Here is a 507,763-nt window from a genome sequence, read left to right on the forward strand (position 1 = left end):
CAGCTCACAGCAACGCCGGATCGTTAACCCACTGAGCAAGGCCAGGGATCGAACCCGCAACCTCATGGTTCCTAGTCAGGTTCGTTAACCACTGCGCCACGACGGGAACTCCCTCCTGGTTGGTTTTTGTGGCCATGCCCACGGCTTGTGGAAGTTTCTGGCCCAGGGATCAAACCCACACCACAGCAACAACCCGGGTCAGAGCAGTGACAACGCCAGATTCTCAACCCACTAAGACACCCGGGAACTCCAAGTTCGTATTTTTAATTGGCTCAAATGACAAAGGTCCCCAGGGAGGCCCTGGGCGGGGGAGGTGACCTGGAGAGAACCTGGGAGAACAGGTCCCCTGCCAGCACCCACTTCTCCCACCTGCCACCTGTACCCCGACACGTCCAAGTGGAAAAAGGTCCCAGACCCTTTAAATAATCCTAAAAAACCACTGATGAGAGCAGACAGATGGAGGGGCTCTGGCACCTTCACACTGGTGATGAGGCTCCCTGACCCCCGTCCTGCCCAGGGTCCTGGCCCTCCCCAACCGTGTCTGAGGCTTCCATTCCAGACCCTGCCCCTGGCCACGTAGGGGACAGTGGAACTCCTCCTCCAGGACTATGGCAGGGACGCCGTGTAAACGTCAGCAGGATAGTCCACACTCGCGTCAGCAGCGGAGTCCAGACGCCTGAGCCCTCGACCTGCTGCCAGCCAGGGCTCCCAGGCACAGCGCAGGGCGGGAGAGGGTGGCAGCAGCTCGGAGCCAAGGTGCTGCCATGGGAGCTTCTTCCTCCCCAGTGTTTGCAGCCAGGTCCTCTGTGGGCAGCGGGAAGCCCAGCTGGCCCTCTCTGGCTCTGGAAGCTGTGGCAACAGGACCCTGGCCCGCAGGGTGGCGAGGGGGCACACTTACGCCCGGGCGCCCAGCTCTCCGACGCGCTGCCGCAGGTGAAAGGCAAATTCAAACATGGTGGCGGCGAGGCTCTGGTGGATGAGGTACCGGGGCAGGCGGCCCTGGGGGAGGCGAGAAGTTCCAGGAAGGCTTGCCCTGGGCAGGGGCTCCCCCTCAACAACTGGCACCAGCAGGGGGTGCTCTGGGCCAGGTGCAGCTCTGGATTGCAGCCCAGGCCGCCCTCTCCCCCGACCCCTGGCTGGGAGAACAGGCCGGGCCCGGGTCTTGGCACGAACCACACAAACAGACCCCAGGGGTGCTGGGCTGCCAGCCAGCTGCCCTTCCTCGGGGCCTCGGGAGTTAGAGGGAGAAAGAGGAGGCACAGGCCCTCCAGCAACTCAAGATGAGAGGACCATCTGGACCCTGCCCCAGATTTTAGAGTAAGAAAGGAGGCAGAGAGCAGGGGAGGCCCTGAGCAGGGCCGGGAGCAGCCAAGGTCACAGAGCAGAGTCGCCTCCACTCCACCGAGCCCCACCTTGAGATCTGTATTAAGGATCCAGACGAAGGTGCAGACGCGGGGGTTACTGGCTGCCTTGAGCACGATGAAGCCCCCAGGACCGTTCTCTCCCCTGAGGACAGAGGCACTGATGGAGGACCCTGGAGCCAGGCAAAACCCCTGACCCCCAGGCTACCCCATTCTGGGCCCATCGTGGACTGAGGTGGGACAGGGAAGCTGCTGGTCTAGCAACCCCTACCCTGCCTGAGCAGGGCGCAGGACAAGTGTCCCAGAGGCCACAGGCCCTGGCCTTCCACTCCACCGCCACATGATGCTCGAATCCTCCTACAACAGCCTGTCCATGTTTGCAGAGCCCCAGGGGCACGGAGCTGACCACCGTCCTAGCCCTCATCTAGTCTATCCAGGGAGTCCAGATCTGCTCCAGCCGAGGGAATGGCCTGGGTGGGTACATCTCACCCCAGCCCAGTTCTGGGAGTGGTGCAGTGCCTCTAAGCTCCAGGAGGGGGCGCCTTCTTGAGAGGCATCAGCGCCTGAGCTGTATGGTTCATATCCCATGTCTGGTTTTTTTTTGTTTTTTGGGGTTTTTTTGGTTTGTTTGTTTTTTAGGGCCACACAGGTGGCCATATGGAAGTTCCTAAGCTAGGGGTCCAAGAGGAGCTGTAGCTGCTGGCCTACACCCCAGCCACAGCAACTCTGGATCCTTAACCCACCATGCAGATCCTTAACCCACTGAGCGAGGCCAGGGATCGAACCCACGTCCTCATGGATACTAGTCAGGTTCATTACCACTGAGCCACGACGGGAACTCCCCCATCTCTGTTATATTTGCCCACAGCTCCCCTGATTCTGTAGATGAGGAAGTTGGCACCCAGAGGGGAAACGAGCTTGTCCTTCCCCCAGCAAGTCTGCGGTGGTGGCGGAGCAAGAGCTGACACTCAAAGACAGTGCTCTCTGTGGAACCCCAGGATGGAAGGGGAAGACGGGGTAGCTGGGAGGAGGCCACCTGCAGCACTAGGATGAGACAGCAGGGGACGTGGAGGACGCTTTGCGGCAGGGGCAGAAATGCCTCTTCCTTTGGAGGGACCTCTGAGGGATCTGGGAGAAAAGGCAAGGCCCAGGGAGAAAGGGACAAGGGGACCTGAGTCTCCTCAGGCAGGAGATGCTTCAGAACACAGCCTCAGAGTTCCTGTCGTGGCTGGGTGGGTTAGGAACCCAACTAGTATCCATGAGGATGGAGGTTCGATCCCTGGCCTCGCTCAGTGGGTTAAGGATCCGGTGCTGCCGTGAGCTGTGGTGTAGGTCGAAGACACAGCTCGGATCTGGCCTGGCTGTGGCCGTGGCGTAGGCCGGGCAGCTACAACTGCGATTGGATCCCTCGCCTGGGAACGTCAATGTGCCACAGGTGCGGCCATAAAAAGCAAAAAAAAAAAAGAACAACACACAGCCTCCTGCTCAGGTCTCAGGCCAGCACGACCTCGAGGCTCCCCCTCCCCCGCGGCTGGTGCCTACTCCTCCCCACCTGGGTCTGCCCAGTGGCTGCCCTCCAGTCTGGCGGGGGTGGCGGTGGTTCCTGCCACTCCTTCCCCAGGCTCCAGCAGAGAAGCAGGACTAGGAAGCAGGAGGGGCGAAGCCCAGCGGGACGGGGACACAAAGGGGGCTCTACAGGCCGCCCTGTCCTGTAACCCACGGCCGTCAGGGGAGGGTCGGCGGGGACCGCCCCAGGCAAGGGGAGGCTCACCTGACGTATCTGTGCGTCGGGGGCTTGGCGCAGTGCGTGGTGGCGATGCCCGAGGACAGGTATCGGTCTCGGCGCCGCTCGATGCGGCGGACGTTCACGAAGTCCCTGGGGGGACAGGGGATTAGATCAGGCGCTGCCGAGAAGGTTCCAAGGGCAGGTGGCCTGCCTGAGGCGGGGGTCTTGGTGGGCGCTCACCTGGGGGAGACCACACCGCCCGCGGCCCCCGAAGACACATCGTAGGAGACGAGGGTGTTGTCTTCTACTCGCTGCAGGATCTGCGGTGCGGAGGGAGGTGCGGCCGCCCCGGGGAAAAGCTCAGGATAGCCCGGGGCCCGCCTGCTCTCTGCTCAGGCCCCTCAACTAAGAGCGAGTGCCATGCGGGGGCGCTGGGCCAGGCCCTCTGAGCACTCCCTCCTTCCACCCACACCCCCCTCTCCAGGAGGCGTGCGTACTGGCCACCTCCCTCTTACAGATGGGGAGACCGAGGCCCAGAGCAGTCCAATGACGGGACCTCGTCCCCTGGGGCTCACTGGTCCTGCTGGGGTACAACAACCGTGCCCTCCATATGCCGTGTCGCCCTGCCTCTGCCTGGAGGGGTGGCCAGGCCTGGCCCCCTGGCTGGGCGGCTCACCTGGCAGGCAGTCACCGTCTTGTTCCACAGCACCATCCTCTCGGGCTGCAGGATCACCTCCTGGTACACCAGCTCCGCAGGGCACGGCAGGAAGGTCTGGGCAGGGCGGGCAAAGGGCTGGGAGATGCCCGCCCCAGGGTCCCCCACCCCCGGCCCCCTCCACGAGTCCCAGGGAGGGCACGAGATTCCAGAACACTGCCTCCCACCCTCACCTTCAGGATGAAGGTCTTGCCATGAAAAGGAACCTCGATGGTGTACACAGTGTCCCCATATTCCTGTGGCAGGGACAGAAGGGTGGCAGGGAGGTGAGCAAGGGGACCAAGGGGGCGGCGGGAGTGGGGGCAGGAATGGCTGATCGGCAGGGTGGGTTCTGCACAGCTCAGGGGAGAAAGCTCCAGGAGTTTGGGGCTATGTGAGCAGCCGTTTAAACCCAGGGGTTCTGACAAAATGTCCTGCCGTGAGAGAAAGGCTTTTGATATCAAGTTAAAAGGCAGGAGCACAGCTGCGGCTGCGAGCATGAGGGACCGTGTCTCCAGGCCCACAAGGGCTGCCAGAGGAACTGGCCAGAGGAAAGGACAACGATGCTTCCCCTCTGTTTTCCAAGCTCTCTGCCATCCTTTTAGATAATAGTGTTTTGATCATGAAACAAAACACCGGACACAGGGCAGAAGCTTGGCTTCCCCTTCAAAGCCGGAGCCGAGGGAGCAGAGCAGCAGGGAGGGGGCGGGGGGCGGGGGGAGGGTCAGCGGGAGACATCCAATCCAGCCAGACCGAGGGGCCCACCCCAGGGCCCAGCCCCCTCTCCTGGGGCAGGAATACGGTTCCAGCTCTGTGTGATCTTTGGGTCTATTTCGCAGGCCCCAGGAAAAAAGAGTGAACGCACCCCACGTGAAAACTCTCAGCACGTGTAGGCAGCTCAGGTGGGAGAGCGGTTGCTTACATTAGTCTTCTCAAACTTCCAGTTCTCCTCCTGGGCCAAGATCTGGTCCACCACTGCCATGGCCTCCTTCCCCTGGCGGATGTACTCCCGGTCCTGGTCGGGGAGGGGAGGCAGGAAGGGCTCAGCCTGGGATCGGCCCCCGAGCTCGTCAGGGCCCGGTCCTTCTCTGGACACTACCTGTCTCTTTCGGGAGCCCGACCCAGCCAGAGGTCCAGACATGGGACCCAGCGCAGGGATTCCTGGGCCTGGGGGCTGTGGCTGTGGCTGCTACCCCGGGGGGGTCCCAGGCAGGAAGCAGACCCATGGGCCTGCCACCCAGGGGGTGCTGACTGGCATTCAGACTGCCTGAGGCCCACCCTCTGCTGGGAAGCCCCTGCCCACCCTGGCTGCGCCCAGCCCTGGCCCCTCTAGGGGGTGCCCACCCGGGGTGGGGGCAGGCAGCCAAATACCTGGGCAGAGAAGCTTTTCTTCCCAACAACTTCTTCGTCTGATTCACTGTCAGACCCTGTGGGAAAACAAGCACGGATGACAATGGGAAGAGGTGGGGAGAGTGCGGGGAGCTGGTGGGGTTTGGGTACAAGTGCGATGATGTGGGGGGGATAAAAGCGTGTGGGAGAGGGCTGCTCACTCTCCCCAGGGAGCTGAGAGAAGGCACAGAAAGAACACACTCAGCCACCCCACTCCTCTTCAAGCCCCGCCCGCCCTGGAGGCAGCTCCCTCGCCCACCAGCCGTCACCTGCGAAGGATTCTGGGGGTGAATAGAACTGGCCCTCGGACAGAGCACCGGAGAAGAGCAGGGGCCCTCGGGCGACAGCAGCCTGGGCAGCAAGGTACCCTGAGGGAGTAGATGTGGGCAGCCGTTGCCCGGACCAAGGAGAGTCAGGCCTTAAGACCCCCAGCCCGGGCTCACCCCAAGGCTCTCGGAGGCAGAGTCAGCAAGCTGGCTCAGAACCAGCTCTCATGCCTGAAACTCTCCTCTCTTGTTTTTTCGGGTTTTTGTTTTTGTTTTTGGTCTTTTATTTTAGGGCCAAACCCACAGCCCATGGAGGTTCCCAGGCTAGGGTGTAGCTATAGCTGCCAGCCTATACCACAGCCACAGCAATGTGGGATCCGAGCCAGGTCTGCACCACAGCTCATGGCAACGCCAGAACCTTAACCCACTGAGCGAGGCCAGGGATTGAACCCCCAACCTCATGATTCCTAGTCAGATTCGTTACCACTGAGCCACACCGGGAACTCCAAGCTCTCCTCTCTTGGGTGGGGATGACCCTCGCCGCACCCCCTCCCCCCGCCCAGCACTCACATCGCTCCTCCTCGGCCTCCTGGGGTAGGACTTTGAAGTCAAGGAACCAGGTCTCCAACCAGGCGAGGACAAAGGAGACGATGGGGAGCAGGTAGCCGAAAGCCCCTTTGCTGAGCAGCTGTGGAGGGAGGGGCTAAGCTCCATGGCAGGGGGATCCCCTAAGCCCAGAGCCCCACCCTGGGGCTACCACCCCTGGCACACACCCCACTTCAGGTTCCAGCTGCATGGGGACCCTCTGTGGCACATGCCTCTGGGATGGATGGATGAATGAATCCTGCAGCAGGCTAAACTAAGGTTAGACTGGAGGAGGAACTTTCTGTTCCCGGGGCTGCAGCAGGGTAAGTGGGGAAAGCCAGGGAAGGTGACCCCTTCAGGTATCAAAGGAGAGCTTCCCCCTCACCCCAACCCTGACAACAGTGCAGACACCCCACATCAGAGAAGCACGCCCTTCTTGGGAGAAGCCCATCCCTCAGGTCAGATGCCCACCAGACCAGTCAGACCCTGCAGCCACTAACCTCAGAGAGGATGACCTTGACAATGAGGAATGCACTGGACACCAGTGTGGTGACCTGCCCGAGGAGGGAGAGGGGACACAGAGGCTGAGGAGTGAGTCCTCCTCCGTCCCATCGCTTTCACCAGCCCTGCCAGGGCCCGAGAGCTGCCAGGAAAGTGGCATCTTACCGCAATCACCCACCAGTGCCGGAGCCGCAGCACAGCATAGCCCAGGAGCAGTCCGGAGAAGCGGAAGAAGGCCAGGACCTGGGGGGCGGCGGGGTGGGGGGGCATCAGAGGCCAGCCAATGGCCCTACCCCTGCTGATGGCAGGCCTCCCCCTCCAGTCCTGCTCCCCTAGGTCCCCACCACCCGGGAGGGAGAGAGGACCGAGTCGGTGTTCCTTTGGGGGTGACTCGCATGTGTCCTTGGATAGGGGTCTTGTCTTCCCCTCCCACCTGGGGGGGGGGTGTCTCTGAAGGAGGGGCCTCGTCTAGGAAACCATCTGAACACTGAGGAGCTCCCTGAAGACGGAAGCCAAGTCTCCCTGATCAGCTTAGGACGTGTGTGGCAGGACGAAGAGGGTCGGGCCCTTGCGCCCCCTCTGCCCCCGGGATCCCCAAGATCACTCACAAAGATGTCAAAGAAGGAAGTTTTAAAGCTGTAGTAGATGATCTCCTGCTCCAAGTTCTTCCGGATGCCTGTGTTGGTCTGGAAGAGGGAGACGGGGTAAGTGTGCAGGCAGAACCACGTCCCCAGGGCTGCCCTTCATCCTCCTGAGGCGGGGAGGATGCAGGGGAAGGTGGAGCCTGGAGGCGAGGCTCTAAACGCTAAGCTACCACCCAAGGAGGCACCAGGGGAGCTGAGCCGGAGGCCTGAGACTCCAGCACTAATACGGCTGTTGATTTTTTTGTTTTTTTCTTTTTTAGGGCCACACCCACGGCATATGGCGGTTCCCAGGCTAGGGGTTGAAATGGAGCTGCAGCTGCGGCCTACACCACAGCCACAGCAACGCGGTGGGACCCGAGCTGCATCTGTGACCTACAGCACAGCTCATGGCACGAGGGATCCTTAACCCACTGAGTGAGGCCCGCAACCTCATGGTTTCTAGTCGGATTCGTTAACCACTGAGCCATGATGGGAACTCCACTAGTCGGTTCTTAATCACTGAGCCACAATGGCAACTCCTTTTTTTCTTTTTAAATACTGTGTCTCTAAGGACCCAGGGAGCCCAGACAGGCAGGGCTGAGCCTCTGACACTCATGGGCACGCTGCTCAGGAAGAGGCAGAGGGGCAGACCTGGAGGGCCTTGGGGCTGCGTGGTGGGGAGGGGAACGATGGGCCCAATGCGGGTAGGTAGGGCTGGCAGACAGGGTGCCGGGGGCCTGCCTCTCGCATAATTTCATCTCCCTCCCACTACTGTGGTGCTCCATCTTCCCAGCCAGGCATCCATCTGGGGTGATGGGGGCCAAGGGTGGGCAGTGGTGTCAGACGGAGCCCCAGGTGGCAAATCAATTGATTAGGTTTGTGCTTAATGGGCAAAATCCATCACGCTGCTAGAGAGGACAGCGTGCAGAGAGCAGCCTGGGCCTTGTTGTCCCCCATCCGCGCCCTAGCACACCCACACATTTCCAATAGGACCCCTGAGACCCTGGCTGGGGAGTGAGGGGTCTGGATGGACCCAGAGTAGACTGCAGCCTGACGCCTCGGGAGGAAGCAGGTGGCAGGCCTACACCGCTGCGAGTGGGGTGCCAGCCCCCAGAGAAGGAGCACAGAGGGACTCCGGGGAATGGAGCCCAGGAGCCCTGAAGGGGACAACCCTTCATCACCACCTAGACTGGGGCTTCGAATCTCTGGTGGGATATCCTGAATTGGGGCGGGGAGGCCTGTTAAAGATACAGACATTCAGACACTGGGTCTGAATCTCCAGGTGAGCTGAGCATCTGGAATGTCAAAAGCTCCTGGGTGATTCTGATGCTCGGGACAGGAGCCAGCAATGCAGACAGCCCCTTGAGCCCCTGGCACATCTCCACCACATGCCTCTATTTTGAGACCACTCCAAGCCCTGTGGAGTCCGTGACCCCCCTACCCCCAGCCTGACACCACACCTCACCCCAGCATGGCCCTCCTCTTACTCCTCAGACTGCTCCCTCTTGTGCTCCATCTTTTTTCTTTGTCTTTTTAGGGCTCCACCCGCAGCATATGGAGGTTCCCAGGCTAGGGGTTGAAATGGAGCTGTGGCTGCCAGCCTATACCACAGCCACAGCAATGTGGGATCCGAGCCATGTCTGCAACCTACACCACAGCTCACAGCAATGCTGGATCCTTAACCCACTGAGCGGGGCCAAGGATGGAACCCGAATCCTCATGGATACTAGTCACGTTTGTTACTGCTGAGCCACAACGGGAACTCCTGCCTACCTTTTTTTTTTATAGGGAACTTTCTCTCTGCTTGGGTACCCGCCTGCACTGACTGCATCAGGACTCAGAATAGCTGAGTTCCAGTCCCTGCTTTGCAGGCTCTGGCTTATAACCAGGCCAGGATCCCCGCATCCACTGGGTAACACACTGTCCGTTCAAGAACTATAAATACAGGAGTTCCCGTCGTGGCACAGTGGTTAACGAATCCGACTAGGAACCATGAGGTTGCGGGTTCGGTCCCTGCCCTTGCTCAGTGGGTTAAGGGTCCGGCGTTGCCGTGAGCTGTGGTGTAGGTCACAGACGCGGCTCGGATCCCGCGTTGCTGTGGCTCTGGCGTAGGCTGGTGGCTACAGCTCCGATTCGACCCCTAGCCTGGGAACCTCCATATGCCGAGGGAGCGGCCCAAGAAATAGCAACAACAACAACAACAACAACAATAACAACAACAACAAAAAAAAAACTATAAATACATATGCTCCAAAGTACAAAAACAAAATGACAAAACCAAGGAGTTCCCGCTGTGGTGCACTGGGTTAAGAATCTCACTGCAGTGACTCAGGTCACTGCAGAGGCACAGGTTCGATCCCCAGTCTGACACAGTGGGTTAAAGGATCTGGCGTTGCTGCAGCTGCAGTGTAGGTTGCAGCTGTGGCTCAGATTCAACCCCTGGCCCAGAGAACATCCATATGCTTTGGGTGCAGCCCTAATACAGAATAATAACAAAATGACAAAATCCGAAACGAATACAATTTTAATTGTCTACCAAGTGAAACATTATGTTAACTCTACTGTTAAATCCAGCATTCTGAAACTTTTCACCACATTCGAAAACAAGCTGGAGGTTAGATTTCCTCACTTTGCGAGAATTCCCAAGCCTGCATGATGATTGCTGAGCTATTCCAGCCAATACAGCCAGAGAGTTTTGAAAGTAAAATGATCCAAATGTTTTCACCTCTTTGCTGGCAAGAAAAAATATATACTGAATGAAGGATGTGGGTGAATTTTAGTGCCTTGCTTGGATGCTGGATGGGACCTCAAAAGGAAGAATGCCTAAGACCTTGGAAGCTCTTCAGCTGGCCCTGAACCTCAGCTCTCTCATCACAGTAAGATGGTCCCTAAGGTCCCTCGTGGCTGTGGCTTCTTGCTGCAGCTGCCCGCGCCTCTCTGTGCACAAAGGACAGTGACCTTCAGAGCCCTGCCTTGCCCTCCAGATTAAGATGCTCAGAATCAAACTTATCCTCTTCACCCCTAAACCAGCCCCTTCCCGAAACGCCTCGTTTCTAGCAACAAAGTTATCATTTTCCTGACACCTGGGCTTGAGATCTGGAGGAAGGGCACCTGCCACCCCGAACTCGGTCCCACTTTCTCACAAGGCCAATGAGGGGAGACTCAGAGAGGCTGCATCCCTTGCTGTAGAGAGGAGAAGCTGGGACGGGACCAAGCCTGGGATGCCCTGTTCCACGGCTCCTGCCTCTGCATCGGGGCCTGCTCTGCCCTGTTGGCACCCAGAGATCAGACCCCATCGCAGGGGGACAGGGTGGCAGACTGCTAGGTGGCATCTCACCAAACCCAAGAGGCCAAACTGGGGGACACTGGAGGGGTATTCAAAATGTGGAAGGAAAGGGGGGCACCATTGGGAACTGGGAGTTTTTACTGGTTGCTCCTTACCCCCTGCTTTAAGTTCAGTGCCTTGGACCCAGCGCAAAAGAATGTTTGCTGGGAGTTCCTGCTGTGCCTCAGTGGTAATGAACCCGACTAGTATCCATGAGGACACAGGTTCGATCCCTGGCCCCGCTCAGTGGGTTAAGGATCTGGCGTTGCCGAGAGCTGTGGTGTAGGTCGCAGATGCGGCTCGGATCCCGTTGCGGCTGTGGCTGTGGTGTAGGCTGACAGCTGTAGCTCTGATTCGACCCCTAGCCTGGGAACCTCCATATGCTGCGGGTGCGGTCCTAAAAAGCAAAATAATAATAGTAATAATAATAATAATAATAAATTAATAAATTTCACCAGCTCCACCAGAGCCCTTTGGGCTCTCCTTTCTCAAGAGTGTCCACTAGGGGGCAGTATGGTGCAAAGGTCTAGAGTGTGAACTCTGGAGCCAGAGGATCTGGATTCAAACCCTGCCTCCTTCACATACTTGCTGAGAGATTTCTGATAAATGATTCAAACTCTCTGAGCCCCATTTTCTTTCTCTGTTACATGAGAACAGCTGTTCTTATCTTCTCATTCTTCGTTTTAGTTGGAAATCACCCCCTCTTCCCCAGGCAACCCCTCCCCCATTCGGCAGATGGAGTAACTGAGGCCCAGACACTCCCCCCCCACCCCACCCCCAGCCCCACTCACGTTCAGCTCGATGATCCAGAGCAGGGAGATGAAGAGCAGGTCGAAGGTGACAAAGAGACAGAAGGTGCGGCGGACGTCGGAGATGGCCCGGCGCTTCTCGGGAGGCGGCGGGAGCAAGTGGGAGGGGAGGCTCTGGCTGTGGGACAGCGAGGCCACAGCTGGCAGGCTGCGCTCCAGGTCGCAGGCCAGCTCCCCGGACAGCTTGCTCATCCTGGTGGGTCCCCACCTCCAGGCAGGGAGGGCTGGGCCTCAGAGGCACGGCTGTGGGAAGGCGGGCGGCTGGTTCAGATCACAGAGATCAGAGTCCTGGAGGCACCAGTAACCCCCTGCATCCCTTCACATGTAGCCCCCAGGGACCTCTTTTGCTCCCAACTACATCTGACCCCGCACCCCACCTAACCCAGGGCCCTCTCTGCCCAATTTCCCTCCAGTGCCCTGACTTCTAGGCTGGAGGGGTCTGGGTCACCACCCCCTAAGCAGAGTCCTGCGGCCCCACGGTCCCCCTAGGAGGGGCCTCTGGGATCCTCCACGAGGCTGGGGGCAGAGCCTGCCCCTGCCAAGCCCTGCCCTGTGGTTCAGCCTCAGGCCCTGTCACCAGCCTCGGGCCCGCCCCCACCCCAGGAGAAGACTGCCCCAAGCTCTGTTCTTTGTTTTCCCAGCACAAAGCCACATTTCCCTCCGGCAGCCAGCCCTACCCTCCCACCCCCTAATCCATGGCAACTGGGAAGGACTTCCTGGAGCGGGGTCTCAGAGTGAGCCAGCTGGGCCTGGGATGGTGGGACAGAGGGGTGACATCTTGGTCCTTCTCTCTGGCCTCACCCCCACCACCCCCACCTGAGCACCAACCAGCACCACCCCTCTCTCAGGTCCCTCCAACTTGCTCCTCCTGGTGGCATCTCCAGGCCGCCCCTCTCACCCTGCTGCAGCCACTTCTCCACACGGCAGCCAGAGAAAGCGTTTTTAGAACACACATCAGATCCTGCTTGCAACCCTCCCGGGGCTCCCCACTGGTCCTAGGATAACGGCACCCTCCTCGCGACTCTGCCTGGCTCCTCTCTCAAGGCAAGGCCCCTGCCTCGGGGCCTGAGCCCCAGCTCTCCCCTGCGTGGAAAAGGCTTTCCAGTCCTCTCCACCGGCAGCTCCAAAGCCTCCTACCCTCCTGTTCCCGGGTCCCGGTTAATTTACGGGGCTCTACCCTCCTCAGGGAATTCTCACCATCCAGAATGATCTTACTCATTATTCTGCAAACTCTGCAGTGCAGGCCTTTCCCTGACTTGGTCACTGCTGTCTCCTGGGACCCAGCGCAAGGCTGGCACCTGATAGGTGTGGAATAATTGATGGCTGAATAAATGCATGACCCAGAGGGTGTCTTGTGGCCCTCAGCTCCGTGCTACGCAGGTAGAGAGGACCAGGGCAAACCCTAAAGAGAGGAAGAACCAGCCATCCTCCCGAGCTCCAACTGCACCCACAGAACAGGAGGGTGACTCCTATTCTTCAGACACAATAGCCACGGCTGAGAGGTGACCGGCCTTACCAAACATCCCTTAACCCTGTTCAATCATGAGGCTAAAATCCTCACGAACCCTAGAGACAAGAGGCCCCCAGACCACTCCCTCCCTGCCATGCAGCCTCCAGGCCTAAGGTCTCTGCTCCACCAATTTGCTGGCGGGAGCCCTGAGAGGCAGGGGAAGGACAGCGTGGTAGGGCCTGTCCTCCTGGGATGCAATCAAGAGTCTTCCTGGAGTTCCCGTTGTGGCACAGTGGTTAATGAATCCAACTAGGAACCATGAGGATGCGGGTTCAGTCCCTGCCCTTGCTCAGTGGGTTAACGATCCGGCGTTGCCGTAAGCTGTGGTATAGGTTGCAGAGGCGGCTCGGATCCTGCGTTGCTGTGGCTGTGGCGTAGGCTGGCGGCTACAGCTCCGATTCGACCCCTAGCCTGGGAACCTCCATATGCCGCGGGAGCGGCCCAAAGAAATAGCAAAAAGACAAAAAAAAAAAAAAAAAAAAAAAAAAAAAGAGTCTTCCTGAGGGAGCTCCCTTGGTAGTCCACTGGGTTAAGACTCCAAGTGCAGTGGCTCAGGTGGCTGAGGAGGTGTGGGTTCGATCCCCCTGGCCTGGGCACGGCACATTGGGTTAAAGGATCTAGCATTACCACAGCTTTGGTGTAGGTCACAACTGTGGCTTGGATTCAGTCCCTGGCCCAGGAACTTCCATGTGCCATGAGTGTGGTCATTAAAAAAAAAAAAAAAAAAAAGGTCTACCAGAGACTTCTCACACACCAGCACTGGGGCTCAGGTTTGGGGGCCAGTAGAGGGGGAACCTAAATCTTTTTATTTTTTTGGTCTTTTTAGGGTTGCACCCGAGGCATATGGAAGTTTTCAGGCTGGGCATTGAAATGGAGCTGCAGCTCCTGGCCTATACCAGAGCCCACAGCAACTCGGGATCTGAGCCACGTCTGCAACCTACACCACAGTTCATGGTAATGCCGGATTCTTAACCCACTGATGAAGCTTGGGATCGAACTCGAGTCCTCATGGTTCCTCGTCGGGTCTGTTACCGCTGAGTCATATCAGGAACTCCAGGAACCTCAATCTTTGTCCTTGATCCTTGATAGGCAAGATCTACCCGTCTCCCCTGCCCAGTCACCCTCTCCTCCGTACCCTTGCTGTCTGCTACCTTCCTTGGGCCCCACCATCTACTAAGTTCAAAACAAGCCCCCAGTCGGTGGCCAGAAGGAGGTTCTGAACCAGCTGGCTCGCCCACCCCTCTGCCTCTGCGCAAACCCAACAGACAGGCGCTCACTGTTCTCAGCGGTACCAGCCCAAGGCCACCTCCACTCCCACCCACTCGGGGTCCCCATGACAAGCTCATCTAGAGGATAGTGAAGGAAAGCTGGGCCCAGTCAGAAGAGGCCGCTGGCAACGGGACGCCCCAACATCCATCAGCGAGGTCTGGTGCCAGACTGCACGCTCAGTGCATCCCTCACGGTGACAGGGCTGCCGCTCCAGGGCAGGTGACATTTCCTTGTCTCTAATAGCCTTTTTGTCTCCTGCCAGACCTGTCTCCATCTCTCCTCCTCTCTCTGTCTCTCTCACAAATGTCCTCTCTACCTTTCTCGGGAAGCGTCTCTGCGTCCCTCTCCCGCGGCCGTCTTTGTTCGCCCCACTCTGGGCCTTCCTCTCCATCCCTCTCCCATCAGATCAGCCTCTCTCCCTTTCTCCAGGTTCCCCCCACGTGTCTCTCTCTCCTCTTTGCTGCCCTTCCCCTGACTCTCCACCCCCTCGGCCATCTCACCGCCGGGCGCTGCGGCTTCCCCACTCCCAGTCGGCTCCCGGGTCTGCCTTTCCCCCTGAGTTCTCCCTCCCTCTCTAGGGACAGGCCTTGGGTGGCAGCAGCTTGGGTGTGAGACACACTCGGAGTGGCAATGGCAGTGACACACACCCAGGCGTCCCTGGGGAAGCGTGAGACACAGATGGGGGCTGAGAGCAGAGGTGTTGGGGGGACCTGAGAGAGCTGCCGATGCAGGGGTGCGTGCCAGCCAGGAACGGGGGCTCTGCAGCTGGGGTGGGGCAGCCCAGAGTCACAGAGGGGTCCTATGTCACCCTCCCCGGTGAGAGGAACTCGGGGTCCCAATAAGCAAGAGCATGTCGAGGAGACTGAGCACAGGTCAGGAGTTAAGTAAGACCCGAGCCCCTGCTTGCGGGACAGCCACTGAGCCCGAGCAACTTCGAGCAAGTCCGTTTTAACAAACTCATTTCTCTACCTGGGAAAAAGGTCTGTGGGGGTTTGTTTGTTTGTTTTTCTTTTTGGGCCACCCCAAGGCATATGGAGCTCCTGGACCAGGGAGATACAAGCTGTCGCTGTGACCTAAGCCACAGAGGTGGCAATGCTGGATCCGTTAACCCACTGTGACAGGCCAGGGATTGAACCCATGTCCCAGGGCTACCAAGACATCACTGATCCCAGGGCGCCCCAGCAGGAACTCCAGTCTGTGGTTTGCTAAAAAACCCCTTTCTCAGGAAAGAAAAAAAACAAAATTGGAGCAAACAAATCCCTTACTTGGAACCTCAATATATAAAACAGATAAAAACAGAACTGGCATGGGTCCTGCCACAGGAAGTGGCCCCAGAGAACCCTGCTGGTCAGCCTTTCCTCCAGCTCCATCCAGGGTCACCCCTGAGGCACCTTATTGGAGGTGGCTTGAAAATAACCCCCTCCAGGTGACTTCAAAAGGCTTCTTCTTCTTCTTCTTCTTTTTTTTTTTTTTTTTTTTTTTTGTCTTTTCTAGGGCCGCACCTGCAGCATATGGAGGTTCCCAGGCTAGGGGTCTAATCAGAGCTATAGCCACCAGCCTACACCACAGCCACAGCCACGGTGGATCCAAGCTGCATCTGCGACCTATACCACAGCTCACGGCAACATTGGATCCTTAACCCCACTGAGCAAGGCCAGGGATTGAACCCGCAACCTCATGGTTCCTAGTCGGATTCATTAGCCACTGAGCCATGATGGGAACTCCCTCAAAAGGCTTCTGAGCAACGTCAGACCACCTGCCAGTCTAAGAGGTGGAAACCTCCTGAGCCTGGAACTGCCCTCAACAGTCCCAAAGCACTTGTCCTCTAGGTCCCTCTCCCTGGAGGATGGGAGGTGGCGGCTGCTGAGCAGAGCAGCTGTGCCCGCCTCCACCCGCCACACCGCCCTCCTGACAGGGGAGGCGGGGGGAAGGAGTGTCAGGAGGCTGGAGGCGGCACCCCCCCACCCCCGCCCCGCAAAGCCCACCGCCTGCTGTCACCGGCCTCCCCCCAGCGCCTTCAGAGGTGTCAAGAGTGGAACAGCACGTGGGGCGTGAAGGAGTCCGCCTGGGCTGGCTGTAGACTTGACACTTGATGTGTTTGTGGAAACTGAGCTGCCAAGGCGCGGGGTGAGCTAGGGGGAGGGTGGGAAGCGGAGGTTTTTTCCTCCTGGGTCAGAAGGGCCAGAGGGGTGGGAAGGAGCAGGCAAGTCAGGACACAGGGGAAGCTCAGGGGGGAAGGGGGGGGTGCGCACAGCCCTTCCAGCCCCTGCCAGGCCTTCTCTCACTTGCCCCAGGAAACGCTAGCCCGCTAGCCCAAGTGCCACAGGGGCTTTGGGGTGGGTCCCGACTCGGCGCTGACAGCAGCAGGCAGCTGATACCGTGGAAAGAGAACTGCACTCTGAGACCAGGATTCAAGTCTCGCTCTGCCCTTACCAGCCGTGTGCCCTGGAGCAAAAAAAACAGCCATTCTGAGACTGGTCTTTTCAGTTGCAATCAAAAAGGGGAACAATAATATACTTAATGCCACAGAGCAGTCCACCTAAAAATAGCTAAAATGGAGTTCCTCCTGCGGCGCAATGGGCTCGGCAGCGTCTCTGGAGCTGGGATGCAGGTTCAACCCTGGCACAATGGGTTGAGGACCCAACATTGCCATGTCTGGGGCACAGGAACCTCATATGCCATGAGGCGGCCAAAAAAAGAAAGGGTAAAATGGGAGTTCCCGCTGCAGCACAGTGGGTTAAGAATTTGATGCGGCGGCTTAGGTCACTACGGAGATGTGAGTTCAATCCTCAGCCTGGTGCAGTGGGTTAAAGGATCCGGTGTAAGTCACAACTGTGGCTGAGATTTGATTCGGGGCCCAGAAACTCCCATATGCCAAGGGTGCGGCCGTAAAATTTAAATAAAATTAGGAGTTCCTGTCGTGGCTCAGTGGAAAATGAATCTGCCTAGCATCCATGAGGACGCAGGTTTGATCCCTGGCCTCGCTCAGTGGGTTAAGGATTCAGCGTTGCCATGAGCTGTGGTGTAGGTCGCAGACGCTCGTGGCTCGGATCTGATGTTGCTGTGGCTGTGGTGTAGGCTGGCAGCAACAGCTCCGATTCGACCCCTGGCCTGGGAGCCTCCATATGCCATGGGTGCGGCCCTAAAAAAATAAACTTAAAAAAAATTGTTTGGGGGGGGGGCTAAAAGAGTAAATGTTGGAGTTCCCGTTGTGGCACAGTGGTTAACGAATCCAACTAGGAACCATGAGGTTGCGGGTTCGGTCCCTGCCCTTGCTCAATGGGTTAACGATCCGGCGTTTCTGTGAGCTGTGGTGTAGGTCGCAGACACGGCTCGGATCCTGCGTTGCTGTGGCTCTGGCGTAGGCCGGTGGCTACAGCTCCAATTCAACCCCTAGCCTGGGAACCTCCATATGCCGCGGGAGCGGCCCAAGAAATAGCAAAAAGACAAAAAAAAAAAGAGTAAATGTTATGTTATGTATATTTTACCACAATAAAAAAGGCAGTAATAATTGCTACCCCAAGGGCTGGCATTTATGGAGGTGCCAGGAGAAGCATGGCGGGTGCTCGAGCTGTGGGAGTGGAGATGGAACAAGCAGCTGGCAAGGCCACGCGGGTGAGAGGGAAACTAAGTGTGGCTCATGCGGTGGCAGCGGGGGTGGGGGGTCACACACTACAATAATGTGCAATAAAATCACCCCGAAAGGTCTGAGTTCAAATCTGAGGCCCACAATTCACCTGCTGGGTGACCCAGCACAGGCTGCCCAGCCTTCAGCCCAGGTTCCCCCATGGATGCTCACCGAGGGCCCGGCTGCTCCAGCTCCAGGCCAGTGAGCATCCCCCGCAGGGGGTGGGGCGGGAAGTGGGAGCTGTCCCTCCCTGCCTAGGCTCTGGGGTGAAGGAGGAGGCCAGCACTGGTCTCGGATATTACCCCTCCCACTGGTGCCCCCCCAGGCACGCCCCTGGGCCTGATTGCCTGAGTTCTTAGGTGGCAGGGGCACAGAAAGGGTGCTTCCCAGGGCTCAGTCCCACCCCAGGCCGGATGGTCCAGCCATCTCTCTGAAGCTCCTGCAGGTGTTTCCTGGCCAAGGCAAGTCCCCAGTGTGGACACTGTCCCTCCCTCTCGGCAAGCCTCCGAGGCTGCAGCTGCAAACGGGGGAAGCCTGTCTTGACCCTCGGTCGTCTCGTGCATCAGAGGAGACAGCGATGCGTGGGGAGCACGAACAGCGGCCGGCACCACAGAGTAAGCGCTCAGTAGATGCTAACCAGCACCACCTCTGCGGTCCTCTCACCCTTTCCTCCGCCAGCTTCCGATGGACGGACAGCTGGGCCAAGCTGCACAAGTTCCAGTTAGATCCTTCCCCAAGCAGTGCTCTGTGACCCCAAGCAGAAGGAACACGTCTCACCTAAATCTAGAAATGATTCTCACTTCTGAGCCATGCGGCGTCTCCAAACCCTCTCCCCAGGCCCAGGGGACGGTGGCCCTGGGCTCTAAACACGCCCCCATGCCCGTGTTCCTTAGGAAACGCGAGCAGTAGCCCCACACTGGCCATGGGGGCTCCCCTGAGGGGCCTCTAACTCAGTACAGATCAGGAGGAATCAGCGAAGCCAAAAGGACTGGACGCCAAGCCAGGAGAAGGTTCGAACCCTGGACTCCTCCCCCGTACTGGTCACTGACCCTGTCTGGGCTGCAGTTTTCTCCTCTGTACAACGGCAGTAACAACAGCACCTACTTCTCAGAGGTATTATAAGGATTAAGTGACTTATTAAAAATAATGATCTGGAGTTCCCGTTGTGGCTCAGCACAGGCAATAAACTATCTGGGAAACAAACCCAACTAGTATCCATGAGGACACAGGTTCACTCTCTGGCCTCGCTCAGTGGGTTAAGGATCCAGGGTTGCCATGAGCTGCAACAAGATGGGCCTGGACAGCAAGACGAGACGGCCGCTGGCCAGGCTGGATGAAGCGGGCTCAGGGAGGGAGGACAGACCACTCAGGCCTGCGACAACAAGATGGGCCAGGAGAACAAATCTGGGCCGGCAACCACCCATCTGACCCCCGGCACACATCTCTCCTTTACTCATCACACCCCCTGCCAAGGGCTGGAGGATGGGGGGATCAGGGAGACTGAAGCTCAGAGAGGCCTGCCCACAGCTCCCCCAGCCTGGATGGAGCAGAGCTGATCCCAGGGGCTCATGGGCTTCCCTCAGGGCTAGGCTAGGACCTGGTACACCCACATGTGGCTGCCTCCAGAGCTTGTGCTGGCTGGAAGCAAGGTGTTGAAAGACCCCAAAGAGGAGTTCCTGCTGTGTCTCAGCGGGTTAAGAACCCGACTAGTGTCCACCAGGATGTGGGTTCGATCCTGGCCTCGCTCAGTGGGTTAAGGATCCAGCGTAGCTGTGAGCTTCCATGTAGGTCACAGACACAGCTTGGATCTGGCGTTGCTGTAACTGTGGCATAGGCCTGCAGCTGCAGCTCTGATTTGACCTCTAGCCTGGAAACTTCCATAGGTCATGGGTGTGGCTCTAAAAAGAAAACAAACAAAAACAAAAGACCCCAGAGAGCTCACAGCCACCCAGCCAGGGCCTGTAGAGATCCTAGCGTCCTCCCCTCCACACCCAATCTATCCACAAACCCTTCCTCATCCAGTGGGTCTCTGCCACTGCTCACCGCCACCATCGCCCCGTCTAGGGGAGCCCTCATCTCTCACCTGCTACAGCCTCCTGACCCCCCTTTGTCCTCATCCCAGGTCTATTCTGCACATGGCAACCAGAGGATCCTGGTGAAGGTCAAACCACACCTCTCCAATGCCCCAAACCTCCGACGGCTTCCAGCTGACCCAGAGTAAAGGCCCAAGTCCCCACCCCCACCCCACCCCAGCCTCCAAGCCCCCTCCTCTGCTGGAACCCTCTGCTCAGTCACACCGTCAAGCACTGTTTCCTGAACACATCAAGCGCGCTCGTGCCCCAGGACCCTTGCTCCTGCTGTCCCATCTGGAGTTCCTTCCCTAGGCCTCTGCAATGGTCCCTCCCTCCATTCTGGTCCCTCTGGTCCCCCTGGAGAGGCCTCCCCTGAACCCCCTATTCGGCCCTCCTTCCATGCCCTATCCTGAGTGCCTCTTCTTCACAGCACTGCTCACCCCAGACATATTATATGCTGACTGGTCTGTCTGCTCCTTGCCCTCTCCCACTGGAACGGGGACTGCAGTGCTCTGCTCACTACCCAGGCCGGTAGGAGGCTCAGAGGAAATACTCAGGAAACTGGACTGTTTACACCCTTCCCTGCGGCATCACATGCACACCCAGCCCTGAAGGAGAGGCCTCTCCTGGAGCTGGACTCCGCCCTCTGTGGCTGCACCGCCAGGAGCCAAGAGGAACTGGTTTCCTGGGCACCCTCAGGCAGAGGGCTGCTCCCCTCCTCTTCCCTGAGCCCCAGTTCACAGGGAGAAGATGAGGGGAGGCAGTTACATTCCTCAGATGGCGAGTCCCCAGCCCTCCTCTCTTGCTCTGGGGCTGGTACGCCTCCCCCAGTACCCTCCGGATCACGGGTGCTCCCAGGATACACGGTGGTCTGCTGGTCTCCCCTCTGTGCCTCCAGTCCCTCTGTTTCCTCATTCTGGAATGACCCCTCCTGCCAGGGGACTCCTATACTTCAGAGATCAGTTCAAGAGTCGCCTCCTGGGCAAACTCGCCCTCAGCCTCAGCCTGCCCCAAGCCCCGGTCTCAGGCTCAGCACGTCCCTGTGGGGGCACAGCTAGACAGGAGCCTCAGAGTCGTGCCTCCTCAGCCCCTGAGCCCCAGGGCACAGTATTCATGCATCTGGTAGGGTCACTGGCCTGTGGATCCGTAACACCCACCCTGGAACCAGGGAAAGGGCGAAGGGTGTGGGGGTTGGTCAGCAGACCGGAGTCAAAGGCCAAGTCCATTCCTTATCAGGCGTGTGCCCTTGACCAAATCAGTTTCCACATCTGTAAAAATGGGGATGGTAGAGTGCCCACTTCTCAGAGCTACTGGAAGGATTACAAATAGCACTTGAGGAGTTCCCGCTGTGGCGCAGTGGAAACAAATCTGACTAGGAACCATGAGGTTGTAGGTTCGATCTCTGGCCTCGCTCAGAGGGTTGAGGATCTGGCATGGCTGAGGCTGTGGTATAAGCTGGAAGCTGTAGCTCCGATTGGACCCCTAGCCTGGGAACCTCCATATGCCATGGGTGCAGTCCTAACAAGACGAAAAGACAAAAAAAAGAAATAAAGAGAGAAAGAGAGAAAGAGAGAAAGAAAGGAAAGAAAGAAAGAAAGAAAGAAAGAAAGAAAGAAAGAAAGAAAGAAAGAAAGAAAGAAAGAAAGAAAGAGAAAGAAAGGAAAGAAATATCACTCGAAACGTGCCTGTGTTTAATGAACAGTAGCTATTCCGGCCATGCTATTAGGGGCCATGGGTACAGTGTTCGAGGCGGGGGGCATGTGCAGCCTGGCGCTCTACCCAAACTCAAACTGAGGGTCCCTGTCAGCACGGCTGGGCAGCAGGATGGGCCCTGGCCTTAGGGTGCTGACCCTCTTGTAATTCAGGGCTCGGTGGCCCAGGCCATCAGCCTCGGCGCAGCTGGCTTAGTGCCCCCTACTCTGGGAAGTTCACTGGAGAACTAGGAATTTAAGGACAGGACAGGGCAGCCGTGACAAAATCTCAAAGCCCAAGCCAGGCTCTGTTTCTCTTTTCCTTCTGGGGAAGTGGAGAGGGCATAGTCAGGCCAAAACAGAAACTGTATTTATCACTGTCCTGTCCCCTCCCCTCCCCAGCTTGGGAGGTTCTGACGCTGGTACAGCTCACGGCCAAGTCCTAACAAACAGGAACCGACACAGCCCTCTGGCTCACTCCATGTGCGAGCCCTGTTCAATGTCAGAGATGCCCCCAGCTCTGTGGTCCTCTGACCCCTGGCCTACTCAAGGGCTGGAGAGTCAAGCCCCACCCCGCCCCTCGGTGCTGTCTAATAAAACTGAGGACTGGTGAGGTCAGGTTCTCAAGGTCAGTCTGGAAAGGGCCAGTCATCTTCCAGGGAGACCTGGGTCCTATCAGCCTCCTCAAGGGAAAGACCCCGCAGGGCTGGGGGCAGTTCGGTACAGACTCCTCCCAGCACCGGCCCTGACCAGCCAGAAGCCAGGCACAGCCTCTTCCCAGGGAGGACAAGTTCAGAGGGACACACAACTGGCCAGGTGGGATGCTTTCTTTGTCCCTTGTCCCACTGATGTGGTAGCTGCCCCTTTGGAAGCTGAGAGCCTGAGGGAGTTTCTGGGAGATAGTTGAGGACCTGGAGTCAGGAGCCGATTCTTTAAGTTCCTGCTGAGTGAACTGGGCCTCACGTCCCAAGTCTCAGCTTCCTTGTCTGTAAAATGGGGCCAACCATCTCTACCAATCACTGGAACAAGTGTGAGCTGTCAAACGTACAGGATTTTTGGTTTCATCTGCACCCCCTCCCCCAAACAAGTCTCGGCGTGGGAGAGCTCTGTTTAACACAGCCTGTGAACCGGGAGCCTACGGCGTGCCAGACGCGGGGCCGGTCTCCGGGGACATTCAGGGGCTCCAGGTCTGGTGAGGGAGGCTGCCGGATAAATAATGCACTGTGCCATGCGTGATCAGCACTTCCAGGGAGGAACAAACAAAGGACGTGGGCTCCCAGTGCAGGGAGCATCTGACCCAGGCTAGAGTGGGTGAGGTCAGGAAAGCTACAGGGAGGAGAAGCCTTTTAACTCAGGCATCTATCAGCTGGAGGCATGGGGACTCCAGGCTTGAACAAAGGCCCAGACTCTGGTTGACCGCCCAGGCCCAGGCCCCAGGCATGTATGCTGAGCCCGCCCCAGGACACTGGGTCCCAGGCCTCCAGACCTCCCCAGGGCATGGTCCCTGCAGGCTCCTAGCCTAAGGGGACACTTCCTCATGGCCAGGCAAGGAAAGGCCTCCCCAACCCTGGCAGAAGAGACACTTCCACTGGCAGCCCGCCCCCTCCCCCGCAAGGCTCTCCACGTAGAGCTCTGTGCTCAGAGGACCCAGCTCTCCATTCTCAGAGGCCGCCCTGTTCTCTACCTCCCTCTGCCAAGTTCGTTCTCCGCTTTAAGGCCCCTCACTGACGGTCGGCAACTCTGGGAAGTCATCTCTTAGGAACCCTGCTTCTCCCTTAGGTCCCCAGAGCTCCATGTACACATCCCTAGACTTAACGCTTGCCATGTAACGTCTATTTCCAGATTCATTTCAGGAGCAGACTAAACATCTGGCCTGGTCTTTTACTTTGGGGGGGTGCGCGCGTGTGTGTTTTTAGGGCCACACCCACAGCATATGAAGATCCCAGGCTAGGGGTCCAATAGGAGCTTACGCCACGGCCACAGCAATGCCAGATCCGAGCCATGTCTGCAACACCGGAGCCTTTAACTCACTGAGCAAGGCCAGGGATCGAATTCGGATCCTCACGGATACTAGTTGGGTTCGTTAGCACTAAGCCACAATGGGAACTCCTCTTTTACTCTTTTGGATTCAAAATCCAGATCTTGCCCCCAACACCCTCACCCCAGCGTTTTTGTTTTGTTTTGTTTCCTTTTTCAGCCACACCCACTGCAATATGGAAGTGCCCCGACCAGGGATCAAATCCAAGCTGCAGCTATGACCTACACCATAGCTGCAGTAATGCTGGATCCTGATCTCACTGTGCTGGCTGGGGATCAAACTGGTACCTCCACAGAGACAAGGCAGATCATGAACCCACTGTGCCACAGCGGGAACCTCCCACCCCAGCATTTTATTTACTGACAAAGAGTCAGGCTTTGGGGCTCTGGGACAGAATGAGAAGTAAGCCACATCAACTGTCCTGAAGCAGTTTGTAAAATTAAAAGTCAGAACCAGGGTTCTGTATTATCCTCATGTAAACAGTAAGAGCTAACACTTATTTATTGAACCGTCACATGCTCCCTGTTTTAAGTCCTAAACATACATTATTTCATTTGATCCTCACAATCACTCTATCAGGTGGCACATTACTATCTCCATTTGACAAATGAGGAAACCGAGGCAGGGACTTCATCGGGGTCACAAAACAGAGTCAAAACCCAGGAAATCTGGAGTTCCTGTCGTGGCGCAGTGGTTAACGAATCCGACTAGGAACCATGAGGTTTCGGGTTCGGTCCCTGCCCTTGCTCAGTGGGTTAACGATCTGGTGTTGCCATGAGCTGTGGTGTAGGTTGCAGACGCGGCTCGGATCCCTCATTGCTGTGGCTCTGGCGTAGGCCGGCAGCTACAGCTCCGATTGGACCCCTAGCCTGGGAACCTCCATATGCCGTGGGAGCAGCCCAAGAAATGGCAAAAAGACAAAAAGACAAAAAAAAAAAAAACAAACCAGGAAATCTGATTCTCAATCATCGTGCTACCATGGACAGGGCACTGCAGGGACTCAGAGGGGGCAATATTGCGCCTTGAGCGGTGGGCTGGGCAGAAGGTGATCCAAAGGTGATGCTGCCTGAGCAGAGCACTCCAGGACAAGCAGAAGGCAGCCCAGCCAATAAGAGGAGAAGGGGCTCTCCAGGCAGCGGGGCTGGTGCGTGCAAAGGCACAGAGACACAAAGCAGCAAGGTGTGGGTAAGCATGTCCTGCAGTGCCCTGTCGGACCTTAGGATACACACAGGAAGACTGGCGGGGAAGGCGTCAGATCAGAGAGAGCTCTGTAAATTGTGCTAAAGATGCAGCCTTTCCCATAGGCAATGGGAAAGCATCCAAGGGTTTTCGACAAGGAAGTGATACTATGAATTGTGTTTTTCAAGGATGAGAAGAATTGCAGTTTGGAGACTGAGCTGCAGGCAGCCATGACTGGAAGTTGCTGGAAAGCCACTGTGGTCATCCTGGTGAGAAACACATCAACGAGAGTGGTCACAGAAGAGAGGGAGGCACAGGACTAGATGTGAAGCATGTTCAGGAAGTCAGCTGGACTAAGTCACCTCTTAGATATGGGAGTTGAGGGAGAAATATATGATAATTATTAGGTTTCTGGCTGAGATGGGGTGGCAGAGAAAGAAGGAATCTGCAGGGGAAAAGAGCAGTTCAAGTTTAGACAGAGTGAATTCCAGCTGAAGTGGAGCTGTCCAACTAGTAGCCTAAGGCCAACTGAGGCTCCAGGGAGAGGCTTCGGTGAAAAGGTAGATCTGGACACGACTGGGGTATGTAGGTGGTGTAAAGCTGAAACCATGAGAGTGGATGAGACCATCCAGATCCAGAGTTAAGAGGCTGGCTGAGCAAGAGAGATGAATGTGAAACCGTGCTTCTACAGTCAGAAGAGCAGGAGGAAAATAAGGGGATGCCGACGCGGTGGAAGCCAAAAAAGAGGGTGATGGGTACGTGTTCACTACTGCAATTGAGAATTTATGTCACTGGTGTTATGCTCCTCTAAGAACTCAAGAAAGATACGTTAAAGGGCCCTTATAATGTCAACTGGGAAGTCATTCACTGTCGTTTCCAAAGGAAGTTGAGGGAGACCGGATGACGGTGAGACATTGACCTCCAGGAACTTGGAAATATTTTCCTCCTCATTCTCAGATCCTGACCCCTCCCCAGATCCTGACCTTTAATACCCTGATACCTTCCCCTTGCTTCTTCCCTCACAGCAACGTGAGAGGCTTTGGAGGGCGATCCGGGACGCCTTTCCAAGGCTCTCTCGAGTAGGCGGGGCCGTAGAGGGTCAACGCAGACGACCCTCCAACCCCGCGCTGAGTGGAGCGAGGCCGAGCATAGGAAGGGGGCGGAACCTGGAGCGCGGAGGGTGTGGGAAGGGTCGGACCGAACCACGAACGGACACCGGCTAGGGAGCCAGGATCCATCGGCGAGACGTAGCCCTCGTACCACCACCCGGTCCCAGTGACCTCTCGCGGACCCACCTGCACCATGTCAGCCACGGCTCCGGCTCTTCCCAGCCCCAGCCGCAATCTGGCTCCGAAGCTTCGGCGGCGCCTCCGAGCGGAAGGGGATCTCCTCTCGGCGCCACTTCCGCCACTGAGTCCGCCCCCGGGAGCGAACCGGGAGGTACTAGGCCCGAGGCACCGCCCCCTCTCCCAACCCCGCCCCCAAGCCCTCAGGCCCCGCCCACAAGGGCGGGAAATGGGGGCTGCTGCTAAAGTTAGGCTTGAAAAGAGGAATTAGAAGCCCAGGGGTTTCGTGCTTATTGGGCCACAGAGGCCTAGCACTCTGGAGAAAAAAGGGGAGCTTCCTGAGGGGAGGCCTGCGGGCCTGGAGGACGAGGAATCCAGTTACTCTTGAAGCACCCCTCTTCTCTCCACCCCGCCCCCGCCCCCGCCCCACCTCTTTCCACCTCCCTAGCAGGATCTAGAATGTCTGTGGTCCTTCCTAAGAGGGCTTGGAACTTGGCTGCAGTCAAGGCTGCAAACTAGAGGACTGGACATTACGGTCAAGGACCTGACCCTTGGATGACTACCACATAGTGAACCTCCTCCTCCCTCTCCTTTTCCCTGAAAGAGAAGTCTCAGCACAGGTATTTACAAAGATTTATTACAGCAGGGGAGCGGTTCAGGCCTGGAGTCAGGGAAGAAGGGAAGAGGACAGAGCAGCTGGAGGACAAGGAGAGCCTAGATCCCCCACTGTTTGCCCCTCCTCCCAAGGACTTACACTAGGCGGCATTCCTGGCATCAAAGCACAAACAAAAGGCAACAAAGCAGCCTCTGCCAGTCCATCTTCCAGGCACCCAGGCTGGGGAGCAGGTGATAAGGGGAAGATTTCCAAAATGTGGAGGCTGTGGAAAGGATGCCTGAATCCTGGGCCCTGGTAGACGCCAGTGAGAAGGAATTCCCAGGGGATGGAGAAGGATCTGTGGGCACTTACAAGTTCTCAGTACCCTCTTTCCCCAGATCTTAGGGTCCTGCCCTGTGGGTTTCCTATGCCCAGGGGAGAGGGTCTGGGGAGTAGAATTGTGAAGGATGAACCTTTGTCCCCCATTTACTGAGTTTTCCAATGCAGACTCTCACACCCCAGCTCCCACCCAGTGAATGGGGGAATGACTGGCAGGGGTAGGCATCAGGCAGCAAGTGCCCAGGGACTCTGAGCATCAGCCAAAGGTGGGCAGATAAGCAAACACAGACCAGCCTTAGTCTTCTAGAAGCCGCAGCCCTAGCAATTGAGAAAGGTACAAAATAGGGTAGGGATGGGGTGGGTTTCTGAGGAACAGCAATGCCCTCTCCACTTCCATCTGGGAGATGCAGGGCTTGGTACCTATGTGCCAGGCTCAGGGTGGGCAGGGCGCTGTGGCTCTTCCCCTGGCTCTGCAAGGCAAGCAAAGGAACTTAGGGCTTGGCCACGCCTACCAAGATCACAACACCAACCCTCCCCAAGCCTCACCACTTAATGCGGGGTCTTCCACTTGGTTCTCAGAGCTTCCAACTCTCTGGGGCTCATCCAGAGGGGGTGGGCGCTCCCAGGGACCCTCCAGACCTTGGCCACAAGTTGTCTTTTGTCCAGCTGGGGATGGGGAAAAGGGATAAAAATACAGGCTCTGGGGAGTTTCCATTGTGGTGCCGTGGAAACAAATCTGACTAGCATCCATGAGGATGTGGCTTTGATCCCTGGCCTCGCTCGGTGGATTAAGGATCTGGCGTTGCCATGAGCTGTGGTGTAGGTCATAGACACGGCTCGGATCTGACGTTGCTGTGGCTGTGGTGTAGGACGGCAACTGTAGCTCAGATTTGATCCCTAACCCGGGAAATTCCTGACGTTGCTGTGGCTGTGGCATAGGACGGCAACTGTAGCTCAGATTTGATCCCTAACCCGGGAAATTCCATATGCCACGGGTGCGGCCCTAAAAAAGCAAACAAACACACAAAAATACAGGCTCTGAGTATCTATATGACTGTTCTGGAACATCAGCTGAGTCAGCTGGCTGAGGTTATGCTTTCCGAGGGTGATCATGGCATACTGGAGACAGCACAGGCCTAAGACTGCTCTTCCAATGTCTAACCGTATGACTTAGTTAAGTTTGTTGTTATCTCTCTGAAGGGGATGGTAAGAAAGAAATTGCATAGACTGCCTTAAATAAAACAATAGTTAATACTCTGCAGCTCAGTGCTGGCCCCCAGGAGATGCTCCAGGAGTGGTGGCAATTGATAATTGCTCCTTGGTTGTCTTGTCATCTTTTTTTTTTTTTCCATTTTTTTGGCTGCCCTGGGGCATATGGAGTACCTCAGGGAACCAGGGCCCAGGGATAAGATCCTGGAGGCAGTTGTGACCTGCACCACAGCTGCGGCAATGCCGGATCCTTAACCTACTGTGCCAGGGATGGAACCTGCGTGACAGCGCTCCAGAGATGCTGCCGATCTCATTGTGCCACTGCAGGAACTCCAGTTGTCTTGTCATCTGACCCAGTGCCCTGCTGTTTTTCCTGAGGGAAGAGTCTCCTCTCACCTCCTCTTCAGCTGTTCTGGGGTGGGGGTGGGGGTGGGGGGTCCTGAGAGAGACTCAACTCTTCCAACTGGAGTTTTTCTCCCATGGCTGATGCACCCACTGCCAATGCAAAGAGGAGGCCCATTCCATTTTGTTTGGGTGCAATGGATGGCCTTCAATTAGGGATTGGCTTTTTCTTTTCTTTTCTTTTCTTTTTTAGGGCTTTAGGGCTGCATCCGAGGCATATGGAAATTCCCAGGCTAGGGGTCAAATTGGAGCTACAGCTGCCAGCCTACACCACAGCCACAAGAAGGAAAGATCTGAGCCACCTCTGCCACCTACCTGCGCCGCAGCTCATAGCAACACCGGATCCTTAACCCACTGAGTGAGGCCAAGGATCAAACCTGCATCCTCATGGATCCTAGTTGGGTTTGTTAACCACTGAGCCACCATGGGAACTCCTGGCTATTTTTCATCCCCATAAATAGTGGGGCCCAAACATTTAATGTGCACAGGGAGGGATAGATGTCTGCCAGACAGGGAAGAAAAACAGCCATAGGAGGGGCTGAGATCCTTCTGCCTAGGAATTCTCTAGGCCCTGGGACCCCCCCATGGAGATTTTTGGACTTGGGATCTCTATCTCCTGCGTAGGTCTCAGGCTCCTTCCTCCTCCCTGGCCCCTTTTTGCGGGCAGCTGGGGTTGGAGGTCCAGAGGATGCGCTGGTTCTTGAATCCTAAATTCTCCATCTAGACACTAGAGGGCACCCTCTCACCTCCAGCCTGGGAAATAAAAAGGAGGCAAGAGCCACAGGTTCCTGGAGAGGACTTATCAACCAGCCCTGAGCCTCTCCGCAGAGACCACATGCTAGGTTCAGAAATGCAGGTGTCGGGGGCACGGGACACTCCGAGTCCTCTATCCCTTATCTCCTCGCTCCTTGCTACCACCACAGATGGAAAGACCTTTCTTGGGTCTAGCCACAAACCTCACGTGGCCTTGCCTTCATTCTAAGGAAGAGAGGAATTATTAGGGGAAAATAATTGGGAGAAGGACTGAGTCAAAAATGGGACCAGCCCTGGAGTTCCCACTGTGGCTCAGTGGGCTCCGAACCCGACTAGTCTCCGTGAGGCTGCGAGCTCGGTCCTTGGCCTCGCTCAGGGGTTAAGGATCTGGTGTTGCCAAAAGCTGCGTCATGGGTCGCAGATGTGGCTAGGATCCCATGTTGCTGTGGCTGTGGCGTGTGGCTGTGGCATAGGCCTGTGGCTACAGCTCGGATTCGTCTCCTAGCCTAGAAACCTCCATATGCCGCAGGTGCAGCCCTAAAAATGCCAAAAAAAAAAAAAAAAGAAAAGAAAAGAAAAAGAAAAGGAATGCAAATAGCCCAGGTGTCAGGTTAAGGCTGAGAGCAAGGCATCCCGTGGGGTGAGAGGATGGGGGGGCTTGTGGTGTGACCACAGTTCACATGTGTGAGAAACTCTGAACTGGGGGGGGGGCTGATGTCCCATGTCCCAGGACACTCAAGGAGGACCCCATCTAACCCGTGGTGGTAGAACCCAGGCTTTACAACCCATTCAGCTTACCGGCCCCCCTGCTGCCCTTCAGCACTTCAGCCTGGCTGTCCTCCTCCTCCTCCTCTTCTTCGTCATCCTCCTCTTCCTCCTCCTCTTCCTCTCTTGGGTAGCCCAGCTCCCGCAGCTCCCCCAGCTCATCCTCCTCCTCCGAGGCCTGGTTCTCACCCAGGTTGCTGATGGACTGCAGGTGAGACTCAGCAATGCGCTGCACGGCTGGCACAGGGGGACCCGGGAAGGCAAGGGTCAGCCAGACCCAAGAAGCGAAAGGCATGTGGCCCAGCTCCCAGCCTCCTTCCTAAGGACAGAGCTGACCCCCTCAGGGGTCTAGGTGGAAAGCTAAAGGCTGCAGGTCAGCCTGCTGGGGGCCAGACCAGGGCAGAAGCAGCAGGGGGTACATCCTGTTTGGCTCTTAAGTCCAAAGATGCTGGTTCCCCAGAAGCTGGCACCAGGCAGCTCCCCACACCATGGGTGCCAACCTGGACAAGACCAGGCGGGCACAGCAGCAGCTTAACATTCCCTGGCTGGAGAGCCTGTCTATTGGCTACCACCCCAGGGGAAGGCACAGCGCCCGTAGGCCAGGCCCTGGGGGCTTTGTCCGTTTCCATTGATTGCTAAGGGTGTGGCTAGCCTGCTCACGGCTCACTGCCCACCCTGATCCTGCCTGCCACTCCATGGCCGGCTTGGTTCCCGCTCACTGGCACTGTCCCCATCATTGAGGCTACTCCACACTCCTCTGCCCCAGGCTCTAAGAGGTAGGAACAATTCTGAGACTAAGGATGCAACAGTCTGCAGCCAGCAAAGTCCGCGCCTGGGGATGTGGCGTGCTCAGATGCGGCCCCCACAATCTTGACCCACATCCCCAAGCTTCAGCTCCCTCTGCAGTGACCTAGAAATCTGCTAACACCACCCACCCCCCCAACACCACCAAGGCCTGCTGGGATAGGACCTAGGAAGGGAAGAGTGTGGGCAGCTGGGGAGAAGTTTCCAGAAGATGGAAAGGACCAGGGGGCTAGGAGAAAGGGGCCAGGGCTGGGCGACTCTGGCAGAAGGGCAGGGTTTGAGGGGACCCTGGGAGGAGTGGCTGGGGCAGAGGCAGCAGGGGAACCAGGATCTGGTGGGATTTTAGAGCATCTGAGTCGCTAAACTCAAGGCCCACAGACCAGATGCTGACGGGCTAGGGGCTGGGGTTGCTGCAGCTACTTCTTGGTCCGCGGGCAGCCCCGCCCCTCACAGAGTCCAGAGCGGGTAGATCCAGGCTGGAAACCTCCCGTGTAGGGAGCAGGGCACCGCACTCCTGCCAACTCGGGGACAGGCACAGAGGGTGCATTGTGTGTGCCGCTTGCCCCGCCTTGCCCCGAGCTCCGCCCGGTGCCTCCTGCTAGCTCTGGGCAAGCTACCCAGGCAATAAAAGCACAATAAATTGCCCTGCCCTGGCCTTGGGGACGCAGCAAAGCTTCACCTTGAGCCAAGCGTGAGAGGTCGGCCGGGCTTGGAGCGCCCCCCTCAAGCCAAGACTCACCATCTACCCTCCCGCGGGGGCGTGGGTTTCTCCCCTACAAATTCCCAACCCTGCCAGTTGCTTTCCCTCACCCAGTAAGGGACCAAAGCCTATAAAACAGGGCCCTCCACGTTCAGAAGGGTCCTCTGAAGGTTGGGGGTGGGGAGGGAGGAGAGGAGGTGGCAGCCGGAGCAGCCGGGGGTAGAGAGCTGGGTTCTTCAGTTCCTGAGCCACAGCGACAATAGGTGTGTGCAGCCCTGTGTCGCCGCCCGCAGCCACCTGCATGCCTCGCCTTGTGCCTCTCAGGGCTCTCTGGGGTCTCCCCTCACCCTCCCACCTGTCTCCTTCTTTCTGTCTCCATCTCTGGGACCCTGACCTCCCCCCCACCTCTCCCCACTCAGACCCTCCTAAGTTGCAGCCCAAAGGGACAGGGGGGGTGTGGGTGCATCTCTGGCCACGGTAGGGTCCCTGGGAAGCACTCTGGCCCTCCCTCCCCTCTTCACCCCAGCCATCTGCCCCTCGCCCACAAGCAAGAGTCCAAGGGTGGGTCTCCCCCGTCCGCCTGAGGAGAGAGACTGCTTTTGTTCCCTCTCCTGAGAAGAAGCCACCTCCTCCCTGATCCTGCTTCAGGGGTGGGCTTTCCCTGCATCCCTACAGGCAGCAAGTCCTCCCAAATGCCGAAGCCACTGCCTGCTTGCTGTCCCATCCTCTTTCCGCCCTGGGGGAAGAGAACCGGTGCCGGTCCTTTTCTCCTCTCCTCCCAGCCTCGGCTGGCTGGCCCGACAGGTGTACCTGTTGACCTTGGCCGGTTTCTGGGAACTCATTAAACCCACCCCAGGGAGCTCTCAGCACAACCGTCTGGTCTCCCTCCCTCCTTCCCTCCCTCCCTCCGTGGGAGGAGGGGGCTGGCCAGGCAGGAAGAGCCGAGGTGGGGGTGGGAAGGCCTCCTAAGGCTTCGAGAGGAAGAGACACTCCCCACACCCCCGCCTGTCCCGCTTCTCTTCCAGGTGTATCTCCACCAGCTCCCCCACTGGAAGCCAAGTCTCCAGTGATTCACACCTGCTCTCTTTTGCACACCTTCCTTCCTCTTCCTGGGATGCCCCTTAGCACCTTGCTGGCCCTCTGAATTCCTCCTCATCCTTCAAATCCCAGCTCACACATCCTCTTCTCTGTAACTACCCCTGACCCTTTAGAGGAGAAAGGCCTCAGGAGGGCAGAGGCCAAACTGCCCTCTTATTTTGCCCAGTGCCCACCAGGAAGACCGGGCATACCCTAGGTATTCAATGAGCGTGTGCTATAGGAGTGACTTGGCTTTTAGGAGAGAAAAGAAAAGCATGAACAGAAGCACTGCTGTGTGGACCTGTGCAAATGGCAATGGAAATGGGAGAGGACAGCAAGGGATGCAGCCCAAAGAGGATGCCCTTTGGGGAAGTGGTCCAGGGAGATGGTCCAGCGCATTTGCAAAGGAGGCACAGGGCTGAGTCTCTTTAGGTTGGCACGTACTTGTTACGCGCGGGCAGCTACCTCTTTTTGTTCAACCCCATAACCTGACTTTAACCCACACCCCCCTTTTCAGCCTCTGGGCTCCTTCTGTTTACAAGGCCAAATTAAGAAAGCATTGGTTTGTAAGACGGGATTAAGGTGGGTACACAGACAATACCTCCCCATGGACAAAAGCTCAGGATTTCACACACACACCCACGGTCAGCTCAGTTCCAGGGGCCAAGGGGACAGGCAGACTGATGGGTGGAAGGGGAGTACCTTTCAGCGAAGGGGGAGTGTAGGCACAGGGGTTGGGTCTCTTCGACTTGAGGTGGTGCCCCTCTCCTGCAGCTCTCTGCTGGGGAAGTGCCAGGTTAAATGGGCTCACAGAGGCGCTCCCTTCACCACCCCCCATTCCATGCCTCCAGGGCAACCCAGGCAGACCAGTCTAATCTCTGTGCCCGCTGCCCCTCAGCTGAGGCTACACGCAGTGGCTTTGGGCGGAACTCCATAGTCATGGCTCAGGGCAGAACCCCGGGTTCTGGAGGCCCAGGCTGAGCATGAGCAGAGGACAGACAAGGACAGAGGAGGCTCAGGATTGGCTGGTGGCATCCTGGCCCCAGGCACTCTCTCACCCAGGTGCCAGTTGATATGCTAATGTCCTCGTGGGGGGTGCCTTGCCATCAGCTGGGAAGTCACCCCCTCCACCCCATCCCAAAGGGCCCTGGCATCCCTCCTCCCAGCTGCCCCTGGAGACTCACCTGGTGAGGGGAGGCCTCCTCCTCTGTGGGAGACCGCCAATGAGCAGGCCAGGAGGCACGGAGAAGAGGGAGAAAGAGAGGGAAGAGAGAAAGAATCCAAATTACTTTCCCCAATGGTTCAACCTCCATGCCCTTTCCTTCCTGGTGTTGGGAGGCGCCTGGTCAATAAACGAAACTGGTGGAGCTGGGCTCCCAGACCTTACCCATCCCCCTATCTTCTGCTCAGTCTCTTACACATAGGACTTTGGCAGGGGCCCCAAGAAGCCATCAGAGTTAGGGTTGGGCCGGGACTAGGGGACAGAGAAGGGGCCCACCTGGAGAGGAGTGCTCTGAGAGCCGGAACAGCATGGCAGGGGTTGGTCTTCTGCGCCGGATCTAAGGAGATGGAGAAAGAGAAGGGAAGGAGAGGCGGACAGACACCTGCAGCCCACTCCCTAGCCCTCCCCGGCCCCCCCCCCCCGGGGAAGCAGGGGACAGTGCTTTGGAGTCCCCAGGCAACCTTTGCATCAAAGGCTGTCAGAGCTGAAAGGAACCCCATGGCTCACCCAACCCCCTCCTTTGACCGAGGTGAAAATCCTAGGCTCAGAAACTGTTCAGCAAAGAGCTCAAGGCCACACAGCACACCAAGGCAGAGAAGGAACAAGAACAACCCATCACTGGCTTCCAGCCGATGCCCATCCCACTCCGTGACTACTCCAGGGTCCTTCCCCTCCCAAGGTCCTTCTTCTCCTGTTTTTGAAGACATCAGACCTCAGGAGCCATGACACCCATGTGGCCCTGCCCACCTAAGGTCAAGGCAAGGGCTCCAGAGAAACTGGATCCAGGCACAAAGGGAGGCTGAGCCCAGCACTGCAGGCACCTCCAACCTCCCACAGAGGCTCAGGTGTGGACCTGAGCCCCATGTCCACAGGGGCCCCAAGGGTGGTCTTTGGGGACCTGGGTCTGGGCCCCTCTGGCAGTATTTCTCAGGGTGCAGAACTCTGCCCTGTCCTCATAAAAAACAAAAAGTTTGGTACATGAACCAAGCTGAAGAGTGGGGGGGGGGACTGAGCTCTCACAGTCACTCCCCCCCTTCCCCCCAGCTTGGCAATCAGACCAACTGTCAGTTAATTAGGTCCCCTCTGAGCTCCAGGGAAATGCACAAAGAGAACCAGGTGAATTAAGCTGAAACCGCCACCCCTCCACCCCCAGCCAAGCTCCCAGCACTGCCCTCCAGTCGGAAAGTTGCTTTCGGGAGGGACCCAGCCGGGCTCTCCATGGCCCCCTCTACCCTCCCCCAAATGACTTGGCCCCACTCTCACTGCTCTGTTGGGTGGCAGCGGCATCTCAGCAACAGGTGAACGGCTAGATTTGGGTTGGGGGGGGTGGAACCCTCTTCTCTCCCTCCATCACCCCCCACCCCCGCCCTGGAGGCCTCCCATGCCCAGCAAGGCTGTCGGGAGTGGCGAGGAGTTCTGGCCTCCGGGAAGTCTGGTCACCATCCCCCCTCCCCATGTCGTGGCTCTTCTCCTGCCTGCCAGGAGGTCCTAGAGATGACGGCAAGGCTCTGGAGACCCCAGCCCCCAGCCCCGAGCCCAGGCATGCAGGGTGGGACTAGAGAGCCGGCCAGAGAGGGGCGAGGGCAGCCGCGGAGCGGCTCCGTGTAGTGGGTCATTGGACCACGTTTCTCACATCTGACGGCACCAGTGGTCCTCCTAGTGGGAGTCTCGGGAAGGAGGACACTGTGCGGGGTCCGGAGGACAGTCCTCCCTCCCGGGATGAGGACAGGGGCCCCGGGCAAAAGTTTCTGGCGAACTTCACGCAGCACCGCCCGGCGCCCCCGCCACGTCGGACGCGGGCCTGGGACTCCTTCGCCCGGGTCCCCCAGGCCGGTTCTGAGCCCGGGGAGCAGAGAGAGGAGCCCGGGTGTTGGAAGGGAGGGGGGCGCTGCCGGGAGTGGGGAGCTGCCCCCTTACCATCTCCACCTGGCGGGGGTCGAGCTGGCTGGGGGGCGCGGGCACGGAGAACTGGATCTTCTTGCGGTCCTTGGGGTCCATGGCCGGCGGGTGGTCGGCGGGCGGGGCGCGCGCCGCGGGGTCCGGGGCTGCGATCCCGGCTCGGCTCCCCCGCGCTGCTCCGGGCGGCTCGGCGACAGCGGGCTGAGAGCGGCGGGGAGGAGGAGGAGGGCGGTTCACGCACAGATAAAAATACCGCGCCGGCTCGGGGCGGGCGCGGGCGGGGGCGGGGGCGGGGGCGGCCGCCCGCTCGCCTGCCCCGCGGGGCTCCGGGCGTCCCGGCTCGGGGCTCCGGGGCTCGCCGGTGCCTCGGTCCCCTGGCGCCGGCACCCCGGGCTCCCCGGCTCGCGGGTCTGGTCTCTGCCTCTGCTCTCCTCCCCTCGATCTCTCTCAGGGTCTCTCTCCGCCCTGCCTCGGTCCCCCTCGCTCCCTCTCCGCGTGTCTCTGACTCTGCCTCTCTCCGCCTCTCCGAGTCTCCCCCTCCGGCCCCAGCCTTGGGGTCCCCAGCCCGTCCCCTCGGCCTGGGACTGGCGCCCGGGTGCTTGGTGGGAGGGCTCAGGAGAAAGTGGCCAATGAGCACGGAGAAGCGTGTTCTCCGCGGGTGAGGGTGGGGATTGTGAGCCAGGACCCGGGGGAGCGGGCTGGGGGCCCCCTGCGGTCTCCCCAGAACTTGAAGCTGCATTATTGATGGAGTCCAGCCGGGAGGATCAGGGGGGGAGGCCGAGGGGAGCGGGGCAGCGGGGACACGGGACTCTGGCTTTAACCCCTTCCTGGCCTGGGTACTTGGAGTTTCACGGCGAGGCCTGCGAGGCCGTGAAGAGAATACCACCAGCGTGTCACGCTGTGAATGGGGGTGTCCTAGAAATCGAGTGAGCGTGAAAGAGCGGGTTGTGCGTGGGAGGACACGTGTCAGTCACCATGGCAGAGAGTTTGTGAGAGTGAGTGCCAGGGGCCCTGTGGTGCCTATACCTAGCGAGTTGGGGGGGGGGGTCGGTGTGGTGTGTGTGTGTCTAAGTGAGTAAGTGTGTCAGAGTGTCAAGGATGCGGGTGTGAGTGGCAGGCTGTGGGAAGACTGTGCGTGTGCGGGGGAGGGGGTGGAGTGGGGGTGGATGTCAGAGTCTGTCAAGGTGATGGGCAGGCTGTGCCAGCTTGCAGGGGGGTGGGGGGTACTGTACCCACAGCTCCAGCCTGTACAGTAGAGGGGGATGCGGTTGTGCTCCGGGGAGCTGTCCTGTCAGGGGTGGCGACTGTGTCCCTGCCTTGAGGTACACCCTGGAGTCACGTGTCTCCTGCCTTTTCTCTCCACATCTAAAGTGGGGGAGACAGAGCCAGCTCAGGAGGGCAGAGTTGGGGGTGGTGGGGGGCAGCCTGTAAGTACACGTGCCATCACACGTGTGAGTGCGATGCAGGAACAGAGCTGAGGGGAGAGGTGTTCATGTGTGTGTGTGTGTGTGTGTGTGTGCACGTGCTCATTTCTGAGGTGTGAGCCTCTGTCTGCAGAGGTGTTTGTGTGCATGTCTCTGAAGGGGGGAAAGGGGAGGAGATGGCCCTGGGTGTCTGAGGGGTGAGGGGCTGAAGGGTGAGTGCTGAGAGGGGGGTGTGTAGACGTGTACGTGTGTGTGTGTGTGTGTGTGTGTGTCTTCCTGGGGCTCTGTTTGTGTTGGCCCTCTTCCCTCCGGGTCACGCTCCGGCCTGGAACAGTCTGGAGTCCCCCTCCCCCACCCAGCAACTTTTCCACGCCCAGCCCCAGCGTGCTGGGTCCTTGGCAGAGGGAAAAGGAAGCAAGAGGCCAGAGGAGTCTTGTGAAAATGGGGTCAGGGGCACAAGGCAGGGCTCCAGGGTCAGCACCAAGTCTGGGAGGGAGGAGAGGGGGGCAGGAGGGCAGTGCTTTGCCCATGCGCCCTGGAAGCCCTGGTCACCCAGGGACACTCCCCCACCCCCCGGGGGCCTGGCTCCAGTCCTGCTGTGTGTGTTGACTTTTATGCTTGTCTGGAACGAGCCAGATGCCAGGTTGCTGGCCCAGGGGTGTGGGCATCTCTGGCAGCCCCTGGCTCGGCCCAGATGCCTCCTTCAGATGGCTTGTTGTGGGGTGTAACGGGTACCATGCCCAGTTTGGCAGTGCCTTGGGAGGGTTAAATGAGAAGGTCCTGAGACTGAGAAGGGGCACAGGGGAGTTCCCCTTGTGGCTCAGCGGTAACGAACCAGAGTGGTATCCATGAGGACGCGGGTTCAATCCCTGGCCCTGCTCAGTGGGTTAAGGATCCGACGTTGCTGTGAGCTGTGATGTAGGCCACAGACACGGCTCAGACCCCACATTGCTGGCTGTGGCGTAGGCCAGTGGCTACAGCTCTATTTCAAACCCCTAGCCTGGGAACCTCCATATACCTCGGGGACAGCCCTAAAAAGACAAAAGGGCGGGGTACAGGAAAGGCATGGCCTAGGCAGGAACCCAGCGGCCACTGGGCCAGTGTGAGGCTGAGGGGCCAGTGCCTGCTGTTACTGGGGATGGGGGGAGCTGGTTGGGATGAAGGGGACAGAGGACAGCTGGATGGGTAATGAGAGGACAAGGAGGCATGGCTCCCAGTGGAAACTCAGAGCCCATCCAAGCTGAGCAGACCTTAGGGACCACAGCAGCTGAGGCACCTTTGACCAGGAAGGGCTTGTTTATAGAGGTTCTGCCAAAAGGACTGGAGCTCTGGGCAGTCCTGAATCAGAAAAAGTTCGCTGGACTCAGGCTGGGGCAGCTGGGAAGGCAGCTAGACCTGGAAGATGGGGTCTTTGGGGATAGAAGGAGGGTCTTTGGGGATAGAATGGAGGGTCTTTGCCCTCTTCTCCCAGCCTTTGCCCAGGCACCCACAGCTCTGGCTGCTGAACCCTGGGCCAAGAGGGACAGGGGAACCTGGCTGACAGAGGTACAGACACAGGGACAGGACGGAGGAGGAAGGGAAGGAAAGATGGCAGAGACAGAAGATGAGAGAGAGAAAGGAGGGGGAGGTGGGAAAAACTGAAAAGAAAGGGAGAGAAAACACGTATGAGAGATGGAGAGACAAAAGGAGAAAGAGAAAGCCTCACGACAGAGAGAGGCAGGAGACAGAGATGGAGAGAGAGTAAAAATAGCTCAACATTAAGATAATTGCAGCTCACAGCTCTGCCCTCCGTTAGGAATTAAATGAGGTTTTATTACTTTGATTTTTCTCTCCTGGATCCTACGCGACTTCTCAAGAACTTGGGGAAAAGTTTTTCAGGTGGGCGGCCAGGTGGCGGGGGCTGCGTGGGTGACAAAGAGGAAGGGAACAGGGCTTCTGGGAGCTGGAGGAGGTGTGGGCAGGGGCGAGGAATGGGGCAGGGCTGGGGAGGATGGGGGAGCCCAGCAAGGGCTGGGCGAGTCCGCCGGGGTCAAGCTCATCCCAGAGGGGCTGAGAAGCAAGGGTCTGGGGTGACCTCCATTCTCTTTGACTTAGAATTAATCATATGCAAATGAGATGTAAAAATAATATGCCACTCCTCGTTATTATTCTTGAGTTAGAAGCACAGGCGGATGGGTCCAAAGAACAAATTCAAGACCTTGTTTGACTTAACTCCATTTGAACTATAGGTACTTCCACTTGGACTGACAAAAAAAAAAAAGTTTCTCATAAGGTGTCTATTAATGTGCAGTAGGTCTGAGCACACTATTTCAAGCACACAATTTCTCCTCACATTATTGTCTGGTGCCTGCCACAGTGCCTGGCATACAGGGAGGCACTACATTCTCCTTCTCTGGAAGCCTTTGCTCGCTTTCCGGACGGTGGAGAGAGTGGACAATCCCGAATATTCCCTCCCTTCTCCTAAGCAAGATACAGTCTCACGGACGGAACAGAAACTCCGGAGTTGGACAGATCCGGGTGGGAATCCTAGATCTATAACTTACCGTGTGGCCTTAGACAACTTTCTTAGCCTCTCTGGGCCTCGCTTGCCTCCTATTTCAAAGCCCACCTCACGTGGTACTGTGACTGATAAAGTGCACAGCCCAGGGCAGCGCTCCTGGTCAGTGTTCATAAAGGTTCCAGCTTCTCTAGAGAGCTAGGGATGCAGTCCCTGAAATGCCCAGCAGGTGGCGGAGTAGGCCAGAGTTTGGGCCTCGGCGCGGCTGGCACTCTGGGTCTGTAGCTGGCCATCACACCCCTGACCTTGGCACCACGGCCGGGTTGGCAATGTGGCAGCTGGAAGGAGGGCCCCGGAAGCCCCAGGAAGCAACCTTGGAGAAGCCAGGGAGCACCAACTGGACACACTGGGGCATTTTCCCTGCCACTGCTCGGGCTGGGGGTGGGGGGACGGTGGGAGGAGTGGGGTTGGGGATTCCAAGGCCCACTTCTGGAAAAACCCGTGGACACTGCGAGGAGAGGGCAAGGGAACCCTCAGCAGGGAAAATGGTGACACCAGAACAGGTGGGCAGTTAGCTGAGACATTCACACATTCATCATTCATTCATCCATCATCCAACCCTTTGCCCATTCAGTAAATTCACATCGGAGGCTTTTTAAAAAAATCAACTTTATTGAGTTAGAGTTTATATACAACACAATGTACCAATTTTAAATATACCTTTTTATGAGTTTTTGAAAATGTTATGCAACGCGACCACTATCAATACAGATAAAGAACGTTGTCATCACCCCCAAATGTTCTATTTCGCCCCTTCCAAGTCAATCTCCCCTCCCCCCTCACTAGGTGTATCATAACTCCCAGCACCCTATTTTCAGACAGGTCCTGCCTACCATCTGTCTTTGCATCATCACTTGCCTGCCCAGAATACAGTAGGTACCACATTCGATAGAGGGGATGGGTGAAGGAATGAATGAAGAGATAAACAGGTACGTTATAGAAATTGACAATGCGTGACATATATAGAGATTTACTCTGCGCTGGGCACTGGGCTAGGTCTTTAATATGTGTTATCTCATTTAATTCTCATTAGTATCGTTCCATTTTACAGATGGGGCAAATGAAGCTGTTGCCCAGAGCCTGTGTTCAAAGGCAGACCGTCTGACTCAGAACTCTCACAGTTACTCTGCCTTTAACACATTCAGGGTGGGCGAGTAGAAGATCGCTTGCATGCACTGGACTGGGCTTCTCTTCTGCTCAGCAGTGGGCCGTGTTTCTCGCTTGCCCAGCCCAGTTTGGATCGATCTGGGTGGGAAGCAGAAATCAGTGTGTTGGGGCTGCCCTCTGGTGGCAGACGAGACTATAGCAGTATCAGGGCCCTCTGGCGCCCCCAGGTGGATATCGTTGAGAGGAGTGAGCAAGCCGGCAGCCCACAGCGGGGGCAGCCTCAGCCCCGGGCACCTGGAGACCCCCTGCTCTGGCCACTGCCTGGTGCCCCCCGAGGTGCCAGCTGAGGCTGCCCCCGAAGAACGCCAGCTGCCGGAGCCTGCCGCCTCCCACCCCCTCCACCAGCCTCACACACACTCCAATCCCGGTCCAGTCGGCTGCTTCCATTCCCTGAAGAAGAGGCCCTAAAGTTAAAACAGCTGTTAATTTATAAACCAATTTTTCCGTGACTGCTTAATAAATCGCCAGCAGCTGCTCTGCCCCCCCTCCTGCCCAGGCACCCGGCCCCGAGGGCTGCATGGAGAAGCTCAGAGCCGCCAGCCTGCCCCTCCTGCCTCCTTCCCCTAACTCCCCAACTTGCCCCCATTCTCTCAGGAACTGGGCGTATCTGTGTGGGAAAACCCTGATGAAACCCAGCTTCTCTGAGCCTCAGTGGAGTGAAGAAGGGAGGGTGATTTCTCTCTCTTAGTGGGTTGCAGCCCAAATGCCATCCCTCCCAACGCCCCACAACCCTCAACCCAGGACTCCCAGCCCCAAAGGTGGGTGTCAAAGGCTTTCTTAGTTTCTGGGGAGATGAGGTGTTCAGATTCCCTAGAGAAGTTCCCCTGAGCAACTGGGAGGTAAGGGGACCCTGGGCTCATCCCTGAGAGCGCTGGAATCTCAATTCCCGTAGCAGGGTGGTCGCCCTGACAGATGCTAACAGACTGGCTGACCCTGCTGTTCTCTCAAGAGGGGGCTGGGAGGGGGCAAGGAATGCTGGGATAGCATCCGGCTCTGGGGAGATGCCCACACACACGCATCCCCAGGATAATGAGAGGAGGGATCTGGTCCTCCAGAACATTCACTTCCACAAGCATATAAAAGGCACCATGGAAATCCACCCTGGGGGAGTTCCTGTCGTGGCTCAGCAGAAGCAAACCCGACTGATATCTATGAGGACATGGGTTCGATCCCTGGCTTCGATCAGTGGGTAAAGGATCCAGCATTGCCACGAGCTCTGGTGTAGGTCGAAGATGTGGCTCGGATCCCACATGGCTGTGGTGTAGGCTGGCAGCTGTAGCTCTGATTCGACCTCTAGCCTGGGAAGCTCCATATGCAGCAGGTGCAGCCTAAAAAACAACAACAAAAAAGAAAATCCACCTGGGGTGGGGTTTTGTAAATGGCAGACCTGAGACATGTTCTTTGTATCTGCAAGTGCCAAAGACACTGGGGAGCAGGGGGGGATGCTTGCTGCTTTTGTGTTCCCTGACTCTGCTGGGCAAGTGGGTCAAGCCAGCCATGCCCCTGTAGACCCAAGGAGCTCAGTAGGAAAGGAGGAACAGCATGGTAAGGCATACCAGGTCAGGAGTTCAAATCCTGGTCTCCCACCTACGAGCTGTGTGACCTTGAGCAAGTAACTTAACTTTTCTTTTCTTCCTCTGTGTCTCCATTTATAAAATAGGGGTCATAGCTATCAGAACTGTTGTGAAAATTAAGCTGAGACACATGAAGTGCCTGGCACACAGTAGGTGCTTACAGTAAAGTGGCAGGATTATCTTCTCATCCATCCCCCTGCTAGAAAGAGCAGAGACCGGATCTCCTGGTGCCCTACAAGTAGCAAATCCTGGCACAGGTAGCAAATCTTGGGGTGGAGGGTGCTCAGGAGATTTCCAGGGAATGGGGCAGGTAGGTGTTGTGGGGACAAAATTCAGAAAAACACCGACCAGGATTTCTGAGTTATATGGTTCTGCCTAGGCTTCCTTATTCTGGATCCTTCTGTTCCCTCCCATTCCTCTCCCCTCCACCTCCTCCTGACTCAGGGAGCCATGGCCTTTCCCCAGCCTGCTTCCACCCCACTCCAGCTCCTGGAGCCCCCACCTCTCAAGAAGCAAGTTCTCCCCAGAGTCTGTCTAACTGAATTCCCATTTCTTCTCTTGTTCCAGCCAGTAGTAGCTGCCAAAACCCTTGCCTGCCACAACTCCTGTGCTGTCACCCAGGTCCGGTGTGAGCCCAGCTTTGCTACATCCTTCCTGGGCGCCCAGGGCGACTTAATCACCCTCTCTGAGCCTTGGGTTCCTCAGCTCTAGAATGGCGAGAATCCCAGAATCTACTTCCTGGCTTGTCATGAGGGTTGCATGAGACACTGCCCATGAAGTTCTTATCCTTAGCACAGGGCCTGGCTCTCAGCAGGTGCTGAGAATACGGTGGTGGGGAGCTAGGTGGCAGAGCATGGTGGAAAGAACCCAGATGCCAGAACTGGACTGTCTTGGTCCAGATCCCACTCTACTCCTCGAAGCTGAGGGACCTTGGTCGCCTCACCTTCTCACGCCCGCCGTGCTTCTCCACCCATAAAAGGGCCTGTGATAGAATGATATCCCTGGGTGGTTCTGAGACATCTGGAGCTCGCAGATCAGGTCTTCAGCTAAATAAACATTCCCCCGAATTAAAAGTATTGTGAGGTGCTGTGATTGTTATTGGCCCTCTAGAGCACTCACCCCCTTCAGGCCTGCCCCCCCCCAGGGGCTTGTTGATGACACAACCAGACAGGAGACTCTGGTATTGGGGATCCTGGCTTGGGACCGGTCTGCTCCCCTTCCTTAGTGTTCCCACCTCTGACACCCTGCTGGACCCCAGCTAGGGCTCAGTCCGGAGGCACACACCTCCACCTCCCTGAGTCAATGGTCTTGCAAAGCCACCAGCCCCCTCCCTGTGCCCAGGTCCTGACTACCTCTTAGCAGAAAATCAGGGTCCCAGGGGCCCACTCAAGCCTATGACTGTTCTGCCAGGGTGCCAGCTGGTGCCCACGGGGGCGGGGCAGCAGTCTGATCATGTGGAAAGGGAAAGCTGGAGGTACCCCCAGCCTTGGTGGCCCCTGCCAGAGGCAAGACAAGATTGGGGTACCAGGACCTCCTAGCGGCTTCCTTCCCCTGGTGACAGGCTGGGGTAAGCGCTAAGCTGGGCCTGTCCGGTGCCTCAGTTTACTCAGCCATCCTGGAGATAGTCTTCGTATCTGTCTCTCTGGGGCCCGGGAGGCCTTGGCATTGGCCTCTCACAGCTCCTTGCCCTCTTTCCCTTCTTAAAGAAGCCGAGCTCAGCCTCCTCCTCCTCTTCCTCTGGCCCGGATTCTCTCCTTAGAAGCCACCCAGGAGGACACTTAGCCCAGGAGGGGAGTGGCAAAGTCACCCCCTTGCTGGAGACCATCTCTGCAGGCCGTGGGGCTGCACCTCCAAGGCCGCCCAGCGCCGGGGTCGCCCTGCGCTCTGCGCTCCTGCCCCTTCCGGCTGCCACTGGCCCTTTAAGAGCCTCTCCGCGCGCTGCCGTCCCGGATCAGCCAGAGAGACCATTAAAATTTTATGCAGAATGAAAATGGGCCAGGTCTCCAGCTTCCTCGCTCCCATCCAATGATTTATTACTCGCAAATACCACAGAACTAATTAGTATAGTAATTAATTAATACGCATTTGCATATTTGCATGTGCAATTAGTGCAGTGGAGTGATTACTGGGAGAATGAGGGGCCCCGGATTGTCAGATGTGAGGGGGAAGTGGCCTGGAAAAGAGTTAGTGGGAATGAACTTTGTAGGGAGCGCGAAGGCGGGGAGGGAGGGGGAGGCGAGCCGGGCGAAGCAGGGGGCGCCAGGGCGCAGGGCCACCTCGCTGGGTGCGGAACGGCCGCGCGGGGCAGCGCGGGGCCGGGGCCCGCCCGTGGCCTCCGGACGCCGGTCGGGGGTCGCGACCCGGGCGCCCCCGCCCCGCCCGCGGCCCCGCCCCGCCCCCGTCGCGTGGCACAGCTCCAAGCGCGCGCCTGATTGTTATGCATTGTGTTTCTTGTTGCGAGCGGAGCCGGGCGGAATGGGGCTGGCACAAGCTGTTTCCTCGCCACGCGGCGGTGGCACCTTAAAGGGGCAGCGTCCTCTTCCCGCCGCAGCCGCCGCCGCCGCTGCCCGCCCCCGCCGACCCCACCTCCCAGCCGCGGGTTGGACCCCCTTTCGGGAGGCGACCGGCGGCGCGAGCCGGGCTCGGGGCCAGAGGGCGCCCGCCGAGACAGCCCAGGAGGTGGCGCAGTCCCAGGGGGCGCGGGGCACGTGCCGAGGGAGCCTGGCAGGCAGGAGGGCAGGCTTCGAGCCCAGATCGGGCGGCTGGGGCTCTCCAGGCCCTCTGCCAGGCACGGGGCAGGGGTGGTGCGGAGAGAGCCGGGAGAAAGCGAGGGGGAGAGGGAGGAGGAGATGGAGAGACTGGCAAGGGCTCACAGGGTGCCAGGCGCTTACTCATAGAACATCGCTTCACTTCGAATTCTCACAAAGATTCCGTGAGGTAGAGGCATTCCCATTTTACAGATGGAAAAACACAATGGGGTGGCAGGTGGCTAGTGATCGGGTGGTAAAGCTGGGGTTCCAACTGGTCTGTCCCTCCCAAGTGCTCAACGTGGAGCCGGTGGCCAGAGGAACAGGAGACATTTCCGGGTGAGGGGGGTCGGCAGGCAGTGAAGGAAGCACTTCACTGGGTCTGCAAGGAGCCAAGGGAAGAGGGATACAAGGTGGAGAAACCCCATGTTTCGTGTGACTGTCCCTCTCCCTGTAGAAAGGGGGTCCCCACCTACCCATGAGTAGAACTGCAGTCGGGTGCCCTCCTTCCCCTCTTTATTGTAGGGTCTCCTGGTCCCCACTGTGTAGAGATCATCTGGGTTTCAGAGCAAGGAACACCCTTTGTAAAAGTGAGTCCGTCAGAGCTGGGTTCAAATCCAGACTCTGTCATGTAATAGCTGTGTGACCTTGGCACAGTACCCTTACCTCTCTGTGCTTCAGCATCAGCATCCTGGTGTTTAAGTGGCGATCCTGAGGTCATGGTGAGGATGAAAGAAGACTGTGTGTGTGAAGCCAGGGCCTGACACAGATAACACTACGGCTGTCATTGTCATTGTCATTATTATGGATTACATTTTCCATCATTACAGAGAGTCCCAAGCCCCCAGGGTCAGGAAGACCCCAAAATGGTAATCTGGGTCCTAGTTTCTAGTCCCAGCTCTGTCACCACTTATTGTGTGACAAGGGGCAGTTCGCTTCCCCTCTGTGTGCCGTGGTTTCCTTAGCTGCGAGGTGGGGCACTGGGCCAGGAGGCTCCTACCCCTAGACCCCCTGCCCCAGCCCACCCCCGACCCCCCCAGGGTACTGAACTAGGGAAGTAATGGCTCAGTCCCATTACACTGTCTTGGGCTCCAGTCTCCCAAGGGGCTAAGCCAAGAGGTCTCTGGTTAAACTGTGACCTCCTGCCTTTGCTGTGCCCTCTGTGGACATCCCCCCGCATGGCCCTTTGAGGCGGTCCTCCTTTGAGCACAGACTCTACCAGAGCTGTGGGTCTTTTGTGCCCACTGCCAGCCTTAAGTGCCCCCATGCACCGATGCTGGGCTTGAGAGAGGCAGCAGAGCACTGTCCAGCATCAGGCCTCCAGAAGGCCCCAGGCTGGACCTCTGGCTCTGACTTCCAGTGGAGGAAATCAGGAAGTGCCCAAGACATAGGCAAGTTTGAGGCAGAGCTCATGTGGAGGAAAGGGAGCCTGCGGTGTTCCCATTGTGGCTCAGCGGGTTAGGAAACTGACTAGCATCCCAGAGGATGCAGGTTCGATCCCTGGCCTCACTCAGTGGGTTAAGGATCCAGCATTGGAGAGTTCCCTTCGTGGCTCAGCAGTTAATGAACCCAACTAAGATCCATGAGGCTGCGGGTTTGATCCCTGGCCTTGCTCCATGGGCCAGGGACCCGGTGGTGCTGTGAGCTGTGGTGTAGGTTGCAGATGTGGCTCAGATCCCCCCATTGCTGTGGCTGTGGTGTAGGATGGAAGCTGCTGCTCCAATTCGACCCCTGGCCTGGGAACCTCCATCTGCCGTGGGTGTGGCCCTAAAAAACAAAAAAGAAAAGAAAAGAAAAGAAAGGGAGCCTGGGATTTCCCATCGTGGTTCAGTGGTTAACAATGAGACACGACTAGGAACCATAAGGTTGCGGGTTCGGTCCTTGGCCTTGCTCAGTGGGTTAAGGATCCAGTGTTGCTGTGAGCGTGAGCTGTGGTGTAGGTCACAGACACAGCTCAGATCCCACATTACTGTGGCTGTGGTGTAGGCCCCTAGCCTAGGAACCTCCATATGCTGCAGGTGTGGCCCTAAAAAGACAAAAGACCAAAAAAAAAAAAAAAAAAAGAAAGAGAGCCTGGGACGCAGACTGGTACTGGGCTCTTCCCATGACCCTGCACCGGCCATAAGGTGGCCACCATTCACCATCAGTCAGGATTTAACCACCCCAAGTGTGCGTCTCCCATCAGTGCTGTGACAGATGAGCTGGGGGCAGGCGGCACCATTCCCATTTTACAGATGAGGAAGCAGAGGGTTATGTGATTTGACCAGGGTTGAGCCCCTGCTAAGAGTCTGGCACTCTTGTGACCGCCTCAAGCTCCCTCTTCATCTGACTGCCTTCCTGGGAGGACACACGGAGGGCCAGGGCCAAGACATCCCAGCTGCTCACGTGGAAAATTGACAGGAAAGGCAAAGCAAAGATGTGGTGATGAACAGAGCTTTAGGAACAAAGACTTTTTTAAAAAATAGGAGTTCCCGTCATGGCTCAGCGGTCATGAACCCAACTAGCATCCATGAGGATGCAGGTTTGATCCCTGGCCCTGCTTAGTGGGTTAAGGATCTGGTGCTGCCGTGAGCTGCAGTGTAGGTTGCTGATGCAGCTCAGATCCCACGCTGCTGTGTCCATGGTGCAGGCCAGCAGCTGCAGCTCAGATTTGACCCCTAGTCTGGGAACTTCCATATGCTGCAGGTATTGGCTTGAAAAGCAAAAATAAATAAACAAATAAATAAAAAATAATGGGTTAATCAGGGGCCTGAGGCCAAAGCAGCCATACCTGGACAGGACTGTGGCAGAGGCAGCCCTTCCACACCTGTTTGTTCCTTTGAAGCTTAGCAGACAGGCATCTTATTGTAATTAGCACACCCATTTTACAGAGGGGAAGGCTGACGTTCCATGTCAACGCTAGGATTGGTGGGAGGCTGAGGGGAAAGGAGGGAGGATTTTGAGAAGGAGCTTCCCATGGGCCAGTGTCCTGCCCTGGCTACAGGCTTCAGTTTCTGGGCAGTGGCAGGACAGGCCTTTGTTGCCACAACCACTTATGGAGAATATTATGGGTGCCAGACCCGGGGTTCAGTTCCTGCCTTCCAGGTGTTGGGGGGACCCACGAGGCAAAGGTCGTGGCCTGTGCCACCTCAGCAGAGGTGGGTAGGGGGCTTAGGGGAGACTGAGGAGGGGCACCCAATCCAGGGAGACTTCCTGGAGGAGGTGATGCTTAGGCTTGAAAAGTGAGGAAGAGTTCTGGTTGTGGCTCAGCAAAAATAAACTAGTATCCATGAGGCCCCGCTCAGTGGGTTAAGGATCCGGCATGGCCGTGGCTGTGGTGTGGGCTGGCAGTTGTAGCTCCGATTCTACCCCTAGCCTGGGAACTTCCATATGCTACACCTGCGGCCCTAAAAAGCAAATAAATTAATAAATAGTGAGGAAAGCGGAGCGGGTGCTCCAGGCAGAGGGAATGACCCGAGTAAAGATTCGTAGGCATGTGGCTTGTGAAAGCTGAAGCCGTTTAGAGCGGCCGAGGGGCAGAGTTCACGGCAGGGACAAGTGTCGAGACGGTTGGCAGTAGCCAGATCAGGGTGTCCCCTAAGGAGCATGGCCTGAATGCTAGCAGGGGATGGGGAGCCACAGACTGCCTTTGAGATGGGTCAGGCACGGTGAACAGCCTCAGTCCTAGGCGGGAAGCCAGAGGAGCAAGGGCCCGAGGGAAGCCAGAACTTCCCAAGGGAGGAGAGCCTGGGCCAGGTCCACAGGACAAAAAGCGCTGAGATTTTCAAGGGTGGCTTCTTCAGGGAGCAGCATCAGCAAAGAAGAAGTAGCAGTGGGAGTGGGACTCAGCTGTGTCCATGGACCTCCCCTCCCCTCCCCTCCCCTCGGAGAGATGCCCTCACCCCACGCAGGGAAGGGGTGGGGTCGGGAGAGGAAGGAGGGGGCTCTGAGCCTGCTGAGAGGCGTGAGGCCCGGAGAAGGGGGTCTAGAGCTGGACAGGAACCACCCTGCAGGGAGAGGCAGTGTGGGGTCTCCTGTGGCCTCAGGAGCAGAGCTTGGGGCCCAGGGAAGGGGATGGAGCAGGCCGAGGCTCAGCCTCCCTGCCCAAAGCCCTCGCTCTGAAAGCTACTTTGAGGGAAATCTGTGACCTGCCCCCCACCCCAAGTGCTTGTCCCCAGACTGGACTTTGTACGAAAGGCAAGAGGAGGGCCGAGGGCGTAGGACCTGATCCCAGACCTGGACCTTTCTACTTTAGGAGATTCTTTGGAGAAAGACTCCAGGACCCCAAACCCTGTAGGTCAGCCAGGCGTTAATGCAAGGAGCGTTTATTGAGCAGGACTTGTGGGAAGCCCGAGACTGCTGAGATGGAGTAGCCACCACGGTCCAGTCAGGGCGACATGGGTGAATGGATCCTCCTAACACAGGTGGTAAGTACTGAAGCTGCCTGGGAAGGCTCCCAGGAGGAGGTGTCCAACCCAGAACCACTTGGTAAGAGAATAAGTTTGAAGGATAAAAGGGACCAAGGCCCATCAAGGAGGGAGCTCTTTTCAGAAAAATAGGGCTTCGATTTCCTGTCGTGGCTCGGTGGAAAGGAATCTGACTAGAATCCGTGAGGACACATGTTCAATCCCTGACCTAGCTCAGTGGGTTAAGGAGCCCACCGTTGCTGTGAGCTGTGGTGTAGGTTGCAGATGCGGCTTGGAGCTAGTGTGGCTGTGGCTGTGGTGTAGGCCAGTGGCTACAGCTCTTATGCAACCGCGAGCCTGAGAATCTCCATATGCTGTGGGCACAGCCCTAAAAAGCAAAAAAAAAGAAAAAGAAAAAGAAAAACAGGGTTCAGAAGCCAGAAGTCAAAGGTTACGGGGCAAAGGTCACTCTACTTTTAGCTCAGGGAACAATCCTGGGGGGTTGGCTTTGCAGGGTCTCTTCTGTTGCTCTTTGTCCCAGATTGGGGGGTGGGGGTGGGGGGTGCGGGTGCTGCAGAGGTCTGATCTAGGACTCTCAGATCATGCCCAGCCCGAGGGCATGTGCCCACCTATATACATCTGGGTGGGGCCTAGGCCCAGAGCAGGAGCCCAGGGCTCAGGCAGTGAAGTCCAAGCGAATCCTGGTAGTGAGCTGGAGGTCAGGACAGGAGGTCAGCACGGAGGAGGGGGGCTACACCTCACCCGTCCTCCCCCTCCCCCCTCCCCAGTGGCACCACAAGGCACGCAGCCGCATATCACCCGTGCCAGCCCTCACCTCCCGGCAACGTCGCCGCATTCTCAGCCACGCCATCTGGCGTGCCCGCCGCTCCCCAGAACACTGCGGCGGGCGGGGGGAGGGGGCAGCGGGGCAGGTGCCCACCCCAGAGCGGGGCAGAGGCGGCAGGTCCCCCTCCCCCAACGTCCTTTTGGACCTGAGGTGGGCAGGGGGCCGGGGAGGGGGGTGGGCAGGTGCCCCGGTGCCTCAGGAGGAAGCCTCGAGCGTCTGAACTGGGGGAGAGTCGGCCGTCTGGGCGTCGCCAGCCTGCCCCCTCCCCTTCCTCCTTCCCCGCAGCCCAGCCAGTGCCAGGAGCACAGGCCCGCAGAGGGTCCCCACACTCCTGCGCTGCCCCTCAGCTCAGAGGTGCGGGCGAGACGAGCAGAAGCCCCCGGCCTCACTCTGCTCCTGTCCTCATCCTTCACCTGCCTGCCCCCCTCAGCCCCGGGAGAGACAGTCGGAGGGCGGTGGCCAGGGGATGGACGCCTGGGTTCGACTCCACCTGCTCCCCACGGTGGTTTGGTGGGAAATCAAGTCTCCTTCTCCAGCACACCTGCCCCCCCCCAATCTGATTTGGAGCAAGGTGGTGCTGCTGGGGGTGCTGGTGGCAGCGGGGTCCGGCTAGGTGTCCTCTGGGTGTCAGAATGGGGTGGAGGTTTACAGATTTGTGTGTGTTTTGTTTTTGGGGGGGTTCTGGTGGAGCAGGGGGTGTAAAGAGACCAGTTTCCTAGAACATTCTCCGGTCCTCTAAGCAGGACTGCGTGGACCGCCCAGGAATGACCTGGCCCCGCCCTCGTCTCCCCGCTGCACCCCCGCCCCCCTCTCAGGACCTCGCCTGCACAAAATGGCCGCCACCCCTGCGAGGCGGCCATTTTAGGTGCCCAGACTGTGGCCTCCCCTGGGACCGGGCTAGGTCTCCATGGGAACCTCAGACCCTCAGCTCCCAGCCCTCTGGATGGGGTGGGCTGCAGAAATGGGCGTCTTCCAGGCCTGGCTGAGGTGCCCACCCTTCCCCTTTCCCTCTCAGAGACCCGGAGGGGACCAGGCCCCTCACCAATTCCCTTCCCCCAATGCCAGGGGGAGGAACAGATGGCATCTCTGGGTGTCCTTCTCCTTCCGTCTCCTTCCTTCCATTTCTGGCTCTTTCTGTCCCTCCATCACGGCGTCTCGGCATCTCTGGGTGCACGGAGAGGAGCACGCAGGTCCGTGGATGTTCACGCTTGTTCGTGTGTATGTGGCCACGTGTGCGCGATCCCTCTTTCAAGCCCATGTCTAAGGCGGGCCCATCCCACACCTCCCTCTGTTCCAATTTTCCCCTGTTTTTTATTGTATCTTCTAAAAAAAAAGTTGAAATGTGTCGAGTGAGAAAAACTTGTTCCATTTTTCTGAAGGAAGAAAAGACAGGGGCAGCAAACAGACTGAGGGGGATAAGGTCCCCCATACCCCCAGGTATGTCCCCCCTACTCCCAGGCCTCCTTCTCCCGGGGGCTGAGGTCATTCCTGATAGGAGATGGGGGACAGATGGAGGAATCTCTGCAGGGCTCCCCCATCCTTGGGAGGTCTGCCTCCTGCCTGGAGCAGAAAGCAGAGCTGGTAGGGGCCTGTGAGGCTTAACCCAACCCTGGGTATTTAAAGGAAAGGGCAGGGGGTATCTTTGGACCCCAAGGGAGCATTCCTTCACTTCCTCACCCATTCACTCTCCCATTAGGTCAACAGAAACTCAGCTCCATGCAGACAAAGCCTTCTAAATGGGTGTGTGTGTTGGGGGGGCAGTATGTGCAAGAAATTGATATTGTCAAGCATGTTACAGTTTTATAAAGTGCTTTAATAAAAGCGAGAGATGGGAGTTCCTGTCGCGGCTCAGTGGTTAACGAATCCGACTAGGAACCATGAGGTTGCGGGTTCAGTCCCTGCCCTTGCTCAGTGGGTTAAGGATCCAGTGTTGCCATGAGCTGTGGTGTAGGTCACAGACGCGGCTTGGATCCCGCGTTGCTGTGGCTCTGGCGTAGGCCAGTGGCTACGGCTCTGATTAGACCCCCTAGCCTGGGAACCACCATATGCCCCGGGAGCAGCCCTCAAAAGGCAAAAAGACAAAAAATAAAAATAAAAAACAAAAGAATAAAAGCAAGAGATGGCACTTATTAAAGGTGCACTTTACTGCAGGCCTGTGCCAAGTTCATTACACGCCCATCCCATTTAGTACCAATGACAGCTTTGTGAGGTGGAGCATAATTGTCCCCATTTTACAGATGGAGAGATCAAGACTGAGAGCTGTCATGTAACTTCCTTAAGGCGTTCAGCCGCTCGAAAGCTGGTAAATAGGGCTGGCCCGGAATTGGAGCCCAAAGCATGTGCATGTACTCAAAGCACCATATGACTGGGGGCTCAAGAAGGACCATGTGTCAGGATTGAAGACCCTCACCCTCAATTAAGGGACAGTAAAGCCTTAGAGGCTGTGCTCAAACGTGAAAAGGGCCCCAGCCAGCACGCCTGAGTCTTCGGCCCACCTGGGGCCTGTCCTCTGGCTCTTCTCGCTGCCATGCTGAGCGCCCCAGACCATCTGCTATAAATGGAAGTCTGCCTTCCTAGGACCAGGATGTAGGAGTGGAGGTAAACTTACCACGGACTTCTCATCCATGGGGACCCCTGAGGCAGATGCTTGGATTGTAGAAGGAGCACAGAGCCGGGAGTCAAGCCCCTGGGTTCTAGACCCAGCTCTGCTCTCCACTGGGTGTTTCTGGGTGAATCAGTCCCTCTCTATGGGCCTCCATAGAAGAGAGTTTGAGGTGCCTTTTGGTACCTGGTCAAGTGCCTCTGATGGCCTCACACAGGGCCAGCACCCCCTCCTCCAAGGCCTCCTTAGCCATCCCGTGTGCCTCTGCTTAGCTTGTAATTCATTCTACCAGGCACCAAATCAGCATCTAGCAGCCCAGGACCCCTTCTGGAGGTCCTAGAGGGAGAAATGGGTGCCTGTCCAGACTGACGATGAAACCCCTGTCTTTGCACCACGCAGTGCTTGGCGCGTGGTTGACCTCAAAGTGTGTGGTTAAGGGATAACTGAAGCCTCTGGAAGCTGGAGCGGGGAAGGGACAGGAAATGTGGGTCTGAAACACAAATGCCTGAATAAGGGTGTGGACAAGGGCCTCCCTACACCTGGTTGTGATTACCTGCTTACACGCCTGAATCAGAGTAGGGATGTGTATCTGTTTTCTGCACCACAGAGTTAGGAACGTGTGTGTGCGCGCGCGTGTGCGTGCGCCCCTGTGGGTCTAAAGCTACCTCCCTCAACCTGTGCCATGTGCATCTGTGTCTGGCCCAGTGAGAGGGTTGAAAGGTGAACTGTAAGATAAAACAGCAGTTTCCTACCTTCCTTATCCAGACACCTGTCTGACCTACCTCCCTTTGGCTATTCTCAAGACTGCTGGATTTGGCTTCAGTACTTTCTGTATTTTTTGCAGGGGGAGGGGAATGTTTGAGAATCCTCTAGGAACTTTAGGCAATGCCCAGCCCTGCCCCCTCCTCCCTCAAATAAGCGAGTCCAAGGCCAAGAGAGAAAACAACAGGGGCGGGGGCACTGGTGGCTTACCTAGCAGGGGGAGGGGATGCTGGGCAGGGAAGGTGGGGGGAGAGGAGGGAGAGGTTTCTGGAGTAGGGATCGAGGCTTCGCCCTCTCCCCCACCCCCAGACAGTGGGTGTATAGGCTCATCCTGGGGGTTCCTTTCCATCCCCATCCCAACATTCATACGCCCCCCCCAACAGCCAAGGAGATCGCTCCTGTCGGCTGACTCCACAGACACACACACATGTCCCCACAGACACGCACACGCCCATGCAGAGGCACAGACATCCAGGCAAGTCTTTCCTTTTCTCTGTCTTTCCCTTGGTTTGAATTTCGTTCAGCCACATATGTTGTGTGTGCGTGAGGGTGGGTGGGGGAGGGGCAGACAGGGATGAGGGATGGCACGGTGCCAACATCTACCTATGGGGCTGAGGCCAGGGACACCCCCAACGCCCACCCTGGGAGGGGGCCTCAGCTGTCCCTTTGTGACCGAGGGAACCCTCCTGGGGGGGAGGCAAACCTAGAGGTCCTTTCTCCAGACCCCAGGGTCTGGTCCCTGACCCACCTTTGGGGACCTGCAAAGGAGGAGATGGGCAGAGCTGGACCCCAGAGGGAGCACAGAATTGGGGACACCGCAAACCCCCAGTTTCCAGCCTCGCTACCCCATTGTTCCCATGTGGGGAACTCTATATCCAAGGGGGGCAACTCCTCCTACCTCCCTCTCAATCCCTGCTTTCCCTGCGTTGGGCGGGGAGGGCGGCAGAGATATTTATTTATTTCCTTTATTTATTTAATTTTTTTTTTTTTTTTTTTTTTTGGAGTAGAGAGTGACAGATGGCGGCGGGTCCCGGGGGAGCCGGCTCTCCCCCAATGCAGACGCATGCCAATCACCGTCTCTCATGTGATAGCTGCTGCCCGTGACGTGCCAAGCCCATATGGCCTGGCATAGAGGCTGGTACCCCGCCTGGTAGAGATGCCACACTCGCTCCGCGGTTCGCATGGCGCTCTGAAGACGCCGGCGCCTGCCGCCTTGAGGAGCCGCTGCCCCCGCTCCCTGAAGATGGGGGAACAATGAAATAAGCGAGAAGATTCCTCTTCTCCCCCCTCTCTCTCTTGCCCCCCTCCCCCCCCTCCCCTCCCCTCTCCCCTTGACTCCTCTCCGAGGTAAGTTGTCCGAAAGGGAGCTTGATCTGACCCCCCGGTTGGGGGGTGGGGGGGCGGCTTCTTCTGCCGACAGTAGGTTTCCCAAAGCCGCCCTTCCGGGGACATTGCCCCCTCATGGGGTGGGCACCGGAGGCGCCCCGGGTTCCCTCTCCCCTAGGGGCAGCAGCTCTGGGGGCTGCGGAGGGAGGTGTCTCTGCCTGCGATGGGCTTGGGGAGGAGGAGGAAGCAGGGTTATGAGGGGGCGTGAAGGGGCTGAGATGGGAAACCCCCCCCCATGGCTGTCCCGGAGGAACCTTCGACCTTTCCCCACCACCGAAAAAAAGAGAGAGAGAGAAGCAAACAAACAAATTTGGGTTTTTTTCCATCGATCCTGAAATACAACGAGATTTGAAGAGCCGTGTAGGAGGGAGGCAGTTTAAAGGGGGGAAGGGGGTCCCTGACCGCAGGGGAGACGGACGGGGCTCGCTTCTCTCAGTCTCCACCCCACGCCGGGATTTCTCAGTCCTCGCCGCCCCGAGCCGGCTCCGGGAGCTGGGGACGCCCGGCTGGAGGAGACGATCCTCCCGCCTCTGGAATTGGGGCTGCGGGGGTGGGGGCCGAGCCGAGGGCGGCGCGCGGCCAAGTTGCAAATTGGATTAGGGAGCGTGGGGGTGAGAGCCACGGGAGGGTGGGGGAGCCGGGCGGAGGGGCCCGGGCAGCCGGAGCTGCCGAGCGGGGCAGCTGTCCCCACCGGCGGCTGCCCAGCCTTCCTCCACCGCCGGAAGAGAAGGGGCTTTCTGGGCGATCGCGCCGCCTTCCCCCCCACCCCACCCCCAGCGAAGAGATCTGTCCCCCAAAGCCCCTGCTCCTTCCCTGTCCAGACCCGGAGAGGACTCGGCGCGGGGAGCGGCCCCTCGTTCAGGCGAGGGGTGGAGCCGGGGCCCAGCGCCGGGGAAAGGGCCTGGGCCGAGATCCCGGGCGGGTGGCTGGGGCTGGGGTGGGCTGGGCTGGGCTGGCTTGGGGTGGGGCCGGCGGAGGAGGTGGGCATCCAGGGCCCCCAGGCAGGAACCCGCACCTGACTCGGGGCTGGAGGCGGGTTGGTGGGGGAGGGCATGACCCCAGCGCGCCCCTCACTCTGTGCTCTCTGTCTCCCCTTCCCGCCCGCCGGGCGCCCTCAGGCACCATGCTGACCCGCCTGTTCAGCGAGCCTGGTCTCCTCTCGGACGTGCCCAAGTTCGCCAGCTGGGGCGACGGCGACGACGACGAGCCGAGGAGCGACAAGGGTGACGCGCCGCCGCCACCTCCGCCTCCGCCGGGGCCCGGGGCTCCGGGGCCCGCCCGGGCGGCCAAGCCCGTCCCTCTCCGTGCAGACGAGGTGCCGGAGGCCGCGCTGGCCGAGGTCAAGGAGGAAGGCGAGCTGGGGGGCGAGGAGGAGGAGGAAGAGGAGGAAGAGGAAGGGCTGGACGAGGCAGAGGGCGAGCGACCCAAGAAGCGCGGCCCCAAGAAGCGGAAGATGACCAAGGCGCGCCTGGAGCGCTCCAAGCTGCGGCGGCAGAAGGCGAATGCGCGCGAGCGCAACCGCATGCACGACCTGAACGCGGCGCTGGACAACCTGCGGAAGGTGGTGCCCTGCTACTCCAAGACTCAGAAGCTGTCCAAGATCGAGACGCTGCGCCTCGCCAAGAACTACATCTGGGCGCTCTCGGAGATCCTGCGCTCGGGCAAGCGGCCCGACCTGGTGTCCTACGTGCAGACGCTGTGCAAGGGCCTGTCACAGCCCACCACCAACCTGGTGGCTGGCTGCCTGCAGCTCAACTCGCGCAACTTCCTCACGGAGCAGGGCGCCGACGGCACGGGCCGCTTCCACGGCTCGGGCGGCCCGTTCGCCATGCACCCCTACCCGTACCCGTGCTCGCGCCTGGCGGGCGCACAGTGCCAGGCGGCGGGCGGCCTGGGCGGCGGTGCGGCGCACGCCCTGCGGACCCACGGCTACTGCGCCGCCTACGAGACGCTGTACGCGGCGGCGGGCGGCGGCGGCGCGAGCCCGGACTACAACAGCTCCGAGTATGAGGGCCCGCTCAGCCCCCCGCTCTGTCTCAATGGCAACTTCTCGCTCAAGCAGGACTCGTCGCCCGACCACGAGAAGAGCTACCATTACTCTATGCACTACTCGGCGCTGCCCGGCTCGCGGCCCACGGGCCACGGGCTGGTCTTTGGCTCGTCTGCTGTGCGCGGGGGCGTCCACTCGGAGAATCTCTTGTCTTACGATATGCACCTTCACCACGACCGGGGCCCCATGTACGAGGAGCTCAATGCATTTTTCCATAACTGAGACCTCGCGCCCGCCCCTTTCTTTTTCTTTTGCCTTTGCCCGCACCCCTGCCCCCAGCCCTGTCCCCAGCGCAGGGGCACCCCCAACTACCCCGGCGTGGGGCGCGGGAGCGGGCCGCGTGTCCTGCCGTTCTCCTGGGCAGCACGGTCCTCTTACCTGTGGGTGGCCCGTCCCAGGGGCCTCGCTTCCCCCAGGGGACTTGCCTTCTCTCTCCCCAAGGGGTTCCCTCCTCCTCTTTCCCAGGGAGTACTTCTACAGGGACCCCTCTTCGGGCACTCCCTGGAGATCAAACGCCCCCCCCCAATTCCTAATCCTTGCTCTTAGGTTTCCTCCTCCCCTTTCCCCCTGCAGGCCCAAAGGCGTTGGTAAGGGGGCAGCTGAGCGGTGGGATACTGTTTTCCTGTTATTATTATTATTATTATTATTATTATTATTATTATTATTATTGAAACAGACACCAAGCTGCCAAGGCAGAAAGGAGCCGGGCGCCCCTTCTTTCTTGAAGAGGGCAGAAGTCAAGGCGCCGGAGCCAGGACCTGGAAGCCCTAGTCCCCAGCCCCTAGTCTCAGCGTTTTGTGATTTTAATTTTGGCGGGAGGGAATGTGGATGGAGAGGAAAGAGAGAGGCCAAGACAATTTGTAACTAGACTCCATTTTTCCCTTTTCCCTTTTTTAAACAAACAAACAAACATACAAAAAAAAAAAAAAAAAAAGGCTAAGAGGCGACGGAGGCCGAACGCAGAGTCCGGATCGGAGAGAAAACGCAGTAAGAACTTTTAGAAGCAATAAAAGGCAAAAAATTACTACTACCAATAATAAAAAGACACAAATATCTATGCAAGGAGGTTCTGACTGAGCCTAGCGGCCCGGCCCGGCCCCGGGGTGCCCCCTCCCGGCCCGCGGGCCGCGCCGCCCAAGCGCGGATCTGTGCACTTTGGTGAAGTGGGGGCCGGCGCTGCCCCCTCCCCTCCCCAGGTTCTTACAATCAGTGACTCGGAGATTTGGGGCCCCAGTGCCACTGCCCTCCCCCGCCCCGTCCCTGTTGTGCGTCATGCTGTTTTTTAAAAACCTGTTTCCAAATTTGTATGGAATGGCAAATTGTTGGGGGGGTCGGTTTGGGGAGGGAGGGTTTGCATGAAAGACACACACGCACACCACACCGCACGCACACGCAGGCCCGGCGCCGGCATCCGGGGACAGAGGGAGAAGAGCTCACCGGCCCCCATTTCCCGCAGGCACCTCTATCCCTTCCCAGGAGGAGGGTGGAGACCGAGACCTGGAAGCAGCCCCGCCTCTCTGCCCGATGGTGCCTCGGTGGGCGCCGGGCACCCGGCGATTTCCGGTGGCTGGAGAGGGGGTTCTTGTCCAGGCGTCTTCTTGGCTCTTGGCTCTGGCTAGCAGGTGGGCAGGGAGAGGGCTGAGGGCTCCTTCGAGGTTTCCAAAAAAAGGGGCAAAAGGAGAACCTCTTCCCACCGGAGGCAGGAGATCAGGCATCCAAACACTCGATGCAAAAATGCAAACCCACAGGCGACACACCCACACACTCACCCACACACTCACACGCAATTTTACCTTCCTCTTGTAGCGAAGATGAAACTCCCGTCGGACACCCGAAGTGCATTGCGTGTTTCTGTTCAGTTTAATGACGATTAATAAATATTTATGTAAATGAGATGCAAAGCCGGACCCGCTTTCTCACGGTGGCCTCATTTCATTCCGGGCATTGAGCTGGGGCTCCGGGTGATGGAGAAACAGTCAGGTGACTGTGCGGTGGTCAGAGAGAGGGACCCTGGACATTCCTGGGTGGGATCCCCACACTATAAACCCCCTCACACCTACCCACCGGGCACCGACCAGCTCCACTCACTGCCCCTCCCAGACCTTACTTACACAGACTCACACACGCCCCCAGCATAGAGCTTTGCACGAGTCTCATTATACTCCTTCGGTTCCCAAACATGCACACACACCTCCTTTGAAAACAAAATTATCTTTTCATCACTGAAAAATGACCGAGTTGGGAGCGGTCAGTCATTTTACAACCCTCTGCCCACTGTTGCAAAAAACGAGTGTGTAGAGATGAAGAGACAGACAACCCTTTGAGCCAGACAGGGATGTTTTTAAATTTAAAAAAACGATCAGGTTATGAGGATGAAATAATCATGGAAGAAGTCTTTTCAGTCTTCAATTTGCGTTTCAGGGGACTCAAGGGAATCAGCCATTTTTAACCTTAGGAATGTTGAAATTTGCAGGGGTGTTGATGAGGTTGGAGGAACCCCCCCGCCCCCCGAGTCCTATGAGGAGGCCTGAGTCTAGGAGGCCACCAGGTAGATGGAATGGAGCTTGACCTACTCCACAAGCTGCCCCAGCAAGGCAGCAGGAAACCCTCTGGTCCACACAGGAACAACCCCTTTCCTGCCAGTGCAGTTCCCTGTAGAACTAGGTGGGAGGAGGAAGGGCACTGCGGAGGAGCCTGTCCTACTGCCCAAGCTGCTTCCCCCTCAGAGTTCTCTTTCTCTGAGCCTCAGGGGCAGAGGCAGCTCTGAACAGACTTCCCTGAAACATTCCCTCTGGAATATCTGGAGAGGGTTTAAGTCTCCAACCACCGCCCCCGTTCCAAAGCTTGAACACACTTAGGAGAACCAGGATCAGACTGTTTCTGACGCTGCTGACTGAAATTATTTTTTTCAAAAACACTTCTGCTCATTTTAGGTCTGAAACGGGCATTGTAGTGTTGAGTCTGGGGCTTGAGGTCAGGCATGCTGAGGCTTTTAAAGGGAGGATCCAAGACCCCAAGCTGAGAACGCCCTGAAAAAAGGGGGAAAGGGAAAGAGAGTTGAAGAGGGACTTCCTGGGTGTGAAAGGGTGGATCTGATTATAGTCTCTGACCTTGAGCTCCGAGGCTCCCCTAAATGACCAACCCACGTCTTTGCCCTCCTTCCTCCAACCCAGGATAGCGGAAGGCGGAGCAGAGACCGGGAGGGGAGCTGTCCGCTCCCTGGTGCTGACTCTTGTCCAGCCTCACGCTTTCCCGCCCCAGAGGGAGGCCCGAGCTTGCCTGGCCCCGGGGAGCTCCGGGCGGCTTGAGGCCCTTCCCGGCTGGCCTGCCGGGATTCTGGGCAGAATTTTTCCCCAGTTTGAGGAGAATTTCACTGGAGTCCTTTCAAAATGTCACCACCTTCTCTGTAATTCTCATAGGATCAATTCTCTAGTGTGAGATTAAGAACCGGGCCTTTTGCTCTGAGGATTCACCCCTGTCGGTGATCAAAGGGGGTCTCTCAGATCTCCAAATCACCCCTGCTCTTGGAAGAAAGAAGCTGACCCACCTTCACTATCCCTCACTTCCTGCATAGACTATGGAGTAAGATGCACACCTCGGATCCAAATCTGAAGGAGTCTGGTCTGAGCCTGGCATGGGGCAGTCCTGGCAGGGGCAACTAGAGAGAAAAGGAACTCCGTACACATCCCGAGGCCCGAGTCTTATCCTGCCCAAAGAGCAAGGTTAATTGGGATTCTCCCACACTCAGCTGGTTTCCTAGAACCCGCTCTGAAGTCCCTGAATGGGCCGCATCCAAGTGGCTTGGGGCGGGAAGCAAAAGACCCCTCTGTGTGGTTCCCCTGGCCAGACCCCAGACTTCTGCGCTTTGCTCTTGGGGCTACCCCAAGCGGCTCATGCCTGTTTTGAAAGCCAGATTCCAGCGCCTTTCCAAGGATGTTGACAACTCTTCGGCCGCTGCATCTGTGGTCACCTCGACAGGTGGAGTGGCCGGGCCCCTTTTGGGGGCGGGGATCTCTAGCGCCTCTGCTTCTGATGAACCTGGCGTCCACAAAAGCCTCCCTTTTCCCAATTCCTGACCCTTCCCCCACACTCTCGGCACTCTGACAGCGCTGTATCCTCCCATCGCCCTCCTCCCCAACACTCAACTTCCCTGGCGAGATGGCGAAATGAGCAGGAGAAGAAGATGCGCGCGGACACACGGCCCCAAACTCCCCCTCGCAGGTCTTTTTCTCTCGCTTTCTCTCCCGCTTGCGCGCACACACACACGGAGAAGCTCCAGGAAGAGAAAGGGGGGGTGGTGGCAAAAAGGGGCCAGAGCGGTGGGAGGGAGAGGGTGAGGGGAGAAGTCGCGGAGAGGACGCCCTCCTTGCCCTGGCCTGAGCGGCGGGATCTCCAAACAGAACCCGCCGGCTCAGCTCAACCCCTGGGCTGCCAACCCCAAGGCTGGAGCCGAGATCAGTCAAGGCGGCGTCTTCCCGCCTTGATTTTCCCATCCCCACTCAAAGGCCAGCGCTTGGAAGTGACCGGGAAATAGAGGTGTCTCTGAGTCCAAGCCATTTGTAGATCCAGGGAAAGAGAGGGAAGGCCCTTTGGCTTCTCTTCTCTCCATTTAACCCTATTCCAACCAGGATCTGGACGGTTAGCCCCTGAGCCCCAGCGAACCCCCCAGGGAACCCTCAGCTCTGATTTCATCACCCAGAGGGACAGTGCAATAAACCAGTGAGTACAGTCCAGGGAACTGAGCCCCACCGGAGTCAGCCACGGAGAAGCCCTTTCACTCCCTAGACTCTGTGGGTTTGTGGTTACGGCTCTCTTTTGCCCTTTTATGGGAAAATCCACCAGCCAGAGGAGGCAGGGATTTCCCGCAGGGGGTCAGATATTTTGTCCTCTCTTGGGCGACCTTTGCTTCCTCCTCTTCTTCAGAATCTTAACCCCAAATTGCCTGCTAACCAGAATCTGTTCCTTTGAGAGAACACTGACACGGAGAGATAGTTCTAGATTCCACAGTTTCATTCTCAAGGAAGGAGAGAAGAAGAGACAGTGCAGACCAGGTCTGACCAGCCAGGGGCCCCCATGTGACACCGGGGTCAGCCCAGGATTCCACCTGACCTGCCCCTATGTGCTCAAAGGAGAAAGGTTTTTGTTTTTGTTTTTGAGAGATGTGGGAGGGGGCAGATGGGCCTTGGCTGTCACAACAGGCTATCCAGCTCACAGTCCAAGACACTGTCACTTTTCTTTCTTTAGGGCTGGGTGCCCAGGCACTGGGCACAGGCCCAGAGGAGAGGTCTTCACCTGGGCTGTGAGAAATTCTGAAACTCTACTCCTTTTCCAAATCCTGAAGCAGCTTCTGCTTTTCCATTCTGCATCTTTTAAAATTCAGGACAAAGTTTTCCTGGTTGAGAAGTGGTAAGAAAGGGCACAGACACCTTGGGAAGGCTGTTTTACTTTCTGAAATTTTCTCTGCTCTTAAAGCACCAGGAGCATCCCAGCTGCCTGGGAGTGCCAGCATGAGAAGGCCCAGATTTGGCACAGGGGCAATGGGTTTCTGGGGACAGATACCGCTGGGATGGGGGCCTCAGCCCCCTGGTGCAGGGAGGAGAAGCAGGGGTGCTCAGAAGGGTGAGGACCAGGGAATCCCTAGAAGCTGCTGTGCCAAGGGAGCAGGTGGGGGGGGTACTGTGTTGGGTGGAGATGATGCCCAGATGTTCTCCGGGGTGTGGCTCTGGTGTCGCCTACTCACCTGCCTCCAGCACAGGAGCCCAGAGGGGTCACCCAGGGCTGTGACTGAGGCTCCAGGGTTCCATAGAGTGTGGGCTGGTGTTCTGTTATTCATACCTTTCTCTGGGCTTCTCTCCACCTCTGTTTGCATCTCATTCCTCTTTTTGGAATTAATTGAATTAGGAACAGGTCTTTCCCGGAGCACTTCCACTTCCCGCCCGGAGGCTGCGCTAGCCAGGAGGCCAAGGCTGCGGTGAGGTCGGGTCCCACCAGGGCTGAGGAAGCCCCCACCCCGCTTTGGGGACCTGCATGCCAGTTCCTACCCTTAGCCAAGTCTTCACCAAGGGCACAGCTGGGCGGGGTCTGGGCAGTCCGCCCGGCTTGGGACATCTGTTCTCGCCAGAGTCGCATTAAAGGCAAGGCGGTGTGGGGGGGTGCTCAGAACCAACCCCCCCCCCATTCTGAGCTGATGCCTGCTTTCATGACTGACTGCAGGCTGAGACCGCAGGGGACACTGGACTCGCAGTTTTTCTTTCCTCTTGGGGAAAAGCGAGAGAATCAGTGCGGGGCACGTGGGGCTTTCTCTCTTGCCTTCATCTCTGCAGCCCCCTTCCACTCTCTCCTCAGAGGCCACAGCCGGCCTGACTCCTGGAGGGCAACAGGGTACTCCTGCCCCGCGGGAGCTGCCCAGGAGTCCCTGGAGGCACAGGAGCGCAGGGTACTGCAGAGGCTGTGGGCCGGCTGAATGCAGAACTGATCCCGCTTGCAGCGAACTAGCGTCTAGCATCGGCTGGGCTCTGAGGCAGAGGCCGGGGCGCTGTGCACGGGGTGGGTTAAAAACAACTCAATTAAAACATTGAAAACATTTGGGTTTATATTGGGGGGAGGGCGGCGCTTAAAAAAAATCTGAGAAGAACCACACAGCCTCTAAGCAAAACCAAAACAAAATCCTTAACTACTGATCATTTTGCAAAAAAAGACAGAAAAATTCCTCAGACACTTCTCCCTTGATGCCTCCACGAAAAAAGCTCCCAGCTGGCCAAGCCCGGTGCCTGGACACCCCTTCACCACCCCAGTGCCCTGGCGCCAAGCCCAGGTCGCCCCCTGCCCACCCTTCGCTCGCGTGTTGGTGCCAGTCTGTGCCACTCAGCCGGTGCCCGGTGCCCGGTGCCAGGCGCGGGGGGAAAGCGGGGAGGAGCCGAGGCTCCAGCTTAAATTCCATGGCATCTGTTCATTATTATACAGTGAGGATTTTTATATGGACAGCTAAATTAAAGACAGATTTTTGCCAGAATTGCAGATCCCATAAAAATGATGACACAGGATGGGGGCTTTTTCTTTAAAAAAGAAAAAAAAAAAGAAAGATTAAAAAACACATCCCAACAATCCACAACCCAAACCCTTGTGCCCTCTTCTTCGACATTATCGAGTTTCTTTGCTCCCTTTGCCTGCCTCCTCTCCTTCCACCAGCACGGACTGCCCAGGGAGAACCAAACCCCATCGGCTCTTCATGCCCACCCTGCTCACAGATGCCCAGTAACCAACCGGCTGACTCCCATAGCCACGTGGGGTGGGCAGAGGTGGGATAGCCAGGGCACGTGTGGAGGGTCAGGATGGGAACTGGAGCTGGGAGAGAGTTGCCAGAAAGGGGTAGGAGTCAGGGGGCTTGACCTTTCCACATTGTTCATTCGAAAGGCTGCGTTTTTGGCAGGTTGCCAAGGCTGGGGACAGCCGGAGAGTATCAGGCAGGTGGAACCCTCCATTCTGGGGGCAGCAGACAATGCCCAGGTCTCCCTCTCTAAGGGAGAGGATGATCCGAATATGGGGCTCTAGGCACAATTTGCCCAGGAGCTGGAGTTCTGGAATTTGAAATTCCAGAGATTCTAGAAGGCACCTGGGTGCTAAATATTCTAGGGCTTGCAGGGATCCAGGAATTCTGGGTCCTGTGTCAGGAAGCAGATCTTCCAGACTCCGGTGGCTCTGGTGGCAGAGGCTCTAGTTGCAAACGATTTGAAGTTTGGGGATGACGTTCTGGGGCCCTGGGGCAGACTGGAAAAGTCTGGGCAGACAACCAGGGGAAGACGGAAGGAATGAGGGCCCCTCGCAGGGGTCCAGTCACATCCCCCCAAATGAGTGGGAGCCTGTCTTATTTTTTCTTTCATTCAATTTTTTTTTCAGGGAAGAAAAAAAAAAAAAAAACACATATCTGTGGCGTTCTGTGTCCTTCAGACAATTGCACTGTCTGTGTCTGTGTCTGTCTGTGTGGCTGTCTGCTCATCTCCCTCAGATTTGGAGCTGACAGAATTCATATCAGAGGGCTGAGCGCAGGGACATCTGTGTGCGGAATGACTGTGCCTACTCGAACCTGCCAATCGCTCCTGGCACGAGCTGGGTAACAAATGCCTGTTACCTCGGAATGCTGGCGGGTGGGGGTGGGGTGGGGTGGGGGAGGGCGCCTGGCACCACCAGGCTGCCAAGCCCTGCCAAAGCCCCCTCCTGCCCTCAGCGGGTCCCGCCTCCTTCCCCGAGTTGGGGGTCCACGAAATTGGATTGTTCATTAATTAGCAGCGATTAGAAAATTGGGGTGTCTCAGCCTCGGCCGACCGGTCTCCTTGGCCTCCTAAGCTCGCGCCCCGCTCCCCTCTGGTCCTCCCTCCGCGCTCTCCAGATTAACTCCGGGGTTTCTACCCAGGGCAGGCAGGCGGCCAGTTTGGGGGGGGGTGGCTCACGGAATGCAAGGAAAAGGGGGTCTCTGGAGGGAAGAATTCCGCCGAAGTTGCCAGGAGGAGTTTCGGTCGCGAAGTGTGAGGTTCTGGGTGCAGGGTGTGCATAGACGCGGCTGGGCGGTGGGGTGGGGCAGAGAGACGGGAGCTCGCGGACCGAGACAGAGGCGAGAGCGAGGGGGCTGAGGAGATGCTGCAGAAGGGAAGGCGCGAGAGAAGGCAGGCGGCCCGGCAGCGGCGACTCGGTCCCCTCCGCGCCGGGAGCCTCCGAGGCTCAGCCCCAAGCCGCCGCCGCCACCCGGCCGGCCTCCGCCGCCCCTTGGCCGGGGCCTTGGGGCCGCGCTTCCGGATCCATCAGCTCGTTCTGCTGTCGGAGGTGGGGGAGGGGAGGGCGCCACGCCACAGCCGGTGCCAGCTGGGGGGGGGTTATTGCGAGGAGGGGCGGAGAGCACATCTAAAATTCCGAGACATCTGTTCACCCAGGGAGGAGACACCGGGGCGCAAGAAGCCTGGGCGCCCCCACCCCGCCGGCTCGGGCCCGCGGTTCCCGACACCGCCCCCCCCCCGCCCCCCGTCCCCGCCCCAGGCCAAGCCCCTACCCGCAACCACCCACACCAGCCTGCTGGGGAGGTGGAGGCAGAGGACGCTCCAGCTTGGGTTGGGGGGCTGCTGTCCTACTGGTGGGTCCCTCAGAAGAGGAGAATCGGGGCCCAGGGGGAGGGGTGTGGGGAGTGGAGATCCTGCAAAAGGAGGAGGTGGAGGGATGACGGTCGGAGTAGATCTCCCCAGAGCCCCCCCCACCCCCCGGCCCCCGCTGATGCACACTCGGATACAAACGTTCCCAGTCCTATAAACACCCATAACTGGCCCCCTTCACACTCAATCACTTATTTATTCCAGCAGTTTCACAGATACTTGGTCTGTGCTGGGCCTGAGCTAGAAAGTGGGGACATACTTCTTACCCACCAGAAACTGTGAGCACATTCAGCTCCCCGAGTGCACAGGCCGGCACCCTGCCCTGCCACACACACAGATTCTGTCCTTCGTGGGAGGGGGACCTGGAGGGAAGAGGTTCCAGGGGCAGCTTCATCCTCATTATAAGCAGCTTCCCCAGGGGAACCCAGGACTGGATCTAGGAGACCTAGTGGGGGGCTCTGGACCCACCTCCAGCTGCTTGTCACCTTCTTACCTACTCTGTAGTGGTGGGAGCCTCTGCCCCCAGGTTTTTCCCGAACAAGTGCCAACCCCATTTCCCATCAAGCCTTGATGACCACCTCTCTCTTTTCCTGCCTTGGCCTGGCACCTGCCCCTCCACCAGGGCCGCCCTTGCTGGGCCGACAGAGGCCAGGCCTCTCAGCTGGGAAGTGTCCATGTGGTTGCTACTTAAAAACTGATTTATGAGGCCGCGGCGGCTGCGGAGGCTTGGCCTGCGGTCCTGGTAGTAATCAAGGGCATATGCCCATCTTGCCTGGCACTGCCCAGCTTGTGAGCCCAGCCCTGGCCTCTGCTCTCCTGCTGGGAAGGGAGAGGCAAAAAGGTACTAACTCTTCTTTCTCTTCAGGCCGTCTCCTCCTCCACTCTCTTCCTTTTCCTCCTCCTCCTCTTTTCCTCCTTCCTCTCTCCCTCCTCCCTTCATCCCTCCTCCTTCCCTCCCTCCCTTCCTCTTCCTTCTCTCCCAAGTGGCACGGACCAGCCTGTGTGCCGGGCTGGCGCTCACAGCTGCAGCCCATCTGCTATGATTGAATGGTGACAGTGATGAGACAGGAGCTGGGGGGGGGGAATGGGAGGACATGGGGGCTGCCCTGCCACCCCTCACCCCTCCTTGTGCTGACACCCCCACGGGTTCCCTTGACCTCCAGAATGAGGCCATTCATTTGGCCTGTGAAGGGTGGGGAAACCCCACCCCTCTAAGTAGTGAGGGAATTCCTTTCCTCCCAAAGAGATTCCTGAGAAGAAAGAAGGGGACGAGGAAGAAGCAGAGGGGAAGTTAGAAAAAAAGGCAAAGGGATTGCTGTTGGGAGAGCAGTCTGGAAGAAATGATCCACGTGTCCACGCCCTTACAGGCTTGAATGGGGCTGGGGGACCAGCGCTGAACAGGGGGGCATGCCGAGGCTCCAAGCTGGGCAGAGAGATGCTGATGTAGGTCCAGGGTCCAGGTTTTTTTGGGAATCCAGGAAGATGTCCTTAATGGCCCCTGGTGAATACCCGGTTCCCTAGACCATGAGGTTCCCCCTCTGTACCCCAGAAAACCTCCTGGCTCCTCCTCTTCAGGAGTGAACTTGAAAAGCTGGGAAACCACAGTCCTGCACAGTGCCTAAAGGTTGGACCTGAGTGTGGCAAGAAGGTCTAGTTAAACAGGAAAGTTTCCTCGCTGATCCTAGTACAAGACCAAGATAAAAGGACAGTGACAGCAGGGAAACTAACATATACTTGGGGCTTATTGTGTATCAGTAACTGACTTAAGCACTGTACATGAGCCGATAATCATCTCAACCACCCTACGAGGGACTCTCATTACACCTGTACTACAGATAAGGACGTGGGGACACATGTGCCCAGCTTATATCCTAGGCTTGGCTGCTTCTCTCTCTCTCTCTCTCTTTTTTTTTTTTCTTTTTACGGCTGCACCCATGGCATATGGAGGTTCCCAGGCTAGGAGTCAAATCAGAGCTACAGCTGCCGGCCTACACCACAGCTCACAGCAACACCGGATCTTTAACCCACTGAATGAGGCCAGGGATCGAACCCGCAACCTCATGGTTCCTAGTCGGATTGTTTCTGCTGCGCCATGACGGGAACTCCTGGCTTCTTCTCTCTTGATAGGAAAGAAAAGAAGAATAATTAGGAGGTCCAAAAAATAGGCAATCCACTATCCTTTATTTTCCACTTACACTTCTCCTTCTGTTTCTCTTCTTTCTCTGCCTGCTCCTCACCCTCAGTCAAGTAGGTGAATGCCCACACATGTGGCTTTCTCTTTCTGCTGCTGTCCACATGCAAGTAGGTGGTATTATCCCCCCCCCCAAAGAGGCATTCTACCTGTGTGGAAACCACACAAGCAGATTTTATTGCCTCTGCCCCCCTCCCCGCCCCCGCCACCCTCACATCCATAGTCCTGGTCCATGGGGTCTTCTGCCTGAAGTTCTGGGTGAGGATGCTATTGTGAAGAGCTGTAGGACCAGGCTGGACTTTCAGTCTTATCGGGCCCCGAAGGGAAGCAATTTGCTCCACCTGGCATACTTCCCTTGCTCTTTCCCTAGACACTGGAGCCCGTCTGGGTCACTCGGTCTCACTATTCCTGCCACCTGCATCTCCACCCTCCTCCTTCCTGTTTCTCCCATCTCTTTCCTCTTCCCTTTCTTCTTTCATCCTTCTGTCCATCTTCATGATTTTTTCTTCTCTCCTTTCCTCTTTTTCTTTTTTTTTCTCTCTCGTCGTCCTCTTCATCCCCTCTTGCCTAGTTACATGATAAGCCTTTTGGTCCTTGAACTCTCCCCTCCCAATCAGGAAAGTGGGCATTACTCGCATTCCGTAAATTTCATAACTAAGGCTGCTGGTGGGAGATCCATTCCTACTAGGCAATCCAGCCTGAGGGAAGTTTTTATCTCAAGAGAGGGAGATAGGAACCCATAATCCAATCTTGTGGATAAGCATTAAGCAGTCACTAAATCCCTGCAATCCCCAGAACAAATCCAGATCAACATTGTTGTCCACTTGCCCAACACAAATTGGGATAAGAAATCAGGTGGGGAGCTATTTGCAGGGTCATTTATAGGGACTCCCTAATGTCCTTCTCTTTCCCCTACTATTTTAAGGGCAAGAAGGCATCCAGAAAAGTACAACTGGAAGTCAACAGAAGCAATGCGTCTAGAGTCCCTCACCTGCCATTGTGGTCTTACCAAACTCTTATCATTCTTGTCCTTGAAGGACAAATATATATAAATCCTTGAGGCTGATACTGCACGTGGTGAGGGATGGGGGGCTGGGGTCACATTCTTTCATCATCTTCCTCTCCTAGTCCCAGTGTTTGGTTCTCTTGGTATCTTCTAATCTCTGCCTCTGTCTCTGTCTTTATCTTTCTCTCTCCTTTATCTATGGATTTCTCCCTCTCTTCTTTTCTCTCTCATCCATTCCTTCTTTCTTGTCCATCACCTATCCCAATTCTCCTTCCATCTCTTCCTGCCTCATCCTTCTGTGAAGTCTGTCTGGTTTCAGCACCACGGACAGAGACACTGGGTGGGTTTGCCTGACCTGCACCGCGGGCGGAGCCTAGCCGGTCTACTTCTGCCAGATCTGCACAAGTGGTGATTGCCCACGACTTTCTTTGGGCATGTGTGAATGTGTGTGTATGAGTGTGTATATGAGTGTACCGAAGCCTGTGTGAACGCCTGTGTCTATGCCTCTCTGGGGCACACGTCTGTGGGCGTCTCTGGGTGCATCTGTGTTTGTATCTGTCTGTGCTGTGTCCCCGCCTGCTCCTTGTGTCCCTGGCTGAGAAAGGGGACGGGATGGGGACGCTCCGTTCTAGAGGTGGGGGAGGCAGCGGGTGGCTCAGTATCTCAGCCGGGCCTGGGGGCGTCATCCTTGCCCAGACGTGCGCCAGGCACCATGTGGCATGTGTGCCAGCCGGCACAGGCTGAGGGCATTCTGCCCAGCATGGGGGGAAGTGGGGGGGGCGATGCAGGGAGCTGAAGCCAGGCAAGAAGAGGTGGGGAAATGAGCGCAGAACTCAAGTCTGGGGCCAGGCCCTCTCTATCCTGCACGAACTCCACTCACAGGCGCAGGCATGAAGAAATGTACATGTTATGTGCCTTTGCGAGGGGCTCCGACCACCAGATAACCACCTCACACACACATATCCTGAGGGAAATGCGTGGGAGTTAGGCCTATTCTGGCTTGTGCATGTGTGCAAATCACCTGGGCCTTCGTGTACCAGGCACAAAGGCACACTCACACACACACACACACACCTGAGGCAGTCTCAGGGGGTGGGGGAGGCAAGAACCACCCCTTTTGTGTCACAGAACAGGACTCCCTCATCATGTGGGTGGGCGCCTCCCTCCAGTGATACCAGGCAACCACTTTAAGGGTCGGGTCAACTCTTCCCTCCCTAACAAATGGGCTCATTTCCTTCGCACCGTGCAGACCCTGGGGTTGTCATCAGGGGGGCCTGCCCTCTGCACCCAGATAAGCCTGGGAGGAGAAGCTGTTTCTGAGCTTCATCTGGGCAGTGGCGGGGGAGGCATCCAAATGGCTCCTCCCTTCCATCACTCATGCAGTTCTCCCCCCCCACCTCCACCCCCAGGAAGCCCTCATCCCCTTCACAGAGTCTGGGGTACTGGAGACAGTCTTAGATTTCTCATCCCAACTTCAATACTAACTGGTTGTGTGATCCTGGGCAGGTTATTTCTCAGTGGGATTTAAATATGGCCATTCAGAGTTCCCTGGTGGCTCCTCGGGTTAAGGAACTGGCATTGTCACTGCTATGGCTCTGGTCACTGCTATGGATCTGGTTATTGCTGTGTTGTGGGTTCAATCCCTGGCTGGGGAACTTCCATAAGCCACGGGTATGGCTTAAATGAATAAACAAATATGACAATTCATGTAAAGGGCTTAGCTTCAGAGAGGTGTCATTAAGTGGTCACTGTTAGCTTTATTATAGTAAAACTGTGAAAAGAATGGTGAGCCAGATTGGATGAAATCAGGTAGTTAAAGCTTCCAGCACAGCCACTGACCCACAGTGGGTGCTCAATGCATTCAAATAGAGTTTAAATTTTTTTTTTCAAATAGAGTATAAATTTGGTGGTAGAATTTCAGGAATTTAGGCAGTTAAAGGGTGTTGAGAACTATCATATTCTCTCTCCAAACTCAAGAGGCATGCACTCCCAAGCGCAGCAAGATGGAGGTTAGATGTGACAAAAGCGGACAGGCAAGCTAGGAAGCAACAGAGAGGGGTGGTGAGAGGGACCTCTCTCGTGGTGGGGCATCCAGATCTCTGTCCTTCAGAGAATTTCAAAATCCTCTAGAGGGTCTCTCTTCCGCGTGCGACCTCTTTGTCCACATGTCTTCCCTCTTGTTTCTTGTCTTGGCTTCCCCATCAATAAATGGCAGCACCAGGTTAGTTGCTGAAGCCAGAAAACTGGGAGTCATCCTCAGGTTGGCCCTACTTCTTTTTTTTTTTCTTTGTAGGGCTGCACCGCCGCATATGGAGGTTCCCAGGCTAGGGGTTGAATCAGAGCTGCAGTGGTCAGCCTACACCACAGCCACAGCAACGCAGGATCCAAGCCATGTGTGTGACCTACACCACAGCTCATGGCAATGCTGGATCCTTAACCCACTGAGCGAGGCCAGGGATTGAACCCGCCACCTCATGGGTACTAGGTGGATTCATTTCCACTGCGCCACAGTGGGAACTCCAAGTTCTCCCTATTTCTCACTCTCCATATAGACTCTCACCAAGAACTACTGATGTACCCCAAGTCCAGACTCTTCTCTCCTTCCTCAATGCTTGCCCCCTAAGCCGGGTCATATCAGCTCTCCTCTGAGTCTCTGCTCTAGCCTCCCACCTTGCCCCCCTGCAATCCATTCTCCCACAGCAGCTAGGGTCATCTTTTAAAAATAGAAGCTGGGCCTTTCCCTGCTCCTCCTCCTCTCTTCTTTTCATTTTCAGCCACCCCAGGGCATAAGGAGTTCCCAGATCATATCCAAGCCGTTGTTGTGACCTACCCCGTTGGTAACACCAGATCCCTTAACCCACTGTTCCAGGTCAGGGATCGAACCTGTGTCCTGGCCCTGGAGAGATGCTGCCGATCCTGTTGTGCCACAGCAGGAATTCCAGAGACGTTCTCCTCTTGTCTTAAAACTCACAGAGGCTTTCTTAGCACATAGAATAAAATCCAAACTCCTGACCAGGTGGGTCTGGTCCCTGCTTCCTCTCCAGTGTCATCTTCTGATGCTCCCTCCATGCTCCACCCTCACTGGCTCTTTTCCACTCTGCAAACACAGGAAAGATCACCTTTCCACCCTAGGGATTGGGCTGCTTTCTTTTTCCTTTTCTTTTTTGTCCTTTTGCCATTTCTTGGGCTGCTCCTGTGGCATATGGAGGTTCCCAGGCTAGGGGTTGAATCAGAGCTGTAGCTGCCGGCCTATGCCAGAGCCACAGCAACGCCAGATCCAAGGCATGTCTGCGACCTACACCACAGCTCACGGCAACACCGGATCCTTAACCCACTGAGAAAGGCCAGGAATCAAACCCCTCAACCTCATGGTTCCTAGTCGGATTCATTAACCACTGAGCCACGATGGGAATTCCTGGGCTGCTTTCTTAACCCAAACAATCTCTTTCCCTTCCTCTCACTCTTTTGATAGCTGGCTCCTTTTTACCCTTCAAAGCTCAGTTTGTCCCCCCCACTCTTAGGAGAAACATTTTCTGATGCCTTTATCCAAAGCAATCCCCTGATTATTCTCTAACTCAGTGCCCTGTTATTTGCTCGGCAGCACTTAACCGTTGACTTGGATTTTGTCTGCCTTTCCTGCTCATCTGTAAGCTCTCTGAGGGCAGGGACTGTAGTATCGTACTGTCCCCACGGTAAACTCTGGGCCCAGCATGGATTAGGTACTTGGCCAATGTGTGTGAACGGCTGAGTCGATGAGTGCTTTGACATCTTAGAAGAAAGAGGGAAGGGTAAGCAGGTCCTGGAGCTTGGGCTCCAACCTGCCCCATTAGGGGTCCGTCTCATCTCTCTTTCTTCCTCTCAGGGGGCCTGTCTGCTGGCAGCCTCCTAATTATATTTTACTTGACTATAAATCTTTTCGTTAAATGTAATTGAAAAATACACCTTTCGAATCATCGCATTAACCTAGCATCCACTCTGAGGCGGTAATTAAAGGCTTCCCAGAATCTCCCACTGGCTGGGGGAGAACTGGCTCAGTGATCATCCTCTGCCGGTCACGGATGTGTTGGCATCTGTTGAGGAAACTGATGCTGCAGGATGCCCTCCTGCCCCCAGACAAGGTGGGGACACAGGACACGCACCGCCCACAGTTCAGGTTCAGGGGTTGCGTAGGTCTCGCCTCCCTTCTCTCCACTGCAGGACTCAGACAGCTGGGAGCGATGCTCAGACCCCAGCCCAGCACTCCCTCTGGGGCCTGAGGTCTGTAATATTCCCGCTCCTCATTCTCTCCTGGACTCCTGGCTCAGAGCTCTTTCAAGGGGAAGGTCAGGAAGAAAGGGGAGAGAGAAGGAACAAATACTTTCCCAGCACCTTAAATGAATCAGATCTGCCCCAATCCGTCTTCGCCACTCCCTGAAGGCAGGCTGAGGAAACTGATGCTGTAAGACGCTCTGCAATATGGTGGGGTCACCACCCTAATGAAAAAGCCAGGCTACGAATCTAACTCATAAAACTGCCTCCTGGTACAAAACTTCTCTGGTATCTACGAGGATGCGGGTTTGATGATCCCTGGCCTCGCTCAGTGGGTTAAGGATCTGGTGTTGCCGTGAGCTGCGGTGTAGCTCGCAGACTTGGCTTGGATCCTGAGTTGCTGTGGCTGTGGTGTAGGCTGGCAGCTGCAGCTCTGACTCGACCCCTAGCCTGGGAACGTCTATAAGCCGTACAGACAGCCCTAAAAAGCAGAACCAACCAACCAACCAAACAAAAAAAACTGAAAGCCTCCTTTCAGTGTTCTGGTTCTGCCCTTGGTGACTGGTGCCATCAGGCCCCTCTCCCTTTCTAGGACTCTAGGTTCCTCAACTGTTCTGGTTTCCTAAGCCCCAAACTCTGGAGTCATCCCTGACAAGGCTCGTTTACGTCCTGCACCTGATTCAAAAGCAAAGCTGTCTGTTTTGCCTTCACAATCAATCCAGAACCTGAGCACATCTCACCCCTCCACTGCAGGATGAGTCCACCCGGGTCCAAGCCGCCGTCTCCTCTCTCCTGCGAGACCACAGCCTCTGTTCTCGGTCTCCTTCAGTCTATTTTTGGCACAGCAGCCAGAGTGATTGATTGATTGATATTTCTAATTGAAATACAGTTGCATACAATATTATGTTAGTTTCAAAGAGTAACTTTTTAGAAAAAATATCAGCTTTATGAAGATATAATTCCCGGAATGGAATTCCCATTGTGGCTCAGCGGGTTAAGAATCCAACAAGTATCCATGAAGATGCCGGTTCCAACCCTGGCCTCGCTCAGTGGGTTAAGGATCTGACGTTGCCGTGAGCTGTGGTGTAGGTCGCAAACATGGCTCAGATCCTGCATTGCTGTGGCTGTGGCATAGGGTGGCAGCTGCAGCTCCGATTGGACTCCCTAGGCTGGGAACTTCCATATACTGCAGGTATAGCCCTCAAAGGAAAAAAAAAAAAAAGATAATTCCTTTATTTAAGGTATACAAGTCAATAATTTTTAGTATACTGATAGAGCTGTGTGACCATCACCACAGTAAATTTTTAACATTTCACCACCCCCCAAAGAAACTCATGCTCATTAGCAGTCACTCTTCATTCCCCCGCCACCAGGCAGTCCCTAGGCAACCAAAATAAAACATCACCTTCACTAAGAAGCTTTTCCCGTTACTCCATCCAAAACTGCCCTCCCCTCCCTCCCTTCCTTCTTCGCTTTATTTTTTCTTTAGTACATATCATCACCTAAAATACTGTGTATGTTACACAATTAATGGAACTGTTCATTGTCTAGTTTCGCCACCCCGCATCATACACAAGCTCCCTGTGGGTGAAGGCTTTATTTGCACTAGCACTCCTAACACCTAGGACAGGATCAGGTACACAGTAGGTGCTCAGTAAACAAATGTTGCATGAATAAATGAATGAATGGACTCAGTAATAAAGGTATGGAGAACAAGGGTCTCAAAAGTGGCATCCAGGAGTTCCCGTCGTGGCTTAGCGGTTAACGAATCTGACTAGCATCCATAAGGATGCAGGTTCGATCCCTGGCCTTGCTCAGTGTGTTAAGGATCTGGTGTTGCCGTGAGCTGTGGTGTAGGTCGAAGATGAGGCTCTGAGCCTGCGTTGCTGTGGCTCTGGTGTAGGCCAGCGGCTACAGCTCCCATTCGACCCCTAGCCTGGGAACTTCCATATGCCTCCGGTGCGGTCCTCAAAAGAAAAAAAGGAAAAAGGAATATGGGTTCCTTTATATGCCCTTGGCTATGATGCCCATGAATTTTACTAAATTTTTCCAAAACTCAGAGATCCTCCTCCCCTTAAGGCAGAAGCCCTAGGTCTGATTTTCAGGCTGTGGCCCCGGGCAGGTTTCCCTCCTTCCTCCCCCCTCCTTCTTAGTTCTCCTCCCCCACCTCGGACACTGCTCTCTCTCCTGCCCCTCTGCTGAGGAGGAAGGGGCTGGGCCAGGTGGCCTGGTCATTTTCTCCTTTCGGTGGGTTACCCCGGGAACCTGGCCGCCCCCACCCCATCTCTGGTACGCAGTGACATGAGGGACCATGTCAACATGAGGGACCACTCCCAGCCCCTGACCCCCACCCTTTGAGGAAGGTGATGAGGCAAGTCCTCAGGGCTGGGGGGGCGGCTAGTGGTGAGCGCTCTTCTTTGATACCGGCAACTGCAGTTGTTTGTGAGTTCGTTTGGAGAGACGGGAGTTAGATAGCAGGAAGGACTTCCCAAAAGTTAGGAAATGGAGTGACCATGCGAAGCCTCTTCCCACTTACAGGCGAAGAGAATTAAATGCACTCATCCTCATCCTGCTCATGTCAGGAACAGGCTCTCCCTCCCCCCAGAGCTCCTCCCTCATCAGCTTCTCTTTCCCTCCACTCCTCCTTATCCCCTTTCCCCCATCTCTCAGCGCAAGGCCACTTGCTGGGGCCAAAGTGGCAGGGGGGCGGGGGGAGGGGAGGGGAGCGGGGGACAGCTCCGTATGCATCCCAGGGAATACTGTGCCAAGTCAAGGGGAAAGAGCTGACTTCGGATGTGTGGCCCAGGCACCTTCTGGCAGTGAAATGGGAGGAAAGGCTGGGGCTGCAGGCCAGTCCCAGCTCTTCCAGATCATGGCTGTGTGGTCCAGCGAGGGTGGTCAACCTCTCTGAGCCTCAGCTTTCTCATCTGTACAATGGGACTACTGGGATTCATTTGCCTTTCAGCATTGTATGCACTGGAGATGGCTCATTGGGAAGTGCCTGGTGCAGAGCAGACACTTAGTAGTATTATTATGATTGTTATTGCTTAGGCTCCAGGAGGCTTTCCCTTTCATCCCCATGGATGAGGGAAGGCCTTTGCCACCAGTATTCTCCATCTAGACCAGTGGCACGGTTTCCTTACTGGCTTCCCTGCCTCTAGTCTCGCTTTGTTCCAATCCAACCTCTAAACCACGCCGAAATTCTTTTTCTTTCTTGTCTTTTTGTCTTTTTGTCTTTTTTTAGGGTCGCTCCTGCGGCATATGGAGGTTCTCAGGCTAGGGGTCTAATCGGAGCTGTAGCCGCCGGCCTACACCACAGCCACAGCAACGCCAGCCAAATCTGAGCCAAGTCTGCGACCTACACCACAGCTCACGGTAACACTGGATCCTTAGCCCACTGAGCAAGGCCAGGGATCGAACCCGCAACCTCATGGTTCCTAGTCAGATCCATTTCCACTGCCCCACACTGGGAACTTCTTTTTCTTTCTTTCCTTTTTTTTTTTTTTTTTTTTTTTTTTTGTCTTTTTAGGGAGCCACCTGCAGCATATGGAGGTTCCCAGGCTAAGGGGCAAATCAGAGTTGGCCTGCCACAGCCACAGCAACACCAGATCTGAGCTGCGTCTGCCACCTACACCACAGCTCACAGCAATGCCGGATCCTTAACCCGCTGAGAGAGGCCAGGGATTGAACCTGTGTCCTCATGGATGCTAATCAGATTCATTTCCGCTGAGCCACGACGGGAACTCCCAGAATTCTTTTTCTATCTTTTTTACTCTTTTCTTTTTTAGGGCTGCACCCGCAGCATATGGAAGTTCCCATGCTAGGGGTCGAATCGAGCTGCAGCAGCCAGCCTGCCCCACAGCTACAGAAATTCTGTGACCTACACTGCAGCTCACGGCAATGCGGGATCATTAACCCACTGAGCAAGGCCAAGGATCGAACCTGCATTCTCATAGATACTAGCAGGGTTCCTTTCTGCCACAACAGGAACTTCCCCTCCTGGCAAACTTCTATTCATCAGTTAAGATCTAATGTAAGCCTACTCTCCTCTATGAAGACTTCCCAGACCCCTGAGCAGGGTCAATCCCATTCAGGTCCTCCACCATCCCAGCTCTGACCTCTGCTCAGCATCAGGGTGACAGCCACACGCTTTAGGACCAGGCTGCCTGGGTTGGAATTCTAGCTTTGCCACTTCCTAGCTGGTGATCGCAGGCAAGTTATTTCACCTGTCCGTGCCTCAGTCTCCTGATCTGGAAAGTGGGATAAGGATAATAGTATCGATCCGATAAAAGAGTGGGAGGAGTCAACGAGTCCCCATGTGTAAAGAATTTGCTCCCACCCCTGGCACGGACTAAGCTGCCATAATTATTCTTCTAGCCTCTCTTGCCTTTCAGGGCAGGGCTTGGTCTACTCGTGTGTGTCCCTCACCAGGCTGTGAGCTCAGAGGGTAAAGGCTGGAGCTGAATCAGAGGCTGGTGGGGGGTAGACCCTTGGCACCGCTGCCTGATGGACAGTCATGAAGACTCTCTTTAACCAAGAGTTTTCTCATTTGCCCCTTAGGGTAATCCTATGAGTTGAGTACTAAAGATCTTTCCACTTTACAGAGGAGGAAAAAAACGCCTGGGGGCCCATAGCTCGTAGCAGTGCCGACCCCTCCTCCACCCATTCCAGCCTCAATTTCCTCCTCTGAGAAATGGGATGATAGCTATTCTTCCCATCTCTGAGGTTTACGGTGTGGATTAACGTATGCAAAGCTAAGAGAGGTCAAGGAAGAATTGAGGTGTGAGTCCCTCTTACGAACTGGGGAACACTTCGTCTAGGATAAAAGCAAAACCTTTTCTAGTGGGGGAAACTGAGGAGTAGCTGAGACTCAAAAAGCCCCAAGGCCCCCATTTTCCCCTCTCCCTAGGGTTTGTCTGGAGCCTGGGGCCAATGCAACAACCTCCCCCCGCCCCCCCCCCCCATTCCCGGGCCCACTGCCAGCCCCTCCGCCCCTTCTCCCCCACCCATTGCCACCGGAAGACAATGGTGGGCAGGCCAGCCTTTGTGAGAGGGGTCAGGCCAGTTAATCTGGGGCCGGGCTGGGGAGGGGCGCGTAGGGGGACCAGAGGAAGGGAGAGGAGACTGCATGTGGGGACAGACAACGGAGGGTTTGTGCCTGTCGGTCGGTCAGGAGGACGTTGGAGGCCAGGGGCCTAAAGAGGAAAAGCTTGAAACAGGCTTTGGGGAGCGTTTCCTCCGAATGTAGATCTGAGCTCCTATTAAACTTGCCAAAAATTTGTGTTAGCTAATGGATTCTTAATTCTGTCTAAAATGAGAGAGGGAAAATTATGCCATTCATCTTGTATTGGTTTGAAATTACATCTGACACCTAATCGATCATACTGTGGAACATTAACTCTTTGGAAGAGACCCAACTTTTCCTCTCTCCCTCGCTTTCCAGGACTCTCGACTCGCCCCCACCCCGATTCCTTCTTTTGTATTTCATTAACTAAGCAAAGCTCTGGCTGTCTCTGGGGGTGAGGGGTAGGAGTTAGGGAAAGGGTTCCTTTGAATCAAAGGAGAAAACCAGGCCCCCCCGTCTTTTGCCCAAAACGAGAGCCCCAGCTTCCAACCTTCAAGTGACCTCCTCTCTCATCCTGCTTTTTCCTATGCATTCGGAGACCTGGGAAAGCAGAGTGGAAGGCTCGGGGGTGTGGGGTGACCTCAGAGCCACCTTGGGGGCACCAGGGAGAGGCAGGGAGCCAGGCAAAGCTGAGCTAGCACCTGGGGCTGGGGCAGGGGCCGTGGCAGGGGGCTCACCTGCGACTTGCCTTGGCAGATGGGTGAGGAGGAGGAGGGCAGATGACAATAGATTTGCCTCTGGGGATCCTGATGAGCTCTGACTGAAAACCCCAACCCCAGACCTGCTTTTCCAGGAGGAGGACTTTCTGGCAGCAGGGAGAACCCACTGGAGGCTGACAGACCTGGGCTAGGATCCTGGCTTTGCTGCTGATGAGCTGTGTGACCTTGGGCAAGTTACATAACGCCCCTGAGTCTCAGTTTCCTTCTCTGTCAGAGCAGGATAACAACACTGGCACAGGGCCAGGGTGGGGACTGGACGAGACGATCCACATAAATTGGGACTGAGCCCATCGCCTGGCACACAGTAGGTGCCTGATAAAGGTGACAGTGAGAATCCAGATCAACCTCCCCCCTTCCCTTTTCTTTCTTTTTTTTCTTTTTTTCTTTTTTTTTTTCCTTCGGCTTTTTTTTTTTTTTTAAGGGCTGCACTTGCGGTACATGGAAGTTCCCAGGCTAGGGGTCAAATCGGAGCTGCAGCTGCTGGCCTACGTCACAGCTGACGGCACTGTCAGATCCTTAACCCACTGAGCGAGGCCAGGGATCGAACCTGAATCCTCATGGATACTAGACCCCTGGGTCTCTGGACGGCCCCCAACCCTCTTCCTTCCTGGAGTTCCTCTGTCTCCTCTGAAAAGTGCGGGCGTCGTCTCCTGCATGGAGGCCTGTCTTGGCCATCCTGCAATCAGACCCTCCCAGCCCAGAAGGTAAGAGCCTCTCAAGGAGGCGAGGCCAGGAGGAGGGGCACTTCGGCAGGGAGAGAGCCACTCGCTTCTACTCCAGCAGCTCTGACCTCTGCCTGCGGATTCCAAAGGGCTCCTGTCCCTTCAGATGCAGGGCCCGGGATGGTTTAAGCGGCCCCCCAAGGTCACACCAGGATTCCTTAGCTACCCTCAGGTATCTGCTCCAAACGAGGAAAGAATGGCCTCGAACGCCCTCTCTGTATTCTGGGCCCTGTGGAGGGGCTCCAGTGTGGGGATGAGGAACGATGGGGCCATCTCATGCAGGGCCCTCATTTTACAGAGGAGGAAGCCAGGACTCCGCAAGGGGGAATAACTGATCAGGGCCATGGGTGAGGCAGGACAGCCGAGGACGTGGGCCCCCGGCTGTCAGTCCAGTGCTCTTCTCCACCCGCGTCAGGAGTCTGAAGGGACATTTTCTGGGCCACTTGTCTAGTTCCAGCAGAACCTATACGGTTTCTGGGGACTAGGCTGGAGTTTTGGGAAGGAGTGAGGAGAGCGGCTGAGAGAGGCTTTCCCTGAAGAGACAAGAGCAGAGGGGGCTGGGGGGCGGGGGTGGGTTCTTAACTCCCTCACCCCACAACACACATACAAACACACAGAGGCAGGAATTTTATTCCCAAATATCCCTTCTCTGGGGAGCTCGCTGTTTCCCAGGAGACGCCTAGTGGAGATGCCCCTTCTTGCCAGCCTCCCTGGCAGCCACTAGGCGGCTGTGGCTCCCTCTTCTGCCTAGAGACGCCACAGCGAGGGTCCCACGTGGTTTGTATTAATAGGAAGTGGAGCCCAGGCCTAAAAATGCTGAGGATCGAGCAGGCTAGGCAGGGGCAGGTGGGCAGCCAGGTCAGTAGGTAGACCCAGATTGACCAAGGACCCCCCGGCAGCCTGGTATGCCTATACTCTTGTGCTGACCTGCTTCTGGGCACCAGAGGGGGGAGAAATCCTCTCTGACATCTTTTTTCCCAAGCTGGGAATATTCATATTGTGTTTTTACCTTGAATATGCAAGTAATGCCTGATTGTTATAAAAACAGACGATGTCAACAAAACAGAATGAACAAAAGCTCTAGGCTCAAAGTTTAGGATCTGTCTTTTTCCCATAGGAAAGTAATTAGCCTCTGGCTGAAGAGTCCAGGGCAAGAATCTGCTGTATTCAGGAAGGAGGGGAGAAGCAGCATGACATTGTGGAATGTTCTATAACCTGGGAGATCCTCCTGAACCAAGAGCTTTGCATTGGAGAGGCTGACATGCGACCCCCAGAAGAACAGTGGCTTCAAAGTGGAGTTCTTCCCACCCACCCCGTGTTCTTCCCACACTCCCACCTGGTGTGGTCCCCCAAGAAATATGGATTGGAAGAACAAATGAATGAACTCACTGATGAGGAAACACACCTAGAGATGAGCCACTGAGTGCCAGAGTGGCTCTGATCCTGTTCACGAACGTGACCTCCACAGGTCTGGAGAAATGGGCCTCAACTTCTTCACCAGCTTCCTCCTTCCCAGGGCTGAGGAAAGCTAAAGGTTGGAGTTACTCCAAAAGGCCAAGCCTATATAAGAAATTTCCCGGGAGTTCCCTGGTGGCCCAGGGTTAATAATCTGGCTTTGTCACTGCTAAGGCTCGGGTTCAATCCCTTAGACAGGAGAGGGCCCAGGCACTAGAGGGAGACTGTCAGGGCTGGTGGGAAGAGAGGCCCCACCCAGAGAGGCACAGGAGTGGTGGAGAGCCTGATATAAGTTTAGAAATTAAGTCCATGCCAGATTAAGCTCTCTGAAACTCTTTTTTTTTTTTTTTTTTTTTTTAGGGCCACACCCACGCATATGGAGGTTCCCAGGCTTGGGCTTGAATCGGAGCTGTAACCACTGGCCTACAGCCACAGCCACAGCAACGCCAGATCTGAGCCGCATCTGCAACCTACAGCAGAGCTCACAGCAATGCCGGATCCTTAACCCACTGAGTGAGGCCAGGGATCAAACCTGTGTCCTCATGGATACTAGTCAGATTTGTTAACTGCTGAGCCACGACGGGAATTCCTGAAAACTCTTGAACCAAGATTTGATAAGCTTCTGAGTTGGTGAGTGCATCCATGTACTGGGAAGGTGGTGCACCCCAGTTCCACCGGGACCCTTTAGGACCTTGCCCTGTGTGCTTCTTCATCTGCTGTTCTTTTGTGTCCTTTATAATAAACTGGTAAATGTTAAAAAAAAAAAAATGGCGTTCTCACTGCAGCAAGGTGGGTTAGGAATCCAACTGCAGAGGTGTCGGTCACTGCAGAGATACAGATTTGATTCCTAGCCTAGGAACTTCTATTGCCATGGTGTAGCCATAAATGAAAGAAAAAAAAAAGTAAATCCATGTCATATCAATGAGATGTTCTGCCCACTTACCCTGACAAGGAAGCAGCTCTAGCCAGAAGGCTCCAGGTCTTCCAGGTGGAAAGGGATTTAAGCATATGGAGACTTACCTCCTTCAAGGAGAAAGGCAGGATCCACCCAATACAGCAACGGGGATGAAAGCCAGCCCCTCATCTCCTTTCCTCTTTCTTGCCAGAGAATTTAGGTAGGGTCCTGCCATCAACATATTATCCCGTTCAGCCATTGACACTGTCAGAGAAATCTTAACCCCATCTGACAGATGAATAAACCAAGGCTAAGAAAAGTAAAGTGACTTGCTCAAGTTACAAACCAAGGAGCCTATTTAAGAAGACACTCTAATCTCAGGCCTTCAGATGCTCTTTCCACTGAGCCCTTACTTCAGTACTTGGTTTCCTGGGAGCCATGATTTCAGGGCCAGACAACCCTTGTTGGACAGGGGACAGGTTCTCTAGTCCACAGAAGTCCCTGGCCCTCCCTTGAGCTCAGATCTTGCTGTGTCTTGTGTTATTTGGGCAGATGCTGTCCCTGCTTCTCCTAAGAACAGTACTTAAGGCACCCAGGGAAACGGGTGATAAGACATGTGCCACCCTTTCTTGGCCCACGTGATCAGTGCTCCTCCAAGGTGTCACTTTTCCCATTGCGCCAAGGCTTGTTCTTCTACCGAAGTTTTCAGCCCATCACTGTGCACCCTCCCCACCCCAAACCATCCGTACCCTCCTGAGGAAGGGGCAAAGCCTTTGCTGAGATCGGCGGTGTTCGAGGCCCAGGGAGGGCATCTTGGACCAGAGTATGGTTTACGTCAAAGCTCCACTCTTCCTTCGGGTCCTCCCCGCCCACTAGGGGGCAAAGGCTGGCCTGCTCTCCCTCTACGCCCTGCCTGGGTACGGAGGGGCCGGCCATTGGCCCGAAGAGCCACTGGGGGTAAAGGCCCGGGAAGGGGCCCGCAGATGCCGCCTCTGCCCCCCTTCCTTGGCCGGGGCCCCCACAGTGTCGGGGAGCAGGAGGAATCAATCAGGATAATGAAGCCGCAGCCTGCCACGCACCGCGGGGGCACTGAAGAGCCGGGGCCGGTGCCAAGTCCGCCAGACGGTTCGGAGGAGCCGAGCCCGGCACGGCCGGGCGGCGGCGGCCGCGGCGACGGCGGCGACGGAAGCCCGGAGTCGGCGCGCGGAGGCAGAAGGCAGCTCCGCGCAGGCCCCTGGCAACCGCGCCTTGGCAACCGGGACGCCCGAGAGAAATCTTAAAGCTGCAGCGCCTCCTTCCTCGCCGCCGCCGCCGCCGCCTCCTGGACCCCAGGGGAAAGGGTCGTGCCCTTGGCTGTAGGAATTACGCTCTGTGCTTTTGGGGATTTGGGGATCCGACTCATACCCTCACTCGTTTATTTATCAAATGCAGATTGAGTCTACGCGCCCAAGCACGGGCTAGACACTGGGGAGGGGAATGGGCAGTGATTAAAAACTGAACGAAGTCCTGCCAAGAGGAGTTCACAGTCTAGCGCGCAAGGCAGACCAGACTGGCTGAGGTGAGCAAAGCCCTGTGTTACCCAGGATGAAGGGCTTCGGCTGGAGGGCTGAGGGACTGTTACAAAATATTCTCACAGCACCTGCCTTGCTCCAGGCTATGGGTTAGATGCTTCTTTCCTGATATTATTCCCCCACCCCCAACAGCCCTGTGAGATGGTATGATTATCTTTATCGATCTCATTTTCAAGATGACGAATTAGAGGCCCATAGAGGTGAGGGGACTTAGCCAAAGTCTCATTTTATATTTTGGACAATCTAGGACTAATTCACAGGACTGCTTTCCATGGCCAACTTTCATTACAGCATGATGCCTGGAAGGTTAGACTTGAGTGAGGACTTCCCAACACAAATAGTGTGAGAAGTGCAGAGAAAGGATACCTGAAGTATGAGATGGCCACTTTTCCTTTCTGCTGCCCACTGCTATGACCCTGTCTGCCCTGTCCTCATGCGCAGGCCAATACATGGGCAGAGAACTAAGAGGTGACCTCCACAGGTCCCTCTGGTTCTGTGATTTGATATCTCCTGCCTAAAGTCCAGGCACTGTGCCACCCCTCTGGGCAGCAGTAGTTGGCATGGGGCTGAAGCTGGGGGAGATTCCAGACTTCTGAAACGAGGGGTCAGGGGTGATGGGGGAGGATTAAAGAGGTGGTAAGGGGACTTTGACAAAAGAAAACCTGAGTCAACATCATTAGGAAGGCTGGGCCTCATGTTCCTGTCTTGTCCACCTACCTTTTCCTTTCTGCACATCCATTCAGGTAAGAAATTTGGGCCAGGGCCTGGGATGGGCTATGAGGCTGTTGGTGAGGCAAAAATCATGCTGGCTTTGGAGCCAAGATCATAGTTTTGTGGGGTTTTTTTGCTTTTTTAGGGCCACACCCACAGCATATGGAAGTTCCCAAGCTAGGGATCGAATCAGAGCTGCAGCATCTGGCCAACACAGCCACAGCAACATGGGATCTGGGCCAAATCTGTGAACTACACTGCAGCTCACAGAAACACTGGATCCTTAACCCACGGAGAGGCCAGGAATCAAACCCCCATCTTCATGGATACTAGTCGGGTTTGTAACTCGCTGAGCCACAACAGAAACTCCCTCGTCTGGTTTTGGATTTTGTTTTTGTTTTGTCTTTTTAGGGCGGCACCCCTAGCATATGGAGGTTCCCAGGCTAGGGGTCTAATTGAAGCTGCAGCTGCCAGCCTACACCACAGCCATAGCAACATGGGACCTGAGCTGCATCTGCGACCTACACCACAGCTCATGGCAATGCCAGATCCTTAACTCACTGAGCGGGGCCAGGAATCGAACCTGTGTCCTTATGGATACTTCTCTGGTTCATTACCACTAAGCCACATCTGATTTGAAATCTTGCTCTGTCTCTCATCAGCTATGTGAGTTTGGGCAGCTGACTCAGTCTTTCTGGGCCTTATTCAGTTTCCTCATCTGTAGACTAGAGGCATTGATATCTACTTTTCAGGGTTATTGTGAGACTTAAATGCAGTGAGAAAAATGTATATATGGTGTCTGGCACATGGCAAATGCTTAACAAATGGTATTTAAAGATGTTCTGGGACTTCCCGTTGTGGTGTAGCAAAAACAAATCCAACCAGTATCCATGAAGATGTAGGCTCGATCCCTGGCCTACCTCAGTGGGTTAAGAATCCAGTGTTGTTGTGAGCTGTGGTGTAGGTCGCAGACTTGGCTCAGATCCCGAGTTGCTGCAGTTGTGGTGTAGGCCAACAGCTATAGCTCTGATTTGACCCCTAGCCTGGGAACTTCCAGAAAAAAAAAAAATGCCTTTGCTTATTTTAGTAATCTAAAGATATGTCCACATCCTAATCTGTAGAACCTGTGAATGTTACCTTATCTGGGAAAGGGGTCTTTTGCAGATATGATTAATTTAAGAATCTTGAGGAGTTCCCTTGTGGCATAGCAGGCTAAGGATCCAGCATTGTCACTGCAATGGATCGGGTTGCTGCTGTAGCGTAGATTCAATCCTGCATGTGGAAGTGCCGGGAACTTCCACATGCCGTGGGTGCAGCAAAAAAAAAAAAATCTTTTTTTTTTTTTTTGTCATTTAAGGGTCACACCCATGCGGCATATGGAGGTTCCCCGGCTAGGGGTCTAATCGGAACTGTAGCTGCCAGCCACAGGCACAGCCACAGCAACGCCAGATCTGAGCTGCATCTGCAACCTACACCACAGGTCATGGCAACGCTGGATCCTTAGCCCATTGATGGAGGCCAGGGATTGAACCTGCAACCTCATGGTTCCTAGTCAGATTCGTTTCCACTGTGCCACAACGGGAACTCCTCCAAAAAAAAAAATCTTGAGATACATTATCCTGCATCATCTGGGTGGGCTCCAAATGCCACAAGTGTCATTGTAAGGAGAGGCAGGGGAGATTATACACACAGAGAAGAGTAGAACGTGATGTGGAGACAGAGGCAGAAATTGGAGCGATGCAGCCACGAGCAAGGGAATGCCAGCAGCCACTAGAACTGAACAGTTCTCCCTTAGAGCCTCCAGAAAGAGCACAGTTCTGCCAACACCTTGATTTTGGCCCAGGGAAGCTGATGTTGAACTACTGGCCTCCAGAAATGTGGAGAATAAATTTTTGTTGTTGTTGTTGTCTTTTTTGCTATTTCTTGGGCCGCTCCCGCGGCATATGGAGGTTCCCAGGCTAGGAGTTGAATCGGAGCTGTAGCCACTGGCCTACGCCACAGCCACAGCAACGCAGGATCCGAGCCGCGTCTGCAACCTACACCACAGCTCATGGCAACGCCGGATTGTTAACCCACTGAGCAAGGGCAGGGACCAAACCCGCAACCTCATGGTTCCTAGTCAGACTCGTTAACCACTGCACCACGACAGGAGCTCCAAGGAGAATAAATTTTTTATACGTCATCAAGGTTGTGGGAATTTGTTACAGCAGCCTGGGGGAACTAATACTCTTACATTGGAGATTTCATCTTGAACAAAATCCATCTTGAGATCCTGTCCTCTAGGAGTCCACCCTCTAGTGGGAAATGAGAGAAGTAAACAGTGCATAGGGATGCCCAGAGGTAGGTAAGGCTATTGGAGTTGAAGTTAGCCAGGTGAGGAGCTAAAGCAGGAAGGTCATGCCAAACGCAGGAAACAACGAGGGTAAAGGCACAGAGTAAGAGATACATGTGGAGTTCCCGTTGTGGCTCAGTGGTTAGGAACCATGAAGTTGCGGGTTTAATCCCTGGGCTTGCTCAGTGGGTTATGGATCCCACGTTGCCGTGAGCTGGGTGTAGGTCGCAGACGCGGCTCGGATCCCACATTGCTGTGGCTGTGGTGTAGGCTGGTAGCTACCTCGGATTAGACCCTAGCCTGGGAACCTCCACATGCTGTGGGAGCGGCCCTAGAAAAGGCAAAAAGACAAAAAAAAAAAAAAAAAAAAAAAAGAGAGAGAGAGAGATGGTCTTCAGGAAACTGCCCACATTTGGAATGGCAGGTGCAAGGGGGTGTGGGGGGTGGAAAGAACTGCTGAGTGGGAGGCAGGGCAGAAAAGCCAAGTAGCTTTCACCCCTGAATGGAATCAACTCCTCCACCCTGTGCTGGCACTGGGCTCTAGATAAAGGAACGCCAGACTGTTGGTCATGGATAAAAGCCTTTGAGACCATCCAGTCCAGTCCTGCCCCTTCACACATGGGGAAACTGAGGTCCATCTCAGAATTCATCAGGGAATAAGCTAGAACCAGATGGCCACACTTTGGCCCCTCTTGAGCCTGGGTGTCCCATGTCTGAGGGTCTCAGAGACACTGTCTGGTGGCCCCTCTATAGCCCACTTCCAAAAAGCACAGGCCTCGTGGTCTCTAAACAAAGAGGGGTTATTTGCATATTATTTGCATGTTGCTAATTAGATGAGAGAGGCAGATTAACTCAGCCCCTTCCTTCTCGTCTGTCTGTCCTATCGCACGCCCATTGAGTTCTTCTTCCTCAACTATCTCGTGACTTCAGCAACTTCTCTCTTAACTCTAGACCAGGACTTAGCCCTCAAGTCTCCTTACCCAGCTCCAGCCCAGCCTCTAATGTATTAAGGGGTTGGTCCTGCCTAAAAAAACTACCTGGTGGGTCTTGAGTATATTTAGTCTGGGTGGAGGATCTTGGAGCATGTTGCAGTGAAAAAGTGGTGATGGGCTTTCCAGCTTGAGGTTTTCTCCGAGAATGGGGAGTGATGAGTTCTGTCTCCCAGTAGCCCAGGGGCCATCTGAATGGGGCTATGAAGTGGGGGAGGAGGGTGCTCCTTGGGGATGAGGTGGGCAGGTGCCAGCTGCATGCCCCAGGCCTGCCCCAAGCCTCTTGGCTGGCAGCCACACCAGCCCACAGAGGAGCTGGCTCCTTCTTTGAGGGAGGGGGAATCCTGGGGAAGGTCAGGGAATAGCCCTTGGCCTGGCAGCTTAACATGGATGTGGTTGAGGTTACCATGAGAGTTACTGTGGATCCTCCAACGGGGACAGCACAGCCAGATCCTGGGGCTGTCATCAACCCAGTCCAGAAAATTAGGAGGTACTATGCTAAACTAAGCACAGTGTCTCCCCGAGGGTAGGCCCTCAATAAAGATTTTCTTTCTTTCTTTTTTTTTTTTTTTTGTCTTTTGGTTGTTGTTGTTGCTATTTCTTGGGCCGCTCCCGTGGCATATGGAGGTTCCCAGGCTAGGGGTTGAATCGGAGCTGCAGCCACCAGCCTACGCCAGAGCCACAGCAACGCAGGATCCGAGCCGAGTCTGCAACCTACACCACAGCTCACGGCAACGCCAGATCGTTAACCCACTGAGCAAGGGCAGGGACCGAACCCGCAACCTCATGGTTCCTAGTCGGATTCGTTAACCACTGCGCCACGACGGGAACTCCAGATTTTCTGATAATGAGGGGCCACCTGTCTCCTGGAGACAGGTAAGTAGGAGAGGAAATCACAGAGAGACACCGATTCTGCCTCTCCTCTCCCATTAGCCCCCTTACTTCTGAAATCAAGGCTATGCCCAGCACCTCTCTCAGGTGAGCTGATCACCTCCACACTATAACCAAGGCTCCAACTCTGTAGCCTTATTCGGGCAGAGTCGCTGTGGGGCTCTGTCACCACCATGGCTGACTCAAGGTAGCTGCCAGGAGCTGGAGAATGTTGGTGTGTTAGGATTTATGGGGAAACCTGGGGTTTGGTCAGGCTAGCAACGTGCAGAAACCGGCTAGCCCTGGTTAGGGCAGTGGCCTGGCTATGGGAAAAAAGACTGCCCTGCACATGTGAAAATCCTTTCTCCATGTAGAGTGGTGTACAAGGTGCATGTATGTAAGCTGCAGGGGGACTCAGAAAGCATTCTGACCTGCATGCACAGCTGTGTGTACACATCCCTGGGTTGCATGTGAGGGTCCTAATGGAATTCTACCTTTCCTCTTCTCTGCTCTGGTCCTTCTCTTTATTTCCTGGTAAAATGGGAAGTGGGGTTGGAATGTCATTTTCAAAATCCCCAGCCCTGCTCCCTCGTGTAGCGATTCCCTGTCTCCATGTGCCCATGACAGCAAGCAGTGGATCACTTCTCGGTCCTGGGTGGAAGGATCCCAGCTACTTACTGACCCAACTGACTCTATCTTGCACCAATTCCTTCTTCCCCTAGGGTGTCCCATACCACTCTCTCGTCTAATGTCCAAGTCAAGGGGAGAGGTGGGAGGAAGTGGGGTGATGCTACATGAGTGGGAGTGGGAAGGGTGGATCGGATACTGTCGATTTTGCCTAGGTCCCTCTGGATCACTGCTGCTCATTTAAAATTCCGATTTAAAGCCGAGCAGCTCTTTAAATTTCCACATTAGCATGCCGCCCTGATGCCAGGCCAAGATGTTGGGATGGATTTGGCAGGAACGCCTCCAACAGCAGCAAGCAGCAGCATTTGCCAGCAATAAAACAACGCATGAATAAAAGAAGGCTGGCTTGGCAGCAGCAGCAGCCCAGGTAGCTGGGTGAGTCAAGGAGGGGGCCCTCGTATTCAGAGGCTCAGAGGCATGAAGGCCTGGCAGGGGCATGTGTGAGTGGAGGCCTCTGTGGCTGTCCTGGCTCTCACCCTCAATCTGTGCCTGCAGTGGAATCTGGGGTGAGGACCCAGGCAGGATGGGGGTTCCTACCCTGTGCCTGTCTCACCCGCCTCTCTGCAGGGTTATCTTCTTGGAGGAGACAGATGTTGCTTTTGATGAGGACACAAGGACTTGGCCCATAGCCTGAGTTGTCCTACTTCATTAGGGGTCCAGAGTACAGGTGGGGTCAGAGGGAGCAACAATGCCTAGAGTGGCTTCCAGATCCATGACTGAGGGGCACTGTCAGGAAAAAGGGACTGGGTGAGAGGCCATCATGAGGACTGGGTATTGGTTCTAAGCTGGGTGGGAGAGACGCTCTGGGCCGGGTGGCTGGCTAGAAGGAGGAGGGGCCAGGAAGAGCAAAGGGCTGCTGGGCCTGGCCTAACTCTAACTTCTTGGAGACTCGGGAATATCATTTGAGGTCAGGTGGCAAGGGCAGCAAAGGGGTCAGATAAAGCCCTGGATTGAAGGCCGACTACACCTAGAGGTCATTTTGTCCACCCCTGCTTCCCAGGGTCCTCAAAGGACTTGAGGCTGCTGGATCCTGTGTTCCTCTGCTCCAATCACCTGGCTGAGGCTTATCAGCAACCCCCTAGACATTTCAAGGAACAGGCAGACTGGTTTGCTCTTACCATATTCTACCATCTATCCCTCCCACTTGGTCAAACCACCCGCTTCCCTGGAGCCCAGGGAAAGAAGACAGAAGCAAACAGAGGGGTGGTAGCAGGTGGTCTCTGCAGTCTCAGCTAAGGCAGAAAAGAGGGGTTTTTTGCAGAGTATCCTTCCCCAGTGAACTTCTCCCTTCCAGCACCTGAGTGATTTCAGGCCTCAGTGTGGGGAGACATTGGAACATTGAATTCTCTCAATCCCTGGAGAAGCTGGAGAGCAGACAGGCAGGGCCAGACTTAGGCAAGAGAGGGGCTCCATATCCGGGCATTTGGGCTGTCCTGTCTTGTCAGCTTTTTCCAGAGAGAATGAGGCGGCCTGGCTTCCCAAGCACTCTGTTTTCTCATCCACACATTGCAGGCAAGTCAGCTCTGGGGTTGTAGAGTGACTAAGAAGCTGAGTTTAGGCTGGAGAAATGACCCTTTGTCATTTATTCATTCATTCAACAAATATTTACCAAACAGCTGCTTCATGGCAGGTACTGTGCTGGGCACCAGGAGCACATTGGTCACTGTCCTTGTGGCACTTTCTATCCGGTGGGGGAAATAGGATCATTATTAAAATGACTGCACAAATAAGAATGAAATAACTGTGCTAAATGCTACGAAAGAATATACAGTACCATGAAAGTATATAATCGGGGGACTTGGCTGAGTCTAAGGAGTTGAGGATGAGTTTGCAAGGGAGACGGAGAAAGAGCAGCCACAGTGGTAGGAGAATTGGCAGTGACATCGCAGAATCCAAGGAGGAGGTGGTCAGCTGTGCCGAGAGATGCTGCGAGCTTGCGAGACACCTATTTGCCCTGACTCTTCACCTGCTAGTTGTGAGTACAGGTATGGAGAGGCTCTGGCATCATGCCTGGCTCACAGTTGGTGCTCTGTAATGTTAGCTCCCTTTCCCCCCTCCCTAAGCTGAGCCTCCCTCCAGGGACCCCAGATTTCTGGAACAAAGGAATTGCCTAGGCTCGGCCTCCTCTGTCAACTCAGGCTCCAAACCCCAGCCATCCAGTCCTCAGTGAGGGACTCTGGGCCTTTCCCTGCTTCTCCACATTAGTCCCGTCGCATAGAGCTCCACCATCCCCCAACCTGCTCTTCCTTTGCACTGGTCTTCCATGAAGAGCTGCTGGGGTCTAGGTCTCAGAGAAAGATGCTGTCTGGTTCTGCTTCTGGGGCTGAGTCTGAGAAGAGAGCTGGAATCCTCAGCAGCTCCCAAAGCTGCCCGGGGTGAATCTGAGTGTCTTAGGTAGGGAGAGGGAGTAGTTGGGAGATGAGGAGGGGGGCTGCCCACCCAAGGCGGCGTAGAGCCCAGAGCCTTTTCCATTGCAGACACCCCATCTGTCTCCCACAGAAGGCTTGGGTTGGAGGAGGTGCTGAGAAGGGGGGTATAGAGGGTGAAACTGTACAGTCTGTAAGCCAGAACAATGGCAGTGAAGGTGCTGCCGGGGGAGAAGGGAGTGGAGGGTCAGCCTGGGGTATCAGTGGGAAGAAGAACTAGAGGTCAGAGGTTGGGAATGAAGATCCAGGAGGCGGGTACGAACACTGGGCCACTATTCTCCCCAGACAGCTTTGTGTTTGATTTTGATTTAAAGCTCCCTACCAACCAGAGGGCAAGGAATCACATCCTTCTGACCCAAAAACTAATGGCCTTTCTAAGCCCAAGGCCAGGTTCGATTCATGATGACTCCCTCTTCCCAGCAGTCAGACCTTTGCCAGACCTTAAAATGATATTTTAGTCAAATCTGATAGCTTCCAAGGCGTTTCCTTTCATATATTACTTTAACGGATGCAGCTAAAGTCCAGGGAGGTGAATGTTATTACTACTCTTGATCTACAGATGAAGCAACAGGGGTTTACAAGATTAAGTGAATAACTTGGATCACAGGAAAGTAAGGAGAGGGCCCCAAACCCGGGTCTCCTGACCAGACCGGAAATGGTCAGGTCAGAGGTGTAGGGCAAGGTGTCGGGAGGGAAGATACCAGTCCGGGAAGCAGCTCTGTTGGTGTCCATTCTGGGTCCTGAGTAGACCCTTTGGGAATCCCCGTGGACATCTTCTCCCCACATTCCAAGCTCTAAACACTATTTTTTCCCTCTACCTATACTTACGAGAATATGATCCCATAGCTTCCCTACCTACTGCAGGTTTTTTCTTTCTCCCACTCTTGTTTGGAAGTTCTTCCTCAGGTGTAACTTTATAAGGCTGCAGCTTATTCCCTCTAAAACAGATGCCAAGGGAACCCAAGACAGGGCTTCAGCTATTAAATATAAATAGACAAGGGAGGGAAACTGAATATAGAGACAGATATTATATCTCTCAGTCCCTGCGAGTTATTAGGAAGAAGGAGCTGGTGGTTGCTAAGCAACAGGTCTCCACAGAGGACAAGGCACCTAGAGGAAAAAGCCTCCTTTGACTGAATATTGGGGTGAGAGGGTAGGGAAGGTGGGGGTCAAAGGGCTACAGACTGGCAGGTGGGCCTTGGTGGTGGTGGGAAAAATGGCTCTGGCTCATTTATCCAAGACCAGCCCTATCCCCCAGGCCTCAGCAAACTCCGCCTTTGTAGCCTTCAGGATTGGTGGAAGAAGGAAGGCCTCAGGCACTCCTCCCTTCCTGCCAGGAGGAGGGAACCTGGTTTCTATAGCAACCCAGAAACAATCCTGGCCTTGTTTTACTTATGGCTTCTCTGTAACCCTCTCATGGAGCACAACTTTCGTACACTCCTGTCTCTGACCCTCAATTTCTGATTTGAGGGGGAGGGTCCATGGAGGGATCATGGAAAGGTTGGGAGTGGGGATGCCACAAAGCTAGTCACACTTGGCCCTAAAGTGACCTATTAAAACCCTAAAGGGGGAGTGACTTTTAGGGGAAAGGGCTTCCAGATGCACCTCCTAAGGGGCTGAAGAAAGCAGGGGAAAATCCTGGCATCAGATGCAAATTCTGGGCCCAGGCTTCCTTTCTGAAGGGCAAATATAAACTGAGGGGTTGGAGGTCAAGAAGAATGAGGAGGCAGGGTCTTTTTTTGGCCCTTGGCCACCTAGTCCCTCATCCTCCTAGATCTGAGGTCCACTGTCGTCAAGCCCCGAGAATGGAGATATAGAACATTAACGTACGTCAAGTATAAGTGAGTGGCACCGAGGGGCATAATCTGTTTTTCTAATATGACCACAAGCAGAGTGTTAGAAGAATTAGGCCGACAGCTGCTGGTTTCCCCCCTCCCTTCCTACCCCCCCTTCCCGCTCTCCCTCTCCCTTCCTCCTCGGCGTTTGCACACACCAATGGCAGCGGAGCCCTGCTCGCGATTTCTCTTAATCTTCCTCCGCCATCCTGCGTTCTTTCCGCAGGCGGTGCTGCGAAGCCGGCAGAGCCCCGCGTCACACCTTACTGCTCTCTGAGATTGCTCCACAGAGAGCTCAAGGAGATGGCAATTCGGCGCTGATGCCGGCTGGCAGCAGTTGGGAGAGGGGAAGGAGAGAGGGAGGAAGGGGGGGGAAGTTGGCACAGATACCAAGTTTTTCCCTAGAGAGACATGGTTGGGGGGGGGGGGTAGAGAAGAAGGGAGAAAATGACACAGAGAAAAGGAAACAAGGAAAAAAGAGGCAAAGAGAGAGGGCACGAGAGAATTAAAGTTCTCTCAGACATTCACATGTGGGCATCCTCAGCCCGTCTCACTCACAGCCCTCTAAAGATCACACCACCCTGTCCGGGGTTCCCACTCTCACCCCCGATCCCGGTCACAAATGCACACACGCGTATACACACGCACACACTCCCAACCAACCTGGAAGTCAAAGCGGCAGAGGCATGTTGTGTGTATCGGTGTAAGAGTGTGTGTGTGTGTGTGTGTGTGTGTATGTGTGTACGCCTGTATGTTGTCTCTGTTTTGGATCGCAGTAGAATGCAGTATGTAAATGAGATGGTTATTACCGCAATGTTCATCAAGCTGAGCCGAGAAGACATTAATAGCCTGATGAATATGCATGTGAATTTGTTAATTAAGTTAATTATTCTGCTGAAAATGCATTCGTCTTCCAAGGACATTTTCCCAATGATTTTTACATGCTCTAGCCATTAGTCATGCTATATTTTATCAGGGAAATGAGTTTGCTTAAGTTGTAAAAAAAAAAAAAGAGAGAGAGACTGAGAGCAGGAAGAGAAATAGAGAAAGGAAGGAAGAGGGAAAAAATGAAAGAAGAGAGGGGAAAATGTGTTGAAGTTGAGGATGGGAAGGCATCTGAGGCCAGCCTGAAGTTTGAGGCCCAGCTGGGCTTTTGAAGCCTGCCCTCGATTTTTATGGGTATCTCACTTCACAATTTTTGCCCCTTTTTTTGATGACAAACTTTTTTTTTTCCAGTGCCAAATTTCCAACACATTAATTAATTGTTGTAGCCAATTAACTGTAGTTGTGCAAATGAGTTTAGCACTAATTACCATGCAGTGCCTGTAATCACATAAAAAACTTGCTGAGAGAGGGAGAGAGAGAGAGAGAGAAAGAGAAAGAAGAGAAAGGAGGAATGGGAAGGGAGCGGTGGCAGGAGAGGAGGGTACCTGCAGCAGAGGGGCAGCCAAGGAAAGGGAAGAGACAGGGATCCTGAGGCTTCCTGGTTAGGCTTCAAGGGAAGGTCTCCACATCCAGGACCTCTGACTCAAGAAATCTCAGTAGGATATGAGCCAGAAAAGCGAGGTCTCCTTTTGTCTAAGAACTTCCAACCAAAAGACCGAGGTTTAGAATGGATAGCTGGTTGTTTCAATAATGCAATGTAGTCCCTATAAATCCTGAAGCTCTCAGTGTTTATCCACCATGGCTGGAATTACTGGGTAAGGATGGAGGGCACCACTGGAAGAAGATGTGCCATTTCTGATAGGCCAGGGGAGATGGAGAAGAGTGGTACGTGCTCTCAGCCTGGTTCTGGAGCTGGAAGTAGGAAGGAAAAGTTGTTTTAAGTCCATAACCACTGGAATAGGCCAAGGGAGCAGTGGTAATATCAACTGTAAAAAATCCAGCTCCAGCAGGAGGTGGGAGGAGGCAGCCTTTGGCCAGACATAGCTCCCAGGAGAAAAGCCAAACCTCTCCTGCAAGCTGGCATCTCTGCATTCATCACTCTGGGGCTGACTCTAGGTTTCCACCTGTCAGCTTCTACCAGTGCCCAGAGGCTGAGGGATAGACCAAATGATCTATCTCCTTCTTAGTTGTCCATGATTGGTAGAGAAAGAGAAGTGGTAAAAAAAAGTCAGGAGTAAGCATGGGGAGTTCCCGTCATGGCACAGCAGTAACAAATCCGACTAGGAACCATGAGGTTTCGTGTTTGATCCCTGGCTTCACTCAGTGGGTTAAGGGCCCGGTGTTGACAAGCTGTGGTGTAGGTTGTAGATGAGGCTCAGATCTAACGTTGCTGTGAAATGTGATTGTGGTGTAGACTGGCAGCTGTAGCTCTGGTTTGACCCCTAGCCGAGGAACCTCCATATGCCACAGGTGCGGCCCTAAAAAGCAAAAAAAAAAAAAAAAAAAGAGTAAGCATGAACTGGCATTTTTGCTTCCACTCTACTTTCCCCTATATCATGTTCCGGGCACTAAGCCTGCCCAAAGTGTGTCTGTGTGTGTGTGTGGGGGTGTTATAAAAATGACCTATAGTTCTTCACTACTACCAAATTTTGTTTCTAGTGCAGGTATACCTCCCTGCATCCCTCCAGAATAGAGAGCTTACTTGTCATGGGACTCAATTTCCTCAGGCCTCAACAGAAACACATTCAACTTCATATTTCCAAGGAGAACCTTGACCCTTTATTTATCCTCTAATAGATACCCAAAGGCTGAGTTCTCCCTTTCCCATTCCAGGTCCCAGGTCTGTGGCTCATGGACTCTATCCACTTCAGCCTTGATCTTCCCTGACAGAGGGGATACAATTTCAAGAGCACAAGCCATATTGCCCCCTGCTTCATGGCACTGAGCTTCTAACCTATAAACCAAAGTCAGCTGTGAGAACTTGAATTAACCCAGGCTGCTCCAGTGCTTTTCCTGCCTCTTACTTCTCTACCGGTTTTGCCCACATCTAGCAACCTTATCAAGGTCTCAGAAAGCCTGGGGTAGTAAAAAGAGCCTGAATATTGTCTTGAGTTACAAGATTTTCTTTTGCCTTTTAACAGTATGTGATAATGAAAATCAATTTTCCCTCTATAGGAAATGGAAATAATAATAGGGACTATGCTTGAAGGGTTAAAAATCACTGTAAATATAAAACAACACTCAGCACACTAAGTAAAATAAGCTACTTCACTAATTGCTACTGAGTACCAAGTGAGGGTACAAAGTGTTCTTCAATAGGTGAATAGTTAAAGTGTGGCACATCCACATCATGAAATAAATAAAAGGAACAAACTACAGATACATAACAAAAACTTGGGTGGATCCCCAGAGAATTAAACTGAATGGAAAAAACCCAATCCTAATTTACATAGTGTATAACTCCATTTTTTTTTTTTTTTTTTGGTTTTTTTTTAAGGACCACACCTGGGGCATATGGAGGTTCCCAGGCGAGGGGCTGAATTGGAGCTGCAGCTGCCAGCCTACACCACAGCCACAGCAATGCCAGATCCCAGCCATATCTGCAACCTACACCAGAGCTCATGGAAACGCCAGATCCTTAACCCACTAAGGGGGGCCAGGGATTGAAACCCGTGTCTTCAGGGATACCAGTCAGGTTCGTTACTGCTGAGCCACAATGGGAACTCCCTCCATTTTTAAATTTTTTAAATGATTTTTATTGTTTCCATTTTTTAAATGACAAAATTTTACAAGTGGAGAATAGATTAGTGACTGCCAAGGATTAAGAAGCAGGTAAGGCAGCATCATTATTAAAGGGTAAAATGAAGAATCCTTGTGGTGTTGGAGCTGTTGAGTATCTTTTTTTTTTTTTTTTTTTTTTTTTTAAGGGCTGCACCCACGGCATATGGAAGTTTCCAAGCTAGGGGTTGAATTGGAGCTGCAGCTGCTGGCCTACACCACAGTTCATGGCAATGCCGGATCCTTAACCCACTGAGCCAGGCTAGTGATCGAGCCTTGCACCCTCTTGGATGCTAGTGAGATTTGTTTCCACTGAGCCACAACGGGAACTCCCTGTTCAGTATCTTGACTGCATGGCAGATGTAAGAATTTACATAGGTAATAAAATTGCATTGAACTTAACAGACACACAAACACAGATAAAACTGGGTAAATATGACTAAGACTGGTGGATTGAACTAATGTCAGTATTCTGGTTGTAATGTCATACTATAGGTTTTTTTTTTTGGTCTTTTTTAGGGCCACAACCAGCAGCATATGGAGGTTCCCAAGCTAGGGGCCCAATCAGAGCTGTAGCCGCTGGCCTACGCCAGAGCCACAGCAATGAAGGATCTGAGCCTTGTCTGCGACCTACACCACACTCACGGCAACAATGGATCCCTAACCCACTGAGCAAGGGCAGGGATCAAACCCAAGTCCTCATGGATGCTAGTCAGATTCGTTAACCACTGAGCCATGATGGGAACTCTTGTTATACTATGGTTTTACAAAATGTCACTACTGGGTGAGAGTGGACAAAATGTACAAGGGCTCTCTGTATTATTTCTTACAATTGCATGTGAATCTACAATTACCTCAGTTTTTTAAAAAAGGCTATGATAGATTATTAACGTCTCTGCTGGGTATAGGAGAGAGAAGGGGCTGCTCTTGTGTTTCCACTGCAGAATTCCAAAGAGGAAGATTAAAAATATTATTCTCCTTATGGTATACCAATAAAATGATCATAACTATGGGGAGGGGGGAATATTTGTATCTGTTGATCCAATAATTCCACTTCCTGGAATTTACTATAAAAATGCATGAAGTTTTATGTGTTAGGATGTTCATTTATTATAGTATTATTTATAAGAGTAAACACATCTAACAATTAAAAACAGTGGATGAAGAGTTCCCATCATGGCTCAGCAGTGACGAATCTGACTAGCTTTCATGAGGACGTAGGTTCTATCCCTGGCCTCGCTCAGCAGATTAAGGATCTGGCGTTGCCGAGAGCTGTGATGTAGGTTGCAGACAGGCTTGGATCCCATGTTGCTGTGGCTGTGGTGTAGGCCGGTAGCTGTAGATAGGACTTGACCCCTAGCCTGAGAACTTCTGTATGCCGTGGGTGCGGCCCTAAAAATAAATAAATAAATATATAAATAGTGGATGGGCTTTATAAGTTATGGCATATCTACGTGATGAAATAACCCTATAGACTTTAAACACACACACACACACATATATATATATATATATATATATATTTTTTTTTTTTTGGTCTTTTTGCCTTTTCTAGGGCCACTCCTGAGGCATATGGAGATTCCCAGGCTAGGGGGTCTAATCAGAGCTGTAGCCACCAGCCTACACCAGAGCCACAGCAATGCGGGATCTGAGCCTCGTTTGTGACCTACACCACAGCTCACGGAAACGCCGGATCCTCAACCCACTGAGCAAGGCCAGGGATTGAACCTGCAACCTCCTGGTTCCTAGTCAGATTCGTTAACCACTGCGCCATGACGGGAACTCCATAAAACATATATATATTTCTAAATATACTGAGCACAATGCCTGGCATTCAGTAAATGGTAGTCCACTTTACTGAAATGTTCTGGGTATTAAAAGAGCTAATGTAGGTAAATGCACTTGACAAACTGTAAAGTGCTTGGCAGGTGCTGTGCTGCTATCTAAGTAACTGTCTCTCCCAGCTCCACTCTAGATGAACTATACTTCCAGGTAGAACACTGCCTAAGGAGCTCCTAGCTTCAAGCATGGGCATGGGAGGGTGAGTCAAAGAACTGGGGATACTTCTTTTCCAGGAGACTGCCACCCCCCCCCCGCTCCAAATTATCAATAAAACGCTGGACATCCTCCTTAGCATAGGCACATACGCACATTTGGCCTATAATTCCAGGGGACCTAGAGTCTTTGAAACAGTATTAGCCCTGATGACTCCATAAAAGTACCAGACTACTGTATGAACCACTGAGTACCTGCTCAGTATCAGGCACTGTCCTCAGTACTTTACACACATTATTTCACTAACTTCTCTTCGCCACCTTAAAAGGTTGCTTATCTGCATTTCACAGACAAGGAAACTAGGGCTAAAAGGGGTTAAATGACTTACCAGATAACACAGCTGGTAGATGGCAGCAGTGGCACTGGAACTCAAGGCTGTCTGCCTCTGAGTCTTACAATCTAACTATCATACTTTCTTTCTTTCCTTTCCTTCCTCCCTCCCTTCCTTCCTTGACAGTGCCCTCAGCATGCAGAGGTTCCTGAGCCAGAGATCAAACCTGCGACTGTGACAATGCTGGATCCTTAACCACTAGGCCCCCAGTGAACTCCCACACGTACAGACAAACTGAGGAGCGGGGCACTGTGTAAGCACTGAGGCCACATCTGCAGAAGCCCCAGAAAAGTTCCCATGTTTTTTTTTCTTTTTTAAAAATGGCTGCACCCATGGCATTTGCAAGTTCCCAGGCCAGGGACTAAATCCAAGGCACAGCAGCTGCTGCAATGCCAGATCCTTTAATCCACCGTGCTGGGCCAGGGATTGAACCTGCACTTCCACAGCAACCTGAGCCACTAGAGTTGGATTCTTTTTTTTTTTTTTTTTTTTTTTTTGGTCTTTTTAGGGCCGCACCCGTGGCATATGCAAGTTCCCAGGCTAGGGGTCCAATCGGAGCTGTAGGAGCCAGCCTATGCCAGAGACACAGCAACGCTGGATCTGAGCCGCGTCTGCGACCTACATCACAGCTCACGGCAACGCCAGAACCTTAACCCACTGAGCGAGGCCAGGGATTGAACCCGCAACCTCATGGCTCCTAGTCAGGTTCATTTCCAATGTGACACAAGGGGAACTCCCTACAGTTGTATTCTTAACCCACTGCACCACAGCAGGAACTGTGTACCCGTGTTTTTCCAGTGCCTCTTGGGTATATACAGACTTAAACCCATCCCAGGCAGAAGAAAAATCTCTAAAGACCAGTAGGTCTATTTGGAAGTCTTATATCCCAAGAGTAAATTTTCCCATGTCTAACCGCTATCCTTTCTACTAAAATCCAATCCCATTTCCTCACCTTTCCAGTGGGGATGGTGAATATATGACATGTTGCTCCTTCATAAAAGGTCCTGTGTTAGGTGGAAACAGAGGAGCCTCTCTTTCTCCAGAAATGTTTTTCTTTTTTTTTTTTTTGTTTTTTTTGTTTTTCTAGGGCCACACCCATGGCATATGGAAGTTCCCAGGCTAGGGGTCCAAATGGAGCTGTAGCTGCCGGCCTGTGCCAGAGCCACAGCAACGTGGGATCCGAGCCTTGTCTGAGACCTACACCACAGCTCACGGCAACACTGGATCCTTAACCCACTGAGCAAGGGCAGGGATGGAACCCAAGTCCTCATGGATGCTGGTCAGATTCGTTAACCGCTGAGCCACGACAGGATCTCCTCCCCAGGACAGTTGAGGCTTCAGTTTCCTTGAATCTTCCCCAAGGTATCAAACCAGGAGAAAATGGACCAGAAAGAAAAGCAGAGGGAGCAGCCTAACCAGATCAAGGAGGCCAGCGTGGAGGATGGCCTAGGGCTCTCTCAGGACCTAGTGCTGGGCTCAGGGTAAAGTCAAGGTGGGCAGCTCTTCCCTCTAGGCTCAGCAGCCAGCCTCATGTTTGACATCTACCCAGCTGTGGATGTCTGGCCAGTGCCCCTCACGCCTGAGCCTCTTGTCTGTCTCAATATATGTCTATAGAAGGGGGGGTCTGGGGGTTCTGCCGGTCCATGTTTATTCCTCCCGTCTCAGTACTGCCTCGCTGTACTTCCTCAGGACCAGGAAGCCCAACTAGGGGGCTTAGAATACACAGGGAAGAGAATCATCTCGTCAGGAGGATCCTGGGATCCCAAGACTCAGTCCAAAGCTCTTTTCTCTCATCATGAGAGCCAGGAGGGAGATTGGGGCCTGTGTCTAGACACGGACTGGGGAGAGGTAGCTTCCCTCCCTCCCTCCTTCCTTCCCTCCTCCACACACTCCCCTGCTGGGGGCCAAGCATGCCTACTGCTCACTTTGGCTTCCCTTGACCCACCTACCTCATGGACAGTAGAGGGTTAAAGGCATGGTATGGGCAAGCTATAAATTTCCCATCAGTGTGGGGAGAGTAGGATTGTTGGCAGGGAGGGGGTTGGGCTGGGGGGGGGGAGGGGGAGCTGGGAAAAAGCCAGGAGGTTGTCTCTAGGTAACAATAAACACTGCAAGCAAGGAGCAGCTGTTACACTTACTCTCTCTGCATCACAATGCTGAAATAACACTAATAAACCAGTGTGCCCAATGCACGGGCATATATGCATTTAGGGCCAAGCCCCACTCCACCCATGAAGCTGCCCTTTGCTTGAGGTCAGGGCCCTTGGTGCCAGTGGACATACCAGCCTTGGTCTGGCTATACTTGTGTAGAAGATGAAGACTGATGAGTCAGTCTCACAGTCAGAGGGGCACTCTCAGAGGCAGGGGGTTGTAGAGGCTGGGGATTCTGGGTTCAGATCCTGATGGCATTCGCTGGTAGAAAGAGTTCAAACAGGGTAACTCTTGGCTAGAAGTCCGGAGGAGAGAAGGGTGAGAGAACATGCAGAGAACAGACAACTACTTACCATGTCTTCTCAGACTGGAGGGCACACGGCAGCCAGGAGTGGAGTCAGCCGAAGAGAGATGGAAGAGGGGGGGTTGGTTGCTGAGGAAGTTTGAGAAAGAGCAGGAACATGGGGTATTGAGGAGTGATCTTTGGATCTCCTGGGGCTGACCTCCCCACCCATGCCTACACTCCGCCTGGTGTACCCAGGCTCCCGCTACACCACCACTTTTACACCAGAGCCAGGTGATATTGTCGGTTCTGTTCAGGATTGAGCTTTATTTCGTTTTCTTTTCTGGCCGACCCCCAGCATGTTGAGTTCCCAGATCAGATCTGAGCTGCAGTGCGACCGTCATTGCAGCTGCAGCAACGCAGGATCCTTTAACCCACTGTGCCGGGCAGGGGATCAAACCTGCGTGCTGGCAGAGACGCCAATCCTATTGCAGCACAGCGGGAGCTCCAGGACTGAGCTTTATTATGGGTGTTCTAACAGGGGCCCCTGGGTTTGTGATGCTGCCAGGGAGAGCTGGGGGAGTGGAGTTGGCCCCATCTCCCTATAGGAAGAGTAGCTAGTCTGTCCCTTTCTCCAATCAAAACTGTTCCTGGATCCCCAGGAGCATCCTGACAGACAGCCCCTCGTTCCAGCTGGACAGCAGAGCCACCGGCAGTGAAAGGAATAGAAATAGGCAAATAAAGGAGTCTTCTTGTGGCACAGTGGGTTAAGGATCTGGCTTTTTCCTGCTGTGGCTTGGGTTGCTGCTGTGGCTCAGGTTCGATCCCTGGCCTGGGAACTTCCACACGCCTCAGGTGTGGTCAAAAACAAAAAAGGAGAAAAGAAATAGGCAAATGAAAACTTAAGCTCTGTCAGAAAACCCGCCTCCTCTTAGCCTATTCTTCTCTGAGGTTAGAAAGAGAATATCCATTATGCATCTGGATATACTGATATCCAAGAACCCTATTTCCTTTGGCTGAAACAGGGAGGCTCCCGGGACTGTGGCCAGAGGCATCACTGGTTCTCCCGGTCCACCTTCTGGCCCTGTTCTGCTCGTGCTGTGTGACCTCAAACACAGTACCCTATGCCCCTGATTGAGAACGTCATCTGGAGAAGAGACGCACGTTGCCCACCTGCCCTTCGGGAGGAGGGAGTCAGCGCCTTGAAGATCGTGGTCTCTGTTTCCGGAAAAGAGAATACTGAGACCAAGTGATAAGCCTTCCAGGCTCTGGTCTTGTAATAGTGCTTTCCGTTCCTTTTCTTTTTAAATTTTAAGTCATGTGGTGTCACCTAGGTACCCAGAGGTCTGAACAGGCGAATGAGGGCAGGGAGGAAATAGCTATGTCTGCCTGGAAGGTCCCTCTCTGGGAAGGTGCCCAGAAGTGCAGAGCGGCACTTCCCCTGTGTGCAGCCCACGGACACAGTAGGGCAAGAATGACTGGCCTCTCCTACCCTTTCCTCACAAGGAAGCCTCTCCCTGGGAATGCTCAGCCTCGCCTACTAGTTCTCTTCCATTTCCCTCTCTTTTCTCTTAGCTGCGGCCTCCTCTTGCCCCACAATAGAGAGCTCAGAGTAGGGGGGATCTGGGGCAAAAGAGAGCTCCAACAGGCCTGGGCCCCCTTCCCCTCTGCTGTTTTCATGAGCCACCCCCATTGCTATGAGTCACCAGAACCCTGGATTCCGCTGAGCTGCCAGCAGCCTTCTTCCCCCCATCAGCCGCTCTAGCCAGGCAGATACTCACCCAAAGGGCCCCGAGCCCACCATCTTCCTACTCGCAGGGCCACAGCCCCCTCCTTCATCCCTAGGAATCTGTACCACAGACACACTGAGATGAGTGAGGAAAGAAGCGTGAGAGACCCCAGCATGTGCTCTGTGCTGGAGCAGGGGGCCAGCTGCCTGTACGGCAGAGCAGGAGCACCAGCCAGGAGAGCTGGCACAACTTGGGTGCACAGCCTTGTTGGCGTGTGAGAGCGGGCGCGGGAGGGGACAGGGTCTGAAGGCTGTTTCAGAAGCACGCTTCTCCTCCTGGCCCCTTCTCTGGTCACTGTTTCTTCTCCTTGGCTTCTCTCCCTGGTGCTGATGGACATCATGGCACTGCCACCTCTGAACTGCCTTCCTTCACCTTCTCCATGGCTTGGGGAGCTAGAGAGGGGATCTGCACGAGAGCCTTCGAGGTGTCAAGGTGGGAGGTTCAGACATCCAGCTCTCTCCCCAACCAATGGGACACACTGGGGGAGGAGGAGGAAAGGAGTCCCATCAGAGCAAAAGCTAAACCCTGGGCCAGTCCTGAGCTCCTCAACAATTCCCTCCTCTCTAGAGTGCAGGGGGTTCTGGGTACTACTGCCTTCCACTTACCTCAGGTCTATCCCTCTTTCCCTGCAAAGGCTCAGAGTTTCTTCTGGACTCCAGAGCAGGCTCCAGGCTCTGACTCCAGCACTGTAGTCATACCCTTGGCTAAACCTTGAGAGTATGAAGTGGGGCTGGTAGGGGTCGAGGGGAAGGAGGGCTTGTTCCTTACAGAAACATGGAGAGTCTAGATTGAATGCTTTAAGGGCCTTTTAGCCCCTCCAGTATACCTCCAGTCTTGGAGTAGGGACGGGCAAGGGGTGAGAAAGAGGGCTTACAGGAAGCCTGACACCTCCTCTCTTTCTTCACCGCATGCTCCTCCACGGCTCTCTATTTCAGAGGAGAAAGAGTAGCTCTGTAAGCAGGAGCCATCTAATAAGGCCCTTGAATAACACTCAGTGAGAATGGCCTGTCTTACATTAGGTAGGCAGCCCCACAGGTGGGACCACAGGTCCCCGTTTATCTTCTCCCCTTTTACAGGCTCCTCTTCGATCTCCCCCTATAAAAGAATCTTCCTTTTCAGCCCCCTGGCACAGTTTTCCTCCCCCACTCTCACCCCTGCAGGCCCTTGGAAGCAGGGCGTAGCTAGATGGATTCCATCCAAGCTGTCTTGGGACAATGCAAGGGGGTCCTTCTCATCATGTTGGGAATAGAGAAGGCAGAGGATCAAATACCAAGGAGATGACCCTGAGGGTCTAAGGACAGGCAGGGTGGGTCTGGGGCATATTTTGCTCTTCCCTAGGGGCTCTGAGGATATTAAATGGTGTACTAAGACAGAGAAAAAGACCATTTTGGGAGTAGGGGATAAGTATTTGAGGCTTGGAGAGTGTCACAAAGTTTCTACCCACACTGCTTTCCAAGCTCTGTGCCCATCCTTGCCCTGACCTCAAATGAGTCTCATGAAACACAGAACAAAGAATGCTGAATTTTTTTTTTTTTTTTTGTCTTTTTGCCTTTTCTAGGGCCTCTTCCCCTGGCATATGGAGGTTCCCAGGCTAGGGGTCTAATCGGAGCTGTAGCCACCGGCCTATGCCAGAGCCACAGCAACTCGGGATCCGAGCGGCATCTGCGACCTACACCACAGCTCACGGCAACACCAGATCCTTAACCCACTGAGCAAGGCCAGGGATCGAACCCGCAACCTCATGGTTCCCAGTCGGATTCATTAACCACTGTTCCACAACAGGAAACTCCAGAATGCTGAATTTTTTGAGGAAGGAAGAAGCCAGGAAATGCCAACTTTGGCAACGGGGTGGGCAAGCCACTTCTCTCCATCATTCTTTCTTAACCCAGTGGAGGAGGTGGGGGTGGGACGGGGACAGCTGGAAATGTGCCCTTCTCTCCAGTGTGTACTGACACCACATAAAGCCAAGTGGAGCTTACTGAGAGCGCTGGACATGGCACCAGATGAATCCAGGGGCATTTCCTACCACTTTCGGGGCCTCGAGTTTTATTTCTCTCTTTTTGACTTAGACATGGGATAAAACCACTCCTTGCTGGATTTTTTGGCATAATTTTCTCCAGTAGCTAATATTGCAGCAGAAAAACTTGTGATAAGATCTCATAAAAAGCTTAATATTTAGTCACCATTGGGGACATTTATTTCTTGGTTAAAGGACTGGGGTAGTTGGTGTATTTCCTTCCCTGTAGACCTTTTAGAATATGGTAAAGCTTCATGAGAGTAGGAGGTTCCGGGGGATCTGCCTACTTGGAAGCAAGGAAATGGATGAGATGATCTCTGGAACGGGGAAAGCGTCTCCCAATAACGCACCTGACTCCCCTGAGTTGCTTCCAAGACTCAGGGGCCAGAGATATGAGACTCCAAGCAATGGAGAATAGTATCCTGCCGGAACTCTTGCCTTGACTTTCTTTCTCGCACCCTACCTGCCCCTGTGTTCCCAGGAACTCTCCAAATCCAGACACACAAAGCAAGACAGGATTCAACTGACTTCCCTTCTCTGAGTCTCCATTTTCACATCTGCAAAATGAACGGTTGGGCAAGATGAGTTCCAAGTTCTCTTCTTTGCAGCAGTAAAGGGTCTATGATTCATACCCCAAAGGCATCAGGCCTCATTTGCATGCTGTTTTGCATGTAATCTCCATGGCACTTATTTTATGCCTAAACACACAGAAATATCTCTGAACCCTGCCCTTCTCCCTCTCACCACATCTCTGGCTCTCTGGTCCCTAGGTCTTGTCCTCTCTCTTCAAGGTCCTCAAAGCTCTGTCCCCACCTTCCTTTTACAATTTTAGAGCACTTACTAGGACAAGCCTAACTGGACAAAACCCCAGGAGCAAGAAACCAGCCTTACCTAGTATCTTGGCTGCAATTTTGGGCCCCAGAATGGAGTCAACCACTACAGCTCCATTCTTTCTGAAGGTCCTGGCGGTTGGGGGGAAACCTGGCACCTCTCCCTAGCGCCTCACCTCCTCTGCCGCCTCACTATTCTCCGTGCCAGAACGCAAAGTGGCCAGTGATTGATGGGCCTGGGTTCCCAGTAACCGCACCCAGTGGCCCAATCCTCCTCCCTTACCCAATCCCTCCCCTGTCCCTATTCAGAGATCAGATTGTCTCATGTTGGTCCCTGAGGTCCCATTAATTAAAAATACATCCAATTAAATGGCAGGTGAAAACGTGCTATTGGAGCTCTCCACCCCCCTGCCCCAGCTTGGTTCCCCCCCACCAACCTTTTAAGGCTCAGCTGTGCTTTGAGCTGAGAAAAAAAAAAGGGGGGGGGAGGAGAGGGAGAGGAAGAAAGAGGGAGAGAGAAGAGGAAGATTCAGGAGTGGGGGTATGGGGGGCTATTTGAATCTCTGCCAGGGTAGCATGTGCCAGCTTGGGAGGGTGGCACTGTGCCCTGGTGTCTAATTTCTGGAGGTGTGAGTAGGTTCAGTCAGCTGGGTACCCACTTTCATTTCCCTTAAAGGGGCAGAGGGAAGTCAAAGGGTGTGGCTAGTTATGCTGCCCACCTTCTGGGCTTGGGGAATGAAAGGGAGAAGTGTAAACGGGAGAAGGCCCTTAGGAGGGGTTGTGATGTTCAGGGGTTGGGAGAATCTGAGGCCTCCGTTCTCGGCATATCCCGGCTCTTCCCCAAACTGCAAAGATAACGAGAAGCCAGTTGGGACCCAGGTGGCAGGGCATGGCAATGCTCCCAAGCAAGGCTGTGTCTACCCCTGCCCACAGGAAAGCTGTGAAAAAAATGGAGAGAGGGAGGAAGGAGCCATAATTTGGGTGGGAGCAGATGGGTCAAAGAGGATAAACTATATAAGCATGGACATTTGTGTGGGCAGTACCTTATGGGTAAGAGAATCTGGAGGGACCTGTCCTATTTGCCCTTTCTCTAGGCAAAAGGAAGCAGCAGTAGTGTGAAGTCACCTCAACCTGGCAGACTGTGAGTAGGGCATCTCCCTGAATGAGCACTGATCACTCTCTTTCTCCTCCACTCTTATGGTGTCCCCAGCATTTTGTCAGTTAAGTTATTTGCCCCACCTCCCACCCCTCTGAAGCCCTCTGGCTCCAAGCAATGTGAAGCTAACAGGCACTAAGGGCTGTTGGGAGAGCAGCTAGGATAAAAAGGGGCACTAAGGGTGGTGCTCAGAATCCAGGCAGCAGTGGGGGTATCTGCCGACTGAGGGCCCCCGCCTGGCCTCCTTGGCAGCCACAGTACCTCCTCACTTCACTTTAACGCTAATTGGAGATTTTAATCTGCGCTGCTGCTCTGCTCGGGGTGCTGGGGGGAGCGCCAGCTGTGCAGCAATTCCAGCAGCACCGACTGTTTAATCAAGCTGTCCTCCTGGGGAGGGGCCCTCGGGCATGAGGGTAGGAGGGAGGAGCAGAACCTCTGTCATCTCCCTTAGCCTGTTCAGCCTGGAAGGGCTTCATGGAGACGGAGGATCAATTGTGGGCTACCTCATCCCCATAAGGGCTCCATGGCCACTTGGATCCCAAACAGACCTGTTATATGATACGGGGGTAGCGTGAAGCTCATGGGCCAGAGCAGCCCCCATCCCCATCCTGCTTTCTGACACCTTTTGGGGTGCAGAGCTCCAGAGCATCCTGGGTTCCTCTAGCCACTCAAGCTGCAAAAATCCTCTAGACGGTCTTAAGCTCTGCAGATTTGCGCTGGGGGAGGTGATGGGGGCACAAAAGGTTCATCTTTCCTACTCTCTGCCTTCTCAGTCCTCTCCCCAACACCCTCTCCTAAGAGAGCTACTTCTTTAAGAGCTACTTTTCTTTTTTTCTTTTGTTTTTTTTTTAGGGCCACACCCATGGTATATGGAGGTTCCCAGGCTAGGGGTTGAATCAGAGCTATAGCCACTGGCCTACGCCACAGCCACAGCAATGTCAGATCCAAGCTGTGTTTGCGACCTACACCACAGCTCATGGCAATGCCGGACCGTTAACCCACTGAGCGAGGCCTGGGATCGAACCCACCTCCTCATAGATACTAGTCGAGTTTGTTAACCACTGAGCCACAACGGGAACTCCAAGAGCTAATTTTCTTAAAACAATTGTAAGAGATTTTTTTTTTTTTTTTTTTCCTCTCTGAAAAACCAGATACTTCCACCCTCTAGGTTGGAAAGTAACTGTCTTAGAGGCTGAGGACAGTGAAGGGGACAGCTGGAGCTTGATACACCCTGAAGGAGAGAAACACCTGTGCAAGGCGTTCGGTGCCTAGAGCTAAGTAAGGGGCTTCGAGAGTTCAGCTGCGAACTTCCTGACATGTCAGTCCACTAGGGCAGCACATTCAGGGTCTCAGGCCATTTTTAAGAAAGAACAACTAATTGTTCATCTAGCTCCCTGGGCTCCTGCTCTCAGGCGCTGTGGGAGCATTTCTGACCCCTGTTTTGGGGAAAGAGTGTGGGTTGTCCCCACCCTGCCCTCCTCCAAACTCTCTCTGCTGCGAGGCAGGAGTTTTAATTGGTCAGCAGCGCCCTCGTGTGGCAGAAACCAAGACTGCAGCTGCCCAGCAGCTTTGATGAATCCGACATCCAAGTTGGTGGACAGCCGGAGAGGGTACTCCAGGTCCCCCACACATACTGCTTGACCACTTCCAGAGCCATTTACTACTTTCTAACACCTACTCTATTCCTCTATCCACCCCCTCTAGTTGCTTCGCCTCTAATTCTAGGTATGTGCCTACCAGGGAGAGCACCTTACCCAGAGCTGGCACTTATTTAGGCCTGCTGCTTGTACTGTCTGGATTGCAGGGGTTAGAGGCACTGCTGAGAGAGGAGGCCTGAGGTTAAAGGGTAAGCTTATGTCATCTCCAATGGCAGAAGAGACTCTAGAACCTCTGCCCACTCTACAGGCATCAGACGAGAGCTGCCACCTGAGCTGGAGAGAGTACCACCTACTGGTGGGCTCTGCCCCACAGCAATCCATTTGCTACGCCCTGGAGAGGTCTGGGGATGAATAGAGACAAATTCTCAGGGTCGGAAATCTTTGTTCTCAGGAATGGACCCCAGGTAAAAAACCCTTCCCTCTAAAAGATTCAAGTATTCCCCAAGATGCCAGGCCACTGGGCAGAGTGTACATATGAGACTTCAGGCTTCCAGCTCTAAGAGAAGGGCTGCCTGTCATTAGACTCTTCCCCTCCAGTGTCGTATATCATCCATTTACTGGTTCCTTCTTCCTACACCCACTAAATGGGTGAAATGGTTCTGAACTGCAGAAGAGGGGATGGAGATTTAACATCAGGAAGATCTCTCTAAAAATTAGGGCTGAAAGTCACCAAGACCTTCCCCTTGTAGGAGATATTTAACAACAGAGAGAAATATGACCCTGTTTGGAGTTAGTGGGTCGGGAGAAGAGCACACCTACCTGGCAGAAAAAAGGGCAGGAGTGGGCACTGTAGGTTGGTGACTTGCCCACTTCTGGGCATTGAGGATGGACGTAAGTGGGCTGATAGACCTCTACTTCTAGTGTCTTGCACAGTGTTTGGACAGGGGAAATCTCCCTTCAAACCTGGAAAGGAGGTGGAGAAGCAGATGAGAGGGAGTAACAAGGGACAGCAATGCCCTATCCTGACTCAGAAGAAAGAGGAAATAGTTTCTTGGGGAAGAAGACGAAGGCAGGGCTATGTGTGTGGATGAGGTGCTGGGTGAGTGGTGCAGTTGCTGTGAGAGAGGCTGAGCATCACACTATGGGGGAATATTCATTAGCACAGCTGGCCAAGAGAAAAGAGCAGGACCGAAATGACCGCCAGTGCCGGTGAAGGAGGTTACCCACTCCAGCCAGGAGGGAATAATTGCTAATCAGAAGGCAGGACATCATAATAGGGTCAAGTAAAAAGCTAAGGAAACTCCCATGGAGATCTCTGCAAATAAGAAAATAAGAACTTCCCTCAGATTCGTGTTTGTGTGTGTGTGTGTTTTAATCCCTTGTAAGAGCAGGCCAGTGGCTTCTGATTGGCCTTAGGTTCCTACCTGGCTTTAAAGTCTGTGAAAGAGACTGAATTTGCCAGGGCTCCAGATGTCAGGTGACTGATGGACATTACCAAATTCCTCAGGGCCATCCCTCCTGTTGCTGTTGCCACCTGGAAAGGAAAATGACAGGTTACATTAGATATGAGATAAGGGACTACACACCGGAGAGGGTCTTTGGCCATCCACCCAGGGACCATGGCCTTGGTAGGGAGAGTGATGGTGATGGTCACGGCTCTTCTAATTCACGGAGTTGAGAAGGATTCAGAAGAGCCTTAAGCATATTCCCCAAGAGAGTTACAAGTATTCTAAGATTCCTACCTCCGGAGACCTAGCTCCCAGTCTGATAAACAAAAACTTTGGTTCCTTTACTTTAAGAGAGAAGTTAGGAATTCTACAGGAATAGAAGAAGCTGTGACACCCAGAATTATAAAGGGTAGTGAAGGTTCAAGGTTAAGGCAGTTAATGCAACAAAGTGAGTCAAAGGAGGCCATCTAGTTGTAGATTAGATCATCAGCTTGTATTTGAAGGCTCTCTTGTCCAAACGGCTTCTTCAAGAAAGGCTCGGAGGCCAGAAAAAGGTCCTATGAGATAGAAAGGAGGTTTGCGGGATAGCAGACTTGATGCAATTTGGGCAAGTATTACACAGTCTGTGTAGGTTTGAATCTGCATGGAGACCAGCTCCACATTCCCTCTATGCTGTCGGTCAGGGTGTGATGGAGAAAATGTTTAGGGTGCGTACCGGGCTCTATTTCTTGGTCATCAGCACTCAAGGCTTATTTTGCAACCCCCCTGCCCCTCTGACCTAGACCCATAATCCTTTCTACCTCTAAGCTGCCCAGTGGTGCTTTCTCTTTCTAAGATTCTGCTTCCAGTTTAGGAACTCGTTAACATTCCCCTCTCTGCTCATCAGTGCCTCTCAGACACTTAGGCTCAGAAAAGAAGCATTGCAAGGGACTGTAGATATATCTGGGAGAGGTCCAAAGAGGGAAAGGAGTCTGAGCACCAGAGTGAGATGACTTCAGAAACTACCGTGCATATCAGCCCATTGAGCTCACTATTTGGGGCATAGGTCACTGTGGAGCACACCACTTCCTTCTGCCTCTCAAAGGAGAAACTTTAAAAAAAAAAAAAAAAGGAAAGCAGCAGAGCCCCCTCCTCCCGTTCCCCCCAAAAGAAATTTGCCTGTAATCTCAGAGGTGATCTCATTTTACTCAGAGTTCTACAATCCCTTCTCTCATTCAATGATCCCCTGAGTTTCGCAGCAGTTGCGCTGTTTTCCTTCTCCTTTCCTCCTGATTGTTTTTCAGTATGGCTGTATTGTAACGCCAAGGAGCCTGAGTTAAGATTTAGGGTCCATTCCTCACAAAGCCTCTGAGGACCTTTGCCTGCTATCCAAACCCCAGAGACGCAACAAGTCCCTTGTACTTTGGGGTAACTCTGAGGCACCAGGATCTTTGGCCATGGCTGCCATTGCTTCCCAATGAATTGAAGCTCTTGACTTTATTTTATTTATTTATTTATTTATTTATTTATTTATTTATTTATTTATTTATTTATTGCTATTTCTTGGGCCGCTCCCGAGGCATATGGAGGTTCCCAGGCTAGGGGTCTAATCGGAGCTGTAGCCACCAGCCTACGCCAGAGACACAGCAACGCTGGATCCTAGCTGCGTCTGCGACCTACACCACAGCTCACGACAACGCCGGATCATTAACCCACTGAGCAAGGGCAGGGACCGAACCTGCAACCTCATGGTTCCTAGTCAGATTCGTTAACCACTGCGCCACGACGGGAACTCCTTGACTTTAAATAAAAATTACACTTGTACAATTTGCATGTCACTGAGAGATTAGTCTTTGAGGTAAAAAATACATAAAGCTGCTCAGTTTTTCTACCAATTTTTTAACCTAACTTTCCCTCTCAATCTGTCCTTCCCCCCTCAAAATCTCACAGCCCTACCTTCCTTTCTTGAGGAAGGACAAGGCTGACAGGAATTGATGATCTTAAAACTGGAGGCTCTATACTCAACAGGTTAAGATTCTGGGGACTCGGATTCTAGTCTTGGCTGGCTGTCACTCACTCACTGTGAGACGTGGGCAAGGCATTTCCCTTCCCTAAGCCTCAGTTTCCCGCTCTGTAAACTGAGAAATTGAATTAGGTGGTCTCTAGTTCCCTTTCTAGCTCTGGCTATCTATGATGCTATCAGGAAGAAAACACAAGTGTCCTTCCGACAGGAAGTGAGACATTCTTGCCCTTCACACCTTTCTCTGTGGCCCACTGCATAAAGAAGCTCTCTGTAGATGCCTGTTTTTCTCATGCCGGCTTAACTCAAGGGACAGACAAGTGAGTTCTAGTAGGAGGCCAAATTCCTTTTACTATGAAGAGAAGGTGTAAAAAAAGGTCATCTAACTCTAACCCTGAATCTTGACAAAGCAGATAGGAGACAGGGATGGGGACAGATAGGAGACAGGCAGGTACAGGGCAGGGAAGCGTATGATAAGCACTCCCCCACAAAAGACAATGTAGACTATTTAAGAGTCTGAGCACATACTTGGTCTTGCCCTAGGGAGCCCCATACAACCAGTGACTGGTTAGCCAACACAACCGTGTGTGGATGGATGAAGAAAGCAAGGACATGTGTAAACACTTCCAGAGTACAGACATAAATGTCCAATCGATGCGTGTACCCTCACTCCTCTTGTCTACTTTAGGCCCATACGCGTCTTGTAAGAAGCTATCTTGGGAGGGGACATCACATCCGTCTTCCCCCTCCCCAAAGTGAGAAAGGAAGAGACAGTGAGACAGGAGCTACTTGGCTTCCTATAAATTGTTTTGTCCTTCCTCACAGCTGCAATCAGAAGCTAAGGGCTCCCGCAGGCCTTGTTCTGATCTGCTGCAGGCGATGGAGGGTTTTTGAAACCGAGAGGACTTGGCTGCGGCCCCGTTTCAGCTGCCGTTGGGGCTGGCTAATGGGCTCATTCGGGAAGACCCCCGCCTGCTGCACTAAAGAGTCCCCTGCCGACCCCCTCCCCAGTCCCAACCCAATTAATAAATGGGGGCTCCCACTTTATGGCTCTGGGAGCAGGAACCAGAGATACAAATGACCCCTAGGGAGGGACAGGAAAAGGCCTTCCAAGAATCAAGCCAGAGAATTGTATATCCACAGGCACATGCTGCCACAGGCTAGTCACATCCCATTTTCAAAGCATTAAAGGGGAAGAAAGTGGCAAAAAAAAAAAAAAAAAAAAAAAAAAAAAAAAAAAAAACCACCCAAAAAATAAAACTGTATTTTCTCTCCCAGTACCAGTAGGATAACATTCTTGAAGCCTGCAGGTACACCCCAGAAATAAACACTCTTTCACCTGGTTCTCCAAGCTGAAAAAGGCAGAGTGCAGGTGATCATCTGGGCACATAGCCCGCATTCAACTGTTTTCCAGGGGCCATGTCCCCTCCTAGTGTCGGCAATACTGAACATAGACAGCCCATCTATTGGTTAATAAATACTTTCTTAGAAACAAAGCAATTACCTTTTCCCAAGTCCTTATCACCATCAACAGCATAAATATGTCCTGGGGTTATCATCTTCAGTCTGTCTTTTATTCCTCCCCTCACATCCAAACTATCATCAAGCTTTGCTAATGTTACTGACCCACTTCCTTTCTTCTCAACCCCCTTGTCCTCCCCTCAGGGCCTCACATCTGGACAAAAACAATAACATCCCAGCAAGCTTTCCTGCTTCCATGACCTAGTAGAGCTGCAAAAGTCAACGTCATATTCATCTCATGCTCTGCTCTGTCATCGCTCAACAAATCAAATTCAAATTCCTCATTCAGGCCAACGAGATTGCTCTCCAACCTCATTTCCTAATATTCCTTTCCCCCACTACCCGGACTACTCCATTCATGGCCCTCTGCACAAAACACACATAAATCCTAAGTTTTTCTGCCCGTGATCACTTTCCTTTCTTCTGTTCCATGTCTTCTGTCTTCATCACCTTCAGAGAACCTTTTCTGGTTAACACCAGTTTTTCTGATTATTTCTTTGCTTTGGCTCCCTCTGAACTATGTTACGACTTTATTTTGTAACCTGCATGAATATGACTTATAAATATCAAATCCCCACTTCCCCCCAGGTATAAGACTTGTCTCTCACTAGACCCAGAATCTTCCTAAAGATGGGACCCTCCCATAATCGTGCCCAGAAGTTGCCCTGTACTCAGGGGATGATAGAGCTAGTATTACTGGCTCCTCATGGAAGCAGCCCTCATGGTATTAACTCTTGAGATATCATATCAAACATCGACAAGAAATACAATCTTACTCCCAATGTCAATTTTCAGGCTGCCACCGGTCCTTATCAACATTGAACTTGGCACTCTTACCCCTTCCAAAATCACAAGTTGTTTCAAGACTTCGAAACGTGTTACAAAACAAAAACATAAAAAAAAAAAAAAGGCACAGTCATCAAAATTTTTTATCACCTCAATGCACAGTATATAAACACTAGTTTCATTGTAGACACCTCAGGATGAGAAGCCTCATTTCGTTGTTCCCCATTTCTAAAATTAATCCTATATTCTTAGGTCATGATCTGACTTTCTAGCATGCAAGTCAATCCCAGAGGCAACAGTAATCTTGTTTTCCACCAGACTTGCCTCTAGCCTATCTCTGACCATCACATTTTTGGAAGGTCCCTCAGAATAGAAAACTTATTCATGAGTCTCCCTCACTTTTTAGCAAGCACCTTAGATTAACCTCACTCTCAAATTTCCTCTAGTTTAGTCCTGTGTGATTAGACAGGAAAAAATGATCTGCTACCCTCTTTTATCTCCTACATATTGCTCAGGACAAGGATTTGCCTTGTATTCTTTCCATTCCTTAGCCTCAAGGTGTTAAATAATCAAGGTAACAAAAGCAAAGGTACTGTGGTACCTGACACATAGTAGGTTCCAGACAATGTTAGTTTCTCATTCTTTCCCTTCTTCCTCCCAACACGTTCTCAACCCCTCTGGGTCTGTTTTTTTCACCGGCTAATGACAGCACCGAACTAGACCAACTAGTGTCCTTTTGTAAGCTCTAACACTCTGTGACTCTGATTCACACGTTCTGGTTTGTTTGCTCTTCTGTGAGTCACCCTCACTTAGATCTAAAGTGAAGGGGAGAGGAATATTGGTTTCCTAAAACATGTAAAACCACTTGCAGAAGAGTTTTAAAACTCAAAAAACAATTTTTTAGCTTGATGCTCAATCATTGATGCTCGATGCTCTATCATTCCTGCCTTATTCCTGAAATACTCTTGAACCATGTAGAGAGCAATGCTAAGCAAAATGTTCTTGTATAAATTATTTGCCTAATATAACTGTCTTCATAGCATGCCCCAACTATAAAGGTAACCCTATCACTAACATTAATCAAGGGGACAGTTTGCTCTTTAATGGGGTCTCCTTGAAATGAATTGTGAAACTTTAAGGCATTTATCCCCCTTCACTACTCCATTAATTTTTCCTTCCACCCTTACATCCCTCTCTCTTCTTTATAAGCAATCATACACTGCCTCTTTCTGCAGTCCCACTAAGACTTCTCCAGTTCCCCCTTCTTTACATTTCCTTCTCATATTGCTTCATGTTATATGAGAACTTTTGGGAACTTAGAAGTTACCGAATTTCTAAAAGGGATCAGGCTCTCTAGGTCTCTAAAGCACCTTCTTTTCTCCAGGGTTAGAAGCATGAAAAATTGTATTAGCCTCGGTGGGGAGGTTATCTGTCTATAAGCTGATCCTTACCAAGGGTGTCCCTCGTGAAACACAGGAGGGGGAAGGATGCTCTCCTTGAGACAACCCCTCAGATAGGATCCTTAAACAAAGACAAGACATTCTCAAAACTCAAGCTCTGCTCTTGGCTTAGCTCTGACTGCTATATTGTAGCCTTTTTAAAGTCTCTCTGTGCTGCCTTCCTCAGAGATGTTTTGGCTTGGGTAAAATGTCTTTTATTCCTTTAGAACTACCAACATTATCTTCAGGCTACAATCCTGCCAGAGCAAAACATCCAAAACATCCAGCTATTTCCAGGTTCTAGGGAACCTATGTCTAAATGAATTAACTTCATGGCTTATACCCTCTCATTCCAGAGAAGCACAATGTGGCTGAGGACTGGGTATTGAGAAAACTTTGCTAACAATTACCCACCTAGAGAGTATTAAGAACTAACTGTATATCAGCCTCTCTCAGCCTTGAACTATTAATTCATTCTTGAGACAGAGATATGAGAACAATCCAGTGGTCAAGTATTTGGGCAACCTTGTGATTAATCACCAGGGCATCAAAGCAGCCCTCATCTGCTTTCTCATGGACAGGAGGGCCCTCTTCTCACCAAGCTTTACTTCCCATAGACACTATCTGCAACTGAGCTTAGAAATGACAGCAGCAAAATCAAGTGTCAGGATATGAGGGAAGAGGATGAAGTGAAAGTTGAGACTTTCCTAGACCAGTAAATCTCTTAGACTTCATGCAACATGAATTAAAAGCTCCTTTCCTTAGCAGTTAGCAATAAGAAAGTGATTTTGCTTTCTCTTTCAGTTCTCATCCCATAAATTGAGGAACTGGAATAGACATTTGTCTCCTGAATTTCTTCTCACCACCCTTCAAAACTATGAAGCAGCAAAACTCTAAATACCCTTCAGGGTTAAGCAATCAACCTCCCTGGCTCGACTAAAGCATGCGAGTAGTGAGTGGGGAGGAGAGAGAGAAATAGGAAATGAAGTAGATGGACAGGAGATGGAGAGATAGCTGCACATGGTGAGGAGTGATAAGAGTACCACCATTAATTTCTTCATATTTCCCCCAAAGCCTCTCAATCCTGGCTTGGAGTAAACTCTCACTTGAGAATACTCCTACGGCTATGGGAATACTGAAAGTGTTCCTATAAATGAGAGATGCCACACCTGGACAGTAAAATTAACCAAAGCGTCCAGGAGCGCTCACCCTGCCTCTTAGGACAATGAAGATTTAGCAATTCCACTTCTCCCTTGGAATGTCTGAATATTTACTCACTTGAGGAACTCCCCACTTCCACTTCCATTCCACTAGCCCTTCAGGATGACTAAGTTGTGAACAAAGTCACTCAATACCTAAAAAAAAAAAAAAGCCAAGCTATGGGGTAACCTTCAGTAACAACGAAATCCCAGTTCAGCACAAAGAACATTAACTGTTAACTTTCTTGAGGCTTTGACTTTACCATACAGTTAAGAATGCCTGTCTGGGAAAAGAAATTTAGGTACTGAACGGTAAAACAACCTTGAGTGTGATAGAGAAAAAAGTCCAGATTAGGTTAGGTCTTCAGTTTTCAGGCCCAGAATTGAAGACACACATTGCTATGAAGTGGAAAACAATATTCTCTAGAAGGTTGAAGTTCACACTCCTAGTCATGAATATATAAAGACTGGAAAACATTTTCCTTTCTCTGGAGGCTAACCAGAAACACAGGACTCCAGAAACACAGGAGCTCTCCATTCTCCTTCTGGATAAAGACATGATAGCCCACAGGCAATCATACTTAAAACTGTGGGGATTCAAAATCAAGCTGGCAACCCTCATCACCACCAGGTTTTGACTGGATTTCTTCCTAGCTTCCTTGTTCTGGTGTACCCCTTGTATGATTGTTTACCCTGCTCACAACTTCCTGGTACCTACTTCCCTTCTTCCTTTGTCTCCAGATGCATTTTTCCTGTTCTCTACCTACTTATGTCATATCTAGCAGGATTGCAGCACATACTACAAGGGAACGTTTAGTCCTCATTTTCTTAAACCATGAAAGAGAAGGGACATTTTCTCCTCACGTGGAGACAAGAAAAATACCAACAGAGCTAGGAAGACTAAGCCGAGCCCATGCTGACCCTACTCATGGCAACAGGAAGTGGTGTAGGGGTGAGGGTTTCTGATTTAAGGGACTAGCTTTTATTCTAACCAGCCTCTTACCAACTTCTCTTGACGACAGTTGAGCTCAAACCCACTTACCTCTCCTTTCAGGAGGAGTCAGGGTACATGAAGCTCAACTCTTTTGATGGCCTGACACCATCATTACTTTTGTGCAGCTGCTTTCTACTTTAAAAAATCACATGGCTTCCCCCAACTCTTTATTATCTAATTCTTAGTCTAGGGTTTTGAAGCACCTCTTCAAACCCTGAAAACTTTTGTTTTTGGTAGTTTATGAGTCTATAGAGATTCTAAGACAAAGAACCCCTAAGATAAAGTGGAGGAAAAATGCCCTTCATACGTAATTAGATCTGTTCAAAGGGTACAGATTAAGAAGTAAATGCAATGGAGCAAGAGTGGTATAGTAACAGGAAATATTTAATTTTCCAATCTCCACTTTCCATTTTTATAAACTGAAAGAAAAAATTTAATATATTACAAAATATCTGTACATAGACAAGGTAAAACCTGATGGGGAGCAAAAACGAGAGAGAAAGGAATACAGTGTCAGGAACCTAAATCAGGGAGAATGAGGTGGCAACTGACACTTTTCTGATGCAGCATTCTCTCTCAAAACCTGCTGGTAACCATTTTAGTACTGTAACTATATATGCATATTAAACACACACACACACACACACACACACACACACACAAAGCGGTTGGGTGATGTCTATAGCATAAACTAACAGAAGTCCTACTTACAAATTTGTGCTAACTGCCCTGCTTTTAAATGTATAAATCTGATACAGTTTTCAAGTCCCTATTTCTATCGATAGTTGAAGAAAAACCTAAGGAAACTGTGTCAAGCAAAGTGGTTTTCAAAACCACAAAAATGATAATGGTCAAAGCGTTTTTGCCTCTCATTCATGAACAGAATCAGATTCCTCATCTGATCAAAATAATGTATTTAATTAAAACAAACCAAACCAAAACCATAACCACTTTTGAATATAGTTGGGTTTGTAATTTCCTAGCTGTCCAGTAGAAATTCTGCCAAACTTTTACTTTCATCACATTTACGGGTAACACAGCTGAAAAATTAACAAATACCTTTCTTCCTCCACACAGATTCCAGGATATTTGAGTTTCTGTCCCTCTGCTTTTAGAAATGGTCAAAATCACCAACTTTTTTTTTTTCTTTTTAGACTCCCAAAATGGGGGTGGGGGATGGGATGGGATCACACATAAACACACACACACACACATTCACCCTTTTCCCCAGTAGTAGGGATGGGGAAAGGAGACTTAAGTATATTATTTAGAATATTTGGCATAATTAAAAATATGCAGTGGGGAGGAAAAAACATTATTGATGACTGCTGATAACCAAAATACAATTAAAATATATAATTTTATTCATATTTGATGGGAAACCAATTTTTTTTTCACTAGATACTTTCGAAAGTATCCCAGGCTTGAGTTCTTTAATCAAAAATGGGAGAGTGGGGCCCAATGCCTCAAATCAAATATTCTAAAATACAAAGGCCCATGTCTGAGGACTAAGACAGTCAACAGACAAAAGGTTCAGATGAACTTTAATGCAATTTACCAACAGCATGTCAGTGAGCCTAGCAAATCTAATTGGACACACTGGTATAAAAAGCCATCAATGCCAAAATGGCTAGAAGGTTCTCTTTTTAATCAATGTTTGGCCCTGAGGGCAAGGCCAGACCAAAACCCAGAGAATAAAGAAATACACACACCAGATATCTGCCTATTTTTATAACAGGGGAAAATAATCTTCATGTAAGTACCAGAAGAGGGGTTCTTCTTTCATTTCTTTAAAGTTTTGTTTTCTGTTTTATTAATGCACCTCTCTCTTAAAAGTAGTGTTTATTTTTTAATATAAGAACTTGGCATTGAAACATGAAACTTTGAGTTCAAAACTATTCTCCAAAATGCTGAAGCGTATCTATCTTCTCTTTGTAAAAGGGAGCTAACCTACATTTCACAAAGGTCTAAGTCTGTGCAGGTAATTTATAGAAATGTGTATGTTTTTAAAACACATTACATGCTGGTACTCACACAGAACTGGAAGCCAAAATGAGAAGCCCATGTTATCCCCCCCTTGAAAACCTTTCCCTCCTCCATTTTTTGTTTATAGTAAGGCAAAATTCTTGCCATGCAATTCATAATTTAACCCCCTTTATCGAAAATCAAAATCAAAACCAAATCCCTCTGGAGGAAAATTCCTAAAAGAATTGGCAGGATATACATGCTGAGATGTGTATATGTCAATACTGTTCTTTCTTATAGTCTGCTCTTTTAAAATTATTTTTTAAAAAAGGTCTTAGGTAGTGATACATCTTCAGAAAAATATCCACCCTAAACTAAGTTACATTTCCATGTATTTTCAGGATGTATTTTTTTCTTTGACAATATTACAATGCTCTGTTTAAAAGTTTTTTTTTTGACAAAAATATATGTGTAAACAGTATGCTAACTGTTCTTACTAGCCCTCTAGGTATGGAGGCATCATCTCTAACCCTAGCTCAGCAGCAATGTCCTAGGCTATCTGCATTTATAAATCAACTTCACCACTCCAACATGGTTTAAAAAAAAATTTTTTTTTAGAATTGAAGAGTTACAGAGAACAATATAGGAGTTTGAATTTCCTTTCCTTTATTTCAAAAAAAAGTAAAGAATTATCCCAGGTTCTTGGGCATCTCGACAATTTTTTTCCAAACAAATGCCTCAAAAAGAGAGAGACAGAGAGAGAAAGAGCAAACTCTATAAAGATAGGGGTAAAAAAATTAAGGGATAGGGTAAAGTCCACCTACTTGCCCAAGAATGCTACTTTCTACAACCTGCTTCATGTGCAGGGAAAGGGGGCATGTCTTTTCTCAAAGTGGAGCAAACTTTAAGGATGAGCAATTTATTTGGAAAAAAAAAAGGTATGTTCAAGATGCTCAATGGGGGGAAAAAGAGTTCACTTGAAAGCAAAAATGTGAGATGGTGGAGAGGAAGGAAACATTTATTTAAATCAGCCAGTCACTCTGTTTCCCTTATAACAAAAGCCTAAGAGCAGCTCAAATTTTGTGAACACTATTCTCTAAAAAAACAAAAAAACCCACTAAATTCAAAAGTAAGAAACCATTAAAATAAAAAACTCACAAATCCAAAACTTTAAAAACCTATGGAGAGCTTCTCCTGAGCCATCTCAAAATTTAAACTGTTCTCTTCTGCTGCTGCTCAAGAAGCACAGGCTATGAACTAATAAAACATTTACTTTTCAATTTAATGACCCTCTTCATATTCTCTACTTATATTTACTAGGCAGAGTTGAAGTAGATGTTCTGGCTATGGCCCATCTGGGGGAAGTGGTGCCAACATCACTATTTTATAAGTCGCCTGCTAGTAGCAAGTGAGCAAGGAATACAACAGACAGCTTTGCAATAGCCAAATGCAGATGATTACCTCGCTCTGGCAAATGATTTCATTAAAGGTTCAGAGGACTGGATGGAAGGATGGACAGGGAAGGAATCTTTCAGGACACTGAAGTCTCTGGGTTAGTAAGGAACTCCTCTCCCTCTTCCCCCTCTTGGAGGGACTCTTGTAGGCCCCCGATAGAGTTTTCCATAAGCAGAAGACTGAGCTGGGGCCCCCCAATTAAGGCCTGCTCCTGAACTGCTGGCCCCAGTAGTTCCTGGCCCCAGCTCCCCATAGTTTTGCAATTTGGTCTCTGCATGTACCACAGAGTTGCTGCTTCCCTCAGCCTTCAGGAATGGTTGCCCGACCACCGAGTGTAATGCTAAGGGGACCCTGGCAAAACGGAGGTCCTGGTCCCCTGGGAACTGCACTGACCCTGTGCCCTGGTAACTGCTGGACTCCCCAAGGTGGCTCACAGAGCCGGAGAAGGTCCTGTTCTTCACCAGGGTCTGGGCCAAGGATTCTGTCAAGGCTGGACCAGAGTTGCGTTCATCAGTGTCAGTGGCACTGAACCCTGTTTCAGGCCCATCAGTGTTTCCGTAAGTCCTGGTGGGATGGGGTCGGGTGGAGTAATCCATTGGTCTCAAGGCCTGGTGCTCATGTGGCAGGTGGCCAGGAGGCTCTGCTTCAGGCTGGGATAAAAGTTGCAGCAAGGCGGCTGTCACAGCTGGGTTCAACTCCTGGGGGGCGCTGGAAAGATCGCCTTCAACCAGAGGGGGTGGAGGTGGCGGCGGTGGAGGTCCGGGGGGCTCAGGGGGCCTCTTCTCTGGTGGAAGAATGTGAGGAGGACATGCTGTGGAAGGGTTACTTCTTTTAAACACCATCTTAAAAATCACATGTGATTATAAACACAAACACACACACACACACCAACACACACTGCCCAACACAAATACCAATACAAGTAACCAAATATATATAAAGAATAAAACTTTGGGATCAGGAAATCGCAATTTATAAATAAAATCAAGTGATTAAAACAGTTGCATTCTAGATCTAACAGCTTGTGTAAAAAGATCGTATGTTTCAAATGATTATCCTGATTTCCTCCATTTCCTTCCTTAAGGAACCGTTCTAATACGTAGGCAGTTGGCAGCCTCCCCACCCTTTTTTGCTGTTGGATCAAAACATTAATGAAAATAAAGTAGAAAGAAGGAAGATGAGAGGGAACAATACATATGCTGTGGTCACATTTCTAGGACATAATCTTGCTGTACAACAGGAGACCTTGTGTGGACTTAGCTAACACATTTTACAGAATGTTTGATGATAGAAGGTTAACACCTGAAACAGAACTTAATGTACAGGAGAGATGAAATAAAGTAAAAACTTTTCATTACCGTCGTGTATAAATATACACTTGCTTCTTCAAACTTTAGTCCCTTCTCCTCATAATCACATTCTGAAGAAAATGATATTAACCACCATACTGTCATTCAGCTTCCTATGTTACAGTAATTATAAAAAATCACTATAGCAATGTCATGCAGAATGGGCTGTTGATAAACATTTGTTTATCTTGCAGACCTTGACAAGAAGTGAGTATTTAGAAAAGTACTGAACTAATACTATACTCTGACATTCCAAAGATCTTTCTAGAACCACTCCCTGGATTTTTCATCCCCCACTGCTGGATTAATTTGCCTAACCATGGTAATCACTGTCTGATAATGAACTCCTGCCAAGGCAAGAGATTAGAAATGTAAAGTGGTGTGAGTCTGAGGACATATAAAACCAAGTACAGTCAGAACTGTGCCCTTAGAGATTTGGGAGTCATCCTGCTGAAGAAAAGGTTTAAAGTTTTTGATATCTTCCAAATGATTGATTTTTGTTCCCTATGGAAAAGGTTTTTTGTTTTGTTTTCTTTTGTTTTGTTTTCGGGCTGCACTCTTGGCATATGGAGGTTCCCAGGCTAGGGGTTGAATCAGAGCTGCAGCCACCAGCCTACACCACAGCCACAACCACGCCAGATCCGAGCCACATCCTCCACCTACGCTGCAGCTTGCAGCAACCCACTGAGAGAGGCCAGGGATCAAACCCTCATCCCTCATGGATACTAGTTGGGTTCTTAACCTGCTGAGCCACAATGGGAACTCCTGGAAACATATTTTTAAATGTCCATATCATCAATTCTTTATTATTTCAACTAGTGAGTGATATGAAAGTCATTACTCAGGCAAGCCAAAAATAGTTTTTATAGTTATAATTAGGTATTTTGGTAGCATATTTACCACAATTGTATTTTACAAAGACAGTAAGTAAAGTATGCCCTTAGGGTACAGTTGAAAGAACTTTGAAAACACTACAAAACTGTTGTGCAGTGGGAATATAAGGTCAGGTGCTATACATATAATACAGATAAACAGTCCCGATTTGCCTGGGACTGAGGGGGTTCCCAGGTTGCTAACTTTCAGTTTTAAAACCAGGACAGTACAGGGACAAGTTGGTTATCCTACATATAGTACCCACCCAAGTTAATTGTTAAGATTAGCTGGCTGACTAGGTGGTAGTGAAAACTAAATTAAAGGACAAAAAAATTAGCTATAGAAAATTCACAATTTGAAAAGTCGACAGCCTAAAAAAGGAGGCCTAACTGGACTACAAACATTTATAGATTTCAAACTTTTTGCTGTCAATACTACATATCTCACTACATAAGAACATCACAGTACCAATTATTTTTAAAAAGTATTTTTGGACTATACATGAAATGAAACATCAGGTTTTTTTTTCATACTGAAGGCAAACAACTTCCAGCTATACTACTTTTCATATTTAAACTTTGCTTTTTTAAATAAATAGTCTAGTTGTGTTTCAACAGAACTAATTCTTGAGCTCAAATTCTTTCACATGTTATGAGGATGAAAACTATTTCAAAAATAGCAAAGGCAGATGGGTTGTAAAGAACTATTAAAGGTTAATAAAACATCTTAAGAGAATTAAAAATAAAGATCACATTAAAAAAACATATTGTTATAAGATTCAAAGTGTTAACAATATTGCCAATCCTTAACAGTCTGTACCAATGTCAGGAGGTATTAATCAAATGTACAAATAACTTAAAAACTTCATTTTACTCATTAAATTTCAACCATTACCCTTTTCCCAGTCAAGTATAGAGTAGCTAAATAGTAGCCAAAGTGATAGATTTTTTTTTACCTTCTCTGGCTTACTCAGTCTGCCCTCTGGTGGAAGTGCTAATGAACAATAAAATGGCCAAATGAGAGGTAGCAGGGGAGGGAAACAAAAACAGGAGAGATACCAACTGGATAATCCAAAAGTGACTGTAATAATTAGGAATGGCATTTTTAGTCTCCTCTGAAAAGTAAAATCCAACAATTTCTGGGCATGAGCCAGGCCTTAATTTTAGTTCAATCTCACCATTTGGCTAATAGCTTGTTGGCTCAATTATTGGGTAAATTTCTTTCAGTCACTCTGCTATTTAATTTGAACCAGTTCTTTCAGATACTGTGACTATAGCTGAGTTTTTTTTCTGCTGGGGGTAGGTGGTGGTGTGGTGGGGGAGGGTATGAGAGACGAGATAAAGAGGCCTGCTTTAATTCTAGATTTGCTTTCTCTGTTATTCCATGTCCTAGAGTCTTTCTTAAAAACAACTGGAACTGTTATGACAGAATAGCAAAGTGAATCAAGAAATACATTAAAAAGAAACACATTAAGTACAGGAATTCTAGCTCTGCCTTTGTCAACAGTATGGTTCCAGCAGTGGGACAATCAGCAGGCTTACTAAAACTCCTTGGATTGCAGTTTCTCTATCTATATAAAGTAAGGGTGTTAATTTTATTTGTCACCTTCCAGTTTTTAAACTTTACATATGATAACTCACTTATATACTTGACACCATACCAGTGGAAATAAGATATACTCCTCTCTACACCATCCCATATGAAATGTGAATGCAACACTCTAAAAGGTGAAGGTTAGTGTACCCCATCAGTCCTTGTACCTCTTCTCATCCCCCAAATTCATGGGGTCTTCATGAACCGCAAAAATTTCCAAGGATTTGAAAATACTTTCAGATAAGTAAAGATTTTGCAAGTAAAGACTGTGAATCAGAACTGATTAGAATACTGAAACTTCTTTTCCTTTTAATAAATTGCATGCTGTGGTCAGGTGAGATCAAGGTATACATATTTCCTTTTTTAAGATTTTTCCTTATATATAATGCTCAATTCTTAATCTAGGGTCCATTTAGTTATCTCTTTCAGGAACAGAGATTCAAAGGAATCATTTTTACATGCTATTTTTTTGGAAAGGAAATGTATGGTGTTAATAATCTACTTGGGAAATCTTCTCAAATTATTCTTCAGGAGATTAACAATGACATTTTATTAGAGCTTTCTTGACTATCTTTCCAGCAAAACTCTGGTATCCGACATCCACTACACTAGAGTACAACTGCTTATTTGTACAATCTGATAACGATTTTTGTTTGGAAGGCAGATTTTCAAGTGCTAGTATACTAGTTGGCCACGACACACACAGTGGTTCAAGATGCATCACTAGTACTGTTGTGGATTCCTTGGGTGAGAACACAGGGACTTTACTTACCTACCTCCTAGGAAATGGAAAAATGGAAAAACGATCAGTATATGAAAGGTGCTTTGAGAAGCTTCGAAATTTATATAAAAGAAGCTGGGCAAGAAACATATCACTTGGTGCTATGTTCTCCTGTAGACTAGGTTACAGAAAAACTGAAACTGAGGCCACTGATGTGAAAAAGAAAATGTTAGAGATTTGTAAGAGGATCAACAGCACCTGAGCTCAGTGAGATTCATGACCGGTCTGTTTACCTGCTGCCTCCTCCTGTGGCATTGTGGGAGTTCTTCGGGGCCCCTGTGGCCCACTGTTCTTGTTGTCACTGTTGTTTTCCTCCAGGTTGCCTGCTGGCTCCTGGGTTTTCATCAGTTGACCCAAGAGAACTGCCAACATATTCTGCATGTCAGCTGGTGTGCTTGAAGCTTCAGGGGTTGTCTGTTCTGCTGAAGGCTGGACCACTGGGGCAGGGGGTGCCTCCTTTAAAGACTCCTCTGGGACTATGGACTCTGAGTCCTGCTGCTGGGAAGCAGCTTCCGTTAGGGCACTGATAGACTGGTTCAGGGCCTCCAGCTGCTGTTGTATCTCTGGGTTGGAGTGGATGTTAAGCAGCTGTGCCATTTGAGGAATGCTCAGGTCGGTTTGGCTCTGCAGCAGGTTTAATAACACTGCCAATTCGCTTTGATTCAACTGCTGTGTGATGTCACCAAGGCCTGTGGAGAGACAGTGAAGCCAATCAAAGGATGAGGCAGGGTAAGGACCTTTGCCTTCTTCAGCTGGCAACAGCAACTTGCAATATCCAAAGAATGAAGCTTCATTTTGAATGTCTCATTTCTCATGCCTCAAACTGTCGAGACATATTTGTTATACTTTATATTTTCACTTAAAAATACAGGGACTAATTAAAACATATCTCTGTATTGTGAGTAAAAGCAATTTCATTTTATCTCTATTCTTCGAGGTCAGTGATTTTCAACCCTTACTATACATCAGAATAGGAAAGATTTTTTTTTTTCTTTTTAGGCTGCACCTGCAGCACATGGAAGTTCCCTGGCAAGGGACTGAACCTGAGCCACAGCAGCAACCCAAGCCACTGCAGTGACAACACTAGATCCTTAACCTACTGAACCAAAAGAGAACTCCAGGAGATATTTTAAAATTCAGAAGCCTCAGGTCCCATCCTAGAGATGTGACAACTGTCCTGGGGGTGTTTATGTTTAAAGTTTCTTAGATGATCCTAATGTACAGCCAGCACTGAAAACCACTGTTGTAAATGGACAAGCACAGAGAAGTGAGCCAAGGAAAGCACAGCTGTAGTTCAGAAAAAATTGCTGTACCAGAGAAGAATTCCTTTGTTATTTATAATTCATTATTACACAGTTTCAGATATATTTAGATCAAATAACAGTCTACAGAACTAACTACATTTAGCAATTGAGATTTAACATGATAAAATTCTAAGAAGGTCTTAACCAAATCTAACATAAACAGGGCTCCAAATTATGTGGGTAAACTAATCTTGAATTTGGATTACCTAATTCGCTGATATATATACCACATGTCCAAGTGAGATATGGTATTCAGAAAGGGAAAATAATCTATTGTAAAATTTCTAGATTACACATACAAAACTGGTTTAAATCCTTCTCTTCATATTGAGGACATCAACCTCTTTATTCATGCTTTAGTGGCTAAAAACTAAAACACACATCACACAAATCCTTGCATTTGACCTTCAAAACCGTCCAAGTGCTTAATAAAAGCACAAAGGCTCCATCCCAGCACTGACCTATTGCATCCCCAGCCCCAGGCTCCATCTTGCCAGGAGCAGGCTGAGGTGGTGCTGGGCTGCTGTTCTTCACAGGCTCAGCACTTGTCCCTGAGATAGTTTCTTTTCGAGAGGCTTTAGGTGGAGGTGGCTCTTCGACCAATACACCACTTTGTCGCTGCCGTCGCCTTTTCTTACTCCATAATTCATGGCAATCCTGCCAGTGGGGTAGGCTGGAGAAAGACAAAATCAAAGCAGAAAGGTGTTTGGGAATGCAGTAGTGAGTGAATGGAGCAAACACAGATTAAAATGGAAAGGCAAAGAGCAAGGGGAAATGGAAAGGATAAAGAAAACGTAAAAATAACCAGAAAAGTTAGTAAATAAATTGTAGCACTGTAAACCGTATTGTGGCATGTAGTAGTCTGAGAAAATAAAAATCCAAAAGCCCAAAGGATTTCTTTCTACTGTGAGAAATGAGGATCTTGGAAGTTCCCTTGTAGTACAGGGGGTTAAGGATTTGGTGTGCCAGAGCTTGGTGTAGGCAGCAACTGCGGTGTTCAGTCAATCCCTGGGCCCATGGAACTTCCACCTGCCAAAGGTATGGCCAAAAGACAAACAAAAAAACCCCACAAAGCTCGGAATTCCTATGGTGGTGCAGTGGTAACAAAACCCAACTAGTATCCATGAGGACTCGGGTTCACTCCCTGGCCTTGTGCAGTGGGTTAAGGACTGGTTCGGATCTGGTGGAGTTGTGGCTGTGGTGTAGGCCAGCGGCTACAGCTCCGAGTTGACCCCTAGCCTGGGAACTTCCATATGCCACTGGTACGGCCCTAAAAAGACAAAATAAAAACAAAAAACAAAAACTCTCCACCTGCCCCCCCCAAAAAATAAATGAGGATCTTGCTAATACCAGAGACACACCTGCTATATAAATGTCCATATTCCAGTCAAATAGTTAAGTTATAATTGTTCTTGCTTGGCATAACAAGAATAAAAGAGACCTTTGCTGGTCGAGTTTCAGTTGGGAATAAATAGGACAGAGATGACTGCCTTGTTAGTATCTACAAAAAGTCCAAACAAAGTGATAATTTAAATCTTGGAACTAAATATGCTTATCATTAAATCGTCTCTGTATGAAATCAATTTATGTGTTACTGAGTCTGTGAAGACCACAAAACCGATTTCTTTCTTCTTTATGCCACTAATTTCCAAGACTGAGTATTTTAATTTGTGGGGTTTGTTTTAATACATTTCCAGACTTTCTTATACTCAATAATGCAAGTAACTCCAATGGGTCTAACTCTACTACAATAAAGATTACCACAGTCAAAAGTTTCCAGTTTTTACTAAAAAGCTTATGTATTTCAACATATCAAAATTCAAATACAATAAATGAATCTGGATATTTCTCTGGATTACCAGATTGGTACTTACTACCTGTTCATGTACTAACATCCCAAACACTTAAGAAACAGTGTTTCTCTAAGAGACATCCCGAAACTCTTGACATGAAATCTATAATGCTATGCGACAGTCAAAAACTTTTTTTTTTTTGTCTTTTTACCTTTTCTAGGGCCGCTCCCGTGGCATATGGAGGTTCCCAGGCTAGGGGATCAAATCGGAGCTGCAGCCACCGGCCTACACCAGAGCCACAGCAACGTGGGATCCGAGCTGCGTCTGCGACCTACACCACAGCTCACGGCAACGTCAGATCCTTAACCCACTGAGCAAGGCCAGGGATCAAACCTGCAACCTCATGGTTCCTAGTCGGATTCGTTAACCACTACGCCACAACAGGAACTCCAGCGACAGTCAAAAACTTTTTATCTGAGGGTTCCCGTCGTGGCTCAGTGGGTTATGAACCCGACTTAGCATCCAAGAGAACGAAGGTTTGATCCCTGGCCTTGGTTAGTGGGTTAAAGATCCAGTACTGCTGTGTGCTGCGGTGTAGGTCACAGACACAGCACAGAACCCAAGTTGCTATGGCTGTGGCATAAGCGAGCAGCTGCAGCTTTGATTCAACCCCTAGCCTGGGAATTTCCACATGCCAGGGGTGCAGCCTAAAAAGACCAAAACAAAAAATAAAACAAAAAAGCCCCCCAACTTTTTATCTGTCAAAATGTGAGATGTGAGTATAGAACCTCTGAGGATCCTATACAATACAGGAAATTCATAAGATTCTGATGGAAGACATATTCAAAGACCATATTTTCTGTGTCAAAATTCAGGACATATGACCTGACAATGAGAAAAACTATTTAAAACTAGGACTGTTCTTACCAGTGTGAGATATACATGGTCACCACAGATACAGGGAATTAAAGAAGTTTAAATGGTTATGAGCAAAAACTAGGAGGAATACTTTCAGAGAGGCTGTATGGGGCAATATGTTGGGGGATCCAAGAACAAAAGAAGATAGCCTGAGTACAATTATGACAAATATCGTATCTAAATCTATTTCTTGTTTAAAAAGAAATCAGGAGTTCCTGTCATGGCTCAGCAGTAGCGAACCCAACTAGGATCCACAAGGACTCAGGTTCAATCCTTGGCCTTAATCAGTGGGTTAAGGATCCGGCATTGCTGTGAGTTGTGGTATAGGTTGCAGATGCGGCTCAGATTCCACTGGCTGTAGCTGTGGAGTAGGTCAGCAGCTATAGCTCCAATTCGACCCCTAGCCTGGGAACTTCCACATGCTTCAGGTGCAGCCCTAAAAAACAAAATAACACACACACAAAAAAAAAAAAAAAAAAAAAAAGAAAAAAGAAAGAAAAAAATCGCAGGAGTTCCTATTGTGGCTCGGCAGTTCCCATCAAATCAGACTTGTATCCATGAGGATGCAGGCTCAATTCCTGGCCTTACTTGTGGGTTAAGTGCCATAAGCTGTGGCGTAGGTTGCAGACGTGGCTGGGATACTGCATTGCTGTGGCTGTGGCTGGTAGCTGCAGCTCCAATTGGACTCCTAGCCTGGGAATTTCCATATGCCTTTAGTGTAGCCCTAAAAAAAAAAAAAAAAAAAGCAATAAACTTCCCCCCCACCCCATTTTTGGTCGCCCTGCAGCATATAGTTCCTGGTCCGGGGATCAGACCTGAGCCATAGTTGTGACCCTCACCACAGCTGTGGCAATGGCAGATCATTTTTACCCACTGCACCACGATGGGAACGCCACTGCAGTTCCTTTTTTTTAAAAAAAACTAGGAGTTCCCATCTTGGCGCAGCAGAAACAAATCCGACTAGGAACCATGAGGTTGTAGGTTTGATCCCTGGCCCTGCTCAGTGGGTTAAGGATCTGGCGTTGCCGTGAGCTGTCGTGTAGGTTGCAGACGAAGCTAGGATCTGGTGTTGCTGTGGCTCTGGCATAGGCTGGCAGCAACAGCTTCCATCAGATCCCTAGCCGGGGAACCTCCCTATGCCATGGGTGTGGCCCTAAAAAGACACAAAGACAAAAAAAACACAACTATTACTGGGATAGACCATGATGGAAAAGAATATAATAAAAGAGTGTGGGAGTTCCTGCTGTGGCGCTGTAGCGAAATGGGATCAACAGCATCCTGGGAGCACTGGGACAAAGGTGTGATCCCTGGCCTGGCAGTGGGTTAAGGATTCAGCATCGCTGCAGCTATGCTGAAGTTGCAGCTGTGGCCTCAGATTTTATCCCTGGCCCAGCAACTCCATATGCCGTGGGGCAGCCAAAAAAAAAAGTGTGCGAGTGTTGTATCACTGGGTCACTTTGCTATACGGCAGAAACTGGCACAAAATTGTAAATCAACTACACTTTAATTAAAAAATACATTAAAAAAAAAAGGCATCTAAGAGTTAAGAAACCAAAAACCTATTATTTTGAGTTTCTCATCTCCTGAGGCCTACATGGTTTAAGGTCCAGCACTTACTCTGGAGGATCCATTTTGCTGAGCTCGACATCTTTAAGGAAGTCACTCTGTAGGGTCTGTTCAGCTGTACAACGTTTGCTAGGATCTAGTGTCAGCATGTGGTCCAGTAAATCAAGTGCTGCTGAAGGAATGCTGTGGAAAGGAAGAGAGAAACAAGTTCACAATGACCCACAATGACCCCACAGTTCTTTTTTTTTTTCTCTTTCTTCCTTTCACTTTCGGCCACCTCAAGGTATATGGAGTTCCCAGGCCAGGGATCAGACCCAAGCCGAAGTCACAACCTAAGCTGCAGCTGTGGCAATGCTGGATCCTTAACCACTGTGCTGGGATGGAGACTGACCCGGCATCCCAGTGCTCCTAAGACATTGTCAATCCCATTGTGCCACAGCAGGAACTCCAACCCCACGGTTCTTAAACATGCAACCTTGTGTCAAAGGCCTCTGAATTTCCAACTCCATTTAAAACTATGGGAAGGGAGCTGGAACCTGGCTAAACAAGCAAGCAAATCTGCTTCTCACACAGGATTCAAGAAATACAATAATACAGGTAGAAAACATCAAGCCAGAACTTTCATTCTCTTTTTGTCTTAGAAAAATCAAAAGGACCATGAGAAAACTTACATACTGTTCAAAATAAAATGGTTTTCTATCATCTGAAGCCTTCGTATGAGAAAACTCTAAAAGGGCTATGATAAAACTCACACTGCTCAAAAATAAAATGTTTTCCTATGATATTTTGCCATAATAATTGGGACAACAGTAACTCCCCAGGATAGGAAAAGGCCAAGACCAAACAACAGCCAAACACAGAAACTAGATATACATATAGGTCAAGCTCACAAAGAGAATTCTTCTCGTAGGCGCCTTCTATACTGCTTCTTCGGTTTCATTGTATTGAAATAGGGCAGCTTGATAACATCAGGCCACACAGCTGGACAAGGGCTACCACAGAGTCGACTGAAAACAAAGCAAAAAGCAAGAACAAGGAAGTGAGTGAGTCAGTGTCATAAATTCTGGAGATTCTGGAAGCAGAACTTATTACCTCCTGAGGTCTGGGGGATCTTGGCTTATTAAATTAAAAGGCATGCAGAAAGGTAAAGCCTGACCTCACTGCTTTAAGGACAGAAGAAATAGGACAGAAAGACTGGTTACAAGACAGTGAAGAGAAAATACTGCCACAACAGTCCAAGATGATACACATATTTGGTTTTGTAAAGCATGTTTATCATCATCCACACAGATTTTAGTTACCAATTTTGTTCTGTTCAGTTAGAACCAATTTCAAAGAGCTGAGCTGGTCCTATAATGTCCCTAAAAAGGAAAACTGACAGAAGAGAGCCTATGATTGGAATTTTGCTGGAAAACTGAGTTTACCCAATAACCATAAGTTAAACGCCACCTTAAAAAAAGTCTGCATTAGTAGTTCCCATTGTGGCTCACAGTGGTTAAAGAATCTGACTAGCATTCAGGAGGACGAAGGTTTGATCCCTGGCCTCACTCAGTGGGGTTAAGGATCTGGCATTGCCGTAAGCTGTGGTATAGGTCGAAGACTCAGCTTGGATCCTGTGTTGCTATGGCTGTGGCGTAGGCCAGCAGCTGTAGCTCCAATTCGACCCCTAGCCTGGAAAACCTCCATATGCCTCGGGAGTGGCCCCAAAAAGCAAAAAAAAAAAAAAAAAAACCCAAAAAACAAAAAACAAAAACAAAGTCTATATAAGAGTCTATATAAGTCTTTTATTTATCCCCTGCAACCCTACTGGGGAAAAAAAAAAAAAAAAAAAAAAAAAAAAGAAAAACCCCTCAAACCCCACCCAAATTCCATCCCAACACAGAACCTCACAAAATTCTCTATTTATAGGCTCTCTTTTTTAAGTATCTGTATACATGTTATATCACTTTATAAGCTCTGAGCTCTCTGAAATCAGGGACCTATCTTATTTATCTCTGAAATCTGAAGTTTAACAGAGAAAGGAACTTGTTAGAGAACAGGTTCAAAAAATGTTTGCTGAATAAAGTTGATCTTAATCCTACTTAAGTAAGAATGGAACAGCTACTTGTAAATGGCATGCATTTATATGAAGAACTAATAAAAACTATGCAAAGAAAGATGTAAGAAGTAGGTAGAATACGACCTCTTTCCATATACAATCCATGACAAAATATACAGTGAACCTGAATGAGTGAAAAGAAACTTACTTGGACATAAGGAGCATAAAATCGTTTAGTAGAATGACTGAAAAGTGTTAGAGGATGAGATTACCTATCACATCTGGGCTACTCAGAGCACATGCACAGCTGTACCTGATCAGTTCTAGCTGAGCCAGTTCCAGATTGGCTTGAAAAATAGGCTTCTTTGTGAACAGTTCCCCAAGGATGCATCTAGAAAGAGTAAAACTGAGAGGTCAGGAGAGAAATCTCTGGAGTCTACTTAAAGTATGTCTCAATAAACTTTTATAGTAGTATTATCGGGCTGCATCTGATATACCATGTTGTAATTAAGCTCCAAAACTCAGGGCCTGAGTTTCATAAAAGAAACTCTTGCAGTAAAACACTATAAAGGATTTAGATTTGCCAGTAGATCAAACTTTTGCCACCCATAAAGGACAGTCTATAATCAGAGATAAGGAGTCAAGAGTCCTTTTCTATAAATCCCACTGTAAATTAAGGAAATAACTAAACACTATAAAAATCCACTCTTCAATTTCACAAAGATGTTCAGCAGTTCCAGTAAAAAGAGTATTAGCTTTTTTCATTCATCTGCTCTGTAGAAAATGCACTATACTATAGCCCTCTTGGCACTATATCTGTAAAGGAAGTTTAGCGTCATCAGCCAGGATCAGTCACAATAGGACTTTCAAATCTATATTGTTCAAACACCTTTAACATCTCAAAAAGGCCTTTCAAAACTATATTGACAGTTTCCCTGTGACACAGTGGGTTAAGTATCTGGCTGCAGCAGTCCTGGGTCACTATTGTGGCAGGGTTTTGACCTCTGGCCCTGTAACTTCCACATGCCACAGATGCAGTCAAAAAAAAAAAAAAAAAAAAAAAACAAAAAAAACAAAAAAAAAACAAAACCACCCACAAAAAAACCTACATTGACATGTTTACATAGTTTCCAAGTATCTCTCCACAAATTACTTATTAATTACAAAAGGAAAACTGGTAACTATTTATTGGGGAAAAGACAACATCTTAACCAAGTGACCAAAATTAACATTATCAATAAGAAGGTAAACAACGTTCATTTAAGTACAAATATAACACCTTAAAAAGAACACTTATAAAATAAAAAAATGAAATTCTGCCATTTGCAACAACATGGATGGACCTAGAAGGTATTACATGCTTAGTGAAGTAAGTCAGAGAGTGAAAGACAAATACGTGTATGTTACCACTTATAGGTAGATTCTAAAAAATAATATGAATGAATACAGCAAAACAGAGACAGACTCATAGAGGAAAAAAATAATGGTTTCTATTTGGACAGGGAAGTGGGGGAGGGCAAGACACAGACAGGTTAAGGGATTAAGAGGTATAAATTACTAAGCATAAAATAAATAATCACAAGGATACACTGTACAGCACCAGGAATATAGTCAATACTTTGTAATAACTTTAGATGAATAGAATCTATAAAAATTTGAATCACTACATTGTACACCTGAAATTAACACCATAAACCAACTATACTTAAAAAAAAACAAACATGTGAATATAAAAGCAAATGTGGCAAGATGTTAAAAATTAGTGATTCTAACATGAATGATCTCAAAATAATTAAGCTGAGTAAAAGATGTCAGAGGGAAAAAAAATCATCATATACAGTATGATTCCATTTACATAAAATCCTAGAAATGAAAATGAATCTATAGTGAGCAGAACAGTGGTTGCCTGGGAATGGGATGGTGTGGACAGGAGAGGACTACAAAGGAGCACATGGACAATTTTGGAGGTGACCATTATCTTGGTTGTGGTGATGGTTTCAATGGCATATACAATACGTCAAAATTTAAATTATACACTTTAAACATATGCAGTTTATTATAAACCTCGATTGAAAGATTTTTTAAAAAATTAGTGAATCTGGATAAAGGGTATATTTAAGTTCTTTGTACTAGTCTGGTACCTTTTGTATACACTTGGAATTGTTTCAAAGTAAAACATGAAGAAATTACACGAATATTCTATACTTTTTATATGACTAAAATATTTTATTCTTTAAAAAGTGGGGAAAGAAAAAATGATGAACAATTAATCTCTGGGAGTTCCCAACGTGGCTCAGCGGTAATGAACCCGACTAGTTTCATTACCATGAGGGGGTTAAGGATCCAGCGTTGCCATGAGCTGTGGTATAGGTCCCAGCAGCAGCTTGGATTCCGAGTTGCTGTGGCTATAGTGTAGGTCAGCAGCTACCACTCTGATTCGATCCCTAGCCTGGGAACTTCCATATGCCTCAAGTGTGGCCCTAAAAAGACAAAAAAAAAAAATCTTTTCTGGCCTGTGCTTTGAAATGACATTCATTTACTTATTTATATGACATTTATTTACGAAAAGTCCTAAGACCAATGTTTACAGTCAGCTCTCCATACCTTTAGGTTCCGTATCACACAGATTGAAAATATTCAGAAAAAAAAATTCCAGAAAGTTTCAAAAAGAAAACTTACATTTGCCATGCTAGCAACTATTTACAAAGCATTTACATTGTATTTACAACTATTTATATAGCATTTACACTGTATTAGGTATAAGTAATCAGAGATAATTGAAAGCATACCAGAGGATGTGTGTGAGGGTATGTGTAGGTTATATGCAAACACTACATCGTCATATAATGGACTTTAGCATCCTCAGATTTTAGATGTAGGGGTCCTGGAACCAATATCCCTGTAGATACAGAGCCATGACCTCTGTAAACCTAAAATTCTTCAGCTTGACAATACTTGAGAAAGCAAAACAAAGCTAGCTTTTAAAGTTGCTAGTACCTTTCTTTTGGAATACTAATGTTAATCTCAAATAACAATTTTTAATTTTCTCTCAAACCTTATCCAGAGATAGAAAAGTAGAAGTAAAATTTAATCCTATTTCTAATATTAACTGCCAAATTAAATTCCAAATTCAGTGTTATCACAACTGGAAAATAAAATGCAGAAAAAACAAACCCCGGTGAGTTTTCAGACTCTGGGTATAATTTATTGTACTAGTCTTTCTTCCCTGATTTTCAAACTGACTGCTCCATCAACTGTGTCAAGAACATCCTACAGGAGTTCCCGCTGTGGCTCAGTGGCTAATGAATCCGACTAGGAACCATGAGGTTGCAGGTTCAATCCCTGGCCTCACTCAGTGGGTTATGGATCCAGCGTTGCCGTGAGCTGTGATGTAGGCTGCAGATGTGGCTTGGATCCCGCGTTGCTGTGGCTCTGGCATAGGCTGGTGGCTACAACTCCGATTAGACTCCTAGCCTGGGAACCTCCATATGCCACGGGAGCAGCCCAAGAAATGGCAAAAAGAAGAAAAAAAAAAAAAAAAAAAAAAAGAATATCCTACAAAAAATATCTTCAGCGATACCACCAATCACCAAAGTAGTAAGTGCACATCAAAATCAGGCAAAATCTCAATTCAATGAGTCACTAAGCTTTAAAGAAAGTATAATTTTCTATAGTTCTAATTTTCAATTATGTTTTTGCATTTTCTTTTATTTCAGTTTCCAGTCCTTTGGTGGGGAATATGTCATTATGTAATCAACATTTTGCTACTGCACTGAGGTGGCAGGTTGCACAGACTGAAATAGTACCAACAGAGCTATGAACTTGCCCTGTGCATCTTAATGGGGCGTTAACTTTAGAGCCTGGTTGTGACAATTTAAATGCTAATACTGTTAAAGCAAATAGTCCAGAACACAAACACGCCCAGCTTGAGTCAGTAAAATTTAACTGAAGCTTCATTTGAATTGGTTATGCTACTACAGAAATTATGTTCTCTTTCTCCATCATCTTTTTGAATTTTGAAATAAAATCCTATAGTGCTCCTTTTAAAGAATGACATTAACAGAGAAGAGAAAGAATGGGGAAAAGTGATATGTTCCCCTGGTAAGTATGTGTATCACAATCCTGAAGTATGGAGAGCAAGGTCAGTGTATACAGATAAATCATACAGCATTAAGAAATAATTACCATGATCCATTTAAAACGTCTATGCCTCTAACATAAAAATTGTGGTCTCTAATTTTCTACTAAAAGGAACTAAGATGCATTAGAGAAATGGCCAATTCCAGGTTCTGAGGCAGGAACTGAAAAGGATGAGCCTTGGGGAGTTCCCGTCGTGGCGCAGTGGTTAACGAATCTGACTAGGAACCATGAGGTTGCAGGTTCGGTCCCTGCCCTTGCTCAGTGGGTTAACGATCTGGCGTTGCTGTGTGCTGTGGTATAGGTTGCAGATGCGGCTCAAATCCTGCGTTGCTGTGGCTCTGGCGTAGGCTGGTGGCTACGGCTCCGATTAGACCCCTAGCCTGGGAACCTCCATGTGCCACGGGAGCGGCCCAAGAAATAGCAAAAAAAAAAAAAAAAAAAAAAAAAAGAAAAGAAAAGGATGAGCCTTGGAACCAGAAAAACAATGAAGGTTACCAAAGACTACTATGGTTGTGTCAAAAAGTCCCAAGAAATAACATGAGTAAATTCCCACTGGTCAAAGACTACAGAAAAAAAAAAAAAAAAAAAAAAAAAGGAGTTCCTGTCGTGGCTAAGCAGAAACAAATTCGACAAGGAACCATCGTGAGGTTTCAGCTTTGATCCCTGGCCTCGCTCAGTGGGTTAAGGATCCAGTGTTGCCGTGAGCTGTGGTGAAGATCACAGACACAGCCAGATCCAGCGTTGCTGTGGCGTAGGTCAGCAGCTACAGCTCCAATGGGACCCCTAGCCTGGGAACCTCCATATACTGTGGGTGTGGCCCTAAAATGACAAAAGACCAAAAAAAAAAAAGACTGCACAGTTTGAAGAGGAATAAGGATTGATAACTATAAAGGATTAAAACACACCAAATATTTTTAAATCCTGAGTTCATAAATGAAACTAAAAAATGAACCCAAAATAACTTCTCCTTGGTCATCTTTGGATGATAATAGCCACCCTATCACTTTGAAAACCAGTAAATGAAAGAATTAAAACTTTTCTCTATCAGTTATACCTAGGGTTACCTAAATAGACAAGTTATATTTCTTCTAAGAAAAAATGATATGATTAGAATATCATATCACAGAACAACAAATGAATGGATGGACATGGATCACTACTAGATAATATTTCAAAATGAGACGATCATAATTATGTAAAACAGTGTGTGTGTAAATCTGCTCCAATAGGGGTGCATATTTTATTATTAGTACTGCCTGTAAAGATGTAAAATGATTAGAACTGCCTATAAGATGATAACAAAAAAATTTTTTTAATAAAAAGCATGCTGGGAGTTCCCATTGTGGCACATCGGTAAGGAACCCAACTAGTATCCACAAGGATGCAGGTTTGACCCCTGGCCTCGCTCAGTGGATTAAGGATCTGGTGTTGCTGTGAGCTGCAGTGTAGGTCACAGACAAGGCTCAGATCCCACACTGCTATGGCTGTGGCATAGGCCGGCAGCTGCAGCTCCAATTTGACCCCTAACCTGGGAGCTTCTACATGTCACGGATAAGGCCCTAAAAAGCAAAAAGCAAAATAAAATAAAATAATTTTTTAATAAATAAAAAGCACACTAATTTTTAATAGATTGTTTCATTTGTTTTTAAATTCTCTACAAATAATGCATTCAGTTATTGCCTATATTCTGGGCAGAGGCTCCCACTACTTCCTACTCCCAGTTTTGATTGCAAGTGACTATAGAATCTGTCAGAAGTACTCAAAACCACCTGTAAAGTAGTTTCAGTGTCAGTGAGTGGCTGGGAATCAAACCTGAATTCTCTACAATTTATAGGAAATAAAAAGAACAGGGAACCATGCTAGAAAATCATCATGAGGATGCGATCAGCAAAATCCAGTCTGTGGGAAGTTCTATAGGACAAATGACCCAATTTTTTTCTAAAAGATTGTAAAAGGGGAGAAGAACCAAGAGCGAGAGAGGGAGAATCTGTACTTAAAAGATTTGAGATAATCAACTGCAATCTATGGACCTTTTTTGAATATATTTGGATCCAACTAAGCTAAAAAAAAAAAAAAAAAAAAAAAAAAAAAGAGGGAATAAAAAGACTATTGGGGAGATGTTAAAAAAAAAAAAGACAAGTATATGTCTGATATTGAGAAATATTCAATAGATTCCTTTGAAATCTGGCTAAAAGTTTATCCCTATACTTTTGAACTTAAAAAAGAGCTACAAAAAGCTAAAGAAGAGATAAAACAGGATACAAGTTCAACGGTATGTGAGTTACAAACAAAAGAAAAGGTGAAAACAGCCTTACCCACAGCTCCAAACATCTATTGCTGGTGTATAACGCTCTTCTCCCAGCAGAAGTTCTGGAGGTCGGTACCACAGAGTAATGACTTTGTTTGTATAAGGACGACTGAAATGTAAAACACAACCATGAAGTAAATTTACAATGTCCTCCGATGACAAACATTTGTACAATTCAATGCACATTACAATAGCTGCCAGAGTTCCTGCCACGGCACACTGGGTTAAGACTCCAAATGCAGAGGCTCAGGTCACTACGGAGGTGCAGTTCAATCCCCCACCCAGCAGAGTGGGTTAAAGGATCCAGATCCAGTGTTGTCACAGCTGTGGCTTGGATTAAATCCCTGGCCCAGGAACTTCCACATGCCTCAGATATGGCCGTAAAATTTAAAAAAAAATGAAAAATAAAAAATAGCTGCCAACTGGAGATCATCTAAACAGCTCCTTAGCAACCTAAAAGTTCAAAAGTAAACAAGACATGGAGTTCCCGTTGTGGCGCAATGGTTAACGAATCCGACTAGGAACCATGAGGTTGCGGGTTCAGTCTCTGGCCTTGCTCAGTGGGTTAGGAATCCAGCGTTGCTGTGAGCTGTGGTGTAGGCCGGTGGCTACAGCTCGGATTCAGTCCCTAGCCTGGGAACCTCCATATGCCGTGGGAGCGGCCCTAGAAGAGGCAAAAAGACAGAAGAAAAAAAAAAGTAAACAAGACAGAAGTAGGTGATAAAGAAATAATTTGCATTCCAGCTTGGGTTGATTTACTTCAGTCTAAGGTAGATATAAGAATTTAGATTGAATTTACTATTTAAATCTAGGTGGTGGGAGTTCCTGGTGTGGTGCAACAGAAAAGAATCTGACTAGTACCCAAGAGGATGCGGCTTCAATCCTTGGGCTCACTCAGTGGGTCAGGGATCCAGCATTGCTGTGGGCTGTGGTGTAAATCACAGATGTGGCTCTGATCCCACACTGCTGTGGCTATGGCATAGGCTGACAGCTACAGCTCCCATTTGACCCTATGGGAACCTCCGTATGCGGCTTGCACGGCCCTAAAGAAAAAAAAAATAAAAGGATAAAGAAGGAGTTCCCACTGTGGCACAACAAGATCACCAGCATCTCTGCAGCACCAGGATTCAGGTTTAATCCCCAGCTCGCACAACGTGTTAAAGGATATGGCATTGCTGCAGCTTTGGCATAGGTCATAACTGTAGCTCAGATCTGATCCCTGGCCCAGGAACGTCATATGCTGTGGAGCAGCCAAAAAAGAAAAAAGAATAAAAAAGATTCTTATTTCCCACATGCAATTTTGAGAAATGACTCACCTCTCTTCAGAATTATAGAGCCGAGCAAGTCCAAAATCTGCTAGTTTGATCTGCCCACTGTAAAACAAAAGTAATTATCTTCATAAGTAACAGCAACAGCCTCCCAATTATATCTAAAGTCAAGTGCTAATTTAGGAGTTAAAGGAATTACAAAATTGAATTTAACCTCTCTTCTTTCAGTTCTACTCCTTTTTCTTTTCTTTTTTTTTTTTTTTGCTTTTTAGGGCCATACTTGTGGCATATGGAAGTTTCCAGGCTAGAGGTTGAATTGGAACTGCAGCTGCCAGCCTACACCATAGCCACAGCAATACCAGATCCAATCCTCGTCTGTGATCTACACCACAGCTCACGGCAATGCCAGACCCACTAAGCGAGGTCAGCATCCCGTGGATACTAGTCAGGTTAGTTTCCACTGAGTCACAACAGGAACTCCCCTAGTTTTACTCTTAATGGTCACTCTCCTTTTATTTGAAATTAAGCCTCTTTTGACTACTCTACTATATAAAGCTCTAGGCATTTTTTTGTTTTTTTGGGTTTTTTTCTTACTGCTACTGTATCTTTGGATTTGACTCCTTAACTAAATATTTCTTTTATTTTTTGGTAAACAACAGTGGCTAGAAAATGCTAGATTAAATACCTACTCTTGGGGAAAAAAGGAATGTGCTGTTCTAGATTAAGAGAGCTTTAAGAGGCCTAACAATTAAATCCAATTCATAATCTTTGACTGATTCTGGTTTGAACAAATTAGCTATACAAGAGATTTTTTTTTTGGGCCTCGCCTGTAGCAGGTGGAAGTTCTCAAGACCAGGGATCAAATCTGTGCCACAGCAGCAACCCAAACCACTGCAATGACAACAACGGAACTTTAATCTACTGCACAGCAGAGGAACTCCAGGAACTCCTATTTTTTTAAAGATATTTTCTTATCATAGTTGATTTACAATGTCTGTCAATAGGAACTCCTATTTTTGAAATAAGTGAAAAAACACAAAATATGGACTGTATGAATATAATAGGTAATAATTAATCTGAGGGATTTTAGGGTCAAGCATAATGATGATGTCTGTGATTTACTTTAAGTCAGGCAGAAAAATAGGAAGAAAATAGAGTAAAATGTTAACTATGTATTTTTAGTTATATTCATGTCTCAATTTCTTAAAATTTGACATCTGCCACAACAAAAAGTAAAACCACAACAATACTATGGCTAGAAAAAAAAAATATATATGGCATATGGAGGTTCCCACACTTGGGGTCAAATCAGAGCTGTAGCCACTGGCCTACACCACAGCTACAGCAATGTGGGATCCAAGCTATGCCTACAACCTGCACCACAGCTTATGGTAACGCTGGATCCTAAACCCACTGATCAAGGCCAGGGGAGTTCCCGTCGTGGCGCAGTGGTTAACGAATCTGACTAGGAACCATGAGGTTGCAGGTTCGGTCCCAGGCCTTGCTCAGTGGGTTAAAGATCCGGCGTTGCCGTGAGCTGTGGTGTAGGTTGCAGACTCGGCTCGGATCCCATGTTGCTGTGGCTCTGGTGTAGGCCGGTGGCTACAGCTCTGATTAGACCCCTAGCCTGGGAACCTTCATATGCCGCGGGAGCAGCCCAAGAAATGGCAAAAAGACAAAACAAACAAACAAGCAAAAAAAACTGATCAAGGCCAGGGATCAAACCCGAATCCTCATGGATATTGTCAGGTTTGTTAACAACTGAGGCACGAGGGGAACTCCGAACCTATGTTTTCAAACAGAGAACATACCTTTGATCTGAACAATTTTTTTGATGAATGTGACCCCTTCTATCAACATACTGCCATTATTTCCTATACCATAAAATTATACAACCCTGACCTTAAAGGGGTTCTCCTCTACCATAAAATTATACCACCATGACCTTAAAGGGGTTCTCCTATACCATAAAATTATACAACCATGACCTTAAAGGGGTTCTCAATCACCTTAAAGGTGATTCCTGAAATAGGAATCACCGAGAAATCATGTAAGTATTTCCTGGGCTCCATTCTCAGAGATGCTGACTCAGTAGCTCATGGTTCATGAATTAGCATTTCTAACAAGCCCACAGGTGATGCCAATGGTGGTGACCTTAGAACTACTCCCTGGAAGGGATCACAGCCACGTTTCACTCTAAGTATTATGTCTTTGACACTGATGTCAAATAATATATATATATTTTCATTTTGGCCTTCAGCATGGCATGTGGAAGTTCCTGGGCCAAGAACTGAACACAAGCCACAGAAGTGACCCAACCCGAATAAGTGACAATGCCGGATCCATAACCTGCTGAGCCACAGAGGAACTCAGGTAATATTTTAATAAAATGCAACACAAAATGTTAAGAAACAATTTAAAAAACATTTTGGATTAAACATATCTATCTATATTCCTGTGGAGCCTATTTATTCTCATTTACAGCTTGTGTTACCTCTTGGGGAACAAAAAGCTAGTTCACCTTTTTTTTAAGGGACTAGGAATATCACAGGTGTCCAATAGCTCAGATCTGACAGAAAGGTGAAACAGAAGGGGCAAAAAGACTATCCTAGAAGGTGCTCCTCAAAGTCTGAGCAATGGGACAGAATATCAAAACAAGGTAACTACCACCAACAAAATTTTACATTAAATCAATCTTTACCATTCCTAATAAAGATTAAGATGGCACCTTTCCTTCCTGTCCCACGCCTCATTACAAGTTTCATTAATAAGCAAATTCTAAAAAAAGCAAAAGGAAAGCAACAGCTGACCTAAGCCCTATATTGAGACAAAGAGTTCCTTAAATTTCTTGGCATCCTTACAGCAGAAATTGACAGAACACTGTAAATCAACTATAATAAAAGAAATTTAGGAGTTCCCATTGTGTTGCAGCAGAAACAAATCCAACTAGGAATAATGAGGTTGCAGATTCAATCCCTGGCCTCGCTCAGTGAGTTAAGGATCCAGCATTGCAGTGAGCTGTGGTGTAGGTTGCAGACACAGCTCAGATATGGTGTTGCTGTGGCTGTGGCATAGGCTGGCAGCTGTAACTCTGACTGGACTCCTAGCCTGGGAACCTCCATATGCTGAGGGTGTGGCATATTAATTAAAAAATTTTTTTTGGCATCCTTTGATCCCAAAGACTCAAGGCCAAGTCCTACTAAGGTAAGACTGAAAGTTAAAATGGAAATAGATATACGGATATGGAAAACTTGGCTAGACCTAAACATCACCAGCACCTAGTGTATTTCCTAATTTATCCCCTCCTCTCAGTAAAAAAACTTTCTTCACTGGAAATAGAAGTCATCAAGTAGGAGCTATTTCACATTCTTTTACCTATGAACTTCTTTGCAGCTATTGGCTTTCTTCCTTCACATACAGAAAAACTGTTAACCTCTTCTTGTTCAAAGATAATCAGTACTACCACCTGTTGCCTTGACCCCATCTCCTCCCGAATATTGCTCCTTTTCGGGTTTTTGGTTTTTTTTTTTTTTATTCAATCCTTTTTCTGTCACATATGGAACATATCGAAGTTCTCGGGCCAGGTATCACATCCAAACCACATCTGTGATCTACACCACAGCTGTGGCAATGTCGGAGCCTTAACCCACTGCACCAGGCCAGGGATCGAACATCCACAGAAGAGAAGCCAGATAATTAACCCACTGTGCCACAGTGGGAGCTACTAAAACTTTGTTCTTTTAAATTACTTTGGTTCTTTCCTGAATCTTCAATTTCCCCTTCACAATAAAAAATGCTTAAACCTCTACATTCTTAATAAAAACAAAATAATTAAAGTCACACCTACAATCACCTTCCCATCAATCGTGCTACCCACTCACTTACCCTCACTGTCACCACTGGTCTCTTAATTTTCAGATTCTCCGCTTGGGTCTTAAAATCTTTCTGCACAAGTTCCCATTGTGGCTCAGCAGTGACGAACCTGATTAGCATCCATGAGGATGTGGGTTCAATCCCTGGCCTCAATCAGTGGGTTAAAGGATCTGGCATTGCTGTGAGATGTGGTGTAGGTCGCAGATGCAGCTCAGATTCCAAGTTGCTGTGACTGTAACAAAGGCCGGTGACTATAGCTCTGATTTGACCCATAGCTTGAGAACTTTCATATGCCTCAAGTGCAGCCCTAAGAAGATTAAAAACAAAAACAAACAAAAAAACTGTCTGCATCATCTGATATCCATGATCACACATTTCTTAAACCTGCCTATTTTGCATTCATATTTCCTTATTTCTATTCGTCTGACCAGTCTCTAGGTTCCATCTTCTCACCTCTTTTCTATGCTTGGTAACTCCTGAATCTACACTGCTAGCTTGGAACTCCCATGTGCCTATTTGATGTCACTACCCTGGATATATAGCAGATATATCTGAAAGGGATTTAACTCTTTTCCCCAACCACCGTGCTCTACCTCTGTATTCCCTATATTGACCACTTTGTCACCTATCTATTTTCTCAAGTCAGAAATCTGTGAGTTATCTTTAAGTACTTTGATTTATTCCCTACCATTCATTCACTCACCAAAGGCTACTGATCTACCAAGTTATTTCTGTCCATCTCAACTAGTTATGCCTTGGTTCAAGCACAGGTCTCCCTGCCTCTAGTCCACACTTCATATAGTGAGCGTTCAGTGACTTTTTTAAAACGCAGACTGTGTCTCTCCTGTATCTAAAATGATTTGGTCTCAATTATACTTGTGTAATTAAGATAAAATAAACACCATGGAGCCCAATCCTACTGTTTTCCCTCTCTCATCAATTGCTTTCTCATCCCTGTCCAGCTGAGGACTCCTTACCATTCTCTCTAGGCCATCTCACCCAGAAGTCTCTGCAGACAGAACTAAATGGGCCAGAGTAGAGGCTGTGTGGATCAGACTAGACCATGAGACTCTTGCATCCTGCTTAGCAACCTGAGAAGGAAATTCAGTTTAGTCTAGAACCTCATCAGCTTCCTCAATATGTGAAGTCAGGGACAGAGAAGGGTCTGGGCCAAAAGAAAGGACTGCAGTTACTCCCTGGCCTGACACAATCCCTGAGAAGCAAAAGGAACAGAGGAAAGCATATTAACACTCTAGTCTAAAAAGCTGCAAGATGATAGCCATCATCGTCAAGTTTTTATTCTTTTTTAGGGCTGCACCCAAGGCATATGAAGGTTCCCAGGCTAGGGGTCTAACTGGAGCTGTAGCTGCCGGCCTACACCACAGCCACAGCAACACCAGATCCGAGTTGCGTCTGTGAGCTACACCATGGCTCACAGCAACGGCAGAGCCTTGACCCACTGAGCGAGGCCAGGGATCAAACCTGCAACCTCATGGTTCCTAGTCAGGTTCGTTTCCGCTGCGCCATGGCGGGAACTCCAAGTTTTTGAAGCATCATTACTGGGATACAGATTAACCAAGCCCATTGTGGGTCACAGGAATAGTGACAGAAAGGAATGAATAATCTTTTTTTCTCTTTTTGGGCATTTCCCCCCGACCCCCACCTCGAGCATACGTCTTCCCAGGCCAAGGATCAGATCCAAGCTACAGTTGCGACCTACATTGCAGCTGCACAATGCCAGATCCTTAATCCACTGTGCCAGGCCAGGGATCAAACCTGCCTGCATTCCATCGCTGCTGATGCCACTGAACCACAGCAGGAACTCCAGGAATGATCTTTCAATATCACAGTTTGTGGGATTTTCCATTTTGCTCAGCAGTTAACAAATTCAACTAGGGTCCATGAGGACTCGGGTTCAATCGGTTCAATCCCTGGCCTCGCTCAGTGGGTTAAGGATCCAGCGTTGCTGCAAGCTGTGGTGTATAGCTCACAGAGGCAGCTCCAATCAGATACCGCATTGCTGTTGCCGTGGCGTAGGCCAGCAGCTACAGCTCCAACTCGACCTCTAACCTAGGAACTGCCATATGCCGTGGGTTCAGCCCTAAAAAACGGCTATGTATATACACATACATACATGTGTACGTATATGTATATTTACATATATATAAAATGTTTTGTCTCATAAAGGTACAAATACATAGGTATAAAATTTGAAATAAAGCATTAATTGTATAATTTAAAAACAAAAAATTAACCAAACCAGCACCCTTCAATGGCTTGCAATTTAAGCTTCTTGGCAAGATATATAAGACCTTTAAATTGGCTCCTTGCAACTGTCCAGCTTTATCTCTTGATATTACGTACTTCACTTTTCTTACCTTAGCAATATTGACTTATTTACAGTTTTCCAAACATAACATGCTATATTATTTTCACATTTATATGCTTTTGTACAAACAATCTCTTTTGTCTAGAAATGTAACCCTATGTTGTTGGTCTTTATGATAAAATTTTATGCATTCCTCAAGACTGCATCTTCCCAGGAGGAGTTCCTATAGTGGCTCAGTTTGATCCCTGGCCTTGTTCATTGGGTTAAGGATCTGGCATTGCCATGAGCTGTGGTTTAGGTCATAGACACAGCTTGGATCCCATGTTGCTGTGGCTCTGGTGTAGGCCAGTGGACCCTAGCCTGGGAACCTCCATATGCTGAGTGTGGCCCTAAAAAGACAAACACACAAACAAAAAAAAAAAAGGAATGCATCTTCCCAGATGCTCCCGAATTCAAGAGAAGAAAAAAAGGCTTAATAAATGTTTATTGAATTGAGCAATTTATTTGCTTAGCTTTCTAAATAAAACTCTGAACTCTCGAGGGACCAACCATCCCATGCAGGACTTTTTAAAAATCAAGATAGTCCTGGGTAACCCTACAGAATTGGTTATCCCTGTTGGAGACAGGAAATAAGTCACAATTACTCCATATTCTTATCTAAATGATGTTTGTTAAATAGAACTGAACAGAAATGTTTTTTAAAATGGGTGCATCAGACAAAGATGGCTATAAATAGCCAAATTACCTACAGAAACAAACACTGACCTTATTTCAATGGTACAAGACTTGCTTTTTATTCTTCAATAGGCAGGGCTATTACAAAGACTAGTGTCAACAGTATAACTGATATCACCATCACAATTTAGGCAAAAAGAGAGGAAGAAAGCAGATTATAAAAACTTCTGAAGAATTAGCACTGTTTTTCACCAAATTCCTTTCCGTCTATACTATTAAAAACTGGGAGTAAGTTCTGCGCAGAAAGGTCAGTCACCAACTACACCTGTGTTTACTCTAAAATTCAATAACTGAAAAAGTCTCAAGAGCTGCTAAAAGAACAGGCATATTTCTCTCCACTAAACAAAGAAGAATTTCATTAAGAATTCCATGTGGGAGTTCCCGTCGTGGCTCAGTGGGTAACGAATCCGACTAGGAACCATGAGGTTGCGGGTTCGATCCCTGCCCTTCCTCAGTGGGTTAAGGACCCGGCATTGCCGTGAGCTGTGGTGTAGGTTGCAGACGCGGCTCGGATCCCGCGTTGCTGTGGCTCTGGTGTAGACCAGCAGCTACAGCTCTGATTCAACCCCTAGCCTGGGAACCTCCATATGCTGCAGCAGTGGCCCAAGAAATGGCAAAAAGACAAAAAGACGGAGAAAAAAAAAAAAAGAATTCAATGTGTGCTTGAATTTTCCTAGAACAACAAAAGTATTACTATTATTGTTGTTGTTGTTGTTTTATTACTGAGCCACAGCATATGGAAGTCCCCAGGTCAGGAGTTGAATCCAAGCTGCAGCTGTGGCAATCAGATACTTTAACCTCCTGCACCGAGCAGGGAATGGAACCTGCACCTCTGTGGCAACCCAAGCCACCTGTAATCAGATTCGTTGCCCACTGTGCCACAGCGGAACTCCCCACAAAAGTATGATTTACTAACTATGGCAAAAGCTCTTTAAATATTCCTGTAGGATGTAAGTGAGTCCCTAAAATATTTGCAATTCAAAAAAACCTTTACAATCCTACCTCTTAGTTCCCTTACCAACACTGAGTGTGGAGACTCTGCTGATCAGAGTACCCCATCACAGGAGTTCCTGTCGTGGCTCAGCAGTAACAAACTAGACTAGTATCCATGATGATGTGGGTTTGATCCCTGGCCTCCCTCAGTGGGTTAAGGATCTGGCACTGCCATCTGTGAGCTGTGGTGTAGGTCACGGACACAGTTCAGATCCTGCGTTAATGTGGCTGTTGTGTAGGCTGGCAGCTGTAGCTCCATTTCATCCTCTAGCGTGGGAACTTCCATATGCCGTGGGTGCAGTCCTAAAAAGCAAAACAACAACAACAATCGAGTACCCCTATCACAAGTTGTTCCTAAGGTACAGACATCAGACATATGTAAATGTAAAATACTGCATTATTGGGTCTACCTAAAACACAATTAACTAGCTAAAACTAAGGGGGTCAAAAGAAAATGCTTCATATGGTTTCTATGTTACCTGTTGTTCAGCAAAATGTTAGAACACTTAATATCCCGATGCAGGAAATTCTTTTTGTGACAGTAATCCAATCCTTCCATCAGCTGTTTCATGAATGACTTGATATGGTCCTCAGAAAAGTGCACCAAACCAGATTCCAACAGTCCCATTAAGTCATGGTCCATATACTCAAACACAAGGTAAAAGGCTCCTACATAAGATGAAAGAAAATATTAAAAACGAGAAAAAGGATGCTAAAATCACAATGCTTCAAATTTTAATATAATTCTGGAGTTGACCATAAGCTCTCTGGAAAAAACATTTAATTTTTTTTTTTCTTCTTGGCCTCGCCCATGGCACGTGGAAGTTCCCAGGCCAGGGATCAAAACCAAGCCAAAGTCACTGCAGTGACAATGCTGACTCCTTAGCCAACTGTGCAACAAGAGAACTTCAAAATCACTTAATTTTAAACATGAAGAAACTGAAACTCAAGCAGCTGAACAATTTGCCCATTCTAATAATAAATAACAGAACTACCATTGTAATTAATCCTCTGACTCACAGTCCAATGTTCTTTGGACTACTTACTAGTTGAGGTGGGACAACTGCCCCAATTATGTTGTGTAACAACTAGTCTTTTTGTGATCTAATGTGTTGGCAAATTAGAGATCCCTTGGGCCAAATCCAGTTAGTCTACTGCTGTAAATAAAGTTTTATTTGTGACACAATACCATGCCTACTTGTTACACACTAAGACTATTTTTGTGGAAGTCTTTACCCTAGTTAATAGCATGCACATAATATGTCGGGGTGGGAGTTCCTGCTGTGACGCAGCAGAAAACAAATCTGACTAGCATCCATGAGGATGCACCTTTGATTCCGAATTGCTGCGGGTGTGGTGTACGCCAGCAGCCATAGCTCCTATTCGACCCGCAGCCTGGGAACGTCCATATGCCTCAAATGCAACCCTAAAAAGAAAAAAAAAAAAAAAGGCCAGGGGTACATATATTATAAATTATTAACAAAATTTATAGTACATAGGAACTGAGGAGTTCCGGAGTTCCCGCTGTGGCTCAACAGGATCAGTGTCTCCAGAGTGCTGGGACAATCCTAGGCCCTGAACAGTGGGTTAAGCATTCAGCACTGCTGTAGCTTAGCTACAGGTTGTAACTGCAGCTCGGATTTGACCCCTGGCCTGGGGAACTCTGTATGCCTCAGGGCGTCCAAAAAAGGGGAAAAAAAAAAAAAAAAAAAAAAAAAAAAAAGAATCAAGGAGTTCCCTAGTGGCCTAGCAGTTAAATATCTGGCAGCACTGTCACTGCTGTAGCACAGGTTCAATCCCTAGCCTGGAACTTTGGCAGGCCATAGGTGGGACCAAAAAAGCAAAAAAAAACCATCTAATTCAACTTCCTAATGGCTAGGGGGTCAAACTGAAGCCGCAGCTGCCAGCCCACACCACAGCCACAGCAATGTGGGATCCAAGCACAGCAAAGACCTATACCACAGCTCACAGCAATGCTGGATCCTTAACCCACTGAGTGAGGGCAGGGATCAAATCTGTACCCTCATGGATATTAGTTGGATTCATTCCCACTGTGCCACAAACTTCTCCCTAAATTTAAAAGTAGAAAAAAGGCTAAGAGAATTGTAAAAGACTTGAAATTCACAGTATCTTTCCACTTTTGGCACAGTGCATAATAGAGGCAAATAAGAAATACTAGACCTAGGAGTTCCCTGGTGGCCTAATGGTTAAAGGATCTGGCGTTGTCACTGCTATGGTAGTTTTGACCCCTGCCCTGAGGACTTCTGCATGCCACAAGCATGGCCAAAAAAAAAAAGAAAGAAAAAGAATAGAAGAGATACTAGACCTAAGTTAGATAATGATCCTTCCCATACAAAATTCTTCTCTCAGTATCATAAAGGCAAGGATTCTTAGTCTACTGGATAGACTTTAAGGACTCTGAACTCTCTGAAAGAGCACACAACATTTTAAACACAAGTGTACACATTTTAAATGTATTTTTTTGAAGAATGGATCCATAAGATATTTTAAAAGGGCCATGACCCCCCAAAACTTAAGAACCCACTGCATTAAAGGAATGTCTTAGGAGTTCCCATTGTGCCTCAGCGGTTAACGAATCCGACTAGGAACCATGAGGTTACGGGTTCGATCCCTGGCCTTGCTCAGTGCATTAAGGATCCAGTGTTGCTGTGAGCTGTGGTGTAGGTCACGGACATGGCTTGGATCCGGCGTTGCTGTGGCTGTGGTGTAGGCCGGCAGCTACTGTTCCAATTCGACCCCTAGCCTGGGAAACCTCCATATGCTGCTGGTGCGGCCCTAGAAAAGGCAAAAAGACAAAAAGACAAAAAAAAAAAAAAAAAAGGAGTGAAGGAGTGTCTTAGCTTTAGCTAAGACCTCATACAAATTAGAAGAAAACACTAATACTGTTAAAGATGAGTAAATAAAGGACATAAAGAGACAGCTCGAAAAAGAGATAATAGGAGTTCCTGCCATGGTGCAATGGAATCAGTGGCATCTCTGCAGTGCCTCGATGTAGTTCGATCCCCAGCCTGGCACAATGGGTTAAAGGATCCAGCACTGCTGCAGCTGCTGCAGAGACTGCAACTGCAGCTTGGATTTGCTCCCTGGCCTGGGAACTCCATATGCCAAGGGACAGCCAAAAAAGAAAAAAAAAAAGAAAAAAGAGAAAGTAAGTAAACTTACAAACATGGGGAAAAAATGTATAATTAATAAAAGGAATGCAATCCAAAATAGTATCATTCATACTTCACTTATCAGATAAGGTGACAAGGTTTTAAAAAGATAAAGAGCATTAGGGAGAATAAAGTGGGATGGGATTCACTGGTGGGACATAGATCATCACTACCTTTTTTAAAAGCTATCTAACATTAAATATGAAAATTCCCTTCACCAGATGAATTCTACTTCTTGAAAACTATATTAAGAAATAAATTAAAAATGCAAAGATTTACGTACAAAGATGTTCAATGCAGTGCTATTATATTTTTTTAACTGGCCAACTAATTGCTCAACAAGGACTGGTGAAATAAACATGGATCTGTCTTTATGTGCAATCATTAAAACATATTAATGATACATGAAATTGCTTATGACAAGTTATCAAACACTAAATACACCTTGATCTCAGTTACATTAAAATAAATACAATATAAATAACCAGAAAGAAATATGACAAAATGCTAACACTAAAGTGATTTTCTGTCTGTGGTGTACACTGGGAGGGAAGGGGAGAGAAGAGACTGCTGTTTTCTTTTACTTTTTTTTCTTTTCTTTTCTTTTTTTTTTTTTTTTTAAGGCTGCACCTGCAGCAACTGGAAGTTCCCTGGCTAGGGGTCAAAGCCACATCTGCAGACCATGGCTCAGCTTGTGGCAATGCCAGATCCTTAACCCACTGAGCGAGGCCAGGGATCAAACTCATGGACACTATGTCAGGTTCTTAACCTGCTTAGGAATGAAGAGAACTCCTCTTTTTCTTATTCCTCTATATTTTCAATTTTTCCACAGTGGGCATGTATGATGTCCATTCATTTATTCATTATTTTATGATTTTTTTAAAAAAGCATTTACAAAGCACATGGTAAATTATTTAAATAGTACCTACAGAATGGTATGGATAAAAAGCAAGAACCTCTCAGCATTCAATGAACATTTTTTTGGGTTGCCTTACAAAAATCAGCTATTCACTGTATTATTTTTATAATCAGAAGTTAAAAATATACCTGGTATCCTTAATTCTATTTCAGTCTAATTTTGATAAATCCATCTATGCAGAATTTTTTATTTTCTTTAAAACTACTTCCCCCAGACTGAAGAGGTACTAATCTCCTAATGCTAATATTATCAAGGCTTTGTAAAGAAGTTCAGCTTAACTCTATTCATTACCTTCCTAATTTCAATCATATTCTGTCTTAACATTCCAGACTATATTCAAAGATGCCTTCTTGGAGTTCCCGTTGTGGCTCGGTGGTTAACGAATCCAACTAGGAACCATGAGGTTGCAGGTTCCATCCCTGGTCTCACTCAGTGCGTTAAGGATCCAGCGTTGCTGTGAGCTGTGGTTTAGGTCGAAGATACGGCTCGGATCCCACATTGCTGTGGCTGTGGCGTAGGCCTACGGCTACAGCTCTGATTCGACCCCTAGCCTGGGAACCTCCATATGCTGCTGGTGCAGCACTAGAAAAGACCAAAAAAAAAAGATGCCTTCTTTTCACAGCTGCCCATCTATAAACTTTCAGATTTATTTTAATAAAAGTAGGCTGGGGAGTTCCCGTCGTGGCGCAGTGGTTAACGAATCTGACTAGGAACCATGAGGTTGCAGGTTCGGTCCCTGCCCTTGCTCAGTGGGTTAACGATCCAGCGTTGCCGTGAGCTGTGGTGTAGGTTGCAGATGCGGCTCGGATCCCGCGTTGCTGTGGCTCTGGAGTAGGCCGGTGGCTACAGCTCCGATTAGACCCCTAGCCTGGGAACCTCCATGTGCCGTGGAAGCGGCCCAAAGAAATAGCAAAAAAGACAAAAAAAAAAAAAAAAAAGTAGACTGGGTGTCAAAAAGAGGCAATTTCAAACATAAGTATAGAAAAAAATGAATGAACAATTTTATCCCCTAAACAGAGATAAAACTTAGAAATCCAGGAAAACAAATCACTATGTGACCTAAGAAGGTTATTTTAGAAATACCTGCTTTGGATTCCAAACCATATGAGTAGAAACTATGTAAAAATACAAATACATGTAAATGAAAAAATGATGTAAAAATGAGAGTAACTATCAAACCTGATCTTCAATTTCCATTATTGTCATTACAATTTTTTGGGGAAAAAAACTTCACAACATCGGTTGGAGTTCCTGCTGTGGCACAGTGGATTAGGAATCTGACTGACTATAGCGGCTCAAGTCTCTGCAGAGGTGGGGGGTTCAATCCCTGCCCCCGTGAAATGGGTTAAAGGATCCAGTGTTGCCCCAGCTGCAGTGTAGATAGCTGGTATGGCTCAGATTCAATCCCTGGCCCGGGAACTTCCATATGCTGCAGGTGCAACCATTTTAAAAAAACATAGGAGGAAAACCTTATATTGCTTACGTGCTGGCCTTACTAGGTATTATAACAGACTCTAATTTTAATAATTAGATTAGATTTTAATGACTTACAATGACTTCTAAAAGTTTAGGAGTAAAATGATGGAAAATGGGCATTTTATAAAACAAGCACTGTTCAGCACAAAAGGAATCTGTTAACATCTTAATTCTGATGTGGATTAAAGAAATAAACTGGATTTTAGTACAATCTGTTAAAAACTGCCAACAAGCAAAGAAGCTAAGAAAGGAAAATAAGATATACCAATCTACTCTGTAGAAATGTGATTCTATTTAGTACCTTTGTCCTTCTTGAAGTCCAGTGCATCTTGCTTATCTGTGACAATTTCCTTCATGTTAACAACACTTCGGTGGATTAGCTGGCGAAGGATTTTGATCTCACGAATGGCTGTGATTGGGAAGCCCTCTTTTTCATTGTCCAGTCTCACCTTCTTCAGAGCTACTAGCTCTCCTGCCACAACAAATTCAAACTGTTATATTATCAATTAGCATTTCTTAGCCACCATCATGAACCACCTAAAATAAGCTCTAGCTGTGAGAGACGGACTAAAGGCCTATTTAAATGCTACATGCCAGATGCTTTTCTATTGTTTTTAAAATAAAAAATCTCAGGAATTCCCACTGTGGTGCAGTAGGTTAAAGATCTGGTGTTGTCTCCATGGCGGCTCAGGTGGCAGCTGCGGCCAGATTTGATCCCTTGGCCCAACAACATCTAATGCCACCAGTGCTGCAAAAAACAAAAAACAAAAAAAAAACAGACAAAACCATGTTCACTTTCTTTGATTTTTTAAGACTTTAAATTTTTTTTTTTTTTTTTTTTTTTTTTTTTTGCCTTTTTGCTTTTTCTAGGTCTGTTCCCGCGGCATATGAAGATTCCCAGGCTAGGGGTCTAATCGGAGCTGTAGCCACCGGCCTATACCACAACCACAGCAACATGGGATCCGAGCCTCGTCTGCAACCTACACAGCTCACAGCAAGGCTGGATCTTTAACCCACTGAGCAAGGCCAGAGATCGAACCCGAAACCTCATGGTTCTTAGTCAGATTCATTAACCACTGAGCCACGACGGAAACTCCAAGACTTTAAAATTTTAATTCAATATTTGGTTAGGCCTAAAAATTTTGGATTATTAAAACATAGCAATAATTCAACTACTTCATTTTATCTTTAAGAACCAAACCTCTACCAAAAAACAACTTATACATTTTATTTTTAGCTTCTCTTATTAAATTCTCAGCAATTTGACTATAAAACATTTACAAAAGAACAACCAGAAGAAAGGTTTTCCTAGACAGTAATAATTATACTATTCTTTTGGAAAATTTTAGTCTTTTTAATAACTTTTGGAGACCAAATTAGAACTCAAAATTTACTTTTGCTAAAATCTACTTAAGACATCAATATTGCTAAATTTTTAACCTTCTGACATGAAGAATTCTGTGGCAACATTTACCTGTATCTTTGTCCTTGGCTTTATATACTTGGCCATAGGTTCCCTCTCCAATAATCCCAATAATGTCAAACTTGTCCACACAGCGTTTCCCCCAGTCACTTTCTGTTTGTCTTCTTTCTCCGTAACGAGGACAACAAATTCTAAAAAGAGCGAAACAAAATTAAAAACAGACAAAAAAGTTATTTTTAAAAATTAAGTGTATTCAGGAGTTCCCTTGTGGTGCAGCAGGTGAAGGACCCAGCATTGTCACTGCAGAGGGCTGCTGTGGCATGGGTTCCATCCCTGGCCCAGGAACTTCCACATGCAGTGGGTGTAGCAAAAAAAAAAAAAAAAAAAGCGCATTCAAAGAAGAAAACAGAATTATTATTACTATTTTTTTTAGGGCCACACCACAGCATATGGAAGTTCCCAGGATAGGGGTTGAATAAGAGCTGGAGCTGCGAGCCTGTACCACAGCCACAGCCATGCCAGATCTGAGCCAAACTTGTGACCTACATCACAGCTCATGGCTACGCTGTATCCTTAACCCACTGAGTGAAGCCAGGGATCGAATCCATGTCCTCCTGGATACCAGTTGGGTTCATTATTGCTGAGCCATGACAGAACCCCCAGAATTCTTTCACGATGATTTCTTTGGCTCCTGAGTCTTTTATCAGTTTCTTTATTAAAAAGGCAATAATCAAATGATATGAAAATAGTTTAAACAGTCTCTGACAGTGGCTAAGACAGATTTTTTTTGCTTTAGAAGGAAATAAGATCAATTAACAATAGATTTGCTGCTTACTTCTAACCTCTATTGAGTACTGGCTTCCTCAACTATAGATTGGGAAAATAATCCCTACATCATAGGGTTACTGTGAAAGTATAATATGAGGCTTTGGCAATAATATGTGATCAATAAATAGCAACTTTTTATTACTAAGATTCTACTACATTTATGGCATGTTAATTTTCGTAGTTTAGAAAAAAAAATTCTCACAGCTACTAATTTTTCATTAATGTGTACATTACTCCGAATAAAAGGCATTTTTTCTTCTTTAATACTCTAGGTATTATGAATCAAAAGATACAATGGCATCAATGTTCATGGTACATTTGCATCTGGAAAACTACTGCTTTTCTAAAAAATACAGTGAGGTATCCATGCAGATGAAAGGCTTTTAAACATTAAAATAAGATCTACATTTAGGCCTAATCTTAGATGATCCCATTGGTACAGGCTGTGGAAGAGCAATATTAAGGCCCAAAAGTAAGAAAGCTATAATTAAGGACGAGTTCTTCCAAAAACTTACTTTGGTCTCTTTTTGTATGGTTGCTGAGGTGGTGTGATTGCCTTTGGTTCTGGAGAGTCTGGGGGAGATGGATCCCCACCAGGGAGCTCTGGAGGGAGAGGGAGGTCTGTGAGTAGGTGACGTGGCCTTTGTTCCTTCTCTTTCTTTACAGGTTTTGAAGGTAGGGTTTCTTTTGGACTAAACAACAGAGAAAAGAAAAGAAAAAAATCACAATTACTTAAAGGTTGTGCAAATAAAACTTTTCAAAGATTGTAACATCTATTAAAAGATTACAAACATTTTACTTTAAAGGGAAAAAAACCCAGAAGTATAACAAATAAATGGAGTTTATCAGAGTTAGATACTTGGATCTTGCAGAAAAACAAAAAACTACATTTAAAAACAATTTAAAAATCTAGGATATTATTTGTAGATCCTTTAATGAACTTCTTCTTTAACATCCTCCCTAAAATTCTATCTGGATTTTTTTTAGTGAGATGAAATAAAATGCAGGAAATTATCTTAAATTTGCAAAGTACCACTGCAATTCATGGAACCACCAAACCTATTCTATATATTAACCAGGAGAGACTTAAATAACGATTGAAAGCCCAACAATGTAATATATTGCTAAAGATGTGGAGAGAAAATTGGAAAAAGCCAACAGTATTTCAGAATGTTTTGTAAGAAATACGGCTAAGCTTGAAATCAAAAGTAGTGGGAAATATACTGATTTAATTGGTTTGGAAGCAAAAGGCAACCACATCTGGCCAGCCAAAATGGATAAATAACCCTCAAACTAAAAACCTAAAGAGAAAGAGTCCAAGAGACTATTTCAGAATCATTAAAGCACTGGTAACAGAAGGCCTCCCATAACAATCAACAAATTATAATAGTCCGTGGGGAAAACAAAAGGGATGGCTTTTCTGAAATAGAAAATTCAGTTTAGAGTTCTTGTCGTGGCTCAGTGGTAAGGAACCCAATTAGTATCCATGGGGATGCAGGTTCGATTCCTTGACTTGCTCAGTGGGTTAAGTATATGCCGTTGCCATGAGCTGTGGCGTAGGTCGCAGACGTGGCTCAGAGTTCCCATTGTGGTACAGCAGAAACGAATGTGACTAGGAACCATGAGGTTGTAGGTTCAATCCCTGGCCTTGCTTAGTAGATTAAGGATTCGGCATTACCGTGAGCTGTGTGTAGGTCACAGATGTGGCTCGGATCCTGTGTTGCTGTTGTGGCCGTGGTGTAGGCCAGTGCCTATAGCTCTGATTTGACTCCTAGCCTGGGAACCTCCATATGCCATGGTGCGGCCCTAAAAAGCGGGAGAAAAAAAAAAAATCCCCAAAAAAAGAAAATAAAAATAAAAGGACCTGAGACTGCTAACCATGGTAGGAACCTCCTCTACTTTTTACAAGTGGTTATAGAAAAAAGAGTTTTCATGAATACTTTCATTGAACATAGAACTTTCATAAAGAACAGATCTCATAGTTCACTTTGTGGTGCAGTGGGTTAAAGGACTGGTGTTGCTGTAGCTGGGGCATAGGTCAAAGCTGTGGCTGTGGCTCAGATTCAATCCCTAGGCTGGGGAACTTCCATGTGCCATGGGTGCAAATATTAAAAAAAAAAAAAAAAAAGATCTCTTGCAATTTATCGTTTTCATTTTTCATTTTTTGCTTTTTGGGATGTACCTGTGGCACATGGAGGCTCCCAGGCTAGGGGTCGAATCAGAGCTACAGCTGCTGGCCTATACCATAGCAACGCCAGATTTGAGCCACATCTGCGACCTACGCCACAGCTCATGGCAATACTGGATCCTTAACCCACTGAGCAAGGCCAGGGATCGAACCCACAACCTCATAGTTCCCAGTCAGATTCACTTCTGCTGTGCCACAATGGGAACGCTGCAATTTATCTTTTTAAAGCAAATGGCTGCCCTCTGTGTTTGAAACACAATCTGAAAAGCTACTTCCTACCAATTTTCATCATTTTAATTTCTTACAAGTCAGACAGAATAACAGAAGTTAGTTTGTACTACATCAACCACAACTGGGGTAGTCAAGGGAACACAAAACAATCACCTAAAACTTTCTGTTAAATTATTGATAGAGATGAACACACATCATCATAATCTGCATTAAGATTTGGGGACAAAACCTGTTACTAGAAAACTTTTTTTGAGACAGAATGCCATATAGATTTTTTAAATTTCCCCAATTTTTAAGACATTCAAGGAAAGAAAATTCCTAATTTTTCAATTACCAAGATCAAAATATTCTTTATAAATTTCAATTTCTCACAATTCATAAATAGATTGGTCTTACATCAGGAGAATCAAATTATCTGAATTCTTTCACCATCATTTCATGTAAGTTCAGTCTATGTTTTATATTTAGGTCTCATTTTCTCTGAAGTTTATGGGTTTTAATATTGTTTGCTATTGTGAAAAGGTACACTGCTTCTGAAAAATTGTATTTTTAGCATGTTTATTTCAGGAAAGAAAGAGTGACAGGGTATGTACTACCAGTTTAGGGTACACAAGTTAAACATATTATAAATTACAAATGTACCAAAAACCTTGGAAAAATGATGGCCCATAAAACTGCAATGCTTAACAACATTATGGTCTTTAGCATTTAAGGTATGGCACTCAAATAAAGCTCTACATAGTTCTGAGGACATGCGGTACATGAAAAGAAAATCTAAAATAATGGAGCAGAAACTAAACATCTAGTCATTACTTAGAAAGATTCAGTACCAGGGAAGTGCTGATCTACACTATCAATATCAGTATTTCCTGGTTCTCCATTTATACTTGTAGATGGGTTTCCATGTGGTGAGATGGTTGCATAATGCTTGTATATAATTAAAAAAAAAAAAAAAAGGGTAGCCAAGCTCCAAGACTGCACAAATTTTAGAATCTGGAGAGTTTACTGGAACTTATGATGATGGGATTTAATCTGTAGGTACAATATAATAAATAAATAATTATATATTTTACTAAATTAATAAATTAACTATAATCTCTAATAAATCTTTATTGTTAATAAACATATGAACTTAATATTCAAAAAGAAAATTCTTATTTTAAAAATTTAAAATAAACTACTTTAAATATGCTTATTTATCTCCTTCCCCTTAAAACATGTTGTTTAAAAGTGATTTTTTTAAACTTCTACTAAAAATGAGTTGAATACATTAAAACCAGAAATTGTTTCAGCACTGTAATAGAAACCAAGCTTTCTATCAGCAAAATCCTATATCAAATTGGAATGCTTACATAGGTTTTTTACTACAAGAGTTCAATACTTTAAAAACACAGCCTTTAAGAAAAATGCAGACTTTACTGAAGTCTGATAAAACTCCAAATGAACCAGTCTAAAAAAAAAAAAAAAAAAAAGAAGAGATTTTATTTTATTCTTTTTTTTTGCTATTTCTTGGGCCGCTCCAGTGGCATATGGAGGTTCCCCAGCTAGGGGTCTAATCGGAGCTGCAGCCCCGGCCTACGCCAGAGCCATAGCAACACGGGATCCAAGCCGCGTCTGCAACCTACACCACAGCTCACGGCAACGCCGGATCGTTAACCCACTGAGCAAGGGCAGGGATCGAACCTGCAACCTCATGGTTCCTAGTCGGATTTGTTAACCACTGCGCCACGACGGGAACTCCCTATTTTATTCTTTTTTAGGGCTACCCATAGCATACGGGAGCTCCCAGGCTAGTGGTCGAATGGGAGCTACAGTTGCTGGCCTACACCACAGCCACAGCAATGGCTAGATTCAAGCCGGGTTTGTGACCTACACCATAGCTCATGGCAATGCCAGATCCTTAACCCACTGAGCAAGGCCAGGGATGGAAACCTGGGTGCTCATGGATACTAGTAGGGTTTGTTACCACTGAGCCATGACTGGAACTCCAAAGAGGAGATTTAAAAAACCCTACCTGGTTAACTGAAAATTTAAAGAATATACAGATGAACTCCTTAAAAGCAGCAGATCCCCATGAATAGCTATGTTCATAAGGAATGTACTATTCCTCAAAGGTGGATGTTTGGCAGCCTTTGCTTCTTGAAACCGAGCATTGTAGGCCACGAATCAGAAAAGTTTTTGCAATACCATTAATTACATTTGCTCCTGCATGTGATACCTAGTTAATACACTCCTGACCAATACATATGTTTGAAAGAAAAGTTTCATTCTTTTTCTAAAAGGACAAATCCTATAATACAAGCTTTATGTCATCCATGTGCCAAACGATTTTTTTTTTGCCTTTTTGTCTTTTCTAGGGCCACACCTGAGACACAGGGAGGTTCTCAGGCCAGGGGTCCAGTTGGAGCTGCAGCCGCCGGCCTAGGCCAGAGCCACAGCAATGCGGGATCCAAGCCAGGTCTGCAACCTACAGCACAGTTCATGGCAACGCCAGATCCTTAACCCACTGAGCGAGGCCAGGGATTGAACCCGCAACCTCATGGTTCCTAGTCGGATTCGTTAACCACTGCGCCATGACGGGAACAATTTCTTAATTACATGCCTGAAGTCATTTCACATAAGCTCTGACCCTGGCTCCTGCAGTAGTTTTACTTATTCAAATAATCAATATTTAATGACTGGATTGTTTTATATTTAAAGCATTGCAGGCAATAAAGAGATGTATAAGTCACATTCTCAACATTTAAGCTTTTGCAGCCTCACGAGAGATAGAGAGGAATATGAGTTCCATGTGCAACTCTTAGATTCCTTCCTGAAAAGTTTCCTTACATAAAATTATTGTTCACGTAAAAGATAGGTGCAGCTAGTACATGGGTAGGGTGACACCAAATAAATATATAAAGACAAAAAAAAGAAACTATCTTGAATTTTAAATTAGTACACAGTGGAAGTTCATGTCAAGGCTCAGTGGAAACCAACCTGACTAGTATGCATGGGGATGTGGGTTTGATCCCTGACCCTGCTTTAGTGGGTTACGGACCTGGTGTTGCCGAGAGCTATGGTGTAGATCGCATATGTGGCCTGGATCCTGTGTTGATGTGGCTGTGGCATAGGCGGGCAAGTGCAGCTCAGATTGGACCCCTAGCCTAGGAATCTCCATATGCCATGGGTGTGGCCGTAAAAAGAAAATAAATAAATAAATTAGTACATAGCAAAAACATAAAACTGATAGTGGAAAAAATCTTCACTTCCATTCTTCTACTTTTAATAAGGACTATTAGGTAAAACAGCTATACTTTCAGAATCAGAATTGATACATAACAAAAACAGTCTTTCTCACTTCATTCTTTCTTACACATTCTTAAAGACAGCCACACATACTCAAATAAGCACTGAATGGCCTTTACCCTACATTTGAAATCTAAAAAATAGAAATCTCTTTGTGCCTTCTATCAAAATTATTTCAGCTCTGGTTCTGGAAATCTGCACTCTATGCTGATACATGACATGTAGGTTCAACGGCTATTTGGTTAGCACAGTATAAATTTCAAAACGAAGATTCTTTGCCTCTTTGACATTGTTTTAGCCACTATGTAAACAATTTTTTTTTTTTGGCTGCACCTGCAGCATGCCTAACAAACCTGTGCCACAGCAGCAACCCAAGCCACTTCAGTGACAATGCCAAATTCTTAACCTGTTGTGCCACAAGAGAACTCCTAAACTAACATTTAAACAAGGTTCTTGCGGCTAGACAGTGGCCTTGGATCCCTTTGGATGATACTCAATTATTTCTTTTTCCAACAAAAATTATAAAAATACATAGTTTAGAAGTTCCTGTCGTTTGGTGCAGCAGAAACGAATCCGACTAGGAAGCAAGAGGTTGTGGGTTCGCTGCCTGGCCTCACTCAGTGGGTTAAGGATTCCGCGTTGCTGTGGCTGTGGTGTAGGCCGGCAGCTGTAGCTCTGATTCGACCCTTACCCTGAGAACCTCCATATGCTGCAAGTGCGGCCCTAAAAATAAATAAATAAATAAATAAATAATAGTTTTTATCCACAAGAAGTATATTGCATACTTCAAATTTTTCTATATAAATTTCAGGTTCTGTTCTTCTCCTTTGTAGTTCTTGGGATATGGCAGAATTCATAAAATATTAATATGAGAAACAGGGGAGTTCCCGTCATGGAGCAGTGGTTAACGAATCCAATTAGGAACCATGAGGTTGCAGGTTCAATCCCTGGCCTTGCTCAGTGGATTAAGGATCTGGCGTTGCCGTGAGCTGTCATGTAGGTCGCAGATGCGGCTCGGATCCTGCGTTGCTATGGCTCTGGTGTAGGCCGGTGACTATAGCTCTGATTCAACCCCTAGCCTGGGAACCTCCATATGCCGCAGGAGCGGCCCTAGAAAAGGCAAAAAGACCAAAAAAAATTACAAAAAAAAAAAAAATTAGAAACAGCATGTAGAATTTTTCTTTAAAATGGATTAGTAATGAATAGTAATGGAGGTTTTTTGGGTTTTTTTTTACAGGTTTTTCTGCTTTTTAGGGCCACACCTACAGCAATATGGAGGTTCCCAAGCTAGGGGTTGAATCAGAGCTACAGCTACAGCAATGTGGGATCCAAGCCTCATCTGTCACCTTCACCACAGCTCACGGCAATGCCGCATCCTTAACCCGCTGAGCGAGGCCAGGGATCAAACCTCTGTCCTCATGGATGCTAGTCAGATTCATTAACTGCTGAGCCATGACAGGAACTCCTGGAGCTATTTTTTTAAATCGTCTTTTTCCTTCTCATTTATTGCACTGTGCCTTCTTAAAAAGCACAGAGGGTGGTCTTAAAAAATATAAATCTAAAGGGCTGAACTATATCACCATTCTAACCAGTGTTATCACTTGGGAAGTAATGGAAGTTGAGAACTGGTCACAAACATAAAATATTTTGTGCTTAAAATGAAAGTTTGGGAGTTCCCATCGTGGCGCAGTGGTTAACGAATCCGACTAGGAACCATGAGGTTGCGGGTTCGGTCCCTGCCCTTGCTCAGTGGGTTAACGATCCGGTGTTGCTGTGAGCTGTGGTGTACGCTGCAGACGCGGCTCAGATCCCGCGTTGCTGTGGCTCTAGTGTAGGCTAGTGGCTACAGCTCTGATTAGACCCCTAGCCTGGGAACCTCCATATGCCATGGGATCGGCCCAAGAAATAGCAAAAAGACAAAAAAAAAAAAAAAAAAGAAAGTTTGTTACAATAAATGAAATTCATATCTTCCCGAAAAAGAAGGCAGGATCTCCACAGAAAAAACAGTAACACAAAGATTGTCATGGCATTTGCTACTGCTAAATCATGTTTGTTTGGTGGTACTTGCCTAGCTAGGCCTGCCGAGAAATTAAACAAATATATTTTCTAATACTTTTCATGAAATCAGATTCATGCTTCACATCTTTTCAGTTCTCAATACTCAGAGGACTCATTAAAATTAGAGCTCTTGGGAGTTCCCATCGTGGCGCAGTGGTTAACGAATCCGACTAGGAACCATGAGGTTGCGGGTTCGATCCCTGCCCTTGCTCAGTGGGTTAACAATCCGGTGTTGCCGTGAGCTGTGGTGTAGGTTGCAGACGCGGCTCAGATGCCGCGTTGCTGCGGCTCTGGTGTAGGCTGGCGGCTACAGCTCCAATTAGACCCCTAGCCTGGGAACCTCCATATGCCGCGGGAGCGGCCCAAGAAATGGCAAAAAGACCAAAAAAAAAAAAAAAATTAGAGCTCTTTCCATCACCCCATTGTGAATTTATATTCTAATTAGCAAAGATTCTACATATTGTTCTTTTGCTTCTTATAGAATAATTTTTTTTAAAGTAGCACTTTTCCTGTGTCAGGAGAAAAAAAAAGTTTTTATAAGACATTTTTGAGACCACTGAGAATATTTAATATTATTATTATTGTTGTTTATATGCTATTAATATTATTTTATAAAATTAATGATAAGCTTTTTAGGGTGATAAAGATATTTTGATTATACAGAAAAATGTTGGGAGTTCCCGTTGAGGCTTGGCAGTTAACGAATCCGTCTAGGATCCATTAGGATGCAGGTTCAATCCCTGGCCTCGCTCAGTGGGTTAAGGATCTGGCATTGCGTGAGCTGTAGTAAAGGTCACAGATGAGGACTGGATCCCACATTATTGCAGCTGTGGCACAGGCCGGCAGCTGTAGCTCCGACCGGACCCCTAGCCTGGGAACCTCCATATACCGTTGGTTTGGCCCTAAAAAGACAAAAAAAAGAAAAAGAAAAATGTTGCTAGGAAAGACATGCTAAAGTATATTCAGAAGTGTCATGATATCTACAGTTAAAACAAATGTGGCAAAGAGTTAACAATTGGTGAATCTAGGTAAAGAATATAAGAGTAGTAATCATATTCTCTTAATTTTCCTTCACTTATTTAACATTAAAATTTTTTAAATTTTGAATCAAAATTATCAATAAGTACACTTGTAAGAAAAAGGGTTACTGGAGCTCATACTGTAATTCTTTTTTCCTGATGTCATACATAAGGACGTTTCCACTAAAAACCAAACACTGAAGGCGTTTCCTATTCATGAAAGCATTCTAAATAGTCATTCATTAGAGCAATTTTGACAAAGCTTGAGAACAGAAAATACATTACACTTAGATAAGTAGGGTTAAATTTTTCCAGTTAACTATGGAACTTACCTATCCATGTCATCATCTCCAGGTAATAAGGGTGGGAGAGGCAGAGGAGGCAACGTTGAAGTTTTTAGATGTGGAATAGCAGCTGTTACAGATACTTGAGTCTTCACAGAAACCTGTACAGGGGGCTGAGAATTTGCCTGAGAGGACAGAGTAGATGTCCGTGGGTGAGTAGAAGGGGGCAAAGTTGAAGTACTAGAAGCAAGAACCTGACTAAATGCTGGTTGGGGAGGAGGCAGAGGTGGTTGCTGTGGAATAGCTGGTAGTGGAGGCAAAGGTGGCAAGGGGGGTGTCTGAGGTGGAGGGGTAGTAGTTGGTAAAGGAGGTGGAGAAGTAACTGTGGGGAGAGGTGGAAGGATCTCCTTTTCAGACGTCTCTGTCTCTTTTGGAGTAACAATCTCCTCTTTCAGTGCTACAGGTTTAGAGTCTTTCGTTGCCTGTACTTTCAAATCTTTTAGGACAGGATGCTTCTCAGAGTTCTCATCCGACTTTACTTTCCCTGTGTCTAAAGAATTTTTGACCTCTGTGTTTAGATGTGTTACATTCACCAGTTCAGTATCTGGGGCAGATTTTTCCAATTTTACACCCCTGGGTAACTTTTTAGACTCCAAGCCTGAATCCTTAGCTTCTACTGAACTGTTCTCTTTTCTAGGCAAAAATATAGGTGAACCCTTGGATTCCTTTCCATCCATTTTTGCTGCAGCAGCAGCTGCTGCTCTTTCCTTCTTTTTCCTACTGAGTTCAGCTCCCAAGCTGGAGTTCAACGGAAGCCTGACAGGTGAGATACTGGAATGTCGACTGCGTGACCCGGATCTCTTCTTTTTACTATGGGAAGATGAGTGTCTTGAATACACAGGACTTCTACTTCTAGACTTCATGGATTTTCTACTGGAAAAGAAAAAAGTAGTTTAAGATGAATAGATCACAACAATATAGAAGAAAATAGAACAGTTTAACTATGGAGAACTGTAACTTAAAAAACCTGCTTTGAGTATTTAGCAATCTTTTTTTTTTTTTTTTTTTTTTTTGTCCTTTTTGCTATTTCTTGGGCCACTCCTGCGGCATATGGAGGTTCCCAGGCTAGGAGTCGAATCGGAGCTATAGCTGCCGGCCTACGCCAGAGCCGCAGCAACACGGGATCTGAGCCGCATCTGCAACCTACACCACAGCTCACGGCAACGCCAGATCGTTAACCCACTGAGCAAGGGCAGGGACCGAACCCGCAACCTCATGGTTCTTAGTCGGTTTCGTTAACCACTGCGCCACCACGGGAACTCCGAGTATTTAGCAATCTTAAAAAGAGATTAGGTACCATCAAATAATAATAATAACATATCAACAGCATCAGTTCATCAGTTTTAACAAATACAAGATGTTAACAATAGTGGAACTGAGTACAAGGACATAAAAGAATTCTTTGTATTATCTTCACAATTTTTCTATAAACTGTGAGTTCCCACTGTGGCACAGTGGGTTAATGATCCGGCTTGTCTCTGTGGAGGTGCAGGTTTGATCCCCAGCCAGGTTCAGTGGGTTAAGGATCTGGCATTATTTGGTATAAGTTGCAGCTCCAGCTCAGATTCATTCCCTGGCCCAGGAACTTCCATATACCGGGCAGGGGGGAATGCAAAAAAGAAAAGAACAAAACAAAACAAAAAACTGTTCTTGGAGTTGTGTGGTGGCCTAGCAGTTAAGGGTCCTGTGTCACCAATGCTATGGCACAGGTCTGATCCCTGGTTCAGGAACTTCTGCATGCCATGGGCATGACCAAAAACAAACGAACCCCCCCCCCAAAAAAAATTGTTTTTACTTTAAAATTAGATTAAAAGGAAATCCTGCATGGCAATATATACAACATATTTCAGTCTTTCTAACACTATGCCAGATCCCTCAACTCACCTTGCAGGGCCAGGCCTCAAACCTGCAACCTGGTGCTACAGAGGCGCCACTGATCCCATTGTGCCACAGCATAAACTCTACAGTGATTAGGGGTTTTTTTTGGCATATGGAAGTTCCCAGGCTCGGGGTCAAATTGGAACTACAGGTGCCACCCTAAGCCACGGCCACACCAGATCCGAGCCACATCTGCAACCTACACTACAGCTCACAGGAATGCCAGATCCTTAACCCACTGATCGAGGCCAAGAATCAAACCTGCATCCTGTGGATACAAGTTCCGTATCGTGAGCCACAATAGGAATTTCACAATGATTACTTTTAGAATTTTGGTTTAAATATGTGATAAAGGAAAAACGTGATTTTTGGGTGGTCACACCTATGGCAAACGGAAGTTCCTGGGCCAGGTATCAAATCCAAGCTGCAACTAAGACCTATGCCACAGATGCAGCAACGCCAGATCCTTAACCCACTGTGCCACAGCAAGAACTCCTGAAAACATGATTTGTAAAAGTCATATTTAATGCTAAAGGTGGGTTTATCAAAAGAAACCGGCATGCTTCACCAAAACCTAATTTTACCTTTTTTTTTTTTTTTTGCTTTTTAGGGCCAACCTGAGGCATATGGAGGTTCCCAGGCTAGGGGTCGAATAAGAGCTGAAGCTGCCAGCCTATGCCACAGCCACAGCAACTCAGATCCCAGATATGTCTGCAACCCACATGATAGCTCATGGCAACACCAGATGTGTAACCCACTAAGCAAGGCCAGGGATCAAACCGGTGTCCTCATGGATACTAGTCGGACTGTTTCCACCGCTCCATGATAGGAACTCCTCACCATGACAGGAACTCCTCCAAAACCCACATTTTTTATTTTTATTTTTTTTGTCTTTTAGGGCCGCACCAGCAGCATACGGAGGTTCCCAGGCTAGGGGTCAAATCAGAGCTGTAGCTGCCAGCCTACACCACAGCTCATGGCAACACCAGATTCTTAACCCACTGAGCAAGGCCAGGGATTGAACCTGTATCTTCATGGATGCTAGTCAGATTCGTTAACCACTGAGCCTCGAAGGCAACTCCCAAAACCTACATTTTTTTAAACTGGAGAGTTATTTAATTGAAAAATCCCAAGAAAAGATTTTTGTCCCTTGTATCCTCAGTTTATAATTAAGTTGTGCCTATACTAAACAAACCCCTGAGATATAAGAGTTAGGATTTAAAAACTAGATAAACTAGGAGTTCTCTTGTGGCACAGCAGGTTAAGGACCCAGTGTTTCACTGTAGTGGCTTGGGGTGCTGCTGTGGCAAAGGTTTGATCCCTGGCCCAGGAACTTCCACATACCATAGGCATGGCCAAGAAAACCCAAATGAAAAAACGAGATAAACTGAAAAAACTGTCTTACCAAAACAATTTATTAGAACTTCTCAAAACTATGATGCTTCTAGTACTTTCAAATATAAAATTATTCCCAATCAACTTTTTAGAAACTCATACAGCAAGGTAATACTGCATGTTCAATTAATTTTATTCATCATTAAAGAATGATTGGGAAGTCAAATCTGGGAGCTTATAAGGCAGATTATTCTAAATTGAAACCCAAACCCTCATTATTTCTTTTTGCTTTTTAATAAAGCCTAATGTGGAGTTCCCGTCGTGGCGCAGTGGTTAGCGAATCCGACTAAGAACCATGAGGTTGCAGGTTCGGTCCCTGCCCTTGCTCAGTGGGTTAACGATCTGGCGTTGCCGTGAGCTGTGGTGTAGGTTGCAGACGCGGCTCGGATCCCGCGTTGCTGTGGCTCTGGCGTAGGCCGGTGGCTACAGCTCCGATTGGACCCCTAGCCTGGGAACCTCCATATGCCGCGGGAGCGGCCCAAGAAATAGCAACAATAACAACAACAACAACAACAACAACAAAAAAAAAAGACAAAAGACAAAAAAAAATAAATAAATAAAATAAAGCCTAATGTGCTCAGGCTTCAACGTGAAGGGAACAAAAAATTGGCATGAAAAACGTGACTAGACAAAATATCATTTGCCCAGTAGTCTAAAACAAATTGTTCCCATTCCAGATCTTCAGTATTTTCTTTTACCTTTGATCACTGGTAAGAACTTACGTGATTCAAGTTCCCGTTGTGGCGCAGTGGTTAATGAATCCGACTAGGAACCATGAGGTTGATGGGTTTGGTCCCTGGCCTTGCTCAGTGGGTTAAAGGATCCGGCATTGCCCTGAGCTGTGGTGTAGGTTGCAGACGCGGCTCGGATCCCGCGTTGCTGCGGCTCTGGCGTAGGCCGGCAGCTATAGCTCCGATTTGACCCCTAGCCTGGGAACCTCCATATGCCGCAGGAGCGGCCCAAGAAATAGCAAAAAGACAAAAAAAAAGAACTTATGTGATTCAAAATGTTTCAAAAGGGAGTTCCCACTGTGGCTCAGTGGAAACCAACCCGGCTAGTATCCATGAGGATGGAGGTCCAATCCCTGGCCCTGTTCAGTGGGTTAAGGATCTGGCATTGCTGCAGCTGTGGCGTAGGCCGGCAGCTGCAGCTCCTATTCAACCTCTAGCCTGGGAACTTCCATATGCTGCACCTGTGGCCCTAAAAGCAACAAACAAAAACCCCCCAAAAACAAAACTTTCCAAAACAAATAGCATATGCATAGTAGAGGAAACAACTCACATGATGTTAGTCATGATTTTCTTATACCTATAATGTTTTCTGGAAATGTGCTTCAAAAAGCTAGTTAAAATAAAAAGTCATCATTGGAATCAAAGTACTCAAAAACAATAACAACAATGTATATATGGGAATTCTTGCTGTGGCTCAGTAGGTTAGGAATCCAACTGCATCGGCTTGGGTCACTGAAGAGGCAGAGGTTCGATTCTCAGAGGTGTGGGTTCAATCCCCGGCTTGATGCCATAGGTTTAAGGATCTGGCACTGCTGCAGCTTGGATTCAATCCCTGGCACAGGGACTTCCATATGCCATGGGTGTGGCCATAAAAAAAACAACCAAAAAAAACAAAAAGTATACAAGAATATAAGGATATAGAACAATGAAAGTAGTTAAATGAATTTACCAAATATCCATTTAGCCTCAAGAAAACTAATACCTCTCTTATAAATGGCTACCACAAGACATTTTCTCTGCTTGAATTATAGGCTGAGATAAAACTAGTATCTCTATCTCGGGATAACAGTAATGTCAGAGACCATGCATATAAACCAGTTTCTTTCATTTTTCAGCATGACTAAATCTTCCTAAGGAACTCTACTACAAACTTCAACCTCTGAACAGAAGCCTACTGTTAATAGGACATTTGGATGGCCATATACTTCCGGTATTTTTAGTTATACAAAATGTTACATTTGAGTTCCAGACCCATTATTTGGGGCGGGGGTGCGGTAAATAGGGGACAACAAATAGGTAAATGCAGGCAACAAGAAAAAATTTATCTTCAAAAAACAAATGTATTTTTCCCTGAATTAAGTTAGGTTCCACCCATTTGAAATGAAACCACTACTATTAATCACCACTAATTTGGTGGATGCAAAGACCTTGCATTTCTGACAAAACATTTTCAGTCTTTTAAATGATATTGCTTAATTTTGACTGTCCCTCTCAAAGAAAAAATACAGAGAATACCCTAAAAAGGATCTGTATGTTTGTCTACTCTGACTCCAAGAAATTTTTGTACTTATTGTTTGTACACACAACTAAAAACGTGTATGTGACTCCAGGATTATTATGTAGAGTTTATATTTGTGCCCTATACTATCACATTGTGTCTCCAATTCTTTCTTGATTTATTTTCACCATTATTGCACCAGTTCCGACTGAGTAGTGGAAGAGAGACTGAGGTCTGAATCCAAAAGGAATCGTTGCAAAACAGCAGTTTTTACTGAAACTCATTCTGGGTTTTAGCCTCAATGCAATTCTGTATTCCCAAACCCTGCAACAATAAAATATCTCAGAACAGCCTTAATGAAACTACTCCCATAAGAAAACAAATATTGAGAATATTTCTCATGTTTCCTTAAAAAACTAAGCAATTTTACAAATGGTACACTCGAGACATCCAATTCACTGTATATAAATTTTACCCCTCATCCCTCCCCCCCAAAAAAAGTGAACCCTGAAATGTTTACAGTGGAGTATACTGATGTCTGCAATTTACTTTGGGATGAATCAAAACAAATGAAAAGATGCCTGATGGAATGATGCACAGGGATGATAAAATAACCAATATTAACTGCAGAATCTAGGTAGTACATATTTGAGTCCTAAGTACAATTTTTTCAACTTTTCTGTTTGAAAAATTGTAATAAAATGGAGGGGAAAAGCCTAAGTAAGGAACATTATACTCTGAAAGCTAGGAACTCGCACAGCTTGATGAATTCAAACTAGTTTATGAATTATAATTTTAAATCAGCAAAAATTACATTGACATATAAAAGACATAAATGGATTTTTCCAATTATCATAATTTCTCTTGTGTTCAACATTTTCCTCACTCACAGAAAGAATTTACTGATAGGCACTGTGCTATGCACTTCACGTTCATCAGTTAATCCTCACAACTCTAGTAGTTACTCTCATTTTACACATACAGAAAATATTTACCAAAGTTCACAAAGCAAGACTAGGATTCCACTCAGGTATAACCCCAAAAGAGCCCAAGTTCTGCTTTTGTGGAAAATGGTAAAGTCTACAAAAAGGGAGGTGCATCTCATCACAGAGGAACAAGAACAGTTATCTTTAGACAATTCACTCCAACAATTAAGTATCAAATTAACATGCCTTTCTCACAAAAATATCACTGTGAAGGTACTACTACCATTTTTTTAACAGAAAGATACTGAAATTGCCTGTGGTCACAAGATAGGTCAACGGTGATGCTATAAAGAAAATCAAATTATCTTTGGAACCAATTTCTGTTAAGCTATACCATCAGAGGGAAAAGGACTAATCGGCTGAATTTTCACTAGAAACATCAGATAAAAGAAGATAGGAGTCCTGTATAAGTTATCAAAAAATTATCAATTAGGAAATAAACTTATGGGTTTGGAGACTCAGTGGATAACACAAATGATAGATGACCTAGGCAAACAGCCTTGAGACAATACAAATGAAAATTTGTAACTTCTTACTTCTTTTTAATCAGGCTCAATGAAGCCTAAAGCACTAATACTAAAGTGATTTTTAAAATTTTAAGACAAGGCAACCCAAATAGCTGGGAACCAGTATCAATCCGATGCAATGAAGTAAGCAGAAGCCTATGATTTTACTCACAGACGCTTACAGCTGAAGATCCCACCACTGGAAGTACCTACCTTTAGCAGCAGTAGGCATGTGAATACTCCTCCACCTCTCCAATTCTGGGTTAAGAAGAGACCAGACTCACCTACATGATGACTAGTGAAGCCAAGTGTTCTAGTCAATGATCAATACCGGGAACTTCAACAGAATGTTAACTTCTCTAATAGCTCCTCACAACCCACCGTAAGAAAGAAAGGACTGTTAGACAAGACAAACAGCTCACCTGGGGAGAGGACTCCGGCTCAGAGACCGCTTGCTCAGGAATGGGCTGCTGGACCGCCTTCGACCGTAAGGGCTTGGTGATCTCCCACTGTAAGAGCCACTCCTTTCATAGCTGGATGAACGTCGCCGGCTATAGGGACTCACGGACCTCTGTCTTCTACTGTAGGGACTGGGTGACCGGGTGCTGGATTGGTAGGCCGAAGGCTCCTTGTAAGGTGGGCTGACGGACTGCCTTCTTGAGGTACTTCCCGGACTCTTCTTGTAGGAGTCATAATTGCTAGAAGTGTGAGATCTTGGGGGACTAAGGTCATAATCTTGGCCATAAGAAGCTCCTGACGGGCTATCATCTTGCTTGGGGCTATCCAACCATTTCCGGTGGGGACTCCTGGACCTCCGTTTGGGGCTGTCCACTGTTTTGTAACTTTTGGGTGTTTCCCTTTTCCGATGACTTTTACTCCGGTCTTTGTGCCCAGACTTCAACTCACGTTCTTTCCGGGTCTTCTCCTTATGGAGTTTGGATGACCTGGATTCCTTGTTGCTGCTGCTTTTGGAGATCTGCGCCTTCCCATGGTCATCATTCTCCTCATTTGAACGCTTCGAAGTTCCTGATACCCGGTCCTTCATCGATCCCGACTTGCTAAAGGTTTCCAGGTTTTTTTCTTTCTCTGTCTGTTTAGTTTTTAGTAAGTCCCGGGAACGTCTGTGCTGATGGTGACGGTGTTTGTGCAGTCGGTCACTCCGATCAGTCCCGCGACGTTCATCATTCTCCCTCCTGTCCAGTTTGAAGGCCATGTCGTCAGAGAAGGTATCAGAATCTGAGCTAATGTCATCATACTCCACCAAAGGTTTGATAATTGTACCCAAAGGTGCTGCTTCGGGGGTCACCAACCCCATGTCTTTGGAGTGCTTGGACTTATGCCGCTTGTGCTTCGACACCAAGCGGTGACGCTCTCTGCTGTTGGAGCTGCCACCTCCCGATGACGGCTGCAAAGTTCCAGAAGCTCCTCCGCTCCCGTCCTTCTTGCCCCCATGTCTCTCTGGATTGGGCATTCCCTTTCCCCAGGCCTCAAAAAGGGGAAAAAGTTCCCCAGCACTCCAAAAAGTAACCCCCACCCTCCCCCCCAACCCCAGCCCCACGCCTACAAAATCACCCCTACAAGGGGGTGGGGAGGGAAGGGACGGTAGCCCAGGCTCCTCCTCCCTCCCGACTCCTCAGCACCCTCCTACATGAGGTAGGGGGTGAAGGAGCCAGAGAAGAAATGAGAGTTCCTCAGCAGTGGAGTTGTGAGACAACGGACTGCCGCTCGAGTCTGTTTCCCCTCCAACTCCAGCCGAGCCAATCCTCAGGCCTAGGCGCCCAGGAAGGAGGTCGAGGAAGTAGGAAGCCGGCGGCCCGGGGCTGTGGGGCCGACTCGGGCTCTGGGGCCCTGTGAGGACTGCGCGGGCCCTTCCCCTACCCGGTAGCCCGGCTCGGGGCGGCTTCCTGTCGCTGGGGTCCCGCGACCTAGGCGCCTCACACCCCCTTTGTCCCTCGCTCTTGAGGGAGCCCCGTTTCTAGCTTCCGCCTCACCTCAATACCTCACACACTCACTCGCTCCCTCACACAGACTCACAGTCACACACTAGGTTAAACCGAAACGGCACTTGGAGGAGCGGGGGGAGGGGGGTAATCCCGAGAAGTATCGCGAGAATATGCCCAACTCTCGCGGTACTTCGTGCTTCTCGTTCACCTCTCGCGGCTGCTTGCTCAAACAACGCGAGAGCAGGTCCCCGGCCAGAAACGCGTTCCGCCAGATTCTCGCGATAAGATCCCGGCTTCCCATTCGAGCAAAGCTTTATTGGGTCTAGGATGATCTTTTAAATTCAAAACTTTATTAATAACTCATTGAACAAAAACGTGTTCTCAGGCGCCAGCGCAAACTAATTTTTGCATGCTTTGTAACAACTCTCAAGTACCAGGATGAAAATAATGTCAACAGAACAAAGGACAAATGTGAGGACATTTCAACCCAAGTCCCTAAGTGTTAACAATTCTTCCCACTTGTATATACTACTACGTGCATTATCTCTAATTCTCTATTTCTCATACTACCCTGCAAAACACGATTTCCTTATCCCTATTTTACCGATAAGGAAACCCAGTCTCAGAAGAGCTAAATAACTCACTCAAGGTGACAAAGTTGGTCCATCAAGGGCCAAAAAAAGAGATTCAAATTCTTGTCCGACACTATACTACAAGCTCTTTCATTGTGTGGCACTAACCCTTTCAACTGCTTAAAGACTTGAATGCTCATCACCTCTTGAGATCATCTTATGACTCTTTAGGAATCATTTAGCCTTTTATTTTCACAGAGGATTATAATTACAAACAAGCAAAGCATAATATTCATGAACGAGACAAAAATCTTACACTTCCCTTCCTTTTTATTTTTCAAAACTCCTTAGCACATATTAACTCATTCCATCTTCACAACTTTCCTCTGAAATAGGGTTGTGATAGTGAGAAGACTAAGGCACAGGGAAGCTAAGTGACTTGTCCAGGCTTTCTCATTGTTTACTTCAGTAAACATGTATCTGTAAGACAAAGTTCCTTCTCTGTGTAACAGTGCCACTGAGGGTCCTCAAGTAGAATATGGACAATGTACTCATACACAAGAAGATATTAGGTGATATGTTCCCTTGTGGTGCAGTGGCTTTAGGACCTGGCATTGTCACTGCAGTGACTCAGATCGCTGCTATAGCAAGGGTTCAATCTCTAGCCCAAAAACTTCCACATGCTACTGGAATGCAAAATAATAATAATAATAATGTGATAAATGTTCGAAGAATATAAGAATGATAAACAGCAGTGTGAAGTTTCAAAAGGAGATTAGGAGTGATAAAAGAAAGCATTATAAAAGTAGGACATTTAGGGAGTTCCCATCATGGCACAGCGGAAACAATCCAACTAGGAACGATGAGGTTAGGGGTTCTATCCCTGGCCTCGCTCAGTGGGTTAAGAATCCAGCATTGCCACGAGCTGGGTAGGTCGCAGACCCGGCTCGGATCTGGCGATGCTGTGGCTGTGGCATGGGCCAGCGGCTACAGCTCCAATTGGACCCCTAGCCTGGGAACTTCCATATGCCATGGGTGTAGCTCTAAAAAGATTCCCCCCCAACAAAGAAGTAGGACATTTAGGAGTTACCTCTGGGGTGCAACCAGATTGGTGGTGTCTGTGCAGCATCAGGACACAGGTTCAATCCCCTGCCTGGCATACTGATCTAGCACTGCTTCTTATGATAGGTTGCAACTGTGGCAGGGATCTGATCCTTGGTCTGGGAACTCTATTTGATGAGGTGGCTAAACAAGAAAAAAAAATGGGACATTTGAGTTGGCCCAGGAAGAGTACATAGGATTTGTATATGCAAAGAGGGGAACACCAGCCAGTAGGTTAGAAGCCAGAAAACATTTTGAATGAAGGCAGAAAAGCTGACTCTCAAAATCACTCCCTGGAGGTGTTCATATTGCTTGGATTACATGAGTACCAAAAAAATTTTACCTAAATGTTTAAGTCCACATATCTTGATAAAAAAAAAAAACTTTTTCATGACAACTTTTAAATAATCTATGGAAGTAAAATTAATACTATCAAGAAAAAAAGAAATAAGTACTGGAACTCAAGTGTGGTAACTCCCAATTTATTGCTGCAAGAAGGCCTGGATGTAAATGTCTCCACCAGTGTCTGACATAATGGCAGATGTCATGGGACTTAATGGATAATTAGATTAAATGACTGGCCTACTTTATTAAACATTGGCATGAGTTCACCAAAATTATTCCCATTCTTTTCCTATCTTTTAAATGAGATCATAAAGCTCCAGCTGTGGCCTCTCAGGTTAAGGATCTGGCATTGCCACAGCTGTGGCTAGGATTCAATCCCTGGCCTGGGAACTTCCATATGCTTCAGGTGTGGCCAAAAATAATAAATAAATAAGATCAATTTTTGACACAGAGTGCACCCACAATCCACAGTAAAATAGAAAAGGGGGGCAGAAGATGGAATTGTGGAGTTCCCTCTGTGGCTCTGCACTTAAACCTGATTAGCATCCACGAGGACGCAGGTTCAGTCCCTGGCTTTGCTCAGTGGGTTAAGGATCTGGCATTGCTGTGAGATGTGGTGTAGGTCGAAGAGGCAGCTGGGATCCGGCATTGCCATGGCTGTGGCATAGGTGGGCAGCTGCAGCTCCAATTTGACCCCTAGCCTGGGAACCTCCATATGCCCTAAAAATACCCCCCCCAAAAAAGCAGAAGCAGCAGATGGAATTGTGATTATGTGTCAAATCTTGAAAAATAAAATTCATCACCCATGAGCTCCTGCTGAAGTGCAACGAGATCCGTCATCACTCAGGAGCACTGGAACACAGATTCAACCCCTGACCCCACAGAGTGGGTTAAAGATCCAGTGTTGTCCCAGAGACACAACTGTGGCTCGGATCTGATCCCTATCCTGGGAGCTCCATATGCCCCAGGGGGGTGGCCAAAATATGAAAAAAATAAGTTCATCATCCAAATTAATTCATCATTCCAGAAGTGGAAACTTTCTTTTTGTGCGTGTGTTGGTTTGTTTTGTTTTGTTTTTTTCTTTTCTGCTGCACCCATAGCATATGGAAGTTCCTGGGCCAGGGACTTGAATCCAAGCCACAGCTCCAGGAATAATGGACCCACCATGCTGGGTTGGGGATCCAATTCATGCCTCAGCCAAAACTTGAGCCGCTGCAGATCCTTAAACCTACAGCACCACAGCAGGAACTCCAGAAACTTTATTTCCTTTTTTTTTTTTTTCCTCAGGGCCACACCTGTGGGACATGGAAGTTCTCAGGCTGCTAGAGGTCGAATCAGACTGCAACTGCCAGCCTACACCACAGCCACAGCAATGCCAGATCTGAACAGCACCTACAACCTACACAGAGCTCATGGCAACACTGGATCCTTTAACCCACTGAACAAGGCCAGTGATCAAACTTGCATCCTCTTGGATACTAGCTGGGTTTGTTACCACTGAGCCACAATGGGAATTCCCAGTTTGTTAGTTTAGATTTTAGGTTTCAAGAATCCTCTGAAGTCTCCCTCAAAGCTTAGTCATTTAAAATTTGTCCGTTGTCCTTCCCTTATCACACATGAAAATTATGTGTACCCTGAATGCTTGTTTCATGGGTTTTTTTTTTAGGCCCACAGGTGCGGCATATGGAAATTCACACAACTTGCAGCAACACCGGGTCTTTAACCCACTGAGAGAGGCAGAGACTGAACCCACATCCTCGTGCATATTAGTCAGGTTCATTTCCACTGAGCCACAGCAGGAACTCCAATGCTTTTCTTGTTTGTCTTTTGTCTCTTCAGGGCTGCACCTGTGGCATATGGAGGTTCCCAGGCTAGGGGTTGAATTGGAGCTGTTGCTGCTGGCCTACCCTACAGCCACAGCAATGCCAGATCCTAGCTGCGTCTGTGACCTACACCACAGCTCGTGGCAACACCGGATCCTTAACCCACTGAGCAGGGCCAGGGATCGAGCCCGCAACCGCATGGTTCCTAGTCAGATTCATTTCCACTGTGTCACAATGGGAATTCCAATGCTTTTCTTATTTAATGATATGTCTCTTCTGTCTTTACTTTTAGATTACAAATTTTCCAACAATGTCATTTCATCTGCATTTTCAGATGAGAAATAATAACTTATTCTATTCTGTGACCAAAATTTGGTTAAATTTACTCTGTTTTCAAGTCATAAGGTTTAACATTTCCTAGCTCTACTTAGTACAGATGTTATTGTTTATTTGTACAGAAAGCTTGCACAAGGAAGTGTAGCTGTGTATCCAATAGTGACACCTCAGGTAAAAGATAATTTAACAAAAACTTTTTTTTTTTTTGGTCTTTTTGCCGTTTCTTGAGCTGCTCCCGCAGCATATGGAGGTTCCCAGGCCAGGGGTCCAGTCAGAGCTGTAGCTGCCGGCCTACGCCAGAGCCACAGCAACTCAGGATACAAGCCACATCTATTGATGGCTTGGACTACATTTTCAACTTTATATTACTAGTGCCTGGAGTACTCCCTGTGGTGCAGGGTGCTGCAGTCAAACTCCTGCTGAATCTGACTGCAGGAGTACGCATGTGGCTCAGTGGAAAGGAGCCCAACTAGTATCCATGAGGATGTAGGTTTGATCCCTGGCCTTACTCAGTGGGTTAAAGATCCTATGTTATTATTATTATTATTATTATTTTTGCCTTTTTGCTATTTCTTTGGGCCGCTCCCGCGACATATGGAGGCTCCCAGGCTAGGGGTCGAATCGGAGCTGTAGCCACTGGCCTACGCCAGAGCCACAACAACTCAGGATCCGAGCCGTGTCTGCAACCTACACCACAGCTCAGCGCAACGCCGGATCATTAACCCACTGAGCAAGGGCAGGGACCGAACCTGCAACCTCATGGTTCCTAGTCGGATTCGTTAACCACTGCGCCACGATGGGAACTCCAAAGATCCGACATTATTGAGAGCGGCAGTGTAGGTCTCAGATTAGGCTCAAATCTGGCATTGCTGTGACTGTGGTGTAATTCACAGGTGTGGCTCAGAGTCAATCCCTGGCCCAGGAACTTCCATATACTATGACTACAGTCATAAAAAAAAGTATCGGTTCCTAAGACACAAGTATGAGGGACTCCATAGATGCTGTTTTGTTTTGTTTTCTTTTGTTTTTTGCTTTTTAGGGCCACACGCATGGCGTATGGAGGTTCTCAGGCTGGGGGTAGAATAGGAGCTACAGCTGCTGGCCTATACCACAGCCACAGCAATGCAAGATCTGAACAGCATCTGCAACCTACTCCACAGCTCACAGCAATGCCAGATCCTTAACCCACTGAGTGAGACCAGGGATCGAACTCACAACTTCATGGTTCCTAGTTGGTTTTGTTTCCACTGTGCCACACAGGAATTCCCATAGATGCTTTTTGAATGAAGAGCACTTTGTTTGATAACAGGAAACAGCACTTTAAATACAAACTATTTTTGGAAATTCTCACTTGGATAAAGGCTGTCGATTTTAAGGTTGAAGATTTATATTATTATAATATGTGAAACATAATTTTACACTAAAAAATATTTGTTGATTATTTGAAATTCAAATTTAACTGAGTGTTCTGTATTATCAGACAACCCTATTAATTTATCCCAATGATATACAGTGAGTCTCTCACACATCAGGAGCTGGGCTAGGCAATATTAGTGAACACATTAGTGAAAGAAATAGATGTAGTGCAGCCACCTTCCTGGATTTGACAGTTCAGCAGGGAAGACAGGCATTGAATACATCATCATGTACTTAATTTTGATGGTGAACGGGGTATTAAAGAGAAGTTTGAGGAGTTCCCATCATGGCGCAGTGGAAATGCATCTGACTAGGGACCATGAGCTTGGGGGTTCAATCCCTGGCCTCGATCAGGGGGTTAAGGATCCAGTGTTCTGTGAGCTGTGGTGTAGGTCACAGACATGGCTTGGATCCCCAAGTTGCTGTGGCTGTGGTGTAGGCTGGCAGCTGTAGCTCTGATTGGACCCCCAGCCTGGGAACCTCCATGTGCCAAGGGTGGGGCCATAAAAAAAAAAAAAAGAGGGGAGGGAGTGGGAGGGATCGGGAGCTTGGGCTTATCAGGCACCACCTAGAATAGATTTACAAGGAGATCCTGCTGAATAGCATTGAGAACTATGTCTAGATACTCATGTCGCAACAGAAGAAAGGGTGGGGGAAAAACTGTAACTGCAATGTATACATCTAAGGATAACCTGACCCCCTTGCTGTACAGTGGGAAAATTAAAAAAAAAAAAAAAAAAGAGAGAAGTTTGAGGAGTTCCCTGGTGGCCTAGTGGGTTAAGGATCTGGCATTGGGAGTTGCCATTGTAACTCAGCAGGTTAAGAACTAGTATCCATGAGGATGTGGGTTTGATCCCTGGCCTCCCCTTAGTGAGTTAAGGATCCAGCATTGCCATAGTGGCTGTGGCTGTAGTGTAGGATGGCAACTGCAGCTCCCATTTGACCCCCAGCCCCGGAACTTATGTATGCCCTGGTTGTGGCCCTAAAAAAAAAAATAAAAGGATCTGGCATTGTCACTGCTATGATTTGTATCACTGTTGTGGTGCAGGTTCAGTCTCTGGCCCCGAAACTTCCAAATGCTGCAAGCCAAAAAAAATTTGAAATTGTATAACAGAGTACATGATTAAGTCAGGGGTTAGAGAAGGCTTGATTTGTTACTCTAGATCAAGAGACATTTAAATTCAGATCTAGGAGTTCCCGTCGTGGCGCAGTGGTTAACGAATCCGACTAGGAACCATGAGGTTGCGGGTTCGATCCCTGCCCTTGCTCAGTGGGTTAACGATCCGGCGTTGCCGTGCGCTGTGGTGTAGGTTGCAGACGCGGCTCGGATCCTGCGTTGCTGTGCCTCTGGCGTAGGCCGGTGGCTACAGCTCCGATTGGACCCCTAGCCTGGGAACCTCCATATGCCGCGGGAGCGGCCCAAGAAATAGCAACAACAACAACAAAAGACAAAAAAAAAAAAAAAAAAAAAAAAAAAAAAAAAAAAAAAAAAATAAATTCAGATCTAGGAGTTCCCTTTGTGGCTCAGTGGTTAACAAACCCGACAAGGATCCATGAGGATGTGGGTTCGATCCCTGGCATTGCTCGGTGGGTTAAGGATTCAGCATTGCCGTGAGCTGTGGTGCAGGTCACAGACATGGCTCAGATCCCCAGTGGCTATTGTAGGCCGGTAGCTGCAGCTCTGATTCTACCCCTAGCTTGGGAACCTCCATATGCCACAGGTGTGGCCCTAAAAAAAAAAAGCAAAAAAAAAATTGACATTTAAATAAGAGGGCTTGGAGTTCCCGTTGTGACTCAGTGGTTCACGAATCCGACTAGGAACCATGAGGTTGTGGGTTTGATCCCTGGCCTTGCTCAGTGGGTTAAGGATCTGGCATTCCCGTGAGCTGTGGTGTAGGTTGCAGATGCGGCTCGGATCTGGCGTTGCTGTGGCTCTAGTGTAGGCTGGCGGCTACAGCTCTGATTAGACCCCTAGCCTGGGAACTTCCATATGCGGTGGGAGCGGCCCTAGAAAAGGCAAAAAGACAAAAAAATTTAAAAAAATAAATAAGAGGGCTTTAGTGAGGTGTGGGGAGGCAGGTTAGAAGAAGGCCTCCCAGTATTTAAAAAGTCCTGTTCAAGGAACTTGGGAGAGGAAGGAATAAAGGAATTTTGTTTTTTTTTTTTTTTTTTTCTTTTTTTTTTTTTGTTTTTTTTTTTTTTTGTCTTTTGTCTTTTTGTCTTTTGTTGTTGTTGTTGTTGCTATTTCTTGGGCCGCTCCCGCGGCATATGGAGGTTCCCAGGCTAGGGGTTGAATCGGAGCTGTAGCCACCGGCCTACGCCAGAGCCACAGCAACGCGGGATCCGAGCCGCGTCTGCAACCTACACCACAGCTCACGGCAACGCCGGATCGTTAACCCACTGAGCAAGGGCAGGGACCGAACCCGCAACCTCACGGTTCCTAGTCGGATTCGTTAGCCACTGCGCCACGACGGGAACTCCAGGAATAAAGGAATTTTGAATCAAAGGAATGAGGGTAAGAGGAATAGTTAAGAAGTAAAATTTAACTTCTTACAAGAACCATGGATATAGATATCTTTGTGGCAACAGACATATTCCCAGACATTTCTTTTTTTTTCTCAGGGCCACAGGTGCAGCATACGGAAGTTCCCAGGCTAAGAGGTTGAATCAAGCTGCAGATGCTGGCCTATGGCCACAGCCACAGCAATGCCAGATGTGAGCCATGCCTGCAATCTACACCACAGCTCCAGTGCTGGATGGATCCTTAACCCACTGAGTGGGCCCCGGGTCGAACCAAAATCCTCATAGTTGGGTTTGTTTTCGCTAAGCCACTCTGGGAACTCCCCAGACATTTCTTTTCTTTTTTATTTGTCCGAGCCAGAGACATGTGGAAGTTCCTGGGCCAGGGATGGAACCCATACCACAACAGCAACCCTAGCACTGCAGTGACAACAGAGCCTTAACCAGCTGAGTCACAGGGGAACTCCTCCCCCCCAAACATTTCTAATGTTTTTTGTTTTTTTTTTGTCTTTTTAGGCCCGCACCCGTGGCATATGGAGGTTCCCAGTCTAGGTGTCTAATCGGAGCTGTAGCTGCAGGCCTACGCCGCAGCCACAGCCACTCCAGATCTGAGCCACGGCTGCGACCTACACCACAGGTCACAGCAATGCTGGATCCTTAACCCATTGAGTGAGGCCAGGGATCAAACCTGCTACCTCATGGTTCCTAGTTGGATTCATTTCCACTGTGCCACAGTGGGAACTCCTAAAGATTTATTCTTGTTAAATTTACACTGCTGTGGCTGCTTACCGGAACTGTAGCTATCTGCTGGGATGCTTTTGGAGGATGTTTGCTTACCATTTTTGAAATATGGGAAAAGTCTGAGACTAGAGAGCCAATGGAGATCCATTGCTTAATATCCTTGCAGCCAACCGGGTAAAATCCAACTTTTCAGCAGTTATTCTCAGTGATGTGCATGAAAAAAGAACATTAAAAAACAACTTATATCCAATGATAGCGCTGTTCTATTTCAGCCTAGTTCTTCAGTTCCACTGGCCATGAACTTCTCAGCATTACTCCAGATATCTCTTTGTGAGGATTCACTGATACAAGAGGTATGACTACACAGTCTTTGTGATTTGTAATGTAGAGTATGAGCTAAACTGTTTTCACTATGATTACAAAAAAGGTATACAATCAGTTGTGAACACCTTTGGGATCTTAATAACTGATGCAAACAAGGTTTTCTTTTTTGTACACGCCCACGTGGCCTGTGGAATTTCCTGGCCAGGGATCCAGTCCACACCACAGCAGCCACTATCGCTGGTGCAGTGACAACCCCGATCCTTAACCCCATCCTTAACCCACCGCCACAAGGGAACTCCACATACAGGTTATTCTCAATCCCAAATCTCCTAGGTCTTCAAAAACATTTAATTGCTCAAGAAAAATACTTCAGTAATTAAAAAGAAAATTAGGTAATGGAAATTAAGTGTACTGGGCTAGCTTGGGACGTCGGGTTACAAAGAACCACCATCTTTTAAAAGGATATTCTAGTTTCTCAGGAAAGTGTATTACATTTAATAAGATATTTCTGACACCAACATCGAGAAAGCTAGTCTTTCAGTAAGTGGACCTGGGAATTTTAATTTGAGAGGTGCTTACACGCCAAAACGAAAGTGCTAATTTCTGCTCAGGAAGCGAGCAACACCAAACAGCAAACCCCATACCTAGCGCCAGAGAAGTCTGACAACAACCGAGAGATAGGGTGGAAAGAATCTCGCGAGATGCAACGTATTAACCATTTTTCGCGATATTTTGTGCCCAGCCCTTTTCCTCTCTCTTGCAGGATCGCGCTTAATCTCGCGATCTTTGGGAAGTTCCGTTGGGGAAGATGGCGGCGGCCGCGAGCACCCTTCTCTTCTTGCCGCCGGGGACTTCAGACTGAACCTTCCCGGGAAGAGTGGGGACTGCTGGTGCCCTGCGTCCCGGGAGCCTGCACCAACTTGGTTCCTCCATTAGTGGTGGGGAAGGGCTTATCCTCTTGTGTAGGACTCAGGCCCTCCCGCTGTCAGGATGAAGGCTCAGGGGGAAACCGAGGGTGAGTGACTGAGGGGGAAAGCAGGGGGCGGGACACAGCTGGGGGAGCCAATCTCTGGGAGGAGCTGGGGGGCCGATTCCTCCGCGGGGGCCACTCTTCCGAGGGCGCAGAGTCTAGGAGGCGGGATATGTGTGAGTTTTAGATTCTGACTGTCTTCCCTGGTGCTGATGAGCTTCGACTTTGGGGAGATGGGGGCTCCCAACTTCTGTGAAGGTTTCCAGCTTAGCTAGGGGCAATCATTTGGGCCTTAGGGCATTTTTATCCTAAAGCGATGGGAGACCTGGTGAGTGAATGTAAAACTTGCTTGTTCCGGAATAGTCTGAATGATGACATTAAAACAAAAATACAGAGCTGTATGTCATTGTACTGGAGAATGTTTTGGCGTGAATGAAATTATTGGGTCCTTATATTAAAAGCCAGCAGTTCTCAAGAGTGCCACAGTGTTCAGATGTTGGGCTATTGTATATTTTTTAAATGCGTTGAATTTCAGTCTTTCAATGGCTACACTAAGAACTGCTGAAAAACAACTTCTCTGTATAACCTTACTTAAATTCTCTAAAGTTCCACACTCTAGCTTAAATGCTTCCTTAGTCTTTTGAACATAGTTATGTTAGTACAGCTCACTGTTACTTACCAGTCTTCTCCAATTTACTCTGAACTTTGTAGATTAGGATATTATCTTAGTTATAAATGTTTGATTTGAGCGTTTTGGTAAAGATATAGATCATCAGTCTTCTCAAGGGAAAGAAGGGTGAGTATGTTTTGAAGGAGAGGAAGAAAAAAAGTCTGCTCCTTGGGTGCAGAGGAGTAACAAGTGTAAGCTGGAAATTCGTTGAGGCAGGAATTTTGTCTAGTTTGCTCACTGCTTTATGTCCAGCATGTAAAATAGTGCCTGAGTGAAAGAGTCTCAAAAGTGGGAATTGCTAAACATTTCTCCGGAACTATAAACTGGCTGAAACAGCCCCCAAATCAGTTTTCCAGAAGATGAAGGCATTGGAGGATGGAGTTGAATGTTGATTTAGAAGATGTCACTGCCTCAACCCTGATTGCTAACATTCTTTTCATCTTTCAATGACACCTTTTCTGTAACATCCCCAAAACTAATTATGAACTTTTCTTCCTTTGAATTTCAGTAGTAATGTGTCTCAGTTTTTAAGAGCATATCTCAGTTTGCTTGTCACATTAACTCATCCACACCCCCCCACTGCCCCCGCAGATGTCATCTCGGGCATATTGTGTTTTTGCATCACATATTGTTTGTGTCTCCAGCACAGGTCCTTGCCCATGCTGAGCAGTAAGAATTGGGGGAGGTGGGGTGGGGTGGGGTGGGGTTGGATGGCATAGGAGTTTCCTTCACACACTCTCTGGAAGCCATTCTTTTCTACCTTTCTCTTTGCTGGAAACTCATCCTTTAGTCATTGATATCTTGTTCATACAGTTTGAGTTGAATTCAAATAGGAAAAATTTGAATGGCAAATAAAGTCTTTTTTTGATAAGACTTAAAAATCGATGTATTAAAATTATGTGAAAAAATTAAAGTCTGTATTTTCACATTGAAAACCAACTAACCATAGTAAGGCCATGTTCAAATGTATGCTCTACATATATCTTGCAGGGGATTTCACTTGTATCATGAGATTATTTTGTCACTAAATAGTATTCTTGATCCTGAAACAGGATTAGAGATGGTTCTTTTTTTTGTTTCTCATTAAATTTGCTTGCTTTCTTTGAATAGAAAGCAATCCCGTTCTATGTTATTCGTTAGATTAGACCCATAATTTGTGTGTCTTCTTGTTATTAAAAACAAATTCTTGGAGTTCCCGTCATGGCTCAGTGGTTAACGAATCCGACTAGGAACCATGAAGTTGCGGATTCGATCCCTGGCCTTGCTCAGTGGGTTAAGGATCCGGTGTTGCCGTGAGCTGTGGCGTAGGTTGCAGACGTGGCTGGGATCCTGTGTTGCTGTGGCTCTGGCATAGGTTGGCGGCTACAGCTCCAGTTAGACCCCAGCCTGGGAACCTCCATGTGCCGCGAGGGTGCGGCCCTAGAAAAGACAGAAAGGCAAAAATAAATAAATAAATAAAAAATAAAAACAAACTGTATGTTTTGAAGTAAACGGTATTGAAAAGATGTCAACTGAGTTCTTAGCAGGGTGAAGTATGGGAGTTTCCAAGAAAAACTGTGGAAAGTCTTGATCAAAGAAGAGTTGCTAATGATGTTTTCTGGTTTATATCTTAGAGTCCGAAAAGCTGAGTAAGATGAGTTCTCTCTTGGAACGGCTCCATGCAAAATTTAACCAAAATAGACCTTGGAGTGAAACCATTAAGCTTGTGCGTCAAGTCATGGTGAGGATTGTGGTGAAGTGGATAAAGTGTGTTTAGATTTAATAAGCTAAGCTTCTTGTGTAGGCTTTTTCACACTAGTTATTGTGGTGTGTCTTCAGTTTTATTTATCATAAAACATCTGAATATATGGTGGCTTTCAACTTTTAATTTAAGGGTCTGCCTAAGAAGGAGGTGTATTTATAAAATTGTGTTAATCATGAGTTAAAGTACACTGGTACTTTAGGCAAAGGTGCTAATACACCTATAAAGGTGCTAATACACCTGGTATGGAGATTCATTTATTTTTCGCTTCGTATCAAGCTCCTTGATTCTAATGTGATAATACTCTCATTGTATCTATACTACTAGTAGAGTTTGCAATTCTTTTTTTTTTTTTTTGTCTTTTGGGGCCGCATCTGAGGCATATCGAAGTTCCCAGGCTAGGGATCGAATTGGAACTGTAGCCTCTTACAGCCACAGCAGCACAGGATCCCAGCTGCCTCTGTGACCTACACCACAGCTCATGGCAATGCCAGATCCATAACCCACTGAGGGAGGTCAGGGATTGAACCCTTATCCTCATGGATGCTAGTCGGGTTCATTAATCACTGAGCCATGACGGGAACTCCCTACAGTTCATTTTTAATTGACTTCACCTGTTTAGTCTGAGCCCCTCTTTCTCTGTAGCACTCCTTTCCTTCCTGAGTCATTCACCAATATAGGGAGCCCTTAGTTAAATGGAAGACAGGGAGTGGAGGTGGAGGCTGGATGTTTAAAAGTTCATCCGTATGATTCTAGTGGTAGTAAAATGATATAGAGAACCTTACTTCCAATGATTTTAACCTGGGTAATATGGATATGTTCACTTTGTAATAGTTTATGCATCTCTTAAGATTCATATATACTTTTTTTCACGGAAGTTCCCACCCAGGGGTTGAATGTGCCATAGCAGCGACCTAGGCCATTACAGTGATACTGCTGGATCCTAACTCACTGCCCCACAAGGGAAGTCCTCATATATACTTTTCTATATACATATTATACTTCAGTGAAAGTACTCCTTCCTTTATCAAATCTTACGTTAGCTCCAGAGGTAGTATATTTATTAGAGTTTAATGTATCATATTGTGGTCATATCTGTATAGCACTAGTAAAAGAACTGAATTTGCTGTCAAAAGACATATCTTAGGCTTAACTGCAGTACGTCTGTCTACGTGACCTTAGACAAATTATTCTTTCTGACCTCAGTTTCCTCCTCTGGAGACTAGAGACACAGTATCAGTTTGCTTTTTTCGGCTGCCCTGCGGTACATGGAGTTCTTGGGACGGGGATCAAATGCGAGCTGAACTTTAGACCTAAGTGGCAATGCTGGATCCTTTAACCTACTTTGCTGAGCTGGGGATAGAACTCGGGTCCTGTTGCTGCAGAGATGCCGCTGATCCCTTTGTGCCACAGCAGGAACTCCGGTTTGCTTTTTCGCATAGTTTTGTTGTAAGGATCAAATGAGATAATGGACATCAAAATGCCAAGTTTCCAAATGATTTCTGTAAGTAAATTCTCCAAATATCTTCTGGCTCATGATTGTGTACATTAAAGTCTTTTTCTTTTTTTATTTTTTTAAATAAAAAATGGCATTTTTTTTTCAGTCTTTGAGTTCTGAGGATATCATTTTTACTATAGGGAGCCATAGTCTAGATTGAAATAAGGTCTAGGAGTTCCTGTCATGGCTCAGTGGTAATGAACCCGACTACTATCCATAAGGATGCAGGTTTGATCCCAGGCCTCATTCAGTGGGTTAAGGATCCAGCAATGTCATGATCTGTGGTGTAGGTTGCAGACACGGCTCAGATCCCACATGGCTGTGGCATGGGTGGGATTCGGCCCCTAGCCTGGGAACTTCCATATGTCACAGGTACGGCCCTAAAAAGACAAAAGAAAAAGGGTGTAAAAATGATACTGTCATTAGGGAGACCTCATGAGCTAGGGGGATTCCAGGAGATTGCTGGGACCCTACCTTGGGTTATCATTATCTTGGTTTGGACACCATAGCTTCCATTGTCTACTTCTCACTTCTCCAGATTCAGAAACTTAATTTTATTGGTATATTAAAAGACTTTGAAGAGTTTTCAACAACTGACATACAAAAAAAAAAGCTCAGTAGATTAATAAAGGAATTGGAATGTCAGTTTCTTAATTTATAACAGAGGGTTTATCTTTGCTGTTACCAAAATACTGGTATCCATTGTCCAGAGCAATGGACAAGGTTCTTATCTATCCAAAGTACAAAGGAAGCCAGATTATTAATTAATCAGATGTTTGTTTTGTGAGGGTAGAATTAGAGCAATGAGAAATGGATTTAGAGCATTGAAAAGCCTGAAAATCTATCCTAACATCATAAAACTGTTCATACTTCTGGGGATTACACTGGTGCAGAGAGAAACTTCTTCCTGGATAGGGTTAGAAAAACTGCTAAATTTTTTGCTCTTTGGCTTTTTCTGGACTACGTATTCTGTTTCTTAGAGTCAATCTAGTTTGAGTAAGGTCTGGTTGTATTTCTTAAATTACACACGTATCACCATACTAGATTTGGGAATTGTCAAATATGAGCCACCACATTTAACTGAGTGAATCTTAAGATATAATCATTTCTATAGGAAGCTGATTTTATTTATTTATTTTTAAAATTAAAAAAATTTTTTTTGTCTTTTTAGAGCCACACCCGTGGCATATGGAAGTTCCCAGGCTAGGGGTCCAATCAGAGCTACAGCTGCCAGCCTACGCCACAGCCACAGCAATGCCAGATCCAAGCCATGTCTGCGATCTACACCACAGCTCACAGCAACACCGAATCCTTAACCCACTGAGTGAGGCCAGGGATCGAACCTGCAACCTCATGGTTCCTAGTCAGATTTGTTTCCGCTGCACCACAATGGGAACTCCCAGGAAGCTGATTTTATTTATTATGTTTTGATTTTTCCTAATTTTTCCTTATCTTATTTTAGATCTGGAAATAGCTTTTTCTACTTTTCTGTATATGGATGTATACATGTGTGTTAACTTTTCTTCTTTTGGATGGAAGATAGAGTAACAGTTAGGAATCTATAGATTATTTAGGATATATAGAAAGTATAGAGTATATAGACTATACTATAATCTATTGACTACCCTCATTACTAGGATAATGTGTATGTTTACCCAAAACACTATTGGCTTGGTTAATTTTTACCTCAAATGTTTTCTTACATAATACAGGAAAAGAGGGTTGTGATGAGTTCTGGAGGTCACCAGCATTTGGTCAGCTGTTTGGAGACATTGCAGAAAGCTCTCAAAGGTTTGTAAGATTTTTGAAATATGCCGATTTCTTTTAAAAAAAAAAAAAAGGCAAAAACCCAGTTTAGGAAAAACTATTTTATACTTAAGGTAGAAATACAAATTGAGATAGGTCAACCTTCTGTGCTAGGTGTTGCTTTCATTATGGAATTGAAAAAGGCTCTTACCTGAACTTTTGAAGTATTTATTTTTTATTCTGTCTTGGCAGCTCAAAAGATAATTGTTGAAGGGTAACTATAGGATAGTAGTGGAGTTCTTTTGTTTTTTTCTTCACATGTTCTCTCCTAATTTATTCAGTACGAAGATGGACTTTTGGACTCATTTTTACAGTGTTTAGAAAGAATGTTTTCAGGAGTTCCCATTGTGGTGCAGCGGAAAGGAATCCAACTAGGAACCATGAGGTTGCAGGTACGATCCCTGGCCTCACTCAGTGGATTAAGGATCCAGCATTGCCATGAGCTATGGCATAGGTCGCAGACGTGGCTTGGATCTGGCATTGCTGTGTCTGTGGCTGTGGCCAGCAAGTAGAGTTCTGATCTGACCCCTAGCCTGGGAACCTCCATGTGCCGCTGGTGTGGCCCTAAAAAGCAAAAAAAAAAAAGAAAAAAGAAAAAAAGGAAGAATGTTTTCAGGAAAATAAATAAAATTCAAGTCATCAGCTTGATTATTGAAGCTCTTAATCATTACTTCTGTCTGTTTCTGTTTTGCTTTTTTCTTTCTTTTAGGGCTGCACATGCGGCATATGGAAGTTCCCAGGCTAGGGGTCAGATCAGATCTACGCTGGCCTGTACCACAGCAACAGCAATGGCAGATCCAAACTATGTCTGCGACCTACAGCAATGTTGGATCCTTAACCAACTGAGTGAGACCAGGGATTGAACCCACATCCTCATGGATACTAGTCTGGTTTGTTACCGCTGAGTCACAATGGGAACTTCATTTCTGTCTGTTTTTGAAGGAAAATAAAAACAAAAACAGACTTTACTCTGATCAATCACAAATGAATGTGATTTAGCTGAATATTGTTTTGTGGTTGTTGTTTATTTTGCTGAGCTTGCAGCATGTGGAAATTCTCAGGTCTGGGACTGAACTCATGCCACAGCAGTGACCTGAGCCACCGCAGTGACAACAGCAGATCCTAAACCTGCTGTGCCACAAGGGAACTCCTGAATATTGTTTTTTAAATTGTGGTAGACAACACAATGAAGTGAGTGCTATGATTCACTCAAACCAAGGATGGAGTGAGAGGTCAAGGAAGCCCTTATTGAAGATAAGATAGCCAAATTTGGGGAGATAGAAGAAAAGTGCATGTGAGGAAAATGCTCCATATGAATGAAGCAGATGCTCAAAGTGTGAAAAGAAAGCACAGCATAGGGTGAAAAAATTTAAAAAATTAAAATTCTGGGAAAATATATATAAAACAAAATTTACCATTTCAGCGATTTTTAAATGTACTTTCACCTTATTGTATAACCATTACCACCATCTATCTCCAGAACTTTTTCATTTTTCCAGCTGAAACTGTATGCATTCAACAACTCCTCATTTTTCCTCTCCCTAACTCTAGATACCTCCTATAAGTGGAATCAGTATTTATTCTTTTGTGACTGGCTTATTTCACTTAGTGTAACGTCTTCAAGGTTCATCCGTATTGTAGCATATATCAGAATTTCCTTCTTTTTTAAGAAAGCTGAATAATATTGTATTGTATTTACATACTACATTTTGTTCTCACTTTCATCCATTGATGAACATTTAGGTTGTTTCCACCTTTTGGCTCTTGTGGATAGTGCCAGTAGGTTTCTTTTTTTCTTTTTTTTTCTTTAAACAGCCACATTCATGTCATGGAAATTCCCAGGCTAGGGATCAAATTGGAACTGTAGCTGCTAGCCTATACCCCAGCCACCGTAACCCCCGATCTGAGCCACATCTGTGACCTACGCTGCAGCTTGAGGCAACGCTGTATTCATGACCCACTGAGCAAGGCCAAGGATTGAACCCCCATCCTCTTGGGTACTAGTTGGATTCTTAACCCACTGAGCCACGACGGGAACTCCGAATAATGCCGCTATGAACATAGAGATTTATTTCTACACTGTTTTGATGTTAATCTTCCTCATTCTAGCATTAGCAGATAAATATGTCTTCTTTATTTTTTTTAATTTTTTAATTTTTTTTGTTTTTTTTGCTATTTCTTTGGGCCGCTCCCGTGGCATATGGAGGTTCCCAGGCTAGGGGTCCAATTGGAGCTGTAGCCACTGGCCTACGCCAGAGCCACAGCAACGCGGGATCCGAGCCGCGTCTCCAACCTACACCACAGCTCACGGCAACGCCAGATCGTTAACCCACTGAGCAAGGGCAGGGACCAAACCCGCAACCTCATGGTTCCTAGTCGGATTTGTTAACCACTGCGCCACCACGGGAACTCCAAATGTGTCTTCTTTAAATTAAAGGTAACTTGTCTCAAATGAGAAATGAAAAAGAGAGGAGAAGGATCCAATGATTTCTTTTCAAATAGATCTTTTCTTTTTTTGACCATTATTACCACTTAGGTCACAGCTAAGCCTTACCAATGAACTTTGTCCACAGATTATAAGCATTTGAACTACTGAATGTGTTTATAGCTTTAGTAGGATAGATATACTTCTCAGAATGTTTCTGTCTTTGAAGAATACAATTTATTTGGAACATCCTTTGTGATTTCCTCTTTTTCACCTTTTTGTAGTAACATCTTTACCAGCAATGACTGACCGTTTGGAGTCTATAGCAAGACAGAATGGGTAAGTAGTGTATCTGTAGGCAGAAATGTTTAACTTAGTGTTGACTTTGGGTGGCTTTATTTATGTGTCTTCTATTAATTTTTGTTTTGATTTGTTCCTGCTAGACTGGGCTCTCATCTCAGTGCCAGTGGCACTGAATGTTACATCACGTCAGATATGTTCTATGTGGAAGTGCAGTTAGATCCTGCAGGACAGCTTTGTGATGTAAAAGTGGCTCACCATGGGGAGAATCCTGTGGTATGTGTTGTTGATATTTCACTGGAATCTATGGGGTTTACTTAAGGACATTAATTTTAAAAGGAATTGTTGGGGTTTGAAATAGCTTGGGTTTAGTTTTTTTCATGAGCCACTGTAGAGATGATGTGATGGGCTACAACATCAACAGAATGGAATTTAGAATAATCTGGGTCCATCTCTGACATCATCCAAAGGCTTTGATAATAGGAAAGACCAGAGGAACCCTTTCCATTTCATATCAACAAACATGAGCCGCAATTGAACAATAATAGGTGCTGGGCATACAGCTGTAAATAATTTAAAATTCCTATCCTCAAAGAACTTATCATCAAGAAGGACAAATAATCTTGAACTCTCGTCTCTGAAAAACTTTGTAATAGAGATGAATGTAAAATATGTCTAACCAGACAGTTGGATATGGATTTCAAAGATGCCTTTAAAGAGAGGTCCTAATGTTTTAAACAAGCTACTGAAAAGTTGATTCCTTAAAAAACTATTTCATATATTTTGGTCTTGAATTTCCCAATCTAACCCCATGGTTAACCAAGTAGGAAGAAGATGTTTCTAATAATATCCTAATATAAGGACTTTTCTTTAGTTGTAATGTTTTTATTATAAAGCATGTATTATTAATAAAAGAGAAAAACTTTTGATGACTTCAAGGGTTTTAAAGTAGTTTAAAGTTTTAACATAATTTCTTTAATTTCAGAGCTGTCCAGAGCTTGTTCAGCAGCTAAGGTGAGCAAACGACATTTATATTCCCTGGTACTGGCAGATAGCACTGTCCTTTGTAGTTAGGTTTTGAGGATGGTCACAAGTTACTTTTCTGATGAACAAACTTATTTTCTTAGGTTATGATTTTTCAGAGTCTGTACTTCCTCACCTTCAGAATTGACTTAGTTTGATTTCTTACCCAACTCCACCTGTGCCAGGGTTTCACAACCTTGATAATATTAACAATTTGGATTGGGAAATTCTTTACTCTAGGGTTCATTATTGGATGTTTAATGCTAATAGTATCCCTAGTCTCTCACAATTAGTTGTCAGTAATATCTCCTGAGTTATGACAATCAAAAATATCTCCAGATAATGTCAGATGTCCCCTGGAGGGCAAAATCACTCCTGTTAAGAACTACAGATCTCATCTTAGGAATTCTGTGTGGAACAAAAATAATTATTGAATCAGAAAGCTTGAGGAAATTGAGTCTATATCAAGAAAAGAACTCAACTTTGAGAATAATTGTTTTATATTTAAGGTATATGGGTCCCATCATAGTAAAGGGCTAGGCTTGAAGACAGTGTCTTAGTAATTGATGGTTTTTCCAGCTGGCTTATCTTTTCTCCTTGAATGGCAATTTCCTTGCTTAAATTTAAATCCAGAATTAACTTTCTGGGAATTTGAGAAAGTCATTACAGCAGTGTTATGATTTAAATGTAGTAAAATTATTAGATATTATATGGAGGTATCTTAGGGTGTTAATATTGAAGAAATAAGTTTTATGCCCAGTCTTCTCAAGGATCACTTTGATATCCTTATAGGCAAATATACCATATTTGAAGCAGCTTTGAAAAATTGCAATACAGCAAAAAAAAATAAATTTTTATGATTCCATTAAATCATTAAGTCCAGCAAAGGTGTATTACCAGAATAATCCAGGAAGTCAGTATTTCTGGTTCTAATGTGACGTAGGAGACATACCAATTTATGAATTGGTGGTTTTCTAAGGTTAATTTGTAGGCAGTTTGAAAGTAGGAACCTTAGAAGGAATATTAGCCTTTACCTGGTGTTTTTAATCACTTTGTATAGATGGTAATTTTAAGCTAGGGAATATGTTTTGCTGCTGCTCTTGTTTCCTTTTACTGTCTTCATGGCACTTGGGGCAGTGTTTAATAAATTTCTTATCAGGTACCTGACATTGTCAGAGAAATTTAGCTTTCAAGAGACTTTTTTTTTAAGTTTGAAAAACAATGTAGAGCGTTAGAATGGTTGAGTTATGTTGGATTCCTAAATCTGCCCACAAATGCTCATTTGACTAGGAATCCATGCTGAATATTGTGTTCTAGGAAGCCAGGGTTCATGCCAATCGTTTCTTTTTCCTGGGATAAATCTAGTCATAGGAACATTTTGGAATATGTGGCTTGCCTCGACGGTATCCATTCCCCTTTTCCTTAGGTCTGTTATCTGTCCCAGTGTTCATTTTCCTTTTCCGCTCTAATGTTGCCATATACTCGCATTTTCTCTCAATGAAAAGTTTTTTTTTTTTTTTTCCTCCTGACACCCAGTCATCTGTTACAAATTAAAAGGAAAAGAACGTGATTTATTTAAGCCAAGTCTCATTACTTAGGAGTGAACTATACATGAATTACCAGGTCTTTTTGACTATCTTTTGTACTGCTTATTAGCCCTTTGTCCAGAAAAATGGGGAAGAGAAAGGAAAACCATTACATTTTCTTTTGCTATTTTTGATTGATTCTAGAAAACTTTGAGGGGAAAAGAGAAAAGCCAATTAAGGTTAGTTTTGTATAGCCATGATTTTTGGTACTTTGCTGGTAAGATTGAATAGTAATTGTATGTTTTTTATTTTCCTCTCTTTCCCCTCTTCCCTGAACTCCTTATAGGGAAAAAAATTTTGATGAATTTTCTAAGCACCTTAAGGGTCTTGTTAATCTGTATAACCTTCCAGGGGACAAGTAAGTATTTTTATTTTTTGCTTTTGTTGAAAAAAATCAGTATAAATCTATAATTATCTTGTGCTTAAAAATTTGCCATGTCTTCTGCCCTAGTTCATTTGTGATTTCTACTCATACTAACAATCTGGATCTCAGCTTCCAACTTAATATGTTTTAAAGGTATTTTAAATAAACATTTGCATTAATGGATTATAGTACTAAAGGATAGGCTATAATCCTTGAGATGTCTTCAACATATTGATTTTTAGGATGAAAGAAATTGTTATGAAACTGGATTATCATTTTTACATTTTTGTTTTATTTTTTTCTTTCTTGGCTGAAGCTGAAGCATGTAGAAGTTTCTGGGCCAGGGATCAAACCTACATTGCAATTTTGATTTGTACCACAACTGTGGCAATGCCAGAACCTTAACCTGCTATGCCGTAAGGGAACGTCCTATCATTTTTAGATTTAACTTACTTGGATTCTGTTAACCTGCTTGGCTCTTTTAAATAGAGATAAAAATTAGTTTTGGTGGGAGTTCCCATTGTGGCTCAGCAGTAATGAACCCAGTTGGTATCCTTGAGGATGCAGGTTCGATCCCTGGCCTGGCTCAGTGGGTTAAGGATCTGGCATTGCCGCGAGCTGTGCTTTAGGTGGCAGCTATAGCTCCCATTCCACCCCTAGTTTGTAAACTTCCATGTGCCTCAGCTGTGGCCCTAAAAAGATTTAAGAAAAAAAAAATAGCTTTGATAGATCATTACTGATTTTTTGGTAACATTTAAAGTTTTTTTTTTGTTTTTGTTTTTTCTCTTTTTTGGTTGCACCTATGGTATGTGGAAGTTCCCGGGCCAGGGATTGAATCCAAGCCTCAGCTGCCACCTGTGCTACAGCCATGGCAATGCCAGATCCTTAACCTACTGCATTGGGCCAGGGATTGAACCTGCACCACTAGGGAGACAGAGACAATGCTGGATCAGTAACCCACTGTGCCACATCAGGAACTCTTTTTTTTTTTAATATTTTAATTGCCTCCAAGGTAGATTTCCTCTCTAGGCTTTCAATGTTTCTGTGCGTGTATGCATATTTTTCAGCTATTTAATTCTTGTTTTGTTTATTTACTTCCTAGCAAACTGAAGACTAAAATGTACTTGGCTCTCCAAAGCTTAGAACAGGATCTATCTAAAATGGCAGTTATGTATTGGTAAGATTGTCTAAGATGTCAATTCTGTTTGACCCTTCAGAGTTCTTAACGGTTTTCATCTATGGGTTACGAGGCTACTTGTTTTTTTTAAAATACATATACGGGGTGTGTGTGTGTGTGTGTGTAATGTATATGTGTATGTATATGTATAGATGTATATTACTATACATTCACAATTTACCTACATTATACATCTTGTCCACCTCTTTCACTTCCCACATGATTGCATGCATTCCATTCTCTTTTCTTTTTTTGTATTTTTTTTTTTTTTTTTTTTTTTTTTTGGTTTGTTTTTGTTAAGGGCCATACCTGTGGGATATGGAAGTTCCCAGGCTAGGGGTCGAATTGGAGCTGCAGCTGCCAGTCTATACTACAGCTACAGCAACTTGGTATCCGAGCCACATCTGTGACCTACATCACAGCTCACAGCAGCGCTGGATCCTTAATCCACTGAGTGAGGCCAGGCTTCAAACCCACGTCCTTATGGATGCTAGTCAGATTTGTTAACCTCTGAGCCATGATGGGAACTCCCCATTTTCTGATTATCAGCACACCTTAGTTGCTGGTTGTCATCCCAGAGGCTTTGTCAGAAGACATTTCAAACCTAGCCTCCCTTCTGATAAATAATAGTGTAGTTGTAATTTTTGTTCACTGTGTTACATACTGGCATATCCTTGGAAATATCCCCTTCACTTTGGAAGTGAAGTACAATTGTTATATGCCCAAGTACAAGACTGGGTTATAAGATGTTTAAGAGCTGAACTCATTATCACACTTTGCCCTAATACCTTCAGGGTTTAAATACAAGCAAACAGATCTTTGTCTTGCAGGAAAGCAACTAATGCTGGTCCCTTGGATAAGATTCTTCATGGAAGTGTTGGCTATCTCACTCCAAGAAGTGGGGGTATGTGATCCTATCTTGCCTATTTAGAAAAATGTCTAATTTTAGAAACCTGAAATTTCACTTTGAGTTTATAGGCGAGGGATCACCAGTCAATTGTGGTGGCTTTCTTTTTTTTTTTTTTTAATTTTTAATTTTTTTTCTTTTTCATCTGCCCCCATGGCATACGGAAGTTCCTGGTTCAGGGATTGAATCCGAGCCTCAGCTGTGAACTACACTGCAGCTGCAGCAGTGCTGGTTCCTTAACCCACTGCTCTGGGCTGGGGATCAAACTGGCATCTCCACAGAGACAAGCTGGGTCATTGACCCACTGTGCCACAGTGGGGACTCATTTTCTAATTATTTAATTGAAATATAGTTGTTTTACAATGTTGTATTAGTTTCTAGAATAGCAAAGTGATTCATTTGTGTGTGTATTCCTTTTAGCTATAGTTTATAAGATATTGAATATAGTTCCATGTACTATACAGTAGCACTTTGTTGTTTATCTATTTTATTTGTGGTAGTTTGTATCTGCTGATCCTAAATTCCTAATTTATCCCTTCCTCTTTTTTTTTTTTTTTTTTTTTTTGTCTTTTGTCTTTTTAGGGCCGCACTCATGGCATATGGAGGTTTCCAGGCGAGGGGTCCAATCGGAGCTTTAGCCGCTGGCCGGTGCCAGAGCCACAGCAATGCAGGATCTGAGCCTTGTGTGCGACCTACACCATAGCTCATGGCAACGCCAGATCCTTAACCCACTGAGTGAGGCCAGGGATTGAACCCACAACCTCATGGTTCCTAGTCGGATTCATTTCTGCCACGCCACAATGGGAACTCCTCATTTGTGTATTTTCTTAATGGTTTCTGAGGTGTCCACATCCACCCTCCTCTAGTTTGTTTTTTTTTTTAAATGTGCAAAAAGTTGTTGTCACTAGAATCAGTACTTACAATTCTGTTATATTTCATAAACTCTTTTGGATCATGAGTGCTCATCTGAAACTATTTTCTTATATATAGGTTTATAGGAATGGGAATGTTTTTATTTGTAATTTACTTGACAAAAAAGTGATAATAAGTTTTATCTTTCATAGGTCATTTAATGAACTTGAAGTATTATGCCTCTCCTTCTGACCTACTGGATGATAAGACCACATCCCCTATCATTTTGCATGAGAATAATGGTAAGACTTGAACTATGAAATAACTGAAGGTTCTTACTCAGTGTTTAAAAAATACTTTAAAAAATTTGAATGCCCAGGCCTGCCTGTAGTTTATGGTTTGCTACTCCCAAATGAATTTGCCTTCGCTACCAAAGTTTTACATTTCTGCTAGAGTTTGCATCTAATGTGTACTCATATGTACACATTATATGTACACATACATACAATAAAAACAGTCTTTTTGAGTAAGTGAATGAATGCATGAATGAAAAGATATAAACCATCTGATATGAAACAATCTCCTTTAATCATTATTTAAAGGTAGAGAAATTAGCTAAGTTACCAAAGAATTAAAATAATGGATCTTACTTTGTATTTGCCCTTAGCACACTAAAACATAATGAGAAATGGCCTGATAACTCATTTGGTCACCTTTTCATTTCAACCACTGACTGTCCTATAATCATAATTCTATTTAAATATGCATTTTAAAGTTGAAGAGAATAAGATATTGGTAATGAGCCTTTAAAAAATTCTTTTTCGGGAGTTCCCATCATGGCTCAGTGGTTAACAAATCCAACTAGGAACCATGAGGTTGCGGGTTTGATCCCTGGCCTAACTCAGTGGGTTAAGGATCCGGCGTTGCTGTGAACTGTGGTGTAGGTCACAGACTCGGCTTGGATCCTGTGTTGCTGTGGCTCTGGTGTAGGCTGGCAGCTACAGCTCCAATTAGACCCCTAGCCTGGGAACCTCCATATGCTGCAGGAGCAGCCCTAGAAAAGGCAAAAAAAAAAAAAAAAATTTTTCCTTGGAGTTTCCATTGTGGCTCAGTGGATTAAGGACCCAACATTGTCTCTGTGAGGATTCAGGTTTGATCCCTGGCCCGTCTCAGTGGGTTAAGGATCCAACGTTGCCATAAGCTGCAGCATAGGCTGAAGCTGTAGCTATGATTTGACCCCTGGTCCAGGTAATTCTGTATGCTATGGGTGTAGCAGTAAAAAGAAAAAAAAATTTTTTTCCCTTTGCACTGCCTTGTTTCCTATTTTGTTTTATTTACTGACAGAGAAATATGTTTGGTTAGGAAGATAACTCTAGCATTTCTAAGTTATATTGGTATTATAGTATCTATCAACAAATTAGGGCTCATGAATTATACAGAAGTTAGCTTTTCTTTTTTTCTTTTTTTTAATTTTTGGCTGCCCTGTGGCACGTGGAGCTCCCAGGCCAGGGATCAGATCTGAGCTGCAGTCTTGACCTGAGCTGCAGCTGTGGCAATGACGATCCTTTAACGCACTGTGCTGGGCTGGGAATCGAACCCACATTCCAGCACTCCCAAGATGCTGCCAATCTTGTTTGGCCACAGCAGGAGCTCCTTTTTTCTTTCTTTTTTTTTTTTAATGTTAAGTTCCTTATGGAGTTCCTGCTATGGCACAATGGGTTAAGGATCTGTCATTGCTGCAGCAGTGGCATAGGTCATAGCTGCATCTTGGATTTGATCCCTTGCCTTGGAACTTCCACATGCCAAGAATGTGGACAAAAAAAAAAGATTCTTATAATTTTGTTACTTTGGAGAAAACCTTTTTTCTTTCCTTTTCCCAGTTCCTCGATCTTTGGGCATGAATGCATCAGTGACAATTGAAGGAACATCTGCTATGTATAAACTCCCAATTGCACCATTAATTATGGGGTCTCATCCAGTTGACAACAAATGGTAAGTTATATATAATTCTCGAGTAGTAAAGTCCAGTTTTTCAACTTTAAGCCCAGTATGAAACAGGTATTACTTTCACTTGGCTTTACCCCCAACTTGACTTTCTAGAAATGGGCTTTTTGTTTTAGCCATTTAATTTCTTTTCAGTATCTGAATGTTCCTCTTTGAAGCCTGCTCATAGAACACATTCTTATCCTAAGAGAGAAAGAAGAGAACTATGCTATTCTCACTGGTTTAATGATTGCTCTATGAGATTTTCTTTCTTTCTTCCTTCTTTTTTTTTGGTCTTTTTACCTTTTCTAGGGCTGCACCTGTGACATATCGAGGTTCCCAGGCTAGGGATCTAATCCAAGCTGCAGCTGCTGGCCTACACCACGGCCACAGAAACACGGGATCTGAGCTGCTTCTTCGCCCTACACCACAGCTCACGGCAACACCAGAGCCTTAACCCAGGCGTCAAACCCACAAGCTCATGGTTCCTAGTCGGATTCGTTAACCACTGAGCCATGATAGGAACTCCTATATGGGATTTTCTTAAGGGACTTTATGTTGATTTGGAGTTATGCTGGAGTAATAATAGAGAACATGCCTCAGGATAGATATTTGATAAAATACTCAAGGGTTAACAAATAGGGTATTCTGGAATTGGGGGAAAGAAGTTCAGAGAGTGAGTTTTTGATAGTCTTTGAGAGTATACAGATATGTCTAAGGATGGGTGTTTAGCTTTTTCATTTTCATATCAGTTCAAAAATTCCAATCCTCCACTTTTTTTTTAAGGACTCCCTCCTTTTCCTCAATCACCAGTGCCAACAGTGTTGATCTTCCTGCCTGTTTCTTCTTGAAATTTCCCCAGCCAATCCCAGTATCTAGAGCATTTGTTCAGAAACTTCAGAACTGCACAGGTGAGTTTTAAGAAGCATCAGGAGCTAACAATTGTTGTAAATGTTAAAAGCAGACTTCAGCTGAAGATTATGTTAGACCTCTTTTCACTTTTGTAGGCCTCAGAAAGCTACTGTATAGATGTCATGGTGCTTTGTACTAGTAAATGCTTAGTAACTACTTTCTGAATAAATGAATGAATGAAATAAAACTCATGAAGGGAAGACTGAGCTGTCAACATCTTCATCTTATTGTAATCATTATATTGATATTTGTCTCTCCAGGAATTCCTTTGTTTGAAACCCAGCCAACTTATGTACCCCTTTATGAACTGATCACTCAGTTTGAACTGTCAAAGGACCCTGACCCTGTACCTTTGAATCATAACATGCGATTTTATGCTGTAAGTAAGGCTGTATGGATTGTTGTAGATTCCTTTTTGTTTGTTTGTTTTTAGGGCTGTACCTGAAGTGTATGGAAGTTCCTGGGCTAGGGGTCACATCAGAGCTGCAACTGCCAGCCTGTGTCACAGCCACAGCAATGCTAGATCTGAGCTGCATCTGTGACATATGCTGTAGTTTGTGGCAATGCCGGATCCTTAACCTACTGAGTGAGCCCAGGAAATCAAACCCGCGTCCTCATGGATACTAAGTCAGGTTCTTAACCCACTGAACCACAACGGGAACTCCTGTAGATGACTTTTGAATCAGAATCTTCCTTTTATAGGATTATTGAGGTCATATGACATTCTTTTGCACTGCTGGATCATGTCCTATTTCCTCAGTCAGGTGAGAAAGTATAGAAATCTCTGAAACATGCTGAAGAAATAGCATAAGCTTCTAAGTCAGGAAACTGTACATTTCATTGTTGAAATTTCAGTAAGTATGGTATTCTGGGGAGTTCCTGCAGTGTCACAGAGGGTTAAGGATCCAGTGTTCCAGAAGCTGTAGGGTAGGTCACAGGGAAGAAAGTGTTGGAATGAATAAGAAAAATTTTAAAACCACATGTGAACTTGAATTTACTTGAATGATTGATAATAGTCTAAAGTAATAGTTCCCAAATTATGGTTCTATTTTAACTATGTAGGGTGTTTCATTAAAAATAGATTTTGTAGTTACAACTCATAGGTCTTTTTTATGCAGATTTCTGAGGTAATTTTTATGTTAGAGGTTGGGAAACCACTAGCTAGCAGAACATTTACCAAAAAAGGGACTTTTCAGCCCAGTGAATAATTGGCATTTAATATCAGCTGACCAAAGAATTCACTATGGAGCTTTATTATTCAGCAAGAAGTTGCAGATTTTTGAGGAGTAGGGTTATTTCCAGGATAGTTCGTGATTGGAATACAATGGGTGAATAAATAGCATTTATTTCTTTTCTTCTTTTTGCCTAGGCTCTTCCAGGTCAGCAACACTGCTATTTTCTCAACAAAGATGCTCCTCTTCCAGATGGTAGAAGTCTACAGGGAACCCTTGTTAGCAAAATCACCTTTCAGCACCCTGGCCGGGTTCCCCTTATCCTGAATCTGATTAGACACCAAGTGGCCTATAACACCCTAATTGGAAGCTGTGTAAAAAGGACTATTCTGAAAGAAGGTACTGCCTTTCCTTTTGATACACTTAATGGTAAATAGAAACTTAGTATTCTAATAGTTCTCTAATTTGGTGGCATATCATATCACCTATGGAGCTTTTAAAACTATAGATATTTGGTTTCTATACCCAAATGAACTTTGTTAGAACCTGTAAGAGGAATTGGGAATCTAGTTTAAGCTCCACAAATAATTTTTTTTTTTTTTTTGCTTGGTTGTTTTTTTTTTTTTTTTTTTTTGTCCTTTTTGCTATTTCTTGGGCCACTCCTGCGGCATATGGAGGTTCCCAGGCTAGGGGTCGAATCGGAGCTATAGCTGCCTGCCTACGCCAGAGCCACAGCAAAGTGGGATCCGAGCCGTGTCTGCGACCTACACCACAGCTCACGGCAACATGGGATCCTTAACCCACTGAGCAAGGCCAGGGATCGACCCGTAACCTCATGGTTCCTAGTCGGATTTGTTAACTACTGAGCCACGACGGGAACTCCTCCACAAATAATTTTAGTGGAACCAATCTGTAAATTGGCATTTGGAAACCACTGGGGAGGTTTGTTTGTTTATGTGATAGATTTATTCTTTTTCTACATGTAGTGATATAATTAGGTACCCTGAGGGCCTGAACCTTGCAGCAGATAATATAAGGTATAACTTGGGGTTCTGTAAGAAAAGAGTTCTTAATATCTGAATTTTAAGTTGTTAGGACAGTACTTCCCACTTTTTAGTCCTGTATATTTCCTCTCCCCATTCTTTGGAGAACTTAATTATATTGCTTAAAAAAGGATGAGACCTGTGTCCTGTCCTTTTTCTTCCAGAATTCTGGAATGCTGTTTTTCCATTTACCATTAGAAAATTTGATATGAATTTTGGCTGCTCTAGTTAACGATCATTAATTTTTTACTTTATATGTAAAGCACTTCACTGATAGAGATGTATCAGTACAAATGGTAGGCAAGAAGAAACAGGGAAGGTAAATAGGAGATGTCTTTTATGGGAATAAGAATTACTTTAGGAGTTCCTGTTGTGGCTCAGTGGTTAACAAACCCGACTAGTAACCATGAGGTTTCAGGTTCAATCCCTGGCCTCGCTCAGTGGGTTAAGGATCTCGAGTTGCTGTGAGCTGTGGTGTAGGTCGAAGACATGGCTCAGATCCTGTGTTGATGTGGCTGTGGCTGTGGCTGTGGCATAGGCCGGCAGCTGTAGTTCCGATTGGACCCCTAGCCTGGGAACTTCCATATGCCGAGGGTGCGGCCCTAAAAAAGACAGAAAGACAAACAAACAGAATTGCTTTAGAAACTAGAAATCTTAGAAAGTTGGAGTAATGACATAGAGCATATGCAAGTGTCTTTATGACCCTTCTATTTCATGTATTTCAGTCCTAGGAGATTTTTCCACATAGCTTCATGGCATTTAAAACTGAGTTTTTGTAAGATAGTTGTGAAATTCTATAGAGAAGCATGCTGTCATACACTTTGGCTTAGAAACTAATGATGACAGTTATTTGGCAATAAATATATCATTTTATTGTATTTTATTTTTTAATTTATGGACGCAGTTGCAGCACATGGAGTTTCCAGGTCAGGGATTAAATCTGAGCCACAGCTGCCAACTTTTGCCATGGCTGTAGTAACACTGGATCCTTTAACCCACTGTACCGGGCTGGGGATCGAACCCGCACTTCTGCAGTGACCTGAGCTGCTGCAGTCAGATTCTTAACCTACTGTTCTACAGTGGGGACTCCTAAATATATCCTTTTAGACCATAGCCCCTACATCCATGCTTATCAAACTATGGAATGTATAGCCAACAGCTGTACACTTGTAGAAAGCAGAGTTTTTGGCAGTGGTTCTGATGTCTGCTTATCAGATAAAATGAGAAACTCCTCTTGGGTATGTTTATTTTCAGAATTTATTTTCATGGCAGGGTGTTTATATCTGCCAAGGACCTTCTCAATTTAGGGATTAAATACCTTCGTTTAAAAGAACTGAAGTTGGAGTTCCCATTGTGGCTCAGTGGGTTAAGAACCTGATATAGTGTTTGTGAGGATGCAGGTTCAATCCCTGGCCTTGCTCAGTGCGTTAAGGATCCAGCATTGCCTCAAGCTGTAGTGTAGATTGCAGATGTGGCTCGGATCTGGCATTGCCGTGGCTGTGGCATAGGCCTGCAGCTGCACCTCCAATTGGACCCCGAGCCCAGAAACTTCCATATGGTGCAAGTGCAGCCATTTAGAAAAACAAAAAAAGACCCTAAAGTTTCGTTACTTTGGAGTATTTATAACACAAACTGATAGATTCTTTGGAATCTGATTCCTTCAGTCACCTGTGGATGACACAGAGGGTTATTTTGGGGTGGAGTTGGCACACAGGCGCATATGGAGGTTCCCGCACCAGGGTTCAAATTGGAGTTGCAATTGCTGGTCTACGCCACAGCCACGGCAATGCCAGATCCACGCCGTGTCTGTGACCTACACCACAGCTCATGGCGATGCCACATCTTAAACCACTGAGTGCGGCCAGGGATTGAACCCGCATCCTCATGGATACTAGTCGGGTTCATTACTACTGAGCAGCAATGGTAACTCCAACATAGTAGGTTTTATTTATTAAAAAAAATATGTGGGGAGGAGTTCCTGCTGTGGTGCAGTGGGATTGGTGGCATCTCTGGAGCAACAGGACGCAGGTTGATCCCTGGCCTGGCACAGTGGGTTAAGGGATCAGGTGTTACTGCAGCTGTGGCATAGTTCACAACTGTGGCTCAGTTCTGATCCCTGGCCTGGGAACTCCATATGCCACAGGGGGGCCAAAAAAGGAAGAAAAAAATGTGATGTGTGGGGAGTTACCTTGTGGCTTGGGGTTAAGGATCCAGTATTGTCACGCAGCAGCTTTGATTGCTGCTGTGATATAGGTTTGATCCCTGAGCTGGGGAATTTCCATATACCTCGGGCATGGCCAAAAAAAAAAAAAAAAAAAAAAAAAAAAGCGTGGGATTTAGTTTCCAACGAGGAAGATAAAGAATTTCATAGTTAATTATTACTGATTACTTGTCTCAAGTCTTAATTTTTTTGCTTATTTTCTGATCTTTTTTTTTGCCTTTAGATTCTCCTGGGCTCCTCCAATTTGAAGTGTGTCCCCTGTCTGAGTCCCGTTTCAGTGTGTCTTTTCAGCACCCTGTGAATGACTCCCTGGTGTGTGGTGAGTTATATGGGTGATTAACCACACCTTTCTCCAGGTGGCAGTTTGTTCCCTTTGTCTTTTTTTGAAAAGTCAGAAGCTGAAGCTGAATCTGTCTTAAATACCTCCTATATATTTTGTCTTTCAGTGGTAATGGATGTGCAGGACTCAACACATGTGAGCTGTAAACTCTACAAGGGGCTGTCAGATGCACTCATTTGCACAGATGACTTCATTGCCAAAGTTGTTCAAAGGTAGCACTGGCCCTTTTCCATCAGAGTCCCATTAACAGGTGTATAAGTGGAGTTCCTTTTGTGGCTCAATGGGTTAAGAACAGACATAGTGTCCATGAGGATGTGGGTTCAATCCCTGGCCTTGCTCAGTGAGTTAAGGATCTGGGGTTGCTGCAAGCTGTGGCATAGGTTGTGGATATGGCTCATATCCGGTGTTACAGTTGTTGTTGTATAGTCTGGAGCCCACAGTTCCAATTTATCTCTTAGCCCAGGAACTTCCATATGCTGTAGAGGCAGACTTAAAAAGAAAAAAAAAAAAAAGAAGTGTATAAGGAATGTTGTTTTCAGTACTCAAGTGAATTAGAAATTTAGGAGGAAAGCATTTAGTCACTGCTTTGAATTCACCTATCTCTGCTTTTTAATCCAAAAGCATTATGAGGATTGGTTTTTTTAAATGTCATTATGAAAGTAATAGGATGTAAGGTAGGTAACTTTAGGCCCAGCATTAGGGTTCTTTTATGAGGGAGGGAGCTGAAATAAGATGTAGATATTTTTTCACTTTTCCTCTGTGTCACTTTTTTAACACATGTAACATGTCAAATGGCAGTCTGTGGGAAGACACTTAAGCCAGTCCGCATCCCAAAAGCATTAATGCGGGTTTCAAGATATTTTAGAGCAGGTACCAGTTGTTTGTTTAATAAATAAATTTTATTGGAACACAGCTATGCCAGTTCACTTACATATTGTCTGTGGTGGCTTTTGAGCTAAGATGACAGAGTAGTTGGGTAGAAATCATATGATCCTCAAAAGCTTAAAATATTTTTTATTTTATTTTTTTTGTCTTTTGTCTTTCTAGGGCCACACCCGAGGCATATGGAGGTTCCCAGGCTAGGGGTCAAATCAAAACTGTAGCCGCCAGCCTGTGCCATAGCCACAGCAACGCAGGATCTGAGCCGAGACTGTGACCTATACCACAGCTCACTGCAACGCCGGATCCTTAACCCACTGAGCAAGGCCAGGGATCGAACCCACAACCTCATAGTTCCTAGTCGGATTTGTTAACCACTGAGCCACGATGGCAACTCCTCGAAAGCTTAAAATATTACTGTCTGGCCCTTTAAGAAAGGTTGCTGACATATTCTAGAGCAAACACATTTTAAATATGTTTATGAACATAAATTTATCTGTAGCATAAAATGTGCTTTGCTTTAAAATACGAAAGATTTTCAGGGAGTTCCTGTTGTGGCCCATTGGTAATGAGCCCAACTAGTATCCATGAGGATTTGGGTTGGAACCCTGGCTTCATTCAGTGAGTTAAGTATCCTGCATTGCTGTGAGTTGTGGTGTAAGCACAGATGCGGTTTGGATCCTGTGTTGCTATGGCTGTGGCTGTGGCTGGCAGTTGCAGCTCTGATTTGACCTCTAGCCTGGGAACCTCCATATGCCGCAGGTGCGGCCCTAAAAAGAACAAAAACAAAGATTTCCAATCAACAGTTTTACTTTTCACAGTATAGCTTTTGGGGTGATGTAAGCCACTAAAGTTTAGAACTTGATGGGTTAAGAGATTTTTTTGTGGAGTTCCCTTGTAGTGCAGCAGGTTAAGGATCCAGCATTGTCATTGCAGCGGCTTGGGTGGCTGCTATGGCATCCCAGGCTTGGGAACTTACACAGGCTGTGAGTGTGGCCAAAATTCAAAAGGAGAAGGAGAGATTTTTCTGTGGTTTGTTAAGTAAGATAAATCATGTATCCCATTAATCATATGTGAAGCCCCAAAGGAGGGCATTTTCTTTTTTTTTGTCTTTTTGTCTTTTTGACTTTTCTTCTAGGGCCGCTCCCTCAGCATATGGAGGTTCCCAGGCTAGGGGTCTAATCGGAGCTGTAGCCACTGGCCTACGCCAGAGCCACAGCAACACAGGATCCAAGCCGCGTCTGCAACCTACACCACAGCTCACGGCAACACCAGATCCTTAACCCACTGAGCAAGGGCAGGGATCGAACCCGCAACCTCATGGTTCCTAGTCGGATTCGTTAACCACTGAGCCAACACGGGAACTCCAGGAGGGCATTTTCTTATTCAGTTCATTATTACCAGTTTTGTTTTAGTTCAGTGTGATATTTAATTATTTAGACTCTTGTTTATGGTTGGTTGGTTTTTGGTGATACTTCAAAAGAGGTTGATGATTGCCTACTAGTCCAGATTCTTTTTAGAATGCGTTTACCCAAAGCTCTGGCATTTCATAGAACTGCATCTGCTCTTCAAGATATTTGCCTTACCTGAGAACTGCTTACTGCAAACTTTTGGCATATCTTTAGGTCGCAGGCAAAATTAAAACTTGTTTTCCCAAATGAAAAATTGGTTTCATTTAGCAGCTAGTGAAATGTTAACTTTGCTTTTTTTTCATCTTACTCTACAGATGTATGTCCATTCCTGTGACGATGAGGGCTATTCGGAGGAAAGCTGAAACCATTCAGGCCGACACCCCAGCACTGTCCCTCATTGCAGAGACAGTTGAAGACATGGTGAAAAAGAACCTGCCCCCGGCTAGCAGCCCAGGGTATGGCATGACCACAGGCAACAACCCAATGAGTGGTACCACTACACCAACCAACACCTTTCCGGGGGGTCCCATTACCACCTTGTTTAATATGAGCATGAGCATCAAAGATCGGCATGAGTCGGTGGGCCATGGGGAGGACTTCAGCAAGGTGTCTCAGAACCCAATTCTTACCAGTTTGTTGCAAATCACAGGGAACGGGGGGTCTACCATTGGCTCGAGTCCGACCCCTCCTCATCACACGCCGCCACCTGTCTCTTCGATGGCCGGCAACACCAAGAACCACCCGATGCTCATGAACCTTCTTAAAGATAATCCTGCCCAGGATTTCTCAACCCTTTATGGAAGCAGCCCTTTAGAAAGGCAGAACTCCTCTTCCGGCTCACCCCGGATGGAAATGTGCTCGGGAAGCAACAAGACAAAGAAGAAGAAGTCATCAAGATTACCACCTGACAAACCTAAGCACCAGACTGAAGATGACTTTCAGAGGGAGCTATTTTCAATGGATGTTGACTCACAGAACCCTATCTTTGATGTCAACATGACAGCTGACACGCTGGATACGCCACACATCACTCCAGCTCCAAGCCAGTGTAGCACTCCCCCAACAACTTACCCACAACCAGTACCTCACCCCCAACCCAGTATTCAAAGGATGGTCCGCCTATCCAGTTCAGACAGCATTGGCCCAGATGTAACTGATATCCTTTCAGACATTGCCGAAGAAGCTTCTAAGCTTCCCAGCACTAGTGACGATTGTCCACCCATTGGCACCCCTGTTCGAGATTCTTCAAGCTCTGGGCATTCTCAGAGTGCCCTCTTTGACCCTGATGTCTTTCAAACCAATAATAATGAAAATCCATACACTGATCCAGCTGACCTTATTGCAGATGCCGCTGGAAGCCCCAGTAGTGACTCTCCTACCAATCATTTTTTTCCTGATGGAGTAGATTTCAATCCTGATTTGTTGAACAGTCAGAGCCAAAGTGGTTTTGGAGAAGAATATTTTGATGAAAGCAGCCAAAGTGGAGATAATGATGATTTCAAAGGATTTGCATCTCAGGCACTAAATACTTTGGGGGTGCCAATGCTGGGAGGCGATAACGGGGAGAGTAAGTTTAAAAGCAATAGCCAAGCTGACACAGTTGATTTCAGTATTATAGCAGTGGCTGGTAAGGCTTTGGGTCCTGCAGATCTTATGGAGCATCACAGTGGTAGTCAGAGTCCTTTACTGACCACTGGGGACTTAGGGAAAGAAAAGACTCAAAAGAGAGTAAAAGAAGGCAATGGCACCAGTAATAGTAGTCTGTCAGGGCCAGGATTAGACAGCAAACCAGGGAAGCGCAGTCGGACCCCTTCTAATGATGGCAAAAACAAAGATAAGCCTCCAAAACGGAAGAAGGCAGACACTGAGGGGAAGTCTCCTTCTCATAGTTCTTCTAACCGACCTTTCACCCCACCTACTAGTACAGGTGGATCTAAATCTCCAGGCAGTTCAGGAAGATCTCAGACTCCCCCAGGTGTTGCCACACCACCCATTCCTAAAATCACTATTCAGATTCCTAAGGGAACCGTGATGGTGGGTAAACCCTCCTCTCACAGTCAGTATACCAGCAGTGGTTCTGTGTCTTCCTCAGGAAGTAAAAGCCACCATAGCCATTCTTCCTCATCTTCTGCTTCCAACTCAGGCAAGATGAAAAGCAGTAAATCAGAAGGCTCATCAAGTTCCAAGTTAAGTAGCAGTATATATTCTAGCCAAGGGTCTTCTGGATCTAGCCAGTCCAAAACTTCATCCCAGTCGGGGGGGAAGCCAGGCTCCTCTCCTATTACTAAGCATGGACTGAGCAGTGGCTCTAGCAGCACCAAGATGAAACCTCAAGGGAAGCCATCATCACTTATGAATCCTTCTTTAAGTAAACCAAACATATCCCCTTCCCATTCAAGGCCACCGGGAGGCTCTGATAAGCTTGCCTCTCCAATGAAGCCTGTTCCTGGGACTCCCCCATCCTCTAAAGCCAAGTCCCCTATCAGTTCAGGTTCTGGTGGTTCTCACATGTCTGGAACTAGTTCGAGCACCGGCATGAAGTCATCTTCAGGGTTAGGATCCTCAGGCTCATTGTCTCAGAAAAATCCCCCATCATCTAACTCTTGTACAGCATCTTCCTCTTCCTTTTCCTCAAGTGGCTCTTCCATGTCATCCTCTCAGAACCAGCATGGGAGTTCCAAAGGGAAATCTCCCAGCAGAAATAAGAAGCCCTCCTTAACAGCTGTTATAGATAAACTGAAGCATGGGGTTGTCACCAGTGGCCCTGGGAGTGAAGACTCAATGGACGGCCAGGTGGGGGTGAGCACAAATTCTTCTAGCCATCCTATGTCCTCCAAACATAGCATGTCAGGAGGAGAGTTCCAGGGCAAGCGTGAGAAAAGTGATAAAGACAAATCAAAGGTTTCCACCTCGGGGGGCTCAGTGGATTCATCTAAGAAGACATCAGAGTCAAAAAATGTGGGGAGCACAGGTGTGGCAAAAATTATCATCAGCAAGCATGATGGGGGATCCCCCAGCATTAAAGCCAAAGTGACTTTGCAGAAACCTGGGGAAAGTAGTGGAGAAGGGCTTAGGCCTCAGATGGCCTCTTCCAAAAACTATGGCTCTCCACTCATCAGTGGTTCCACTCCAAAGCATGAGCGTGGCTCTCCCAGCCATAGCAAGTCACCAGCATATACCCCTCAGAATCTGGACAGTGAAAGTGAATCAGGCTCCTCCATAGCAGAGAAGTCTTATCAGAACAGTCCCAGCTCAGATGATGGCATCCGACCTCTTCCAGAATACAGCACAGAGAAGCATAAGAAGCACAAAAAAGAAAAGAAGAAAGTAAAGGACAAAGATAGGGATCGGGACCGGGACCGAGACCGAGACAAGAAAAAGTCTCATAGCATCAAGCCAGAGAGTTGGTCTAAATCACCCATCTCTTCAGACCAGTCCTTGTCTATGACAAGTAACACAATCTTATCTACAGACAGGCCCTCAAGACTCAGCCCTGACTTTATGATTGGGGAGGAAGATGATGATCTTATGGATGTGGCCCTGATTGGCAACTAGGAACCTTACTTTTAAAAACAAAAACATGGCCAGAGAAAAACTAATAGGTGTATAGGCAAATCACCATAAGGGGTGAGTCAGAGAGGTCTGATTTTGTGTTAAAGAATCTTAAATGGCATGGCTTCGACACCGAGTGGGGTGAATTTAGAAAGGCATAGCCAGACCCTACTAAAGAGACCATAGGGTTTGATTCTGGTTACTAAGAATCACTTGTTTCTTTGCCAGAAAAAAGAAAAAAAAAGTTAAAATACCTGCTTATGAAAGGGAGGGGGTGGGAAGGGCTTAGGGAAAGGGAAGGGTGGGAAACAGTTTTGTGGGAAATATTCATATATATTTTTTCTCCCTTTTTCCATTTTTAGGCCATGTTTTAAACTCATTCTAGTGCATGTATTTGAAGGGCTGGGCAGAAAATGAAAAAGCAATACATTCCTTGATGCATTTGCATGAAGGTTGTTCACCTTTGTTTGGGTAGTTGTCCATTTGAGGCATGGGCAAATGAAGGACTTTGGTCATTTTGGACACTTAAGTAATGTTTGGTGTCTGTTTCTTAGGAGTGATTGGGTAAGGAAGATGATTTTAGCTATTTATTTATAATATTTTAACCCTTTATCTGTTTGCTTTTATACAGTGTTTCTTTCTAATTCTATGAGGTTCAGGGTTCAAAATGATGGGAGGCGGGAGAGCAAGGTTTATTTGGTGGTAGGGAGCTTGTAGCTTGTGCTGGTACTGTAGTATCAAGCCCAAGCAAATTAGTCAGAGCCCACCTTTGGAGTTAAGTAGAAAACCAAAATGGTATTTTTGTTTTAGGAGGTTTTTCATAGGGTTCAGACATCATAGGAATATTAGGAGTTAATCTCTTTATGGAGGTATTGGTTTGTAGTTCTTTTTCCTTTAAAGAAAGCTGGGCTGGCTTTTTGGGATGTAAACATGTTTTCAGATGCAGTAAGGTTTAAAAGTGGGACAGCCTCCCTGAACCAGTGGCATGAAAACCATTACAGAATTAATAGTTCTCCTATTGCTACAGTGTGCCAAAAGTCCACATCCCAGCATTTTGTTTGTAGGAGAACTGATGCCATTCCTATGAGCTGGGCTCCTTGTTTCCCTTCATCACAAGGATAAGGAGTCTAGACTTTAATTACTCCAGTGTATGCTCCCTTAGATAAAACAGTAAAAAAATTTGCAGCCATAGTTCACTTACAACAGTTTCAAGCTCACTTGAAGTAATGGGGGCCTGGAATGCTAGGTGGGCATAAAGATAAACCCTTGCTACTATGTAGCAACACAATTGGACCTTTTTGAAGGAATAGGTCTGAGTCTGGATTCTGGGGGACATCAATAAGAAGCCCTTCTCATAAATATAGAAATCCAGGAGACCATTTGAGTGCAACACAAGTTCTCAGTATTTGGAGGGTCCTCTCAAAATTCTGCGGCCTTACTTTGATTTTGACACCTGCACTGTGCCATTCCTGATGATTCCATTCAGGATCTGTATCAGCAGGACGGGGCACGATCCCCAGCACAACTCTTCTGGATTGAAAAAAAAAAAAAAAAAAAAAAGCCAGGTGATTCATTTGTGTGTGTGTGTATATCATAAATGGAGTGACTTCATCAATAAGAAGATATCTATATTCAGCTCTTTCTGCAGGTTGGAGTTAGCATAGAGTTGGAAAATCAGCTTTGGCTTTCTTTCCTGACTGTCTCTGATTTCCTTTAGTGTTCTCCCTTTTCTGGTCATCAGCTCTCAACAACTCTGCCACTCTTGTGTCCTAAGGTAATAAGAAGTAGGAAACGAAACCTTGCAAAGTGGAGCAAGAAAAGTTATCGGTTACCGTATCAGAGTCAAATGTCTTGGGTGACACTAAGGAGGACATGGGCAAGGTGATACCAGAGTGCTTTATCTTGTGATGCTGATACAGTAGCAGCCTCTCAAACATACAACCAGGTTGGATTTCTCACAAGTTTCTCACCTAGTTTTGAATCCTATCCCATTGGTTTCTGCAGGAGAAAAAAAAAAAAAATTAAATGGTTTTTAAGTTTGTTTTGGTTGGGAAAAATCTTATGGGGAATATACTGCATAGTATCAGGGGCTCAGCTCCCCCAAACAGAGCCAACAAATACCAAAATGAGTAAACTGGGAAGCTTTTTCTCTCTTTCTGTCTTCATCCCAGATCAAAGAATCCCGAGTTAGGATCTGGATGAAGGATAAGCCCCTGAATTGTCGATGGGCACACCCCACACACTGACCCAGCATCTGAACTTGCTTAACAGGGAGCCGGGGCTAAACTGCTTCACCCTGCCTGAGAACCAGGGAGCACTGCATTTCTCCACAGGGTGGAGGAGAAGAGGCAGAATAAACCAAGCCTGGGACACCTCCCTCCTGTCTAGGTGTACTCATTCTCCTGTTCCAAAAGACGGCAAGGACATGAAGTCAACTTCTACCTATCTTCTGCTGCTGGTGTCTTGTGTATTCTTAGTTTGACCTGATTCCTCTTCTGTCCTTTGGCTTCATGTTAGGGGTCCTTGGTCAAAACCTGCTCTGATGTACATGAAGATTCCAGGTTCAAAATCAGTGTCTTAAAACAAGTATTGTAGAGGTGGGGGAGGGGTTAAGCAGGATATAACTGCCAAACTTAAGATTGGTGACTCTTAGAAAGATTTACCTTAAGGCCTGGGTCTGAAAATTTAGTGCAGCACTCTTGTGAATTCTCAAAAGAATCTTTCCAGGGAGCCAGTGAGTCACAGTATCCAGTTGAGTCACTTAAAGCAGACGCCAGTATAGGAAACTCATTATTCACAATCCCTAGGTAATCTCATATTTGTTTACCTTTTTAAAAATCCCCTTCCCTCCCTTATTTCTACCCTTGAGTTAGTTTTTTGAGGGGTAGGAAGTATTTAACATCTCAGAAGCTAGGTTGGGAAACATGCTCAGCTGTAAAAGCTGAGCTTTAAATTTTGAGTTTTAAAAATGTACATCAGGAGCAGTTGGGAGGGGCTTTTCTAAAAAAAAAGTAATCTTTTAAATTTGATTTTCTGTGTGTATGGCCGTTCTGTAAATACTTTGGGGTTTTTCATTTTTTTGAAAGTAGACAAAATCTGTGGGATTTTTTTTCCCGAAACATTACAGAAACCTGTTTATTTACATGCAAATAAATTTCTTTGATAAAAAGCAACATGCCTATGTGTAATAAATTTCTAACTTTTGGATAATTGTTTATTCAGCTTTTTAAAAGTCCAATCAAAAGTATTTTAAAATAACAAAGGAAAAACCTTCCTTGAAATGTGTAACTGGAAAGGATAATTAGGGGAACAGAACTGTGAAAGTTTTCTTCATTTGATTTACCTGCTCAAGCCAGTTTTACTATCTTTTACAGGCCTTAGTCACCAATTGTATCAATAGTTCTTGCTGGGAGAAAAGTTCTGTTAGATGCAACAAAAGGCTGTTTTTATATGGCTGCAGTAAAGCAATCACATTAAAAGTATCTGGGACAGGAGGAGGCTATAACATCTAGATCTGGGTTTGTGGGCCTGAGAATGAGTTACTGAAGCTGGGTTCCTGGGTTCTTTTCTAGGGAAAAAAAAAGTGCTTTCAGAGTTGGGTAATAAGCCTTCCAGCTACAATACGCCTTTTTTTTTTTTTTTTTTTTTGGACTTTTTAGGGCCTCGCCCGTAGCATATGGAGGTTCCCAGGCTAGGGGTCTAATTAATCAGAGCTGCAGCCACCGGCTTTCACCACAGCCACAGCAATGCCAGATCCATGCCACGTCTGCAACCTACACCACAGCTCACGGCAACACCGGATCCTTCGAGGCCAGGGATCGAACCCGCAACCTCATCGTTCCCAGTCAGATCGTTAACCATTGAGCCATGACGCAAACTCCAAATATGCCTATTTTAAAAGATCTCCAGCACAATTTGCTCTTACAGAACTTTTTTTTTTTTTTTTTTTTTTTTTTTTTTGGCTTTTTAGGGCCAAACCCGAGGCATATGTAGGTTCCTAGGTTAGGGGTCCAATCGGAGCTACAGCTGCTGGCCTACACCACAGCCACAGCAACGTCTTATTCCAGCCTCATTTGCGACCTACACCACAGCTCATGGCAATGCAGGATCCTTAACCCACTGAGCGAGGCCAAGGATCAAACCCACAGTCAGATTTGTTTCCCCTGCAGAACCACATCTCTTAATCAGACAAGCCAGTTACTGAAAGTACAAAGTAACAGGGGTATGAAAATAAACTCATATCTGCTTTGAAATGCAATTGTAAGTCCAGCCAGCACTGCTAGAATTGATGATATAGTTTCCAATGTTTCATATTTGGGATATAATTCCGTAGTTTGTCGCTCTAAGTGTAAACTCATTTCTTAATTCATGGAAGTCAGATCATAAATTTTGAGACTTCAAGGTTTGAGGGCTGGTGTTACTAAAGTACATATTATCATGACACATCCAGCTTCTATAGAAGGAGCCTGAGTCAGAATGAATGTTACTACTGGGCAAGCGCCCCCGCCTACTCGTTCAGACACGCTTGTTTCTCCCGCCAAAGTGGCGTCAGGATCAGGATCTCACCAACCAGAGCCCTGATTGGAGGGCAGGCAGGCCCTAGAGCCCATTGGGTGCCAGCAGCGGTCGGAAAGCAGAGGGGCGGGAGAAGCCGAGGCCTTTCTGCCTCACCCGCCCCCACCTTCACCAAAGCGTGCCCCTCCCCCAGCTAAAGGAATGGTCGCCCAGCTCCAGCACTGCACCCCTTGACCCCAAGGCACGAGGTGCGGCCTCGCCGCATATCCCCAGAGCAGAGGGCAGCGCAATTACCCCCTGTCCTTCTAAACCATGCACAAGGAGATCCACTCCCCGCGGCGGCCCCCTAGGCCTCCCTGCAACACCCGGTAATGCAATCCACGGGGGCGGGGAAGGCGGTGGCGGCGGCGGCAGCGGCGGCGGCGGCGGCATCAGAACAGCCCCAATCTAGAGACGGCCAGAGAGGAGAAAAATGGCTCCAAGCAGGGACCGCCTGCTGCACTTTGGGTTCAAGGCTACAGTGAGTGATAGGGGAAGGGAGTTGGGTGTCTGGGAAGGACATGTGTGCCAGCGCAAGCTACCGGGAAAGCGACAAGACTGAGGGGGCGGGGGAGGACGAGACAGCTCAAGTGCTTGGTGGGTTGGTGCGTGCTGTTTGCCCGCGGATGGGAGAAGGGGGGCTTGGGCGCTGTGTGCAGTTGTCCTGCTTTCCTCTCTCTCACTGGTCTGCGAGCACGCGCACACTCGCTCCCGCCCCACAGCCCCTCCCATACACAAATACACACACAGACATATAGACACTTCCCTGCCTCTTCTTCTTGCGGTGGGCTTGGCGGCCTTGGAGGCGAGGGCGGGCTCACGCCGCCGCCGCCGCGCTCCCGGGCGGATGGTCGCGGGCTGCGCCCCGGGGTGGGGGAGGGGTGGTCCTGCGCTGCTGCCGCCGCCGCCGCCGCGCGCTCCTCCTCCTCCCCCTCCCCACACCGTTCCGAGGCCCGGGCGGTTCTGCCCAATGAGGAGCGGCGTTGCTGGCAGGTGGGGAGTGTTTTTGTTTTGGGTTGAAGTTGAGGCGGAGGAGAGAGAAGAGCTAGCGACAAGCAGTCGTCGCCACCGCCGCGGGAGGCGGAGGAGGCCCTGCGGGATTCAAGAGGTCTCCCCTCCCCGCCGACGGCTCTTGCCCGCCGTTCCTCTGCCTCCTCCCGGTGCCGGAACTCCCGGGCCTGCCCCGGGCCCCCAGTCTTTGCCCTCCACACGCCGCAGCGCCCGGCCCCGGCCGCACCCGCCGGCCCCATGAGGAGGGACGTGAACGGAGTGACCAAGAGCAGGTTTGAGGTGTGCGCTTGGGGGTGGAGGGGGCTAGGGCGGCGTGAGGAAGGCGATTCCCGCTTTCATGCCCCGAAAAATTCGCTCCGCACCGAGCCTCCTCCTTTGCCTGGCGCCGTCATCCCCAGACCGCTGGGGCTGCCAGACTTCTCTCCCCTTTCTCTCGATCTGAGAGCCCAGTGCAGCCCAGCTTCCTTCGTCCTGCGGGCCGATCGCCTCTTACTATTTTGCTGGCGGGCCGGGACCGAGGATTAGCTCTGGCGCCCTAATTCCCCCTCCCCCCAGTATCACTCAGCTTTCCATTCTTTCTTTACACAACCTTTGGCGTGTCTCCCTTCACTCGGCAGAAAAAGCATCACAGCTCTGATCGACCGGAGGGAGCTTGTTTTCTTTTTGCCACCTTCGAGGAGGAAATTATGAGCCAGGGGGCTTATTCTCCGAGTTTGAGAGACCTTGGTTAAACTAGGGAAGTGGAGGTGGGGGACTGAGATGGTGGAGACGACCACGGGTTTTCGGTGCTGTGTTAGGTTAGGGTATTGTTCTGATACTTCCTCTTCTATCCCGTTTAGTCTGTACTTTTGTTGCTCATTGTTTCTGGGAACTCTTCGTTGTGTACAGGCTTTGAGATTGGGACGAAGGTCTGAGAGACTTAAGAAAATCCATTCAAGTCTCTTTGTCTCTAAGAACTTTTCCTCTGGCGAAAGAGATTTATAGTAATGGAATTAAGAAATGGGTGAGGAAATAAAACATCTGAAAGCGTCTTGAGAGTAGTCAGCTTTAGGAAGTGACTCCTTTTGAAAGTGAAGTATTATAACGACAGATGAATTATAGTAGTATAGTAATATACGGGAAGACCCATTGGGGGAATAAGAGAGAGAAAGAAACTTCTACAGCAAGAAGAGTAAATGTTACCTGGCCTTTTTTGGCAGAAAATCAGGCTGACCCGAGGTCACTCACAGCTCAGTGTATCTCACTTGATGTTTTCCTTCATTTCCATTTTAAGGATGAAATTGTAAGACGGTGAGACAAAAGTTTTAGGAAACTTGCCAGCTAGGTTTAGAGGGTGAAATTGTTACCTAAGGGTCTTAGTCTATTCCTGATTTCGGTTAATGCTTTTGGAAAATATTTTAATTTACCCACAAAGATCGAGACAGGAAGTGTTTGGGGGAGTTTAAATTCAGAGCTTCAGAGGTATTGTTGCAGGCCAGGAGCGGAGAAAATCAAGGAACTGGTCTCCTTAGGGTTTTTTTTTTTTTCCCCCTTAGGGTTTCTATGTTTATCTTAATCGTGGGAAAAAAGTATTATAGTAGATATGTTTTGGTGTTTATGCTGCCCTTGATAGCTTCATATTCAGTATTACTGTAAAAATTTAGACGGTCCTTAAAATAACTGTATAGAGGAGTTCCTGATGTAACACAGTGGGTTAAGAATCCAGCTTTGTCACTGCAGCGGCTTGTGTCCCTGCTTTGGCCTGGGTTTGATCCCTTGCCCAGGAACTTCCACATACCGAGGGTGCAGGCAAAAAAAAAAAAATATTACTCCATAGACATTTAGCAGTTAACAAAAATCTTCAAAGGGAAACCCAAATACTGAAGTTTTGAGTGGGAGATAGTAGCCTTTTGCTATTGCAGCCTGTTCTTTATCAAGCTGACTTAATTGACATTCAATTTAAGTGAATTTTGCTATTCACTTTTAGGTTGTGTGAGTAATTGTTGAAAAGAGTTCTTTTATAGTATGTGCTTTAAAATTGCATTGCTGTATCCGGTTTTTATAATTATCTTATATTTTAATTTGTTGTTTATCTGTAATGGTGGTATTAAAATAAGAATTTATCGCTTTATTAAGCATCCCTGTTTACCTTGATTGGTATGTGTGCCTGAAAAGAAGATAAAAAAGGAGGAAAAACTCCTTCTGCAGTGTTCATGATTAAAGTGTTTATTTATAAACAAAAAGCTACTTTTTTATGATGTGAAGTGTTCATGCTGAAATACAAATGAGAAGGGGCTGGAAATATGTGTTAACAAGTTTCGTTATCAAATTATTTCTTAAAATCATTTACCCGTTAATGACCTAATTTACATGTAGTAAAACAATAAACTGGTCTCTTATGAAGTAATAAACTTATTGCTAATTCACTGAAGACATTTTAAATATTTAGTTGCAATGGATAAAAGATGTAGATAGGATAAAGCAGGCTTTTCATATCTAAAACATTCACATCAAAATTTTTTTTTAATTCTTGAAATCACAGGAGGCTTTTCAAAGGACTGATCATATTTTATGATGGTAAGCAGATAGCTCTGAGAATTTTTGTGAGTGCAGGAAATTTCTATAGCAAAAATATCACAACTAACATCACATTAGTTATAGTTAATACAAAAAGTGAAAGATTGTTTTCTTTTTCTTGGCCACATTTTTTTATGGGGAGGAGATAACTAAAGCTTTTTTTTTTTTTTTTTTTTTGCCTCCCCGCCCCCCGGGCATGTGGAAGTTACCAGGCCAGGGATCAAACCCATGCTGTAGCAGTGGCCAAGCTGCTACAGTGACAACCCTGGATCCTTAATCTGTTGCACCACAGGGGAACTCTGCTTATTTTTTTAATTCGATTTGTTAAAATCTTTGTATAGGGAATATTCTGTGTATTGTGTCTTTGGATACTGTTTTTTTTTTTGTTTTTTTGTCTTTTTGCTATTTCTTTGGGCTGTTCCCAGGCTAGGGGTCCAATCGGAGCTGTAGCTGCCAGCCTACTCCAGAGCCACAGCAACGCGGGATCCGAGCCGCGTCTGCAACCTACACCACAGCTCACGGCAACGCCGGATCCTTAACCCACTGAGCAAGGGCAGGGACCGAACCCACAACCTCATGGTTCCTAGTCGGATTCATTAACCCCTGCGCCACGATGGGAACTCCTGTCTTTGGATATTGTAACTGGAGGCCACACACTTTAAATCTCACACTCAGCAGTAGAGGTGTAGAAAAATAAACTTAGGTTAAAATCAAAGAAGAGTACCTTAGTTAGCCAGCTGTGTAGCATCCTGTAGAATAGCTAAGTAGATGACTGATGGTTAAAAGAGTTAAAAAAGGAGGCAGATATGTGAAAATCATTGTCCTTTGCTGTATCACTTTGGCATTTAATCCATACAGTAATGACCCTTATAAGTTAACATAATGTATACTGAATTATTTTAGTCTTACAAGTGAAATTAATCATTCAGGAGTTCCCATCGTGGCTTAGCAGGTTCAATCCCTGGCCCTGCTCAGTGGGTTAAGGATCAGGTGTTGCTGTGAGGTGTGGTGTAGGTCACAGACTCACCTTGGATCTGGTGTTGCCTCTGGCTGTGGTATAGGTCGGCAGCTACAGCTACAGCTCGGATAAGACTCCTAGCCTGGGAACTTCCATGTGCTGTGGGTGTGGCCCTAAAAAGACCAAAACAGAAAAAAGAAATTAATCGTTCAGATACTTTTTTAATTATCTTACAGTACACTTTGTTTTGTGGCAAATTTTGATACTTCCTTTCAAATTGAATAATGACTGTTAAATGTGTCTTGTATGCTGGGTGCTCTGAGCTAGATGTTTTACCTCTGTTACTTCTAATTCTCACAATTCTATTTTGAGGAAAGCTAGGCCTTGAGAAGTATTCAAGTTGCACAGCTAGTCTGTGGTGGAGCCAAGATTCCAATCTGCTTTTTTTTTTTTTTTTCCTCCACTCTATCATTCTGCTCTGTTTTCAGCATAACAGCACAAAAGCCCAGAAAATGTGAGGAAAAGAGCTTTCCTAAAGTTCTGCATCTAGTATTTTTTTGTTTGTTTTTGCTCTCAAGAGAATGCAGCTTTCATTTTAAATGCTATAAATCCAGTGCTGGCCTAACATAGTGAAATTAATGACAGACACCTGTAAATAGCTAGGCTAGCCCTTGAATCCAAGAGTAGATTTTTTTCAGCTAAGCCTTTACCCTTTGTCCTACTCTTAGTAACTCCATTATAAGAATGTAGTACTACTGGAGAAAAACTTCTGTCCTATTTGGTTTTATTAAAAAGTATTATGTTTTTTAAGAAAGTTATAGTGGTAACATTAATTGACATTCATATACCATTTTACAGTTTAATCAGTGCCTGGAGATGTTAAGATTCACATAGTTAGGAAGTGGTAAGTTCTAATTGGGATATATTGAATCCCTGTTCATTATTGGTTTTCATCATACCTCTCTGCTGCTCTGATAAATATATGATATTACAGTTTGTGCAATTAGATTATAGTATTTCTTTGCCTGCTTCATTTTATTGATTCACTTTGTCCAAAATAAGAAAAATCATATAAGTTGTTTTATGGCAGAAAGAACATACGACATTGGGAGTTAAGAGAATGGGTATTTGTTGATCTTGATTTTTGCTACCAACTCACCCCAACTTTGGTCTTCTCTCCACTTCTCTGGTTTGGTCATTTTCCTTCTCTGCAAGAGAAGGGAATTAGAATCAATTATTAAGATTCCTTTTGTTCCAGAGTCCTATGAATCTGTAATTTTTGAGTAAAAGCAGTGGACCATATTTTCTTTGTTGTTTCTTATGAAATAGCCATTCTAATACTTTGGTCAAGTTTGCAGGCCTAGTCACACAGTACAGTTAAGGCTACAGTAATGACCTTTTTTCTCTCTTAAAGTTTTATCTTCCAATCTAAAGAACATTCTGCATAGTAAATAACCCTATTTTCCAAGTTGGTGCATGTGGAAAATGTTATGTATATTTTCCAGTGGGTGAGAGTCATTTGTTTCACTCTATTTGAAAGGCCTTGCAATGGGAAAGAATACTAGTAGAAGTAAGCAGTTTTGTTTTTAACACTTCAGAGATTGGTTGGAATGCAATTATCTAGTAGTATTATAGAAATCTGGGTTTTTTAGACCCGTTCAGACAATTCGTCCTTTTTGAATAATGTTATTGATATTTCTTTATTATATAACCATGGGTTCTTTTAAAGCACAGTACATTATATCATGTACTTATACTGTAGTTATTCATCATTTAAAAATAAACATGTTTATATCTTGTCACTGTCTACATAAGCATTATGTATTAAAAATTATGCTTTCCATTACTTTTTTTTAACTTGGCAAAAACTTTACAAAATGTATTCTTGATATTTAAGTCATACATTCTTAGATGTAATCTATTTATTCATTGAAGATTTTCATTCATTAAATCATTTATTAGATATTGACACTTTTTAAAAAATTGCCATATGGTTGATTTATAATGTTGTGTCAGGAGTTCCCGTCGTGGCACGGTGGTTAACGAATCCGACTAGGAACCATGAGGTTGCGGGTTCGATCCCTGCCCTTGCTCAGTGGGTTAAGGATCCCATGTTACCGTGAGCTGTGGTGTAGGTCGCAGATGTGGCTCGGATCCCGCGTTGCTGTGACTCTGGCGTAGGCTGGTGGCTACAGCTCCGATTCGACCCCTAGCCTGGGAACCTCCATATGCCGCGGGAGCAGCCCAAGAAATGGCAAAAAGACAAAAAAAAAAAAAATGTTGTGTCAGTTTCAGGTGTACAGCACAGCCATATCTATATCTTCATATATATATATATGTATATATATACATATATATATATATGGCATGAGCTTGATCCCTGACCCAGGGATATATATATACTTTTTCAGATTCTTTTTCCTTATAGGATACCACAAAACATCAAGTGCAGTTCCCTGTGCTGTATAGCAGGTCTCCATTGGTTTTCTAATTTATATAAAATATGTTAATCTCAGCCTCCTAATTCATCCCTCCCTCACCCCTTTCCCCTAGAAGTATCCACATGTTCTAGGTCATTTGTCACTTTTAGCTGTTAGTGTCAGTGTTGTTTTTTAAATCTTTTTGTTTTCTTTCTTCTTTCTTTCTTTTTTTGCTTTTTGGTGTCACATCTATATAGCACGTGGAAGTTCCCAGGCTACAGGTCAGAACAGAGCTGCAGCTGCTGGCCTACACCACAGCAACTCAAGGTCCAAGCCTCATCTGCCACCCACACCACACACAGCTCATGGCAATACCAGATCCTTAACCCACTGATCAATGCCAGGGATTGAACCCGTGTCCTCATGGCTATTAGTCGGATTGTTAGCGCTGAGCCATGACAGACGGGAAGTCCCAGAGTTGTCTCTTTTTAAGTCTTGGTTGCATTTTTCTTGAAAATTAATGAGTGCTTTTGTTATTCCTAGCCCTTAGATTACTGTTTTCCACTGGTGACAAGTTAGAAACTAAATTAAAAATTTCAGTAATCTATCTAGTACTGTGGTTTTAGAAGGGTATTTTTAGATGTTCAAAATAAAATACTCCATTATACCAGGAAAATCCAAGGGAGGGAGGAAGAAGAAAGAATGCCCTTAAACTGACCAAATGTAGCTGCTTGTGCATAGTTGTCTTTACACTGTTTTCCTGTTTGATATCCCAGACTTAGTGAATTCTTAGATCAGGCTCCTACCCAAAAGTTGCCTCAGAAAAATGAAGGCATCCAGAGTTCCCATTGTGGCTCAGTGGTAATGAACCCAACTAGTATCTATGCAGACGCAGGTTAGGGATCCGGCATTGCCATGAGCTGTGGTAGGTCACAGACATGGCTCAGATCCCCACTTGCTGTGGCTGTGGTATAGGCTGGCAATTACAGGTCTGATTGGACCCCTAAGCCTGGAAACTTCCATATTCCGCACGTGTGGCCTAAAAAGACCAAAAAAAAGACATCCAACTGTGGTTTTATAGTTTGTCTTAATGCACTTGGACTCGTTTAATAAAAGATTTTAAATTAATATCTAACAATAGGTGGTGGTATTGAACTATGCAGTCGTGTTTGTGCTTGCTTCATATTGCTTAATTATATAACTTTAAAAAGATAGTTGTCTTTCTGTTCAAATGTGGTAAATACAAAACAAATTTGCATTAGCTTTTGAAGACTACTTCTGTTACAGCTTTTGGTGGATGATTATCAAATAACTATTTAGCAGGCATGTGATTTATAGCTAAAGGTAAGTCAGTAACCTCTATTCCCTAACTGTATTTCCTCTAATTTGATTTTATGACATTCTGTTGGCATTAATAAGCTTCATATCTGATGGTTGTAATTGGTTGGAAATATAATTAACCCATTATTGCTGTCTTTTTAAAGTTGCTGTGAGGTGAAATTCATCTATTAAAACATGATAGGCCAGGATTTAGTCAGTTATGAAACAAATATTGGCAATGTCTTCTGTCATATTTGCCCTTGACCCTGGGAATTTCTAGTGAAAACTCAAAAAAAGGAAATAGAATAGTGTGGAAGTAAGTAGTACCTTGATTACTTTGGTGCTGAGACAGAAATTGTATTTAATAACTTAGAGGTGAAGGTTGGCAATTAAATGCCTGCCCTATTTTATATAATCAAATGTACCCCTATTATGGTATTTGTTGGTGAATGTAACTTTCTGATCTACTGGAAGATGCAGCCGTATATAATAATGCAGTCAAATATATATATTTTGCCACACTTGTGGCATGCAGAAGTTCCTGGGCCAGGGATCAAGCTCATGCCACAACAATGACAACACCTGATCCTTAACTGCTAGGCCACCAGGGAACTCCAAATTTCACAATAATTGGAAAGTATAAAGTGGAAAGGCATTCACAGTTTTACTTTTAATTTGCAGTAATTACAATTTGCCATAGGTATAGCCATTCTGAGTACTTTGAGGTGGTTTTACTGTATACAAAATGAGAGACTTCATTTGGCAGGAAGGACAGGCGAAAAGCAAGCAGTAAAAATTCTCTATTAGGACAGGTTTTTAAATGTAGAATACCTTTTATGCTTGTCATCTTTGGTTGACAGTTTAGGCCTAGGGAAAGTCTCAACTGTATCTTGAGTTGCAGTTACAAAGAGCCAGATTTGATTTTTTGTTTGTTTTCTTTTTTCCTTTTTTGAGGTGGGTGGGGAAAAGAAAAAAGAAAAAAAGGGATTTGCAGTTCCCTGCAGATTAACAATTTAATGTTAACTATAAATGTTAGCTGCAAGGTTTTCCAGAGTTTCCTGTTAGAATATGTTATCCTGAGGGAGTTCCTGTCGTGGCTCAGCGGTTAATGAGCCCAACTAAGCATCCATGAGGATGCAAGTTCGATCCCTGGCCTTGGTCAGTGGGTTAAGGATCCGGAGTTGCTGTGAGCTATGGTATAGGTCCCAGATGTGGCTCAGATCCCTAGTTGCTGTGGCTGTGGCGTAGGCTGGCGGCTACAGCTCTGATTTAACCCCAACCTGGAAACCTCCATATGCCTCAGTTTTGGCCCTAAAAAGACAAAAAAAATGTTATCCTTTTTTTTGTCATTTTTTTTTTCTTTTTTCTTTTTGTGTTTGCCTTTTCTAGGGCCGCTCCTGCAGCATATGGAGGTTCCCAGGGGTCTAATCAGAGCTGTAGCCACCAGCCTGTGCCAGAGCTATAGCAACGTGGGATCCGAGTCTCGTTTGCAACCTACACCACAGCTCATGGCAACACCGGATCCTTAACCCGCTGAGCAAGGCCAGGAATCGAACCCGCAACCTCATGGTTCCTAGTTGGATTTGCCATGACGGGCAGTCCTGTCATCTTATTTTTCGAACCAGATCATTTGTATATTGTAAGGTCTTAATTTGAAATTAATTTAAGGAGAGAATGAAAACATTAAGATGATATCTTTGAGATTTTACAAGGGGGAAGAATTAATTTCTGAACTATGAAGTAAGTGTGTATATATATATATGTATATATATGTTTATATACGCATATGCATGTGTATCTGTGACCTTGGGTAAGTTGCCTCTTTGGACCTCCATTGTTTCAAGGAGTTCCTTCTAACATGGAAATTCTGTGATTCTCTGTAAATAAATCCCCCAATTTACTGTAGGTTAGAGATGAGATATTAAGTTTGTTTATTTTGCTTTTTAGGGCCGCACCTGTGGCATATGGAAGTTCCTAGGCTAGGGGTTGAATCGGAGCTACAGCTGCTGGCCTACAGCACAGCCACACAGCAGCGTGGGGTCCAAGCCGCACCTACGCATAGCTTACAGCAACACCAGATGGCTGACCCACTGAGCGGGGCCAGGGATTGAACCTGGGTCCTCATGGATATTAGTTGGATTTGTTTCCTTTGTGCCACTATGGGAATTCCCAGATACGCAGTTTATTGCCCTTGTTCTTACATTTTGCTTATAACTGCTAGTAAACACAAAACATTTAGCCTTTGTGACCTTACCCTATATTCTGCTTTGGATTCCTGCTGATTTTTGCCCTGAATTTTGATAAAAATGGAGATGGGTACTAGGAAAAGAAAAAACCAGAAACTGTGGTAAATGTATATATCACATGTACATGTATACTGTATATACATGTGTATGTATATACAGCTGTGGTATATCTGTCTCACACTTACCAAGGCTTGAGTGAGGAATGGATATGATTGTGTGATGTCTTAGAGTTTAATGTGGTATGATTCAATTTCTTTCTTTCTTTCTTTTTTTTTTTATTTTTGGCCACACTGCAGCACATGGAGTTCCTAGAACTCCATGCTGCATTGGTAGCCCATGCCACAGCTACATTACATTGCAGCTGTGGCAACGCCAGATCCCCCAACCCACTGTGCGGGGCTGGGGATTGAACCTGTGTCCTGGCACTGCAGAGACGCCCTGATCCTGTTGCACCACAGCAGGAACTCCTCAGTTTCTTTAGTTTTTGTTTTGTTTTGTCTTTTTAAGGCTGCACCTGCTGTGTGCGGAAGTTCCCAGGCTAGGGGTCGAGTCAGAGCTGCAGCTGCCAGTCTATACCACAGCAATGCCTGATTCTTAACCAACTGAGTGAGGTCAGGGATCAAACCCACGTCTTCATGGTGTAGGCCGATAGCTGTAGCTGATAGCTGCAACTCCGATTTGACCCCTAGCCTGGGAACTTCCATGTTCCATATGCTGCATGTGCAGCCATGAAAAGGAAAAAAAAAATAGGTGTAAAACCTACTGCACTGGATTATGAAGGTTAAAGTCTGGTTTTTTTTTAATAGCATTGAGCAAATGGTCTGTTGTAAAATCAGGGCTCAGTAAATGATGCCTATTACATTACTTTGTGGAGTGAAAGTGTTTTTAAGTAGACTGTAAAACATTGTTTTAAATGTTTTATTAAACAGGAACACCTATGAATTTTAATCAATCTTGTTGAACAGTAGTAATTTACAGTGTTTCAGTCTAGAGTTTATTTTTTTATTTTATTTATTTATTTTATTTATTTAATTTATTTATTTTTATTCAGTCTAGAGTTTATACTACAACCATTATTGTATTAATTGTTTGGCAAATGTAAATAAATGTCTTCTAAGATGAGAATTGGGCACCAAATTCTAAGTTGACATTTAAAATACTAGATCTGTCAGCTTTTACCCCAGAAACTGGCTGTTCTTCTTTCTGATTTGTAGTAAATAAAGCTCTGGCATGACTGAACCTGGAGAAGTCAGTAGAGATGCATTTATTTTTTTAAAAAGAGCACTGCATAGTTGACACCCTTTCCCCATACTCCTTGTCAGTTTTTTTTTTTTTTGTTTTGTTTTGTTTTGTTTTGTCTTTTTGCTATTTCTTTGGACTGCTCCCGCGGCATATGGAGGTTCCCAGGCTAGGGGTGGAATCGGAGCTGTAGCCACCGGCTTACGCCAGAGCCACAGCAACTCGGGATCTGAGCCGCATCTGCAACCTACACCACAGCTCACGGCAACGCCAGACCGTTAACCCACTGAGCAGGGGCAGGGACCGAACCCGCAACCTGATGGTTCCTAGTCGGATTCGTTAACCACTGCGCCACGACGGGAACTCCTTGTCAGTTTTTTTGAAGATTATTTACATGTCCTTCATGTAAAGACACTCATGTTACAAAATTCACATCTTAATTTATTTCTGTAGCCCATTTTTAGGAAAAGAACTTGATAAATTTTGGAAGTCTCCTAGAATAAATTAAAGCATTTATTTATACTGTAATTTTCCTAATATATCATGAAATATTCACTTCAGGAACATAAGGGACTTTAATAGTCAGTATTCTTAGTCACAGCTGACTGGAGTTATACAAAAGCAGCTTCCTAAATCTAGATCTACACAACAACAAAAAAGGCAGTTTTACTGAGGTCAACACATTCCTTAAGAAAGAATAATTGTATTTAGATTATATGTTTCAAAAGGTGGATTATAGGCCCTAAATGACATAAATTTCATCTGAGCTCATCAGTTTCTGGTCCTGGCAGAAAAGTTTGGCCTAAATATAGAAATCAAGATCTCAAGGGACCTAATGTGGGCACTACTCTGACCCAGCGCTGAGCAATGGAGAAAACCACTTACTTTTCTTTGTCTTTGCAGCTCTAAAATCAATTTCCAATATTGATTTCCCTATGTTTGTATTAATACAAGCTTGATTAATATTAAAGATTAAACCTAATATAATGTTGTATGTCAACTACACCTCAATTAAAAAAAAATTAAACCTAAAACTCTTACTTTCGTTTTGGCCCACACCTGCAGCCTGCAGGATTCCCCAAGCCAGGAATCCACACCTGCACCACTCAGCAACCCAAGCCACTGCAGTGACAACACGGGATCTTTAACCCGAGTTACAGTGCCGCAGGACAATTCCTGTAACTTTTTTTTTTTTTTAATAGTTCTTCCTGAGTTAAATGGACATTAAGGAGGAATAAATTTCATTTATGGAAACTTATATAACAACCAGAATGGCTAATCAGAATCACCAGTTTTTTGTACAATACTAATTCTAGAACTCCATGGAGAAATAGATACATATACCATGAATTTGACGTCATAAAATCAATACCTTTTCTTGATTTTAACATTTATCCTATCCTAAATGTTTTAGCCCTAGAAATAAGAGCAATATGTAATGTACAGCACTTAAAATAGTTATTTTACAACATGTCATTTTACATGATCACGAATGAAACCACCACACTCTTAACTGCCTCTTAAGCTACCAAGAACAAATATGTCTGGGAACTTAGCAGAGCCTCTCTGACCTTGTCCAGGGCTGAGAAAAGCTCATGTATAGAAAACCAAGGCATGGTATTGGTAGGAGTTCATTTCTGTTCAAATTTTATTTAGCACCAGCTGTGTGTCAGATATTGGTAGATGTTAGACGTGCAAAGCTGCTCCAAAGCATTTTCTCTGCCTCGGGAGTTAGTAGTTATAATATAATTATTATACTTATAATGTATAATGCCACAAGAGAAAAAACAGTGGATTCTGATAAATAACAGCGATGGCTGTATGTGAGATCGATAAACAGTTTCATGAAAAACATTCACACTTTCTGTGATCCTCAAATAGCTTATATGAGATGCGTTCCATTTTTTTTTTTTTTTTTTTTGTCTTTTTTTGCTATTTCTTGGGCCGCTCCCATGGCATATGGAGGTTCCCAGGTTAGGGGTCTAATCGGAGCTGTAGCCACCAGCCTACGCCAGAGCCACAACAACACGGGATCCGAGCCGCATCTGCAGCCCACACCACAGTTCACAGCAACGCCGGATCGTTAACCCACTGAGCAAGGGCAGGGACCGAACCCGCAACCTCATGGTTCCTAGTTGGATTCGTTAACCACTGCGCCACCACGGGAACTCTCGTTCCATTTTATTTAGTGCTTTTAAAAGGAAACAAAGTCCAGTTGACCCCGCTTTGTAAAAATATTAACACTAAGCTATCATATAAAAATTTATTTTAAAAAGGACAAGTATGAATTAATTTATCCTTCTTTTATGGCATTCTCTCCATGTTTATCAGGGATGACCAAGGGAAAAGATAGGCATATTTTCATTAGTGATTTCTTCAGTTTTACTGATAGCTTGTTAGAGAAACCAAGCAGCAGGACTACTAATAATAGAGCTAATCAGGGTAACTACTCTTCTCCAAAACCAGACGTTCCTCAGATTTAAGCAGAAATTAAAACGGCTAGAAAAAGAGTAACAGGAAAGGAACACTTTCACCAGTAGTTCCAGGAATTCATTATATAGTATGTAGTTACACACATTGTTCCATTTGTTTTTGAAACATAGAAAAACTTTTGTTAAGGAATTTGTGAATGACTGAGTAATGCTGACGTTCCTGTACAGAGGGCGTCCTGCTAACCTCCCTTCTGCGGACGTATTTTTAACTATTTTAGCAGGACGCCCTCTGTACAGGAATGGCAGCATTACTCAGTCATTCACAAATTCCTTAACAAAAGTTATTCTATGGCTTTTATACTTAAGCTACTTAATGCTGGGAAACGAACAGCCTTTCAGAGCATCTGCTTTCTTACCTGAAAAAAAATAGCAGAGAAATATCCTCTACCTGCTATACAAGAGATGAATTAACATGAGAAAGAAAAACCACAGGACTCAGATTGGCATTAGGCTGGGAACCAAGGGAGAATATTATATGCTCCACCTTATCTTAATTGGAAACTGTTTTTCTCTTGTCGAATTAGGCCTGGTTACACTAAATTCAGGTTGAAGATGCATAGCCAGCAAATAGTATTTGTAGGTAGTTGTTACCCTTAATGCAAGTAGTAGTAAAAAGGAAATGATCAGATTGAAGTCTGAGTAAAACTTAACTAAGAACTAGCTCAGTAGCAGTTTCTGTTGTGGCTCAATGGGTTAAGAACCCAACATAGCTTGGGTCTGATGTTGCAGTGGCTGTGGCATAGGCCTGCAGCTGTAGCTACAGTTCTACCCCTAGCCCAGGAACTTCCATATTATGCCACAATTGCAGCCTTAAAACAACAACAACAACAACAAAACCCCTGTTTCAGTAAACATTCTTGTAGCTTTTATTTACTGGGGCTGAGTTGGACTATGGCTGATGGCATGCAGTCCTGGGAAGTGTACTGTTATTTTAGCCAGTGTCCACTTCCAACCTCTTGTCTTGAAGTAGCCTCAGGTCCCTCAGTTTAATGTGTTTCAGGGACATGTCTTTCTTAGGCCCACTTTTCTTTTGCAAAAACAGTACGGTTATAGGCCTATGGGGTTAAATGAAATTGTTGCTTCAGTATTCTTGGAAGAGAAGTTAAATTGTAATTTTCTATTCATTTTAAAGTCAGTCTCAAGTGAAAAGTAATTCCTTCATTCCTCTGTTCTCCAGAAGAACAGTTTTCATCTGTTTAATGTGTCATTTTCTAAATTATGTATGGATAAGTTCACATTTTATGAAGAAACAAAATTATACTGGACTTGTGATTTAGAACCTTGCCTTTTTTCTCTTTTAAAAAATTATAATGTTTTGGAGTTCCCGTCGTGGCGCAGTGGTTAACGAATCCGACTAGGAACCATGAAGTTTCAGGTTCGGTCCCTGCCCTTGCTCGGTGGGTTAACGATCCGGCGTTGCCGTGAGCTGTGGTGTAGGTTGCAGATGCGGCTCGGATCCCGTGTTGCTGTGGCTCTGGTGTAGGCCAGCAGCTACAGCTCTGATTCGACCCCTAGCCTGGGAACCTCCATATGCCGTGGGAGCGGCCCAAGAAATAGCAAAAAGACCAAAAAAAAAAAAAAAAAAATTATAATGTTTTAATTTATATAAGAAATACATGACTAAATTTCTGTTTAAGGTCAAACACTTAAAGTATGATAAAAATTCTTTATATAGCTCATAATCCTGATCTTTTTCACCTAAAGAGATAAGAACTAGTTTTAAAGTTTTAAACTTGGTGAGTATCCCTGCAAGTTTTTTTCTGTGCTTTTACATAGCTTTAGTTTTCTATACGTGTGTTTACATAAGTGGCCTCATACTGTCAGGATGCTGAAACTTTAACTCCACTATGTCTTAGACACCTGTTAGGTGTAGTTCTCTTCACAACTACTTAATGTTCCATTCCTTGAATATTCTAGTTTATATAGCTAGCTATTAATGGACCTTTAGGTTTTTTCCTTTGTGTTTTAGACAAAAATGAAGTACATGTTCTTGTATATGTACAAGTGTTCCTTTAGGTTAAATACCAAGAAGAGGGTTTTCTGGGTCATAGGGACTCTATAATTATGATTATATTTATTAGATATTGTTGTACTGCCCACGTAGCTTATGTTTTGACCTATAGTATATGAATGAACTTGGTTTCTCCCCATCTTCACCAACATGTGATGTTTCCCAAATTTAAAACTTTTAGTAATAGAAGGAAAATTGTGTTTTGTTTTGTTTTGTTTTTTTGGCCATGCCTGTGGCATGTGGAATTTCCTGGGCCAGGGATTGAACCTGCACCACAGCAGCACCCAAGCCGCTGCAGTGACAGTGCTTGATCCTTAACCCGCTGCACCACAAGAGAATTCCTTATTGTTTTATTTTGTATTTCCCTCATTACCACTAAGTTGAATATCTTTGTGTTTTAGTTTTAGTCTTCTTGGGGTTTTTATCTTGTTTTGTTTTTTTGTGCCACTCCTGTGGAATGCAGAAGTTTCCAGGCCAGAGATCGGATCTTACCACCTGAGCCACAGTAGTGACAATGACAATGCTGGGTTAATAACCCACTAGGCCACCAGGGAACTCCAGTCCTTATGTTTTATTGATCACTTGTATTTCTTCCATAATTACCTATTTTATCCTTTGTGTGAATACCTTTGTCACGCATATATTTGCAAAGGTTTCCATTGAATGGGCTTGTGTCTTTGTTTATGTTTACTTTTTGTGTTTATAAAAGAAAGTGGCCCAGAGTTCTGCGCAGCAGAAAGGAACCAACTAGTATCCATGAGGATAGGGTTTTGATTCCTGGCCTCGATCAGTGGGTTAAGGATCCGGAGTTGCCGTGAACTGTGGTGTAGTTCGCAGATGCAGCTCAGATCCTGCGTTGCTGTGGCTGTGGCGTAGGCTGGCAGCTGTAGTTCTGATTGGACCTCTAGCCTGGGAACCTTCATATGCCGAGGGCACGACCCTAAAAAGCAACAGAAACAAACAAAAAAAAGTGTCCTCATCTCAGAATTATAGATATTCTTTGCTATTGTTACATTTTTGCTTTTTAGGGCCATACCCATGGCATTTGGAGATTCCCAGGCTAGGGGTCCAATCGGAGCTACAGCTGTCGGCCTGCACCACAGCCACAGCAACATCAGATCCCAGCCATGTCTTCGACCTACCCCGTAGCTCACGGCAACGTCGGATCCTTAATCCACTGAGCGAGGCCAGGGATCGAACCCACAACCTCATGGTTTCCTAGTCGGATTCATTTCCACTGGGCCACGACAGGAACTCCAATACTTTATAGTTTTTGATGGTGTTACACATGGGCTTTTTTTTTCCTGTTAACATTTTCTGATCGTTAATTCTATCAGCAAATATTTGAGCACTTTCTATATGCCTGATATTGTTGGAGATGCTAAGGATACAAAAGTGAACGAGACACAAAATTCTGCCTTAATGGAGTTTAAAATTTGTGACAGGAGATTGACACAAAATAGATAAAAAAGTACAGCCATAGTGTGTCTGATGCTGATAAGTGCTGTGGACAGGAATGAGGGACAGGAAAGGGAGGAAGGGAGCTGAGCACCATTCATATTTTATATAGAATGGTGAAAGAAGACCTCACTGTTAAGGTTAATCTTTGAGCAGACTAAACGATGGAGTAAGGTAAAACCATTGAGGCAAAGGAATGCAAAAATGAAGGTGGAAGTATATTTGATGTTTTTTGGGAACAGAGTGAACAGGTCAGTCACTGTGGCCCGATCATGGTGAGGTTGGGTAGCTGTGATGGGGAGGAGGTCGGAGAGTGATGATTGAGAATGGGAAAGGAGGGATGGATGGGAGAACAGAGCAGATAATGAATGGCTTTGTTGGCCATTTTAAGCTCTAAGTTTTATTCTGATAAGGGAGGTATAGGGGTTTTTGAGCAGAAGAGGAACATGATGTATCAGGCTTTGAAAGGATCGTTCTTGCTTTGTGGAGAAGTAGTGTATAACTGGTCTTCAAGGTTTTTACAGTAATTCAGAAAAGTAATAGTGGCATCTTTTATGAAGTTGAAGTATAAGAAGTAGTTGGATCCTGGATGCATTTTGAAAGTAGAAATGATTGGATTTATTGCCATTAGAAAGCTATACATTTTGTGTTGATTTTGTGTATTTTTATATCTGATTAAGGTGCTCTCAGCTACAGGTAAAAGAAAACCTTTTTATAGTGGATAAAGTTGTGGGACATATGTGCAGTGGAATACCTCTCAGCCATTAAAAAGAATGAAATGCCATTTGTAGCAACATGGATGGACCTAGAGATTATCATACAAAATGAAGAGAAAGACAAATACCATATGATATCACTTAAATGTGGAATCTAAAATATGGCACAGGAGTTCCCGTCGTGGCGCAGTGGTTAACGAATCCGACTAGGAACCATGAGGTTGTGGGTTCGGTCCCTGCCCTTGCTCAGTGGGTTAAGGATCCGGCGTTGCCGTGAACTGTGGTGTAGGTTGCAGACGCGGCTCGGATCCCGCGTTGCTGTGGCTCTGGTATAGGCTGGCAGCTACAGCTCCGATTAGACCCCTAGCCTGGGAACCTCCATATGCCGCGGGAGCGGCCCAAGAAATAGCAAAAAGACAAAAAAAAAAAAAAAAAAAAAAAAAAAATTAAAAAAAAAAAATAAAATATGGCACAAATGAACTCAACTACCAAACAGAAACAGACTCAGAGGCAATAGAAAGCAGATTTGTGGTTGTCTAGGAAGAGGGGTGGGGGGGATGGATTGGGAGTTCGGGATTAGCAAATGCAAATTATTATATGTAGAATGGATAAACAACAGGGTGAGGCTGTGAAAATGAATGTATGTATATGTATAACCGAGTCACTTTGCTGTACAGTAGAAATTAACACAGCACTGTATTTTCTAATTTTTATGTATTTATTTATTTATTTGCTTTTTAGAGCTGCATCTACTGAGCCACAACAGGAACTACAACATTGTAAATCAGCTATACTTAATTAAAAAAAATGTTAAGAAAGACCAACGTGTTCACTGTCTCACATTATAAAGTGTCCAAAGCAGAGTTTTTTGCCAGAATTAAGAGCTATGGTTTAAGTTTAGAGGTGGTTTTCAAACTTCAGTTTACCTAATAGTCACTTGGAAAGCTGACAAATCACCTGAGCCCATAAGTTTACATTTCTAAGATATATAAAAGTGATGCCTAAGTAAGGACCACACTGGGTAACACTGACTTGGAGCCTAATAATTAGAAGTATTTGAGCAAAACTGTGGAGCCAGACTTGACTCAAATCTTAGCTCTGCTATTTCCTGTCTAGGTATAAAAATTTCAGCTATATCGTTCTTAAAGAGGCTATTTTTGTTGTTCATTTCTGATTTTATTGTATTACATAAAGTACACTTTTTTTTTCTAGGAGAAAAGTTTTATAAAATACTAAAATTTATATTAATCTGAACTAATTTTACATATCAGTAATCACATTAAATATAAATGGATTATACTCTTCGGAAGAAATTGGCAAAATGAATTAAAAAACAATGCAACGAATGCTGTCTGTTAGAGACACATTTTATATTAAAAGATACAAATAAGTTGAAAGTAAAAGGTTTTTTAAAATAGTAGATACAAATTAAGTGTATTAATGGCTTATATACAGGTTTTTGAAAATTTCTTTGTTGTCAAGCACATCATCAGTTTTGTAAATATTCTGTGTTGAAACAGTGAGATTTTGTTGACTGAATGCTGGGTTTTTTGTTTTTTTTTTTAAACTCAGTGAATTTTATTACATTTATAGCTATACAACGATCATCACAACCCAATTTTATAGCACTTCCATCCCAAACCCCCAGTGCATTCCCTCCGTGCCCCCCAAACCTGTCTCCTGTCTCCTTTGGAAACTGTAAGTTGAATGCTTGGGTTTGATGTGAGAAAAAAGATCGCAGGCACAAAATTTTAGAAAGAGACTGTATTGCATGAAGGAAGCAGAATAGCCCCATTTTCTTAACATTTCTCAAAATTATGTTTTTTTAAAAAATTTATAGCTGATTATGAAATTGTGATGGATCAACAGAGGAGGAAGGCCTCAGGACTCTTGAGGTGGATCTTTTATTTCTGTATTTTAATTTACTTAAAATTTTTTTTAAAGTCAGTTTAAACTTTTTTTTTTTTTTTTTTTCTTTTTGCCATTTCTTTGGGCTGCTCCCGCGGCATATGGAGGTTCCCAGGCTAGGGGTCTAATCGGAGCTGTAGCCACTGGCCTACGCCACAGCCACAGCAACGCGGGATCCGAGCCACATCTGCGACCTACACCACAGCTCACGGCAACGCCGGATTGTTAACCCACTGAGCAAGGGCAGGGACCGAACCCACAACCTCATGGTTCCTAGTTGGATTCGTTAACCACTGCGCCACAACGGGAACTCCTAAAGTCAGTTTAAACTTAAAACACTTCAAAAGGGCTGAAAACACTTATGAAAAGTGTTTGTACAGTAAGACATTAGGAATCCATTATTCTTTTAGCGACTTATGTTTTTCTTTTCTTTTTTATTTTGTTTGTTTTTAGGGCCGAACTTGAGGCATATGGAGGTTCCCAGGCTAGAAGCCTGGCCTATACCACATCCACAGCAAATCAGGAACTGAGCCACATCTGCGACCTACACCACAGCTCACGGCAACACCGGATCCTTAACCCACTGAGCAAGGGCAGGGATCGAACCCGCAACCTCATGGTTCCTAGTTGAATTCATTTCCGCTGTGCCACGACAGGAACTCTAATCCACTGGTTTTTAATATGTTCATGGATATGTGCAAACTGTCACCATAGTCAATTTTGGACCATTTTCTACACCTCAGAAAGAAACTTGTACCCTTTATCTGTTACTCCCTATTCCCTATCACTCCCTTGTTCTTATCAACCACTTATCTGCTTTCAGTCTCTGTAGATTTCTCTTTCCTGGACTTCCATATGAATGGAATTGTATAGTATGTGGTCTTTTGTGACTGGCTTCTTTACTTTGCATAATGTTTTCAAGGTTCATCCATGTTTTAGCATGTTCACCATTTTATGGCTAAATAATCCATTGTATGGATACAGCAAAATTTTTGTATCCATTCATTCATTAACAGATATTTGGGTTGTTTCTACCTCTTGACTATTATGAATAGTGCTGCTATGAATATTCTTATGAATAAGTTTGTGTTTGAAACCTTTTTTCAATTTTTTTGGGTATGTACTTAGGAGTGGAATTGCTGCGTCATGTTATAATTCTATGTTTAGCATTTTGAGGAATGGCCAAACTATTTTCCACAGCAACTGCCCATTTTACATTCCCACCAGCAGTGTACAATGGTTCAGATTTCCATATATTCTTGGAGTTATTCTTTTCATTTTTTTTTTTTTAATTATAGATCCTAGTGAGTATGAGGTAACATCTTATTGTGGTTTTGCTTTGTGTTTCCTTGGTGACTCATGATGTTGTTGAGCATCATTTCATGTGTTTTTTGACCATTTATATTTCTTCTTTGGAGAAATGTTTATTCATATTCTTTGCACATTTTAAGTAAAATTGGGTTATTTTTATTTTTATTGTTGAGTAGTAAGTGTTCTTATTTTGAATACTAGCTACAAATATATATATGTTACATGTATATTATTTGCAATTTCTTTGCACGCTTTGTAATTTTTTGTTGAAAACTGAACATGTTGAGTATTAAAATGTGACAACTCTAGAAATCACATTCTTTCCCTTCTTGGATTTGTTGATGGTGCTTATTGTAGTAGTAGTATTGTTTGTTCAGTGCCTTTTTCTGAACTAATTCCCGTAAAGTCTGTGGCCTTGAAATCTCTGTTGCATTAGCTTAGTAGTCAGCTAATGATTGTACAGAGATTTCCTTAACACCTAGAGCCAGAAATGTTCTCAGTCTTTGCTGAGGGCCTCTTTGTACATGTTAGGGCATGCCTTCAACACTCAGCCCGGCGGTTTACAATTATGCCTTAGCCTTTATTTCCTGTTTCTGCAGAGCCTCAAGATCAACCAGAAGTGACAGTTTAGGGCCTTCTTAGGTCCCTCCTGAGCATGCATGGACCCTTCTAGATGCCCAGGAATGTATTGGAGCTTTTCGGTACCCTTAGTGACATGTCATTCTCTCTCCCTTTCCCCTTGAGCTCTTTGGTCGGTCTTTGGTTTGCCCCAACTGCTAACTTTTCCTCACTGTTTGGCAGCAGTGACTAAAACATTTGCCTATAATTATTTTGGACAAAATGGGGTAATTTCTTTAGTACTTAGGTCCTTTTTGAGTCAGGCAAAATAAAGACAAGCCTTTTGAGCTGGTCTTATAGGGAAAAACCAGACAGGTCAAGATAAATAATTACAACACTGTGAAAATACGATCTGTTCTGGTTCCTCATTTACTAGCAATGCAAGCTGTTATTTTCAAGGCTGTAGCAGCTCTGGGAGCTGGAGTAACTTAAAATGCCACAAAGCTCTCTGTTCTTACCAAGATTCAGCCTTTGTTCTTGAATAATACTCCTTGGACTGTTGCAAGTGTTCTGTTAATTTCTGAGTTTCAAAACATTTGATTTTGCCTTTTTTTTTTTTTTTTTTGGTTATGTTTATGGAGAAGTGGGATTTCAAAATTCCTCATTCTGCTATTTTTGCTGATATCACCTCTGAGTACACTGTTGATCTGAGGTTTTAGGAAAGACCTGATTCTGGCTCCCTAATTTCAAAATACTCCAATTACACTAAACATGTACTTTTTCAATTTCTAATTTTTAGTCTGTGGAGGTATGATTACAACCACTAGTTGGCCAGGCCTTCTAATTTTTTTTTCTTTTTAGGGCCTCATGTGCAGCATATGGGAGTTCCCCTGGCCTGGGGTCACATCAAAGCTGCAGCTGTTGCCCTACGCCACAGTCACAGCAATGCGGGATTTGAGCTGCGTCTGCAGCCTGCACCACAGCTCACAGCAACGCCAGATCCTTAACCCACTGAGCCAGGCCAGGGATCGAACCTGCATCCCCATGGATACTAGTTGGGTTCATTACCACTGCGCCACAACGGGAACTCCAAAAAAGAATGGTTTAAAGAAATGCTAAGTTTGGTAACCTATAAGGATACTATGGTGGGACCCCAGGGAGGGAAGAGACAGAGAGTCAGCCTCCATTTCAAAAGCGGCAAAATGGAAATAAAGAAGCCAGCTCTTTATTTATTTATTGTCTTTTTAGGGTCACACCTGCAGCATTTGGAGGTTCCCAGGCTAGGGGTCCAGTTGGAGCTATAGCCGCTGGCCTACGCCAGAGCCACAGCAATGCGGAATCTAAGCCATGTATACGACTTACACCATAGCTCACAGCAACGCCAGATCCTTAATCTACTGATTGAGGCCAGGTATCGAACCCACGTCCTCATGAATGCTAGTGGGGTTCATTAACCGCTGAGCCACAACGGGAATTCCGATACAGCAAATTTGACTGGTTGTTGTCTTTGTCCCACGTTATAGAAAAGTATCTTGAGATATTAGTTTAGAGTCAATCCATTTCATTTGAATTCATCTCCTCAGTATAAACCGAATAATTTTCAGTTTTAGATTTATAGGGTATGTAATTAGCTTTTTAAAATCCTAGGATATATACACAAAAACCAGAAATGGTGATAATGACCCAGTATAATGTAGAGGAAATTTGACAAGGAAAGATAGCATCTTAGTTGTAAGACCAGTTATAATCTAGTAATCTTGATATGTGGTTGTTGTGACTTTAGAATGAGTTGAACCTGAGATAGCAAGAAACCATAAAAATCTACACTTTCAATTTAAAGAAGTATTTAGCTCTTTAGTTAGTACAACAAATAATTTTTTTTTTTTTTTTTTTTGTCTTTTTGCTATTTCTTGGGCCACTCCTGTAGGATATGGAGGTTCCCAGACTAGGGGTCTAATCGGAGCTGTAGCCACCGGCCTATGCCAGAGCCACAGCAACACAGGATCCGAGCCGCGTCTGCAACCTACACCACAGCTCACGGCAACGCCGGATCGTTAACCCACTGAGCAAGGGCAGGGACCGAACCCGCAACCTCATGGTTCCTAGTCGGAATTGTTAACCACTGCGCCACAACGGGAGCTCCAGTTAGTACAACAAATAATTTTATGATTTGTCATGTGTAAGGCACTGTGGTCAATCCACTTTCTAAAAGCTTGCGGCCTAGTAAGATAGAAGACAGTCAATACAGTAAGGTACAATTTAAGCTCTATAACAGAACTATAAGCAAGTGCTGGACTATAGGAAAGTGGAACATATCTACCTAGAGATAGGTGGAATTTCTGAAGAGATTGCTCAGGTAAAGCATCCCTTATCCTTGCTGAAGTTCTGAACAAAGAAAACAGGAGTAGCAGATGGCGGTCAAAATATCGCTTGTATTACTAACGGAGATCAAGTTGGAGGATACAGCTTTCAGAATGTGAGCCAAATGTGCCTTTTAACTTAAGATGTCCTTTAAGTTGACCCACCCAGGTCCAAGCAGTGTTGTATTGACTCAAGGCTCCGTTTGCAAGGGAGAGTTTGGCCCTAAATAAGTAGAAAAAGCTTGCTCCACAATTTGAAAAGTAGAAACACAGAGATGAACCAAGTTTGCTCTTCATTCTTCTGAGATTAACTAGTCAGATGATTTCAGATAAGTCACTCAGTCTCTCTATAAGTAAAGAAGTGCAGAGAAGTCAGGAGAGTGTTTTAAAGAAAATTTTTTTTCATGAAAACCTGAAGTGGGAAAGAGGCATTCCCCTCTTACAGAGAGGATCAGTGGTGCTTTTGAACATGAAGTTGGAGCAGAGCATTAAAAAAAAGTATAGGAGTTTCTGTTGTGGTTCAGTGGTAATGAACCCAAGTAGTATCCATGGGGATGTGGGTTTGATCCCTGGCCTGGCTCATTGGGTATTGCCATGAGCTGTGTCTGTCGAAGACGAGGCTCGTAATCTGTGTTGCTGTGGTTGCGGTGTAGGCTGGCAGCTCCAATTCGACCCCTAGCCCGGGAACTTCCATGTGCTGTGGGTGCGGCCCTAAAAAAAAAAAAAAAAAAAAAAAAAGATTTCTAGGTAGAAGATTTAAAGCTATAGCGATGAGAAAGTGTAGGCTCTGTTTGAAAAAGAAGTAGTAGTCTAATTTAACTGAGCATTAGAGTTCTTGATTTCATTTGTGTTTTTCTTTGGGAGTTATCAAATGTAAACATTTAGCCCTTGAATAGTAGTTGGCTCAATTTCAAGGTTATTTACTTAAAAGATTATAAAAAGCATCCCTTTCTTGTTTTAAGATAGCAAGGTAAAATTATTTCCAAGCTCTTTCAAAAATCAACTAAAAACAGAATAGAAACTCCATCTTTGAGAGGATGAGACATCTGTAATCCGACTTGTATAGGAAGAAGGAAAGCAAAAAGAAGTAGTAAGTGACCTAACAGAGGAGAGGAAGGATGGTCAAACCCTGTAGAGGAGAGTATTGGCAAGAGGCAGGTCATTATTTGTCTACAGAACCCCTGAAAAGCTTGGGAGTGGAAGCACCATATACCACACATGGAGGCTGAGAACAAGGGGCATTGTCTGAAAATCTGTAATGGGAGATAAATCCTTATCCAACCCACCCCAGTATTCACCCCTTTCACCCTGAGCAGTTGGACAACTGTGCTCAGCCTTATAGAAGTCAGGAGATTGTTCTTTGGAGGAATTGAACTTAAGAAGTTCAGGACCTAGGACCCTAAGCCCAGAGGAGAATGGGGCTTAGATGCCACATGAACAGTAGAACCTCTTAGTCTCCTTCTCTCATCTAGTTCTAGAATTCCATCAGCCAGGTAAGAGATTAGAGTGAGTCTTCCTCCTTAGTAAGGGAACGGCATCAGAAAAAAGCTGAATTTTAAAATTCTGTTGGTGTATCAACAGGCTTGTGTCTAAAAGTACTGATTTTTTTAAAAAATCAGTTTTTTGTTTTTTTACGGCTGTTGGCAAACAATTTCATAAAGTCATTCATGATCAAACTCAGTAAAACTGTCCTAGAATAAAACATATATTCTAGGAAGTCCACAAAAGCCTTGAATTAGTAAAATGAGAGGGAAAAAGAGGAGGATAATGAATAAAAGGTTGCCAACATTATTTTTTTTAATGTATCATATATTAGGAGTTCTCCTGTGCAGTAAGTAGGTTGTGGTGCAGTAAGTAGCTTGGGTCGATGCTGTGACATGGGTTCAATCCCTGGCCCAGGAGCTTCCACATGCTATGGGAGCAGCCAAGAAAAATGTATCCTATCATTGATATTTTATAGTAAAATATAGATTAATTTTTACCAAATCTGAAGTGTATGATCCCAGCATTTAAAGGTGAAATTAAGGGAGTTCCCGTCGTGGCGCAGTGGTTAACGAATCCGACTAGGAACCATGAGGTTGCGGGTTCGGTCCCTGCCCTTGCTCAGTGGGTTAACGATCCGGCGTTGCCGTGAGCTGTGGTGTAGGTTGCAGACGCGGCTCGGATCCCGAGTTGCTGTGGCTCTGGCGTAGGCCAGTGGCTACAGCTCCGATTGGACCCCTAGCCTGGGAATCTCCTTATGCCATGGGAGCGGCCCAAAGAAATAGCAAAAAGACAAAAAAAAAAAAAAAAAGTGGAATTAAGGAGTTCCCTGGTGGCTCAATAGTTTAAGGATCTGGTGGTGTCACTGCTGTGGCTCTGGTTACTCTGGAGCATCTCCATGCTATGTGTGTGGACAACAAAATAAAGTAAAGTAAAATAAAAATGGAATTCATTTAGATTTATGAAAAATATCGTTGTCCTGTTATTTTTGTTTTGCCTTGGATCACCACTGGTTTGGGGAGATAGGATTTTGCCAAAGAACAGAGTTATTAAGCCTGTGTTCTAGGCTGAGTCCTAATTTGTTTATACAAGCAGTAATGATACCAGCCAGCTTTTTGAGGGGTTGCTGGGGCAGAACCCCTTGCATGTGGAAGTTCCCTGGCCAGGGAATGAGTCTGAACCACAGCTGTGCCTTACGCTGCAGCTGTGGCAACAAACCAGGTCCTTAACTTGTTGCACCACAGTGAGAACTCACAGCCTGCTTTTCCCTCAGTGTCTACTGATTTTAATTTTGATTCTTTTTTTATGTTTAAGAAAAGTAACTGTGTATGTAAATCTATTTTAGTATATTCTATATTCCTATGTAAATCATATTTCTTTATTTCTGTTGGTTCCCTTTTTGGTTTCTTTTTTGTTTCCAGCTTTATTGAGATATAATTGACATAAAGCATCGTGTAAGTTTAAGGTGTACAACATGATTTGATACATGTATATTTTTACAAAACGATTACCACAATAAAGTTAGTTAACACATCTGTCACCTCACCATTATTTTGTTGTGAGAACATTTAAGATCTACTTTCTTAGCATTTTTATGTATACAGTACAGTAATGTTAATTATAGTCACCATATTATAAGTTAGATTATGAAATTTACTCACCTTATAACTGGAAGTTTGTGCTCTTTGATCACTTTTACCCATTGCCTCCACAACCCCAGACCCTGACACCCACCACCTATGTATGTATGTATGTATGTACAAGTTTTCTTTATCCATTAATCTGTCAGTAGGCACTTGGATTGTTTCCATGTCTTGGCAGTTATAAACAGTGCTGCAGTGAACATGGAGAAGATGCAGATATCTCTTTGAGATAGTGGTTTCATTTCCTTTGGCTATAAACCTGAAGTGGGGTTGCTGGATTATGTGATAGTTGTTTTTAATTTTTTGACAAACCTCTATGCTATTTTATTTTTAAATTTTTTTATTTTCTCATTTTTTATAAAGTTTTTTAGATGTATACTTGATTTACAAGGTTGTGATAATTTCTGCTGTACAACAAAGTGTTACAGTTATATATATACACACATCCATTCTCTTTCAGATTCTTTTCCCACATAGATTATCACAGAATATTAGGTAGGGTTCTCTGTGCTATACGGCAGGTCCCTGTTGGCCAGTCATTCCCTGTACCTCGGGGTGCTAGTCCCAAGCCCAAGTCCATCCACTTGCCTGTCCCCTTTGGAAATCAGAAGTTTTTTAAAGTCTGTGAGTCCGTTTCTGTTCTGCAGAGAAGTTCATTTGTATCCCTTTTTTATTTGTTAATTTATTTTTATTATTATTATTATTTTTTGTCTTTTTGCCTTTTTCTTGAGCTGCTCCTGTGGCATATGGAGGTTCCCAGGCTAGTGGTCTAATCAGAGCTGTAGCCACTGGCCTACGCCAGAGCCACAGCAACGCGGGATCCTTAACCCACTGAGCAAGGGCAGGGATCGAACCCGCAACCTCATGGTTTCTAGTCGGATTTGTTAACCACTGAGCTACGACGGGAACTCCTCCTGTATCCCTTTTTTAGATATGACGTATAAGTGATAGCATATGATGTCTGTCTTTCACTGTATAACTTAACTTGGTATGATGATTTCTAGGTCCATCCGTATTGCTGCAAATGGCATTATTTCATTCTTTTTTATGGATGAGTAATATTCCATTGTATATATGTACTACATTTTTTTTTTATTCATTCCTCCATTGATGGACATTTAGGTTGCCTCCATGTTTTGCCTATTGTAAACAGTGCTTCAGTGAACATTGGGGTACATGTATCTTTTCAAATTATGGTTTTCTCTGAATAGATGCCCAGGAGTGGGACTGCTGCATCATACAGTAATTCTATTTTTAGTTTTTTTAGGAACCGCTGTATTCTTTTCCATAGTTGCACTAATTTACATTCCCAACAGTGTAAGAGGGTTCCCTTTTCTCTGCACTCTCCATCATTTATTGTTTGTAGACTTTCCGATGATGGCCATTCTGGCTGGTGTGAGGTAATAGTTCATGGTAGTTTTGATTTGCATTTCTCTAATAATTAGCAATGTTGAGCATGTTTTCATGGTTTTTTTTTTTTTTTTTGGCCATCTGTATGTTGTCTTTGGAGAAATGTCTATAGATCTTTGGCCCATTTTTTGCTTTTTTTTTTTTTTTTTTGTATTGAGCTGTAGGAGGTATTAGTATATTTGGGGGATTAATCCCTTGTCAGTCACTTAATTTGCAAATATTTTCTCCCATTTTGTGGGTTATCTTTTTGTTTTGTTTATGGTTTGCTTTGCTCCATGTTATTTTCCATAGTGGCTGTACCAGTTTACATTCTCACTAACACTGCACCAGGGTTCCCTTTTCTCTGCCTTCTCGCCAGCACTTATTATCTCTTGTGTTTTTGATTATAGTGATTTTAACAGATGTGAGGTGCTATCTCATTGTGGGTTTTTTTTTTTTTTTTTTTTTTTTTTTTTTTTTTTTTTGTCTTTTTGCCTTTTCTTGAGCCGCTCCCATGGCATATGGAGGTCCCCAGGCTAGGGGTCTAATTGGAGCTGTAGCCATTATTTTGCATGTGAATATCCAGTTTTCTCAGCACTGTTTATTTTATTTTTAGTTTTTATTCTTTTGCCTTTTTTTAGGGCTGCACCCAAGGCATACGGAGGTTCCCAGGCTAGGGGTCCAATCGGAGCTATAGCTGCTGGCCTACGCCAGAGCCACAGCAACACAGGATCCGAGCTGCATCTGCGACCCACACCACAGCTCACAGCAACGCCGGATCCTTAACCCACTGAGCAAGGCCAGGGATCAAACCTGCAACCTCATGGTTCATAGTCAGATTTGTTAACCACTGAGCCACGACGAGAACTCCTCATTGTGGTTTTGATTTGTGTTTCCCTGATAATGTTGAACACCATTTCATGTATCTATTGCCCATTTGTGTATCTTCTTTGGAAAAAAGTCTGTTCAGATCCTTTGCCCATTTAAAATAATTTTTTTTTTTGCCATCGTTGTCTAAGTTCCTTATGTATTTTGAATAATAATCCCTTATCAGTTTGCAAATATTTTCCTGTTCCATTTTATTGTTTCTTTTGCTGTGCAGAAGCTTTTTAGTTTGATGTAGGTCCCACTTGTTTTTTGCATTTCTTTCTTGTACTTTTGGTGTCGTATTCTAGAAAAATCATTGCCAAGACTAATGTTAAGGAGCATTTTCACTGTTTCCCTCTAGGAGTTTCAGGCCTTACATTTACCTAAGTCTTTAAGCTATTTCCCCCCCCCCCACCCCGCGCTTTAATCTATTTTGAGGTAATTTTTTTGAATGATGTAATATAGAGATCTTATTTCATTATTTTGCATGTGAATATCCAGTTTTCTCAGCACTGTTTATTTTATTTTTAGTTTTTATTCTTTTGCCTTTTTTTAGGGCTGCACCCAAGGCATACGGAGGTTCCCAGGCTAGGGGTCCAATCGGAGCTGTAGCTGCTGGCCTACGCCAGAGCCACAGCAATGCCAGATCTGAGCCGTGTCTTCGACCTACACCACAGCTCACAGCCATGCCGGATCCTTAACCCACTGAGCAAGGCCAGGGATGGAACTGGCAACCTCATGGTTCCTAGTAGGACTCGTTAACCACTGCTCCACAACGGGAACTCCTGAATTATTTTCTATTTCTGTGAAAATGTCATTGGAATTTTGGCAGGGATTACATTGACTATTTGGATTACTTTGGATGGTATGGACATTTTAACAATATTGTCTTGTTTCTGATCTTAGGGGGAAAGCTTTCAGCCTCTCACTGTTGTGATGTCAGCTGTGGGCTTGTCGTGTATGGCCTTTATTATGTTGAGGTACATTCCTTCTATATCCAATTTATTGATGGTTTTTATCATGAAAGGATGTTGAATTTTGTCAGATGTTTTTTCTGTATCTATTCAGTTGATCACATTTTTGTCTTTTCATTCTATTAATGTGGTGCATCACACTAATTAATTTGCGTATGTTGAACCACCCTTATATCCCAGGGATAAATTCTTGATCATGGTGTATGCTTCTTTTAATGTGCTGTTAAAGTTTGTTTGCTGTTGTTTTATTGAGAATTTTTGCATGTATAGTCACAGGATATTGGCCTGTAATTTTCTTGTAGTTTCCTTCTCTGGTTTTGGTGTCAGGGTAATGCTGACTTCCAAAAATGAGTTTGGAATTGATTTCTCCTCTTCAGTTTTTGGGGAAGAGTTTGAGAAGGAGTGGCATTAATTCTTCTTTATATGTTTGCTAGAATTTTACAGTGAAACCATCTGGTCTTGTGGGGTTTTTGTTGTCGTTAGGAGGTTTTTGATTACTGATTACAGTTTCCATAGAAATAACAAGTAGTTATTTATTCAAATTTTCCTTATCTTCATGATTTGGTCTTGGAAGTGTCTAATAAAGAAACTGAGGAGTTCCCGTCATGGCGCAGTGGTTAACAAATCCGACTAGGAACCTTGAGGTTGCAGGTTCGGTCCCTGCCCTTGCTCAGTGGGTTAACGATCCGGCGTTGCCGTGAGCTGTGGTGTAGGTTGCAGACGCGGCTCGGATCCTGTGTTGCTGTGGCTCTGGTGTAGGCCAGTGGCTACAGCTCCGATTCAACCCCTAGCCTGGGAACCTCCTATGCCGCGGGAGCGGCCCAAAGAAATAGCAAAGACAAAAAAAAAGAAACTGAAGCACATTAACATTTTGAAGAGTTTATTTGATTAGTAGGTTTAAGGATCTGGTATCTCTGCAGAGGCTTTGGTTGCTGTTGTGGCACCAGTTCGATCCCAGACCCAGAAACTTCTCTCTGCTGCAGGCACAGCCAGAAAAAAGAAAGAAATTATTTGATTGGCTCTATCTTAAACAATCTAATTATCTCCTTGTGAAATTAATAACTACTTTAAGAGTAAATTGTCATGTTTCTAGGAATTTATCCATTTCTTGTAAGTTGTCCATTTCATTGAGGTATAATTGTTCATAGTAGTCTCTTGTGATCCTTGATATAGTTTGTGTGTTTTTAGGGCTGCACCTGCGGCATATGGAGGTTCCCAGGCTAGGGGTCGAATTGGAGCTATAGTTGCCAGCCTGCACCACAGCCACAGCAATGCAGGATCTGAGCCGCATCTGTGACCTACACCACAGCTCATGGGAACACTGGATACTTAATCCATTGAGCGAAACCAGGGATCAAACCTATGTCCTCATGGATGATAGATTCGTTTCTGCTGCGCCACGACAGGAACTCCTTGGTTGACTTTTTATGTAAAAAATTCAGTTAAGTTATATAGCCTATTATAGAGACCTCTTTCTAGATATATATCTTAATTAATAACAGCCTAACATCTAGGTGTATCATGGACCTTTTGTTTAGCTATCTTGTTTATAATAGCACCACTGTTTTGTTCATGGCTGGCCTCGGAAGTCCAGTAGTCTTCCTTGGCCTATTAACTTGGTATCACTTTTCCCTAATGACTTTCTTACAAAGTTATTTCTTCTCTTTCACTTTAAAGAATCTTTGTTCAGAGTTCCGTGGTGACACTGTGGGTTAAGGATCCGGCATTGTCACTACTGTGACTTGGGTCACTGCTATGGTGCGGGTTCAATCCTTGGCCCGGGAATTTCTGCATGAGGTGGGTGTGGCCAAAAAAATTTTTTAAATAAAGAATCTTTGTTTTTATTTAACATTTATTTCTTTGGGTTTCTTTTAAATCTGATTTCTCGCATGCAGTTAGGAAATCTAGAGTACTATGTACTTTGTTTCTTATATTATCTAAAACAAGGGAATGCTTTTTTTTACAAATAAGTAGCATGGCTGTATTAAAATACTATTGCTTTGGAAATATTTCCATAGCAGTGAGATGATTTACAATGTGTGTTTGTGAGTGATGTAAAATTACTCTCTGACATATGTCTTTGAAAATTCCACAGATTTTGCCATTTTTCAATTTCTGGCACATTGACTAAAATTTGTACAGGAACCCTACTTTCCCTTGTTTTACCATTCCCTCTAGCATTTTGGAATATGAGATTCAGTTAAATGTTTGTTAATCCTGAGTCAAATCCCATCATTGCCTATCTACTAGGGTTTTTGTTTGTTTGTTTGTTTGTTTTTTGTCTTTTTAGGCAGCACATGGAAAGCCCCCAGGCCAGGGTTTGAATCAGAGCTGTAGCTGCTGGCCTATGCCACAGCCACAACTCAGGGATCTGAGCCATGTCTGCAACCTACAACACAGCTCATGGCAACACCAGAGCCTTAATGCACTGAGCAAGGCCAGGGATTGAACCTGCGTCCTCACGGATGCTAGTCCAATTTGTTTCCACTGAGCCACAACAGGAACTCCTACTAGTTCTTTTATAAGAATATGATGGAGTGAAGCTGGGGGTGGAGAAGGAAAGGGAAGAATATGTAATTAATTATATTGCCACCTTGGCTTTTTAATTCTTTTGTCTCACTTCATAACTTTAAAAGACATTTTCAGTAGGGCCTGGAAGATTTCCAGGATTGAGCTGTACCCACATTGAATTCCAATCCGTGGTTTGTCAATATCCAGTGGTTTATCAAAGGTCTGGTCTCCTTGGTGCTCTAGAATGTTGCTGGGGATAGCTAAAACTGAATAAGTGGAAGAGATTCTTAACAAAGAACAGAATAAAAGTATACACTAATTCTAGACTGAGAGCAATGAATTGGCAGTGGATATTGATTTTGTTTAAGTAAACAGAAGTCAGGATAAAAGACAGCTTGGAATAGTGAGTCAGATATTAGAAGGTATCCAAAGCAGAAAGTTTGATCTATTGAGTAATGTATCTCTTTTCTAAATGTATCCCTTCCTTGGTGTTTTACTCTAGGGATTTCTTTCTTAGGATAAATTTAGTCGTGAGATGGTGATGCACTGACAGCAATTTTCTTCTAAAAAGCAATTATATTTCTACTAGGGACAAGATGTTGGGTGGAGGAATTACAAACTTATTTTGTTTTAGGTTTATTTAGCCGTAAAAAATGTTTTTCCTCTTAGATTTTAGCAAAAAATAAAAAATGAAAAATAACCCAGCCAAGCAGAAAAACATCTGATATTGGTTGAGTGAAAGAATGGCATAATCAGTAAAAATTACTTATAGGAAAAAATAGTTTAAAGATATTTTTCTGCTTCAACTCTAGATTTCCTTATGACAGCTCTTTCTTAATCTCTCCCAGGAATTTTCTTCCCATGAAAAAATTTTATCTAGTTTGGGCTACTTTTGTATGTCTCAGATTTTATTCATATCTAGGAAATTTAGATCGCCAAGTCATAAAATTTTTAAATGTGGAACTTGTTTTTGTAGTTTTTGCTGTCTAACTCTGAAACTTAGTGGCTTGAAACAATTATTCAGCCTGGCAGTTCTTCTGCTGGTCACTCAAAAAGGTTACTCATAAGGCTGCAATCATCTGGTGACTTGACTGGAGATTAAGTGTCTTATGATGGCCTCACTTACAGTCTTGGTGTCACTGTCAGCTGGTACTCTTTCATCATTCAGAAATTTCTTATGTGGTGGCAGGACTGTTTCAAGAGGATAAAGTTTCAGTTAAGGCTTAGCCTTGGAAATTTCGGTGTTAGTCTCACCACATTCTTCTGGTCAGATCAAGTCATCACGTGAACTCAGATACAAAGGGCGGGAAAGCAGACTCCACCAGTTGAAGGGAGGTGCAGCAAAATCCCATTGCAAAAGGGTACTGCAGCAAGAAGATAACAACTCTTTGCAGGCTCTTATTACTAAAGTTCTACCATACATAGCCTGCTTTTTTGGCTCCAATGATTCACATTTTTGTCACATGCAAACCATTCCCTCCTAAGACCTCCAAAGTCTTATCCAAAAACAGATGACCTATGTAAATATGCAAATAAACAAGTAAGGGTGAATACCTGTAATTTGTTCTCTGCATCAGATTTAGAGGTGGATAAGTGTCCTCACTTACAGTTCCTCTTGGTCCAGAGACCTGTGAGCTAAAAAAAAGTTATCTGCCCCTTGGAGTTCCCATCGTGGCGCAGTGATTAACAACTCCGACTAGGAACCATGATGTTGTGGGTTTGATCCCTGGCCTTGCTCAGTGGCTTAAGGATCTGGTGTTGCCATGAGCTGTGGTGTAGGTTGCAGAGCGGCTCAGATCCTGTGTTGCTGCGGCTACAGCTCCAATTAGACCCCTAGCTGGGAACCTCCTTTTGCCTCGGGAGCAGCACAAGAAATGGCAAAAAGACAAAAAAAAAAAAAAGAAAAGAAAAGAAATGTATCACATACCTGGAAATAAATGGGCCATATTAGCCAGAACCTACTGTATAGCACAGGAAAATCTACTCAATAGTTTCCTGTATGGGAAAAAGGAATGGATATGTTTATATATATAACTGATTGGCTTTGCCTTATGCTTGAAATTAATACATTGTAAGTTAGCTATAGTCTAACAAAAATTTTTAAAAATAAGTAAATGGGCCATAGACTGAGTTTCTAAGCTTTTCTTTCTTCAGACATTTTAATTGTTATTTTTTGTAACGGTATTCAGTCTGTTGCTGTGTTGATGTCATTTGCCGAATTTAGAGTAACAGTCAATTTGGTTTGTTTCTTTTCCCTTCCCTTTCTTTCCTTTTCCCTTTCCCTTCCACTTTCCTTTCCTCCTTCCCTTTCACCTCCACAATTGCGATACAGAGTGAAAAAAAAAAAAAGAAGAAGAAGAAGCTTGCTGGGAATTTATAGTCAAAAAGAATATTTCCTGATCCCTTTAGTATAAACAGCATTCATTGGTTCAGGAATTTCTAGGCATTGTGTTGGTTGCTGACTATACCGTGGTGAACTAAACAAGCAAAGCCCCTTTCACCTCAGAGCTTACAGTCTGCTGTAATGGACACCACGCCAGTCCAGAGTGCTTTGGGGTTTCATAGGAGAAGGGATATTCAGTTAGGGTAATTGGAAGAGGTTTCATGGCTTAGACAGCGTCTCCAGTGGGCATTGATCTATTACTGTTGTCAGAATAGGCAAGTTTGGTTGTGCGAGTGCCCTAGAGAAGACAGCGTGAACAAAAAGCACAGAGCCCGTTTGAGGAGAAGCAAGTGGTCCTTCAGTTCTACGTTAGCTCTGTTTTCCTCCTGTTGGTTATATGTATAATAACTATATATAATTAAGTAATAACCTGTATGGGAAAAGTTGCTATGAGTTATAAAATGTACCATTATCTTATGCACCACAAAAAGCTTTTGATTTTAATTTTAAGATGCTTCCTAAATTCAGAAATGTTAAAATGTGAAAAAAAACTTAAAAACTTTTTAATTGTGGAAAAATATGTATTGTAAAAGTTTGCCATCATATCCTTTTTTTTTTTTTTTTTTTTATTGTCTTTTTAGTGCTGCACCCACAGCATATGGAGGTTCCTAGGCTAGGCGTCAAATCAGAGCTTTAGCTGCCAGCCTACACCACAGCCACAGCAGTGCAGGATCTGAACCCCATCTTTGACCTACACCACAGCTCACAACAACGCTAGATCCTTAACCCACTGACCGAGGTCAGGGATCGAACCTGCATCCTCATGGATACTAATCGGGCTCGTTAACCGCTGAGCCATGATGGGAACTCATATCCATTTAAGTGTACAGTACACTCACAGTGTTGTGCAACCATTCTCCAGAACTGATTTCATTTTGTGAAACAAAAAATTACCTTTTAAAATAAAAATATTCTTAGCTGTATACATCAGAGGCCCAAATTTAAAATGGCTTAACTGTAATAGAAATTTGTTTTTCTCTCATATGAAAGTCCACAGACACCTCTGCAGTCATCTGCTGGCTTCTTTTCTAGTTTTCTGCTTATCTTTAAAACTGTAGCCATCAACCTCATGTTACAGGATGGAGTCTAGTCATCCTAACCAAATTTTAAGCAGCAAAATTGAGGAAAGAGTAAAGAAGGGGCACAGCCTCTCTCATTAAGGACTCTCCTGATACTGCACACATTACTTTTTCTTACATCTGCTGGCCAACACCTAACAACCTGGCCTTATTCAGCCATGAGGGAAATAAAGTCTTTCCACACACCTGCTAGCTAAAACTAGAGTATTCTCTTACTATAGATGAGTAGAATGGATATTGGGGGATTACTAGTATTCTATGCCAAAATACACATTAAATTTTTTTTTTTTTTTGTCTTTTTGCTATTTCTTGGGCCGCTCCCACGGCATATGGAGGTTCCCAGGCTAGGGGTCTAATCAGAGCTGTGGCTGCCGGCCTACGCCAGAGCCACAGCAATGCAGGATCCGAGCCGCATCTGCAACCTACACCACAGCTCACAGCAACGCTGGATCGTTAACCCACTGAGCAAGGGCAGGGACCGAACCTGCAACCTCATGGTTCCTAGTCGGATTCGTTAACCACTGCGCCACGACGGGAACTCCATAAATTTTGTATTTCTTTTATAATGCTTGAATAATATAGACTAGACCGTTTAACTTTAACCGTTTTTGAGTTGGTAGCTATATTTTAATTTAATCAGCAGGGGTCACTGTTGAGTAAATATTGCTTTCCTATTTCCTTTGTTCAACCCATCTGCCACTTCCCACCCAGATCCTGAATTTAAAGCCTCTTGAATTGGTTTCCTCTGTCTTTTTTTGTGCATTTAGCATTTAAATTCATTGTGTTAGTAAACTAATCCCTAAAATGTGCCAGAGATTTAAAAACTGATCAGAAAGTCTAAAATAATAGCAAAAAAATTCTTCTTACTATTCAGTAGCTATTAGATGATGTATGTAATTAGTGGTTTGTAACAAGTGGTTTCAAAGTTATAGTTCAGGTGTATAATTTATAGAAAAGCAGTTACAGTTTTAATTTTTTTTTAATTTTTTTTTTTTTGTCTTTTTTGTCTTTTTTGTTGTTGTTGTTGTTGTTGTTGTTATTGTTGCTATTTCTTGGGCCGCTCCCATGGCATATGGAGGTTCCCAGGCTAGGGGTCCAATCGGAGCTGTAGCCACCGGCCTACGCCAGAGCCACAGCAACGCGGGATCCGAGCCGCGTCTGCAACCTACACCACAGCTCACGGCAACGCCAGATCGTTAACCCACTGAGCAAGGGCAGGGACCGAACCCGCAACCTCATGGTTCCTAGTCGGATTCGTTAACCACTGCGCCACGATGGGAACTCCAGCAGTTACAGTTTTATACAAGCAACAATAAATGCTAATATGTGACAAACCAAATCACTTAGATTTTTAAAAACCTGAATATTTAAGAATGTCCTGGAATTCCTGCTGTGGTACAGCAGGGTTGAGGATCCAGTGGCTTCCTGCAGTTGTGGCTGGGATTCGATCCCTGGCCTGGGGACTTCCAAATGGTGCCAATGTGGCCAAAAAAGGAAAAAAAGAAGTCCTACCCCACTAAAGACAGGGCTGTTGCAGCGTCTCTTTGCTTGTCTAGGTGATGATGATGTCCTACCCCAAAACAAATAATTGAGAGAGAACAATGTACTTGCTCTCACGTTCCCCTCCACACCACTTCCTTGTAGTTGTCTGTGGATAGATTATTAAAATACGTAATGATAAATCTGCATGTTAATGTGAAACCAGATAAACTAAGAGTGTCAAATGTTTGAATAGTGAAACATCATCATTTCCAACGATGATGTTCTAAAACTTCGCAAATTTGTTACAGTTCATTATATCCTTGATCTGATTGGTTTTGACACCCTTTATACTTTTTATGCAAAATGCAGAGGTTGGGTTCGGCTGAAATAGTTAGATATCTAAACATATATTCAGTTGCTTCTGTGAAACATTTATTTCACAGACAATACCATGAACTGAAGCAGAAGCTACACATTTAAAATATGTCTCTATCTCTAGGATATTTTCCAAGCTCCATTGCTGTGTCACTTCAAATAATAAAATATCCTAATTATGTTCTAGAACTGTAATTTCTTAAGTCCCAAGATCCTCAATCTATTTTATCTTGTCCATTGGTTCTCAAACTTTAGGAAGTATTAGTATCATGTGGAAGCCTAGCACCCTAGTTCTGATTCTAGATCTGGAATATAGCCCAAGAATTTGTGTTTCTAACAAAGTCCCCTTTTTTTTTTTTAATTGAAGTATAATTGATGAACAATGTGTTAATTTCTGCTGTACAGCAAGGTGACACACACATATATACATATATACATTCTTTTTTATATTCTTTTCCATTATGGCTTATCATAGGATATTTTATATAGTTCCTAGTGCTATACAGTAGGACCTTGTTGATCTCTTTGATATATAATAGTTTACATCTGCTAACCTGGAACTTCAGTCCATCGTCCCCTACCTCCCCCTCCTTGGCAACCACAAGTCTGTTCTCTGTTTGTTGAGTTTGTTTCTGTTTCTTAGATAAGTTGATTTGTGTTGTATTTTATTTTTAAATTTTTTTGGGGGGGGTGCTGGGCCTACAGCATGAGGAAGTTCCCAGGCCAGGGCGCCAACCCTCACTACGGCAGCAAGCCGAGCCACAGCAGTGACAATGTTGGATCCTTAACCTACTGCACTACCAGGGATCTCTGATTTGTGTCGTATTTTAGATTCCACATATAAGTGTTGTCATATGATATTTGTCTTTCTCTGCCTGACGTACTTCACTTCACTTGGTATGTTAATCTCTAGGTCCATCCATCTCGCAAATGGCAGTATTTCATTCTTTTTTATGGCTGAGCAGTATTCTTTTTTTTTTTTTTTTTAAAGTTTATGTTATTTTATTTTTTTTGTCTTTTTAGCTATTTCTTGGGCCGCTCCCGCGGCATATGGAGGTTCCCAGGTTAGGGGTTGAATCGGAGCTGTAGCCACCGGCCTGCGCCAGAGCCACAGCAACACGGGATCCGAGCCGCATCTGCAACCTACACCACAGCTCACGGCAACGCCGGATCATTAACCCACTGAGCAAGGGCAGGGACCGAACCCGCAACCTCATGGTTCCTAGTCGGATTCGTTAACCACTGCACCACGATGGGAACTCCAGCAGTATTCTATTGTACATATGTAGCAATGTTAGTATCTTTCCACCTGCCTGTTGACTTTCTGTATGTCCTCTTTGGAGAAATGTCTATTAGGTCTTCTGCTCATTTTTCGGTTGGGTTCTTTTGTTGTTGTTGAGTTTTTTGTTTTTTGTTTTTTTTCTTTTTAGGGCTGCACCTGTGCCCTGTGGAGGTTCCCAGGCTAGGAGTTGAATCGGAGCTTTAGCTGCTAGCCTACGCCACAGTCACAGCAACGTGGGATTTGAGCCCCATCTGTGACCTACACCACAGCTCACAGCAACACCAGGTCCTTAACCCCTTAAGCAAGGCCAGGGATCAAACCTGAATCCTTATGGATACTAGTCAGATTTGTTACTGCTGAGCCACGATGGGAACTCCCTTGTTATTGAGTTTTATAAGCTGTTTGTGTATTTTGAAAGTTAAACCTAACAAGGTCCTGTTTGATGATGCTGCTGCTAATCGGGTGACCACAGTTTGTGAACCACTGATCTTACTTTTTCTTGTGATCTTGGAGTAGGATACATACGTGCAGAAAGAAGGAGGAGAGAAGTGTAAATCTGGACAGATCCTGTACACATGATATTTCCCAGATACTCTCAGGACACTGTTCCTTTTTTCTTTTTTTCCTACAGAGACAACAAGATTTGGTCCATTTAGACTGATTTAGGGGGGAAAATGATCTGCTAGGTGTAATTTTTGTTCTTTTTTTTTTTTTTTTTTTTCGTCTTTTTGCCTTTTCTGGAGCCACTACCTCGGCATAAGGAGGTTCCCAAGCTAGGGGTCCAATCGGAGCTGCAGCCGTCGGCCTACACCTTAGCCACAGCCACGAGGGATCTGAGCCACATCTGCAACCTATACCACAGCTCACGGCAACGCCAGATCCTTAATCCACTGAGCAAGGCCAGGGAACGAACCCTCAACCTCATGGTTCCTGGTAGGATTTATTAACCACTGCGCCACAACGGGAACTCCTTTGTTCTTTTTTTTTTTTTTTTTTTTTTTGTCTTTTGTTGTTGTTGTTGCTATTTCTTGGGCCGCTCCCACGGCATATGGAGGTTCCCAGGCTAGGGGTTGAATCGGAGCTGTAGCCACCGGCCTACGCCAGAGCCACAGCAACGCGGGATCCGAGCCGCGTCTGCGACCTACACCACAGCTCACGGCAACGCCGGATCGTTAACCCACTGAGCAAGGGCAGGGACCGAACCCGCAACCTGATGGTTCCTAGTCGGATTCGTTAACCACTGCGCCACGACGGGAACTCCTTTTGTTCCTTTTTTATCTAGAGTTGTACAAGTCATGTGAACCACACATAGCAGGTTTATATTTTTTTATCAATTTAATTACTGTGTATATTCAAGTGAGCAAAGCGCCTTACTGCAGGAGATAGGTAGCATTCAATTAAAAGCTTTGAATATACAAGATAAAGAGCTTAGCATTTCTGGTATAAAAATGATTACTTTTTACATTTTGTGGTTTTGAGTTGGGCATAGTCTAGGGTAATGGGTGTTGAGTGATACTATTTTATACTTACAAACTTCATTTTTGAAGTTCCCCAGGCAGGTTTCAACTTTTGATACGTTAGCTATCTTATAAGACATTGTTGTTTATGGCATCACTCCTACTTTATTTAGGGTATACTTTATGAATCTTTCATGCATTCTTTCCTATAAGTATACCTAGAGACCAATGATCATTATGGTGTAGAGTCTTAGAAACCATGAAATTTGGGGAGAACTTGTTTAGGAGGAAATGTGATGGCTTCATTTTGAAAGTTTACCTTATAGAAGAGGGATATGATTTTCTCTTACTAGCTTCCACTAATGGATAGAGATTTTAGGGAAACAAATTTTTCTTTTCTTGTCTTTTCTTTTTTTGGCAGCTTTTTAGTGCTGCATCCGTGGCATATGGAGTTTCCCAGGCCAGGGGTCAAATTGGAGCTGTAGCCACCAGCTTAGCCACAGCCATAGCAACGCCAGATGCAAGCCGTGTCTGCGACCTACACCACAGCTCATGTTAATGCCAGATCCTTAACCCACTGAGCGAGGCCAGGGATCGAACCTGCGTCCTTATGGGTACTAGTCAGATTCGTTTCTGCTGAGCCATGACGGGAACTCCAGATTATACTTTGATGTCAGATAATTTCCTAAAACATGTAATTGTCAGGCAGTAGCATTATTGATTGTAACATAGTATGTTTGCTACACTGAAACTTGGCTGATGATCCAACTTTACATCACCAAGTCCTGTAGCTTCTTCAAAAACCCTTTTCTGTAGTTTTTTTTTTTTTTTTTTTCCTTTTCTTTTCCAACACCCCTGTAACCTTATGGAGACCTGCATCATCTTTTACTTCAACTGTAATTTTATTAAAGTCCTAGCTTATCGGAGTTCCCATCGTGGTTCAGTGGTTAATGAATCCGACTAAGAACCATGAGGTTGCCGGTTCGATCCCTGGCCTTTCTCAGTGGGTTAAGGCTCCAGTGTTGCCACAAGCTGTGATGTAGGTTGCAGATGTGGCTCAGATCCCGAGTTGCTATGGCTGTGGTGTAGGCTGGCAGCTACAGCTCCGATTCTACCCCTAGCCTGGGAACCTCCATATGCCATGGGGGAGCGGCCCAAGAAATGGCAAAAAGAATAAATAAATAAATAAATAAATAAATAAATAAATAAATAAAAATAAAGTCCTGGCTTATCTCTTTACTACCAGTCCAGAATTAGTATTTGCTTATTTCTGTGTTCTTTATTGTAGAGCATGAGCTCCTTAAGTACAGAGATAACATACTACTGCCTTTGTATCTCATTTCCTAGAAAAGTGCCTAATACTTAGAGGGTGTTCAGTAAATGTTCACTGCATGAAGTCAGGAGGCAACTCTGTAACACTTAATAGCAGAGACTGAACATATTCCTCTCAGCTTCAGTGACATCGTATTTCAATTTTTCTTGTGCTTTTTATTAGATATATAGGTATTTGTGATTTTTTTCATGTAACTTATGAGATAAGCCATATAAGTCATGATGTCCTTTGTGGAAGAAATGGTGACACTGTTTAAAAGTACCCATTGTGAGGAGTTGCTGCTGTGGCACAGTGGGTTAAGAATTCGACTACAGTGGCTCAGGTTATTGTGGAGGCACGGGTTCAATCCCTAGCCTGGTGCAGTGGGTTAAAGGGTCTGGTGTTGCCACAGCTGCAGCTCAGGTTGCAGCTGCAGCAGGAATTCAGTCCCTGGCCCAGGAACTTCCATATGCCACTGGGTACAGTCATTAAAACAAAAAACAAAACCAGTACCCATTGTGAGCTATTTGATCACTCTATATATCCAGAATGCATAGGTTGGTGGTTATGAAGCATTATTAGTTTTCAGCATAATGTATAAAACTTGGAAAAGATTGTTCCCTATCCTAGGTTTCAGGACACCTCCATGAAGAATGAGTTAGATTTGAAGAATAACCTTACCTTAATGATATTTTTAAATGGTCACTCTGTAGTGATACGATTTTAAGCAAGTAAACCTTTTGTAACTCAGTTTCCTTATATGTCAAATGATGATTAAGGGTAGGATGAGGAGTCAGTACATGAGTTCATAAAATATACCTCAAGAGCACCTGGCATATAATATCCTTCTTACTGCTATTTCATTTTTTCTAAAGACAGGAAACGAATTAAATGTAATTTTTTAGCCTAGAGTCTCTGAAAATATGTGTTTGGTTCACTGTACTTGTCCACCTCCTTCTTAAGAGGATAACCATGTAACTGTTGAGTTGAACATAATAAAATGTTAAGTAATACTTGACACAATGATTTTGTTTTTACAGATGTTCTCAAATAGTGATGAAGCTGTAATCAATAAAAAACTTCCCAAAGAACTCCTATTACGGTAAGTCTAACTTTATGTTGGTTTTGTGTGTGTGTGTGTGTGTGTGTGTGTGTATCATATCTGCCTGTTTAAAAAATTTTAGGCTTGTTGCCAATTTCAGGTCTAGATTATCTGAATTTTAAAATTTATTGATTCTTTTGTTAAACTATCTTATTCCGTATTTTCTAGATATGAATCAAGATTTGAGTGTTTAATTTAGTAACAATTTCCTCCTACCCTGTTGGTAGCTATATATGGTTTTGTTTATTAGTTTTCCCTTTGCCCTATTATCATATATAATGTGAAAGAGGTAGTATTATTTTAAATTTTATTTTATTATTTTAATACTTTTTTTTTTTTTTTTGTCTTTTTGCTATTTCTTGGGCTGCTCCCGCGGCACATGGAGGTTCCCAGGCTAGGGGTCGAATCGGAGCTGTAGCCACCGGCCTACGCCAGAGCCACAGCAACGCGGGATCCGAGCTGCGTCTGCAACCTACACCACAGCTCACGGCAACGCCGGATCCTTAACCCACTGAGCAAGGGCAGGGACCGAACCCTTGCTCAGTGGGTTCCTCATGGTTCCTAGTCGGATTCGTTAACCACTGCGCCACAACGGGAACTCCTGTTTTTTTTCTTTTTTTTTTTTTTAAGAATGATTCTAATCCATCCTTCCCTCTCACTTTCTATTCCTAATGTCAAAATGTGTCTGTGAAATGACTTATTTGCAGCAAAATATTACATATACTGAGGCACTGTATAGAAGAGTTATAACCTTTGAAAGATGAAGACAAGTTATTTGAAACTTTCCTATATCATGTTTATGACTTTACCATCCTTATTTGTTTTTTGGGTTTTTTTTTTTTTTTTTTTTTGGCTGCACCTGTGGATGTGGAAGTTCCCAGGCCAGGGATCAAACCTGTGCCACAGCAGCAACCCAAGCCACTACAGTGACAGTGTCAAAGCCTTAACCTCCTGCACCATCCGGGAGCTCCTCACCAGCCGTATTTTCAGTGTGTACAAACTAATTTGGGATCACCCATAACATAAAACACACAGCCTCCCATCTGACTTAGGAATCACCTAGGAAGAAACAGGTGTCTGGGAAGTTATTTTCAGTGCCCATTTGGGGGCACATAATCATATCATTCTTTGTTTACTTGTGCAGAATATCATGACTGAGAAAGGCACACTTGCTTTGCAAATGTTAAAACTTAAGTTTCTGTGCTCAGGGGCATCTACTTCTTGCTTTTAGCTGCTACTGCAGTCTAGCCCATAACCAGCCCAGTCCCTACTGCAGGGTGGAAAATAATCTCTGCCCTTTTGGTGGTAAAGAGTATTCCTGGTGTTGGCATGCTGAGTCTTCCAAGATGCTTAGAAACATAGGCTAAATCCTATAAATATTTATGTAGTACTTAGAATTTGAAGATACTAAGGAAAAAATAACTGAATTTAACTTGGAATTGAGTTTTTCCATGAAAGCAAAACATAACATATGTGCTAGTTGACTATAGGTGGAAGAACATCCTAGACTAACCAGAGCCATTGGAAAATGTATCCTGAACATCTTGCTTATCCCTCAAATTTTAGCTGTCTTTTTTTTTTTTTTTTTTGTCTTTTTGCTATTTCTTGGGCCGCTCCCGCGGCATATGGAGGTTCCCAGGCTAGGGGTCTAATCAGAGCTGCAGCCACCAGCCTATGCCAGAGCCACAGCAATGTGGGATCCGAGCCACGTCTGCGACCTATACCACAGCTCACGGCAACATAGGATCCTTAACCCACTGAGCAAGGGCAGGGATTGAACCCACAACCTCACGGTTCCTAGTCGGATTCGTTAACCACTGAACCACAATAGGAACTCCGAATTTTAGCTGTCTTAAAGCAAAATATTTTTAAAACTAGTTATGTTCTTCACTGTTACCAAAAACTGAATACCCTAAGACGTACTTTAATATTTCTTAATGATAATGTCATTGTTCTCAACATTAATGATTATTTTGTGCTATATTGGTTTACCTTAAGACTCAGTAAGAGAGGGAAATATATTTGACTTTTTGGCAATGGCTGCATCCTATTGTGGTTATGTTTTATATTTTGTTGGAATTTTTCAAATTCCTTACTGTGCCCTACAAGACCTCTCATGATCTGACAGGGAAATAACATGATCTAGGTTTATATTTTTAAAGGGTTAGTCTGGGTACTTTCTGCCAACCAGATTGGGGATTGGAGAGCAATAAGGATTTTTTTGTGTGTACCCCCCCACCCCCCACACTTGTGGCATGGAGAAGTTCCCAGGCCAAGGATTGAACCTTCTCCACAGCAGTGATCTGAGCTGCTGTATGGACACCTACAGCTCCTTAACCCACTTTGCCACAGGATAACTCCAGTTTTCTGTCTTTTTTGTTTTTTTTCTTCTTAGGGCCATACCTAAGGCATATGGAAGTTCCCAGGTTAGGAGTCGAATTGGAGCTACAGCTTCCTGCCTACACCACAGCATAGCAACGCCAGATCTGAGCCATGTCAGCGACCTTCACCATAGCTCATGGCAACACCGGATCCTTATTCCGCTGAGCGAGGCTAGGGATCAAAACCCAAGTCCTCATGGATACTAGTCAGGTTCCTCATCACTGAGCCACGACAGGAACTGCTCTGTAATTCTTTGCACTGCAGATATAATTGACATAAAACCTGTTTTGACTTCACTCTAGTATCTTATGAGCTGTAAGATTTATAGTTGCAAAACTGATGGTATTTGGAGGGAGATTGGATAAGGAAGAATTCCCGTGTCTACTCATTTTGTTACCACAAACAGATCTCATTGGCTTTTTCTTACCATTACATGAAGCTATGGGATGGCTGTGGCTTTCTTTAAGGCAGTGGGTCAACTTTTTGTTTAAACCATTTAAGCCAAATAGGAAAGAGGCTTTTGTTTTATCTTTGACCTTACACTAAACAGATAACAATTGATTGGTATCAATATTAATAAATTATATCCAGGGCATTTGTAATGCTTTGAAATTCATTGAAAGTATTATTTCCTTTAAAAGTTTAAATAGCTTGGTAAATACCTTGGGGGAGCTATATGTTAAGACGATGTAAGTGTTGTTATTCATTTTTGTCCACTAATTTTAGCATCCATTGATGTTACCTGAAATACTGTCATGTTTGCCAAGATTTTATATTTTCATAATTCTGCCTTTATATATTAATCTACAAGGAGAAAAATTACATTAGTAGGGCCATAGAATTTATATTTTCTTGTAAATACAGAGCCACAGCCAAGTTACCAATGAAGTAAGAAAGTGTTCTTGTTTCTTCTTAACGGTAACTTACTTTAACTTACTGATTTTCTTACTCCCTTTTGAAGTTTATTGGTAATGCTCTAGCAAGCTGGAATCCTCTGCATGCATAGGGTGAAATTCAGTTAGCAGGATTAACAGTACTTCTTTTCAGAGCAGAACCATATGCATTTATTTAGTAGTACCCCTTGAAAAATGAACGTCAGTATTCATAAGACAAAGATTCATGTGTGTTTTCCAAGGGCTAATGTAAAGTGACTTGTTTCTCAAAGATTCCTGCTGAGGATGGTATTGATAACTGTAAAAATAATGTGAGTGATAAGACTCTTTGAGCCCACACATGCCTTTTTGGCTCTAAAACAAAGTGTAGTTTCAGAATGAGGATTATTATTATAAGAATCTGAAACTTTTTTCTTTTTTTCTTTTTTTTTTTTTTCTTTTTTGTCTTTTTGCCATTTCTGGGGCCACTCCCTCAGCATATGGAGGTTCCCAGGCTAGGGGTCCAATTGGAGCTGTAGCCTCCAGCCTACGCCAGAGCCACAGCAACACAGGATCTGAGCCGCATCTGCAACCTACACCACAGCTCACGGCAACGCCGGATGCTTAACCCACTGAGCAAGGCCAGGGATCAAACCCGCAACCTCATGGTTCCTAGTCAGATTCGTTAACCACTGCGCCACAACAGGAACTCCTTTTTTCATTAAAACGTAGATGGAAAGAATGAATTGGCTGGGTGGTTTTTTTTCTTTTGTCTAAAATAGATAATCATGCTATGTTGGAGGTCGTCAGGACCACCCCTGGGTTTGGTGATTTACTAGAAGGGCTCAGAGGGCTCAGCATATAGTCGTCATACTCATGGCTAATTTATTACAGGGAAAAGATTCAAAGCAAAATCAGGAAAGGGAAGGGAGTTCCATTATGGCTCAGCAGGTTAAGAGGGCTTAAGGATCCAGTGTTGCCACAAGCAGATGCAGCTCAGATCTGGCGTTGCCGTGGCTGTGGTGTAGGCCGGCAGCTGCAGCTCTGATTTGACCCCTAGTCTGGGAACTTACATATGCCGCAGGTGCGGCCCTAAAAAGAAAGAAAAAGTGGGGGGGAGCTATAATGGATGTTCGCCTCAAACATTATGTTATAGCAAGCTCACATGTAAGACTTTACAGCCAACATTGGAGAGTTCAGAAGATGCTTCCAAGCAAGTGAGACATGAGTTGAGTCTTAAGGGGGTAAGTGGTGGTTAACTAGACACTAAGGGAAAAGGGCATTTCAGATATGAGAGAGATTATTTCCCCTTGTGGATAGAGGCAAAGTGTCTTTGATTCAGGTGTACTGCAAGATTTGCATAATAAATAGTGTTGTAGTTGAGGATTTTTTCCCCTTATGGTTTGCCTGGCAAGCAGACAATTTGTGATATTGTTTGTATTGGAGAATTTATAAACTTTGTGCGTATAGTTAGGAAATTGGACTATGGAACTTCATCTCTTCTGATTTGATTATTTCTTCATAATTGCCATTTGCTAGTTTAATACTTCCAAGTCTAATGTTCCATACTCTGGGGAGTAAATTGGATGTTTTATTTTAGTTCAGTCAGGGAGAGAGTTTATCCTCAAATTTTCTTAGCCAGTTGCAACTCCTTTGCTGCCTTGACATTATGGTAGTAATGGAGTATTAATAAGGTGGACTATTAAGAAGATACGTATTAGGAGTTCCCGTCGTGGCGCAGTGGTTAACAAATCCGACTAGGAACCATGAGGTTGCGGGTTCAGTCCCTGCCCTTGCTCAGTGGGTTAATGATCCGGCGTTGCCGTGAGCTGTGGTGTAGGTTGCAGACGCGGCTCAGATCCCGCGTTGCTGTGGCTCTGGCGTAGGCCGGTGGCTACAGCTCCGATTCGACCCCTAGCCTGGGAACCTCCATATGCCGCGGGAGCGGCCCAAGAAATAGCAACAACAACAATAACAAAAAAGACAAAAAGACAAAAAAAAAAAAAAAAGAAGATACGTATTAGGCACACTGCCTGTGTGTAAATCGTGCATAAATGTGGACAGACAGAGCTGTTGGTATTTTGACATAAAGAACCCCACCTAACTATGTGAAAATACTTTCTCCCCCTCAAGTCCCATTTGTCTTCCTCTTAAACATCCCAACACCATAAGCTCCCACCAGGCTCAGCTTGGCACTTTGAAGCTGGTTTAATAGCCCTAAAATCATGTCTCTGTCTAGGTCAGCTCTGTCTTGGGGACAGAGGAATATGAGTCTTCTAGGAATGTCCTGGAAGAAAACATTTACAAAATAATCTTAAGAAATCAGGTTTAATTTTGTGAAGACGATCTAAGCAATTTTGTTTTAAACGATCACTTAGTTTCCTGAAGTTTATGTGTTTCTGCATGTTAAATGTATTCAAGGCTTGAATGTAGGAGTTAGCTTGCAAAATACAAGATGACCCAATTAGATATTTGTGACTATTGCTCGTATTTTTGCTTCTACCAACTCTTTTGAGATTTTAATGTATTTTTTACCTCCTTTTTTCTAATTTTTGTTTTTAAATAATTTCAGATTTACTGAAAAGATGCAGAAATAGTTCACAGAATTTCCATAAACCTTTTACTTGGATTCCCCAAATTTTACCTCACTTGTGTTATCATTTTCTCTATTTTTTTTCTGAACCATTCAAGGTAAGTTACAGACCATACTTTCTATCCAAGACTTCAGTGTGTATTTTCTAAAAATAAAGACATTCTGTTACGTAACCACAGTTCAGAATGAGGAAGTGAACATTGATTTCATATTATTATCTAATTTACTGACCTCATCCCTCTTTTACTGATTATCCCATTCCTGCTCTTTATAGTAAAAGGGGAGAAAAAAGACTTTTCTTTCTGAGTCGGGCTGCAGTCCAAGATCACAAGTTGCAATTACCTGTCTCTTCTCTTCAGATGGCTTTAATTTTGAATAGCCCCTCAATCTTTGTCTTTTATAGCCATGATAATTTTATAGATTGTAGGGCAGTTATTTTATAGACTGTCTCTCATGATTCAGTTCAGTTGGTGCAGTTTTATAGGAATGGAATACCACAGAAATGATGTAGTAGCCTTCTCACTGTTCACGTCATAGAAAAAGGTGTCTGTCCATCCCATTAATGTTGATATAACTTTGATCATTTGGTTCGGGTGGCACGTGCCGTATTTCTCCACTGTAATATTACTATTTTCCCTTTATAATTATTGAGTGTCCTGTGGTGAAGTAGTTTGAGACCATGCAAATATCTTGTTTTTCATCAAATTTTGACTCTGTAGTTTGATTCTTGCCTGAAACAGTTGTTACTGTTGTAATTGCCAAATGGTGATTTTCTAATTCTGTCATTACTTCTACATTTTATTTACTAAAGAAGTAAATTTAAGTCCCTTCTATTTCATTTGTTTCTTAATTTATTAATATCAATATAAACTCATGGATTTCCATTTTATTCAGTGTATTGTAATCCTGGTTGTGTTATCCTTGTTTAATGCTCAAAATAGTCCAGATTTAGCCTCTGACAGTTGTAGTCTGTGTTCCTGGAATATATCCCCATTGTTCTTTGATTATATCCTTGGGGGATTTTTGTTTGTGGTTTTTTTTTTTGGCCACACTTGCAGTGTGTGGACGTTCCCAGGCTGCAGTGACATTGCCGGATCCTTAACCTGCTGCCACAAGGGAACTCCTATATCCTTGTTTTTTGACATAGCAAGATTATTCTAGGACCTTCTTACATTTTTCCTAGCCTAGTCCTGGAATCAGACATTTTTATAAGGAGTTTGGGGATGTTTTTTCATGGAGAATGGTATTTAGAAGCTAACATCTCTGCCCTAGCTGTACTTATTGCTACTGGGGCATCAGTGCTTATAGATGAAGCATAGAAATACATATTTAGAGATGGGTGGTGCATAAATGCACATCTTTATGCAATTTTATATCTGTCTATATATATAGATGGATAGATTACTAACATCTCCAATTCCAGTCTGATACCATAGGGCTCATTTTAGCTTTCTTCCTTTCCATATTTATAACTCTCTCGCTCTTTTTTTTTTTTTTTTTTTTTGTCTTTTTACATTTCTTGGGCCACTCCCGCGGCATATGGAGGTTCCCAGGCTAGGGGTCCAGTTGGAGCTGTAGCCACCAGCCCATGCCACAGCCACAGCAATGCAGGATCCGAGCTACATCTGCAACCTCCACCACAGCTCACGGCAACACCGGATCCTTAACGCACTGAGCAAGGCCAGGGAACGAACCCTCACCCTCATGGTTCCTAGTTGGATTCGTTAACCACTGCACCACGACGGGAACTCCTATTCATACTTTTACTATTAGTTCTACTCATGTTTGGTTGTTTCTTAGATTTTCTATATATTTGTGACCCCTGCCAGAAAAACAAAAACCAAAGCAAAAAAAAAAAAAAAAAAACCTCTTCCAATATTTATATTATTTCTTTCCTCATTGCTTTAGCCAGAACCTCCAAAATAAGTGTTGGATGAAAGTGATGTTATTGGTCATTCTAGTCTGGTTCCTAACCTTACCATAGTTTTCAGAATTCCTTCCTCCTTAGACTCTAGGTGTTTTCTCCAGTTGTCTGCTGTCATGGCACAGCTATTATGCTCTTTTTTCTTGTGAGTCTTTGAAACAATCCTTTATGATTTCATTAGGATAAAATCTTAGTGTGGTTTATTAAGGTGAAGAGTATTTTCTTAATCTCAAGTTTATAGAAAAGTTGTAGTGTGGTACAAAAAAACTTTTCTTCCTAAACTATTAGAGTAAATTGCAGACCTGATGTCCCATCAGTAGGTCCTTAATATTTTATTTTGTATTTTCCAATCCAGCACCACATAAGTCTACTTTCCTTCCTTTCCAGATTTGTAACTCCCTTCTGTGACGATGATAAACCGATTGTTGTTGTCCTTAATACGTTTTGTTATTTTTTTTTTTTTCTTTGTCTTTTTTTGTTGTTGTTGTTGCTATTTCTTGGGCCGCTCCCGCGGCATATGGAGGTTCCCAGGCTAGGGGTTGAATCGGCGTTGTAGCCACCGGCCTACGCCAGAGCCACAGCAACGCGGGATCTGAGCCGCGTCTACAACCTACACCACAGCTCACGGCAACGCCGGATCGTTAACCCACTGAGCAAGGGCAGGGACCGAACCCGCGACCTCATGGTTCCTAGTCGGATTCGTTAACCACTGCGCCACGACGGGAACTCCACGTTTTGTTATTTACTCAGTCTTCCTGATGGTAGTCACCCTCAGACTGCTGCTGCTGCTGCTGCTGCTGCTGCTTCTCTCACAAGGATTCCATCTTTGCCCACACTGGGTTCACGTACCTCGTGCTGGACCATCCCCCTCCTCTTGCCATGGACACTCTTCTACTCTGTTTGGGTTCCAGAACCCATGCTGTGTTTTTCCTCTATGTAGACACCCCTCTTCACCTGGCCCAGACACTGACACCTTATGATAGGTCACTCCAGAGTGTGGACACCCTCAGTTCTTTCAGACTTCAACTCCTTATGCTGAATCACCTGCTTGGATGTGCTTCTCAGCCTTCCCAACCTGTGACAGTCCACTCCAGGCTGTTCCTTTACTGGACTTATCCAATATCTCATGTTAGGTCATCCTCCCCATGGATGCTCTCCTTGCTCATAACTCATCATTTATATTACTCTATTCAATTATGTTCACACAAAAACTTATACATGAGTGTTCATAACACCCTTATTCATAATAACCAAGAAGTGGAAACAGCCCAAATGTCCATTAACTGAAGAATGGCTAGACAAAGTATGTTATAGCTATACAATGGAATATTATTATTCAGCCACAAAAAGGAATGAAGTACAGATAGGTACTTCAGCGTAAATGTGTGATTTAAAACATGTTAAGTGGAAGAAGCCAGACGCGAAGGCCACATACTATATTGGTCCATTGATATGAAAAGTCCAAAGTAGACAAATCCATAGAGATAGGGGTTGTCAGGACTGCAGTAAGGGGGTGATGGGGAATGACTGCTAATGTGTATGGGGTTTCTTTTACGGGTGATAAGAATGTTCTGGGGGTTCCGTTGTGGTGCAGCAGGTTAAGGATATGGCTTTGTCACTGCAGTGGCTTGGGTCACAGGTTTGATCCCTGGCCTGGGAACTTCCACATGCCATGAGTGGGGCCAAAAAAAAAAAAAAAAGAAAAGAAAATGTTCTGAAATTGTAGATAATGATGATTCCACAACATTGTGGATGTGCTAAAACTCACTGGATTGTGCTCTTTAAAAAGGTAAATTTTATGGTATGTGAATTCCCTCTTAAAATATACATATATATTATATAATATATAATATATACACTTATTTTAATTTACAAGATAATATAATTTATCCTAAGTATATAATATATTTGTAAGTATAATTATATAATTATATAATTTTATTTATATAATTTAAAACAAAAAATTCTTCCTTTTATTGGGAAGAAGTGATAGCCTGAACCCCATGGTGATGATAGGCTAGAAAGAAAATGGACTCAATTGGAGATTTTTAAGAGTTATGATTGGCAACATATTTGCTGGTTGACTTGATGTGCTGATAATGGGGGTTGTATTAGAAAGGAGTCAAAGATAGAGTTCCTGTTGTGGCTCAGTGGGTTAAGAATCCAACTAGTGTCCATGAGGATGCAGGTTCGATCCCTGGTCTCACTCAGTGGGTTAAGGACCCAGCATTGCCACAAGCTGTGGTATAGGTCACAGAGAGCAGCTTGGGTCTAGCATTGCTGTGGCTGTGGCATAGGCTGGCAGCTATAGCTCTGATTCAGCCTCTAGCCTGGGAACTTCCATATGCCACAGGTGTGGCCCAAAGAAGGGGAAAGAAAGAAAGAGAGAGAGAGAGTGAAAGAAAGAAGATTGCGGAGTTCTCGTTGTGGCGCAGTGGTTAACGAATCCAACTAGGAGCCATGAGGTTGCGGGTTCGTTCCCTGGCCTCGCTCAGTGGGTTAATGATCCGGTGTTGCCGTGAGCTGTGGTGTAGGTTGCAGATGCGGCTCGGATCCCGTGTTGCTGTGGCTCTGGCATAGGCCGGCGGCTGCAGCTCCGATTCGACCCCTAGCCTGGGAACCTCCATATGCCACTAGAGCGGCCCAAGAAAATGGCAAAAAGACAAAAAAAGAAAAAGAAAAAGAAAAAAGGAAAAAAAAAAAAGAAAGAAGATTGGTAAAAGAACAAGGCTAATGGGAAGAAAATAAAATGAGTTCAATTTTGGTAGTTGCAGCTATCCAAGTAGGAATATCAAAAGGCAGATGTATATATAGGTCTAAAGCTTACCAGCATGACTTGGAAGTCATCAGCATACATGTAGTAACTAAAGGCAAGGAAGGGACTATATTGTGTTTATTTAGCTCTTACAGGATTTACCAGTACCCATGGGAAATAAGGAAGCCAGAAAGAAACGCATAGCCTCTCAGACACCAAAATGAAGAACTTTGGGTCTAAAATATCATGTAGCCTAGTGGTTATCCTATAGATTGGGCAGCCTTGGGTCAGGTGTCCGTCTAGGTTCGGTCAGATTCCAACTTGGCATCATCATCACATGGTGACTGAAGTGGTAGGAGCTCTAACACTTAAAATAATAGTGTCTAGGGAGTTCCCGTCGTGGCGCAGTGGTTAACGAATCCGACTAGGAACCATGAGGTTGCGGGTTCAGTCCCTGCCCTTGCTCAGTGGGTTAAGGATCTGGCGTTGCCGTGAGCTGTGGTGTAGGTCGCAGACGCGGCTCGGATCCCGCGTTGCAGTGGCTCTGGTGTAGGCTGGCGGCTACAGCTCCGATTCGACCCCTAGCCTGGGAACCTCCCATATGCCGCAGGAGCGGCCCAAGAAATGGCAAAAAGACACACACACACAAAAAAAATAATAATAGTGTCTAAAAAATGCATGCTTCAGGCCAGTTGAGCCAAACTTGCTTTCAGCTGCAAGTAATTCCAACTCAATTTTGGCTTAAACAGGGTGTTTATCTCATAGAAAGTGAAATATAAGGATAGGTCAGGCTACCTATATCCTAAGGATAATTGATTTAGGAGCTCTGCGGTGTCATCAGCAGTTTTCTTTCTGTATTCTGCCATATACAATTTCAGCTTGGTCCTAAAGCTGCTTTTCCTTATGGGCCCGGGTAGATGCCAGCAAATACTGCATCAGCATGTGTCTTTGTTCATGCCAAAGGGAGAGATAGCCAGCACTGATACTCCAATAAAGCCTCTTCTCAGATCTCATTAGTCCAAATTGGTTTAGGCCTGAACCAGTCACTGTGACAGGGTTAGACTAATTAACTGGGATGAAATGGATGTTGGAGAGTCAGTCACAGTGCCCAGCACAAGTGGAATGTTGCATATATACCGGGATCATCAGTGTCCTTTAGACGATTTTCCGTGAGTATCACTATAAATGTGAACTTTTCATAAGATTAAGGTAGCACAAAGACTATTTCTTTTCTGGGTCTAGAGTAAAAATAGTCTTAGTTGTGGATTGATGATTAATTCCTATATTTCAAACCGGGTGGATGGGTCGTAGATTTGTCATCCTCTGATGAAAAATGAAAAGCCTAACCATGACTTCACCCCCCAAAAAGCACTATCTACTTTTACACTTAATTTTATTTTTATTTCCTCAAGAAAAAATTATTTTAGTATGTGAGCAAATGGTTCAATGAGTTGCTCAAAATTCCTGCCACAGTTCATATCTAAGATGACTGGAAGGTGATTCTGCCAGTTGCTTACTGTGGTCAAAGCCTCATTAACATTCCCATTGCATCTCATTTAGAAAGAGAGAACTGCCCAGTCAGCTTGTCTCATTAGTAATAGTAATAGTTACTTGGACACCTAAGAAACTAAATGATTTAGTATGCTGCATGGAATTACCAGATATGAATAGATTAGGTTTGTATAATTTATGCTGAATATAATCCCTTGGAAATAAGTCCATTATAGCTACAGGTAGCATGCATTGCCTCTAGCAGAGTTCCTCACAAGAACATGGATAATAATCATAATGTCATAATTGTACCCGAAGTCCTCTTACATAAAACAGAGGCCTAGCAAACCTACATCTATAGTCTGATAATAAGAACACTGACATACAGTTATTGGGTTTGTTTTGGTTTGGTTTATTTTGGTTTTGGCCATGCCTGTAGCATATGAAAGTTCCTGAGCCAGGCGTCCAACCTGTGCCACAGCAGTGACCCAAGCCACTGCAGTGACAATACCCTAATTTCAGAGCAAGATTTAACGTTATGTGGCCAAAGATCTGAATCTAGCGCCTTAAATTTTTTTTTAACAAATAGGTACGAATTACTCATGAGCCCAATACTTTAAAAAACCGTAAATAAAAAGTAATAAACAAATGGCTTCCTTACGCCTGCTGTCTCAACAACGTTCCTGCAAAAGCCTATTTTCCCCTGCAAAGGTAACATATATCTTCTTGTATCTAGATATAGGATATTTGCAATACTTTGATGCATGTGTTCATATTTTACATTTTTCACAAGTGAAAACATGATATAAAGACTGTTCTACAACTAGTTTCTGTTTCTTTCTTTCTTTTTTTTTTTTTTTCTTTTTAGGGTCACACCCACAGCATATGGAAGTTCCCAGGCTAGGGGTCAAATCAGCTGTAGCTGCTGGCTTATGTCACAGCCACAGCAACCCAGGATCCAAGCCATATCTGCGACCTAAACCACAGCTCATGGCAATGCCGGATCCTTAACCCACTGAGCGAGGCCAGGGATCAAACCCACAACGTCATGGTTCCTAGTGAGATTTGTTAACCACTGCGCCAGGACGGGAACTCCCTAGTTTTTGTTTCTGTATTTAACAGTCATTGACATCTTCTTAGGTTGGTTCATGTAACTATCTCATTCTTTCTAATGGCTGCTAAGTTTTTGGTTTTTGTTTTTGTACCATAATATATTTAAGCATTTTTTTTTGTATTGATGCATATTAACATTATTCTCTCTCTCTCTCTCTTTTTTTTTTGCTTTTTAGGGCCGTACCTGCAGCATATGGAGGTTCCCCGGGCTAAGGGTCCAATCAGAGCTGTAGCTCCCAGCCTATGCAACAGCCACAGCCACAGCCACACCAGATCCCAGCTACATCTGCAACCTACACCACGGCTCACGGCAACGCCTGGTCCTTAACCTGCTGAGTGAAGCTAGGGATCGAACCTGCAACCTCATGGTTCCTAGTCGGATTTGTTTCCGCTGCACCATAACGGGAACTCCATCTTTACTCATACTTTTGCATCTACAGGATATAGTGTGTGTGTTTTATTTTAATGGGCACTATCAAATTACTCTTTGAAGAAGTTGTGCCCATAGATATCCCCATGATATAAGCGGAGTTACTCATTTTGTTACACCCACTCCAGGACTACATTATGCTTTTTGCTTTGTTTAATGAAAAGAACTATATTAAGTTAAAGAGGTATTGCACAAGAAGATTTTGGATATTTGTCGTAAGAAAAGGAAAGTTGGGAATAAATTCTTTTTGTAGAACCATGCCATGGGTAGCCATGTCCCAAAATATACTCAGTTTTACTTTAGCAACCAACCCTATGTTTTCCTCTGAGGATCTGGTATTAAGGGTTTGGTTTGTGGGGGGCTGGGCAGAGTGTCTTTTTTCCCTCTTTCCCTTTTTTTCACCTTTGGCATGTGGAAGTCCCAGGGCCGGGGATCAAATCCATGCCTCTGCGGAGTTCCCGTTGTGGCGCAGCGGTTAACGAATCCGACTAGGAACCATGAGGTTGCGGGTTCGGTCCCTGCCCTTGCTCAGTGGGTTAACGATCCGGCGTTGCCGTGAGCTGTGGTGTAGGTTGCAGACGCGGCTTGGATCCCGCGTTGCTGTGGCTCTGGTGTAGGCCGGTGGCTACAGCTCCGATTCAACCCCTAGCCTGGGAACCTCCATATGCCGCAGGAGCGGCCCAAGAAATAGCAACAACAACAACAAAGACAAAAAGACAAAAAAAAAAAAAAAAAATGCATGCCTCTGCAAATGACAATGCTAGATCCTTAAACTGCTGAGCCACCAAGGAACTCCTTTTTTCTTTTTTACTGCAGCAATTAGACTTATTTATAATTAAATCCTGTCTTCTTCCACATTATATCTCAGAAACCTGGCCAAAGTCATTTTGCTTGAGTGGGGAAGGTGAGGCATACTCTGCTTAAAACTGGGCAGCCTAAAGGTAGGCCAGTTTTTTTTTATAAGAGATGGAAGAGGACTTTTATTGAAGCAGCCAAGGAGGATCCTTCAGCAATAACTGGCCTTTCATTCTATCTCAGTTTTCTTCTCTCTTTGATCTTAACCTTATGGACATACATATCCTCAGAAGGAATTACGTGAAGGGTTAAAGTCTAAGGTACCAAGCCTGAAGATGATGAAAAGCAGGAAGGTGTTAAGTATACTGTAGTTTATTTATATCGTATAGAGATATCAGTATCATTTCCCCTTGATTTATCCTACAAATGCACACTTCTAAGTGCAGTTTTTCAAGTTAACGTTATCATATCCAGAAGAATAAATGCTCATTTATTCTTCCTCCTCTGTTCCCTGTCCTTCATTCTCTCTACCTCCAAAATTGCTATTGGTAAAACCCTAGCAGTTTATCCCATCAATCCTTATATTGGGGTTTCTAAAGCTAATTGTCTCTTTTGTCAAGAACATAGAATAAGTAGAAGTCAAAGGTTAGTAAATAATAGCAGACATTTAGAAAGACTGCTTATGGAGTGGTAAAAAGGATTGAAGCATGGAGGCTTATCCCATCCGTCTGACCAGGGAGCAGAATCAGGACTGCAAAGTCTAAGCTCTTATTTATTTATTTATTTATTTTAGGGCTGCACCTGCGGCATATGGAAGTTCTCAGGCTAGGGGTCATATCGGAGCTGCTGCCCACCTACACCACAGCCCCAGCAATGCTGGATCCTTAACCCACTGAGCGAGGCCAGTTATTGAACCTGCATCTTCATGGATGCTTGTCGAGTTCTTAACCTGCTGAGCCACAATGGGAACTTCGAAGCTTCTATTACTTGAATAGAGGAACGTAGCAACTGTATTTGTCTTCTCTCTCTCTCTCTCTCTGATATACCTTGATGTTAAAATCCAGGTGAAAAGCTAACTCACAGAAATTTTGACATCAAGAACCCCAGCAGTTCATTCTAAGAATGGAATTACAGTTGTTGAGACGTGTGCTTCCGAAGATTTCCTAGGTCTGCATTTGACCTCCAGTGTGAAGTTTCATGTCTATCTATTGTGCTTTCTTTTGTGGAAAACCTTGCTCTTGAGTCTAATAACCAGGATTATTATCTGAAAAATTTCTTGCTTGTGCCTCTGCCATTGTATAACAAATTTGTTATACAAATTTCCCAGGGATTAGTGGTGATTTGCCAGAAACAGGATCTTTAGATTAGGAAGCTCCACTAAAAGTACTATATTGTGGATGACAGGAAAAAGCAGCAGCATTTAAGCGATGTAAGAATGTTTGTTGAGGAGTTGCCATCGTGGTGCAGTGGTTCACGAATCCGACTAGGAACCATGAGGTTGCAGGTTTAATCCCTGGCCTTGCTCACTGGGTTAAGGATCCATCATTGCCGTGAGCTGTGGTGTATGAAGGTTGCAGACATGGCTTGGATCCCGAGTTACTGTGGCTCTGGCGTAGGCTGGTGGCTACAGCTCCGATTGGACCCCTAGCTTGGGAACCTCCATATACCATGGGAAGCTGCTCTAGAAAAGACAAAAGGACCAAAAAAAAAAAAAAAAAAGCATTTGTTGAATTAGATAAACTTATTGTTTTAGGAGTTCAGGTACCTAGATTGGGGGTATATGTATATATTGGGTGATGGAGTTGGTAATCAGTTTTTTTTTTTTTTTTTTGCCTCTTCTTGAGCTGCTCCACGGCATATGGAGGTTCCCAGGCTAGGGGTCCAATCGGAGCTGTAGCCACTGGCCTACGCCAGAGCCACAGCAATGCCAGATCCGAGCCGAGTCTGCGACCTATACCACAGCTCACGGCAACGCCAGATCCTTAACCCACTGAGCGAGGCCGGGGACCGAACCCGCAACCTCATGGTTCCTAGTCAGATTCATTAACCACTGCACCATGACAGGAACTCTGGTAATCAGTATTAAAATGATGAGGAATGCATTAAGGAGAGCCATCAGGGTGGTAGCAAGTCTATCTCAGAGGAACAAGAAAGGCATCTGGCCTTTTCCATCTATGGGCAGATGTATAAAATGTGGTATACATAAACACTGGAATATCATTCAGCATTAAAAAGGAAGGAAATTGTGATGTGTACAACAACGTGGATGAACTCTAAAGACATTATGCTAAATAAGTCTGTCACAAAGGGTTAAATACCATATGATTCCATGTGAAGTACCTAGAGTAGTGAAATTCATAGAGTATAGTGGTGGTTATCAGGTGCTGGGGGAATGAGGAATGAGGAGTCAGTTGGGAAGATAAAAAAGTCCTGGCCCTGGATGGTGGTGGTGGTTGCACAACATTGTGAATGTATTTAATACTCCTGAACTATATACTTAAACATGGTTAAGTGGTGAGTTTTATGTTATATATGTTACCCAAATAAAGAAAAGGTTTCCAGGAGTTCCTGTTGTAGCTCAGGGGGTTACAAACCTGACTAGTGTCCATGAAGATACAGGTTTGATACCTGGCCTCTCTCAGTGGGTTAAGAATCTGGCATTGCCATGAGTTTGGCAGATGTGACTCAGATCCTGCCTGGCTGTGGCCGTGGCCTAGGCCGGCAGCTATAGCTCCAATTCATCCCTTAGGCTGGGAACTTCCATATGCCCCAGGTGCAGCCCTAAAAAGAAAAAAAAAGTTTTTAAAAAAAAACAAAACAAAAAACTTTTCAAAAAACATTTACAAAATACACTTAGCTTTCTGTCTGATGTGATTATTGACTCAGTTTATTCCATGTTCTCAAATGTGACTGATAGCTTCTAATCACTAAATAACAAAATTTTGTTCCATTAAGCTAACTCAAAGTAATAAGGGAATAGAAAATGTACCCTTCATTAATTAATACGTCCTGACTTCCGTTTTATAACATTCCGGGTATCTCTAGTTAGCTCAAGGAATGTCATAAAATTCTTAAAGCAAGCCGAACTTCGATTTCCTTAACACTTTAAAATACATGCTATATTAGACTTTTTGCCACTTGCAGAAAAGCTTCATTGTTATTCAGATCAAAATGACCTTTAAGGGGGTCCTTGAGTACGGAGAGTTTTAAAAGAAGTGACATTAATCCCGGGAGGCTGCAACCTGTCTTTACAGGCAGCTTACACTGTAGAGAGTTATCAACTATTTATTTATTTAAATTTTATGGCCACACTTGCAGTATATGCAAGTTTCCAGGCCAGGGTTTGAATCCGAGCTGCAGCTGCGACCTACCCTGCAGCTGTGGCAACGCCTGATCCTTTAACCCACTGCACAGGCTGGGATTCAAACCTGCACCTCTGGAGTTCCCGTCATGGCACAGTGGAAACGAATCCAACTAGGAACCGAGAGGCTGCTGGTTCCATCCCTGGCCTTGCTTAGTGGGTTAAGGATCTGGCATTGCTATGAAATGTGTAGGTGGCAGATTTGGCTCGGATCCTGCATTGCTGTGGCTGAGGCGTAGGCCGGCAGCCGTAGCTCTGATTCAACCCCTAGCCTGGGAACCTCCATATGCCATGGGTGCGGCCCTAAAAAAAAGCAACAACAACCAAAAAAACACCAAAAAACCTGCATCTCAACAGTGACCCGAGCCACTGCAGTCAGATTCTTAACCCACCGTGCCACAGCAGGAACTCTGAGATTTAACATTTTATAGTTGGTGTTTCTTATGTGTTAGCAATATTATTTTATCTTTTTTCATTCATAACTGTAAATTTTTTTTTTTGTCTTTTTTTTTGCTATTTCTTGGGCCGCTCCCACGGCATATGGAGGTTCCCAGGCTAGGGGTCCAATCGGAGCTGCAGCCACTGGACTACGCCAGAGCCACAGCAACGAGGGATCCGAGCTGCGTCTGCAACCTACGCCACAGCTCACGGCAACGCCGGATCGTTAACCCACTGAGCAAGGGCAGGGATCAAACCCACAACCTCATGGTTCCTAGTCAGATTCATTAACCAGTGCGCCATGACGGGAACTCCTGTAAAATTCTTTATGAAGCTATTTACCTAGCGTATTTCTTCTGATAACCAGAGTGTGAACATTGGTTTTTTGCTTTTAAAAAATTGTATCAGAAATATTTTATCATCCTTTGATGTGAATAATTGAACGAGTGTGGTACTTATACATCATCAAGGAGATGATAACTTTCCCCTCCTCTGTTTTATGCTGGCAGTATTAAGTTGCTCCGTCTTTTTTTTTTTTTTTTTTTTCATTTTTTTTATTACTCAAATGAATTTATCACATCTGTAGTTGTATAATGATCATAACAATCTGATTTCACAGGATTTCCATCCCACAGCCCAGGCACATCCCCCCACCCCACAAACTGTCTCCTCCAGAGACCATGTTTTTCATTGTCTGTGAGTCAGCATCTGTTCTGCAAGGAAGTTCCGTCTGTCCTTTTTTCAGATTCCACATGTCAGTGAAAGCATTTGATGTTGGTGTCTCATTGTATGGCTGACTTCACTTAAGTTGCTCCATCTTTTTATGTAGTTGTTTAAAAGAACTTCTGCCAATTATTTACAGGCAAAAATCAAGAGAAACTATTTTATTATATAATAAACTTTTTCTCCATCTCTTTTTAGGATATTTTCTTTTCTGGATGTTGTTACCTTGTGTCGCTGTGCTCAAGTCTCCAGGGTAAGAATGACTGACGTAATTGCAAGAACGTTCCTTCCTGACCCTGATGATAATCAGCTTCTGTAGAAGGCCAGCAGTTTACTTCATAAGTTACTTATATGTTATGTTTCCAAGGATGTAGTTTACCCGGGGCATACCCAAACCCATGCAGTGGAATGCTACTGTGTGTGCTATTTCTAACTTTGATTTTTGAAAACTCTTGACTGCTTATATAATAACAACAGAGGAAATATTTTCAAGGAAAAAAAAATTCAACACGCAAATAAAAAGGTTAGGTTTTTTTTAGGGCCCCACCCTCAACATATGGAGGTTCCCAGGCTAGGGGTGGAATCAGAGCTGTAGCTGCTGTCCTATGCCACAGCCGCAGCAACGCCAGATCCCAGCCACGTCTGTGACCTACACCGCAGTTCACGGCGGTGTCGGATCCTTACCCACTGAGTGAGGCTAGTGATCAAACCTGTGTCCTCATGGATACTAGTCAGATTTGTTTCTGCTGAGCCACGACAGGAACTCCTAAAAAGTTTAGGTTTGTAATAATACGGTGTTTCATTATGTTTTCCTACCTCATTTTATACACATACAAGGAAGGCTCTTGATATCTCTCTGTATTTTTTCCTCAAAAGATAATAGCAGAATTTAATTTTTTTGATTGTAGAGCAAACCAAATTCTATTCTCTAAGTCAGTTGCTGCATTACTCTTACTTATCCATTTTTGTCAGTTGACATTGCTGTGACAAAATAGTGAAACATCTTAATTTTATTGGTGCCACTAATATTAAGAATAGAATCACTGTTGTGGGAAAACTGCTTTATGAGCCATTCCTAGTCTCTTTTTTTTTGTCTTTTTGCCTTTTCTAGAGCCGCTTCCCGCCACATATGGAGGTTCCCAGGCTAGGGGTCTAATCGGAGCTATAGTCACCGGCCTACGCCAGAGCCACAGCAATGCCAGATCCGAGCCGAGTCTGCGACCTACACCACAGCTCACGGCAACGCCAGATCCTTAACCACTGAGCCACGGAGGGAACTCCCCCCAGTCTCTTTTGTAATACAGATATATAATAATTAACTTAAAATGAATATACCTACAACTGTCATCTTTTTATAACTTGGACAGTGGCTTTTACTTGTTTATTTAACATATGTTTATTGAGGAACTAGCTATACCAGGTATAGTCCCAGGTGCTGAGTGTGTAATATGGTTATATATCATACAGAATTATATTTATCTTTGTAAGTGGACCCAGGTTTCCCTTAAGATATCCAGTACCAATTCCCTTAAAAACAACAACCCACAAAACTTGCCATAAAAAATTCACTTTGTCTTGCTAATTTTTTTTTTGGGGGGGGTCTTTCTAGGGCCGTACCCACAGCATATGGAGATTCCCAGGCTAGGAGTCAAATCAGAGCTATAGCCACCAGCTTAAACCAGAGCCACAGTAACGCAAGATCTGAGCCGCCACTGCGACCTGCAACGTGAGATCCTTAACCTGCTGAGCGAGGCCAGGGATTGAACCCATGTCCTCATGGATGCTAGTCCCAAACTCCCTGTCTTGCTAATTTAATTTCTACATCCTAAAAGCCATGCTAAATCTGTGTATTCAGCTATTTAGGAACGAATCAATAGTATTTTGATGATTTCTGTTCATCACATTTTTGTGCCTGGTACTGAGTGGTTGCTCTTGTCATAGCTGGTATGAGTTAGTGGGGTTTCTTTTCTCTCTCCATGTGAATGAGGTCATCATTGAGAAATGAAATTCCCGGACAAGTGCCTAAACCGTTTAGTTACAAAGTCTCGGCTCAGGAATGTTGATTTGAGTTAGTTATAATTGTCCTTTTCATGTTCAAGTTCCTCTTCCCTCTTAATGTGTTTTAACTTAAAAAGAGGAACAATGCCAATTTTCATTAAATCTGAACAGTTGGTACACTGGTGTAGGCCTGTTATTCTCTGTACTTGAAGTAGTTAATTTGCTTTAAAAAAGACTCTAGAGAGGAACCTGTCATTCTTAATTTTAGTCTCAGTTTAGCATGTTTCCTGCTTCCTGGAGTAGATAGTATAAGGAAATGAGAAATTTCAGAGCAAGTCAGAGGTATATTTAGCCAAAGAATCTAGTTAACAAATAATCTTTAAAAGTTTTATCTTTTGTCTCTTGTGGAAACTGTTGGAAAAATAGGGAGCCACTAAAAAAAAAAAAAAAAAAAAAAAAACTTTGAAATCCTCTGAAAATCTTGAAGATCTCTAGAATGATAACTTTTTTTACCCTCATACCTCTGACGTATTTCTGCTGATTGTGTGACATTTACCCTGGGGTTTATAGGTGTTATCTGCAGTTTCCTTTTTAGAATTTCAGTATCGATTCTGTGGTGTTTTTGTTTTTGTTTTAGGGCCCCACCTGCAGCATATGGAAGTTCCTGGGCTAGGGGTTGAATTACACCACAGCTCACAGCAGCGCTAGATCCTTAACCCACTGAACGAGGCTAGGGATCGAATCTGCGTCCTGATGGATCTGAGGCACATTCGTTACCACTGAGCCACATTGGGAACGCCTCCAGTCTGTGTTTTGATATGTTATAGTAAGAGGTGGTATTCTGAGTTTATAACTCAACAGTATTAAAACTGTTAAAGGGAAAACTGTTAAAGGCTTTCTGATTCAAATTCAGAATGATCCCACCCAACAAGTTAACTCTTAATGGAGTCATTTTTCACCTTATCCTGAAAGATTGAAAAGTGTGGAAACTTTCTTGCCTCCTTTTAGCTTACTAAAGAAATGTAGGAGAAGTTTTAAGGCTTTCATCGTTTAAAAAGAAATTTTTTTTAATGGCCGCACCTGTGGCATGTGGAAGTTCCCAGGCTAGGGGTCGAATTGGAGCTGCAGCTGCTGGCCTGCACCACAGCCACAGCTCCCCGTGCCAGATCTAAGCTACATTTTCAGCCTATGCCACAGCTTGCGGCAGTGCTGGATCCTTAACCCACTGAGTGAGGCCAGAGATCGAACCTGCATCCTCATGGATACTGGTCGGGTTCTTACCCCACTGAGCCACAACGGAAACCCCAGCTTTCATTGTTTTGAGTTTACCACTGAATCAAGTTGAAAGGAAAGATGACCAAGTAAAAAAAACATGCCTGAGGAATTCCTATGTGGCTCAGTGGGTTAAGGATCAGGCATTGTCACTGATATTGAGAAGTGATACTGTCTTTTCTGTAAGTCCCAGGTCACAATCAGGGGCAATCAAGTGATGCTGTGGATGTGTATATATATGTGAGAGAGAGAGAGAGAGAGTGTGTGTGTGTGTATTATATACATATATAAAAACGTAGCAAATATATTGAACACAGCACATTCAGAGTACTACCTTCTTTGATTTCATCCTCACCTTTTTCCTAGTTGAGGGATAGAGTAACTTTTTATCAGCTGAATTATCTCATTTTGGGATTAGAAACTCCAGTTAGTAAACAGTTTCTGGCTATGATACTTATCACAACGTGTGCTTTCCCCATCCCCCCAATGTAAGATGTTTCTTAGCTGCTAATTTCTGTACCCACTCATTAATGAGATAATTTACTTGGACAATAAAGTATGAATCAGAAATAAGACAGACCTTTTGGGAGTTAACGGTGTTTGGGGGTGGGGGGGCTGCTGAGTAATCTTTGAGTCAATTGATCAGTCAATAGTTTGAAGTGTGAACTTGAATATTGCCGACTTTCCCCCTTTGTTTCACCTTCTGCTCATTCTTTCTCCTTTTCTTCAAAATAGGCCTGGAATGTTCTGGCTCTGGATGGCAGTAACTGGCAGCGAATTGACCTGTTTGATTTCCAGAGAGATATTGAGGTATAATTACGTGGTGTGTGGCCCCATTTCTCTTGTTAGAATGTAATTACAGCAGGAGACAGATTAGCCCCCAACCATATAAATCTCCTTTCCCTGGAGAGACAAACTATTAATTTCAGTGCACCTGAACCTCATGGGAGTCTGCAGTGTTCCCAGGAACTTGTTCAGTTTTGAGAATGAGCAGAATTATTTTACTGACGTAATACTAAATTGTTTAGTATTAACAAGACTCAAAAAGTTTTGTTAGGATTTTTTCCTGGTGGAAATGTGAACCTGTGTTAGTTCATTTTAAGGAAGTCTTTTTATATGTGCTTATTGAAAAAAAAAGTAGGGTTAACAACCTTTTGAGACATGATATTTGCATCAATTCTTCTTGAGAAGCATAAGATTTAGGGTTTTTTTTGGGGGGGTGCACCTGTGGCATATAGAAGTTCCCAGGCCAGGGAGTTCCCGTTGTGGTGCAGTGGTTAATGAATCCAACTAGGAACCATGAGGTTGCAGGTTCGATCCCTGCCCTTGCTCAGTGGGTTAACAATCCGGCGTTGCCATGAGCTGTGGTGTAGGTCGCAGACGCAGCTCGGATCCCTCGTTGCTGTGGCTCTGGCGTAGGCCGGAGGCTACAGCTCCGATTGGACCCTTAGCCTGGGAACCTCCATATGCCGCGAGAGTGGCCCAAGAAATGGCAAAAAGACAAAAAAAAAAAAAAAAAAAAAAAAAATAGAAGTTCCCAGGCCAAGGGTCCAATCAGAGCTGCAGCTGCCAGCCTACACCACAGCCACAGCAACTCCAGATCCGAGCCGTGCTGCAGCTCACGGCAACACCAGATCTTTAACCCACTGAGGGAGGCCAGGAATTGAACTTGCGTTCTCATGGGTACTAGTTGGGTTTGTTACCATTGAGCCACAACAGGAACTCCAAGATTTTTTTTTTTCAATTGGTTTTTCTTTAAAGTTCTGGTGGAACTTAGTTGTCTTAAAGATCCATGTAAGACATTTAAAAAAATCTCGTGTGAACTTTCCATTATCTTCATACAGTGTTGTTTTTTTTTTTTTTTTAATAATACCCACTACATACTAGGTTTTTATGTTTTTCACAATTTTCTAATCTTAATGGATGTAAATGTTTAAAGCACCATAGCCACAAAATCGTTCGGTGAGCTTTTGTTAAATGTTCATTGAGTCTGCTATGTTTAGAGTACGATCATAAATGCACAGAAATAATAAAGAGTTAACGTTCTTCAGTAGCAACAGTTTAACCAGAGGTGGGGGAGCTACATTAATATAGTGTGATAAGACACCTGTGGAGCACCATTTCTTCAGATACAGAATATCTTATCAGATGAACAAGATAAATAACCACATAGGGTTTAGGCATGTCGCAGGTAGATGGGGTAATCAGGAAAGCTTTCTCACAGTAAGGTGAAATTTTCCTATTGATTTAACAAGAGAAGAGGCTGCCTCAAAATTAGAATGTTATCTTAAAAACAATGTGGCTTATCTTTTTGTGTGCCTGGGGTTTTTTTGTTTGTTTGTTTGCTGTTACAGGGCCGAGTGGTGGAGAATATTTCAAAAAGATGTGGGGGCTTTTTACGGAAGTTAAGTCTTCGTGGGTGTCTCGGAGTAGGAGACAATGCATTAAGGTAAGAACCTGTTGATTAACTCATTCTCTTGACTGAAGTGAATAAAGAACAGCCCCGAACAACACCACCTCACCCAGAAAAGGCTAGAGTAGTTTCATATTCCTAAGCTGTTCTGAACCCAAATACACATTCATTGCTTGTAACACAATATCCAGTAATGGGATGTGTGGTTCTGAGAATAAAACAAGAAGTGCTCTCCCCCACCAAACCCCAAAGCCAGATTCCCCATGTTATAAATGGTTCTTTTGGAGCCTTAAGTTTTTTTCTTTCTTTTTTTTTTTAAGTGTCTTTACTCAGAGTTAGGATAATTTTAACTTTGGTTGACAAAAAGATCAATGTTTTAAGAGGTTTATGGTTGAAAATTAATTTATTCATAATTGTGAACTACTTTTGTACCGACATCTAGCATCATTGGTAACTTTTATTATTTTTTAAATGCTGAGTATTTTGCCCATTTCACTTCAAATGCTTTCTTTCTTTCCTGTAAAGGACCTTTGCACAAAACTGTAGGAACATTGAAGTGCTAAATTTAAATGGATGCACAAAGACTACAGATGCGTAAGTATCAAAGAAATAAAACATACTTCTCCGTCTTTGAGAGTTTGCTGTCATAGACCCAGCAGACATTGAAGGTAGACATAAAAACTTTCAGCCCAAAAATCTATTAGTAATAACATGTATCAAATAACATTTAAATATTATATAGGGACTGTGATGATCTATGTGGGAGAAGAATCAGAGAGAATGGATATATGTATATGTATGACTGGGTCACTTTGTTGTGCAGCAGAAATTATCTCAACCTTGTAAATTAACTATACTTCAATAAAACAAAAAATATTGTATAGGGAAACTGTTGCCTATTGGGAGGTGAAGAAGCTTATTTACAAAGGAGGGGACAGAATTATTCAGTGAATCATTCTGTTCTTCCAAAAGACCTCTTGAGGAGTTCCCTTAGGGTGCAGTGGGGCTAGCACCCATTGTTGTCACTGCAGCAGCTCGGGTTGCTGCTGTGGCTCGGCTTCCGTCTCTGGCCCAGGGACTTCCATATGCTGTATGCTCCCCCACCCGAAAAAAAAGGTTTCTAAAATAGATGGGCCCTTTACAATTGCTTGAGTGAAGAAAAGTAGAAGATGCTTCAAGCACATTGTTTATTTTATTCCTTTCTTTGAGGTCGCAAGAAAGAGATAAATATAAAATAATCAACAAGGGTCCTCTACTCAGTATTCCGTAATAACCTATGTGGGGAAAGAATCTGAAAAAAGAATGGATATGTGTGTATGCACAACTGCATCATTTTGCTGTACACCTGAAACTAACACAACATTATAAAGCAAGGATATACAATATAGAAGAATATGTGTATAACTGAGTCATTTGTGTACAGCAGAAATTAATACAACTTGTAGATCAGCTAGACTTCAATTAAAATATAAATTAAAAAAATAGATATTGGGAGTTCTCTGGTGGCCTAGCAGTTAAGGATTTAGCGTTGTCGCTGCTGTGGCTCAGGTTTGATCCTTGGCCCAGAAATGTCCACATGCCAAGGGCATGGCCGAAGAAAACGGAAAACTTTAATATCGTAAAATCATCAAATAACCACTGGTCATTCTGACTTCTACTTGTTCTGGTGACCTCAGCAGTGTTTTAGATACAGTTTAAAAAAAAAAAAAAGATACAGACTTTAAAAATCAAAAATGGAGACCTCTAATGATGACAGTCACTGCCTCTGGCTGTGAACAACTCTGAAACTGTGGAAAACAAGCTGATGGAGATGTTTGGACAACACGCAGAGCAGGACTGAGAAACAAATGAGGGGAGTCCTGTGACTGCCCTGGCTTTTTTGCCCTGTGACATTTTCCAGAAAATGGCACAAGGAGAAGGAACCCAAGCAGAGCACAAAGTTCTGGCTGATTTGAAGAGAAAGAGTTCAGAGACCAGGCTGACTCCATTTGTGTTTGGAGACAGTGGAGCTCTTCAAAAAAATCTACATTTTCTTGGCTGAATAGTAAACTGTATATCTGCGTATTGTGACCCCACATAGCTGGGCAAAGGACATGTGATAAGGAAAGAACAATTACTGAGGAACTGTGAATTGAAGAATTGCCAGAATTTAAATAAGGCTGAGAGAAGTTCCAACCACCCTGGAGAAAGTTCTTTGATCCACCTTAGGTCATTTAGTAGAGACTTCAGAAAGATCACACCTTGATAGAAGAGCTCAGCAAGACCTGTCTTAATACAGGTTAAAAGGAAAAAATTTAGGACCAGGTTAATTCACAACTAATTAAACTGCCTACCAAGTCAAAACTCAGCATTCATCCCACTGTGACGCAACGAGATCAGTGGTGTCTCTGGAGTGCTGGGATGCAGGTTTGATCCCCAGCTCAGCATTGTGGGTTAAGGATTAGGTGTTGCTGCAGCTGCAGTGTAGGCTGTGGGTCAAATCTGATCTCTGGCCTGGGAATTGCATATACTACAGGGCGGCCAAAAATGGGGCGGGGGGAGCAAAGAAAAAAAACAACCACAACAACCAACCCAGCATTCTTTAAAGGGAGACGCAAAATCTGACACTTAGCAGTTCAATAAAAAATTACAATACAGGAGTTCCCATTGAGGCTTAGTGGGTAACGAACGCCACTGGTATCCATGAGGATGTGGTTTTGATCCCTGTCCTCACTCAGTGGGTTAAGGATCCAGTGTTGCCGTAGGATCGCAGACATGGCTCAGATCCTGCGTGGCTGTGGTTGTGGCAGCTGCAGCTCCAATTCAGCCTCAAGCCTGGGAACGTCCATATGCCACAGGTATGGCTCTAAAAAGACAAAAAGAAAGTGAAAGCCACTCTTGATTTGTGGGCCGTATAAAAATAGGCAGCTGGTGAGATATACTGCCCTCTGGAATAGAGGACCGCAAAAACCACACAATCATCTCAATATGAAACAGTCTCTGTCATGGCCCCCAAATAATCCCTACCTCTTTTAATTGTACCTTTGTATAACCTCTCCCCCTGAGCGTGGACTGGGCCTACTGACTCATTGCTAACAATAGAATACTGCAAAGGCGTTGGATGTCACTTTGGAGATTAGGTTACAAAAAGACTATAACCTCTGTCATACTCTACTTGCTCTCAAAGCTCCAGCTCCGGAGGAAGCTAGCTGCCCCATTGTGAGTAGCTCTATTGAGAGGTCCATGTGGCAAGGAACTGAGGTCTCTGGCCAACAGCCTGCAAGAACCTGAATCCTATCAAAAACCAAATGAGCGAACTTGAAATTGGATCTTCTAAGGTCTGCCAGCATCCACCAAAATGAGCTTGGAAGGAAATCTGTACCCATTTAACCTTTGAGATAGTTGCAACTGTGGCCAGTACCTCGACTGTACCCCTTGTGGGAGACCCTGAGTTAGAGACACCCTACTAAGCTGCTTGTGCTTGTATTCCTGAAAACTAAGATATAGTTTTAAACCATTCAGTTTTGAGGTGGTTTACTATGCAACACAATAGATAACTAATGCATGTGCCAAAATCCAGAGTTCATTCGTGATAAAAATTCTCAACAAACTAGGAATAGAAAGGAGTTTCCTTAATATGATTAAAGGCCTCCATGAAAAAGCTACTGCTGACATTATACTTAATGGTAAAAGACTGAATGCCTTACCCTAAGGTCAGGAGAAAAGCAAGGATGTTAACTCGCATCATTTCTTTTTTTTTCTTTTGTCTTTTTGCTATTTCTTGGGCCGCTCCCACGGCATATGGAGGTTCCCAAGCTAGGGGTCCAATCGGAGCTGCAGCCACCGGCCTACGCCAGAGCCACAGCAACGCTGGATCCGAGCCACGTCTGCAACCTACACCACAGCTCACAGCAATGCTGGATCGTTAACCCACTGAGCAAGGGCAGGGATCGAACCCGCAACCTCATGGTTCCTAGTTGGATTCGTTAACCACTGCGCCACAACGGGAACTCCCGCGTTATTTCTATTCAACATTCTGTTGGAGGTTTCAGTCAGTGCAACAAGTTTAAAAAAAAAAAAAAAAGCATATCAATAGGAAACAAGCAAAGCTCTTTATTTGGAGCTAAAAGAAGTGTCAGATTTCTACACTGAAAACCACAAACATTACTGAGAGAAATTAATGAAAGTGTGTATCAAGAATGTATAGAGAACTCTTTCTTACAATCAGTAATGAGACAGCCCAATTAAAAATTGGGCTAAACCCTTAAACATTTCACTAAGGAAAGAGATGAATGGCTAACAAGCACAAGAAAGAAAAAGTGTTCATTATAAAACTGCAAGATAAAACCATACCCACTAAAATTCCATACCCACTAAAATGGCTGTCATCGAAAAGAGAGACAGTGCCAAGTATTGGCAAGGATGTGGATGCATTGCTGGTGGGAATGTAAAAAGGCCACTCAAAAAAAGTTTGGCAGTTTCTTAAAAAGTCAGCCATGCACTCAGTATATAGGACCTAGCAATTCTCTTAGATATTCACGCAGAAGAAATGAAAATGTAGGTTCACATAAAGACCTAAGAAACATATCTGCCTACTAGAATGTATTGGTCGTATTTGGATCCTAATTTGAATAAATCAGTTTGACACAGGCATTTATTTATGAGACAGCTGGGAACTCTTGAACACAGACTAGGTGTCAGGTATTTATATGTATATATATATGTCTTTATATAGTTAGAAATATGTCCTGAAATATTTACAGGTGAAATAATAAGTCTAGGATTTGCTTTAAAATACTGAACCCCCCCCAAAAAATGAAGGAAATAGGTGAAATAGTAATAGTAGATTTTTTTTTTTTTTTTTTTTTTTGCTTTTTTAGGGCTGCACTTGAGGCTAGGAGGTTCCCAGGCTAGGGGTCGAACTGGAGCTATAGCTGCCAGCCTACATACACCACAGCCACAGCAATGCAGGATCCAAGCTGCGTCTGCGACCTACACCACAGCTAATGGCAACACTGGATCCTTAATCCAAGTGAGGACAGGGATCGAACCTGCAACCTCATGGTTCCTAGTCAGATTTATTTCTGCTGCGTCACAACAGGAACTCCAGTAATAATAGATTATTGATAAATGTCAAACCTTAAGGATGATACATGTACATTCTCTATCACTCACTCTTAAGTGTATTTGAGATTTTTCACAATTAAAAAAAAAATTAAGGAGTTCCTTTTGTGGCTCAGTGGTAATGGACCTGACTAGTATCCATGAGGATGCAGGTTTGATCCCCTGGCCATGCTCAGTGTGTTAAGGATCTGGCATTACTGTGAGCTGTGGTGTAGGTCGAAGACACAGCTCAAATCGCAAGTTGCTGTGGCATAGATTGGCATCTGCAGCTCCGATTCAACCCCAAAATTTAAAGTGTTTTCCCTAGAGTGAAAAAATAAGAAGAATTAATACCTGACCAAAGATTAATTTTTGAAGAGAAGCAAGATGGGGAGACAAAAATCAGGCTGAACAAGTGCCACAGGGTGTGGCCTTAAAAAGCAAAAAATAAATAAAAAGTTAAAAAACTTGACCACTGTGGGAAAAGAGCCTTTAAGAAATTCATAAAGGAAAGCAGGCAATAGTATTACGTAACTTAGCTAGTTTTAGCCAACACTGGTAAATCCTCTGTACACCTTGCAAAAATCCAATTATTGCATTACTGCCATGCAAAAGGTTATCTTGAGGAGTTCCCTGATGATACAGTGGATTAAGGACCTAGTGTTGTCACCGCTGTGGCAGGGGTTTGATCCCTGACCTTCTAAGGTCATCTTGAGCAAAGGTTTAAGGAAAAGATCAGAGACAGAACTTTTGGTCTTGTTTCACCACTTGCTAGCAAGTACTAGCTAGCTTTCCAGTGTTCTTGGATTTGCAGAATGCATGTAAATCGTTTATCAGCATAAATGTACTTTGCTGTCAGTAGCTATTGACATTTCCAAATGTGAATCAAGCACCATCTTCCCCTCATGCAAATTCTCATACGCAGCACAGCTTTTTTTTGTGAACCTGCCTCTTCCTCAACATGAAAGGGATTTAAAACCGTTTTTATTTGACATACGAAAATTTTACAGTTTTATATGTATGTAAATATATATATATATACACACACATACACACATTTAATGAGAATCGTGTATGGTATTCTAAGGATGTGTTCTTATTTGTTCACTCATTATTTTCTCCTTTTTCCATTTTTCAGTACATGTACCAGTCTTAGCAAGTTCTGTTCCAAACTCAGGCACCTTGACTTGGCTTCCTGTACATCGATAACAAACATGTCTCTAAAAGCTCTGAGGTAAATTTCTTACAAGAAGAATGTCCAAGAAAATGAATGTACATGTATGTATGACTGGGTCCCTATGCTATACAGCAGGAATTGGCACAACACTGTAAATCAACTGTACTCTAAGAAAAATAAACATTGGTTTAAAAGTTAAATAAGGTGGGGTCCCTGTCGTGGCTCAGTGGTTAACAACCCGACTGGAATCCATGAGGACTCGGGCCTCACTCAGTGAGTTAAGGATCCGGCATTGCCGTGAGCTGTGGTGTAGGTCGCATACGTGGCTCAGATCTGGCATTGCTATGGCTTCGGTGTAGGCCGGCGGCTACAGCTCCGATTTGACCCCTAGCCTGGGAACCTCCATATGCCAGGGGTGCGGCCTAAAAAGACAAAAGACAAAAAAAAAGTTAAATAAGGTATCATTGATTAGGGAAGAAAAAGAATGTCCAACAATCAGAAGAAATATTTATTTTTTTTAATTACTGAAATAAAGTTGGAACTGAATAAAACTACGTCTTATAGGTATGTACTGCAGTTCAGAATTGATCTTTTATGTTACCACTCGCCCAACTTAAAGGACATGGTGAAGTGAAGTGGCTAGAGGTAACTAGGATTTCTGAACAGAATACTATAGTTTGTACATGATTGAAGTGCTCGGCAGGGTTCCTGGTGCATAGTAAGCACTTAGCAAATTTTAATTGTTCTAGTGTTAATGTATTTTTTAAATATAAAAATATATCTTAAAAGGAAGGTGAGAAGTTCCCTGGTAGCTTAGTGGATTAAGGATCTGGTGTTTCACTTCCGTGGCTCTGGTTACTGCTGTGGTGTGCTTTTGATCCCTGACCCAAGAATTTCCACATGCCATGGGCACGGCCAACAAAAAGGAAGGCGCAGTGCCCATTCTCTTTGTACTTTTACCTTTTTATCAGCCTTTTATGAGTGTATTGGTTATATTTATGAGTAGTAGAGTTAAGCCATTAAAAGAAGAAATAATAAATTTAGTGGAGTATAAGTACTTTGAAAATGTGGTTCCTTCTTGACCTTCCTTAAGAGCATTGCACACATAGGTACTTAAGGCTGTTTGCCTCATAGGATAATAAATAGGGTAGTATAAAATGTCTAGGAGTTTTCTGGTCACTCAGCAGATTAAGGATCCAGCATTGTCACTGCTATGGCTCGGGTTCCTGCTGTGACACAAGTTTGATCCTTGCTTGGCCCTGGGGCTTCTGCATGCTGCAGGCATGGCCAAAAAAACTAGTGTCTGTAGATCATAATAAATCACATAAGTGGTGTCATTTATTTGAAAACCTTGTGAGGTAGATAGGACAGACACTTTACAGATAAGAAAATCTAAAAGATTTTTCAATGCCGGGTGCTGTGATTCAACCATGCGGAGTACTGAGTAAGGGTCGCTGCCCTTAAATTGATAGCGTCTAGTGGAAGGAAAAAACACTAAGCATTTCCCACTTACAGCAGGATAAGTGCTGTGATAGAAGTGAGTGCATCAGTTGGGGGGAAACATTGAAGAGTTGTGGCTAATCTTGACCTTGGAGAGGTTCTCGAAGGCTTCTTTAAGTGAAGAAGCCTGAATTCTTAAAGTGAAGAAGCTTCTTAAAGTGACTTGCCTGGATTCTCACTATTGATGAAGAATAAGCTGGAACCAAGATTCCCTAGCTTTATTTTATAAAACAGTTAAAGCAGTGTTTTCCAAAGTATGCATAGAGCTTAGGATTCTTCCATAGTTTATACATGAGATCAAAGATCAAAGAAGAAGCTGGTGTTTGATAGAAGGCAGAGATCTAATAAAATATATCCTGAAGTCAGCCAGTGGAAACTGTACTCTAGATACCTCCCAGGAAAGAAAAATTTTAAATCCTTTGTAATTTTTTTAAATAAAAGTTGAAATGTCCTCATTATTACTTTGATAAGCATTTGAATTATGTGATAGAGAATTTGAATTAGAGTCTTACTCTTTATTAATTACTCTAACTTGAGCAAGTAGCTTCATTTCCATTTACTATCTATAGACCTTTAAATTTGTGTTAAGTGCAAAAAGAATATACTTGGAAAAGTATAAATCTCCATAAAAATCTGAATTAAGTATTTCCCTGACTAGATAGCCAATAAAATGAGACTTTGGTGCCTTTGGAATTGGATTTAGTCACGTGTTTGTTTCATTTTGTTTTATCCTAAGTGAGGGATGTCCACTGTTGGAGCAATTAAACATTTCCTGGTGTGACCAAGTAACCAAGGATGGTATCCAGGCACTAGTGAGAGGCTGTGGCGGTCTCAAAGCCTTGTTCTTAAAAGGCTGCACACAGGTAATACTCCATGTAGCACTTGTGAATGATAGGAACCATGAACTTGGCAGACAGCCCAAGTTGCTGGTCTGAGGGAAATGTAGTTGTTATGTATTACGACTAAGGACACATGCTTACCAAAAATTAAAGTGTTTTCCCTAGAGTGAAAAAATATAAGAAGAAATCATACTGAACAAGTCCCATAGGCAAGAGGGTTTCATTGAACTTAATTTGAAAAGAAAACTTATCATGTTGTCACTGCCTGAGACCTTGAAGTGGATGGGCAAGGAAGACAGTCTTGGCAATTTCCACTGCTTATTTAGCCACCAAGCACTTTTCTTAAATGTGCCAAGTATACAGCAACCTACATTTTATAGTGTTGGTGCTTATTTCCTGCTAGTCTCATCAAAAATCCCACATATTTTGTCATTAAAAATTTTAATATCTCAGTGTTTTATAGTGGAAAAAAAAAGAATTGACTTGGTAACACCTCGAAGGAAATGATCAAGAGAGTTTTAAGGGTGACTGACAGGGAGTTCCTCTTGTGGCTCAGCAGGTTGGGAAGTGTCCCTGAGGGTGTGGTTTCTATCCCTGGCCTCGCTCAGTGGGTTAAGAATCCAGTGTTGCAGCAAGCTGTGGCGTAGGTCTCAGATGCAGTGCAGCTCAGATCTGGCTTGCTGTGGCCTAGGCCTGTAGCTGCGGCTCTAATTCGACCCCTAGCCCAGGAACGTCCATATGCCCCAGGTGTGGCCATAAAAAGAAAAAGTGACTGACGGGGAGTTCCCACTGTGGTGCAGTAGGTTAAGAACCTTGGGTCACAGGTTAGATTCCCCGCCCAGCATAGTGGGCTAAGGATCTGGTTGTGGGTGTGGCTATACATTTTTTTTTTAAGTGACTGATAGGAGTTCTTGTTGTGGCTCAGCAGATTACTAACCTGACTAGTATCCAGGTTCTATCCCTGGCCTCACCCAGTAGGATAAGGATCCAGCATTTCTGTGGTTGTGGTGTGGGCTGGCAGCTGCATCTCTGGTTCAACCCCTAGCCTGGGAACTTCCGTATGCTGCAGGTGTGGCCCTGAAAAGCAAAAAAAAAAAAAAAAAAATTAGTTTAAAAAATCATGACTGAGATTAGGGTTAAGCCCTTATTTTATTAATTGTTGCTAAAACCATCTCTTGGATTGTATTAAAAACACCCTTGGAGGTCTTACTAGTATCCATGAGAATGTAGGTTCAATCCCTGGCTTTGCTCAGTGAGTCAAGGATCCCAACTTGCAGTGAGCTGTGGTGTAGGTCACAGATGTGGCTCAGATCCCTCTAGGCCAGCATCTGTAGCTCCAATTCCATGTGCCTCGGGTATGGCCCTAAAAAGGAAAACAAAAAAAAACCACCCTCATTCTCCTACCATGATGGGAGACTTTCCATTGTTTGTAACAAAGCTTTGAAACAACAGCTTGAACTTCTGGTTATTTATGGAATCCTGGAAAATATTGATTGGGATGCCTCATTATAATCAATTACTTGCCATCTGTTCTCAGCACTGTATGCATAGCACTGATCTTCCAGCAGCAGATAAATAGCAAACTGCAGATTCTTTTCTCAACTCCTGCTCTTAAAGTTTGTTATTACAAACTTTATAGGGAGTGTAGAAATGTGAAAATTATTTTAGTTTCAAAATCCCTCAGCAAAATGCTGCATGGCATGTTAAATTTATCAGAAGAAAAATCCATAAACATTAGGCAATGTTTTATCTTTTCCTTGATTTGGTGATGTATGAATTTGATGTGGTCAAAACCGATAAATACTGATGACTGTACTAATCATGACTTCTATATTTGTATGATCATCATTCATTTATTTCTGGTTCGTTGTTCCTTTGAAACTTAGCTATATTTAGAATATATTGATGAACATATACACACTTAAATTTTAATTTATTTTTTAAATTAAGTTTATAAAGTTTTAAGATTTAAAGCAATGGCAGTAATTATTTTTTCTCTCTCTTTAATCTTTCTAGCTAGAAGATGAAGCTCTCAAGTACATAGGTGCACACTGTCCTGAACTGGTGACTTTGAACTTGCAAACTTGCTTAGTAAGCAGTCCTTCCTCCCAACCTCTTCTGTATTAGTAATTCATTGTGTGTGTGTTGGTTTTTTTTTTTTTTTTTTTTTTTTTTGCCTTTTGCCTTTTGTCTTTTTAGGGCCACACCTGCAGCATATGGAGGTTCCCAGGCTAGAGGTTGAATTGGAGCTGTATGTAGCTGCCAGCGTACACCACAGCCACAGCAACATGGGACCCAGGCCGCTTCTTCAATCTATACCACAGCTCTCAGCAATGCCAGATCCTTAACCCACTGAGCAAGGCCAGGGTTCGAACCAGTGTCCTCATGGATACTAGTCAGGTTCGTTAACCACTGAGCCATCGCAGGAACTCTGGAAGTTGTTTTTTTGTTGGTTTTTTTCCAGTAATATTATTGCAAGATTTCAGTCATAAAGACAGAGCAGTTTGTCCACTTTAACCCCAGGGACACAGTAAACACAGATGATTCTTTACATGCTCAACAGTACTCACTCCTGGGGACCTGATAATCAGATAAGATAAAGAGTAGGTTATACAGAATTCCAAATAAGCTAAACTGTAACTCCACCCCTTTCTTTTCAACTTAAGAAAACACTCTCTTGGAGTTCCTTGGTGGTTGCAGCAGGTTAAAGATCTGACATTGTCACTGCTGTGGCTCAGGTCACTGCTGTGGCTCAGGTCGCTGCTGTGGTGAGGATTCGATCCCTGGCCCAGGAATTTCCGCAGGCTGTGGGTGCAGCCAAAAAATAAGAAAAAGGAATAGTTTGCAAAACTATTGCCTTTGGAATGGGTAAGCAGTGAGATCCTGCTGTATAGCACTGGGAACTATATCTAGTCAGTTATAATGGAGCATGATCATGTGAGAAAAAAGAATGTATATATGTATGTGTGACTAGGTCACCTTGCTGTACAGTAGAAAATCGACAGAACACTATAAACCAGCTATAATGGAAGAAATAAAAATCGTTATAAAAATAAATATATAAAACCTTAGCTAATAGAAAAAGAAGAAAAAAGAAAACACTATCCTTTAGAAGTAAATAATTTGAAGACTTCAGTATTTAAAATATTTTTTGGTGAATTAATTGCATTCACACCAGTTAAGCCTATCAGTGAGCCATAACCATTGGTAACACACTGATCTTAGCAGATAACAAGTAAAATGTACTCTTTAAATTATTTTAGAGTAGGAGTTCCCGTCGTGGCGCAGTGGTTAACGAATCTGACTAGGAACCATGAGGCTGCAGGTTCGATCCCTGCCCTTGCTCAGTGGGTTAAGGTAAGGATCCGGCGTTGCCCTGAGCTGTGGTATAGGTCACAGACGCGGCTCAGAATCCTGCGTTGCTGTGGCTCTGGTGTAGGCTGGCAGCTACAGCTCCAATTGGACCCCTAGCCTGGGAACCTCCATATGCCGCGGTAGCGGCCCAAGAAATAGCAAAAAAGACAAAAAAAAAAAAAAAAAAAAAAAAAAGAAAGAAAATTACATATGTGTGTTGCCTTGGAGTGAGAGTGAGAGCAAGAATGAAAATAGTTGGTGAAGGTTTTCCTTGTTTTTCTAAGCCTTCCGATTGTTGTATTCACCCCTTCTTGTTTGGTCACCTGGAACTCTAGAGCATAGTGGTGGTTTCTTTCAAAGGTGATACATTCGGGGCCGTATTTTGTACAGTTAAGCAGCCTACTCTTCCAGCCCATAAGGGGTGGTGCTTTATAATGATCTGTTGAAGACACTTCTGGAGACTGAGTTAAAGGAATGCTAATCCTTTTAATTTTGATTCCCATAGTTACTACCAGAATTTGCCAACTCTCCTTTATGAAACTGAAATATTTGGCCTGAAAGAAAGAGCTGCTACAACTATTGTAAATATGAAACCATCATCTTACAATGTTAGGAAAAAACTTCTTGCACATCTTTAGATTTTTTTTTTTATTTATTTTTTTGGTCTTTTTAGGGCCTCACCTACAGCATATAGAAGTTCCCAGGCTAGGGGTCCATTCGGAGCTGTAGCCGCCGGCCTGTACCACAACCACAGCAACTCAGGATCTAAGCCACATCTTCGACCTACACCACAGCTCAAAGCAATGCCGGATCCTTAACCTACTGAGTGAGGCCTGGGATTGAACCTGTGTTCTTATGGCTGCTAGTCAGGTTTGTCAACCACTGAGCCATAACATTAAGAAAGAGGAGTTCCCATTGTGGGTCAGTGGGTTAAGAATGAACCTGAGGGGAGTTCCCGTCGTGGCACAGTGGTTAACGAATCCGACTAGGACCCATGAGGTTGCGGCTTCGATCCCTGGCCTTGCTCAGTGGGTTAAAGGATCCGGCGTTGCTGTGAGCTGTGGTGTAGGTTGCAGATGCGGCTCGGATCCCGAGTTGCTATGGCTCTGGTGTAGGCTGGCGGCTACATCTCCGATTTGACTCCTAGCCTGGGAACCTCCATATGCCGTGGGAGCGGCCCAAGAAATAGCAAAAGGACAAAAAAAAAAGAATGAACCTGAGGATGCACGTTCAATCCCTGGCCTCCCTCAGTGGGTTAAGGACCTGGGTTGCCACAAGTGGCGGCTTGGGTCACAGAGGTGGCTTGGATGTGGTGTAGGCCTGCAGCTGCAGCTCCAATTTGACCCATAGCCTGGGAACTTTCACAGGCCACAGCTGTGGCCCTAAAAAGAAAAACAAAAAAACATTAAGAAAAGGCAACATGGCCCTCCCAGTATTTTCCTAATGTTATGGGACACTGACTCCATTGGCCTGTTATAAATATGCGTGTTTATGGATTGCTGCTTCTCCCTTTACATTTCAGTTACCCTTGTTTAGTAATAATGATAGTCCCTATTTTTAGGTACTTCTATATGTGTATATACCTCATCAGTTTATTCTCATGACATCTTGTATCTGCCATAGCATCCATTTTTCATCTGTATTTTGTTTCGGTTCTACGGAAACATACTGATTTAAGCAGTGACTGTTTGAAGTTTGATTTTTTTGTTTTTCCAGTTGTCCTTGCAACCTGAGAATGCTGTTTGATCAAACAGAAAGGGCAGTAGAGCTTTATTCTGAGGCTTAAACACAAAATTAGTGAATCTAGCAGGACAAATTAAAGTGCTAATCACATCCACAATGTTAAGATATTTGTACATGACGTCTTTTTTTTTTTTTTTTTTTTCTTTTTTTTGGCCACAGCATTTAGTGGCTTGATGTGAGATCTCAATTCCCAGACCAGGGATTGAACCCGTCGCAGCAGGGAAAGCACCAAGTCCTAACCACCAGGGAACTCCCAACATCTTTTTTTTTTTTTTTTTTTTTTTTTGTAATGTAACATCTTTTTGTGTTCATTTTTTCATCTAAAAATAAAATAATTTGGGAGTTCCCGTCATGGCGCAGTGGTTAACGAATCCGACTAGGAACCATGAGGTTGCAGGTTCGGTCCCTGCCCTTGCTCAGCAGGTTAACGATCCGGCTTTGCCGTGAGCTGTGGTGTAGGTTGCAGACGCGGCTCGGATCCCGCGTTGCTGTGGCTCTGGCGTAGGCCGGTGGCTACAGCTCCGATTCAAGCCCAAGCCTGGGAACCTCCATATGCTGCGGGAGCGGCCCAAGAAATAGCAGAAAGACAAAAAAAAAAGAATAAAAAATAAAAATAAAAAAATAAATAAATAAAAATAAATAAAATAAAATAATTTAAAACATACAAATTGGAGTTCCTGTTGTGGCGCAATGGAAACTAATCGCACTGGGAACCATGAGTTTGAGGTTTCGATCCCTGGCCTCGCTCAGTGGGTGAAGGATCTGGCGTGGCTATGAGCTGTGGTGTAGGTCACAGATGAGGCTCGGATCTGGCGTTGCTGTGGTTCTGGCATAGGCCGGCAGCTACATCTTCGATTAGACCCCTAGCCTGGGAACCTCCTTATGCTGAGGGTGCGGCCCTAAAAAGACAAAAAGAGAAAAAATAAAATAAAACATACAAATTTATATTTGAGTTGGACGCAACTATTTATTTCCACTAAATTAGGGTAGTATTTATATGACTAAAATTCAGATTGAAGCTATCATCCACAGGTTGTTTCACTTTTTTTCAGTAACTTAGTATCAATTTTGAACTTGTAAATATGTTTATACTATTAAAATACTGCTGTTCTTATCTGTTTTCTAGGTTTTAAAATCATTTAATTGAACCTGGCACTTATTTCACAGAGGTAACTTCTGTATCTTTTGCTAAGTAACTAATATCTATGGGGTTTTTTCTCTTGTTTTGTTTTGTTTTTTTAGCAAATCACAGATGAAGGTCTCATTACTATATGCAGAGGGTGCCATAAGTTACAGTCCCTCTGTGCCTCTGGCTGCTCCAACATCACAGATGCCATCCTGAATGCCCTAGGTCAGAACTGTCCACGGCTTAGGTAAACATTTCTTGTTTATCTCAAAAAATCAGGGGAAAGGAACAGAGGTCTCCTTCACTCTTGGAACCTTGAAATTTTTAGGGTAGACGCTACAAAGCCACTATGACCCTTTCTCACCTACTTGCTTTGTACCTCATTTTTTTTTTTTTTTCTTTTAGGGTGGCACCCTCAGCATATGGAAGTTCCCAGACTAGGGGTCAAATCAGAGCTGTAGCTGCCGTCCTATACCACAACCACAGCAATGCTGGATCTGAGCTGAGTCTGCGACCTACACCACAGCTCACGGCAAGGCCAGATCCCCAACCCACGGAGCAAGGCCAGGGATCCAACCCACATCCTCATGGGTACTAGTCGGATTCGTTTCTGCTGAGACACAACGGGAACTCCATGCTTTGCACATCATTTGATTATGTAATTACATAATGGGCCTGAACCATACTAAAAAAATAAAAATAAAATATAAATAAAAGTAAAAAGATCAACCTTTTACTTCATTACTTGAGAAAAGAAATAAAAGCACTTTCTCTTATCAAAGCTTTCATGTAATTCCTTTCTGAAGAAAGTTTTTAAAGGCCCATCCTGTGGTCGTTTTTATTGTAATGTGCCAGGTACATAGCAGGTAGTATTTAAGGAGGAGAAAACAGCCGCCTCCTTTCTGCTGATAGCCTTTTAAAGCAAGCTTTATTTCTCTGTGGCTCCTCTTTACCTACATATAGGATTGGGTGAGTATTTATTATTAAGAATGCTGTGTTTGCATACATATGGTTTCAAGCCCATATTGATTCTGTCAGAATAGATATCACAGTATTTTGCAATAAATAGGAATGATTCCCCATATACCTTTTGTTTTAAAAACAAAACTTATATTGTACTTAATATATATAAACATATCAGCCATTGTTTTAAATGATTCGCAAACATTAATTCACTTAATTCTCATAACACCATAAAGCACTATTATTATCTCTATATTGTAGATGAGAAAACCAGACCACAAGTAGGTCACGTAAGCTGTTCAAGGTCTCGCAGTAAGTGTCAGAGCAGGAGTGTGAGCTCAGGCAGCCTAGCTTTAGAACCTATGAAACCGCTTGTCTTCCATGTAATAATTGTTGGAATTCCCGTTGTGGCTCAGTGGGTTAAGGACCCAGTGTTGTCTCTCTGAGGATGTGGGTTCAATCCCTGGCCTTGATCAATGGTTTAAGAAACCACTGTTGCCACAGGCTGTGACATAGGTTGCAGAAAAGCTCAGATCGGATGTTGCTGTGGCTTCGGCATGGGCCTCAGCTGCAGCTCTGATTCGACCCCTGGCCCAGGAACTTCCATATACTGCAGGTTCAGATGTTTAAAAAAATGTGTTATTGTCAGTAATATTATTATAAACCAATAAAAACTTTCTTAAACTTTTTTTGTAATCACCTGGCCATAGGCTTCAGTAATATCAGAAGCCTAGAGTAGAATACTATTCAGGAGCTAAGTCCTCTCTCTAAAAATATTACACATTTCCTTTTGTTTGTTTGTTTTAAAGAGAAGGATGTTCAGTTCCATTCTTATTCATGGTTTAGTTTAAGAAATTGGTCATGCTTTCCCATTAGATAGAGCTTTCTAATTAATTGTCAGCTGATAATAATGTCTTATGCTTTATTTTTTTTTCAGATTCTGTAGTAAGTAATTTTTAAGCAAACATAATGTTCTTTAGTACTGTCATGCAGACACCACCAAACTTTTCACAGAGAAGAGCTGCTACTTTTGATTCCTCTGATTCCCCAACCCTGTGGTCTGTATTTAGGGTGCTGGTTAGCAGTTCATGAATAGGCAAGTGCCTGCCAGCCCAGCTCCCCCTCTCTGCTGGGCCTCCCTGGGAGCATGTGGAAGGAGGCAGGAAGCTTACTTAAGGATTTTTTTTCATAAGTTTGAAATTTCATGTTTGGGACAGGCCTGTAATTAATCAGTCCCTTCCTAGCATTTTTATTTATTTATTTTCTTTTTAGGGCCACACTCTTGGCATATGGAGGTTCCCGGGCTGGGTTGAATCAGAGCTGTAGCACAGCCACAGCAACATAGGATCCAAACTGTGTCTTCAACCTACACCACAGCTCATGGCAACACCGGATCCTTAACCTAGTGAGCGAAGCCAGGGATCAAACCTGCGTCCTCATGGATTACTAGTCAGATTCATTTCCACTGAACCATGATGGGAACTCCCACTTTCTAGCATTTTTAAAAGCTGTTTGAATCTGAGTGAACCTACATGTAAAATCGGGAAAGAGAATAAATTACTTTAGCAACAGATTAACTGAAACAGAGTATTTATCTCCATTTCCTTTGTTTTCTAGGAGCAGGCTGCCCTCTGGGGGTAAGCAGTGTGCCATCAAGAAGGCTTTTAAATGTGTTTCTTGTGCATTTTGGCATTAACTACAAGCCTCTATTATATACTTTGATTTCATCACCCTAAAATGTGGTATTTACAGGACTGCTTTATGAGGACTCCATGGACAAGATCTATATACAGACTTGCTCAGCTCTGAATGTCACTCTTTGTTATATAGTCCTTAGGGAATAGGAGGTTGTTTTCTTAAATCCTCGCTATTTTAATAAACCTAGTTCAGGGACCAAGGGATTGACTTTGACTTTGTTTTTTTAACAGAATATTAGAAGTGGCAAGGTGTTCTCAATTAACAGATGTAGGCTTTACCACTCTGGCCAGGGTAAGTATTTTCTTTAGGTTCTATAGCTTTTGTCCAGGATTTTTTATTTGAGAAGAATGAACAATAAGGGAAGTGTTTATTGAGGGAATGAATGGCAGCAGAATTGAAGGTGTAGGATGTAGGGGAGTTTCTCTGTGGCTGGTGTCCCTGAGCGTTCTCATGCTACAGCCACAGGCAGTGCTCTGGAAAGGCAGACATAACGTTGGAGAACTTGGAACTCCTTCACGAGACATGATTTTCCATCAAATGAAAAGTAAAGCTAGTTCCTGTCATGGCTCAGCAGTAACGAACCTGACTAGTATCCATGAGGGCGCAGGTTCGATCCCTGGCCTCAATCAATGGGTCAAGGATCCGGCTTTCCTGTGAGCTGTGGTGTAGGTCACAGATGAGGCTGGGATCCTGCATTGCTGTGGCTGTGGTGTAGACCAGCAGCTATAGCTCTGATTTGACCCCTAGCCTGGTAACTTCAGTATGCCTCGGGTACAGCCCTAAAAAGCAAAGCAAAGAAAAAAACTAAGCAGGGCTATACTAGTGCTTTGTGAAAGAAACTCACTTGGTTATTTGGTTTGTAGCTGGCAGATAAGAGAAATGTTGAAAAAAAAAACATATAAGCCTGATTTAAATAGGTTTTAAGAGATTTTTCTGGTATTCTCCACAAGATCTTAATACTTGAAGTGGTTTATAAATCACTATATAATAATAGTGTCTAAAATTATACTGTCTGTGACCAGTGTAATGGAACATGGAGAAGGGCATTTGCTTTCAGGCAGATTGATGGATACTAATTGCAGGGGGCGGGGGCGGCGGGGAGCGCATGGCCCAGCTAGATGAGGACGTACAAATGGGGAATAAACATATGGAAGGGGTTCTGTGCTTCCAGAGGACTCCTTTTCCTTAAATTACTTTTTGGTTGAAAGGATCTCTATAATCTTAATTAATGCTCAGGAAATGTATTCCCTTTGACTTGTAAGATGTTAGTTACTTTGTGCAATGATTGAGAAATTTCACTGCAAGTAAAGACCTTTTAAAATGTGTTATTAATGGAATAAGGCAGGAAGTGATATTAGAATGACCCTAGCTCTGAAGCGCTTAAGATTTCATAAGAATATTTAATATTACGTATTAGTGTTCTGGCCTTGAATTTCCCCATGTGTTAAATATTTGTACTGTAATGTCTGGGTTGGTATTTTATAGAATTGCCATGAGCTTGAAAAGATGGACCTGGAAGAGTGCGTTCAGGTAAGATTGTGAATTTTTACTCAGAAATACATTATGATAGAAACTTGCACGCACCTCTCAGAACGTTTGGTTTCCTCCCCTAGTAGGGACTGCTGACTTCCCCTTTATTGAGATGTCCTCCAGGCATACCAGGCAGAGGTGCTCATGGTGTTTGTGCTTAAGGAAGTGGGAAAACACATGCCATTGGAGAGGAAGAGGGCTCAGGAATTCAGGCCATAAAGAGATTATTAGTTGACTGGGAAGAAGTTAGTTGACTTCTCCAAAGAAGCCAGAGAGAGGAATTTTTTAATGGTGAAAGTAGGGAAGAGGAGATAGCTTGCTAACTGTAGAGGTCAGTTTTTCTAAATGTTCTCTGGACATTACTCAGTCCCATTAGTTCTTACCAAGCCAAAACTTCTTCACATCCATCCGTCTCTTGCACAAGCCTGAGTGTCCGTGTGTCCTTTCCAGTGTTAGTCCTTCTGAGTGATGTGCACACCTGCCCATTCCCGTCTCCCCGACCCCCTGCCGTCTCTCAGCCCCTCTGAGGCTGTGTGTATTACAGTAATAATCTCAGAACTGGAGGCAAATTTGGAAAGAAACCCTGATTTTCTTTCCATCCTAAGATAACTATAAAAGACCGATCTTCCTCCAGGAGTTCATAGTTAACCCAGCAGCCTCTTTCTGCCACCCTTGGGCAAAATAACTGATATCCCAGGTACTAGTCCTGAGGTGGGGCATGGCTTGGAAAAGTATGGGCCAGATATCTCAAAATTTGGGGATATTCCTATCTTCCTTTTTTTTCATGGAACAGTGTCTTCTGATTCAGTTCTGCGATTGTTCTATGGGGGTCTAACACAAAGCCCAGTGGGTGGAACTTAGGAAGGACACATTTTCATTTATTTCAAAAACAGTTTTCAGTAGACCTATTCAGAGATGACTGACATGTTTAAGCCTGGCCTGAATAGATGCTCGAAGAACAGGTTTGGGTAGCTGATGGGATTTCAACTTTAAGATTCTGTTGTTTGGTGATTGATATCTGATATCAGTATCAGTCTAGGATACAAGTGTAGTGAAGAATGAGGTGTGGCCCATGAGTTTTATGGAATTACACCTAAGATAAACTTACCGCATTTCTTTCAGATAACAGATAGCACACTAATCCAACTTTCTATACACTGTCCTCGACTTCAAGTATTGGTGAGTTTGACTTTGGAAGTTTTCTGCATTTATTGGATTTAATCAAAACCCAGCTCTTACTTTCTACTTGGTGTTTGGCTACCATTTTTGGAAAATATATTTCTCCAAATTGTCAACTTACAGAGGTCCAAGGGAAGGGAGAAACTGAGATAGGAACTGGAAAAGCTAAATGCTTTCTGCATCAGTGCTTGGAGACTGAAAACTGACATGGGGAGTATCAATTCTCCTTCCCACATGAATTACACCCCTGCCTGAATGATGCTTAAATTTCTGGAGATCCAGGAGGCGAAATGACCCCATATTGGGACCAAATGTTCCTATAAAACAGAACCAGCCAGAGCTTAGGGGGAGGTCTCTCTCCTGTTTCTAATAACACTGTGGGAAAGAAAGCATTTTGGTTGACTATTCTGCACCTTGGTTTATTTTTGGTGTTTCATCACATATTAAACTATGTTTCAGTTGAGGGTTCTGAGTTTCATGTAGATGAATCAGGGATTTAAGGAGGTGGCCGCAGGTTACAGCTGTTAAGAATCACTTTCAGCCAATTAACTTTTGGGCATGCCCCTGTCCTAGGTATTCAGTATTTAGTCTAGATTCTGGAAAAATTTTTGCAGGATACGCCTGAACCCCACTTTTCCCTGTAGAGAAGAAAAGTGTTAATAACGTGTGTGGAGTGGGGGGAAATACTTTATGAACTATTTCACAGTCACTACAAGAATTCGGAAAACATGTACATATTTATTAATATACAAAAGTAAATTTTTCTTTAGAAAGAGGAAAAGAATATAGCAAGTCACAAATTTCAAAAAGTTGACAAGCACCAAAACATTACACAAGTCAGAAAAATGGCGAAACAGCACGTATATATATGTGTGTGTGTGTGTGTGTTTTGCTTTTTTAGGTCCACACCTGAAGCATATGGAGGTTCCCAGGCTAGGGGTCAAATTGGAGCTATAGACGCCGACCTATCTATACCACAGCCACAGCAACACCAGATTCAAGCCGCATCTGTGACCTACACCACAGCTTACGGCAACGGCCGGATCCTTAACCGACTGAGCTGGCCAAGGATTGAACCATTGACCTCATGGATTCTAGTCAGATTCGTTTCCACTTGTGCCATGACAGGAACTCCTGAAAAACATAAATTTAGAATCACATATAGAAGGGTTGATCATTGGTTGTCAAAAGCAGAACCCCAGCAACTCTAGTATGCCTTCGTTTTACCACATGGATCTAGTGATGGCTGCATATATATCAGAATCAAACCAGAAAGTTCTCCTTTCTGATTGCACACAGGCCTCTGGCTTGAAGAATGTCATTAAATATTTCAGTGTCCTTCCTTGCTCTATTTGGCTGCAGAGTCTGTCTCACTGTGAGCTGATCACAGACGATGGAATTCGTCACCTGGGGAATGGGGCCTGCGCCCATGACCAGCTGGAGGTTATTGAACTGGACAACTGCCCCCTAATCACAGATGCATCCCTGGAGCACTTGAAGAGCTGTCACAGCCTTGAGCGGATAGAACTCTATGACTGCCAGCAAATCACACGGGCTGGAATCAAGAGACTCAGGGTAAAGATGATAGTATCACCCTCTGGCTCTAGTGTTCTCAGCACCCTTTCCTTCTTCCCTTCTTTTCCCTTCCTCCATGTCCTTATTTCAGATTTGGATTCCTGTGGTATTTATATTTACTTGGACATTCAACAAAGAGAAAAAAAAAAAGATGGAGAGCAAATCTAAGAGTAGATAGTTTTGAAGTGTTGTTCCAGATGGAGATTTAGTAGGAAGATACCCACCGAAAGGGAGAAAAGTAGGTCTCCTCCCAGCAGAATCTAATAACATGCCCAGAGTCAAAAAAGCACAGGCCAGATTTTGGTTCTAAAGGAAGAAAAGGAATAACATAAAATAGTTAAGTGGAGTTTAAAGTTTTAATTTGTATTTCCTTTCACATCAAACTCTTTTGCTGGGGTTATTATTATTTTTTTTAAGACAACAAATGGATCAAGTAGTTTTTTACATTTCCTTTTGCCCCGTCCTTCGTAATAGACCTGTGTATAGCCAGGTGACTGAAGGACAGGTTGCTTGCAAAGTTACAAAAGGCTAGATGAATCTCTGTGTTGGATTATTCAGCTCAACAGATGTTGAAACATCTGCTTCACACCTGTGGTGGGAAAGGCACTGTGCTTATTTTGGCCCTTATAAATAAACACAATTAGTACAGGATATGTATTAATCTCTGTACATACTCATTTTTGGGGGGGGAAAAAAAGCCATTTTGGCCTGATGGCATGTGAGTGCATAAAGGAACTGCAGATTTCATCCGCGTTCCAGTAGACCTCAGTTCCGCCTCTCCCTTCAGACCTAGAGGACTGAGAACATGACTGAAGTGGAGAGGCCTTGCACTATATCTCTTCTATGCCAAAAGAGGAGAGCCGCAGGTCACCCAGAGCCTTTTCTGTGGCCTGCTTACACTAGGGTCTCTTCCATCTCTGAATCCTCAAGAGTGACTTAGCACTTTTCCACTGTAATTTAACTATTTGTGTGCATGTCTAGACTATGAGTTCCCTAGAGCAGGATCTCCATCTTGACCCTCTTTGCACCCCTTTTGCATAACGAGCATAGTGCCTTGAACATGATAGGAATTTAGAAGTGATTTATGTCGTAAAAATTAGAAACATATTGTTAAGAGAGGATAATGAGGTTTTTAAAAATATCAGAAGAAACATGGTCTGCAGTAGCTTAGAAAAAATTAATTTTGTAAGCTTATATGGTTTCTTCCAGCTGTGGGAATCAAACCACGAATCCCTGTGGGAGAGGTTAAGAGACTAGCATGAAGCTTCTCCCTAGTGGTATTATTATGAGAGCCGGTACCAAAGTTACATGGGCTGATTTGGTCTGCAGAGCAACCTGGGATGGTATAGATTAGAACCCAGGTCTCTCAGCATACTGATACTGCTCAGCCTCTTCCTCCCTGCCTTCATGTCCCCTCAGTCCCTGAGTGGTTCTTCTGAAAAACAACATCGCTCTTGGTGTTTTAAGCCTTCTGTCTCGGTATATTTCTGTCTTGTTTCAGACCCATTTACCCAATATCAAAGTCCACGCCTACTTCGCACCTGTCACTCCACCCCCATCAGTAGGGGGCAGCAGACAGCGCTTCTGCAGATGCTGCATCATCCTATGACAATGGAGGTGGTCAGCCTTGGTGAACTGAGTATTTAATGACACTTCTAGAGTTACCGTGGATCTCCATTGGAAACGACCCCAGCGTTCCGGGCAAGGGTTTCAAAGTGAGGGCAGCGTCCAGATCTCCAGAGCCACACATACATACACGTACCCACCCTAACCCCCCGCCCACTCTGTCTCTGTGACCAGGGGACTGAGTCCGTGCTGGCTTTATCACATGGGTTGGTAAAACTTAACCATTCCTGTTGGATGTGCCCAGAAGAAGATCATAAGCAAGGTAGACGGAAGGGGGCATTCCACCAAACCCAGTGTTACTGCTACTGTGGTTTCTTTATTTTGTTAAGGGGTTTCTTTGGCAGTTTTGGAACGGCAACTGCAGTCCTCCAGGGTCAAGGAAAGCATAGAAAAACAATACATGTTGTATCCAGGGACCAGAGGGAAGTTTTCTTTGCATCCTATAAATGGTGGCCATCCATTATGCGATGACTGCAGAGCTTCTGTGCTTCCTTGTCCCCATACCCACATGCTGAGCATGCTCACAAAGAGGCCTGTCCATTCCTCCTCCTGTGTTTTCGAATTGGGCCCAGAGGTTTCCTAAATGGTTGCACCGAAATCGCTGTGGTCCAGATGTGATTACGTATTCACTCAAGTTGTCGCTCTCTGTAGCACACTGTGTACCTCCCTGTCTCATCCTCCGTCGCTCCCTCCTGCACTCTTGCTTAGTCTGTCATCTGTTCATGGTCGGCTTACTCACACTCAATTGTTACTCCTTTGCTGTTGTTGTGTTTACAGTTTGCCTTTTGGATGATTAGTTGGGGTTACCAAACATTTTTAAAAGAGACATTATCAATAAATATTTTTTTAATTCTAAATTTTATCATTAGGGGACCCTGCCTGAATCTTTGCCAGTCTGAAGGGAAACTATAACAAAAGCAAGAAAAGTTATGAGGAGAAACTAAGCTAAAGCTATTATGATGAAAACAAACTTTCCCTTTTGGTTTCTGTTATATCTTGTGATAAAATGATAATACGCATGATACGCTCAGTATTCCCCCTGCCCGTTTTTCCTCCTATCTGACTTAATAAGGAGAGAGAAATGCTTTATTAGTAAAGCGTGGCATGGCAGATCCCAAAACTGAACCTGAAAGCCACCGCCACCCAAGCACAGACATGGTGTGTGTTCACTGAAATCTAGGTGTCATCAGTGGCCTCTCAGATACTGTGTCTGTGAGGTTCGTTCTGCTTTAGCAGGAATGCTGCTGGAGGAGTTGTGCTGTCGAGCCAGGCAGTTTCTCTTCTTTCCCCCCATTTGAACCCTTCAGGGATACAAGAATGACCTCATCACAGCTGGTCAGCTGTATGTCAGTGTTGATGGTATCATATCTAACGTTGGCGCCTCAAAGGACCAGAACCTTTTCAGAACCCGTCAGCCATGTCTCTCTCATGCTCCAGACTTTCTGTGCATGAAACTCTGGAGTGGCCAGATGAGGGCATTGGGGCAGCAGAAAGAGAACGTTGAGAGGAAGTAGGGGGTTCAGTGTCTTTGCCTAGCCTGGTCCCCAGAGCCAAGGGCAGGGTGTTCAGTATCCATGACTCAGAGTCAAAGAAGAAGCTCCCCCTCCCACCCCCCACCCCCCGCCAGAAAGGAAAAAAAATTTAAATCATGGAGGATGAGGAAAATAAAATGAGTTTCTAAAGTACAAGAAGTAGATTTCTAAACATCAAGGTTAGAAACCTCGTGTGCTTTATAATAGGGTGACCATGTGCAGTCTGCCGTCATCTTCCGTATGATCCAGGCTGTTAAAAGGCTTGTTTCAATACTGTAGATGCTGGTTCTGCCAGCATATATAAGAAAAAAGTGTGATGTATTTTTCCACAAGCAATCGGTTGAAATGTCCTGGGAATCTATCTACCATCATTTAGCATGTAAAATTTATTTTAAATCCTGTTTTTTTATTGATGGCCTTTCAAAAGCTCAAACTATGCGTATTTTTCATTTCCCTGCCCTTCTCTTATCCTCTTTTCAAATTACCATATAAGGAATATACTTTTTAAAGTGAGACCCACTCTCCTGGCTGTGAGACCCACATATACAAGTATACACATGTACGCACACACTTCCAGATGTGGTTGATAATATTCAGATCCCGGAGTTCCCATTGTGGCTCAGCGGAAACGAATCCGATTAGTGTCCATGAGGACGCAGGTTCAATCCCTGGCCTCGCTCAGTGGGTTATGGATCCCTCCTTGCTATGGCTGTGGCATAGGCCAGCAGCTATAGCTCTGGTTCAACCCCTAGCCCAGGAACCTCCATATGCCTCGAGTGCGGCCCTAAAAAGATAAAAAAAGAAAAAAAGAATATTCAGATTCCCCAGGTCTCTCGTTCAAACAAAACTAAAAAGAGAAATATTTAGGAGGCAGCCACTCTAACAAGTTTAAAAAAAAAAAAAAAAATAGTGCCTGAACAAGACTCTGATTTATTAGTGAGTGTGGATTTGAATTTCCCAGGAGTTGAGGCACCAGTATGTGACCATCTTGAGAGAAATGCTGTTTCTCTTGAAGAGTGAGATGCAATCCGTGTGGACTCATGCAGGTGATCCCTGCCTATCTGGGCCAAGAATAGCGTCAAGTTAGGGGATAAAGGCCCTGGAGTGCGCAGGCCTGACATGTATGGGTCAGGCAGGAGCCTTGTTCCTTTCTCAAGAAAATTATAGGCCCTTCGTGCTTGGAAGACCATATTTTTTTTTATACCAATCTGAATCCTAGGTCAGCTGATGCAGTGTACCAGGACTCTGAGAACCCAAAGCATGGTAAGTTTTGGTCAGGTGGAAAGGGTAATAAGAAGGTGTCCTCAGAGTTATACATCCAGATTCTCTCTTTTCTAAGCAGCCTTTTCCCCTTACATTTTCCAGCATCATTAGTATCTTTTATATCCTCTTCATTAGCTCCCATCAAAGTGATGATTCCAACTTTTTTTTTTTTTTTGACTTCTCCCATTTCCTTCCTATCGTCCTTGCCCTTGATTTAAAGCTTCTGTCTCTCTCTTAATGATACTGCTAATTTATTCTCATGTTTCTAGTCTAGCTTCCTCTCGGATCCTTGTCCTGCTCTGGGCAGCCTTGAATTCAGTAACAATCACGCGGCTCAGGCCATTTTTCACTGGGTGATCTTGGATGTTTGCTGACTGAATTTGAAATCAAACTGTTAGAGGTGAAGAGTAAGGGAATCTGGCTTCATCCTTTTTTCCAATATTTGGAATATGAAAGCACATTGTGCTTTATGTAAAAAAAAAAATGTGTTCTTCTATTCTGCTCATTAGTGGATATAAAAGTATTTCTTAAGTGGTTTTTATAAATTTCCACGTTGATTAAATTGATTAACAGATGTATAAGTCAAAAACTTTTCTTATTCCTTATATCACATTTTAGAGGGAAGCCTGATAAATATTTTTATGATGCTTTATTTTGGGCTTTGCAAACTGAAGAGTTCGATATAGCTCTACTGCGATAGCAGTCGGGTTCTTTTATGTCTTCAATCTGCCTTGTAAAATGCATTGTTACTGGTTTGATGACCCACTATGCTGTGGGGCGGGGTGGTAAACACAGTGGGAGTTGAAAGCTGTTTTGGCTTGACGTTGTTAAGAAGTGCGCGAGTGTCCCTGGAAAGGAGAGGTGGTTTCCTGCCTGCCCATGGGCAGCATGTCCTTGGGTGACTGTGCTGTTCGGAAGGAGAGGAACACTTGCTAACATGGTTGACCCTTGGCCATTTGATGTTTATCATGCGGAAAGATTGCTCGTGGCACCTGCCACCAGTGAGAGAGGAGGGGTTTAAAGAAAATTGGTCAGCTCTGCCTTTTCCCTCCTTGTGTGCATGGTTTCCGGTTAGGTTTGTGCATTCTGACCGACAGACTCTTTCGGTGGTATGCTTTGAGCTTCCAGAACATTTTATAAAAAGATTGCCTTCTCTTTCTGTCCACCTGTTCTAGGATCTTTAACCACCTCAAACCCAGGCAATGTAAGGAGATGTGTAGGATGTTTAATTGGGGGTCTTGAGGCAGAACCTTCTCCCTTGCAACGATCTCAAGCCAAAAAGAACCCAAACGCTATAGGAGGGTGAAGGGAATTAAGAGTCTCAGCCTCTCCTCACCTTTATTTCTATGATAAATTTTAATTTCAAGATTAAAAGGTAACAGAAAGCTGAGTAAGACCATGTCAACAGGGCAGAATTAACCTAGGTAATTTGGGAATAAAATGTGGCTTGTATTTGCTGTATCCAGATGCCCTAACTTAATATCTCAGTTCTCCAGCCAAGAACTTGCTGCTCTAACCTTGCTCTCTTACTTGAGACAAACTTTCTACCTTCCAGAAACTACCATTGGAGGCAAATGAGTTTTCTGCAGCTCCCCCCCTCCCAAGTCTACCTGTTTTGCCCATTTTTATTCTTAGGAACATCAGTTCCGCATCTCTGAAGCCTTTGATCCTCAGGAAAGTCAGTAAAAACTTCTCAGCTGAGTCTGAGTGAATCTTTAGAGCCCAAAAGAGTTATACTTAATTTTCAACAAAAAAAAAGAAAAATTGTTGGACAAGCTCACATAATGTGTCAAGTTCTGTAATGCATTTCTTCCATCTCTGCCTCATGTGTCTTTTTTTTTTCTTTGTCTTTTGAAGGCTGCACCCACGGCATATGGAGGTTCCCAGGCTAGGGGTCAAATCGGAGCTGTAGCTGCTGGCCTACATCACAGCCACAGCAAGGCCAGACCTGAGCCACCATAGCTCAGGGCAACGCCAGATCCTTAACCTGCTGAGCGAGGCCAGGGATTGAACCTGCGTCCTCATGGTTACTAGTCAGGTTTCTTTCTGCCGAGCCACTGCAGGAACTCCAGCCTCGCGTGTCTTTTGAGTAAGCCCTTGGTAGAGGTTGGTTCGCAGGCATTGAGACTCAGTGCTTCCTCAGCCAGGGTGGTTCACTGCTGCCCTTTAGGGAAAAGAACCATGAACAACCGCAACTGTTACCAATAGACCTTTTTTTTTTTTTTTTTTTTTTTAATTTTCTGTGTTTTTCAGTGTCTTATTTTGAAGGATTGGGGTGGGGAAGTGGTAGAGGAGATGCCGAGTAAAGGCGAGAATCAGTTCTGGAGCTGGGGTACTTGGCTTCAGGTACAAGCATCTGTCCTGAATATGTAAACAACTGCCTCACATATGAGATTTACTTTCCTCTCCATCTAATGAACTCCATGCCCTTCTTACTGGCAAGGAGAGCTTCTGTTTCCACACACCTAACCAGTGTCATCCAGACGGGTCTTGGCACCACTGAACTCCCACCAGTGCCTCCCAGTGCGTCCCAGAGGCTGCCGGGCGTGGTTTTCACCAAGGTCAGAGCAGGTAGGCTGTAAATGAGGAAAGCAGAAGAAGGAAGCTTTGCCTCACTAAGTTTTGGCTTGTCTCTGTCCCTTACCCTCCTTGTTCTTATTAATTCAAGTCTGTACCACACTGCTGCTCACACATATGTGTGTTTCTTACCTTGGCCTAACCGTTCTCAGCCCCTGAAGTCATGATTCTATTTTATTTTATTTTTTTTTTTCTTAATGGCACTAGTGAATAAGAACCCTACAGTCTTAGAAAATCCTAACTTGAAAAGGAGTCTCTAACTGGCTTCGGTTGATGACTTTACCTTTTCCCCATAAAGACGTGAATGATTTTCTTCCTTACTGCTATGTAATAGATCTGTAACAAGTGAAACCTTTGCTGCTACTTTTCTGGGTTTACATCAGTTTGTTCCTTCCCTTGAGAATAATTTATTACCTGTGCTTCTCCATGACTGTTAATTGCTAATAAGTACAGGAAGAGGTGAGCCTGAGAGTTCTTCTCTTACTCCCCTCCTCACCCTACCCCCAAATTACACACTAACCTCTAACATGTGCAAGGTCTTGGGATGGGGCTCATCATAAGATGTGTTTTGGGGGCGTTTTTGTTTGTTTCTTTCTCACTGTGCTGCAGCTCTCAGCCCTTGAGGATCTGTGACTACCCCGTGGAAGGGTTACTACAGGGGGAGAGAGGCCTTAAATGTTCCTTTCTCCATCCCTGTTTTCTGATCATCCTTCAGATGCCTCCCATTCTGGCTGCCTCCTTTTTCCTCCCAGGAATTGTTCCCAGTGGGAAAATGACCCGCCCTGGTCATTTCCCCACTGCTCTCCTCACCTCTGCCCACCTTCCAGTGACCCCGAGAGCACGGACCTGAGAAATGGGACCTGTGCAGAGCTCAGAGCTGTGAGGCCTGCCCCTGCCTGTCAGACTCTGCTTGGGGACAGACATGGATGGGTAGATGGTGCTGTGGGAGAAATACTTTTATCTTCCAACCAGGCTGATTCGCCCTTGCACTGTCCCGCCTCCATCCCCTCTCCCCTGAGGAGTGGGTAAATGCAGAGGATGCTCTGTAAAATGCAGGCGCCGGGCTCTGATCCCAAACCTTGCTGTCTCGCCTAAGCCCTGGAGCAAGAGCTTCGGTGTGTGGGAGCTGCTGCTTGCTTGTTTCTCCACCAGGCCTGCCCCGACTCTTAAGCCAGTCCCTGGGGCCAACACAGTCCCCTGTGTAGTGACTTCACACCAGCTTCCATTAGCTGTCCAAGTGACCTGTGTTTCCACCCAATACTTTTGGCGCTTGAGGATTGGGGGGGTGGGGGGGTGGGTATTTAAAAATAAATAAATCCAAGGTGGCAGTAGAGGATTCCTTTTGCTTTAAAATCTTTGGACTAAAAAAAAAAAAGAAAAAAGAAAAAAATGTTTTTTATATATAAATATATAAATTGTTATGTAACTATTATTGTTTCCTGTATGTTCTAATTTTTGTTTTATGATGTAATTAAAGGAAATAAGCTGTGAAGACTTTTCATTTTACTGTGGAAATAGCCTGACTTGGAGCTGTGATTTTTTAACTTCCTTGAACTCTTGAATCTATAAAGGCTCCAGAGGCTGAATGAAGGGGCTTCTTTTTGGCATTTTTTTTTTTTTAATATACCTTAATGCCCTTTATTATTTAATAGTCTTTAGTACCTTTTCATTAGCCTCTATTTAGTAACCTGCACTCCATTTATCTCTAAGAAAAAAGATACAGTATAAATCAAAGTTTCTTAAAAAAAAAAAAAAAAGCTTTGTCTTAATAGTAAAAATTCAGTCTGAGTCCCTTATCTGTACAGAGCAGTGCCTTTAGCTGGACTGGGAAGGAGTAAGGGAGTGGTGTAATGGCTGAAAAAAACAAACTCCAGGGAGTTCCCGTCGTGGCACAGTGGTTAATGAATCTGACTAGGAACCATGAGGTTGCGGGTTCGGTCCCTGCCCTTGCTCAGTGGGTTAACGATCCGGTGTTGCCGTGAACTGTGGTGTAGGTCGCAGACATGACTCAATCCGGTGTTGCTGTGGCTCTGGTGGTGCCGGTGGCTACAGCCCTAGCCTGGGAACCTCCATATGCCTGAGCTAGCGGCTCAAGAAAAGGCAAAAAGGGCAAAAAACAAAACAAACAAGCTCCATGTGACCTCAGCAGGTTAACCCTTCTGTTTCAGTTCCTCCTTGGTAGGGTGGAGGTGGCAGTACCTGGGTAGAGTTGTGGAGATTAAAAGCACTAATAGTGGCTAATAGTAAACACTCATGTGTTGCCTGGTTTTATTCCCTTCATTTCAGTAATATTTCCAGGAGTACCCTTCGTGGCTCAGTGGTAAATGAACCCAACCAGGATCCCTGAGGATGCAGGCTTGATCCCTGGCCTAAGTGGATTAAGGATCTGGCCTTGCCATGAGCTGTGGTGTAGATCGAAGATGCAGCTGTAGCTCCGATTTGACCCCTAGCCTGGGAACTTCTATGTGCCACGGATGTGGCCCTAAAAAAAATTAAAAAGCAGCAGTGTTTTGGTATCTAGTCTATGCCAGAGGCTCCCAGGTTGAGATACACAAAGGCTAATGCAGCAAGTTTCCTATCCTTTTGGTGGAGACCCCAGGGAGCCACATCAACAACCTGGACTTTAATCTCAGGGAATCTACCCTGCCCTGAAACACCCTTGTGGAGCCTGTGGAACCATAGGCCTCACTTGAAATCCACTTGTCCTGAATGGGGTAAACGCCTGAGTCTAGATCGGTCTTCTGGGGCCAACATAGGCCCCTTCCAGGGGGGCAAGCGGTACCTGCTAACTTGCCCATATGGAGGCAGCTTTGGCCTCTGAGGGAGGCAAGTTCTGGATATCTGAACTTCCCATAAACACACTTAAAGCCTGCTAATCAGTTCAGCCAGTGTTTAGAAAGGCCGCCAGGTTTTAGGTGATCAGTACACAATAGATGGGGTAAAAGATTAATAAAGGCACCTTGGCCTATCTTCCACTCCATGCAAATTTTTTTTTTCCAGCATGCTTCAAATTTTTCATCTTTTTTTTGTCTTGTCTCTTTAGGGCTGCACCCAAGGCATATGGAGGTTCCCAGACTAGGGGTTGAATCAGAGTTACAGTTGCCAGCCTGCACCACGGCCACAGCAATGCCGGATCCAAGCCACATCTGTGACCTACACCACAGCTCAGGGCAACATCGAATCCTTAACCCATTGAGTGCGGCCAGGGATCGAACCTGCATCCTCATGGTTCCTAGTCAGATTTGTTTCTGCTGTGCCACGACAGGAACTCCTGAAGTTTTTCATAATAAATTTTGAAGAGAGGGAATAAGAAAAAAATGAATAGGATAGGAGTTCCCATTGTGGCACAGTGGTTAACAAATCCGACTAGGAACCATGAGGTTGTGGGTTCGATCCCTGCCCTTGCTCAGTGGGTTAACGATCCGGCGTTGCCATGGTGTAGGTCACAGATTCGGCTCGGATCCCGCGTTGCTGTGGATCTGGCGTAGGCGGGTGGCTACAGCTCCGATGCGACCCCTAGCCTGGGAACCTCCATATGCGGTGGGAGCGGCCCTAGAAAAGGTAAAAAGACAAAAATAAATAAATAAAAGATGTTTTTTAAAAAAATGAATAGGATAAAATATGGCCCAATATCATTTATCTTTTTTAAAACTACTTAATATAAAATCAGTTTTCTACATGGAAAAAGAGAGATACAAAGTCAGTTTCAGGTAGATGATGGGTATAAAAGTGAAAACAGAAAGTCACTCAGGAAATTATATTTATGACCTTAATACAGGGAAAGATTCAGACCTTAAAATTACAACCTTAATTTTAATTCAACTACTGTTTTTAAAATAAAGCTCCATAAACCTCACCATGCAAGAATAGCTATGGCAATTCCCAGATCTCTAGAACTGAAGTTTTAAAATAAGCACAGTGATTTAATAGATGAATAATCTTTTGGAAACTTTAGTAATAAGTTTTTGTCCAAACTAATGCAGGGAAAAATCCAGTCAGATTTATTTATACCTCTGTCCCTTATAACTTTAAGCAGAGGATATTTCCCCAAGAGGACCATAACCCCAAGAGACGGACAACGCATATCTTTCTAAGTTAATTTAAAAGGGGGAGCAAGTAAAATGTTAAATAAGCATGAATTAATGTACTCTGTTCAGCAGCGCTACTTTGGGGCAAAGCCCTTTATCCGTATTGCCAGGCTGTTTACCTCCCAAGCTTGGCCATCTCAGCATAACAGGGGAGAGGCTGTGTCCTAAACCCGGGGGCTACTTGTTCCCTCCCCAGGACAAGGACACACAGGATGATTTGGCTCTTGGCCTGGAGCCTCATGAGGCAGCTGAGGATTTTAACAAGGCTTCTGGTGAGCACAGGACCCAGGAGAACCCGGCTGGCCCCAGTCTCCTCTCGCAGCGGGCACTCCTGGGCCTAGGTCAGAACCAGGTAGTAGCCATCTGGATTCTGCACTGAAAGAAGTAGAAAAGGGCACCACTGGGGTGAGGCGGGCCCCCGACCACCACTGCTGCCCTGCTCCCAAACCTCCAAGCAGCCTGCAGTGCATCTGACACACCCAGGTGTTCTTCCAGCCCCCACCTGGGTGCAGCTCTTCAGGAAGCCCCGCTGGGTAGCATGGAGGAGGGATGGGGGGCAGGCCTCGGAGTAACCAGGACACAAGCCACCTGATCAGAAGGTCTCTGCTCCAGGTGATGTCCAGTGAGCACCTGCCCTTCTGATGTATGTGATTGTAGGAGGGGAAGAGCAGGGGCCTTACCTTCCCCTCTAATAAACTCCCCTCTAAATAAAGGAGAGCGTCTTTTCCTCGTGATGATGCGTTCATTCAGTTTCCCCTGAGCAATAGATTGCTCAAAGCTGCATGGATCTGTCCCTTTGACACACAGCTGGCTTTCAATAGATGTTCCCCACTAGTTTTGGGACTCAGCACCCAACACCACCCCCCCCCAAACACATCAAGGAACCTTTTACTCTCATTTAGGAGATAACATAAGCAAGGATAGAAACAACATCGCTCTTTGTAGGGCCTGTTGGACACGTGCCTCTGCTTCTAAAACTCCTACCTTTCTTCACCACAGCCACAAAGTAGGATTCATCCTTAATATTCTGAACCACCTGCAAGGGAGAAGGGGCCACTATGGCAATGCTGATAGAGCCAAACAGAATAAGCCAGGGCAGAGAGGGGGAGATGGGGCCTGAGGTTGGAAGAGTGACCCAGGCCTTCGTGAGGCTGCTACCCGTTTACCTGGTCACTGAGGAGAATGAGGATGCCCCCAGGGCCCTGGTGGCAAAGACGATGGATCTGATTGGCTGGGAGGGCCAGGATCTCAGCCAGTTTCCCCAGGAGCTCATCAGCACTGAGTTCATCCAGAGAGACCTCTTGATAAAAGCCTGGGGGTGGGGGCAGCACAGGGGCCATGCTCAAAGAGGGTACAGGGCCCAACGGAAGGAGAGGACAAGGGACAGCCTCATGGGGGGAGCCCAGGTTGGAGGAGGAGTGAAGAAGGAAAAAGGCTTATGAATCCACTTCATTTTCACCTCCTATTCCTCACCTTTGGGGAGGTCTCAAATTGAGAGGAACCCCCAGTTTAAAGAGGAGATGGGATACTGTATGAATGACTAAAACCCAAATACAGTAACAAGATTGTAGAGTTCTAATCCCTCCTGCTAATAGAATGACAAAATCAGACGGGGTCAGAGTGTAGAGCATGGAGGAATAAACTTAGGGAGGATCCTGTAAGGAGAGGACTCACCTGGACAGGAAGCTGGGAATGCCAAGGGCATCCCGGGCCCCAGGAAGGGAGCATCCCCCTTTCCCCCGGCTAGAAGGGGTTTCATGCAAACCTGAGTTTCTTGTCTTCTGGAGAGGCCAGAACCTCACCTGAGTCAGGGTTCTTAGGAACCTCATTCTGTTGTCTTGAGGCCGCCTGAGCGACATACAAGGTCAGCCGGTGACAGATGGGCCTGGGCCAGGAAAACAGCCTACATTTGTGCCTGAGCTATTTAACAGATCCCCAACCCTAGAGCTCACCTTCTCCCAGGTCCCTAGGGAAAGGGGTCACCAAGCTTTTCTTAGGCATTTAATGAATGCTAGAAAAGCCCATCTCTGTCCCCTGAAACTGAGTGATGTGGGTGGGAGGCCACAAAAAGAAGTCACAGGAGCCTAACTTTTAAGCCCAGCCCTGGTAGTCTTGCTTGCTCTGTGGCCTCAGGTTGGCCCCTGTCAAAGTTTCTTCCTTGGTAGAAAGAGGCAGGAGTTCCCATTGTGGCGCAGTGGAAATGAATCTGACTAGAAACCATGAGGTGGCGCGTTTGACCCCCGTCCTCGCTCAGTGGGTTAGGGATCTGGCGTTGCCATGAGCTGTGGTGTAGACTGGCAGCTGTAGCTCCAATTTGACCCCTAGCCTGGGCACCTCTATATACCATGGGTGTGGCCCAAAAAAGCAAATGGGGCTACGTGGTGCCTTTGACTTGAACAAGCTGTGAAACACAACTGCCAGCTGAGTTGGTAAGTGCCACTAGAGTGGAAAGGGGACCCTGGTTGGCAGTGTCCATCACCTGGCTCTAAGAGTATTGAAAAGGCGAATCCCGTCGGCAGCCCCACAAATTTGGATAAGGTCCTGGCGGGTAAGCTTCAGCAGATCAGTGCCTGCAGAGTCAGACAGGGCTAGATTAGGGGAAGAGTGACCTGGGATCAAGGGTGGCAAGGGCTACCGTCCAACAGCCTACGAAGAGCTCTAGTATGTCCAGACATGGGAGCCAGACTTGGGTTCAAATCCCACCTCTGCTACTTGCTAGCTGTATGTCCTAGGGCAAATTATTTAACCTCTCTGAGGTAGTATATAAATTACCAAGCCAGGACAGAGACAGGCTTCCTCCCTGACTGTCCTTCCCTCAGTTCCCTACAGGTCTGGGTCCCTACCAGACCCCAGCCTTACCAGTGAAATTGGCCAGCAACTGGCAGTAGCTGGAGAACCGGTGCCTATGTAACCACTGCTGTGTCTCTAGGATGGAGGCTCCAGGGTTCAGGTCCTGAGGCATAAAGAGAGCGGTCCAGGTAACACTATGGACCCACAGACTGAGAACAAAGTGAGGGGAGACAGCCCCTACCCTTGGGGGTTCCAAGTCTGAGAGGGGAGGCTTATCCTGCCCATGGGAAGTGCCTAGCACCATGGGGGAACCATTTTGCCATCTATGGCTGTACCATTTCTGTCCACCAGGGGGCAGGGCCACCCTCTTGCGGAGAGAGATGAAACTGCTGTGAAGGCTTTGGCACAGTGGTGGGGGTGTTGCAAAGACTCACCTGAGCTGGGCTTGCCCCCAAAGTGTCCAAGGCGAATGGTGGTGAGGAGCAGAGCCTGTGGGGCAGCAGAGAGTCAGGCTCGGTGGAGCAGTGCAGCCAGTCTGCTGCCTGCCCTTCCCCAGGCCTGTCCTGGTGTCACCCACAAATTCCCCAGAAGCTGCCTCAGCAGCACGCTCTGTCCTGCCCCTCCCCCGCTGCCTGGCCAGAGGAGCTATTCCCTTCACTCTCACCCCAAAAGGCTGACAAAGGTGCTCATCCTGCCTCACCTCTCCAGGGACAGGAACTTGCAGGACTGAGGGGAAGTCAGAGCAAGAGGGCTCAGAGGCAGGTGGGGGCCCAAACTGGGCTCTGGCCACGGTGAACACTGTGGGCAAACAAATGGCAAAGTTAGCCTGGACAAGAGTTCCCGTCGTGGCGCAGCAGAAACTGAATCCGACTAGTATCCATGAGGACACAGGTTCGATGTCTGGCCTCGCTCAGTGGGTTAAGGATCCAGCGTTGCCGTGAGCTGTGGTGTAGGTCAGACTCAGCTCAGATCCGGCATTGCTGTGGCTGTGGTGCAGGCCGGCAGCTGCACCTCCGATTGGACACCTAGCCTGGGACTCTCCATATGCCTCAGGTGCAGCCCTAAAAAGACAAAAAGAAAAAGTTAGCCTGGACATCCCAGAGGGCAGTGGTGGCTGTTGGCACTCTGACAAGAAGACCAGATGAACACACTAAGAGGAGAGTAATCAAGCCTGCAGGTCTGGGGAGTTGGGGAAGGCTTCCTGGGGGAGCTACAGCAGGAAGGGAGATGCTCCAGAAAGAGCTGAAGTGAGGTGGCCGCGACGGCAGGGCACAGAAGAGGCAGCTCCTGGGAGTCTTGAACAACAGACGGAGCTGTCTGTCCTTGCAGGGAACAGGTGGAATCAGGGAGCGGCTGTGAGGGTCCTGGAGCCATCGCAGCCCCTGAGGTCTTGACTTCCCCAGGGGTACAATGAGGATCTTTCCCCTCCCGCCCCCAGCGACCAGCACACACCTCCATGAAGACGGTGCTGTCGCAGCCAGTCTGATACTTGTCTCTCTCGTGCACAGGCTGTTTCTCAATCTTCTCCCGGTCAGTTTTCAGTTTCCGGTCAGCTCCTTTGGGCTACACGAGAGTGGTAAGGAAACCTCAGCGGGCCCTTTCTTTCTTTTTCTTTTTTTTTCCCTTTTTTAGGACCGCACCCTTGGCATATGGACATTCCCAGGCTAGGGGTCGAATCAGAGCTGTTGCCACTGGCCTATGCCACAGCCACAGTAATGCCAGATCCGAGGCGCATCTGCGATCTATACCACAGCTCATGGCAATGCCAAATCCCCGACCCACTGAGCAAGGCCAAGGATCGAACCCGCATCCTCATGGATATTAGTTGGACTCATTTCCACTGCACCATAACTGGGAACTCCCTCAGAGCACCGCCTGCAACCATCCTCGTAACCTGTCCACTTCTCATTCCGGGAGGGCCTCAAGAGAGAGATCAAGCCCCACCTCTCTGTGCAGAGAGAAGGAAACAGTCCGAGATGGGGACCACGGGCGGAGGGTCCACAGCAAAGCAGGACCAGATCCATGCAGCCAGCGAGGCAGGGTGACAGCCCTGAGAGGGAGGGGAAAGGGCCCTGTGCCACCTGTACCTTAAAAACCTTGATGAGGCAGCCAGCCGAATGCAGGTGCTCAGGCGGAAGCTCCTTGTCACCCGGCTTAAAAGTGTCGATCTGGAGGCGGAACGGGACGCCTTTCTCTCCACCTTTTTTCCGAGGAGTGAACTCGGTGCTGATGCAGTGAACCTGAGGTGAAAAACAAGGGTGACTCCAGGCCCCACCTCCATTCAAACCTGAAACCCGTTACCTGCCTGTAACCTGTCAGCCACTACTCACAGCAACTTTCCATCCCCAACCTGTGTCTATTCTTAAAGTGTAGCTTTATTAGGTTCTTTCCCTTGTTCAAAATCACTCAGCAGCTTGCCAAGGTTATGGGATGCTAAGTCCCTGACCTCGGCATTTAAGTGCCTTTTAGAGTCAAGTCAAGCCCTTCTCCCATCTGAGCCAATACATCCCATTCCAGGGTAAGGTTGCCAGTTAAAATACAGGATGCCCAGTTAAATCTGAATTTTTTTTTCTTTTTAGGGCCACACCTATGGGATATGGAAGTTCCCAGGCTAGGAGTCAAATTGGAGCTGCAGTTGGAGCTTTTGCCACAGCCACAGGAATGCAGGATCCAAGCTGCATCTGCAACCTATGCCACAGCTTGTGGCAATGCTGGATCCTTAACCTGCTGAGCAAGACCTCATGGATACTTGTTGGGTTCCTGCTGAGCCACAACAGGAACTCCTAAATCTGAGTTTCTGAAAAATAGCAAATAATTTTTTAGTATAAGTATGTCCTTGAATGGGATATACTTATACTAAAAAAAATTATTTTTTGGCCCTACCCATGACATCCCCGGGCAGGGATCAAATCCATGTCACAGCTGTAACCAGAGCCACAGCTGTGACAATGCCAGATCTTTAACCTGCTGGGCCACGAGGGAACTCCCAAAAGATTCTTTATCTAAAATTCAAATAGGAGTTCCCTGGTGGCTCAGTGGGTTAAGGATCCAGTGTTGTCACTGCTGTGGCTTGGGTCACTGTTGTGGCGTGGGTTTGATCCCTGGCCCCAGAACTTCCAAATGCCATAGGATTGGCAAAAAAAAAAAAAAGAGAGAAAAGAAAAAAAAATGTTCAAATTTAACTGTGCGTCCTGTGTTTCCTGTATTTTATTTGTTAACTGTAGTGGTCTAGTCCAGGAAGACTTCCTGGCCTGCATGCCCACTATAGCCCCTCCCCAGTCTGTGAAGAACAGCTAAAGAGTCTGACTTAAGGGAGTTCCTGTCATGGCACAGGGGTTAATGAATCCGACTAGGAACCATGAGGTTGCAGGTTCGATCCCTGGCCTTGCTCAGTGGGTTAAGGATCTGGCGTTGCCTTGAGCTGTGGTGTAGGTTGCAGACGTGGCTTGGATTCTGCGTTGCTGTGGCTCTGGCGTAGGCCGGTGGCTACAGCTCCGATTAGGCCCCTAGCCTGGGAACCTCCATAGGCCCCAGGAAGTGGCCTTAGAAAAGGCAAAAAAGAGACCAAAGAGTCTGACTTAACAGGGGAATTAAGGCTCAGAGAGATCCTGTGACCTGGGCAAGATCCATGCCAGGAAGCGGTGGAACTGAAGTTGTGCCACATCCACTCACTCTTCCTCCAGATGCTTAGACTACAGTGGACACTCAAAAATGAGACTTACAGCGGACTTTTAACAACACTGTTACAGCAGTTTCTCTTGTCAGGAAATATTCCTTAGAGAACTCATTTTAATGGCTCCACAATTTCCATTAAAAACCTGTACTAAAAACATCTCAAAGGAAATCCTCTTCTGATGGACATTTTGATTGTTTAAAATCTCTTAATATGAAAACGCTGCTGGCGTGAATGGCTGGTAAATATATCTTTGTGTACTTACTGAACACGGCTATAGAATACATTTCTTGAAATAGAACTTGTAGGTAGATGAGTATGAACATTAAATTTAACAAAATTTGCCCAAATCGCACATATTGACAGACTGGGCACACCAATTTGCATTCTCAGGGGATGAGGGTATCTGTTTCTCCAAACCTTACCAATAATTGTTTGTTTTTGGCTTTTTGTCTCTTCAGGGCCGCTCCCGCGGCATGTGGAGGTTCCCAGACTAGGGATCCAATCGGAGCTGTAGCCGCCGGTCTACACCACAGCCACAGCCACAGCCACGCCAGATCTGGCCGAGTCTGCGACCTACATCGCAGCTCACAGCAACGGCAGATCCTTGACCCACTGAGCGAGGCCAGGGATCAAACCCGCAACCTCATGGTTCCCAGTCGGATTCGTTTCCACAGTTCCATGACAGGAATTCCACCAGTAGTTTTTAAAAGGCATTGCCAAGCTGTGGCGTAGGTCTCAGCTGCAGCTGCGATTCGACCCCTGGCTCAGGAACTTCCATGTGCCTCGGGTGTGGCTGTAAAAAGAAATAAATAAGTAAATAAAAATTAAAAATACAAAATCTTTACCAGTTGTATATATATAATTTTATTTTTTATATCAAGTTAGCTTATATAGTTTCTTTCATTATATTGCTTCCCATATGTGATTTTAATTAGCATTTTTAGCATTTTGTGAGTTTGAACTGTCGACATATATTAGCAATTTATCAATTGCTTATATCCTTTGCTCTTTTGTCTTAATTTTCTTTTTATGGTTGCACCTGTGGCATATGGAATTTCCTGGGCTAAAAGTCCAGTCAGAGCTGCAGCTGCCAGCCTATGCCACAGCCACAGCCACACCAGATCCAAGCCGCATCTGCAACCTACACCACAGGCATGACAATGCTGGATCCTGAACCCACTGAGTGAGGCCAGGGATCAAACTCACATCTTCATGGACACTGTGCCAGGTTCTTAACCTGCTGAGCCACAGTGGGAACTCCCCTTTGCTCATGTTTTCTATTGAGCTTCATCTACTTTTTCTTATTGACATATAAGAACTTTTTTACATATTTATCTTTCATTTGGCTTCAGTGTGCTGCAGCTTGATGTGGGATTGAACCCTCACCAAAGCAGTGACAACACCAGATCCTTAACCTGGTGAGCCACCAAGGAACTCCACTGCCTTCATGTTTAAGAAATCTTTCCCTATGGTGAAATTGAATAAACACGGATCTCTTTTTTCCTCAAGGTGTGTTCTGGAAGTGATTCATTCTTACCCTCACCCTCTCCACCCCGACCCAAACTCCATTTGCTTTCCCACCTAGACTGCTGCCACCTCCATCTGACTTCCAGCCCCCTCTGTGTCCCAGCTTCAGACTCACCTGCAGGAAGAGGGAGGTCCTCTTAGTTGGGTCCCAATAAAACTCCACCGAGTTGAGCTGCGAGGGCAACACTTGGGGTTCTATCACCCCCACAGACAGTGGCACATCTGCAAGGTGGCAGCAGGGAGCAAGGCTCAGCCCTCCCCATCCGCAAGGGCCTCTGGGACAGAGAGCAGCCCTAAAGGGTCCCTGGTCCCTCCCCATTCACCTATGTCCAGGATGCGGTCCCCAGGCCGGCTCCACCTCCAGCCGTCCAGCTGCTGCTGCTCCATGTACTGCAGGCGCCGGTCGTGGAAAACCACACGCACTACACTCTGCGGCCACAGGGCGGCGCAGCCCACAGGTCAGAGGGTGTTCCGACATCTGGGGTAGGCAAGCCACGCCACCCTCTCCCCTACCTTTTGCTTCCCACCTCCAGGGGCATAAGAACTTGGACCCACTAGATCTATGTCCAGATGCCCACTTACCACTCACAGGCTGTGAAAACTGAGGAGGTAACCTAGAGATCCTGAGCCTCAAAATTTCCTTATCTGGATCCTTAACTGTTCGAGTACCAGGGAACGCCAAGAAATACTTTTTTTGAGAGAAGGAATCATGGGTGTAGATAATGCTATGTCAATGTATTTTTGTTTTTTTGTTTTTAGGGCTGCCCCCACAGCGTATGGAAATTCCCAGGCTAGGGGTCGAATCGGAGCTACAGTGGCCAGCCTATGCCACAGCCACGCAGGATCTAAGCCACATCTGTGACCCACACCACAGCTCATGGCAACGCCGGGTTCTTAACCCACTGAGTGAGGCCAGGGATCAAACCTGCATCCTCATGGATACTAGTTGGTCTCATTACTTCTGAATCACAATGAGAACTTCCCTGTAAATGTATTTCTAAATCCTTTTTTTGCTACTTACTGGCTCTGTGTCCTTGAGAAAATACTCAACCTCTCTGTGCGTTTTTCCTCAACAATTTCTGCCCACCACTAAGCTGTCGTGAAGGTCAAATTAAAAGATGGACTCGAGGAGTTCTCTAGTGGCTCAGCAGGTTAAGGATTCACCTGTCACTGCTGTGGTGCAGGTTCAATCCTGAGCACCTGGGAACTTCCACAGGGCAGCCAAATACATAAGTAATAAAAGGTAAATTTGAGGACGTTCCCTTGTGGCACAGCGGATTAAGGATCCGTCATTGCCCACAGCTGTGATGATGGCTGAAACTGCCTCGAGGGTTCAATCCCTGGCCCAGGAATTTCCACATGCCACAGGTGTGGCAAAAATAATAATAATAAAAAAAATAAAATAAGAGTTCCCGTTGTGGTTCAGTGAGTTAAGAACCTGACTAGTATCCATGAGGATGCGGATTCGATCCCTGGCCTTGCTCAGTGGGTTAAAGATTAGCCATTGCCTCGAGCTACGGCATAGGTCACAGACGTGGCTCGGATCTGGCTGTGGCTGTGGCGTAGGCCAGCAGTTGCAGCACTGATTCGACCCCTAGTCTGGGAACTTCCATATATGCAGGTGTGGCCCTAAAAAGAAAACAAAGAAGTCGACTTGAGAGGGTTGTTACTTGACAATGATATCATAGTGACGACACTGGCTTCCTGCCCAGAGGGACTGTCATACTCACCCAGCCTTTGCCTGTCCTAGGAGGGGGGGTACCCACCTTCAGCAGCTGGGGCCCCTGGGTGGCATCGCCCAGCTTGGGGTTGCAGAGCATCTGCACCTCATAGGACTGGCCTGAGGGAGGTGAAAGGGACCTGTGAGCCTCCCTCGGAGGGGCAGAGATGATGCCCACCACCCCCAGCCCACTCTGGGCCTGGCCTCCAGAGCTTGTACCCTACCAAGCAGCATACCCTGGTTCAGGTAGGTGAGGGTCTCCTCCTGCTGCCTCACTGCCGGCGAGGTGGCTGCACAGAGCACATACTGGAACACAGGGCAGGGTGGCTCCGCGCTGGGGATGCTGGGCAGCTCTTCCTGCTTCAGGTAGGGCAAGGGCAAGGACTCCCTGCCAGGGAGAGGTGGACAGGGCTGGCTTTCTGCCCGTCCACCCCATCTTCTAAGAGGCTTTGGAGTTCCCGTCATGGCTCAGTGGTTCATGAACACGACTAGGATCCATGAGAACGCAGGTTTGATCCCTGGCCTCACTCGGTTAGGGATCCAGCCTTGCAGTGAGCTGTGGTGTAGGTCATAGACCCGGCTCACATCCCTGTTGCTGTGGCTGTGGCACAGGCCGGCGGCTACAGCTCCGATTCAACCCCTAGCCTGGGAACCTCCATATACTGCAGGTGCCGCCCCAAAAAGATAAAAAAGAAGAAAAAGAAAAAAAGAAAAAAAAAAAGAGGCTTTGACTCTGTCTGCCAGCCTCTCCCTCCAAGGAGCCTAGAGCTTGCTGTAGCAGACACCTCAGCAGCAGCTGGAGCCCCTCTGCTGCTCCTCTGGCCTCTGGCAGGCTTCCCTTAAGGTGCAAATCCCAGATTCTACTAAACATTTGCAAACAGCTGTCATCAATTGCTTGTTTGCAACCTCAGGGCTTGCCTGATACCCATTAAATGCACAACACAAGTGTCCTGGGTGGGTAATCAGGGTGTTTTGAGGTGTCCTGGGATGCACTAAACCCCGGGAACTTTTGAGCACTTCCTCATCCCCAAAGGAACCCAAGCAGGAAGGCCACACCCTTTAGCTTGAAACGGAGGCCCTGCCCTGTCTGTCACAACTCAGGCCAGGGCCTTCCTTAGGGATGGAGTGGGGTGGGGGCAGGGAAGGGAATCTGGACCTTACCTGAGCAAGCTTGGCGGCCTGGGATACAGTTCCCCGGGGCTGGGCCACAGGTGCTCTGGCTGGTTGTGCCAAAAGAGCATCTTGGAAAGGGGGCAGGACCAGCTGTGTCACAAAGAGCTCAGCACTGGATTCCGCTAGTGAACCTAATGGGCCAACCGACTGGGACCTCAGGCTTTATACACAAAGGTAAACCCACAAAAGGGCGGGGCAAGGCTTCGGCTTCTTATTGGCTGAGCAACCAGGGCTCTAGGAGACTCAGGACCTATTAGGCAGCCCAAGTTAAGGGGGGTGGAGGAAAGCAAGAAACGATGTCCCAGGAGTTCCCACTGTAGCTCGGCTCTGATGAACGTGGCTGCATCCTTGAGGATGTAGGTTCGACCCTTGGCCTCACTCTGTGGTTTAAGGATCCAGTGTCACCGTGAGCTGTGATGTAGGTCGCAGCTGCGCTTAGATCCTGCATTACTGTGGCTGTGGAGTAGGCCAGCAGCTGTAGCTCCTGTTCAACCCCTTGCCTGGGAACTTCCATATGCTACAGGTGTGGCCCTAAAAAACAAACAAACAAACAAACAAAAAAAACCCGGTCCCCAGATCCATAAACCATGTAAGACTCCTAGAGATCCACGGGCCCTGACCTCTCCCTCGACCCCATGGGGGCGGATCTGACTATACCAGGGGCCAGGAAAAGCATGCACACAGCCTCACCTTTGCTCCCCACTGGCCTCCCCTCTCACCCCCCCACTTCCCCCCACCCACAGGTGCAATAATGGCTGGACACCTGTCCTACTGCTGGGGGCTACCTGGCTAGGGGGAACTGGAGTTTACAGAACATAGTCCAGCTTGTGAAAAGGCCAGGAGAAGGAAAATCCCCCTCGTCTGGACTCGGAAGAGGCGACACCCCAAATCACTCACGAGAAGCGGTCTTGTTGCAAACAGCAAGAGGATTTTTATTTCAAGCGCGCTGGGGCCCACAGTCGTACGCCACGCAGGAGTAGAGGACTGCGGCCCCGAGTGCGGACAGCTTTTATGGGGTTCACAACAAAGCCCGCGCATCAAGAGCCCGCGCCTGGAAGACGAATCATTTTAAAGTACGCGTCCTGCGGACCAATCAGGAGGTCTATATTAGCGCGGGCTCCTGGGTGGTGTGTCATTTTGCAGTTGTGCAATCAATATTTGCAAGCAGTTTTACAGAAGCCAGATAAGCGTTTAGTCAACTCAGATCCTGTTACCTTGCTTAGGCCAGCAGTCTCACCCAAGGCCTGTTTCACGTCCTCCCACCCAGGTTCATAGAAAAAACTAGGTGAAAGGACGTAAAACAGGCCCCGATGCAACAACAAGTGTGACGTATTTACTTGGCAGGGATCAGTTTCTGGAATTCAGGGGCATCTAGGGCTTTTTCTTTATTACCTTCTTGGGGTCCTGGGGGTTTTAGGTTGCATTTTCATCCTTTCATTCCCCACGTCTTCTCTGGTTAATAGTTCTAATCTTAGAACTGGGAAGGCTGAAGATCAGTTTCTTCTTGGCTTGGGAGGCCTTGGTATTGTTGCCTAAGTACCATGATCTGGACTGCACTCACTCGCTCTCTAACAAAGGCAACAAACCTATTGATTAAACAAGGCCCAACTGTGAGCAACAGGAGCAGGGCCACTAAGGGTCCCATCAGAGCAGAAAGCAGGGCGGTCATCCAAGGAACCATCCTTCAACCATCCTGTTGAACCATCCTTCAAACCACCCCTGGTCAGCCTCTCTTTCCCTTCGACGTCTCTCTAACCTTTCTCTAAGCTTACTCATGGAATCCCTGATGGCTCCCGAGTGGTCTACATAGAAGCAACATTCTTCCTTTAAGGCTGCACATAACCCACCTTCTTTTAGGAACAGCAGATCTAATCCCCTCCGGTTCTGTAGGACTACCTCAGACAAAGGGGTCAGGGATTCTTCTAGGTTGCTAACAGATTCCTCCAATGCCCGAAGATCCTCTGTCATGGCCGCATGTGGCGCGCCAAGTCCTTTTTCTAACTGCTGTGGTCCTGTGATCAGGGCAGCTGCCCCGGTCCCCACACCGGCGGTCACTCCTAATCCAAGCATGACAGCTAGGGTAAGGGACACGGGCTCTCTTTTTGAACGGGTTGGTCGATGGTCATACTCATCGATGACTACTTCCTCAGGATGGTAGTATACCCGGGGGACGAGCTGGACCATGACACAGAAATCTTTGGATTGGTTAAAGACTGTGGTAGAAACACGGGGAGTTAACCCAGTATTGCATGCCCACCACCTGTTATAACCAGGTACTAAATACTGATTTTCTGAGGCCTGCTTATAAACCATAGTACTATTGCAAAGGTGTTGGTGGGATGGGGGAGCTTTTCCTATGCATGTCCCCTTCCCGGAAACTTCAGTGAGGGTAAGCTTATTTCGGGACCCCCGTGTACATTGATTTCTATGTTCTTTGGTCACATTGAATTTCCCTTCTCTAGCCATTCCCTCATAATAAGGAGGCCCTGAGGATAGACAAAGCCAACAGGAAGAAGTGGCATCGGGGTCGGTGGAGTTGAGGACTTGGAAAGCTCCCTGGATGAGACTGAATAGTCTCTGTCCTGTGTTAGTAGGAAATCAATCCAGCGGTACTGTTGCCAGGTGGCTGCGTTGTGTTAGGCCGCAGCGGGGTTAAGTGGGGCACCGGCAAGTTGCGTGGCTCCAGGGCCGGGGGCCCCTGTTCGGCCAGTACTTTGTTAGGTCCCACCGCCACAGGAGGTTCCGTCTCCGGCTCTACCCTAAGGCGAATGGTTAGAGTGGATCCTGCTCCCCCTCCCCATTTCCAAAAAACTATTCCCCAACTCATACCATTTATCCACTTTTGAATATTTTCCTGTTTTCCTTTTGTAATACACCTTCTCTGCCTCTTTCACTAGATCACGTAACTCAGCCTCCTGTAATCCTTCCAGTCTCTGAAGTTTCTTTCTGATATCCAGAGCCGACTGCCCTATGAAGGCCAGGGCCACTGAGGCTTTCTGGGCCTCCGAGGTAGGATCAAAAGGGGTGAACCGCCTGAAGGCTTCCATGAGCCTCTCAAGAAATACCGAGGGAGCTTCGTTCGGTCCCTGCATCACCTCTCTTACCTTAGCCAAATTAGTGGGCCGTCTTGAGGCGCCCCGGAGACCCGCCACCAGAGCCTGGCGATAGATTTTCAAGCTCTCCCTACCTTCAGCCCTGTTGTAGTCCCAACCGGGGCGAGTCAAGGGAAATCCCATGTCAATCTCATTTTGCAACTGCGTGGGCCACCCATCGGCCCCAGGAACATTTTTTTCTAGCCTCTAACAGAATTCTCTCTTGCCCCTCGGTTGTGAAGAGTGTCTGCAGCAGCTGTTGACAATCATCCCAAGTAGGCTGGTGAGAGAACATAAGGGACTCCACCAACCCCGTGAGGCGTTGGGGATCCTCCGAGAAAGGGGGATGGTTAGTTTTCCAATTATAGAGATCTGCAGAAGAAAAGGGCCAATACTGGAGGGGCTGCAATTGGCCCCCCAGCATGGGAGGGCCATAGGTGCGCAGCGGTAATGTCACGATCTCGTCTGTCCGCTCCGGGGTGGCGCCCCTCCGGCTCCGAGTCCCGGCAGCAGGTCCCTCCGCCGCCGGAGCTCCAGGAGGGGCAGAGGGTCCCCTCGCAGCACCCTGTGCCGGATAAGGGGGTGGGGGTGGGGGAACAGGTTGGGGTTCCGGCCAAGTCGGCGGCTCCTCAATCTCAGGGTAGATACGAGGAGAGGGCTTGACTTTTTCGGCGGAGTGTTTGTTTTTCTCTCCAAGAGCCAGAACTCAGGGACCTGGCTTTCTTGGTTTATTTAGCCATGGTTTAACCCATGGCGGAGGATCCTCTGCCAAATCTTGCCACGTAAGGATATAGGGCTCTTGATCAGGATGAGAGCCGGGTCCAGTCTGAAAAATGATTGCTTTAACAGCCAGGATAATTTCAGAATTAAAGGTCCCCTCTGATGGCCATCCAACATCGAATGTCGGCCATTCAGAGGCACAGAAAGTCTGCCAAGGTCCCTTCTTAACCTGAACTGACAAATTATGAGCCCTGGATTTAACTTCAGTCCAATGGTCGAGAGTCAAACTAAGGGGGGTCGTCACTGTCTGTCCCATATTAAAACTGTAGACAAGGACGCACAAGACAAAGACACATGAAACAGAAACCAACAGATCCAGACACACGCGACCCGTCCGCGTCTTCCACAAGCAGGCAAAAGAGTCCGACGGCCGCGGAGGGGGAAGTTTTCGCTTCAACAACAGAACTCGGTCCTCTGACCGACAGTAGGAGACCACCAGGCGTCCCTGGCTCTCCCCACCTCCCGGGGCGTCCCCCAGGGCGGCAGCCTGTGATCCTCCTAGCACGTCTGCTGATCACAGTCCTCCAGCTGCAAACCGAAAGCGCGCATCACAGAAAACAGACACTCAGAACAGAGACGCCGGCTGGCACACACGTTCCAAAGGGGATCCCTTTACCTCCAAGTCGGTTCTCGGGTGTGAGGGGTGGTCGCGGGGTATTCCCGGCCAACGCACCAAATGAAAAGGCCAGGAGAAGGAAAATCCCCCTCGTCTGGACTCGGAAGAGGCGACACTGCAAATCACTCACGAGAAGCGGTCTTGTTGCAAACAGCAAGAGGATTTTTATTTCAAGCACGCTGGGGCCCACAGTCGTATGCCAGGCAGGGGTAGAGGACTGCGGCCCCGAGTGCGGACAGCTTTTATGGGGTTCACAACAAAGCTCGCGCATCAAGAGCCCGCGCCTGGAAGACGAATCATTTTAAAGTACGCGTTCTGAGGACCAATCAGGAGGTCTATATTAGCGCGGGCTCGTGGGTGGTGTGTCATTTTGCAGTTGTGCAATCAATATTTGCAAGCAGTTTTACAGAAGCCAGATAAGCGTTTAGTCAACTCAGATCCTGTTACCTTGCTTAGGCCAGCAGTCTCACCCAAGGCCTGTTTCACATCCTCCCACCCAGTTTCATAGAAAAAAACTAGGTGAAAGGACGTAAAACAGGCCCCGATGCAACAACAAGTGTGACGTATTTACTTGGCAGGGATGAGTTTCTGGAATTCAGGGGCATCTAGGGCTTTTTCTTTATTATCTTCTTGGGGTCTTGGGGGTTTTAGGTTGCATTTTCATCCTTTCACTTGCTGTGGAAACAACTCAGGGGGTGGTGCTGGGAGGGAGATGGAGCCTATGAGGAGGAGGTGGTGTGCCTGGGTGCCTGGGAGTGCCCCCTGCCAGGAAAGCAGTGGGAAGGCAGCTCCAGCTGGGCTGGTTTCTTTGCCCCTCCTCCGCCCTGGGGCGTGGGGTGGACTGTGTTTATGGACAAATAGAGACCGCCTGGGGGATGGCTTCCTTCCCGGGGCTCAGCCCCTGTTGTCACTGTACACAGTCAGCCCGGGCACCCCCCCCCCCACCGTGTTTGGTATAAACAGATAAGGGCCTTGCAGAGAGCGGAGGTGGGGCTCTAAAGATGTGGCCTGAACTCACGTTACTCCAACTATCCAGGCCTTCAAAGAGCACGCCCCATGCACACTGGACAGGGCAGCTCCAGGTACCTGGGTCCTGAACATACATTCTTCTGCCAGGAAGCCAGACAAAGGAGAGAGACGGGGATAGGAACATTCCTGCCAATGGGGGCCAAAGAAACCTAAGTCCCCCAAGAGCCTCAGTAAGATCCTGAAGACTTTTTTTTTTTTTTTGCTTTTTAAGTGCACACCTGCAGCATATGGAGGTTCCCAGGCTAGGGGTGAAATCAGAGCTACAGCTGCCAGCCTACACCACAGCCACAGCAACACGGGATCCAAGCTACATCTGTGACCTTTCACCGCAGCTTGCAGCAATGCCGGATCCTTAACCCACTGAGTGAGGCCAGGAATCCAACCCATGTCCTCATGGATGGTAGTTGTGTTTGTTGCTGCTGAGTCACAATGGGAACTCCAAGAGATGCTTTTTTTTTTAACTTATTTTAATTTTAATTTTTTTTTTTTTTTTTTTTTTTTTTTTTTTGCTTTATAGGGCTGCACCTGTGGCATATGGAGGGTCTCAGGCTACGGGTCCAATCAGAGCTACAGCTGCCAGCCTACGCCAGAGCCACAGCAACATGGGATCCGAGCCGTGTCTGTGACCTACACCACAGCTCATAGCAATGCCAGGTCCATAACCCACAGAGCGAGGCCAGGGATAGAACCTGCAACCTCATAGTTCCTGGTCAGATTCGTTTCCGCTGCACCATGGTGGGAACTCCGAGATGCTTTTTTTTTTAATGGATTTTTTTTTCACGTCCAAAATACTCTGTCATTTTCTAGATCATGGCGTAACCTAAGAGCTAACTGCAATACACTTTGGGGTTCCCTAAGCCAAGGAAATTATTATTATTATTATTTTGCTTTTTAGGGCCACACCTGTGGCATATGGAGGTTCCCAGGCTAGGGGTGGAATCAGAGTTACAGCCGCTGGCCAACACCACAGCCACAGCAACGAGGGATCCGAGCTGGGGCTGCAACATACGCTATAACTCACGGCAACGCTGGATCCTTAACCCACTGAGTGAGGCCAGAGATTGAACCTGTAACCTCATGGTTCCTAGTCAGATTGGTTTCAGCTGTACCACGACGGGAACTCCAAGGAAATTATTTTTTACTTGGGAAAATTGCTGAGAAATAATTCAGTATCTTCTCCTCTAACCAGAATGTATTGTGTTGTCTTCTATGCTAGGCCACATTCCTTTTTGTGTGTGTGTGTGTGTGTGTGTGTGTGTGTGTGTGTGTGTGTGTGTTTGCCATTTTCTTGGGCCACTCCCTTGGCATATGGAGGTTCTCAGGCTAAGGGTCGAATCAGAGCTGTAGCCGCTGGCCTACGCCACAGCCATAGCAACATGTGATCCGAGCTGCGTCTGCAACCTACACCACAGCTCACGGCAACGCCAGATCCTTCACCCACTGAGCAAGACCAGGGATCGAACCTGCAACCTCATGGTTCCTAACCAGATTCGTTTACCACTGAACCACGACGGGAACTCCAATGCTAGGCTACATTCCAACCTGGAAGAGTTGGACAGTGAAATATGCCACCCCCTCAGAGAAATAGGGGCTGAGGCGAGTGGTCTCCATTCATTCATTCATTCATTCAACATATTGTGATCGACTGCCTACCAGCTCTCCCTCTCCTTCCCTCACACCAGTGTAGGTGGAATCCTGCTCTAGCCAGGGCTCAGTCACCCCTGTTTCCCCCACATTAGCCATCAAAATGTCTGGGCACTGAGTTCTAGGAAAACAATTTTTTAAAAGTAATGCGAAAAAATAAACTCAAAATGGCTTAAAGACTTAAACATAAGACAAAACACCATAAAACTCCTAGAAGAGAACATAGGCAAAACATTCTCTGACATCAACCGTACCAATGTTTTCTTAGGCCGAATTCCCAAGGCAACAGAAATGAAAACAAAAATAAACCAAGGGGGACCTAATCAAACTGAGAAGCTTTTACATAGCAAAGGAAACCATTAAAAAAAACAACAACAACAAAAAGAGGAGTACCCGCTGTGGCTCAGCGGCTAACAAACCCAACTAGCATCCATGAGGACTCGGGGTTGCTCCCTGGCCTTGTTCAAGTGGCTTGAGGATCCAGCATTGCCTTGAGCTGTGGATCCTGTGTTGCTGTGGCTGGTGGTCTAGGCTCCGACTGGACCCCTAGCCTGGGAAGCTCCATATGCCATGGGTGTGGCCCTAAAAAGACAAAACAAAAAACCAAAAAGACAACTATAGTATGGGAGAAAATAGTTTCAAATGATGCAACTGACAAGGGCTTAATCTCTAAAATAGACAAACAACTTAAACAACTCAACAGCACAAAAACCAACAACCCAATTGAAAAATGGGCAGAAGACCTGAATAGATATTTCTCCAAAGAAGACGTACAGATGGCCAAGAGGCACAGGAAAAAATGTTCAACATCACTAGAGAAATGCAAATCAAAACTACAAGGAGGTACCAGCTCACACCCGTCAGAATGGCCATCATTAACAAGTCAACAAATAACAAATGCTGGAGAGAGTGTGGAGAAAAGGGAACGCTCCTACACTGTTGGTGGGAATGTAAACTGGTACAACCACTAAGGAAAACAGTACAGAGGTACTTCAGGAAACTAAATAAAGAACTATCATATGACCCAGCAATCCCACTCCTGGGCATTTATCTGGACAAAACTTTCACTGAAAAAGATACCTGCAGTTCATGGCAGTGCTATTCACAATAGCCAAGACATGGAAACAACCTAAATGTCCATTGACAGATGAATGGATTAAGAAGGTGTGGTACATACACACAATGGAATACTACTCAGCCATAAAAAAGAACAAATTAATGCCATTTGCAGCAACATGGATGGAACTAGAGACTCTCATACTAAGTGAAGTAAGTCAGAAAGAGAAAGGCAAGAAAAAAAGAAAGAGAAAGGCAAATACCAAATGATATCACATATCTGGAATATGATATATGGCACAAATGAACCTTTCCACAGAAAAGAAAATCATGGACCTGGAGAACAGACTTGTGGTTGCCAAGGGGGAAGGGGAGGGAGTGGGACGGCCTGGGAGTTTGGGGTTAGTAGATAGAAACTCTTGGCTTTGGAGTCAATAAGCAATGAGATCCTGCTGAACAGCACAGGAAACCATATCTAATCACTTGCGATGGAACATGATGGAGGATAATGTGAGAAAAAGAATATATATACATGCATGTATGAATAGGTCACTTTGCTGTAAAGAAATTGACAGAATGCTGTAAATCAACTATTAATAATTCTAAATAAATAAATAGCTTGGAAGTTCCCATTGTGGCTCCGTGGAAACCAATCCGACTAGGAAGCATGAGGTCACTCAGTGGGTTAAGGATCTGGCATTGCCCTGAGCTGTGGTGTAGGTTGCAGACACGACTTGGATCCTGTGTTGTTGTGGCTGTGGTGTAGGCCGGCAGCTGTCGCTGCAATTCTACCCCTAGCCTGGGAATCTCCATATGCCGTGGGTGCGGCCCTAAAAAGCAATAAATAAATAAATAAACAGCTTAAAAAAAAAAAAGAAAAAGTAGTGGGAGTTCCTGTTGTGGCTCAGTGGGTTGAGAACCTGACTAGTATCCTGAGGATGTGGGTTTGATCCCTGGCCTGGTCAGTGGATTAAGGATCCAGTGTTGCCGAGAGCTGTGGTGTAGGTTGAAGATTTGGCTTGGATGCAGCGTTGTTGTAGCTGTGGTGTAAGCCAGCAGCTGCAGCTCCGATTTGATTTCTAGCCTGGGAACTTCCAAATGCCACAGTTGGGGCCCTAGAAAAAAATGTTTTTTTAATTTAAAATTTTTGAAAGTAATGGATGAGAGCACAATTTTTCAGACACATGCACACACACAGGCATCTGGTAATATCATACGCCAATCCTTGTGTGGTCTGTGTGTCTGTCTGCATAAACGCCCCCACCCGAGAAGGGAGGTCCTTTTTCCAGCAAACTGTCTCTCAGGCCTCTCCTGGACACAGCTCCACAGGGCAGCCCAGTAAACAGTGCCTTTTGGAGCTCGATGATGCATAGGCCTGGATCTAAGCCCTAAATTTTCTCACCTTGGAAAGGTATTCTGTGCATGTTTCAAGCTTACTGTCTCCTTTGTGGGTTTTTTTTTTTGTTTTTTGGTTTTTTTGTTTTATGTCTTTTTTGGGCTGCGCCGTGCATATGGAAATTCTCCGGCTAGGGGTGGAATTGGAGCTGTAGCTGCTGGCTGCACAACTACACAGCCACAGCAATGCCAGATCTGAGCTACTTCTGTGACCTCCACTGCAGCTCACGGCAACGCTGGATCCTTAACCTGGGACTGAACCCGAATCCTCATGGATAGTTGTCGGGTTTGTCTGCTGAGCCGGGATGGGAACTCCTTTTTTTTTTTTAACTGCCTCCTTCTTAAAATCCTTCCTGCAACCCAGCCAGCTGGCGTTTCTGTTCCCCATGTCCTGGCTCTCCCCTTCCCCAAATTCCTTCATCGTGGTCATCCAATGTGCAATTTATTCTTTGTGTACTTTGCCTAAAGTCTGCTTCCCATCGGAGTAGAAGCCCCTTGCAGGTAGGGAGTAAAAGGTGTGCTAGTGTTGGAGTTATGTTGGGGAAAGACTCACAAGTGCAAGCTTAGCTTTGTGGCTTTGGCCAAGCAACAATCTTTCTGAGCTTCATACTGCAACTATTAAAAAAAATAATAATAAGATGATGAGGGGAGTTCCCATCGTGGCGCAGTGGTTAACGAATCTGAATAGGAACCATGAGGTTGCGGGTTCGGTCCCTGCCCTTGCTCAGTGGGTTAACGATCCGGCGTTGCCTTGAGCTGTGGTGTAGGTTGCAGACGCGGCTCGGATCCCGCGTTGCTGTGGCTCTGGCCTAGGCCGGTGGCTACAGCTCCGATTCAACCCCTAGCCTGGGAACCTCCATATGCCGCGGGAGCGGCCCAAAGAAATAGCAAAGAGACAAAAAAAAAAAAAAAAGATGATGAGGAGTTCCCATCGTGGCTCAATGGAAACAAATCTGACTAGCATCCATGAGGACTCAGGTTCGATCCCTGGCCTTGCTCAGTGGGTTAAGGATCCAGTGTTGCCATGAGCGATAGTGTAGGTCACAGATGCGGCTCAGATCCTGCGTTGCCTTGACGGTGGTGTAGGCCGGCAGCTGTAGTTCCAATTTGACCCCTAGCCTGGGTACCCACCTCCATATGCCGTGGGTATGGTCCTAAAAAAGGAAACAAAACAAAATAAAACAAAACACTGAACAGCTCCCCCCAAAGCATCAGACCCTGGAACCTGGATTCCGATGATGGCGGTGACCTCTGGTCTTTCAGAGCTTCCGCCTCTCCATCTGCAAAACGGTGACAAAATAATTTCTGTTCCACTCCTGAGTTGTGAGCCCTGAGGATGAGTAAATATGAATGACAGTTGGCTAGGCGGTTTCAGGGCTTTTTGTTTTATTTTCGCTTTTTTTTTCCCCAGCTGCAGCATGCAGCAGCTTGAGGGGGGATCACAGTTCCCGGACCAGGGCCACAACAGACATCACTGCGGTTTTGGTAGATGGGGGTGGGGCACTTATGATGGCAGGAGGGGCAGGAAATGGATTTTTGTCTCCTCCAGTGTGGCTGTGACCTGAGAATTCCCTTGGGCTGAGTAACACTTACAGGCTGCAGGGCAGAGGGAGAAGCAGGCAAGGGATGCAGCTTGCCCTGGGGATAGGAGTGTGCGATCCACTGTCCAGGTCCTGCTGCACCTTATAGCCACACCTGGAGGTAAGACGCTCCTCAATTACAGTCTAGGAGAGGGAGGTATGCAACTTGCCCAAGGTTATTGACCTGTGAGGGTGGGCTGGAGGCTGAGTCACCTCACTGCCCTGCACCCCTGCCATGCACCCAGGCCAAGACCCAGGACTCCTTCCTGGAGTAAAGCCTTTGGCCGGAGCCCCCTAAGAGCCCACTCCTCTGGCTCTATTTTCACACTTGCTGTACTTGGGGACCAGAGGGATCTCCCTGAGACACGGGAGTGAGCATACCACTCCTCCATGGATGACACCTGGCCTCCCACCGCGCTCAGCACCATTCTCAAGCTGGGCTGTGGAAATCCTTGGGTAACCATGGCCCATCTTCCAGGGCTTCAGAGGCATACAATGGGTAGTGCTTTAAATCATCTCTTGGGGAGTTCCCATTGGGGTTCAGTGGAAATGAATCTGACTAGCATCCATGAGGATGCAGGTTCTGTCCCTGGCCTCATCCAGTGGGTTAAGGACCCGGCATTGCCATGAGCAGTGGTGTAGATTGCAGACTCAGCTCAGATCTGGTGCTGCTGTGGTGCAGACCAGTGGCTACAGCTCCAATTCGACCCCTGGCCTGGGAACCTCCATATGCAGTGGGTTTAGCCCTAAAAAGACCAAAAAAAAAACAAAAAAAAAAAAAACAAAAAAAAAATCCAATCATCTTTTGGTAGGAAAACCAATATGGTTATTCCTGGAGTCAAACACAAGGCTTGCACAAACATTATTTATTTACTTATTTTTTCTTTTTTGGCTGCACCCAAGGCATAGGGAAGTTCCTGGGCTAGGGATCGACCACAGCTTCAGCAATGATTGCTCCTTAAACCACTGTGCCTCAGCAGGACCTCCTAGAACCATGTCTTTATTTTTCTTTATTCTTTTTTTTTTTTTTTTTCTTTTTATGGCTGCACTTGCAGCATATGGAGGTTCCCAGGCTTGGGACTGAACTGAAGCTGCCAGCCTACGCCACAGCTACAGCCAATGCTGGATTCCAGCTCAGGGCAATGCTGATCATTAACCCACTGAGCAAGGCCAGGGATCGAACCTGCATCCTTACAGACACTATGTCCAGTTCTTAACCTGCTGAGTCACAGTGGGAACTCCAAGCCATGTTTTTAAATTCCTTTCAAGTTCCGAGTGAATGACTTTGCCTACCTGCCCCGCACCCCACCCCACCCCACCCCGGGCCTCCATGGTACCTCTGGCTTGCTCACCTAGGCTCCAATCACTGAGTTTGAGAAGCCCCTATGTGCAGGAAAACCCATCTTCTTGGCCCAGCCTCCAAGGCTATTTGTCTCCTTTTTTCTGCCTTTCCTTCTTACCACTCCTCCTCCCCACTGGAGGAGCTTCCAGAACAGGCTGTTCTGTTTCACACACACTGTGCCTTTGCCCAGGCTGTTCCCTCTGGCTTCCAGTCCTTCTGATGGCCTCTGTCAACTCAGCTCAAAGTACACCTCTGTCCCCACTGCTCCCTACCGAACAGTTGATTCAGAGGGACCTCTCTGTCTAATTGGCACTTTCTGGGTCAGGATTCACAAGAGAGCCTCAACTGCAAGAATCAGGCATCCCCAGTGCCCAGAGCCTCTCTGGGCACTTAGTAGGACCACGTGGTTTAGCGGTCTCAAAAGTAGACCCTCCAAGGCCCCGCCTACACACTCCTCCCTGAAAGACAGGCAGTGCTGCTTTCTGTGCAGCCTGCAGGGGGCGGTGTGGACCCAGGCTGGCCCCAGGCTCCCCAGCTGCTGTTTCAACGGGGTCTAGACTCTCCCAGCCGGAAAAACCTCTCCCCAGTAAGAGTTAACAAGCTGAACCCCAAAAGAGAGGTTAAAGGCAGTCTCCATTCCCACCCCCCACCCCCACCCCCACCCCCCGCTTCAACATCTAGGCATCCACGCTCGGGCTCCTCCCGCTGAGTAAGCCACCGTCACCTCTAACACCCAGATCTGCTTGCTTCCAGACTTCAGCCTCCCTCTTTTCCACCAGCTCTCAGCAGCACCTGCACCTCAGTCTGTGCCCAGGGCCCCTCCGCAGCAAAAGATGCTCCTTTTAGAGTTTGGGGACCCTCAGGGTTCATATCTCCAAAATCCTAACTCCTAAGAGCACCACCCTGTCTACTGGGCTCCACCTCCTTGCTCACCCCAAAATGATGCTATTGCTGTTACCTTGGTAACAGATGCTTTGTGGGTGGGGACGGGGAATGGACTAGAGAAAGAGAGCAGTGGCTTCAGGACACGCTCAGAGGCATGGGAGGTGGGGGTGGGCAAACTGGCCCAGGGCCGGGGGAGGGGCAGCTAGGGGCTATGACTTCCCCCACCACAGGCCACTCTCAGGGCCATGTCCCCAGCCTCAAGGAGGAAAGAAACAGAAAAGAGGATATTTTCTTGGAAAGAGGTTTTCTTCACGGAGGAATGTGTAGGCAGGGCCTTGGAGGGTCTGCTTTTATTCCTCTCCCAGGAAAACAGGTCTCTGGGGACAGTCTGGACTTGGTGGGGCAGGGGGGGGGTCGCATACACTGGAGCCCAGGTTGCTCCCCTCCAGGGAGCCTGGGGCACAGAGAGAGGGAACAGCTTACTCAGGACATGTTAGGGACAGTGCCACAGGCAGTGGGAGGGCGGCTCTATGCCAGTATCCCGGGCTCCAAGGGTTGGTGGCAGCAGGAGGTGGAGGGGCCCTCCTCCAGCCCCTGGGGACCTGGCTGTCCCAGATGCCACAGCCAGGAAGTGTGTCAGGCACTTGCGTAAGAGCTTTCTATATTTCCATAAAATCATAATCACCGATGCCTGCCATGGTCCTTAGCTCATTAGAGAGGTATCTGCCTCTGGGGCCCTGGGGGGGCTGGCAGGGCAGGTAGGGGAGATGGGCCAGGCCTCTCACTGAGTTCTCTGCATCCCCAGCCCCACTCAGCCGGGCCCTCGCCCCAGCTGGGAGATGAGAACTCAGACTTGGCCTCAACCATGATGCACTCCCCTCCCCTAGAAGCCCCAGCTCTATACCTCGAGGGAAAGGCTAGCCTCTCAAGTGTTTGGCTTGGGCTGTCCTTGGCAACCCCTGGGGGCAGAGGTCACAGAGGGGAGGGGCTCGAACTGAGGATGTGCCTGGAAGAAAATTGGTCAGGCCTTATAGAAAAGGCGCTGCCTCACATCCGAAAGCCTCAACCCCTCAGAGTCGGGGGGCCCTGGGGTCATTTAGGCCAGTGGGTCCTAATCTTTTGGGGAGCACAGATTCTCTGAGGAGTAGATGAAAGCTCTGGGCTCTCCCTAGAAAATGCTTATCCTGGGAGTTCCTGTCATGGCGCAGTGGTTAACGAATCCGACTAGGAACCATGAGGTTGCGGGTTCGGTCCCTGCCCTTGCTCAGTGGGTTAACGATCCGGCGTTGCCGTGAGCTGTGGTGTAGGTTGCAGACGCAGCTCGGATCCTGCGTTGCTGTGGCTCTGGCGTAGGCTGGCGGCTACAGCTCCGATTCGACCCCTAGCCTGGGAACCTCCATATGCCACGGGAGCGGCCCAAAGAAATAGCAAAAAGACAAAAAAAAAAAAAAAAAAATGCTTATCCTCTAAAATTTTATATAGCTACAAGGGGTTCTTAAACACCCTGAAACTCACCTTCAAGCCCAAAGTTAAAAAATCTTTCAATTGCTTTTACTCCCCTCCCCCCTTTTTTGGCCACTCCCATGGTAGATAGAAATTCCAGGGCCAGGAATCAAACCCACGCCTCCAAAGGGACCTGAGCCCCTGCAGTCGGAGTCTTAACCTACTGCATCACAATCGGAACTCCAAGAGAACACCTTTAAATTTTTTTAAATAAAATAGTAATAACTACTTATGGTGCACTTGCTCTGTCCAGCCCTTCACATATATTAACTCATTTAATCCTCAAAAGAACACTAAGAGATATACAATTATTGGCACCATTTAGCCTAACTCCCCCATTTCACACTAACCTAGTCCAAGTCTGCCAATCTGATCTGTTTCTGTTTTTGTTTTTGGCCTTTTTAGAGTCGCACCTGCAGCATAGGGAAGTTCCCAGGCTAGGGGTCAAATCAGAGCTGTAGCCGCTGGCCTACACCACAGCCACAGCAATGCCGGATCTGAACCGCGTCTGTGACCTATACCATAGCTCACCGCAATGTCGGATCCTTAACCCACTGAGCGCGGCCGGGGATCAAACCTGCAGCCTTGAGGATACTAGTCGGGTTTGTTACCACTGAGCCACAATGGGACCTCCCAACTCTGCCGATCTGAAGAGAAGGAAATCAAAGACCCTGTAGCGATGGACAGCTCTCCGCTCAAGGTCACGGAACAGGAAAAAAAGGCAGATCAGGATGAGGACCAGGCTCTCGTACGGTGCTGGACACCACGCCATATGCAGATTTGAAGTCATCTGGCCCACTGCTCTGTCCCCAGGCTCACAAGAGCCCAGCGCCCAGGCTCATTCACTCAGTTCTCCTGGTAAGAGGCCTCCCGGGCATTCTATTATGACTTCCAGTCTGGGAGACTTTCTGAGAGTGTCATTGCCACACACCCTCCTGGAGCACCTTGCCACTTGCTCTGCCCACCCCTCATTTCTGCCCTCCGAATCTAAGAAGGGACAGGGTTCTTGCAAGAGAAGTTGGCCCAATCCTTCCTGTCCCGACCCTGAGCCGCTGCAGTAGGAACTCTCGGCACTGAGACAATGACTCAGGCTCAGTTCATGAAAGACCGCTCTGAAGCACGAAGGCAACAGTCCAGAAAGGACATCCAGAGGTCATGGGATCCAGCCCCTGCCTCTTCCACATCTGTCCCATCTCCAGCTTCCAATGCCAAGTCAGTTGGGCCCTGGGCCACACCAACGTCCTGGGCTTTCCTTGGTCCCTGTACCACCAATTCAGAATTCTTTCCCACGTCTAGTTCAAGTCTCCTTCTGGCTCAGTTTTCCCAAGAAGTAACAGGCTTCCAACAGTGGAGGAAAGTGAGGGAAGGAAGCTGTTTCTTCTCTCTGTCTCAGAAAAAGACCTAGGAACAGGCAGAAGAGACAGGTCTCCCAGCAGAAAGGAGAGAAAGAAAAAAAAAGAGAGAGAGAGAGAGAGAGAGATTTCTGTGCCTGTCTTCCCTGGGCTAAATGGTGTATTACACTCTCATACATTCTCCTAACAGTGAGATGGACAAAGACTCCATTTTGCTGATGAAGAAATCAAGGCTGTAAAAGTTACCTACCCAGGGAGTTCCCATAGTAGCTCAGTGGTAATGAATCTGACTATTATTCATGAGGTTGCAGGTTCGATCCCTGGCCTTGCTCAGCGGGTTAAGTATCTGGTGTTGCCATGAGCTGTGGTATAGGTCACAGACACAGCTCAGATCCTGAGTGGCTGTGGCTGTAGTGTAGACCGGCAGCTGTAGCTCGAATTTGATCCCTAGCCTGGGAGCTTTCGTATGCCACAGGTGCAGCCCTAAAAAAAAAAAGTTACCTACTCAAGGTCAAGCGACTTAATGATGACACAGGGACAAAACTCTAAGGAGCTCGAAGCCTCTGCTCTTTGAAGCCAAACAGGAGCAGGAAGTCTCCAAACACAGAAGAAGTCCTTGTTTTCTCCAGCCCTGGATGGAAGTTTGACGACCCCATCTCAGGGTGCTCCAAGGATTCTGAAGTCAGAGTTGCCTAGGGGGGGCTTGTTGGGCTGCTCTGAGCTGGGCAGCGGGGAAGTGGGTGGCCCTCAGAGGGGAACCAGAGAAGCCTGGTAACGAATGGGCCTTTAAGAAACTTGGACCTTTGGGAAACTGATCTGAGGGCCAAGGTCCTATTGAAACTCCTTTCAGGAAGCTAGTGTTCAGAGAGCCTACAGATGTAGTGGGTGCATGGGGGTGGGGGGCTTTGTCCCCCGACAATCACAAACCCTCACAACTGCCCTTGTCTTACTTCTGCCACTGGCAAATAAATCTCTATTCCTGGACATAGTAACCTGAGCAGTGCTCCACTGGTGAGCTCATCCTCAGGATAGAAATTGCTTGAATGACTATGAGCACTGGGGGTGGGGGTGGTGACAACACAGGGTTCAGCTCCTCCTCCAGGACTGGCATAAAGTCGGGACCCTCTTGAGAGCCACCCATCCCTCATGTTATCACCCACAGCAGATGAGGAGGAGGGAGGCTTAGACCCAGAAGTCTGTCCACCCACAGCCAGGAAAGGATTCTCACAATCGCCAGCCTCTTTTCATTTTCTTGGACAGGCCTAGAGATGAAGCTAGACCTTTTGGTCAGGGCCAGAAAGGGCAGGAGATGAGGGAGTTGGGGAAATGGCTGGTAAGCAACACGCATTGGAAGAGGTACCTTCAGGGAGTTCCCATTGTGGCTCAGTGGTAATGAACCCGGCTAGTATCCATGAGCGTGCGGGTTCGATCCCTGGCCAGGCTCAGTGGGTTAAGGATCTGGCGTTGCCATGAGCTGTGGTGTAGGTTGCAGATTGGCTTGGATCTGATGTGGCTGCGACTGTGGCTATGACGGTGGTGCAGGACAGCAGCTGCAGTTCCAACTAGACCCCTAGCCTGGGAACTTCCATATGCAGCAGGTGTGGCCCTTAAAATAAAATAAAACAAATAACTAAATAAAAGGTAGCTTCAGGCCAATTGGAGGGTAAGAACGCGTTTCCTCCCACCTCTCCCTAACCCTCATCTAATTCCATTTAGGAGGGGGATGTGTCTTGGAGAGTTTTGGGGACCTTAAGTGTGGGGACTGAGGCTTCTTTGCTAAAGTCCAGACAAGACTGGAAAGCAATATAGTTGCCCTGCTTTCCAGGACAGGGCTGGCCTTTGACATATGATGTTAAATTGTCCAGTCCCTGCTGAGAACACCCCTACTTCATAGTCCCAAGGATGTGTGTCTTTGGAGAGAGTGACTCCAGGGCAGAAAGACATCCAGTTAATGGGGCGGAAGTGTTTCCATTCTTCCACTTCACAATCAGCAAGTCCTACCTTCATCTCAGTCTCAGCTAACCTGCAGATGCAACCTATTTCTATTCCCCCTCGACCCCATCCAGACCATCTTCAACCTTGTCACGCCCCCCACCCCTACTCCATTCCGGGTTTTTCAGTGTAAAACTGCCCCCTCCACTTCCTTACCCTCCAAGCCCCTCCCCGTCTTGTCGAGCCCCACCCCCCCGCTCCGCCCAGCTCAGCCTCCTGGCCACAGCGGCAGCCAATAGCTGAAAAGCTAATTTGCATAGAGGCGAGGGGGAGCCGCGGAGGGAAGGGGGGGAGGGACTAGGCGACCTCCTAAATCAAAGTTGGGAGGCGAGGACTGGGCGTAGGGGCCCGCTGGGTGCCCGACTGGGGCCCGCGGGGGGAGGGGGAGGGGTGGGGGCGGGCTCAGAGGACAGCTGAGCTGGCCGGACACCGGCAGCTCCCTCCCTCGGCTCATCTCCCGAGTCCCCACTTCCCTCCTCCCCTCGCTCCGAGCAGCATCCTCTACAGACCCTGGGTCCTCACTCTTGGGGTCCTCCGGATTCCGCGGCTCCGTGTAATTACCACCTCTCACCCACCAACCCGGGAACTTTCTCCGCCCGTACCTGGGAGTGAGGGATTGCTTTGCCTGGGCGGGTTTCTCCTGGGGTTCACTGCGGGGGGGCAGTCTCCAGAGAAGGGCTTTAGGGTCCAAGAGAGACGCCCGCCATCCTCAGCCTGCCTCCAGCAGGGCTGCCGTCGGGTCTCTGCACCCTCTCTTCCCCTTTCCCCTAACGATGACCGAAATGAGCGAGAAGGAGAACGAACCGGATGACGCGGCCACACACACACACCCGGGGACCGTCTCTGCCCTCCAGGAAACCAAGGTAACTCGGGAGGAGCGAGGCCTGGACCCCTGACCGGTGCGCCCCCGGCCCGGTGCGTCCTCCTCCCGACGCAGTCGCCACTGTGGCCTCGGATGCCCTGGGGTCGCAGTAGGGGGGCCCGAATGGTTCCTAAGGCTCCGCGCAGCGATCTGAGGGCAGTAGGTTCGTGATGAGGTACCCAAGGAGCCCCTATCACACAAGCACGACACGCCCTTGCGCGCGTGATGGGCGGACGCGCCACCGCGACCCTCCAGGGAGGTTGTAACTCGGCTTTGTTGGAGGGAGTCGGCGCAGGGAAGGCGGAGGAAGTGTGTAGCTGTGTGTAGCGGCTGGGGGCCGGTGTGCGCGCCCGAGTGTAGTGCGAGGCGCACCCCTCCGGAGTCCGCCAGGTCTCTTGTCTGTAGCTCAGCCTGTCCCTCTCTCTTTGCCTGTGTCTCTCTGAAAATGTCTCTACAACCTGTTTGTCTCTGTCTTGGTATCTCTCCGTGTGCGTCTCTCCCGGATTCTCTCGGCGTCTCCGTGTGTTTATCTCTGAGTCTCTCTAGCTGTCTCTCTCTGCCCCGCCGCAGTCCTGCATTCCACCCCTCCCAACCGGGTTAGGCTTGGGGACGTGTGAGGACGCGGTCCGGGGGTGCGCAGCTTCCGAGTTGGCGCTGGGGGCTGCGGCAGCGCGGGCCCTCACCGGCGGGGACCAGGGGACTGTTGTTGCGGCTCGCGAGCAGAAAGACAGGCAGCCCCACCCCCTACTCCGCCAGCGGGACGGGGGCTGCGGTGGGGGGAGGAAGCAAAAGGGAAGTCATCGCAATTAATGAATGTCATAATTAACCCTAATTATGTATGATTGTTACTCCTGCGGGAGTCACAATGAATAAATTATTCCCCAATGAAGTCAGGCGGAGCCCAGACTCCCGGCAGTGAAGGGGGCGGGGCGGGGCGGGGAGAACGCGGCGCACATTCAACCCTCCCAACCGCTAATCTGTCTGCTCCCTCCCCAAGTTCTAGGTGCTGACCTGCCAGAAATTCTGAGGGAAAGGAACCTGAGCAGGGGTGGCTGGGGATGGGGAGAGAAGAAGGGGCAGTGCTCTCTCTGCCTGCTCCCCAGACTTCAGGCCAAGACTCCCCTCTCCCTGCCACCCTGGTAAATTGTTCCCACCTGGCTCCTGTTACTCTGGGGAAAGGGGCAGCCAGGACCAGAAATGGGTGGGGTCTTTCTTTGGCTCCCCCTGGTATCACTCGCTTACCTATAGCTCTTTCCAGTCCATCTTCCTTGTAATTCTGCTTGACACCCCCCCTCCCCGAATATGAGGTAATTCAAGGTCAAGGTCATCAAGAGAGTGACCAGGGGAAGATGAGTAGGGCCAGAGTGAATGGAGGCTGGCTGAGGCACCCCAAATAGGCCCCCAGCCCTAAACCAGAGGGACACAGTGGGTCTCCATGTCCAAGTCTTCAGATTCACACTTGACCTTCTCCTGCTCCCTTCTGAGAACTAGACCTTGGGCTATCAGACCACAGAGTTCACTCTCCCTGGGAGAGCCAAGTCTACTGGGAAAGGAATGAGGTGCTGGGGTGGGAGGAATATTTGTGACAGCTTCTTTCAAGCAGAGGGTCCCAGGAACTGAGCCCCATGCTGAGTTCCAGTGTCCCTGACCTTCTCGGGGGCGTCCTATGCACATTGGACAGACACATACAACCCCCCTCCTTGCTTTCCAGGGGATTGGGGCCCTCCCAGGTCCTGCCCTGAAGTCCACACCACAGCCTGGCCACTCAGCTCCCTCCTTACAGAACTCTCCAAAAGTGGACAGGAGCGCTAGGCAGTGCTGCCTCAGCAACCATCAGGCTGCAAGTTTAGCTGCGTGGGGAGGGGGTGGCCAGGGCTTGGCAGGTCTGTGCCTCCCTCCTCCCAGCACAAGGATCATCCCATGCCATTCCTCTGGGTCCTCTCCCTTCCCTGCTCCCTCTGTGCCAGGCCAGTTGGAGCCTTGCCCCTCTGCCCCCTCCCCTGCACCTCATTTAAGAAGGACTCAGTCATAACAGAAGTTGGGCTGCGGGTCTTGGGGGAAGGTACTCAGGAGGGCAGAAGTGGGCAGAGAGGGAATTCAGGACTCAGTGTCCTTCCGTCCCCCCTTGTCCTGAAAAAACTTCTGTCTTCAGATTATAGGGATGGAGGAGAAGGAAGGGAGAGGATTGGTAGCTGCTCACCCAGCTCAGTTTGAGGCAGGTTCAACAGAGGTGGCTGGTGGAGTTCCCGTCACGGCACAGTGGTAAACGAATCCGACTAGGAACCACGAGGTTATGGGTTTGATCCCTGGCCTTGCTCAGTGGGTTAACAATCCAGCGTTGCTGTGGCTCTGGCGTAGGCCGGCGGCTTCGGCTCCAATTAGACCCCTAGCCTGGGAACCTCCATATGCCCAGGGTGCAGCCCTAGAAAAGACAAAAAAAAAAAAAAAAAAAAAAAAAAAAAAGAGGAGGCTGGTGCCTGTTAGGCAGTGAAGCCAACATTCCAGACATATTCATCAGTGTTGGGGGCCCCCTGGGCATTTCTTGCCAGGCCAAGCCCAGCCTCCTGCCCAACCGAAGGTTGGGTATCACTCTTGCTGAGCCCAAGCTACTCAGTGCCCCCCACACACACTCAGTGTCAGCATCACGCTCTCTGGGTCTCCATCCCAACCTACCACACAGGGCCTGCCATCATTCCCTTTGATGCCATCCTTGGGAAGACCCTGCCATGCCAGCTTGGCCATCTAGGTCAGCTTGTGCCACATCTGCCACCACTCTCTACCAACTGCCTAGTGTCCTTTCAGGAGCTGGTGGGAATTGAGGGAAAAAGGGATAGTCCAGGGTGTGGAGAGGTGAGGAGGAGGCAGGCAGGTGAGGCTCTGCTTCTAAAAGGGGATTCAGAAGTTCCTGTCATGGTGCAGTGGTTAACGAATCCGACTAGGAACCATGAGTTTGCGGGTTCGATCCCTGGCCTTGCTCAGTGGGTTAAGGATCCAGCGTTACCATGAGCTGTGGTGCAGATCACAGACTGAATCCCACATTGCTGTGGCTCTGGCGGAGGCCGGCGGCTACAGCTCAGATTAGACCCCTAGCCTGGGAACCTCCATATGCTGAGGGTGCGGCCCTAGAAAAGACCCAACAAACAAACAAACAAACAAACAAACAACAACAAAAAAACCTTCCAGAAGGGAATTCGTAATAACAGGCCTGGTGGTCCAGGCTCCAAGCCAGACAAGCTCCTAGTGCTTGGGAGGGATTGGGATCCAGGTGGGCCAACTTGCCAGGGTACATACACAGCAGGTTTTCCCTATGCCAGGGGATGGGTCCTGGCCCAGTGGAGACACCAAAAAAATAGCTGATAGGAAGGTGGAGAAAGGTCTTCTCTGGGAAACAGGAGTCCCAGGTGTGGGAATACCTGGCCCGGTTGAGCAAAAATGAGGTTTGAGTAGCCAAGCCAAATGTCTCTGGAGCGAGCAGGCATTAAGCCATTTGGCAGAGGTACCCCTATCCTGCCCTCCAGCCACAGCCCTTCACACCTGCCAGCCACTTCAGGCCGCATTCCTTCCTGCCTCTCCCACCCTCCTGGGATCTGGGGCAGAGTCAGGGCAGCCCTGGTGCTGGAGAACATTCTGTTCCAGAGGCCTCTGGTACCCTGCAGAGATGGCTCTTGGCACTGAGGCCAGCGGGGACCAGGAAAGGGCCAGGCTGGAGAGCAGAGAGGTTTGAAATCTCATCCTGTGAGCATTACTTTGGAAATAATGGCCTCAGGAGGTGGCTGGGGGTGGGAATGGGGGACCTGATTGATGTCTTCAAATATTTGAAGGACTGATGGGTGTAAGAGGGAGTAGCCCTCTCTGGAGCCAAGGGAAGAACAAGGGCTGATAGGCAGGGAGGCAGGTTTCAGCTCTATATAGGGAAGCACTTTCCAGTGAATGCAGCTGCCCAAAGATGGAATGACTATCCCAAGAGAGGGTGTGCTTCCTGTCACAAGAGGTGACCAACAGAGTCCGAAAGTCTGACAATGATTCAGAGGGGACGTGGCCAGGGTAGTGTGTGGTAGGGACTGCTCTAGGTGGCCAGTCTGTTTTTTTTTTTTTTTTTTTTTGCTTCTTAGGGCTGCACCCTCAGCATATGGTGATTCCTAGGCTAGGTGTTAAATCAGAGGTGCTGGCCTACACCACAGCTCAGGGCAGCACTAGATCCTTGACCCACAGAGTGAGGCCAGGGATTGAACCCATAACCTCATGGTTCCTAGTCGGATGTGTTGCCGCTGTGGCGCAACGGGAACTCCTAGGTGGCCAGTCTTCAAGTCCCTTCTGACCTTAAATTTCATGACAAGCCCATCGCATAATTGAGAGGCAGAGGTGAGGGCCAAGGCAGGGCCAGGAGCCCCAAAGATACTCAAGAGCCAAAGCCACTGGTTCAAGTCCTGGCTCTGCTGCTTACCAGTTGAGGACTCATGAGGAGTGAGTGGTTTCAACCCCTAGGAGCCTCAGTTCCTCATCTGAAAAATGGGACAATAATTGTCACCATTGGAGTTCCCATTGTGGCTCAGTGGGTGAAAAACCCGACTGGTATCCATGAGGATGTGAGTTCAATTCCTGGCCTCGCTCAGTGTGTTAAGGATCCGTTGTTGCCGTGAACTGTGGTGTAGGTCGAAGATGTGGCTTGCATATTGCGTTGCTGTGGCTGTGGTGAAGTCCGGCAGCTGCAGCTCCGATTGGACCCCTAGCCTGGGAACCTCCATGTGCTACAGGTGCAGATCTAAAGAAAAAAAGAAAAAAAAAAAAGGCAAAAAAAAAATTGTCACCACGAGGGCTAGTGCCAGGGTTAATGACATGCAGCATGTAAAGTGCTAGCTCAATTCTAGGACTCTGACAAGAACAGCCTGTCATTATGTTTCTAGATTTAGGTTTTTGCTTTTGGGACTTGAGCCTGTGTTGCTTAGAGAGCATCTAGCCTGGACTCCTTCCTCTTGGATGTAGGGAAACTGAGGTTCAGAGAGAGGAAGGGAAGAGACTTGCCTTCAGGCGGCAGGTTTGGTTTTGCCACCCACCCCAGCACATCCTCCCAGAGACCTCATGGGCTCTGTGCCCACGGCCCCTGGGCAGAGCAGTGGGCGGTTCACCTGCCCCTCTGGGCCTGTCAGAGCCTCCAGAGCTGCATTTGGCTCGGAGAACACATTTGTGTTCTAATTAATCATCCCTCTGGGCCTCCATCTCTGCCCCATCGCCCAGGCATCTGGGGCCTGGGGCCCTCCTTCCATGAGAAACACAAAGAAACCCACAGTGCCATCCAGGAAGCTGGGTTTGGGAGGAGCTGGGCAACTCAGCATGCCCGTCACCCCGGGGCTCTGGCCTTTCAGCTGGCATGCCGGGCTGCCTTGTGCCCAAACATTTCTCTCCCCACTTCCCCCGTGGTCTTGGCTCCCCAGGGCTAGAAGGGCCACCACTTCCCTCTCCCTTGGCATGGTTACAAGCTGGCAGCCATGGCACACAGGCTGCCTGGTGTCCCCACCTGGAGCCAGGCCTCTGCCCACCACCCTCTACCCTTATTTCCTTTTTGCATCTTTTTAGGGCCGCACCCTCAGCACATGGAGGTTCCCAGGCTAGGGGTCGATCTGAGCCTCGTCTGCAACCTATGCCACGGCTCACAGCAACGCCAAATCCTTGCTTAACCCATGGAGTGAGGCCAGGGATCGAACCTGCATCCTCATGGAGACTAGTTGGATTCATTTCTGCTGAGCCACAATGGGAACTCCCCCTTTTTCATCATTGGTGGAAAGGAGTGAGCAGGACGAAGGACTCTCACCAGGAGGAGAGTGGGGCAGGGGTCCGGGTGGAGAGGTCCAGATCTCGCCCTGGGTATAATAAGCGTGTGTTGGGGTGAGCCGTGAAAGTACCTCTGGCCTCACCGCAGAATCCACCCCTCCCTCCAGAACAGAGGCTCCATTTAGGATTCCAGCCACTTGCTCATCATTTATTCAACAAAGATTTGAGGTTCCTGCTGTGGCAAAACAGGATCAGCAGCTTCTGCACCAACAGGATGCAGGTTTGATTAAGGATCCTGTGTTCCCGCAGCTGTGGCAACTGCGGCTTGGATCTGATCCCTGGCCTGGGAACTCCATATGCAGCGGGGTGGCCAAAAAAAAAAGAGAAAAAAAAACAAACAAAAACAAACAGGGAGTTCCCGTTGTGGCTCATCAGTTAAGAACCCAGCTAGTATCCATGAGAATGTAGGTTCAATCCTGGGCACCACTCAGTGGGTTGCCGTGAGCTGTAGTGTAGGTTGCAGCCTCGGCTCAGATCCTGAGTTGCTGTGGCTGGGGTGTAGGCCAGCAGCTGCAGCCTGGATTTGACCCTTAGCCTGGGAACTTCCATATACCGAATGTGCAGCCCTAAAGAAAAACAAAGCCCCCGAGTTCCCATCATGGCTCAGCAGTAACGAACCCGACTAGTATCCATGAGGATGCAGGTTCAATCCTTGGCCTTGCAGAGTGGGTTAAGGACCCGGCGTTGCCATGAACTGCTGTGTAGGTCACAGACGTGGCTCGGATCCCATGTGGCTGTGGCTGTGGTGTGGGCTGGCAGCTGTAGCTCTGATTTGACCCCTAGCTGGGAACTTCCATATGCCATGGGTGCAACCCTAAAAAGACCGAAAAAGAAAAAGAAAAACAAAACCCCCAAAACAAAGAGTGACGGAGCACCTACTAGTGTTTAGGCTGATCCCATAATGGGGATTTGAAGCGATCTTCTCTGCCCTCCTGGAGCTCAGAGCCTCCCCGAGGAGTGAGCAGTAAATGACAACATGCAGGTGCAGCCAGCAGGAGGAGGGAGGGGGCCCACTGAATGGAATTTCTGCGGAAGAGATGGCTTCCCAGAGGAGGAAGAGTCACAGGAAACCCTGAAAGAGAAATCGGGAAATAATTGGATGAAGCAGAGAAGAGGACAAATATGTCAAAACGCAGAGGCATAAAACATGGATGAGTTCAAGTCCTCACATCTGGGCTCAGGTGGAGGCATAGGGTGGAAGGACAGCTTTGGCCAAGTAGCAGTTTCCCGGCTGGGACAGGGGCCTTGGCTGGGTGGTCCTGAGGAGCCGTGAGAGGTTTTAGCTGGGTCAGGGTCACCTCCCCAGCAGTTGCATGGAGAGCGGGGGCTGGGGGTGGAGGGTCAAGGTGGAAGCAAGGAGCTGCGGGACTGAGGCGGCTGGAGCCTGAACTAGGGCAAGGCTGTGGGTGTGCTGAGGTGTTGCAGGGGATGGACTGGAGAGATATTTTGGAGGAAGAAACAGCCCTGAGGATGAAGGTCCAAGGCGGCCACTCCCTCACTCCCTGTTCAAGAAATGGGGACCTGATGTGTTTGGCCCCCAAAGTATTTTGGGGGGGTCTTTTGGGGGGTGCACCTGCCGCATGTGGAAGTTCTCAGGCTAAAGCTTGAATTGGAGCTGCAGCTCCCGGCCTACACCACAGCCACAGCAACACCAGATTTGAGCCATGTCTGTGACCTACACCACAGTTCATGGCAACCCCAGATCCTTAACCTACTGAACGAGGCCAGGGATTGAACCCAAGTCCTTAAGGATACTAGTCAGATTTGTTACTGCTGAGCCACAATGGGAACTCCCAAAGTATTATTATAATAATAATAATTATTATTATTATTTTGCTTCTTTGGGCTGCACCCACAGCATATGGAGGTTCCCAGGCTAGGGGTCCAGTCAGATCTACAGCTGCCGGCCTACACCACATCCATAGCCAGGCCAGATCCGAGCTGTGTCCCCAACCTACACCACAGCTCATGGCAATGCTGGACCCTTAACCCACTGAACGAGGCCAGGGATCGAACCCACTAGCTCATGGGTTCCTAGTCGGATTCATTTCTGCTGTGCCATGACAGGAACTCCCCAAAGTATTATTTGTTTAACTCCAGGAAACAGTACACCCATTCAAAGAAATTTCTGAGCAGCTGTAAAGAAAGAATGATGAAGAGTTCCCATTGTGGTGCAGCAGAAACGAATCCGACTAGGAACCGTGAGGTTGGGGCTTCCATCCCTCACCTTGCTCAGTGGGTTAAGGATCTGGCATTGTGTGAGCTGTGGTGTAGGTCGCAGACGCGGCTCATATCTGGCCTTCCTGTGGCTGTGGCGTAGGCCGGCACAACTTGGATGCTGCATGGTTGTCGGCTGTGGTGTAGGCTGGCAGCTGCAGCTCTGATTTGACCCCTAGCCTGGGAACCTCCATATGCTGCAGCTGCAGCCCTGAAAAGCAAAAAAAAAAAAAAAAAAAAAAAAAAGAAAGAAAAAAAAAGAAAGAAAAAGAAAAAGAAATAATGATAAAACTGTATATTGGTATGGAATGATTTCCAGGATTTACTGTTAAGTGAAAAAAGCAAGGCACAGGAGAAGTGGTATACTACCTTTTATGCGAAGAAAAAAAGAAAAACTCTTGAGTTTGTTTCTATCCAATTTCACATAAAAGTCTTGATTTCTTTTTAAAAACTGGGAAACCTGGAGTTCCCTGATGGACTAGTAGGTTAAGGATCCAGCGTTGTCAGTGCCGTGGGTCAAGTCGCTGCCTTGGTTCAGTCCCTGGCGCAGCCAAACAAACAAACAAAAAAAAACACAGGGAGTTCCTGTTGTGGCGGAGCGGTAACAAACCCAACTAGTGTCCATGAGGATGCTGGTTTGATCCCTGGCTCCGCTCAGTGGGTTAGGGATCTGGCATTGCCATGAGCTGTGATGTAGGCTGCAGACCCAGCGCGGAGCTGGCGGTGCTGTGGTTGTGGCGTAGGCTGGCAGCTCCAGCTCCATTTGACGCCTAGCCTAGGAACTTCCATATGTCGTGGGTGTGGCCCTAATATGAACGAACTAATTCATTCATTAAAACGAAAAGTAAAATAAATATTGGGACGTCTCGCCATGCTGGGTTGTCCACATGGACTAGCCTCAGTTAGCTAGAGACCAGCGGCCGCTCGCTGGCCATCCAGTTTGCCACAGTCCTCACCACTCCTAATGAGGTGCCTGTCCCGCCAGAACGCCTTTGCTGGAGGAGGTTCCCTGGCTCCTGTGCGCCTCTGGGAGGATGACCTACCTTCTGGAACTTGGCAGCCTCTCTCGCAGCACGTCTCACCTCTGGCTCTCAGCCTTCAGGCTGCCACTGGCCAAGGAAAGAAACCAGGGAGCCAGCCCCCACCTGGCTCCCGCTCACAGCCCCTCTTCCTCTCTCAGCTCCAGCGGTTCAAGCGCTCCCTGTCCCTCAAAACCATCCTCCGAAGTAAAAGCATGGAGAACTTCTTCCTCCGCTCAGGCTCCGAGCTCAAGTGCCCCACTGAGGTGCTGCTGACGCCCCCGACCCCGCTGCCACCTCCCTCCCCCCCACCCACATCCACAGACGGGGGCCTGTCCACCCCGGCTCCGTCCCCCTGCCCAATCCCACGACCCCTGGCACCAGTCAAGCCGGTGAGACTGCACAGCTTCCAGGAACACGTCTTCAAGCGAGCCAGTCCCTGTGAGCTGTGCCACCAGCTCATTGTGGGTAGGTGCCTAGTGGCCTCAGGAGGGGGTGTGGGGAGTGGGTCTGTGGAGCTGACTGCCTGATGTCGGGCTTCTGCTATTCAGGCCCCAGTCCTTTTTTTCTTTTTTTCTTTGGTCTTTTTGCCTTTTCTAGGGCTGCTCCTGCAGCATATAGAGGTTCCCAGGCTAGGGGTCTAATAGGAGCTGTAGCTGCCGCCCTACGCCAGAGCCACAGCAACGAGGGATCCGAGCCGAGTCTGCAACCTACACCACAGCTCAGGGCAATGCCGAATCCTTAACCCACTGGGCAAAGCCAGGGGTCGAACCCGCAACCTCATGGTTCCTAGTCGGATTCGCTAACTACTGAGGCATGCCGGGAACTCCCAGGCCCCCAGTCCTAATTGTGCCCCTCTCCCTGGGTGGACATGTAAGCACCCTTAGGGGTGGGTGGTGGCCCAGTGCTGCTGTGTTCACTGACAACTCAGGCATCAGAGCCAGCTCACACCCTCACCTGGTAGGAATGAGTGCTTGGCCCCAGGCTGGCCCGACGATGCCCCACCCCTTGCTCCCTCAGGCTGTAACCTGCCTCCTCTGCTCCTGGACCATGGCTATAGCCTTTTTTTTTTTTTAATCTTTCTGTCTTTTCTAGGGCTGCACCCATGGCATGAGGAGGTTCCCAGGCTAGGGGTCTAATCAGAGCTGTAGCCACTGGCCTACACCATAGCCACAGCAACGCCAGATCCCAGCCGCATCTGCAACCTACACGACAGCTCATGGCAACGCCGGATCCCCAATCCACTGAGTGAGGCCAGGGATCAAACCTGCAACCTCGTGGTTCCTAGTTGGATTTGTTAACCACTGAGCCATGACGGGAACTCCAATATAGCCTCTTTTGACCATCCTCTCCTGCCAAACCCAAATTCTCCCCAGGAAACTCCAAGCAGGCCTTGCGGTGTAAGACATGCAAAGTCAGCGTCCACCTCTGGTGCTCTGAGGAGATCTCCCACCAGCAATGCCCAGGCAAGACGGTGAGTGGGCACCAGGTGGAGATGGCTGGCCCAGTGCTCCCAGGACTGGCATGTACGGGAATGAATGCCCTTCAAGGCTGCCTCCTCGTGGGAGGGGGAATCCTTGGGACTGTGGCAGGCCAAGCTCCCCGGGGCCGTGACCTCCCCATGCCCTCTCTCTGCCCCTCACGCCACAGTCCTCCTCCTTCCGCCGCAACTTCAGCTCCCCTCTCCTGGTACATGAGCCTCCACCAGCCTGTGCCACGAGCCGAGAGTCTCCACCCACCGGTGAGTGTCCACCGTTGCCCCTGATCCCACTGTGGTGTGATGAGAGACCCACACATTCCTCAGATGGGAGTTACCCTGGCACTGCCTGTTCTTGGCACTGCTACCACTTCCCTTCTTTATATACTGCTGTCCTGAATGTAGGGTCTATCCATCCATCCAACCAACTATCCATCCATCCATCCAACTGTCCATCCATCTATCCATCCATTTACCTGTCCATCCATCCATCCATCCATTTACCAGTCCGTCCATGCATCCATGCATCCATCCTTCAACAAACACTTTACTGAGCAGCTACTAAGTGCCAGGCATTGTGCTAGACATGGGGACACCTCCCTGAAGAAGGTGGAGCTCTTGTCTAAGTCAGGGAGCCAGACATGAAATAGATAATGATGCAAACCATTGGTTAATCACCATTGGGTGAACACCTGAAACAGAAGGATAGGGAAAAAAGAGAGGATTAAAAAAAAAAAAATGGAGTTCCTGGAGTTCCTATCGTGTGTGGCTCAGCAGAAACGAATTTGACTAGTATCCACGAGGACTCAGGTTTGATTCCTGGCCCTACTCAGTGGGTTAAGGACCCAGCATTGTTGTGAGCTGTGGTGTAGGTCTCAGACTTGGCTCAGATCCCATGTTGCTGTGGCTGTGGCTGTGGCCAGCAGCTACAGCATGGATTCCACCCCTAACCTGGAAACCTCCATATGTTGTGGGTGTAGGCCTAAAAAGACCCCCCCCCCAAAAAAAATGGAGTTCCTGTTGTGGCGCAGTAGAAATGAATCCCACTAGTATCCATGAGGATGTAGGTTGGATCCCTGGCCTTGCTCAGTGCATCAGGGATCCGATGTTACGTGAGCTGCAGTATAGGTCACAGGTGCGGCTTGGATCCTGTGTTGCTGTGGTCTAGGCCAGCAGCTGGAGCTCCAATTTGATTCCTAGCCTGGGAACTTTCATATGCTTCAGGTGCAGCCCTAAAGACACACACACAAAAAAAAAAAAAAAAAAAAAGGGAGAGGAGTTCCCGTAGTGGCACAGTGGTTAACGAATTCGACTAGGAACCATGAGGTTGCAGGTTCGATCTCTGGCCTCCCTCAGTGGGTTAACGATCCGGCATTTGCCGTGAGCTGTGGTGTAGGTTGCAGACGCGGCTTGGATCCCGCGTTGCTGTGGCTCTGGCATAGGCTGGTGGCTACAGCTCCGATTCGACCCCTAGCCTGGGAACCTCCATATGCTGCGGGAGCAGCCCTAGAAATAGCAAAAAGACAAAAAAAAAAAAAAAAAAAAAAAAAAAAAGAGAGAGAGAGAGAGAGAGAGAGAGAGAGAGAGAGAGAGAGAGAGGAAATGATAACGCTGGCACCTACTTCATCCACAGAGACAATGCCTGTGGGAGACTTGCAGGATGGGGAATTAGCCCGAGGATCTGAGGATCACACTGGAAGACCAGTGTGAGCAGAAGGCAGGCCAGAGGCAGGAAGAGGCAGAGAGTAAAAGGATAACATAAAGGATAACGAAGAGTTCCCCCTCTGGCCCAATGGGATAGGTGGTGTCTCTGGATGCAGGTTTGATTCCCCCTGCCGTCCATAGGGGTTTAAGGATCCAGCATTGCCACAACTGCGGCTTGGATCTGAGGATCTGATCCCTGGCCTGGGAACTCCGGGTGCCACAGGGCGGCCAAAAACCAAACAAACAAGAAACGGACCAAGGCGAGGGGGTGTCTTAGGGCCCATTTTAGGAATGTCCTTTGGACTTTATTCTAAGGTTAATTTTTGTGTTTTTACAAGAGTATTCTGGCTACTGTGCTGATTGGAAGGACCCGGGCAGAAGTGGGGAGACCGGTTGGGAAGGAGTTGCCAGGAAGGAGTTTGGTAGCATGGACCAGGCTGGTGGCAGTGGAGATGGAAAGAAGTGAGCAGATTCTAGAAGTGCTTGGGAGGTAGGATGAGGGGATGGAGTGAGGATGGGCAGCGAGGGGTCCAGGATGCTCCCAGTCTCTGCCTGGGCACCGTGGGAGGATGTGGAGCTCTCGCTGCCATGAGGAGACCCGGGGAGGGGGGGGCAGGTGAGGGGACATGCAGAGTTCAGCTTAGGGCAGACTGAGCAGAGGAGCCTGCAGGGCAGCCAGGGCTGAGATACAGGGCTTCAGGGCAGAGCCAGACTGGCAGCTGGGTGCCTGGCCTTGACTGTGGCTCCTCGGCAGGGGCCATCGGGAAGGTGGACCCTGTCTATGAGACTCTGCGCTATGGCACGTCCTTGGCCCTGATGAACCGCTCCAGCTTCAGCAGCACCTCTGAGTCTCCCACACAGAGTCTGGTATGGGGGACATTGGGGGGTGGTTCTTGGAGGCAGGGGTCTCGGAGGTTGGGGGTCCAGGAGCTAAGGCCCCCCCGCCACATCCCCAGAGCGAGCGGGATGAGCTGACCGAGGATGGGGAAGGCAGCATCCGCAGCTCCGAGGATGGCGCTGGTGACAGTGGTGAGTGGGACTGGGGACCGGGGGCAGGAATGGAGCACCAGTGCAGTGCACTGCCTGCTGCCTCACACCCTGGCCCCGCCCTGGCATCTCCAGTATTCACAGCCCCCGCCGAGAGTGAAGGGTCAGGACCGGAGGAGAAGAGCCCCGGACAGCAGGTGAGGCTGTGCTGATGCTGAGCCCCGGCAGGTGTGGTGGGAAGGGATGTTCTTTTCCTTGTCACTGATCCCAAGTGTGCAAGAGTGTGGCGGGTGGGGGTATCATTGTCCCATAATTTATCCTCAGTCCACAGGGGTGGACCGTGGCAGGTGAGCAGGTGCGGGAGGCAGGACTGTTACCCCTCCCACCTCTGACCCAATGCCCACTGTGTCCACTCCTACCCCCTCCAAGGGTGGGCAGTTCCAGGGTGCAGCAGACAGAGGAGGATCCCCCTTCTCCATCCCTGGCCCAGTCCCTGCAGGGGGTGCGAGCACAGCAGAGAGGAGAGTCTGTCATTGACCCAGGGGCCACTGTGGACTGAGAAAGGTGTCACCCTCCCATCCATGACCCAGAGCCTTTCCTCAGCCCCCCAGACTCCCCCTGCGGAAGGATGTGGGGCCCATGTACTCCTACGTCGCGCTCTACAAGTTTCTGCCCCAGGAGAACAATGACCTGGCTCTGCAGTAAGTCCTCCTGCGGCCCTGCCACCCGCCCCCCAGCCCCCACCGACTGGGCAGCTGCCTGGCTCCAGCCTCAGGGCTCTGTGCTCCCAGACCTTGGAACATGAGTGTGAGGGGGACCTTCAGGAACTTTCTCCTGGCATGCTTGGGGCTACTGAGCCCGAAGAAGAGGCAGAGGTGCCAGAGTCCAAGAGGGATTGGTGCTGATGCCATGTCTCCTGCTCCCTGCCCAGCCTCTGCCCTGGACAGCGGCCGCTGTACCTTGGGTCACGAGTGTACTGAGCGCATTGAGAACCCTCCCCCAGCTGTCGAGGGTGTGCAGGGGACCTGGGGGCCTAGGACTGCTGGGACGCAGACCCCTCTATATGCCAACCACCACCTCTCTCCTCCCAGGCCTGGAGACCGGATCATGCTGGTGGATGACTCGAACGAGGACTGGTGGAAGGTGACTTGGCAGAGGGGGGAGCTGAGGCTGGGGAGTGGCAGCACCTTTGCTAGCCCCCACCCTCAGAGGGCCCTGCCCCACCTTCTCTCCAGCCCCAAAGACCTCCCCTCCTTCCTCTGCTGGCCCCAGACAGGCCCTCGCCCACCCTCAGGCCTTGCTCTCACTTTGCCCCTCTGTGCACCAGCCTTGTCCCCCTCCCCCTGCCCCCTGCCCACCTTGTGCCTTTCCCAGCCCAGAAGCCACCTGACCAGGGGCTCGAATACAGAGACCCCCAAGATCTGGAGGATGACGGCACCGGCTCTGAGTGGGCATTAGGTCTAGAGAAAGCAGTGGGGGGCAGGGTGGCCTGGGGCTCATTGCCGGCCTCATTCCCAGGGCAAGATCGGCGACCGGGTTGGCTTCTTCCCAGCCAATTTTGTGCAGCGGGTGAGGCCGGGCGAGAACGTCTGGCGCTGCTGCCAACCCTTCTCTGGGAACAAGGAGCAGGGCTACATGAGCCTCAAGGAGAACCAGGTGAGGGCCCGGGCCCTGCCTGGCTGGAGCGGTGGGCCTGGGAGAGAAGCAGCAGGAGTGAGGGCGAGTGCCCTGGAGGAGGCTGCTTGCAGCCTGGCAGCCCGGAGGGAAGGCAGGTTAGAAGCAGCAGGACTGAGGGCAGGGCCCTCCTGTCATCCCTGCTGGGAATGGGGGGCTGGTGGTCAACACAGATGGGGGCTGAATTATGTTAGAAACAGTTGGGGAAGCCCTGGATTGGGAGCCCAGAGGCCTGGGTTTGAATGCCGGCTCCGCCTCTGGGTGGCTGTCCTTTTCCTGGTAACCTCTGCGAAATGGGAGTTTGGCAGGGGCGTTGGACGAGCCCCTCTCAAGGGTCAGTTGCTCAGTGTCTGCTGATGGCGTCTGGTCTGGTTGCTGCGCCCTGTACCCTCCTGGGATCTGCTCCCATGACCCCGGCTCCAACCACATCTGAAGCTAGTCCCGTCATCCTCTGGGATGCATCCCCTGGGAGCCGTCAGCAGGACTCTGGGCCAGTTATGCAGGCAGTGCCAGGCCTCAGCTTCGTGCCTCTCCTGCTCAGATCTGCGTGGGCGTGGGCAGGACCAAGGATGCTGACGGCTTCATCCGCGTCAGCAGCGGCAAGAAGCGGGGCCTGGTGCCAGCCGACGCCCTGACCGAGATCTGAGAGGAGCCAAGAGCACCCAGAAGCCACCCTGCCTGTGCCCAGCCCCTCGCTTCAGGCCCCAGGAGGGGAGCAGGCATCTGCCCACACTCTCCCTCCGCCTCTCTCCTAGGGACCAGTCACCACAGCTTGGGAGCCTTTTGCACTTTGAGGAAGGTTTTTTTTTTTCCTTGGGGCCTGAGGTGCCCTGAGGAGGTTGCTGCTCTGAGACTTGGGGGTGGGGAGGAGGAGAAAGTGGGAGGGAGAAAGTTCCAGGTGGGTCCACCCCGGAGCCCAGCCACCCCCAGGCCAGCTGCCATGCGGAGTCCAGCCCTGAGAGGAAGTTCCTGGCGGAACTTTCTTGCTGCGTCCTCCAGAGCCCCTTCCCATGCCAGCACCTCTGCATGCCGGACCACCCCTCTCCTCACAGAGCCTCTGCTTGGGTCTCTGTGTGCGTGACCCTGCAGCTGCCCCTTTGGAAGTGGGGTCGTGGGAGGTGCCTTCCCGGCTCCCTCCGCCCTCCGCTCTGGGCGGGGAGGGAATTCAGGGCTGCAGGGGGGTCCTGATTCACCTCCTGGTCTCCCCACCTCTGTCACTCCATCAATTCTCAGGAAAGTTCTGCGGTTCTCTCTCCCATTACTTGAAACCCTGGGTGGACAGAGGAAGGGGGAGGGCTGAGGTCGAGGGAGGAGGTGGCAAATCAGAGACTGTCCCCTCAAGGAGGACAGTCATCACAGAGCGGCCTCACTCTCCCAAGAGCAGCCTGAGTGCCGAAACCCGATGGAGATCCAAAGACTGGCCCAGGCTTGGTCAAACCACCCCCATGTCACTGTCAGGACTCTAAAAGCCCCCAGTTGCAGGACTGACCCACCAGGGGAGGCTGAATTTAGTTCCTGTCCCAGCCCTGCCAGGCCCACCCCAGGAAACACCCCCCTCAGGTCCTACCTCCCTGTGGGGACCTCACAGGGGCCCCTGCTCTGCCAGGACAGGGCTGCCTTTGCAGGGATCCCTTGTTCCGGCTGTATCTGCTCCCTGGTCCCGGACAAAGAGCCCCAGCCGGAAGAGGGAGTGAGAGAATTCTGTTTGGCTACCAGATAAGGAAGGGGGTTGGGTCAGGGGGGTGGGGGGACACAGAAAGAGGACCCTTCCTTTGCAGACTGCTTTTCTCTGGTGCCAACCTCCCTCTTTCCCCCAGCTCGGAGCCTCCTCTTGTGCCCTTGATCATGCCAGCCAATGCCACCCCCCCATCCTGGGCACAGTCACACCCTCCCATCAGTGGGAGGGCCACATCCTCCTACCCACTGACCCCTGCCCACTTCTCCCTCGCAGTGGGTGGGGGAGTCAAGCCACACTGCCCTGTTTGCTGCCATGAGGCCCCCCCCAGCAATATCCCAGGGGCGGGCCCGATGCCCACTGTACATGAGGCTGCATGATGGGTCTGCTGGGGCCTTGCTGAGCCCCCAGACCCCCAATTAAACGTTTCTTCTCCCAACCTGTCTGCTCCGTGTATCTTTCAGCTTGGGCGAGAGGAAGGGAAGGGGCAAGGAGTGGGGCGGGGGCTGGAGGTACTAAAAGGGGACAGGCTGAAGGTGGGAGAATGTGGGGGGCGTTGGGGCTGGGCTGGCCCTGACCATACAGGGTCCCCAGGCCTCTTCCCTCCCTTCCACCCAAGCAGCCTGAGCCCCGGGGAGATCTGGGGAAGCGTTTGAGAGAACGGGCTGGGGAGAGCCAGCGGGGGTGGGGGTCAGGGTGGGGGGTGGACGTGGAAAGGCCCCGAGGCAGCGAGGAAGGAGGTTTGGGGGACGCTGGAGGGAGAGAGGGTGGGGCTGAGGTCAGTTTCTGGTTTGCCGCGCACCTGCCTCGCGCAGGGGGCGGGCACACACCTCCGCGTCTGGACCGTTCCCGCCCACCCAGAGGTGCCGTCGGAGACCAGCCGTACCCAGGGGGGCTCATTACCCACCCGAGCTCAGCCTCGCCCCCACAGTCCCCTAAGCCCGAGGCAGATACGCCGGCGGCGGCGGCGGCGAGGACAGTCGCGGACAGTGGGGCCCTGAGATGACTCAATCGCGCCCGTCATCGGGAGCCTGGCACCAGAGGGCCGCGGTGGCGCCCCTCCCGCAGCGCAGCCGTGCCCACCCGCCCACCTGCTCCGGCAGAGCGGCAGAGCTGCCTCTTTCCCCTCGATATGCCGGCCACGTCATCGCCCAGGCGAGCACGTCCTATGCTATTTATAGGCCGAGGGGAGCAGGGAGCAAGAGAGAGGCGGGCTGCGGGGGTGCCAGGGCAAAGCCGAGCTGCCAGAATGCAGAGGGGGTGGGGGCCTGCTCCTCTAGATGGGCACCCTTCTGATTCTGCCTCCCACCCCACCACCCCCAAAACAAGGTAGGCCAGGGGGGACCAGACCCTAGGTCTCCTGCCCGCTTTCTTTGGGACCCTTTTCTCCAGGGAGGATCCTGGAGCTTGGGGAGGTGGGCGGGGGCAGGAGAAGGAGGGTGACCTCCCCACCCCCCAGGACCCCTGATGGTGGGAATGGATAAAGGGATCAGGAACCCAGTCCAAAGGCTTAAAAAGAGGGAAAGTCAGGCAGATAGGCTCCCCCCCGTGCCCAGGGCACCAACCCAGGAACTTAATCTTGTTTTATCCTCTAGAACCCAGTGAGGAAAGTGTCGGTGTCCCCTTTTCACAGCTGATGAAACTGAGGCACAGAGATATTAGGTGGCTTGTTCACAGTCACACATTGTCCAGCCCAACCGTGCCCCTTTTATACACAGAACACCTGAGGCCCAGAGTAGGCTAGTAACTTGCCCAAGGTCACCCAGCAAATTAATGGTCAAGCTGGTCTCAGAAATTACATTTCGTGCCTCCCAGTTCGGCTCTTCCTGCACCTGACGCTGGGTCCCTCAGTGCCCTACACCAGCAAGGCAGACACAGAGACACCTTGAGATGCTGAGGCTCCAGGGATCAAGACCCCACTCCCCTGAATACAGTGAGAGCCTTTCAGCAGAACCTCCTGCACACTCGCTTGTGTTTGCACCAGCCACAGCTGGCCTGGACCCCTGCCTCCTCCTCAGCTCATTTGCCGCACTGCTGAGCACAGCGGCTTTTTCGGGTGGCTGAACCACTGACAGCAGGCTCGCAGCCTGGGGGCTGAGAACAGCTGGTGCCCCCACTCTAGCCTCTGCCCTCCTCTGCGCTACTCCGGGGGTGGCAGCACCTGCAACACTACTGGCCTGGAGCAGAGGATGCCCAGTAACCTGCTGGTGGTTCCAACCCACCATTTGGTTCTGTCGTTTGACCACACGCGCCCTCTCTGCCCCCATCTCAGCCTGAGCTTAAGCTGGCAGGTACTCTGTGAGGGTTAAGGTTACCTAGGCTTGGGGGTGATGCCAAAAGGGGGGGTCTGGGGGCCAGACAAGAGGCCTAAAATGGCAGAGATGGATACCAGAGGTGGGGGTTGGGGGAAGACACAGGATGAGCCCCTCTCTGCAATCCCATCCCCCTTTTTTTTTTTTTTTTTTTGCTTTTTAGGGCCGCATTTGGGGCACATGGAAGTTCCCAGTCTAGGGGTCAAATCAGAGCTGCAGCTTCCGGCCACAATCACAGCAACTTGCGATCCGAGCCTCGTCTGTGACCTACACCACAGTTCACAGCAACGCCAGATCCCCAACCCACGGATTGAGGCCAGGGATGGAACCCACTAGTCGGATTTGTTTCTGCTGCACCACAGTGGGAACTCCCCATTTTTTTTTTTTTTTTTGGCCATACCCTTGGCTTGAGGAAGTTCCCAAGCCCAGGATCACACCAGCGCCACAGCAGTGACAGCTGTAGGATCCTTAACTACTAGGCCACCAGGGAACTCCTACAGCACCCACCTTGCTAGCCCCACTCTCTCTGACCTCTTCAGCCTTCTTTACCTGCTCCTCCCAATCCTGTGGGTTTGTTTTTTTTTTTTTTTTGCCATTTGATAATTTACTCATTTAATTTAATTTTTAATTTTCCTGGAGTATAGTTGATTTACAAAGTTGTGTTAATTCAGGGGTAAAGCAAAGTGAATCAGTTATACATATACAGATATCCATTCTTTTTCCAATTCTTTTCCCATATAGGTTATTACAGATTGCCTTGTGCTATACAGAAGGTCCCCCTTTTTTTTTTTTTTTGTCTTTTTGTTGTTGTTGTTGCTATTTCTTTTTTTTTTTTTTTTTTGTCTTTTGTCTTTTTGTTGTTGTTGTTGTTGTTGTTGCTATTTCTTGGGCCGCTCCCACGGCATATGGAGGTTTCCAGGCTAGGGGTTGAATCGGAGCTGTAGCCACCGGCCTAGGCCAGAGCCACAGCAACGCGGGATCCGAGCCGCGTCTGCAACCTACACCACAGCTCACGGCAACGCCGGATCGTTAACCCACTGAGCAGGGGCAGGGACCGAACCCGCAACCTCGTGGTTCCTAGTCGGATTCGTTAACCACTGCGCCACAATGGGAACTCCAGAAGGTCCCTTTTATTTCCCTTTTTTTCTTTTTCCTTTTTATGGCCAAATCTTTGACATGTGGAAGTTCCCAGGCTAGGGGTTGAACTGCAGCTGCCGCTGCTGGCCTACGCCACAGCCGCAGCACCGCCAGATCCAAGATGCATCTACAACTTACTCCCTAGCTCAGCACTGGGTCCTTCATCCACTGAGCAAGGCCAGGGATCAAACCCTCATCTTCATGGAGACTATGTCGGGTTCTTAACCCACTGAGCCGCAATGGTAACTCCAGTAGGTGCTTGTTAGTATCCTTTTTTTTTTTTAGGGCCACACCTGCGGCATATGGAGGCTCCCAGGCCAGGGGGACATATCAGATCTGTAGCTGCCGGCCTATGCTACAGCCACAGCAATGCAGGATCCAAGCTGCGTTGGATCTACCTACACCACAGATCATGGCGACGCTGGATCCTTAACCCACTGAAGGAGGCCAGGGAGCAAACCTGTGTCCTCATGGATGCTAGTCAGATTTGTTTCCACTGAGCCATGATGGGAACTCCTCCCCCCTCCCAATTCTTTTTATTTATTTATTTATTTTTAGGGTCGAACCTGCAGCATATGGAGGTTCCCAGGTTAGGGGTCGGATCAGAGCCGTAGCCACCGGCCTACACCACAGCCACAGCAACAGCAACGTGGGATCCAAGCCATGTCTGCCATCTACACCACAGCCCACGGCAATGCCGGATCCTTAACCCACTGAGCAAGGCTAGGGATTGAACCCGAGTCCTCATGGCTACTAGTTGGGTTTGTTAACCACTGAGCCATAACAGGAACTCCCCACTCCGAATTCTTAACAGCCTGTCCCCAGTGCTTAGGACAGGCTCGGGGCACCTGCTGCAGGGTATGAGAAAGGCAACATGTTCTTCCAGCCTCAGCCCTCTCTGTGCTTTCGGGGAGCCAGCCTGGGTGGCCCACCTCTTAGCCTTAGAGAGAGGACCAGGAAGGAGGCCAAGGACCCTGTACCCCTTCCCCAGCTCACGGCCCTGCACAGCAGCTGTGCTCTGTACCTCTCCTCGGCTGCCCACTCTGAGTCACACATCTTCCCACATCTGGGGGAATCCAAGGCGGGCGCTAGTGTTCATGCCATGCTGAGGTTCTGGGGAGTCACTGGTGCTTCGAGACCAGTTTCCTCCTCTAGAAATAGAGTCGGATTTGCCTGGGGAGTCTTTACCTGGGGGCCATGAACCCCTTTAAAGGTATGCAAAAGTATGTGATGGGACCAGTTGCAAGCGCTTGAGAGAATGGACATATGTTGTCATCAGCATTTCACAAGACTCCAGGGCCTGGAAGAGACCCAGTGGTTCTGCTAGAGGATCTGCCTGCCAAGGGGGCCCTCCCAGGCACTGCCAAAGGAAGGGGTTAGAAGCCCAAGGTGGAAAGAGATAAACTTAGGCCTGGGGTGAGCTTCAGAAAGAAGGGACTAAACTTGGAGTTCCCGTCATGGCACAGCGGGAACAAATCTGACTAGGAACCAAGAGGTTGCGGGTTTGATCCCTGGCCTTGCTCAGTGGGTTAAGGATCCGGCGTTGCCCTGAGCTGTGGTGAAGGTCACAGATGCAGCTCAGATCTGGCATTGCTGTGGCAGTGGTGTAGGCTGGCAGCTGTAGCTCGGATTAGACCCCTAGCTTGGGAACCTCCCTACGCTGCAGGTTTGGCCCTAAAAAGACAAAAAGAAAAACAAAGGCGGGGAGAGAGAAGGGACTAAACTCAAAGCTTCCCAAGAGATAGGCTCCTACAACCTAACTCTTCCCTCACACCCCAACCTCCCACCACCCCAAACCTCCCCCGAATCAGCATCCTACACCTTCAGTGACCTGTGGGAGAACAGCACCATCTCCTGGTCTATGGTGGAAATGGTTTTCTATGCTGCAGCCTTGGGAACCCCAGGGAAGCTCCTTACTCTCCCTCCTGTCAGCCAGGAGGAGGAGGAGGTGGAGGTGGACGGCCTTCAGGGCCCCTCCTCCTCCGGTCCAGGCCTGGGAAGAAGGCATCTCCAAGTAGCTTGGCCAAGGCCCTTCCCCTTTCAGGCCACAGCATCCCTACTTGAAAGAGTTAGAGCAAGGCTGAGGGTACATTATGCACAAGCCACTCTGGTGGCCACAGAGGACCTCTCAGCCTGGGCTCTGGTGCACATGGGTGGTGGTGGAGGCCGTCTGGAAAATTCTGTCTGGCCTTCACTGCCTTGGGCTACCCACCTACCCACCCTGTCCAGACTGGACAAGGACACTACAGGCAGAGCTGGGAAGGTCTGCGGCCCCTAAGAATGCCTGAGCCTGCCCAGCACATACCCTGAAGACCTCTCATTGGCTTTCATATCACTCCTCTGCCCCAAACAAGTGTTCCTAAGATGGGTGGAGGGCAGGGAGGGGACCAGGACAAGCACGCCTGTTATGGCTGTTCCCAAACTCATCTTTTCTTTTTAGAGCCACACCCACAGCATATAGAAGTTCTGGGGACAAACTGGAGCTGCAGCTGCCAGCCTACACCACAGCCAGAGCAACACGAGATCCCTAACCCACTGAGTGGGGCCACGGAGCAAACCTGCATCCTCATGGATATTAGTCAGGTTCACTCCCGCTGAGCCACAATAGGAACTATTTTACTTCATCTAGAATTCACTTTTCCCACTCCCAATGATGCATTAGTTAGGGCTGAACAGGTGAACCCAACGTCCCTACACCGTTTTCTCATCTATAAAATGTAGAGGCTAATATCCTGCCTTACAATGTTGTAAAGATTAGAAAATCAATGTAAGTCAAGGCAAAAAGTGCCTTACAGTACTGGGCCTAGAGAGGATAATTTTTCAGTAAATGTGCTGGTTACTACAAGTGGCAAAATAAAACCCATTACCCGTTTGTAAAAGAGTTATTAACCCAGAATGGCTTTGACAACTGTTATGTGCCTTTATTCCAGTTTCTGCTGAGAAAGCCATCTTTTTTGTTGGCTGCTCCCAAGGCACATGGCAGGTCAAACCCACACCACAGCACTAACAGCTGCTGGATTCTTCACCAGCTAAACCACTAGGGAACTCCCTCCTCTGAGTCATTTTCTATGGGTATAAATAAAAAAACAAGTCTTACTAGGATCAGAAAGAAAAAAGGTTTAGGGAGTTCCCGTTGTGGCACAGTGGTAATGAACCACTTTGTCCACAAAGACGAAGGTTTGATGCTTGGCCTTGCTCAGTGGGTTAAGGATTTGGTGTTGCCAGTAGATCACAACTGCAGTTCAAATCTGAACCCTGGCCCAGGAACTCCATATGCCAAGGAAAGGCCAAAAGAAGAGAAAAAAAACAAAGACAGCTTAGGCAGCAGTCTGCAGTTGAAGTCCAGGCACCACTGCTCCTGGACTGGTGGTGGTTCAAACCCCCAGCGTCCTGGAGTTCCAAGGGGGTAGACCTTCACCTTGAACCTCAAGCTTGCAACTGAGAAGTATAAACATACTATTTTCTGCTGTCTTTAAACAATGGGACAACTTACATAGCAACTACTGCACATCTGAGACCACTCACGCTCTGCCCCAAGGGGCAATTTTGAAGCACAGTATTTTAGGTTTGGGTAGAAGCCATCCGCTCCTTCTCCAAACAGGCCCCATATCCTCGAGACGGAGGGGGTATGAGCCTGGCCAGAAGCCAAGAAAGCAATGAAACAGGAACCCAGGGAAAGGCCTCTAACCGGGTTTGGCTCTGGCCGTGTAAACAGTGAAGACCCACCAAGCAGCCAGAAACTTTGTAAGAGGTAGGCAGATGAAGGTTTGACTTTTTGTTTTTGTCTCTTCTAAGGCTGCTCCGGTGGCATATGGAGGTTCCCAGGCCAGGGTCAAATCGGAGCTGTAGCCGCTGGCCTCCGCCCTCCGCCAAAGCCACAGCAACGCCAGATCTGAGCCGCGTCTGCAACCTACACCACAGCTCACGGCAGCTTAAGTGGATCCTTAAGCCACTGACCGAGGCCAGGGATCAAACCTGCAACCTCGTAGTTCTTAGTCGGATTTGTTAACCACTGAGCCACGACGGGAACTCTTGATTGTTTTTCTGGCCGCAGTGTGCACTGGCTTGATGTGGGATCTCTGCTCCCAGACCCAGAGATTGAACCCGGGCCGCAGTGGTGAAAGCGCCTAGTCCTAGACACTAGACCACCACAGAATTCCCAAGGCTCATTTTTATTGAATCTATGTAACTGCCAAGGCCACTATGTACAGAGAGGAGGGGGAGAACTTTATTTCTTGGTCTCTTCCTCCTTGGACAGAGTCTTGATGATTTCCTCCTTCTTGGCCTGGAGCCGCTCTTCACGGCGCTTGCGTGCTTCCTTGGTCTTAGACCTGCGGGCCTCAGCCTGGTCCCTGGGTAATGAAAGACAGAAGACGGGTGAGCTGCTGGGGACACCAAGAGCTCCTGCTTCAAATAACCTCACGCTACCTGACCCCCAACCGGGAGCAGCAGGCGGTGTTCGGGTGTGGGTACAGCAGGAGGATCACACAGCTGTACTCCGGACAGACTGCGTCCAATTGGACGTTTTCAGGGTCTCAGAACCTGACGCAAAGAACACAGGGGCCAATTGCTGAAGAAACTTACGCCAGAAGCTTCTTGCGAGCCTTGTCCGCCTTCAGCTTGTGGATGTGCTCCATGAGAATCCGCTTGTTTTTGAACACATTCCCCTTCACTTTCAGGTACAGACTGTGATACCTGCCGGGTGCAAGGATGGGGTTCTGCTCAGCAATTGGATCAACACAGACTGGCCCCTGGGATCTGCTCTCTACACAAGGCACCGAGGGTCCCTTTCCTCTCCTCTTGTTGCAGGGACGCCTTTCTCCCAAGACTTTTGGTGCAGTTTTTAGACAGAAGAGCTGGCCTGCAGAGACTCGATTCTTGGGCTATCCTTTTTTTTTTTCCGGTCTTTTTGCCATTTCTTGGGCCGCTCCTGCAGCATATGGAGGTTCCCAGGCTAGGGGTCGAATTGGAGCTGTAGCCGCCGGCCTACGCCAGAGCCACAGCAACGTGGAATCCGGAGCTGCATCTGTGACCTACACCGCAGCTCACGGCAATGCTGGAACCTTAACCGAGCAAGGCCAGGGCTCGAACCCACAACCTCATGGTTCCTAATCAGATTTGTTAACCACTGATTTGTTAACAGGGAAATTCTACCACCTTCTCATTGCTAATCATTATCCTAGAAGTTGACCATATTATAATAAAGAAAAAAACACAACATTCACTCTTCTGTGAATGTTATGGTGTAATAAAGATAGAAAAAAACAATTATTTAATATTCCATGGGTTATAAAAATGCCTTGAACTACACAAAGCAAGACAAGACCACTGAGCCACGATGGGAACTCCGCTTGGGCTATCCTGATGGTGAACAGGTGAGGAAAACCAGGACAGAATGGAAAAGCCTAAGAGACAGAGCGCTCCCTCCCAAGGCCAATGAGACGGAGCTTGCATCCCTGCGGAAGAACAAGCCATCAAAGCTCAAGGCAAAGTACTCACATGTGGCGGTCAATCTTCTTAGATTCACGGTATCTTCTGAGCAGCCGGCGCAGAATTCTCATCCTCCTCATCCAAGTTACCTTCTCAGGCATTCGAGCATTGGCAGTACCCTTCCGCTTACCTACAAGGAAGGTGAGTCAGGCCCACTCTAGTGCATCTGGGTGACCAGAGCCAGCTGAGAGTCCCAGGGACGGCTACCAATTCTCTGGGATACTTTATAACTCAATGGGTCATGTGCCAAGAGCTGTACCTCATTTTAAGGAGCATTATTTCCATTTTACACATGATGATTCCAAGTATCTAATTTCTTTCATTTACTCAATTTTTAAGAAACCACAAATAAGGCAATTATTCCTCAGTCACTTTGCACAGAATGTGGATGACAGGGTAGGTATCAAGGCAGTGTGGTAAACCAAGACTCAAAAGGTGGTATGACTTCCTGTCACGGCACAGCTGAAACAAATCTGACTAGCACCCATGAGGACACATGTTCGATCCCTGGCGACACTCAGTAGGTTAAGGAAATGGCGTTGCTGCAAGAGCTGTGGTGTAGATCACAAACGTGGCTTAGATCTGGCATTGCTGTGGCTCTGGCGTACACCAGCGGCTACAGCTGATTCGACCCGTAGCCTGGGAACCTCCATATGCCGTGGGTACGGCCCTTAGGAAAAAAAAAAGTAAAAAGTAAAAAAAAAAAAGGGTGGTGTGTATGACTTTCATCTTCCTCGATCAATCACCCTGAGCCAAGAAAGGGCTTTTAGGATTTATTGGACAACATTTTCCAAGTATCCAGAAGAATCCTTGGCAGATAAAGGTGACCTCTTTCTACCAATACTTTCGACACCAACACCAGTTGTCAACTTTCTGCTTTGCAGACAGAGAAACACCAAGTATCAGAGTAAGAAAACGCTCAAAATGAGTCAGAATGGGAAATCGAGACTTAATCTTCTATCATTCCTGAGTCTAAGTAAAGGGAAGAACGCACTTACCGATGCCCATATGCCTGCCCTTCCGGCGGGCCAGGGTGTTTTTCCGGCATCGAGCCCGGGAATGGACAGTCACAGGCTTCCGGATGATCAGCCCATCTTTGATCAGCTTCCGGATCTGCTGACCTGGGAAACCACAATGTATCTGGTCAGTCACCTGGGGGCTGCCTGGCCTCAAGCACAGCAGTCACAAGCCAGGGCACAAACAAGAGGCCAGAGATACCACTCACATCCCTGGTTTCAAAAGCAGTAGAAATAGGGGAACCTCTGTTTCTTAAAATACATAAGAATTTCATCCATCGAGAGTATTTTATAGCAAACTCTCTCTATATTTGGGGAGGGGTGATTAAAATAGTATACAAATACAGCCTAGTCCTTCAAATCCTGTCTCAGCTGTTAGCTACCAGCCTAAAATAAGGTGAGGAAGTTTTGAACACCCATTACACCACCACAAACCCAAACAGGTTAAAAATTTCTCTGATGGTGACAAAGATTCCTGCTTGACCCAACCTTTGTCAGGTTTCCAAGCCTTCTAGGCCCATCCTTACAGTTCCTTGTAAATTCTCATTTTGGAAAGAACCCCGCTTAAGTTAGTTAACCAGAAACCCCTATCGTGATTTCAGGAAGAATCCTTTTTTTTAGGTCAGTTTAGTCAGAATCCCCCTTACCTGTTTCTTCATAGTAATTTTCCTCCCACTGACCCCTACACTGTGCTCCTTGGCTGTCAATCCCTAGTTGCTCATGCTACCTTCTGATTTGAGCCCAATCTCTCCCCCTCACTGTAAAATCCCACTGCACTGGTCCCCGGAGAACTATTTCAATGGTCCTGAATAAAATCTGCCTTGCCATCATCCCCCCCCCCCAAATATGGCTGCTCCCATGGCATATGGAAGTTCCCGGGCCAGAGACCAAACCTGAGCCGCAGCTGTAACTTATGGCATAGCTGTGGCAATGCGGGTTAAGACCCGCTGTGCTACAGCAGGAACCCTATTTATGGAAGTACTGTGGTATGCTAATGTTATCTGCAGGACTGACACTGTCTAACTACTTTGAGTAATTATGTACAAACATGCCTCTGTTCTGAGGCCCAGGCCTTCCCAATTCATCCCTAACCCCCAGTACTCCAGTTTGCTTCTTCACAAACCCTTCATATAGCTATACAACAGAACATCCATTCTAACCGTATTTACTAATATAACACTGGGTAGTTCCATTAACCTCCATTCTCTCATTCTGGCAAATGGCAGGAAGAGAAGAACCCCTGGCATTTCCTATTTCTTTGATTCCTTCCATTTCCTAAGGATGCCCACCCCCCAATGTCCGACTTATGAGCTCTCCTAAATCTGCACATTCAAGTTAACACAATTGTGCCACCTTTCATCCCTCAAGGGTTGAGCAGGTGATAGGGCAAAGAAAGGTCGCAGAACCCAAGAACTCACGGGAGTTGGCGTTGGCGATTTCATTAGTCTCATTGGGGTCCAACCAGACTTTCTTTTTGCCACAGCGGAGGACACTGGAGGCAAGCCTCTTCTGAAGCCTGAGCATACTGTAACAAACAGAAAACACTATCAGGCCCTGGAAACCATTCCTGGGCAAGGAGCATCCCCAGCAAGACCTGCCCTCCAAAGCCTTCTAATGTGAAATATACCACAGGATATGGATGTATGTGCATTTAGTACTAAGGACAAACATGTCTCTCCCGCCCCAGGCTTTTGCCACCCACAATGGCACCTCCAAATTAAAAATCTCCCCTGTATCCAGATTTTTGTTAATGCCTTGGCAACTACCCATCCCATAATGTAGACAAAGCCCAAGCTATATCTTGACGTATTTGCGCCTCAGTTTTCTCCTCTGGAAAATAAGATGAACGGATGAAATTGAAATTTATAGAGGGAGCTAATACTCTGACATGCACCAGTGAAAATGAATTTATTTAACGCGAAGAATCTGAGGCCAGCGGAGCCGATTCGCTAGTCAGTCTTCTGATTCCTGGGCTCGTTTTTCTCATCTTATCACAGTAATATACTAGCCTTAAGGATTTTCTTATGATGGCTCCACCGAATAAAAGGCATCAAAGAACCAGGGATTGCTTCATCCCGGACAGTCGGAGGCTCGAGACCTACGCGAGGCCCCGTCCTACGTCACATGCAAGCAGACATGGGCTCGGAGCCACAGATTGACCCAGCGAGTAAGGAAGCCATAGCCCGGTTCCCGCCACCGCCTCTCTTCTGCCCGCAGGAGTAGCCTCGGACACGTGTGGGGCGCAGGGCTCGCCCTTCCTCCTGCGTAAGAGTGCCCAGGACGCTCTCCCACCCCCATCCTCTCCAGGCCAAGAGCTAGTGTGCTCCGGCCTACCCTAAGCTCCAAGGCCGGCCGCTTCAGGGCCGTCTCCACCTCAACTCTCCCACCAGGGGCTGAGGTATCGAGCCGTCGAGTGCCCTGGCAGCCGGAATCAACCAAAATCGGAGACCCTGGAGCCCTTACCTCATGGCTGCTGCCGCAGCGGCGAAAGGAAAGAACTTGCTCTCGCCAGGCTCCTCCCATTATCTGTGCAGGGGAGAGCTCATCCCTGGCTCCGCTTTCGCCCGTATTCCCCTCCAGTCTTTTCATCTTCTGCCACCATAAACGTACTTATATCTTCTGTAAAGATCCGGGATACTCGAAGCCTAATATCAGAAATCGGTTTTAAACTTAAAAACATAGAAAATATACCCCTTCGGCATGGCAAAGTGGTATAGTCCGACTTCCTATTAGGCATGCGTGGCAAGGGTGTCTGGTCACGTGGATGGCGGAAGCCGGAAGTCAGCTGGGTTGCGCAGGCGGGTTGAGGGAATTTTGCTAGAGTGGCCCGTTTCTCGCAGTCGCGTTGGGTTCTTTGGGTGTTTTATTGGCGCGGGGCGGGTGTGGAAGGTGAAGCAAGAGGGAATAATGAGGGCGGATTTCAGACAAAAGCAGCCCTGTATTCACTCTCTTAATTATTGGGAGACCCTGGAGGTCAGAATAAACCACCAAAGATACTAGCTGATGTTTTTGCACCCCTATGGTCCTTGATCTCTTAGTGCCTCAGTTTCCTTCTCCGTATAGTGTACGTGATATATCCGTTGTTCAGTTGTGAAAATCGCATGAGTTAACGTTTGCAGCTTGCGAAGGCAGGCATTAAGACCAGCTCCTCTTTAAAAATAAATAAGTAAAAAGGCATGCTCCTTATGACAGGAACCAGTCTTTTGTTTGGCTCATACTGTATGCCGGCAGCCATGGAGCTTTGCACATAGTAAGCACTTGAGAAATAAGGAGCGAATGAATAGCTGTGAAAGTCTTAAACCTGGTTGCTAGAACCTCTCATAGTTCTTTCCTCTTGCTCTGGAGTTCCCAATGCAAAAACCTAAGGAAGTGCAACTAGAGATTATCGTACTAAGTCAGAAAGACAAAAACCTTATAATATCACTCATATGTGGAATCTAAAATATGGCACAAATGGGAGATCCCCATTGTGGCTCAGTATCCATGGGGACGCTGGTTAGATCCCTGGCCTCACTCAGTGGGTTAGGGATACAGTGTTGCCGAGAGCTGTGGTGTAGGTCCCAGTCCGCGCTCAGATCTGGTGTTGCTGTAGCTGTGATGTAGACTGGTGGCAGCTGCAGCTCAGATTCCACCGGAGCCTGGGAATCTCCACATGCCACAGGTAGAGACCATAAAAAAAGCAAAATAAATAAATAAAATATAGTGCAAATGAATCTATCTACAAAACAGAGACTCACAGAAAACAGACTTGTGGTTGCCACGGGGCGGGGGGTGGGGGGAATGGACTAGGAGTTTGGAATTAGTAGATGCAAACCATGGCATTTAGAATGGATAAACAAGGCGTTTCCGTCTTGGCTCAGAAGAAACGAATCTGACTAGTATCCATGAGGATGCAGGTTCCATCCCTAGACTCGCTCAGTGGGTTAAGGATCCATCTGGCATTACTGTGAACTGCGGATCAGATCTTGCATTGCTGAGGCTGTGGTGTAGGCCCCCCGCTTCAATTCTGATTGGATCCCTAGCCTGAGAACCTCCATATGCTGCGGATGCAGCCCTAAAAGACAAAAAAAAAAAAAAAAAAAAGAATGGATAAACAAGGTCTTATTGTATAGCACAGGCAACTATATTCAATCTCCTGGGATAGACCACTATGAAAAATAATATATATACATATATATATTATTTATCTTTCTAGGGCCGCACCCATGGCATATGGAGATTCCCAGGCTAGGGGTCTAATCGGAGCTGTAGCTGTGGACCTACGCCACGGCCACAGCAATGCAGGATCCCAGCCATGTCTGTGACCTACACCACAGCTCACAGCAACGCCAGATCCTTAACTAACTGAGAGGGGCCAAGGATGGAACCGGAAACCTTATAGTTCCAGTCAGATTCATTTCCACTGCGCCATGGGGACGCCCTTTTTGTTTTGTTTTTCTAGGGTAAAATAATATTTAAAAATGTGTAATATGTATGACAGAGTCACTTTGCTGAGTACAGCAGAAACTGGCAAAACATTGTATCAACTATATATATTTTTTAAAAAAACTAAGAATATTCTGGGGCTCAAGAAACACAGATCTGAGTTCTGCCTCCATCTCCTTGCTTTGCTTCAGCTGATAACCCCGTATCTATCATCTGAACTTTCCTGGCTGCTAAATAGAGCTTAGAAGATCAAAGAGAGGGAAGGAAAGCAAAATTTATGCCCCTTTCTCACAACAACGCAATTAGTGTCATGGTCATTTTACAGCTGACTGAAGTAGCAGAGATTGAAAATTCAGGTCCTTCTTTTTTTTTTTTTTTTTGTCTTTTTTTTTTGTTTTGCTATTTCTTGGGCCGCTCCCGCGGCATATGGAGGTTCCCCGGCTAGGGGTCCAATCGGAGCTGTAGTCCCCGGCTTACGCCAGAGCCACAGCAACGCGAGATCCGAGCCGCGTCTGCGACCTACACCACAGGTCACGGCAACGCCGGATCGTTAACCCACTGAGCAGGGCAGGGACCGAACCCACAACCTCATGGTTCCTAGTCGGATTCGTTAACCACTGCGCCACGACGGGAACTCCCAGGTCCTTCTGATTAAAAACCCCATGAGTTCTTTCATGCCAGGCTTGCTTGTGCACAGGGGAAGATGGGAGCCCTGCTCAGAGATGGATCTGTTCATGGAACAATGCTAATATGCTTCATCTTCACTCTAGGTCAAGGTGATGTGACCAGAGAAACGACTAAGGCTGGCCATCACTTGTTGCAGAACCCAGGGTGAGGAGTAGTCAGAGTATTCCACAGCCTCCCCTCCAGCAGAAGACAGCAGGTTGGTTTGTTTTAGGTTCCCTGAACCTAGGCAATTCTCTCTTCTACTCATCTCTCCTCTTGCGGAGCAGGGGAAAGGGTAGAGTAGGGAGGTAACAGGTCCTCCTGTTATGACTGACAGCTGCACAGCACCTTACAGCGTCTCCAAACATCCCAGCAACTCATCATTTAATTTCATTCTCCTTCCTCCCAATAATCCCAAGCGACAAAGTACCAGCAAACCCATTTTACAGAGGTGTGCTCATTTGCCCAGGCCCACGCCCCTGGAAAGCACCTCAGCCAAATTGTTACTAAGGTCTCTTGCCAGAATCCCCTACTCCTTTTCTCTCCACAAATCATGGGAAGTGGGTCCAGGCTTTGGACATCTGTCCCCAGATCAAGGATGAAGTGGGAGGGGGAAGGATGAAGCAGGAGCAGTTCTAGGTCAAAGGTCATTAGAAGTGATTTTTCGCCCGCCTTGTCTCTCAGCTCCACATGCCTTCCTACTCTTTGCTCTCTTCCGAGGAACACAGACCTCACTCGGGCCCAGCCCTGGCCTTTTGGAAGGGCCTGTGGGGACATTAGCGCTAGAGTAATAGGACTCCTGGGGTCCCTGGTATCTGCTCTGTCTCTACTGAGACTCCCTTTGCAATCCCGACCCAGCGTCTGCTTCCAGCCGGCCTGCACCACCATGTTGGCGAGGGAGGGGCCTTTCTGTTTGGTTTCAAGGCGGCCTGAGACCACGATGGGGAGAAAGGAGTTAAAGCCAGGTCCCAGGATCACCAGGGCGGGGAAGTTCCGGTAGCCCAAGCTGAGAGTGGAATGGGGAGACCCGCTAGGAAGAGCGGTTTGGGACGCAAGGGGGGGCGGTGCCAGCCATGCTCATCCGCGCTTCGGCTCCATCCGCGCTAGGCATCCACGGGTAAACCGTACCCCCCGCCCGCAGCCCCTGAGCGGGTTTCTAATCCTCCCCCTCCCAACCCCCCCAGAATGGACCACCCTCGCCCTAGGCCGCTCGGAGGCCAGCGCTCGCCGGCGAGCCGTGCGATCCTCCCGCCGCCCTCCCATTGTCTGCGCGGAGCCGGCGGAGGGGCTGCGAGGGGCGGGGCCGGGGCCGGCGGAGGGAGGGGGAAGGGAGGGGCGGGTGGGAGCGGAGGGGGCGGGGGGAGATGCTGAGCCTTCAGGGGCGGAGGAGGCGGCGGCGGCAGAGGAGAGAGCGGGAGGAGGGAGAGAAGGCAGGAAGAGGGCAACCGAAGGCCGGGCCAGGTGGCTGGACCGGGTGCCGGCTGCGCTGCGCTGCTCTCGGTTCCGACGGCCTCTCTCATGCGTTGAGGGCGCCCGGCTGGGCCGGGCCAGCGGCCGGAGGGGAGGCTCCTCTCCATGGTCCAGAAGACCAGCATGTCCCGGGGCCCTTACCCATCCTCCCAGGAGATCCCCATGGAGGTCTTCGACCCCAGCCCACAGGTGAGGCGTGGTGGCCGGGCTCGAGGGAAGGGGGCCGCTCTGGGGGACCTTGCGGGGTCGGATCGAGGCGGGCCGGGGAGCAAGGGGTTATACGCCTGGTGTGGAGGGGAGAGGGCTGCGCGCCCCCCATTCCTGCAGGTGAATGATTGATGGGCGCTTGGCCCGGAGTTGTGCTGCGGTCTTGCGGAGCAGGGAGGGGACAGTTGGACCGCCTGTCACCCTTGCCTCCTCGTCTCCCCCGCGTCAGGGTCTCTGCTGCTTGGGTACCGGCTCCAGTGGGTTGAGAGTGTGGTGCTGGCGAGGGGCTCCGGGGGTTGAGTTGAGAGAGACTAGCTCCGGCAAAGGGGGCGACGCAGAGCACGCTCAGGGGCGCCGGGCGGGTGTGGGTGGGGCGGGGGTGGCACTGGGAGATGGCCGAGGCGGTGGTCAGAGGGCGGTGCCAACAGGCCTTCAGAGCCGCAGACACTGGCCCTTGAGGATAAGGCCAGGCCCCCGTTCCAGCCACTTCTGCTCCACAGCTAGATTGGCTTCCCTCCCCCAACACTCACGTTCTCCCTCCTCCACCCCATCCCCCCAGCCCCGGAAAACGCCTCCAAAGTTTGGAAAGTTGGATGGATGCCAACTCACTGTCCTGGAGGGAAGAAACTGTGTTACCTGGGGGAATGGGGGGTGGTGTCTGCCGCCCCCCCCCACTCACTTTTCCTATGCTCCTGAGTTACCCCCTGGAAGGGGTATTCCTGGGTGTGGTGGGTGCCGGTGGAGTGACCAGCAGGGGCTAGAGTGGTCTTGCCAGGGGATTTCTCTAGGACACCGTCCTTTTCCAATCTGGCAACACCCCAAGGCTAGGAGAGCATTAACTCTTTTCTTGCTGTGGCCAGCCTGGAGCAGCTGTAGCCACCATGATAATGTGGTTGATGGGCACGTGGGGTGGGGGGGGTCAGGTCAGACCTAAAAATACCTCCTTTTTCCACCCTAGGCCCCTTGGAGCCTGGGAGGCAGCTGACTGGGGCCTTCCTTTCAGCTGTCCCTTGTCCCTCTGGGTGCCACTCCCTTTTCCTAGCCTGGGATGGTGGTGGTGGTGTGAAAGAGAGTCTGGGGCTTGCTGGGGGATCCTCTTACATTTGTTGGGATCCTCAGTCCTAGAGGGTGGTTGGATGTGTGGTTCGAGAGAAGGTGCTGGGAGAGAGGACCCTTGAAAGGTTCCCAAATGCCCTTCTCTCCCATCTGTCCATCCTCCTTCGTGTACTCAGGCCCAAGGAACCAGAGCCTCTAGTCGGGTCAGCTTCTTTGGCAAAGAAACTCTAGGATGGAAGGTGGGGACTGGGGCTTGGAGGGCCTGAGCCCTACTCCAGATTGGCTGGGGGCCAGTTGTGGATATGTGGGTTGGGGAGGGCAAAGATGCAGCCCCCTTTATAGGAGGCTTGGAAACATCTGACTCTGTGCCTGCTTGAGAGGTCCGGGCATGTCCACTCTACACAAGTGAGGTGCTCAGCCAGTAGGACTGAGCCAGGCTTCCCTGAGGGCCTGTGGGGGCCGGGTCCTAGGCTCATTTCGGGGGCAGGGCCTAGAGGCATTTAGATTGGTATTGAGGTGGATATCATGGGGTCAGGATGTGGGCAGGGGCTGGGGGGTTAGAGGGCTTGATCCATCATGCCCTCTTGGGAAGAGGTATGATCACTGTGATTGTGAGAAAGGGGGCTGAGAAAAACTCCTGTCACCATGGGTGGGGGGCTAAATCCACCCCACTGGCTCAGGATTGGGGTTAGATGTTTACTTTCCAAATACAGTTCCACACTCCCTCCCCTCCCCCTGGGAATCCAGTCTGGGGTCTCCAAGAGCTGAGAGCGCCAACTCCCCTCCCCACTCTGCAAAAAACAAGGCAAGAGTTGGGCCCTGGGGAAAGGCACACTGGGCCTGGGTTGGTGATTCCTCTTCTCTCTGGGGCCACAGGCACGCTCAGCCCCCCTCTGCTCCAGCTGAGGTGGGGGGGGACTTTCCCTGGGCTCCCTCCGCACCCCCAGCACTGCAGGCAGCCTCTCCCTTCCCCCTGAGGCCTCTGCAGCCTGCCCAGCATCTTAATTAGCTTTGCTGCCTAATGAGCCTCCAGCTTCTCAGCGCCTCCCCCTTCCCAACCTCTCTGGCTCGGTTTGGGGGTTTCTTGTGCGCTTCCTAGGGTTCTCTTGCACTGCCCCCCACCCCATGGCTGTGGTCTGGGCCCTCCCTCCCCCTCGGGCTGTACCATCTCTGGAAGAAGGTGGAGGGGCGGCCTGTTCAGATCAGGGAATGATATTTCCAAGGCTTGGCTGTGGTTCTGGGCCTGATGGGCTGAGGGTTGGGAAAGGGCCTTTCTGATTCTACTCTTGTCCCTTCCCGGCATCTCCAGGGCAAATACAGCAAGAGGAAAGGGCGGTTCAAAAGGTCGGATGGGAGCACGTCCTCGGACACAACATCCAACAGCTTTGTCCGCCAGGTAACGGGGCGACTGGGCTGCGAGGAGGGAGGTGGCTGGTTGGTGGAGACCAGGATTGGTGAGCTGGGTCTGAAGCTTTCTCCAGGCACCCTCCCCCATGTCGTTTGTCACCTGCTAGGAACCCCGCCCCATCCTCCTTCCACCCCATGACCTCCTCTGCATATACTGTCAGCTGCACCCACTCCCTCAGCCCCCGCCCAGCCCCTCCCCCAGCACCGGGCACCAGCCCCTGCTGCCTGCCTGCCTGCCTGCCTGCCTGCCTGCCTGCGTCATCTCATTCAGGGACAGCCTGGCCTGCCTCCCTCTAAGCTTGCTTCGGGCTGTCACCCACTCCCCCTGCCGGCTGTCTCCTTCCACAGCCTCCCCCAGGATCTGTGACAGCGTAGGGTAGAGGCAGGTCCTAAGACATGAGGAGCCAGGACCTTTGGGTGCCTGGAGCCCTGAGTAGGTCTGGATCAGGGCAACACCCTCCTCACATCCAGAGGCGACTGTTCTTTAATATGCAGAGAGAAAGTGTGTTGAGGGAGGTAGAGGGGGACTGGAGGAAGTTGATTTTAGAGAGGACTTTAGCCCAGCACCCCTGACGGAAGGTGGAAGGCGGCGGCAGGGGTGGGGTAACTGCGTAGCTTTCTAGGGTCTTTTGCTCTCAGTCAGGAGGATGCCAATTCTCATCTCTGTTCTAACTCTCAACCCCAGGCCATCTCAGGCTTAGGGAGAAGCAATGAGAGGGAGCCATGTGGTTGCTATGACGACGGAGCATCTCAACAAAGCCTGGTACCCAAAAAAGGCGAGAGGGGCTTAGGATCAGATGAGGAAAGGCATCTATTGAAGAACAAAAAATGGGCAGGCGTGTGAGGGAAGAGGACAGTAAGGAAGTCAGCCCCCCGGGGCCAGGAGAGAGAAGGTGCTGTCAGGCTGATCCATGGCAGATTGGAACGAGGCCCTTCTTGTTAATTCTTCCGTCTCCATAACACGTGGCACATGTGAGCCCAAGCTTGACTTGAGAGTGTCAGGAAGGGGCCGTTCATCCCAGCATCTCCTAAGTACACAAACAAACAGGAAGTCCTTTCTTGGACCGTTCCCTCATCCCTCGTGCTGCAGGCCTGGGCCAGGGCTAGGAAGAATGAAATTGTGCTCAGCGGAGCCCCCCTGGACGGAAAAGTGCCTCATTCCTCCAGGGTTTGCCAACTCAGGGCATCAGGCCCCAGCCTCCAGTCCTTCCTCCTCTCGGCTCCCCAGCTCTGACCCCCAGGAGGTGGCAGGGAGAGGGGGGGCAGTCCTTGCCACATCTCTGAGCTAAATATACCCCAGCAGTTTGCACATGTAGCAACTCTGCTTGTAACCTGAGCCCCCTGGGGGAACGGGCCCATTTGGGCCACCCCCTAGGCCAGCAGGGCCAGGCACTGAGGGCGCGGGGATGGAGGCGCCCCACCACCAGACCCTCGTAGTGGTGAGCAGGGCATGGGGCAGGGGAGGGGTTGGGGGGTGGCCCCTCCAGAAAGCTGGTGGGGGGCCTTCACTGCAGCCTATCTCCTTGCCTCTTCACTGTCTCCTTGTCTCCCGCCATTTCTGTGTGTGTGTGTGTGTGTGTGTGTGTGTGTCTGTGTTGGGGTCAGTAAGGGCCTCTCTGCCACTCCTTCTCTGGGGCTGTTTCTCTGGCTCTCCCAGTGTCCGCCTCCCTGACTCTCAGTGCTCCCTTCTGGTGGGGTGGGGAGGCGACGATTAACCGCTTTCCATTCTCTTTCCTTTGTGTCTCTTTTCCAGCTTCTAGGAGCCAGCCCACCCCCCTCCCCCCTCCCCCTCCATTTTCATGATTTGGCCCCAAAGGGGATGGGCAGCTGCACTTAGCTCACTGGGTGCTCTGGGAAAGTGGGCCTTGTCTCTCTTCCCCAGGTTCCCGCCGCCCCAAGCCCTTGGGCATCCCTGGCCCGGTGGCCCTTTCATGTCCTCAAGAAAGACCTCCCCCCCGACCTTGGCAGGCTCGTTCTTTCTTCACGTCACCCCCTACCCTTTGTAGCGACCCCTCCCCACCTCACGGTCCCACAAATCCACACCTCCTGGCTTCTGCCCCCCATGTGCCCTCAGGGACCCAGACCCCGAGGGCGCCCCCCTGTATGCCTTCAGTCAGGCACACCAGGACATGCCACACACAGTGGAAATGGCACGTCCAAGCACATCCATGAATGAGCATGGGCTGTCACCCTATGGGTCTGGACAGGCTCTGTGTGTCTTACACATGTGCCTGCATCGCTGAGGGAGTTCCTTGTGCCCTGGGCTGGTCGGTGTGGTCGAGGCCAGCTTCCTGGCACAGTCGGACTTCTGAGTCTGCCTTAACCCTGGCAGCTGGCCGCCCTAGTATTGGGGAAAGGCCTGCTGTGTTCTTCTCTTAACTCCCCTCTTCTGCCTGTACCACCCCAGAAATCTTGGGTTCTTTTCTGTATCTGGTGAAAGCCTGAGGGCTGGGGCTCCCCTACTTCTGGCAGAGGCGGTAGGATTCTCTCTTCCCTCACCCTGGAGCAGAAGAGAGTGAAATTTTGTGTGGTCCTGTCGTAGGGAGTCCCTTGCTAACGGTGCAAGAAGCCCAGGCCCAGGCTGGTGGCTACAGCCCCTGGGAGGACTCCCTGGGCCTCTGCTGAGTCTGTCTCAGGCAGTGCTGGGGGCAGGGGAGGGAAGAAGGAGCGGGCAGTGGAGACTCGGCCCCTGGCGCTCTTCCCCTGCGCTGTGCCCCTATCAGGTTCCCACTCCTCCCTGGGCCCCCAGCAGCTGTCCTTGGACCTGCCATAATCCCCTGCTTGCCGCTGTCACCCTTCCTAGGGCCACAGTCTTCCGAGGGACCTGCAGACCTCACTCTCTGGCTCTTCCCAGCTCGTGCCGCCTTCTCCTAGCCCTTGTGACATTGTTCTGGGCTGGCTGGGGCTTGAGGTGTCCACGGTGGGTGCCTTCTGAGGCCCAGGAGCTGGGGAGGCAGCCTTGGCCCTGAGCTGGCCCTGTCTGTTTTCAGGGCTCAGCAGAGTCCTACACCAGCCGTCCGTCGGACTCCGATGTGTCTCTGGAGGAGGACCGGGAGGCCTTAAGGAAGGAGGCAGAGCGCCAGGCATTAGCCCAGCTTGAAAAGGCCAAGGTGAGAAAGATGAAAGGGGCTGTGCTGGCATTATTTCCCTTACCCCGTGCCATAGAGGCAGCCCAGATAGACCGAGGGTCACGTCTTGGCCCAGCCACTTCCTAGCTGGTGTACCCATAGGCTCAAATGTGTCTCTATCTTTCACCTGTAAAATGTGAGCTTTAATACCTGTCTCGTTATAAAGCATAATAAGTGCTTAATACTGTTTCTACACATACTAGGAGCTAAAATTTCCCATTCATTCCTGGAGTCAGACTTTCCTTCTGGGCTGACTCTTAAGCTGTGTGATCTTAGGCAAGTCACTTAACCTTTCTGATCTCTAGTCTCTTCATTAAAATGAAGATGGTGGGAGTTCCCATCATGCCTCAGTGGCAACGCACCTGGCTAGTATCTATGAGGATGCGGGTTCGATCCCTGGCCTCACGCAGGGTAAGGATCCGGTGGTGCATGAGCTGTGGTGTAGGTCACAGACATGACTCAGATCTGGTGCTGTTGTGGCTGCGATGTAGGTCAGTAGCTGCAGCTTGAATTTGACCCCTAGCCTGAGAACTTCCATATACTGTGGGTGTGGCCCTAAAAAAGACTAAATAAATAAATTAATTAATAAAATGAAGCCCTTCATAGGGTTTTGATGATAGATAAATGAGATAATGGATGTGAAACATATAAAACCTGGCACACAACATGGATGCAACTAGAGATTCTCATTCTAAGTGAAGTAAGTCAGAAAGAAAGACAAATACCATAAGATATCACTTGTATGTAGAATCTAAAATATGCCACAATGGGGAGTTCCTGTCGTGGCGCAGTGGTTAACGAATCCAACTAGGAACCATGAGGTTGTGGGTTCGATCCCTGGCCTTGCTCAGTGGGTTAAGGATCTGGTGTTGCTGTGACCTGTGGTGGAGGTCGCAGACACGGCTCGGATCCCGCATTGCTGTGGCTCTGGTGTAGGCCGTTGGCTGCAGATCCGATTCGACCCCTAGCCTGGGAACCTCCATATGCCATGGGAAGCGGCCCTAGAAAAGGCAAAAAGACTAGATAAATAAATAAATAATAAAATAAAATATAGCACAGTGGATTTCCCTTGGATTGTAAAAATGTAGCCCACCTAATCCTCAGGGCAGCCTTTTTGCCTGCCCGCTTGCATCTCTCATAAGTATCTCATCTTAATAAATGTATTTCTTGCCTATCAAAAAAAATATGGCACAAATCAACCTATCTACAACCTATCATAGAGAACAGACTCGTGGTTGCGAAAGTGGGAGAGAGGTGGGGGTGGGATGGATGGGGAGTTTGGGGTTGGTAGAATGGGTAAGCAATGAGGTCCTGCTGTACAGCCCAGGGAACTACATCCAATCACTTGTGATAGAACATGATGGAAAATAATATGAGAAAAAGAATGTATATATATGGATGATTGGGTTACCTTGCTATATAGCAGAAATTGACAGAACATTGTAAATCGACTATACTCTAATAAAAAAAGGAAGAAAAAAGAACATATACATACACATTGAAAAAAAATACCTGGCACTCTAAACAGTAGCGGCTATCATTATTATTACTGTTATTTATTCGTATTGTTATTCTTCCTTCTTGGTGTCGTTCTGGGCTCCTCCACCCCCTGTACTTGATCATTCCCTGATGCCCTCCTCTACCTTCAAAGGACTGAGTTCTAGTTTTTGCTTTCTTTTTGTTTTTTTAGGGCCGCACCAGAGGCATATGGAGGTTCCCAGGCTAGGGGTCGAATCAGAGCTGCCAGCCTACACCACAGCCACAGCCACAGCAACATCAGATCCGAGCCGCGTCTGCGACCTACACGGCAGCTCATGGCAACGCCGGGTCCTTAATCCACTGAGCGAGGGCAGGAATAGAACCTGCACCTTCATGGATGCTAGTTTGGTTTGTTTCCATGGCACCACAATGGGAATTTTTTGCTTTCTTTTTTTAATTGTGAAATTTAATATACACATAAAAAGCCATTCAGTATATGTTTTTCTTTCAAAAATTTTTCTTTTTAAATTTATTTATTTTTTGTCTTTTTGCCTTTTCTTGGGCCGCTCCCGCGGCATATGGGAGGTTCCTAGGCTAGGGGTCTAATCGGAGCTGTAGCTGCCGGCCTACACCAGAGCCATAGCAACGTGGGATCTGAGCTGTGTCTGCAACCTACACCACAGCTCACAGCAACGCCAGATCCTTAACCCACTGAGCGAGGCCAGGGATCGAACCCATGTCCTCATGAATGCTAGTCAGGTTCATTAACCACTGAGCCACGACGGGAACTCCTATTACAAGATTTTGAATATAGTTTCTTTTTTGGTCTTTTTTTTTTTTTTTTTTTTTTTTTTTTTGCCATTTCTTGGGCCGCTCCCGCGACATATGGAGGTTCCCAGGCTAGGAGTCCAATCGGAGCTGTAGCCCCCAGCCTACACTAGAGCCACAGCAACGAGGGATCCGAGCTGTGTCTGCAACCTACACCACAGCTCATGGCAACGCCGGATCCTTAACCCACTGAGCAAGGCCAGGGATCGAACCCGCAACCTCACGGTTCCTAGTCGGATTTGTTAACCATTGAGCCATGACGGGGACTCCTGAATATGGTTTCTTGTTCTGTATAGTAGGTCCTATCTATTTTATGTATGATAGTGTGTACAGTATATGTTTTAATAAGCAAGTTACCAAACAAACATCTCCATAATCACCACCCCAGTCAGGACGTTGTGCATCGTGTCGTGATTTAACCCTCTGGTTGTGGTCCTCCTCCAGACCAAGCCAGTGGCATTTGCTGTGAGGACAAATGTTGGCTACAACCCATCTCCAGGGGATGAGGTGCCTGTGCAGGGAGTGGCCATCACCTTCGAGCCCAAGGACTTCCTGCACATCAAAGAGGTGGGGAGAGACCACTTGGCATCTGGGGGGAGAGCAGGGTAGTGGGTGCTAGGAGAGGGGCAGCCAGAGCTCTGGTGGAATAGGACTTCTGAGCCAAGCAGAGCTGGGCTAAATCTGCTGTGTGACCTTAGACAAATCTTTCCACCTCTCTGAGCTTCAGATTTTTCATTGGTAGAACAGGATGGTGATGCCTAGGTCGCCCGGTTGTTGGGAGGGATTGCGACGAGACCTGTCAGCAGAGTGGCAGTGTGCCAGGCACAAGGAGGTGTCAGCATTTCCTTCTCTCCCTGCCTTTCCAGGGTAGAGCTGGCACACGTGGGGAGGAAGGTCTCTCAGGGCAGGGACGTGCTTGGGGACAGGGTGGTCCGTGGCACACGAGGATGCTGGTTCCAGAGGAGCCTGAGAATTGGGGGCTGTACTCAGAGGCTGGAGCCAGGCCTGGGCTCTTTGAGGGTGCTACCCCCTGGGCAGGGTAGGCAAGGCGGGGGATGCGGTCCCTTGAAGCTGGCTGCTGGCTGGTACCTCTCATGTCCCTCTTGGTCTCTCCCACCCCACCTGCTGTTGTTGTTTGCAGAAATACAATAACGACTGGTGGATCGGGCGGCTGGTGAAGGAGGGCTGTGAGGTCGGCTTCATCCCCAGCCCTGTCAAACTGGACAGCCTGCGCCTGCTGCAGGAACAGAAGCTGCGCCAGAACCGCCTCAGCTCCAGGTGTCCGGCTGGGGGGCAGGGCGCCCCCACCCCCGGGAGAGGCTGTCTAGCCAGGAGTGGGCCCCAAGGGTTGACCCGCTGCCCTGAGGACAAAGAGCTGCCTGTGGCATCACCAGTGGAGCTGGAGAATCCCTGGGGTGGGGCTGGGGGCTGGGGCGGGAGAGAGAATCAGAGCCCCCACCCTCCCGCCTACCTCTCTGCTCACGGCTCCATTTGCCTCTCTGCCCACACAGCAAATCAGGTGACAACTCCAGCTCCAGTCTGGGAGATGTGGTGACTGGCACCCGCCGCCCCACGCCCCCTGTCAGTGGTAAGAGCTGCCGTCACCCCACGGGGTGGGATGGAGCTCCTGGGCGGGCTGGTCTCCCCACGGCCTGTCCCCTCCTTTCCCTGCGGTAGGGAGCACCCCGATCCTGTGACCTCCAAACACATCCAGTGGTCCCCCCTCCCTGAAGAGCAGGACACCCCACAAGCTGGGCCTGGCAGCGCCCATTCGCTCATGACTCTGCTCCCCATTTCTTTGGTAGTGCCATCTCTCTGCCTGCCTCCCCTCCCCCCACCCCCCATTCATTTCTCCCAGTCCTGTTCCATTCACCTCTTCTTCTTTCTTTTTTCCCCATCCCACCCCTGCGTTCTGTACTTGTGTCTCCATGTCCATCTCACTCCTCCCCACCTCGCCTCCTTCCTCCCTCAATCCTGACTCTCCGGTCCAGGTAACGAAATGACTAACTTAGCCTTTGAACTAGACCCCCTAGAGTTAGAGGATGAGGAAGCAGAGCTTGGCGAGCAGAGCGGCTCGGCCAAGACTAGTGTTAGCAGTGTCACCACCCCGCCACCCCACGGCACACGCATCCCCTTCTTCAAGAAGGTAATTCTCGCTGGGCTCTTGCAAGAGGGGAGGCCAGGGCCCAGCTCTTTGGCGGGGTGGGACTAGGGGGCTGGGATGGATTTAGATGTGGTACCCGCCCGATTCGGTGGGGATCAGGCCTTTCCTCCGAGGAGTGGCACTGAGAACGGGCACATTGGGGAGTTCCCGTTATGGCGCAGCAGACACGAATCCGACTAGGAACCATGGGGTTGCGGGTTTGATCCCTGACTTGGCTCAGTGGGTTAAAGATCTGGTGTTGCTGTGGCTGTGGTGTAGGCTGGCAGCTGTAGCTCCGATTGGACCCCTATCCTGGGAACCTCCATAAGAGAAAAAAAGAATGGGCACATCTGTCTCCACACACAACCCCACCAGGCTAACTTCCTCAGGTGGGCTGGTTCTTGTGATGGAGGCACCCCTTCTCTTGGAAGGCTGCTCCCGCCCCCCCAGCTGAAAGCAGGGTCTGGTGGTGACACAACCTGACCTTTCCCTGACTACCAGTGGGATAGACCATGGGTGCCCACACCCCCGCAGGTGAAGGGGGAAAGCTGAATGGGGACCCTTCTTTGCCCTTCACAGACTCCATGGGGCCAGGGTGGGCACATGGAGATCACCTGGCTGCAGAGCAAGACAGTTAAGGGAACCCTTAAAATGGGCAGGCTGGCTTGCACTGGGGCCAGGAGATGGGCACCAACCTAGGGGCCGTCACTCCTCCCAGCTCTTTCCTAAGACCCAGGAAGGGGGCAGAGGAAGTCTGAATAGTCCCACGTTCACTGGACTGGCTCTCAGTCCCACTCCCAGCCCTGATCCAGGGCCATCCCTGACTCCCCTTGGCATGGGGTCCCGTCGCCTCTCTCTGGCTCTGTCTGTCACTAACACGCATGCCCTGTTATCTCTCCTCGTCTGCCCGCTCTCCCTCCCCCTCTTGTCCTGGCTCCTCCCTTGACCTCTGCCCCGGCCTGGGTACCCTCCCTTTTCTCCCCCCAACCCCCGCCCCTCTTGGCAATCTCTGGACACAGCCAAACAGAAGCAGAAGTCGGTGAGTATCACAGCTTTCTGTGTCCCCCCCTCCCACCCCCGGGATGAGCTAGGGGGACCTTCTAACACCCATCCCCTTATCTGCCCCCTATTTCCCCCACCCGTCCTGGTTCTCCTTCGCCGTAGCTCCCCACCACCACCCTGATCCCCACATCTGGGCTTTGGGACCAGGGGGAGGAAAGGATGCATGGGGGAGCCTGGAGGTGGGGGAAGAAGGGCTAATGCCATCTCCACTCTGGGGTTTCCCCTCCCTGCTTCCCCCCCAGACAGAGCATGTACCCCCCTATGACGTGGTACCTTCCATGAGGCCCATCATCCTGGTGGGACCGTCGCTCAAGGGCTATGAGGTAGGAGCCCCTAGAGGGGAGCGGACTCAGGGGGGCCCAGACCTCCAGAGAGACTCCATAGAAATGTCTTTGGGTCCCAGAGAGACCCCCCAGCAGGGCCCTTCAGGGTTTCCTCCCCAGAGGGCTACAGACCTTCGGAGACCCCCAGGGGGCCCCAACCCACAGGGAGACCCACTCAAAAGGGTCTAGTCCTCTCAAACCCACCTGCCCCCCCCTCCCCCGCTGCCCCCGAAAAGTCCTCCCAGAGATCTCACCTTAAAGGACCTTTGGAATCAGAGACCCCAGCGGAGGCCCCGCAGAATCAGATGGAGCCCCCTCCACCCAACAGGGACCGATTCATCTCAGGGATTTAAGAAGCAAATGGAACATCAGGGGGAAGATACCCAGCAGTCCACCCTTCCCGAGGGGCTTTAAACACCTGACTCCTCCCCCCCCACCCCCCAACCTCAGGTTACAGACATGATGCAGAAAGCTTTATTTGACTTCTTGAAGCATCGGTTTGATGGCAGGTAAGACCCCGGGAGGTGGCTCTCCACGCCCAGCAGGGTTTCGCTGCTGCCGAGGATGGGCAGGGTGGCCGGAACGACAGTCCTGGAACACCTGGACTGAGGGAAAAGGGGGCAGGCCTGGAGCCTGGGGAACAGACAGGGCATTCTAGCCCCCCCCCCTCCCGGCCCCTGACTCTCCCCCCCCCGTTCCCCCACCCCCAGGATCTCCATCACTCGCGTGACGGCAGACATTTCCCTGGCTAAGCGCTCGGTCCTCAACAACCCCAGCAAACACATCATCATCGAGCGCTCCAACACACGCTCCAGCCTGGGTGAGCCCACCCCTTAGCTCCGTGGCCCAGCCCTGCTCTGGGGCCGGATGTGGGAAGGAGGGAGGAGAGGGGGCATCTCCGGAAGGGTTCTTTCCCCAGCCGCCTCCGCGGAGGCCCTCTTACATTTCCCCCTTCCCCCACGCCGCCGCTCCTGCTCCCGCAGCCGAGGTTCAGAGCGAGATCGAGCGAATCTTCGAGCTGGCCCGGACCCTTCAGTTGGTTGCTCTGGATGCCGACACCATCAACCACCCAGCCCAGCTCTCCAAGACCTCACTGGCCCCCATCATTGTTTACATCAAGATCACCTCTCCCAAGGTGGGTGCAGGAGGCTGACCCCAAGGCGGACAGGCGCGCTCTGGCTGGGCTGCCTGGGTTAAACCCCAGGTGCTCCTTCCTAATGGTGTGACTCAATCCCTTCAAGCCTTAGTCCCCTTCTCTGCCACGCTCCATGGTTATGGATATTGGAAGAGGCATCCTGATGGGAACACCTAGCACTTAGCAGAGGGCCTGGGATCACGTACCTCATCATGTATTAACTATTATAAATATAATTATTAGGGTCATTCAGGGTAGTCCCCTGTCTCTGCTTTGATTGGCTTCCCAACCTGAGGCTAGAAAACAGAAGGAATTCTGTTCTTTTTGTTTCGTTTTGTTTTTGTTTTCCCCAGTCTCACCTAGCTACTTGGGAATAGACCTTTCTCGTCTTTTTGATTTCAGCCGTTTTTGCTGCATTGTCCTCATTTAAGGCTTGGTAAAGGTGAAGTTGGTAGGAAGGCTGATTTGCTTGTTCGTCATAGAGCAGCTATGTCTTCAGTGTTCCATCCGAGACATTAGTGGGGGTTTGAGAAACGTGGAGGAGGAGTTGAGGTGAAGGATTTGAAGTTAGAAGACAGCATGGGGGAGTTCCCTGGAGGCTCAGTGGGTTAAGGAGCTGGCAGTTGCCACTGCTGTGGTGCAGGTTCAGTCCATGGCCTGGGATCTTCTGCATGTGGGAACAACCAAAAAAAAAAGACCGTATGGGGTTCAAATCGTAGCTCTGATTGATTGGCTTATTTTTAATTAACTAAATTTCTTTGTTGGTTTTTTGGGTTGTATTTTATTAAGCTGGGATCTTGAGAAGATTATTTAGCTTTTGCACCTCGGTTTCTTCACCTTCAAAATGGGAATTATAATCCCTCTTTTATGTTATTATTGGGAAGATTGGAAGTAACAATGTAAAGAACCCACAATTCTGGAGTTCCTGTCGTGGCGCAGTGGTTAACCAATCCGACTAGGAACCATGAGGTTGCGGGTTCGATCCCTGCTCTTGCTCAGTGGGTCAAGGATCTGGTGTTGCCGTGACCTGTGGTGGAGGTCGCAGACACGGCTCGGATCCCGAGTTGCTGTGGCTCTGGCGTAGGCAGGTGGCTACAGCTCCGATTAGACCCCTAGCCTGGGAACCTCCATATGCCATGGGCCCTAGAAAAGGCAAAAAGACAAAAAAAAAAGAACCCACAGTTTTGTCTGGTTCACAAAAGCAACCAGGGCTGGTAACTGTTATCATCTCACTCTAGCACCCTATGGGCTGAGCATCCAATTCCTTCACCTTTCTGAGTCCTATGTTTCTAATGAGCATAAAGAGGATGGCGGGATGTAAGTACTTCCTGGGATGGTGGAAAGGATCAGATGAGATAATGGATGCAAAACACTCTGCGAACTAGAAAGTAACAGACACGTCTATTTCCCTCCCTGAGCACTCACCGAGGCTCAGGGTGGGGACAGGAGCCAGCTGGCCTGAGGTAATGTACCAGTGCTGCCACTTACCAGCTCTGGGCACCTCTGGCGAGTCACCTAACTTCTCCAGGCCTTGATTTTCTCATTTGCAAAATAGGGATCCTCATCAAGTGGTGCTTGTGAAGATTAAATAGACATTTTTTTTTTTTTTCTTTTTAGGGCTGCACCCAGGGCATGTGGAAGTTCCCAGACTAGGGGTCGAATCAGAGCTACAGCTGCCAGCCCACACCACAGCAATGCCAGATCTGAGCCTCGTCTGCCGTCTACACCACAGCTTATGGCAACGCTGGGTCCTCAACCCACTGAACAAGGCCAGGGATCAAACCCACAACCTCACTGTCTTAGTCAGATTCGTTTCCGCTGCGCCATGACAGGAACTTCTAAATAAACAAATTAACCGTGCAAAGTGCCTGGCATCTACGAAACACGATATCTATTCTATTTTTTTTTAAGATTTTTATCTTAGGGAGTTCTGTTGTGGCTCAGTGGTAACGAACCCGACTAGTATCCATGAGAATGCGGGTTTTTTTTTTGTCTTTTTTTTTTTGCTATTTCTTGGGCCGAAACCGCGGCATATGGAGGTTCCCAGGCTAGGGGTCGAATCAGAGCTGTAGCCACTAGCCTACACCAGAGCCACAGCAACACGGGATCTGAGCCGCTTCTGCAACCTACACCACAGCTCACGGCAACGCCAGACTGTTAACCCACTGAGCAAGGGCAGGGACCGAACCCGTAACCTCATGGTTCCTAGTCGGATTCGTTAACCACTGCGCCACGACGGGAACTCCGAGAATGCGGGTTTGATCCCTGGCTTCACTCAGTGGGTTAGGGATCCAGCATGGCTGTGAGCTGTGGTGTAGGTCGCAAACACAACTTGGATGCTGGGTTGCTGTGGCTGTGGGGTAGGCCAGCAGCTGCAACTCCAATTCAACCCCTAGCCTGGGCACTTCCATATGCCACGGATGCAGCCCAAAAAAAGAAAAAAAAAAGATTTTTTATCTTGAAAGAATTTCACTTACAGAAAATTGCAAGATTTGTACAAAGGACTCTCAGTCTTTGAATACCCTTCACTCAGATTCACTAATGTTTTTTAATGTTTTTAACTTTATTGAAATAAAGTTCATATGCCATTCAATTCAGCCATTTAAAATGCATAATTTATTTCAGACTCACTAATTTTGAGCATTTTGCTACATTTACTTTATGTATTATTGTGGATATTTGTATTTATATATATGTATATTTTTTCATGAACCATTTGTAGATATCATATGCCTTTATCCCTAAATGTTTGAACATATATTTCTTTTTTTTTTTTTTTTTTTTGTCTTTTGTTCTTTTAGGGCCCCACCTCAGCACATGGAGGTTCCCAGGCTAGGGGGTCTAATTGGAGCTGTTGCTGCCGGCCTACACCACAGCCACAGCAACGCCAGATCTGAGCTGCGTCTGCGACTTACACCACAGCTCACAGCAATGCTGGATCCTTAACCCATCGAGCGAGGCCAGGGATCTGACCCCCAGCCTCATGGTTCCTAGTCAGATTCGTTTCCTCTGTGCCACGACGGGAACTCCTCAACATGTATTTCTTTTTTTTTTTTTTTTTTTTTTTTTGTGTGTGTGTCCTTTTGCCATTTCTTGGGCCGCTCCCGTGGCACATGGAGGTTCCCAGGCCAGGGGTCGAATCGGAGCTGTAGCCCATGGCCTACACCACAGCCACAGCAACTCGGGATCCAAGCTGCGTCTGCAACCTACACCACAGCTCACGGCAACGCCGGATCATTAACCCACTGAGCAAGGGCAGGGATTGAACCCACAACCTCATGGTTCCTAGTTGGATTTGTTAACCACTGCGCCACATAGAAACTCCTCAATATGTATTTCTTAAGAACAAAGACATTGGGAGTTCCTGCTGTGACACAGTGGGACAAGGTCATAACTGCAGCTTGGATTCTGTCCCTGGCCCAGGAACTCCCATATGTTGGGGTGTGGCTCCCCACCCCCCAAAAAAACCACACACAAAAAACAAGGACATTAACTTACGTAACCACAGTACAGTTGTCAAATTCAAGAAATCTTATCTAGGGATTTCCTGTCGTGGCGCAGCAGCACCGAATCTGATTAGTAACCATGAGGATGTGGGTTCCATCTCTGGCCTCACTCAGTGGATTAAGGATCTGGAGTTGCCATGAGCTGTGGTGTAGGTCACAGAAGCAGCTCGGATCTGGCGTTGCTGTGGCTGTGGCAGAAGCTGGCAGCTGCAGCTCTGATTTAACCCCTCGCCCAGGAACTTCCATCCATGTGCCTCAGGTGTGGCCCTAAAAAGAAAAAAAAAAAAAAAAAAAAGGAATCATATCTAAAATATAGTCCATCTTCAGTTTTTACCACTTGTCCCAGTAATGCCCCTTGTAGCTTCCCCTTCAATCCAGGATCCCATGTTGCATTTAGTTGTTATATCTCTTATTTGTTTATTTATTTATTTATGTGGCTGCGCCCACAGCAAGCAGAAGTTCTTAGGCCAGGGATTGAACCTAAGCCACAGCAGCAACCCAAGCCCCAGCAGTGACAATGCCGAGTCCTTAACCACTAGGCCACCAGGGAACTCCCTCTTTTATCCCTTTGGTAGTCTTTGTTTTTTTTTATTTTTAATTTTTTTGTCTTTTTGCCTTTTCTAAGGCCACTCCCATGGCATATGGAGATTCCCAGGCTAGGGGTCAAATCGGAGCTGTAGCCACCGGCGTACGCCAGAGCCGCAGCAATGCAGGATCCGAGCCACGTCTGCAGCCTACACCACATCTCACAGCAACGTCAGATCCCTAACCCACTAAGCAAGGCCAGGGATGGAACCTGCAACCTCATGGTTCCTAGTCAGATTCGTTAACTGCTGCGCCACGATGGGAACTCCTCCTTTGGTAGTCTTTAAGCTGTAACGGTTCCTCAGCCTTTCTTGGATTTTCATGACACTGACATTTTTAAAGAGATCACTTACTTTGTGGATTGCTCCTTGGTGTGGGTTTGTCTGATGTTTCCCCATGACTAGATTTAGGTTGTGCGTTTCGGGTAGGAATAGCACCATAGCTGTGTGTCCTTCTGCATGCGTTGCATCTGGGAACATAGGATGTCACTTAATTGTATCATTGGTGCTGTTGACTTTGATCACTGAGTTAAGGTTGTGGCTTTATGTTTAGCTATTATTATCATTATTATGTTATTATTGAGATGTGAAGAAGGATAGGGGCTGTATAATGGTCTTATTGTCAGGACTAAATGAATTGAGCGTGTAAAAAGCACGGAATAGTGGCAGTACATCATAGCAAGTGTCCCTGGAAAGGATGGCAGCTATTGTTAACATGGAGGGGAAGTTGGCCCAGAGAATGAAGCCTATAAAGGTGGTTAGAGGGGTTGGGAAGGAGAATCACTGCCCTTCATGCAGCCCCTGCTACACCTTCCCAGGGCAGGCTGGCATGAGACCCAGGAGAGAGTGGGGCCCTGTGTAGCATGGACACAGGGCTGGTGAGGTCATCTCTGAAGAGGTGGCCAGGGCTGAGGGTCCTGGAACATCCCCCGGCCCTGCGACAGTCTCTGCACAATGGCTCTCTGGCTCGGTGCATTGTGGGGTCCCTCTAGCTCCTCTTCTCCCCCCACGAACCAGGTACTTCAGAGGCTCATCAAGTCTCGAGGGAAGTCTCAGTCCAAACACCTCAATGTCCAAATAGCGGCCTCGGAGAAGCTGGCGCAGTGTCCCCCTGTGAGTGCTCAGACCCGGGGGAAGGGAAGGGGGGACGTTTGGGTTCTCCTGGTTTCCTCTGGCCTGCATGAGAGAGTGACCAGGAACACCTGGCCCGGGTCCTTAGGTGCAGACAGGTTTTCCGGGAAAAGCATACAGGACAAGCAGTTCAAGCCCTGGAAGCACCATCTCCTCTGTGGGGAGTTTAGCCCCCTTCCACGTCTTGGTTGCCTTATATCTAGAATGAGGGAGTAGGACTGTCTGAGTGCCAAGACCTTTTGTAATTCTGTCAATTTATATATCTGAGAGCACTCCACTTCCTGAACCTCCAGAGGTTTCTTTTTAACTTTGTCCTTCAACCCCTTGACTCCACCTACTGTCCCCAGGCCACACCCTCACCCCGACCACGCCCAGCTCATCCCAGCCCCGCCCTTAACCCCGCCTCCACAGGAAATGTTTGACATCATCCTGGACGAGAACCAATTGGAGGATGCCTGCGAGCACTTGGCCGAGTACTTGGAAGCCTATTGGAAGGCTACACACCCGCCCAGCAGCACTCCGCCCAATCCGCTGCTGAACCGCACCATGGCTACTGCAGCCCTGGCTGCCAGCCCTGCCCCTGTCTCCAACCTCCAGGTACAGGTGCTCACCTCACTCAGGAGGAATCTCAGCTTCTGGGGAGGGCTGGAGGCGTCGCAGCGGGCCAGGGCGGTGCCCCAGCAGCAGGAGCACACCATGTAGGGGCCCCGCCCAACCCCCCTCCCGCCCAGGGCTCAGAACTGGAGCCCCGGAGCGCAGGGAACATGGGGAAGGAAGGGAAGAGTTTTATTTTGTAAAAAATGTGGTGAGTGGCAGCTTCTGGTGTCTGTGGTTTTTGATGGGATTGGGGCTGGCTGGTGGTGCCTCCCTGGGCCTAGTTCCATAGGCTTACATCTGCTGCCTTGGGGGCTTTTGGATATGAGGCCTGATTGGGGGCCTTATAAGTGGAAGAAACAGAGGAAGACCGATATATTCATTCGCTAGACTCTACACTCATTTTAGACCCAACATAGGTCACACATTTTAGTTGCGACAGAACAAGGGCCTTCAGGCCCATGGAATCCACAGAGCAGGGCCATTAGAACCAGAGACTGCTCCTTCCTCCAGAGCCCCAGTCCCAGGAGGCTTCTGGGAAGGGACCCAAAATGAGTCATGTATGAGTTGATGCAAAACCTTCCGCCCTTCTCCCAGTTAAACCAGATTCTAGGAAAGACCCTTCCGTGGGTGCCTCTCCCAGTCTTGATCTCTTCCAGTGGGAGCCATGGCCTGTCTCTGAGGTCACACCATTAAGTACTGGGTTCTACATGAGAGCCAGAAGAAACCTGTGAAATCATTCTAGACCATTGCTTTTTAAACTAGTTTTCAGCAGCAGAGCCCATTTGTTTCTTGAATCTTATGTGGAAGCTCAGTATGTCGACAAGGCATCCTTGCTCTGCTCAGAGGGAGCTAGTGCCCTGGCCTCCACTTCACCTCCACAGGGACCCCTGGAGCACTCTGTGCCCTGTCTGCCTGGGAAGAGTTTGGCAACTGCTGCTCTAGTCAAAGCCCCATTACACCACCACAGAGAAGGGAGTCACTTGCTCAGGATCCCATAGCTTGAAGTGGCAGAGGATGGGACTAGAACCCAGGCTTCTTTGCACCCCACCCGGCATCCTCCATGGTGGCAGTGACCATCAGGTCACCTTCATATGGCGTTTGGTGCCGAGGACCTTGGGCCCTCTCATCATTGCCAGTGGGGCAGAGTGACCCATCAGCCTTCCCCAGCCTGCAGCGTTGAGTCTTTGTTGGGGGCAGGGGAGGGAGCCCATCAACCTCGGAGGCTCTCACCTGACTAGGGAATGGAGTAGGGGGAAGTGTGGGGTTCTGGAAGCTTGTGATCAGGGTTGGGCTGAAGGAGCTGGGATTAGTGAACAGGAGCTGAAATCCCCCCTTAGTATATCTGGGAAACTGAGGCAATGCTAACCCAATCAACCACTAACAAGTGGCAGTACTAATGAGCTGTTAATGACAGTTCACCTCAAGACCGCATTAACTCACTTCCTTGAGGAAGTGAGGACTGATTGTTCATGGGCTCTCTGCCATGGTTAGCAGGAGAGTTCCACACCCCCTCACACCTTAGGAAGGTTGGGCGCCCCCTGTCCTCATGGAGGAGCAAATGCCTTGAGTTCTGTCCCCGTTTGCTGGCTGCCCACCCCCTAGGACCAGCACCCTCCTTCGGCCAGGCTGGGTGTCATGGTGCCATCACTAACCTGCCTTGCTTTGTTGTGTTTCTCTTACCCCTGCCTGATCTGCATGGTGTGTGCCGTCTGTCTGCTAACCAGGGACCCTACCTTGCTTCCGGGGACCAGTCGCTGGAACGGGCCACCGGGGAGCACGCCAGCGTGCACGAGTACCCGGGAGAGCTGGGCCAGCCCCCAGGCCTTTACTCCAGCAGCCACCCGCCAGGCCGGGCGGGCACCCTGCGGGCACTGTCCCGCCAAGACACGTTTGATGCTGACACTCCTGGCAACCGAAACTCTGCCTACACGGAGCCGGGAGACTCGTGTGTGGACATGGAGACTGATCCCTCCGAGGGGCCAGGGCTTGGAGACCCTGCCGGGGGCAGTACCCCACCAGCCCGACAGGGATCCTGGGAGGACGAGGAAGAAGACTATGAAGAGGAGCTGCCCGACAACCGGAACCGCGGCCGGAATAAGGCCCGCTACTGCGCAGAGGGCGGGGGTCCGGTTCTGGGGCGCAACAAGAATGAGCTGGAGGGCTGGGGGCGGGGTGTCTACATCCGCTGAGAGGCAGGGGCCACGCAGCGGGAGGAAGGGCTCTGAGCCCAGGAGAGGGGAGGGGCGGAGGGGCGCAACCACTGGGGTTGTGTCTTGCCTCCAGGGGGCGCTGTCTCCCCCCTTCAGATGCCTTTGCTCAATGTTCGGGGTTTCTTTGGTGGTAGCATCCCATCCAGCTCCTGGGAGTCCCTCAAGCCTCAAGGGTAGGTTTTTACCTACCTACTGTGGATGGATGGGGGGATGCCCACCTTTCTGCAGTGTCCCCTTCCCCACCTCAGGGGGCTCTCTCCCCTCACCCAGAGAAAAGGTGCACTTCCTGAACTACCCCGGGCTCCAAATGAGGTGGCCCTTTCTTTTTCCAATCTGGAGTATTTGGGAAGGGTATGGGGGCTTTTCCTGGAGAAGGGAGACCACAAACTCTTTCTCATGAGGGCTCTCTTCCCTAAACCCCAGATCCAGGGTCCCTCACGGTGCCCCCCCCCCCGCTTCCTGGCAGCATTATCTGGGAGGTGAAAGCCACAGCATTGAAGCTATCTGCGGAGCTTGTCCTGGGCAGTGGTTTGGAGAGAAGCTGGCAGGCATCTGATGTAGTGCCCTGTACCTGCCCAGGACCTAGAACCCTGAGGAGGGGACAACCAGAGATGCTGCTACCTGCCCTATCACCTCCATGCCTCAGGCTTTGCCCCTCCCCCCAGGAATGAGCTTCGCCTACAGTATCCCTTGCCTGCTGCCATCCGAAGAGGGGGCCTCTCTGCATCTGAGCCCCCCGCCATCCCCTTGTCACCTGGATTTGGAGTCCATAGAACACTCCGATCCGCCTCATTTTGAAACCAAAAAAAAACCACAAAAAAACACCTGCTCTTTCACTCTCACCCTGAGGCCCCAGGGGGGAGGCCCTGTGCGTTGGTGCCCCAGAGGTAATGGCCACCACAGAGGTTACCTCGGGACCTCGGATCTCCCCTGGGGGGCTTGGCTGCTGCTGCTGCTGCTGCTGCTCTGTATTTGCCTCTTGTGATCCTGTCCTTTACCCATGCCCCCCCTCCCCCACCAAGGAGAGGCCTTGGTACTTCCTCTGCCCTGGAGTGTCCTTCTGCCTGGCATCCCCATAGCCCAGCAGCCCTGCCCCCGTCCCCCCCCCAGCACCCAGCTGGGCCAGAGAGAGCCGATTGTGCCAACGAGGACTGGGCCCTGCCCGGCTGCCCGCCTCAGGGATGGGCACTTCATGCCTGTCTCGCCACCTCCTGTGCCAATGTTGTCCCTCCCACCCCCCTCACCTGGGGGGTGGGGTGCAGCTTCCACTTACTGGTTAGAAGATACCACTGCCCAACCCTTCCCCTTCCCCATCTGGTGTCCTGTGCCCCCATCTGTCTGTCTGTCTGTCTGTACTCCCCTAGGAGAAGTATTTTGCCACATATAAAATTGCCGTCCTGTCCTTTGCGACCGCCTTCTGAGCCTGCTTCTTTGTTCCCGGCCACACGGCTGCCTAGGCCTGTGGAAGCTGCCCACAGGAAGGGGGCAGAGGGAAGGGGTGGGCGCAGGAGGAAGATGGCCCCTCACTTGTGCCACGGCTCTCTGATGCCTTACGGTCAAGCCCCACAGGAGCTGGCTGGCCAGGCCCGGCTCCACTCAGCCCCCAGCCCCCTGCCTGGCCCTTCTTCCAGGTAGGTAAAAGCCAGGGAAGGCAGGAAGCTGAGGCGGGGATGTGGGGTGTCTTGGGCGTCACTCCATGGGTGAGATCCAGACCCAGTTAGTACACTCACTGTCTTAGAGGCAGGGGCTTGTTTTTCTGCTCCTGCGGCCTCATCTGCGCCCTCCAAGCCTTGGGAGAGGGAGGGGATGAGCTTCCGGCTTCCTCCTCTGAGGCCCCCATAGACACCCCAGCGCTTGTAGGAGGGGAAGCGGTCTATTGCAGGGGTGGGAAGAGAATCGGGAACTCTTCCCTGTCCCAGGCAGAGAAAGGTCAAGAGAGAGAAGAAAGGTGGCCGTGCCTTCTGATGGTTATTACTGCTGTTGCCTGTACCCTGCCTCACACAGCACACACAAACCATTTCTCCACTCTCCTGGATCTTGTTTTTGGGGTGGTAAACCTGGAGGACTAGAGCGCCTGCCCAAAGTATGTGTGTGTGTGTGAGAGAGAGAGAGAAAGTTCCTGCTGTGGCTCAGTGGTAACAAACCCGGACTAGTGGGTTCTATTCTTGGCCTCTCTCAGGGAGAGAGAGATCTGGTGTTGCCGTGAGCTCCAATTCAATTGCTAGCCTGGGAACTTCCATATGTCACACCCCTAAAACAAACAAACAAAAACCCTAAAGTGTGTGTGTGTGTGTAGAGGGCAATAGACATCCAGACCCCCCCACAGAAGGGGTTAGTGAGCCCAGGAAAGAGGAACTGGGCAGGCCCACAAGTCAAGCGCCTGGCACCATCCATAGGGCGGTGATGGCAAAGCTAGCTCTGCTGGGACTGGAGCCCTGTCTGCCTCCCATTATAGTGCTCTTCCTACTGCCTTTCTGTCTGGTTTTTTTTTTTTTTTTTTTTTTTTTTTGCCTTTTTAGGGCTGCACCCTTGGCATGTGGAAGTTCCCAGGTGAGGGGTCTAATCGGAGCTGTAGCCACCGGCCTACGCCACAGCCACAGCAACGCAGAATCCAAGCCTCGTCTGTGACCCACACCACAGCTCACGGCAACGCCGGATCCTTAACCCAGTGAGCAAGGCCAGGGATCGAACCTGCAACCTCATGGTTCCTAGTCGGATTCGATTGCCGCTGCGCCATCATGGGAACTCCCCTACTGCCTTTCAATGGAGTCAGTCCTTCTTTTCCTTCTTTCCCATGTTTGTTCATTGAACAAATATTTAGGAGTTCCCGTCGTGGCTCAGTGGTTAACGAATCTGACTAGGAACCATGAGGTTTCGGGTTCGGTCCCTGCCCTTGCTCAGTGGGTTAAGGATCCGGCGTTGCCGTGAGCTGTGGTGTGGGTTGCAGACGCGGCTCGGATCCTGCATTGCAGTGGCTCTGGCTTAGGCCGGTGGCTACAGCTCCGATTGGACCCCTAGCCTGGGAACCTCCATATGCCGCGGGAGCGGCCCAAGAAGTGGCAAAAAAAAAAAAAAAAAAAAAAAATATATATATATATATATATATATATAGAGAGAGAGAGAGAGAGAGAGAGAGAGAGAGAGAGCGCACCTACTATATACTAGACACAAATCTAAGTGGAGCAATTCAGTACAGCATACCAAGCTCTCTGATGGGGGAAGCACTGGGTCCTAGGAGAACCTGGAAGATCAGGAGAGGCTTCCTGGAGGAGGTGAGGCGTGAGTGGAGCCTAGAAAGCTGGTTAGGAGTTAACCTGGGTGGGGAAGGAGGGGAATTGCTTCAGGCAGAGGTAGTAGGTGACATGACTGACACCACTGGGCAAAGTGTGCCAAGTGGTAAGAGAGGGGTCAGCAGGAGCAGGTCACGGTGGGCCCTGAGTCACATTAAGGAGTCTGGGCTTTGTTCTGAAGCTGGCGTGTAGAAATTGAAGGATTGCAGGCAGCGATGGCAAGAGTGCCTCGGTTGCAGTCTGGAGCTTAGATCTGAGAGTGGTCCAGCGTGGAAATGGCTGCTATACTCCAGGTGAGAGGTGAGGAGGGTTGCAGTGGGATGGGGAAGGAGGTGATTTTTTTTTTTTTGGTCTTTTTTTTTTAGGGCCACACCGGCGACACATGGGGGTTCCCAGGTTAGGGGTCTAATCAGAGCTGTAGCCGCCGGCCTACACCACAGCCACAGCCACAGCAATGCCAGATCTGAGTCTCATCTACAACCTACACCATGGCTCACGCAATGTGGGATCCTTAACCCACTGAGCGAGGCCAGGGATCCAACCCACAACCTCATGGTTCCTAGTCGGGTTTGTTTCCACTTTGCCAGGACGGGAACTCCTTTCTTTCTTTTTTTTTTTTTTTTCCCAAAACTTTTTTCTTAAAGTGTAGTTGATTTACAATGTTCCTTTAGTTTCCGCTGTACAGCAAAGTGACCCAGTCAGACATATATACACATTCTTTTTTTTTTTTTGTCTTTTTGCTATTTCTTGGGCCACTCCCGCGGCATATGGAGGTTCCCAGGCTAGGGGTTAAATCGGAGCTGTAGCCACCGGCCTACGCCAGAGCCACAGCAACTGGGGATCCGAGCCACGTCTGCAACCTACACCACAGCTCACGGCGACACCGGATCCTTAACCCACTGAGCGAGGCCAGGGAAGGAACCCGCAACCTCATGGTTCCTAGTTGGATTCGTTAACCACTGAGCCACAACGGGAACTCCTACATTCTTTTTTTTATACTATCTTCCATCATGTTCTCATGTCCAATAGATTGGACATAATTCCCTGTGCTGTACAGTAGGACCCCACTGCTTATCCTTGCTTATCTTTGTGTGTGTGTGTGTGTGTGTGTGTGTGTGTGTGTGTTTAGGGCCACACCCAGGGCATATGGAGGTTCCCAGGCTAGGGGTTCAATCAGAGCTGTAGCTGCCGGCCTACACCACAGCCACAGCAACACCGGAACCAAACAGCATCTGTGACCTACGCCACAGCTGGTGGCAACGCCAGATCCTTAACCCACTGAGCGAAGCCAGGGATTGAACCCGCGTCCTCATGGATACTCATGGGGTTCATTAACCACTGAGCCACGACAGGAACTCCTGCTTATCCATTCTAAATGTAATCGTTCGCATCTACCCACCCCAACCTCCCCACCCTTCCCCCGACATTTGCCCAGAACTTGCAGGCAGAGGCAAATCTAGGTGGGCTGGAGATGCTGAGAGATGAGGAGAGAGGTTTTCTTCCTCTTGGTAACAGAGACACAAGCCCTCAACCAACACACAGTGAACCCTTTGGTGGTTGGCAACAGGTGAAGATTTCAACAACCATGAAGTCTGCTGGGCCCAGGCTCAGAGAGGCTGTGGTGCTACCGCAGCTGCCTCAGGGACTCAGGAACTGAGATGCTGGGGACCCCTCCTATCTGGTATCCTTCATCTCCCTCCCCAACCAGCTGCTTCTGTCTTTACAGTAGGTCCCATCCCAGAGTAAACTGAGGTCAGAGAGGCCCTAAAAGAAATCAGGAGTTCCTGTTGTGGGTCGGCAGAAATGAATCCGACTGGTGTCTGTGAGGATGTGGGTTCGATCCCTGGCCTCGCTGAGGGGGTTGAGGACCTGGCATTGCCGTGAGCTGTGGTGTAGGTCACAGACACAGCTCGGATCCTGCGTTGCTGTGGCTGTGGCTGGCAGCTGCAGCTCGGATTCAACCCCTAGCCTGGGAACTTCCATATGTTGCAGGTGTGGCCCTAAAAAGCAAAAAAAAAAAAAAAAAAAGTCAGCTGAGTTGAGACCACCAGCGGGGGGTGGGGGGGAGTGGGAAGGGGGGGGAGGCGTGTCTGGGATGGGGTGCCAGCTCGTACCTTTGAGAAAAATCTTGTCTTAGGCCAATAATCACATCCTCGAGAAGGGAGCCTTGGCTCCCTTCTAAATCAGGCCTTCCCACCCACTGTCTCTCAGGGGTTTTTTGTTTTTGTTTGTTTTGATGTATTTGTCTCCCTAATTAGATAGCAAGCTCCATAAGATCCCAACAGGGTCTGTTGTGTCTGCTTGGCATGTTACCTAATTCCTGACTCACGTTTGTCAAATGAATGAGTGCCCCTTAAGATGCAGGCTCTGGGTCTCACAGCAGAGGCAGCTCTTGTGTGTTTACTGAGTGTGCTAACAGAACATTGCTTTCAATTCTGCAATTGCTGTTGGGGGCAGGAGGCACTACGTAGTGCCTCCTGCTCCCCGCCCCCCCAAAACAGATGGTGAAAATGCTTAAAATACTGCTGCTTCCCCCAGCACCTTTCTGCACCCTGACCTTCCCCACCTGGCACAGCCCCAGATCCTTTTTCCCTAGGGCTGAGATGGAAGATGGACTCTGTTACTCAATTCTCCTACCTTTCTTTCTTTCTTTTGCTTTTTTAGGGCTGCACCTGAGGCATATGGAGGTTCCTGGGCTAGGGGGTCAAGTCAGAGCCACAGCTGCTGGCTTATAGCACAGCCGCAGCAACGCAGGATCTGAGCTACATCTGTGACCTACACCGCAGCTCATGGCAACGCCAGGTCCTTAACCCACTGAGCGAGACCAGGAATTGAACCTGTGTCCTCATGGTTCCTAGTCAACACAGTGGGTCCTGGCAGGCTCACTGGGGCTGGGCTCCTCTGTCCACAGGCTCTACGAGATGCCTCGGTCCTGATCTTTGCCAACGAGCAGGATATAAAGGACTCCATGACCCCGACAGAGATCTCTCAACTCCTCACGCTTAGTGCCATCAAAGACCACCCATGGCACACACAGGGCTGCTGTGCCCTCACCGAGGAAGGGTTAGTGGCTGTCCCACCTGGACCTCCAGGGCCTGCGGTGACCATCAGAACCTTCTCCTGTCTCTCCCCTGTCAGAATCTGGCTCACAGTTAGCTCCTGGGTCAAGACAGCCGCGGTTGGTTAAGATGCCCATGGTTAAGATGCCATGGGTGAGCGGTGAGCAAGACAGGGTCCCTGCTCTCCAGGGGCTTGTTTTAGTGGGGATTCCATCTCTTTTAGGTATTGAAAAGTGCTATGAAGAAAGTGAATTTAAGTACCAGGAACGGGGGCGTTCCTGTTGTGGGTCAGTGAGCCTGACTAGTATCCCTGAGGATGCAGGTTCGATCTCTGGCCTGGATCAGTGGGTTAAGGATCCGGCATTGCCGTGACCTGCGGTGTAGGTCGAAGATGAGGCTTGGGTCCCGTGTTGCTGTGCCTGTGGTGTAGGCTGGCGGCTACAGCTCTGATTTGACTCCTAGCCTGGGAAGCTGCGTAAGGCAGCGGGTGCGGCCCTAGAAAGACAAAAGACCAAAACCAAACAAACAAACACACAAACCAGGAATGGCTTGGATTTAGCTCTGGTGATCAGGGACAGCCTCTGCTAGGAGGTGACATTTGAGCTGAGACTTGGATGAAGAGACAGCCAAGGGAAGACAACCTGGGGGACACACCTTCCAGGCAGAAACCACCGACTCGGTCTGGCTTTGAGTTTCCTGATGTGTCACGGGGAGAGAATGATTGTACCTGCTCCCTCCCAGCGTTTCTCCAGAGAAGAAATTGTACCATTCATTTAACAGTCATCGAGCACCTACAGTCAGTCCTCCATATCCATGGGTTCCACGGCCTCAGGGCAGATCAAAAATATTACAAAGAAATGCCAGAAGATTCCAAAAAGGAAAATTTGCATTTGCCAAGGGTCAGCAATAATTTACATAATCTTTATAGTGTAGGCACAACTATTTACATAGCATTTACATGGCAGTAGGTATTATAAGTTATTTAGTTATTTATTTAGCTTTTTAGGGCTGCACCTGAGACACATGGATGTTCCCAGGCTAGGGGCTGAATCAGAGCTACACCTGTCGGCCTACACCACAGCCACAGCAACACTGGATCCAAGCCGCATCTGAGACCTGTACCATGGCTCACAGCAACAAGGGATCCTTAACCCACTGAGCAAGGCCAGGGATTGAACCCTCATGGATCCTCGCCAGGTTTGTAAACCACTGTTCCACTGAAGGGAACTCCCTGTAAGTAATTTAGAGTTGATTTAAAGTATATGGAAGGAGTTCCCCCGTGGTTCAGGGGGTTAAAGATTTGGCATTGTCGCTACTGTGGCTTTGGTTATAGCTGTGACACAGGTCTGATCCCTGGCCTGGGAACTTCTGCCATGGGCATCACCCCCTGAAAAAAAAAAGTATAAAGGGAGTTCTCATTGTGTTTCAGTGGGTTAAGAACCCAACTAGTATACATGAGGATCCCTGACCTCGCTCAGTGAGTTAAGGATCCTGTGTTATAGCAAGCTGCAGTGTTGGAAATCACCCGTGGTGTAGGCTTGCAGCTACAGCTCCAATTTGACCCCTAGCCTGGGACCTTCCATATGCTGCAGGTGCAGCTATAAAAGGAAAAAATAAAATTTAAATAAAAAAATTAAAAAATATGTATAAGAGACTTAATTCCCATTTTGCTGCAATGGGATCAGCAGTGTCTTGGGAGTGGTGGGACGCAGGTTCCATCCCAGGCCTGGCACAGTGGATTAAATCTCTGGCATTGCTGCAGGTGGGGCTTAGGTTGAGACTGCAGCTCAGATCTAATCCCTGGCCCCAGAGCTCCACATGCTGCAGGATGGCCAAAAAAAGAAAAAAAAAAAAAAAAAAAGCGTTCTTGCCGTGGTTTAGCTGTAATGAACCGGACTAGTATCCACGAGGACATGAGTTTGATCCCTGGCCTCGCTCAGTGGGTTAAGGATCCGATGTTTCTGTGAGCTGTGGTGCAGATTACAGACATGGCTCGGATCCCGTGTTGCTGTGGCTGTGGTGTAGGCCGGCAGCTGCAGCTCTGATTCCACCCCTAGCCTGGGAACTTCCATATGCTGCAGGTATAGCCCTTTTTTTAAAAAAAAAAAAAAGTATATGGAAGAGACTCCAGTACTGGAGAATATTGGTGTCTGTGGGCATCCTGGAACCAATCACTCATGGATATGGAGAAATGACTGTACTTTGTGCCAGGCACTGTTCTAGGCATCTGAACAACAGCAGTGAACAAAATAGACAAAAATCTCTACACTCATAGAGCTTACTTTCCACTGGTGGGGAAACAGACAGCAAACAATAAAAATAAGAAAAGTATACAGGAATTCCCGTCGTGGCGCAGTGGTTAACGAATCTGACTAGGAACCATGAGGTTGCGGGTTTGAACCCTGGCCTTGCTCAGTGGGTTAAGGCTCTGGCGTTGCTGTGGCTCTGGTGTAGGCCGGCAACTTCAGTTCCGGTTCGACCCCTAGCCTGGGAACCTCCATATGTGGAGGGAAGCAGCCCTAGAAAAGGCAAAAAGACAAAAAAAAAAAAAAAAAAAGGTGTGGGGGGGATCAATAGGGAAGCTGGAGGTATGTTGGGGGGAATGTCGCAATTTTAGATGAGGTATCCAGGAGGAGCTACTGAAACGGTAGCTGCTGAATAAACACCTGAAGGATATGAAGTTGCTACGTCACAGTCACACAGAAAGAACCATGAATCAGGCCTCTACCCCCTCCAATGGAATCGCTGCAGGCTAGGGGCGTGGATGCCCAGTTGAAAAAGGGGAGACTTCAGGCAGGTCAGCCCCAGGAACCACACATTACTGGTGGTGTCCTTACCAACTCCTGGGTCAGGAGGACCCTCCCCTCCCACAACTCACAGTCAGTTCAATTCAATCAGCACTGCCTACGTGACTCCCATGTGCCATGTCCTGTGCCAACGGATACAGGCATGACCAAGGCTCCACACTTGCTCTTGGAAAAGAGATGGGAGAACTTGCTTATGGAACCTCTTCCCAGGCCTTTGAAGCCATCCATCCTGGCGCTGACCCAGTGATGGAACAGGTGGAAAGGGGGCATTGGAGTCTGGCCCAAAGATATTGCTATGGCGGGGCTCCAGGCCTCTTCCTCAAGGAAGCCCTCCCTGACTGCCAGACGGCCAGAGGCCTCTGTACATCTTCCTAACCTTTATCACAGTGTGTAGTTATAGAATTATGCACTTGATCATTTGTTCTTTTTTTTTTTTTTTTTTTTTTTCCTGCTGCTGCAACCCAAGGTATGTGGAATTTCCTGGGCCAGGGATCGAACCCCTGCCACAACTGTAACCAGAGCCACAGCAGTGACAACTCCAGATCCTTAACCCACTGAGCCCCAAGAGAACTCCCTGATCATTTGTTTAAAATCTGTCTCCTCTGCTAGACTGTAAGCCCTAGAGGGCGTGTCTGTTTTTCCACCAGTTAAGTCCTAGCACAGTGCCTGATACATAGTAGGTACATGGTCCGTTTGTATGTAACTGAACATAAATTTGGATCTAAACTTGCTCATCCCCTCAGTCAGCTCCAGGAAGGGGCTGGGGGCTGGGAAGTCATCATTCTCATGGGATATGCTGATCCTTGCCCTGTTCCCCTCCCTGTTCCCCCCCGCCCTGCCCCGCAGGCTGTGGGCTGGGCTCCTGTAGATACAATCTTGGACCACTGCCAACTGATGTCCCAGCCTCAGGCCAACCAGAAACGAGGATTTTGTATGGACTATGTGGGTGCAAAACCCAAGGGACTCTTTATTGCTTTGCTGTGATTCTCTGGGGAGACCAGGGGCCGCTATGGACAGGGAGATACAATGATTCACAACCTCCCACTGGGGAGCTAGACTGAGCACCCTGAATTGCTGCAGACAGCACAGCAGAAAAAGCTGCTCCAGGGAAGCAGGTATCCTTGGAGACCCCAGGGAGGCTGCTGGATGTCGGGGGATTAAGAAGTGGAGCTCCCGCCCCTTAGCCCTCAACTAAGAGTAATGGAGGAGGAATAGAGGGCAGGGTAAGAGACCCCTGAACTGTTGTTTATTTCCTAGAACCCTACCCCTCCTCATCCCCTCACCCCCATCCCAGCTTTCTGCTCCTTCAGCCATCTTGGTCTCTTACCCTTTGGGCAAAGGAGATTCCAGAAAGGTGAAGGGGTGGGCTCAGGGGAAAGAGGGCAGAGCCAAAAGGCGGGAGGGCGAGAGGGTAGAGAACAGGCCGTCCCAGGGAGACAGACCCTCACACTGAGAGAGTTCCACTCCTTCCTCACCCTTCCCTTCCCTCTGAGTCGCTGCCTCTGACCACAGCTTTTAAGCTTTAAGCCACCCCTTCCCTCCCAGTGTCCTTCCAGTCTGAGGCCTGCTCCCCCTACATGTCCCAGATTCCTACAGCGCCCGCTTCGCTTCTCTTTTTGTAAAGATTTTGTTTTCACACTGTATTAGGGTTTAAAAAGGTTTTTTTAATTATAGTTGATTTACAATGTTCTGTCCATTGCTGCTGTATTAGGATTTTTATGAAGGTGGAATAAATGCCATTGAAAATTGTTTACCTCTTATTTCTGCTTGCTCCTTCTGCCTGTGCAGCAAACTGGCTTTTGGTTTTCACACCAAGCTCTCAGGCAGGAGGGATCCACTTTAGAAATGGACGGAGGCTGCCTCTAGGGTCTGCTTGGCTAGGGCACTGGCTCCTTGGCTCTGGGCTCTACAGCCCTCTGCCAGGTGAGTGACTCGGGACTTGACAGGACTCAGCGCTCTGGGCTCTGCCTGGGCCTAGGGGAAGGAGTGACTGATGCTAACTCATGGGGCGGGGGGCTTAGGGGTTGGAAGAGCCCAGGAGTCCTGTCTAGGTAGAGCTGGAAACAGCGTGGAAACCCATCTCCAGGGAGCAGCGGTGTTACCCCAGAAGACCCCAGAAAACCTGCGATGGGTCTCTTCCGTTCTCAAATCAGGTAGGGGACATCTCTGTGAGTCTGAACACAGATATACAGGGCTCAGGATTTCTTAACCTTGTGGTTTCCACGAGGCGTGATTGTGGAGGAAGAATTCAGGAATTCTAAACATTCCTGATCAGATTCTTTATTCTTTCCATTAGGTTTTCATCAAATGGAAACACAAGAAACATCATTCCTTATACCACAGAAACCTATCCTCAGCGCGTCGAGGTTGCGCGGAGGGGGTATAGCTCAGTGGTAGAGCATTTGACTGCAGATCAAGAGGTCCCCGGTTCAAATCCGGGTGCCCCCTTGGCGATCGAGACTTTTCCCGTTTTCTTAGCCCTGCAGTGCAGCTGCTGAAGTTCCCTTACAGGCGAAGAGGGGAAGGGGTTCTCCCGCACTGTTGCTGTCTTTTGCAGGCGGTTGATGGTGGAGTCCCAGGTCTTGCCAGAACACGCCCTCAGCCTCCCAAGGGATTGTTCGAAGGCCCACTTTGGTAGCGCAGAGGCGGGAACATTCGCAGATCGGCCTGCCTCGGAACCTCGACTGCTGTTGGGAGGAAGGGAGGCCGAGTTTCTAAGAGCTGGAGAGTTCTGCGTGAGCGTGTCGGAAGGAGAGATGGGCGCCGAGAGAAACGCTAAGGGGGTCTAGCAGGGCAGGGGAGGGGGACCGGGGCCCATAGGAACGCCCCTGAGGAGAAGAATCTCGAGAGACTTACCCTCCCACTTCCCCAAACTGCATTTTTCTTACATCATTAGAATCCTTTAGTTCAGAGCTTCAGAGAACAAATTGCATCCAGATGAATAATACCTCCAGATTTGTATCTTTTCCATCTTCAGTTTTGTTCTTGAACACGTCACAGCGCCTACGTCGCAGTAGCACTAAGGAGTTATCCGCGCGCTTTGGCCAGCAGAGGGGGTATAGCTCAGTGGTAGAGCATTTGACTGCAGATCAAGAGGTCCCCGGTTCAAATCCGGGTGCCCCCTGGCGCGATACTTTTCTGCCCAGCAAATCCCGATTCTCCAACAATAATGTTCGTTGAAGCTTTTCCTTTTCCTTTTCCTTCCACAGTTTTCGTTGGCATTTCCTTCGCCACCTCTATTTGGGGCAGATGAGGATTGAGAGTGCAAAACATGGAAATTCTAGAGCAGTGGCTCTCAAAATGTGGTACTGGGAACAGCACCACCAACTGGGAACCTGTTAGAAACGCGGATTCTCGGCCTCAGCTCAACTATTGAGCGTGGGGGTGGCGCCTAGAAACCTGTGTTTTAATAAGCCCTCCAGGTGATTCTGATGTACACTCAAGTTCTGGAAGTTTACACTTTTAAACATTTGATGCGTCATTTTCTCCTAATTATTTGCAAGCTGCTGTTTCAGACTGAGTCCTCATAAGAGACCTTTTAAAACAGACCGCGGGGCACCCGGTACGAAGAGATCAGTGCCGGAGCCGGAATTCCATCCTGGGACCTCTCACCTTGACCCCTAGGAGTAGGAGCGAAGATCTGTAAAACTGCCTGCCTGGCATCGGACCTCGTGGGCAGGGTCGGGGCAGGGCTGGAAAAGTGAGGAAAACCGCAAAACACGCGCGTTGCGGCTCGTCACGCGGCCACTAGAGGGCAGCAAGAAGCCACAGCTGGGGGCAGCAGCCTTTTTGAACCTGTGTCTGCAAAATCTCAATTTAAATTAGACAACAAGAAGAACTTACAGACAGACCTCGTGTTGTCCCATTGTGAATGCATAAGGGCTTAGGGCTGGAGGAGGTCGCTTCTGGGACCCTGGGTCCTGAGGAAGGAGGAACTGGCATTCTGAACTTTTAGGGAGTCTAGTTCTCGTTTCCTTCTCTGGTCCCCTCTTTGTCTCAATGCCAGGCAACCCGCCTCTTCCAGCCCACGCTGTTCCTCCTCCAGACCCCGGGCACACCCTTTTCCTGGGGGAATTCCCTCAATGGCGCTCACCTCTGCGTTGTCCAGTCCCTGGGCCCCAGCCTCATATATGTCAGGGTGCCCCCCTCACCGCTCACTCTCTCACCATCCAGCGCCTGAGTTCCATGCCATCGCCCGAAGTAGGTCGGGGAGCGAACAGGTACCTCCGTGTCCTGACCTGATTCCCTGCTGTCTATTAAATCTCCTAAGTTGTGGGTATTTTTATTCTGCTCTGGAAGGGAAAAAAAAAAAAAAAAGTGATCTATCCCTAGAGCCTGTTATAAGTGGTGGCAGTTGGAGTGAGACGTTTCCTTGCTCTGGGGCAGGCTTTGGAGAGTGACTGTGTTGGGCCGTAAGGAGGCCTGGGGTCCCTGAGAGGAGGGTGGCTTCGGTCCCCTTCTGGGTGTGGGGAGAAGTCCAGGTTATTTCAAAGTAGGGATGAGCCAGGCCCCGTCCATCCCCGTGTCTGCTGGCCTGGGGGACCAGAGGTTGCTGGCAGTGGGAGATGGGGGGTGGGGGTGGCGGATAAAGTGGAGAGGAGCCATGGGAGGGCGTGGACTCCAGGCCTCTGCAGCAAGGGGAGATTCCTGGGGCGGGGATGGGTATCTCCGAGGAACAGCCCAGAAAGTCGGGAAATCTGGTAGAGCTGGGTCGGGGGTGGATGATAGCAGCCCGTGGTCCGAGGAAGGGGCGCGCGGGTTCCTTCCTCGGATTTGGCCCCCTCCAACCTTTGCTTTGCCGCCCGCTCCCCGAGGAGTGGAGGAGGGGAAGGGAGGCAGGAGCTAAGGTGCAGTGTGGGGGCGACCGATGCTCTTTGCGGGGGGTTCTCCCAGCCCAGGGGGCTCCCGCCCGGTCCCCCTCCTCCTCCCTCCGCACCTCCCCACCCCCGCCTCGGGTGCAGCGGCAGGAGCTCTCGGGGCGCGCTGGGCAGAGCTGGGAGGACCCGGGGCGACCGGGCGAGCTCCGGAGGCGCCCCGCCCCCGCCCCGCCCCCTCCCGGGTCCCGGCCCCGCGAGGCTGCTGCGCCCGCTCTCCGCCCGCTGGCTGGCGCTCGGCGGCTCTCGCTGCTCGCGGGCCCCGCGATCCGCCGCCGCTCCGCCACCCACCCCTCCGCCTGCCAGCCCCGGGGACCGCGCTCCCTAGCCCGGGCCGGGGGCAGCTGCGGGCCGGGGGCGGGTCCTGGCCCCCACCATGCGGGCCGAGCTCTGGCTCCTCGTGCTGGTGTTCAGGGAGGCTGCCCGGGCGCTGAGCCCCCCGCCTGGAGCAGGTAGGACTGGCCGGAGTTGGCCCGGGTGGGCCAGGGGGTCGGGGGCGCTGGCAGGCAGGCAGGCGGGGGCATGGGCAAGACCGGGCAGGCTGGCGATGTCCGGGACGCGGGGGATAGTGTCTGCGGGAGGCGAAGAGCCCTGTGGACTGTGGCAGGTGGACAGGGACCCCACTTTCCTAAACACACGGGGTGTATGTATGAGTGAGGGTGGAGGCGCCAGACACTGATGCCCCGATCTCTCCTTCCCTCCTGGAGGGACCCCAGGAGCGGGGGAGCCATAAGGCAGTGAGTGGGCTCTGGCTCCAAAGGGGACAGCGGGAGAGTCCTAGGGACCCCCGGTCACACCGGGTGAGGCTGAATTCTGATGAGTTATGGAGTCTGGGGGTGCCTCCTGCCCCAGTTTTGCCTCCTTTTCCTCTTCCCTGCCCCCACTCGCCGGCTGACCCAGGCTGGGGGCTGGGTGGGAGCAGCCAGAGGGATGGAGGAGACCCAGCATCTCTCCTCCAACAAGGGCAGCAGGAGCCTAATGCCTTCCTCTCTCTGGTACTTGGAGAGCAGCCCTGGGCCCAGAAAGAAGCAAGTTGCTTCTTTCCCATCCCCTGGCCTCCAGGGTCCTCCTGTCACTCCTGCTTTGCTCTGCCCTGGTGGCTCTTGGCCTTTAGCTACCCTGGCTCTAACCTGGGGTTGAGGGTGAGCAATCCTATCTTGCACACTCCCTCTTCTCCACCGCAGTTCACTGCAATCATCGCTCCCACTTGGAAGTCCTTTCTGAGCTCTGCCTTGAATCTCTCCAGTTATAAAAGGAGAACTGTTTTTTTAACAAATAATTTTACATTCTCTTCTTTTCTCCTCATGCACCCAGACCTTCTTTGGGGCTGGGGAGGTGGGTTATTGGGGAGCCCCTTGGCATAGATATTCCTGGAATGGGATGCAGGAGGTGAAGGGCTTGGCAAGGGGGTTGCTGGGGTTGGGCTATTGTGTCTCGGGTGTGCTGGCATCAGACACAGTGTCAGTGACAGAGTGCTTAACTTTAAAAATCCCTGAAGGTAGTTGAGACACGCCTGGGTCCCTGTTGAGAGGGAGGGTGTGGGTAGAGGGCAGTGGAAGCTGATGAGGCTGCTGGTGCAGAGCCACCAGTTTTCAGAGACCACACAGAGAGTGGCCAGAGACTTGGCTTCTAGTCCCAGCATCTCACTTGCTGTGCGACCTTGAGCCAGTTACTTTCCTTCTCTGGGCCTATTTCCTCTCTTACAAAGTGAGACTGTGGGCAAAATCTTTGCCTCTGGGTGGTGGGATTATGAGAGATCCTTTCTCCTTTTTATGATTGGCTTTCCTTTTCAGAACTGTTACGATGTGTTTGGAGTAACTGAAAAAAAATTAAAATCGATATAGAAAGGAATGGGTGGGGTAGGTCAATTTTTGAGGTTCTTTGCAGCCCCAACCTGGTGGGAATCTTCTGAACTCAGAACGTGATCGGGTTGATGAGAGAGGGCTTTGACTCTGACTGAGTGGGGAGAACCATGGAGAGAGTCGGGGAAGAGGGTCTTGTGGGGGAACGGAGATATGCTGAGAGCAAGGGAACAAGGTATGCAGGCCTGGCTGAGGGCTGCCTGTTCAGAGCTGGGTTGGAAATAGCAGATACCTGGGGAGGCCAAAACGAGGGCGCAGGCAGACACTTGAATCCCATCTCTTAGCAGAGGACAGCCTGTTGTCTCGGTTTGGACAGAGATTCAGCCAGGAGAATTGGACTTTCTCTGTAGCAGCAGAGGTTGCTTAGACCTAAGGAAGCTCTAGGAAGCCAGAGGGGGCAGCTTTGACTCTCTGTGCAGTGCTTTTTTTTTTTTTTTTTTTTTTTTTTTTGCATTTTAGGGCTGAATCCACAGCATATGCAAGTTCCCAGGCCAGGAGTCAAATCTGAGCTACTGCTGCCAACCTACACCACAGCCACAGCCACAGCAACACTGGGTCCAAGCCACGTCTGTGACCTACATCACAGTTCACGGCAACATGGGATCTTTAACCCACTGAGCGAGGCTGGGGATCGAACCTATGTCCTCATGGATAGGAGTTGGGTTCGTTACCACTGAGCCACAATGGGAGCCCCTCTGTACAGTGCTTTTTTTTTTTTCACAAGGACAGGCTGGATTTGAGGGGGACCCCTGTGTGGAGGTAAGAGGGTGTCCTCCGAGGAGAACAGAAGTGGGGGTGGGACATTCTGGGGGTGGGGTGCAGCTGCTAAGAAGGGACAGCCTGGCTCTGATGGGTGGTGGAGCCCTGGTGACTGGTGAAAGGGCAGTTGGGAGCTGATGGCAGGAGGCTGCCATCCAGCCCCAAGGCTCTGAGTCCTTTGCCCTGTGGGGGTGGGGGAGGGGGCTCAAGAGGGAGCTGAGATCCCCCTTACTCTTGATGAATTCGCTTTTTTTTTTTTTGGTCTTTTAGGGCCCCATTCCCTCGGCATATGGAGGTTCCCAGGCTAGGGGTCAAATTGGAGCTGTAGCTGCTGGCCTACACCACAGCCACAGCAACGCCAGATCCTTAACCCACTGGGCAAGGCCAGGGATCAAACCTGCATCCTCGTGAATACTAGTCGGGTTCATTACCGCTAAGCCCCAGTGAGAACTTCCCCCTTAGTCTTGGTGAATTGGCTTGTTTAGTGGAGCCTTGAAATGTCATTTATCTTAAAATGGGAGCAGGAGAAAGATGAGTGACGCAGACAGAGTCAGGTGGTGGAGGAGAGCAGCAGAGGCTGACAGACAGACAGATGGACAGACAGGAAGATACCAGCGTGCACAGGGAGAGCAGGGGGCCCTCAGGGTCCGGCAGGGATGAACCGAGAAGTGCCTCAAACAAACAGAGAAGGAAGAGGCAGCCGGAGGTGACGTCTGCGCTTGGGAGTCAGGAGACTCGGCCCAGCACCAGCTCCTGGCGAGCCTGGCAACTTCCTCCTCTCTCTGATCCTTGGTTTCCCCGCCTGTGAAGTGGGGTTGGGACTTGATTGCCTCTAGGGTCCCTCAGTGGTTAACGAATCTGACTAGGAACCATGAAATTGCGGGTCCGATCCCTGGCCTCGCTCAGTGGGTTAAGGATCTGGTGTTGCCATGAGCTGTGGTGTAGGTTGCAGATGAAGCTTGGATCCCGCGTTGCTGTGGCCGTGGTGTAGACCGGCAGCTGTAGCTCCGATTCGTCGCCTCACCTGGGAACCTCCAGATGCCGTGGGTGCGGCCCTGGAAAAAGCAAAAAGAAAAAAAGGCGACTAAAATCCAAACTTCTCACAGTGGCCCTCAGACAGCCCGGCCCCACTCCCACCCCTGCTCTCGCTCTGCCTCCCCCCGCCCCGTCCCCCAATAACACACTCAGGATGCTCTTCCATCGGATCTTCAGGTACCTGACTTCTCTTCATCCAGGTCTCAGTAGGCTCAGGGGCCACAGCTCGAGGACGCTGACCCGACGGCTCTCTCCAGAGCAGCAACGACCCCACCCTCTCGTCCCTCTGTCTCCCTCCTGGCCCTTCTCACTGTCTCCTATTGTCTCCCCAGCCGAGTTATTCATTCTGTATGTGTCTTTTCCGACTGGAATCTTCATGGGGACAGGGGTTGTGCCTGCTCCTTTCCCGTTGTCACCCCAGCACCCAGCTTGGGGCCCGGCACACAGCAGGGTCTCAAGAAACTCAAATGGGCGATGAATCAGAGGGATCACAGACCCCAGTCTGTCCCTTTGAGAGAAACGCGGAGGCAGATGCTTCTCTCCTCTTTTCTTCTGAGCTGCCAGCCCTCCCTCCCTGCCTCTTCTTCGTGCCTCCCCCTCTCTCCCCAGGCCTGGGTCCTCAGTGGGTTCCTGCCTGCCAGCAGGAGGGCAGAGGGTGCCAGCGGGGGCTTTGTAACACAGAGGCAGGATTGCAGCTCCGAGTCTGGAGCCTTCCCCGGGCCCCTCAGAGTGCAATCCAGGGAAGTCAGGAGAACTCTGATGGGTGCTTTGTGGACAATATTATTTTTGCCTTTTTAGGGCCGCACCCATGGCGTATGGAGGTTCCCAGGCTAGGAGACGAATCCAAGCCGCAGCTGCCAGCCTACCCCACAGCCCACGGCAATGCCAGGTCCTTAACCTACTGAGTGGGGCCAGGGATCGAACCCATAATCTCATGGTTCCTAGTTGGATTCGTTTCCCCTGAGCCATGACGGGAACTCCTGTGGACATTATTTTTGTTAAAGACTCAAAATGACTCGCCAGGTGTAGGGTTTATCATTTCCATTTTACAGATGAGGAAACTGAGGCTTGGCATGATTGTGCAATTGGTCTAATGTCCATTTGTCCAATGTTACAGTCAGGAAACAGTAGATTCAGGGTTCAATCTCAAGCTTGTCTGATTCCAGACCTGTGCTTTTCTTGCTCTGACACGACAGGGAGAGTCAGTGAGGGTTTCTGGTGAGGCTGTGCCCCAAAGGGACCATCTCCTCAGCCCCATGGGCATTCCCCCCCTTTTTTTGGCTGCTCCTCGACATATGGGCATTTGAAGTTCCCTGGCCAGGCATCAGATATAAGTCACAGCTGCAACCTAGGTGAACACTGGATCCTTAACCCACTATGCCAGGCTTGGAATTGAACCTGTGTCCCAGTGCTGCAGAGATGCAGCTGATCCTGTGGCGCCAGCAGGAACCCCTGCTCGGGGCATTTAAAGATGCCCTCCTTGGAGTTCCTGTTGTGGCTCAGGGGAAACGAACCTGACTAATATGCATGAGGATGGGGGTTCGATCCCTGGCCTCGCTCAGTGGCGTAGGTCACAGACATGGCTTGGATCTGGCACTGCTGTGGTTGTGGTGTAGGCCGGCAGCTATGGCTCCGATTGGACGCCTAGCCCGGGAACTTTCATACGCTGCAAGTGTGCCCCCCCCCCAAAAAAAATTCCTTCCTCCCTCCGTCTCTCCTCCCTCCCTCCTTTCCTTCCCCCATCCATCGTCCCTGTGTGCCCGACGAGCATTTGCTCTGAGTCAGGCACCTAGATCCTGTGGCTGCCACAGGTAGCAGTGACATGGCAGGATCAGGGCTGGGACAGGTAGCGTTTGGGGTGAGGGGCAGAAATGTCAGAGGAGGCTCTGAGAAGGGACATCTGGGAGACTTGAAGGAGGAGCAAGAGCTCATTGGGAGGACGATTTATTCATGGAGCAGAGAAGACTGCATGTGTGAAGCCCTGTGGCCAGAGAGAGTAGGGCTGGGTCCTGGGGAGCGAGCGCTTCAGGGAGAGAGGAGGCTGGAGAGGCCAGCGTGGATCCAGGCACAAAGGGGCTCTGATGCTGAGTGGAGGAGCTGGGCTTCCAGCTGAAGGGTCGTGGTGAGAGATGGAATGAAGTTTGTTTTCTGGACAGGAGGCTCTGGCAGGCAAGGGGGAGATGGGTCCAAGAGCATTGAGGGTGGAGGCTAAAGAGGCGACAGTGGCCAGGACGGAGTGGTGGCCATGGGGCTGCAAAGGCAAGCTTGGGTGATGGGTGGGATGAAGGTGGCTTGGCCCTGGGCTGGGGTGGCATGGCCAGGCCTCCTGAGGTCAGCCCGTTGCTCCCTGCCCTGAAGCAGGGCAGTGGCTCGTGAACAGGGTTGGGGCACAACCACTGGGCCAACCCCCTGTATTCCAGGGGTTCCAGTCTGCTGGGAAAGCTCCCCAGTTCTGGCCCAGTGACACCCAGTGTGTCCTGCCCTGGGGCTGCCCCTGCCCCTTAGGAAACAGCCTGGCCTTGCCGTCACCTCTTGTACTTTCCGTGGTCTGAGCAGAGCCTGGAGCCAGGCTGCCTGAGTGCAAACCCACTTGCGTGACCTGGAGAGAGTCCTTAGTGTCCTCATGCCTCAGTTTCCCAATTTGTAAAATAGATCTAAAACCAGCACCTCTCGGAGGTCCCGCTGTGGCTCAGCAGTAATGAACTCGACTAGGGTCCATAAGGACATAGGTTCGATCCCTGGCTTCGCTCAGTGGGTTAAGGATCCGTCATTGCCGTGAGCTGTGGTGTAGGTTGCAGATGTGGCTTGGATCCCGCGTTGCAGTGGCTGTGCTGTAGGCCGGCAGCTGTAGCTCCAATTTGACCCCTAGCCTGGGGACCTCCATATGCTGCATGTGCCGCCCTAAAAAAAGCACACACAATCCCCCCAAAAACCCCCAAACTAGCACCTCTCTCACGGGGTGATTGTGGGGAATTAAACAAGTTAGTGGCTTTAAAGCAGTCGGAGAAGTGCCAGCACAGAGAGCATTCTCTCAACGTTAGCTGTTATTTTTATTATTACTCTTCCTATTGTGACAGCCCACTAGACCGTATGCTCCTGGGAGCCAGGGGCGGGGGTGGAGTTTGACTGGATGAATACACGAGTAGAGTGTGTTCTGGAAGCTTCTCGCCATCCCTCACAGGCAGGTACATGCACATGTGGAGGCGTGGAGTGGGTGTTGGGAAGAGGGAGCTCACTACCCAGGGCAGCAGGTCGAGCCACGAGTGGGATAGGTGTGTCACACGCATGTGAGCCGCCGGGAGGAGGGCCCAGGCCTTCAGGCACGTGTGTGTTTGTGTATGTGTGTGTGCATGTGGGTCCCCCGCGACCCCGATGAACCACCAGCTGTGCTGGCTCCTTCTGCAAGCTGAGGGGATGGTGTCCTGTCCCAGCCAACTGGGAGGGGGCAGGGTGGCAGGGAGACAGACGTGGTGTGGGTTGGGAGGGCAGGATTCAGGGTCAGACTGGGGCAGGGCGGGATCCTTGGCAACCTCCCTCTCTGTCCCTTGCCCCTCTCTCCTCCCCAGACTCCTCACGTCTGGTCCTGGCCCTGAGCCTCCCTATATATCAAACCTTCTCATTCACACTTCTTACCTGATGCTCGTGTGGTCTGTGCCGTAGGCCTGATGGTCACCCCCATTTTAGTGATGGGGAAACTGAGGCTTAGAGAGGTAAATTGATGGGTCCAGGGTCACACGGCTCTTGGGTGGCAGGTATGCCCTCCCTGATCCCACCATGTGGCCGGGCCCCTTCTCTCCCCGCTCCCCCCGGGCCTCAGGCACCCTCTGGTCTCAGCTGCGGGATTGCGATGGCTGCCAATCCCCAGCCTCCCTTTTCGGGTCAGCTGAGCTCCTCTGCTCGCTCTGCACAGACTCCTTTCCTGTTCTGGCTCCTGCTCAGGCCCGAGGGCTGCTTGCAGGAGGACCCAGGGAGCTGGGCAGACCAGCCCAGCACAAACAGTTCTGGCTCCGGAGGCAGCTGTGGGCCCCACCCGAGAGGGGCAAGAAAGCCGTAGTGTAGGGTCTGGGCCATGGGCAGGCTGTCTTCCCAGCACTGGGCTCAGGTCCATCTCAGCCAGTGGGCATCCTGGGGAAGGGGTCTGGAGACCACCCTCTCCCCATCTTCTCCAGAGCATCTGGTTGTGATTAGGGGCAGGGGAGTGAGAGGGGGGCCGGCAAGGATCCAGCAGGCGCCAGCAGCCAAGAATGACTTAATTGGATAAAATGTCTAATGACAAACCGGAGCCCCACAGCAAAGAGCTCTGGCCCCAGCCCCAGGCCCAGTCCTGGCCAAGCCTTGTCTCAACCCCTGTCCTTGCTGGCTCCCAAGTCACCACCAGTGTCGTGTCCTCAATGCTGCAGTGATTGAGCACCTACTGTTTGCAGGCACTGAGGATATACATTTACAGATGGTGGGAGAGCCTGGCGGGGGGAAACTCGAGTCCACCAGGGTGACAGACACATAGTTAGAACACCAGGGGATGCTCTGGGAGAGAGGGCTAGGTCCAGGAGCTCTGGGGAGTGGGTGGGGCTGGCAGAGGTGGAGAAGGGCCTCCGATACAGAGCAGGCCTGAAAATGACGAAGGTCGCGGGGCTATCACATCCACCCATCTGGTGGTCTGTGTCTCATAAGCATGTCCATAGTAGGTGCAGCAATTGGAGAGACAAGTATAAGACACATCTTTGGGGACATAAATCTTTCTGAAGTGGAAAAGCACGGTTTCATTGGGAATAAATTGAATGATCGAGGACAAACTGGAGAAAATATCGAGTTGAGGAGTGGCTGCTCAATGGCCAGTCTGCAGCCACTCTCCACACCTGTGCCCATGGCAGACATTACTAATTGATCATGATCATCTTTCCTGCTCAACACAAATGGAACCTCAGAATTCTTCACAATGAGAGGGCTCCTGGCTATCATTAATTGATTGGAGATGGCTTTTGAGGTGAAACCTCTTTGCCATCCTCAGTGGTGTCTAAGCTCCTTGTTTTATGGGGAGGGTGACTTGCGCAAGGTGTTGGAAGGTAGAGAGAAGACTAACCAGTGGTCCCCATCCTGAGACATCTTTGACTGTCACGACCGGGGAGGAGGTGCTACTGGCTAGTGAGTAGAGGCCAGAGATGCGGCTAAAAGATGCTTCTAGGCACAGGACAGACCCCTACAACAAAGAATTATCCAGCCCCAAATGTCACTAGTAGCAAGGATGAGAAGCCCTGAACTAAAACGACTCTGTTCTCTGGCTTCTAGTCCCTGGAGGCCGCTGGAAGGTGAGATTATGTGCGTTTCTGGCAGAGAAAGAGGGAACTGATTTGGAATGTTCCAGAGCTGTTGTTCTCACCCTCGTCCTCTGTGTTAGGTCCAGGGCTTCTCAAAAGCTCCCCTGGGGATCACTGAAGAATCCTAATGCACAGGCCACACCGCAGACCAATTATATCCAGAATCTCTGGGGTGAAACCCTGATACCAGGAATTTTTAAAGCTCCCAGATGATTCCAGTGAAATTGAGAATAATCAATTTCTTTGGGGGCTGATGGGTGTGGGTTTGAAACTTATCTCCATTGCTCTTCTGCCGTATGACCTTTTTTTTTTTTTTTATTTGGTCTTTTTTTTAGGGCTGCACCCACAGCATATGGAGGTTCCCAGAGTAGGGGATGAATCAGAGCTGTAGCTGCCGGCCAAAGCCACAGCCAGATCCGAGCTGCGTCTGCGACCTACACCACAGCTCACAGCAATGCCGGATCCTTAACCCGCTGAGTGAGGCCAGGGATTGAACCTGCGTCCTCATGGTTCCTAGTCAGATTTGTTTCTGTGGAGCCACGACAGGAACTCCTGTATGAGCTTCTCTAACCTCTGGGAGCTGCTGAGTCCTGGCTGCAGCATGGAGAGCATCCCATCCACGGCGGAGGGCTGGACTGAGGACTAAAAGTGTGACCCGTGTGGAGTGGAGCTCAGTGCTTGCTGGGTGTCTCCTGCCCTGGTGGTCATGTCCCCAAAAGTCAAAGATGGCATGGGGTCAGGGCTTCTGCAGAGGAAGCGGACTGGTCCCCTCTCGGACCTTCACGCTGATGGCCGGGACTCAGCTTTCTGTCCCCTTCTCCCAGGTCAGGATGCGGGCCGAGGCCCTGGATGGGCCACCAAGGGGATCACGCAGGGCTGGAATCGGAGAGCCGGAGGGAGCCCTGGCCAGGTGTCGGAGCCAGACAGGACCCAGCTGAGCCAGGACCTGGGTGGGGGCACCCTGGCCATTGACACACGGCCGGAAAACGGGACCAGGGTGGTGGTGAGTGCTGGAAGGACAAGGAGGGGGAGGGAAGTGGGGGCGGGGGGGGGGCGGGGGGAGTCCCCCGGGGGACCCGAGTACACTCGTCATACACACAGGTGTATCCTTTGGGGTTGGTCCAGGGGGTCAGCGTGGAGAGAGGGATCCCAGGGGAGGGGATGGAAGCGGGGCCCAGCCTGGGTCATCAACTCTTAGTAACTCAGAGCTTCCTAGGCCGCCTCCCTCCTTCTGGACCCAGGTTGGTGAAGGGACTTGGGAGGAGGATGCACAGCATGTCCACAGGGTCCCCAACACTGGACTCTTCCACTTCTTAGGGCTCCACCAAGAGCTGAAGGCAGCCAGTGTTATCCGTCACATCCAGTTGCCACCTCTGGCCCCTCTCCCACCTCACTTCTGCACCATCTACAGACCAGGTGGCCCCCAAAGGGTTAAGGGTGCAAAGGCTGCTCAGCCTCAGGGCAGGGTACTCTGAAGAGAAAAAGCAATTAGGGGAGCTCCTGTTGTGGCTCCACAGAAACAACCCGACTGGTATCCATGCGGGTGTGGGTTCGATCCCTGGCCTCCCTCAGTGCATTAAGGATCCAGCATCGCTGCGAGCTGTGGTGTAGGTCGCAGTACAGATCCTGCATTGCTGTGGCTGTGGTGTAGGCCGGCGGCTGCAGTTCTGATTCGACGCCTGGCCTGGGAACTTCCATATGCCGTGGGTGCGGCCCTCAAAAGCAAAAAAAAAAAAAAGAAAAAGAAAAGAGATGGAAGGAACGAAGGAAGGAAGGAGGGAGGGAGGGGGAGAGAGAGAGAGAGCGAGAGAAAGAAAAAAAGAAGGAAAGAAAGAAATGGCAATTAGGGTGATGCTCCCAGAGAAAAGACCCTCTGCCTGGGGCAGTTCTAGGGGTGGAGATGCAGGGAGGAGGTGGCGTCCTGGCAGCCCTGGCCCTGCTCCCCAGCCGGCTCTCTGGGAGGTGTCTGTTGGAGAATCTGTAATCCTGTATGTGTGTGTGTGTGTGTGTGTGTGTGAGTGAGAGAGAGAGAGAGAGAGAGAGAGAGAGAGAGAGAGAGAGAGAGAGAGAGAGAGATGGTTATTGCCTCTTGTATCTATCACCGTGGGCTGCTGGCGCGTGTCTGTAATGAGTGGGTGAGTGTGCCTGTGCCTTGTGTGAAGGTGCCCATGGCTGTGAGGGAAGAGGGTGGAAGATGCAGAAAACTGATGCAAGAAGCAGCAAGAGTTCTGGCTTCTTGGCGTTTTGTTATTTTATAGACACATTTTAAAATTTTACTGGCTCACAACTTAGAATAGATTTACAAGGAGATCCTGCTGAATAGCATTGAGAACTTTGTCTAGATACTCATGTTGCAACAGAAGAAAGGGCGGGGGGAAAAATGTAATGTACACATGTAAGGATAACCTGACCCCCTTGCTATACAGTGGGAAAATAAAAAAAATTATAAAAAAAAAATTTTACTGGCGTATAGTTGACTTACAATGTTGTATTAGCTTCAGGCATCCAGCAAAGTGAATTAGCGATATAGGCACATCTATCCGTTCTTTTTCAGATTCTTTTCCTACATAAGCCATCACGGAGTATTGGGTAGATTTCTCTGCGCTCTACAGCAGGTCCTTGTAACTTGTTGATTTTGTGTAGTAGTGTGTACATGCCACTCTCAACCTCCCAATTTTTCCCTGCCCCCCAGCGTTTCCCCTTTAGTAACCCTAAGTTTGGTTTTGAAATCTTTTGAGTCTGTTTCTGGTTTGTGAATAACTTCTTTTGGATCATTTAAAAAATTAGATTCCACATATTAGTGATCTCATATGATATTCATCTTTCTCTGTCTGACTTGCTTCACTCAGTGTGATTTTTTTTTTTTTTTTTTGTCTTTTTGCCATTTCTAGGGCCACTCCCTCGGCATATGGAGGTTCCCAGGCTAGGGGTCAAATTGGAGCTGTAGCCACCAGTCAACATCACAGCTACAGCAACGCGGGATCCGAGCCACATCTGCAAGCTACACCACAGCTCAGGGCAACGCCAGATCCTTAACCCACTGAGTGAGGCCAGGGATCGAACCCGCAACCTCATGGCTCCTAGTCGGATTTGTTAACCACTGAGCCACGACGGGAACTCCTATTTTATGTTTTAGTAACTAATTTTTTTTTCTGTCTTTTTAGTACCGCACCTGCCTGAGGCATATGGAAGTTCCCAGGTAGGGTTCGAATCAGAGCTGCAGCCACCGGCCTACGCCACAGCCACAGCAACGCCAGATCTGAGCTGCATCCGGCGACCGACACCACCGCTCATGGCAACACTGGATTTTTAACCCACTGAGCGAGGCCAGGGATCGAACTTGGGTCCTCATGGGTACTAGTTGGGTTCGTTACCGCTGAGCCACAACAGGAACTCCAATAACTAATTTTTTAAACCCAAGAAGTGCATGCCGAGAGTCAAAAAGGTCAAATAGGGGCTAATACCCGAAAACAAAATACAGCATCTGCCCCTCCCCTCCAGATCTGCCTCCCCCTCCACCGCCCCCGACTCAGAAGGTGTCACTTTGGGCCTTTCTCGTGGAGGTTACCTCTTTATTTCTAAGTCATTTGCTCACACCGCTGCCTCTAGATAATACATTTAGACTTTTTCTGTTGACTGCTTATTGTGTGGATGAAGAGTTGCTTTTTACCTACTCCCCCAGGCGTCTTTAATGCTCCCAACATTATTGTTAAATCCATTTGCTGTGCTTTTTTATCATGATAATAATGTAAATACTGCTCACCACTAATCCAATCAGGGTTTACTTTCTTGCATAATTTTTGCTTTTTCTGCCCTAGGCTTGTTTAGTATTTTGTCCTTACCACTGCTATACAGTCTTTTTGTTGTTGTTAGTTTAATTTTTTTTTTATTAAAGTATAGTTGATTTGTATTCTTAAACATCCACTCACCGGAGTTCCTGTCGTGGCTCAGTGGTTAACGAATCCGACTAGGAACCATGAAGTTGTGGGTTCGATCCCTGGCCTCACTCAGCGGGTTAAGGACCCGGCATTGCCGTGAGCTGTGGTGTAGGTTGCAGACGAGGCTCGGATCCGGAGTTGCTGTGGCTGTGGTGTAGGCTGGCGGCTATAGCTCCGATTCGACCCCTCGCCTGGGAACCTCCATATGCTGTGGGAGCGGCCCAAGAAATGGCAAAAAAAAGACCCCCCCCCAAAAAAATCCACTGGCTTCAACTATAATTTTTGGTGTGGTGAAACCTGATTGGTTTTCTTTTCTTTTTTTTTTTTTTGGCCATGCCTGAAGCATGTGGAAATTCCCAGGCCAGGGATCAAACCCGAACCACAGCAGTGACATGAGCCACAGCAGTGACAATGATGGGTCCTTAACCACTGGGCCACCAACGAACTCCAAACCTGATGCTTCCCCCCTTCCCCCCGCCCCCGCTCCAACCTCTCACCCCTCATCTTCTCCAACCTGGGCAGGTGGGTGAGCCATCCCGTGGCCTCCTTCTCCTTCATCTTGGAACTCCTTCGTATCTCTCATTTCTGGTCGCCCTTTTCTTTTAACCCTGTATCTCTCTTTTCCCAAGTCACTCCCTGGTTTGTTTAGTTTCCTAAGAAAGGTTATGGAAGAAGAGAAATTCTTGTGAGAACTTGCCTGTCTGAAAATGCCTTTATTCTGTCCTCACACCTGATGGATGGTTTGGCTGAATATAGAATTCTAGGTTAAAAATAATTTTCCTGCACAAGTTTGCAGGCATCTCATGTGGTCTCCTGGCTTCCGATGTCACCGCCGAGAGGTCTGATGTCATGCTTGTGCCCGATCTTTGTAGACGCCTGCTTTCCCCTGGCCTTGGATATTTTTAGGGTGTGCCTTAACCCCAGCATTCTGAACGTACCGTGATATCCCCGTTCTGGCTCTTCCTCTCTCATGGCGCTGGACACTCGATGGACTGTTTCAATGCAGAGACTTATATTCCACCCGTTCCTGAAAATCTTCTTGTTATATTGCTTTGATCGTTTTCTCTCTACACATTCTCTTCTTTCAACAAGACCCCTTGATCAGGGAGTTCCCATCATGGCTTAGTGGAAACGAATCTGACTGGCATCCATGAGAACACAGGTTTGATCCCTGGCCTCGCTCGGTGGGTTAAGGCGTTGCCATGAGCTGTGGTGTGGATCGCAGATGAGGCTTGGATCCCGTGTTGCTGTGGCTGTGGTGTAGGCCAGTGGCTACAGCTCCAGTTTGACCCCTAGCCTGGGAACCTCCATATGCCGCGGGTACAGAACTAAAAAGGAAAAAAAAAAAAGGCTTGATCAGGGATTGATCCATTGATCCCTAAGCTTTCTTCCCCCTTCCGTTGCCTGTCCCTGTGCATTGCTTGTTATTGTTGTTGAGCCATTTTCTGGGAGATTTTCTCAACCTTACTTTTGTAAGGTTACTGATATTTGTCTACTATTGTATTTTTCATTTCCCAGAGCCATTTTTAATTTTTCTGATTATTTTCTTAAAAAAAAAAAGTCTCCTATTGTTCTTGTGTTATTGATGTAATAGCTTCTCTCTCTAAGGATATCTTTAGAAGTGTAATATTTTTTCCTGCATCAGTTCTTTTTTTTTTTTTTTTAAGAGTTTAGTGCAGGGACAGTGTGCATGAAGACAGGAGTGGGCAGGATGAAGGAAGAGAGGACAGCAAGCGGGATGCGGAAGCCTGGTTTTGTTTTGTTTTTTTCTTAGGGCTGCACTCACAGCATATGGAGGTTCCCAGACTAGGGGTGGAATCAGAGCTGCAGTTGCCGGCCTACACCACAGCCACAGCCACAGCCACACCAGACCTGAGCCTCATCTCTGACCTACACCACAGCTCACTGAGCGAGGCCAGGGATCAAACCCCCATCCTCATGCATACTAATTGGGTTTGTTATTGCTGAGCCACGATGGGAACTCCCATGGTGAAGCCTGTTGAAAAAACTGCAGCAGGGAGCAGCTAAGACCCCTATGCATGAGCTGGCAGGAAGAGTGGTTCCCCACACCTGCAAGAGCTGTAACTGCCCCTGCAGGAGAGGCTGCTGGACAAAGGCTGTAGCAGTGAGAGTGGGGGTGGGGAGAGGGACCAGGGCCAGCCTGCAGCCTGGTAGGGAGGAGCAGGGTAATAATACACACTCTGAACTCTTTCTCTTTCTGCATCGTTTCTGTGACTTATTTTACTGTTTGCCTCTGCCTCTGACATGGCTTGGCACCGTTACTGATCCTGTCTTTTCTTTTGGCTGTACCCACAGCATATGGAAATTCCAGCGCCAGGGATTGAACCGGTGCTGCATCTGCAACCTGCGTCACAGATGCAGCAACACCAGATCCTTAACCCACTCTGCCACAAGGGAACTTCTAGATCCTGTCTTTATTTAAAATGTTGATTTAAAAAAATTTTAAAAAAATTTTTATATTTTGTCTTTTTGCCTTTTCTAGGGCCACTCCCGTGGCATATGGAGGTTCCCGGACAAGGGGTCCAATCGGAGCTGCAGCCACTGGCCTACACCAGAGCCACAGCAACTCGGGATCCGAGCCACATCTGCGACCTACACCACAGCTCACAGCAATGCCAGATTCTTAACCCACTGAGCAAGGGTGGGGATCGAACCCGCAACCTCATGGTTCCTAGTTGGATTTGTTAACCACTGCGCCACAAGAGGAATTCCTAAAAAGTTGATATTTCGGAGTTCCCTGGTGGCTCAGCAGGTTAAGGATCTGGTGTTGCTACTGCTGTAGTGCAGGTCTGATCCCTGGCCTGGGAACTCCCATATGCCGCAGGTGCAGCAAAAAAAAAAAAAAAAAAAAAAAGAATCTTTCCCCTGATGACTTCGTGTGTTGGTGTCACCACTCAAAATGTTAAACCTCATGTCAGGGCCTTACTTACCTCACTCTGGTCCCAGCCCTGAGGTGGAACCTCAGAGAAGGTAGCCCACTCACTTCGCATTCTGCCCTGTCTTCTCCATCCTGCGGAACCAGGGAGCCACAGGTGAGATGAGGGGCTGGAAGGCCAGGACGGGTCCGGTACTGAGGCAGGAGCTCAGCCCTCCCCCAACCCCCAGCTTTGCTGGGCCACAGGTTAAAGAACTGGTACTTTCTCTGGGCCAGACACCATGGTCAGAGGACCGCGGCCCCCGTCCGTGCAGAGAGGACCCTGCGGAAGAGAGCCACAGAGCTGTGGCTTTCTGGAAGCAATTGTCTGTGGGCGCTCAGAAAGGGCAGTGGGGATCATTAAGAGCCAATTTGGATTCAAGAACCTCAGAGCTTAAAAAACAACATGACTTCTCCAGCTCCACCCTGGACTGACTGGGTCGGAAACCCTGGAGATGGAGCCTGGGAATGTGTTTCTTTAAAAGTTCCCCCAGGAGTTCCCATCGTGGCGCAGTGGAAACGAATCTGACTAGAAACCATGAGGTTGCAGGTTCGATCCCTGGCCTTGCTCAGTGGGTTAAGGATCTGGTGTGGCCATGAGCTGTGGTGTAGGTTGCAGATGCGGCTCGGATCTGGCGTTGCCGTGGCTGTGGTGTAGGCTGGGAGCTACAGCTCCGATTAGACGCCTCGCCTGGGAACCTCCATATGCCACAGGTGTGGCCCTAAAAGGACAAAAGACAAAAATAAACAAAATAAAAAAAAAAGTTCCTCCGTGTGATGCTAATGGTTATCTAGGAATGGGAACTTTGGTAACATTTCAGACCAATTTTAAAATTGGTTCCCAGAGTGGTCCCTGGAAGGTGAGGCTTTCTCGGGCACCACATCTCTGTGCTGGACCCCAGGGCATCCACCATCCTGAGAGTGTTGTGGTCCCCGCAGACATCAAGGGCCAGCCACACACCAAGAACCTGATTAGTATCCATGAGGATGTGGGTTCAATCTCTGGCCCTGATCAGCGGGTTAAGGATCTGGTGTTGCCGTGAGCTGTGGTGTAGGTCGCAGATGCGGCTCGGATCCTGTGTTGCTGTGGCTGTGGCCTAGGCCAGCAGCTACAGCTCCCATTTGACCCCTAGCCTGGGAACTTCCATAGGCTGCAAGTGCGGCCCTCAAAAGACCAAAAACAAAAAGTCCATGGGAAGGAGCAAGGCCACCCTGGCAGGAGGCCTCACTGACCTCGCTGGGGGTGTCCCCCACTCTGCCCAGAAGATGGGGGGATGAGACTTCTCCCTGGGCCAGAAGAGGGTTCAGATGTCAGATTAGGAACCGGACGTCCTCCCGGGCAGGCTGAATGATGGTCGACCTTGTTCGTGCCAGATGAAACTACCGGATAAATATAAATCCTGGCACTTCAGTTTACCCTAAGGTGGGAGAGATGGAGCTGAGCAGCGGTTCATAAGGAAATGGCTTGGGGCTGTCCTGCCTGTGGGCTGGGATGAGTCAGGCGTGTGGAGCGGCTGCCAAGGACGGAGGTGGGAAAGCCAGCTGTGTTCATGGAAACCCATGGAAACCCGCAGAAACCTGGGGACTGGGGTTGGGGCTCTGGGGAGCCTGTGGGATTTTTCTTGTCCTGACCACAGCTGAGGGGCTTGTGCCCTCTTTCAAGTGACTCTCTAGAAGCAAGAGTAGTCAAAAATGGTTGAAGGAGTTTGGGGTATTTAGCCTGGTCCAGAGAAGGTTCTAGATGTGACAGTTTCTCATAGCTGCAGGCCTGTGACTGGGGTAGAAGGTCTAGAATCTTTTTTTCTCCGTAGCTCATATCCTTTCCTGTACAGAATTCTCTCTTTATTTGTTTGGATTGCCCGTCTGCTCCTGAAACCAGGGCACCCTGAGACCTGAGACTGTCCTCTCACTCTGTCACCAGTGCCTGGTCCAGAGAAGGTTCTAGATGTGACAGTTTCTCATAGCTGCAGGCCTGTGACTGGGGTAGAAGGTCTAGAATCTTTGAAGGAACAGAGGAAGTAGGGGGTGCCCCATCTCCAGAGGCCTTGAAAGACAGGGTCATTGAAGAGGCTGTGCCCTGGGTGAGATGCTGGAACCTGGTGGCCTCCGAAGACCCAACTCTGCTGACTCTTGGGTCCCCCCACACATGAGAGAAAGTCAGTGCTTCTATGTGCCATTCTGGCCAGAGCACGTGTGCATACCCTGTGACTGGGGGGGGGGGGGGTGTCTCCTGCCAGAATCTTCAGAGGGGCCTGTGCTTCAATCCTGCCCAACCTTAAACCCATCAGGCCCTGCACAGAGCAGTGCTCAGCGGGGTACGGAGCCAGACGTCGACCCCACCAGGGCTGGGTGCCCCCTCCAGTCGGGACAGCAGCCCACCTTGGCCCCTGCAGGTGCCCCCCCAAAGGGGCCCAGAGATGCCTGCTTCTGCTGTGTCTCTGGTCAGCTGAAGCTCTCTTTGGCCTAAGCAAACCCAGTCTTGGCAGCAGAGGGCTGAGCAGGAGGGAGGTGGCAGGAAGGGGACATTTCAGCATGTTTGGGTTGGTCTGCTTCAGAAAGTTTCCTCGAGTCTCAACAAGAAAACTTTTCCACTGTTTATCCGTATCCCTGTCTAATCCGTGCCCGTGGGAACTAGGCTCTGGTCCCTTCTGCTCTGGGGCCATATCAAGGGGCTGAAGGCCTGGCAGGTGGACTGCCATCCCCTTTGCCTCACCCCACACCCAACCCTGAGTCCTCCCCCCCATCTTCCTTCACGGATGCTCAGCACATCCTCCTGGCCCCAGCTTCCCCTCTGGCCCAGCTCCCTCAACTCAGCCCCTCTGCCCCTGGGCCTTCTCTGGCCCAGCACCCTCTGACTACCTTCTTTCCAGCCCCTCTGGTCCAGCTCCTTCTTCCTAGTCCCTCCTGCCCAGCCCCTCCTACCCGGCCACCTCGCCACACAACCCTCCTTCCAACTCAGACCCTCCTGCTTTGGAGGCGCCTGGCCTGTGCTCCCAGGGTGAGCTGGCAGCGCCAAGGCCGCTGGTCTAGAGCCATCTCCTTGCATTTGATTCCCACGCTCACTCTACCACCACATCCCGGGGGAAATTGGAGTCTTGTCTGGACTCAAGCAGTCCAGCCATTTTCTGCCATCCCCACTCCCGAGGTCCTGGGGACACTGGGAATTTTGTCGGGGAGGGAGGGATCGGGCAGGGCCATAATGCTAAGTCAGAAATCTGAGAAGGATCACAATTTTGTCTTCAAGAGGCTGAAGGGGGATGTTCTTCCAGCCTGGGTATTTCCAAATCCAAATGAAAGGTTTTAGTCATTCTGTGGTTCGTGTCTGGGCCAGAGGTTGGGAGGAGCTAAGTGTAAGAGCATTCAGATTTGGAGGTTTCCCCTGTAATAGAACAGGTTCCCTCCATAATAGAGAATTCTGACTCCTCTCTCTTACCCCAGTCTCTCTCCCCACCCCCCAACTTCCCTAAATTCCTCTTCTTTCTGGCCCAAGCAAAGCTTCCCAGCTCTGAGTTCCCCTGTGGCACAGCAGGTTAAGGACCTGGCATCACTGCAGCGGCTTGGGTTGCTGCTGTGGCGCAGGTTCCATCCCTGGCCTGGGAGCTTCCACATGTGGAGGGCTTGACTGAAAGCAAACAAGCAAGCAAACAAAACCTTCCCAGCTCATCCAACTGCCACGGCAGGCCCAGGAACGCTGCAGTTATTCAAAACAGTTGGGTAGCCAGAGCGGCAAGTGAGTGCAATACCAGCCTGGTTTCTACACCCTCCCAAAGGAGGCAGTTCCCAAAGGGAGACCTCCAGACAGCCTCTCTCTCCAGATCTAAGGGTCTAGGGGAGATAGGATAGACAGACCTGTGGCACGGACACACGAAGAGCCCCAAGCGGGGCCCGTGGAGGACCTCCTGCCACACCAGTGCGCTCAAGGGAGGGGAGGAGGTGAGGAGGCTGACGGGAAGACTCCTGAGAGAAGAGGGTGAGGTGGTTGAAGAAGGAGTGTGGAGGGAGACGGGAGTAGCATCTAGGTGATCAATTTTCAGCACTGGGGCGAGTCCGGCAGCCCTGGTTCCTTGATCTAACATATACCAGCTGACCTTGTGCTGGACGCTTAAACCCTCAGTGGATGAACCTGGCGTTCAAGCCCCTACTAGCTTCCAATTTCCCAAATAGGGGGGTGAGTACCCGTCCTAACAGGGCTGAGACTCAGGAGCAAAATGCGAGGCACGTGATGGATTCTCAGTGCCGCTTGTCTCCCCTCCGCGCCTCGGTAAGGGCGCCACAGCGCCCTCTGCTGGCAGGTAAGCCCCAGGCGGCCCGTCAGCCACGCAGTCCCTTTTGCTCCCAGAGGCTGGGTGGTAGGTTAGTTGGTTTCCTTTCTTGTTGAAGTGAGTCACAAAGGAGAAAAAAAAAAAAAAAAAAAAATGCCATTTTAAGATGAAGTGCATTTAATACATTCACAATGTTGGGCAACCATCACCTCTTTTAGCTCTAAAACATTTCATCACCCACCAGCAACGCTCAAGGGTTCCAATCACTCCACATCCTTGCCACCACTTGCTATTTTTCTTAAAAAAAAAAAAATTATAACATCCTAGTGGGGATGAGGTGGTATCTCATTGTGGTTTTGCTTTGTATTTCCCTAATGACTAATGATGTTGGGCATCTTTTCATGTGCTTGTTGGCCGTTTGTATATTTTCTTTGGAGAAATATCTCAGTCCTTTGCCTATTTTTTTTTTCATTTTGTCCATTTAAAAAATTGGGCTCTTTGGGAGTTCCCATCGTGACTCAGCGGTAATGAACTCAATTAATATCCATGAGGACGCAGGTTTGATCCCTGGCCTTGCTCAGTGCGTTAAGGGTCTGGGCATTGCTAAGAGCTGTGGTGTAGGTCGCAGCTCCAATTCGGCCCCTAGCCTGGGAATTTCCACATGCCACACATGAGGCTCTAAAAAGACAAAAAAAGTAAATAAAAAAGTTTGAGAAGTGCTGCTTTCCATTGAAGGCTTTGAAGCAGGGGCCATAATCCTGGATATGCAAAGTGTATCAATAAATTCATCACAGTAGTATTTAAAAATAGAGCATAAAAGTTGGATGCTACCTAAATAATAAGGAACCCAATAATGAGAGAGTTAAGAAAATTGTGGGTTTTCTTCTTTTTTTCTTTTTCGGCCACAGCCACGGCATATGGGATTTCCTGGGCCAGGGATTGAATCTGACCACAGCTGCCGCAATGATGGATCCTTAACCCACTGCACTGGGCCAGGGATGGGACCCATGCCGCTGCAGAGACAACGCTAGATCTTTAACCTACTGTGCCACTGCGGGAACTCTTTTTTTTCTTGGTTTTAGGGCCGCACCCTTGGCATATGGAGGTTCCCAGGCTAGGGGTTGAATCAGAGCTGTAGCTGCCAGCCTGCACCACAGCGTCAGCAATGCCAGATCTGAGCTGCATCAGCGACCTGTACCACAGGTCACGGCAACGTCAGATCCTTAACTCACTGAGCAAGGCCCAGGGATCAAACCTGCGTCCCTGTGGATACTAGTCAGATTCGTTTTCGCTGAGCCACAACAGGAACTCCCCCTGCCCCACCCCACTTTTTTTAAGCTTAACTTATGTTGCCACTTAAAAATTGTATATATTTGCTAGCTGTGCGCCCGGCATGTGGAAGTTCTGGGCCAGAGATCAAACCCACACCACAGCAGTAACCAGAGTCACAAAACTGGTCCTGCTGAGCCACCAGGGAACTCCTAGAGGGTGCTTCTTAACCAGCGCTTTTCAACTTTATTGTGCAAAATAATCCCCTGGGAAGCTGGTTCGAATGTGGAATTGGATCCAGCAGGTTTAGCGTTGGGCCCTGGATTCTGCAATTCTAGTCTGCTCTCAGGTGCTGCTGATGCTGCCGGTCCCTGAGCCAGATTTGAGTAGCAGAGATCTAGAAAATATTCGTGTTGGCCTTGTAAAGGCTCCTGGAACAGTGGAGGCAGGGAATGGGGTGTCCCCTTCCCTCAGTAATCCCCTCCGCAGGTACTGGGTTGGACCCCGCTGCCTGGCACACCATCCTCACCAGCCTGGCTGGCCAGGCGTCTCCACCAGGCCCTGCAGGATGCCCTTGGTTGCCTGCCCCAGCATTTGCACCTGCCAGTTGGCTGGCAGGTGATGGGGCCCATGGTGACAGCTTAGCCAGGGTTCCTGTCCAGAAACGTCTTGAGCTCAGCCAAGGTAAATGCTGCCCCGCTGTCAGCAATGAAGCGCCTGGCGGGCTCCGGGCTTGAATAATTGAGAGAGAAGAGACACTGTAACAGCAGGCGTCTGAGCTGGAGCTGCGGATGGTTTTGAGCAGGCAGCCTCCCCAATCAAACCTTGCCTGGAAAGGTCCACAGCCTCATCCTAAGAGCTCCCATTTTCAAACACCTACTGTGGCCCAGGCTCTAAGCTAAGAGCTTTATATTGATATGTTTTGTCTCATCCTTTTAAGAACTCTGCAGAAAGGTTACTGATGAGGGAACTGATGCCCAGAGAGGAAAGGAATGTTTGGCACCAACTGTTCTGTAGTGGAGCTAGTGTTTGAACTTGGGTCTGCTAACGCCACAGCCCCTGCCCTTGACCCCAGAGCAGTGGTTTCCCTGAGGGCTCCCGGAGGTGTCCACGAGCCACTGGGGGATGGAAGATGTGGAGAAGGGAGTGACACAGCAGCCTGGGCTCCAGGTCCTTCTCTCTCCTCCCCCGAGAGTGGCCTTACTTTATTGCGATTTATGTATTGAGCTTCCATGGAAGATTAATTGGGAGAAAGGATTTCATGGCCCAAAGTGTTTGAAATCGCATCACGCTGCCTCCCAAAAGGAATGTGGCTTATTGACTGGGGCTTCTCGAAAGCATGTCAAGGAAACACCGTTCCCTTTGGCAGACTTGCTCATGCCTAGGCTCCCCAACCCTCTGTAATGGCAGGTCCCCCCCTCACAGCTTCTAGCCTCTAATTCATGGTGCCCGGAGGGGGCTGCCCTCTGGGTTAACAGGACTGCTCCACAGACAGCAGATCAGATACGGTGATGGCTGTGAAATGGGTGAATTTCTCAAGGAAGTTCACTGCCAGGCATGCCTCTAAATCCTTGTTAAGAGACATTATATGGAAGTTCGTTAGACACTGAAGTTATGTCGTGAAGAAGGCTCTGGGTTGACTGGCCTGAGGAGGACACTTAGGCCCTTGTATTAATTAGGACACAGATTCAGCTGTTGTAAAACCTGCCCAACTGACAAGGCACTTAGACACGAAAGGGATTTATTCTTCTCTGATAGGTAAGCGGGGGGTTGGTATAAATGTCTCTCAGCTTTCCTCTACAAAATGTGCCTTGTGTATGATGATCCCGAAAGCCTGTTTCAGGAGTGCCCATCATGGCTCAGCGGTAACAAACCTAACTAGGATCTATGAGGACGCAGGTTCGATCCCTGGCCTCGCTCAGTGGGTTAAGGATCTGGCAATTGCTGTGGCTGTGGTGTAGGCAGGCATTCACCCCCTAGCCAGGGAAGTTTCCTAAGCTGTGGGTGTGGCCCTCAAAAGGCAAAATGGCTGTTTCAGCTCCTACCATCACATCTGCATCCCAGCCTGTGGGACCTGGTCAAAGTGAGCCCCTCCCCCACCCAGTTTCTATTGAGAGCAGTCATTCTGCTCCTCTTCCATCGGGCAGACACAGTCATGTAGCCACAACCTAGCTGTAAGGAGGGCTGTGAAACAGTCTAGCTGGGTGCCCATGTGCTTGACGAAAGCTGGGAGATTCTGCTACTAAAAGAAGAAGGAAGGAGTTCCTGTTGTGGCTCAGTGGTTAACGAATCTGACTAGGAACCATGAATTTGCGGGTTCGATCCCTGGCCTTGCTCAGGATCCAGCGTTGCTGTGGCGTAGGCTGGTGGCTACAGCTCCGATTCAATCCCTAGCCTGGGAACCTCCATATGCCACGGAAGCGGCCCAAGAAATGGCAAAAAGACAATCAATCAATCAATCAATAAAAGAAGAGGGAAGAATGGTTTTTGGGAGTTAAGTTATTGGTCTCTGCCACAAGGGGACTTCCACAATCAAAACTGTGGGTGCTGGAGTTCCCACTGTGGCGCAGTGGGTTAAGAATCCGACTGCAGTGGCTGAGGTTGCTGTGAAGGTGCGGGTTTGATCCCCAGCATCATGGGTTAAAGGATCTGGCATTGTCGCAATTGCAGTGTGGGTCGCAGCTTATGGCTTGGGTTTAATCCCTGGTCTGGGGAACTTCCATATGCTGTAGGTGTGGCCATTAAAAAAGAAAACCAAAAAACTGTGGGTGCTGGTGGCAGCAGGATCAGGAATCTGCAGGGGCAGATGGGCAGCACCCCCAAAGTTGATGAATTCCAAGCCACTTGACTCTTTTCCCCTGTGTTCAGTCAAGAAGCCAGCGGTGACTGACTTTGCAGAAGAAAAAACATGGCGGCCAGGGTGTTGCCAGGGAAATTTCTCCCAGAAATTTGGTTCCTCACTTCTCTCTTCTCAGGCAGATTCTCGCCGTCTGTGCTGATGAAGGACTGTCTGGGGTATCCCTGGAAGTCCTTCCCCTGATCATGCCATGAGCAAGACTGTTCTCATTAGGGCTCTTTTGGTTCCAAGGAGCCATTCGAGCTGCTCAGGAGAAAGGTTTATACAAAGTGTGCAGAGACCTGTCACAGGAGCCAAGGGCTAGAGAGGAAGGACAGCCTGACCTCAGGGACCTTGGGACCCGGGAAGCTGTTAGGAACCAGGGCTGCTTTCTCTGGGTTTTAAGGCCCTCCTTAATTCTGTCTCTTTTTTACTTACCCAGCCTATGTTTCTTTTTCTCTTTTTTTTCTCTTTCGTCTTTTCAGGGCCGCATCTGGGGCATATGGAAGTTTCCAGGCTAGGGGTCACATGGGAGCTGCAGCTGCCAGCCTATGCCACAGCCACAGCAAGGCGGGATCTGAGCTGCATCTGTGACCTACACCACAGCTCACGGTGACGCTGGATCCTTAACCCACTGAGCGAGGCCAGGGATCGAACCTGCGTCCTCATGGATGCTAGTTGGATTCGTTACTGCTGAGCCACGATGTGAACTCCCCAGCATATATTTCTTGAAGCGAGATGCCTATGAGGGCGGGCGTCCTTCTCCTTTCAGTGAACCACTTAGGACAATGCCCCGATGACACCAGAGGGTCCTTGTTCCACACAGGCTGCCCTGCTGGACTCTCAGTCACGTGATCAAGTACACATCCCCTGTGTCTGAGCAGGTGGAGGCAGGGTTTCCCTTCCTGGGGCTGCAGGCACCTCCCTTGTTATTCACTTCCTCAGAGACGAGCCTGCGGAATCAGGAGACGCCCCCCGATTCCTCTTGCCTTCTTCCTTCCCCCTCTCCTTCCTGCCTCCTTTGACGGAGAACTATTTCACTTTTTAAAAAAATTTTTTTAAATTCATTTTATTTTATTTTTTTAGGGCCATATCTGAGGCACAGGGAAGTTCCCAGGCTAGGGGTCGAATTGGAGCTGCAGCTACCAGCCTACACCACAGCCACAGCAAGGCGGGATCCGAGCCGAGTCTGCCACCTACACCACAGCTCACGGCACTGCTGGACCCTTAACCCACTGAGTGAGGCCAGGGATGGAACCCATATCCTCATGGATACTAGTCAGGTTCTTTACTACTGAACCACAGCAGGAACTCCCACAAGTGGCTTTTTTTATTTGGCCTCCCTTGTGGCATGTGGAATTTCCTGGGCCCGGGATCAAACCTGTGCCACAGAGGTAATCAGAGCCTCAGCAGGGACAACTCCAGATCTTTAATCCACTGAGCCACCAGGGAAGTGGCTTTTGTGTCACCTGCCATCAGTGATGGGGAGGATGCCGTCCTTGTTGGTGTCACACTGTCCATTTTCAGCACAGCCTCTGCCACCATCAGCTGTGGGATCCTGGTGGTTGAACTCATTCAGCAAGCAGATCCCCGGCACCTCGCTGGTGCCAGGTGCCAGCCCTGTGCTAGGGGTGAGGACATGAACTGAACACGACCCCTGAGCTCTGTGTGCTAGAAAGGATCCACTCTGGTTCTTCTTCTTCTTCTTCTTTTTTGTCTTTTAGGGCTGCACAGCAGCATATGGAAGTTTCCAGGCTAGGAGTCAAATCAGACCTACAGCTGCCAGCCTACAGCACAGCCACGGCAACCCCAGATCCTTAACCCACTGCGCAAGGTCTGGAATTGAACCCGCGTCCTCCTGAATATTAGTTGGGTTTGTTAACCACTGAGCCACGACTAGAACTCCCAGTCTGGTTCTTCTGATAGGAGAAATTTTAACTGGTGATTGGTGAGCAGTCCGAGCAGACCGCTTTTCAGTGGGGCAGTCACTTAAAGACCTGAGAAACAGCGGACGGAAGCAAAGCATCGCCTTTGAGTGAGACTGACCTGGTTTCAGATGGTTATATGGGCTTCGGTTTCCTCACTTATAAAATGGGACTAATTTTAGTGCTCACCTCCCAGGGTTGTCACGCACAACTGCCGCAGCTCTGCAAATGCCAGCTTCCCTTCCCTTTGCTCTCATTTTCCCAGGCACCGCACTGCACCGCACCCCAACCCCCGAGGACGTCATTCTCAGCTCTGCCCAGGAGTGACCCCAGCTCCAAGTTGTCCCCTTCTCCCTGGGCTGTGGTTTGGCCTCACCCATCACCATGGAGCCTCCCCAGGCTGGTGCTGGGAATAGATACCGCTCCCAGCCTGAATAATCAGTCACCCCATGCTGGGGGGTGGGGCTGGGGCTGTCTGCTGGGGCCTTTTAGGAACTTGTGGAAGATTCTGCATGGCGATGACCCCTGAGGCAGTCCTTCCCCTGGCAGGTCAGTTGCTCTTGGCACTTTTTTTTTTTTGCTTTTTAGGGCCCCAAGTGCAGCATATGGAAGTTCCCAGGCTAGGGGTGGAATCAGAGCTGCAGCTGCTGGTCCACACTACAGCCGTGGCAACTCAGGATGCTGACCTGCAGCAACACTGGATCCTTAACCCACTGAGCGAGGCCAGGGATCGAACCCACTTCCTCATGGATACTAGTTGGGTTCTTTTCCACTAAGCCACAACTGAAACTCTGCTCTTGGCACTTTTGAGGCCTGAAGCAGAGCCTCAGTTTCGCCCACCTGGTCTGAGCAGGGGATCCATGGGCACGGAGGCCTGCGCTCTCCAAGGGATCTGCTGACACGTTGGAAAGAATATCTACCTGGAGTCAGAAGCAGCAGCTCCTTTAGATTCTGACTCTCTTGGAGTCAGCACAGGAGAAGACTTTTTTTCCCATTAAGAGGTAGCCTTGGAGTTCTTGTTATGGTGCCTCGGATTAAGAACCTGACTAGTATCCACGAGGACACAGGTTCCATCCCTGGCCTCCCTCAGTGGGTTAAGGATCTGGCATTGCCACAAGCTGCAGTGTAGATTGCACATGTGGCTCGGATCTGGCGTTGCCATGGCTGTGGTGTAGGCCGGCAGCTGTAGGGTCGATTCAGCCCTTAGCCTGGGCACTTCCATATGCCAAGGGTGCAGCCCTGGGAAAAAAAAAAAAAAAAAAGGTAGCCTTGAAGGGCTCCTTGGGAACTCCAAGAATGAGACAGTTCTAAGGATTCCCCTAAGAGCACGCAGCCTGGCTCCTCAGCAGACCAGCACCAGCTGGGGTAGGGGACTCTTTGCCCTTCAGGGACAAAGGACTTGGGAGCAACAGGCTGCTGAGACGTGTCCCCAGTCCCCCCACCCTTTGTCTCTTAGATGAGGCAGCAAAAGATGTGCCAGCGTCTGTGTGGGCATCTGGAGAGCGTGGCCCCCTTTCCAGCACTTGGAGGTTTGGTGAACGCTCTCACCAGGCGAGTCCCAGCAAGCAGATGATGGAAACCGGACCCTTTTCCAAGCCTCCAAGCGGCTCTTGTAAACACAGGCCTCTCAGGATGTTAGATGGGGGCTGTGCTGACTCACACGGCACCTGACAGCACCTGTTCCCCATTAGCTGCCGTGCTGCGTTGTTCGGTTGTCCCATCCCGGTCACTAGAATGCATGGCGGTAGCAGTCAAACAGACAAAGGATGAGCAGGCCTTTCACAAACTATGCTTTGAATGTCAGGCTTTGAAACTCTGATCATCCATTTTTTAACGTAAACTCTAGGAGTCCCCTGGTGGCCTAGAGGTTAAGGATTGGGCTTGTTACTGCTGTTCAATTCCTGGCCCAGGAACTTCCTCATGCCACAGGCATGGCCCCAAACAAAAACAAAACAAACAACTCCATTCCCTCCAATTGAGCGCACCCTCGGGTGCTTAAACACCGTAGGTAGGAGTTACTGTGGTGGCTCAGCAGAAGCAAATCTGACTGGTATCCAGGAGGATTCAGGTTCTATCCCTGGCCTCGCTCCGTGGGTTAAGGATCTGGCATTGCTCTGGCTGTGGGGTAGGCCAGCAGCTATAGCTCTGATTCCCTAGCCTGGGAATCTCCATGTGCCTTGGGTGCAGCCCTAAAAAGCCAAAAAAAAAAAAAAAAAAAAAAACAAGAGAGAGAGAGAGAGAGAGAAAAGAATCTGAAAAAGAATGATTGTGTAGATACATATAATAATCACTTTGTTATATAGCAGAAATTATCACAACCTTGCAAATCAACTGTACTTCAATAAAACTTTTAAAAAAACGGAAAAAAAAATAAAGAGGGAGGCATGACTATGGGTTAGGCAATGTCAAGAGTTTGTCCCACAGGTGCTTATAGATCATGGTAAGGACCATGGCCTTCCATCTGAAATGCAGCTAGAAAGCCACAGAATGTTCTAAGCCTGGAGTTCCCATCGTGGCTCAGTTGTTAACGAATCCGACTAGGAACTATGAGGTTGCGGGTTCGATCCCTGGCCTTGCTCAGTGGGTTAAGGATCTGGTATTGCCGTGAGCTGTGGTGCAGGTTGCAGACGCGGATCGGATCCCATGTTGCTGTGGTTGTGGTGTAGGCTGGCAGCTATAGCTCCGATTGGACCCCTAGCCTGGGAACCTCCATATGCCGCGGGAGCGGCCGTAGAAAAGGCAAAAAGACAAAAAGAAAAAAGAATGTTCCAAGCCAGGCGGCGATATGGAAAGAGGAGACAAGACAGGTGGCCCCACTTGAGCCACAGCGTCTCCCACCTGTGGACATCTGTATTAGCCTCCTAGGGCTGCCATGACAAAACACCACACACTTGGAGGTTTAGAACAATAGAAACTCATCCTCTGGCAGCTTTGGAGGCCAGACGCCTGAAGCAAGGCCACCTCCCCCTGAAGGCTAGGGAAGAATCCGGCCTCGCCTAGTTCTGGTTTCTGGTGGCCCCTGGCAAATCCTGATGTTTCTGTCTGTTTTTTTTTCTTTCTTTTTCTTTTTACAGCTCCACCTGTGACATATATATGGAAGTTCCCAGGCGAGGGGTTGAATCGGAGCTGCAGCTGCCAGCCTATGCCCCAGCCACTGCAAGGGTGGATCTGAGCCGAATGTGCAAACTACACTGCAATTTGCGTCAATGCCGGATCCCTAACCCACTGAGTGAGGCCAGAGATTGAATCCTCACAGACATTATGTCGGGGTCTTAAGCCATTAAGCCACAACGGGAACTCCTCCCCCGACTGGTGTTTCTTGGTTTGTAAACTGCATCACTCCAGTCTCTGCCTCTGTTGTCACCTGGCCTTCTTCCCCACGCCCCTTCTGCATCTCTGTTCTAAATCTCCCCTCCTTTCTTTTATAACGACACCTGTCATTGGATTTAGGGCCCACCGCCATCCCGTATGACCTCACCTTCCCTTGAGTACATGAGCAAAGACTCTATTTCCTTATAAGGTCACATTCAAGGGCCGGGGATGGGGTGAGGGTGGGAGTTAGGACTTGCACCCAGCTTAATGCAGGGCACGATGAAATCTCCTGTGTTGTCGAAAGGACCGCAGTGCCACCTAGACGTTGCTTTGGGCCACTTATGACCCCCTCCCTCACAGATCATAAAAAGACAGCCCAGGAATTAAGGAGGCAGGTTTACTTCCAAAATTCTGATTGTACTAGGCACCAGTCCCTCTTCCCCCTATAAAAGGGCAAAAGGAAGGTTCTGGGCTCCCTGCACAGGCCTTGGCTTCTCCTCAGCAAACACTTGAGCATCAAGGATTCCAGGACCTTGAGCCATGGGTGCAGAGGTGACCTTGCCCGCCCCTGGGTATTGTGGGCTCAGAGTGTGGGGTGGAGTGGGGAGGGCAGTGGGTATTTAAATGATGGGCTGAATAGCATCTGAACTTGGTTTCTTTTCTTTGGGCAAAATTTTAGGCTAGCTGATGCCTTTTAATAAAGGACTTCTTGAAGTTCCCACTGGGGCACAAGGGAACAACGGTGCCTCTGCAGTGCCAGGATGCAGGTTCGATCCCTGGCCTGGCACAGTGGGTTAAAGGATCTGGCATAGGTCACACCTGTGGCTTGGATTGGATCTGATCCCTGGCCTGGGGACTGCATATACCATGGGGTGGCCACAAAAAGGAAAAAAATAAAAACAAAAAAAACCACAACGCTTTTGGAAGTTCCCTTGTAGTGCAGCAGGTTAAGGATCTGGCATTGTCACTGCAGCAGCCCATGTAGCTGCTGTGGCGGGAGTTTGAGCCCTGGCCCAGGTATTCCCACCTGCTGTGGGTTGAGATCCAAAAAAATTAAAAATGAAAAAAATGAGTTCCCGTTGTAGCTTAGCAGTAACAAATCTGATTAGCATCTATGAGGACAAGGGGCTCGATCCTTGGCCTTGCTCAGTGGGTTAAGGATCCAGGGTTGCCGTGAGCTGTGGTGTAGGGTGCAGACATGGCTCAGATCTGGCGTTGCTGTGGCTGTGGTGTAGGCCGGTAGCTGCAGCTCCGATTCGACCCCTAGCTTGGGAACGTCCATATGCCGTGGGTACAGCCCTAAAAAGACAAAAAAAAAAAAATAAAAAAATAAAAAGTGACGCTTAAGCCGAGCATTGGAGAAGTAGGAAGCTGCCAGGGGGAGAAGGCAAGGCCATTCCAGGCAGGAGGATCCGCCTGTGCAGAGGCGTGAGTGACCACTGGTGAAGGGGTGGCAGTGGCCGGCGGGGGCGGGGGGGGGTCCATTCTGGCGGGTGGTACACAAGGGTGCATAGTCCAAGGAGAGAGGGAGACGGGGGCGAAGCTAGAAAAGAGGTGGGACTGGCTCATAGGGAGGCTTCCTGTGTGAGGCAGAGGTTTGGGTTTGGGGAGCCCCAGATGGCTTGTGAGTCGAGGGCTGTGGCCTCCTGTGTGTTTTAGATTTGTTCAGATTCCCTCATCTGTGCTAACAGTGCAGGGAGGGGCGGGCGGGCTAGAGGCTGGAGGGGAAGAACCAGGCAGTGGCCGTGGACCATCTACCCCCTCCACCCCGGTTTCTTCGGCTCATCTTCCCCTAGCCCTGCCCCGACCCCAGGTCCCCAGAGTGTGTCACCTGTCAGAAGAGCAGAGTCTGCCTCCGGGCTAGTGGAGAGAGCAAGCATCCTTCAGCCCTGCTCATGCTGGGCGCAGGGCAAGGGCTTGGCTGGGCAGCTGGCAGCTTGGCAGGAAGAACACGGTCAGCTCTGCTGTGTCTGCAGCCACTGCCTCGAGCCACAGCCTGATTAATGACCTGCGGTGCCCAGGGCTCTGCACGGGTCAACAACCGCATTTCTGTGGCAGCGGCCAAGTGGACCTGCCCGCCTGGCCTCCTGCCCTCCGACGGCTGGCGCTCCCGGATGGGCTGAAGTGCTGTGACCTCTTCCGCAGGCTCTCCCACTCTTTCTGCTATTTCCCAGCCTCCTTGAAGTCCTGCTCCTAAAGGCGCCTATGCAGGCGAGGCTTTACAGACAGGTGCTGGCTTGTTCTTTATTTTGTCTCCATTGGGCACATAGTAGAGCTTAAGAATACTTCCTTCCTACGGTACAGTGTAGGGAACTATATCCAATCTCTTGGGATAGAACGTGATGGAGGATTGTATGAGAATGTATGTATATGTGTGACCGTGTGACTGTGCTATACAGCAAAGATTGGCACAACACTGTAAAGCAACTATACTCTAATAAAAAAAAAAATGAGTTCCCCTTGTGGCTCAGCAGGTTAAGAACCCAGCTGGTGTCTATGAGGATGCAGGTGTGATCCCTGGCCTCGCTCAGTGGGTGCAAGGATCTGAGCTGTGGTGCTGGTTGCCAACGCAGCTTGGATCTGGTGTTGCTGTGGCTGTGACATTGGCTGGTGGCTGCAGCTCCGATTCGACCCCTAGCCTGGGAACCTCCATATGCCACAGGTGCGGCCCTAAAAAGAGAAAACAAAACAAACAAACAAAAAAAACGTGTCTTGAAGGAATCGTTGCCGCTTCTCTCCCCTTTCTCAACTTCTTGTGACAAGTATGGGCCCTGTCTATCCTTCTGCTTGAGAGTCTGTGTCTGTTTATTCTGTTTGCATTATTCCCACCTCCTCCATCAGACTAGCAATGCCCCGCAATCAAAGGTCTGCCTCCAACTTTAGGCTTCTGAGATCCATTTTTTTTCTTTTCCCCTAAACTGGGCACTCCCCAGGGAAGGGGGCTACGTCTCCCCCTCAGTCTGGGAGCTCCCTGATGACAAGGGCTCTGGGGCTGCCAGACCTTTCTCCCTTGTGTCCCAAGTTGAGCTCTGCCTTGCGTGTGCTCTGCAGGGACTCAAGGGCTGTAGGAGAAGCCTCCTGGCCGGTCTGGGAATGGCAGGGCTGAGCAGGGAAACAACACGTATGGAGTTAGCTGGGGTCAGGGCTCTTGGGGGCATGGCTAGGGGCCAGGTACTGAGTTGTCTGGGACCCAGGGGAGCCAAGGGACTCCCAGGCCAGAACCAGCTCTCAGGGCCACGGTCCAGCACCCTGGGAGGAACATGAGTTTTTGGTTTGTTTGTTTGTTTTTTAGGGCTGCACCCATGGCATATGGAGGTTCCCAGGCTAGGGGTGGAATCGGAGCTATAGCTGCCCGCCACAGCCACAGCCACAGCAACGCGGGATCTGAGCTGCATCTGCATCCTACACTACAGCTCACGGCAATGCCGGATTCTTAACCCACTGCGTGAGGCCAGGGATCGAACCCATAACCTGATGGATACTAGTCGGGTTCATTTCCACTGTGCCACAATGGGAACTCCTGGAACATGAATTCTTTTTTTTTTTTTTTTCCCCGCTTTTTTTTAGGGCCACACCCAAGGCATATGGAGGTTTCCAGTCTAGAGGTCTAATTGCAGCTGCATCTACTGGCCTACACCAGAGCCACAGCAACGCGGGATCCGAGCCGCATCTGCGACCTACACCACAGCTCACGGCAACGCTGGATCCTTAACCCACTGAGCAAGGCCAGGGATCGAACCCACAACCTCGTGGTTCCTAGTTGAATTCATTAACCACTGCACCACGACGAGAATTCCAGAACATGAATTATTGTATCCAGACCCCTGGGTGGGGGAGGTGCAGAGGGTGGTTCCTGTCCTGGCGATTCCTCATGCCTCCCATGGGCTCTGTTTGGGTAACAACAGGAGGACAACCACAGCTACTATGTGTCTCATCTATACGGTCCCAGCGAGCCCCGCAGCCAGGACCTGTGGGTGGACGTGGCCAAGGCCAACCAGAGCCAAGTGAAAGTTCACAGGATCCTCTCCAACACCCACCGGCAGGCTTCAGTGAGTGCCCCGTCCCTGCCCACCCCGCCTGGTCAGCGAGCATGGCTGCAGCCTGAGGTCTGTGGTCTGGGAAGTGTCTTCTAGGAGATCCCGGGGGCCTTGATCAGAGTTGGGCTGCGCACCTCTCGTCCTGGGGGCCTGCCCTGGGCATACCTGCCCTGCCCCCCCGACCCAGACAGGCATGGGGCAGTGTGGGTGTGGGTTGGCCCATGCTGACTCTCTCCCATCACCCACAGAGAGTGGTCCTGTCTTTTGATTTCCCTTTCTACGGGCATCCTCTGCGGCAGATCACCATAGCAACCGGAGGTAAGGCTTTGTCTGTGGGGGGTGGGAGAGGGCTTGGAGATTGCAGCCAGAACTCAGGACCTCTCTGGGGAGGTTCGCTGGAGACAAGGTTTGGCAGATGGAGTGGGGACAGTCCCACATCTGGCTCTCTTGGGGACCCCACTCTTGGGATGGAGGTCATGAGTGTTTCAGATCACCTCCCTCGCATCAACTGACTCTGTGTGTGTGTGTGTGTGTGTGTGTGTGTGTCTTTCTCTCCCTTTGGGTCAGTGCAGGCCAGTGTGGGCAGTCCCTGTGGCCTCTGTGTTTCTGAGTCTGTGGATGAGAGAGAGGAGGCTGTGCTGAGAGCCTGCATCCCGGGACCAGGCTCCCCGTTGATATGAGGCGTCCGTCTTTGATTCCCGTGCACGTTCCAAGGAGCGGAGAGAGGTGGGAGGGCCAGGGAGGAGATCCTCCACTGGTCTGAGGCCCTTTTGCTCCAACACACGCCAGACCCATGCCCGTGATGTGGGGCTGGGGGGCCGAGGTCCAAGACTCGCTTCCAGCTCCGTCTACGCTGCGCCCTCCTGCATGAGGAAGCAACCCCTCTGGGCCCTATCTGATGATTCATCTGCACGTCTTTCCACCCCAGGCTTCATCTTCATGGGTGATGTGATCCATCGGATGCTCACGGCTACTCAGTATGTGGCCCCTCTGATGGCCAACTTCAACCCCGGCTACTCCGACAACTCCACAGTTGCTTACTTTGACAACGGTGAGGTCAGATCTCAGAGTTTAAGTCACCCACCTCCAGGGATCCCTCGGTCCAGCCCTTTTAGAGGAGCCCAAGGCCCACAGAGGGCAAGGGACTTGCTCATAGTCACACAGCAAGGCAGCCGCCCCACCATTCTCGGTTTATTTTCCTCATCTGTAAGATGGTGACAAAAATGCCCGCTACCTGGCAGGATCTGATGAGATAATGAAATGAAAGCTCTTGGCTGGTGTTTCTGCTGTGGCGCAACAGGATAGGCAGTGTCTCTGCAGCTCCAGGACGGCGTAGGTTCCATCCCCAGCCTGGCATGGTGGGTTAAAGGATCCAGCATTGCTGCACCTGCAGTGTAGGTCGCAACTGTGGCTCAGATCCGATCCCTGGCCTAGGAACTTCATATGCCATGGGACAGCCAAAAAAGGGAAAAAAAAACCCAAACCAAAAACAAAAACCAAAACCAAAAACAAAAAGCTCTCTTGGCTCTTAATAGAGGTGAAATAAATATTAGAGACCTATTATGGTTTCTTTTTTCTTTTTCTTTTCTTTTTCTTTTTTTTTTTTTTTTGTCTTTTGTCTTTTTAGGGCCACACCCGCAGCACATGGAGGTTCCCAGGCTAAGAGTCGAATCGGAGCTGTAGCCGCCGGCCTACGCCAGAGCCACAGCAACACCACATCTGAGCCGTGTCTTTGACCTACACCACAGCTCACAGCAATGCCGGATCCTTAACCCACTGAGCAAGGGCAGGGATTGAACCCACAACCTCACGCTTCCTAGTCGGATTCGTTAACCACTGCGCCACGACAGGAACTCCCTATTATTGTTTCTGCTTTCACCAGGTTGTCCCTTGAGCACCTACCTTCCACCCCAGGAGGACAGGCAGTTCTCCTGTTTCGCCTCCTTTTCATCCCAAGGGGTCAGGTTAGACAAGAAGGAAGAGGTGTGCTTAGGGGGAGCTAGTCAGTCCCAAACAGAACCTGGGTGGGTGGGAGCAGGAGGCTGAAGCAGGGTCTTCTGGTTCCTCTTCAGCTTGGAAGCCAGACTGTTTGTGGGCTGCCCAGCTCCTGCCTCCTGTCTCACTTGCCAGCTGCCCCCATGGTCCCTAAGGAAGCCCACCTGTGGTCCATGCACGCTAGCCACCTTTCCCGCCGGACTTTGTCCCCTGCACTGCCGCCCTGTCCAGCCAGGTCTCTGCTCTCCTCACCAGGGACAGTCTTTGTGGTTCAGTGGGACCACGTCTACCTCCAGGGCCGGGAGGACAGGGGCAGCTTCACCTTCCAGGCAGCTCTGCACCAAGACGGCCGCATTGTCTTCGGCTACAGAGAGGTGAGTGGGTGCAGCTGCAGAGACAGCTGGGTCTTGGAGCCTTTTTTCCATTCAGCAAATATCTGGAGAAGAACCTCCCATGGGCCAGATATCGGGTGTCGTGCTGGGGACACAGCAGTTAGAAAGATGGCTGCAGGCCCTACCCTTGTGGCGCGTCTGACTGGCAGGGGGGTGGTTAGATAGTACTTGTGGGGACAAGTATAGAATTGCCACTGTGACAGGTACTTCTGAAAAGGAATGTCAGAGAGCCTTTCATGGGGTTCTTTACCAGGACAGAAGTCAGGGGAGGCTTTCCCAAGGAAAAGAGTTGAAATCTGCAGCGTGGGTAAGAGTTAAGGAAGCGAAGAGGAGAGTGAAGTGTGTTCCAGGAGCCAGAAGAGCACATGCAAAGGCACTGTGGCAGGACAGAACGTGGCTGGTACAGAGCACTGAAGGAAGGCAGCCTGGCTGGAGGGGAGAGAGTGAGGGCGAGACAGGGCAGGGGCACGACTGGATTTGCCTTTGAAAAGGCCACTCTGGGAGTTCCTGATCGTGGCTCAGCAGTTAACAAACCCAACTAGTATCCATGTGGATGCGGTTCGATCCCTGGGCTTTCTCAGTGGGTTAGGGATCCGGCGTTGCTGTGAACTGTGATGTAGGTTGCAGATGTGGTTCTGATCCCGCATTGCTGTGGCTGTGGTGTGGGCCAGCAGCTGTAGCTTTGATTCGACCCCTAGCCTGGGAACCTCCATATGCCGCAGGTGTGGCCCTAAAAAGACAAGAAAAAGAAAAAAAGAAAGAAAGAAAGAAAAGGCCACTCTGGCTTCAAAAGGGAGAACGGGAGTTGGGGCTCTGAGGGAATTCTGGGAGGTGATGTAGGGGGCGGTGCAAGCTTGGAATAGGGTGGGGGCGGCTATTAGCAATTATCAGGCTGATTCACAGGACTGGAGATGAAGTAGAAGGAGGAGGGTGGGGGGAAGAGAAATGAAGGAAATTTGGGGAAGGGGAGAGGAGAGGGAGGGGGGAGGGAAGGGGGAAGGGGAGGGGGGAGGTGGCTCCTAGTCCTCTGTCTTGCTTGGAGATCTTTACAAAGATGGAGAAAAGCAAAAGGAAGTGTTTGGAGTTGGTGTGGGGAAGACTTGGAGTTTGGAGTGGCCCCATTGGCTTTACTTTGTTTTGGTTTTGCTTTTTAGGGCCACACCTGTGGCATATGGAATTCCCAGGCTAGGGCTGGAATTGGAGCTGCAGCTGCCGGCCTACACCACAGCCACAGCAACGGCAGGATCTGAGCCACATCTGTGACCTACACCACAGCAACGCTGGATCCTTAACCCGCTGAGCGAGGCCAGGGATTGAACCCGCATCCTCATGGATACTAGTCGGGTTTGTTACCACTGATCCACAAGGGGAACTCCCCCCACTGGGTGTGAGATGTCCTTGAGTCCTCTAAGAGGCAACCAGGAGCAGGCAGATGGGTCTGGTGCTCAGAGGGGACGTCTGGGCTGGTCCAAGTGCGTTTGGGGGTAGACGAGCCTCTTCTCCTCCCTCCCCCCGCTGCAGATCCCTATGTCTGTTCTGGAAATCAGCTCATCCCAGCACCCCGTCAAAGCAGGCCTGTCAGATGCCTTCATGATTCTCAATCCATCCCCGGACGTCCCAGGTGAGTCCCCAGGGACCCACGGAGATCCTTGGATGGGGTTGGACTCAGCTCTGATTGAGCTGGGCTGGGGATGGGGGGGCGATGGCGGCAGCAGTGGCAGGGAGCGCATGGATAGAGAGTTGGTTGGGAACTGGGGGAAGAAAAGGGGCAGAGGGCGTTAAAGCAGAGGAACTATTTTTCCCCAAAAAATCTCCAGTGGGAGGCACTGCTCGGCGGCGGAGGGGGATGGGAGCCAGGACTCCGCACTCTGTCCATTTAGAAAATCTCCAGGAGTTCCCGTCATGACGCAGCAGAAACGAATCCGACTAGGACCCATGAGATTGTGGGTTTGATCCCTAGCCTCGCTCAGGGAGTTAAGGATCCGGTGTTGCTGTGGCTGTGGTGTAGGTCGCAGCTGTAGCTCCCATTCGACCCCTAGCCTGGGAACCTCCATATGCCTTGGGTGTGGCCCTCAAAAAGACAAAAAAAAAAAAAAAAAATCTCCAAAGACACCTCTCAGGATACAACCATAGTTGCCCCCCTCCCCAGATGATAAGAGGAGCCTCATGAGGGGTTTCAGAAGACAGGAAAATTTGGTTTCTCTCCTGTCCCTGATCCCCGTCCTCCAGTTCCCCTTCCTGGAGCCAACCAGGTTATTTCTAGAGCAACAAGCTCTCGTACATCATACGTATATGTAACACAAACAATGGCATAGGGTGTCCTTTCTTCTGCTCCTGAACAAAGTATATTCTGTCCGTCTTCTGTATCAGCACACATTTCATTCATTTTTTTTTTTTTTTCTTTTTAAGGCTGCACCTGCGGTATATGGAAGTTCCCAGGCTAGGAGTTGAATCTCATGGCAATGTCAAATCCTTAACCCGCTGACCTATGGAGGTTCCCAGGCTAGGGGTCGAATGGGAGCTACAGCTTCGACCTACATCACAGCCACAGCAGCACCGGATCCTTAACCCCATGAACGAGGCCAGGGATTGAACCCACAACTTCATGGTTACTAGTTGGATTCATTTCTGCTGCGCCACGATGGGAACTCCCATTTCATTCTTTTTAATCGCTGTGCATGGATGTACCTTAATTCAACCAGTCCCCTGGGCATAGACTATTCACTTGTTTCAGCCTTGCACGACAGCAAATAATACTGCAGTGCATATTCTCGCAAATAGTTACTTTCATGCCCCTGTGTGAGTATTTCCCTAAGGTCATTCCCACCCCTTCACCTGCCCCTCCACTGCCCCCCTCCCCTTGAATTCCCAATGCTCTAGCAAGGGGCTCAGAGCGCTCCCCCGACTCCATTGCTCCAGTCAGAACCTGCTGTAACTGGCTGGTTAATGCCTGCACTGAGCTATTTGCTAAAGAGTTTCAGTATCACCCTGATCATATTAGTTAGCTACTGCTGTGTAACAAATCATGCCAAACTTAGAGGCTTAAAACAACAAACAGTATTTCAGGGTTTCTATGGAATAGGAAATAATGCATGACTTAGCTGGGTCCTCTGGTTCAGAGTCTTTCACAGGCTGCCCTCATGGTGTCTGTCAGGGTTGCAGTCACCTCAATGATTGATGAGGGACAGATCCATTTCCAAGAGCTTTCACATGGTTGTGGCAAGATTCAGTTGCCCCCTCAGCTCCTGCCATGTGGATCTCCCCACAGGACGGCTCAAGTCACCAGATCCAGATCCAGCTCACACTCAGGACAGGATTGCACAGGGTGCGAGGTTTTGTTTTTGTTTTGTTTCCTTTTGTTTTTGCTTTTTTTTTTTAGGGCCGCACCACGGCATATGGAGGTTCCCAAGCTGGCCTACAGCAACACAGGATTGCAAGCTGCATCTGCAACCTATACCACAACTCACTGTGACACTGGATGCTTAACCCACTGAGGGAGGCCAGGGATTGAACCTGTGTCCTCATGGATACTAGTCAGATTCATTTCTGCTGAGCTACAACAGAACTCCCTCTTCTGCTTTTTAAACCCAGGGGTCCATCATGGGACATTCTCAATCTGACCCACTCCCATTCCACCCAGAGGGGTGAAGCCTTTCCCCCTCAGTTCCCCAAATGCCTTGTATGCACAAGTCCAGGCTGTTTTGTAGGAAGGACCGTTCTTGGCATCTGTGCTCCTCTCCCCACGCATTACTGCACCCTGGAGGCAAAGTCTATGCCTCCCTCGCCCGGCTTTGTGCCCAATGGTGGAGTCTCAGGAAATGTGTGCTGGATCCAGCTGTTGAATGAGGGTGAATTAGAGGAAGTCAGATCCCCTGGGAGTGGCTGCATCTGAGGCTCCTCTGTGATTCTGGAATGAAAGGCTGTTTCAGAGCAAGCCAGGGAGAGGTGGGGAGGTGGGGCTCAGGGCTGAGGGGGAGGAAGCAGAGCCCACCTGAAATAACAGGAGGGCCGCTGCGCCTGTTCTGAAACTGGGGGGGCACCCAAGGGTTCTGTCGCGGGAGCTGCTGCATTCGGTGACTCCAGGTACTGTTCACCAAGGTGCTGGGTCCCGTAGCCAAGCGAAACTCACGACGGGACTTCCAGCGAAACCCACTCCAGACCTCCAGTCACTGCCCAGCCTTGTCTCCCTGCCTCCATCCCCCATTCCTCTGGTCCCCGCCAGACAGATCTCATCATGTCCTTCTCTGGCTCCTTGTTGCCACAGCATCAATTCAAAGTCCTTAGTGTGGCAGCTGGGCACAGCCTGCCTTTTTTTTTCTTCTAGTTTTTTCTTTTTTAGCCTCCCCTCGGCATGTGGAGTTCTTAGACAGGGAACAGATCCGAGCCACAGTTCTGACCTATGCTGAAGCTACAGCAACGCCAGATCTTTTAACCCACTGTGCCGGGCTGAGGATCGAACCTGCATCCTGGCACTGCAGAGATGTAGCCAATCCCATTGCACCACAGTGGGAACTCCTTCTTCCGGTTTTATTGAGATAGAATCGACAAACAACACTATGTAAGTTTAAGGTGTACAGCATAATAATTTGATTTACATGCATCATGAAATAATTACAATAAGTTTAGTGAACATCTACCTCCTCATGGAGATGTAAAATGAAAGAACTAGGAAAAAATAGATTTTTTTTCCCTTGTGAGAAGACCTCCCAGGATTTACTCTCCTAACAACTTTCACATGTAACATAAACCAAGTTAGTTGTATTTCTTATGTACATTGCAGGCACAGCCCACCTTTGCAGCCTTGTCCCCGACCCCTCCTGTCACTCCCCAGCTCTGTCTGGGCAGCCCTGATCTGTGTGCCCTGTGTTCCCCAAACATGCCAGGGGCTCTCCGCATCTTTCTGACCCAGCTCCCTGTATGAAATGTCTCCCACTCCAGTCCTTTGACCACTTGGCAAAATCCTCTTCATTCATTGGTCCGACTCCGGGTTGCCTTCTCTTCGCCGCAGAATGCATGGCTTCCTCCTCCAACCCCATGACACTTTGTAAAGCAATTTAATATAGAGCTCATTGGACTTCCTGTGTGGCTCAGTGGGTTAAGTATCCAGTGTTGTCACTGTTGTGGCGCAGGTTCAATCCCTGGCCCGGGAACTTCCACATGCCGCAGGTGCGGCCAAAAATGAAAAAAATATATATATATATAGAATTCATGACACTGTCCTTCTCATCCATCTTTTCCCCAACAAACTGCGAGCTCCTTGGGGGCTCCTGATGGCTCCAGCGTTTAGCCCAGTGCCTGCAGCAGGGCAGGAGCTCAAAAAATGAGTAGCAGCTCAAGAGGGAGTGCTGAAGGGGGAATGGGTGTAGCAGAGACCCTGTCCTCTGTCTTATGGTGACCCTAGGTTAGAACAGGACCTGACATCTGAGTTGAGGGGTGAGTGCTTTGGTAATTGCATCTCTTTTTGTCAGAGATTTTTAGCTCGAGGGTGTAGGCAGAGACTTTAGAAAAATATTGAGGTGCACGTAGAGCATATTTACATGGACACATTTTTCTGGGTCCATAGCAGCAACCCAAGCCACTGCAGTGACAATGCTGCATCCTTAATCTGCTGCACCACAAGGGAACTCCTTCACTGGGTTTTAAAATGGGTGGCACTAAAGGTTCCTCGTGGCTCAATCCCAGGTTTTGCAACAACAACAAAAAATGGGCTACAACTTCTGTTTGGGGAATAATAGCTTTTATGTGGCTAAGAGATCAGATTCCTCCAGGTCTAATAGTCAACCCAGCAAGTAGGGGATTAGTTTGAATTAAACTGAGCTGCAAATAAACACTAAATTCCAAACAACCATGATAGAAGTTCAAGGAGAGCCCTCTGGTCTGCCGACCGTATTATCACCACGGATATTCCCATTGTCGCAACGCACCTGTCCTGCAGAATGGGTGACGGCGCTGCCCATGTACACAAGCTTGGCTCCTCCATGCCTGGGGCGCTGTGAGGAATGGAGTTTACTCCCCGCATCCGAGAATCCCTCAGCCACTGAACCCGCCTCCCCAGGCTCCAAACACTTTCCTCCCACCTCTGTCTGGGGGTGGAGGGAATTCTGTATAATTTCAGTCCTGGGGTTGAGGGCAAAAAATCCTGAAAACAGCCAGGGTTTCTCTTACTCTTTGTTTCCTTGCAGAAACTGCTCCACAGGCTTTGGCAAAAAAGGTCTGCAGAGCTTGCTTTGATGCAGAGAAAAGATTCGTGTCGGATTAGCAGTATCTGTTTGCAGAGGCATGTGCAAAACATAGGGGGTAGCTTACACACTCTTTATTGGACTGGAGGGGCCCCAGAAGTCAATATCATTTCCTCCATTCGTTTGTTTAAGAAACTCTTTCTTGGAGGTCCCGTTGTGACTCAGCAGTTAAGGAATCCAACTAGGATCCATGAGGACGCAGGTTCGATCCCTGGCCTCGCTCAGTGGGCTGAGGATCCGGTGTTGCCGTGAGCTGTGGTGTAGATGCCAGGTTTGGATCCCGAGTTGTTCTAGCCGTGCGGTAGGCCAGCAGCTGTAGCTCTGTTTCAACCCTGGGAACTTCCATATGCCGCGGGTGCGGCCCTCAAAAGCAAAAAACAGTGTGTGTGGGTTTGATGCCTGGCCTCGATCAGTGGGTTAAGGCGTTGACACAAGCTGTGGCCGTGCAGGTCACAGATGCGGCTTAGACCTGGCGTGGCTGTGGCTGTAGTGTAGGCCATCGGCTGCAGCTCTGATTCGACCCCTAGCCTGGGAACATCTACATGCCTTGGGTATGGCCCTAAAACGATGGGGAAAGGAAAACAACGTCTTTGTTTCATGGGACAGTATGAAAGCGACTTGTGTGTAGCCAGCGTCAGCGCTGACAGAGATCTGAGTTAATGGCATCGGTTAATGAGAATTTCATCAGGAAGGGCTCCACACTGCCGCCTGCCCCTTGTCTGGCTCCAGAATGGCCTCGGAGGGCCCTAACCCTTGAGCTGTCTTCTCAGAACTTGCCTTTCCTTTCAAAGGCAGACTAGAGAACCCAAGTGTGGGAGAGGCCTGTGCTGTCCCCTTGTGCTGGGCTGCTGGGTGTGGAGTGGGGAGGCCGCAGAACTGGCCGCAGAGGCCTGAGAAGCCCCAGCTAAGTGTGGGGGGGTGGGGGGGTGTTGTCCCCAGTTCTGGCCCATTTTGTCTTCTCCCTGATCCTGATAAAGGATCCTTTACAGGAGTTCCCCGTGGCCTACTGGTTAAGGATCTGGTGTTGTCCCTGCTGTGGCTAAGGTCACTGCACGGGCTTGGGTTCGATCCCTGGCTGGGGAATTTCCGCATGCCGTGAGTGTGGCCAAAAAAAAAGATCCTTTAAGGCTCTCTCCCTTGTAGGTTCTATCCATCCTGGGGCCCTCCCCCGGACCCGTTTTCCCTTTTCTATTGCTCCCTCTACTCTGCTCCCTGAGCCTTGCTTCCGCTCCTCTCTCTGCCCTTTGCTACTTTTCTTCTGTGCTGAAGACCCTCCTGCCTCCCCTCCTGGGCTGAAAGCTCCTTGGGGTACAGGACTCTCATGGTGTTTATCTCCAGGGGACCTCTGCTGGGGCTCCACTCATCGTTATGAAATGAATAACCAGTTGAGCAAAGGACGACATGAATGAGTAAATGAAAACTTCCTGAACCACCACCACCATATATATATATATTTTTTTTTTTTTTAAGTATTTTTTCTTTTGTCTTTTTTTTTTTTTTTTTTTTTGGCCGCCCCATGGCATATGGAGTTCCCGGGCCAAGGATCACATCTAAGCCACAGTTGTGACTTATGCTGTAGCTGCAGCAGCACCAGCAGCGCTGGATCCTTAACCCGCCATGCTGGGCCAGGGATGGAACCCACGTCCCAGGGCTCCAGAGGTACCACTGATCCCTTGTGCCACAGCGGGAACTCCACCGTCTTTTTTTTTTTTTTTTTTTTTTTTTAAATATCTTAACCACTATTTTGGAAAGAAGTTTGTGGCTGGACCTGCAGTCTGATTTCTTCCACCCAAACCAACCCTCCCCCACGGGTGTCTGGTGTTGAAACAAAACAGGACATGCAAATGCTCTGTCGAGCCATGGACAACTCTTGATTACATGGCAGTGATTTCTGTGTCTGGACTGTAGTATTTCTGAATCCTTGATGAGTGGAAGCAGAGATAAGCAGAAACGTCTCAAAGAGCCTGAAATGCGGCCGTGGGGCGGCCGCCGTCTCAGTTCCGGAAGGGATGTGTGGGTCATGCCAAGGACGTCACTGTCCCTGGGCGAGCCCCAGATGTTGACGAGCTCATCCAAAAGCAAACAACACAGGCGGGGATATTAAGGGTTCTGTTTATAGAGAAGTTAAGTATTACCAAACCATACACTTTTTTTTTGGCTTTTTAGGGCCGCACCCACGGCATATGGAGGTTCCCAGGCCAGGGGTCAAATCGGAGCTACAGCTGCCAGCCTCCACCACAGCCAGAGCCACGTGGGATCCAAGCTGCAAACCATACACCGTTAAATGAGTACAAGCTGGCAGCTGAAATGAGCAAATATTTTTAATCAGAGATGTGTTTCCGCCCGCCCACCCGCCTCCCCCTTCCCACCCCCCACCCCCCACACACACATGTCCCCCGCCCTGCTGGTAGGGCTGGGCTGGGTTTTGGAGAACATGTGACCACCTCTGGCTGCACCCTCACTTGAGGCACATTCCCCACCTCCGCTCCCCCACTTGCTGGTGGGGAGACTCATCCCTAGATTCTGCTGTGGGTTTTTTGTTTTTGTTTTTGTTTTTGTTTTTGGTCTTTTTAGGGCCACACCCACGGCATATGGAGGTTCCCAGGCTAGAGGTCGAATCAGAGCTGCAGCCACCAGCCTACACCACAGCCACAGCAACTCGGGATTTGAGCTGCATCTGCAACCTATACCACAGCTCATGGCAACCCTGGATCCTTAACCCACTGAGCGAGGCCAGGGATCGAACCCGTGTCCTCATCGATGCTGGTTGGGTTCGTTAACCACTGAGCCACAACGGGAACTCCCTGGTGTGGGGTTAAGTGGGAGCTCCACCTTCCCCAGCTGCTGCTTGTGTCTTCCTCCCTGAAATCGGGTCGATTCACAAGTCTGTGTCTCCATTTGTGTCCAACCTGACCCGCTTTGTCCTATGTCACCTTCTTCCTGAGCGCGGGTGAGCTCTCGCCTACATGCTTGCAGGTGGAGAAATCCTGAAAATCAGTTCTCCTCCTACTTGGAGTTTTAACTTCAGGAGGGGCCTGTCTGGCTTTCTCTGGCCCCCTTGGGGCTGCCCTTCTGAGAAAAGCCATAGTCTGTGGTGAGCTGGGGAGGAAGGGCATTCTTCCTTTGTGCTTCAGGCTAAAGTTATAATAAGTTGCTGAGCTCTTCCTGCTTGTAAGCCATTCATTCATTTAGTCATTTTTTTTTTTGGCTGTGGAAGTTCCCCGGCCAGGGACTGAACCTGCGCCACAGCATCAGCCTGAGCCACAGCAGTGATTACACGGGATTCTTAACCCGCTGCGCCACAAGAGAACTCCTCCTTGTTCTGTGCAGGGCCTGCTTTGAGGGGCTGCAGGGACAGAGACAGATAACTTGCGAGACTCTGCCCTTGGGGAGCTCACAGTCTTGGGGGGCAGGTGGCCGGCAGAGTAAATGTGGACCGAGCTGTGAGACAGGTGACACTGGATGTTGCCCAGGGGTCTGCACAGCTCAGAGGAGGGGCTACTAACAGCCCCCGAGGGGGGAGGATGTTTTCAAGCTGTCATTTGAGCTGAACCTTGAAGGAGGAGGCAGATTAAGGAAGACATGTTTACAGAGAGTCTAGACCCCATGGCCTCAGGCACTTTGGAAGAAACCTAGACAAAATAAAACATTTATTTTTTTATCCTATTACATTTTGGTGCTAAAAGGGGTGGGTTATTTTTTTTTTTAAGAGAGGGCCCCTGGGGGTAGTGGGTGGGATGGAGCTGTGAAAAGCTGCCTGGAACTTCCCCATCCTCCGCCTGATGTCTCATATCCCCCAGGCTCTTGGCACAGAACTTGGGGCCCCACAGCACCTATGGGCTTTGGAGCAAATTGATAATTGTTGCCTCTTCTGGGCAGGTGAATTACAGAAAGTTGCCCCAGTCTCTTTCAGACACACCCCTGCGTGAAAGGAGCCTTTTTTTTTTTTTTTTTTTTTTTTTGATCTTTTTAGGGCCACACCTGTAGCATATGGGGTCAAATAGGAGCTATAGCCGCCAGCCAACACCACAGCCACAGCAATGCCAGATCCTTAACCCACTGAGCAAGGCCAGGGATCGAACCGGTGTCCTCGTGAACACTAGTCAGATTCGTCTCCATTGAGCCAAGATGGGAACTCCTGTGGCAGGTGTTTCTGTCTTACCCTTTCACAGACAAGAAACTGAGGCCCTAAGATTATCCAGCTTGTTGGGAACAGAACTTGACTCAGAACTCAGCTCTCTTGGAGTTCCTGTTGTGGCTCAGTGGTTAAGAAATCCAACTAAGAACCATGAGGTTGTGGGTTCGATCCTGGCCTTGCTCAGCGGGTTAAGGGTCTGGCATTGCCGTGAGCTGTGGTGTAGGCCGCAGATGTAGCTCAGATTCTGAGTTGCTGTGGCTGTGGCGTAGGCTGGCAGCTGCAGCTCCGATTTGATCCCTAGCCTGGGACCCTCCATATGCCACGGGAGTGGCCCAAGAAATGGCAAAAAGACAAAAAAAAAAAAAAAAAAAAAAAAAAGTGAAAGTGAAAGAACTCAGGTCTGTCGACTCAGGTCCTGTGGGAAGATTCTACAGGGACTGAGACAGCTCAGAAGCCTGGCTCCAGGCCCTGAACCTTGCTCTCACCTCCATCTAGAAGGGCATAGGTTCTCCAAGGTCAGCCTTTCCCCCTGCAGACGTTGGCAGAGTGCTCATTGTGGGGGAGGTTCAGACCCGATGACCACAGACGAGTGGTCCCCACCCTCCAAACTGACCCTAATGATCACACAAGCCAGTGTATGGGCAGAGAGCCTGGGGAAAGCTGGTGGGGGGAGGGCACGGGGGGGGGGGGAGCTGGTCAAAGGGAGCTGCTCAGGTGAAGTGGCCCTGAGCTGGATCTGGAAGGATGAGCTAGATCAGGAGAGAAAGGGTGGAAGAGCATCATTCGTCAAAGGAACAGTCACTGTGAAGGCACAGAGGCATGGGCAAGTGGGGAATTCTCCTGTGTCCTGACCCCGGGAACAGTCGGACCTCTAGGTTATTAACCTGCTCGTGGCACAAAACTCTTCTCTCTGTCCTGTCTCCCACAGGTTCAACATCATTATCCCAGGGTGATGGGTTTCCTTCCTGCCCTCGGTGGCTGCGTGCTAACTCCTGGTTCCACTTACTGCAATCTCTGGCCCACCAGGGCCCCAAGGCCCTCTGGCCAGGAGATGCTCCTGATGACCGGCTCTGTCTCTGTTTCAGAATCTCGGCGAAGGACCATCTTCGAATATCACCGTGTGGAGCTGGACCCCAGCAAGATCACCAGCATGTCTGCCGTGGAGTTCACCCCTTTGCCGAGTAAGTAGGGGTCATTCCCACTGATGCGGGGAGGCATCGCGCCGTCCCAGAGAGAGCTTTGGAGTCTCAGACTGAGGTCCATCCCAGGCCCACCGTGACCCCTGTCTGGGTACAGCCACCGAACTTCTCTGGGCCTCCGTTTGTCTTTTGTAACGCGGGCCTAACACCACCTCCCTCCCAGGGCTGTGGCGAGGGTTAGAACCCGCAGTCAATAGAGCTGTGGATGGAAATGGCAGCTCTGACACTAACTGGCATATCCTGGGCTGAGGCCATAGCTTGTGCTTGATCTATGACAGCTATTGTTATTAACATGAAATTGAAACCCAGGAAGGAGGCACCTCTGAGAACTTAGACTGAGCGCCCAGAAAAGATAATCCAGGAATTGAATTGATCCATAAGTTTTTCACTGTATTTTTCTCAGAGGAGGGGTGATGCTGGAGTCCATGGGCAGAAAGCAGTAAAGGGAGTTAGTCAGCAGCCCTCCGAGAAACAGGGGCCTGGTGGTCCTGTCTTCTGCACCCCACTCACCTGCAGCTGAAGCCGCACCATGGCCAAGGCCCCAGCTGCTGCACAACCCCCCATATCCCCCCCAAGATCGGGGTTGGATGCTCTTTAGGATGTGGTCAGGACAGTTGGGGAGAGTGAGGAATGGACGGCACTCCCATTCTTATTTTTAGCTTTTAAATTTTTTTTCCTTTTTACGGCTGCACCTGCAGCATATGAAAGTTCTCAGGCCAGGGGTTGAATTGGAGCTGCAGCTGAGGCCTACACCACAGCCACAGCAACATCAGATCTGAGCCGCGTCTGCGACCTACACCACAGTTCATGGCAACACAAGATCCTTAACCCACTGAGCAAGGCCAGGGATTGAACCTGCGTCCTCATGGAGATAATGTCGGGTCCTTAATCCAATGAGTCACAATGGGAACTCCTTGTTTTTGTTTTTATTTTTTATTTTACACATTTTTTTGGCCAAGCCCATGACATGCAGAAGTTCCCAGGTCAGGGGTCAAACCTGAGCAGCAGTGACAATGCTGAGTCTTTAATTGCTAGGCCACCAGGGAACTCCATCCATTGTATTTTTTTTTTGTTTGTTTTTTAGGGCCACACCTGCAGTATATGGAAGTTCCCAGGCTAGGCGTCAAATCAGAGCTACCAGCTGCCAGCCTACACCACAGCCACAGCAACACCAGATCCTTAACCCACGGAGCAAGGCCAGGAATTGAACCCACATCCTCATGGATACTAGTCGGATTCGTTACTGCTGAGCCACGACAGGAATTCCCCTTTCTTGTATTTTAAAGAGAATTTGAATTTCCTCTCCTGTTTCATGGTACCTCCCAGCCTCCCTCTGAAGCCAGGGCCTTCTCCCTGCCTTCTGGGGAGGTTCTTGCCTCTCTTTCCCCCTTTTCCTCTTCATTGGAGGTTCTGGAAGCAGGAGAGGAAGAAAGAAGAGGAGTTGGAAGGGTCTTCTCGAAAGCTAGGCCTCGTCCCAGCGTGTCCTCCCCTGGAAGAGAGGACCTTCCCAGAGACCTGGTCACAGGGCTAGGACACCTGCTGTCACAGCCCCACCCCCACCCTAGTTGCCCGCCCTTGAGAACAAGCGAGCGCAAACCTCTGGTCCCAGGAATGAACAAACTGCATTTAGGAGCAAGGACATCCGAGGGCAGGACTAACAGCCCGGGTGGAAGAACGAAAACATCCTGGGAATGCATTTCTGGGACGCTGTCTGTACGTTTAAGCCACTTCCCACCCTTTCAGTGAATTTTGTGAGCATTTAATAATAGCACACAGGGCGTCCGAAATGCAGCTGAGAAATAAAGGTCAGTGGATTTTATGAATACCAGGGTTTTTTCTCAGTCTGACTGGAGCCATTTCAGGGCCCCCCAGCGTCGCCAGGAATGGCCGGGCCGTAGGCTCCCATGTGGGGGAGGGGCAGTGCCACCAAGGCTGTGATTTGAGCCCCTGGGAGGCAGGTTAGCTTTGTCCTCAGAAACCTCTGCATCTCCCTACCCCAGGCTTTCTCCCTTACCTTCAAGTAAGGGAGGACTTGGCCAAAATTCTCGCACGAGTGTGGACAGGCTGTCTGCAAGCCATCACACTGCCCAACTGGTCCCTCTTCTAGAAGAGGCTCATGAAAACGTGGCCTGGGGTGAAGGTGGGAGCTGAGGAGGGGGAATCCACAGCAGGACCTCAGGGCTAAGAGCTCAGGGTCTCAGCTGAGACAGACCTTGGTTCAAACCCAGACCTGCCACTCTTAGTTCTGTGACACTCTCCAAGCCTCAGTTTTCTGCTCTGTAAAATGGGAATAACACGCACCCATGCGGAGTTCCCGCTGTGGCTCAGTGGTAACTAACACAATTAGTACCCATGAGAAGGCAGGATGGATCCCTGCCCTTGATCCGTGGGTTAGAGATCTTGTGTTGCCGTGGGCTGTGGTGTTGGTTGCAGACACGGCTCAGAGCTGGTGTCGCTGTGGCTGTGGTGTAGGCCAGCAGCTATAGCTCCGATTCAACCCCTAGCCTTGGAATGTGCAGCCCTAAAAAGACAAAAAAACAAAAACAAAACAAAAGCACCTATGCCTTGATTCCCTAAGCTTTAGTTACCGTCTCACCACAGAGGGCGCTGTTCTAGACCCTCTGGTGTGCCTTTGTTCTCCACGGGCCAGTCCCTGCTGACTTCCTGCCAGTGGCTTTCCCTCCACCCCTCCAGGGCCTACGCAGCCCTGGCAGACAAAGGGACACAGCATTTACAGCCAGTCCCTCCCACAAGGCGACTGAAGGTGGCCACGCTGTGCCCACAGCAGCTTTTCTCCCACGCACTGAGGGCTGGTTCCAGCTGCCATCTCGTTGGGGATCCACAGAAGGCAACGGGGATCCCCTACTTAAGGGACTGGGCTAGCGTCCCATGAACACTCACAGTAAAGAAATGCCTGTGATGTTTATTGAATGAGGGGTCGTTTTCTGTAGCTAGTGCCCACTTACTGCTGCCACCAACATGTTCTGCTCGGCGGCTTATCAGACAAGCCCTTATATTGCACAGTTATTCTGGGTCAGCATCTGTCTTTTTTTGGTTTTTTTAGAGCCGCAGGTGCGGCATATGGAGGCTTCCAAGCTAAGGGTCTAATCGGGGCTTTAGCCACTGGCCTATGCCACAGCCACAGCCACAGCCACGCCAGATCCAAGCCATGTCTGCAACCAGCCACAGCTCACGGCAACACAAGATCCTTAACCCACTGAGCGAGGCCAGGGATCCAACCAGAATCCTCATGGATGCTGGTTGGGTTTGTTTCTGCTGAGCCACAACAGGAACACCTGTCTGTTCTTAGGATAAAATGAATGGGCTTTGTGACAGCTGCTTGCCACTCCAAGGTCATTTTGATTCACTCGAGTGGGTAGTGTGTAAGGGCAAGTGACCAACTCTTCAAATCCAGCCCCCACCCCTCCAGCTCCCCTGCCCCTCTGACAGGTGTCCATGCACCTTGCAGCAGCCGCTCCCACTAGCTTCTCTGTTCTCTGATGCTGCCCTGCCTGGGCTAGGCCCCCCGCTGCCATACCGCCTCATCCTGCCACCTTCCACCTCTCCACTCTGCCCAGCCCCTTAGCGTCCCGGCTGCTGTTGGGAGCAGCCCTGGGACGTGTTCCTTCCAGCCTCTGCGCACAGGGGCCCCTCTGCTTGGACTGCTCCCCCAGGAGAGCTCCCCAGCTGGGTTCCTCCCTTCTTTGTCCCCAAGGGCCTTCCCCGAGCTCCCTGAATAAAACACATCCGCACCATCATTCCACCTCCCTGTTCTGCTCCACTCACAGCCCTTCTCACCACTGGGAACCCTAGGGTCCATTTATCTACGTACTTGTCGGCCGTCTCTTGCCCTTGACTGCAGGTTCTATGCAGACAGTGCTTCTGTCTTTTCCTGTTCACGCTGCATCTCCAGTGCCAGGCTCGTGGCAGACGCTCGATAAGTATTTGTTGAAAGAATGAATGAGGAGTTCCCGTTGTGGCTCAGCAGGTTACAAACCCGACTAGTGTCCACAAGGATGCAGGTTTGATCCCTGCCTCCGCTCAGTGGATTAAGCATCTGGCGTCGGTTGCAGACACGGCTCAGATTCAGCATTGCTGTGGTTATGGTGTAGGTCGGCAGCTGCAGCTCCCATTCAACCCCTAGCCTGGGGGTTTCCATATGCTGCAGGTGTAGCCTTGAAAAGAAAAAAAAAAGAAAGAAAGAAAGAAAGAAAAAGAAAATTAAAAGAACAGGAAGAATGAATGAGCACCTGATAGGTACATCGAGGGGGATGATAGACCATAGTTGATGCCATTCGCCAGCTCCCCGTGTGGCCAGCACCATGGTAAATGCCCTCTAGGTGCCTCCTCCTCACAGCAGGCCTGCCACACAGACAGCATCCTGATGCCCCTTTTACACATGAGGTCCCGAGGCACCAAGCGGTCGGGTGGCTTTCCAGGGCAGAGTTAAGCCTGGATGAGCAGAGAGGTGCGCACATCCCTGGGAATAGCTCCCTTCCTGAAGGAGAGGGAGAAGAAAGGCATGAACTCCATATGCCTGGTTGACCCTCCCAGACTCAGCGCTCAGACTTCCCTGGGGAGGAAGGGAGAGGCGCCGGAGAGGCCAGGAGCCCCCTTGGCCGGCAGTCCTGCCACGCGCCCGTCCTCGGGGGTGGGGAGCGCGGGCTCCTGGCTTGTACTTGACGGAGTCAAACCAGGACATCTTAAAAGATCCTTTGGGGTGATTGTAAACAACATAAACGTCAAACTTGCTGAGGGACTTGATCTTAATTTTTCCCAACATGGGAAGGAATGCTTCTGATGTGAAATGATGACGCTACAGAGGCGATCAGACGGCCACAGAAATGCGTCAAATCAGTACGTTATACACCTTAAACTTACGCGATGTTATATGTCAAATATATCCCAATTTTAAAAATCCTTTTCAGGAGTTCCTGATGTGGCTCAGCAGTAACGAACCTGACTAGTGTCCATGAGGACTCGGGTTTGATCCCTGGCCTCCCTCAGCGGGTTAAGGATCCAGCGTGGCTGTGGCTGTGGTGTAGGCCAGGCAGCTGTAGCTCTGATTGGACCCCTAGCCTGGGAGCTTCCATAGGGTGCCTTAGGGTGCGGCCCTAAAAAGACCAAAAAAAAAAAAAAGAGAAAGAAATAAAAAAATCCTTTTAAACCTTGTACTTCTAGGCAACAGGCCAGAAGTATAATTTCCCAGACTAGGTAAGGTTCCTTTGTCAATGCTTATGGCACCCTGTAATTTTCCTTCATATACCTCATCACAATGCTAATTACGTAGGTTTTTTTAAATTTTTCTTTCTTTCTTCCTTTCCTTTTTTTTTTGGTTGTGCTTGCAGCTTGCTGAAGTTCCTGGACCAGGGATCAAACCTGAGTCATAGCAGTGACAATGCTGGATCCTTAACCACTAGGCCACCAGGGAACTCTTTTGTAGTTTTTGATGATCTGTTTAGTGTCTGACTTCTCATGTGACTGTCAAGCCCAAGGAGGCAGGTACTGGATTACACTGCCAAATTGCCAGCACCATCTCAGGGTCTGACCTCCTGGTAACAAAAGAAAAGAGGGGAGTTCCTGTCTTGGCGCAGTGGAAACGAATCCAACTAGGAACCATGAGGTTGCAGGTTCGATCCCTGGCCTCGCTCAGTGGGCTGAGGATCCAGTGTTGCCGTGAGCTGTGGTGTAGGTTGCAGACAGGGCTTGGATCTGGTGTTGCTGTGGCTGCGGCATAGGCCAGTGGCTACAGCTCCAATTGGACCCCTAGCCTGAGAACCTCCATATGCCACGGGTGCAGCCCTAAAAAGACAAAAAGACAAATATAAAACAAAACAAAAAGACAAAAGAAAAGAAGGAAGGAAGGAAAGAAAGAAGGGGGGGCGAGGGGAGGGAGGAGGGCGGGGGAGCAAGGGGAGGGAGGGAGGGTTGGAGAATCAGGGCTGGACTCAAGTGAGGGTGGCATTAACCATCTCTGGGGTCCCTGATAATAGAACCTCCAGAGTTCTCAAGGACCCAGCATTCAAGATAGTTCCACCTTTTGGAGCCCTGCACAGGGACTGGGGCTGAGGGGCCGCTGCCTTCTTCTCTCTTGCAGCCTGCCTGCAGCATCAGAGCTGTGACGCCTGCATGTCCTCAGACCTGACCTTCAACTGCAGCTGGTGCCATGTCCTCCAGAGGTTTGTACCAGGGTGACCTCCGGTTCCCGTAGGCAGACTGTGCAGGGGACGGGGGCTCGGGGCAGGAGAAGGCAAAGGCCCAGCCCTACTCCCTGCCTCGGGCCTCGTTGCCAACATGAGCGTATCTGGGGCCACTGCCACTCTGACGCTTAGGACAATATCGCAGAAGTGAGTTTCTTCCTGAGGCTTGTGAGCCATCAAGATGACTATGTGTCACTCTGCAGTGATGCTAGCCTTCTAGAAGACCATTCAGAAATTGCTGCTACCGCAGCTCCCTCTTCATCCTCAGGCAGGCCTTCTCAAAGAGTGGTCCACTGCCGTGAGCATCCCAGAATCAGCTGGGGCTCATGCTAAACATGCAGATTCCTGGCGTCACCCTCGGGCCTCTTGCATCAGGGTCTCTGGGAGAGAAGCCCAGGAGCCTGCATTTTCACAAGGTGCCTCACCATAGACAAGCATGAGCTCCACCAGCTCAGAGACAGGGGATGAGCCAAAGACCCATTGCCATGGGGCAAGAGCCCCAGAACCCCAGAACCCCCAAACCCCCAAACCCCACCTCAAGATCTTTCTTCGTCAGGCTGCAACACGGTTTCCTGAGAACCCGGGGTGTGGAAAACACAGGTGTCAGTGGAAAGTTGGGGCAAGCTGCAAGGCTACAAAGCTGTGTTTGCTTGGGTTGGGACGCGGGGAAAATTCTGGATGAGATTCAGGTTCAGGGATGAAGTTCGTAAATCCAACTCATCTTCCCCTCCTTGTTCTGAAGTCATTTCCTCATAGATTAGACTCAGAATCTGAGCCCTGTTCTCCTGTCCAAGATAAATACACGGGGAGGGGGGTTCTTGGGGGACAAGGGCTCCCATGAGAGTGGAAAGACCTATGAACTCTAAGAGCCTTTAAAGCAATTTTGAAAATTGCAAATTACAGACGCTCTGAGTTCTATGCAGCTGTCTGCATCTGTCACTGTTTCCTTTGCTCCTTTCCAATATCCTGGGGCAGAAATAGAAGCTCTTGCCTTTACAGGCGGCCTGCCTGGCACACAAGACCCAGCTCCGGGCCGGGAGGAGAGAGGGACCCCTCCTCAGGCCTCCCAGGTGTTCTTTCCACCAGCTGTGCTCTTCCCTCACTCTCTTGGGGCCTCAGTTTGTCTTCCCTGTAAAATGGGCTGGGGTTATGTGATTCCAGGGGATGCGGGTGAGGAACATGCCTGTCGTTTGAACTCCTCAAATACCAAAGAGCATTTCTGCAAGGTGCCCTTCACACGAAAGGCACAGAGCTGCAGAGAGAGTATGAGGGGAGGCCTCAGGATGCTTCTTCCCGGCGTGGAGCTTGGCGGTGTGGTCCATCTTGTCCACTTTCAAGTTGGAGAGCCGCCGTCTGAGCGTGGAGAGATAATCCAGATGACCTCAGATGAGCCCTGGAATGCGGGGGCTGGGTGCCACCGCATGACTCAGCGACCAACAGCGGCTGAGCCATGAGAACTGCAAAATGGGTCAGATGAAATCAAAACCCTGGCTTGATACATCCCCGTTTAATGCATACGCCCAAACCCAGAAAACCACGAGTTTTATGAGGGTTGGTCGGGGGGAGGGCAGGGCCTTGAATGTGGACACTGTGCCTTTGGGGTCATGTCAGCTACAGGACAAAGAAACGCCAACCAGGGATCCTAGATGTCCGTGGGTCTGGGCTTTTACCCCAGGACAGGCCCCTTCTTGACAGATCTCTGGAGTCGCAGCTCCAACTGAGAGCTGACTCCAGGTTCCTAAAAAGTCAGAGCTCAGGGAGTTCCCGCCATGGCACAGCGGAAATGAATCCGACTCGGAATCACGAGGCTGTGGATTTGATCCCTGGCCTCGCTCAGTGGGTTAAGGATCCGGCGTTGCCGTGAGCTGTGGTGTAGGTCACAGACGTGGCTCGGATCCCGTGTTGTTGTGGCTCTGGCGTAGGCCGGCAGCTGTAGCTCTGGTTCGACCCCTAGCCTGTGAACCTCCATATGCTGTGGGTGTGGCCCTAAAAAGCAAAACAAAAAATTAGAGGTCAGGCTGGTGCAAGCGGGTGGGCCGCCACAGTCTCTTCCACCAACAGCTGCTTGCAACCGCCACTCGGGTTCTCGGCTTCCATTCCGGCTGCTCTGCCCTCAGCAGCCTTGCTGAGCTTCCCCTCCCTGCACTGTGGCCGGATCTGATTCAGACTATTCTACTTGCCATGCATGTATCTTCCTTTCATTCCGCATTGCCCTCCAGTGGCCCGCTCTGGAGTCTATGGGTGACCTTGACTGTGAAGTTCATAAGCCTTGTCTTATGGTGTCGTGAGGGTCCCGTGAGATAGTGCAGGAGCAGCATAGGACTGGGGCAGCACCTGCATTCAGGAGGCGCTCAAATAACGACCATTTCTCATGTCCTTCTCCTTGGCATCTGGTTGGTTGGCATAGGGCTTGGAATGGAATGCTCTTAGACTGATATTAAAGACTCGGTTTTTGGTTTTTGCTTTTTAGGGCCGTACCCACAGCATATGGAAGTCCCCAGGCTAGGGGTCGAATTGGAGCTGCAGCTGCCAGCCTACACCACAGCCACAGCAATGCGGGATACAAGCCATGACTGTGACCTATGCCACAGCTCACGGCAACACCGGATCCTTAACCCACTGAGCGAAGCCAGGGATTGAACACGCCTCGTCTAGCCTGTCCTAGTTTTCATGGATACTCATTGGGTTCATTACTGCTGAGCCACAACGGGAACCCTAAAGGCTCAGTCCTTGAAGCCTTGAAGGAACCAGTTAGTTTGGCCTAAAAGAAAGATTAGTCCGTCTCCACCCTGCCCCCCGCAGTGTTCTTTTAATTTTCCATCCCTTGAGGTAGGGGGCACAGAGGATTGAGAGGGGATATGGATGGCTGCGTTCTGCTGGCCCCGCTGCAGGAGGAGGTGCTCGGAGGTATCTTCAGGAAGAAAGGCTGATGGTGCCTGGAAGCCTCGGCCTCGCCAGGTCTCGGACAGACAGGCCGGTGGTGCAGTTAACCGCCACCAGTCTTTTCTTGGCACTGGTGGCTCGTGATCCTATCCTCCCCTGCAGCTGTCCCTGTGCATGAACAGGGCTCGATGGATTCTCCCAGCACCAGCCTGGAGCACGGAGCTTTGAGTGCGATGCCTTAGAGAACATTTTCTGATTGATCCTCCCCGCCCCCCCCCCTTCCCTAGGGAAGCGCTTGACGTCTTGCAGCTCAGCTGAACTGTGCCACGTCCTCTCCCGGGACTCTTGTTGGCCAGTGTTTATTCTCTCGCTGTCTCTGGCAGGACCCTTGCTTCTGTCCTTTTATGATCACACAAGGGGTGTTGGCCAGATTGGCTGACGTCTGCCTTCAACTCTGTTTCTCTCTGCCAAGTTTAGCGCCTCCACGGGGTGGGGTGGGGTGGGGGCGGCGGTGCTTAGTGAAGGCGCAGGACTTTCCCCAGATGAGAACATGTTTGCAAATCCCCTGGATTCTCAGCAAGTTCATGGCCTCCTGGAGTCAGAGGGGCCTTAAAGGTCCTTAGAGGTCAGGCAATCCATCTGGGCAGATGTGGCTTCCCCTCCTCTTGGGGAAAGAGTAGAGCGGGCTGGGAGGGTCTGACTCTCCATCCCACAGCCAGCTGGTGCCAGGGCACCTGCCCAGTGGTCTTGGGGAGGTTCGACCCCCTCCTCACCATCATTGAAGAGCCGTTACTGAGCAGGGGAGGTGAAGGGGAGGGCCTCTCTGTCAATCTCATCAGACCTTTTGGTTCCCCCTGCAGATGCTCCAGTGGCTTTGACCGCTACCGCCAGGAGTGGCTGGCCTACGGCTGTGCCCAGGAGGTGAGAGGCTTAAGTGAGCCAGATGTGGGGAAGGGCAAGGCTGCTAGCCTGCCCCTCACCTGGTAGCTCTTCTTAAGGTACCTCTGGCTCTCGATGAACTGGGGCTTGTCTCCCTGTCTGTGCTGAGCCATTGAGACCAAGATGGGAGGTTTTCCAGGGCTCCATGGGTCCCTGAGACAAGCACATTTCCTGGTGACTTGGCTTTGAGTGGCAGCTCTCCAGGGCTCTTTTGGTCCTTGCAGAAGGCACACTGGGTGTGGCCCTGGCCTCAGCAGGATCTCCTGGGAGGCTGTGCACCTGCTGATGTTCCGGAAGTAAGAGCCCCGGCGCCAGCCCTCCTGCATTTGAGGAAGGCAGTTGTGCTGGGCGCGAGGAAGGTTGTTCCCAGCACCTTCCCTTTAGAATCCCTAGAGTTTCCTTCTCACTGCTGGAATTTTCCAGAATGCTCAGCACTTTGACTTGGATGGGGAGTGTCCTATTCTCACACCTGATACTGACACAGGCAAAACCAATTTAACCATGCATTCTTTGTGTGTGTATCTTTTTTTTTTTTTTTTTTTTTTTTTTTTTTTTTTTTTTAGGGCTGCACCCATGGCATATGGAGGTTCCCAGGGTAGGGGTCGAAATGGAGCTACAGCTGCCGGCCTACGCCACAGCCACAGCAAGGCCAGATCCGAGCCACATCTGCAACCTGCACCACAGCTCACGGCAACTCTGGATCCTATCCATGCATTCCTTCTCCTCCCTTCCTCTCTCCATCCCTTCCTGCAGTGCAAGCACTTGACGTGCGCCCAGCCCTTCACGGCATGCTGCCCAGCGCTTGCTCAGACTTAATCCTAACTCAGCCCCAGGCGCTGGGAGCCAGTGCTTCCACTGATCAGAGTGGAAACTGAAGCTCTGAGAGGCTTAGGGATGTGTCCTGCATCCGGGCCCAGCATTTAACTGTAAACCCCCAGAATTACTGCTGTGCACTCACCACCATCTGTTTTATCGGTAAGGCTGGGTGAATGTTTCTGGCCTTAAAAAAAAAAAACAAAAGGGAAAGAAAAACCTTGCCTAGTAGCTTCTGATGCTGGTCTGTTGGTGAACGTACAGATTTGCTTTATGTATTTAAGATCGGTATCTCAGCTCCTTCCTTTAGGAAGGCTTCCAAGCAGCTGACAGATAAATTGCCCTGTAAGATAAGACACTTGCAGGATAAAGTGGAGCCCTTAAATGCACTCAGAGCCCTGCTTTGGTTAGATTACCACCCTTGGACCATGCACTGGAATTTTCAATCTCCAGACCGCTGAGGGATCAAAGTGCCCCCACTGTCCTGTGTGTGGCCGGGCTGCTGGTGAGGCTTCTGTCCAGGGCAGCACTGGGTCTCTTTTGCAGGCAGAGGGCAGGACGTGTGAGGACTTCCAGGACGAGGACGCCTCATCCTCCCCCGACAGCTCCTTCAGCCCCTTTGACAGAGACCTCACCACCACTTCCTCCACCCTCTTTGTCGACAGCCTCACCACGGAAGGTAAGGGTGGGGAGGATTGAGAAGCAGGGGTGGGGGTGTTGCGGGGGGTGGGGAGCATCACGGGCCCTGATTGTCTCAGAGAATGGGATTGCTCCATCCTTTCTCCCCTGAGGCTCGAGAGCCTGGGGTCACTTGCTCCTAAGAGGCAGAGCCAGGTTTAGAGTGAATGGACTCCATGCCCACGCCTGGGCTGGGGGAGGAATTCACTGTGTGGAGGGGGAAACGTCCTAGCATAAGGCCAGGTATTTTATATAACATCTCCATGCATCTTTTTTTTTTTTTTTTTTTTTTTTTTGTCTTTTGTCTTTTTAGGGCTGCACCTGAGGTATATAAAGGTTCCCAGGCTAGGGGTTGAATCGGAGCTGTAGCTGCTGGCCGACACCACAGCCACAGCAATTCGGGATCCAAGCCACGTCTGCAACCTACACCACGGCTCATGGCACCGCCAGATCCCCGACCCACTGAGTGAGGCCAGGGATCAAACCCGCATCCTCATGGATACTAGCTGGATTTGTTTCCTCTGGCCATGATGGGAACTCCCTAGAGGTGCTTTTAAAATTAAAACAATTTTTTGGTCGCCCACAGCACATGGAGGTTCCTAGACCAGAGATCAAACCTGAGCCACAGAAGTGACAATGCTGAATCTGTAACCTCTAGGCCACCCGGGAACTCCTAAAATTCAACTTTTTAATAATCATGTAATAGTTAAATGATAATCACTGTGGTTCCAGAGTCAAATCTACAAGAGCAGGTAGAGTCGAAGAAGTTTGGTCCCTAGTTTTCTCCCCTCCACTCTAGCCCCCTTTTCCTCTATGGGGAACCATTTAACATTTTTTCTTATGGTTTCTTCTTCCATTATCTAATGTGATTTTTTTTTTTTTCCGCTTTTTAGGGCCGAACCTGCGGTGTATGGAGGTTCCCTAGCTAGGGGTTGAATCAGAGCTACAGCTGCCGGCCTACACTACAGCCACAGCAATATAGGTTCCAAGCCGTGTCTGCAACCTACACCACAGCTCATGGCAACGCTGGATCCCTAACCCACGGGGCGAGGCCAGGGATCGAACATGCGTCCTCATGGATGCTAGTCAGATTTGTTCACCACTGAGACACAACAGGAACTCTCTGTGATTTCTTTTTTTATATTTGAAGATTTATTGTAAATGTATTGCAGAGCAGGATGCCACATCCAGGCGCTGGGAGCGTAAATAGGTTGGGTGTTGAGAGGCTCACAGTTTATGGAAACAGTGGGATCTAAGATGCTGTAGAAACAGATACCAAATGCAATGGGGCCCAGAGGAGGACACACCCATCTGTCCTCTGGCAAGTGACAGGGCTGGGACTGGGGCTAGGGTAAGGCCAGTATAAAATTTAAGGAGGCGTAAAAAAGGCAATAATTAAGATAAATAATACTTTAATGCAAATAGTTATAAAAATCAAAACCCCAAATTCTATGATGAATAAAATATCAAAAATTTTCAAAACGACACACCCTGTTTCACTTGTGTCACCCTACCCCTGGCCCTGCAGAGGGCATTTCAGAGATGGGACTTTTCAAAGACGAAGAGTAACGGGGAGGAAGGGCGACCCCTGCAGGAGGAACAGTATGTGTAGCAGCTCGAGATCTGAAAGAGGAGTTCCCATTGTGGCTCAGCAGAAACAAACCCGAGTAGAATCCATGAGGGTGCAGGTTCGATCCCTGACCTCACTCAGTGGGTCAAGGATCTGGCGTTGCTGTGAGCTGTGGCGTAGGTTGCAGATGTGGCTCAGATCCCAAGTTGCTGTGGCTGTGGTGTCAGCCAGCAGCTGCAGCTCTGGGAATCTCCATATGCCGCAGGTGCGGCCCTTTAAAAAAAAAAAAAAAAAAAAGCAGCAGCGATCTGAGATGTCCCCAAGGTCTGGAGAGCCTGGGGTAGCTTGTTACAGCCACTATCATGGCGTTGCATTGTGGCAAGAGACAGGACGAAAGATGATTGGTACGAACTGCAAAGGGACTTGAACATCCGTGAACAACGGGGAGCCAATAAAAGCCTTTAAAATGAATAGGCGGAGGAGGTTCGGGAGGGGAAAGACGAACGGAGAGCTTGTAACAGACCCTAAATTGTGGACGGTTCCATTTGTTTAACATTTCGAAGCTGGCAGCAGTCATCTCTAGTCCTCTAGAATATTCTTCTGACGTGGACCGCTTGCCTTTCTTTCCCCGTAAGAATCTGTGGGGAGGGAGTTCCCATCATGGCACAGTGGAAACGAATCTGACTAGGAACCATGGGGTTGAGGGTTCGATCCCTGGCCTCGCTCAGCGGGCCAAGGATCCGCCATTGCCCTGGTGTAGGTCGCAGATGCGGCTTGGATCTGGCATTGCGGGGGCTGTGGCGTAGGCTGGCAGCTACAGCTCTGATTAGACCCCTAGCCTGGGAACCTCCATATGCCGCAGGAGCGGCCCTAAAAAGACAAAAAAAAAAAAAAAAAAAAAAAAGAAAAAAGAAAAAAAAATCTGCAGGGAAGAACCACAGGAAGGACCAACCATCGGCACTTATTTAGGAAGCCGCAGGATACTTGCCTTGAGGTGGAGAGAGCGTGTGTTGGCCTGGAAATCTGCTCCCCACGTTGTACCCTGGGGAGGGCGGTGTCTCCAAGCTGATTCTCTCTTGTGACACACTCACCCCTCCCCCAGTCCTTCCTCTGCTTCCCGCTGCCCCTTAGGAGACTAGGAAAGGCCCTCAATTTGGCTTTCCAGGCAGCTGTCCTCACACCGCCAGCCTCTCTCACCACCCCCACTCGCATCCTCTCCTACCTCCAGCTGCACTGAACCGCTTTTTTTTATTTCTCAACTGGCGAAGGTCTTTGCCACCTGCTGCCTCCTCTGTCTGGAACCCTTTTTCTCAGCCCCATAGTTCATCCCTCCTTCTTGAGTCCCTTTTTCGGGGTGAGACCGCCCAGTCAGAGCTTCATTAGGCTGGATTTTCATTGTCCCCCTGCCCTCCCTCCCATCTGTGACCTTCCTGGGGGCAGAGATCACCTCTATTACCAGCACCTACTCCCAGTGCTCAACTCATAGTAAACACGCAATAAATATTTGTTGAATGAGCGAAGACTAAGAAAAGCTGGCGGAGTTCCCGTCGTGGTGCAGTGGTTAACGAATCCAACTAGGAACCATGAGGTTGCGGGTTCGATCCCTGCCCTTGCTCAGTGGGTTAAGGATCCGGCATTGCCGTGAGCTGTGGTGTAGGTCGCAGACGCGGCTCGGATCCTGCGTTGCTGTGGCCCTGGCATAGGCTGGTGGCTACGGCTCCGATTGGACCCCTAGCCTGGGAATCTCCATATGCCGTGGGAGCGGCCCAAGAAATAGCAAAAAAAGACAAAAAAAAAAAAAAGAAAAGAAAAGAAAAGAAAAGCTGGCTTGTCCGTGGCCTTCTACCTTTACGCTGCTGTGTGACTTTGAGCCAGTCACCTCCCCTCTCTGCGCTTTGGTTTCCTAGCCTTCAAAAAGAAGAGTTGAGGGAGTTCCCACTGTGGCCCCGTGGTACCTAACCAGACTAGTATCCGTGAGAATGTGGGTTCCGTCCCTGGCTTCGATCAGTGGGTTAAGGACCTGGTGTTGCCGTGAGCTGTGGTGTAGGTCACAGACACAGTTTGGATCCCGAGCTGCTGTGGCTGTGGCATAGGCCGGCAGCTGCAGCACTGATGCAGCCCGTAGCCTGGGACCCTCCATATGCCGCAGGTGCGGCCGTAAAAGAAAAAATAAATAAATAAAGGGTTGGACTGAACATCCCTGAGTCTCTGAAGTGACAAAGGCCATCATGATTCCACTAATGCTGCCCCTTCTCTCCTTTGTCTTTGAAGATGACACCAAGTTGAATCCCTATGCAGGAGGAGAGGGTGAGTACAGAACTGCCCGCCCCTTTTCAGCAGCCTCTGGGACCCACCCTGGAAGAGGGTGCAGCCGTCACCTGGCCTCTGCTTTTACTCCAATGGGGGAGGAGGAAACAGCAGCATCCTGAGCTTCCTGGACCTCCTGCTTCTGGGCCCAGACACCTCCCGCCACCCCCCGCCACCCCCCCCCCACCCCGAGACCAAAGGGACAAATCTCCATGTAGACATTGTTCATCTCAGCTGGGAAACTCCAATAGTTCTCCTGGCCTCTCTGTTCTTGAATATCCACCGCCCTGAAAGGAGCGAGGAGGAGAGGTGGGCTGAGCTAGGGTGGGCACGGAGGCATGGCCGTGTGGGCCCGTGGCCGTGACCTTGGTCCCCAGGGGCCTCCCAGTCAGTGAGGGGTGGAGAGCAGCTGCTCTCACTCGGGTTGCCTTTGATTCCCTAGCTGGGTTGGCAGACACTACACAAAAAGTGTCCACCACAGTTTTTATAGGTCCCTGGCCCCACGACTGCCAGCGGGGTGGGGGGGTTTATTCTCCTCTCTGGGAACCTGAGGTGACTCCACCTCCCCTCCCCTTTGGCCAAAGCCAGCTTAAGCCCTTGCTGCACAACCACCGCAAGAGGGAGATGGAAAAGCCTTCCGGGAGTTCCTGTTGTGGCTCAGGGGTAATGAACCCGACTAATATCCATGAGGACCATGGGTTCGATCCCTGGCCCCATTCAGTGGGTTAAGGACCCAGCATTGCCATGAACTGTGGTGCAGGTTGCAAACACAGCTTAGATCTGGCATGGCTGTGGCTGTGGTCAGCAGCTGCAGCTCCCATTGGACTCCAAACCTAGGAACGTCCATATGCTGCAGGTGCAGCCCTAAAAAGCAAAAAGAAAAAAAAGAGGGGGATTTCCCAATGTGGCTCAGCGGAAACAAATCCAACTAGGAACGATGAGGTTTTGGGTTCAATCCCTGGCCTCATTCAGTGGATTAAGGATCCAGTGCTGCTGTGAGCTGTGGTAAGAGTCGCAGACGAGGCTCGGATCTGGCGTTGCTGTAGCTGTGGTGTAAGCCAGCAGCTGCAGCTCCAATAAGACCCCTAGCCTGGGAACCTCTCCATACGCTGTGGGTGCAGCCCTAAAAAGCAAAAAAAAAAAGAAAAGAAAGAAAGAAAAGCCTTCCAACTCTGGGCTGGGAGACCATCGTTTGGGCTCCAGAAGGATAGGAAGGGCTATTAACACAGTGCAGTTTGACGGGGACTCCACCGACACGGAGCCATTGCTTCTCTGTGGGCAGCAGGTGAGAGTGTGCGTATGTGACTGTCAGGCTGAGGGGAGGCAGGGGCGCTGGGCCACATGCCCCTTACTCCACACCGTGTGCTCATCAGCCCAAGCCCTGACCAGGTCATCCGGGTCACTGAAGGCTGCGGGCTGACTGCCAGGGCAGGAGAGGCCAGCGTGGGGCCTGTCATTGCAACTCCCCAACTGTTGGCAGATGGAGGCATGAACCATGCACGGGAGTGCCCCAGGGTAGTTTCTCTCCTAGGTTTTTTTTCTGCTGGAAGAGAAAAGGGGATGGGGAACATAATGATTTTGGACGCATGCAAGATCTTATTAAAAATCCCCACCCAGGAGTTCCCATCATGGCTCAGTGGTTAATGAATCTGACTAGAAACCATGAGGTTGCGGGTTCAATCCCTGGCCTTGCTCAGTGGGTTAATGATCCAGCGTTGCCGTGAGCTGTGGTGTAGGTTGCAGACACGGCTCGGATCCTGCATTGCTGTGGCTCTGGCGTAGGCCAGTGTCTTTACAGCACCAGGAACCAGGTTTGATCCCCAGCCCAGCAGGTGGCTGCAGCTATGGCATAGGTCTCAACTGAGGCTCAATCTGATCCCTTGCCCAGGAACTCCATATGCATCAGGGCAGCCAAAAAAGAAAAACAAAAAATGCCCACGTCCTGTTGACGCCCCTTCCAGCCACCAGTGCTGTAAAAAGGGTTCAGTGTTTCTGTGGCTTACATGCGCCTCTGTCTTCTCCGTGTCATTATCTCCACATCCTTTTAGGGTAGAGAGAGAACGCAAACAGCCATCCCAGGTAACATCAGGGAACAGGTTTCTTAGTGGCTGGACAAATCACTTCACCTCTCTGCATTTCCATTACTTCAGCTGTGCAAAAAAGGGGCTGGACTGGATGAGCTGGAAGCCTGATAGTCTGTGGAAAATATCCAATCTTCTCCTCGGAATGTATTTCAAGTTTTGGGGACACTCAGAGTATGTCTGCTGGCTTATTAGCCCTCAGAGGACCTAGTTCATTTTTATTGAATTCCTTTGATGTGTCTGCGATTTTTTTTTTTTTTTTTTTTTTTGTCTTTTTGCCTTTCCTAGGGCCGCTTCCCATGGCCCATCGAGGTTCCCAGGCTAGGGGTCTAATCAGAGGTGTAGACGCTGGCCTATGCCAGAGCCACAGCAACTCCGGATCTGAGCCGAGTCTGTAACTTACACCACAGCTCACGGCAATGCCGGATCTTTAACCCACTGAGCAAGGCCAAGGATGGAACCTGCAACCTCATGGTTCCTAGTCGGATTCGTTAACCACTACGCCATGATGGGAACTGCCAGCAGCTGAGATTTTTTTCGAAGAGATGAGGACACAGAGATGAATAAGATACTGTCCTTGCCCTCCATGAGGCTATAATCTGGGGGTGGGCAGTGACAGGTAAAAATGTGGTCCTTTGGTTATAATAGCTAACACTTACTGAAGTTGACCAAGGAACCACGGGGTTCTCAGCAGTTGACATGAATCCTCTTTTTAACCCTCACAATAATGCTATCAGGTAGTTCTTATTCTATAGAAATGATATCTGGGGCACAGAGAAGTTCACTCATGTGCCCAAGGTCACACAGCTAGTACGTAGCAGAGCCTGGATTTGAACCCAGGCAGCCAGACTCCAGATTCCCAACTCTTTTTGTTTTCTTTTTGGCCACCCTGTGGAGTTCCCAGACCAGGGATCTGATCCAAGCCGCAGCTGTAACCCAAGCTGCAGCTGCGGCAACACCAGATCCCGGACCCACTCTGCCGGGGATGGAACCTGCATCCTGGTGCTCCCAAGATGCCGCTGATCCCATTGCAGTGCAGCAGGAACTCCCAGTTCTCTTAACCATCGTACGCTCTTTGCACAGTCCTTAAAAGTACTTATGTGGGATGGGTCCTGGAGAGAAATCGTACGATCCTTATTAGACGTTTGGGCAACTCTTAAGTGATTCTGGAAAACCACCTGAGCCATGCTAAGAACAGCATTAAGTCATCCGCATCATGGGTCCTCCCAGTCCCGCCCCACCTTTCCGTGTATTTGGTTAAGTAGACTTGAGGGTTCTGTGAGCTTTCATCTCGGGGATTGGTCAGAACCCAGGACTCCAGCGCCTCACCTTCCCTGCTCCCTGACCTACTGGTCTCTCCCTAGGCCTTCAGAACAACCTGTCCCCTGAGACCAAGGGCCCCCCCGTGCACCTGGGCACCATCGTGGGCATCGTGCTGGCCGTCCTCCTTGTGGCAGCCATCATCCTGGCTGGGATCTACATCAACGGCCACCCCACCTCCAACGCTGCCCTCTTCTTCATCGAGGTGGGTGCAGGATCAGTCGGGCTGCAGCTCCATCATCCGCGACCACATCAGCCTTTCCCCAGCTGTTCAGTCCCTGCCTCTCTCCATCTCATCCCGTCACCCACCCCATGCCAGACTCCTGTTTCCACCTGAGGGGCTCCATCCGCTCCATCCCCACACATCTAGAACTGGCAGGCGCCCTTTGAGTCCCTCAGCCCCAGGGCTGGCACCTCAGAACTCCTGTGGCCTTGGGGTCCTGTTGCTTTTTTTTTTTTGTCTTTTCTAGGGCCGCTCCCGCGGCATATGGAGTTCCCAGGCTAGGGGTCCAATTGGAGCTGTAGCCGCCAGCCTATGCCAGAGCCACAGCAACTCGGGATCCGAGCCACATCTGTGACCTACACCACAGTTCACGGCCACCCCAGATCCTTAACCCATTGAGCAAGGCCAGGGATCGAACCTGCAACCTCATTGTTCCTAGTCGGATGCGTTAACCACTGAGCCACGACGGGAACTCCCTCAGTGTCCTATTGATCAGCCTCTGCTTTTACTCCCCCTTTTGTGAAATCAGAAAGGTCCCCAGAGGAAAGAAAGAAGGCCAGATGTGCCACACATGCCCCATTAGTGTCTGTGCAGCCATCCCTGAGGCTATATGGTCTCTCATACCCAAATTCCAGGCCTGGTGTTTGTTGAAAGCCATAGTGGATCTGAGGTCTCTGCCCCTTTGCCTGCTCTGTTGGTTTTTATTTTTATTTTTTGCTTTTTAGGTCTGCACTCGCAGCACATGGAAGTTCCCAAGCTGGGGGTCAAACCAGAGCTATAGATGCCAGCCTGCACCACAGCCACAGAAACATCAGATCTGAGCCACACCGGACCCTTAACCCACTGAGCGAGGCCAGGGATCAAACCCACATCCTTATGGTTCCTAGTTGGATTCATTTCCACTGCACCACGACGGGAATTCCTGTGTGGGTTTTTAGATGAGATTTGACAGGCCACAGCAATCATAAGAGTTGCTCTGGGAGTTCCCTCTGTGGCACAGTGGGTTAAGAACTGTACTGCAGTGGCTCTGATCGCTGCAGAGGCATGGGTTCAATCCCTGCTTCTCTCAGGAGGTTAAGGAAATGATGCTGTTGTGAGTTGTGGCTTAATTCACAGACACAGCTGCAATCCGGTGTTGCCATGGCTGTGGCGAGGGCTCCAACTGTGGCTCCAATTCAACTCCTGGCCTGGAAACTTCCATATGCTGCAAGTGTGGCCCTTAAAGGAGAGAGGGAGTTGCTGTCTGGGAAGTTTCCTTGAGGATGCTGCAGTTATCTTGGCTTTTCCAGAGCCTCCCAGATCATTCCACCTCTTCCTCACCTCCCCCCTTTCCACAGTCTCAGGGCTCTACTCTGTGTGTTGCTAAGCTTGTCACCTTCTGTCCTTTGGTCCACGCAATGAGGGATAAAATGACCTCCTGTCCCTACTCCCTGGGCTCCCAGCACGTTTCCCAGTGGGAGGTGTCCCAGCGGGGGGCCTTCTGGGGAGAGGGCCTTAGGTCCCCAGAGCCCTAAGAAGAGAGTCAGAACTGTCCCCAGCACCCTTGAAAAAAGTGCTAAGAGCCGTGCCCCCAGGGGGAAGGGGCAGGAGGGTCCCCCACGTGGGTGGGATTGTGCCCGCTGACTCTGTATCTGTGCCCCCACAGCGGAGACCGCACCACTGGCCTGCCATGAAGTTTCGAAACCACCCCAACCACTCCACCTACACAGAAGTCGAGCCCTCGGGCCATGAGAAGGAGGGCTTTGTGGAGGCGGAGCAGTGCTGAGAGCTCCATTCTCCCTTGGAAGCCTAGGAAGGAAGACCCGGGACCTCAAAAAACAGGAGTCAAAGCAAAGCAGAGAAGTAACTAATGTTCCTTGGCCTCCTCTGAACACAACCCGGATGGGAAGATGCGTCCAGAGCCCCCGTCTGGCCGTCACATCCCGGAGGTCGAAGCAGAGGGCAGAAAAGCAGCCACGTTGAGTTTTTAAGGAACAGTAACCTAACTTCCCCCTGTTTAATGCCAGGGGTCTCCCCCTCTGAGTCTCTCAGTGGTCTCCTCTGCAGCTGCCCCAGAGGTCCCCTCCCGCCTGCAGATGGCCAGACGCCCTGCCCGGGTCACCTAGCACCCCTGCCTGTGACACGAGAGAACCAAGCTCTAGAATGGGGCTGCCGCATTCCAGGGTCCATAGACTCAGGAGCTGGTCCTCATGGCTATGGATTTGCTGTATTTTGCCCCGGCTTCTGTGCTCTGGAAGTCTCTCCATCTGTATGGCTGCTCCCAGCCCTTTCGGCAAGTCGCTGACTGGCATGCTGGCATCAGCAGAAAGCCAAATGGGAAGAGAGGAACGAACTTGTAGACAAATCACATTTTTAGGCTTTGCTCCCTCAGCTTGCCCTTTCTGCCCAGAACCAGTACTTCTGCATCAAACCCGGGGGAAGCCCATGCCTCGGGCTTTAGCCAACCGTGGCCCAGCCTGGGCCTGGCGAGCCGTGCTGTGCGCGGCCACCTCTACCGTGCAGGCTCTTCATCCTAGTGGCATATTTGGTGTCCCCTGTATTCACTGGCCTGGTCTTCTGTCAGTGCCAGTAAATACCCCCAAGGGCAGGGCCTGCGGGATGAATATCTGTCCTCATCTGAGCTGGATTTTTATAGAGAGGGCTTCTTGAAACACACCCAACAGGGAACCTCAGTTAGATTCTGTTGAAAAGCAAAGCCTCCAGAATGACTGGGATGGAGGAAGCTGGTGCAGGAAGTAGGGACTTTAGACGCAAGACCTTGGCCTGGAGAGCTGCTCTGCCGGAAGTTCTTGGGGGCAGAGAGTTTAGGCTTTCAAACTTAACCTGGAGGGAATGCTGTCCCTGGTTTGAAGGGATGGTTGGGGTTGCTTCTGAAGAGCATTTCAAATGAAAACCTATAGTTTACCCTCATTCAAAGTAAAAAAAAAAAAAAAAAAAAAAATAGCAGCAGCAAATAAATATTAACTCACATCCTACATAGTCATGTCCTTTTATGCGTGTCACCTGGAGGCTGCCAAAGACTTTCAAGTACAAGGCCTCTTGAGGTGGGGGTAGGGAGTCTGCAAGTAACCAGACACAGCCAAACCCTTGACTGATGGTTTTCCAGATGCTCCGTGATTTATCCTTGACAAGGTCACTGGGAACCGTCATTGTAGGAAACACGCTGGACCTCGGCTGTCATATCATATCATGCTTCATAAACCAGACAAGGAAGAGCTATGATTTTTGAGACATCATATCAGAATTAAAAAAAAAAAAAAAGATAATGCAGGAGTTCCTGTTGTGGCTCAGCAGAAACAACCCCGACTGGTATCCATGAGGATGCAGGTTCGATCCCTGGCCTTCATCAGTGGGTTAAGGATCTGGCATTGCCACGAGCTGCGGCGAAGGTCGCAGATGCAACTCGGATCCAGCAATTGCTGTGGCTGTGGCATAGGCCGGCAACTACATCTCTGATTCAACCCCATGCCCAGGAACTTCCATGTGATGTGGCCTTAAAAGAAAAGAAACAATTTTTAAAATTGGTGTGTGTTGGAGTAAACCCGGTGGCACAGCGGGTTAAATATCCGGGGTTGTCACTGTAGTGACTCAGGTGGCTGCTGTGGCTCAGGTTCGTTTCCTGGCCCAGAAACTTCCACGTGCCATGGGCATGGCTTTAAAAAACGTGTATGCGTTTTGCCATGGCTCCCCTGTGCAGTGCATCCCTGTGTGTGTGTGTGTGTGTGTGTGTGTGTGTGCACGCACTGGCCCCCACACTTGTGTGTTACTGCTGAAAACATTGAAAAACCTTGTAGCTGTGCTCAGCTTGTAGCTTGGTTTGTTATATTAAGACAGTGGCAGAGTTCCCACTATGGCACAATGGGATTGGCGGTGTCTTGAGAGCAGTGAGACTGAGGTTTGATCCCCAGCCTGGCACAGGTAGTTAAGGATTCGGTATTGCCTACCTGTGGCTCAGATTCAGCCCCTGGCCCCGGAACTCCATTTGCCACAGGGAGACCAAAACAAACAAACAACAAAAAAAGACACTTGAGGAGTTCCCGTCGTGGCGCAGTGGTTAACGAATCCGACTAGGAACCATGAGGTTGCGGGTTCGGTCCCTGCCCTTGCTCAGTGGGTTAACGGTCCGGCGTTGCCGTGAGCTGTGGTGTAGGTTGCAGACGCGGCTCGGATCCCGCGTTGCTGTGGCTCTGGCGTGGGCCGGTGGCTACAGCTCCGATTCAACCCCTAGCTTGGGAACCTCCATATGCCGCGGGAGCGGCCCAAGAAATAGCAACAACAACAACAAAAGACAAAAAGACAAAAAAAAAAAAAAGACACTTGATAAGACAGTGGCAAAAGCTGCCAGCACACTTGAGATTATCGCTGCTCTCATGGGCAGAGCTAAGACTCTCCTCTCAAGTTACTGGAACAGATGACAGATTTGCACAGAGCCCTGGTGAGGGCTCACACCCAGACTCCCTACACCAGGTAGAGTCACAGATTAAATGCAGCCTCTCTCTCACACACACCGTCTCCCACTCTCCCACATGCTCCCCAACAAAAAGCCACCTGAGGAGTTCCCGTCGTGGCGCAGTGGTTAACAAATCCGACTAGGAACCATGAGGTTGCGGGTTCAATCCCTGGCCTTGCTCAGTGGGTTAAGGATCTGGCGTTGCCGTGAGCTGTGGTGTAGGTGGCAGACGCAGCTTGGATCCCGTGTTGCTGTGGCTCTGGTGTAGGCCAGAAGCTACAGCTCCGATTGGACCCCTAGCCTGGGAATCTCCATATGCCACTAGAGTGGCCCAAGAAATGGCAAAAATACAAAAAAAAAAAAAAAAAAAAGAGAGAGAGAGAGAGAGAAAGAGCCTGGAAAAAGACTCCAGTATTTATTTACTTGGTGTTTGTAAGTCCCTGGAAGTAACCTCATGGGTTTCCAATCTACTATCTAGAGATACAAAATAAATCTGCTTAGTGGATGCTGCCACATTTCTGGAGGCATTGCGATTCGAACCACTTTGGCAGCCTCCTTGTGTTTTTATTACTTTGCATTTTTCACTCATGGTTAAGCAAACCAAAACAAAGAGAGGAAAAATTTGAACTCCTCACAGCCAAAATCAGCGATGCCAAATTTTAGGCTCCAAACAAGCCAATTTATAAATAAACATGGTGTGTTTGCCAAATAAAGGAGAATGTGTTGGGAAAAGCCAGGCAGACTGATGAGGAAGCCCTGGGCTGCTCCGAGTACGACAGAAGGTGGGAGCTGCCGTCCCAGCCCCAACCCCGAGGTGCTGTGTGTCGTGAGCCAAGTCACCCAATGTCTCTGAGCCGCTGCGAAATATGGGGTAGGAGGACTAAATGGATCTAAGGTGGGGATGTTTTCCTCTCTTTAGCAAATATGCTCATCTGTTTTTGTTTTTTCTTTTTCTTTTTTTTTTTTTTTTTTTTTTTTTTTGTCTTTTTAGGGCTTCACCTGCAGCACAGGGAAGTTCCCAGCCTAGGGGTTGAATAGGAGCCACAGCTGCCAGCCTACGCCATAGCAAAGCAATGCCAGATCTGAGCCACATCTGCTCACCATGCCATAGCCTGTGGCAATGCCAGATCCTTAACCCACTGAACAAAGCCAGGGATCGAACCCACATCCTCATGGATGCTAGTCAGGTTCATAACCCACTGAGCCCCCAACAGGAACTCCTGTTGTTGTTTTTTCCAGTTCACAAGCAGTTCAGACCCAAGCAACCCTTTCGCTTCCATTAATCTGGTGTGACCGGCTTGTTCAAGTTTGCCCCTGACGTCCGTGGTTCTAACACTGAGAGTCCCCGTGTCCCAAGAAACCCTCCAGCTGAGGGCCCGCTGGGACAACTGGTTAGTCAATCCTTGGAGTCTGTCACATCCCCAGTGGCTGAAGAGGTTAACAATCTCAAGTACTTGCAGAACACTAGTCTTACCTGTTACCTGTTCAAAGTGCGGTCCACACAGGCATCCCCTGGGGGTTAGCTGGAAATGCAGAACTCAGCCCATCCACCCCCAGACCTACTGGGTCCCAATATTCACTTGAGCAGCTCCCCTGGTGACTCAGGTGAGATGCCTGAACATTTGAGAAGCATTTCTAAGAAACAGTTTAACCAACATGATCGCATCCTCTTGGGGAGGCATTATTCCCCCATTTTCAAATGAGGAAACTGAGGCTCAGCCAGTGGCTTCCTTGTTTATGTATTCATTTGATCCTTACTCCTTAAGCACCTACTGTGTGCCAAGCACCATTAAGTGACTTGCCCAGGATCACACAGCTAGTGAGTAGCTGAGCCAATCTCCCAACCCACGTGCCACGGTTTAATAGGGAAGATGATGGTGGACTCTCCCAGGCCTGTAGAGAGTCTCAAAACGATGCATAACATTGGAGTTCCCATGGTGGCTCAGCGGCAATGAACACGACTTGTATTCATGAGGACATGGGTTCGATTCCTGGCCCTGCTCCGTGGGTTAAGGATCCCGTGTTGCCCTGAGCTGTGGTGCAGGTTGCAGATGCAGTTCAGATCTGGCGTGGCTGTGGCTGTGGCTGTGGTGTAGGCCTGCAGCTGTAGCTCCAAATAGACCCCTAGCCTGGGAACTTCTATATGCTAAGGGTTCGGCCCTAAAAAGACAAAAAAAAAAAAAAAAAAAAAAAGCATAAATTGACATCAGATGCACATTCTGGGCTTCTGAAACTGAGCTTATCAGCTCTGTATTTACACAGCCCCAAGAGCTTAAAAATGTCTTCATTAGAGTTCCCGTCATGACTCAGTGGTAACGAGCTCGACCAGTATCCATGAGGATTCGGATTGGATCCGCAGCCTTGCTCAGTGGGTTGAGGATCCAGCATTCAAAAAAAAAAAAAAGATTCAAAAGATCCAGCATTGCCGTGAGCTGTGGTGTAGGTGTCACAGGCACAGCTCAAATCTGGCATGGCTGTGACTGTGGTGGCAACTGCAGCTCCAATTCCACCCCCTAGCCTGAGAACTTCCATATGCACGTGTTGTGGGTGCGGCCTTAAAAAGACCAAAAAAAAAAGTCTTCATCGTTACTACCTCCTCCTCATCCAGATGTTCCACTCCAGTGACCCTCCCACACTGAGATTTGGAAACACTCAACCATAAGGCTTTGCAGGACACCAGGGCCTGCCTCCGCACTATTTACTTTCTTGAATGGAGGACAAATGAATAGTTGAATAGTTCATTTTCCAAGATGTGGCCAGGGCGGAGGGAGCTGGGAAAGGGAGGGAGAAGCCTCACTTGAACTGCTAACACCAAACAGAAATTCTCGGGGGGGATGATTTTTCTGATGTTCATAAAACATGTTTACACTTGGTCCCTAGGGCTAGCTAAATCATACCCACAGTTCTCCACAACGTCACAAGCGTGGAAGAAGAAACATCTGGCAGTTCCCCTCGTGGCCCAGCAGTTAACAAACCCGACTAGGATACAGGAGGATCCGAGTTCAATCCCTGGCCTCACTCAGTGGGTTAAGGATCTGGCGTTGCCATGTGCTGTGATGTAGGTTACAGATGAGGCTCAGATCCTGTGTTGCTATGCCTGTGGTGTAGGCTGGCAGCTGGAGCTGCGATTCGACCCCTAGCCTGGGAACCTCCATATGCTTCAAGGGCAGCCCTAAAATAGCAAAAAAAGAAAGAAAGAAACATCTGAATATAAGCCAATAAAATCTCATCATACACTCCCAGGCGTGGGCGAGAAACTTCCCTACCAGCTTCAGTCTTTCCTCTTCACATTTTTCAATTCGGAAATTGACGGTCCTGCTTGGTTCTGCAGCACACATACTAAAATTAGAACGATGCGGAGAAGATTGGCACCCCCATGCAAGGATGACGCGCAAATTCGTGAAACGTTCCATATTTTTAGAATTGTGAGAGTGGGAATCACATATACATACTGCTGTAAAAAATAGATGATGAACAGAGTTTACCTTGTGGCTCAGCAGGTTAAGAACCCGACTCATATCCATGAGGATTCTGTACACCTGAAACTAAGATAATAAGTTCCATGAGGATTCTGTACACCTGAAACTAAGATAATAAGTTAACGCTACTCCAATTAAATTAAATTAAAAAAAAAAAAAAAGGCGCTCCTGCTGGGACACAATGGGATTGGCGGTGTCTTGGGAGCGCTGGATGTGGGTGAAGGATCTGGCGTTGCCCTGGGCTGTGGTGCAGGTCACAGACGTGGCTCGGATCTGCCGTTGCTGTGGTTGTGGCGTCGGCTGGCAGCTGTAGCTCCAATTCAACCCCTAGCCTGGGACCTTCCATATGCAGTGGGTACAGCCCTAAAAATAAAAAAATAAAAAAAAAGAAAGAAATTGACTGTCACCACCCCGGGATCAGATGGAATATTCAAAAGGTGTAAGATTCACTGTGTCTGGCTCAGAAGTCAGCAGAGCCTCCAGAAATAGCAGATCCAATCTCTCCTCCATCGATCTGCCTCACAACGGTGCCCTTAGTTTAGACCCCATTTCGAATTCATGGTTTTGCTGCTCTCAACAAACTCAGATGCAATGGGCCAGGTGCTTAAAGGGGACCATTTTGCCTTGACTCTTCTCCTGCAAGGAGCAGAAAGTAATTCCAGGACCAGGAGCTCCCTTCAAGGTCAAAAGGGCAGCCTGCCCCAGGGCCCATTCGCTGTCCTCTCCAGAGCTGTCAACACCCCTCTTTGTTCCTTGGGGCTCTTCTCCCCAAGCCCCATGCACTCACTCTCCCTTCTGCCTCCAGAGACAAAGGCCCTGATCTGTTTACTTCTGTCCCCTGTGATAATGATGGCCAGGACCAGGGCTCGTACTTACCAAGTGCAACCATGATCCAGGCACTGTTTTGTTTTTTGTTTTTTGTTTTCGTTGTTTTTTGCTTTTTAGAGCTGTACCCATGGCATATGGAGGTTCCCAGGCTAGGGGCCCAATCAGAGCTGCAGCTGCAAGCCTACACCACAGCCACAGCAACACAGGATCCGAGCCACATCTGCGACCTACGCCAAAGCTCACCACAATGCCAGATCCTTAACCTGCTGAGTGAGGCCAGGAATTGAATCCGTAACCTCATGGTTCCTAGTTGGATTGTTTCTGCTGGGCCACAAGAGGAACTCCCGTTATTTCTTCTTTCTGGAGGAGGACACTGAGGCTCCGAGCGTGAGGGAATTTGTTCAAGGTCACCAGCTAGGTCACTCAGGCAAGGCAACTAGAACTCGGCAAAAGTAACTAGAAGTCGGGAGTTCCCTTGCAGCACAGTAGGGTAAGGACCTGGTGTTGTCACATGAACCCTCTCGGGGGTGTTCCTCCTATTCTCTGGGCCTCACATTTTACAGGCTCTTACCTTGCTGTTTTCTCATCTGTAAGAGCCGAGTATATAAGAATGGCTCTCTTGTCCAATCCCCCAACAGATGGAAAGCTGAAGTCCCATAAAAGCCAAGAACCACACCCAAGACCACACAGGAACTGCGAGCTGAGGCTGCTGGTTCCCAAGCAGGAGTGGTGGGTAAGCGCGTGGGCTCTGAAGCCCCCCGGCCAGAGTTGGATCCTGGTGATGCCACATACCACCTCTGTGACCTCACAGAGTTACTCAGTGTCCCTGTTCACTTGAGTTAAATGGAAGCGATGAAAAGCATAGCACCTGCCTCCTCCGGCTTTGTGAAGATTAAACATTCCAGTGTCTGGAGCCAAGCGTAGCACTCAGCAAGGGCTCCAAAAGTCTTGGCTTCTTTTTTACTTGTTAGGTATGGAATGCAATGCAACCTATTATCCAGGGCAGTGAATGGATTTTCTGGTGCTTCCTGCTTTTTCTTTCTTTTTTTTTTTTTTTTTTTTTGTCTTTTTGTCTTTTTAGGGCCGCACCCACGGCACATGGAGGTTCCCAGGCCAGGGGTCTCATTGGAGCTGTAGCTGCCGGCCTACACCACAGCAATGCCAGATCTGAGCCTCGTCCGTGACCTACACCACAGCTCATGGCAACGCTGGGTCCTTAACCCACTGAACAAGGCCAGGGATCAAACCCTCAACCTCATGATTCCTAGTCCGATTTGTTTCCGCTGTGCCACGACGGAAACTCTGCTTCTCTTTTCTCTTTTCTTTTTGTTCCTGCTTTTTTAAAAATTAAATTATAGTTGATTTTCAATGTTGTGTTAATTTCTGCTATACGGTAAAATGACTCAGTTTTATGTTATATTCATTTCCATTATTGTTTATCACAGGATATTTCCTGCTGTCTTCCTACCAGACAGAGGTGCTTTGCTGGGCAACCTGCTCAGAAAGCATCCCTCTCAGAGTGCCTCCCACTTTCCCCAGGATGGGGACAGACACTGCCACACATCTTTGCAAACAGGCACTGAAACGCTTCATTCTTAGCTTTCTATATTTATCTTTAAAGCCCTAAGCTCATTTTCATGTCCTTTAAGGGAAAAAAAGGAATAGGAGAAAGGAATTGTGCAGAAATCAAACCCTGGAAATGTCTCTCTGTGATTAATTTTTGTTTGTTTGTTAGCCTTCATTTATTTCCCTCAGGATAATGCCTTCAAGGGTCATCCACGCTGTAGCACGTGTCAGAATTGTACTTTTCAAACTTATCTCCCTCTAGACCCCATCAGAACCATTGCTGTTCTAGCCAGGCTGAGCTGTTGTCACCCAAAATGCCGTCCACACATCTGCCTATGATCCATTGCTCATCCTATTCCTTCCTTCTGGAATGTTCTTCCTTTGTTCTCACTAACTCAAGCCATGCTCATGCTTGGAGCTCAGCTCAACCCTAACTGCCTCCAAGGAGCCTTCCTAAATAAAACCTTTATCCCCAGAGGGGGCTTTCTCTCTCCCGGGGGTCTCTCAGCACTTACAATCTGCATCCAGCAAGCTGGGCTCTCCTCTCTGTGTGCACCCTGCTTCCCAGGCTTCTTTTTTTTTTTTTTTTTTTTTTTTGCTTTTTAGCACCGCACCCAGGCTCTATGAAGGTTCCCAGACTAGGGGTTGAATCAGAGGTACACCTGCTGGCCTACACGACAGCTACAGCAACGCAGGATCCGAGCTGCTTCTGCAATCTACACCACTGCTCACAGCAACACTGGATCCTTAACCCACTGAGTAAGGCCAGGGATGGAACCCGCATCCTCATGGATACCAGTCAGATTTTTTTTTCACTGCGCCACAACGGGAACTCCTCATTTAAGTTTTTTTATCCACAAAAGTGTATTCTTGAAACAATTTTTTTCAATCCTCCTCATTTTTATCAAGGATCACCACAAAACGTTTGGGATGGAAATGCTGTAAAATTTGGTTGTGATGATTGTTGATACCTATAAATATAATAAAATTCATTAAGTAATTTTTAAAAAAAGGATAACCACAGTAAATTATAACCGTTTTTAAACAGACCAGATGAGGCACTGGGCTTACTATTCTATTTCTTTTTAAACCTAAATTAGATGAATTGTGGCAATTTCTTTTGAAAAACAGATTAAGCTAATAAAGCACCTACAGTGAGTTTAGAAAAGGTACTTTGCATATTTGTAGAAAAGATAAATGTAGAACAAGAGGCGTGCCTCTTAACCAGAAACTCTTTTCCTCACCTGAGAATCCCTCTCAGGGATATTCTGATGGGAGGAAAAAAGGTGAAAAGGCTTTAAGCCTTTTTCAAAGTCACATGAGGACAAGAAGAGGCCAAATGTGGCTCTCCTGAGGCTTGAGGGAGGCTGGGATGAACTCTCACGCCTGGCTGAAGAGGGAGCCTCTAATCAGGGAGACTTTAATCACCAGGCCCACAGAACAAGCCAAAAACCCAAATTTAGAATCCTCCTGGGAGTTCCCAGTGTGGCTCAGTGGTCCAAGAGGATGCGGGTTCTATCTCTGGCCTCGCTTAGGGGGTTAAGGATCCAGCGTTGCCATGAGCTGTGGTGTAGGTCACAGACGCAGCTCAGATCCTGCGTTGTTGTGGCTGTGGTGCAGGCCTGCAGCTGTAGCTCTGATTCAGCTCCTAGCCTGGGAACCTCCATATGCCTAAAAAAGCAAAAAAAAAAAAAAAAACCAAACAAACAAACAAAAAAGACTCCTCTCTCCCCCTTCTCTTGCTTCCTCTCCTTCCTTAGGGGAGACGGGAGGTGGTCAAAGTCCCTGGCAGCCCTAGAAGCAGGACAATGGGTCATTGGACTCGGAAGCATGTCCCACTCACACAGGTCCCCAGGGCTGGGTCTGCCAGTTTCTGGTTATTTGGGAAAAAAGGGCAAATTAACTTTTAGTTCTGGGCACCCAAATATGACTCATCTCGCTGCCTAAAGGACACGCGATGAGGAAACGCAGAGCAAGGGCCAGGGGCATTTCTGGAACAAACTCCTTCCTGGCCAGCCCATCTTCGTAAGCCAGATTCTCCATTTCTGGGTAAAAGCACTTTCTGCAGTAGAAACATCCCAGCTGGGTGGGAGGCAAGGACGGGTTCCTGACCCCCCACGTGGATCAGAATCAAGCATGGAAAGGCTCCAGAGGAATTTCCCCTTTCCTTTGTTTATGACGATTTACAGTCCCTTGGAGGAAGTCATTGGGCCTCTGAGGTCTCCGAGAAGCAGAAAAGCTCCCACGAGCCTTCGCCTTCTCTCGGGTTTCCCCCAGTCCTTCCCCTGGAAGCTGACGAATAAAGAAACGTCCACCGCGGTGGTTTCTGTTGTTTCCACCTGAGTTGCTTCTTTTCAGGCGACTCTGTTGTTGTGACAACCGGCAATTACAAGAACCTGCATGCGTACAGCTCTCTCCCAGCGCTCGCCTTGCCCCACCTCTAATAAAACAAAGGTCCTCACCCGTTTGGCAAACGCAGGGCTCCCTCTCCCGCCTCCACCCTCACTCCTGATAAAAGGTTGCCCCTTCAGGGCTTTTCACCTTTCAAAACATTTCCACTGTTCAGGTCTCCTGCCACTGGGGCTATTGGGACGGCCTGCTGCTGTCCCTTCCCCAACTCCCAGGCCACCGCCCCCCTCCCCAAGCAAGATACCCAGCCCAGTACGAGTATAACCATATGTTATATTGATGGGTCTTGGATTTCAAAATACTTTCTCAGGAGTTCCCGCCACAGCTGTAATGAACCCGAAGAGAATCCACAAGGACACGGGTTTGATCCCTGGCCTCATTCATTGGGTAAAGGATCCAGCAGTGCCATGAGCTGTGGTGCAGGTCGCAGACTCGGCTCAGATCCTGTGTTGCTGGGGCTGTGGCATAAGTCAGCAACTACAGCTCCGATTCAACCCCTAGCCTGGGAACTATCTCAGGTGCGGCCCTAAAAAGGCAAACAAAACAAAACAAAACAAAAACAAACCAAAAAAAACCACCCTTTCTCAATATGGTATCTCGTCTGAGCATCATAGCTCTCCTTTGAGATTGGCAGGGTGGAAACCTGCATCTCATACTGATGAGAAAGGAAAGTGGAAGTTCAGTGGGCTAAGGATCTGGCATTGTCACTGCTGTCGCGTGGGTTTGATCCCCAGCTGGGGAACTTCTGCATGCTGCAGAACATGCCTAACTAGATGCTTAGCACTTTATATGCCTTATTTTTTAAAATGCATTTTATTGGAGGATAGGTGACTTACAATATTGTGTGAGTGCAGCGTAGTGAATCAGCCACAATATACATATACCTCCATTCTTTTTCAGATTCTTTCCCCATATAGGCTTTCACAGAGTACTGAAGCGATTTCCCTGAGCTATCTAGTAAGTCCTTATTACTGATCTATTTTGTATATAGCAGTGTGTGTGTCAGTCCCAGCCTCCCAATCCATCCCTCCCACCCACATTTCCCCTTTGGTAACCACAAATTTCATTTCAAAATCTTTGAGTCTGTTTGTTTTGGGAATAAGTTCTTTCGTATCAATTTTATTAGATTCCACACATGCGTGATATCGTAATGGTATTTGTCTTTCGCTTTCTGACTTACTTCACTTACCATGATAATCTCTAGGTCCATCCACGTTGCTGCACATGGCATTGTTATTATTATTATTTGCTTTTTAGGGCTATGCCTGCAGCATATGGAAGTTCCCAGGCCAGGGGTCGAATCAGACTTACAGGTGCCAGCCTACACCACGGCCACAGCAATGTGGGATCCTTAACCCACTGATCAAGGCCAGGGATGGAAACTGCATCTTCATGGATGCTAGTCAGATTCATTTCCACTTCACCACAATGGGAACTCCCTATATTTTTTTTATTTTTTATTTTTTTGTCTTTTTGCCTTTTCTAGGGCCGCTCCCACGGCATGTGGAGGTTCTCAGGCTAGAGGTTGAATTGGAGATGTAGCCGCCAGCCTACACCAGAGCCATAGCACCTTGGGATCCGAGCCGCATCTGCAACCTACACCACAGCTCACTGCAATGCCGGATCCCCAACCCACTGAGCAAGGCCAGGGATCGAACCTGCAATCTCATGGTTCCTAGTCGGATTCATTAACCACTGCACCACAACAGGAACTCCCCTATTTTATTTTTTATGGTTGAATAATATTCCATTGTATATATGTACCCCATCTTCTTTTTTTTTTTTTTTTTTCTTTTTGGTTGCACCCACAGCATGTGGAAATTCCTGGGCCAGGGACTGAACCTGTGCCACAGTTGCAACCTGTGCCACAGCTGCAGCAATGCCAGATCCTTAGCCCCCTGCTCCACACAGGAACTTCCTACCACATCTTCTTTATCTAATCCTCTGTTGATGGACATTTTGGTGGTTTCCATGTCTTGTGTGCCTTCCCTTATTTAATCTTTACATCATCTCCACAATTTCATTGTCATTCTGTTTTACAAATGAGGAAGCTGAAGCTTAAAGGAGTTAAGTATATATAGCTATTGGAGTTCCATATGCCATGGATGTGGCCCTAAAAAAGTACATAGCATTTTCTTTTTTCTTTTTGTCTTTTTAGGGCCACACCAGCGGCATATGGTGGTTCCCAGGCTAGGGGTAGAATCAGAGTTGCAGCTGCTGGCCTACGCCATAGCCACAGCAATGCAGGATCGGAGCCGCATCTGCAACCTACACTGCAGCTCATGACAAGGCCCGATCCTTAACCCACTGAGCGAGTCCAAGGATCAAACCTGCAATCCTCATGGATACTAGTCAGATTTGTTTCTGCTGAGCCATGACAGGAACTCCAATACACAGCTTTTAAAAAGGAAAAGTTAAAACTAAATGTATTATGATGGAAAAATGTCCACTAGTTGTTTTTGAACAATAATGGATCCATTATCAGAAAAATAAAACATGCCTATAACATTTATTTTATGTATTTATTTTTTGTCTTTTTTCTTTCTTTCTTTCTTTCTTTTTTTTTTAGGGCCACCCACATGGCATATGGAAGTTCCCAGGCGAGGGGTTGAATGGGAGCTGTAGCTGCCTGCCTACGCCACAGCCACAGCAATGACCTCCATTTCAGCTTGTGGCAATGCCAGATCTTTAACCCACTGAGCAAGGCCAGTGACTGAATCCACATCCTCATGGATTTTAGCTGGGTTCCTTACCACTGAGGTATTATAAATGTCCTCATTTATTTTAAATAAAGACATTAAGTGACTTGCCTGTGGCCGTCCAACTAACTGCAGGGCCAGGACTGAACCCTGGGCCTGTGATGACCCCAAGTTCATCTCTTATCCCATGAGAAAGGTAAAAAAGCTTTGGAGGGTGTAGGAGCTAAGCTTCCCGTGACAGGAATTCTCTCTGCGCTATTCCTGGAAAACGGCCAGCTAGCACCTGCTTGAATACCTATGGCAATGGGGAGCTCATTACCTTCCTCGGCAGCATGCCCCATTGCTGGCTACAAGGTTATTAGGATTTTCCTCCATTAAATAAGGAGGAATCAGAGTTCCCGTTGTGGCGCAGTGGTTAACAAATCCGACTAGGAACCATGATGTTGCGGGTTCAATCCCTGGCCTCGCTCAGTGGGTTAAGAATCCGGCACTGCCGTGAGCTGTGGTGTAGGTCGCAGATGCAGCTCAGATCTGGCATTGCTGTGTCTCTGGCGAAGGCCGGCAGCAACAGCTCTGATTAGACCCCTAGCCTGGGAACCTCCATGTGCCGCGGGCACGGCCCTAAAAAGACAAAAATAAATAAATAAAATTAAAATAAATAAATAAGGAGGACTCTGTTTATCTTAAATTCTGTCCTCGAGTTCAGGATCCTCATAGCGGAGGGGGCCCCCCCTTGAGCTAGCCCGAAAGGATGGACTGGTTTGCATGGGTCTCTAAGGAGAGGCCTCAGGTCTGGGTCCAGCAGGTTCCTCACTGCTTCTTGGGGGAAGGGAGCCCTAATTCACTTACCCCCTCCTCCCACCTCCAGCCCCCCCCCCACTTCCTGCAGACTCACCCAAGCAGACCTTGCCTGGTTGGTGGGCACCGCCTCCGTGATGTGGCTTCGGGGCCACAGCTGCAGTGAACGCCTGCATTTCCATTCATGGTAAAGCCTCCCTCTGCAGAAAAGGATAATCACCTGCCTGCTGCGCTGACAGGTTCTCATCGGCTGAGGGCTGAACGCTGGGTCTTTAAAAAAGGCAAGCTCCTGGCCCGGCTTTGACAGATTCCCTCAGCTACTCTAAAGGCAAAAAAGAAATGACTGGGGTGGGAGGGGGGAAGAGACATAGAGAGGAAAGAAGAATCCGGGGTGCTAATGAATTCCTTGTGATCTCACTTTTCTTCTTCCAGCACAGGCTCCTCTGCAAAAATTGATGGGGCTGCCTTGCCAGCCAGAGCCTGAAAATGTGCCCAGATAGACAGAACCCCAAGTCCCAGAACAGCCTGTGAAATGCTGGCTGCCAGTGGAAAAAAGGGCAGGACAGAAAACAAGAGGAGGGAATCTGCAAATGTGACCCTCCCACACACGTGACATTGTATTTCAGGGTCTATTTTCCTGGCCTCGTAGAGCTGTGAACCCAGGAACACTGACAGTCAAGAGAAGGGGTACAACCAAACTCTGCCACTGCCTCCTCCCTCTTCTCACTGACACTTTATCAAAAAAATAATAAAATACTGGAGTTCCCGTTGTGGCTCAGTGGTTAACGAATCCGACTACGAACCATGAGGTTGCGGGTTTGATCCCTGGCCTCGCTCAGTGGGTTAAGGATCCGGCGTTGCTGTGAGCTGTGGTGTATGTAGGTTGCAGACGCGGCTCGGATCCCGAGTTGCTGTGGCTGTGGTGTAGGCCGGTGGCTACAGCTCCGATTGGACCCCTAGCCTGGGAACCTCCATATGCCGCGGGTGCAGCCCTAGAAAAAGGCAAAAAGACAAAAAAAAAAAAAAAAAAAAGGATCTGAAGCCTGTAAATTGACTCCCAGTTCCATTTCACCTGCTAAAGCTGTACCAGGCTCTGCAGGCAAGACCACAGGCCAGCTGCCTGCCGACAACCACAATTATAGGTTATTCCTAAGATTTGGTATGACCAGCATACTTAAGCTCAGGTACATTCCTAGAAGCATTATTGGCTACTAACTGTGTGCCAGACTTTATATACTTGCAGCAAATTTGTGAGCTAGGAATGATTCCCATTAACATTTTAGGAATGGAGAAACTGGGCTCAGAAGAGTTTAATGGGAGTTTCCATTGTGCTGTGGCTCAGAGGTTTAAGAATCCTACTAGTATCCACGAGGATGTGGGTACATTTCCCTCAGTGGGTTAAGATCCCATGTTGCCATGAGCTGCAGTGTAGGTCACAGATGCAGCTCGGGTCCGGCATTGCTGTGGCTGTGGTGGGAACTTCCATATGCTGCAGGTGCAGCCTTAAAAAAAAAAAAAAAAAGTTAAACCACAAGATCACCAATAAATAGCATGAAGGCATTTGAACCCAGATCTGTCCTGCTCTAAAATCTGTGCTTTCTTTTTTGTTTGTTTTTTGTTTTGTTTGTCTTTTTAGGGCCACGCATGTGGCATATGGAAGTTCCCAGGCTAGGAGACGAGTCCGAGCTACAACTGCTGGCCTGCATCACAGCCACAGAAACACCAGATCCAAATCACATTTGAGACCTAGACCTACAATGCAGCAAGCAGATCCTCAACCCGCTGATCAGGGCCAGGGATCCAAGTCACATCCTCATGGATAATGGTCAGGTTCTTAACCTGTTGAACCACAATGGGAACTCCTAAAATCTGTGCTTTAAAAGAGCAAAACAAAATGTTTATTGTGGAAAATGTCTAACACACAGAAAACCACCGCAACTAGTACCATGAGCTGCCACATACCTCTCGCCAAGTTATGTTGTGAGCCACACGGGAAGTCCTATCTCTCGCCAAGTTATAATGACCATCACAGGGCTGTCACAGGACAGCCAACACAGGGCTGACTTTATGGCGGTCTATGCCCCCTGGTTCTCCTTTATCGGGTTATTTTGGAAGCAAACTTACATCATGTCATTTTATTTAGTAAATAGTGCAGCCTGTATCCCTAAAAGAGAAGGATGCTCGGGAGGTCCCATCGTGGTGCCGTGGAAATAAATCCAACTAGGAACCATAATGTTGTGGGTTCGATCCCTGACCTCACTCAGTGGGTTAAGGATCTGGCATTGCCATGAGCTGTGGTGTAGGTCGCAGATGCAGCTGGGATCTGGCGTGGCTGTGGCTGTGGTATAAGCTGGAGGCTGCAGCTCTGATTTGACCCCTAACCTAGGAAGTTCCATATGTCGCAGCTGCAGCCCTAAGAAAAAAGACAAAAAAAAAAAAAAAAAAAAAAAAAAGGATGCTCAAAATCTGTGCTCTTAACTCTCTCAAAATAATGACCCTGGAGAGTTCCTGCCATGGCTCAGTGGGTTAAGAATCCAACTGCAGCAGCTCAGGTCGCTGCAGAGGTGCAGGGTCAATCCCCGGCCCAGTGCAATGGGTTAATGATCCAGCGTTGCTGCAGCTGTGGCTGGCATTCAACCCCTGGCTCGGGAACTTCCATATGCTGAGGGTGCGGCCATAAAATACAAATTTAAAATAATCCCGATAATAATGACCTTGGGTGAGAGATGATGGAGAAAATACCCAGAAAAATTGCAAGATTTATATCCCCGACAGGGGGGATGAAGCATTCCCTGTTCCCTGGCTGCCTTTGGCCTTTCTGTATAATGGGGGGAGGGACAGTCATTACCTGCGACGTCCAGGAACGGCCGTCTGGCCGCCCAGAACCACGAGGACCTGGCTGCACGGACAGCTCCTTCCTGCCTGTTACCCCTGAGAGTTTCTGCTTCGAAACATGCCCTAATCAGTTCTTTCCAGCTGCACTATCTCAGAAATTATTACCTTGTAGGCTGTGCATGGAATAAAGTTAACATTAATTCAACACACCTGCTATGTGTCAGACACTGAGCTAGGGGTTTCTGTATATGTCAGGACCCGAACGCTTGATTTTTTAAAAAATTGGGACCTGGTTTTTGTCATCCAAATTTTGCTTTGGTTCAGAATTCCAACTGCACTGGAATGTTATAGAAAGGGCTGAATCCTCACAAGGGCTGAATCCATCCATCAGCAACATTTCTTGAGAACGTGCACACGTACATAAGTCACGCTGTGAGTCACCCTGGAGGTAGCAAGAATAGAATGTGGTTCCGGCTTTGCACTGAGAGAGAAGACATTTCTCTGTATTCAAGTCTCCAAATACTTAGTCCTCTCCTTCTCCTAAGCCACAGGGCTTGCAACCCCCAACCCAAGGAGCCTGGAAGTCTAGTCGGATGGCTGACACAAAGTACACAGGAGTTCCCGTCGTGGCTCAGCAGTAATGAATCCAACTAGCATCCATAAGGATGCGGGTTCGATCCCTGGCCTCACTGAGTGGGTTAGGGATTCGGCGTTGCCTTGAGCTGTGGTGTAGGTCGCAGATGAGGCTCGGCACACGGCATTCAATCTTTGTTTCCCTCGTGCCGGACATATAGTAGGTGTTCAATAAATATGAATGCCTAGCACATAGTAGGTACTCAATAAATATTTGGTGAAAGAAAAAGAGAGGGAGGAGGGAAGAAGGGAAGGGAGAAAGAAGAAAAGCTGCATCTGTGATAAGCTGTGGCGATGGTTTAGAGGTGAGGTAATGAGGCCTTTCTGCAGGGGTGAAGATGGTAGAAACGGTACAGTGGGGAGTCACAGATATTTCAGTAAGAGCATCTGTGGGGCTCGGCAAGTGCCAGGATATTCGAGGAAAGCCAGAGCAAGGAATCTAGGATGACCGGGAGAATGGTAGGGCCATTAATGGAAGACAAACAGGGAATTTCCTGGTAGCTCAGTGGGTTAAGCATCCAGCATTATCACTGCTATGGCTCTGGTTACAGCTATGACATGGGTTTGATCCCTGGCCCTGGAACTTCCACATGCCCAGGGGCACAGCCCAAAAAAGCTTTGTTTTGTTTTTGTCTTTCCAGCAACGCAGGATGCAAGCCATGTCTGCGACCTATACTACAGCTCATGGCAACACCAGATCCTTAACCCACTGAGCGAGGCCAGGGATCGAACCCGCAACCTCACGGTTCCTAGTCGGATTCATTTCTGCTGTGCCATGATGGCCACTTCCTAAAAAAATTTTTTCTAATAAAAAATAATAATTGAAAAAAATGGATATTGGAGTTCCCGTCATGGCTCAGTGGTTAACGAATCTCACTAGGAACCATGAGGTTGAGGGTTCGATCCCTGGCCTCACTTAGTGGGTTAGGATCCGGCATTGCTGTGAACTGTGGTGTAGGTGGCAGACGTGGCTCAGATCTGGTGTTGCGGTGGCTGTGGCTGTGGTGTAGGCCGACAGCTGTAGCTCTGATTAGACCCCTAGCCTAGGAACTTCCATATGCTGCGGATGCGGCCCTAAAAAGACACAAGACATATATATATATATATATATATATTATTGGATCACTATACTGTACAGCAGAAATTGGTACATTGTAAATCAACTATACCTTAATAAAAAATAAATTCCTGGGAGTTCCCATCATGGCTCAGTGGTTAATAAATCTGACTAGGAACCATGAGGTTCTGGGTTTGATCCCTGGCCTTGCTCAGTGGGTTAAGGATCTGGCATTGCCATGATCTGTGGTGTAGGTTGAAGATGCAGCTTGGATCCCGAGTTGCTGTGGCTCTGGCTTAGGCTGGCGGCTACAGCTCCGATTAGACCCGTAGCCTGGGAACCTCCATATATGTGGCCCTAGAAAAGACAAAAAGACTTAAAAAATAAATAAATAAATAAATAAATAAATAACAATAATAATAAAAAAATAAATAAATTCCTTACATGCTCATTGTAACACATCTGCATGCTGAATGACATGCCCACAGGAGCTATGATAGTTCTGCTGATGTGTTACAACAAGCGTATAAGGAAGCTCAAGGGCCACTGGAAGTCAAATCCTCCACCATCTTGGACCTAGTTGTTTCTGTCTTATCCTCTAAGACCAAGTCTCTTTTTGGGGGGCCGGGGGGCTACACCTGCAGCATATGGAAGTTCCCAGGCCAAGGATCAAATTGGAGCTGCAGCTGCTGGCTTACACCACAGCCAAGGCCACACAGGCTCCCAAATGCATCTATACTGCAGCTTGTGGCAGCGCCAAATCCTTAACCTACTGAGCAAAGCCAGGGATTGAACCTTGGTCCTTATGGATGCTATGTCAAGTTCTTAACCTACTGAGCCACAACAGGAACTCCTCAAGTCATTCTTTTAAGAGTCGTGCCCTGCCTCCTTCCCTGCTGTTTCAGTTTCTCTTCTGTCAAGAAAATCATGCCTCTTTCCCTTTCTCCAAGGACCCCCTACCCTATATGCTTACAGGAAGATTTTCATTTTGGACCTTTTTGTCATGGTCTGTGCACACAGGTCTGAAGAGAATTTCTGGACTTCTACCAGGGCGAAAAGAAGGAAGAATTTATTGAGCGTGGTGAGGTGGAGAGGAAGTAGAATTTACTGAGATAAGAAATGCTGGAGTTCCTGTCGTGGCGCAGTGGTTAACGAATCCGACTAGGAACCATGAGGTTGTGGGTTCGGTCCCTGCCCTTGCTCAGTGGGTTAACGATCCGCGTTGCCGTGACCTGTGGTGTAGGTTGCAGACGCGGCTCAGATCCCGCATTGCTGTGGCTCTGGTGTAGGCTGGCAGCTACAGCTCTGATTCGACCCCTAGCCTGGGAACCTCCATATGCCGTGGGAGCGGCCCAAGAAATAGCAACAACAACAAAAGACAAAAGACCAAAAAAAATAAAAATAAAAAAAGAAATGCTGCCAGTGCAGGGGGATGACTTTCTAACAATCAGGGAGAGCCAATCCTTGAGCCCGAGGTCATGTCTGTTTTTATAACCCAGGGAGAGGAGACAGCTCACGATACACCTGCTGACCTGCTGGCTGTTTGGAGAAAGAGGGGTCTTGCCAGGCCCTTGCTGGTTGGTTGGGGGCATATAAGGCCTATAGGGGTGGGGTGAGGAGTTTGGATCACATGTCTTTCCTAGAAGGGGGGGTAGGAAGGAGTAGGCCAGGTTGCTCAAGGTGGGGAAGGGGCATTATAATGAGATAGGTGGATGATGACAGGGGTCTGGTAATTCTCTTGGCCAGAGGCTTTGAGTTCTGTCTTCTCGAAGAAGCCTTGAAGCCCAACAATTTAAGTTTCAGGTCCCAGCAAGGCCACCCACAGCAAACAGGGAGCAAAAGTTCAGGAAAGGAGCTTGGTACTAAAAGTACAGACTGGGAGTTCCCATCGGGCTCAGCGGAAACGAATCTGGCTAGTATTCATGAGCACTCAGGTTTGATCCCTGGGCTCCCTCAGTGGGTTAAGGATCCGTGTTGCCATGAGCTCTGGGGTAGATCGCAGGTGTGGCTGGGATCCCAGGTTGTGGTGGTTGGAGTGTAGGCCAGTGGCTACAGCTCAGATTCTACCCCTACCCTGGGAATTTCCATATGCCAGGGGTGCTGCCCTA

The 507,763-nt window shown here is 48.4% G+C and overlaps 11 protein-coding genes, 1 long non-coding RNA gene and 2 other non-coding genes across 63 annotated transcripts; 8 read left to right on the forward strand and 6 right to left on the reverse strand.

Moving 5' to 3' along the window:
- STARD3 (StAR related lipid transfer domain containing 3) lies at positions 246-26,129 on the reverse strand. Of its 3 annotated transcripts, none has more exons than XM_005653911.3 (15): positions 25,962-26,129; positions 11,262-11,522; positions 7,131-7,208; positions 6,688-6,765; positions 6,522-6,575; positions 6,007-6,124; positions 5,440-5,538; positions 5,153-5,208; positions 4,704-4,796; positions 3,976-4,038; positions 3,764-3,859; positions 3,328-3,407; positions 3,133-3,237; positions 1,413-1,506; positions 246-999 (listed from the first exon to the last, which is right to left on the reverse strand). In XM_005653911.3, exons 2-15 carry the CDS (start codon positions 11,469-11,471, stop codon positions 895-897), a joined length of 1,329 nt encoding a protein of 442 aa, XP_005653968.1. In that variant the 5' UTR covers positions 11,472-11,522; positions 25,962-26,129; the 3' UTR covers positions 246-894.
- PPP1R1B (protein phosphatase 1 regulatory inhibitor subunit 1B) lies at positions 26,570-36,304 on the reverse strand. Of its 4 annotated transcripts, none has more exons than XM_021067044.1 (7): positions 35,736-36,297; positions 34,095-34,155; positions 33,781-33,803; positions 33,299-33,377; positions 30,049-30,252; positions 27,433-27,552; positions 26,570-27,356 (listed from the first exon to the last, which is right to left on the reverse strand). In XM_021067044.1, the coding sequence occupies exons 1-7, from the start codon at positions 35,814-35,816 to the stop codon at positions 27,307-27,309; spliced, it is 618 nt and encodes a 205-aa protein (XP_020922703.1). In that variant the 5' UTR covers positions 35,817-36,297; the 3' UTR covers positions 26,570-27,306. The 4 variants fall into 4 exon arrangements, with proteins under 4 accessions (XP_020922703.1, XP_020922704.1, XP_020922706.1 ...); XM_021067045.1 differs by having other exon boundaries at positions 33,299-33,374; positions 35,736-36,296; XM_021067047.1 differs by lacking the exon at positions 27,433-27,552 and having other exon boundaries at positions 33,299-33,374; positions 35,736-36,304.
- Positions 54,799-59,111, forward strand: NEUROD2 (neuronal differentiation 2). The gene is made up of 2 exons (XM_005653929.3): positions 54,799-55,129; positions 56,287-59,111. Exon 2 carries the CDS (start codon positions 56,292-56,294, stop codon positions 57,438-57,440), a length of 1,149 nt encoding a protein of 382 aa, XP_005653986.2. The 5' UTR covers positions 54,799-55,129; positions 56,287-56,291; the 3' UTR covers positions 57,441-59,111.
- On the reverse strand, positions 72,043-83,911 carry LOC102168162. Its single transcript, XR_002337122.1, has 5 exons — positions 83,796-83,911; positions 82,842-82,944; positions 81,772-81,894; positions 74,541-74,674; positions 72,043-72,649 (listed from the first exon to the last, which is right to left on the reverse strand). It is a non-coding gene; the product is annotated as an uncharacterized LOC102168162 (long non-coding RNA).
- Positions 100,691-176,723, reverse strand: CDK12 (cyclin dependent kinase 12). Of its 21 annotated transcripts, none has more exons than XR_002337130.1 (18): positions 175,042-176,721; positions 167,614-168,498; positions 159,013-159,189; positions 157,721-157,860; positions 156,548-156,718; positions 151,158-151,347; positions 142,797-142,853; positions 141,488-141,589; positions 135,346-135,423; positions 133,885-134,001; positions 133,046-133,177; positions 129,179-129,390; positions 127,647-128,102; positions 123,211-123,601; positions 111,436-111,545; positions 110,831-110,974; positions 106,891-106,984; positions 100,691-102,770 (listed from the first exon to the last, which is right to left on the reverse strand). XR_002337130.1 is itself a non-coding variant. In XM_005653931.3 (15 exons), the coding sequence occupies exons 1-14, from the start codon at positions 176,088-176,090 to the stop codon at positions 111,442-111,444; spliced, it is 3,870 nt and encodes a 1,289-aa protein (XP_005653988.1). In that variant the 5' UTR covers positions 176,091-176,720; the 3' UTR covers positions 102,928-106,984; positions 111,436-111,441. The 21 variants fall into 21 exon arrangements, 7 of the variants coding, with proteins under 7 accessions (XP_005653988.1, XP_020922711.1, XP_020922712.1 ...); XR_002337126.1 differs by having other exon boundaries at positions 123,211-123,628; XR_002337137.1 differs by lacking the exon at positions 123,211-123,601 and having other exon boundaries at positions 100,691-102,598; positions 102,691-102,770; positions 167,614-168,495; positions 175,042-176,720.
- On the forward strand, positions 175,731-217,746 carry MED1 (mediator complex subunit 1). Of its 6 annotated transcripts, none has more exons than XM_021067050.1 (20): positions 175,731-175,845; positions 185,689-185,769; positions 186,504-186,755; positions 188,994-189,100; positions 192,332-192,410; positions 195,135-195,189; positions 195,294-195,426; positions 196,136-196,164; positions 198,046-198,117; positions 199,226-199,300; positions 200,131-200,204; positions 201,272-201,361; positions 202,940-203,051; positions 203,829-203,953; positions 204,215-204,333; positions 205,324-205,525; positions 208,614-208,709; positions 208,837-208,942; positions 211,336-211,476; positions 211,671-217,746. In XM_021067050.1, exons 3-20 carry the CDS (start codon positions 186,731-186,733, stop codon positions 211,783-211,785), a joined length of 1,755 nt encoding a protein of 584 aa, XP_020922709.1. In that variant the 5' UTR covers positions 175,731-175,845; positions 185,689-185,769; positions 186,504-186,730; the 3' UTR covers positions 211,786-217,746. The 6 variants fall into 6 exon arrangements, with proteins under 6 accessions (XP_020922709.1, XP_020922708.1, XP_013835208.1 ...); XM_021067049.1 differs by having other exon boundaries at positions 216,845-217,746; XM_013979754.2 differs by having other exon boundaries at positions 211,336-217,746.
- FBXL20 (F-box and leucine rich repeat protein 20) lies at positions 218,721-318,003 on the forward strand. Of its 9 annotated transcripts, none has more exons than XM_013979813.2 (17): positions 218,721-219,608; positions 249,979-250,052; positions 251,724-251,843; positions 263,028-263,089; positions 282,165-282,219; positions 285,972-286,046; positions 287,591-287,685; positions 288,175-288,243; positions 293,870-293,965; positions 296,145-296,271; positions 298,264-298,338; positions 302,587-302,717; positions 305,362-305,422; positions 306,617-306,661; positions 307,784-307,840; positions 309,203-309,415; positions 310,917-318,003. In XM_013979813.2, exons 3-17 carry the CDS (start codon positions 251,802-251,804, stop codon positions 311,022-311,024), a joined length of 1,311 nt encoding a protein of 436 aa, XP_013835267.1. In that variant the 5' UTR covers positions 218,721-219,608; positions 249,979-250,052; positions 251,724-251,801; the 3' UTR covers positions 311,025-318,003. The 9 variants fall into 9 exon arrangements, 6 of the variants coding, with proteins under 6 accessions (XP_013835267.1, XP_005653993.1, XP_013835274.1 ...); XM_013979808.2 differs by lacking the exon at positions 218,721-219,608 and adding an exon at positions 220,299-220,417; XM_013979820.2 differs by lacking the exon at positions 251,724-251,843 and having other exon boundaries at positions 219,493-219,608.
- On the reverse strand, positions 320,607-336,820 carry LOC100517731 (transcription factor CP2-like protein 1). Of its 3 annotated transcripts, XM_013979827.2 has the most exons (16): positions 336,006-336,820; positions 331,376-331,518; positions 330,451-330,602; positions 330,261-330,334; positions 328,818-328,923; positions 328,610-328,716; positions 325,379-325,531; positions 324,744-324,854; positions 323,992-324,089; positions 323,726-323,780; positions 323,361-323,454; positions 322,981-323,071; positions 322,304-322,386; positions 321,668-321,813; positions 321,486-321,537; positions 320,607-320,871 (listed from the first exon to the last, which is right to left on the reverse strand). In XM_013979827.2, exons 2-16 carry the CDS (start codon positions 331,453-331,455, stop codon positions 320,759-320,761), a joined length of 1,515 nt encoding a protein of 504 aa, XP_013835281.1. In that variant the 5' UTR covers positions 331,456-331,518; positions 336,006-336,820; the 3' UTR covers positions 320,607-320,758. The 3 variants fall into 3 exon arrangements, with proteins under 3 accessions (XP_013835281.1, XP_013835279.1, XP_005653992.1); XM_013979825.2 differs by having other exon boundaries at positions 331,376-336,819; XM_005653935.3 differs by having other exon boundaries at positions 320,607-320,876; positions 331,376-336,818.
- STAC2 (SH3 and cysteine rich domain 2) lies at positions 350,013-367,540 on the forward strand. 6 transcript variants are annotated; one of them, XM_013979853.2, is made up of 12 exons: positions 350,013-350,206; positions 350,378-350,516; positions 359,547-360,048; positions 360,957-361,054; positions 361,231-361,321; positions 363,516-363,628; positions 363,718-363,790; positions 363,884-363,945; positions 364,352-364,449; positions 364,840-364,891; positions 365,267-365,404; positions 365,964-367,540. In XM_013979853.2, the coding sequence occupies exons 2-12, from the start codon at positions 350,427-350,429 to the stop codon at positions 366,066-366,068; spliced, it is 1,422 nt and encodes a 473-aa protein (XP_013835307.1). In that variant the 5' UTR covers positions 350,013-350,206; positions 350,378-350,426; the 3' UTR covers positions 366,069-367,540. The 6 variants fall into 6 exon arrangements, with proteins under 6 accessions (XP_013835307.1, XP_013835310.1, XP_005653994.1 ...); XM_013979856.2 differs by having other exon boundaries at positions 350,381-350,516; XM_013979863.2 differs by lacking the exon at positions 350,013-350,206 and adding an exon at positions 351,513-351,654 and having other exon boundaries at positions 350,428-350,516; positions 359,742-360,048.
- On the reverse strand, positions 374,703-379,663 carry RPL19 (ribosomal protein L19). Its single transcript, XM_003131509.5, has 6 exons — positions 379,516-379,663; positions 378,471-378,577; positions 377,035-377,157; positions 376,046-376,166; positions 375,131-375,241; positions 374,703-374,898 (listed from the first exon to the last, which is right to left on the reverse strand). Exons 1-6 carry the CDS (start codon positions 379,518-379,520, stop codon positions 374,775-374,777), a joined length of 591 nt encoding a protein of 196 aa, XP_003131557.1. The 5' UTR covers positions 379,521-379,663; the 3' UTR covers positions 374,703-374,774.
- On the forward strand, positions 383,511-405,830 carry CACNB1 (calcium voltage-gated channel auxiliary subunit beta 1). 4 transcript variants are annotated; one of them, XM_003482997.4, is made up of 14 exons: positions 383,520-383,802; positions 386,186-386,272; positions 389,274-389,393; positions 392,163-392,285; positions 392,860-392,996; positions 393,230-393,306; positions 394,881-394,900; positions 395,166-395,246; positions 395,697-395,755; positions 395,957-396,066; positions 396,230-396,381; positions 401,489-401,584; positions 402,014-402,199; positions 403,924-405,830. In XM_003482997.4, the coding sequence occupies exons 1-14, from the start codon at positions 383,719-383,721 to the stop codon at positions 404,386-404,388; spliced, it is 1,797 nt and encodes a 598-aa protein (XP_003483045.1). In that variant the 5' UTR covers positions 383,520-383,718; the 3' UTR covers positions 404,389-405,830. The 4 variants fall into 4 exon arrangements, with proteins under 4 accessions (XP_013835339.1, XP_003483045.1, XP_005653996.1 ...); XM_005653939.3 differs by lacking the exon at positions 394,881-394,900 and adding an exon at positions 393,710-393,864 and having other exon boundaries at positions 383,521-383,802; positions 403,924-405,821; XM_013979885.2 differs by lacking the exons at positions 394,881-394,900; positions 403,924-405,830 and adding an exon at positions 393,710-393,864 and having other exon boundaries at positions 383,511-383,802; positions 402,014-402,417.
- TRNAC-GCA lies at positions 415,942-416,013 on the forward strand. The gene has a single exon. It is a non-coding gene; the product is annotated as a tRNA-Cys (tRNA).
- Positions 416,618-416,689, forward strand: TRNAC-GCA. The gene has a single exon. It is a non-coding gene; the product is annotated as a tRNA-Cys (tRNA).
- Positions 418,618-487,855, forward strand: PLXDC1 (plexin domain containing 1). Of its 2 annotated transcripts, none has more exons than XM_021067057.1 (14): positions 418,618-418,891; positions 428,235-428,413; positions 451,793-451,936; positions 452,173-452,242; positions 452,853-452,975; positions 454,175-454,293; positions 455,833-455,932; positions 465,774-465,869; positions 471,985-472,078; positions 475,831-475,891; positions 477,269-477,401; positions 481,242-481,277; positions 484,723-484,883; positions 486,547-487,855. In XM_021067057.1, the coding sequence occupies exons 1-14, from the start codon at positions 418,816-418,818 to the stop codon at positions 486,664-486,666; spliced, it is 1,512 nt and encodes a 503-aa protein (XP_020922716.1). In that variant the 5' UTR covers positions 418,618-418,815; the 3' UTR covers positions 486,667-487,855. The 2 variants fall into 2 exon arrangements, with proteins under 2 accessions (XP_020922716.1, XP_020922717.1); XM_021067058.1 differs by having other exon boundaries at positions 471,985-472,066.

This window comes from Sus scrofa, chromosome 12, assembly GCF_000003025.6.
Source record: "Sus scrofa isolate TJ Tabasco breed Duroc chromosome 12, Sscrofa11.1, whole genome shotgun sequence".
Classification (NCBI taxonomy): domain Eukaryota; kingdom Metazoa; phylum Chordata; class Mammalia; order Artiodactyla; family Suidae; genus Sus; species Sus scrofa.

Coding starts and splice junctions, on each gene's coding strand:
- CDK12 (XM_003131505.4), bottom strand. CDS start 176,090: ATGCCCAATCCAGAGAGACATGGGGGCAAGAAGGACGGGAGCGGAGGA. Junction 168,499..175,041: donor AGCCGGAGTCCTCTCCCCAG/GTGAGCTGTTTG, acceptor TTTCTTTTCCAG/TAGAAAATCCATGAAGTCTA. Junction 141,590..142,796: donor CTCTATAATTCTGAAGAGAG/GTGAGTCATTTC, acceptor TTTACATTTCAG/TCGTCCTTATACAAACAAAG.
- STARD3 (XM_005653911.3), bottom strand. CDS start 11,471: ATGAGCAAGCTGTCCGGGGAGCTGGCCTGCGACCTGGAGCGCAGCCTG. Junction 4,039..4,703: donor GGAAGTTTGAGAAGACTAAT/GTAAGCAACCGC, acceptor TCCCTGCCACAG/GAATATGGGGACACTGTGTA. Junction 3,408..3,763: donor AGACGGTGACTGCCTGCCAG/GTGAGCCGCCCA, acceptor TCCGCACCGCAG/ATCCTGCAGCGAGTAGAAGA.
- PLXDC1 (XM_021067057.1), top strand. CDS start 418,816: ATGCGGGCCGAGCTCTGGCTCCTCGTGCTGGTGTTCAGGGAGGCTGCC. Junction 452,243..452,852: donor GATCACCATAGCAACCGGAG/GTAAGGCTTTGT, acceptor TTTCCACCCCAG/GCTTCATCTTCATGGGTGAT. Junction 454,294..455,832: donor TTGTCTTCGGCTACAGAGAG/GTGAGTGGGTGC, acceptor CCCCCGCTGCAG/ATCCCTATGTCTGTTCTGGA.
- RPL19 (XM_003131509.5), bottom strand. Junction 377,158..378,470: donor AATCGCCAACGCCAACTCCC/GTGAGTTCTTGG, acceptor GTGGTTTCCCAG/GTCAGCAGATCCGGAAGCTG. Junction 374,899..375,130: donor GCTCGCAAGAAGCTTCTGGC/GTAAGTTTCTTC, acceptor TTCATTACCCAG/GGACCAGGCTGAGGCCCGCA.
- CACNB1 (XM_005653939.3), top strand. CDS start 383,719: ATGGTCCAGAAGACCAGCATGTCCCGGGGCCCTTACCCATCCTCCCAG. Junction 395,756..395,956: donor AAGCATCGGTTTGATGGCAG/GTAAGACCCCGG, acceptor CCCCACCCCCAG/GATCTCCATCACTCGCGTGA. Junction 401,585..402,013: donor AGCTGGCGCAGTGTCCCCCT/GTGAGTGCTCAG, acceptor CCGCCTCCACAG/GAAATGTTTGACATCATCCT.
- LOC100517731 (XM_013979827.2), bottom strand. CDS start 331,455: ATGCTCTTTTGGCACAACCAGCCAGAGCACCTGTGGCCCAGCCCCGGG. Junction 324,090..324,743: donor ACAGCACCGTCTTCATGGAG/GTGTGTGCTGGT, acceptor GTTTGCCCACAG/TGTTCACCGTGGCCAGAGCC. Junction 320,872..321,485: donor TGTGGCTGTGGTGAAGAAAG/GTAGGAGTTTTA, acceptor CTTTCAGTGCAG/AATCCAGATGGCTACTACCT.
- NEUROD2 (XM_005653929.3), top strand. CDS start 56,292: ATGCTGACCCGCCTGTTCAGCGAGCCTGGTCTCCTCTCGGACGTGCCC.
- MED1 (XM_013979754.2), top strand. CDS start 186,731: ATGAAGGCTCAGGGGGAAACCGAGG. Junction 192,411..195,134: donor ATTGCAGAAAGCTCTCAAAG/GTTTGTAAGATT, acceptor ACCTTTTTGTAG/TAACATCTTTACCAGCAATG. Junction 203,052..203,828: donor CATCCAGTTGACAACAAATG/GTAAGTTATATA, acceptor TTTTTTTTTAAG/GACTCCCTCCTTTTCCTCAA.
- FBXL20 (XM_005653936.3), top strand. CDS start 219,561: ATGGCTCCAAGCAGGGACCGCCTGCTGCACTTTGGGTTCAAGGCTACA. Junction 219,609..263,027: donor ACTTTGGGTTCAAGGCTACA/GTGAGTGATAGG, acceptor TTGTTTTTACAG/ATGTTCTCAAATAGTGATGA. Junction 263,090..282,164: donor CCCAAAGAACTCCTATTACG/GTAAGTCTAACT, acceptor ATCTCTTTTTAG/GATATTTTCTTTTCTGGATG.
- STAC2 (XM_005653937.3), top strand. CDS start 350,427: ATGACCGAAATGAGCGAGAAGGAGAACGAACCGGATGACGCGGCCACA. Junction 360,049..360,956: donor GTGCCACCAGCTCATTGTGG/GTAGGTGCCTAG, acceptor AATTCTCCCCAG/GAAACTCCAAGCAGGCCTTG. Junction 364,450..364,839: donor AACAATGACCTGGCTCTGCA/GTAAGTCCTCCT, acceptor CTCTCCTCCCAG/GCCTGGAGACCGGATCATGC.
- PPP1R1B (XM_021067044.1), bottom strand. CDS start 35,816: ATGGACCCCAAGGACCGCAAGAAGATCCAGTTCTCCGTGCCCGCGCCC. Junction 33,804..34,094: donor CTCAGAGCACTCCTCTCCAG/GTGGGCCCCTTC, acceptor GGTCTCCCACAG/AGGAGGAGGCCTCCCCTCAC. Junction 27,553..30,048: donor GAAGGGCAGCAGGGGGGCCG/GTAAGCTGAATG, acceptor CCCCATCCCCAG/CTGGACAAAAGACAACTTGT.